Source organism: Festucalex cinctus, chromosome 15 (genome assembly GCF_051991245.1).
Source record: "Festucalex cinctus isolate MCC-2025b chromosome 15, RoL_Fcin_1.0, whole genome shotgun sequence".
Taxonomy (NCBI): Eukaryota; Metazoa; Chordata; class Actinopteri; order Syngnathiformes; family Syngnathidae; genus Festucalex; species Festucalex cinctus.
Window position 1 is genome coordinate 24,682,980 of NC_135425.1, and position 562,113 is coordinate 25,245,092.

A 562,113-nucleotide genomic window follows, 5' to 3' on the forward strand; every position below is an offset into this window, starting at 1 on the left:
TCAGAAAATGAAGGCATATGCTTACTGCACGTTAGCGTACAAAAGAAGAAGACAAAGTCTACGTATTTTCAACAAACTCTTGCATAATGTTGTCTGACCGACTTTCAGAGCTTCTCGTCTCCCTGCATGATTCATGCAGAGCTGCGATACCTCCCCCCCCCAAACTGTAAGTGTCTCAAACAATACGCTGTGTTTTTCCACACTCGTAAAGGTGTTTCTCTTCTTGTTTTTGTTTGATCATTAACTGGAATGCGGCGGTTTGAAGACGCAGTGTGAATAATTCATGACGGCGGCGGCGTTGGTGGCGTTTTCGCGTGCCGTGAAGTTCAACCGAGGTCCCGCGGGGCGTCCTTTTGCTATGCTAATGTGGCTCATGCGGAGACCACCTAAGCGAGGGGTCCGCCTTCCAGTGTTGCTGCTCTGTTTTGTGTTAAAAGTAGCAGTTAGTGGAATGTTGAGAATCACCCTGACGTCGCTGCTAATTCCCATTAGCCCATCTATGACTTTTCGCATTATTATATTAGCATTAAGCTAGCAGACTTTCGTTTTTGAAAGTAGGTTACTGTTTGTCCATTCACATCATGTCACAAAAAAAATAAAAACGTTTGACTATTCTTTCACGTGACGTTTTTATGCTGTCAAGATGCGTCCACATCTCGTCGGGATGTCTTTGAGGGGGGGGGGGGGGGGGGGGGGGGTGATAGTTTCAAAGAGAAGATGGAGGGAGGCTGGGGCGACATGAGGAGGAGGAAGAAGAAGAAGATGAGGCCGCGCATCAGCCGTAAACATGTCACATGAAGTAGGTCACGCCGAGAGAAGGAGCAGACCGCGGCCTCCGTCCGACGCGAGCTCGGGAGGCACTTCCGTCATGTGACCCATTTCCCTCCTTTGTCTGCTAGACACGCTCGCCAAAAATCATCAATACGACCGCCATCATCATCATCATCATGAATGGATAGTCTCGGAATAAAAATGTTGCTTTTGCGCCAAATTTTTCAGGACGTGATTGGACTATTTCGGCAAAGGGGAAGTGCTCACCTGTCTGTTTAACTGCAAATTTTACAGTTGGCCTTTTTATCACGGGCAGGCGAAGGCACACCTGGGCAACAATCATGTTGACTTGAGCTCATGAAAAATAGGGAGGAAAAAAAAAAAAAAGTGTTGCACTTTGTAGTTTTGTTCAGTGGAAATGTCTGTTTATTTTTGGCAGGGTGTTCACAAAAAAAAAAAAAAACAACAAAGTGGTGAGAGGCAAAGAGGAGCCAATGATGGGACGCTCGTCCAATCGTTTGATGCCAAAGATGTGGGACAGCCTCAATCCCGCTCTTAACGCTAATCTTCCACCAAAGCTGATTTGTCGCCGCTCGCGCCGCCAACTCTTACGCAAGCTGAAGCTTGTTGGGCACACGTTTTACCCAACATGGCCCAAACTCACAACAACCCCCTTTCACACTGCCTGGCTTTTTTTGAGTGAAAGGTAGCAACCATTTTCCACCTTCTGAGTCAGCAAATGAGATTGTTGAGTTAGCTGTTGCTAGTTCCGCAATAGCGATTCATTGATTGGCAACGAACGTTTTGGTTTGTTTGCGTTTTTTTTGGGTGCTCGGGCCAATGCCGTCTCTCATACAAGTAGATTTGCTTTGGCGCCATCTTGTGGCATCTAAAAACCTATGTTAAAGTGACTTGAGGAGCTTCAATTACACAAAACTGGTGTACAATGAGCAGATCAAGTACTGTAGTTAACTAAAACTAACAAAATTAATGAAGTAAAAAAAACAAAAACATTTCTGTTAACAAAACACAAATACCAAAATGCTTTAAAAAACTTCAAAAACTAACTAAAATTATATTTAACATTAATAAAACATCTATTAATTTTTAATGTATTTATTTCCGTCTTGCTTATACATTTGTAGAGGGATGGCCAGTTGTTGGAGCCTGGAAAGTTGTAGTTTTACTTACATGATCCTTTTTTTCACCTTATTATTTTTTTACATTTTATTCTTTATCTTGCAATCAGTAAAATTTCTGTGCAAACGTTTACTAAAACTAACAAAAATAATTAAAACGAAGCATTTTTGTAAAAGTAAACATTAAAATGAAAACAATCTGCTCTAAAAAGTAAAAAAAAAAAGCTAACATTAATCAAACTAAAATTTAACAGAAAAAAAATCTGCTCTAAAAAGTAAAAAAAAAGAAGCTAACAATCAAACTAGAAATTTAACAATAATGAAATATATATATATGTAGAGAGAGGTAGAGAGAGAGAGAGAGATAGAAGAGAGCTAGCTAGCTAGACAGCTAGATAGAAAAGAGTGAAAAAGGAGGTGACTCGACATTGAACCCTGTGGGACACCACAGCTAGAGATAGAGTGATAAGACACAAAAACGGGGGTGTGGGGGAGAAGTAATTTTCCCTTTCCACTTATAAGCGTTGTAACAGTGACATTGGCTCGTCTCACATGTCTGAGACAAAATGTCCTAAGTGGATGCTCGGCAGCGTTTGTTGTTGTGAGAGTGGCGGGGAAAAAAAAGAAAGAAGAAGAAGACATCCGCCTGGCTGTCTTGCCTTGTGGACGTTTGTGTGAGGAATGTTTTAGTGGAACACAGTGTGACTTGGGGCCAGGCCAACGCTGCCGCCAGCCAATCTCGTGTTCCAAAACTCACGGCCGCTGGATGAGCTTTAGCCTCGGCCGGGGGAACGGAGGGAGGGAGGAAAAAGGGACGGGATGGGATGGGTCAGTCAAAGGTTAGAAGATTTGTGTTACTGTTGTACCAGCCCACGTCCGTACGGGACATCGTGCACAACCTGGTTTTGTTCTAATATCGTTTCTCATGTTCAGAATTATTTTTAGCTTGATTGCGCTGCTAATACAAACTGAGCAATAGACACATATGGTAAGTTTATAAGGACAAGAAAGTGTGTCAAACCATTCCGGATTACTCTAATCACGTGACCTGCGAAAGTAGTTAACGTTAATCATGTCACAGTCCCGCATAGTTTGGGTGGCGATGCCAAAAACGGTTCACAGAAAAAACCCATTCCATTTCATTTAAATGAAATAGAACGGGTCCAAAAGTGTGAATGTGAGTTTTTATAGTTTCCTGCAATTCGCTGGCTTGACAAAAATCATCGGGTTAATTAAAGATTCCAAATTGCCAATTAAAACGCACAATAAGCTTTAAAAGTCTCCTCCAGTGGGTAAATTTGCATAGTCATATGCGCTAGTTTTGTTAGATTGACAAATGTCGCCACCTGGTGGGCGCCAGCGAATTCGCCAATACTGTGACGTAGCAAATAAGCGCTAAGAAACTAAACGTGTCATCAGATTCAGTTTTATTCTCGCTTTGACGCAACATTATAAGTATGGTATATAAATATCTGTTTTTAATATACAACATCTATGACATCCATAGAGCGTTTCTCCTCGGGCAAAATACAAAAACTCAATAACACAACTTTTTATTGCACATCATCTAAAAAGACAAAAACAAAAACAAAGCAAGTGGGAGGCAAACGTGGCTAACGCTAATGTTTGCACAGTGGAAATACGGCACAGTGGAGACGGGACGGGCGGACCACTTCAAGACGACTTTTTTTTTTTTTTTTGTCAAACCCTGTGGGTGACATACACAACAAACATTTTGGCAAATGAGCACTATACAAAAATATACAGTGATGAAGGCGGGTAAACAAACATCAATGTGCTTTTGACTGGACGCTTTCATGGCTCCGTTAGAGACAAACGAACCCCGGGGGATGTTTTTTTTTTTTTTTTTTAATTTGTATTTAATTTTTTTTCTTCGTCTTGTCATTCACTACGCCCGAGCTGTGAGCGTTTAAGGTGCATCTGTTTCTTCCTATGATAAAAAGCCAAAAATCAATCTCAAACCTCAACTCACTCGTGTGTTATTCTTCTTTTTTTTCCCTTAAAGGCCTCAAAATGCATGAGTAGCATGAAGCTAAACTTTACGAATGCAATAAAAGGGCTTGCCAGGAAGCCTCTGAAGCGACAGTGCGACAATTTCATCATCATCAGGTCATGTGAGTTTTTTTTTTTTAAATCACTGATCCCCCAGGACCCTCATGGGAGGCGTCATGCATTAGAAATATCATGAACATACTGGACGTCAACAATAAATCAATCACGTGACATGTTACCTGCAAAAGGTGGAAGGTGACATTTGAGACCCTCACGATCCAAGGTCATGTGACGTCTTTCTGTCGGAAACATTGTGAACATGCAGTATGCAAACGATATTTCTTTTAAGCGACGTGTACAGATTTATTTACTTTTTAACCAATCAGAAGGCCCAGAACCAGAGTTGGTCGCAATCTTCTAAGCAAGATCCACACAATCCGAGGTCATGTGACAATTTTTTTCCCACCAATTGACATTCTCATCTCACAGTTTTATTTGCGTAATGCTACATTTCTCTCACTCGCCCCACGTACGTTCCCAACGAGGAAGCGAAACAGGGGCCGCGACGCTCCGAAATCCAAACCACACAGCAAGGAATGTGCGGACGAGTTTTACCGCCCCGTGGACGCTGCGGCTCTACTGCATTAAAAACAACAAAACATGCACAAGTGCAAGCTTTTTTCTTTTTTTTTTTTTATGGCACCTAAACCGGCGGAAATTGATTGGCCAGGCTCTCGCGTAACAGCTTGTCCGGTCCTCCGTTTAAAAACCAAAAAAGTGGATGAAACTACTACACGCGGCGCTTTCCCTCGGCTACGGTCTTTGTCCGTGTCCCCGCGCGGGTGTCGTTTGTCGTTTCTCGCCGCGCCGGTTTCTTCTTGGCCGCCTTGTCGGGGGGCAGCGCTTTGTCGGGGGGTTCCGAGGAGTCGCCGCTCGCCTTTGCGGTTTTTGCCTTCGAGTCATGATGATGCTCTTTAACGGCCTGCTTTTTGGGCGAGGGGTCTTTATGTTTGGGCGACACCGCGGACGGCTTGTGCGCCGCCCCCGCCGGGGTGGTCTTCAGAAGTTTGGGCTTTGAGTCTGTGCTTTCTTGAACCGGCGGAGGGCAGGCAGGCGCTACTGGACATTTTTGTTCAGGTGGTGGCGGCTCGACGTTGGTGGGCAGTGGCTGCTTCGATTCCTCACTGGAGGGCAACGTAGCGTCCAGACGTTTTGGGTCGAGGACCACATGAGAGGGAGGAGGGGTGTCTCGAGATGAAGATTTCGGATCGGGGGCCGGGGTGGGTTGGGGCCTGGACTCTGTTATGTTTTCGGGGACTAAAGTGTTTTCATGAGGACCCGCTTCTTTCTTAGTAGAGGTGTAAAGTTCTGGAATCCTCAGGACTTTTTCTTCTGGTCGCTTTGAATTCGGATGGTCCGATGCCAGGTTCTCGGTCTTGGTCGTTTGCACACCACCCAGTTCCACTTTTGGATCCCTAACCTCCATCGAGGTGGACCCGCCACAGTGAGCGGCAAAGGTTCTGGCCAGCTTCGGCGAAGCAACATGCGGTCCAGAGCCAGAACCGGACCCGACATGGCCCAACCTCGCAGGAAAACAAGGGGACGTTTTCCCATCATCCACCGGCGGCGGCGGTTCAGCGTCGTCGTCGTCGTCATCCTGGTCTTCGTTGCTGACTTCGCGAATGGAGGGCGTCTTCCCGCAGGAGAAGTGCGAGCCGTGACGGGACGCGGCCACCTTCATGCAGGTTCTGCCCTCCTGTTTCGAGCCGTCGCCATCGTGTCGGATTTTCGGTTTCTCTCCGAGCGAGTGCTCAAACAGATTCGGGGCGGCGGCGGTGTCGGGACTCGGGGGGCACGCCAGAGGACTTTTGGGTTTGTCCGGCGTTTTCAGCTGTCGCTCGGCGGCGCTTTGGAGCCACAGGGGCGGGCCGGCCAATTTGCTTTCGGCCATTTTGGACAAGCACGTGTCCGTCTTGGAGATCCGGTGCCCGGAGAGGAGGCCGATGTCCAGGGTGCCCTCCAGAGGCTTGAGCGGCGACACGTGACGCCCCTCCAGCTTGTAGTCGGACGACGTCTTCCTCAGGGGACACTCGCCGGACGAGATGAGCTGCAGCTTCTCCACGGCGCTCTCCCCTCGCCCGGGGAACATCTTCGGGGCCAGCGGACCCTCGCCGGCCTTCATGTGCTCGTAAGCCGCCGCCGCGTCCAGCTGGAGGCTCTTGGAGCGGGTGGCGCCGAAATGGAGGTTGTCGTGGACGGCGGCGGGCGAGAGTCGACACACAAAGTCGTCGCGCTCTTCGAAGGAGAGCCGCTTCCGGGTGAAGTCCACGCCGGCGGGCTTGAGGTCGGAACGCTCCGGCTTGTCTTTGGCCGCGCGCGGGTGCGAGCGATCGCCGTCGCTGGCGTCCGACGCGCAGGTGAGCTTTTTGTACAGGGCGCTCGCCATCTCCGTTTTGCTTTGCGTCCGAGGTGGGGCGTCGTCGCCACCCGGTGGATCGGAGTCCCGTTTGCCGGCCGTCTTGTCGAGCTCCTCCAAAGACTCCTGGCGGTCCCTGCGGCCCGCCGGCCTCTTCAGGCAGCCCTGCTCGGCGGGGCGAACCCGCGGGACCGCCGCAGCCAACTCGCCCTCGGCGGCGCCGCCCTCGCCGTCCTCCTGATCCTGAGACTCCTCCTGCGTCACCTCCAGGCTTTGCTTGCGGGCGCACAGGTGCTTCTTGTCGGCCGCGTAGGAGGGCGACAACTTCTCCTCCGACTGCACCCGCTTGAGGAGCGGCGAGCGCGGCGGCTCGGCGCTCTTCGGCCGCACCATGTGGCGGATGATGGCGGGCGGCGAGTGGATCTTGGCGGGGAAGGCCGGCGCGCTCTTGGCGACGGCCGCCGAGTGCCCGCCGAGCAGCGGCGAGGGCGAGCGCTGCGGCGAGGTGGGCTGCGGGGTCGGCGAGGGCGTGCGGGCCAACGGGGAGAGCGGGATGCTGCCGGCGGACTTGCGACGGCCCTGGCGGAGCCGCTGGCCCGGCAGCTTGGGGCCCAGGCCGTGCAGGGTACTGGGCCGGATGTGGGTGGAGCCCGCGGGGGAGTTTGGCGCGCTGGAGCTGGGTGAGCTGCTTTGGGACGAGTTGCCACCTGCAAAGACCACAAGGAATGTCAGGTGAAATGACTGTGTCAGCAAAATACAGTACACCCAATCTGGAATGCAAACCCCAATGACTGAGCTCAGCCTAGCCAAAATGGATCTTGGACGTCTATATCCGTCAATGGCAGTGAATGAGTTAAAGTAACGGCACGACGGCGCTGTATCACGATACTTTTCGAGAACCCGGTATTACATGCCACCCCGACCTGAGAGGGCGAAGTCGGGAGGTTGTCGGAAGGCGGCGGTGGGCGAGCGGGGCGAGAGGCTGTGCGTGGGCGAGCCGGGCAGACTCTCGCCAGACGACAGCGAATGGTTGAGCGAGGTGAAGCTGCGACTGGTGTGAAGCAGGGGAGACGGCTGCATGGCGAAGCGCCGGAAAAGGGAACGCCGCCTGCATGGGGGAAGGAAACAAAAAAACAAAAACAAATTGAGAGGTTGGGAATTGAAACTCTGGACGGAAATCCTCGATGCTCGACTTGGTACCTCTCTGGGGTCTTCTCCTTTTTGGCCTTCTTGGCACATCGCACCATCTTGCTCCTGTAGCTGTTCCTCCTGGCGGGGCCTCTCTTGATGGACGTGTTCTCAAAGGGGGTGGTGGTGATGGACACTTTACTGCCACTCTGACGATGACCAACAGGAGACATTTAAGTCTTAAGCAGGGTTATTAGAGTTTTGGAATTTTTCATTTGAGTTAGTTTGATTTTGTTTTGAGTATTGTTTTTCTATATTTAGTTAGTTTTAATTAAGTTTTTAGTGTGGTTCTTTCAGTTTTTATTAGTTTTAGTTATTAACTCATTCACTCGCAGCCATTTTGCTTCCGGCTGTTTTACTGGATTTTGACCCACAGAATATTCTGTCCTATTGCTATAAAAACATGGACCCTACCAAAAGAAAGATTAGTCTCTTCTTTCACCGTTTTGCAGTAATTAGCATTAGAATACAGCTAAGTTTCATTGTTATTCACAAACCTATTGAAAACAGCTTGTTGCAACATGGCCCTGGTTGATCTCTTATACTCTCCTGCCACCTGCTGGCCGTTTTTTTTGGAATAACTACCATTGCTTTAAGCGACCTCTTCATGTCAGAAGCTGTATCAAAGCTTTCTGTTTGCTCTAGCATTAGGAAAAAAAAAAAAAAAAAAAAACGTCTAAAAAACGTATAAATACGTTTTTGGTAATGCAGGACAAAGTATTAAAAACGTATGTGTTAATAAATGCTTCGTTTTAGTTTCAGTATTAGTTTTTTATTTTTTAAATGTCTGTTACGTGTGCGCAATATTTAAAAAAAAACCTCGATGGGAGAGACGTCATATGATGCTTTTCTATTGGCTGCGGCGAGATGACGTCACTTCTGAGTGACACACTTTCAGACGTCCATTTTCCGGTTATTATCAAAATAAAGCTACTTAAAATCACATTTAACAGCACCCCCAAAGGCTCATGCATTAAATTAATGACCAAAGACTAAAACGAAGGATATTTTTTGCTATAATCATTGGTAGTTTTAGTTAGTTTTGCCAACATAAAATGTAGTTTCAGTTAGTTTTCATTTTTTTAAAAAGCATTTTTCGTTTTTATCTTACCTCGTTAATGAAATTGTTTTCTGAATTTTCTGGAAGTTTACGAAAATAACCTTGGTTTTAAGTTGAAGCAGAAGTGTTTTTCGTTTATTTTTTTTGTTTTTATTCCGTTTGCTGGTGGCAAAATGGTTTTGCAGATAATTGATGCCGTAAACCGCCACCTTTTTAGAGACACTGACATTTTCTCTGGCTAATTTCAGGACACTATGGCCAATTCCCACACATTCAAACGTGCAATTTAGTATGCGCTATTTATGGAGCTTAGAAAATCCACCCATAAGTAAGGTAGCGTCCGTACACTCACCTTGACAAGGAGCTCCACCACCTCCGTGTGGACGAGGCCGTGGACCGTCTCGCCGTTGACGTGCGTGATGAGGTCGCCGGCTTTGAGTCCGGCTTTATGTGCGGGGCCGCCGTCCTCCACGTTCTAGTCACATGAAAAAAAAAAACCCAAAAAAAAGGTCTTGTCGTACCGCCGCTGCAACTTGAGGACAGGCGCAAAAATCCGGCCGGCGTCCTTACCCAGACCATGTGGTATACAGTGTAGACGTCGCCCTCGCAGGCGTACACGCGGATGGCCCGCAGGGTGAAGCCGAATTTCTTGCCGCTGCCGTGGATGACCACGGGCTTCCGCGCCAACGGCGAGGACGACGACGAGTCTCGGCTGGGGGAGGAGTCTCGCGAGGAGGAGGGTTCCGAGGACAGCGAGTAAGGGGACAGCGGGCTGGCCAGCGGGGACGCGCCAAACATGTCTACGAGGATAAACCAGGCGGAATCATTTAGGTGACACAGAAATCATTCATACTAGGGGTGCACCGATCGATCAGCCGATCTGTTAGGAATAAACCGATCTTTCCCGCCAATCTCATCTCCCCCCTCAGAGGTCTGAAAAAGTCAGCCACTGTCCTTGTAAAATATACCATTGAGTGACTTTTTGTGTTCCGCTGACCTGAGGGGATCATCAGGGAGAGTGCGCCGGCAGAGACAGACTTGGGGACTTTCATCGACGTTCGCGGTTTCTCGTGCCCAGCGCTTCCGCCGGGTCTCAGAGAGACGGCGGACGCCCCCTGGTCTCCATCCGGGCTCTGCATGCCCTCGCCTCGGGGCGTCAGCTCGTCCAAATGCTCAGAGAAACTCCCTGATTGGACGCAAAAAACAAAAACAAAAAGTCGAGTGAGAGACGACGCTAGCGATACAAAATGCATACAGTATTTAATATGTAATATTTTAGGATGACGTAATTTTGAAATGTCGGCAAAAAATATTTGCAGCCGACTGATCATGTGTGCATCAGAAATGAGTTCAGCTATGACAGCCATGACAAATCACCAATTGTTTAATGCAATTATCTTTTGTTTTAATAAGTTTTATTTTTAGTCATTGTAATTAGTTTAACTAGGGCGAATTGCCCAACCATTTTTAAACATTTTCAATTTATTTAGATTTTTAATAACGTACTTGTCAAACAAACATTTAATGCAATAAATGAATAAAAAATACTTTTTAAAATAAAAATGATTTGCTATAAATAAAAAACAAATACACATTTTAGTTAACCATTTAATCAACTAAAAATAAAATAAAATGTGATTTTAGATTTTTGAAAGATTTTACAAATAAAATTATTTCATTTACTAATAAGTAGGGTAAAAAAAATGACAAAAGCATTTGTATCATAGTGGTTATTTTATCTCCAAATTAAAAATATATATGTATTTCAAAATCAATTTAAATGTTTCTTAATTTACTGCCACAAATGAATAACAAACACATTAGAATTAAAATGAGAAAAAAAAAAAAACTCGAAGGGGGTCATATGCAATTTTTGGCCCTTCATGTTCTTCCCCGTACCGGAGAGTGTGGCCCCGCTGCGGGTGCTCCCGGGCGTGGTGGCGTCAGGCTCGTCCCGCGGCAGCTCCCCCACAGAGAAGGACGTCTTGCCAGACGACTCGTCTGCTTCTTCGCTCTCCGAGGCCGAGATGGCGAACTTGGGGAGCAAGGCGGCGCCGGGACTCTGCTGGAGGGGCTCGCCGTCCGCAGAGAGCGACGGCCTGCGAGACGGCTATAAATATGAAATTGACCCCATTTGGGGGAGTGGGGCGTTGTTTGAAGGAGGATTTTTACATGTCGGTGAAGTCGGGCGTCCAGCTGAGCGAGTCGAGCGTGGGCGGGCTCTCGCTTTTCTTGTCGTCCGTGGCGTCTCCTTTCTCCTCGACGTGGCCGCGAGACAGGTCCAGACTGCTGTACACCTGACCGCCAAAAAGCACCGTAAACATTTGTCATCATTTTCAGTGTTTACTCCCATATACTGTATTATTTAAATAATTACCATCAGTGTAACAGTGTTATAGTGTTTTTAAAAAGTTTACACCCCTCTGATTTAATTACGTACAGTGGATATAAAAAGTCTACACACCCTTGTTCTAATGTCAGGTCAGTTCGATACTATTGGAATATAGAGTGAATTAACTCATTTACATTTTGCAATCCCCTTCGCTCCCGGCTGTTTTACTGGATTTTGACTGATTTTGCAAGACCCACAGAATATTCTGTTCTATTGCGATAAAAACATGGAACCAACCAAAAGAAAGATTAGAGTCTCTTCTTTCGTCAGGAAAAGACAAAAGTATATTTTCTATCTGTTTCCGTTTTTCAAAATTATATTTTTTTGTTTCTGTTTTGCAGCAAATAGCATTAGAATATAGCAAAGTTTCATCAATATTCACATTCCTGGTGAAAACACTGACAAAGACCTTGTTGCAACATGGCCCTGGCTGATCTCTTATGCTCTGCTGCCACCTGCTGGATTTTTTTTTTTTTTTTTTCCCCCTCAATAACTAACATTGCTTTAAGCCACCTCATCAAGTCAGAAGCTGCATCAAAGCCTTCTGCATGCTCTTGCAAAACAAAACAGAACAAAACGTGTAAATACGTTTTTGGGAGTGAAGAACAAAGTATAAAAAAAAAAAGAAGTTTTTCACGTTTTTTGGGTTTGAATGAGTTAAAAGCAGCCCGCAATTCGGACATACTTTATAAATGTACACAGTGGCGACAGTCACCTTGGAGAAGCGGTGAGAGCAGGAGGAGAACTGGCGCAGCTCCACGTTGAAGTCCTCGTCGTTGGTGTCGTCCTCCTCCGTCTCCAGGTGGTGGTAGCGTTCCGAGCGAGCTGCAGAGGGTTAAAATAACGACGTTAGTGTCACAAACCAAAATTGTCTAACTACTTGACTACTGTATTTAAAGTGCACGAAAATACTTTGGCATATCCTGTATGGAGAAACCCTCACAAAGGATACCCAACGGTATACTCACTGTCAAAGTAGCTGGTGTCATCCTCGGACTCCAGCTGAGGGATGAACTCGGCCTTCTGCCGCAGGAGGCCGTTCCAGTCCAGGTGGTGGAAGAAGGGATGCTGCTTCACCTCGGCAGCGCCACCTGCAGACACGAAGTGGGAACTGATTTGTGCATTTTCCTGACCGTCGCTGTAAAGGTGCGACTTGTAGGATGTTTGTACCTGCGCCCATCCTCTCTAGAGGATTCTGTCTAAGCAGAACATTGATAAGCTCCTGGGCGTCGGCGGGCGGCGCTTCCTCTCCGTCTGGCCAGTTGATCTCATCTACACACATTTGAAATGTTTTGTTTTTTTTAAAACTCCCTTAGATTTTCGTTGTTGTTCCTTTTAGATGGTTCCGTTGCACTGACCACTGATGACCTGCCCGAAGAGCTCCTCGGGCGTGTCCCCGAAGAAAGGCACGCAGCCCACCAGGAACTCGTACAGGATGATGCCCATGGCCCACCAGTCTACCGGCTTGCCGTAGCCTTGCCTCAGGATCACCTCGGGAGCGATGTACTCCGGCGTGCCGCACACCTACGCACAAACAAATGAGATGATGGTTGTTATGCGCCATTGATGCACATTTGAGACAACTGAGCTCTCCCATAATACGGCGGGGGGGGGGGGGGGAACGACTTCCGACGAGTGCTCACCTGCTTGTCTGAAAACTCGCGGGCGTCCTTCTCGATGTGGCCTTCGTACAGGTTGGTGGTCATGTTCATCAAGCCCACTTTGGACAGGCCGAAATCCGTCAGCTTGATGTGGCCCATGGACGTCACCAGCAAACTGACACAAAGACAGTATTTTTAAAGATTATATACTGTACAGTACCGGGACTGAGACTCAGCTAGAAATAATTGCCTATTGATGCCACAAGATGGCAGTACTATTACACAGGGTTCTGGCCTGGCTAACCGAAAGGCTCCTCCCCTTTTTTTTTACATGGAGGGTTTCCTCACTTGTCTGGTTTGAGGTCCCTGTGCACGATGCCGTAGTTGTGCAGGTACTCCAGTGCCAACACGGTCTCAGCAAAGTACATCCGGGCCATGTCTACTGGAAGAGGGCCCATGTTCTTGAGCAGGGTGGCGCAGTCTCCTCCTGAAAAACAAATTTTAAATAAAAAAAAAAAAAAAAAAAAAAAAAACCCTCATCACCGACATTGTTATGATTGTCATCATTGTTGTCATCATTGATGTCAACCCCACTGACTTCAATATCATCATCCTCGCTATTGTCATTGTGGTAATTGTGAGAAGACATCATCATCATCATCATCATCATCATCATCTTCGTTGATGTCGCCAATATCAGGGTTGGGGTCCGAACCCCGGCCCAAATCGCATTAATCATTGTCAAGATGGTCATCGCCATCATGGCCGCCCACCTTTAGGGATGTAGCGATATCCAAACATCATGATACGATATTATCACAATATGAAGGCCACGATATGATAATTATCGCAACATTGTGGGGAGTTTGGCGATACAAAAAAGGTCACAATATTGTTTAAAAAAAAAAAAAAAAAAAAATTCATACCTCAAAAACAAAACAAAACGATATTGTACTTTCATACAATACAGCAATGAAAAATATAATTATATATAAAAAATATATAAATATATATTGAAGCACTTACTTGCTAATGCAAGCACACTGATTTCCTACGGTCCCCTTCACCTGACCATTAGTATGGATTTTATAAGGGCCAAAACATGCCTTGTGAAAATTAAATTCCACTAAAAAAAATAGCCACCAGAGGGTGCTAGAACTGCACAAATGGAACTCAACCTGACTTTTTTTCTAACAAGTCAAGTCATCTGCTTTTAATATCGTGACATGAAGACGACATACTGTGGCAGTTTGAATATCGCGATATTGCATATATCGTTACAACCCTACCCACCTTCCACGTACTCCATGACCATGCAGAGGTGCCGTCTGGTCTCGAAGGAGCAGTACATGGAGACCACGAAGGGGTTCTCGGCGAAGGTGAGGATGTCCCTCTCCACAAAGGCCTGCTGGATCTGGTTCCTCAGCATCAGGTTCTGCTTGTTGATCTTCTTCATGGCGAAACGCTGCTTGCTCTCCTTGTGCCGCACTAAGTAGACCGCCCTGCACCGCAGACGCATGGAAAATTAGGCTTTTAATTTCCATATAACAATCTACCTATTTTCTATATCGCTTGATTTGACTAGTGTTGATGAAACTTGTATAACAGACCATGTAACGATAGAAAGACAAATGACTGTAGATAGAACTAGCATAGAGAGAATGTAAAATCAAATCAGTGAATAAAAAAACAAAAAGAAACAAGTGTTGAAGTTTGTTCTCACCCGTAGGCGCCGTTGCTGATGAGTTTGGTCAACTCAAAGTCCAATTCGCATGGCTTGCGTCTGGACCTCAAGGCGGCGCTCAGACTTTGGGACTGGCACCAGCAGCAGAAACAAATAACATACGGTTTAGATGAAGAAGATTTTTAAGGAAAAACAAAACAAAACATTTAAACAATCAATACAATGATTTATATAATGATTTATATATCTTACACAGTCGTCGGTTTCTGGAGTTTGTGCAATGCCGCTGTCACTGCTGCTTAACTGAGCCATCTCTGTACAACAAACAAACAAAACAAAAAAAACAATCCCACAGAGGACAGAGAATATATGAATATGTTTTATGCACTGTTGCTCCATGTGTGTTAAATTATCATTTGTTTGTAGGTTTAAAATGACCAAAACATCTATGTTAATTGTGTATTATGTTAGCAACAAGCTAGCACACTTTAATTAGATGACATTTTATGGCTTGGGAGAACATTTTGGTGTTTAAACATACATTTTATTTCCATGTTCGTTACTGCCTAAGAGAGCAAAAAGTGAAGTTTTTGGTGAAACACACAATGGAAAGTGGTAAGTGTGCTGACTGAGTTGATCCGGAGTGAAACGAAATGAGGTGGAAATGAGACTCATCTAAAAGCCATTAGCAGCCACCTTGCATCATAATAAAACACGCCAAGGTCCAACGTGTGCCCACATTACGGCGGGGAGCGCACGACGCGCGTCTGTCGCCATTTAACATCTGTCCATCTGTCCGCGCACGCCTGTGTGTGTGCGTGTGTGTGTGTAGGCCATTCCTTGCTAATGGATGTTGATGTTGTGGAATGCGGAGGGTCATTGGAGAGACAATCTGTTCACAAACACGTTTCACGTTCCTTCTCTTTTTAATGCTCAACTGTGACATCACACGCACCGTTACCTCCGCCGGGGAGCTTACATTTTCATCCAAGCGCTCATTCCCATCTGCAAGTCCCCCCACCCCCCACGTTAACTTAGATCTGTCAATGTTCAGCGCATTTGACTCTGAAATTGCCTTTCCTTTCTTATCAATGCAAAAACGAGTTTATATATGGTTCTTTATAATATTTTGTTTTTAAAGGGAATTAAACTTGGTAGTTATTACGCTGTTATTTTAAGATGATTGGTGATGAAGAAAAGAGCTAAATTTGACAACCAAATCCCTAAATTAGCAACCCGGACGATGCTTTTGTAAACGTGCATCAGTGGAGACAAAAAAAAAAACCCAAAATGGCTTAAAATGGCTTTAACCGAAAAAAAAAGGCTTTTATAAAAAAAAAATAAAAAATAAAAAAAAACTGAAAAAATTATTCCTGACAAACAGATCATTCAATAAACTCAGTTTATGAAATTTGCGCAGCATTCAATACACATCAGTTTTGAGGAATTTATAGAAATGAGGGTGTTCCACACTTACGCAACCACACCATTTAAAATATTTAAAGGGATACTTGACTCATTGAACAATTTTCAGCAGTGAAAAGTTCGGATTTTGTCCAGAATGAACTTGATAACTCCATTATTTTTCATGTTCAATGAATACCTTTAAAAAGTAATTTTTCTACTTGCTGTTGACTGATGATGACATCACCTGTGATGAGGAAGTCGGTAACGGCCATTCATGGCTCACCTGTTTTCTGGGTTTGGTCAGTAAACTGAGCCATGATTGGTCGTTACCTACTTCCTAAGCACAGGTGATGTCATCATCATTCGACAGCAAGTAGAAAAATTAATTTTTAAAGATATTAATTGTACATGAAAAATAATGACGTTACCACATTAATTATAGACAAAATATGAACTTTTTACTGTTGAAAATGGCTAAATGAGTCAAGTTGTACACATTATAGGCCCCATTAACGGTGGTCTCACTTATTTTTGAAAAGGGGTGTGTAGACTTATTATAAACGCCGTGTGATTAAAGAACGATGCGGCACACCTTCCAAAGGATCTCTGGTGAGTCCCAGCTGGCTGATGATGTAACGCGGGATGTCGGTCTTGATGCCCTGACCCTCCTTGGCATGGCCCTCGGCCGCCTCCAGGAGGTGGTAGAACTCCTCGGGGTCAAACTCCTGCGCAGGGGGGGGGGGAAGTCTAACTTGAGTCAACGAAACGTACAAAGCATGCTTCCCGAGTGACATCTGCGTCGGCGTACCAGACATTCCAGCAGCCGGGCGGGTCGAGCGATGACCATGAGGATCTTCTTGGCCAGCTCGCGGATGAAGTTGACCTCCTCGCTCTCAGAACGTTCGGTGGACTGCGCGGAGAAACATGATTTAAAAATAAATAAATAAAAAAAAAAAAAAAAAGGTGGCTCATTTAAGATGAAGACAAAAGCGCTTCACCTCCTGCACGAGCCTCTCCAGCTTGTCGGTGAGCTCGCAGAAGTAGCTGGACGTGACCAAGCCCAGCCGGCTCTTCTCCAGGCAGTCGCGCGCCAGCTCGATGATCTGGTGGTGGGCGAAGCCGAGCACGCCGTCGGCCAGCGGCAGGACGCTCTCGGGCGAGTTGCCGCGGATGATCTCCTGGATTTTCTCCTCCATCTGAGCGGTGGCCTAAAAAAAATAAAAATAGGTGAGACGTAAGGTCAACGTGAGACGCCGTGAGGTCGGCTGACAAAGATGGCGCAAACGTCGGCGGCCACCTTGGGGAAGCGCTCCTTGTAGACGTGATTCATCATGATGATCTCGTGGTCGTAACAGGACGGAGACCTGCCAGGGCTGACGGGAAGAAAGGCGTAAACGATGCAGAAGTGCGACGGGGCGAGCGCGGCGTCCTCACCTGAGGCTGCGCGAGCGCGGCCGCATGGTCGCCGCCCGGCGACACTCGTCGGCGGAGATGTTCTCGGTGCAGAAGTGCTTGGAGAGGAAGTGCAGCTCGTCCGGCGTGGGCTGGAAGGGCAGCTGGTGCAGCTTCTCCTGTGATGAACAGGACGACTGGAAGTGAAACAAATATACATTCAACAAGAAAACTACACAAAGTTGTGGCATGTTTTTTTTGTTTTTTTTATCTGTTTACCGCAAAAGTCTGGCGTCACACATCTCATGGAAACGCAATGTAAAGCTACGTCATTAGCATTAGCACTTAGCATGTACTGCAAAACAGGAAACTAAGAAGGCATAAATCGGATCGACGGCTCGACTGATTTTCGACTGGAAAAATAGTATATATTTTTGTATTTCATATTTTGTTATTTGTTTTTAATTTATTATAACTGTAGGTGTTACTCCACTAACACGAACACCCTTGAAACCAGGATAGCGATGAGTCCTGAACGCAAACGACAGGACCACGTCTTGATTTTTACTATTTAATAAAACACAAATAAAATACAAGTACGTCCAAAAAAGATCAAATCGTATGGTCAAAAAACTATGTCACTTCTATCGTGAGCTGGTTTCATCTGTTCCATGTCCAACTCGTTGCCGTTCTATCAATGCACATTCGCGAGTCACGTGACGCTGCAAATAAAGTAGTTCCAATAAAGAAATAATTAAACAATTTGTCTCTTTGTACTTTTCAACCAATAAATTCTAATATACGCATAAAATAATATTCGCCATTACTTTTAACTAAATTATCCAATATCAAATGTGAAAATATGACTAGCGACGATATACAATATATAGAACATACTACAAATTAACCAATGCACAATTGGCTCCTACAATTATAACTATTATTATACGTGACTATTTTTAGCAGGTACGAATGAAAACGCATAAAAGGGATAATCTGACTTTTAAAATCTTTGCCGTGGAGTTAAAAATTAAGATTTTCAGATGCTCACAGAGACGGTAGAGTTGGGCGTGTTGGTTCCATATCCAGAGGAGGGAAGGGAGGCCAGTGACCAGCGGCGTCCATCGCTCCTGGTACCACAAATATCAAACATGCCTTATGAGCTGCAAAAAAACAAACAAAACAAAAAAAACAAAAAAAACAGCAACAATACCTTCGTGCAAAGGAGAAATGCGCGGAGGCACTCGGAGAGAAGTTTCTCGGGCTGTCCTGTGGACTCGTGCCTGCAGGAACAAATAGAAATCTATTAAGTGCAAAGAAACGTGACAAATTTTATTGCTCACAGACAAACTGTAAATCAGAGGTGCTTAAGTTACGTTTTCGAGAGCCCCTATCCGGTATGTTTTCTATGTCTCCATCCTCCAACGCAGCTGATTCCAATGATCAGCAAGCTTTGCAAATGCCCGATAACGATCCTGATCGTGAATCAGGTGTGTTGATGGAGAGAAACATGGAAAACGGGCTGGATAGGGGAGCTCGAGGACCTGACTTGGGCACCCCTGCTGTAAATGCTCTTTTACTGAAATGTGAATTGGTGTTTTTTTGGTGTTTAGCTTATGATTTCTGTAGTGAGGCACAATCTCAAGCGCCTTAGAATGGTTCGATTTTAAATAATGTCCACATTTTTGAGCCATCCAGAATAGGACAGACATTGCACAAAACAAACCTCAATTAAAATGGCTTGAAAACAAAAATGCAGAGGACAAAATTGGATGCTGAAAGGGTTAAATGCTCACAAAGGCACTAGCCAAACAGCTAATTAGACAATGCCAACCCCTGAATGCAATGTAAACAACAAAAGGCCGTTTCCATATATGGACGTAACAACAAAAAAGCTCTCTACCAATGAGAAGCAATGCCGAAAGGTTTCCCCCTCATTCGACTTCTTACCTCTACTAGCAACACCGCGCCTGAGCCACACAGTCAAGTCATCCGACAGAACGTTGTGCGCTTGTGGATCCGAGCGCATCTTTGCCCCGCTGGGCTCAGACTAAACACTGACTGGCGAGTGGCGACGAGGCTGCTTTTTTTTTTTTGCGCCGCCAATGGCAGGAAATAAAACGCCCTTGCGGTCAATGAATGTTCCCTCCCTACGCCACAGTAGAGCTTCCTCCCTGGAGGGTCTCCGCTTCCTCAAAACGACACAATCGCTTTGGTGATGCCGTGTGCCACTTTTTGCATTTTAATAATCGATTCAACAACATGCTTTAATTTCCATCCCTTTATTAAAAAAAAAAACAAAAAAAAACTGCAAAGTGCAGAAAATGCTTGGGCCTAAAATGTCAGGAAAAAAAAAAAAAAGCATAAATGTTGATCATTGTGTTCCAAAGTAAAAGCATGTTTGGAAACGTTTTATTTTGAAAATACGTTAAGCACTTGGTTAATTGAACACAAACTTGAGTGGCTTTTGATAAAATCGCAAATAAATAAATAAACTAGACTAAGTGCAATTTCTGCAGAAATTGTGTGGGAATGCTGAAAGCTGAATGCTAATAGCTGAATGCTAAGCTAAATGTTAACAGCTGAATGCTAATGAAGGAAATAGAAAGATAAATTCGGTGAAAATTACAAAGTCATTTACTATGAATGACTACTAGTAGTAGTAGTAATAAAAACAGTAGTAGTATTACTAGTAATTATTAAGTATTAACTTGTAGTTAAATGACAAATACAAATTTACAATTCCTGATATTTAGTTGGGATAAATGTATTTCCCTTAGCAGAATGGCTCTGGATATATTTGCAATGTACAGTCGGGAGGTGGGATTCGAACCCGCGACCTCCTGGGTACTGAACAAGGCACTCTACCAAGCTACTGAGCAGTATCAGAGAGCAGCTAATGCCAATCACTTGTTTGCATGGCGTGGAAAGTGGGACTGTCAGTCCCATTGAAAATGAATGAGCAAAAACTTATCTTTAATGTTAAATTGTGCGAGTACTTTAAGTAACGTGGAATCAGACGAGATATATATATATATATATATATATATATATATATATATATATATATATATATATATATATATATATATATATACTGTATATATATACATACCCCGGAAGGCGTGAATTTTTGAATCAAGTTGAAATTGCAACGCCGTCAATTGGAAGTATTATGTGGGAGTTCTTTCTTGGCAAAAAAAGCGAGGAGAATAAAAATACGAATTAATTAATTGTGGGAATGCTGAAAGCACCAATGTTTTTTGGTGTTGTGTATAAAAGTTTCAGGATTTTATTCATTTACTTTTTTTTTAATGGATATTAGTATGGAAATTTAAATAAATAAAATAAAATAAAATAAAATCTGTAATTTCCCAATAAATGTATGAACGAAAATAAAAAATGAATCAATGCATGTGGTACCTGTGAGAGACGAGAGTGGCGAGTGGGGTCGCGGTAATCCTGTGGACTGGCCGCTTCCGATCAGGCTTTTCCTGTTGCTCGTCCTGCAGCTGGAAAGGAGGAGGAGGAGAAAAAAAAAAAAGAAAAAAAAAAAAAGATTAGCAGTGAATGACACTGATCCACACCAAAAACATGGAGGCTCTATTAGGAAGCACTCCATATCCACTGTGGAGTCAGCCATTTTTTAGTGAAGGAGTCTCATTTTAACATACAGTAACAGTCGCTATGTTCAGAATTACTCATTCCCTACTCATCAATATTCCATGATTTTTTTTTAAGTGAACTTCTATTGTATAGAAGCATGTGTGCAGCTTCAAAGGCTGATGATGATGATGATGATGATGATGATGATGATGACGGACAACAATCATGTCTGAAGGGGACAATTTGGCCGCGTCGGCGACCATTCTGTACGCCCAGGAACAATCAAAAGAACAATGGGGCGCTCTGTGTGCGTGTGTAGAGAAATGCCCGAGTAGGCAGACTCGGCGTGGTTGTCAACGCATCGCTACAGAGGTCGCACAGAGCGCCCCGTGACACGCCAATGTCACGATGGTGGCACTGCTGAGCTACACAGTTTTATGACATACATAAACTACAACGGTACAAAATGTTTAAATGTATGTTTAAAAATCAACACCTTTAAATTATAGAGCCGGTAGAGAACAACATTTTACATAGCCCAGATGAAGAACATTCGGCATTAACTCATTTACTCCCAAAAACGTATAAATACGTTCTTTTTTTTTTTTAACTATTACTGGTGTCCCAAAGACGTATTTATATGTTTTTTCCATGTTTTTTTTTTTTTTTTTTATGCTAGAGCATACAGAAAGCTTTGAAACAGCCTCTGGACTGCAGAGAGTGGTTGAAGCAATTGTAGTTAAAAAACGGCCAGCAGGTGGCAGCAGAGTATAAGAGATCAACCAGGTCCATGTTGCAACAAGCTGTTTTCCACCACAATTTTAAACAGGTTTGTGAATAATGAAACTTAGCTATATTTTAATGCTTATTGTTGAAAAACGGACACAGATAGAAAAACTTTTCTTTTTTTTTTTTTTTTTTGCTGATGAAAGAAGAGACTAAATGATTCTTTTGGTAGGTTCAATGTTTTTATACAAAAAGAAAACATTTTGTGGGCCTTGCAAAATCAGTCAAAATCCAGTGCAACAGCTGCTTCACTCAAAATGGCTGGGAGTAGAATGAGTTAACAGGCCTGTCAAATTTAAATGAAAATAAATAAAAAATAAAAATTGTCCCGAAGCAAACATTGGACGACCCCGCTACCATGAAGCGGGCTTGGTAGCGCACCAACTTGTTAGCTCGCTAGCTTGTTAGCTCGTAGCCTAGCGAATGTCAAAAATGTTCACTCATAACACTCAAATTTATGAGAGAAAAAAATGGAATACTTGCGACTAGGGGTGTGAATTGCCTCGTACCTGACGATTCGATCCGTATCACGATTCATAGGTCACGATTCGATTCGATACCGATTAATCCCGATTTGAATTTCCAATCGATTGTTGCGATTTTTTTTTTTTTACTCAATTTTAGAAAATACCATTCAGTAAACTTGTACATGTACACTGTAAGATTTGTATGAAAATGTATTATTTATTGATCTGAAACTTCCGTTTTATAACATTTAACAAACAGGTTGTAACCTTTTTCATGTTAAAACGGCAATGAAATAAAATATTAAGGCTTAATGTTCCATTAATATAACATTCTTCCATGCTTAAGGTATGAAAGTTAGACATTTTGTTGAATATTTTTCCATCAAAAATGGATATTAAAAAATCGATTCGGCTGCCTATTGAATCGATTCGAGAATTGCGTGCTGTAGTATCGCGATATATTGCCGAATCGATTTTTTTTAACACCCCTACTTGCGACATTATAAAGTGGAAAATTTGCGAGAAAGAAAATTAACAATAAAAACAGTGTATTTCTCACAAATTTGTGATTTTTTTTTCTTGCAAATTTGCCATTTTACATCACAAATCTGAGCTTATTTCTTATAAATTTGTGAGTTTTTTTTCTTACAGATTCCCCATTTTATAATGTCACAAAGCTGAGAGTTTATTTGTTGCAAATTTGTGAGTTTTTTCTCAGAATATTACACGCTCTTAAGAAAAATATTTACACGTAGAATTAATACACTGTTGCACATTTCTGATAGAAATTGTCCAAAAATGTTCATCCGTTTGCAACCGTAAATGTGCACCCGGGTGTCACCTGTTGGTAATTTTGAGGGTTCTCTGTATCAAACACGCTACTAGGGGTGTTAAAAAAAATCGATTCGGCGATATATCGCGATACTACATCGCGCGATTCTCGAATCGATTCAATAATAGGCAAAATCGATTTTTTTTTTTTTTTTTTTTTTTTTTTTTTAGGATTCACACCTTAAGCATGCAAGAATGTTATATGAACGGAACATTAAGCCTTAATATTTTATTTTAATGCTGTTTAAACATGAAACAGATTACCTCTATAAGACTGAAATTTCAGATAAATAAATAATACATTTTCATATAAATCTTACACTCTACAAGCTTACTGATTAGTATTTTCTAAATTTGAATGAAAAAAAATCACAACAATCGACTTATAAATTCGTATCGGGATTAATCGGTATCGAATCGAATCGTGACCTGTGAATCGTGATACGAATCGAATCGTCAGGTACGAGGCAATTCACACCCCTACACGCTACTGTATGACCCTGCCGAATGCCGATGCTCTTTTATCCCGAATAGTGTTGCAGAGTCAAAACGAGGAGGAGGAGGGGAGGGGGAAAAAAAAAAAAAAAAAAAAAAAAAAAAAAAGGGTCCTCATTTGGCTTCGGTGAGACGCATCCTTGTTTACCGTGCGCTCATTCACGGTGACGGGAGCGAAAAGCATCTGGTACACAGGTGCGGGCGTCAAAAGCGGATCAGGTTTAACGGCATCTATTTATACGTGCTCACTGCGGATTAAGACAGCGGATGCCACGCCGCTGCCCAATCAGCCCTCGGCACGCTTGATCCTCGCGCTTCCTGCCGCAATGTTTGGCTCGTCAGAGCGTTGTTTGGTGGTTGGCGTCTTACTTGAAGGGGCAGCGAGTAGCCTCCTTTCACGGTGTGGCTTCCTGGTGGTTTGGCACGTCATAGGTGTTAGCGGTAGACGGAGCTTGGCGATATCGTGATATCGGCCTGTGCAATATGCATATCGCAAAGACGTGCAATGTTATGCTTTTATCTGAATTTGACCAGTCAGACTGTCAGGTTTACCTGTTTGACATTTATTAAACATGACAAAAAACTCAGTTCAAAGCTCGTGAGGAGAGGAACTGACTGATATAATTCACTACTGTCCTCTCTGGGGGGAGAAAAAAAAAAAAAAATCCCTTCCCCTCCTCATCCTCTCTTTTTATTTGGTTTCCACGCCCCTAGTTCCATGGGTGTTCCAACCCTAATAATGCAAAACATAGTTGGAACACTTAACGAAAATGTGCACTGCCATCCAATATTTTCGAGAGGTAATTACAATTCATTAAGAATACATTGAGTTTGATTATTTTGCCGCATGAAAAAAAAATGTAATACTTTCATTAGATAATAAAAATGTCATTTCTTTCGGTACATGTTAAATATGGCGATAATATCGATACCGCTGTATTCAGAAACTATATCTCATATCGGATGTTTTTCCAATATCGTGCAGCCCTAATGGGCAGTGTGAAAGGGGCTAATAATGAAACTTATTTTTTTTCCCCCTGTTAGTACTGTTTGCGACTTGAAAATTATATTTACTGCGCCACACTGCAATGTCAATTTGAATTTGATTCATTGTTCAACCCAGTATCAATTATGCTATTGTGAAATGCAATAGCAAGGTTGTACAAGCAAAAACAAGAAAGGGGAGTAAAAAAACAAACATTTTTTGAATAATAAGCCAAGAAGAAAAATGATTAAAATCGGATTGGATGTTTGCGGTAGTGGTGGAATTAAGGCCACAGTGCCCATCCCTAGCATAAAGCAATCTCAATCTGTCAAAAAAAAAAAAGAAAAAAAAAAAAGACCCTTTTAACTTATTTTGGATATCAAGCGAGGCAAAAAATAGACGCAGATGAATGAAAGAATTGTAGCCCGGCCCAGGGACGTCGAATCGTGCGCTTTGCGCTTGTCAGAGCTGTCAGGTGTGCCAACTCGCATCGACGACAAAATTACAACACAAAGTCACATTTCTGGCACTTACCGCATCTATTAATAGTGTTTAAAAGGAAAAAAACAAAACAAAAAACAAAACACACGTACAGTCAGACAGTGCCAATATCAGACGTTAACTTCATACGATACCGATTTTCATTGTTACAATCCCCCAAGAAAGGATATATTTTAGTACAGCTTTTTTTTTCAGAAAAAATATGCTTAAAAAACACAACTTTATAATGACTTAATAATAACTGAATGTTTCTCTCTTTACCAAATAAATTAAAATATTTATATAAAAAAAAGAAAAAAAAGATGATAGTATTACCCTTTAAAGTATTACCAATTTACCACTAAAAAAATGAAGAATGATCATTCTTGGAAAGAGCGCACCTTTTTTTTGTATTCTCTTAATCACAGCTGTTTTGCTTTGCAAAAGAAAATAAGACTTTTTCACTCCCTCTCGCACAGGTTTAAAAAACAAAACAAAACATAAAACTCACATACAACTTACTAAAGTCATATTTCTGCACAATCAACATCAAACGTGAGTGTGTTGGAATGTTACATAGACTGCAACAAACCAGCCACTATTTACTGCTAAGCCGTTTCCCAAGTAGGTCATGACGAGGATTAAAAATGAAAAATGAAATAAAAAAAAAAAAATTAAAAAAAATGCATTTCTATGGCAGTTCAAACCATGTAGAAAAAGAACTTGCGGATGTCGCGCCGCAAACACGCGACCTCACTCTATAGACCAAAAAATTAAAATGAAGGTCATGTGGGGCTGTTGGCGTATGTAAAGAGAGCACCTTTCAAAGAATGAAAAGCGTTGAGCTCCCTTCAAGAGCCAACAACCTTCCATACATCCCAGCCGTGCATTGAGGAAAGCAGGCTATCAGCGGGATTAGGGAAGCCAAATTTAAGACATTTAAGACTCTGTTACGTCTCTCAGGTGTCTTCAAAAGGCTTTTGACTTGAGTTTTGTTGGAGTGGGTTAACGTTCTCTTTCGTTTTTATGTTGTTGTTTTTTTCCCCTCGAAAATATACAATTTTTCTCTGAATACTTTGTTTCAAATCCGGAAAAAAAAAGTCTCTTCTCGTATGATTTTTTTTTCTATCAAAAAAAAAAAGTTCAATCCGCCAATACAGAAATTTACTATAATAAAAAATACATAACTAAAAATACAATTTTATTCTTATAGAATTTAGGAAAATAAGGACTACTGTCAATTCTGAATTTTAATAAAAAAAAAAAAAAAAAAAAAAAAAAAAAAAGTTCAATCCGCCAATACAGAAATTTACTATAATAAAAAATACATACCTAAAAATACAATTTTATTCTTATAGAATTTAGGAAAATAAGGACTACTGTCAATTCTGAATTTTAATTTAAAAAAAAGAAAAAAAAAAAAAGAAAAAGTTCAATCCGCCAATACAGAAATTTACTATAATAAAAAATACATACCTAAAAATACAATTTTATTCTTATAGAATTTAGGAAAATAAGGACTACTGTCAATTCTGAATTTTAATTAAAAAAAAACCCCAAAACAAAACAAACAAAAGACTGGAATTCTTTTAATAATCTGACATATCTCAGAAAAACACCACTACTGGTATTCTCTTTAACCATGACTTTGCAGGCTGAATAACTGTAACATAATACTCATAATAATACAACATTTTAGCGAAAAGAGGCCATTCTCGTTATGACTATATTTTCTTCAAAATAAATACAACTAAGCTTGTGATATTTAGGCCGTTGTCAAAAATATGAGTGCAACTATTCTCATAACATGACTTTCTCTGGAAAAATATGATTCACTTAAATAAGAGGTTTCATATCTTGGAAAAAAAAAACATTTTCTTAGCTTCACAATGAATAACCTGACTTTTTATCATATCATAAATTATGGCTAAGTGTCTCGAGAAAAAGACTATTCATATAATATTTCAGTGTGTTGCATATTTACTGAGACTTTCTAAAAAAAAATAATAATAATAATCAATTAATGTAATATTTAACATTATGTCAGAAAATGTATATTTTGAAAATTCACGACTTCATTCTGGTAATATTTGGACAGTTTTTTTCTTGGAAAAGAAGACTTAGGAAAAAAATCAACTTCATATAATATTACAATTTATCTGGGAAAAGTATGACAAATCTTGTAAATTACAGCTATTTAGCTTGATGACTATGGCGAGCTAACTTTTTTTTTTTTTTTTTTTTTTAATTAAATCAGACACTACATCAAAACCCACCCAACCCTTCCTGCAAAATTTTGTTGTTGTTTTTGCAAACGGAAACAAAAACTCAGTGCAGTAACATGACACATGACAACCGGCTGTAAACACTCCCGAGTCCAGAAGGCGCGTCGCGGCACGCTCCCGTGTCAAGTTGAGTGCTGGGTTGGCGTGCTTCCTTTTGGGAGTGGCGGTTGGGGAAGTTCTGCCCAAGAAATGTGGCGCGTTCAAGTTGGACAGCGCCGTAATCGCACTACAATCCCACATGACGACCAAGAGGAGCAGGACGGTAATATTATAATAATACATCGTAATTTTTTGTCTCTTTTTTGTTTTTTTTCTATTCCCGTTTCTATTGTTGGAGCTAGCGTTTTGGCTAGCAGTTTAGCACAGATGCCAGTCAGGAACATACTGATGACTCCCTCACTTTTCTATCATGGCTTTGCGTGGAATGATACGTGGACGACCCTGGGAAGCTTTGGAGCACGGTTGTTGACCTAGCATGGGCGCTTCATTCAAATCTGCCAGAGTCGGCTTGAGGGGGCACATACGATACTGCTGTTCAATCAATATATGATCATGTAAGTTTTCTGTCAGCAACTAAATCACTAATCCATCTTCTTTCTTCCAAAATGTGCAAAAAGTCATACAAATAAGCACCGCATGATGCACTTGCATTGCCGGAAAATGCAGAAAATTTACATTTGACAAGGAGAAAAGAATTGAGAATGAGAATATATCCTTTTCCCCAAAATAAATAAATAAATAAATGAATAGAAGTCTTTCTTGTAAAATTCTATTTAAATCGAGGACCACGACTTTAGAGAAAAACAACAAAACGCCCTCTTTCGCAAAGGTAATGGGATTAAAAAAGGACAAAGAAAAATGGAAAAAAAAAAAAAAGCTTTCACCTTTCTTTAAAAAATACTTTTGTAAATTTCGACTCTTCAACTATTTAGCTAATTAATAAGGGTGTGCCAAAAAAAATCGATTCATAAAAGAATCGAGATTCGGATTTATGAATCGAATCGATATTAATATCCAAAAATTGATTTTATTTAAATTATAAATGAAGAAGGAGAAAAGGCATTGTAGCCCACATGCTGTTTTTGTGGAAAAAGGCACTTAAAATACAAAATTAAAAAGATGTTTAAAAAAAAAAAAAAAAGACTTTAATGTCTCTACTCTACAATTTTTTGCATATCTGTAAATTGAAGCAGAAATCATTTGTCAATCAAATAATTTTGAATTGAAAATCGTTTGAACCGAGAACCAAAAATCAAGTCTGAATCGAATCGCAGACCCAAAAATCGTAATCGAATCGAATCGTGAGACAGTCAAAGATTCCCAGCCCTACTAATTAACTCCAAAAAAAAAAAAAAAAAAAATGGGGGAAAATTAAGATTACCCCCGCCAAAAATAAATAAATAAAATAAAAATAAAATTTTAAAAAATCTATTTTTTCTTAATTTTGAGCATTTAACTCTTAACTACAACTTAAAACAGACACACTTTTGCAAAGCTGACTGAGATGAAAGAATTAAGATTGTGCCTCTTTTCTAAGAAAAAAAAAAAAAAAAAAAAAAAAAAAAAAAAAAAGACTTATAAAATCAATTTCGCTCAACAACTAAAACAGATGAAAAACATTTTTTGTTAAGATCATAAAAGTAAACATTTCAAATCAGATTCTACGGAGAAATTCTGCCCACTCACACAAGGTTTTGTTACAAGTCGTTTCGACAAAAAAATAAATAAAAAATAAATAAATAAATAATCTTGTGTTCAATCCAGTCAGTAAAACATGACACTGCCCTAAAACACAAGCAATAACTGGCTGTAAACACTGCCGAGCCCAGAAAGCACGTTACAGCACGCTTCCGTGTCAAGTTAATTCCCAAGCAATCTGACCCCGGGACAAGGGCGGAGCGGCTACCTTTGGGAGCGGCGGAGGCGAGCTCGTCCCAAGAAATGCGGCGCGTAAAAGTTGGCCAGCGGCGTCCACGCGCTACAATCCCACATGCCGTCCGAGTCGGGACAGAGGAGCGGGAGCTGAGCGGCGGGAGCGTCCGACTCCAAACGGCGGCATTGGCGTTCCGCGTTCAGCTGCGGCATGAGGACGCGCCGTCCTCCCGCGGATAAAAGACGTAAATCCCGGGGAGGATCCCGAAGGGGGACGATCCAGGTCAGGTTGCAGGGGAGCTGCGACGCAAGAGCAGCTGAGTCTTTGTTTGCACGTAACAGGCACCTAGCGCTGATTACGCGCCGGTGGGAGGAGGGGTAGGGAGGAGGAGGAGGAGCTGCAGCATCATCCCTCGTTTGGGTCGCCTCCAAAAATCTGACGGGTCAGTGTATTAATGTGGGAATTCCTACAGTTGTGCTGTGAACAGGAGGTACAGTGGAGCCCCCGTATGCTCGTAATTTGGCGCCTGCATATTCATCTATTTTTCAATGTTGTTTTTTTTTTTGTAAAATTAAAAAAAATAAAATAAAAAAACAAAGAAAAATTGTGCTCTTTTTTTAAAAAATAAAAAAAATTATTGTTTTATAAATTGGCAAAAATCGACAAGATTTTTTCCAGATTTTTGGAGGGTTGAGGGGTAGGTAATTTTTGAAGGTCAGTCTTTGTCTTATGTTGTAATGTGAAGATTTTGTGCTTTTTTTTTTTTTTTTTTTTAAATATAAGTTGGCAAAGATTGACAATTTTTTTTTTCCAGATTTTTGGAGGGCTGAAGGGTAGGTAATTTTTGAAGGTCAGTTTTTGTCTAATGTTGTAATGTTGTGAAGAAGAAAAAGAAAAAAAATCATCAAAAAACAGTTAAAAAAAAAAAAAAAAAAAAAAAAAAAAAAAGAATTCTGCCAATTTTAAAAAAGCTAATATCTGCCAATTAATCCTATTAAATTATCAGGAATTATTGCATTAATGTAATATATTTATTTATTTATTTTTATTTATTTATTAGGGCTGCACAATACATCGGAATACATCGTGCAATATGCATATCGCAAAGTCATGCACTAAGTTTCATATAGAATTTTATGCATTTACCTGAATTTGACCAGTCAGCCGCTAACTAAAATCATCAACCATCAATAGTTGAACATTATCGAGAGGTAATTAAAAATAATTAACTAAGATTAAATTGAGTTTGCTTATTTTGCTGTGTGAAAAAATTGCATTGCAACAAGTATCGATTCAGGCATTATAAAATAACTGGTTCAGCATTTCAGCGGGGAAAACCCCCCCAAAACAAAACGTTACCCAACCGTGGTAAACACTCAACCTACTCCACAACATGGATGCTCCTAATTTGACCCTTTGACGTGCCGATTGGCCGCTTGACGGAAAAAGTGCGCACGCGGTCGCACCGCGGCGAGCATTGTGTCGCGCCGCCGATGAATTTGACGGCCGGGAGAAGCTCGGGTGTGGGGGGGAGGGGACTTCAGGATGGAGGCGCAACCTCACGGGAGAGAGCAAAGTCCCGAATAAAAAGTCGCTGGCGCTGCAATAAAAGCTGACAGATAAGAGCCGACGTGGACTCGCGTGACTTTTTTTTTTTCTAGGCCGCATTTACACTGCAGGTTCCCCATTGTTTTGACATCCACAGCCAATATCACTGCGTTCACGTCAGCATTTGAAACAACACGCATGCACACCCTCTAAAATCATTTCAAGCAATATACTTACATAACATTTAAACTGACTTCATCACACAATCACAACTTCTGGAGCCGATCACCAATCAGCAAGTTTCAATAAAGCCGATGACATCACAAGACTAGATTGCTGAAAAGTTTACATTTGATCATCTTTAGGTCATGTCATTCACTCGCCGCCATTTTCACATTTCGCAATCCCGTTCGCTCCCGGCTGTTTAACTGGATTTTGACTGATTTTGCAAGGCCCACAGAATATTGTGTTCTATTGCTATAAAAGCATGGAACCTATCAAAAGAAAGATTAAAGTCTCTTATTTCATCAGGAAAAAAAAAAGTATGTTTCTGTTTCTGTTTTGCAGCAATTAGCATTAGAAGAGAGCTAAGTTTCATCAGTTTTCACAAATCTATTCAAAATTGTAAGTAATTGAGCTTTTTTTTTTCTACATGGCCCTGGTTGATCTCTTTTGCTCTGCTGCCACCTGCTGGCCGTTTGTGTAATAACTACCATTTCTGCAACCGTTCTTTGCAGTTGAGAGGCTGCATCAAAGCCTTCTGTATGCTCTAGCATAAAAAATAAATAAATAAAAAACGTATAAATACGTCTTTGGGACACTTAGAACATTAAAAAAAAAACGTATTTACACGTTATTGGGAGCAAATGAGTTAACATCTAGAATTTCCCTCCAATGTCCTCACACAACTCAGCTGGCTTTTCGGGATCACGACAACCGGGGCGAGATAAGCCGTGTCGTCAGCTTCGGTTTGACCCCCCCCTGGCATAGCGCAAAGACAGAAGGGTGGGGGGAGGGGCCGATTCGTCTCGTCGAGGCCCCCGACACAACGAGACTTATCGCCGGCTGATAAGCGCCGAATCTTCGTCTGTCACCTTCCCGAGCAGTTATTGTCGTGCCCGCGCGTGTCCCTGTCGGCCTTGGCTCTAATTGTGGCTGTGCTCTCCTTTGGTGCTCCACTTAGGACGTAACGCTTCGTATGGGGGGGGGGGGGGGGGGGGGGGGGGGGGGGCCCAAAGTCAAACTTGCAGCAAGAACATGGAGGTCACCGGCTCCTTGCACCAGCTGGCTTAATGACTTTTTTTTTTTTTTTTTACTTTTTTACCGCCACACGTCATCAAAAAAAAAAAAAAACTCCTGATATGACAAAGGCTTTGATCATTCCCCAAAAGAGATACAATGCTTCCATCTGCTGGCCATAGTTAGTGGGTGTTTTTGATTCCACAACCCATTGACCAGGCAGCATTGCACTTAAGACTTTGTACTGAGAAAAAAAATTTAAAAAAATGTTTAAAACTTAGTTGACGTCATTTAACGTTTATGGCAGCATACGTTGTAATTTTACTGATCGTTATTAAACGTTTCTGGCGGTCAAGAGTTACTACATCACAAACCCTGGCCCTTGAACAGGGGTGTGCAGACTTTTTAGATCCATGTTATATGCCCTTTTCCACCAATTTGTTTTCATTCCATTTCCGAATAAGGCTTTAACATAAAATGCGGGGGGGGGAAAAAAAAAAAAAAAAAAAGTCACCGTGGTGAGTACTTTGCGGGTGGACTCTTATCACCACGCAGCTATTTTGATCCCATGCAGCAGGTGGTGGTGGGGTGCGCGCGGTGTCACTCGCTTACCTCCAGAAGTGAAAGGCGTGCAGCGGGCTGCACGGACTGCAAGGGCTAGTGGGAGTGGGGCTCAAGCTTCGAGGCGTGAGGCTGCAAGTTAAACGGAGCAAATTGAAATCGAGACGTCATAATCACACGCGTACGCACACGCGCGCGCGCACACACACACGCACGCACACGGGGTAGATTTCCAAACTCGGACACGTGCGCTTGGCCATATCGTTTGTCTCTCTTCTAGAGGCAGCTGAATGGGTTTGACATTGTGTCTCCTCTGTCGCAGGTATTCAAAAAAAAAAAAAAAAAAAAAAAAAACGTCACAGTGTCGCTGCAGTACCGAGGTCGCGCTGAGGTGAGCAGATTTTACTGCAGTGGGTTTAGGAGCTCATTAGCATCAGATTATGCCTGCATGGAAAGCCCTCATGAGCCACAAGTCTAAGTTGGAACTTTTTTTTTTTTTTTTAGGGCTACAAAAAAATGTAACAATTTTCAAGTGTTTTTTTTTTTTTGATTTATTCACTGTAGTCATTTGCTTGTTAAGTTAGAGATACAAAAATGATCAGTTTCATAATACAACCATTTTAGTTTATTTTTTTTTACAACCTGCCCACCAGATGGCGCTACGTTCCCTGCATTCAAAGCATGCAGCAACATTTCACACCTTTTAATGTCATTAAAAAACAAAAGGGGGACCATCTGGTGGGCAAATATCAAAACGAAATATCGGATGATTGATAAATGAGGGATTTACGGTCCTGACAAGCAATGTTTCGAGATTACGAACGGTGCACGACGGACTAACGTAATAAGCACACATGGTTCAGACAAATATTTCCAGCTGAACTCCGGCGTAAATCAAAGATTCCTTGTACAACTAACCGACGCTGCGGTACCAAACATGCATTTTATCCACGAAACAGGCGGATGGCAAATAATCCCCTGAAAACAAACCAACGCATAACTTGAGAAATCTGTGGTGAACCGTTTTCAAGTGCAGACGGTTTTCGGTTTACAATGGTCCCGAAATCAGGGATGGGCCAATTATAATTTTCAAGGTGAAGATTTTAGAAAAGTTTCAAACCGGGTAAAACTTTCAATCAGCAGTATGATGATTTTTTATTTTATTTTATTTTTTTAAGCATGGCCAACACCAGCGCGTTTCTGTGCTGACATTACTACGGATATTTTTGCGGCTATCATACAGTCAGACTCGGATGCACTTGCCTACACGTTTGAATGTTACAAATGGTGTGCAATTAACTAAAAAACAAACCGAGGCCGCGGGATACGTTGTTCAGACAAATAATTGACGATAATTTTGAGTAGGTCAGTAACGTACCATGGTGCGAATCGACTCAAATCATGGACCACCTGCCTTTGCCTCATTGACACGGTCTCGCGAGATAATGCGATACCGTATGTCGCAGCCCGAGTTGACCATGCATGTGTACTGTAATCCTATTACCACGCAACGTGAAATAACCTTGACTGTGCGACACATTATGGGTACAGAAAGAACTGCATCCAAGAACTATGTCCGTCCTCTTCCTCTTTCCCCCCACTGAGGATTAGAAACGGTAAACACAACAGAACTGGGACAAACGCCTCAACGCTGCAGACAACCCCAACAACAACCCAAAAAAAAAAATTCAATGCGGGGGGAGAAGCTGCTGTAAATCGGTCGCGACCTGCTAACACCGGGGGTTGTCTGGAACGTTCACATTGCGGCATGTGCATCACACACACACACACACACACAAGTGCAGCAACCACACACACACACACACACACACACACACACACACACACACACACACACACGCGCGCGCACACGTACAAGATAAGAGACTTCCTGCTGCAAGATGCTAACGCTAGCAAGGCAGCATACTCACTCGAGCGTCAGACCAGGAATTCTCAGCCGTTCCCGTTGGGCTTTCATGGCTGCCGCTTTGCTCTATTGTGACCATCATAAGCGCACACTGCCCGCCTGCAACGCACGCATGCCGTCAGCCAGCTCGGCTCGGCTCGGCTCGGCTCGGCTCAGCCCAGCCTGCCAAGCTGCCGCGCGCCCCCTCTCGCACCCGACAAAGAGCAGTCAAAACAGTGCGATGAAAACGATGACGGCAACAAACCCCCAGCTCACAAAAACGAGTGGGGGTTAAAAGAACAAAAAAAAAGGAGAAGAAAACGACCGTTGTTTTGGTCTTTCCACCTTGAAGCTGTCAAACAAGACCCTCGACTGCCTGCGGAGGGACAATGGCCCCTCCTCCCGCTCCTTCATAATCGACTCACCCCCCCCTCCTCACTTCCCTCTTTTGACAGAAGCCCCACCACCACCACCAGCACCACCACCACCCCACCTCCTCCCCAACAGCAAGTGACACCACCACCTGGTGACTAGCTGCAATGCAACTAAAGGTGGCCGATTATTATTCTTTTTGTATTGTAAATAAGGACAAATCTACAATTGACTTTTTCAATATGTTGTAAATAAAAAGGTAAGGCTGCAAAGGGATGGAAATTTTTCGGAAGGTTTCTGGCAAATTTCAATCATTTAAGATGGGGATTTTTTTTTTTTTTTTTTTTTTTTAAATAGTGGATAAAAAAAACAAAACAAGTGACACTCACTGTCACCTACGATCAATCAAAACAGCACTTCTTTTTAGGCTGCCTCGTCAAAAAGACCCGACACCATCGCCATGGTTACCGAGGTCACTGGAGGCTGCGGCAACCTGTTTGCAGAAGGATCGGTCGCAGGAAGTGTTTCCCCTCTACACACAGACATTTCTGGCAAGCAAAGAGAGGTGTCACGGCGGAACACAAATCCAGGAAGTAGATCACACCCAAATGGTGTCAGTGATGCAAAGTGCTTTGTGATACTGAATTGATTAAAAAAAACAACAACAACAAAAAAAAAACAACAAAAAAACACACCTGCTCCTCATTTACACCTGAGACTTTGTCGCGCTAACAAGTCACATGATAGGGGAAACATCTGATCGGGCCCAATTTAGACATTTTCACGTAGGGGTGTACTGACTTTTGTTGCCAGCTGTTTAGACAACTCATTTGCTCCCCAAAACATATAAATACGTGTTTTTTTTTTAATGTTTTAAGTGTCCCAAAGACGTATTTACACGTTTTTTGTTTTTTTTTTGTTTTTAATGTTAGAGCATACAGAAGGCTTTGATGCAGCCTCTCAACTGCAAAGAACGGTTTCAGAAATGGTGGTTATTACAAACAGCCATTAGGTGGCAGCAGAGCAAAGGATATCAACCAGGGCCGTGTTGAAAAAGAGATCAATTACTCACAATTCTAAACAGATTTGTGAAAATTGATGAAATTTAGCTATATTCTAATGCTAATTGCTGCAAAACGGAAACAGATAGAAATATACTTTTTTTTTTCCTGATGAAAGAAGAGACTTTAATGGCTGCGTGTTGTGTTATTTTGAGGGGGATAGTAAATTCAACTTCTTTACAAGTGTAAACCAAATATAAAATGTATAAAGACATCACCACAGCGGAGTAACGTGCATAAATTTGATTGACTGGTCATATCAGTTGTGTGCGTACTTACAGGCTGCCTCTCCGGGGAAGACTGAGCTCCTTCTGTGAATGGGGGGGGAGAAAAGAAAAAAAGGAAACATTTAAAAAGAGCAGGCATGTAAAGCACAAAGGTTAAACTGAGGTCAGGCTTGTCGTGAAAAAGTCCAACAAAGAACTCACTGAATCCCGGAGGGATTAAAACGCCCCGCGGCACTCGTTACTGAAGGGATAACGCAAAAATCCTCACAGCCGTAATCACCTCCGACTCCATTTGATTTATGCAATATTGAAAAGCCCAAGTATAGTCCAAAAAAAAAAAAAAAAAGCATGTTAATTAGCTTCCGCTTCTTACAGTGAGTATGGAATGCTGCTAACGAAAATGTTTATGGCAATTCGGGAAATTATTAGGCCTTAACTGGACTAAATGTAGTTGTTTAATGGCCCTGATAATTATCTCAATTGGCCCACTTTGTTTAAACACATTAACCCTTAAGTAGCACTTTCATTCGCTCGCTGACTGTTTCTAATCTTCAACTGGAATCCATCTTAGTGGCCTTAGACAATTTGGGATGCCTTGAACCCATAAAATGCTACATGCCAGGTTTCACTGTATGTCTTCTGTCAAAACTGACTGATACTCATTCCACAGAGTCCAAATGCCCCTATAGGATCTCTTTGGATGAAACCTTTGCTCCTTCATTTGAGAAAAGGAAGTGACGGCGTTAAGGAGTAGCTGTCCCTTTGCTATCAATTACGTTCACGTCTGGCCGTCAGACGAGCGTCCCGTGATCCTTTGGGGAAGACGAGACGGCGACGCTAATTAGCAGCGGGAAGTGATTTACAGCCGCGCCATGTCCACCAATCACAGCTCAGCAGGTCACAGCAGGAAAAATCTGCCGCGGCGCGCCTCCGAGGTAAATTAACGGGGAAACATAAGGCAGTCTGTGCCCGTCCCAACCGCTATTCAGCCAAGGTACATAATACATATTTTTTACTACTGAGCAAAAATATAATAAAAAGTAGCTATACACTGAAATGACGATGATATTGTCTGAAAATCCCTATTCTGCAACAAGTGGTTAAATAGGTATGTAATCGAACCTTCTGCCATCCAGGAGAAGAGTATTTAATTGTTCTTTAATTGTATAGTAAGTAAGCAAGCAAGCATATAAGATTTCCTGGCCAAGATAAGCAATTTGCCACAAAATTACAACCAAAATGGCTGACGTCACGCTGCATCGACGTAATAATGCTCCGAATTCAAAAACTAAACAAATAGAGACATAAATAAGCCAAATTTATAAACGATAAAAGCAAGGCAGCAAAAAAGAAAACGCCATACTAGGTTTGAGTGGTTGTTCGTCTCTGTGTGCCCTGTAATTGGCTGGCAACCAGTTCAGGGTGCACCCCGCCTACTGCCCGAAGCCAGCTGGGATAGGCTCCAGCACCCCCCCCGCGACCCTTGTGAGGAATAAGCGGTTAAGAAAATGGATGTTCACGAGTTACAATGTGATTTGGACGTTGACCAGAGCAACAAAACAATTGATCTTTGTTGTTTACATTTGCCTCAGACGTTTTGAGGGCGGAACTGGGACACTCCCACGTAGAATAAAGCCGACTTCAAACCTTGTGATGTAAGCTTGGAATTATCAATACAGACTGATAATACATACATACACTTTTCCGCTCTGCAAAATAAATAAATAAATAAAATTATTCGGCTTAGTCATGATGGTCTTCTTTGTGTCTGCCTGTGCACCGCACTGCCCCCTGGAGGCCAAGGCATGCATGACAGAAGTAGGGCCGGGAATAAAAGTCGACCAAGTCGATTGGGTCGACCACAAAAATTGGCCGACGCAAAAACGCATACGTCGAAGCTATTTTAATCATTTTAAAAAAAACATATTTGCGGCACCTGGAAGTTGCCGGGAGGCCGGGAACCAATATTTCGTGTTCTGCACGGACACTTATTGCTGACGGACTCGGATTCACCACTTCTAACTAAGATGCTTCTTCGGGTTTGTTTGTGGTCTCTTTAGACTGAAAAGGAAGAAAAATTAACATCGCTACATGTTTTATGTTTGTAACAAAACAATCCGCATCAAAATAGTTGCAGCCGGCCAGACACACGTTAAGATGGTGGGTGTTCCTGACTCCCTGACAGGAAGGCGGTATCAATCTACTACTTTTAAACACAGTGCAAGACTCTTCCGGATGCGGCGAATCAGCAGTTTGTTTGTTTTTCCTCTCACTCCTCCGTATAGCGTGCATTTGCCATAAATAAGGACTATTATACTCCAGTTTTACACCACCAAATGCGCAAAAACCAAGTCAAATTGACACAATGCACTTAACAATAGACGCAAGGGAGTTTGCGCGGACAAAAAAAAAAAACATGTGGGGGGTAGGGGGCGGAGCTATTAGTTGATTAATCTATGGAATAATTGATAGGCGACTAGATTTTTTAAAAAGTCGTTAGTGACAGCACTAGACAGAAGCAGCTCATACAGTAAAAGTATGCTATTTGGGTGAAATTTATGCCTCGCTCAAGTTTGCATGTTTTGAGCAAAAATAAAACACATTCTTATCACAACTGCAAGACATTATGGCATGAAAGTATCGGAGGTCTGCAATTACTCAAATGTGATAAGAAGTGTTACTGGTGCATCCACACCGATAACAGATCTTTTTTATTTCTTATTATTATTATTTCTTTTTACAATGAAAAAAAAAAAAAAAAGTGTCAATACAACAACAACAATTCATTCCACTTCCTCCAGGGCACACATGCGAGGACGTAAATGGAATAAAAGTGACCGCTAACTTCCGTCACGTTCACCAGAGATTAAATGTGGTCAACAACAAAAAAAATAAAAAATAAAAAATAAAACGAGTCCGGTTCTGCCCGCCTACCTGTAGCCCCCGCCGCCTCAGAATGCTGGACTCGTCCATGGCGGCGTTGCGGCTCGCCTCCGCATACATGCAGCACCGGCCAGCTCAACCTCCACCCTGGCTACCTCGCCAATATCTGATCTCTGACGCCGCTCACTTGTCCCGCATGCCTCCTCTGGCTCGTCTCCTCTGTGACTCCCCCCCCACGCCCCCCCTCCAACCAACCGGCGGTGGAGGATGACGGGAGGAGGAAGGTGGGGGCTTTGGGACAATTCTCTCAAGGCATGAAAATGAGAGGATGTCCTTCCGGGCATTGTCGCGCTACGCAAGGCGGGAGAAGACACTCCGGGAATGTGGTAGGCGAGAGTTTATTTGGCGTTCCAAACGCGCCACACATGGCGCCTGCTGGGAGAGCCTGCTTCAGACCCGACGAGTCCGCATGGAGGCATTATTACGCGGGGCATCAGCAGAGACGTGCAGATCGTCCATTTAGGATTTTTCACACCGCTGGATGTGGCCTGCAACCACAACTCTGTATTCCGTGACTGTTTTTTTTTTTTCTCCTTCCTTCCTGCTCACTGCCACTCATTCAGTGTGGAAGCACTGTGCGAATATTAAGTGGTCCTCTTACGTTCTCCTTATCAGCAGCCCAATTCCCACAGAGGGTGGCCGAGAGGGTAGTGGGTGCACGCGATCTTATAATAAAAAAATAATAATAATAATAATAATAAAATAAAAAATGAATTTACAAATAATAGAGTGGTAGATTGGTGCCAACATGAAATAATGTAAAGCTAAAAAAAAATAAAAATCCCAACAACAAAAGCGCATTCATTAGTCAAATGAAACTGAATTTGTTTAATTTAAAACGTGAATATTTATGAAAACTTTCCAATCAATAATGAGAAAATTTTCAATACCCTTAATATTCAAATATTAACCCCAATTCATGTTGCACTTTAAATACATAAAAAAATAAAACGGTACTAAAATTCAGTATTTATCATTCATTGTACAATATGTTGACTATAAAATAAATTATTAAGAAATTTCAGCACTAATTTAATTTATAAAGCCAACCATATATGTATTTTATTTAATATTCAAATTATGGCTTACTTGAAAGTTGTTTAAATGGTTTTACAAGGTATTTCATTTAAATGGAATACAAATTATATTAACTCATTTGCTCCCAAAAACGTATAAATACGTTTTATTTTAGTTCCAAAGACGTATTTGTTTTTTATGTTTTGTTATGCTAGAGCATACAGAAGGCTTTGATGCAGCCTCTCGCCTGCAAAGAACGGTTGAAGAAATAGTAATTACAAAAACGGCCAGTAGGTGGCAGCAGAGTATAAGAGCTCAACCATGTTAAAACAAGCTGATTTCTCCACAGTTCTAAGCTGATTTCTGGATAATGATGAAACTTAGCTATTTTAGAATGCTAATTGCTGCAAAGCGGAATCAGACAAAAAATTACTTTTGTTCCTGATGAAAGAAGAGACTTTAATCTTTCTTTTGGTAGGTTCCATGTTTTTATAGAAATCGAACACAATATTCTGTGGGCCTTGCAAAATCAGTCAAAATCCAGTAAAACAGCGGGGGATCGCTTCTGTGAGAATGACCGGGAGTGAATGAGTTAAAAGATTTTAAAAAGGTCAAATTAAATCTGTTATTCACAAATTAATGTATCACCTAAGTTAATGTACATTTTATTTAAAGTTTTATTTAAAACTGACCATTTAAAATGAGGTAACATTACCATGTATTTTAATACTAGAATTGACATTTAATTTGGCCCAAACAAGTCTCCGTAGACACAGATTCTTCGGAACCATCAAACTAATTAACTTCCTTCATTAATCGGCCGTCAAGACCTGCAAGCAACAACTTTTCATGCAGAGCTTATTAGGAAGAAAAAAAGAAAAAAAAAAAGAATTCTGTCATGCTCAAGCGAACGGATGATTAAGAGAATTTCCCGTCACCTTCTGAAAAGAGTGCGAAGACACAAAAGAAGCCAATTCTTCTTTGTCAGTGACGGAATCCTCCAATTATTCTTTTGCACCCACGCTGCCACTCAAGTCTATTCTGTTTGCCCATTCACCGAAATGCACGGCCAATGAAAAAGAAAACACGCCTTTTAAAACGGCACAAAAATTTTCAAATCGATGCGAAGCGGTTTGAAAGTTCCTAATTATGATAACATCTGTGGTCGTTTGTATTAGCCTGTCTATGGAGTTTCGCATTATACTTTAGCATTAAGCTAGCTAGTTTTGTGGTTTGTTTCAACTCGTGTTTTTGGTGTTTAGTTAAAGCGATACTTCCCTTATTTAGCCCATTATAGCAACAAAATGTTAATATTTTGTCTACAATTATTTTTTACTTTCATTATTTTTCACACACCATTAGTACCTTTAAAAACACATTTTGCAACTTGCTGTCGACTGAAAATGACATCACAAGGGCTCAGGTAACCAATCACAGCTCACCTGTTTTCTAGGTTTGGTCATGTGACGTGCACAAGCTGAACTGTGATTGGTTAACTGAGCCCTGGTGATGTCATATTCAGTCGACAGCAAGTTGCAAAATGTGTTGCTAAACATACTAATTGTACATGAAAACTAATGAAAATATCAAATTTATTATAGGCAAAATAATGTTTGACTGCCAAAAATGGCTAAATAAGTCAAGTATGCCTTTAAATGTGTTTCAATGTGTTCTCTCCATATCGTGGCTTTTCACCAATCACAGGTGGTTCTGGAACATATTCCACTTGTGGTGCGATATGGAGATAAGACATAATCCCCCCCCCCCCCCCCCCCCCCCCCCCCCCCCCCCCCCCCCCCCCCCACCATGTTGGTTTGTGCCTTCTCCCCTCATAATGCTGTTAGGAGATGTCCTTGACTGATAACATTGACGTTGTGGGGTCCACGGTGGATTAATGAACCTTTAACCTGACCGTAACAAGGTTTTTCCTGGCTCAAATTGAGGAAGGGGGTGGGGCCATTTGCAAGCACGCGCATGACGCGCATTCCTCATAATCACGCTGCTCTGTATACTTCTGCAGTGGCAACATGAACACGTGGGAGATAATTTGTCAACACATGGTAGGTATGTCATGATTTGACCTTGGTAGAGGTCTGTACTTTTATTTATTTTTTATTTTTTTTGTGCTTCATTCCCGTGTCAAATGGTCACAGAGATGATGTCATTCAGACGACCAGCAGAGCGTGACGTGACGTCATAAGCCAATAGGCTCACCTTTGGCGCCTCCAATGAAAGCAAACATGCACCCGACACGTTAGCGGCGGCATTAACCTTTCCTTCGCCACTGACTCATCGGATTAGCCGCCGCTTTTGATCAAATCTGCCGGGGCGGGAACCGGATCGCCGCATCGATCGGAGGACCGTCGAATGTCACCTCGACACCGCCTTTTGTGTTTTCGAACACAAATGGGGCACTGGCATATATGGGATGCATCCTTTTCTTTTCTCTCATGATACAGTTTTGATACACAAGTGCCGTGGGTTTAGAGCAGGGGTGTCAAACATAAGGCTCGCGGGGTTTAAGCCAGCCCGCGAGATGATTTTGTAAAGTAAAAAAAAACATTTTTTAAAAAATGGTAATGTCGGACTAATTAATTAATCAGCTGCCACAATCAAAACATGAATTTGCACTTTCACAGGCAGTCCTCAGATGTGCAATGCAAATTGTACGGGTAACGTCATCAACTCATTTGCTCCCAAAAACGTATAATTACGTTCTATATTAAATATTAACATGCTGCCAAAGATGTATTTATATGTTTTGATGTTTTGTTTTGTTTTTAATGCTAGAGCAAATAGGAGGCTTTGATGCAGCTGCAGTCTGTACTGAAGAGAATGCTTCAAGCAATGTTAGTTAGTATAGAAACGGCCAGCAGGTGGCTGCAGAGTATAAGAGATCAACCTGGGCCATGTTGCAAAAGGCTTTTTCCCCACCGTTTTAAACAGATTTGTGAATAATGATGAAACTTTGCTATATTCTAATGCCAATTGTTGCAAAATGGAAACAGGACTATACCTTTTTTTTCTTGATGAAAGAAGAGACTCCAATCTTTTGTTTTGTTAGGTTCCATGTTTTGATAGCAATAGGACACAATATTCTGTGGGCCTTGCAAAATCCCTCAAAATCCAGTAAAACAGCGAAAAACGTGCTGGTCTAAATTACAGGTTCTACAAATTTTACTTTGGGCCAAGACTTGACCAAGCGTTTTATGAGTTCTTTCTTCGACTCTCTACAAAGTTTTGAGGAAACGGCTCAAAACAAATTAGCCTCGTCGGCGGGGCGGACGGACTCACCAGGCTGGAGGTCAGGGACGGGTCCGACTTGCCAAGGTTGAGCGCGCGCATGCGGACCAGGTTGGAGGAGGAGGCGTCGGAGACGGACTGTGGCAGCCATGTCGTTTGCTGGGCGTGGGCCGGGAGCAGAAGGTACTTTCCTGCCATGGTGAGAGGAACCAGGGTGAGAGGATGTCGCACCACCAGAACAGGCAACATTTTAGATGTGTGGTTCTCAAACTGGCGTCCCCAGAGAGCACACAAGAAGGCAACAAAGCACTACCTAGTAGGGATGTAACGATAACGGCAATATCATGATATCGCGGTATTAAAACTGCCATAATATATCGTTGTCATGTCATGATATTAAAAGCAGCACATCTGTTAAAAAAAAAAAAAAAAAAAAGTTACGTTGATTTCCATTGGTGCAATTCTAGCACCCTCTGGTGGCTTTTTTTTTTTTTAGTGCCATTTAATTTTCACGAGGCATCTTTTGGCCCTTCTATGTTTCAAATCCACGCTAATGGTCAGATGAAGGGGAACGTAATATGCTTGTGAACTGAGTCAATATGTGGAGGAACTCAATATGAGCTAGCATTAGCATGTAAGTGCCTCAATATCCTTTTTTTGGTATCGCCAACCTCCCCACAATATCGTGATAATTATTGTATCGTGACCTTCACATCGTGATAATATCGTATCGTCATGCGTGGATATCGTTACATCCCTGCTAACTAGCCATTAGACAAGGCTCTGACCTACCGAAATGAAGCTCCTTCTACCAACTTTAACATAGTTTCGTAGTAGCTAGATGCCACAAGATAGCACTAAGCACTATTTATATATTAGACAGTGCTTTGGGCTGAGCACAAAATGAGTGCATTGGTCAAATTATTAATAGAGGATAGGTTACAAAATATAAAAAATAAAATTAATAATAATAATAATAATAATAATTATAATAATCTACCAAACAAATGTATTACTTTAGTTCTAACTCATATTTCATAATGAATAAATCTTTTTTTTTTATACAAACTGTATTATTATTCATTATTATTATTATTATTATTTAAAAAGTCTAATTTCTTCCAAGAACAAAAAAAGGCAAAATTTTCATTCATTTCCTTGTCAATCATCCTATTTTATTATTATTATTATTATTATTATTATTATTATTATTATTTTTAGAGTGCCTAATAGTGTCATTCCCAGAAAAAGAAGTGTAATATATAATAATAAATAAAATATGATGGAGCAACGGTAGATGAGGTGACTTCCTAAAAAAAGAATAAAATTGCAAGATTAACTTTTTAATTCACTTGTTAAATAAATGACACTTTAAACTGAACTTTGCTTTTAAGTAAGTAACATCAATTTAATACTAATGGTAATATGACTTTTATTCTAGAAAAGGTGCCGTTCGTCTCTCAAAAAAAATAGGATTATATTCCCGAAAGTGTTTCAATGTTTCACACACTTAATGGTAGTTTTGTTTAAGTGGCATTAGGTTAATGAGACGGATTGTAAAATGGGGGTCCCTGAAGCCTTGATTGAGAAGAGCGAGGCGAGCAGTGTCACAAAATGAGGCGAGAAAAATATCCCATTAAGAGATCAGGGGCAATCCTATATTGCGTAACAAGTTCGGCCGTACTCCGAGGAGTATTAAATGATATGGTGGATACATTTAACAATGAGTCAAATACTCAGGCTGCATCTATCAAATAATTTTAGAATTATTTTGTCACTTATCCAACAATAAATCAGCTTTAAAAATAAAATAAAATTACATCATTAAAAAAATAAAAATCAAACATGCGGTTTTATTGTTGTCCACTTGGGGTCGCCATCTTCAAGTTCTACACTGTAATATCTGCCAGACTTTGATTCTGAGTAAATGATGCTGTAAAGGTTGGGGCCTGGCTTGGTGAGGTGGGGGATGGAGTGAAATTATTTTGCTCAATAATGCAATGGAAAGTCTACCGCCAGTTGTGTCTATCCTTGACTACTTGTGGGTGCATTATGATACATTCAAACTTGCGCTATATTAAAATTAGCTAACATTGATAACTTGTGTTGGCAATTGTAGGCGTGCTGTTGAGCACACTTAATTCAGATTTTCTCTGTTAATTTGCATTAAACCATCAGAAATAAGTGGCCAGGTCCATAAAGGACGAGGAAGGAAACTTGCGGTCCTTCCATCTGAGTAAGCAGTATTTCTTTCCCTCACTAGAGGCCATCACATGTTGACAAAGAGGAAACTGTCATCAGTCAACACTTGCACAAAGGAGTTACCAAGCTTGGGGGGGGGGGGGCATGTGTGTGGTATTAGAAGGTAATGCTAACAATGGAACTGCTGCTGTAAATCCATTGTTTACCTGTCAGACCGCCGCCCAAGCTGCGTCTTCTTATGTGCTTGCCGTCGTCGCTGAGTTGGCGCTTGAGCCGCAGCGTCAGCTCGGGGTGGCTGGACTTTTGCAGCGACGCCGAGGAGGGCGGGTAGAGGATGTGGTCGAGCTGCATGGAAAATAAGAAGGAGGTGTGTATAATATGATGTCAGAATGCTACATTAGAGGCATTAGCATGAGTACTCGGATCTTGAGTAGTCACAGATACCAAGTACTGCTAACACTGGTACTTTTTAATAAATCAAATTAAAAAAAAAAAAAAAAAAAAAATAAATGAATAAATAAATAAATTAAAAAAACGACAGATCTTTTTAACTCATTTGCTCCCCAAAACGTACAAATACGTTCTTTTTCAAATGTTTTAAGTTTCCCAAAGACGTATTTATACGTTTTTCTGTTTTTTTTTTATGTTTTATTATGCTGGAGCATACAGAAGGCTTTGATGCTGCCTCTGAACTGCAGAGAACGGTTGAAGGAATGGTTATTACAAAAACGGTCAGCAGGTGGCAGCAGAGTATGAGAGATCAACCAGGGCCATGTTACAAATGGGCTGATTTCACCACAAGTTCTAAACAGATTTGTGAATAACGATGAAATTTTGCTATTTTCTAATGATAATTGCTGCAAAACGGAAACAGGCAGAAATATACTTTTTTGGCAGTAATTACAAAAACGGCCAGCAGGTGGCAGCAGAGTATAAGAGATCAACCAGGGCCATGTTGCAGCAAGCTGTTTTCCCCACTGTTTTAAACAGATTTGTTAATAATGATGACACTTAGCTGTATTCTAATGTAATTTTTTTTTTCCCTGGTGAAAGAAAAGACTAATCTTTCTTTTGGTGGGTTGAAGCAATAGAAAGCAAAATTACCTTGCAAAATCAGTCAAAATCCAGTAAAACCGCCGGGAGCGAAGGGGGTTGCTTCAGTGAAAATGGCTGGGAGTGAATGAGTTAAAGAAATGAATGTAAATTTTCTTATTTTTTCAAATTTGTAGTTTTTTATCACGAAACAACCACAAGAGAGCGTGCAATGCTGGTATCGACCCATGTAACGATACCTGGTATCAGTGTATCAATATCTTGTTAATATGCTACATATAAGATGCAAATTTCATAGCCCAACGTTTAATATGTACTTGAAAATAAGCTTCATCTTCCTGACACAGTTAATAAGAACTAAAAAAAAACAACGTGTAGTGGCGCCAAAGGGGTCAAAGTTTGAGCACGTTATGACTGCCGATAAGCTATCTGAGGTTTCCAATCAAGAGCACTCGAATGTTAGTGCGGCTAAACACCACAACCTCGCACACAAATAAAAACCCCTTGAAAAGGGCAAGCGTCAGGTGACTTTTGACCTTCCCTCCGGGGTTCCTGAGAGCAACATCAAACCTAACCTAACCCTCCTTCCTTCCTGGCTGGCTGGCTGGGCCGCCTGCTGTGGACACTGCCAACAAGGCTTTATTTCCACAGCAAACACCAGCGAGTCAACCAAGGCCAAACTCGGCTGCTGTTAACAAGCCGCTCGATCAAGATCGTTGCGTTCTTTTCAAAGACAGAAAATTACTGACGCGAGTCTGGCGCGACCTCGTGCAAACGGTGGAAGGTACAGTAAACACCGGCACGTACTCGCTACACGAGAGTGACGATAAGCGCAAGGAAATATTTTTTAATATTGCGTGATGATTCTTCGACGTTTGTACCAGTGAATTTGGCACCAGAGATATAATTCTCGGACACAATTAGTAGATTTAGCGCAGTAGGCATCTCGCTAAGTAAACTGTTTACATTCGTGACTAGCCTGCCGAGTTTGACCCTCCTCGCTAGACTCATGAATATTAATGAAGTGTGGTGACGTCTACCGTGCGGTTCCCCATTGGCTTGCTGCCTAAACGGGTTGACAAAGAAACACATGAACATGATTTAAGCGAGGTTTCCTCACTGCAGCCAAGTAAGCATGTCAGATCAGGATGGGGCAAAACAATTCCATTTTTAAAAGTTTATAAGAACCATAAATTCTGTGCTAATTTCCATTAGCCCGTTTATGTTTTCCATTATGTTAGCATTAAGCTAGTTTTGTTAGACCAAAGTAAATGGCTTGATTGAACATTTCGGTGTTTGAATCTGTTTAACTCATTTGCTCCCAATAACGTGTAAATACGTTGTTTTTTTTTATGTTCTAAGTGTCCCAAAGACGTATTTATACGTTTTTTTTATGCTAGAGCATACAGATGGCTTTGATGCAGCCTCTTAACTGCAAAGAACGGTTGTAGAAATGGTAGTTAGTACACCAACGGCCAGCAGGTGGCAGCAGAGGAGATCAACCAGGGCCATGTAGAAAAAAAGCTCAATTACTTACAATTTTGAATAGATTTGTGAAAAGTGATGAAACTTAGCTCTCTTCTAATGCTAATTTCTGCAAAACGGAAACAGATAGAAACATACTTTTTTTTTCCTGATGAAAAAAAAAAAGAGACTTTAATCTTTCTTTTGATAGATTCCATGTTTTTATAGCAATGGAACACAATATTCTGTGGGCCTTGCAAAATCAGTCCAAATCCAGTAAAACAGCCGGGAGCGAGCGGGATTGCGAAATGTGAAAATGGCTGGGGCTGAATGAGTTAATCATCTTTGTTTCGTATCAGTTTTACAGTACGGTAAATTGATGTCGTGAAACGAAGTTTTAAACGACACAGATGATTATGCTAGCAGGTTAAACGTTTGTTTCATTATATCAAGTTGTGTTTTAAGAAGTGGATATGTATATGGGCTCTATGTTGCCCCCCCCGTGTATCTGCCACAATAAATGAGGGTTCACTGTACTTGACGGGTGTCGAAATATTAACTCTGTGACTTAAACATCATTACTCTCTCTTTCTGGGCCCACTGCGTTAAAGTAAACTAATGTTCCGCCAGACCTCGGCAGCTGACATCTGTCTTGTTTAACCCCCACGTGGAATTTTATTTATTTATTTTTTTCCCTCTCTCACAGCTCAGAAGCGATGACCCGAGCGGACACCGACACTTTACGCCCCGTCAACTGGCTGCAGCTTCGGGTTGTTGACCTCTGTGAGCGGTCGCGGGGGGGATCGCGTTTCCTGTGTTGACATGATTTAAAGTTGGAAAATACAGGAGTGTGTTTCCAACAGTGACTGTGGCAGCAGCGAGTGTCAGGAAAGCACACAGCAACGAAACTCTCAAGACTATCTGCAGGTTTAAAACAAAAAAAAAACAGCTTTAAAAGTCACATTAATTATTAAAATTAAGACCTCGAGATCACGAAATGTGACCGACCGCGAGTCAGGAGTCAATTATGACCTTTAAATAGTGGACGACGACTATTATTAAAGATGTTTGAACGGCAAATTTGAATAATGGCATTTTGTAAGCATGATTGAGGTCTTTATTTTTGTCAAATCTAATTTAAGACTCTTTTGGACCTTTTTAATTTTGGAAAACTTAATTTAAAACTGTTTAAAGGCCATTTTAATAAAATCTGAGACATCTCTATTATTTATGGGGGTAACAAAGTTGATATATCACCAATTAAAATAATATTTCCTAAAATATTAAAAGATGTTTGAACAGCAGATTTCAACATAATTGAGGCCTTAATTTTGGAAAACCTTAAAAAAAAAAAAAAAAAAAAAAAAATCAAAGTGAAAGTGTCAAGATCTAAAATATTTTACATATAGAATCAACATTCCCAGTCACAGAATTAAGACGAAAAACTACAGTTAATGTCAAGCTCCGCCTACCTCGTTTCCCTCCAGCCATTGGCCGCAGTGTAAAATCCGGCCAAGCGACATATTTGCTGGCGTTTGAGTCAAAATTCGCCTCTGTCGCGTGTCATTCAGGGAGAGCGGGGGAGCGAGAGAGAGAGAGACACACACACACACACACACACACACACAGGTGTCAAAAATCAAAAAGACGGAACGCCCAGGTGGCAAACGCTCTCGTGTAAAACGAGAGTTAATCAGATTGCGATAATCCTCTTTGCCGCTAAAGCATACAAAGACGGTGGACGCCCGTCCGGTCGCCGCGACTGGTCGCCCAGTTTGACGGAGGAAAGAAAGTTAAACATTGTCCAGTCAGTGTAAGCAAATACTGTAGTGAAGCGCCGTCAGCGAGCGATAATGATGCAACTTTTGCAGGAATAAACAATTTGATTCAATCTGTCTGCTAAAAGTAGCAATGCCATAAGTTGCCACCATGTTTGAAATTAATAAAAAATACTTAAAAAAAAAAGAAAAAAAAGTGTGTTTTAATAAGTTCAAATTAGGACTGCACGATATTGGAAAAGCATGCGATATAGTTGCTGAATATAGACATCGATATTTAACATGTACCTAAAAAAATGACATCTTTATTATAGAACGAAAGAATTACATTTTTGTTTTCATGCGGCAAAATAATCAAACTCAATGTATTCTAATTAATTGTAATGACCTCTCGATAATCAACTACTGGATGGCAGTGCACATTTTCGTTAAGTACATTGTGTTCCAACTATGTTTTGCATTTGCATAATTAGGGTTGGGACACCCATGGAACTAGGGGCGTGGAAACCAAATAAAAGGAGAGGGTGAGGAGGGGATTTTTTTTTTTTTTCAGAGGGTGCAGTCGTTGAACTGAGTGTCTTCTCTCCCTTTTTGTCATGTTTAATAAATGTCAAACAGGTAAACCTAACAGTCTGACTGGTCAATTTCAGATAAAAGCATAAAATTCCATATCAAACTTACTGCTTTGCGATATGCATATTGAATTGGCAACTGTGTCCTTATTACGTTCAAGATGCGCGGGTCTCCACCGGGTTACCCTGTTATCAGTCCCTCGCAGGGCCCGGCGATGAGCGGGTCATACGGGGGAGAGCGCAATCATTTACAGCCAGTCGCTGGACTTCCCTAAAAGTCAAGTCAACAGGTGCTTGGGCCGGGACAGAAACACGCAATGATCGTGCTCCTCTCAGGTTTGTTTTCGCACGAGCGAGCGAGCCGAATGTCGACGTCTTCGAACCACGCCAACGGCCCCAGGATGCTTGTTCAATGTAAGCAGGATGCTCACACCTACCAGACGAGCTTTTTGACGCTTCAACACCGGGCCGCCGAGCAATGTCAACAACAATGTCTGCTTCAGTAAAAGCTTAGCTTTGAATATGTGACGCGTGACACGCAAAACAAAGGGCAAAATGTTGACATTTTTGGGGTCAGCTGGGGAAAAATAAATCAATTCAATTTTAATTATTATTATTTTTTTTAAGTCTGCATTAAAACATTTCAACACTCAAGTGAATCACCGACAGTCTTACATGTACAATTAATTTTATTTTACTGCACCCTGAGGCCATGTTGGGCAATAATATTACAATACAATGTTTTTTTTGTTTTTTTTTAAATGGAATAACTGCTGCTGGAATGCTCCACAATCTCAAGCAGCCTGCCGCTTGTCTGAGCCGGTCACAACCATCCACAAGTTCCCCATTTTCCCACCCGTCTATTTCCGGGAAAAAAAAAAAAAAAAAAAAAATTGTAATCTAAACATTGCTGATACACACGCGCACACACACGCTCTGCAAGCGGGGGAGAAAAACAAAACAAAACACATTCCTAATTTCCCGCCGATGCCCACTAAAAATAATCCAGCGAGTGCATTTTCTACGACTACAATGATGACGAGAATAAGATTATCGGCGTGGCGGCACGTCAGGACACATTTTGACAACCTCCAGATGTGTCATGTTCAATTTGTGTTTGTTGTGCAACACCAGTGGGGAAAGCTGGCATGGCAACTTATGAGCTTTTAATTTGAACTTTGAGTGCAGTTGGGCATTCCATTAATGTCTTTGATGTGAACGCCATTATAGAGTTTTGTGGCGCACTTACGGCATTTCACATTGCGTTAGCATTAAGCTAGCAGACTTTCGTTAGATGAAATTATATGGTTGGTTTGGTAAACGTTTTAGTGTTTAAAAATGTGCATTTTTTTTTTTTTAAATCAATTGATTGTTTTTTTATTTTATGAGTCAGCTTTGTAGTAAATGTCTTAAGTGACAAACAGCTTGGATCAAGCACACTTAGTTTGTCTCTTATTTGGTGAATTGTGCAAGCGACAACAAACATTATTATTTCAAACGGTGTTATCTAAAAATAAAAATATAAATAAAGTGTTTTTGGAAACTGTATTGACATTAAAGAGTATTTCAAGGGAAAATCCCCCCCAAAAAAATAAAAATTCTTGACAAATATGCTCTATGCAGCCCCACTAGTCTATATCAGAAGGCGGCCATTTTGCCACTTGCCGCCGACTGAAGATGACATCACTGTTGCTCGGGGCTCAGGCGATGACCAATCGCAGCACAACTGTTTTCTGAAGCTGAGCTGTGATTGGTTTGTGATTGACCTAGGCAACTGTGATGTCATCTTCACCCGACAGCAAGGGGCAAAATGGCCGCCCCCCTTAGATGGATAAAAATGGCTGGATTTTTCTTCATAACACATATTGCATAAATGTAATATTAATCAGAATGTCATGTTTAGACTAGTGTGGTCACATATGACATATTGTTGTCAAGAAATGTTTAAGAGTGACTTCCCCTTTAAATAAGTTTAAATATGTTTACATAAGAGGAGTAAAACTATTTTTTTTAAGTTTTTTTTTGTTTTTTTTAATGCTCTCTCTCGTCTAACGTATCACCCATTATTACACTCGCAAATTGTCTTCAAGTAATGAATGTAAAAGGATACAATTTACATTTGTGGTGCTATAAATGTCAAATAATGGCGTCCTGCTGTAAAACTTTTTTTTTTTTTTTTTTTAACTGTACGTAGCGAACAACACAAAAGAGTACGCACGTGGGAAAAAGTGACGATATGCAGATCATAACCTCCGCCAAGCTCTTTGTCAACTTGGCACCAGTTGAGGACGTGCCTACTAAATGTCGGCGTGGCTCTGGGAAATTTCTTGATTTTTTTTTTAAACAAGTTTTTCCTCCTTTGAATGAAGAGTGTGCTGATAAACATTCCCCATATGCCTTCAGCCAACTTTCTCTAATAAAGTTGTATTCAAAAGGCAAGTAATGGCCTGTCATAGCAGTGAGTGATAAACTTGTTTTTGACCACTCCTTCACACTGATGGATTTTAAAGACCTTTTAAAATTGATACCTTACAGAAAGTTATTTTAATGTTTATATGCCAATAAAGTTGTGCCACAAAGAACCTGACTCGTAAATTTTCAGAGACTTTAAAAATAAATAATAGCCCTGCAATATATAAATATATATTTTTTTTTAAACTAAAGAAATAAACAGGTTTTATTATGAGTAATGAATCTACTTACTGTAGTACTCATGTGGAGGTGTGCCTTAAAAATGAGATTTTGCAGGTTAGTTTGCGTGAGCATCTGGCCATAAGTTTTTACCAGAAGCTCCCTGCAAGTGTTTTCATTTTGTACTTGTCTGACTGTCCAGTTCAATAGAAGACCAAAAGTGCACGATGACTCCCCTTGCCCACACGCAAGGGCATTACAAGGAGGAGGGTAAGGTTCCAGGTTTTGACAAAAGAATAGCAACTGATAACTCGCTTATGGTGAATAAAAATGGCTGATAGCACAACAGAGGAAGGTGGGGGGGTTACTAAAGTGGAGAAACACAAGGGAGGAAAATGATAAATGGAAAAGGAAAACAAGAAAAGGAGAGCTAGAAAGGTACGTTAGGTAAAATTATAATATTGTTTGCTTTTGTAATTGGCAGCTATGTTTTGTGGTGTCTTTTTTTTTTGTTAATATAGTAAAAGGTGATGAGAGGAAAAAGTGAAGGGACATGTTTTTTTGTTTGTTTTTAAATGTTTGCCTTGAAAAAGACTCCGATAAGTATGCTTTTATTTGCGTTTTTACCTTCTCGTCTTCTTCACACTCATCATCCTCGGTACTCTCTGTATTTTGATCCTCTTCCACTTTGGAAACTCTTCCGAAATCCGAGTCGAGGTGGTCGCCTCTCAAGTCCACTTCGGCGGACGTGTCTCCACTCCCCTCCATGGTCGTCTCATGCGAAGACGAGGAAAAGAAGCAGGAAGAGAAGACCCCCCTCATTGAGGACGTCTTCCCCCACCTAGCTTTAGCCGCTAATTAAACTGCACCTGCGCATTGACTTCATTCTCGGCGCGGCGTGTACAGTAACAACAAAACAACGACGGAAGTTAGCGATTATTGAGTCGTGGCTTCTCGGGGCCGGGTGGCGACGACTGTCAACGGCCGATGGAAGTGTCCATAATTCAGCTTACAAGTGCTTCTTCCCTCGGCCGACGACGCTTCCGCCACTGGAACTGAAACTCTCACTACCTTGGCGTCAACTAGTCCGGAGAGAGCGGCGCCCAAAAGAGCCAAATGTAAACCACGCCCACATGGAGAGAGAAACAACCAATCATGTCGCGGCGAGAGTTGACCAACTTTAGTAATACGGAAGTCATCGTGATTTAGCGTGTCACAACAACAACAACAACAACAACAACAACAACAATATATTTTCATATTATAAAAATTAACACGAAAAATAAAAAGGTTTAAGTACATTATGTTGCATTTGTATGACGTAACTATATACCTTCGTGCAGTGTGACATCATGGCTATACGAAAACACAAACAAATTTAAAATTTAATGTAATGACCAATGTTGTTGCGAAGACAACAACAAAAATATTATAGCACAAAAAATACTAATACAAAAAAAGGGGGACTGGCTTGTCACTTTTACATTTACATAATAATTATAATAATTAAAAATATTAATAACATACCTACGTAGGCTCCTTTTGTGGAAGGGGGGAAAAAGTGAAATTGGTGTACGAGGTTTCAGCAAATTATATTACTGGAACTGTCTTCAAAATATCTGTTATTAATGCTCAACTGGTGAAAATCAATCAATCAATCAATCAATCAATCAATCAATCAAATAATCAATCTTTGAAATTGTACACTCGCACCTAGGCTTGTTGCCGAAGCAACAGCAAAAAACAAGTAAAAGTGATGTGCGAGGTTTCTGCAAATTATAATAATGTTACTGGAACTGTCTTGAAAAGATCTATGGAGGTAAATATTGTGCAAAAGTAACTCGTAAAAAAAAACTGTACCTGTAGAAAAAAAAAGTATACATTTGTATCTGTAAAAATCGTAATTTGTACCTGTAAAAAAATGTATAATTGTAAAACAAAATTGTAAAAAATAAAAATGTACCTGTAGAATGAAGTGTAAATTTGAATCTGTAAAAGTCATGATTTGTACCTGTAGAAATGACAACTTGTAATTAAATTCGCTATTAGGATTCCCGAGTGTTTTTTTCTGCTGCTCTCCAGTCACCTGAATTTTGCTCCAAATTTCTCGCTACAGAAGCCAATTAGTCTGAAATTTTACACCCGCAAGTAGTTCAAGGCTTTTTGTAGCAGCAACAGCGACCTCTGTCGGTAAAAGTAAGAAACGTTGGTTGTTAAAGGCTCCATCATGCTATTTTGCTAACACATGTTAGCGTCTCAAATCGAACCAAAAGACTCCGGCAGGAGGTTTGTATACTACAGTGGTGGCAAATGTGAAATGTGGCCGTCAAATCGACATTTTCGTCCAAACTTTTTTTTTTTTTTCATCTTATGCTAACTAACGAGCCAAAGGCTAACTAACGACCCTTCTCGCCTCCTGCTCCTCCCCCCCGCCCTTACCCGTGTGCTGTGCTCCCCTCAGGCCGCGCATGCGCACTGTGTCCCGCTGTGCGCCGCTCTTCCCCACTGTTTGCATTGTGTCTGAACTGAAGAGAGAGCCGGACCGGCGAGCCCGTCCTTCGAATATTAACCCCCCCCCCCCCACCGCGGCAATGTCGGGCAGGTCGGTCCGAGCGGAGACCCGGAGCAGGGCCAAGGATGACATCAAGCGAGTTATGGCTGCTATCGAGAAAGTACGAAAATGGTAAGCGGTAGTGGCGGAGGGGAAAGGGAAGGCGGGGGGGGGGGAGACAAAAAGCCGTCTCTGTGGTTATCTAACGAGAACGCCGTGTTGGGGGAGGAGAGCGAACCGAATGAAATCAAACAATCGGGATGCTTATTTTTTTTATTTTATTTTTTTTACGGTCGAACGGGTTGGCGGCGCATGTGTGCACCCGGCGGACGCTTGCCGTATCCCGGCCGCCGAGCAGCGCCTTTCTCGCCGCGCGGTGGAAGCCAGGAGCCATTATTTCGAAAGCAGTCACATGAAGCCGCCTGACGCCGAGCACACACGGCTTTGTAACGCCCCGGAGAGCCGCGCTACTCGATCCGGCGGCGTTTGGGCGACGAAGCCATCGACTCGGAGCACTTTTAAAAGATGTTTTTTTTTTTTTTTTTTGAACGCAGCGCTTTTTTAAATTTTTTTATTTTTTTTTTAGTCGATGCGAGTCAGAGAACAAGGCTCCGGGGTGGCGGTGGTGGGGGTGGGGAGACGGAAGCGGGAAGTGGGCTGCTGGGACGGGCGGCGAATGGCTTGACAAACACAATTATTTCAATTAATTGTCATTTGCTTCAACTAGGAGGTTTTAATTAGCATTTACACTTGTCTGTGTTGAAATGACACCGGATGTTATTATGCCTGCTGGTCACAATTTGGCTTGAGAGCACATCAATGGTTATAATTACAATATGAAAACATAATTACTTTATAAAATGTGCATCATGCTCAGTTAGCGTTGTGGGTGTGACGTTCGTACACTAGATTGTGTAGTCCAATTGCATTAATAGGTGCACATATCATTGGTAAATAGTAAAAAAAATAAAAAAAATAATTGTTATAACTGGAGCTGTGCATGAATGTGGTAATTCGGTCATTCGTTCGAGTGGGCGTGGCAAATTAATAATCGAATCATAATTAAGCGAAATTACCAACATAAAAATGCAATTTTAATTGATTTTACGTCACATTTGCTGATAAAAGAAAAAGTGCTTTATTCTAAACAAGTTTAATGCTTTTTTATTTTCTTTTTGGGATTTGCTTTACTTACCCTGACTTCAAGCTTTAAAAACAAAAATTTCTTCCAGCCAGGTTGAAAAATGGTTGTGACAAAAAAAACAAACTCAAATTAATAATTAATTTAAAAAAAAATGATCAAACGTCAGACTAAATATTTAATTAACATGACATATGTCACTGATGTAATGGTGGCTTTCCATGTAATTATGTCCTTAATGTTAACTTATTGTGTATATACAGTACTTTTTTTTTTTTTTTTTTAAACAAACCGATTGTCCTCCGCCTGTGGAGATAAATGTATTTTAAAGCCATAATTCTGTGAATATGTATTGCTGACATGGAATTCTACCAATTTGTGTCCAGGGAAAAGAAATGGGTGACTGTGGGAGACACGTCCCTTCGTATCTACAAATGGGTGCCGGTGACGGAGCCCAAGTCAGATGACGTGAGTAGAACTTGCAAAATTCCAGGAATTTACGAAGCTGGAGACTTTCCATGAACATTTTGGCATCATTCTGACGAGAACATATATGGCACATTTCCATTAAATCACCCTCAATACCCATTTAAAGTTTCTAGCTTGGAATATGTCTGAAATTTCCCAATATATGTTCACCTTTTAGGTGGAACCAGGTTAGACACTGTTGATGGCAAAACATGAAAGAAATGTAAAACGCACTACTTCTACTCAAGAGTATTGTAAAGGTGATCATTTGCATAGCAAATTGGAAGTTAACCACTGATAATAGGAAAAAATGAAAGCAACAAAACACTTACCCTTACTTTTAATTTGAACTGTGTGTGACTGGATTTTTTTTCTTTTCCATGTGTTGAAGAAAAACAAGAACAAGAAAAAGGGCAAGGATGAGAAATACGGTTCTGAGTTGACCACTCCAGAGAACAGTTCCTCTCCCGGCATGATGGACATGCACGGTGAGCATCAAAAATGCGGCTTGTCCTGCATTTTACCGAAGGGAAAAAAAAAAGAAAAAAAGTCACCGATTAATTGTGAAATATTTAAACGGGGTCTTCCAGACGACAACAGCAACCAGAGCTCCATCGCTGACTCATCGCCCGTCAAGCAGGAAACCAGTTGTAGCACCAGCCCGGCACCCGAGTCAACCGGAGCGTCTCACCGCGAAAACAGTGACGTCAAGACCGATCAAAGTCCTGACACCAAGCGGGGTGAGCGGCACACACACACCAACGCGTCCTGACAATAATTTGCCTTGAAGCTGTGAAGTTTAGAACAGCATCAATGCAGAATAGGGAGGACTAAGTCAACGTGGGAATTTTTTTTTGTCTCCTGAGTATCAGATTAGATCACCTATTCTCCCCTCTGGGGCTAATGATATCATTGCTAACTCAAAGGGCTAGTATTAGCGTTGTTAGCTCACGTCAAAGGTCTCGTATTAGCGTTAGCTCACGTCAAAGGGCTCGTATTAGCATTGTTAGCTCACGTCAAAGGGCTAGTATTGGCATTGCTAGCTCGCGTCAAAGGGCTAGTCTTGATACTGCTAGCAAGGGCTAGTCTTGGCATTGCTAGCTCACGTCAAAGGGCTAGTATTGCCGTTGTTAGCTCGCGTCAAAGAGCAAGTATTGGCATTGCTATCACATGTCAAAGGGCTAATATTGGCGTTGTTAGCTCACGTCAAAGGGCTCGTATTAGCATTGTTAACTCACATCAAAGGGTGAGTATTGGCATTGCTAGCTCGCGTTAAAGGGCTAGTATTGGCGTTGTTAGCTCGCGTCAAAGGGCAAGTATTGGCATTGCTATCACATGTTAAAGGGCTAATATTGGTGTTGCTAGCTCACGTCAAAGGGCTAGTATTGGCGTTGTTAGCCCGCGTTAAAGGGCTAGTATTGGTGTTGTTAGCTCGCGTTAAAGGGCGAGTCTTGGCATTGCTAGCTCGCGTCAAAGGGCTAGTCTTGGCATTGCTAGCTCGCGTCAAAGGGCTAGTCTTGGCATTTCTAGCTTGCGTCAAAGGGCTAGTCTTGGCATTGCTAGCTCGCGTCAAAGGGCTAGTATTGGCGTTGTTAGCTCGCCTTAATGGGCTAGTATTGGTGTTGTTAGCTCGCGTTAAAGGGCTACTATTGGCATTGCTCGTTCGCGTCAAAGGGCTAGTATTTGCATTGCTATCTCAGGTCAAAGGGCTGGTATTGGCATTGCTAGCTCCTGTCTTGTCTAAGTTGTCTATGCTGCTGCCATCCTCTTAGGTAAGAGCGCGGCGGAAGCGTCGGAGCGCAGTGCAAAGCGAGACGCCGACAGAGACTCCTCGGATAGCAAAGCCACTCAGGTAACCATGACAACGGGTCACCTTGTCATGCAATGGATGGGCAGCAACCGCCAATCAAAGTGTTTTGTTTTGTTTTTTCTTTCTCAGGATGTGGACCAAGAGGCCCCGCCCACCAAGAAGTGCAAAGTGGAGTCTCAGGACTTTGACGAGAGTTAAAGGTTCCTCGATGCCTCCCCTCCATTAACTCTATTAGGGCTAATGGACTCACACAGACACCCCCCACTCTCCCCTCAACCCCCCCTAGTACCAAAGGGAGACTCGACACCCGCCCCCTCCCCAACTAATCCCCCTCCTTTCCACCACGGATGTTAGAAATTTGACGCCGCGCTTCCAGTCCACCAACAAGGAGCATCCGCCTGGATCGGGATCAGGGAGGATTTCGGGGGGTTTGGGGGGTTCCTGGATGGTCCCGCTAGACTGATTTTAGGATTTCTTTTCCTCAGGAGGGTCAACGCACTGTTACGAAAAATGGATCACGGGAAAAAAAAAAAAAAAAGTGCTGCTGTTAGTGGAAGTCTCTTCTCTCTCTCTCCATGGAGGCGGTGTCCCGCTTTTTTTTTTTTTCCGTCTTTTTTTTTTTTTTCTGCTACCATCTTCTTTGGTTTTGCCTTAAAAATTAATCCCGGACAGGTTCAAAGCAATATCCCACTTTTTATCGATAGGACACCTCGTAGGATGAGAGGAAGGTAGTAAGTTTGTGGTGCCATCTTTGATTTTGCCTTAAAAAATGATTCCACACAAAAAAAAAGGAAACGGAAATGTCGCACGCTACAGATTGTTAGCTTAGCGTAGTAGTTTAGCATGCAGTCTTAGGACGACAACTTTAGCATAAAGTCCAGAAACGGAAGGAAAACAGGAAATAGGAAAGATATTTATTTGTAGTAAGGTTAGTGCAGCTTAGCATAAAGATGCTAACACTTACTATTATTTTTTTTCATAACAAAATTATCCTGGTTAGCTTAGCTTAGCATGAACGCAGGAAGAAACCACAAAATAGAAGGACAAACTGTGTTTGACTGCCTTTTAATGGAATTGCCCAAATGGGTTAGTGTAGCTTAGCATAAAGTCATTAAGTAAGAGGCAAATGGGATGACAAAGAAGCCTGTTTTTGACATGACTGGTTATTTTTTAATGGGTTTATCTGTCATCCTAACTCCCAACGATAAGGTTAGCGCATCTTAGCGTCAAGGAAACGTAATCAATAGGAAATAGGGCAAAGCGATGCTAACTTCCAACCCCCAAAATGTTTTCCCCACTAACAGTTTTTTTTTGTGTGTCAATTTTCTGGTGCTGTTTAATGGCTGGATCCGCATGGCTCGCTACTTGAACTCCTCGCGGGTAGCAGACTGGCTAGCCGGCTAGCTAGCGGGTGCGCGCGCGTGGTTGGAGAGAAGAGACGCCGACGTTTGGAGGATGGATTAGCATATACCTCATTCCCAGTCCAGCCGCGCTGGAGTTTCCAATGCTATTCTCTATGACATTTGACACAGTGTAATTAATAAGCATTAATACGCGCGCTCACTTTTTTCAACACATTGTAGCTTTTCACCCCACTTGAGCCCAGGAGTCGCTTCTAAAGTGTGTTCACAGTGTGAAATGTACTTTTTTTTTTTTTTTTTTTGCTTCTTCCTCACACCCTTTGGACCATTTTTGTTTGTTTCACTTTAGAACGTGTACAGATTTATGCTTTGGTTTGACTTATTTATTCCATCAAGTAGTGCTCGGTTTTTATCGTCCAATGTTTTTTTTTTTTTTTTCTTAATAAAACTCTTAAAATGTTGGACTCGAGTTCTTCTTCACCTCGCTCGCACCGACTGGATTTTTGAAAATTGAGGCCCCAAAGCCGGTTTCACTTTTATATGTTGTCTATCATTAGTACTCATAAAAAAAAAATTCTCAAGATGTCATGCCTGAAAAGCTTGCCATTATGGTTTGAAGTGGTTATTGTGGCTATGAAATACCATGCAGACATTTTTTTTTTTTTTAACAATGCAGCCCACAAAACCAGTTTCACTCTGCAACATGAAAATAGAAATTAAGCCCGAGATGCCAGTACACTTTGGGCACCAGGAATTTAGGATATGTCTATGATGAGTAGACTAGACCCACAAAAAAAAAAAAAAAAATCAAGAAGAAAAGTGAAAAGACTCAGGAAGTCTACCATTATTAGTTAAATACGTAAAATGGGAAACATTTTTCTTTTTTTGTGACAGTTTGATGACTTGCTAAAAAACAAAAAAACAAACCTGGTCGCAATCCTGGTGGTATTAAAAAAAAAAAAAAGTCAGTGAAAGAGTGGACTTGCTGTTTGTATTGAACTGTTAAAAGAGCACATGTATAGTACAGTACATAGAAAAAGGGACATTTTGACAACACATCCATAAAGACGCCCGTCATAAAACATGAATGCATCACGTACAAAGAACACAAGTTTTTTGTTTTTCTGTACAATAAACGAGAGAGCATCTTATTAACAGGGCAGAAAAATAAGCATTTTTGTACACTTTAGCTGCATGACGGCAGTGTGCGCACATTTGTCACAAAACAAGCTTCTGATCTGTATTTACAAATTTTTCAACACGTCAGTCATATTGTGGATAATAAGAAAGACCCGGAGATTCAATATGATCCTAAAAAAAAAAAATAATTGTGTTTCACGACGACACTGATATGTTGTGGAAATCGGTTTCTGTTAGCATTAGGATGAAACTCATCAAGCTGTTTAGCTTAGCATGAAAACAGGGAAAAAAACAAAAACAATTTTGGTGCGAGTGAAAAACCAGACAAAGCTAAGCTAGCTTGTGTGCTTCCATTTCCACGGTTTTGTTAAGATATGTTAAATCAGCTGTGCTTTACCATAATGCAAAATTAATGTATTCCCTTTTTCCTTCAGGCTTTTGCACTAATACATGAAAGCTAAAATAGAAGAAAAGCTTCATAAAGTGACCGTTAGCCTCACTGTAATACATTAAACTGAAAGTGGTTACATTTGAAATTGATTCTTCAGACAAAAAACAAAAACAATTGTCAAGAATGGTTGCAGACACCACGTTGACGCCGTTAAGAGTGCTTAAAGTGAACAGTGCAAAGACGGTGAGTTCGTAGAGCTGCTACAGTAGAACGGAACCGCGCTAGCTAGCTTATGTGGCTGAGGATGTCCGCAAACAACAACTGGAAACAAAGTTTAAGAACAATAATAAAAAAACAAAAAAAACATTACATATTAAAAGTGTCAATGCTAAAATGTGGGTTAAGAGGCAGAATAGCTTAGCATAGCAAGGATATTTATAATAAAAATAATAATAATAATAATGATGATAATAATAATAAGTAAAATTAGTGAGCATAGGAAAGGCTAGTCAAGTATTATTATTAAACGGTAAAATCATTGTTACTAAAGCGTTGGATTCATGGATGTGCTTCGGTCCCGCTAATGTCATTTTTTTTTTGTGCTTTGTTTGTTTCCTAAATGTGCTGTCGATGCAAACTAAAACAGAAAATGACGCAAAAGGACACACGACGGAATTGCATAAAAACATGAGGTGCTTGGTTTATTCTTCGAAGACAAACTTTCCCATGAGGTTTTGTCCGATTGCAACCAAATTATACTACGTCATACTACGCAGGTCGCCGACGCTAATTTACAGAATATTGGCGTTTTCGTCATTGTGGTGACTTTTGTGAATTCAGCACCATACGCCAGTAGACTTTAAGAACGCAAAATTTGCTAGCCATTTGCTAGGGGTGGCAATCTTTGACTGTCTCACGATTCGATTCGATTCCGATTTTTGGGTCCGCGATTCGGTTCAAAATCAATTTTTGATTCAACATGAATTGATTGACAATGTCATTCGAGGGAAATGTTGGCTATTTCCCAGGGTCGTTAAAAATGCTAACTCCTAGGGCCTTTTGTCTGATTGCTACGAAATTTGAACCTCACATACTAGACAGATGAACGACACCAAATTACAAAATGTTGGCGTGTGGGTCGAGCATAGTGTCGAAAAGATACAGGAAGCATGACGTTTTGGTTTGAAGCAGCCATTTTTAGGTGTTTCGAAGAGAAACACCACCTTGAAATTTGATCTGAGGAAAAAGCTCATTTGCACCTCATATGATGACATCAAACAAGAGGTGACCTGATTGTTTGCTAGCTCAACAGGAATGTTTGCTAATGAAGCGCACTGGTCAAATACTTACATCGATTATTGCGCCGTATTGGGAGCGGTGGGCAGGGTTTTGCATCAGGGGAAAAGGTGTCTAGAAGGTGCGGTCGTCGTTGCAGGACTCGGTGGCGTGGCCGAAGACCTCGCAGACGTCGCAGTAGGGCCGCTCGTCGTCGCGGTGGCCGCGGTAGCTGGAGTGCGGCACGGCGTCGGGACTCTGCGCCTGCGTGGGGCAGTCCTCCGTGTCGTGCAGGTCGAAGCAGTCGCAGATGTCGCAGAAGGGACGCGGCGGCGGCGGCTTCTTGTCATGCTTGGACTCTGTCGACTCCACACTTTGAACAAACGTGGATGTTATTATTTGTCTCCATCCATTTTATACATATGCTTGATACTTACCCGTCCGTGCCGATGAACTCGGCCAAGGCCAGCTTCTTGAGTTTGATCTTCAGCTCTTCGTTCTTGCGCTGCAGGTCGACGATAACGCTGTGCAGGAAGTTGATCTGGCGGGAGAAACGTTTGGTCAAATGGTCGTTTTGGTGACAATGGCGACGACGGCAGGGACGGGCGTCCACCTCACCTGACCCTCGGCAAACTCCTTCTCCTCCCTAAGCTGCTCGAATGCCTTGTCGCCTGCAGGGGGCAGTGGCGAGTTAGTCAACAAAACCAGCCAATCATATGGCCCGTGCACATAAACACATCGAGCTGCCTTATTAATGCGAGTTAATGGACTGGACTTCATTAAGAGACGATATGATGTTTATAAATGGTTACACGTATATGTTTAGAATATAATGTAGGCAAACGTTAAACCAACTAGCCTAAGTGCAATTTCTGGAGAAATTGCGTGGGGATGCTGAAAGATGAACGCTAATATCTGAATGCTAAGCTGAATGTGAATAGCTGAAAGCTTAGCTGAATGCCTATGAAGGAAATTGAAGGATAAATTATGTTAAAATTACAAAGTAATTACATAACTAGTAACAGTAGTAGTAGTAGTAGTAGTATAAGTTGTGTATTCAGTGCATTTAGAAAAATGTTTTTATTAAGGATGCACGATAATGCTATTTTCAACCGATACCGATGAACCAATAATTTAAAAAGTTCCGATGCTCACTTAACATTAGCTTAATATGATCTTAACAATTACCTTAGCATCAGCATAAGCTTAGCATGCTAACCTAGCATGCTAATTTAACATTAGCTAAACATTATCTTAGCATTAGCTTAGCATGCTAAGTTAGCATGCTAAATTAACATCAGCTTAGCATTAGTTAAGCGTTTGCATTAGCTAAGCATTAGCTTAGCATTAGCTTAACATGCTAACTTAGCATGCTAACTGAGCATTAACAGCTTAGCATGCAAACTTAGCATTAACATTAGCATAGCATTATCATTAGCTTAGCATGCCTATTTAGCATGAGCATTAGTTTAGCATTAGCTTAGCATGCTACCTTAGCATTAGCTTAGCATACTAACATAGCATGCTAACTTACCATTAGCAATAGTTTAGCATTAGCTTACCATGCTAACTTGGCATGGGATACATGTGTATCCCTTAGCACAATGACCCTGGATAGATTTGCAATGTACGGTCTGAGGTGGGATTCAAGTGCGCGACCTCCTGCTTACTGCACAAAGCACTTAACCAAGTGCGCCACTGAGCAGTATCAGACAGCTGGTAATGATGATCAGTTGTATGGATGGAAGTGGGCGTGGAATGTGGGACTGAGAAAAAGTTCAATGTCAGTCCCATTGAAAATTAATCAGGAAAAGCTGATATTTAACGTTAAATTGTTGTAAATTGTACTGTTAGTAATGTGGAATCAGACGATTTATTCCCAGGAAGGCGTTTTTTCAGCCAGTTGAAATTTCAACGGTGTAAATTGGAAGTATTATGTGGGAGTTATTTAACGGCAAAAAGGTGAGGAGAATAAAATGTGCCTGAAATAATAATAAAGCATATGAATAACATATGTGATACATATGCTGAAAGCATTCCTACAAGAGAAGATCTATTCCGAAAAGAAAGGTTAAAAGTCTTGAGAAAACGTTCTTTTCCGGCATTTCCGCACCTGAAAGCGTCTCCTCCCGCACGCCACCCTCCGAAGCCGACCGTCCCGTGAGCCTTTGCTCCAGGCCGCGGACGCGCTCCCGCAGCTGAGCCTTGTCGCGCTCCAGCGAGGCCACGGCCGAACGCAGCGTCTCGGCCACGGCGTTCTGGCCTCGCAACGTCGCCACCTGACGGGAGAAACGCCGCGATGAGGAGGACGAGGGGGATGACGATGTCATCATGGCAGTTTTTTTTTCCGAGCAAGCACCTCGTTCCTCAGCGTCTCCAGCTCGCGCTCTTTGTCGTTGGCGGCCGTGATCGTCGGAGAGTCCTGGATGCCAGAGTCTTCAGTGGACGTCTTCTCTCTGGGCAAAAAAAGATACATCATTCAGATACAAAAGTCATATTTAAGCACCGGTAATTGTTTCAGAATTTTGAGTCATATTTATGATATAAGATTCAAATAATGGCAAAAAAGTCTAACTGTAGCTTGGAGCCATGTTTTTTTTTTTTGTTTTTTTTTTTTAATGTGCTCAAACAGACTATTTCTAATCAAAACAACACAAACATCAAGTCTTTATTGTAACAAACAGTTGTTCTCTCACTACAAAGCCACACTGACACACATGCACGGTGATGTCATAGCTGGAGCCAGGCGGCGGCGAGAAGGACGGCAATTACGTAACACCAGCAGAGTGATGGGAGGAAGCAGGAAGTGTGTGATTGTTTTTTTTTTTTGTGACGATAGCTCAGCCAATTACATCCCAACCGCAGCTCTGACATCACGATGGAGTGGGGGGGGGGGGGGGGGGGGGCAAAAACACGTGCATGTGCACACACACGCACATTCTAAAAATAAATCTGAACGTCAGGCAGAAGCTCAACACAAAAAAACAACATGAATCATTTGCTACTTTGACTAAATAATTACTGCATTTCCTCTAAAAGTTGCCTCTGTGCCTCAATTCATTGGCAGATGTGTCATTCACTTCCAATAAATGAACGTCACGCCTCAAGTATTCGGAACGTGACGATATACCGATATCACGATAAACCGTCATACTTTGACTGCCGATAGATTATCGATACGCCTACACGAGCATCGCGATATTCGTAGTTAATATGCAGCCACTATAACGGCTCCATTGTTCATTACTTATTGAGCAATTACTTGGCGGGCCACTAGGGGGAGCGCCTCATAAGAGTGGCGGGGAAATGTACGGAAGTCCTCAAACGAAGAAGACTCATGAGCTTACGTAGACATTTATCTGTCCAGCAACTGACTCAGTTTTACATACGTTTCTATGAAAAATGCGTATTATATCTTCAAGGAATATTAATATTTATTTAATTGGAGTAAGTAATTTTATTTATTTATTTATTTATGTGTGTAATGTTACACAAAATAATTGTGTCAGTTTATAAAATGAAACAATTGATTATCTAGCTGTTGCAGGACAATAATGTTTCAAAAAGACAAATTTGTTCACAGAAAGTGGTCTCTTATGACATTTGTGTTTGTTTAAAAAAAAAAAAAATCCACTAAAGTACTCACTGTGAAGAAGACACCAGTTTTAATATTGTGTTTCAGTGATGGTACAAAAAAAGAAGCATCAGTTTATTTTTTGAGTAGTTTTATCGTAGATTAATGACCCGACCAATATATCGATAATCACGGTATCGTCATATTGTCATATTGTATCGTGAGGTACCCAGAGGTTCCCACCTCTATCAAATATAGTATATATATTTAAAAAAAATAAAAATAGATAGTTAACAGCAAGAACAATCGCCAGAGAAGTTACCCAAATAAACTGCAAGCGTATTTGTAGCTTATGCATGCTCCGTTTATATTAAAGTAGCAGTTCTTTTGCTCGATTATAGCATGCTAGCACTAAATCAAAGCTATATTGTTTTGTTGAATGATATTGGAGTGTGAATATACAATGTTTAATTTTATTTTATGTGTTAAGGTTTACAGTAAACTGTGCCTCTAATTTGGAGGACTGCGCAAGCAAGAGTCTGAAATCGCCCACGATAAACAACAACAACAACAAAATCTATCAAATAGTACTTACACGTCCTTGTGGAAAAGGTGCTGCTGCTCCCGAGCGAGACTGATCTCTTCCTGGTATTTGCAATTCTGTTGTTTCAGCGTTTCCAGCTGCACACACACACACAAAAATAAAAATAAAAACACACGTGGAGGTCGAGAAACAGAATATGGCATGAATAAACCATAATACGTGATGAGGTCACAGGACAACACGGAAACGTTTAGTTGTACTAATGAATGTTTATGAATGACTGTAACACTTTGAACGCGTCCAAAAATAAACTTTCATACACGTGCATGATCAGCACTTTCATATTAGTGAGTCGCGACTGTGCTGCGTCAGACACGTGCGCTTTTGTTTACCTGCATGCCCTTCACTGATAAACGAAGAGACGAATCTTTCTTTTGGTAGGTTCCATGTTTTTATGGCCTTACAAAATCAGTCAAAATCCAGTTGCTTCAGTGAAAATAGCTGGGAGTGAATGAGTTAATAAAAACTATAGCTGTCAAAATTATTACATTTTTTTAAATCAGATTAATTAATAACATTTAAAATAGAACGTATTTATACGTTTTTCTGTTTTTTGTTTTTTTGTTTAGCAAATGAGTTAAACATGGTAAATTAAAAAAAAAAAAAAAAGGGATAAAAACTGGCAACCAGTCCAGGATGTACCCCGCCTACTGCCCAAAGCCAGCACCCCCGCGACCCCTGTGAGGAATAAGCGGTCAAGAAAATGGATGGAAAAAAAAAAAGTGTGTAAATCAGTTTGGTCGAGCTGCTGACTGACTTGTGGGGGTCCTTAGAGGTTAGTCAGTATGTGTTAAAGAGGCAGTCGTACCTGGTAGCAAGGTGAGTACATGCCTCCGGAGTAAGCGTGACGCATCGCCGCGACGTCCATACCTGCGCTGTAGCTTCCCTCCCACCCCCCTCCCGCCCCGACTAAAAACAGAGCACCGCTATGTCGACACCAATAACGTGCTCACCCCCTACAAGCACCGCCAATACTGTACAACAGACTGCGAGGGAGACCGAACAGCCGCTCTCTCCATATTTCTCTCTCTCTCTCTCTCTCGCTTGACTTCAATTATGTAAGCTGGACTAAGACCCGCCTCCACCCTCCCGCTGCTGCTCGGCCTTTTCGTTTCCACGCCAGGCTGGAAGCATGAGCTGATGTTCACAAACACATCCTAAATACTGAATGTCATTTGTGTGCGCGTCATTAGATTTAAAAAAAATTTAAAAAAATGGAAGCACAGTAAGCAGTGATTAGCATGTCAGCATTGCCAATTGGGAGGTTTGTGTTTGAATCTCATTTCACAAAAGCATTCTCTGTCCTAGATGCTCAGCATAATGTCCCGATTAACAATAATTCATTCATATTTTTTATTACTAAAAAATATACTTTTTTTTTTTTTACGTGTACGAATGACCTGCAAAATGTCTGTTTTTCCACCCCTTCTCTACTTTACTTGCCTTTCAAAAATAACTCTACACAGTCATTAACTCATTCAACCCCCAAAACATACAAATACGTTTTTTTTTTATTACTTTGTCCTTGACTCCCAAAAATTTGTTTACACGTATTTTAGTTTTTTTGTTTGTTTTTTTAAATGCAAGAGCATACAGAAGGCTTTGATGCAGCTTCTGGCCTGAAGAGGTCGCTTAAAGTAATGGTAGTTATTTGAAAAAATGGCCAGCAGGTGGCGGCAGAGTATAAGAGATTAGCCAGGGCCATGTTGCAACAAGCTCTTTTCCCCAGTGTTTTCAACAGGTTTGTTAATAATGATGAAACTTAGCTATATTCTAATGCTCATTGCTGCAGAACGGAAACAGATACAAATACTTTTTTTTTCCCTAATGAAAGAAGAGACTCTTTCTTTCTTTTGGTATGTTCCATGTTTTTAGAGCAATAGAACAATATTCTGTGGGCCTTGCAAAATCAGTCAAAAACCAGTAAAACAGCTGGGAGCGACGGGGATTGCTTCAGTCAAAATGGCTGCGAGTCAATGAGTTAATATTCACACTTTGGACATTTTTTGTTGTTGTTTTTTTTACTTACGGGTGTCTTAACCTGAGGGCTGTTTTATATTGTGAAAAAAATACATCTGTAATGTGTCTCATTTGAAATGTCACTTGCTTAATGTTTGTCATAATTATAGTTAATTGAGACTTACAATGGCAACAGTTTAACCATGGGAGAGAATATTTATGTTTCTATTGTTCACAGTGTGTCACATGAGGTGTGCCATGTGAGGATTACATCATCGCACACTGCAGCGAGAGAGCATCGTAGCGAACGTGCTCGGCTGCTTTATTTTTTTATTTTTTTTATTTTTATTTTTTTACAAGTGTGTAATGACTTGACTGCATCCAATCGTTTTCTAACCTGCATCTCCAGTGCCGCCTTCTCATTGGTCAGCTTCTCCCGGGACAGCAAAGTCCCCTCCGACGTCTCGACGGCCTGCGCGGACGGACAAGACGGCAAACATGTGACTCGCGCACTGACGTGTCCGATTACGACTGCGGGAACATGAAAATAATGCTGTTTTTATGCTCAGCGTTCACCCGAGCGTGCACGGGAACGCGGAGTACGCCGGGTCCCTGGGGGTTGAAGGTGCTCCATTTAAAAGCAAGGGTCTCCGATCAGAGGGGAGTGAACAAAAATATGATATTTTACTGATCATCACAGTCTGAAATAGGTTTAATTTTGAAAATCAAGTGCATCCGCTTGTGCCTCGGTTAACGCTGAGTTAATAACGCTGTCACGACAGCCTAGAGCGGCAGAATGCATCTCGCGTGTCAGTGAGAACATTTCTTATTATACCGATGGGACATTTTAAACCAAATTATGTCCGTATTTCCGTTGCACAACATGACAACAAGAGTCAAGTGCCACATCAAAGCAAATGTAAAAAATTACCCGAGTCAGCCGAGCCTTGAGTTCTTGTTCCCGGCACTGACTTCCCTCTTTCAGCTCCTGGAAATCCTTCTTCCAATGCTCCGCTTCTGACAAACGGCAAAAAGACGCCGTGTTAGTACACAAAGAGGCCCCGGGGGGGTAAAGGTCGGATGTCAGGTGGTACATTGCTTACCTTGCGCGGCTTTTGCCAACTTGGAGCTCTCCTGCTCGGCCTGCTGCAGCTGTAGTCTCTGCGGAACAGATAAACATGACCGTGAAGACAGTAACATTCTGGCCCTTTGGACTTGAGTGGGCACGAATGAGCTTCGTGAAGCAAATGGATCCTAATGATGCCACTTCAGTTGCCCTAGAGTATGCATGTTTTTTTTTTCTTACTAAGCTGCTCAGCTGCTGTTGTAGCGAGTCCTTATCGTCCCGCATGGATCGAAGCTCCTTGTCTTTGCTCTCCAAGTCCACGCTCAGCTCGCTGATCTGCGGAAAACAAAACATGCACGCAACATGTTTGACGTACTTAAGACATCGATATACGATTTAGCTATTGAGGTGCCATTTCACGAGGGCTGGGTATCGATTCGAATTTCCTTCAATCCGCTTCAACTGAATCGATATTGATTAACTATGGAACATCAATTCTTCTTAACTCATTCACTCGCAGCTAATTTTCACTGAAGCAACCCCTTTCCCCCCCGGCTGTTTTTTATTTTATTTTTATTGCTATAAAAACATGGAACCTACCAAAAGAAAGACTAGTCTCTTCTTTAATCAGAAAAAAAAACATTAAAATACAACTAAGCCTTTTGTATGCTCTAGCATTAAAAAACAAAACAAAAAACAAACAAAAAAAACAACGTATAAATACGTCTTTGGGACCATGGCAATATTTAAAATATAACGTATTTATACGTTTTTGGGAGCAAATGAGTTAAAGATGAAGAGTATGATTTAAAAACTCCCCAAACAAATTCTAAATAAAATTTTGCGGAGTTACCTGGTTAAATGATTTTGTTTATTAACGAAACTAATGTAGTGTTATAATCACAAAAAAGTAAGAAAGTAGTGTTATAATCCCAAACACACAAACATTGACATCAGCAAGGATGAAATGAAAATATTTCCATAATTCTAATTCAATAATTGTAAATAATGATTCTGAATGGTCTTAAGTCAAGTCTTTCATAAATCTAACAAAATACTTTTACATTCATGTGAACAATATATTTCAAGACACACACACAAAAAAATGGCCTTTAAAATTCGATTTTCTTATTAATTTATGGGGGGGGGGGGGGGGTGATATTAATCAATTAGTGGTTTAATGAATCACTATCAGGCTAAAAAAGGAAAATTGATTCGATATTGATTATTTAATTTTTATTTGTTATTTTTTTAAACCCAGCCCTCCCTTTTACAAACGAGCCAGAACCGACCTTCTTCTCCTGCGACTGAGCTTGGGCCTTGAGGCTAGCGAGTTGCTGCTGGGAGAGCGACGCCGCGTCCTCCTTTTGCAGCGACGCCCGAAGACGCAGCTGCAAGTCCGACACTTCCCGCTCCAGCTCCATGATGCGCGAACGCTCCGACACTGTGGCCACCTGCGTGGAGAAGGAGGAGAACAAGTCCTCTTTTTACGCCGCTCGGACAGATGTGAGCGACGTGCTAGCGTTAGCATTGGCTAATGGCTGAGTATTAGCGTGCTCAGAAAAGCCTGAGTAAAACCGAATCGCATGAAAATGAAATTATAGTTTTACATCCTGGAAACAATGTTAAATTAATACATATGACTATCAAAATGAAGAAATGAACACTTAAGGTATAAAAGAGGGTGAGAAGAGGAAAGAAAGGAGGAGAGCGTTATTGTTTGTAAGGGAAATCTGCTATTTTTCTGGATTTGGCTAACTTGAGTTCTTTCTTGTGTACGGTACTTGGGATTGTCTTTTGGCCCCGTGGTGGCTGATTGAGCAGTCACTCCACTGACCTGTATATATGACTGGATAGCCGATAACCCATACACGCCAGTGCAAGCTGTTGAAGTCACAGGGCGGCCATCTTGTTACTCCCACGTCGCGAGCAGACTACTGTATAAACTATACGGTATACTGTACGTACAGATGAGACATGATGAGAGCATTTAGTATAAGACCAGAGGCGGGGTGGGGGGTATGTGCCGGGGTGCTCACTATTTTTTAACAAATGAAAAATAATAATAGTAATAATAATAATAATAATAAGTGAAAAGTGCTGTTTTGAAGACCCCCTTTTTCTTTTATCGCTTAGTTCCTTAGACCCCAATGTTAGATTTGACAGAGTCATATTTTGTTGAATTAGTTATAATTCTTTCATAAAAAAAAAATAATAATATATATATATATATATATATATATATATATATATATATATATATATATATATATATATATATAAAAAGTTTCCTCCTGTACTAAACATATAATTAAGCATATAATTTATACATGTATTTAAGGCAAGTTGTAAAATGTTTGAAGTCCTCGTTTCATGTTTATTCATGTAAAACACCATAAATCATGCTGTTTCTACTAAGTACTGTCTCAAATGTTCCCCAATTTCGATACTGTAAATGTATAGGATCGTATGCCGAGAAACGTTTCTTGGGAGGAGCAATATGGCGGCCTCGCGACCTCAAAAGTCTTGGCCGATCGGCTATCCAGTCATGTATATATATAGATCAGTGAGTCACTCTCAATAAATAAGCAAAAAAAAAGACAACTGCTAGCTTGCTCTTACACAACATGCGATATTTTTTTGTTAAAGGTACTGCTATGGAACAGGGTGTTGAAATTGAGTTCGTATTTAAGTTATAACAAGCAGACTGTGTAAAAGGTAAAGGCGGACAAATGCCAGTGCTTCCGTTAACGGCTCCAATGTGCTAATTTTGCTGGATCGCTGTGTGAAAGAAGAATCTGACAACCCTGTTTAGCTTCACTGTCAAACTACCACTATTATCCATGTAAAAACAGTTGTTGTTTTTTTTTAATGCAACTGGGCAGCCATTTTGAGATTTTACCCTGGTGTCCTCTAAATCCCGCTGGAGTTTGTCGGCTTTGGTCTTTTCAAAGAGCAGGCTCTGCTCAAGCTCCTTAATGCAGGCGTGCTCCAGGCGGATCTGCGTCTGTTATTGCGAGAGAGAGAGAGAAAAAGAAGCAAGAGACTTGCATGCTTTAGGCCACACGAACACAAAAAGAGCAGCACGTGAGAGGAAGCACTTCCGTCATACAATAAAACGTTGCGACAGGCTGACATAAACAAGGCGCGTGCCAGCAGCTAATTTAGTGACGACGAGAGAAGACAAAAAGAGAAGACCGTCAGGTTAGGTGACAGGTAAAGGCGGCAAGTAAGATGACTGGTAAAGTTGTCAAAAGCGCGACAGGTGGAAGTGACAGGTAAGGTCGTAGGTCACATGACAGGCAACGTGGAGGGTATGATAGGTAAAGTGAGGTGCAAGGTGAGCAAACCGTCTGCTTGCCTTTGTCTTCTCTCGGCGGTTGCTAAATTAACTTTGAAAAAGAGAGGGAGGTGGCAAGAGGAGGACGTATAACAGTCTCCATGCGTGTAAATGAAGCAGGAATGGATGACCTAACAAAGTACAGCTACAACTTTGGAGGAAGCATCTATCTGAATGCAAGTGCAGATGAAAAAAAAAGGATAAAATAATAAACTGACTGACAATAACCTGTTTTTTTTTTCTGATGGGGAAAATGGAGGCATCTATCTGATGGAGGTGTTTAATCATCGGAAGTGAGTGAAGGGGCAACTATTACAGTAGGGAGTGGGAACATTTGTGCTCAAGGGTCACTTTCCGTTTTTAATCAAACAGGCGGGCCAGTATGGAGGACCAAAACTGCCAAATTTCAAAATAAATAAATGACAAAATAAATAAATAAATAAATAAATGACTAAAAGTGTAATAAAAATGAATGTAAAAAAATATAATTTGAATTATATAATTATATAAAAAAATTAATACAAATGGAAATAAATCCCTTTTTAATTTCACTTTTTGTCATTTATTTATGTATTTATTTATTTAGTCATTTATCTATTAATTTAGTCATTTATTTATTTATTTATTTAGTCATTTATTTATTTTGAATTTTGGCAGTTCTGGTCCTCCAAAGGCCAGGTCATTTGCAGCTGTCATAAAAAATAATAAGAATATAAAACAAACTCATTTCAGAAATGTCAAATTTGACAACAACAAAAAGAGTTTGGTGTGGAAGAAAACGCCCAATAAACAGCTTTGACGATGAAGGTTCCCTTCAGTCATCTTGAGGTGGATTCATGTTTTATGAGGCATGAATTTTTTGAAACTGGGCTTCATGAAAAACAGATGAATTTATGTTAGTGGAAAGTTACCTCCAGGTCGCCTTTGGTGATGCACGCCTCCTCCACGCGAAACTGCAGGTCTTCTACTTTCCTGTCGCCGGAGAACAAAATAATTAAGAAGACTTTCACGACTCTAAAAGTTTTCAAGCGACGGCACCCAAGAGTGCAGACCTCCTCTCCTCCTCCAGCTGGTTGAGAAGCTCCACTTTGTCCCGGTCGGCTGCTTCCACCATCGACCTCAGCTGGTCCAGCTTGGCCTCCGTCTCCACAGCATACTGACACACACACACACACGACACGACACACGTATATTCAGTCAGTCCGGTGGCTCATTTTCTCATGTAATGTTATCGGAAGTATATGGAATAGGTAAAAAAAAATTGCACTAAAATCTCTGACTCAAAAGTAAAAAGTAGTGCTCTTCATAATTACTTAAGTACTCAGGGCTAATACTCATGTACTGACTAACTGCTGAGTATCTTTGGATTGTATTTATTTATTTATTTTTATCAGCGCATGAGAGTCAAAGTGACAAAAATATAAAATAGGAATGTGCAACTTCAGATAATGCTCTACACTAACAAAAACATATATTTTTTTTTATTATTATTATTACATACATGGAGCCCTCGAATTATGGCAGAGTTCCGTTGCTATGCTGGCCTTGTAACCCGAATTTCGACTTAAGTTGGATTTGACCGTTAAAGTCAATATTTACATCAAAATGCTTTGTACAGTAATTAAAAAAAAAAAAAAAAAACATGACAGGGGTCACGTATTCTTTTTATACCATTTCATTGATGTCAAAATGGAAATGACATGTACTTCAGCTCATATTTTGTTGTTTCGAAGGCTTTGATGCAGCTTCTGACATGAAGAGGTGGCTTAAAGCAATAGTAATTATTAAAAACACGGCCAGCAGGTAGCAGTAGAGTACAAGAGATCAGCCAGGGCCATGTTGCAACAAGCTCTGGTTGCCACTTTTTTCACCAGTAATGTGAATATTGATAAAATGTACCTATATTGTAAAGCTAATTGCTGAAAAACAGAAACAGATACAAATATACTTTTTTTTCTGATGAAAGAAGGACTCTAATCTTTCTTTTTGTAAGCTTCATGTTTTGATAGAAATAGAACACAATATTCTCTGGGCCTTGCAAAATCAATAAAAATCCAGTAAAAGAGCCGAAGGGGGTTTCTTCAGTGAAAATGGCTGTGAGTGAATGAGCTTAATATAACAGTATTGCTGCACGTTGCATGCTGAACAAATACGACATATGGATCTTTGACTGGTTAAAAAAATATTTGCAGCCCTTCACGATTTGTATTTGTGTAACCGCTGCCCGAGTGCGTCACATACCTGATCACGGCCTTTCCTCAGCAGGGCGAGCTCCTGCTGCACCTCCCCAGCGTGGCTGGTGGCCTTGGCCACCTCGCAGCGCTCCAGGTCGCGCTCGGCCAACAGCTGCTCGATATGCTGCTGCTTCTCCTTCAGCGCCTCCTGCAGCGCCGTGGTGCCCGAGATTTTGCGTGCGTACCTGGCCGATGTCTCTGTCAACTGAGCGAGGAATGGGGGAAGGAAAAAAAAAATAAAATCCCGATTAAATATTCACATCAAGACGTGGCAGAAATTGCCGTCGTCTCACCAGTCCCGCTCGGCTGGGTTTGCCGCTGACGGACGAGGCGGTGGAGCTGATGGAGCTGATGGAGGAGGCGCTCGGGCTCCTTTTGAGGAGGGACCTCCGGCGGGAGCTCCTAACTTTGGTCGGCGTGGTGCACGGGAAGCCGATCCGCGTCACCTTGTGGACAGGAGCGAAGAGGCCATATCGGGGCATGCACTGAAAGTACCTGAGCGGGTTGAGGGAAGGACATACAACACAACGAGGATGTTTGCATTATAGAAAAATAGAATTAGGAGTTCATATTGAGAAGAGGTCAACCTTGAACATTTCTTGACAATAATGTGACCTCACTAATCTAAACATTTGTGGAATATGTGTTGTGAAGCAAAATTCAGACGTTTTTATCCACCTCAGGGGGCGGACATTTTGCAACTTGCTGTCAACTGAAGATGACATCACAGTTTCTCAGGGCTCAGGCAACGACCAATCACCGCTCACCTGTTTTCTGAAGCTGAGCTGTGATTGGTTACGTGAGAGCTGAGCAACTGCGATGTCATTTTTAGTCGACAGAAAGCGGCAAAATAGACGTGATATTGATAAAAATTGCTGAATTTTGCTGCTTAACTCATATTCTTCTCATGCAATATTAATCAAAATACCGTAATTGACAAAGTGAGGGCGACTCAGTGTGCTAACTTAGCAATAGTGTTCCTAACATGCAACCAGCAAAAAAAACAAAAACAAACAAAAAAACAGTGACTGGCATTATCAGTGACTGGCAACTCAAGTGTGCGTGTGAAGTACAAGCGTGTGAGCGGGGTGTAATGTGTACCTGGTGCCAGCTACCGCCCCGTCGTTCTTGCCCAGAGGCTCGTCCAGCTCCACGCCGCACCAATCCCCTTTGGCGAAGTCCGTTTCACCCAGAAAGCGCACCACTCCCGCCTTGGTCCCGCCCACCTGACCATAACAGACATCATGTAAACTAAGAGAAAATTCCATTTGAATTACTGGCTGTTTTTTTTTATATATATTCAAGCATGCAGAAAACTATATAAAAAATATATTTCTTGAAGTAAGACTGCTCCGATATTTTTTTTTATTTTTATTTATGTCTTACTACTTAAGGTCAAAGGGCATACTAGTGCTTGTTTGTTTGTTTGTTTTTTGGGGGGGCGATCATACCAGGACACGATCTCCTCTCCTGAGCTCCCGCTTGTTCTTTTTCATGGAATCCGTGTCAGAGACGTTGGACATCGACTCAGTGGATTGAACTGCTCGGTTCAGCGTGCCAGTTATCTTCCCGCCGGGAGGAATATTCCTTAAGTTTTCCGCGGCCGCCGTGGACGGCGTCCCAACTGGCGCGGTGTCGCTTCCCGCTTGCGTGGGCTTCGCCTGCCCCCCGTTGGCTTCCTTCTCCGGCAGTGGCGTCCTGGACAGCTTGGAGGGCCGCGTGAAAATCCCCCTGCCGTCGTCGCACTGGAAGTAGCGCACGCCCGCCACCGAGCCGTCGTTTTTGCCGATGGGCTCGTCCAGCACGATGCCCGCCCACTGGCCCGGGGCGAACTGCGTGCTGCCCACGAACTGGACGTGGCCTGGCTTGTTGCCGTTGACCCAGACACGTTCGCCCATCTGGAAGTCGGCGACGCCATCCTGACCGGGGGAGGTGGCGCTGCCACCGGGGGGCTTCTCAGAGGCTGGAAGTGGCTTTGGAGTTCCTGCAACGGGAATTTTCAAGATTTTTATGAGGCTCAATTAGGGCGGAGAGTCTCAACGGTTCACCGTAGGTGCCGCAGTTTCTCCTTCTAGAAATATAGTGTGTCTATAAAAGGTTTTTTAATAGGTTATTACTGTATTAGTTAAGTTCCAATGTGTTGGTATGGATAAAACTAGTTGCAAAAATATATACTGTGTCTTTGTATCACAGATTTTCCCCTAGCATGGGTAGGTTTGGATCATCAAGGACAAAAGTAAAATACAGTTTGGGAGTAGTGTGCAGCGGTGCATAGAAAGTCTGAGGTAATTATCTCTTGGGTTCTTACCTGAGGAAGGGGTGGTCTTTATGGTAACTACAGGTGGACGGCCTATTTTAGTGGGAGGCTTGAGCCCACTAACTTTGCCCGCGGTACTCATGGCTCCTGCTTTGTCCATCTTACGGAGGGGAGTCCTTCCCCACCATGTGATTGCCGTGACCTAAAACAGGTGCATAATGTTTCGATACAGATTTTTATGTGCATGTTAAATCTATTGTGGGAAACGTGAAAGAAAAATAAATAAAAACTCAGGTCAGGGCTAGATGTTTTATTTTGTTTTCCTTTTTTTTTTTTCTTATAAGTCCTCACATCCACTTTTCTCCATCGAGAAAGCCTAAATGGCTGTGAGAGGTACTTGATCTGGCAAAAGAGCATGACACCAGATGTCACCATATTTTATATGACAATTTATACAGAAATATTGTTTACATTTTGGCAAATTTAAGTGTTATTAAGGTAGCAGTATGGTTAGACATTTTACTGAGAAAAAAAAAAAAAGGTCAACTGGGCATTTAATGATTTGGTTATGGCACTGTATTGTTTACAATTATTGTAACCAGCTTTAGCCTCCATACAAATCATATTATTCAAAAGTAGGGGTGTTAAAAAAAAACGATTCAGCAATATATCGCGATACTACATTACGCAATTCTCGAATCGATTCAATAGGCGGCTGAATCGATTTTTAAACTTCCATTTTTAATGGAAAAATATTCAACAAAACGTCTTACTTCGGGTTAGGATTCACACCTTAAGCATGGAAGAATGTTATATGAACGGAACATTAAGCCTTAATATTTTATTTTAATGCTGTTCAAACATGAAATAGATTACAACCTGTATAAGACTTAAATTTCAAATAAATAAATAATACATTTTCATACAAATCTTACACGCTACAAGTTCACTGATTAGTATTTTCTAAATTTGAATGAAAAAAATCGCAACAATCGGCGTATAAATTCGTATCGGGATTAATCGGTATCGAATCGAATCGTGACCTGTGAATCGTGATACGAATTGAATCGTCAAGTACTAGGCAATTCACACCCCTATTCTAAAGTAACAGTTGTTACTCGAGTAAAATTTCCATACCTTTCCCTGCATCTATTTTTTTTTTCAGCCAACAGCTGTTAGTAAGGTCCGAGTAGGCCAGTACGTGAACGGTGAACCGCGAATATGCGGGAGTACACCGTATAAGAACCGCTGCAGGAAATGTAATAACTCCATCGACAAATCTCTCCGCTCGCTAACCCCGCCCAGCCGGCGCGCTCGTACCAAAACAACGAGTTGCTCCCCTGACCCATCAAATAGCCCTGATGTCAGCCTCCAACTACTTTTGACGAGTCAAAATTATGTTTCCACTCGTCAGCCATACATAAAAAAATATAAAGGTATGTGTTGCGTTTGTGTCGAGAGTCGTGTTGGACTGACTTTCAAGACAGTTAACCGACAAATAGGCACACCACGCAAAAGGTGTCTTTTCACAATTAAAATGGCGTCTCAATGGTGACGTTTTTAACTCATTTTATGCTATTTTTAGTCCTTTTCGTGTGAGTGCAATTACCGGGCTAGCTAGCAACAGATTAGCAATATTTAAAAAAAAAAAGAAAAAGAAAAGGCGTAAACCTCCAGGGGATGACTTGGAATCCAAATGACAGCGTGTCGCCGCTTTGGATGGGACAGCTACGTCAAAGGAGGACGCGAGTGTGACAAAAGTGTCGCCGTGGACGCTTACTTGCTGCCAGCCGGGGTGGATGCTGCCGCGTACCGTTACATGACATGTTTTTCCAGGCAGGCAGCCTTTTCCCTCTCCGCCTGCCTCTTCTTCCTCTTCTGGCTCGGTCCCGCCTAGCATGACGTCACAGGCTTACTCCACGCCGCCTTCAGGAACCAGGCTGGAAGCTCGGTCATCTTGCAACTACCAAATCGGAGCCTAAAGTACGCGGACTGTATACGGACTGTTTTGTTTTGTTTTGTTTTGTTTGTTTTTACTTGATTCATTTGGCCATTTTCAGCAGTAAAAAGTTAATATTTGTGTTCAGAATTAATTTGATGGCGCGTGATGTCTTCAGTCAACATGTGGCAAAATGAATTATTAGTTGTTTTTTTTAATGAAAAATAATGACATTATCACATTAGTTATAGACTATCTTCTTACTACTCTAAATGAGTCATGTGTCCCAAAAGCTGAAAAAGGAATAAATAAAATGCTCAGTTAACTCACTAATAAAACAACTACGTACAGTTTAAGTACATTTTAGGGTCTGTAGATTATTACTTTCATTCAGTACTAGGGATGTAATGATATCCAAACATCACGATACTCTATTATCACGATGTGAAGCTCACTATATAATTATCACAATATTGCGGGGAAGTTGGCGATATTAAAACAAAAACAAAAAAAAATCATATTGTTAAAAAAAAAAAAAAAGTTTTATACATAACAGCACCTAGAATCTCTAACATTTAATATTATATATAATATTAACTCGTTCCCCTTTATGTGACCATTAAGGTGAATTGTAAACAGAGAAGGGCCAAAACATCCCTTATGAAAATTAAACTGCACTAAAAGACTAGCCACCAGAGGGTGCTAGAACGGCACAAATGGAAATCAACGTGCTTTTAATTAATATCGTGACATGACGATATATTGTGACGGTTTTAATATCGCAATATCACGATATTTCCGTTATCGTTACATCCCTAGCTCTACTTTTCCTTATAATATATATATATATATATTTTAATCTGTACTTGTACTTCAGCACTGTGTGACTGATTTTTCTACGACTGGGAATCGATTTGTGTCGAGCAAAAAAATATGAATGTAATCATCTGCATCATTAACAAAGCCGCAGACATTTAAGCTCAAAGGCAGCAGCAGGTGAGAACAGATGAGCAACCCTGAAAAGAAATCTTTTTAATGGTTTGAACAAGGGGGAAAAAAAAAAAAAATCAGAATCTATGAGCCTACACTTTTCGCTTGAGGGAACAAAGTGTGCGGAGGGGCTGACATGACACGACACCTTTTGGCGAGAAAAATGAACGAAACCAAAAGACATTTCAAGTGAGTGGCCAGGTGCTGCGCAGCGTTTTATGTACAGTAAATAAAATGGGTATAAAATGACGTGAAGGTGTACATTTGGCCGAAGTTGTCGTCGTTTCAGGTCACATCCATTTTTTTTTTTCAGTAAAAGTGCACATTTTGGTCTTCACTTCTTCACCTCGCCCAGATCGTCGATGCTGTCGTCATCCACCTGAAAAACAACACATTTTTTTCCCCCTTTCATTTTTAGCTTCTTTAAGGTTAGCAACCTTGAGCTAGCTTTACTATTGCTAACTCGTGCATCCTTAAATATCCTTAGCCAGGCTAAGCTTCTTTTTTTTTTTGGTATCCACAGTCAGTTTGAGCTGATTAATCTACAGGTAACTGGCCTGAACTTCTTTGTGTACAATTAGCCAGTGTGAGCTAATTTAATGAGGGTTATCTAGTCTGAGCATCTTTATTTACAGGTAGCCAGTTTAAGATCCTTTAATTAGCTAGTCTGAGCTTTTTCATAATACACAATAGGGAGTTAATTTAGCAACATTTGCAAGCTCCTAAGCTTCATTTAATTTAAAAAAGAAAAAAAAAGATCCGGATTGAATTAATTTAACAACGGTTAGCTCGAATGAGCTTCTTCTAGGTGGCCAGATTGTAATAATTCATCGATGATTAGCTAGTCTAAGCTTGCAGTTTGAGTTAATTTATCGGACTAGTAAGAGTTACATTATGAAGTTAACTTGCTTTCCTCTATACAATGAGCCAGTTAAAGAACCTCATTTAGTTAACTCGGTTTGACTTAATTTATCAAGAATTGACTTGTCTGAGCTTCTACAGTTAGCTAGCTTGGCCGTCCTCATATTAACTTTAGGTAACTTTAGACACAGCTAGCTAGCTTGTTTATTGCTTTGTGTAATGTTAGCTAGCTTGACAAACAGACTATTATTTGAGCTACTCCATTGCATTGTGATAAGACAGTTGATCATACTTGTTTTCAAATACACTGGTTATGTATTACTTGATATATAGTCACCTCAGGCCACTTCTCTTGAATGACGTCGATGATGTCGTCGGTGAAATCTCCCTGAATGATGATCTCGTCCTCGGCCGTGACGGAGGCGCCACAGGAGAACTTCTGAGCAAAGAACCGCTGAGCCTCTTTCAGCTCAATGTCTGTAAGACCATCGCCAACTAATTAGACTGTGTTTAAAAAATGTGACGTGAAGCAAATACATTCTGGCAACAAACTCACCAAAGGTTGCCAGGCCGCACACCCGCGTCACATATTTTTTCTTGGCCCGCGGGATTTTTGCTATCGTCACCTTCTGAGGCACCGTCTTCTTCTTCTGTTTGATCTGACCTCGCCCGCCTGGACAGCAAAGCAACAAGTAAGCGCAATGGAGGCAGCAGAGGGCGGAATTCGCTCAGTCCTGACTGCTGCTGCTGCTGCTCAAACCTCTCTTCTGCTTTTTCTTCTCCTCCTCCTCGCCAGCAGGGGGAACATCTCCAGCCTCGGGGTCCTTTTTGGGGGCTTTGGCTGCGGGGCCAGTTGGACAGAAGGACACAATGCAAACTGTTAATACCAATGTCGCATAGAGAAAAAAAAAACTACAACTTTATTGACACTCACCAAGAGTCATCCGGGCAAAAACATCTGGGAAGTTCTTCTCCAGCCACTGCCGACATTTGGCTGGCTCGGGCATGTACTCGCAGTACTGTCACATAACAGATTACAATTAATAATGTGACATACACAGCGTACAGAGTATTCGATGCGTGTTACACTCACTTCTGAAGGCAGGGAGCACACTTCGCAGGGGACGGAGGAAAAGGGAAAAAAAAATCTTAGCTATTGTATCACAGACAAGATGATCATGACAGTTTGCTAGCTTAATGCTAACACCCAATGCAAAATCCATAGATGGACAAAAAAAATTACTACTCATGAAATGAACATCAAAATGACATTGGGCTCAAATTGTGAACATCATGTGACCAAACCCAGAAACAGGTGAGCAGTTCTACATATGCATCTATGTAAAAATATAAATATATATACCTCCACAGTAAAGAACCTTCAATGGGTACTTTGAATCAGGATCGACCGTTTCATGATCTGTAGACTCCATCTCAGTAGTTGCCATCACAGAATGTCTGGGGGAACATGCAGCTATTAAACATTCATTCACGATTATCAAAATGTCAAATCCTGTTAAACTGTAAAAAAAAAAAAAAAAAATGTACGTGTGTTTGTGTGTGTGCACTTTTGAAAAATATAGCAAACATTCGACCCGAAATATATCGAGATTTTTTTTTTTTAATGAACACATAGGCTGTCTTGATTGTGATGAAGTTTATCTTTCGCCTCCTCGGTACTACCCACAAGCTAAATGAACAAGCTTGAGCCGGCCAACAAGCGTTCCTTAAAAACGGCCAAAATTGAATAGCATTTTAATAGTACAACTGTAGAGTTGTATTCGTGCTACGAGTGTCGTAAGTTAGCTTTTCAAACCACACATGGCCACGTTAGAGCAACTGTTTCTCCAGCCCAGTGTACTGTTGAGTCACACAGCTGTCACCGTTAGCATCTCGTTAGCTTAGCAGGCTAGCTCCTTTGCCATAAACTCAAGGGAAACAATCGCGCTACGCACCCCGCAGAATATCCGTTAAAACCGATTTCTTCTCGATAACGACGTTGGCATTGTGGGCGTTGGTGGACGTTTCAAAAAGTCATCATTTTTCTGCAAGTGTTATCGTAGTTTTAGTTGGCGTACTTCGAGCACGCCTCGCTCGCAGCGCTTTTCTCGCTCGTGTGATGGAGGTGGAGCAGACGAAAGAGTGCTACCCAAGCATTAGCGCCCCCTGTACTCTTGGAAGACAGCAATGCATCGTGCTATGGGGGAACTTGTAATCATCATTTAAAATGTTGACTTAAAGTGACACATAATATTTTCTATGCCTTAAACACGCGAAATAGGTTCTTATTTAAAATAAATTCTAACAGCAAAAACATTTTAAAAAAATATTTAAATTTTAAACTATTCGTTTATCCGTTGCCTTTCAAAATTAAGGCACATATTTAAACAAAAGTCAATTACTAGCCCAAATTATTTCATATGTTAAGAATTTATATTTAAGAATGTTTATATAATTTAATCTAGGAAATATAATGGAAAATATTCTTCTCATTCGACGTATTTGGACAAGAACGTATTGTTTTGAAATAAATTTAGTTGCTCATCATTTCCGCCCACTCTGTGCGTGAAAAACATATCTGAACTCTTTACTAAAGTCACTTTCCGGACAAGCATGTGCGGATAAAATATGCAAACGTGTCTTGCGACGCCAGTGGGAGGTTGAAAATGGATAATAAGTGTGTAAATTGACGCTTCACGCTTGTTGACCTCAATTATGCTTCTGTGGTGTCAAGCCAAACTGGAGCAGCAGGTGACGCAGGGTAGCGCCCAGCGGGAGGAAACCATCCGCCTCAAACAGGAAGTCCAGCTGCTTCGCCGGGATCTGGCCTTGTCAGGTGCATTCACTTCCTGTCAGTCACTCAGCTGTTGTCACAATCACTTCCTGTCATATGTAATTAATCACTCAATCAGTTCATTCAACATAAATCACTCACTTCCCATCAGAGCCACTCGTTAAAATCAAACACTTCCTGTCCGTAATTGAGTTGCTTCCCTTCAAAATAACTCACTTCCTTGTGTAAGAAAATGCATCACGTTTAACATGTGATTTATTTTCTTTTCCTCAGGGGAAGGCGACAGCTGGAAAGATGAGCTGCTGGCGCTGGCTCGCTCCAAACAAGACCGCTGCACTGCCTGCGACAGGTAAACCCAAACCGACGTCTGGCATTTGACATTCTCTCACCCTTGCCACAAGGAAGTGAGGATCAATGCCGTTCTTTCCCGTTGAGCCACATTCCTCCAGCTCGTTCCCGTCTGCAGGTCACTGCCACAGCCCAATTTAATTTTGTTGTTTTTAATGTGCCACAGTGACGCAAGAGGAGTGTGTCGCCATCACCGTGATGTCAGTTGTCTTTCCTGGCAGCATTCATTTCCTACCATAATCACTTAGAAACAAACACTTCCTGTCTGAATCAGTTTCTTCTTAGCAGAATCACTCCCTTCCTGTCACAATCGCTCACTTCCTGTTGGAATCGCTCACTTTTGGTCACTTGCTCCCTGTCTAAAAAAAATAATTCTCTTGTCCAGCTCATTCAACTTCAACGTTCACCTCTCAGCCATACCCATTCACCTCAGGTGTGCCCCAGGGATCTTTCCCGGGTCCCCTTCAACTCAACACATACGGTATCTCATTCTTATCTGAAATATTTTCACAAATACAACAGCCACTTTCACTGCTACCCCAGACCGTTCTCTACCTTCTTATCGCCAAGGGCGGTGCACAGATTTTTTTAAAAACTTTATTGCAATTTAAATAACAAACATGGCACCATTCAACTTTTTGTTTGCATGTATCAAAACAACATCGGTAAGATTGCCGGAAGGAACGTCGTGTATGGATCCATCAATGCAAATATGATTTAACGTCACATAAGTGAAAGGAACGATCAATCACTTCCTGTCAGATTAATTAGACTTCCTGTCACTTGCTTTCAAATGTCACCCATTTCCTGTCAGGAACTAATTTGTTTCAGAATAATAATTTTGACAGTGTTCACACTGTTTTGCTTTCAGAGCGCCGGAGCTCCGCCCAATGAGAGCTGCTGTTCATCCCAGCACAGGTTCGACGCTGGGCAAGACTTGCTGACAACGTAGAGGCTAAAAAGATCGGACGTATGGCTTCGCAAATTCATCATCAGTTATGTTTTGTGTATGTGAGAAACGAGCTCTACCTTCCCGGTTGAGTAAGAAGCACCTGTGGCTAAATGCAAACTGTGGCAGGCTTTTTTTTTTTTGGACTTTAGGGACTTGGATTTCCAATTTCTGTGTGTGAGTGTGATTGTGTATGTGTGCCAGAGGGTGATTGATTGTGTGGCTTGCGTATGAGTGAGTGAGTGTCGCGAAACCAGTTTTGCAGGGTTCACACTGGTTTCCATCAATCGTCATACCGGTTTCACTGCCTTCGCTTCATTTCCCTGCTGCCTAGCTTGTGACACATGCACACATTTGTATAATTTTACTTTTCATCTATTTATCTGTATTTTTTTACATTCGACAGAAGCTCTTTGCGGGTTTTTTTTTTTCCAGTTTCAAGGGATGTTAACTGAAGAGTAGATTCAACGCTTTTTGCCCTGGATTTTATACAAGCGTGGACTGGATTAAAAGCGATTTAAAGGACTAATTTTGTTGTCATCGAACGTGCTTGTTTACAGCTGAGGGCAAGTGGATTAGAATTTTATTTTACAGGAGTGGCAAGATGAGCAAGAACAAGAACAAAAGCGAGAACAAGACGGAAAAGGCTCTGGCGGCCGAGAAGGAGCAGTTTGGAAAGCAACAGGTCAAAAACACGCAAATGAGCTCAGTCGAATGAGTGTTTGAATCTTTTTGTCATTATGTGGTGTACCTAATGAAGTGGAATTTGTATCAAAGTTGTTGATTTTTTTTGTTGTTGTATGTGTTTCAGCTGCAATACATCAGCAAGTGTCTGACCGCATCCGAAGCACCACCAAAATCTAAATATGTGCGCAGTATCCTTTTTAATTGGGGTCCAGAACCAATTTTTTTTTCTATCGTCATTATTATCATCGTTCTTTTACCCTTTGCCATCACTACTGTCCTTTTTGTGGTGGCACGAGTACTAAGTCTAGGATCACCTGGACCAGAATCAGAGGTCACAGGACTATTCATAGTCCCAGAACTAGAGTCAACTAGGCATGAAACGATATCCAAACGTCACGATACGATATTATCACGAAATGAAGCTCACAATACGATAATTATCACAATATTGTGGGGAAGTTGACGATGTTTAAAAAAGGTCTATTATTATGTTATTATTATTATTATTATTATTATTATTATTATTATGTTATTTCAATGCACGCACACGTTGAGTTCCGCCACATTGACTTACTTCACAGGCATATTATGTTTTCCTTCATCTGACAATTAGTGTAGATTTTAAACATAGAAGGGCCAAAACATCCCTAATGAAAATTACATTGCACTAAAAAACTAGACACCAGAGGGTGCTAGAACTGCACAAATGGACATCAACCCGACTTTTTTTTTTTTTTTTAACAGATTTGTTGCATGTAAATATCGTGAACATGGCGACGACGATATTGTGGTAGTTTTAATATCACAATATCATAATATTGTGCTGATCATTATTCGCGTCAACCCGTCACCCGCGCCATTTACCCTTCAGATTTGGCAACATCTGGCGTTACTATGACTTTGCAGTTTTGCTTTTATTTTGAGAAAATTGTGGCATTTTTATTTCTCCCTTGACAACAATGGAAGACATCCTCCTGGGCAGTCACAAGGAAGGCGGAGCGGCCACCATGTGGTCGTACATGATCAACCTGCCGCTGTCAAGCAACGCCATCATCAGCTGGAAGTTCTGCTACCTGGTGCACAAAGTGCTGAGGGACGGACATCGCAACGTAAGGACTAAACCGTCAGGGTCTGTCAAAATCTCCCCAAGGGCCCATATTCGTAATTATATTGGATCTTTTAACTCATTTGCTCCCAATAATGTGTAAATATGTTTTTTTTTAATGTTCTAAGTGACCCAAAGACGTATTTATACGTTTTTTGTTTTTTTATGCTAGAGCATACAGAAGGCTTTGACGCTGCCTCTCAACTGCAAAAAACGGTTGCAGAAATGGTAGTTATTACACAAACGGCCAGCAGGTGGCAGCAGAGCAAAGCAGATCAACCAGGGCCATGTAGAAAAAAGGCTAAATTACTTACAATTTTGAATAGATTTGTGAAAACTGATGAAACTTAGCTCTCTTCTAATGCTAATTGCTGCAAAACGGAAACATATAGAAACATACTTTTTTTTTTCCTGATGAGAGACTTTAATCTTTCTTTTGATAGGTTCCATGCTTTTATAGCCATAGAACACAATATTCTGTGGGCCTTGCAAAATCAGTCAAAATCCAGTAAAACAGCCGGGAGCGAGCGGGATTGTGAAATGTGAAAATGGCGGCGAGTGAATGAGTTAATTGGTTCAAAGCTTAACTATCGAAGTACTTGGTTGAGTATGTTTGTTTTCTTGGCACACCAACACTGTGTACTGAACGCCGTCATCACTTTGACCTCCGGCAGGCTGTAAGGGACTCGCACAGATACTGTCGCAATGTGAAAGACATGGGCGCCCTGTGGGTGAGTGGCCATCGTTTGATGATTATTTATACCTCACCGTATATTCTCTTATATCATCAGCGTGTCGATTCTCATGCAGGGCAACATGCACGATCGCTACGGCCACATCGTTGCCTTGTCAGCCAAATTCCTCTGCCTCAAAATGGAGTTTCACAACCAGGTAAACGGATGCACAGTAGGTGTAACCAAAAAACAAACAAACGAACACAATCAATTTGGTAATGTGCTAGCAGAGAATACTGTACTGTACATTAAAATTATGAGACAAAGAGGTTATGTGTCAATTGTAAAACAATAACAATAAAAAAAAAAAGAGTCGTTTATTGTTGGAATTTATTTTGTTTTAGTTTATAAATTACGTTTTGATTTACAGTATCACATTGGTTAATTATATCATTTTAATAAATTTTAGTCAGTAATAGCTATATTGATTTATTTTTATTCAGTTGTATGATGTCGTTTTCCTTTACAGATTACTGTAATTATTCAATACATGTTTTATTAAATGAATTTAATTTTAAGATGATACTTTATTAATGGTATCAATTTATATTTGATTTAGTTCTGATTTGATTTTATAAAATTAATTAAACTCATTTTGATATTTTATCATTTAAAAGTCTGTTAACCATTTTTTGGTTTTTGTCATGACTCGGGTCATGCAGGAGTAATGTTTGGGTTCTTGTCTCATGTCTGGGGTGACATCTGGGTTAAGTTTGGGTTGAGTTCATGACCTGTTGGGCGTGAGGTCAAGTGTCTGTCTTGTATGATGTAACCATCATATAACCATCTAGTTTCAACCAGTTTTAGGTTATGTGATGTCACTGTCTGTAGGTGCAGTCTGAGAAGTGTTGCCGGATTATTGCTCAGTGTTTCGCTGTGCTTCTCCGCTGCCCAAGGGGGGCTTGGCGTGTCGTGATTCTCGATGCGTTCTCGTTGCTTTTAGTTTAGTCAAGTTATGTGAATAAATAAATAGTTAAAAGCTTATTTGTGTCTGCGTTTTGGGATCAAACCCTGCCAGCACACAACAGGTTTGTTTTTCTAATGTGACTTTAGTTTGTTTCACTTTAATTGTATTAATTTACATTTATGTACTATTTATGATTTAAACTTTTGTTAAACCTGTGCAAATTTCAATAATTTTATATTCATTTAGTGTTAATGATTAATATTCATCAAATGAATTTGATTAACAGTATCAATTTTTATTAATTTATTCTATTGTATTTATTTACATTTTGTTCATTTATGATTCAACCTTATAAAATTCTGTAATTTTAACGTAAAAATCGGTTTTAATGTACTTCAATTAATGCAACAAATTGAATTAAAGATATTCGGTTAGTTTAATTGTATTAATTTACTCTTGTTTAGATGATTTCAGCTTTGTTCAATCAATGTAACTCATTTTATTCATTTGTTCCTCTTCAATTGATGAACTGAATTCAATTTGACAGCACAAAGCCATTCCCGGCAACCTGGAGGCCTCCGACGAGACTTTGGAGCGAGAAGCCGGAAGCGACATGAACAGAGTGTAAGCGCTGTCAAAAATGTGTTTCTTTATTTATTTTATTTTTTTTGTTCTCGTGTTTTTAATGGTGTGTGGCTTTGGATTGCCTGCAGGCTGGATATGACTCAGGAGCTCTTGGAATATTTGGACGCTGGGCTCAAGATGGCCGACACTGGTTTGTTGATGCACATTACATAGAATTAAAGATTATCTAGCGAAAGTCAAGTTAGCTTAATGTCATCATGTAATGTTGTATACCACATTTAAAAAAAAAAAAAAATCATTTGTGGGTAGTAGGATTTTCCAATTTAGTGTTTGTTTGTGTCAGTTCTCCGTCAGCTGGAGACCAACGGCGCCAAGCCCAACACGCCGGCGGGACAGTGCCGCCTCATTCCGCTGATCCCGCTCATCCCCGACTGCAGCTTCCTGTACCACTTCTGCGTCCGCCTGCTCTTCAAACTCCACAGCCGTGAGTGACGGGCGGGCGGCGGGGGCTGAATTCTTTGTGAAGTTAGAGAAGGCGCTACTGGGTCAAAATGGCAGATTTTCTGTCTGATTTCAGGCAGACTTTTTTTTTTCTTCATGATAGACATGTCTACCAAGTTTCATGTTGCAATGTTAAACTACCTTCCAGGGCACAAATTATTTTTTTATTTAATTTTTTTTAAGAAACTTGCCATTGCATGCTCAGCCACTCGTCTTGTGTTCCTTGTAGGCATTGCGGCAGATGTTCTTCTCGGCCACAGAGAGAGATTCCGGGAACTATTTAACAGGTACAATCAATAGTGCAACGCAATCATATACATACCACCAGATGCGTATTTATACCCATTTTGGGGGTGCTTCAGCAGTATATACAGGTTGTATATAGAATAGGAACCTCTGGCTAGCTCACGAAACGATACGATATGCGATACAAGGCTCACGATAACGATTATCTCACTCGTATGACGATACCGCGATTATCGATATATTGCTCAGGTAATAAATCCACGCTAATCTATGATAAAACTAATCATAAATTAAGTCATTCACTGCCAGTCCAGTTAAAATGGATTTTTGACGTATATAGCCGTCAATGGCAGTGAATGAGATAATAATATAAATGAATAATAAAATTAAATAAGAATAAAATAAATCTCAATAAATAATAATAATATAAATATAATATAAATACATCATATAATATATATAGAAATAATAATAATAATAATAATAAATAAAAATAAAAATAAAAAATCTATATAATAAAAAAAAAAACTAAGCTCATGAGTCTTCTTCGCCTGAAGACTTGCGTCCATTTTCCGCCGCACTTATGAGGCGCTCCCCCTAGTGGCCCGCCAAGTAATTGCTCAAAAAGTCATGAAGAATGGAGCCGTTATAGTGGCTGTATATAAACAGCAAATATTGCGATACTTGCGTAGGCGTATCGATAATCTATCGGGAGACAACGTATGACAATTTATCGCGATATCGATATATCGTCACACTCCTAATATAGATATATTTTTTAGTGTGTGTATTCTTTATAAGTCCTTTTCTCGTCTGCATAGCTTTTGTTCGATTTGGTTTACTCATTGACTTTCCCATGCATTTTGGAGCAGGACATCAGATCTGTCAAATGTCTTTTTTTGCCAGCCTCAAAGAGTTCTTCAACAAAGCCAGAGAAATCGAGTTCTTCAAATCCATCATCCAGATCCCAGAGCTCCCAGACGTGCGTGACTTCGCGTTTCGTTGAACCTTTTCCCTATTTTCAGTACAATATGTTTGATGATAATTATTTATGTTGATTTTCTGACTTATTTTTTTTTTGCTCTTATTTATTGTCCCGGAAAGGCTCCTCCAAACTTCCTGCGTGCAGCCGCATTGGGCGAGTACAAGAGGCCGGTGGTGGTGATTGAAAACGAGGAGCGCTTCGACGACGAGGAGGCCGAGCCGCAGACCGACTCGCGGGACTCGCAGCAGGTCTGTTAGCTTTTTTTTCAAATGGAGGGAGTAAAGTCAGCAAAAAAACTTAATATGGTACTGAAGTACAAATACCTGAAAAATTGACTAAATATAATCCTGGTAGTATTACCTGATGAATCAGATGGCTATGCCTGATGCGGACCACCGGGAGCACCACAATGAGAACGAGAGCCTGAAGAGAGAACTGGACGTCCTGAAACCAGAACTTGAACTAATCAAATCTGAGGTACCTTGGAGTAAAAAAGAAAAAAAAAAATGGTTGCATTCTCCCAAAATACACACAAAAAAACTGTGTAACCCTAAATGGGAACCTTGAGGTACACCACAATATAAGATGTACATACATGTGATATGCATATAAAAATAATAGATTAAAATTTAAGAACAACTACCATATGTTAAATTAAAATAAAATTTTAAATTTAATAAAATTGATTTTCTAATTACATTTAATAAAGTAAAATACACTTGCAATAATGTTTAAAAAAAATTTTTTTCAAATAATACAAATTGAATATAATAAACATCTATTGAAATATATTTGTAAATATACAACTGTTAAAAATAAAATAATCAGTATAGAAAATAATAGTTGAAAATAAAAGATACAGAAAAAATATCAAATTAATTAAGTTAATAAAATAAAAAATATTATAAAATTACATTTTAAAATATACTTGGAATAATGTTTAAAAAATGTTTTTTTTTTAATAATACAAATTGAATATAATAAACATCTATTGAAATATATTTGTAAATATACAACTGTTAAAAATAAAATAATCAGTATAGAAAATAATAGTTGAAAATAAAAGATACAGAAAAAATATCAAATTAATTAAGTTAATAAAATAAAAAATATTGTAAAATTACATTTTAAAATATACTTGGAATAATGTTTAAAAAATGTTGTTTTTTTTAATAATACAAATTGAATATAATAAACATCTATTGAAATATATTTGTATATAGAACTCATGTTAAAAAAAATCTGAAATATTGTAAATAAATATAAATATAAAATATAGTTTTTAAAAATTCTAAAAATATATACTGGTACATAAACATGTAAAAAGTATAGAAAATAATTGGAAATAAAAGATACAGGAAAAATATAAAATTAAGTTAATAAAAAACATTGTAAAATTATATTTTAAAATATACTTGCAATAATGTTTAAAAATATATATTCTTTAAATAATACAAATTGATTATAATAAACATAATAAAATACAGAATAAATATCTAATTAATTCAGTAAATGAAATAAAAATATTGTAAAATTACATTTTTAATATCTGAATAGTAAATATATGAAAATAATATTATGTAATAAATATGTATTAAAAAGACAAATCATCTAAATATGAAACATGAAATCTTAAAAAACAAGCGAAGTATTTTGTGCGTGTGGTCAGGCTCAGCGATGCGTGACGGAGCTCCGGGCTCAAGTCAACCACCTTGAGGCGGAGGTGGAGGAGCAGCGCACCCACAGGCAGATGGCGCAGGTGGAAAACGAGCACCTGCGCATGGAGGTGGAGGCGCTACGCTGCGCCAACGTGGCCAACGTCGGCGCTCAGATCGGATTCAAGGAGGCCGACGGTAAACAAACGAGGAGCAAAAAAAACAACAAAACTCCTCGTTGTTGTTTTTAATCGCGGCTAACGTTAGCTCACCAACAGGTCGCGCGCAGGCTGCCGAACTTCGATTCTCTCAACTCAAAGAGAAACACGCCGAACTGGTCACCAGTCACGCCGACCTTATGAAGAAGGTGCAGTTCATCAATTGGGATGAGAGCCACATTCATGTACAGTAGGGGTGTGCTCAAAAAATCGATACGGCAATATATCGTTGCGGGCCTCATTACAATACCCGTATCGATGCGCAGGCATCAGAATCGATATTGCTCATTAACTTTAAATAGGCAGTTAACATTTGCCTTTGCAACTTGCATTGTACCTAAAAAATAAAAACCAGCAGCGTCTTTGAAGTTAATTGCCTTCAATTAATGCAAAAATAGCTCACCAGTGATTGGATACTGTGTCTTGCTAAGAAAATGAGAGGAAGAATATCAACATTTATTTACTTCTAAACTTAACATGGCACGTGTCTTAATGTACCAATTTCCGTATATTTTATTTAAATATTAAAAATTACTGTTTTTATTTCCCCAAATATTCCAAATAAGCGAATTTTAGAGCTGTAATTTTAATACTTTGATATTTTTACTCAAATTGGCCCATGCCTATTCAAAAAGTTTCCCGGTGTGTCTGTGAAAGCTGCTTCTTGCTCTGCAGTGCGTGCGCATTTAGATTTGGTGGTAAACCAGAAGAGCTGCTAACAAAAATATTTTTGTCAGTCAACATAACAAACACATCCTTTAGGTATACATATGACTGTGATTATAAATTGCAAGAAAATTAATGTAATATATCGGGATACGTGAAGATCAACTATTGGGATACATAATGTATCGCGATACGTATCGTATCGTGACCCCTGTATCGTGATACGTATCGTATTGTGAGGTAGACGGCAATACCCACCCCTAATGTACAGGCACACTTCTGGTGTATTATTTATAAAATCAAGATGTAACATTAGTTGCTAATGTTTTCACATCTAATTCTATGATTGCAGGATGCCATGTCACACAGTTATTTTTTTTCATATATTCTGTTCTGGCTGCGTAGAATGCAGACACAACCAAGCAGCTGGCCCACACCAAACAAGACCAGGAGGACATGTGGAGGACCAAACAGAAGCTGGAGAGCGAGCTGGAGAACCTGCGTCGGGAGAAGGCCAACTTGGTGAGATCTCGCCAGCTAGCTAAACGCCACCAAACGCAAACGGGCTAACGTTTGCGTTTGCTCCCTCCGACAGATGCACCAGCAGCAGAATGAGGCCGACCGGCTGAATAAAGAACTCCTGGAGCAAAGAGCCGAGTTGGCGCTCCTTCGCAGCACCCTGGAGAGCAAGGAGATGGTAAGATGTTTGCATATAGCACTGCAAAAAGGACAGTAAAATAATAAAAAAACGTTATCCCCAAAAAAAAATAAAATACAAAAAAAAAAAAACCCCAAGAGTACCAGCTGATTTTAAGCATTTTCACTCATCTTTCAAGGCAAACAAAATATTGTGCACTACGACTACATAAACATTAAAAAAAAAGTATGTTTCTACCTTATTCCGTTCTTTAGTAATCTCCATTTGAAAATGGCTAATTTGAGTGACATAAGCAAAAATAGAAAAACAAAATGGAGAAAATGAGCTTCTTGTCCAGATTTTTTTTTGACACTAATACTGTATTTTTTGGTTTAGTGACACTCTGTGAATTAGATTTAAAGTGACAAAGACTTTGATGATTCACATCATCATCGTTGAAAATGTTCAATTTCATCAGATTGGTCATGTTTTATTGTAATTTCATACACCTTGAGCCCATTGAAAATGACAATGCTGCCCTCTGCTGGCCATAGTTAGTGGGTGTTTTTGATTCCACAACCCATTGACCAGGCGGCGCTCCGCTTAGACGCTGCACTACCCATTGATTTAAAAATAAATAAAACGTTTTTGGCGGTCAAAGAGTTAAATTTACCTGTAAGATTTAGAGAAATAAGAAAATAATACTATTCCCATATCAACTACAGCGGTCTGGAAAATACTATTTTTATACAAAAAACAAGTTATATTGACTTTTTCCAAGCTGTAATCTTGGATAACTTTGCCTGAGTATCAAGCAGGGAAGTCACAGGTTACATTTTTAATTGTCTTTGGTATGACCCAGGCTGGGATTGAACCCACAACCTGCCAAGTCTGAGGCTAGGCACTCTACCACCAGACCTCTGAATTTGGATATCGGAATATTGGAAAGATGACAAATGAGTTTAGTAAATATAAGTGTTGTTCCGATACCGTTTTTTGGCCCCCGATACCCACCTTTGCAGTATCGGCCGATACCGATACTTAAGTTTTTTTTTTTCCTCAACATGAAAAAGCTGTCCTGCTATTGGTTCAGAGCATTCAAGGGCCAATAGGATATCTTAGATCGGCATGCAGTGAACATGTCACATAACAGTGAATGTCGTGCACCAGCAAGACACAAGATGCTGCATCCAAAATCCTATATTAGCATTGAAATGAATGGTATCGGCATGTCACTTGTGAGTAGTCACCGATACCACTGTTTTAATGCAGTATCGGCACCTCTGCCGATACCAATATCGGTATCGGAACAACACTAGTAAATATAACGAAGCCACAAAGGCATTTTTGTCTGGTTGTTTTCATACTTGTAATTTTTCCGTTTATCTTTTTTTTTGTAATGAACTTTTTATTGAATTCTTTAACACAGAAAATAAACAGAAATCAAAACGTTTGAATCACACTCCATATGTACAAAACATCTGTCTTCGTAATGCAGATCTGAATCACATACCAAACGAAACACCTATACATACTTATACTCAATAAGTTGTCGCTATAAAACTATTAAAAGAAAAAACAAACAAAAAACAAAAAAAAACAAAAAAACAAAAAACAAATAGGGAGTAATGTCTTTTTCAGACTCATTCAATCATTGTCAAAATTAAAGTCCAGCCTAAGGGGTTTTACAAAATGAATCCACTTCTCCCAGCAGGAAATAAATTGTCCACTTCTATGATTGACGTATGCCGTTATTTTTTCCATTTTGTAAATATCCATAGTGATGTCAATCCACTCATTTAGCGTTGGGGTTTCTTGTGTCAACCACTTCCTAGTTAGAGCCTTTTTACTAGCAACCAACAAAATGCTAACCAATTGTTTGTCTTTTTTCAACCAGTCCTGAGGGATATGTCCAAACCACAAAAATTTAATCTCAGAGAATATTACACGTTTAAATATATTCTGTAATGCCTTGTGAATTTCCTCCCAATAGACTTTAATAAAAGAGCAGTTCCAGAACACGTGGTAGTGGTTTGCATTGCGACTGCCACAATTTCTCCAACAAGTCGGGGGATTATTATCATAGTGGGATTTTTGCTCAGGTGTGATAAAATATCTTATCAACCCTTTCCAACCAAACTCTTTCCAGCTTAACGAGCTGGTGCATTTCCATTGATACCTCCATATCATTGTCCATTCCTCCTCCGTAATGTTAAGCTCCCCCTCTGTTTCCCACTTATTTTTAATATAAGATGTAGAATATGGTTTAAGATTAGAAAGAGCCTTATATATGCCTGAAATAATCTTGCCTTCAATTTTTGAATCATAAACTTTTCTAAACATGCCTATCAAATCCACTTGTACACCTCTCGCCTCCTTCAGTTTTGTTTCAACATAATGTCTCATCTGTAGGTATCGGTAGAAATCTTGTTTTTCAAGACCATAGTTTTGCCGGAGTGCCTCAAAACCAAGCAGCTGACCACCATTCATTATCTTACATAGAGCCGTTATCCCTCTTGTTGTCCAATTTTTAAATCCAATGTCAGATTTGTTGGGCATAAAATCTGAATCATATGCACACCATTTCAGAGCCACAATTTCCTTACCTAGATCATATCGTTTTAAAGTCATCTTCCAAACTTTGAGGGTTAATTTAACCCACGGATTGTCTATAGCATCTATATAATTTTGAATTTGTCTGTCAGCAAGGATGGCTTGTATGGGGATCGGAACCACACCCTCTTCCATTCTCTTCCACTGTGCATCATATGTCGGGTCACACCAGTACACCATTGCTTTCATTTGAGATGCACAATAATATTCCCTGAGTGATGGTAGTCCCCATCCCCCCTTCTCCTTAGACAGCTGCAAGGTTTTGAGACGAACTCGAGGTCTCTTATTCTGCCATATATACTTCAGTAACATTTTGTCCCATTCATTGAACTGATTTTGACTCAATTCTGTTGGCAGGGTCTGGAACAAGTATAGGAATCTCGGAAGTATGTTCATCTTGATTGATTCAATTCTTGAACTAAAAGTAAAGAAGGGGATTAAGTTCCACCTTCCTACATCTTCCTTGAGCCTATTTTGAAGAGGTAGATAATTGACCACGGACAGTCTATTCAGTTCTTTTGGCAAAATAATTCCCAAGTATTTCAGAGATTTTGTTTGCCATGCAAGAGGATAGTTATCCTTAATATGTGTGGGGGGGTCATAATTATATGTAAGCAGTTGAGTTTTCTGCACATTAATTTTATATCCAGACAGCAAACCAAATTGCTCAAATGATTGCATAATCTTGGGTAGTGATTGAGTTGGATTTCCCAAATAAACCAAAATATCATCAGCATAACACGCCAATTTATGTTCTATCCCATTGATGACAATCCCTCGAATGTCTCTGTTCTGTCTAATGTGTTGGGCTAATGGCTCTAGGTAAAGTGCAAAAAGTAATGGTGACCATGCACACCCCTGCCTTGAGCCCCTCTCTAAAATAAAACTGTGAGAAAGATAACCATTGACTTTGACCCTCGCTGTTGGGTTGGTATACAGCGCCCGTATAATTTTTATCGTATCATTATGAAAACCAAATTTATGAAGAACCTTGTAAAGAAAGCCCCAATTCACTGAATCAAATGCCTTTTCAGCATCCACACTAATTACCATTGCTTCAATATTATTTTTTTGTATATAATCCACAACATGTAGCGTCCTACGTATATTGTCCAGTGTTTGTCGACGACGTATAAAACCTGTCTGGTCGTTATGTATTAGCATAGGTAGAAACTTCTCTAATCGTCTCGCCATTATTGAAGTAAATAATCTGTAATCAATATTAAGAACCGATATTGGCCTATATGATGCACATTCCCTCTTATCTCTTCCCTCTTTTGGTATAGCCGAGATTACCGCTTCTCTCCAACTAGGTGGTGTTTGTGCTTTTTTCAAAGTCCAGTTCATCGTACGAAGCAAAATAGGAGTTAGCACATCACTAAATTCTCTATACCAGTCTGCTCCGTAGCCATCCAAACCTGGGGACTTGCCCAATTTCAGTCTATTGATTGCCATTTTCAGCTCGCCTTCTGTTATGTCATCCGTCATCACTTTGTTCTGTTCTTCAGTCAAGGTAGGCAACCTTAGAGAATCCAGAAATGTATCAATTTGTATTTCACTACCACCTGGAACTCTAGCGTACAAAGTTTCGTAGAACGCTTCAAAGGCATCTTGTATTTCGCTCAATTTATATTTAATCTGTTTCGTCCTTGGGTCCCTTATTTGATGAATAGTATTTTCTGCTGTTTTTTTCCTTAACTTCCATGCTAATATTTTCATAGATTTAGACCCACCGTCATAATATCGTTGTTTTAAGAACATCAATTTTTTCTGTATGTCCTGTGTGGCCAAATTGTCAAGTTCATTTCTGATCACTTTAATTTCTTGTAGAACATTCTGTATAGGGTTTACCTTGTGTAGTGTTTCTAATTCCTTCAATTTATTTTGCAATTCTTGAAGTGTTTTATTTCTCTCTTTTTTTTTATAAGAAGATATTGCTATGATTTTCCCCCTCAAAACAGCCTTCAAAGCATCCCACAAAATAGGGGGGATAACCTCTCCATTATCATTAATATCCATATAATGGTTTATTTCTTCCCTAATTTTCCTCTTAAATAAAGGATCATTAAGTAGGCTAGCATTAAATTTCCATGAGTTGCTCTTGGGTTGAAGGTTCAAATCAACAGATAAATATACAGGTGCATGATCACTTAAGTCCATTGTACCAATATCAACCGTAATTATCTTATCTTTGTCTTTTCCAAATGTGAGGAAGTAATCAATTCTCGTATATAAGCAATGAGGGGCGGAGAAATGCGTGTAGTCCCTCCTATTAGGGAAAAACTCCCTCCAAATATCAATGAGACCCGCCTCCAGAAAAAGCTTATTCACCTTCTTGTACAATACCTTTGCGTCATAACTTTTACTGGAGGAGGAATCTAACCTTGGTTGTAAGTGTATATTCAGATCCCCCCCACAGATCAGCAGACCTTCCGTTTTCGTCACCATAATATTTGTAATTTTCAGAAAAAAATCAAAATTACTACCAGGTGGTGCATAGACATTTAGGAGAGTAATCGGACTGCCATTTATCATACCTCTTACCAACACAAATCTTCCTTCCTTATCTGCCATTTCGTATACTTTATCAAAATTCAGCTTATTTGATATGAGGATTGCTGTTCCTCTTCTGTGGCCTGATTTATAAGAGGAGAAAAACAGCTGATTAAATCCCATTCTTTTTAGCTTCAAATGTTCATCATCTTTTAAGTGGGTTTCCTGCAAATATACCACTTGGGCCTGTTCTCTTTTCATTTTAGTCAAAACTTTACTTCTTTTTACTGGGTTCAATAGCCCATTGACGTTGAATGAAACCAATTTTACTTCCCCACTGGTCATTTTTTGTGCATTAATAGCATGACAATAAACTTGGCAATGAAAAACAATATTTCAACTCCCTGAACAAACCAGAACTGTATAACATAATCAAACACAAAAACAAAATATGGTGATCCCAAGGTAGGGGTCTTTAACAAATGACCCTGCACACAACTAGACTGAATTTCTAGCTGTGGGAGAAGGCACATCCTATCTACTAATTGAGGGCCTTCTCGGCAGCCTATAGGAGAATTAGAGAAAAAAAAATACGTATTGTAAGTCTCCCATAAATATATTCAGACTTATCGGGGGATAAAAGGACAGCTCAAGTCAGGCACAGTTTTTTTTTTTTTTTTTTTTTTTTTTTTTTTTTTTCTTTCTCTCTCCCCTCCCTACGTTCTCTGCTTACCGACATTTCCAACTTGTTCGCCAATAATTGAGTCAAAGTTCTTCCTGACGGCTCTGTGGTTGTCTCCTGAAGCCTTGCAATCTCTCCTTAATGCTCCGCTGTCGCTCTTCCACCGCTCCCCGTTGAGTCGCTCCTCTCGAAACTTCCCAGGCTGTACGGGACAGCAGCTCCGTCAAGCTCTCCTTTGGTTTGACCACGTTGACGGGCAGCCCTCTCTCCTTCATGTCCCTCGTCGCCTCCTCCGCAGACTGATACAGCCGGGTCCCATCCTCGTAGAATACACGCATCCTTGCCGGGAACGGTGTCTGGAAGCGGATCTTCTTCTGCTTCAATACTCGCTTCGCTTCAATGTAATCCTTGCGCTTTTCCAGGATCGCCGATGGATAATCATGATCAAAATAGATTGGCCTTCCGTTCCAACACATCCTTCCCTTTCCCCAAGCTTTACGTATTACGTCCTCTTTGGTTTTGTACCGAAGGAATTTGATGACTATGGATCGTGGCTTGTCACCGGACGTATCCGAGGGTCGCGGAACCGGTGCGCGGTGCGCCCTTTCAATATCCAGCGATGTTGTTTGGGGGATCTCCAAAGTATCACGAAGCATTCTCTCCACAAAATCTGTCATTGACGAACCCTCAGCACCCTCGGGGACATTATAGATGCGGAGGTTTTCTCTTCTGGACCTCCCCTCTTGGTCGAGTAGCTTGTTCTCATGCTGGCTAATCACTTTTAGCAACTTTCCAAGCGTAGATTCCACCACCTGAACGCGATCGTCCATGACTTCAACGCAACTTTCCACTTCCGTAATTCTTTGGCTGACATTAGCCAGATCGCTTTTAATGTCATTTAATTGTTGTTTCACATCTTTACGAAAGTCGCGTATCTCGTCCAAGATTTTAGCGAGGCCCATGTCATCCGTCGCTCTAGTGCTAACATTAGCTTTAGCTTCCAGTGCCGGAGTGCATGCTCCGGTTTCAGGCTCTTCTGCAGTGCCTTTCTTGCTTGCTTCCTTTCTCCCCATATTCGCCCCACTTTCTTAAGTAAGTTTAATCGAGTTTCTTTCTTCCTTGACTGGTTATGGGGCGAAATCAGTTGTTTCTCAGGGGAGCTATCGCTCTAGGCAGCCATACTTGCCGATGACGTTACCGGAACCCCTTTTCCGTTTATCTTAATTCTAGATTATGCAAAAACGGCTCAAATAAAACTTGTGTCACTGTCCGAATGCTTTTGTACCTTACTGTATATGGGTAATTTGTGATTATTTTTTTTAGACAATAAAAATACAATAAACCACCCCAGGAGCATGTAGCTAGCTTGGTTAGTAGCGTGACGGAGCGTCCCCCTGTCCTCCAGGAAGGCTCGCAGGCCAGCAGCAGCCTGGCCGCTCTGCAGGCGGAGCGCGACGCCCTGCTTCGCTCGGCCCAGCAGCGCGACGGCGACCTGTCGTCGCTGAGGCAGCGGCAGAGCGGCGCCGACTTGGAGAGGGATCGGCTGAGCCGCGAGCTGGAGGCGCTCCGGGCTCAGCTGCAGCAGCAGGTAGGTCGACTGCAAAAAAGGGGAGTGAATTGCCTAGTGCCTGACGATTCGATCGGTATCACGATTCATAGGTCACGATTTGATTCGATACCGAGTAATCCCGATACGAATTTGTAAATCGATTGTTGCGATTTTTTTTTTTACTCAAATTTAGAAAATACTATGCAGTAAACTTGTGCATGTACACTGTAAGATTTGTATCAAAAGGTATTATTTATTTATCTGAAACTTCAGTCTTATAACTGTGAGCCATTGTATCTGTTTCATGTGTGACCAGCATTGAAATAAAATATTAAGGCTTAATGTTCCATTAACTCATTCACTCCCAAAGACGTATTTATATGTTTTTTAGGTTTTTGCTTGCTAGAGTTTTTGTATGAAGGCTTTGATGCAGTTTTTGACCTGAAGTGGAAGCTTAAAGCGATGGTAGTTATTACAAAAAAAAAGTGTGCTTCATCTGTTTCATTAATGAAAAAAACAAAAAACTTATAAAAAAAAAACGTGTAAATACGTCTTTGGGAGTGAATGAGTTAATATAACATTCTTTTTTTTTTTTTAAAGAAAAAAAATATATATTTAAAAAAATATATAACATTCTTCCATCCTTAAGGTGTGAATCCTAACCCTAAGTAAGACGTTTTGTTGAATATTTTTCCATCACAAATGGATGTTTAAAAATCGATTCGGCTGCCTATTGAATCGATTCGAGAATCGTGAGCTGTAGTATCGCGATATATTGCCGAATCGATTTTTTTTAACACCCCTAGTCGTCACTCAGCCCTAAAAAATGTTGAAGAGGGGAAAGGTAGGAGATGAGAAAAAAAAGTAGAATCAGAAGAGGGAAGCGTGAAAACAGAGGCGACGCTTGACGTCGACGCTGGCGTGTGCGTCACAGCTCAACATCAACGCCCAGCAGAAAGTGGAGATTGACCGGCTGCGCCGCGAGCTGGACACCACCCGGGCCGAGCTGGCGCGTGTCAACGGCAGTTTGCAGAGCAAAGAGCTGGTGCGTAATATGCATAACAGTTTTCGATTGCATCCATAATCAAATCACCCTCCAAAAAAAATGTTCCATATATTACGGAAGCACTCTGACAAACTTTTGTATTTTTTTTTTTTTTTTTTCCCGGTCCTTTGCAGAGCGGCTCGCAGCTGAGCAGCACGTTGGCGGGCCTGCAGGCGGAGCGGGAGACGCTGCTGCGCTCGATGCGGGAGCAGGAGGCCGAGCTGGGCTCCCTCCGGCAGCAGGCGCAGCTGCAGCAGAGCTCCCTGGAACAGGAACGCCAGCGCAGCAACATGGAGCTGGGAACCCTGCACGCCCAGCTGCAGCAGCAGGTGCGTAAAACGACGCCCCCCCCCCCAAACCAGGGTTATTATAGTTTTGGGGATTTTTCATTTGAGTTCGTTTTGATTTCCTTTTTGAGTTTTGTTTTTTAAATTTAATTTTCAGGGTGGCTCTCTTAGTTTTTATTAGTTTTAGTTATTTAATAGATGCTTAGTTTTAGTTTAATTTTAGTTAGTTTCAGTATTAGTTTTAGTTTTTTTTTTTTTTTTTTTTTTTTTTATATATATATTACTTGTGCGCAATATTTAAAAAACCATGGGAGCGATGTCATTTGAAGGTGCTTTTCTATTGGCTGCTGCGAGATGATGTCACTTTTGTGCGACACACATTCCAACATCTTTATTATGGTTCATATCAAAATAAATGTTACTTAAAAATCACATTTAAAATCATCCCCAAAGGCTCATGCTCATGGGGTTCTTCTTTTCTTTTCTTCTTTTCTGCTGTTTTTTTTTGTATGTTTATATGTTCAATAAAATCAAAAATCAAAATATTAAAAAAAAAAACACACAATTTTGTTAGTTTTTATTTTGTTAAGAATTTTTTATTTTATTTTAGTTTTAGTTAACTAAAATGACCTTTCATTATTTTGCTACATTGATGACAGTTTGTTTGTTTATTTATTTATTTATTTATTTATTTATTTATTTATTTATTTATTTATTTATTCAGTTATTACTTACCTACTTGTTATTAATTTATTGATGTCAATTTTATTACTTACTTACAATGTTTTTGTTCCTGTTTTACTTATCTTATACTTTACAGACAGCAATGCTTGTTTTTAAAGTGCTTTATAAATAAAGTTGAGTTGAATGTTCAAGACTTGCCCCATTCGCGCTTCCCGGTCACTGACTTTGCGCGTGTGTGCGGACGCAGGCCAATCGTGAAGGCGAGCTGGCTCACAAACTGCAGGAGGAACAGTTCTGCCTGCTGCAGTGCGCCGTGGTGGAGGCGGAGGGCATCATCTTGGACGCCGTGGCCAAACTGGACGACCCCATCCACGTCCGCTGCATCTGCTCGCCCGGTACGTAAAACAAAAAGGAAACACAAAAAAAATAAAAAATAAATTCAAAAAATGCAACCCACTGTCATTCAATTCTAAACTGCTGGCAACAAAAGCGAGTACACCCCTAAGTGAAAATGTCTATAAAGTGTCAACATTTTGTACGGTCATGCCTTAAACTTCTTGGGCACCGAGTTCACCAGTATGGAGGACCAAAACTGCCAAAATTCAAAATAAATAAATGACTAAAAGTGAAAATAAAAATAATACATTTGTATTTCATTTTTGAATGATATTTTTTAATATCTGTTTTTATTTTCACTTTTAGTCACTTATTTATGTAGTCATTTATTTATCTATTTATTTTTTTTGTCATTTATTTTTAATTTTGGCAGTTATGGGCCATACTGCCACGTCGAAATGTTTTTCAAATGAGGGGGCGGTCTTTAAGTGTGTTGAGCTATTCGCCTATTGGTTGATCGACCTTAAGTGCCACTTAATAGCATGCTCCATCTGTTTACCTTTTTGAAGGTATTTTTGTAGACTTTATTTTTTTTAAATAGAAGGAAAATGAAACTTGATTTTTTTTTTAGTATCTTAAAAAAAAAAAAAAAGACAGAAAAATTCACACATGATTCATCGTTCTTTTTTCTGCTTTCTGCTACTTCTGTCTGTCAGATTATTTGGTGAATCGGGCCGAGACAACTTTGGCGTCGGTGGACAAAATGCAGCAGAGCCACGTGATCTACCTGGCAAACAGGAATGGTTAGTCTATAGTGTTTTTTTTTTTTTCAGTTGGTTTTTTTTTTTAGTTTTTTGTTGCTTTGTTAATTGTTTTATTTAACTCATTCAAGCCCAGCTGTTTTCACTGAAGCAACTGGATTTTGACTGATTTTGCAAGGCCCATATAGTATTGTGTTCTATTGCTATTAAAAAAAAAGTAACCTACCAAAAGAAAGACTAGAATTTCTTCTTTCATCAGTAAAAAAAAAGAAGGTACATTTGTATCATTTTCCTTTTTGCAGCAATTAGCATTAGAATATAGCTATGTTTCATCATTATTCACAAACCTGTTGAAAAGACTGACAAAAACAGCTTGTTGCAACATGGCTGATCTCATACTCTGCTGCCACCTGCTGGCCTTTTTTTTTTTTTTTTGTAAAAACTACCATTGCTTTAAGTGACCTCTTCAGGTCAGAAGCTGCATCGAAGCCTTCTATGTGCTTTAGCATTAAAAAAAAAAAAACAAAAATGTATAAATATGTTTTTGGGAGGGAAGAACAAACTATTAAAAAAACGTATTTACACGTTTTTTGGGTTTGAATGAGTTAATTACCCTTGTTGATTTTTTAAAAATTATTTTATTAATTATTTTTCATTTGTCGGCTTGTTGGTTTATTTATTATTCTTTTTTTGTCTGTTGCTGGTCACAAACGTGTGTTGTCACTTCCGTATAATGATGTCATTGTTCCCAGACGCCAGCGGCCTACTACGGTCGGTCACTCAGTTCTCCCATTTGGCCGCCGACACCATCGTGAACGGCGGCGCCACGTCGCACTCGGCCCCTACCGACCAGGCCGACCGTAAGTCCCCCAACAAGGGCGGGGCAGCTTCTGTGTCAAAACCCAAATGGAGCTGATTGGCAGATTGGGCTATTTTGCAGTACGTCTGCGAAAAATAAATAAATAAAATGTTTGTATGTGCGGTGCAGGTTTGACTGACAGCTGTCGGGACTGTGCCAATAACTGCCTTCGGTTCTTGAAGGACTTGAAATTGCAAGCCAGCTTGCAGCGAGCAGACCCCAGCGCCATACGCTACGCCTTACAGCGCATCCTCGCCATGGGACAGGTGGGGGGGGATTCAAACCAGCGTCAGCAATTCCACTTTTTCCATGGAAAAAAATGACTAGAGACAATTACACGTCATTCTCTGTTGTTGTTGTTGTTGTTAGGAGCTACGTCCCAAGGGGCAGGACGTCCTCAAGGAGGAGCTGGGAAGCATGGTGGACAAGGAGATGCTCGCCACCTCCACCGCCATCGAGGAAGCCGTGCTGCGAATGGACGTAAGGCATCGCCACGCCCACAAAAAATGGCACGCTTCCTGTCTGTTTGCAGTTTGTGGCTTCTCGAGACTTTTTTTATGGGTCTTCTCGTCACCGAATTTCATATGTGGCTAATGTAAACTAGCTTCGGAGGGTGCTAACCAGCCAAAATGGCCGCTTTGAACCAAAATGGTAGACGTGCTGTGTCTTTTCAGGCATGTCTTCCTGATACTTTTTTTTTTTTTTTTGTGGGTCTGCTCATTATAGACACGACTACCAAATAAATTGTTGCTAAGTGAAAGTGGCTAAAATTCCAGAGGGTGCTACCAAGCCAAAATGGCCGCTTTGAACCAAAATGGCAGACTTCCTGTGTCTTTTCAAGGCATGTCTTCTTGATACTTTTTTTTTTTTTTTTTTTGTGGGTCTGCTCATTATAGACACGACTACCAAATAAATTGTTGCTAAGTGAAAGTGGCTAAGATTCCAGAGGGTGCTACCAAGCCAAAATGGCCGCTTTGAACCAAAATGGCAGACTTCCTGTGTCTTTTCAAGGCATGTCTTCTTGATACTTTTTTTTTTTTTTTTTTTTTGTGGGTCTGCTCATTATAGACACGACTACCAAATAAATTGTTGCTAAGTGAAAGTGGCTAAAATTCCAGAGGGTGCTACCAAGCCAAAATGGCCGCTTTGAACCAAAATGGCAGACTTCCTGTGTCTTTTCAAGGCATGTCTTCTTGATACTTTTTTTTTTTTTTTTTTTGTGGGTCTGCTCATTATAGACACGACTACCAAATAAATTGTTGCTAAGTGAAAGTGGCTAAGATTCCAGAGGGTGCTACCAAGCCAAAATGGCCGCTTTGAACCAAAATGGCAGACTTCCTGTGTCTTTTCAAGGCATGTCTTCTTGATACTTTTTTTTTTTTTTTTTTTTTGTGGGTCTGCTCATTATAGACACGACTACCAAATAAATTGTTGCTAAGTGAAAGTGGCTAAAATTCCAGAGGGTGCTACCAAGCCAAAATGGCCGCTTTGAACCAAAATGGCAGACTTCCTGTGTCTTTTCAAGGCATGTCTTCTTGATACTTTTTTTTTTTTTTTTTTGTGGGTCTGCTCATTATAGACACGACTACCAAATAAATTGTTGCTAAGTGAAAGTGGCTAAAATTCCAGAGGGTGCTACCAAGCCAAAATGGCCGCTTTGAACCAAAACGGCAGACTAAATAGACATGACTACCAAATTTGACATTGCTGACCAACTTTGGGGGGCTGAATTTGTGACGATTCTGATGATTGTTTGTGTGTTTATAGGAGATTTTGTCCCAGGCCAAAAGGGACACAAGCGGTCTGAAACTGGAAGTCAACCAGAGGTGAGATCACCACACCCATCTATTTTTTTCTTCTTTTTTAACTTGATTGTATTTGTATTCTGTTGCAGCATCCTGGGCTCCTGCTCTGACCTCATGAAGGTAGTCATTGCTTCTTCATATTCAAAATGTCAATGAATAGAGTCAAAATAGTCATGTAAACGTGTTGTGCTGTGCCTGCAGGCTGTTCACATGCTGGTGACAGCCGCCACAGATCTCCAGAAGGACATCGTGGAGGGAGGGAGGGTGAGTTGAAACCCTTTTTTTTTTTTCACCAATATTTATTCATTCTTCTTTCTTTCTTTTTTTTTCTTCTTTTTTTTATGATTATTATTTTTAACCAGACCCCCATTTGTATCTGCATTTTTTTTTTTCAATAAATGCAATTATATTCGGGGTCAATTATTATTACAATCTAATATTATTATTATTATTAGTAGTAGTATTATTATTATTATTATTATTATTATATTTATTTATTTATTTTTTTAAGCCCCCATTTGTATGTGGAAAACGCTTATTGTCGGTATATCCGTGCTCATTCTAGAATTTGTTTGGTGATTTTTTTTTTTCAGTAAATGCAATTATATTAGGGGTCAATTATCATTACAATCAAAAAAAAAAATTATCATTGCAATCTATTATTATTATTATTATTATTATTATTATTATTTTATTTATTTATTTTTTAAAACCCCCGTTTGTTTGTGGAAAACGCTTATTGACGATATATCCGTGCTTATTCTAGAATTTGTTTGATTTGTTTTTTTTTTTCAGTAAATGCAATTATATTAGGGGTCAATTATCATTACAATCTATTATTATTATTATTATTATTATTTTATTTATTTTTTTATTTTTTTTAAACCCCGCTTTGTATGTGGAAAACGCTTATTGGCGGTATAACCGTGCTTATTCTAGAATTTGTTTGGTGATTTTTTTAATTTTTTTTAAATAAATGCAATTATATTAGGGGTCAATTATTATTACAGTCTATTATGATTATTATTATTATTATTATTAATTAATTATTTTTTTTTTTTTTTTTTTTTTTTTTAAAGACCCCATTTATATGTGGAAAACGCTTATTGGCAGTATATCCGTGCTTATTCTAGAATTTGTTTGGTGTGTTTTTTTTTCTTCTTCCAATAAATGCAATATTAGGGGTCAATTATTATTACAATTTATTCTTATTATTATTTAATTAATTTATTTATTTATTTTAAGCCCCTATTTGTATGTGGAAAACGCTTATTCCGTGCTTATTCTAGAATTTGTTTGGTGTTTTTTTTTTTTTTTTTCCCAATAAATACATTTATATGAGGGGTCAATTATATTACAATTTCCTGTGAATATATGTGTCCACTGGAAATGAAATAAATATGAAGTTTTGTTGTTTTCCCGCAGGGAGCAGCTTCTGTCACGGAATTCTACGCCAAAAACTCCCGCTGGACGGGGGGTCTGATCTCGGCCTCCAAAGCGGTGGGCTGGGGCGCCACGCAGCTGCTGTAAAGCCTCCCGACTCCAAATTAATTAGCGTTGACGTGCGAACGGATTATTCATTGACCCCGTCTTTGTCTTCAGAGAGTCCGCCGACCGCGTCGTCGGCGAGAACGGGACGTACGAGGAGCTGATCGCGTGCTCCCACGAGATCGCCGCCAGCACCGCCCAGCTGGTCGCCGCGTCCAAGGTAGGAGGGCTGTCACGACTCGCCGTCCGATCAGTTTTACAATCAATGATCCAAACGGGTGGAAAAAAAACACCTTAGAAATCTCAGTGAGCGCTAACGAGCTAGCATGTCGCTAACGCCCCAATCGTCTCTAAGGTGAAAGCGGATCGCGGCAACAGGAAGTTGTCCACGTTGCAGCAGGCCTCGCGCCACGTCAACGACATGGCCGCCGTGGTGGTCACCTCGACGAAGCACGGCCAGCAGCAGATCTCGGAGCAAGGTGACGGGAATTTTTGTCATGCTACGTGACTTGTTACGGGGTTTGAGTGATCGTTGATGTCCTTGCAGGAATGATGGACTTCTCCGGAATGTCGCTCATCAAGCTGAAAAAAGAGGAAATGGAGGCTCAGGTGAGCTTTATTCACTATACAGTAAACTCTACTCCATTGCAGGTTCCTGGTTTTGTGGTCTCAATTTTGTTCTGCCTGTCATTTATTTTGAGTGTAATTCCAGTCTCAGACACTAGATGGTGACATGCACTGTAAATCTGAAAGAAGAAAAATGAAAACAGGAAGTGCCTATTTCAAGATCACACTAGTTTTTGGTGAACATTGATTGTTAAATCCTCCTCTTTTTTTTTTTTTTTTTTACTCATTCACTGGCAGCCATTTTCACTAAAGCAACCCCCGACTGTTTTACTAGATTTTGCAAGGTCCACAGAATATTCTGTTGTATTGCTATTAAAAAAACATGGAACCTGCCAAAGAAAGATTAGATTCTCTTCTTTCATCAGGGAAAAAAAAAAGTATATATGTTTTTCTTTTGCAGCAATTAGCGTTACAAACTAGCTCAGTTTCATCATTATTCACAAACCTGTTGAAAACACTGGCCCTGGCTGATCTCTTATACTCTGCTGCCACCTGCTGGTCGTTTTTTTTTTTTTTTTTTGTAATAACTACCATTAAATACCCTAAAGGGATACTTGACTCCTCGAGCTATTTTCAGCAGTAAAAATTTAATATTTTGTCTATAATTAATGTGGTAACTTCATTATTTTTCCACGTACAATTAATACATTTTAAAAAGTAATTTTTCTACTTGCCGTCGACTGATGATGACATCACCTGTGCTGAGGAAGTAGGTAACGACCAATCATGGCTCAGTTTACTGACTAAACCCAGAAACAGGTGAGCCATGATTGGTTAGTGATGTCATCATCAGTCGACAGCAAGTAGAAAAATCACTTTTTAAAGGTATTAATTGTACATGAAAAAATAATGAAGTTATTAAATTCACTCTGGACAAAATATTAGCTTTTCACTGCTGAAAAATTGTTCAATGAGTCAAGTATCTCTTTAAGCGACCTCTTCACGTCAGAAGCTGTATCAAAGCCTTCTGTATGCTCTAGCATTAAAAACAAAACAAAACAAACAAACAAGAAAAACAAAAACAAAAACGTATAAATACGTTTTTGGGAGTGAAGGACAAAATATTAAACATTTGTACATTTTTTTGGTTTGAATGAGTTAAGTTTAGAAAAGGTGATGGCTGTAACATAGCATTTCGTATGGACATCTTTGGGCATAGTTATTGATGTATATTGTGAAATGATATTAAGCATTTTTGGCAGTCAAACATTAAAATTTTGCCGATAATAAATTTGATATTTTCATTATTTTTCACGTACAATTAGTACCTTTAAAAACACATTTTGCAACTTGCTGTCAACTGAAAATGACATCACAAGGGGTCACAGTTAACCAATCACAGCTCAGCTTGTGAATGTCACATGACCAAACCTAGAAAACCGGTTGAGCTGTGATTGGTTACTTGAGTATTTGTGATGTCATTTTCAGTCGACAGCAAGTTGCGAAATGTGTTCTTCAAGGTACTAATTGTACGTCAAAAATGATGAAATTGTCAAATTAATTATCGATAAAATATGAACTTTTTATTGCTATAATGGGCTAAATAAGTGAAGTATCCCTTTTAAGTTTTTCAATTTTACAAAAAAAAGGTCTTTTCTGCCAGGTGCGGGTGCTGCAGCTGGAAAGTCAGCTGGATCAGGAGCGCATCCGCCTGGGCGAGCTGCGGAAACGCCACTACGACTTGGGCGCCCTGCAGGACGGCGACGCGCTGGACGGCGACGAGAGCTTCCCGCCCCCGCCGCCGCCCACCTTACTCGACGGCGCCTCCTTCCCGCCGTCGCCGCCGCCGCCCGAGCCCGAGCCCGTTCCCGCCTTTGCGTCCACAAACCCCTTCGCACCCGCCGCGTCGCAATCCTACGCGCCGTCTCACTCCTACGCGCCGTCGCAGCCCTACGCGCAATCTTATTCGCCATCTCAGGCGTACGCGCCGTCGCAACCTTACACGTCGTCTCAGCCGTACGCGTCTTCCCAAGCTTATGCTCCGCCCCCCAGCCAGAATTACCCCAAAACTCAGTCATACTCCGGCTCGCAACCCTCTTCGGCGACCCCCGGCATCTCCCAGCGCTCCTCGCCGTCCCAGGGCGCCGAGTCCAAGGGCGCGGAATCCGGAAAATTCAACCTGAGGAAACCCAGCATCTTCACCAAATCCGGAAACCTGTTTAAGAACGCGGTAAGATGACAAAACAATTTTTGGTTATGCGTGCTTTTTCAAACAAAAGGATGTTTGCATGTTTGTAATTTCCGTTGCAGTTCAAACGAGGGGAAACAGGAAGTGGGACCGGCGAGTCTTGAGACCGGACCAGATAATAATGATGTAACATTTGAATCTCATTTAAGTGCACTGACATGTTTTTTGTTTTGTTTTTTTTAATTTGAAATTGATCAAAAGAAGCATTGCCACTCTTTCGCCATCTGGTGTTTGGATGTTGAAACTGCACTTGGAGCTAGCACGCTAACTATGACAACATACATGGATAATGTATTTAATTTTGTTTAGAATTTTTCTGTTGAACTCTTGCCTCGTGTTTTGATGGAATTCTGCAGCTTGATTAAATATCTGATATCGCCACAAATGTTAACAAATGTCACTTACAAATGTACAAAAGAAGGCCACAAAATAGTTGTAAATACAAGTCTAAGTAAAAGTCTTATAAGTAGTATACTTATGATAAATTTTACAAGGTTCTAAAGTTTTTTTTTCATGAAAGTATAATCAAAACATGTAATGGTGCGAACAAAAAAGTTGTAATCTTACACTAATGCAGTTGTCTTTTTTTTTTTTTTATAAGAATAAAGTTGCAATGCTACCATAATTGTATACAAAAATGAAGATGCACTATTGTGTAAATAAATTCGTGACTTACGAAAAAAAAAAAAAAAGTCTCCATAATGGAAGAATGAAGTCGCAGTGCTAAGTAGAAAAAGCTGATATCAGAATACTTTTTCTTAAATTAAAAATTTAATTAAAAAAATAAAATTATGTTAAAATTTTAATATAAGAATAAACTGCTAATTTTTTTTGATACCGTTACGATATGAGATTAAAGTTGTAATTTTACAAAAACACAACGTTTTATATGACAATGTGTTGTATTAGAACTCTTTGAGACAACCCCTTTATTTATGAAGGGAAATATGAATCATTTCAGTCCGCAGCCAAATATATTCTGTCAGCTACCTCGCGTGTTTATTTTTGTCCAGTGAGAGAACACGCTGGAATGTGGATGGAGGCAGGAAGTTGATACTGTTTCACAATAAAATCTGATGAAAACGTGACATCTTTCAAAATAAATTATAATGGTAACGATGCATCATTAGGAATGCTATATTGTTCGAAATAAAGCCAAACAGGAATCCCTGCCTCCTTAAAAAATATATAATAATAAACTATTAGGAATTTTAAAGCCATCAAAATAAAACCCAACAGGAATGCTACATGAATCAAAATAAAACCTCATTGCCGTGGCTCATCGTTTTGACATTTCATATTTTATTTTGAAGGATGCAAGTTACCTATAGGGCTTATATTTTGGTGGACTGTTATCCTTTTTATTTTGAGGGATGCAAGTGTTCTTGTTACATTTTATTTATAAGAGGTAGCATTCCCATTTGCTATATTTTGACGTATGAAGCATTCCTGTTTCATTTTAATTCGAAGGTTGTGCATGAACTTCAGTGAATTTATTTCGAAGGATGCTGCCTTCCTGTTAATTTATTTTGAAGGATGTTGAAATCCTGTTTTCCTGGCTGTATTCTTAAAAAACAAAGCATTCCGTATTTTACTTTGAGGAACAAAACATTACCACTATGTTTTATTGTGAAGGAAACATGAGCTCTCTTCTACCTCCTCCAGACGAGCTGCCTCGCTCTTATTTTGAAAGGAAAGCGGAAAAGACGCCCCTAACATGGCGGCCAGCTTTGCTCTATGTCAGCGCGACGGAAGGGACAGGACAGGACAGGACATATAAAATAAATAATAAATCACTTTTAATGTCTTCGTTTATGACTTAATAATGGACATACGGTAGCCTGTTCCTTTTTTTGGGGTGACGTTGTCAAGCTTAGCAGTGTAAGTTAGCGGACTTGTTGTGTCGCGGAGGGCGTGGGGGGGAAGTTTTGTGTCACGCAGCGGGAAAAAGAACTAAGTCATGGAAGGCCACCGTTACATCCCGGAGGACCGCGGCGGCTCGGCCATGGAGAAGAACCCGGCCGACCTGACGGTGATGGACGTGTACGACATCGCCGCGGCGGTGGGCCACGAGTTCGAGCGGATTATCGACCAGTACGGCTGCGAGGCTCTGTCCCGCCTCATGCCCAAGGTGGTGAGGGTGCTGGAGATCCTGGAGGTGATGGTGAGCCGCCACAACATCGGCGGGCCCGAAGCCGACGAGCTCCGCCTGGAGCTGGACAAACTCAGGCTGGAGAGGACCGAGAGGCTGGAGAAGGAGAAGAAGCACAGGAAGGTCGTAGTTGCACTAACCCACACTAGAAGTGAAGTACTCGTGACTGTGATAGTACGAACACTCACCGGTTGGCTCACAGACACATGACTCGATAAAGTGACTGGAAGTGCCTTTTTTTTTTCATTTTCACAAAGTCCTCAGTCTCCTCTTGGATAAAATTGGTCTCTTTTACCATGTGAAGTAGATGCCAGATACCCTTGTTCTACTACATTGTTGTTGTTTTGTTTTTCTGTCTAATTTTAGCGGTACTATTTTGAAAAGCGACCATCCCAAACAGATGAGAGTAGCATTGGTACTGTGCAGTTGAAAAAACAACAAAAGATGTTCAGTACAGTGGTACTGGAAGAAAGTTCTTAAGTAGAAGATTTTGTAAGTAGAGACGCATTTTCCATGTAAATTCCCTAATCCGTTCCAAGCCTCCCAAAATTCAGACATAAATGTTTTTTAAAAGCATAAAAATGCATCAAAACATGTAAAAAAAAAATACATGTTGCACCATAAATGAGAGTTGTGCATAATGTAAAAAACAAAGACAAGAGTATTTACCTTTTTTAACTGCTGTTATCGTTTTTTGCCCTCTTTGGTTCATGTTGTCTCTCAAAAGTGTTTTTTGCCTGGTGTTGTAAAGAACGGATCCAAGGATGTTAGCTTTTTTTTTTTTTTTTTTTTTAACAATCCTTTGAAAATGTCCAAGGCAAACATCATCATCAATTCCGACACTTAAGCTACGGGGGTGGGGGTGTTGATCTTTTTCCAAAAAAAAGGCCCGTCTCGTTGCAATTAAAAACTTACTGTGCAACGTAGCCTTTATCAACCACCAATTGTTGGAATTTTTGCACAAATGCGTCGGCCATTAGTGAATACATTTACGTAAAACTATCTGAACACCTCATGGCCCGAGGGGGGAATGACGAGGACACTACATAGACACATATTATCTATTATCCAATGATTAAAAACAAAAACAAACACATGCCATGCATGTCAAGTATACAGACAGAATAATAAGGGCCCTAGGATTGAACCTTGGGGAACACCAGAAGCCAAACCGCTGCTAATGAGATTTGTGTTTTGATTGGATTTTGATTCAGGAGCTGGAGCTGGTTGAGGATGTGTGGCGAGGCGAGGCTCAGGATCTTCTCTGTCAAATTGCTCAGCTGCAAGAGGAGAACAAAAGCCTTCTGGACAACGTGTCCTCGCGGGACCCCGTAAGTGAGGACGACCTGCAGAGGAATGACGGTGAGAGTGTGTCATTCATACAGCACAGGGAATTGTTATTTGACATTGATTTTATTATTAATGTGTGTTTTGTTTTTTTACTTAAAATAAATATGGTGTTGACCTTCAAAGGGAAAAATAACAAAAATGTACTGCAGTATTTTGCAGTTTTGGGGAAGTTTTATTGTTACTGCTGGTCACTGCAGGTCTAATATGAATTCCTGATGATATTTCATCATTCTACAGTTATTTTACATTTTTTTTTAAATGCATATTTGATATATATCGGGGTGGCACGGTGGAGGAGTGGTTAGGCTAATGATATTTTTCATTATCATTTTATACTTTTTTTTTATTTTATTCATTACAGTTATATTTTTTATATATAATTAGGGCCCGAGCAGCGACCGCTGCGAGGTCCCTATTGTTTTTCGTTCGAATTATTATTATTATTATTATTATTATTATTATTATTATTATTATTATTATTCTCCGTAAACGATCGCATTTTTGAGGACCTAAACATTCACGAAAACTCACCAAACTTTGCACACTCCTCAGGCCCGGCGAAAAATTTTAGATTATGAAGTCGTCATAACAACGCGACTCTATAGCGCCCCCTAGCGTAGAAAAATAAAAACCAAGCCTGGCACGTTTGAGCTAGAGCAACGAAAATTGGCAGGCACGTGTAGCACCCCGAGACGCACAAAAAAGTCTATTGGGACCATGTAGCTAAAATGTACAGGAAATGAGCTATGAATTTTTTTATGTCCAATTTTGGCCTATTTTGGCACATTCACTGTGGTCATGCTTTTTCCCACTCTGCAAACATTTTTCATCCAATTCACATCAAACTTGGCATTTATCATCTCAAGACCTGAGAGAACAACTGGGCAAAAAGTCTTGCCTTTTCGAAATACTATATGACGGGGGCGGGGCATCAAATATTGTCTTTAAAATTTCATTTGTCCAGAAAGAGCAAATGCTTAATAACTCCCATGTTCAAGCTCCAAAAAATCTCAAACTTCTCAGGCAACGTAATAGTCACGGCCTGAAAACATCTATATGATAAAATTCAGTTATACATATAGCGCCACCTAGTGGTGACAATAAATGTCATACTTTACGTTTTTAGCTACTGCGCTGAGCTCGTTGAAGGGATCCAGTTGAAATTTGGTCAGAAAAGCCTTAAGATGTTGATCATGCCCCACACCGAATATTGTCACTTTTCGCCAAAGGGCGTGGCCGCTACGGTGCCGCAAAGTCTGAAGATTTTTCGTGACAATAAAAGCTGCATGAACTTGACCGAGATGATCCTATCTTCTCAAAATTTCACACATTTAATGAGAGTCCAGCCCTAAAGACATCTACGAACTTATATTTCATCTTACTGATAGCGCCACCTAGTGGCAATTTTTTTTCTTACGAATTTTCTTGTACATTTTTTCTCCAAACACGTTAACTGGACCAACCTCATATTTGCTCAGATGAGGGTTTCGGCCTTCATGATGTCACAACACGAAGTTTGTGAGTTTTCGCGAATCGCTGTGGGCGTGGCTAAGCACTGTTCGCCAAGAAAACAACGCCAGTTTTGAGGGTCTAAACATGCGCAGAAACTCATGAAACTTGGCACACACATCTGGCCTGGTAAAATGAACAATATTTTATTGTTGATTGTGCTATTTTTACAAAAATGACTCAATAGCGCCCCCTAGGAATTTTTAATGAAGCAGCCCCGATTGTACGTTTAAGCAAGATCTACGAACATTTTTACGTGTATGAGGGAGCCAAAGACCTACAAAAAAGTCTCTTGGACCCATATGCTAAAATGAACAGGAAGTGAGCTACGAATTTTTGAATGTCCCATTTTTTACGATTTTTGCACATTTTCAGAGGGCATACTTTTGCCCACTTCTCCTACACGTTTTATCCGACTGACTTATGACTTGACCTGGACCATGCCAAGACCTGAGCCAACAACAGACGGAAAAATCTTGACTTTTGGAAATACTATATGATGAGGGCGGGGCATCAAAATTTGTGTTTCGCACTGAAAAAGGATATGATTAATAACTCCCCGATACATGCTCCAAAAAATCCCAAACTTGACATGTATGTTTATCGTCAAGGCCTGAAGGTATCTCTATGACAACATTCAGTTATATATGCAGCGCCACCTAGCCCTTGAGGCATGAAAAAAAAATACCCCACTTACGGTATTTTGTACAAAAAATGTAAACTCATTCTAAGTGTGATAACTAAGTCATTTAGGAATATTCTTTTACCTTCCACCACTCAAAATATTCACTGGCATCAGACCTAACCAAACATACATATTTTTGTTACTTAGTTTTATGTATTTTTGATAGCCTCTATGGACATTAAAAGCAATATCGTGAATGAAGGCTATGCTTAATAACTCCCAGGTACATGCTCCAAAAAATCCCATATTTGAAATGTATATTTAGAGTCAAGGCCTGAAGGTATCTCTATGACAAAATTCAGTTATAAATACAGCGCCACCTAGTCCTTGAGGCATAAAAAAAAATGCCTCACTTACGGTATTTTTGCAAAAATTGTAAACTCATTGTAAGTGTGATAACTAAGTCATTTATGAATATTCTTTTACTTTCCACCACTCAATATGTTCACTGGTATCAGACCGATCCAAACATACGTATTTTTTATTTAGTTTTATTTTTTTTTTTTATCGCCTCTATGGACAATAAAAGCAACATTGTGCAATGAGTACGAGCGATGATGTGTGTATATATACTTTTACGAAAAATACCAATCAGAGCAACTCATTGCCTAAAAATAAAAAAAAGACGCTGATTTTTGCAGATCTTAACAATCACCAAAACCCATTGAGCTTGACACACTCATCACACCTGGCAAAAAAAAAAAAAAAAGTCCACATGTTTATCATGCCATTTTCAAAGAAATTCTGCTTCCAATGTGCCAGTACCCCAATGTGCAAGTTCCCCAACGTGCAAGTACCCCAACGTGGCCCGGGCTGCGAGGGCCCTTTATAGCTGCTCGCAGCTCTAGTTTATATATATATTTTGAAATGTTTTTATAATCTATATGTTGTATATTTTTATGCATTTTATATTATCATTACTTCATGTCTTTGACCATTTTTTGGGCTGGTTCTTAATTTTATTTTGATTATTTCTTTTGAAGAAGGAAAGCAAAGGATGAAGATGTTTTTTGGTGTGCAAGCAAACAACACAAAGGAAGCTTTCTCTTTGCTGCTTGTGCACAGAAGCTGCAGTCAGCCTCGAGCGCACACACCAGCCTCGATGTCCACACACACGCGCGCGCACACACCTGCTCTTTCTGCACACAAATCTCAACATACTTTCAAATTATTCTAGTGTGGTCAAGTCGACCACGGTTGAGAATATTGACTGACTGAAAGGCATTTCTGGGTCTGATCCAAAATGGAGGGAGCATTAAAAAAAACGTAATGAAACAGATAAAATATTCCGCGTCATATTACCTGCGAGTGCTACATGTTTTTTTTTTGTTGCAGGCATGAGCGAGCGTGAGCGTCAGGTGATGAAGAAGCTCAAGGAAGTGGTGGACAATCAGCGGGACGAGATCCGGGCCAAAGACCGCGAGCTCACTCTCAGGAGCGAAGACATCGAAGCGGTGAGGCTTGTCACAACGATGGCGTCGGGTCCGCTTCTTTTTGTTTTGATGCCGATGGCTATGAAACGTTTCCCCCGTCGCAGCTCCAGCAGCAGCAGTCCCGTCTGATGAAGATCAACCACGACCTGCGCCACAAGATCTCGGTGGTGGAAGCTCAGGGCAAAGCGCTGATCGAGCAGAAGGTGGAGCTGGAGGCCGGCGCGCAGACGCGCGGCCAGGAAGTGGCGGCCCTGCGGCAGGAAGTGGCGCGTCTGCGGGAGCGGCGAAAGGGCCACGCCCAGGAAGACCCGCCTCAGCCACCCTCGCCGGCCGAGGTAATGCGCACCTTCTTCACACAGATACCAGAATGGTTTTAATTCAAATAGTCTATGCAATAAATGCCTCTCTCATTGTAGGGGTGGGAACGTCTGGGTACCTCCACGATACGATACGATATGCGATACAAGCCTCACAAATAACGATTATCTCACGATATGACAATACATCAAAGCCTTCTGTATGCTCAAGAGTTAAAAAAAACAAAAACAAAACAAAAACCGTTTAAATACGTCTTTGGGACACTTGTTTTAATTTAAATTAGAACGTATTAAAATACAATAATAAAATAAATAAATATCAATAATTAATAAGACAAAATAAATAATAAAAAATAATACATAAATAAATAATAAAAAATAATACATAAATAAATAATAATAAAATAAAAAAAAATTACAAATCATAATAAAATAAAAATATAAATATTATATAAATACATAATATAATAGTAATAATAATAATCGTAGTAATATATAAATAAATAATTAACAATACTACTACTACTACTACTACTACTACTAATAATAAGAATAATGATAATAGTAATAAAAAAAACTCATCTCATGAGTCTTCTTCGGCTGAAGACTTGCGTCCATTTCCCCGCCACTCTTATGAGGCGCTCCCTCTAGTGGCCCGCCAAGTAATTGCTCAATAAGCCATGAACAATGGCGCCATTTTAGTGGCTGTATATTCACTACAAATGTCACGATACTTGCGTAGACGTATCGATAATCTATCGGGAGACAAAGTATCGCGATATCGGATTTACTTCGTTTGCAACGTTGTCGCAATCTTTGTTTTCTTGCTTAGCTTGTTCAGACAAATCCACAAATCTTATCATTCACTCGTCAATCTTCTTGACCAGCATGAAGTGAAAGCTGCGGCGGGGGCGGAGGGCTGGTGGGGGTCCTCCAGCCCGCCGCCGCCGCCGCCGCCCGGCTCGCTCGGGCCTGACGAGGACGACGAAGACGAAGACGACGAGGACGACGAGGCGGCGTTGCTTTGGGTAAAGCAGCCTGACCGCTAAGAGCAGGATGATGATTTTGTGACTGCTTGGCATGCGACTAACGAGCGTGCCGGGATGGGCGTGTCAAGCTTAACACGGCGGTGTGAAATTTTCAAGGTGGTTTTGGCTCTGTTGTTGCGTGATCTTTGTTCGAAACAAACTAATGACTTCATTTTTACAAGGTTCAGATTTCCTCAAATAAATGCCTCACCTCAAATATCTTTTTTTTTTTACGTGCGCACATACGCTCGAATCACTCGCACTCACTCTCTGCGGTCGACCGGGCGATTATTTGAGGAAATCGGCTCATTGCGGTGTGTTGTTTGCTTCGGCGAGGTGATGTCCGATAAATAATGATTTAAAAAAAATACAAAATCCAAATCCAAATGATATGGACGGCAAACAATGAGGCGTGCTGTGTCGGTGTGCCCACCAGGAGGCCATGTGCGATGACGACATGCCTGCTGTGTACCAATATTTCACCAAGGTATCCTCACTTCCTCTCTCACCCCATGGAAAGATTTGAGTATTTATCAAATATTCTTGACCATCCATCTATATTCTAGTGCGCTCTTTTGTCCCCGCTAGCAAGTGAAGCCCACCACAACTTTATTTAGACCCAATTCGAATGTCAATTTATGCTCCTCAAAAATAAGGATGGGCGCCAATGTTCAGCATTTTGACAAATATCGGCGTCGGCCATTTTGAAAAATCATACGGACGATAATGGGGGAGGAATCAGGGAAGTAATTATTTATTATTTTATTTTATTATTATTATTAAATTATTTATTATTTTATTACTAATTATTTATCATCGATGCTTCTGACCTTGGGGACTGTCTGCATCTTTTTGTTGAAAATTTAATTTTGAAATTAAAATAATATATATATATTGACTGTAGCAAACAATAGGGAGCTATTTACTTTAAGTTTTAATTTAAATTTTGAAGACGTGCTGCTGTCTCTGGAAGATCCCTGAACGTTTTGTTAGTTTAAAATAAATAAATAAATAAATTGTCTATTGATTAAGATTTTTTTTAAAAGAATACTTGACTCATGGAGCCATTTTCAGCAGTAAAAAGTGAATATTTTGTCTAAAATTCATGTTTTAACTTCATTATTTTTCATGTACAATTAGAACCTTTAAAAAGAAATGTTTCTACTTGATGTCGACTGATGATGACATCACCTGTGCTGAGGAAGTAACGGCCAGTCATGGCTCAGAAAACAGGTGAGCCACGATTGGCCGTTACCTCCTTCCTGAGCACAGGTGATGTCATCATCAGTCGAAAGCAAATAGAAAAATTACTTTTTAAAAGTATTGATTGTACATGAAAAAAAGAAATGGAGTTATCAAATTCATTCCCGGACAAAATATTAACTTTTTACTGCTGAAAATTGTTCCAATAAGGCAAGTATCTCTTTTGAGATAAGTTCGATATTTTACGAACCCTAAACATTTCAATAGAGATATGCTTAAAAATAAAAAATAAAAGCTAGATATTTTCGATATTTTTCCTTTTTAGTGAACAATGAATATCGACTCCAAATATTGGTTATCGGCATCCTTGACCACTAATAATCGGTGTCGGTCCTGATAAAAAAATAAATTAAAAAAAAGTAGCGTTTTTTTCTACTCAAAAATCCATAAAATAATGTGGCGTGCCGCAGGGATCCACTTTAGGAACCTGTACTGTTTAAATGAATATGGAGAAGGACCTTGTCTCTGTTATTTACTACTGCAGGTCATGGGTGGGACAATTTTAGCTGAAAACTGTTACTTTAGAAAAACATGCTTCAAGTAAAAAGTAACTCTCCAAATAATTACTTGAGCGTAAAACAGCTACTCAAGACGACTGAATGTTGTGAATGTTGAATTAAATATTAATGATTTTAAAATTAATGAAACGGGATGGGGCCTTAAAATTGATCCCTGCAGCACGCCACGTTATTTCAAGGATATTCGAGGAGGATTTATCTAAGCTTACCATGAAATAGTACGCTTGATTAACCGTCTTACGAGACGGACAAAAGAGCACACTGGAGCTGGATTTGAAAGGATACAACATGAATACTCAGCTTTCCATAACCGCCTCCTTCCACTCGTGTCACTCCCTTCTGAGTGACGCACGGACCTCTCTCTCTCTCTCCATCTCTCTCTCAGGAGGTGCTGTGCCAGGAAGACGAGACAACCGCCGAGCTCCCGGACCTGAAGGACCCGAACCGGGCCCGCTTCACCCTGCAGGAGTTGCGCTACGTCCTGCACGAGCGCAACGAGCTGAAAGCCAAAGTCTTCCTGCTGCAGGAGGAGCTGGCCTACTACAAAAGGTCAGCAGACGACGACCACGACGAAGTCATTCTCGTTCACATTCGCGAGATGCGGATGAGATGAGACACTAAAACGTGCCGATGGCCCTCGTAGCGACGACACGGAAGACGACACGGCCGCTCCCAGTCCCGAGCCCGAGCACAGGACACGATCGCGCTCAGCTGTGCAGCCAGAGTCCGGAATCAGACGCCTGTAGGTTGTGTACACGCACACGCAAACATGCACAACACTCTCACACATACACAAATAAATCCAAAAACATATTTCGGTGGCCTAGTTTTAAATATTTTAAAAATACGGATCAAACAGCAGGGCGAGAGACGTGAAATGGTACAATTTGAACCTGTTCTGGTTACTTTTTGTCAAAACGAAGACTTTGACAGGGTCCGTTGTTGGCCCCCTTCCCCTTCCTTTTTGTGACAGGATCTTCACGGCCTTCATGCCCATGGTGGCGGCTGGTTTGATCCAAGACGATCCCACTTTACAGCCTACCAGAGGCTTCGCGGCGCTCGTATGACCCGATATATGTATTTTTTTTTTCCCCCACCCTAACCTCCTTTTTCATTCCCGACAAATCCCAATTTGGCTAGCTTAACAATTGATAACGGTGTGTTTTGATACTAAAAACATTTAAAAAAAAAAAAGATCTCGGGCAAACTCTTTTCCCAAGAGTTTGTTATGGAAATGACTAAAATGACTGAAAAACGTCCAAACCAAACTTTTTTTTTTTGTTTCTTTTTAACTCAATTCACTCCCAGCCATTTTCACAGAAGCGATCCCCTTCACTTGCTGGATTTTGACTGATTTTGCAAGGCCCACAAAATATTGTGTTCTATTGCTATAAAAATATGGAACCTACCAAAAGAAAGATTAAAGTCTCTTCTTTCATCAGGAAAAAAAAAGAAAAAGAATATTTCTATCTGTTTCCGACTTGCAGCAATTATCATTCGAACATACCAAAGTTTTATCATTATTCACAAATCTGTTTAGAATTGTGAATAATTGAGCTTTTTTTTTCAACATAGCCCTGGTTGATCTCCTTGACTCTTCTGCCACCTGCTGGCCGTTTGTGTAATAACTACCATTTCTGCAAAAGTACTTTGCAGTTGAGAGGCTGCATCAAAGCTTTCTGTATGCTCTCACATAAAAAAAATAAAATAAAACAATGTATAAATACGTCTTTGGGACACTTAAAACATTTAAAATAGAACGTATTTATACGTTTTTGGGAGCAAATGAGTTAAGCATGGTTTCCGATATGTCTGTTTTTGTCTTCTGACTGACATATCAATCAAACTACATTTTGTTTTTTAAAGTGGAAGTACATCTGACCTTAGGAAGGTGATTTTAAAAGAATATTTTGTTTTATGGTGAGTCGTCAACTAATAATAACCAAAACACAATTTGGGGGGGCCAATTTACTTATGATAAATACATCTCCCAAATTTCATGTCACTAAGTGAAACTTGGGAGCTGAATTTTCAGGTTTTTTTTTCTTTGTGTTTCTCAGGTTTAATTTGTTCTCTCGTGACAAGCAGCGGAGTTGGCAGCGGGACAACGCTCACGATGACGCGTTCACCGAACAAGCCCAGGAGGCTTTACCGCACTTTTAGCCGTCACGTCTGAGACTCCAACCCTGCACCTTCAAAACGAAAACAAACAAAAAGGTTTTTATTTATATTTATGCATGTTTCCCATCTTTTTTTTGCCATAACGTACTGTGTGCAAACGAGGCATTATTTCACGATTGATTCCCTGGTGTTGTTTACACATGTACAAGATTGGTTTTGGACTGGTGAACAGGAAAACTTGGAATTAGTAAGATTTCTTAAAACGATTAAGCGAGACTCAAAATATTTCTTATTTTAAGCCACACTTGCTCTTCAAAATTATTACAAAGATTCATAAGGAGTTCCTGTTTTATGGCGACTCACCAACCTTCTTAACTCATTAGCTCCCAAAAACGTATAAATACGTCATATTTTAAATGTTTTAAGTGTACCAAAGACGTATCTATACGTTTTTTATTTATTTTTTATTTTTATGCCAGAGCATAGAGAAGGCTTTGATGCAGTCTCTCTACTGCAGAAAATGGTTGAGTGGCAGCAGAGTATAAGAGATCAACCAGGCCATGTTAAAACAAGCTGATTTCCCCACAGTTCTAAGCAGAATTGTGAAAAACGATGAAACTTAGCTATGTTCTATTGCTAATTGCTGCACAGCGGAAACAGATAGGAATATACTTTTTTTTTTCGCTGATAAAAGAAGAGACTCTAATCTCTCTTTTGGTATGTTCCATATTTTTATAGCAATAGAACAGAATATTTCGCGGGCCTTGAAAAATCAGTCAAAATCCAGGAAAACACTTATCAACATGGTCTGATATTTTAACCATTCTAATGATTCATAAATATGACCTTGTTTTTTTTTTTTTATCTTTGTAACTTATTTTTGCATTTTTGTTTTTAAACTGAAGCTTGATATCAGATTTGTGACAGAAAAGGAAAATACTTTTTTTTTTGGGGGGGGGGGGGGGGCATATTAACTGCACATAAGGTTTAAGACTGATGGGATTTCCAAGTCCTGTTTTTAGTGTATTGATTATTTGTAACTATGCAAACAGCAGAAGGAAAGACGATGTATTTTTTTGTGTTATTTTTGCATGGTGGGGAAAAAAAAAAGGAAAAACAAGTGAAGTGTTGTTTGCATATGACAAGTTTATTCATCAAGCCCAGCATTCAGATTTATTGGATGCTATAGCACCTATGAGGATGCACTAAAATAGCGTCTATTATTGCAATAAGTAAATGCAAAAAAAATAAAAAATATATGAAGAATAAAAACAGCGAGCCATGATGCTAACGGGACACTTGTTTCTTTTGAAATGGATTGAGAAATTCAATAACATACTGAATATGTTGGAAAATGTGTTGTCATTCATTATTCTACACAATCTTTCCACTACATACAAAAATAAAACTACTTTCTCGATTTCTGTTTCGCAGGTAAATCGGCAAGGCTACGGCTAATAGGCTTAGCTTAGCACTTCTAAGACTGGCGTAAATCTTTTCCAATAAATCATCTTTTCAACAACTTTCAGCCAGACTAAAGCTAAATGTAACACTTTTTTTTTTTTTTTTTTTTTTAGAATCTGGTCACATCTGGGTTTTTTTTTAGGACTGGTGAAACACTTTCTGATAATAAACATTCGATATTCTCATTAAAAAAAAAAAATCTGATAAAAATCTAATTTCTTCTTGTGAGATTAGTTTTTATTCACATACAATTGTAAAACTATCTCGGAAAGATTACAATTATTCTTATTTTCTTGATATAATGAGTATTTTTCTATTCAAACTTTGACTGCACTAGTTACAATTTTATCCTTATCGGATGATGTATGTTAGGAATATATTATTTTTCATCCCAAAATTGGACTTTATGCTTCAATGATTTATTTATTTTTTTTCCAAACAGGAATTTTATTCTCACGAGACTGACTTTTTTTGACCCCATTAAATTTGACTTTCAATCTTGTCAGATTATGATTTTTTCCCCCATAAAGATTTGTCTTTTATTCTCACTTTTTTTTTTTCCTCAAAAGATTGCAAATTTGATCAACTATTTTTTTTCTCTAAAAATCTGACATTACTACTTGAGAAAAATAAATAAATAATCTTCTTGGAATGTTATGGATATTTTTCCTGAAAGATCACTTTTTTTTTTCCCCTGAATAAAATGTGACCATTTTCTTGCAAAAGCAGAAACCTTATTCTCCCAAGATCACATTTTTTTTCCCTTTAAAAAAAATGCAACTTTATTCTCATGACATATTTATCATTTATTTTGTTTTCAGTGTGGTCAGAATATACTGTAAACTGCACCACTGCCCCAGCTACGCTAAATATAATAATAATAATAATAATAATAATAATAAAAAGAAGAAGCTAAAAACCAAACAGCAGTAGACCCTACAATGTGTTTGCTATTCACCTAAGTGATTAAAAAAGAAAACAGACAAGTGCCCAAAATTGATCAATGATACCATGTGGAGAATGTTCTAGATTAAATTCAATGTCCTTTAAAAACTAGTGTGCGAATTGGGGGAGGAGTATAAAAAAAAAATGCACCAACCTGTATAGAAGTAAACCCAAGTGCGTTTTACCCACACAGAAAATGTGCAAAAAAACGGAATTTGTATTTTACACTACTCCCAAAAAGTTCAGGATATTGAATGCAATTTGAGGATAAACCAAAAAAAAAAAAATGCACGTGACCTTCTTTCAACTTTTGGGACTAGTGTTCATAAATAAGAGGTTCTTTCTCGGGGGGGCGTTTTAGTGTTTGAGCCACGGGTGCGCGGCGATGGACGCCTTGCTGCGGTCGCCGTAGTCGTAGAGCAGCTCGTCGCCCTCGTCGATGTCGCGCGACGCCACCAGGATCAGATGCGGCGCGCCGTCCACGTCGTGCAGTTTGGTTTGCAGGTTGCCGCTCTTGCTGTGATTGATCAGACGCCCCAGGCGATCGGTCTCTTTGGTGGCGTCCACGCTGGGTGTGGAGCGAAAACATTGTGTGATACGGAATTGATCTCTTTATCGTGAACAAAAAACAAAAAAAACAACAAAAAAAACGACTGAGGATGTATGTACCAGTATGCTTTGCAGAGGTACTGAAAATAGTACATGTAGCAGCCCGTCTCGGGGTTCTGGGCGTACTCCGCCTCCCGCTTTTTGGCGTCCGCCATCTCCAAGAGGTCGCCGTGGTACTCCACCACGTACTCGCCTTTCCGGAAACCTCGCGCGGCAAACACCGCTCGACCTTTGCCCTCCATGTGCCGCACCTTCAAAATAAGATTTTTTTTTTTTTCCCCACGATGCGTTTACATTGCTTCTAAATTGGAAAAATCTGGATCAGATCTGGATTCAAACTGGATGCGTCAGATTTTAAAATTTTCACTTGACGCATTGAACAAATTTTAAGTTAATATTTTGTCCAGAATGAATTTGATAACCTCATTATCTTTGATGTGCAATGAATACCTTTTAAAAAGTCATTTTTCTACTTGCTGTCGACTGATGATGACATCACCTGTGCTGAGGAAGTAGGCAACGACCAATCATGGCTCACCTGTTTTCTGGGTTTGGTCAGTAAACTGAGCCATGATTGGTTCGATTGATGTCATCATCAGTCGACGGCAAGTAGAAAAAATACTTTATAAAAGGTATTAATTATTATACATGAAAAGTAATGAAGTTACCACATTAATTACAGACAAAATATGAACTTTTTACCACTGAAAATGGCACAATGAGTCAAGTATTCCATTAAGTGATCATTGTGGTTTGCCACTTATATAAAAGTGCGGACAAATGTGAAAGATTTGAATTAGGTTTTCATGCATCATATATGTTTTTCCTTTCATATTCCATGCGCAGAAAGTCTTACAAGGAAAGGTCCATTACCTGCATGCCTTCCTCTATCCCGTTTGTGATAAGGTGGTCGATGAGGTGCTTCTGTTCACACTAGACACAAAATGGAGCAAGTTAGTGCAATATTTGGAACTGAATATTAAAAGGGACACTTTATTTATTTTGCCATTTTTGGCAGTCAAACAATATTTTGCCTATAATAAATGTGATAGTCATTATTTTTCATGTACAATTAGTACCTTTTAAAACACATTTTACAACTTGCTGTCGACTGAAAATGACATCACAGGGGCTCAGTTAACCAATCACAGCTCAGCTTGACCAAACCTAGAAAACAAGCTGAGCTGTGATGTCATTTTCAGTCGACAGCAAGTTGCAAAATGTGTTTTTAAAGGTACTAATTGTACGTAAAAAAATAATGAAAGTATCAAATTAATTATAGATTAAATATTAACTTTTTATTGCTATAATGGGCTAAATAAGTGAAGTATCCCTTTAACTCCTGTTGTAATTGAAAACAAATGACATTTACAGTAGAATTCATTGGATGATTTTTTTTTTTATGTTATCAGTTTTAATTTCATCAATGTGAAGATTCTCACATTTAAGAATTTGTGTTCTATGTATGATTTTATTTTTATCATTTTTTTTAATGATGTACAATCATACCCAATTTTAAACATTACGCAATCTGAATCAGAACTGCATCAAACTCAATTTGTCAGAACTAAAAAAAAAAAAAAAAAAGTCTCAAGTTACCTTGAGCTCCGTTTTACTTTTTCGTGAGCTGCGTCTTATTGGAAAGAATTCGGTAACTTTTCGGTTCTGGGAGTTTTTCCCTTGGGTACTATTCGGAGAGAGGGGTGGGGGAAAAAAACACATGAGAAATCTACATGCGATGGTTATTTGTGAGGAAAAAAAAAACAAGAACACAACAAACACACGTTTTGCGCGTGGCTCTCTTCTGCTGTTGGAGAGTCACGGCTGCGCTTCGGTTGCTGCTGTGCAAAGGAGCCGGAGGCCTGTCGGCGGCGAGCTGCGGGGCCCGCCGAAGACGACATTGAAACTGTACGGATGATGTACATTCGTCTGAACGGCAAGAGGAAGACTGCCTTGCCGCGTCGGATGAGTTGCAATCTTTCGTTGTCGGTTTGATACCGTTTGCTATACAGCCTGGTGGGGAAGGGAAACAAATCTTTATTTGTCAAAAGTTTAAAATACTCATTTTACATCCATAGAGCTTTTACTGCATATTTACTGCACCACTACATGAGATTGTGTACCGTCTCCCAGCCTCTGGATGTCGTTTCTCTGGCAAAACATGGAAGGACATCGTCCCACGTGCGCCACCTTGTCGTCGTCGCGGACGGGAGACGTGGACTGAGGGCAACTTGAAACGGTGACACGGTGTTGATTGCATACTTCCTGTGGGAGCAGAAACGACAGTCACATCTTTACAAATCCACATTTTATCTGGGCATAAAACAGGTTTACTTATTATTTTAGTTAAAGTAAAAAATGTTTCAAAGCAGGTTTGGTATCAGGAGAAATAAACCAAATATAAGAAGGAAGAAAAACACTTTATTTAAATAATGTTATTGCTTTTTTTAATAAGTGGTGTTCACCACTTTGCCACATTCAACATGGCGGCGCCGATCACGTCAGATTGCACACAGAACGGCTGAAACCACGCCCACAGTTCCCTTTAAACGCTCAGTCAAACTGCATGGCGAAAGGTCTGATATGAAGAATGAATAAACAATAAAAATGAAGCTATTATATCCTTAAAAATATTTTCTCAGATTCAAATTTCGCTAGCTTTGCTATTTTTAAGACTTAAACGTGAGGAAATTATCCTTACTGCAAGCACGAGTAGTTGCACCTTTTGTTTTGTTTTTTGGCTAGCCAATAAAATTACAAACGTTGCCCACTTTAGGTGTAGAATTAAACTGTAAAAGTTCCCATTTGGCCACTTTATTTGTTCCTCTCGTGAGAAGCTGGGTGTCAAACATGTTGTCGAAAACTTACCCCGTTCATGTCCGACGAGTAATTCCCCGACGCTCCGCGCTCAGCTCTCTCCCGCCTCACCCGTCCCTCCGAGGACCAAGAAAGCTCAAGTCCGAGGAGACCAAATCGTCTGCCGTCTTCACCTTCGAGCAGCTCAAACCAAAACCGCATCCGCGGCTGCTACGAGTTCGCCATTTTTTCGACATGTATTGTACTAACGTCAAGATGGGAAAATGTCGCCCCCTGTCATCCGTACTGTACTGTACAGGACTGTAGTAGCAATAGTAACGACGTATTTGCGTTTTTATGTAATAATATTTATAGTTGTGAGTGTAGCTACCGTATTGCGCGTATATTTACCGAATATGTGACTACTAGTGTGCATTTATAAAAGTTTGTCAGGAGCTGGCGCGAAAAGCGAAGAGATGAGTGTCGTCACTTCCGCTTATGACCCGACCAAATTGTTTACATATTTAATAAAAACAAATGTTTACATAATTAATAAAAAACGGATTGTATGCAAACAATATAGACGTATGAACCATTTAAGTTTTCACGCATTTTTAAATGAAAAACATTCAATTTCTGCCTTTTGAAGCGACCCACAGGCGGGAAATTAGGCTCGTCATTTCCGCTTTTGAGAAATGCACACAAAACGCTTTTGTTTTTAACAACATGATAAAACATTTATATGAAATAATAATAATAATAATAATAATGAGAATTAGTTTATCTGCGGCTTTTTTTATGACATGATACTTTATTCTTCAAAATGTATATAGTGGTTTCTTCCCATCCATCCATCCATTTTCTGAACCGCTTACTCCTCACAAGGGTTGCGGGGAGTGCTGGAGCCTATCTCAGCTGACTTTGGGCAGTAGGCGGGGTATTGGTTCCTTCCTATGTATTTTTATTCTATTTATTTACTTTTGTTTTATTTGTGTTTCCCTTCAAACAACAAAATTATATCCTCTAAAATACGATCTTAATTTTAGAAATCAGTGTCGACTTTGCCGCATCTGTTTCGAAAATGAAAGGAAACTTTTTAATAAGATTTTTAAGAAGATTTTTTTTTTTAAAGCTTTCTTGCATTGTTTTTTTTTTTGCTTCACACTTCCAGTTCGACAGGTGGCGCTAGGTTGCCAGGCATCCAATCAACTCTCACGAGAGCAAGAAGAAGAAGAATTAAGGCTCGCCCCGGTGTCACGTGACGCCCTGCTACTACGTTTGACCGATGCGATGTTTGTCGTTTGCGTCAAAAACGTCAAAGAGGGTCGCGCTTGTTCTTTGTGCCGATGCACCAGAGTTGGGGCGCGGCGGCTCCAACGGCCGCAGCGGTGCTGGTGGGTCGGCGCAGGGACGAACCCATCGACGACGGGAGGAGCGGAGCCAGAGGCGGCTAAGCGAGGCCTAGTGCACGTCACGTGACCAGCATGCGGCGGAGAGCTTGATTAAGGAAAAAAAAAAAGAAGAAGAAGAAGAAGATGGCGTGAACGCAGCGGCGCGGACAGGACAACAACCGAACGAGTGCAGCGAGGCGTCCTCATTGCGGACCTACAGCGCCCCGTCTAACCGCTCCTCAAGTAAGACAACCCTTCTCGGAAATACGTCGGGAAAACGAGAATTTACCGCACTCTTGGAATTATTGAGGGCTCCTTTTAAGAACTACCCGGTGTGCGGTGGCTGCTTTTTGCCATTCAGCGTTGCTAACGTTAGCTTAGCCGCAGCAATGACACAAACAAGACGAGTCAAACCCGCCACCTTAGCCGCGTTTAAGTGGTCCTCCTACGGGGAGCAATTGGAGGGGGACGCCCGTCGCGGTTCGCCCTTGGTGAACTCGCGTCTTCAGTTATCTAACACGCGTCTAGCTAACTGACTCGCTTGCGGCTAAACGCCTTCCAAGTCGGATCACAGACACATCTAACGACAAATGAGAGTTAAAACACAATGTGGCGTTCAGTTACCGGCGTTTAAACTACACGACTGACATTGCGAGCTCGCCGTGGCTGTTTACTAAGTCATAAGTCATATCTTTTTTTTTTTCTTTTTTTTTTTCATCACTTGGACCGTGGCTAGCTACCAGTCAGCACAGGGTGTTGTGCCTTTCATTTCGCCTTAAGTCAGGTGGAATTTGCTACATATTTACCCCCGCAACACAAATACGAAGAATAATACGAAAAAGTGCATGGATATTGTGTTGCGTTCAGGTACTGACATTGCGGGATCGCCGGGGCTGTTTACTAGCAAGCACAATGACTGCGTGTTTTCTTTCTTCGGCAACATAAGGCACGACACAACCTATTTCATGATTCATATTTTGCTCCCGTTTGCGCCATAGTCTTAAAAAAAACGTTTTTTTTTTCGCTTTCGATTCGTCTAGCCGAGCTAGCTAGCATGGAGCTGTGTCACCCTGCCCCGGGACAGTCGAGCTAAAAATAAAAAAAAATAAAAAAAAAAATTAAAAAAAAGGCTACTAAAAACAACATTAGTCCGACTACAAGTATTGAGTCATTCCAAACGCTTTTGCGTGTTTTTGTGCAAAATAGTTTTGCTTTAATGAATTAAAAGAGCCCTGTTAAAGAGTTGTTAGCGGCGAGGTTGTCAAGAGGAAGCAGGAAGTGAGACGTAGCGAACACGTGTCTCGTTTGACCCGACCTTCTCATTTACATCGTCATATTTATATTATTTTCCAAAACAAAAAAAAACTATTGACTCATTTTGGCAAGTTAACGAAGTGTTCAGTTTCAAAGCTTTTATCACGTGCGCTGCGTGTTTTGTTTTTTTTTTTCCTGCAGAGCACATTTTGTTTACGCAAGTGTCACCATAAGGTGCCTTTGAACCTTTAAAAAAAATAAAATAAAATAAAAAAACTGAGATTTAGTTTTACTATTGAACTAAATTCATTGTATTATGTCAATGTCATGCAATAGTCTCCATCTTAAAAGAATACAGGACCAATGTTTTCGGAATCAAAATTTTTTTAAAACTTAGGACGAAAGTCGCATTACTAGCTACAAGAATCCATTTAAAAAACAAAAACGTATCTTTCAAGGGAAAGTATCCCAATTGTTCATAAATAACATTTTGTTTCCTCAACAATCATGACAATGCAATAGACAGTGTTTCAAGAATAAAATATTCATTTTTGAGACCGGGGTTGCAGTGTAATAACTGTCTGAAATTAAAGTTATTATAACTTGGAAGAATTAGAAGAAAAATAATTAGTACATTTAGCTAAAATCTCATCTGCTGAGAGGGCCAAACAAACGGAAAAAAAATAAATGGAAATATTATTTTTCCCTTTGTAGTTGCAATTTTTTTTTTTTTTTTGTGATCAGATTTAGTCTTGTAATAGCTGAGTTTTGTTCCATCCGTGTTGGTCTTGTAGTATTGATGATCAGTCAGTGACTCTCGTGTCTTGCAGATGGATCCTGGACAGGATTTACTTCTCACTGCTCTCAGCGAGAGCGGCATTTGCCCCAACGACATCGGAGTGTTTGACGTCGATTCTCAGGATGTCGCGCAGCCCTCCACAACTCAGCAAGTGGGACGCTCCGCCGATCGTCTCTCCTCCGGAAGAGGACAAGTCGAGCGGTTTTGGTGCGCTAACAGTGTTCCTGCTTGTCTTTCAGTCTATCTCAATCAGCGCCCTGGACGTTGGCTTGGGGTCCGAGTCCGGGGAAGTCGCTCGAACCGAATCGCCGGGCCCCATCGTGACTATCAGAGTAAGATTTTTAGATACTATAGAGACACTTAATAAACGGGAGAATAACGTTTTGAGGAACCAGAAAAGATGAAGCTTTCTCTTAACACTTCTGCAAATAAGATGCAATGCATTAATCAACTTTTTTTTTTTCTTTCTCATCTCGCAGCAACACAAACCTCAGCCATCGACCACCACGTTTGTCTTAAATCAGCTCAATCAGCTGCCGTCGCTGGGCGCGGCCGCCGCCAAGCAGTCGGCCGGCAACCCCGTCAAACACACCATCACCGTCACCAAGGTGGTCCACGTCGCCAACGCCGCCCTGCGGGGCTCGTGCGCGCCCACCTCCACGAGCAACACCCCCTCAGCGTCCACAGCCGTGCCTTCAAACAAAGACCAGGTTTAAAATAATAATAATAATAATTTTGATGGCCTTTCCTCCGGTTTCTCTTACACATGTTATCCTGTTGAACAGATCCAGTTAAAAGACCTCCTCAGGGCGGGAGGCGCGAAGGGTTCGGGCTTGAAGGGCAACAGTCTGGTGGAGCTCATGAAGCTCAAGCCGCCGCCGGACATCGCCACGCCGGTAGCCACCGCCACCGGACCGAGTAAGTTGAATATGTATGCCAGGTTGACCTTTAACGTGCCAAAAATGTTCATAATCAGGAGTCGTTCATAATCAGGAGTGACTCATCCATGTGTTGGTGCTCCAGGTGAGATGAACAATGGCGTCAAGAAGGAAAACCCGGCGAAGGAAAACGTCCGGACCTGGAATAACGACGAGCTCAAAATGCACGCCTTTTCACATTCCCTGGTGAGTATTAAAAAAATACAAAAAATGCCACTGGAGCACATATCTGTAAAGCAGACGGACGTCTTTAGCCGTTGACCATCGCTGTGCAGAACGCGCCCGGGATGAGGGACGAGGACGAGCCCGAGGAGGAGGAAGAGGAGGAGTTGGGTCATGCCGAGACGTACGCCGAGTACATGCCAATGAAGCGTAAGTATGTTTGCGTTTGTTGCCTGATACCTGTGCCAGACAAAGTGTTTTTGACATTGAGAAGATTGAGGCCGAAATCAAACATTGCCCTACTGGGAGCAGTTGAGTCACGAGAAACGTGACAAAATGAAGTGATTAGGGAAAAAAAAAACATACAGTAATGATATAAATGAATATGATGTGAAGAATTGCATTTTTTTTTTTTGCCACATTTTTTGTTTTAAGCCGGTGGACATTGCGCTGCTCCTTGTAGTGTACATACCTTGGCCACCTGGGGGCAGTATAATAGACATATGGCTATAGAGTACTTGGAAATGGTCACAGCTTCTCAGTAAGCAGTAGGAATGTAACGATATCAAATCATCACGATACGATAACACGAAATGGTCACGACACGATAATTATCACGATATTGTGGGGAGGTTGGCGATCCAAAAAAGGTTCACAATATTATTATTTAAAAAAAAAAAAAAAGGCTCATACTAAAAAAAACACAATATTGTGCTTTTGTACATTACAGTAATGAAAAAACTATAAATATTATATATAAAAATATATAAATATAATCTATCCATCCATTTTCTTAACCGCTCACTCCACACAAGTGTCGCTGGGGTGCTGAAGCCTATCTCAGCCGACATATTGACTTGCTTCACAAGCAATTACTTCCCCCTTCATCTGACCTTTGGCGTGGATTTTAAACATATAAGGACCAAAACATGCCTTGTGAAAATTAAACTGCACTAAAAAAAAAAAGACCTAGCCACTAGAGGGTGCTAGAACTGCACAAATGGAAATCATTTTTTTTTTTTATTCTTTTTTTTTTTTTATTTTTTTTTTTTTTATTCTTTTTTTTTTATAACAGATGTGCTGCTTTGAATATCTTGACATGACGACGATATATTGTGGCAGTTTTAATATCGCAATATCATGATATTGCTGCTATCGTTACATCCCTAGTAAGCAGCAGTAATAAAAGTCTGAGGGTACTCAAAATATGCTTGGATGGAGACTGTTATGTTTGCATGAATTGCTCAAATATCTTTTGCTTTTTAGGTTCTCGCCAAATGAGACCGATGCTGGTCATTAGCCTGTGGTGTTTTGCATTGTTTGTTAGCATAAACTAAATACACTTGGTTGCCCATGCTGAAGCGATGTGGAAGATTTAAATGTGCACAGTCTAATTCGCTTTGTTTTCTGCTTAGTAAGACGATAAACTAATTTAAAAAAAAAAACCAAAAAAAAACCCGTCTTCCAAACTGCTGCTTGCTGAGAAGTGAGTTGAGTTCGCTGCCACTAAATAGCGCTAATATCTAAAATTGTTTCTGGTAAAGCTCATATCTTGAGAAATGTATACGTTGGCTCCCGCCTTATCTCAAGGCACCACTGTATTAGAATTTAGGTTGTAATTGTGTGTCCGTGCTTCTGATGGCGTTGAGGCTAGCAGCGAAGGCCTTGCTGGCCCACTTTCGGTGCCCAACCTTTCCCAACTGAGTAGCCGCCGTCTCGCACAGTAAAAGTCGGCCTGCGGCACCCCGACCCGGTGGTGGAGACCAGCTCCCTGTCCAGCGTGAGCCCCCCGGACGTGTGGTACCGCCCGTGCATCCCGGAGGAGGTCATCGACCGCGGCTGCCTCTCGGCCCTGCAGCTGGAAGCCATCACGTACGCCGCCCAGGTGATTTCTAGTGGCTCTCGCTCGTCCTCGGCAACGTCACACGTCCGTCTCAAAACCATTTTTTTTTGCCGTCGCAGCAACACGAGACGTTCCTGCCGAGCGGCGACCGAGCCGCCTACTTGATCGGCGACGGCGCCGGTGTGGGCAAAGGCCGCACCATCGCCGGGATCATCTATGAGAATTACCTCCTGGGCAGGAAGCGATCACTTTGGTAAACAAACATGCCAAATATGTCTCTGCTTGTGATCTTTGCTGCGTTGACAAATTGAAGTGTTGATATCGCCTTCCTGTTCGTAGGTTTAGCGTTTCCAATGACTTGAAGTATGACGCGGAGCGGGATTTGAGGGACATTGGAGCCAAGAACATCCAGGTCCATTCCCTGAACAAGGTACGAGTCATCTCACAATATTTCTTTACCATGACAGCATTGGGTGGGATCTACCCAAGTGTTTGTATCTCTTAAAGACACAACTCCACGTTTATTTTATTTCCCCAGTTCAAGTACGGCAAGATCTCCTCCAAACACAACGGCAGCGTGAAGAAGGGCGTCATCTTCGCCACCTACTCGTCGCTGATCGGAGAGAGCCAGTCGGGCGGCAAGTACAAGACCAGGTTTGAGCAACTGCTCCACTGGTGCGGCGAGGACTTTGACGGCGTCGTATCCCTTTTTCCTTTTGAAGAAACTGACTTGGTTTCAGATGATTTTTCTTGGAGTTTCCTTAACGCCGCTCTCCCCAGATTGTCTATGATGAGTGTCACAAGGCAAAAAATGTGTGTCCCATCGGATCATCCAAACCGACAAAAACCGGCCTGGCGGTTTTGGAGCTTCAGAACAAACTCCCCAAGGCTCGCGTGGTGTACGCCAGCGCTACAGGTGATGAGAGAACGGAGGCGGGCGAACGTCCGCTTAGATGTCGTGACAAGCACTGAAAAGTATATTCTCTGGTCTCACCAGGTGCCTCGGAACCACGGAACATGGCCTACATGAACCGCCTGGGCATCTGGGGCCATAAAACGCCCTTCAGGGAGTTTGGCAACTTCATTCAAGCGGTCGAGCGCAGGTGATTGACAAAGACTTACATTGCCAGCAAAGCGACTTGAAATTGACTGCGGAACCGACACGTGAAACGTTCTCATTCAGGGGCGTGGGCGCCATGGAGATCGTCGCCATGGATATGAAGCTGAGGGGAATGTACATCGCGCGGCAGCTGAGTTTCACCGGCGTGACGTTCAAGATCGACGAGGTCCCGCTGACTCAGCGCTACATCCACATGTACAACAAGTCGGTCCGGCTGGTGAGTTCGGCCAGCATGTCCGAAATTCACCTTGTGCAAAATATTTTCAAAAATGATCTCAAAATCCCCCTCCCTCCTGTTCAGTGGGTGAGCGCCCGTGAGAAGTTCCAGCAGGCGGCCAACCTGATGGACGCCGAGCAGCGTATGAAGAAGTCCATGTGGGGCCAGTTCTGGTCGGCTCACCAGAGGTTCTTCAAGTATCTCTGCATCGCCTCCAAAGTCCGGAGGGTGGTACAACTGGCCAGGGAGGAGGTCCAGAACGGGAAGGTGAGACTTGAACTACCCGATTGGCTAATCAATAGAGCACATAAAGGACTTGCGATGCCCTTTTTCTGACATCTCCAGCACGTTTTGGTACTCATGGGATGAGATGAAGGTAGAATTAGTTACTACTGTTTTGGTTGATTGACAGTATTAATATTTAATAGATGTTACCAAGCCCAATTGACACGGTGGTCTTTTTTTTGTTTTTTTTTGTTAGAAATGCTGACAAGTAGTTTTTCCCCTCGCAGTGTGTGGTTATCGGCCTGCAGTCCACCGGGGAAGCGAGAACTCTGGAGGCCTTGGAGGAAGGAGGCGGAGAGCTGAATGATTTTGTGTCAACCGCAAAGTAGGCCAAAAAAAATTAAAAAAAAGATTGTTTCACACGAAAACAGAGACGTGTTCACCGTCTTTTCTCGTGTCGCAGAGGTGTGCTGCAGTCCCTGGTGGAGAAGCATTTCCCGGCTCCTGACAGACAGAAGCTTTACAGCCTGCTGGGCATCGACCTCTCGGCCAAGAAGACCCCCTCGCCCAGTGACTCCACGCCCCAGCAGAAGGGAAAGAAAAGAAAAGGTATGTTGTCTTGACTTTCAGACAGAAAAACGAAGTTGTGCGTTATAGAGCTGTCAAAATTAATGATCAAATTAATCGACAACTATTTTAGCTCATTCACTCCCAACCATTTTTACTGAAGCAAAACCGCGGCTGTTTTACTGGTTCCTCCAGCCCCAGAGGTCAAGAAGAAACAGACGAAGAAGCCTCGCACGCACGGCGGACTGTCGGGCACCAGCTCGGACGACAGCCAGTCGGACGAGTCGGACAAAGACTCGGGCAGGGACGGCGAGAGCGACGACAGCTTCAAGTCGATCAGCTCGGCGGACGAGGACGACGACTTCAACCCGTTCAGAGACGAGTCCGATGAGGACGACGAGGATGGTGAGGAACATTGACGGAACACGCGGAAAGTGAACTCCTGTCGATTGTGGAGGATGTGTTGCCGTATGTGACAATAGACACACCATAAACGTTTTGTTTTTTGTTTTGTGTCGAGCCGATTCAGTGATAGGCCACAATATCCAATTATGGAATTTTCAGCTGATTTAAAAAAGAAAAAAAAAATTTAAAAAATCGCAAGTCGAAACATGCAAACTAATCCCAAGTTGCCTGCCATTTGTTCAGATCCCTGGCTCGTCCGAAAGGAGCCCAAGAAAAGCAAAGAGAAAAAGAAGAAGAAAAAGCGAAGGAAGAGCATCGACCCCGACTCCATCCAAAGTGCCTTGTTGGCCTCGGGCCTGGGCTCCACTCGGCCGACGTTCACCGCACCCGTCACCCCTACGCCCACGCCGACTGCAGGTATACGAGGGCACTCGCATTTGGAGGAGATGTTTTTTTTTTTTTTTTTCCTCAACTTGGCCGGGTGGTTGCGCAGTTAAAGCAGAGCCTGAAGACAGCTGCTTGACGAGCCACGACGCCGTGGAGCACGCTCAGAAGATGAAGCGGGACCTCCTGGACAAGCTGGAGGAGCTGGCCGAGGAGCTGCCGCCAAACACGCTGGACGAGCTCATCGACGAGCTGGGAGGACCGGAAAACGTTGCTGAGGTAGAAAATGTGGGAATTGAAGCTAGCAAGGAGGAAAAAAAAAAAAGTATATTTCTGTTTCGTCATTATTCACAAATCCTTTTAAAACAGTGGGGGAATGAGCTTTTTGCAACATGGCCCTGGTTGATCTCTTATACGCTGTTGCCATCGGCTGGCCGGAAGCAATCTCTTCAATTCAGAGGCTGCCTCAAAGCCCTTCTGTATGCTTTAGCATTAAAAAAAAAAAAAAAAAAAAAAAAAAGTATAAATGTGTCTTTGGGAGCACGATATTTAAAATAGAACATATTTATAGGTTTTTTGGGAGCAAATTGGAAAAGTAGTTGAATTCTGCAAATATTTGATAGCCCCCAGTCCTAATATAAATACATTTATAAGAATATACTTTTAAAAAAACCTAGTTTAACTCATTTGCTCCCAAAAACGTATAAATACGTTTTTGTTTTTGTTTTTTTATGTTTAGTTTCCCAAAGGCGTATTTATACGTTTTTTTGTTGTTTTTTTTGGAAATGGTAGTTATTACACAAACGGGCAGCAGAGCAAAGGAGCTCAACCAGGGCCATGTTGGGAAAAAAAGCTCAATCACTCTAATGCTAATTGCTGCAAAACAGAAACTGAGAGAAATATACTTTTTTTTTTTTTTTTTTTTTTTTCCTGATGAAAGAATAGACTTTAATCTTTCTTTTGATAGGTTCCATGTTTTTATAGCAATAGAATGCAATATTCTGTGGGCCTTGCAAAATCCAGTAAAACAGCCGGGAGCGAACGGGGCTGCTTCTGTGAAAATGAATAAGGCTATGATCATATTTTTAAAATATGTATGAAGACGTGTCAATTTGACCTGCAATAAACCTAAAATGTTGAGCTCGTCCTTATCTCCCCTTGTTTTCCCTAGATGACGGGTCGCAAAGGCCGCGTGGTCAGCAACGACGACGGCACCATCACGTACGAGTCTCGCTCGGAACTGGACGTCCCCGTGGAAATCCTCAACCTGACCGAGAAGCAGCGTTTCATGGATGGAGAGAAAGTAGAGAACCGACTCTTCGTTTTATTTTTTTTATTGTTTTTTATTTTTTATTTTTTGAATGGCAGCCTGTCAGTCGCACCCGAGTCTCAACTGTCGCCTCTTTTTCTCCCGCCCCAGCACATCGCCATCATCTCGGAAGCGGCCAGCTCGGGCATCTCGCTGCAGGCCGACCGGCGGGTCAAGAACCAGCGCCGCAGGGTCCACATGACGCTGGAGCTGCCGTGGAGCGCCGACCGAGCCATCCAGCAGTTCGGTCGGTGCAGATCAAAGTCGTCCGCCTGCCTCATCTGTGACGTTCCGTGTTGTAACTCGGCGTTTGTCGCGTCATCCCGCAGGAAGAACTCACAGGTCCAACCAGGTGACAGCTCCCGAGTACGTCTTCCTCATCTCCGAGCTGGCCGGCGAGCAGAGATTTGCCTCCATCGTGGCCAAAAGACTAGAAAGTCTTGTAGGTCGATTAGTAATGAATAATCGGAAGCATTCTGTTAATAAACTGTCAGACTGACTGTTGTGTGTTCTTCTCCAACAGGGGGCGCTCACTCACGGAGACAGAAGAGCGACGGAGACCCGAGACCTCAGCAGGTTTAACTTTGACAACAAAGTAAGCACGAGATGCTCAAAATTTGATTTAATAGGCGTCTGTCATGCGCTCACACACACATAGAAAGCCATGAATAATTATTAAATTCCAAATTTTGAAAGTTTTGCTTTGTGAGGGCATGTCAGCAAAGTTTGGTGACTCACCCTAAAACAAGAGAGACGAATAACTTTGCCATACACGGGCACGGATGTCTTAATTGGCCGCCTTTAACGAGAGTCAGTTAGCTGCGTTTGTGCGATTGAACCGTGCACGATTGTGTCGTTGCAGTACGGCCGAAACGCTCTGGAAATCGTGATGAAGTCGATCGTGAAGATCGACACGCCGCTGGTGTCGCCGCCCTCGGACTTTGAAGGAGATTTCTTCAAAGGTGCAAACGAGTCTATGCAAATGACAAAGAACGTCAATGACTTGATTTTGTTGTTTTAGATGTTCAAAGGGGCTTGATTGGCGTGGGCCTCATTAACGTGGAGGACAGATACAACGCGCTGTCTCTGGACAAAGGTGAGCCTGATGATGGTAAAGCGTCACGTTGTTGCAAGTAGTCGTGCTGGTGTGAGCGAGCTTTGACCCCCCCCGTCCCAATCCTGACAGACTACAACAACATTGGCAAGTTCCTGAACCGCATCCTTGGCATGGAGGTCCATCAGCAGAACGCTTTGTTTCAGTACTTCTCTGACACGCTGGCGGCCGTCATCCAGGAAGCCAAGCGCAACGGCAGATTCGACATGGGCATTCTCGGTGCGGTTTCTTTCTCTTTTTCTTCTTCTTCTTCTTTTTTTTTTCTGTCAGTATTTTTCTTTTCTTGCCATCTCTTTTTCCTGTTTCTTTTTTCTTCTTTTTTCTTGTTTTCTTTCTGTCGATGTTTTTCATTCTTTTTTCCTTTTGTCTTTCTTTTTTCTTTCTTTGTATATTTCTTTTTTTTTCTTGCTCTTTTTTCTATTTTTTTTCTGTTGATCTTTTTCTATTTTCTTTTTTTATTCTTTTTCTTTTTTATTCTTTTTTCATTTTTCTTCTATTTTTATTTTTATTTTTTCTTTCTTTTTATTTTTTGTTTCTTTTTGTCAGCATGTATTTCTTTCTTTGTTGCTGTCTTTGTTTTTCTGTCTTTTTCTTTTTTCCTTTGTCTGTCAGTCTTTTTTTTTTTTTTCCCTTTGTCAGTCTTTTTTTCTTTCTTTTTTGTTGTTGCTGTTGATGAGAAGACAATCCATCTGGAGTGATTCCCTCTCATTATTGTTTTTATTTTTATTTTTTTTAGATCTCGGTTCAGGTCATGAGAAGGTCAAGAAGATGGACTGCAAAAAGTTCCTGACGCCAGGCTACACGGCGTCAGGCCACGTTGAGCTTTTCACGGTAGGTTCCCGTCGACGTGTTTTTGGTCGGAAGCAACATTCAAATACTTTACTATACATTAGGGGTGCACGAGCGATTATTTTGTGACTTCATTCATATTCCACAAATGCAATATGAATCCGAATTCCGCGTTTAGACGAGTAGAGCCACATAGAAATATTGTAAAGAACATTTTTTGACTTGACTTTCCCCGTTATGTTATCAAAACTGGTGGCATGTATTTTTACTTTTGTGCTGAAATACATTTCAGTCTTTTGTTTTTCTGCTTAGGCAAACATAAATGTACTGCGTCAACTCGTGTCCTTATCTAGAGGTAGTATTTGTCGTATTTGTATATAGTACTTTTTGCCACGTCTGCAGTCAAAGGACGTGAAGGTTGCCTGACGTCTTTGCATCTCTTGCATTTGTGTGTGGGCAGGTGAGCGTGGAACGAGGGATGTCCTGGGAGGAAGCCACGCATGACTGGGCGGAACAGAACGGACCGGATGATGGCTTCTATGTGCAGGTTTGTGAGATTTACAAGTGCAAATAAGTCATAAGTTTTCTTCCTCCCGCTCCTTTTTAGTCCAGGCTTGAATTATTTATTAACTCATTCACTCCCCAGCCATTTTCACTGAAGCAACAACTACCATTGCTTTAAGCCACCTCTTCATGTCAGAAGCTGCCTCAAAGCCTTCTGTATACTATTACATGAGAAAGAAAAAAGTATAAATAAGTTTTTGGGAGTGATGGAAAAAGTATCACTAAAACGTATTTACACGTCTTTGGGTTAGAATGAGTTAATTAATGATTAGTTATTGACTGCTGCGTGAAATGACAAACATCACAATGTGTTTTTCAAGTTTAGAAAAAACACATGTTGCCACAATTTTTGCATGGGAGATTATTCAAACTTTGTGTGTATGTATGTGTGTTGAACTTCTCCAGTCACGGAACAACAAGAAGACGGCCATTTTGGTGAAGGAGGTGAACACAAAAAAGCGACTCTTCCTGGTCTACCGACCCAACACGGGCAGGCAACTCAAGCTGGAGACATACGCCGACATCAAGAAGAAGTTTAAGAAGGTTTGCGGAAGTGCTTTTTGTTCTTTCTGCACTTTTTACAATTCAGCCTTTTTATTTATTTGTTATTTTTAAATGATTTGAATGTTCCTCATTGTTAGGTCTTGTCGGAAGACGCCAAGCAACACTGGAATGAGCAGCACAGCTCATCGGGCAAAATCTGCTCGCATGCATTCTGGTACGTCCGCCCAAGTATGTACAGTCCCCTCCAAAAGTATTGGGACAGATCAGAAGATGAATATGACGCAAAAGCTCAGAATTCCAACTTTTAATTTTATGGTGTTTACATCTGGGATGTGTTAAAACGACTCAAGACACGGAGCACCTTTTGTTTGAAGCCACCACGCGCGCTGTGCTTCTGTCCGCAGGCGGGGCAACTGTAAGAAGGCCTCGGTGGGGCTGCAGTGCGAGGTGGGCCTGCGCTGCCGCACGTACTACGTGCTGTGCGGCTCGGTGCTGAGCGTGTGGAACGAACTGGAGGAGGTGCTCACGCCCGTCAGCGGCACCAACGTCAAGGTGCAGATTGTACGTCTGCGCACCGAGGACGGCCAGCGGATAGTCGGTGAGCGTCTCTCGTCCTTTTGCACGCGCGCAAAAATTTTAAGTTGCTGAATTGAAAATAGAAGTCAATCGTAAATATTTCTTGACGATGTTGACATGTTATGTGACCTCACAAGTCTAAAACATGACATTTTGATTATTACTACATTTGTGGAATATGAGTTGTGAAGCAAATAAAGCAGTTTTTATCCATCTCGGGGCGGCCATTTTGCCACTTGCGTTCGACTGAAGATGACATCACAGTTGCTCATGCAACGACCAATCACACAGTTCAGCTGTTTTCTGAAGCTGAGCTGTGTTTGGTTCTTATCTGAGCAACTGTGGCCATTTTCACTCGACAGCAAGTGGCAAAATGGCCGCCCCGAGATGGATAAAAAACTGCTTGATTTTTGTTTTACATCTCGTATTCCACAAATGTAATATTAACCAAAATACAATATTTAGAGTAGTGGGGCTGCATATAACATTCAATTCTAATTGTTTTATTTTATTCTTAAAAAAAAAAGAAATGAAGTGAAACTCATATCTGCCCCTGATTAAAAAAAAATAAATAAAAATAAAAAATATTATCAGGGTTACCATTTTGACATCTATTAAACACGAAACATAAAGGAGAGAAGACACTCAGTTCAGGGCTCACGAGGAGAGGAACTGACTGATACGATTCACTCCTGCACCCTCTGAATATTCCTCTCCTCACCCTCTCTATTTATTTGGTTTTCCACGCCCCTAGTTACATGGGGTGTTCCAACACTAAAAATGCAAATGCAAGGCATAGTTGGAACACAGTGTACTTGTCGTACGTGTCGTGAATATGAGTGGAAGATTGATGAGTACATGTGTGGTCAAGTTTGCAATCATTTCTTAAAAGAAAACCATCAACCTCAGCAGACTGGCTCGAACCGTTCTGCTGCGTTAGATGTTGTAAATGACAATAAGCGATCAAGATGCTTTCATGGTAGCAATTAAACAAAATGATTCAGCAACATGACCCTGTGCTATATATATTTTTCCCAGTAATTGAGCTTTTATACATTTAAAAAAAAAATACAAATGGACTGGGATGATATTGTTTTATAATCCCATAACCTATTATTGTCAAAAGAAAAAAACAAAAACGGGTTGACTTTCCTGTCAACATTCTCTCGCCCTACTCCTCATAGGACTGATCATTCCGGCCAACTGCGTCTCGCCGCTGATGCACAAGCTGTCCACGTCGGACCAGTTCCAGCAGCTGGCCGTGCAGGAGCAGCACAAGAGGCAGCAGCTGCACCCCCAAAGTCTGAGCCACGCACCCAACACATAGTGGCAAACGCGTCCAAAAAGCGGACTGGTGTACATACCGAGGAACTGTTTCAGGGCTTTTTTTGTTTTGTTTTTCGTTGTTATTCTTTTAATTTGGAAGACTCTCGCTATCACCTCTCCTTCCGACGGGTGATGTTTTTCGTCCTCTGACATTCAGAGTGGAAGATGCGCGACGGACCCCCACCGCCACACTGGAATCTGACCCGCTACGTTACAATCCAACAATAAACCCTTCAGACTTTCACTTTGATCCTTGTTTTGTGTTCCTACAGTTCTCGCGAGGAATGTTTCAGTACACTACATGGTACTCAAAAAACAGTTTTAAGATTTTGGGCTTTGCGTTGAGATTTTCTGAGGAACCCAAAATGAAGTGTAATCTTTACAGGTGATCTTAATTTGAACTCTAAACACCTTCAAAAGTTCTTTTTTCACAACTTGGAGTTTTGCTTCTTACTCTCAGGCTTACTTGCAGTGAACGTCGTTGAAAGAAAATTTTCACGGCTCAAAAGATGGTCAAATGAAGTTCACCTGTAAAGGTTATGTTGAATTTGGCTAACCAAAAATGTCACCCAAAAGCCTGATACTATTAGCTTTTTTTTTTTTTTTTTTTTTTTTTTTTTTTTTTTTTTTAAAAGTGTAGTGATCTTGTCAAACTGCAGCCACCCTTAACAAACACATTTCCTGTCTGACAAGTTCATTGTGGCGCAGTAAAAAATAATAATCCTGGAAGCTCTGCATGGGTGGATTGAAATGCATGACGTCCCTTTTTTTTTTTTTTACATTTTTTATTTTTGTTTTGAATGGTCTTCTCAGGTGTTTGAACATGACAGCTCATTCCAGTCAAATATGTCCTTTTCTTCTACCACTTGTAACGTTGAAGGACACCACTACATCTGCTAGCAGAGAAATAAATCGAGTGTTCTTGGTTCAGAAATTGCAAGTAGGTCTCACGCAAATGTTGATTTTTGTACATTTTTGTATTAAAAAAAAAAAAAAAGTGTATTTAAATGACCTATATCCTCGAAACTCTTACTTGTAGTTTGGCTTTTATGGAAAGACATTTGAGCATTTATTTGAGATCCACTTTTAAAGGTCCAAGTACATTCTTGTCCTCCACTATTAAGGCAATTCAGCGTACTAGTAAAAAAGTAGCATACTAGTTCACAGTTAAATCTCACTAGGCACCTACTGTGCTGTCCTCATAACGTTACTTACACCCAACTAGCAGTCCTGTCTTGCACGATGATCCTTATGGGACATTCGTAGCACTAAAATGCCCACTAGCAATTTTGTGTGTCTACTAACATGCAGTTGTCCTACTAGTGTGCAAACTTGTTTTACAGTAGTGGGGGAAAAAAAAAATGTTACTAGTAGGAAGATGGGTCATTCCACTAGTGCGCTGAATTGTCTTATTAGTGAGGTCTACATGGGCCTTAAACTGGATGTCAAATACAAACGAATGCTCAAAAGGTTTAACATAAGGCCTTGGGAGATGTGTTCAGGCTCTGTCATGGCTTTGGAAATTCAGTGAAATCATTTCCAGCTGATGGGGCCATGAAAAATGTTGAAATGGTCAATAAAGCTTGGTAAAACTTGTATTTCCTCAAATGTGTTTTTTTGTTTTTGTTTTTTACACTAGGCCTAAAAATGGGTAGTGGTGGGGATATTTTATCATTAGTTGATTAACAAGAATGTTATGTCCATAAGCATAACGTTTTTAAGCAGTCAAAATTTTGTTAAACATATTTTTGCATGTGCTCATTGATGTGTAATTGATCGCTTTAGAAGAGTCTTAAAAAAATATTTCTTAACAAATGCATAATTTAGGTGGAGTCATAATTCTGTCAACCATCCTATCTTGGCCTTTTACGAAAAATAATGCTAACTCAAGTGTAGTTTCAATGTTTATTAAATGGGGTACGATTTTTTTTTTTTTTTTTACTCCACTATAAAATGGTTATTTACTAATAAACGCTAATTAGTTTAATTGGAGTTCACTTTAACCCCCCCCCCCCCCCCCCAAAAAAAAACCCGAGTCTAATCAAATTTGGGTCAAACCAAAAGATGCATTTTCTATCAAACGCTTATTTCATGAATTCTAATTTGATTAATTTTAATTCAGTTTGACTAGTGTCAAAATTGGGTCAAACCATTTGTACGCGACTCAGAGGTGGGACCTAAATGTAATTATTTCCCCCCAAAAGTGATTAGTCAAATATGTAATTATCCACTCGTGTCTCTTTATTAAATAATGAAAATGGGGGTAAAAAAAAAAATTTCATATGAAAACATATTAGAACGAGCCCAAACAAAGCGAGCTCCAAAGTGACGTCAAAATATTTGAAATTGCTTCTTAAGTCATCTAAAGTGACCCAAAAGAGCAGCTCAACTTTGCTCTAAAATGTGCTCCGGGCTCCGGTCAAACGTGCCGCTTTTGGCCGACAAAAGTGTGTCTTTTCCGGGGCTTTTCTTTCACCGGGGCTCGGTGCTCGGCTTGGCTGGCTGGCTGGCTGTCAACATCCAGTGACGGCCATGTTTGCCGGCGCCGCCGTAAACAACAAAAAAAGTGGGAGACAGACGCCTCGCTGAATGTCGGGTCATTTGGATTTCTTTCATTTACAATGTCTCTGGGAATGTCTTACAAGCCCAATGCCCACCAGCACACTCCGGGAACTTCGGGGAACCAGGGTGAGCACAAAACGTCCGAGTTGGTGCCGGCGTGTGGCGGTTAAATCGACGCTTAAATTCGGGGGTTTCTCGGAGAATACCTGAAGAGAAAGCCCCGTGTGTGTGCGTGGAGTTTTTTTTTTTTTTTTTTTTTGTCCGGTTACATATGTCGGGTCACATCCTGGGAGCTAGGCTAATTCGTAGCCGCCATTATTACGAATGTCGAAAAGGAGGAGAAAAAAACAAACAAACTCGACGGACTCGACCGGGGCGACGGCGTTTCGCGTGAGGTTCAGCGGCGTCCGGGGTCGCGCTCCCGGCTCGGGTGGGCGCCGATTAGGCGGCGACAATAAAAAAAAAATGTATCGGTCGTGTCTCGTCGAGGAAGCCTCGCTCCGCTTCCTCCTCCATGATGCTCTCCGGCTCCGAGCTGCTTGATTGATCCACGCAGACGAGAGGTGCCTCTTTGCGGACATCTGCTGACGGAGGTCCGCTACTGCAATCTTTTGGAAGTACAGTATTACTATCATACAGTGATACTTTTCTTTCTGGTAATAAAATAAAATAAAACAAAATAAAATGCAACGGTATGACCAACATTAAAATACAGTAACGTAGGCATTAATGTTTATTTAAAAGTAGGCAGTTTTTTTTTTTTTTTTTTTTTTTTTTTTTTTTAATGTAATATATTGTTGGCTATGGAGGACCAAAACTGCCAAAATTCGAAATAAATAAATGACTAAATAAATAGATAAATAAATGACTAAATAAATGACAAAGTAAATGACTAAATAAATAGATAAATAAATGATTAAATAAATGACTAAGTAAATAAATAAATATATAAATGACTAAATAAATGACTAAATAAATAAATAAATAATGGCAAAAAGTGAAAAATAAAAACAGAATTATATCAATTTATATTTATTTATTTATTTTACATCATTTTTAAATTATATATTTTTTATATTCATTTTTATTTTCACTTTTAGTCATTTATTTATTTTGAATTTTGACAGTTTTGGTCCTTCATAGTTGGCGGCCACTGCAACATGCATAAATTAAAAGTCTTGTACATAAAAGTTTAATTGGGGAAAAAAACAACAACTCTTGAATGAGTCTTGAAACACAAACCATTCTTCAAGAAGATTAAATTTAAAAAAAAGTCAAATACAATTGAGCTGGTACTTAATATTTTTTTGAAAGTCTGTCCTCCATATTTTTTTGTTTTTTCAAAAATTTTAAAGTTTGGTTTAATGCTTGGTTTAGAAAAGCGAATTTCCCATTCAAAATGTGTGTTTTTTTTTTAGCAAAGTAATTTGAGACAACAAATGAGTTTTACTCTGAATTTATCGCAACACTGAAAAAAAAATAATATTGGGACTTAAAAATATATATATATATCAATAAAAAGTGTTTGTTTTCAACAGTTGGCAGCCTCCAATCAGCAGCCAACCTGGCCCAGTTGCAGTCCTACAGGCCTCTGCTGAGCGACTACGGGCCGCCTTCTCTGGGATTTCCACAGGTAACGCCAACCGTTTTTGCTCCTCCTTGCCCAAAATTCATTGCACAGGTGTAGGCAACATTGAACACGCTTGTGACTTTCTCCAGGGCTTGACTGGCACCCAAGTGCCTCAAAACAAATACGCCGAACTGCTGGCCATCATCGAGGAGTTGGGCAAGGAGATCCGACCCACGTACGCCGGCAGCAAGAGCGCCATGGAGAGGCTCAAGCGAGGTCTTTGATTTGACAACCTGTGTCCGAATTCATATCTTTTGGTGTAGCGATGTCACTCGTGATGTCATTTTGGTTTTCTCTTCCCGTTTTTGTTGGCAGGCATCATCCACGCCCGCGGCCTGGTGCGTGAATGTTTGGCGGAGACGGAGAGGAATGCCAGGTCCTAGCGACAATCACACATTCCGTACAAGGGAGACTTCACAGTGTGCGTCTTTAAACAAAAGGGGAGGAAAAAAAACAAAAACGTCAACAATTCAACTTGCATGTCATTTCCGAAGTAGAGGGAGGAGTTCCAACTTCATTTTGTGAGAATGAGTCAAACTCGCAACATGTTTCCCATTGCCTAATTTTGGGGAACAATTGCCTTTTTTTTTTTTCTTCATAATTTCTGCATGCAAAAAAAAAAAAAGTGTAGACGCCACATGTGTTGTACAGGGATTAGACTTCTTTGATATGAGTGACTGAGTGAAGTGTCAATTCATTCGTGTTCAGGTTGGTTTTGTTATCAAAAGAAAATGCTGTTACTTGCATCTTTGTATGTATTTATTACACAGTGTAATAAATTGTATTTTCAATACAGTTGTCCCGATCAATCCTGATGTTTTGTATCGATGGTCAGAAAGCTACAAAATACAACTGTGACGTTTTGTGAGTCGCCGGCCAATCATAACGCGCACATATGGACAGACAAGCATTCACTGCTACGTACAACGGAATTTTCAATGTCATTTATTATTATTATTTTTAGAAGGGAGACGCTGAAATCCACACATTTAACCGAGATTTGAAAAACTGACAGGAAAACGCGAAAACCCATTTGTTCTCTTAACAACCAATGGTGAAACCAATCGATAAAGTCCACCAATCAGATGCCAATTTTAAAATGACGTACCTGAACGTCATTTCAGCAGCCAATCAGCGCCTGGCTAGCATCTCCCCGAGTCCCTGACAAATATGGATGACAGGACGACGCGAGTAAACTGGTAAGGTTAACTCATGTAGTGTGTACTACGTCCGCATTTAGATTTGCGTCATTAATAATCTTGTTATCCGTGATGGTGGCTCCTGCAAATGCATTTTAACCGAGCCTGTAAGTTGGCTAGCGTCACCATCAGTGTGCCGTTAAATGAGACTAGTTAGCTAGCTAGCTCGTAGCATGCTAACGGAGCCCGCCGAACTCAAGTTAACCACAACAAGCTTGGGACGTCACTCGTACAGTGGTGACCGAATGTGGCGCATGGGGCCGTCTGCAGCTGGATGTGACACTTTTTTTTTTTTTGGGGGGGGGGTTGCATCGTTTATCTGTCATATAAACTCATACAATAGTTGCAAGCTATATGATCGAAAAGTAGGGGTACACTTCTTTTTCCCCGGTTACCATTTTCGTTCTTTAATAATGGCAAATGATTTCAACCAGCATCAGACACAATTGACTGTAAAGCAGTATTTGACAAGTATAGAAGGAAGGAACACAGAAACGTAGTTTATAAGCAAATGAAGAAAGGATGTAAAGTAATAAAGCATGCAGTACAAGGGGAGGAAGGAAAAAGCAGGTGACCTAAGGTGGAAGTAAGAGAGAAAGCTGGCAGAAAGGAACAGAAGGAGGTCAGGTCAGGAAGGGAAGAACAAAAAGATTTGATGAGGAAGGAAAGAGGTTAGGGAGGAAGGCAGAGAAGCAGAATAAAGGAGGTAAGGTAGTATAAATTATAACCAGGTGTGACTGGAAGGAAATTGACCAAAAAGGAGGGACGGTAGGAAGGAAGTAGGTAAGGGGAAAAAAGTATGTGGAAGGGAAGATGTATAAAAAAAAAGGCTGTCACAACAGAATGGTAAGAGGGGAGGTAATGAAATAATAAAAACAAGATTAACTGTTGCTTAGTTGCCACCTCAAAAAATTAAAAACAACTTAAAATTGATAATGAGTTTTTGTTTTGTTTTTTTGCAACGTGGCACACATTTTTTGTTTGTTTTGTAGCTGTCAGAGTTCCCCCCAACTCTGCACGGGCCCTTAAACATGTCCACAGATGACAGCGTCTCTGAGGACGTGTCCAGCTCGGGGCCCCGGAGCCACTTCCAGGCCAGCGGCGACGGTGGTGGCGGCGGCAAGGAGAGCGAGGCGTCCCCGCTGTCCTCCGAGGCCACCACCGCCTCGGGCCTGGGGGTCTCGGAAGGCAGGCGTTCGGCATCCCAGACCGCAGGGGGCGCTGTGGCCGGCCAGACCGTCAAGGGCACGCCGGCGTGCAATAAGATCAGGTGCGACCTTTGCCCTCTTTGGCGGCTTTTCTGTGCTCAAATGCAAAAGAAATACAGCGCGGAAGCCATTTTCTGCTAGCGACATGAATTTTGGTAAGCATATCCATCATGAATGTACCCACAAAAAAAAAAATCCAAATTTGTTGCGTTTCAGGGGTCTGTGCCTGAGCACAGAGGACGACACGTTCACCCCAGGCAAGAACCTCCCGTTCATCAACCCGAGCTCCCTGGAGACCCTCCGAGCCCTGGTGGAGGAGATCCGCAGTGGCGGCGAGACGGACCCGCAGGTCTGGAAGGACTGCGAGGTGCGACAGCGCGAGCCGATTTATCGCTCCGTTAATCCCACATCTCGCTGAGCCCGTTTTTTTTTTTTTTTTTTCCCCTCCCGCCTACCTCAGGGCCGATGGCTGCATCTGTTTCAGCTGGTGGAGAAGCAATACCAGGAGCAAATTCTTGCGCAGCAAGAACAGTACCAGTGCCAAATACAGGTACGCTCTCAACCTCAACCTAGAAGAAACTCTTGGGGGGGGGATTTACATTATCTCGATATTAAAATTATGTAATTTAAATCTACTTTCCATTTTTTTAAAATAATCTATCTCATTTGATAAATTCTAAATAATAAACTATAAATATACAGCCATAAACAATTTTCCATATATGAAAATATTGATTTATATTTACATTTACTGACATATGCAATTTTATTTAAGCATTGAAAATATTTTGATTTATTATGAAGAAAATATTAGTGAAATAAAGTTAACATTTACATATTAAATTTGACATTTTCACAATGTTTGATATATTTTAGAAAATAATTTAATTATAAAGTTAAGTAGAATAATACAATTTTTAGCTGTAATTATTTTAATATTGAATTAAACTGTTATACCGATCGATTTATCACTGCGTTTTAGAACATCATTGGTTAAATAATTATAATTATATTACTTAAAAATAGCACAAGTAAACAAATATACATTATTTTATTATTTTTAAACGTTTTACATGTATGCTTATATGGTTTATGTAATAAAGACAATTGGTTAATTATATAAAATAATATTAAACATTAAAATACAAATTAAAATGAACAATTTTAGACATTTTTTAAAAACATTTCTGTTAAACAATTGGCTAATGAATTATAATTAAATTGATTATAAAATAATACTAAACATAAAAATTAAAATGATCAATTTTATACATTTTTTAAAAATATTTCTGGTAAACAATTGGCTAATGACTTATAATTAAATTGATTAGAAATACAACATATAATAAGTGATTTTTTTCCCCTTATCCATCATTATGTGAACCGCTTAACAAACAATTTGACATATGAATTGCGCTTCAATTTTCCAGTTAATTCAGGATGAGATCAAAGCGTTGGTGCAGCTTCAGAACCGGCCGCCACATGCCGACTTCACCCACGGCGCCGCCATCCAAACCAGCGAGGACGCCACCGCCACCACGAAAGACTTCCCGTTGCCGCTCATGGCTTTTCCCGCACGCGCTCCCAGCGAGAGCGACAGCCTGGCCGCCCCCGCCGCCCTCTCGCCGTTCAGCTCCCCCTCGCCGCCGCACCGCTCGGACGGCGCCAACCCGCCGGCCGACGAGCGGGCCGCCACGGGGCTCAGCAGCGGCTACGGCACGCTGTCCGCCTGGGAGGCCGGAGAGTCGCACGAGCACCGCTGGCCGGAAGACGGCGCCGACGCCGCTGACGCTGCCAAAGCGCGCGATGAGGAGGAGCCGTCGGCAGGACAGCGGCAGAAAACCTCCGGGTGGGTTGAAAAGAGATGCGATTCTGCCATCTGCTGGCCATAGCTAATGGATGTTTTTGATTCCACAACCCATTGATCAGGCAGCACTGCACTTAGATGTTACATAGTCATTTAATGTTTATGGCAGCGTACATCGTGATTTTGCTAATCGTTATTGAACATTTTTGGCGGTCAAAGAGTTAATATGATGAAAGTCGACGAGTCGCTGATGACATCAATGAAGTTTTTTTTTTTTTTCAGCGCAGTGAACCTGCCGTGAATAATTAACACCCTCCAAAAAGGTTTTGAAATTACTGTATATTTCACAAGATGGCGGCAAAGCACAAAAAAAATATAAATTAATTATTTTTAAAAAATTAACAAGAAAAAAAAATAAATAAAAAAAATTAACACTTCATAAAAGGCATTACAAAGCAATTTTTAACCAAAAAAATCTTCATAAATTCAAATAAAAAATCTTATTCTTTATTCTTGAATCTTTATTCTTTTATTTTTTTTTTTTATGAGAACATAATAAACAAAAATAAACAAATCATAATTATATGAGCAAAAAACATTTATCATGGTGGGAAAAAGTAAAAAAAAAAAAAAAAGTCATAGGAATCTTATAGGATTTTTATTTTTTTTTTTAGTGGAAAAAATTCATGTGAACTAACGATTTTTTAGGAAACATTTTTATAGACGTAAACTACACGAAAAAGTTTGAATCTTTCTGTAAAAATAATTTTTTTAATGAGTCAAACTTGTCATTTTTATGTGAAAAAGTAGTATTTTATTTATTTATTTATTTTCAATGAAAAAGTCATAATTTTACAAATAATAGTAACAGGAAATACTGAACCTCGCATGATGTCACCTTGTTTACATTCGTGTTTCGACACACGACAACAACCCTTTTCGTACTGCGCTATATTTTTTGTCCAGTCAGGTTCTGACCTCCTGGGCTTTGAGGCAGAAACTGCGAGCCAAGAAGATCAAGACGGCGGCGGCGGCCCGGATTCCCGAGTACGAGGAGCTGCCGCGCAGCCCGCAGGGCGACTCGGGCGACTCTCGGCGTCCCGCCCCCGCTTCGCCCTGCGCTTCTTTCGCGCTGAGGAGGAGCGACAGCCTCTTGTCTGAGGCCTCAGGTGACATGTTTGGAATTGTTGCCATAGTGACAAAAAAAAAAAGGGCGTCATTGTGGTTCCTTTTCCTCTCAGGTTTGACCTACTGGCGTTTGAACGAGTGCGAGCTCTATCGCCGGCTGCCGGACGCCTTCGACCACGGCGGCAGTTTCTTCCTGCGAGAAGCTTCCGCCGATCGGGTGACGACATTCATAACACAACCTGTTCTGTCCTTTAAAGCGATACTCGACTCATTGAGCAATTTTCAGCGGTGAAAAATTAATATTTTGTCCAGAATGAATTTGATAACTTCATTATTTTTCATGTACAATTAATACCTTGAAAAAGGTATTTTTTCTACTTGCTGTCGACTGATGATGACATCACCTGTGCTGAGGAAGTAACGGCCAATCATGGCTCACCTGTTTTCTGGATTTGGTCGGCAAACTGAGCCATGATTGGTCGTGACCTACTTCCTCAGCACGGGCGATGTCATCATTAGTCGACAGCAAGTAGAAAAATTACTTTTTTCAAGGTATTAATTGTACATGAAAATGATGAAGTTAGCACATTAATTATTGACAAAATATTCACTTTTTACTGCTGAAAATGGCTCAATGAGTCAAGTATCCCTTTAAGGCGCTTTGAGCCAATCAGAAGCCAAAGAAAGACATTTTGGGAAAAGACGCAGCAATCATTTGAAACTTAGAATTTTAAAAGAAACCATTAATATTTATGATTTTTTTTTTTTTAATTATAAGAATAGTTGAATTAATTCGATTTGTCATTTTTGCAAATCGAATAGTTGAAAATTAGCAAAATAGTGAAATCAAGGTGCATATAAATAATACATTCTTATGAATATCTATTTTTATTTAAAATCAGTATACAATATTGTTGTCTTAACAATTTGAAAAAGTTGTATTTTTGAATAATGAAACCTTAAATAAATGTTTGTTGGGTTTATTGCGTGGATTAAAATCACAATCGTTCAGAATTAAATGTTGTTGTTATTATTATTATTATTATTATTATTAATTAATTTATTATTTTATTTTTTTGCCATATTGCCCAGCCTTAAAGAATAGTCACAATTTAACTTAAATTTTGAGTGACAAAAAGTTTTTAAGCTATAATTTTGTAAAAAGTAAAATGAATGAATAAATAAATGAGTAAATCACAACTGTATAATAATACAATCAGTTTTACAAGCCCCCCAAAAAAGCATAAAATTGCATTTTATAAGTACAAAATCAGAGATGTACAGTAAATAGTCAAAAATATTGTAAAATAAAAAAAAAAATAAAAAAAAATTGTATAATAGTCAACTATGCGATTAAGATAAAATTGTAATTCCAAATTGTAATAGTACTGGAAAAAGTGAACGATGCACCAAAAAACCCCCCCAAAAAAAACAACTCCTCATCCCTTCATGTAGGTTGAAGACTTTGTCGTTTCCCTGCGCGAGATCTACCAGCACAAGCACGGCACGGACGTCAAACGTTCCGACTGGGAACGCTCCGAGACTTCCACTCCGTTGTCGCTGCAGGTAGGTCACATGACGCTTGCTGAACCGTGATTGGTCCAGGCCCTGAAACTGCTGCTCCTACTTGGTTTCCTACTTGACTTTTTTTGTTATTGTTGTTTTTGTTTGACTTCTGCTTTCACAGCCACTGCCTGCGGAGGCATCCCGGCCGTCCTCCACGACGCCTCTGAGCCTCGACGGCGTCTCCGATGCGTCCCAGGAAGTCGTGTCCACCCCGCGGACGAAGACCGGCGAAGACGAAGAAGTAGAGGAGGAGGAGGAGGAGGACAACCGTACCCGCAGTAGCACCCTGAAGCCTGGCTCTGCTTCTCGAGAAGATCCCGTCGTCCTCTCCTTGTGAGTCCTCACAGGAATGTAACACGTCAAAAAAACGAAATATTCATATACATTTTGAGTATTTTAGTATTAGTGTACACTACTATGTTTTTCCACGTCTGCTGCCGTGTCCAGGCTGCGTCGGAACCTGAGGGAGAAACACTCGCGACACGTGGCCGACCTGAAGGCGTATTACGAGTGCGAGATTCAACTCCTGCGAGACAAGTTGCAGCTCCGAGATCTCCCCGGAGACCTGGAGAGGAGCAACCGGATGCTTTCTGAGAGGTGTGTTGACAAAAAAGAAATAAAAAATAATAATTCAGCCCATTACGTTTCATAGCCGTGTTTGCCATTTAACTGATTCACTGGCAGCCATTTTGACTGAAGCAACCTCCTTCACTCCCGGCTGTTTTACTGGATTTTGACTCATGTTGCAAGGCCCGCAGAATATTGTGTTTTATTGCTATAAAAACATGGAAAAAATAAAGATTAGAGTCTCTTCTTTCATCAGGAAAAAAAAGTCTATTTGTATGTTTCCATTTTGCCGCAATTAGCATTAAAATATAGCTAAGTTTCGTCACGATTCACATTCCTGGTGAAAACACTGGCAAAAAGAGCTTGTGGCAACATGACCCTGGTTGATCTCTTATACTCTGCTGCCATCTGCTGGCCGTTTTTGGCTTTAAGCCACGTCTTCATTTTAGAAGCTGCATCAAAGTCTTCTGCATAAAACAAACATTCAAAAAAAGATATACTTACTTTATTGGGTGAGAAGGACAAAGCTTAAAAAAACAAATGAGTTAAAGTCTTAAAGGGATACTTTAGCCATTTTTGGCAGTCAAACATTAATATTTTGCCTATAATTAATTTGATATTTTCATTATTTTTCACATACAAATAGTACCTTTTTAAAAACACATTGTGCAACTTGCTGGCGACTGAAAATGACATCGCAAGGGCTCAGGTAACCAATCACAGCTCAGCTTGTGAATGTCACTTGACCAAACCAAGAAAACAGGTGACCTGTTTTTTTTTTTTTTTTTTGTATATATAATAATTTCCAGGTGTCAGCATCTGGAGAAAGCCCTGGCTGAAGCGGGCCGACGCATCGACCAGCTGGAGGAAAACAAAGGCAAGCTGGAGAAACAGCTGGTGAGTTTGGTTTCGTTTTGATTCCGTTTGTCTTTACCGCATCCGCACAGCGAACGCAAACAAACAAACACACAAACATGTCTTACGGCGTGTTCAGGCCGAGTGGCCCGAGCGCTACGCGGTGGCGGGCGCCGCCGTCAAGTCGCTGCGTCAGCGTCTGGAGGACGCCAAGCGCTCGGCCAAGGAGAAGGCGGCGGCCCTGGCGAAGGCTCGGCGGCAGGTCGACGACGGCGAGGCCAGGAGGGAGCGGGAGGTCAAAGCCAAGAAAGAGGTGAGTCTGGAAATTCAAAGTTGACGACCACTGATTTTTATTTATTTATTTTTTTCCCCCGCCCACAGCTACTTACAAAATACAACTCTGTGCTGAAGGACAACGACAGACTAAAAGTAAGCAAATCAGATTATGTTGTCTCGAGTGTATAATTTTTCTCTTTTTTTTTTTTGTCAGAGCAACTTGCTGTCAACGGAGGACAAACTTTACCAAGCCAACGATTTCATTTCAGACCTAAAAAGGTGATGATTTCCATTCTTGCTAAAATATTTACTGTAAATAATAATGTCCCTTTATTGCAGGGGTGTCCAAACTACGGCCCGGGGGCCATTTGCGGCCCACCGTCCATTTTTTAGTGGCCCGCGACATATGCTAATAATAGCATTTGACTCAGTTCAAATAAAATGAAAACAAAAATGTCTGGAGATGGTCAAAGTAAGAAGGGAGGGTGTCGAAAAACACAGGTGCTATTAAAGTTTATTTTAGTTAACTAAAACTAACGAAAAAAACAAATTCAAAACAACAATTTCGTTAACGAAATAAAATAAAAAGCGAAGATGCTTTTTTTTAAAAAAGAAAACTAACTGAAACTACATTTTATGTTTACAAAACTAACTAAAATAAAACTAACTATAATTATAGCAAAAATGTCCTTCGTTTTAGTCTTTGGTAATTAATTTAATATGTGAGCCTTTGGGGATGATTTTTAAATGTGATTTTTAGTAGATTTATTTTGATATAAACCGGAATAATGACGTTGCTCCCATGTTTTTTTTTAAAATATTGCGCACAAGTAATACACATTAAAAAACACAAAAAACTAAAACTAATACTGAAACTAACTAAACTAAAACTAAGCATTTATTAAAGAACTAAAACTAACAGAACCACCCTGAAAACTAATTAAAACTGACTAAATTCATAACATTATGTGGCCCATCCTTCTGATTTTCTGTATGTGGCCCTCAAATGAAAAAGTCTGGACACGCCTGCTTTATTGTATCATCTCCATTCAGAACCATTTCTAAGCTGGAGTCTCAAGTGCGGCAGTTGGAGCATGAGAACCAGGCCCGGGTCCTCCGCCACAGCCCCCACGCGGCCCCCCAGCCCTCCGGAGCCGGGTGAGCGGCTAGCTACGCTATGCTAACGTCGCCGGCGACGTCTACTACTACATCTACAAGGAGCGATCGGCGTGATGTATTCAACTTTATCCCGCAGTCTTTTCCACCATCCCGACCTGCTGCGTTCACCAAGCAGAGGCAACGCGGAGCCGGACGTCACGCGCAGGAGGTCACCCCGTTTGGAACGCCAACAGCTGGCCGCCACAAAGTCTGCGTTCGCTTCTGAAAGTTCCATGAGGCACGTTCAAGTTTACCACCCCCCACTTTACTTAACATTTGCTGTTAGTGACCTAGCTTGACTCTTTACTAACTAGCTCGTAGCGTTTTATTTGCTACTACTAGGTTAGCCTAGCCCTTTAGCAGTGGCTAGTGGTGTTAATGACATGAGCTATTACTAGCATAATACTTTACCAGCTGCTAATAGTGATAAATGTGTTACTACCAGCTTGGTCTAGCGCTTTACTGTGGCTAGTAGCGTTAATAATATTAGCTAAGGTTAGCAAGGCCTACCCCTTACAACAACTAGTAGCATTTGCTACATTTGCTGCTGCTTGCCGAGCTTAACTTTTTTTTTTTTTTCCCCCCTATGGCTATCAGTTTTAGCTACATTAGATACTGCTAACCTAGTCTAACTCACGAATAAGCGCTAAAATTTGCTGTTAGTGACCTAGCTTGACTCTTTACTAACTAGCTAGTAGCATTTTATTCGCTACTACTAGGTTAGCCTAGCTCTTTAGCAGTGGCTAGTGGTGTTAATGACATTAGCTATTACTGGCAGTATTACTAGCGTAATACTTACCAGCTGCTAATAGCGATAAATGTGTTATTACCAGCTTGGTCTAGCGCTTTACTGTGTCTAGTAGCGTTGATAATATTAGCTAGGATTAGAACAGTATACGCCTTAGCCTTTATCAACAGCTAGTAGCGTTAGCTACATTTTTTGCTGCTTGCCAAGCCTAAGGTTTTTTTTGTTTTTTTTTTGCCTGTGGCTATCAGTTTTAAATACATTAGATACTACTAGCCTAATCTCACTTACAAATAGCGCTAGCAGCATTTGCTGTTTAGTGGCCTAGCCTGACCGATAGTAGCATTTTATTTGCTAGTTCTACATTAGCCTAGCTCTTTAGCAGTGGCTAGTAGCATTAATGATACTATTACCAGCTTATTAAATTTGTTACTACAAGCTGAGTTTCGCTCCTAACCGGTGGCTCGCACAGTTAATGTTTACTTATTACTAGCCTAGCCTAACTATCAATTAGCATTCAGGATTTTGCTACAATTAGCATAGCCATCATTTGACGAGTGGCATAGCAACTTTATCTATTTGCTTAGTGTGGATTCAGTTGAAATGTTTCATTCTCCATACTCATTTGCATTGCGGTTCTGCAGGTGCACGGCCCCCCGAGACCCCGACCAGACGCCGTCCACATCCCGACCCCGGGAAGAGGGCGCCGGCCTCCTGACTCCCATCATGAGGGCGCTGATCGAGATGGAGGACACCCGAGCCACGGAGAGTAAAGCCCCCTGTAAGAACAGGTTTTGTGTACCCGGCCTTTTTCAACTCACTAATGACACGTACGCTGATTCGCAGGGCTGGCCAATCACAGGCCATCACCGGGCGGCGTAGGAGGCCCGCTCAGAAGTCAGAGGAGTTTGTCTCCGGACGGCCATCGCTCGTCCTCGCTGCCTCCGCCAGGACTACGGAGCTCCATCACAACAACGCCCAGTAAACACTTTTTTTTTTTTTTTGTAGATTATGTTCGTGTATAGTATACCAATGTATTATTTCTAGTTGAAAGGTTATTTTTAGTGTACACATACCGCAGAATTTCTTTGACTCTGTGGATTATTTCTTGTCCTTCTGTTTATTTTGACTGTTGTTCCCTGTCAGCCAAGAGGGAGACGTTACTTGCCCCGTTGCCAGCCAAGGGGAGCCCCAAGCGATGCCCCACCGAGAACTACTCCACCGCCTTTGGTCACATGATGCCGCGGGAGGAGCACCTCAACAACAGGCCAGTAGAAAAAGTCTACACACCCCATTTTCAAATGCCGGGGTTTTGTGGTATCAAAAAAATTAGATCATTAACGTGACATCTAACGCAAATGAGGGGGGGGGGGGGGGGGGGGGGGGGAATTATATATATATATATTTTTTTTTTTCAAGAGAGGAGTACAAAAAAATGGTGATAATGTGGTTGCAGAAGTGAGCACACCCTCTTTTAAGTGGAAGGTGGTTATGTCCAAAATTAACTCTTTTGCTCCCAAAAACATATAAATATGTTTTTTTTCAAATGTTTTAACTAAGTGTCCCAAAGATGTATTTATACGTTTTTTTTTTTTTTGTTTTTTAGAAATGCACTTTTTTCCCGATGCAAGAAGAGGCTTTAATTTTTCTTTTCTGTATGTATGTGACATCTAACTCAAATGAGGGGGGAAAAAAATTTTTTTTTTCAAGATGGGAGTAAAAATAAATGGTGATCATGTAGTTGCAGAAGTCAGCACACCCTCCTATAACTGGAATGTGGTGATGTCCAAAATTAACAATCACCTTCAAACCCGTCTCAGATTCACCCCAAATGAACTTAAAATTTTCTAGTAGGCTTTTCATGACATTTTTTTAGCTTTCTAGGCATTGTGCTAACACCGACTGTTCATATTTCCTTCCATCTCTGCTCAAGTTATTTTCCCATTTTCATTTTGCAGATGCGACGCACACGCCGACCACGTGAGGCGCCACTCGTTCCACAGCGGCAGTCCTCGGAAGAAGCTGCATTTTGGGTCAGCTGACCAGCATGGTAAGAAAGTGCATTAAAGTAGTTAGCGTTCATGTGATGAAGATGAAAACAACACCCATGCAGACGCTGCTGTCAGCTTGGAGCTGCCCGAGTGTGACGACGATGACGGAGGAAGATGGCCGCCCTCTGACAACAAAGTTCTGTCCCTGGCGGAGGCCGAGAGGCTTTTCGATGAGCTCACGCGGGAGAAACTCGAGGCCAGTTGAACACAACTTTCTGTCTGTCGTCAGCCGTCTTACTCACATTTCAAAACTACAAATATAGGTTACAAATTAAAAGGCCAGAAGTAAAAGCTGACGAAGCACTTTGTGCGTGGCGCAGATCGAGGCATCTCTGAGCCGCATGCCGCCGTCGTCGTCGGGCGGTCGAGTGAGCATGAAGACCAGGTTGGACCAGGTGAGCCACACGAAAGAAATATGCTCGGTAAGGTTGACATGCGCCTTGTTGGAGGTAACAGCTGCCGTGTGTGCGTCAGGTGGCCTTAGAGGAGCGTCTGGAGCATCTGAACCGAGACCTCGGGTCCATCCGCATGACACTCAAGAGGTTCCACGTTCTGCGCTCCTCCACCAGCATAGCGTAGCAGCATGCTAATGTTATTAGCGTGGCCATGCTACCATCTTTTTTTTTTTTTTTTTTTTTTAAACATACTACCTACCACTCAGGGATACTTTTGATACGTCTTTTCTGGAAGTCTATATTTTTTAGTACCACACAGATTTTTTTTTTTTTTTTTTTTTTTTTACTCAAAGGACATGTTTTACATTTATAACAGAGGAACTTTTCACACGGCCGAAATCATTTTTTCATACTCTTGTTTACATCATTTAATTTGAAGGAAATACTTTTGTTTTGCTTGACATTCCGACCTTTTTTTTTTTTTTTTTTTTTTTTTTTGTGAGCCAGCACAATCATCTCTATACTCACACTTATTTTTCTTCTTTTTTTTATGCCTTTTTAAATCGAATATGGAATTATTAATTATGATCCTTGTTGCACAATAAATTCAGCTTATTTTCTATTATGGAAAAAATGTCTTTCTCCACTCAACACTAACTATACAGTACTGCAACAATACGCCACAATTTTATATTATATAATAATAAAAGATCCGTAATAATCTTAATAAAATTATATCTACAGTATATACCGTAACTAAGAAGTCTGTGCAAAAAATAAAAAATTACAAAAAATGCCAAGTATAAGAAGATACTGTATATGTTAATAGCCAAGGTCAGCCCACTGAAATACATTGAGCCCAAAAAAAATATATAGAATATATATATATGTATATATATTTTTTTCAAATAAAAAAAAATCTGAATATCCAAATCACTTGATCAATGGTTAACTTTTAAATCTTATTTTTAAAAAAAGCACTAGTTCAAGTCACATCGGCCAGCACTACCGACTGACTTGTCAACACATAAGACGCCGTAATTTGATTAGCCCCCAAAATGTCCTCAGGTACGTGCTTGCAATGCCACATTGTCACGCTGGAGGTCGCCATTTCCTCTTTTTTCACCTGTTCTGTGATGTCAGCGCCAACCTGAAAGCGACATCACGGACCGACAGACAGACAGACGGACGGGCGGACGGACGGAGAACACCAGAGTCAGACGACGACACCCCAGAGCAGGAAGATGGGGCGTACCGAGGGGACGTGCGACGTCCTGTGAGAGGCCCAGTTACAGAGGACGGAAAAGCCTCACATCTCCCCGGAGCGAGCCGCCATGCCGCGCCACCGCCGCCGCCGCCACCACCACCACCACCGCGGCGGTTAGAAGACAGCCGCAGATTGACCGTCGCCGGCCCGGCCGAGCCGCAGGTGAGCGCCGCCGCCCGAATCGATAAGATGGACGCAAGAGTGACGCATGACGTCAACAATTTGGGCTCAATAATCGGTGATGGATGTTGTGGAGTGAGATTTGAATAGCGCATTCATACAAAACAGGTACACGCAAGTACACGAAAGCAGCCAGACGCACTGAAATGCACGACACATGCATTCACAAATATGAACTTATGAATACACACAAACACACGTACAATACAAACAGAGATACGCATGGAGGCCTACACAAAATACGCACAGGCACACGCACTCATACAAGTATATATACACTCATAAACAAACAATACATACAAATAGGCAACAACAATGTAACAGCTGGCACACTCTGCCATGTCGGAAAAACTGAGACCTTGCTGTGCCGTGTTTTGAAGTGTAATGTATTATTTGTTATTGAACCACAGAAACATGGCGGGATTGTCCCAATGAGAGGAAACGGTCAAGAATAAGGATACCACGCTTTGCTTTCTAGCCACAGATACAACATATATGAAATTATAAATATCAGATGCGTAAGTATTATTAGCTAGTTAAGTACTGGGAGTCCTCGAGTTACGTCGGAGTTACGCTGCTATGCTAGCAATTTCGACTTAAGTCGAATTTCCCCATTAAAGTCAATATTTACATCAAAATTTTCATTTAAAAAAACTAAAATACAAAAAAAAAAAAAGAGGGCGAAAAAGCCAAAGATACTCCCACAAGTGCACAAGCGCTAGCACTAGCTCAGGGCTAAATAGCGGATGAGCGGGAAAACACGGCGGGCAACATGGTGGACGAGGAGCCAAAATGGCAGACCGGGCGTAACCTGGTCAACGCCTTAGGTCGAGTGCGCCCTAACTCGAAGAAACCCTGTAGTATTAGAAAATGTAACATCATGCCAACATGTATGTGTTTATACTGTTTAAGTGTTTGTTAGCATGCTAGCAGTTAGCTCGAGTGGTAACCCGGCTAACAGATGAACTAGCGTTGAATCACATCGTGACTAATCAGATACATTTTCATTTTGCGTTAAAATGTATTACAACAGCATTATCCCCTATTAGCCGTTGATGTTGACCGGATGCTAATCCAGCTAACAATTTACACAATCGCATTGAAACGGCGTACGAGCGGTCGTCCAATGGCCCGCGTGTTAGCATGCTAGCAGTTAGTTCGAGTGGTGACCCGGCGTCCAATCACATCATGGCTAATCAGATTAATTTGCATTTTGCGTTAAAATGTATAACAAAATTCATTATCCCCCCCAAATTACTGTTTATTAGCCGCCGATTTTGACAGCTCTCGCCCGGATGCTAACCCAGCTAACAATCTTCACAATCACATTGAAACGGCGCACGAGCAAGTCTGCCGTGTGTTAGCATGCTAGCAGTTAGCCGTTAGCGTGCGGTTTTAATAATGATGTGCAGTTCTCTTCATTTCTTGGTTTGATGCCAAGCAGAGTGGACGAGGGATCCTGGCAGGATGTGATTATGTGGGAGCCCAAAGATTGCGTTTGGGCTAATGAATGCTGTTAGGAAGTGGCCGCAGCAGAAAGAATGAGTCACACTATTGATTACTATTACCGCGCGCGCGCGCGCGCGCTCACGCAAACACTCACACAAACACTGTCAGACGCATGCACACAAATACGTTCTAATATTCGTGTGAGCTGCATGTGTATCAATAGCAGTACAGTAATGATGATGTGTTTGTGTGTGTGGGGGGGTCAAAGCGGGGGTGGGCCTGTCACGGGTTGCTACGTCACTGGAAGCTATTTTTAGATGGGTAAACACAGCATGTCAATGCAATGAACACTGCAAATAGACGCTCACGCACACGCACGCAACCTTTGATTGTCCTTAATTTTCAAATGATGATGAATGATGAGGATTCGTTTATTCTCAAATACTACATCAAGAGTTGCAATTTCATTTTTTGTTAAATAGATATTTTATTTAATCAAATGACACATGTATTTTCAATAAGTTTAGATTTTTATTTTTTTTAATGACATTTTTGTTCCCCTTCAATTTCAATTTCATTCTTTTGAAATGATAATCTTACTCAGTATAATTTTGTTCCTGACGACTTTATTGTTGGTAACGATCGAACAATTTTTGTTGGATTAGGACACTTTTCTTTAAATTGTCATTTAAATTGTTGTTTTATAGTTGTTGAATTACAACTTTATTCTGATTAAATTACAATTCTTTTCTCGTAAAATGACAACTACTTTCTTCGAAATTTAGTGTTGGGAAGCTACAACATTATTTTTGTTCAACTGCAACTTTTTTCTTACGACTTTATTCTTGGCAAATTGGGATTTTGTTCTTACAACTTTATTCTTGTTCAATTGGGGTCTCTTTCTTCCATCAGTAAAAAACACAACAAAAACAAAAACAAAAAAAACGTTTTTGGTAGAGAAGGACAAAAAATTAAAAAACGTATTTACACGTTTTTGTGTTTGAATGCGTTAAAGAGCATGTCAAGTCCAAATGGCTTCACAATAATATTTTTTATGCATCTGCGTAAACGTGGCATTCTTATGAAAATTGAGTTTGTGGATGTGAGTTCAGCCCCGAGAAAGCTGTGAGCTCATTTTAATGGAACAGCAAGTAACAAAATGGCCGCCCCCTGAGATGAATACAAGCAGTTCCTCTTTAAATCGAGACTCTTCTTGTTTAACTGCGACATGATTTTGTTACATTGCAATGTTGTTGTGGTGAAGTGACTACGATTGTCAGACTTGGGAGGATTGTTTTATTTTTTATTTTTATTTTTTTTAAATGAGGTGTTCGCTTGCATTGTGCGTAATGAAGACGAGACGAGTCAGGTGAGGCACGAGGACGCTTTTGTTGGCGTGCGGCCACGCGTGCCGTTACTCAAAAGTCGTTTGTGCTTGAGTTACACGGCTCGCTCTTAGGCAGGGTCACATTTCATTCCCAATTTTATTTTATTTTTAAGTTTGATAGTTTGGGGGGGGGTATGGAATTCAATAAATGAACATTTTATACTAACCATTTTTTAAATATTTTCCCCCATTTTTCTTCTTGTAAGATTTTGTTTACTACTTTATTAATATTGGATGTTAGCATTTACCCTGTTTAATGTTTAGATGATTTTAAATGATTCTTTCTTCTCTTTTTTTTTTTGCATTTTCCACTAACGGTTAATTCAATTTTTTGTGGATTTTGTTTACTATTTTAGATTTAATTTTAAAGTTTCCCTTTTATATTTTACTTAATGTTATTATTATTATTATTATTTTTAGATTTTAGTATCACATTAAAAAAAAAATAAGTCAATCGTTTCATATTTTTACACATTTCTCCCATTTTATTGGGACATTGTTTTTAATTATAATGTATTTTTATTGTTTCACTGGTTTTATAACTTTAACTTCCGTTTTTGTTTTTTGTTTTTTTTAAACACTTGCACTAATTTTGATGATGATGATTATTAACTGCTTCCCATTGCTTTGATACATTTGACACTACTGTATTATTTTATGGAATTATTTTTTACAATTTATGTTTTTGTAATTAACTTCTTTTGTTTTATTTTTTTAACATTTGCACTAATTTTGATGATGATTATTAACTGCTTTCCCCACTTGACATTTGTATTTATTTATTATTATTTTTTTTTTAAAGTTTTCTGATTATATTTGAGACGTTTTTACACTACAGTCTTATTATTTTATGGAATAATTTTTTTACAATTTATGTTTTTCCCTCCACAGTATTATATTATATTATATTATATTAATAAATTTTGGCAGTTTTCCCATATTTAAAATGATTTATTTTGCAGTATTTTCTGACTCCTTATCCAAGTGGACTTCAAATGTTCAGTATTGGAGAAGCGTGACGGTGAAACGGTGAAACGGAGATCCCCCCCCCCCCCCCCCCCCCCCCCTCCTTCCCCCGACGTCACACACTCTAGAGATCTAAAAATAGCCCTTTCTCTGTGTCGTCACATGAGGAGGGTTGTCGCTCGCCTCGGGTGCATCGGCATCCCGCCCGTCTCTTGTCAAATGTCAGCCACAACAATTTTGACCTCTCCGTGACGACCGCTCAGGTCAGTGGTGTCTTGTTTTTTTTTTTCTTGGATGACATCATTGTGGCTCGGGGTATTGTTTTGCACACTAAAGCGTAGGATGGTGTGGCGCTGATACGGGATTGTTTTCTACTCCTCAAAATTGGGATTTTATTGATTCTATTTATTCTCAAAAAATGGAAATGAGCTCGTCATTTTACATAGTAAAATATCAAAGTAAAAAAAAAAAAAAAAAAGAGAGATTGGTGTTTGTTTTCTTAGTTGAAGGGCAGCCGTCTTTGAAGAAGGAGCGTGTTGTCGACATGGTGACGAGTGAAGCCGCAACATGTTGACGTGTGGACAGCTTGATTGTGTTAGCGTGTGCGTCTGGCCGTGATCATGGCGAGTGAGTGTGCGTGTGCGCACGCTGGGCGGAGCGGCCATCAACAAGTCGCCGGTCGCGCTTGGTGGCTTGTGCTTGCGCTAAACAGGCCCACACACAAAAAAAGTATCAAGTTGATGTCGCAACATGCAACAGGAAGGTGTCACAAACATGCACGCACACACAAAGCTCATTGTCATGCACGGTTGGTTACAAGGCTCTCAAAGCGCTTGACATTTTTGACTACACATTCACCTGCTGATGACGCAGCATCAGGAGCAACTGGAGGTTCTGGAGGTATCTTGCTCAAGGATACTTCGACGCCGTCACAATGGCATGGGATCGAACCCACAACCTCTGGGGTGGGAGACGATCACCATACCACTGAGCCCAACATAGTGATTAAAAATAAAAAAGCCTCATGGTCTCTTTTTTTTTTTTTTTTTTTTTTTTTTTTTTTTTTTTTAAGGCACCTTATGATACATGGTCATTAAAAATAAAAACGCCTTTCTATACATGGTCTATTTTTTCTTTCTTTTTTTTTTTTTTTTTCTTTTAAGGCACCTTATCATACATGGTCATTAAAAATAAAAACGCCTTACTATACGTGGTCTTTTTTTTCTTTTTTTTTTTTTTTTTAATAAAATAAAAAATGCCTTACGATACATGGTCGTTTTTTTAATCAAATAAAAAACGCCTTCCTATACATGGTGTTTTCTTTTTGTTTGTTTTTTTTAACAAAATAAAAAACGCCTTACTATACATGGTCGTTATTTTTTTTTAAGAAAATAAAAAACGCCTTACTATACATGGTCGTTTTTTTTTGTTTTTTTTAATAAAATAAAAAAACTCCTTACTATACATGGTCGTTTTTTTTTTGTTTTTTTTAAGAAAATAAAAAACGTCTTACTATACATGGTCGTTTTTTTTTAATCAAATAAAAAATGCCTTACTATACATGGTCGTTTTTTTAATGAAATAAAAAACGCCTTACTATACATGGTCGTTTTTTGTTGTTGTTGTTTTTTAAGAAAATAAAAAACGCCTTACTATACATGGTCGTTTTTGTTTTTGTTTTTTGTTTTTAAGAAAATAAAAAAATGCCTTACTATACATGGTCGTTTTTGTTTTTGTTTTTTGTTTTTAAGAAAATAAAAAAATGCCTTACTATACATGGTCGTTTTTGTTTTTGTTTTTTGTTTTTAAGAAAATAAAAAAATGCCTTACTATACATGGTCTTTTTTTTTTTTTTTTTAAGAAAATAAATAAATGCCTTACTATACATGGTCGTTTTTTTTGTTTGTTTTTTTTAAGAAAATAAAAAAATGCCTTACTATACATGGTCGTTTTTTTTTTTTTTCATCAAATAAAAAACGCCTTACTATACATGGTCGTTTTTTTAATCACATAAAAAACGCCTGACTATACATGGTCGTTTTTTTTAAATCAAATAAAAAACGACTTACCATACATGGTTGTTTTTTTTTTGTTTTTTTTTTTTAATAAAATAAAAAATGCCTTACTATACATGGTCGTTTTTATTTATTTTTTTTTTTTTAAGAAAATAAAAAAATGGCTTACTATACATGGTCGTTTTTTTTTTTTTTTCATCAAATAAAAAACGACTTACTATACATGGTCGTTTTTTTTTTTTTTAACAAAATAAAAAACGCCTTACTATACATGGTCGTTTTTTTAATCACAGAAAAAACGCCTTACTATACATGGTCGGTTTTTTTTTCGTTTTTTTTTAAAGAAAATAAAACGCCTTACTTTTATTATTTTTTTTAAGAAAATAAAAAACGCCTTACCATACATGGTCGTTTTTTTTTTTTTTTTTTTTAATAAAATAAAAAATGCCTTACTATACATGGTCGTTTTTTTTTTTTTAAGAAAATAAAAAACGCCTTACTATACATGGTCGGTTTTTTTTGTTTTTTTTTTATCAAATAAAAAACGCCTTACTATACATGGTGTTTTTTTTTGTTTTTTTTTAGAAAATAAAAAACGCCTTACTATACATGGTCGTTTTTTTTTTGTTTTTTTTTTAATAAAATAAAAAATGCCTTACTATACATGGCCGTTTTTTTAATCAAATAAAAAAACGCCTTACTATACATGGTCGTTTTTTTTTTTTTAAGAAAATAAAAAACGCCTTACTATACATGGTGTTTTTTTTGTTTTTTTTTAGAAAATAAAAAACGCCTTACTATACATGGTCGTTTTTTTAACAAAATAAAAAACGCCTTACTATACATGGTGTTTTTTTTGTTTTTTTTTAGAAAATAAAAAACGCCTTACTATACATGGTCGTTTTTTTAATCAAATAAAAAAACGCCTTACTATACATGGTCGTTTTTTTTTTTTTAAGAAAATAAAAAACGCCTTACTATACATGGTGTTTTTTTTGTTTTTTTTTAGAAAATAAAAAACGCCTTACTATACATGGTCGTTTTTTTAACAAAATAAAAAACGCCTTACTATACATGGTGTTTTTTTTGTTTTTTTTTAGAAAATAAAAAACGCCTTACTATACATGGTCGTTTTTTTAATCAAATAAAAAAACGCCTTACTATACATGGTCGTTTTTTTTTTTTTAGAAAATAAAAAATGCCTTACTATACATGGCCGTTTTTTTAATCAAATAAAAAAACGCCTTACTATACATGGTCGTTTTTTTTTTTTTTTTTTAAGAAAATAAAAAAAGCCTTACTATACATGGTCGTTTTTTTAAAATCAAATAAAAAACGACTTATTATACATGGTCGTTTTTTTTTTTGTTTTGTTTTTAATAAAATAAAAAATGCCTCGGTTTTTTTTTTTTAAGAAAATAAAAAACGCCTTACTATACATGGTCGGTTTTTTTTTTTTTTTTTTTTTTTATCAAATAAAAAACGCCTTACTATACATGGTCGTTTTTTTAATCAAATAAAAAAACGCCTTACTATACATGGTCGTTTTTTTTTTTTTAAGAAAATAAAAAACGCCTTACTATACATGGTGTTTTTTTTGTTTGTTTTTAGAAAATAAAAAACGCCTTACTATACATGGTCGTTTTTTTAACAAAATAAAAAATGCCTTACTATACATGGTCGTTTTTTTAATCAAATAAAAAACGCCTTACTATACATGGTCGTTTTTTTTTTTTTCGTTTTTTTTTTAAGAAAATAAAAAACGCCTTACTATACATGGTCGGTTTTTTTTTCGTTTTTTTTTTAAGAAAATGAAACGCCTTACTTTTATTATTTTTTTTAAGAAAATAAAAAACGCCTTACTATACATGGTCGTTTTTTTAAATCAAATAAAAAACGACTTACTATACATGGGCGTTTTTTTTTTTTAAGAAAATAAAAAACGCCTTACTATACATGGTGTTTTTTTTTTGTTTTTTTTTTAGAAAATAAAAAACGCCTTACTATACATGGTCGTTTTTTTAACAAAATAAAAAATGCCTTACTATACATGGTCATTTTTTTTTTAAGAAAATAAAAAACGCCTTATTATACATGGTCGTTTTTTTAAGAAAATAAAAAATGCCTTACTATACATGGTCGTTTTTTTAACAAAATAAAAAATGCCTTACTATACATGGTCGTTTTTTTAATCAAATAAAAAATGCCTTACTATACATGGTCATTTTTTTTTTAAGAAAATAAAAAACGCCTTATTATACATGGTCGTTTTTTTAAGAAAATAAAAAATGCCTTACTATACATGGTCATTTTTTTTTTAATAAAAAAAAAAATGCCTTATTATACATGGTCGTTTTTTTTTTTTTGTTTTTTTTTAAGAAAATGAAAAACGCCTTACTACATGGTCGTTTTTTGTTGTTTTTTTTTTAGAAAATAAAAAAATGCCTTACTATACATGGTCGTTTTTTTAATCACATAAAAAACGCCTTACTATACATGGTCGTTTTTTTAATCAAATAAAAAACGCCTTACTATACATGGTCGTTTTTTTTTTCAGAAAATAAAACGCCTTACTTTTATTATTTTTTTTAAGAAAATAAAAAACGCCTTACTATACATGGTCGTTTTTTTTAAAATCAAATAAAAAACGACTTATTATACATGGTCGTTTTTTTTTTTTTTTTTTTTTTTTTAATAAAATAAAAAATGCCTTACTATACATGGTCGTTATTTTTTTTTAAGAAAATAAAAAACGCCTTACTATACATGGTCGTTTTTTTTTGTTTTTTTTAATAAAATAAAAAAACTCCTTACTATACATGGTCGTTTTTTTTTTTTTTTTTTTAAGAAAATAAAAAACGTCTTACTATACATGGTCGGTTTTTTAACAAAATAAAAAATGGCTTACTATACATGGTCGTTTTTTTAATCAAATAAAAAACGCCTTACTATACATGGTCGTTTTTTTTTTTTTAAGAAAATAAAAAACGCCTTACTATACATGGTGTTTTTTTTGTTTTTTTTTAGAAAATAAAAAACGCCTTACTATACATGGTCGTTTTTTTAACAAAATAAAAAATGCCTTACTATACATGGTCGTTTTTTTAATCAAATAAAAAACGCCTTACTATACATGGTCGTTTTTTTTTTTTTTTCGTTTTTTTTTTAAGAAAATAAAAAACGCCTTACTATACATGGTGTTTTTTTTGTTTTTTTTTAGAAAATAAAAAACGCCTTACTATACATGGTCGTTTTTTTAACAAAATAAAAAATGCCTTACTATACATGGTCGTTTTTTTTAAATCAAATAAAAACGCCTTATTATACATGGTCGTTTTTTTTTTCGTTTTTTTTTTTAAGAAAATAAAAAACGCCTTACTATACATGGTCTTTTTTTTAACAAAATGAAAAACGCCTTACAATACATGGTCATTTTTTTTCTCTTTTTTTTTAAATAAAATAAAAAACGCCTTATTATACATGGTCGTTTTTTTTTTGTTTTTTTTTTTCATCAAATAAAAAACGCCTTACTATACATGGTCTTTTTTTTTTTTTTTTTTTAGAAAATAAAAAACGCCTTACTATACATGGTCGTTTTTTTAACAAAATGAAAAACGCCTTACTATACATGGTCATTTTTTTTTTAAGAAAATAAAAAACGCCTTATTATACATGGTCGTTTTTTGTTTGTTTTTTTTAAATAAAATAAAAAATGCCTTACTATACATGGTCGTTTTTTTTTGTTTTGTTTTTTTAAGAAAATAAAAAACGCCTTACTATACATGGTCGTTTTTTTTTTTTTTTAATCACATAAAAAACGCCTTACTATACATGGTCGTTTTTTTTTTCAGAAAATAAAACGCCTTACTTTTATTATTTTTTTTAAGAAAATAAAAAACGCCTTACTATACATGGTCGTTTTTTTAAATCAAATAAAAAACGACTTACTATACATGGTCGTTTTTTTTTTGTTTTGTTTTTTTATAAAATAAAATATGCCTTACTATACATGGTCGTTTTTTTAATCAAATAAAAAAAACGCCTTACTATACATGGGCGTTTTTTTTTTTTAAGAAAATAAAAAACGCCTTACTATACATGGTCGTTTTTTTTAATCAAATAAAAAAACCCTTACTATACATGGTTTTTTTTTTTTTTTTTTTTTTTAGAAAATAAAAAACGCCTTACTATACATGGTCGTTTTTTTAACAAAATAAAAAATGCCTTACTATACATGGTCATTTTTTTTTTAAGAAAATAAAAAACGCCTTATTATACATGGTCGTTTTTTTAAGAAAAAAAAAAATGCCTTACTATACATGGTCATTTTTTTTTTAATAAAAAAAAAAAATGCCTTATTATACATGGTCGTTTTTTTTTTTTTTTTTTTTTAAGAAAATAAAAAACGCCTTACTACATGGTCGTTTTTTGTTGTTTTTTTTTTAGAAAATAAAAAACGCCTTACTATACATGGTCATTTTTTAAATCAAATAAAAAACGCCTTACTATACATGGTCGTTTTTTTAATCAAATAAAAAACGCCTTACTATACATGGTCGTTTTTTTAACAAAATAAAAAAACGCCGTACTATACATGGTCGTTTTTTTTTAACAAAATAAAAAAACGCCTTACTATACATGGTCGTTTTTTTAATCAAATAAAAAACGCCTTACTATACATGGTCATTTTTTAAATCAAATAAAAAACGCCTTACTATACATGGTCGTTTTTTTTTAACAAAATAAAAAACGCCTTACTATACATGGTCGTTTTTTTAATCAAATAAAAAACGCCTTACAATACATGGTCGTTTTTTTAATCAAATAAAAAACGCCTTACTATACATGGTCGTTTTTTTAACAAAATAAAAAACGCCTTACTATACATGGTCGTTTTTTTAATCAAATAAAAAACACCTTACTATACATAGTCATTTTTTTAATCAAATAAAAAACGCCTTACTATACATGGTCGTTTTTTTAACAAAATAAAAAACGCCTTACTATACATGGTCGTTTTTTTTTACAAAATAAAAAACGCCTTACTATACATGGTCGTTTTTTTAATCAAATAAAAAACGCCTTACTATACATGGTCGTTTTTTTAATCAAATAAAAAACGCCTTACTATACATGGTCGTTTTTTTAATCAAATAAAAAACGCCTTACTATACATGGTCGTTTTTTTAATCAAATAAAAAACGCCTGACTATACATGGTCGTTTTTTTAATCAAATAAAAAACGCCTTACTATACATGGTCGTTTTTTTAACAAAATGAAAAACGCCTTACTATACATGGTCGTTTTTTTTTAACAAAATAAAAAAACGCCTTACTATACATGGTCGTTTTTTTTTAACAAAATAAAAAACGCCTTACTATACATGGTCGTTTTTTTTTAACAAATAAAAAACGCCTTACTATACATGGTCATTTTTTTAATCAAATAAAAAACGCCTTACTATACATGGTCGTTTTTTTAATCAAAAAAAAAGCCTTACTATACATGGTCGTTTTTTTTTAACAAAATAAGAAACGGCTTACTATACATTGTCGTTTTTTTAATCAAATAAAAAACGCCTTACTATACATGGTCGTTTTTTGAACAAAATAAAAAACGCCTTACTATACATGGTCGTTTTTTTAATCAAATAAAAAACGCCTTACTATACATGGTCGTTTTTTTAATCAAATAAAAAACGCCTTACTATACATGGTCGTTTTTTTAACAAAATAAAAAACGCCTTACTATACATGGTCGTTTTTTTTTAACAAAATAAAAAAACGCCTTACTATACATGGTCGTTTTTTTTTAACAAAATAAAAAACGCCTTACTATACATGGTCGTTTTTTTAATCAAATAAAAAACGCCTTACTATACATGGTCATTTTTTAAATCAAATAAAAAACACCTTACTATACATGGTCGTTTTTTTCATCAAATAAAAAACGCCTTACTATACATGGTCGTTTTTTTAATCAAATAAAAAACGCCTTACTATACATGGTCGTTTTTTTAACAAAATAAAAAAACGCCGTACTATACATAGTCATTTTTTTAATCAAATAAAAAATGCCTTACTATACATGGTCGTTTTTTTAACAAAATAAAAAACGCCTTACTATACATGGTCGTTTTTTTTAACAAAATAAAAAACGCCTTACTATACATGGTCGTTTTTTTAATCAAATAAAAAACGCCTTACTATACATAGTCGTTTTTTTAACAAAATAAAAAACGCCTTACTATACATGGTCATTTTTTTCATCAAATAAAAAATGCCTTACTATACATGGTCGTTTTTTGAACAAAATAACAAACGCCTTACTATACATGGTCGTTTTTTTAATCAAATAAAAAACGCCTTACTATACATGGTCGTTTTTTTAATCAAATAAAAAACGCCTTACTATACATGGTCGTTTTTTTAATCAAATAAAAAACGCCTTACTATACATGGTCGTTTTTTTTAACAATATAAAAAACGCCTTACTATACATGGTCGTTTTTTTTGAACAAAATAAAAAACGCCTTACTATACATGGTCGTTTTTTTAATCAAATAAAAAACGCCTTACTATACATAGTCGTTTTTTTAACAAAATAAAAAACGCCTTACTATACATGGTCGTTTTTTTAATCAAATAAAAAACGCCTTACTATACATGGTCGTTTTTTTAATCAAATAAAAAACGCCTTACTATACATGGTCGTTTTTTTAACAAAATAAAAAACGCCTTACTATACATGGTCGTTTTTTTAATCAAATAAAAAACGCCTTACTATACATAGTCGTTTTTTTAACAAAATAAAAAACGCCTAAATATACATGGTCGTTTTTTTAATCAAATAAAAAACGCCTTACTATACATGGTCGTTTTTTTAACAAAATAAAAAACGCCTTACTATACATGGTCGTTTTTTTAATCAAATAAAAAACGCCTTACTATACATGGTCGTTTTTTTAACAAAATAAAAAACGCCTTACTATACATGGTCGTTTTTTTAATCAAATAAAAAACGCCTTACTATACATAGTCATTTTTTTAATCAAAAAAAAAACGCCTTACTATACATGGTCGTTTTTTTAATCAAATAAAAAACGCCTTACTATACATGGTCGTTTTTTTAACAAAATAAAAAAACGCCGTACTATACATGGTCGTTTTTTTTTAACAAAATAAAAAAACGCCTTACTATACATGGTCGTTTTTTTAACAAAATAAAAAACGCCTTACTATACATGGTCGTTTTTTTAATCAAATAAAAAAACGCCTTACTATACATGGTCGTTTTTTTAATCAAATAAAAAAACGCCTTACTATACATGGTCGTTTTTTTAACAAAATAAAAAACGCCTTACTATACATGGTCGTTTTTTTAATCAAATAAAAAACGCCTTACTATACATGGTCATTTTTTAAATCAAATAAAAAATGCCTTACTATACATGGTCGTTTTTTTAATCAAATAAAAAACGCCTTACTATACATGGTCGTTTTTTTAACAAAATAAAAAAACGCCGTACTATACATAGTCATTTTTTTAATCAAATAAAAAACGCCTTACTATACATGGTCGTTTTTTTAACAAAATAAAAAACGCCTTACTATACATGGTCGTTTTTTTTAACAAAATAAAAAACGCCTTACTATACATAGTCGTTTTTTTAACAAAATAAAAAACGCCTTACTATACATGGTCGTTTTTTTCATCAAATAAAAAACGCCTTACTATACATAGTCGTTTTTTTAACAAAATAACAAACGCCTTACTATACATGGTCGTTTTTTTCATCAAATAAAAAACGCCTTACTATACATGGTCGTTTTTTTAATCAAATAAAAAACGCCTTACTATATACATGGTCGTTTTTTTAACAAAATAAAAAAACGGCGTACTATACATAGTCATTTTTTTAATCAAATAAAAAACGCCTTACTATACATGGTCGTTTTTTTTTAACAAAATAAAAAACGCCTTACTATACATGGTCGTTTTTTTTTAACAAATAAAAAACGCCTTACTATACATGGTCATTTTTTTAATCAAATAAAAAACGCCTTACTATACATGGTCGTTTTTTTAATCAAATAAAAACGCCTTACTATACATGGTCGTTTTTTTTTAACAAAATAAGAAACGGCTTACTATACATTGTCGTTTTTTTAATCAAATAAAAAACGCCTTACTATACATGGTCATTTTTTAAATCAAATAAATAACGCCTTACTATACATGGTCGTTTTTTTAATCAAATAAAAACGCCTTACTATACATGGTCGTTTTTTGAACAAAATAAAAAACGCCTTACTATACATGGTCGTTTTTTTAATCAAATAAAAAACGCCTTACTATACATGGTCGTTTTTTTAATCAAATAAAAAACGCCTTACTATACATGGTCGTTTTTTTAACAAAATAAAAAACGCCTTACTATACATGGTCGTTTTTTTTTAACAAAATAAAAAAACGCCTTACTATACATGGTCGTTTTTTTTTAACAAAATAAAAAACGCCTTACTATACATGGTCGTTTTTTTAATCAAATAAAAAACGCCTTACTATACATGGTCATTTTTTAAATCAAATAAAAAACACCTTACTATACATGGTCGTTTTTTTAACAAAATAAAAAAACGCCGTACTATACATAGTCATTTTTTTAACAAAATAAAAAACGCCTTACTATACATGGTCGTTTTTTGAACAAAATAACAAACGCCTTACTATACATAGTCGTTTTTTTAATCAAATAAAAAACGCCTTACTATACATGGTCGTTTTTTTAATCAAATAAAAAACGCCTTACTATACATGGTCATTTTTTAAATCAAATAAAAAACGCCTTACTATACATGGTCGTTTTTTTAATCAAATAAAAAATGCCTTACTATACATGGTCGTTTTTTTTAACAAAATAAAAAACGCCTTACTATACATGGTCGTTTTTTTAATCAAATAAAAAACGCCTTACTATACATGGTCGTTTTTTTAATCAAATAAAAAACGCCTTACTATACATGGTCGTTTTTTTTAACAATATAAAAAACGCCTTACTATACATGGTCGTTTTTTTTAACAATATAAAAAACGCCTTACTATACATGGTCATTTTTTAAATCAAATAAAAAACGCCTTACTATACATGGTCGTTTTTTTTTAACAAAATAAGAAACGGCTTACTATACATTGTCGTTTTTTTAATCAAATAAAAAACGCCTTACTATACATGGTCATTTTTTAAATCAAATAAATAACGCCTTACTATACATGGTCGTTTTTTTAATCAAATAAAAACGCCTTACTATACATGGTCGTTTTTTGAACAAAATAAAAAACGCCTTACTATACATGGTCGTTTTTTTAATCAAATAAAAAACGCCTTACTATACATGGTCGTTTTTTTAATCAAATAAAAAACGCCTTACTATACATGGTCGTTTTTTTAACAAAATAAAAAACGCCTTACTATACATGGTCGTTTTTTTAATCAAATAAAAAACGCCTTACTATACATGGTCATTTTTTAAATCAAATAAAAAACACCTTACTATACATGGTCGTTTTTTTCATCAAATAAAAAACGCCTTACTATACATGGTCGTTTTTTTAATCAAATAAAAAACGCCTTACTATACATGGTCGTTTTTTTAACAAAATAAAAAAACGCCGTACTATACATAGTCATTTTTTTAATCAAATAAAAAACGCCTTACTATACATGGTCGTTTTTTTTAACAAAATAAAAAACGCCTTACTATACATGGTCGTTTTTTGAACAAAATAACAAACGCCTTACTATACATAGTCGTTTTTTTAATCAAATAAAAAACGCCTTACTATACATGGTCGTTTTTTTTAACAAAATAAAAAACGCCTTACTATACATAGTCGTTTTTTTAATCAAATAAAAAACGCCTTACTATACATGGTCGTTTTTTTAACAAAATAAAAAACGCCTTACTATACATGGTCGTTTTTTTAATCAAATAAAAAACGCCTTACTATACATGGTCATTTTTTAAATCAAATAAAAAACGCCTTACTATACATGGTCGTTTTTTGAACAAAATAACAAACGCCTTACTATACATAGTCGTTTTTTTAATCAAATAAAAAACGCCTTACTATACATGGTCGTTTTTTTTAACAAAATAAAAAACGCCTTACTATACATAGTCGTTTTTTTAATCAAATAAAAAACGCCTTACTATACATGGTCGTTTTTTTAACAAAATAAAAAACGCCTTACTATACATGGTCGTTTTTTTAATCAAATAAAAAACGCCTTACTATACATGGTCGTTTTTTTAATCAAATAAAAAACGCCTTACTATACATGGTCGTTTTTTTAATCAAATAAAAAACGCCTTACTATACATGGTCGTTTTTTTAACAAAATAAAAAACGCCTTACTATACATGGTCGTTTTTTTAATCAAATAAAAAACGCCTTACTATACATATTCGTTTTTTTAACAAAATAAAAAACGCCTTACTATACATGGTCATTTTTTTCATCAAATAAAAAATGCCTTACTATACATGGTCGTTTTTTTTAACAAAATAAAAAACGCCTTACTATACATGGTCGTTTTTTTAATCAAATAAAAAACGCCTTACTATACATGGTCGTTTTTTTAATCAAATAAAAAACGCCTTACTATACATGGTCGTTTTTTTTAACAATATAAAAAACGCCTTACTATACATGGTCGTTTTTTTTAACAATATAAAAAACGCCTTACTATACATGGTCATTTTTTAAATCAAATAAAAAACGCCTTACTATACATGGTCGTTTTTTTAATCAAATAAAAACGCCTTACTATACATGGTCGTTTTTTGAACAAAATAAAAAACGCCTTACTATATATGGTCGTTTTTTTTTAACAAAATAAAAAAACGCCTTACTATACATGGTCGTTTTTTTTTTAACAAAATAAAAAACGCCTTACTATACATGGTCATTTTTTAAATCAAATAAAAAACACCTTACTATACATGGTCGTTTTTTTAATCAAATAAAAAACGCCTTACTATACATGGTCGTTTTTTTAATCAAATAAAAAACGCCTTACTATACATGGTCGTTTTTTTAATCAAATAAAAAACGCCTTACTATACATGGTCATTTTTTAAATCAAATAAAAAACGCCTTACTATACATGGTCGTTTTTTTAATCAAATAAAAAACGCCTTACTATACATGGTCGTTTTTTTAATCAAATAAAAAACGCCTTACTATACATGGTCGTTTTTTTAACAAAATAAAAAACGCCTTACTATACATGGTCGTTTTTTTTTAACAAAATAAAAAAACGCCTTACTATACATGGTCGTTTTTTTAATCAAATAAAAAACGCCTTACTATACATGGTCATTTTTTAAATCAAATAAAAAACACCTTACTATACATGGTCGTTTTTTTCATCAAATAAAAAACGCCTTACTATACATGGTCGTTTTTTTAATCAAATAAAAAACGCCTTACTATACATGGTCGTTTTTTTAACAAAATAAAAAAACGCCGTACTATACATAGTCATTTTTTTAATCAAATAAAAAACGCCTTACTATACATGGTAGTTTTTTTTAACAAAATAAAAAACGCCTTACTATACATGGTCGTTTTTTTAATCAAATAAAAAACGCCTTACTATACATAGTCGTTTTTTTAACAAAATAAAAAACGCCTTACTATACATAGTCGTTTTTTTAACAAAATAAAAAACGCCTTACTATACATGGTCGTTTTTTTTAACAAAATAAAAAACGCCTTACTATACATGGTCATTTTTTTCATCAAATAAAAAATGCCTTACTATACATGGTCGTTTTTTGAACAAAATAACAAACGCCTTACTATACATGGTCGTTTTTTTTAATCAAATAAAAAACGCCTTACTATACATGGTCGTTTTTTTTAACAAAATAAAAAACGCCTTACTATACATAGTCGTTTTTTTAACAAAATAAAAAACGCCTTACTATACATGGTCGTTTTTTTTAACAAAATAAAAAACGCCTTACTATACATGGTCGTTTTTTTAATCAAATAAAAAACGCCTTACTATACATGGTCATTTTTTAAATCAAATAAAAAACGCCTTACTATACATGGTCGTTTTTTTAATCAAATAAAAAACGCCTTACTATACATGGTCGTTTTTTTAATCAAATAAAAAACGCCTTACTATACATGGTCGTTTTTTTAATCAAATAAAAAACGCCTTACTATACATGGTCGTTTTTTTAATCAAATAAAAAACGCCTTACTATACATGGTCGTTTTTTTAACAAAATAAAAAACGCCTTACTATACATGGTCGTTTTTTTAACAAAATAAAAAACGCCTTACTATACATGGTCGTTTTTTTTAACAAAATAAAACACGCCTTACTATACATGGTCGTTTTTTTAACAAAATAAAAAACGCCTTACTATACATGGTCGTTTTTTTAACAAAATAAAAAACGCCTTACTATACATGGTCGTTTTTTTAATCAAATAAAAAACGCCTTACTATACATGGTCGTTTTTTTTTTCTTTTTTTTTTTTTATAAAATAAAAAACGGCCTTACTTTTATTATTTTTTTTAAGAAAATAAAAAACGCCTTACTATACATGGTCGTTTTTTTTAAATAAAATAAAAAACGCCTTACTATACATTGGCGTTTTTTTTGTTTTTGTTTTTTTTAATCAAATAAAAAACGCCTTACTATACATGGTCGTTTTTTTTTCTTTTTTTTTTAAGAAAATAAAAAACGCCTTACTTTTATTTTTTTTTTTAAGAAAATAAAAAACGCCTTACTATACATGGTCGTTTTTTTAATCAAATAAAAAAACGCCTTACTATACATGGTCGTTTTTTTTTTTTTAAGAAAATAAAAAACGCCTTACTATACATGGTGTTTTTTTTGTTTTGTTTTTAGAAAATAAAAAACGCCTTACTATACATGGTCTTTTTTTTAACAAAATAAAAAACGCCTTACTATACATGGTCGTTTTTTTTTTTTTAGAAAATAAAAAATGCCTTACTATACATGGCCGTTTTTTTAATCAAATAAAAAAACGCCTTACTATACATGGTCGTTTTTTTTTTTTTTTTTTTAAGAAAATAAAAAAAGCCTTACTATACATGGTCGTTTTTTTAAAATCAAATAAAAAACGACTTATTATACATGGTCGTTTTTTTTTTTGTTTTTTTTTTAATAAAATAAAAAATGCCTTACTATACATGGTGTTTTTTTTGTTTTTTTTTAGAAAATAAAAAATGCCTTACTATACATGGTCGCTTTTTTAATCAAATAAAAAAACGCCTTACTATACATGGTGTTTTTTTTGTTTTTTTTTAGAAAATAAAAAACGCCTTACTATACATGGTCGTTTTTTTAACAAAATAAAAAATGCCTTACTATACATGGTCGTTTTTTTAATCAAATAAAAAACGCCTTACTATACATGGTCGTTTTTTTTTTTTTCGTTTTTTTTTTAAGAAAATAAAAAACGCCTTACTATACATGGTCGTTTTTTTTAAATCAAATAAAAACGCCTTATTATACATGGTCGTTTTTTTTTTCGTTTTTTTTTTTTAAGAAAATAAAAAACGCCTTACTATACATGGTCGTTTTTTTAACAAAATGAAAAACGCCTTACTATACATGGTCATTTTTTTTCTCTTTTTTTTTAAATAAAATAAAAAACGCCTTATTATACATGGTCGTTTTTTTTTTGTTTTTTTTTTCATCAAATAAAAAACGCCTTACTATACATGGTCTTTTTTTTTTTTTTTTTTTTTTAGAAAATAAAAAACGCCTTACTATACATGGTCGTTTTTTTAACAAAATGAAAAACGCCTTACTATACATGGTCATTTTTTTTTTAAGAAAATAAAAAACGCCTTATTATACATGGTCGTTTTTTGTTTGTTTTTTTTAAATAAAATAAAAAATGCCTTACTATACATGGTCGTTTTTTTTTTGTTTTTTTTAACAAAATAAAAAACGCCTTACCATACATGGTCGTTTTTTTAATCAAATAAAAAACGCCTTACTATACATGGTCGTTTTTTTAATCAAATAAAAAACGCCTTACTATACATGGTCGTTTTTTTTTTCAGAAAATAAAACGCCTTACTTTTATTATTTTTTTTAAGAAAATAAAAAACGCCTTACCATACATGGTCGTTTTTTTAATCAAATAAAAAACGCCTTACTATACATGGTCGTTTTTTTAATCAAATAAAAAACGCCTTACTATACATGGTCGTTTTTTTTAAAATCAAATAAAAAACGACTTATTATACATGGTCGTTATTTTTTTTTAAGAAAATAAAAAACGCCTTACTATACATGGTCGTTTTTTTTTGTTTTTTTTAATAAAATAAAAAAACTCCTTACTATACATGGTCGTTTTTTTTTTCAGAAAATAAAACGCCTTACTTTTATTATTTTTTTTAACAAAATAAAAAACGCCTTACCATACATGGTCGTTTTTTTAATCAAATAAAAAACGCCTTACTATACATGGTCGTTTTTTTAATCAAATAAAAAACGCCTTACTATACATGGTCGTTTTTTTTAAAATCAAATAAAAAACGACTTATTATACATGGTCGTTATTTTTTTTTAAGAAAATAAAAAACGCCTTACTATACATGGTCGTTTTTTTTTGTTTTTTTTAATAAAATAAAAAAACTCCTTACTATACATGGTCGTTTTTTTTTTTTTTTTTTTTAAGAAAATAAAAAACGTCTTACTATACATGGTCGGTTTTTTAACAAAATAAAAAATGGCTTACTATACATGGTCGTTTTTTTAATCAAATAAAAAACGCCTTACTATACATGGTCGTTTTTTTTTTCTTTTTTTTTTTTTATAAAATAAAAAACGGCCTTACTTTTATTATTTTTTTTAAGAAAATAAAAAACGCCTTACTATACATGGTCGTTTTTTTTAAATAAAATAAAAAAACGCCTTACTATACATTGGCGTTTTTTTTGTTTTTGTTTTTTTTAATCAAATAAAAAACGCCTTACTATACATGGTCGGTTTTTTTTTCTTTTTTTTTTTAAGAAAATAAAAAACGCCTTACTTTTATTTTTTTTTTTAAGAAAATAAACGCCTTACTATACATGGTCGTTTTTTTTAAATCAAATAAAAAACGGCTTACTATACATGGTCGTTTTTTTTTTTTTTTTTTTAGAAAATAAAAAACGTCTTACTATACATGGGCGTTTTTTTAATCAAATAAAAAACGCTTTACGATACATGGTGTGTTTTTTTTTGTTTTTTTAAGAAAATAAATAACTTACTTTTATTATTTTTTCTTAAAAAAAAAAAAAACATGTATAGTAAGGCGTTCTTTATTTGATAAAAAAAAAAACGACCATGTATAGTAAGGTTTTTTTTTTTATTTTATTTAAAAAAAAAACAAAAAAAAAACGACCATGTATAGTAAGGCGTTTATTTTCTTAAAAAAAACACACAAAAAAACCGACCATGTATAGTAAGGCGTTTTTTATTTTGTTGAAAAAACGACCATGTATAGTAAGGCGTTTTTTATTTGATAAAAAAAACAAAAAAACAAAAACAACCATGTATAGTAAGGCATTTTTTATTTGATTAAAAAAACGACTATGTATAGTAAGGCGTTTTTTATTTGATTAAAAAAACGACTATGTATAGTAAGGCATTTTTTATTTTGTTAAAAAAACGACTATGTATAGTAAGGCATTTTTTATTTGATTAAAAAAACGACTATGTATAGTAAGGCATTTTTTATTTGATTAAAAAAACGACTATGTATAGTAAGGCATTTTTTATTTGATTAAAAAAACGACTATGTATAGTAAGGCATTTTTTATTTGATTAAAAAAACGACCATGTATCGTAAGGCGTTTTTTATTTTGTTAAAAAAACGACTATGTATAGTAAGGCATTTTTTATTTGATTAAAAGAACGACCATGTATCGTAAGGCGTTTTTTATTTGATTAAAAAAACGACCATGTATAGTAAGGCGTTTTTTATTTGATTAAAAAAACGACCATGTATAGTAAGGCGTTTTTTATTTGATTAAAAAAACGACCATGTATCGTAAGGCGTTTTTTATTTGATTAAAAAAACGACCATGTATCGTAAGGCGTTTTTTATTTTGTTAAAAAAACGACTATGTATAGTAAGGCATTTTTTATTTGATTAAAAAAACGACTATGTATAGTAAGGCATTTTTTATTTGATTAAAAAAACGACTATGTATAGTAAGGCGTTTTTTATTTGATTAAAAAAACGACCAAGTATAGTCAGGAATTTTTTATTTTCTTAAAAAAAAACAAAAAAAAACGACCATGTATAGTAAGGCGTTTTTTATTTGATTAAAAAAAAAAAAACGACCATGTATAGTAAGGCGTTTTTTATTTGATTAAAAAAACGACCATGTATCATAAGGTGCCTTTTAAAAAAAAAAAAAACACAAAAAAAAAAAACGACCATGTATAGTAAGGCGTTTTTTATTTTCATAAAAAACAAAACAAAAACGACCATGTATCATAAGGTGCCTTTAAAAACAAAAAACAAAAAAAAACAAAAAACGACCGTGTATAGTGAGGCTCTTTTTAAAAATTATTTTTAATGACCATGCATCATAAAGTGTCTTTAAAAAAAAAAAAAAAAAAAAAGACCATGTATAGTCAGGCTTTTTTATTTTTAAATAATGCCTTACTCTACATTTTTTTTAAATTCCTTACTTTACTATACATGGTTGTTGTTTTTTTTGTTTTTTTTAAAGATGCCTTACTATACAATAGTCATTCGAAATAAAAAAGGCTAACTATTCATGGTCTTTTTTTTTTTTTTTTTTTTTTTTTTTTTAAATTAAAGACACCTTATGATACATGGTTATTAAAAAATGTCTTACTATACGTTTTGTTGTTGTTGTTTTGCCTTACTATACATAGTCATTCAAAAAAAAAAAAAAAAGCCTTACTATACATGATCTTTTTTTTTAAGGCACCTTTACATAAAATAAAAAATAATCATGGTTGTTTTATAAAAAAAAAAAAAAAAAATAAACCTGACTGAGGGAAATTGAGACAGTCAATTGTCATTGCTGCACTGTTAACATGAAGGATACGCGGTTTGTGTCAAATCTGTTGGCCCTCTCGGGGCCCCTGCTGGCTAAGGGGCCCCCAAGCAATTGCCTGATGGCAAACTACGCCTCCGCCTGTGTGCGAGTGTTTGCGCAAGTGTGCGTTTTTCTAAAGCCGGGTCAGGTCGGCGCTCTGGACTGCCGAGCGCGGACGAGTGAAGCGGGAGCGGATTTAGGTTGCCGGGGGATTTGGGCTCAGAGGATTACCTTGTAATAGATCTGCAGGAGGACGCGGCACGAGGAAGTGCGGCGCGAAGGACTCTGCATGGCGCCTGCGACTGACCGGTCCCTTTCCCGTCTTCCCCCGCAGGCGCCTCAACACGATGACTCGGGTCCCGTTTTTGCTGACGCGCTGACCGTGGTCCTGGTGCCGCCATGCTGATCAAGGAGTACCGCATCCCCATGCCCATGAGCGTGGACGAGTACCGCATCGCTCAGCTCTACATGATACAGGTCGGTACGCCATTAGACGCATATTGACATCAAGTTCAGGTCATATTTCACGTCTACATAATGTACTTACTTGACAGGGATTATGGATTTCTTTTTGAGGCACGGTGTCAATTTCAATACTTGGCTGAATAAAATTCCGATCACCGATTAATCGGCTGATTAATTTCCAAATATGTCATGGAAAAAAATATATATATATTTTTGGTGCCCCAATACTTCCAACAAGAAAAGATATGAATTACAGGCAGACCCATTTACAATATTTTGTTATTTAGTATGTAACCTGACATCTGAGAGAAAATTTGGCAAAATCCGTCGAGTATTTGCTGATTTTTGGGGGGGCGGGGCATAAGTTTGACTGTCAGTATCTTATAGGTAATATCTATAATAATTAATAGGTTAATGTGATTTTTTTTTTTTTTATTGTAAAAATTGGCCCCCCAAAAAATCTGATTATTTTTTCAATTTTAAAAGAGATAATCTTGGCCCAATTTGATCAATTCACCAAATAATTTACATTTCGTTAGCAACACACCAGTAATGCACTCTAAGCGTTAAAATAAGCGCGTGTGTGGTAATTAGTGCCTCAGTGCGGAATTAAATAAGCCCCACGTCCCCCCCTGCCGTCGTCTGCCCCTTTTCCGGCCCAGCGTCACGGCCGTGTGCCGGTTGCCCCGGTAACGGGTGACATCAGCGCGCCATCGTTCGTCTGCCGGGTCCATGTTGCCATGGCAACAGGCCGGCCAGGCTGCTGTCATCTCAGACTGGGTTAAGAAAAAAAAACAAAAAAACAAAACTCAGGCTTTCGCGGATCCGAACGTAGCACACCACCTGCTACCTGCCATGGGGGCGGGGTCGGGGTCATTCTACTTCCTGTCTGGTGTTAACAACTAGAGGATGCCCGCCGGGATGCATTGTGGTACTCGTATGACATAGCATAATTTAAAAAAAAAAAAAAAAAAAGCCAGTCTAATAATGTTAACTGTGATCGTCATCAGCTGTTATGTTTTAGGCTAAGTCTGTTATTTTATTAAATAATTACATATAAATAATAAATAATTTATGGTACTAATGTAAAATAAATGAACATATATATACATACAATTTTAAATATACCTTTACAATTGTTATTGCATTAAAAATATACATGTTACTCATTTTTATTGTATTGTTTACTTAAAATAAAAATAATGCAATGAAAAAATATTTGTAATATAAACAAGTTAAAATAACATTTTGGAATGTTTTTATTTATCAAGTTATTGGTTCATTTATTTATTATAAATGATTAAGTAGGAAATAATTACAATTAACATTTTAATTATGAAATAAACTGGTTAATTTATGTATTGATGAATTAAAAATTTAATGAAGCTTTTATTTTTGACTAAAATAGTTATAAAATAAATAAAAAATAATGAAATACCTATACGTGTAACTTTTATCTATATAAAATGACTTGATATTTGTTATCACATTAATTATTGTAAATAATAAAATAAAAAATACATACACATTAATTAAATGTGTCAACTTATATAATGTAATAAATGTATTTATTGTAATAAATAAAAAAAAATAAAATACATGGAAATGCATTTACATTTATTTACTTTAATAAATTTAGTAAAATGCAAAAAATACGTTTACCATTTATTAAATTAAATCATTTGTCAATTTATTAATGGTGAATAATACAATTAACAACAAACGCATGTTGTGTAACGAGCAAATTGTTTTCTGCTGCGATTGTCAGAAAAAGAGCCGCGAGGAGAGCTGCGGCGAGGGCAGCGGCGTGGAGATCCTGGAGAACAAACCGTACCAGGACGGGCCCGGCGGCTCGGGCCAGTACACCCACAAAGTCTACCACATCGGCAAGCACATCCCGTCCTGGTTTTGCTCCATCCTGCCTCAGGCCGCCCTGCGCGTGGAGGAGGAGTCGTGGAACGCTTACCCTTACACGCGCACCAGGTGGGGACGCGCTTGGAGGGCCCCTCGGGGTCCCCAACGTATGATAAGGACATACATTTAGAGTTTCCTTGATGGAGTCAGAAGGTGCAAATGTTCAACTTGTGTGTTCTTGGGTTGCACAATATATCAAAAAAATCTATCGCAATATTGGCCTATGCAATATGCATATCGCAAAGACATGCAATAAGTTTGATATGGAATTTTATGCTTTTTATCTGAATTTGACCAGTCAGACTGTCAGGTTGACCTGTTTGACATTTATTAAACTTGACAAAAAAAAAGGAGAGAAGAAAAAAATCCCCTCCTCACCCTCTCCTTTTATTTGGTTTCCACGCCCCTAGTTCCAACCCTAATAATGCAAATGCAAAACATGTGCACTGCCATCCAACATAATCGAGAGGTAATTACAATAAATTAAGAATACATTGAGTTTGATTATTTTGCCGCATAAAAAAGTAAATAAATAAAATTCTTACATTAGATATTTTTGTTCTTTCTGATCTTAAGTGTTTCCTTGACAAATGGTGACGACTTGCTGAGAATCCCGTAAACAGGCTACATCTCGTTACGGCGCAGGTACACGTGTCCGTTCGTGGAGAAGTTCTCCATCGACATCGAGACGTACTACATGCCCGACACCGGCGACCAATCGGACGTCTTCAACCTGTCCCCCGCCGAGAAGAGGCAAAGGACAGTCGGTAAGTCGCAGAGGTTGCCGTTCCACCCGGGTGAAGTTGACCATTCGCACCTCCCCCCCGCCGCAGACCCCATCGACATCGTCAAGGACTACATCGCGCCTCACGAGTACCTGGCAGAGGAAGACCCCCGACTGTACCAATCGCTCAAGACCAGGCGAGGCCCGCTGTCCGAGGACTGGATCGAGGAGATCAACCGGAGTCCCGGCGACCGCTCGGTCATGTGCGCCTACAAGCTGTGCAAAGTGGAGTTCCGCTACTGGGGCATGCAGTCCAAGATCGAGCGCTTCATCCACGACGTCGGTAGGACGCAAATACTACTTGAAGAAGTACATTTTTGTCTCGTCTTCGTTAGTCGACGGAAACGCAGACTGATTTCGTCCCAGTTATTGTTTTTTAATGAGGGTTTTAGTCCAGCCTAGTCTAGTTTTAGTCCGGTGAAAAATGTGTTTTTGTTTAGAACACTAGTCCATAGTAGTGGTAAAAAGTCTTAATGGGTCTAAAAAAAGGCCAACATTAAAGAGTCATGCACCACTTTTAATTAACGCTCTCGGTCCCTGGCGGGTATCAATTCCAAGCTTAATGAGGCAGCAGCTGCGCCATTGCTGGCACCAAACCGGACTCGATTCTCTCTTTTGACTACACGTGAAGTCATTCCGCTGACTCAGCTTCTGCGTGTCCCCGTCAGCTTTAAGTGAAATTGGCTCAAAGCATCTCGTAATTCCAAAGCTTTTACAAGCGCCGTTAATTAGCAAAAAAAAAAAAAAAAAAGAGATTGGGACGAACCGTAATCGGAGTCGTGGCCGATGCCCCGGCAGGTCTGCGCAAAGTGATGGTGCGAGCCCACCGCCAGGCGTGGTGCTGGCAGGACGAGTGGTACGGTCTCACCATCGAGGACATCCGGCAGCTGGAGCTGGAGACTCAGCTGGCCCTCGCCAAGAAGATGGCCCAGTACAGCCTCGGCGACGAGGGCGGCTCCGACACCAACGGCTGTCCGGCCCCCCAGGACCAGGACCGGGACCGGGATCAGGAGTCGCGGGCCGCCGCCGCCGCCGGATCCGCCGTTGAGGCCGAGGCCGGCGGCGTGAACCCGCCGGGAGTGCTGGACAACCGGGGGGAGCTGACCAAGCAGTGGTCCACCTCGTCCAGATCTTCCAACAGGTCGTCCAAGAGAGGAGGTACGCCGGTCCGTCCCAATCTGGACATCGGGCTTGGCTGACTCATTTAACTTACTTTTTATTTCTACAGCAGTCTGTTTTGACATCCGACTAGTCGGGTTTGAATTTGTTGCGCCCCCTGCTGGTTACTACCAAGACAAAACTCATTTAGCTAACATGGCTAAACTGATTTAGCCCTATTGATACTTTTTTTTTTTTTTTTTTAAATCAAACTTGCTACAGCCACAAATACTCAGTAGGTGTGTGACAATATATCGACATCGCAATAAAGCGTAATACTTTGTCTCCTGATAGATAATCAATACGCCTGCACAAGTATTGCGATATTTGTAGTTAATATACAGCCGCTATAACGGCTCCATTGTTCATGACTTATTGAGCAATTCCTTGGCGGGCCACTAGGGGGAGCGCCTCATAAGAGTGGCGGGGAAATGGACGCAAGTCTTCAGGCGAAGAAGAAGACTCATCAGTTTACTTTTACTTGTGTAAGACATCATTTTATCTCTAACGTAGATTATCGTGGATTTATTACCTGACCAGTACATCAATAATCGCGGTCTTGTCATATCGATAATCGTTATCGTGAGCCGTGTATCGCATATTGTATCGTGAAGGTACACAGAAGTTCCCACCCCTATTCAGTAGGCCTTTGAATAGTTAGCGCACAGTCAACGTTTTAGCTAGCAAGATAACAACCGACGCTTACCTTAGCGTAGCGATTAGCCTCCTTGTTTTTCAAAGGATTCAAACGTCTACGTGGACGGATGCGCAGGTTTGTCCGCAGCCTGGCTTGTGGCTCAGTGAAGTGATGATGTCATCGTTCAGCTCTCACGAACGCGTAGCCCGTCGTCGTCGTCGCGCAGACGATGTGACGCCCGGCTCCTTTTGGCGCGTCTCGCCGCAGGCAGTCCTTCTCATCACAGCCTGAGCGAGTGGAGGATGCAGAGCATCGCGCGGGAATCCGACGACAGCACCGACGACGAGTTTTTCGACGCGCACGGTAGAGTCGCCTGTAGACGCACACGTAAAAATAAAAAGATGGAGGACAAAAAGTGACAACCTGACGTGCTCTTCAGACAGTTTCTCCGACGGCGAGGAGGCCTTCCCCAAGGAGATCACCAAGTGGAGCTCCAACGACCTGATGGACAAAATGGAAACCATCGAGGTGGACGAGGGTCAAGGTAAAAGCGGCGGCCATCTTGGCCCTCCTGCAATCGCGCGTGACGAGGGCCTTTTGTGTCGCAGAGTCGCTGTATCCCGAGTCGGGAGGGGAATTTGGCGTCATGACCAACGAGGAGACGCACGCCGAGGTGTCCTTCTCATGAAACTCCATAACTTTCATAAAACAACCCAAGCGAAACTTAGCTCAACCCTTATAATTCAACACAATAATAAACGGTTATGCCTCCTGCAGGCATCCCAGCAACGTCTCCAGCCGTCCAAAATCCACGTGCTGATTCTGGTCCTGCATGGAGGAAACATTCTGGACACGGGCTCAGGTACGACATGGGCGAGCATTGATAAACGTGTTTGGCGGTCACCATTACGTGTTAGCATTAAGCTAGCAGCCTTTAAGGGAACCTTATGTCAGGCGAACAGAACAGCAAGCAAGGCGACGTCAACACGCTGAGCGGCGCCTTCGAGACGGTGATGAGGGTTCACTACCCGGCGGCGCTGGGCCGCATCGCCATCCGCACGGTTCCGTGTCCCGCTGTCTGCGTGGAAGCCTTCTCGCTGGTGTCCAAGTGAGTTCTGGATCGTGATGCAATGGTTTTTCCTGCAGAAAAAAATGGATGCAGCTCATAAAAAAAAAAAAAAAAAAAAAAAAAACTGACCTCATGAAAAGTGGTGAAAAAATTGTGATTTTCTTTACAAATAAAAGAAATGCTGCACATTTTCTGCTCCCCAAATGTTGTAACATTTTTTTTCAGAAACAAAGAAAAGAAGTGACTTTTATTCTACGCAAAAAAGTTTTTATTTTTGCCAAAAACTTTTTTCCACCCAAAGGAAGTTGAATATTTAAAAAAAAAAAAAAAAAATGATGCGAGATATTTGCAAGAAACATTTTGTGTGTAGGAGCCACATATTTTGCATTACATTTGGAAAAAGGGTCTTTTCCAAAGTTTAGCTTTTTTTTAAATTAATTATTTTTTTTGCCAGGAAAAAAAATTGCATGTTTTTTTTTCAGAGGGAAAAAAAGTTGTGCATTTTTTTCCTGTTTTTTTTTTTTCCCCAAGAAAGAAATTCTTTGTCCAAAGAAAGGTTTTAAATTAAAAAAAACAAAGGGAAAATAAAATTGTAAATTCTTTTTTTTTTCGACTAGGAAAAAAAGAAAGTTTCCACACTTTATTTACACTTTAGTAAAGTTTTTAAAAAAAAAGTTTGGTTTTATTTTCTTGGGGTGGGGGGTGTAAAATGGGAAGCTGCATGTTCCCCCCCCCCCCCCCCCCCACAGGAAAAAAGCTTTTTCCCTTAAAAAAAAAAAAAAAAAAAGTTCAAATGATGCCAACAGTAGTTGGCAGTCATTTTCAACTGCAATTGTCAATTAATGCCAAAAGGTGGCGCTGCATCACAAACAGTTGGAAGTTGCCCTGAAAACTGTTGAAACTGTGAGGTTAAATTCAAGCACTTACCTGCCTGAAAACCTTTAAATCCACAGCCTGAGTCCGTACAGCTACGACGAGGGCTGCCTGTCGAGCAGTCAGGATCACATCCCGCTGGCCGCGCTGCCGCTCCTCGCCACGTCGGCGCCGCAGTACCAGGACGCCGTGGCCGCCGTCATCCTCAGAGCCAATCAGGTGTACGCCGACTTCATCCGGTCGCTGGAGGGAGCCTCCTTCAACGGGCAGGTCTGTTTTCAACAAGAAGCAAAACTTGTGCTTTTTTTTTTTTTTTTTTTTTTTGAGAGGAAAAAAAAATAGTTAAAAATACTTGCGAACTTGCATTGTTGTGTTTTCCAGGTGTGCGTGATCGGAGACTGCGTGGGAGGCATCCTGGGCTTCGATGCGCTCTGCAGTAGTTCTGTTCTGGTGTTGGAAAGTCCAAACAGTAGCAGGCGGGGCAGCGCCATCAGCGTGCAGGTAGCATCCGTCCATCCATCTCCATATCAGCTTAGCATTGGAGCTAACGCCGCACGCGTCCGTCCGCAAAAGGACACGGAGCTGCTTTCTCCCGGCATCGTCATCAACAGCGCGTCGCCGTCGTCGCCGTCCCTGGAAGGGAGTCGCCACCTGAGCCGGAGTAACATCGACATCCCTCGATGCTCGGGTGCCGACGAGCCCAAGAAGCAGCTGCCGCGCAAGCGCAGCGACTCCTCCACCTACGAGCTCGACACCATCAAGCATCATCAGGCCTTCTTGTCCAGGTAAGGCGGCTCCATTGACGCATTTAGCTCTGTTTTTTTTTTTTTTTTTTTTATAAAAAATATTTTGTAAATTTTCTTCTTCCAAAAAAGTTTTGCGACCCCCCCCCCGAAAAGAAAAGCTGCTATTTTTTCATAGAGAATATCGTTGTGTTTTCCGAATGTTTGTGTGGAGTCTTGTCCAGGAGCTACAACATCAATGCTGTCACCGTTTTCATCCGATTGATTAAGTTAGTTGGACGAATTCATTTTGTTCCGTGTTGTTTTGAGCGCAGCCTTCACTCCAGCGTGATCCACGCCGAGTCCTGCTCTCGCCGCTCCAGCAACAGCACCATGCTGGAGGGAGGCTCCCTGGGCAAGTTTGACTTTGAGGTGACAGACTTCTTCCTGTTTGGATCTCCTCTGGGCCTCGTGCTCGCCCTCAGGAAGACGGTGGTGCCCTCGTTGGACGGTGAGGATTTTCCATTTTCACGTCTCATTGACGGGGTGTTATACTCATGCCAAGACAAGAGGTGGCGCTGTTAAGCCGCTCCATAAGGCCATTGTAGCGAAATGTAGCGGAACGCAATTGGCTGACCGTGCTGGCGTTTGGTCTTCTTCAGTGACGGCGCTGCGTCCGGCCTGCCAGCAGGTGCACAACCTGTTCCACCCGGCAGACCCGTCGGCCTCCCGCCTGGAGCCTCTCCTGGACAAACGCTTCCACCTGCTGCCCCCCTTGAGCGTCCCCCGCTATCAGCGCTTTCCACTGGGGGACGGGCACTCGGCGCTCCTGGGTGGGCACTCATGGCTGTTTTAATCCTTAGTGTTTATTGGTGTTTATTGGCCAATTTTGTGCCTCCAGTGGAGACGGTACAGAGCAACCCTCAGCTCCTGATGGAGCCGGCGCTCCATCGCAGTCAGGAGACTGGCGTGAATGAGACCTGCATCCCCGTGCCTGTCCTCAACTGGCCGTCCTCCAGTGAGTACCTGACGGCTCCTCCCAGTGTCACGTTGACTCGTGTTTCCTAACCTTTCATCGAGCCACAACTGAGGCAAAATTGGGAATGGCAAAACCTTGCCCTCAACAGTTGAGTTTGGATGCCTGCTTTGTTTCTCCACAGCAGACGGCAGCGCTCACATCTCAGTGGACGCTGCGCACCCGCCCCCGTCCACGTCTCCCGGGGTACCCCACATCCGTTGCCACCGGCGAGCGAGCGAGGCCAGCCTGGCGAGCCAGGTGTCGGGCTTGGCCGACTCCTACGCCGCCTCCAACATCGCCAACAGTAAGTCGGCCTCCGGCCTCCGCACTTTGCTCGGGATGCTCGCTTTTTTTTTTTTTTGATGCCTAAACGTCCCCTCAGCCGGCCGGGTGAAAAAAAAAAGGCCCAGTCTTCTCTCCCAGCTTCCCGTTTCCTACCATAAACTCGCCTCCCGGACGCCGTCGTTGCGCTCGTGCAGGAAAACCCGACAGGTGTTCCCGAGAGCCGCCGAGTCGGAGCCCAGCTCGGACGCCGGCTCGGATGGCGCCACTGACATCGCTGACGTCACCTCACCCGGGGCACTAAAGACCTTGGAGCAAGGTACCCTGGGATGTGTAGTGTGAGGACACGAGCTCCTTCCTCGTCCCCCTGAGCTGTCCTCTTCCTCTTCTGATAGTCTTCCTCAATAGGCGAGACTACAGTACACCTGCCGTCCTTTGGTGCCGGACTCGGCCATGACCCGTTCATCCAAATCTCTAGCTTGATTGCGACTTTCCATCTCTAGCGTTCCTCTCTTAGGTCTTATTAGGCAGGAATTGAAAAGTCATTTTTCCACTAAGTCCTCTCCATAATCCAGTGATTGGAACAAGTCCTGAGCATCAATCATCAAAGCTGCGCTCTGGACGGGACTGGGCTTGTTGGTGGAAACATGGCTTGCAAGTACGCTTGTGTGTTTCCAACATCATCTTGTTGGACTCTTGCAGTTGCGTCCCGTTGGTGGGGCAGCAAGCGGATGGACTACGCCCTCTACTGCCCCGATGCCCTGACGGCATTCCCCACCGTGGCCCTGCCGCACCTTTTCCATGCCTCGTACTGGGAGTCCACAGACGTGGTGTCTTTCCTGCTCAGACAGGTTGGTCAGGTTTTCACTTTCAACCCGTATAAAGGTACTTGGATATCTCCCCTGTTGAAGGTCCTTCTTGGGGATCTTTAGACCCCAAAACAACTGCTTTCAATCTCATAAAAACTACTAAAAAAAATGTCCCGGAATATTTCTAAGATGCCACCATTCTTCCACAGGTGATGAGGCATGAGAACTCCGGAATTCTGGAGCTGAACGGTAAAGAAGTATCGGAGTTCACGCCGTCCAAACCCAGGGAGAAGTGGTTGCGCAAACGGACTCATGTCAAAATCCGGGTATGTTTACGATCAACTTTTGACCCAAGGACAGTCTATCGAACTCAATTTGTTCCCCCCTCTTGTTCAGAATGTGACGGCCAACCACCGCGCCAATGATGCCGTGTTCACGGAGGACGGTGGCCAGACGGTGACCGGTCGCTTCATGTACGGCCCGCTGGACATGGTGACACTCACGGGAGAGAAGGTAAGCGCCAAAGTTTCTCGCATTCCAAGGCAGTGATCTCCCAGGATTAGCTTCGACGATGCCGTGTTTTTGTTTTGCCGCAGATCGACATTCACATCATGACGCAGCCCCCCTCGGGCGAGTGGGTCTACTTCGACACGCAGCTCACCAACAGCAGCGGTCGCGTCTCGTACGCGCTCCCCGACAACAAGCGGCTGGGCATTGGGGTCTATCCCGTCAAAATGGTGGTCAGGTACGTCGGATGAGGAATTTCCACAACTGGTGGGGAGGAGTGGGTCAGTTGGTAACTTGGTCCTTTTGCAGAACGAAAGTTTGGACTCAATCTGCGTTCTTGATCTTGTCTCCAAGCAAATTTTCTGCTTTTGACCGTGCCAGAACTCTACTAACGTCACATCAAATTCTTCTCATTTTTCCCACGACAAGGGGCGACCACACGTTTGCCGACAGCTACCTCACCGTGGTTCCGCGCGGGACCGAATTTGTGGTGTTCAGCATCGACGGCTCGTTCGCCGCCAGCGTGTCCATCATGGGCAGCGACCCGAAGGTGCGAGCGGGAGCCGTGGATGTGGTCAGGTAAGGGCTGTTTGTCCTCTCCATTTCCGTTTTGTTCAGTTGGATGATTACGATCCATCCATCCATTTTCTTGACCGCTTATTCCTCACAAGGGTCGTGGGGGGTGCTGGAGCCTATCTCGGCTGGCTTTGGTCAGTAGGCAGGGGACACCCTTGGACTGGTTGCCAGTCAATCGCTTGGTATCCATTTTGTATTTCCTTCAAAATGGAAGGAAATACAAAATGGATAAACCTTTTGCAGAATATCAGGCTGTTTTTTTCCCATTCTTTTAAATTCATGTCAGGAATAGTCAACTTTTCCGCCAGCCCAGTTAAAACGGATCTTTGACGTATATAGTCGTCAACGGCAGCGAATGAGAAATTAGAAAAAAGGTCTTAAACATGTATGTTGACGTGCGCCTGTGCGTGGACGTGTCAGGTACTGGCAGGACCTGGGCTACCTGATCGTTTACGTGACGGGCCGTCCCGACATGCAGAAGCAGCGCGTGGTGGCGTGGCTCTCGCAGCACAACTTCCCGCACGGCGTGGTCTCCTTCTGCGACGGCCTGGTTCACGACCCGCTCCGCCACAAGGCCAACTTCCTCAAGTGCCTCGTCGGCGAGGTGGGCGACCGTGGTTGACGACGGAGGCAATTAAGAAAAGAAACCCTCTGAGAGGTTTACTACTCACTCAATCTCGATGTTCTCAGGCCCAGATGAGGATCTTTGCCGCCTATGGTTCCAGCAAGGACATTTCCGTGTACGCCAACGTTGGCCTACCGCCGTCGCACATCTACATAGTGGGAAGACCCACAAAAAAGATGCAGCACCAGTGTCAGGTATGATCATTAGGGAAAGTATATTTATCTGCAAGGCTTTCACACAAACAAAGGAGTGTCTGGCTGACTGTCACGGTTCCTCTTACCTGGGGCCTCCATGGGGGTCTATAGAAACACTCCTGAGAAGAGAGATGATCTCAGTGACCACGATGGTTATCTATTACAGTTCATTCCTGATGGCTACGCCTCGCACCTGTCCCAGCTGGAGTACAGCCAGCGTTCGCGTCCCGCCAAGTCGGCCAGCGCCCGCATGGTCCTGCGCAAGGGCAGCTTCGGGCTGGGCGCCGCCTCGGGGGACTTCCTGCGCAAGCGCAACCACATGTTTCGCACCATTTCCCCGCAGCAGCCCGGAGGCCCGCCGTCCGGCTCGCCCAAGCCGCCGGGCCGGACGGAGCGAACGCAGAGCCAGTGCGAGGCGGAGCGCGGCCCGACGGCGGCGGGCGCCACGGCGCAGCGGAGCATGAGCGTGGCGGCCGGATGTTGGGGACGCAGCGGAAGCACCAAGGAGGGAAGCGCGGGGTTACACGGCCACAAATGAGCTGGTTCCGAAAAGCGGGCGGAGCCACCGTGATCTGGAAGGCGGAGCGGACTCAAACACGACTGTGTAGCATGACTCTTTTACACTAACATTTTGTATAGGCTACGACAAGGAAGGTTTCGATCCATTCATGTAACAGGCCTTTTAAGCTAACATCATCACACACACAACACAAACACACAGTATACATTTTATACTGTATAAAAGCAGACCAACCATTCAATGTAACAGCTCAGGTTCATTTCATTCGACAAACGTCACCATAGTGATCCAATCTTCGTTTCCGTTGGAAAGCAGTTGAGCATTTCTTTCTGAGAAAGCTTCTTTGTACCGTTTACTCTCCCGGGTTTCGCAGACGTACGTTTAAAGTGTTTTTCGGCTTGCCCTGATGGTCGGGCATGTAAGCAAAATGTTTCTGTCCATACCTCATTGTTCTTAACCAACACAAAAGCTTATTCCAAAAGGCGGTGCCCACAATGCAGCTCCGATTATGGCCATTTCACACTGCACTTGGCAACGAGTCTATGGCGAAGTGATTTCAGAGTGTTCACAGATATGAACAGTTAACAAATATGCCAACCAGCAGGAAAAGCCTCCTTGTGGTTGGCTGCTTCGCAAGCACTTATTACCAAATATGGGCATGCTTGCACCGGGTCATTGTGTCCACTTTGAAAAGGCCTTTGCAGTATCGGTATTAAAAAAATATATATTTAACCCTGTTGTTCTATTAGGCAATATCTCTGCTCCTCAGAATTTTTTTTGTCACTTTATGAATTTTAAAATTTCAGAAATTGAAAAAAAAAAAAAAAAAAAAGCCAGTATTGATCAGTTTCAGATTATGTGCTTGATTGGTTCAATGAGTAGGCCAAAACGTTGCAATACTGAATAAATGCTCAAACTGCTTTCCATACATTTCCGCCGTCCTACTACAAACACCATTGCCACCAGTGCAACATACAGTATGCTTATTTGTTCATACAAGACCTCCATTTTCCTTCTGTGTGGCCAAACAAGGCCTTTCAACATGTCACGTTCACGGCACTAATCCCTTTAGAGTGCTTAGCTTTGCAATACCTCTCATCGACCTGCTGGTGGCGCTGTGGTCCTCCTCTGTACTGCTGCTGCTACTGCTGCTGCTGCTGGGAGTTTCTACTTTTTGCTCCTTTTTCAAAAATATTTACCGCTTGAATGTTTCAACGTGTGTAATTTTCCAATCTTTTTCCACGTGGATTTTCGTGACAAGCTGGCACCGTGACGTTTACACGCCCCACCAATAGGGGGCAGCGTAGCCATAAAGGAGATTTCTTGGTTGTGCGGCGATGCTAGGTGTTAGCATATGATGGCGAAAGGCGGCCAAGGATTGAGGCAAAGTAAGTGGAACAAATACAAATAAATTATGAGGGACATAAACATTAGCTTTCAGAGTCTAAAGCAACGCTAATCGTTGCTAATCACGATGAAAGATGAGATTGACTTTGCAAGACTTTCCCAACCAGTTTATGTGCCTCGCTCGGTGCTGCTAATTTGGTTAGCAACCGCGCTTATATGGGCTCATTGATGGCGTCGAAAGACTTCTAAAATGTTATATTTATCTCTTTTTTTTTTTTTTTTTGTACAAGGATACTTGCGACATATCCACGTTTTTTATGTGATGTCACATGTTCTCCTACGTCAGGATGCTAGGAAGCTACTTGTTAGTATTAATAAGTTGAGCTTTAGTCGTTCGTTTTAGATGTTATTTGGCAACAACAAAGTTTTCGAACTGAGGTAACGAAGTTACGTGATTTATCACCAGAAAAGGATCAAAATTTCAATATTTCAAGTGTGATTTTGACACATTTCCGAAACTTATGTCACGAATGCTCGGTTACTGTCTTAGCATTGCCAAGTGAATTTTAAAATGAAGTTAAGTCATTCAAAATAAATGTCAATAATCGAGGCAGCCAGCGCATAAAATTTTATACAAATTCACACTGTTGACATATTTGGCTCAGTTCTGCCGTTTCGCTTAGCAACATTGTGTCTGGACGGGCTCCATCTCGCCCGCATGCTAACGATGGCAATTTTGTTTTGCCTCATACGTTGGATTTTGAACGCGATGTTTGCTCCTCAGTTTGGTTCCAAGGAGCAATGCGGCATTACCAGTGGAACTGGTGCTAGCTTGTAACGAAATGTATTCAAAAGCCTTAAGAGAAAAAAAAAAACAAGAAACAAAAGGGACGCTATCGCTAACACTCCAGCGCAAAAGCCAAATGATCCTTTCACACTGTAGTTAATCAACTGCGTAACCTCACTCGTCGAGAAAAAAACTACTTTAACTCTGTAGTGCATGTCTTATTTATTTATAGAGTTCATTCATTTCAGGGGATTAATATAATTATGTAAATGTGCCAAATAGTGGACAGCACATATTTATTGTTATTTTAGAAGGAAGGGGGCGCTATTGTACAGTGTTATTGGACTTGAAAGGAAAAAGTGATTAATGCTGCAGATGAAAATAGGCGTCATTTTGGTAAAAAAAAAAGAACTGGTTGAATGTGTCACGCTGTGTACATACTGTAAAGATGTATAATGACGATGATGTTATACGGCTGACCTGCTCCAGAGTTATTTGTTTACCTAAAAGATCACCATGTAACCTCGTACGCCATCCCTGCATTTCAGGTGAAATATATATATATATATATATATATATATATATATATATATTTGAAATATGTAGCATCCTGTTGTCAGTCGTCAAAGTCACACATGCGAATAAAACAAGGGTGGGAAAATTTGTGAGCTTAACGGCCACGTTTTGATTTTTAAAACATACATATGGACTTGGTCATTTGTAGATTTTTTTTTTTATGTGTATAATAGATGTGTATATAGAATTATTTAGAAAGTATTTGTTTTACTTATTTATATTAGTATTTTTTTTTTTTATTTACTCAAAAATTGAAATGATTAAAATGGTAATATATTTACATTATTTAATTAAATTTTTTTAAAGTGAGATCTGTGTAAATATATTTTAAGTAACCAAATTTTGGGGTAAAAATGGCTACATTAACACAAGAAATACTACAGAACTTCTTGACAAATTCTAAAACCTTTAACACCAACTGAAAAAGACTTTTTGATAATAACCTATAATTCAGCCGTTATGTTTTAACCCTTAAAAGAGCTCCTTCTAGTATAAACACTGACCAAAAACATCACATTCCCAAAAAGTACAAATAATAGATATTCATATTTTTTCTCCACTTCAGTGTGAAATAAATAAATAAATACAATTTATGAATTTAAATAAATAAAATCCCCAAATAATTACATTTTTTTTGTAAAATAAATTTCAAGGAGTCATCTCTCATCTATGCTATTTATTGGTGGGTTTAGTTGGCCCAGAGATCAATAATTGATATGTATATCTACCAGCTAGTTAATGTTATATGAGGTTAGCCATAATCAGACAGGAGGCACCTAAAAAAAAACAACAACATAATAATAAAATCACTAAGTTCAACCACAGGAAGTAGCTTTTTTTTATTTATTTTTTTATTGTCATTATTATTGTTACTACAGCAAATGAAATTTACCGTTTGAGTGTGAAAGTTTGATTACAGCGACCCCAACAGGCCGTTTGATGCAGTACAAGCTCGTCGCTCATCAATGTATCAATGAAGGACAGGATCAATGTAAACACAATGGCTTTTCTTCTTTTGTTTTGTTTTTGTTTTTTTTCCCCATATGTCAACTCAACATGTCCCCCCGCGTTCACACTTCTTATAAAAAGACATAGAAAACATTTATACACGAGTTAATGATAACCCACAAAGACCCCTTTTCAACTGCACACAGTACCGACTCGGCTATTAATGGTTCAAAAATTTCAAAATTTTTAACCTCACTTTCATGACATTTAATACTTCTCCTACATTTTTGATATTCTATGTAAAATATGGTCTACATAGAATTTTTCATTTATAATCTTTTCATTTATATATCTTTAAAAAAAAAAAACATTTATACAAAATCTTTTTTTCCCCTCAAGCCAAACTTTCATGTTTCTTTTCCAAAATAAAATACTTAATATGTCATTTTTAGGGTAATTTAGGCTTTTCCTTTAAATTTAAATTCACAATTCTTTCAGACCAAAATTTTAGGTTGACGGCTTTAATTGGAAACCTTTTTTTTTTTTTTTTTTTTTTTATCAAAATGTTGTGTACCGTACTTTTTAAGGACAATCGAGCTCTTTATTTTGAATTGTCACATTTTCAAATAAATTTTTTTTTTTGTGGAATTCAAAAATGAAGTCCTTTTGCATTTTTACACGTTTTAAATTGCATTTAAATGGCATTTCCCAATTTTTAAACATGATTTAGGCTAATTTAGAATGATTTTTTTCTTTTAAACAATTTTCAAGTCTAAATATATGTAATTTTAAAGGATGACTGGCAAATATTTGGGAAAATTGCTCTTTTCCATTATCTGTTATTTTTTAGGCCAAATTAAAGGTTTTACGGTATATTTAAAAAAAAAAAAAAAACATTTGTGTTGTGTTTTTGCATTCAGACCTTTGCAAAATCTTAAATTAATTTTTCTGTCACTTCATTTATTTTTCAAATCAAAATTCTGCGTTTTCTTAAGGCCTATTCAGGCCTTTATTATGTTTTTTTTTTTTTTCAAACAATTGGGTGTCATTACTAGTGATAATAGAAGCATTTATTTTATTTCACTAAATCAGTTGGTTTTCATATTTCCTGACAGTAAAACCAACCCATACGCGTGGAATACTCCATATGCGGTGGAACAAAAAAAGCTTCATTATTAGTCAACCTCAAACCTCACGTAGTCGTCTACGTTCAAAGCCTTGTTGAGCTTGGAAAAAATAAAAAATAAATAAATTATGTACCAACCAGTAGATGACTGCAAAATGAAGGAGGATCTGCGGGGTGATGATGATGACGATGATGATGATGATGATGATGACGATGACAAAGACGTGTGTACAGCAGAGACGAAAACACATAGAAGACGAGCTGCTGCCTCCCTTTTGGATATTTCTTTGTGTGTGCGTGTGTCTAAAGTGCACGAGGCCTCTTGGGGGTGATTTGTTGGCTAGCTTGTTCCTCCTCTTGCAGCGCACAGCGGAAGGATTTGACTTTATCTGAAAGAAACAAAAAAAGAGCCTCACACCTGCATGGAGACCGCGTCTCCTCGACTGTTTTTTTTTTTTTTTTTTTTACCTCTCAGCTCGGTGAAGATGTCGATCTTCTGCTCCAGGATTTGTTCCAGCTGCGTAGCGTACGACTCCACGTCGTAGTCCACCTCCTCCGTCATCTCCAGCAGCACCTTCTCCTCCTCCAGGCAGCGGATCGACTCCTGGAATTGCGATGGAAACTTACAAGCTCATTTTCCACATCACGCAAACGACAAATAACAGTTATTGGCAAGTACAAAGACGGTCACAACTGCTCAGTAAGCCGCAGTGATAGTCGTGATAATTTCATTAACAAAAACTAAATACAAATGTAATGATGTTTTCTTGGACTAAAATAAAGACTAAAATGCTACATTTATAGTCGACTAAATAAAAACTCGTTTGCTCCCAAAAACGTATAAATATGTTTTTTTTAATGTTCTAAAGTGTCCCAAAGACGTATTTATACGTTTTTTAATGCTAGAGCATACAGAAGGCTTTAATGCAGCCTCTCAACTGCAAAGAACGGTTGCAGAAATGTTACTTATTACACAAACGGCCAGCAGGTGACATTACAGTATAAGAGATCAACCAGGATCATGTTGAAAAAAAGCTCATTACTCATAATTCTCAATAGATTTGTGAAAATTGATTAAGCGTAGCTATATTCTAATGCTAATTGCTGCAAAACGGAAACAGATAGAAATATACCGTTTTTCCTGATGAAAGAAGAGACTTTCATCTTTCTTTTGTTATTTTCCATGTTTTTATAGCAATAGAACACAATATTCTGTGGGCCTTTCAAAATTGGTCAAAATCCAGTAAAACAGCCGGCAGTGAAGGGGATTGCGAAATGTGAAAATGGATGGGAGCGAATGAGTTAACTAACTTTGATAAAAACTAACAAGCGTAATTGAAACTGGGCTAAAACTGAGACTAAATTTACAAATGTCTGATAAAATGAAGACTAAGTGACAGTAACATAATGCAACTATTATTATCTGAATCCTGACCTGGAAGACGGCCCTGTGATCCTCCAGGACCTGCTCCTCCATCTCCACCAGCTGCGATACCGCCTCGTGGAAAGTGAAAAGCTGCGGCGAGACCTCCTCCTCCTGCAGATGAGCGCGCGCTCGCAGGTTAAAAAAAAAACAAAAAAAACGGCGATCTCCGCACACTTGCGCTACGTTGCCACTCACGTTCTGCTCGCAGAGCAGCTTGAGGTCGTCTCTCTGCGGGGAGCTGCCCACGCCCCACTGGGCCTCCAGGACGTCCAGCTGGTTGACGTGGCCGCCCACGAGGGGGTCCGTGACGGCCGCCGGCTCCACCGAAAGCTCCTTCACCCTGACCGCACAAATCGGATGAGTGGATATTTAATAGACAGGAAGACAACATGTGGAATGTGATTGGACAGGACAGGAAGCAGCAAAGAGACAGAACAAGAAGTAAGGAGTACGATTGGAAAGGACAGGAAGCACTAGCCGTGAGATCTGATCGGACAAAAATCAGTAAGATGAAACAAAAAGCAGGAGCAATGTGATTGGACAGGACGGGAAACAGTGAGGCGGGACAAAAACGAGCAGCGAGACTGGATAGGAAGTGTTAACAGCGAGATGAGAGAAGTAGTAACAGTGAGACAGGACAGGAAGTTGCAATGTAATCGGCCAGGACATGAAGCAGTGAGATGAGACGAATAGTAGCAGAAAGTCAGGACAGGAAGTGGCATGAGTCAGCACATGAAGCAGAAAAAGCACAGGACAGGAAGTAACTTTGAGACAGGACATGACAAGAAGTTGTGGCAAGACGCAACAATGAATTAATTTGACAGGAAGGAGCCATATGATCGGACAGGACAGTAAGAGGCAGTTAGACATGATAGGAAGTAGCAATGAGCTAGGACAGGACAGGAGACAGTGACACGAGACGTGAAGTACCCTTAGAGACAGTATTATTAATTGGACAGGGAGTAGTGATTGTGATAGGACAGGACAGGAATCAGCAAGATGAGGGAAGTAGTAACAGTGAGACAGGACAGGAAGTAGCGGTGTGATCGGACAGGACAGGACTGGACAGGAAGCAGTGAGATGAGACGGATAGTAGCAGAGAGTCAGGACAGGAAGTGGCACGAGTCAGCACAGAAGGCAGGAAAGCACAGGACAGGAAGTAACTTTGAGACAGGACATGACAGGAAGTGACGGTCATACTCGTAAGTCGGAGAAAGTTCGGCGCGAGCACTCTGCGAGAAAGGAATATCCGAGGGGCTGATCCCGAACTCCTTCACTCTGGAAGCACAGTGGAAATAAAAAAAAAAAACTTTCCGTCCCATATTTGATCTCATCAGAACACTTTGGTACGTCCCAACATGGCCGGTCGAGGTTGCTCACCTGTTGGCGTACCGAAGCGTGTTCAAGGTGTTTTCGCACGACGCCATTCCGGGAGAGATGGTGGCGATCTGCCGAGGACAAAGATGGCCGTCATCAAACCGTTTATCGGGAAACGCTTCGCAAGTAAGACGTAGCCATTTTACTAGTGCTCTGAATCGTGTTATTGGTGAAGACAAAGGGTACTAGTACATAGACCTTCAGCTGGACATCAAGGAAATCCGGATCTTACCATGCAGGTCCGAGAGTTCTCGCCGATGAAGGAATCCCTCAGCACCTGAGTCAACTTGCTGGCCCGGAATGGAGTGTGTGGTTTGTTCCGACCCAGAGCTCGGATACATTCCTGCCCGGCGACGACAACGTCAGTCTACGATTCGGCACGGTCCAATTTCGAGTCTTTTACCTTCAGGGCCAGCAGGCTCTTGTTGATCTCAGCTCCTTCCAGGCGCGTCTGGCGGTCGGCACTGGACGTGTCGGCGCCCCGCTCGTTCCCCGCCAGGTCGATGAGGGAGAACTTGCCGTGCATCTTGCCCCGGCGCCGCAGGATGATCTGGAAGACGGCGTGGCTGCGCGACGAGTGGGCGTTGGCCGAGGTTTGGCCTGACGTCCTGCGGGGAGACGCGTTAACTCAAAAAAAAAAATAAAAAATCATCCTGGTCGAGGGTACCGGAAGGGCGGACTCTCACAAAAGACTTAAGCTAATTTCTGTTAGCCTGTTTGAACATGTACCCCACTTTGGCCTTCAAACATCGGACAAAACAATCAGCCAATTGGGCCAAATGGCGAATTACTGTCCCCTTAAAATGTTATTGAAGAAAACTGAAGTTTCAGACGCTGTGAAAGTACACTGAATGCACCATTTTACTTGTGTGGCATTAGCGACTAGCAGGTGTGTAGCGTATGTTATTCTGGTTATTCTGTTATCCCTAAGCGTCCTTTAAGCTGTTTAATGACACCACAGTTGGAGTTAACTGTAAAACTAAACACACAAGGTTAAGAATTACATTCACTGTATATTTAAAAACATAACATACATTGCTAGCCTAGCACTAACAAGAAGTTAGCAAATGCTAACAGGAAGTTAGCATCAAGGAGTGTTTTTTTTTTCCCCTGAAAAATAACGAATATCCACACACAAAGTGAGGGAACTCATACCCGCAGATGAGCTAACGCTACGCAAAGGCACACGTTCTTCCCAACGTGTGAAAAACTAGTTATTTCTTTCTTCTGTACTCACTTTAAGTGTGTACGGCACCACACTGCCCCCAAGAGGCCAAAAATGCACACGAACAGTCAGTATTTGTTCTGTTTTTTTCAGTTGCTATTATTTTACTTTATTCTATTATTATTGTTTTTATTTTGTCATATTATAAAGTTGATATTTCAAGGATTCAAAGATTTTCTTTTCTCAAAATTCAAGGATCTGGACATTCAAGTTTTTTTTTGTTTTTTTTTTGTCTTAACACACATTTCCACATGACATGGCACGAAATACAATCTCCGAGGTCCCAGGTTAGCCCAGTAAGTCCCAAGACTTGTGAAAATAACACAAGATAAAAATAATTTATTTGGGCCTCAAAAAAATGCCTGAATCGGTCGGGCCCGATTCCGGACTACGCTGAAAGGTCTCGCACCTGCAGCTGTTTCCCACTTCGATGAGCTTGAGGACGTCTTCGGTGCCTTTCACCTCCCGCTCCTGCAGTCCCACCACCTGCACCTGCTGCTTGCCGTCCTCCAGCACACGCAGCTTGGCTTTGCGGTTCAGCAAGTCGAACACCTTTTCCAAACACGGGATCTCGCTTGTGACATCACGCAGGAAGAAGGCGGCCCAAGCGTCCCCCCCCCCCCCCCCCAATACTGCTCTGCACAAAAAACGTCAACCTTTGTCAAGACGACTTGCCTTCCCGCTGTAGATCTCGAAAAACGTGGCAAAGACTTGGAGGTCCAACTTCTTGTAGATTGGCTTCTTCAACATGAGAAAGACGTCTCGGGCTGCACACGAGAGGAAGAAGAAAAAGTTAGAAAAATATCAAAAAAAAGAAGACAACTAGAAGGTGGAGTCATGATTGGAAACTCGTTGCATTTACCAGACAGTGCGTAGATGCCCTTGGAGCAGTCCTGGTTCTTCCCTGAGAAGTCACCTCCCATGGTCTGCAAGGAGACGTCAATCAAAACAAAAAAGGCGCGACGCTCGTCCTCGCCGTCAAAAACTAAAAAGCACTCACGTGTGTTTTTCCACTTCCTGTTTGCCCGTACGCGAAGCAGGTGGCCATCCCCCGCTCGAATATGGTCTCGACCAGCGGCTGAGCAGTGAACCTGCAAACAAGAATGGCGGAGTTTGGCGGATGATTTTTTTTTTTTTTTTTTTAGCAACCAAATGTATTTGTTGTGTGCTGAGAGGTAGGATCCCAAACGCAGACACAAATAAGTCTTTATCTTATTTATTCACATTGAGAGGCAGAACCTATGAGAGCTGTACACAGGAACAGTTGAGCAATAATCCGGCAACCACACACATTTCTCAGACAGCTTATAAAGACAGTAAATCAATGTCACTGGTTGTGACATGTGGGCACCAGTACTGACATGGAATCATCTGATTGGCTGTTGACTGGTTTCTAACCATATAGAGAGTTTAAAGAGTCTTGACATCATCTAGTTACAAGCCGATTGCATCAGTTCAAATAAAACAAATAGAGCCAAACATTAGACATTTGCCTCAAACAAATCATCAGTTCACATAAAGTCAACTATCAGACATTTGCCGCAAACAAAACACAGTCATGATAGTTTAACCCCAGACATGAGACAAGACCCAAACATTACTCTTGCATGGCTCGAGTCATGACAGTATTAGTGACACCGATGCTATTCCTTAGCCCGTTTATGGCATTTTGAATTGTCTGTTAGCATTAATTCATTTACTCCCAGCTAGTTTCACTGGATTTTGACTGATTTTGCAAGGCCCTCAGAATATTGTGTTCTATTACGATACAAAAAATGGGACCTACCAAAAGAAAGATTAGAGTTACTTCTTTCATCAGTAAAAAAAAAAAAAAGGTATGTTTGTATCTGTTTCCGTTTTGAAGCAATTAGCATTAGAATATAGCTAAGTTTCATAATTATTCGCAAACCTGTTGAAAACACTACCAAAAACAGCTTGTTGGAATATGGCCCTGGCTGATCTCTTATACTCTGCTGCCACCTGCTGGCCTTTTTTTGTAATAACTACCATTGCTTTAAGCGACCTCTTCAGGTCAGAAGCGGCATCAAAGCCTTCTGTGTGCTTTAGCATTATAAAAAAATAAAATAAAAAAAAAAACGTAAAAATATGTTTTTGGTAGGGAAGGACAAAGTATTAAAAAACGTATTTACACGTTTTGGGGATTGAATGAGTTAAACAGCTTTTTTGTGACATGATGGTGCAACGTCGTAAAGACGGTGTGACGCACCTGTAGACCATCTCATTGGTGGAGTTCTCGTCGAAGGCGTAGTCAAAGCGGAAGGTCTGGTTCTCCAGGTAGCGCGTCAGGTCCACCTTCTGCTTGGGCTCGTGCACCATCACCACGTCCTTGCTGGGAATGGTGATCACGTCCAGATCCTTGACGGACAGTTCTGGACGGGGCAGACCCCCCCACCCCACACCACGGATCATCACGTCTGCGTCGTCGCGTCTGCCCGAGAAGTCGCGCGACGCGACGTGCCCACGTACCTTTTTTGTTGAGGGGCCGCGCTCGCACGCACACGCATATTCGATGTTCCTCGATCTGCGGCAGAAGCAAACGAAATCAATCCGTGAAGCAAACGTTTGTTTGTCTACAAATTCAATAAAATATATGACAAATAAATTCAATGAAGTGATGATTAGTGAAATGAAATAAATTTGCTGATGTATTAACTGTCTTTATATTAATTTGATTTTGCACAAAAAAACAAACTAAAGCTAAAAGGAACGTACCAGGTCATTGGAAGTCAACGGCCGGTAATCCAGACTGGCCCGGAAGTCTCGGATCATGCACATGATCTCGTAGTTTGGCAGGTTGACGTCCACTTCCTGCAACCACGAGCATGATGAGTCATATACAGGTGTGTGTGTGTGCGTGTGTGCGTGTGTGCGCCCTCTCACCTGTGCCCGCTTTTCTCGGAGCTCCTGCTGCTGAAGTCGGCGCTTCTCGCGCTTCTCCTGCAGCTTTTCCACCTCCTTCACGCAGTTGGACTTCCTTCGCGCTACAAAAGCGCAAAAAATTATTTGGCATTATTATTTCAACTAACGCGTGTGTGTTTATAAGATAGGATAACCTTTAAATAGTTCCACAAATGAGGAATTTTGCAATATATACATAAAAAATGTGCATCTGTTCCGACTCGTCATCCCTCAAAGGGCCTTTTGACGCGGGTCCCGTCCAGCTGTGAGCCTCATGACATCATTGCGCTCGAGGGCCAGGCGTGTGCGTGTGCATGTTACCATTCTGCTGCTGGATCAGCGATTGGCTGGCTGCTGCTGCTGCTGCTGCTGCTGCTGCTGCTGTGGCCGCTGCGGGCTGGGTGGTGATGGACGGGGGAGGGGGCTCAACGGGCTGGCTGTGCTGGCTCGGACGGGCTCGGGTGGTTCCCACTGCCGCGGCTGAACACGCGTTCGTCAACAAGTGGTCACTAGGGGTCCCAAATACTTGAAATTGCGGCACCACGTGTAGTCATTTCTTAAATGTGGCGCTACAAGTGTTAGCATAGCACAGTGCTAACCAAGGTTGCTTTCACACTCACTTCCTGTGGTCGGCATACGTGATGGTTTGTAAACAATGTTTTTCGAAGGTGAAAAATTAGGTGTACAGTGACGCCTCGTTTGTCGCGGGTGTTACGTTCCAAAATCTACCCGCGATAATGGAAATCCGCGTTATTTAAATTTTTTTTTAAAAATCCATTAATTATATATATTTTTTCGTTTATTATGTTTTGGTATGATTTTTACTTTATTATAAATGCTTTTTCATTCATCATTTATGATTTTTTTTTTAATTTACAGTCATTTTTTTTCATTAAATGCAAGTTTTTAATTTACTGGTTTTACAGCACAGTATACATTTTCTATCTCCGTAATGATGTAATGTGAAAAATCCGCAAAACAGCGAGGCCGCGAAAGATGAACCCGCGGTAAACGAGGGAACAGTGTACCAACATTGTCCTCTTCTCACATATGTCACAAGAACGTAAACAGGATGAAAATTTGCAATACGGACTAGTGAGTGAGAAAAACAAAATGGTGCAAAAATTATATATACAGTAATTATTTTGACTGGCAGCAAGCACTAGCATGCTAAACCAATCTGTTTAGCCTAATCTGCCAACTGTAGTTACATCATCATCATCATTATCGATTACGTCAACAACACCATTTGTGATCAGGCATACCTCTGTTCTCTCGCGGGGCGTTTTCAGGTTTGGGTATCGCGGTAGCTCGACGGGTCTGTGAGGGGAAATGCAGGTTGAGAGAGCGTCAAAACAAATGAAAGACAGTAAAATGCGACGGAGGAAGTTAAGAGCGGACCTTGGGCACTTTGCTGGGCTTGGCCGCGCTGGAAGGAGGAAGAGGAGTCTCGGGACTAGGGGGCACTTCCTCCTCTGGGGCGAGATCCGGGTTCAGCGCAAAGACGCTCTCCAGGTCGATCTGCGAGAACATTGTGGTTATCGTGATGATTACGATATTTATGATAATATCTCCCAATGGAGGATGTGTACCTCTTTTCCTTTGGTGTCGCCGTTCTCGATCCACTCCACCGTCACGCTGTCGTTGTCCTCGTGCAGCGACGTGACCATCGCCTGGTGGATTCGTCCTGTGTTGGGGGAATTTCAAAATACATTCTAGTGATAGACCGATATGGTTTTTTCAAGGCCGATACCGATACAGATTATTTGTAGTCAAGTCGGCCGATAACCGATATTTCAAGCCGATATTCATTTGCAGTAAAATGGGGGGGAATTCTTTCAAACTATATATAATTTCTCACTGAGTAACAAATTCATGTGAATGTAGCTCATTTGGGGTTTTTGTTAGGGTTCGTAAAAACGTTTCAAAAAGATTTTCGCGGTGAAAAATTGTGTGAATATGTTCCAAATGTGTATTCGACAAATAAAAACTGACAGCGAACATCTTACAAATCCTGATGAAAACCCCAAATTCGCTACGTTCGCAAGTATTCCCTGCTCAGTGAGCTTTATCGGCCTTCAGATTCAAAAAATGGCCGATGCCGATATTTGTAAAAGCGCCGATAATCGGCCCGGCCGATTATCGGTCTATCCCTATCATTACTGTGTACGGTACCATCAACATACTTTGATACTGGTAACGCAGTACAGCAATAATAAACTACAATATGGTGGTACATGTGTTGATATGATATTGGTATAGCCATGGAATTTTGGAAGCTTTGGTATTGGTTATTGTGGTATTGAATCACCAAAAACCTTAAAAAATAAAAAAATAGGATTCACTATCTGCCAATCTGCTGCTTGTTGTGCACTGAGTTGAGTTTACTGCCACCATTCATTGTTTGTATCTCAATTTTTTGTTTGCAAGTGAAAGCAAAAAAATAAATAAAATCAAAGTTGTATCAGTTGGCAGTCAAAGACCAACGGCGCAGTGTTGTCTCACATATTTGCACGTTTCCTCTGCTCACAAAGTCATCGACTGATATTTTTCCGAACCTATCCTCCATTCCTCGCGTGAAACTATGATGAAGTGAGGGGAGGAGCTTTAGTGAGACAGGCCATAGAACAGTATAATAGGAAAGTAGTACTTTCCAGCCATTTTGTGGCATCTATAGGCAATTATCCATTTACTCTATTCGCATAAGGGCTATGATAGAAACTGATGTGTCATAATAATGCTAACACAAGCAAAAACTACGGTGGCTCATGAGGTTCCATAAACCTCCAAACTGGACCGGCTCGCCCTAGTCAGGGCGTGGCTACTTGACAGGACCACTTGACTGACAGCTATCCCAATGTGACACATTTCAAACCGGATGAACATAAAGCAGCCATAAGGAGGAAGATGTGGCCTCCCCCTTTTTGGACCTCTCCCACCCTCTTCCCGCACCTCACCCTCTCTCCCTCCCTCCCTAGTCGCCGGCGGATGCAGGGCAGCGGGCACACATGACGCCGCTCGTCCGACACCGGTGGACCGGGAGCGGGAGAACCTCGAAAGGATGGAAGCAAGCTCTCGGGCCAGGTGACAACCCAGACGGAGCACCGAGCTACCACCCCACCCGGGTCGGCTGTGACATCCAGCGTCAGAATGGCGAAAAGCCCGCGTTCCTTTCGGCGGACATGTTAGGACGCAAAGGAAAAAGGAAAATGACGACGACGGTGGTGGTGGTGCGAGTGCTTGCTAGCCGCGGTGGACGTTAGCTCCATCTTGGCGACGGCGGCGGCAGCAGCAGCACCGGAGGCGAGGACACTGAGCAGTCGTTGGCTGGCTCGGCTTACGTACCGTCACTCCGCTTTATCTCCACGTAGATGCCCACGAAGATCTTCCCGTAGATGGCGGCCATCGCCCCCCTCTCCCCGTGCGCGTCTTCCCGCCTCTTTTTTTTCTTCTTTTATTTTTGTATAAAATTATAAATAAAGTATAATTTGGTGAGCTCGCGCGTGCCAAGTTGTGTTGGCCGCTGGTCACTAGGCAGAGGCACTGGCAGGGAGGGGCTCCAGAGCGCATGCGCGGTTGTTGTCCCTGGAGCGTCACCTGACACTGCTCAAGTGCATCAATGACAATAATATTATGACTTAATGATTACACGATTAATTACTTAATCGCCGTCCAAGGAATAGAACGATATACGTTTTATGTTTATGTTTTAGTTCAAACTTAATCAGAAATGTTATTGAAAAATAAACAGTTGCTACATATGAAAGAGTTAAAAAAAAAATTAATAATATATAAATAATGCAATTAAAATTTCTGTTTGTAATTAAGACCAACAACCCAAATTGTTTCGTCGAGTCACAAAATTAAGTTTATTTGCTTGAACATATACTCCTCATGACCCCACGATGGCAGCAGACAACCGTTTTAAATCCATAGTTTTCACAGTTGTATTTATTCTGTATTTTGTTGTGTGTACATGATTTAAAATAATAATTAAAAAAACATTTTGATGTATTTTTTTTTTTTTTTATCATTCATAAATTTGATATTTTCGCATTTCCATTGTGGGGCACTGTGTGTGAAATTCGATGTTTTAATCAGGCTGTAACGTCCCAAAATGTTGAAAAGTTGGAACACTCTAAATGTGAAATGTGTACGGCGTGAACACTGTTCATTTATGGGCATACAGACATGATGCACATGAACACATACCTTTATGTAAAAAAAAAAAGAACATAAAAAAAAATAAACTAACAATGAGGAAGTCTGTTCTTCAGTTTATGTTTCTGACTCATCTGCCTGGAATCGGCACACGATGACATCATCATCCACACAGGCACTTGTGATATACTGTATATATATATATATATATATATATATATATATTTTTTTTTTTTAACTCTAGATGGCACACTTGGTTCAAAGATGCAGTGGAGTTTTAATCAATTCCTATTGCACTAAAATATTCCCAAGTGCTTCATGAAGCTTCAATTTCCCATCACTATTTGCCAACAAGCCAAATGGAACCTTGACTTCAATCTTAACACTTACCTCATTAAGATTTGCGTTAGGTCAGGTAAGTCCCCGCTGAAAGGCCCAGCTATCAAATGCACTTCCGGCACCAACACTCAATTCCAATCTTCCATCCGGCTGTCATCTCTCCAGGCGACACACGATGGCAGAACGCTTGTATTAAGTTTATATTGTGGTGATAATTGAGGCGGGAAAAGGGGACTCCATCTGCAATTTGTCCTCCTTCCGCAGAGGCCCTCATGTTATATCCCGTGGAAGCAGCAGAATGCACCAAAATAAATTAAGTCAAATAAAAATGCGCTGTGAAGCGTATGGATCAGTCATGATTTTTGTCTTGGAGGACGACATATGCACATAGCAGAAGTCAAGGATATTACTGGTTAGGTTAGCTAACATCATTTCCTGTTATGCTAGCCTAGCTTGCTAACATCTCCTGCTATACTAGCATAATCTCCTGTTATGCTAGCCTAGCCTGCTAACATTATCTCCTGCTATGCTAACCTAGCTTGCTAACATCTCCTGCTATGCTAACCTAGCTTGCTAACGTCATCGCCTCTTATGCTAGCCTAGCTTGCTAACATACTCTCCTGTTATGCTAGCCTAGCTTGGCTAAAAGGTGTTGCGATATGAACCTATCAATGCTCACACTTTTTTATTTTGTACATTCACATCGTACTAAACGAAGGCCTTCTGAAAAGCAGATTGTCGATGGCAGTGGTGTCCAAACTTGGTCCTCACGGGCCAGAGTCCTGCAGGTTTGGGATGCTTCCCTGCTCCAACGCACCTGTTCCAATGAGCAGGATCGTTATCAGGCTTATGAAGAGGTTCGGTGTGTTGAAGAAGTTTCTAATATCAGATCTGATTGGCAAAGCTAGCATTAGCCAGCCACCATCCAAATAAGAGAAAACAGTTCATCCTTTTTAGAACCAAAAACTGAAACTTTAATCCAAAAAACAAATGTTTCTTTGAACGAGTTTAAAAAAACAGTGATTTAGTCACATAAACAAATCAGTGTAACAAACATCAGTTTCAGAAGCATGTTGATGCTGAGGTACAATCTTTTTTCTTTTAAATTGAGAGTAATAAATAACAGCAACAAAAACAAAAGGCGTTAACAACCGAAATGAGCTTTTCAAGCCAGATAAAAAAAAATAAAAAATTAGAGCAAATTAAAGACCTTAACATTTGGTACTCAGAACTCTCTTTTGGTTATACAGAATGCAGTTAGTGGAATTAATTCCTTCTAGTTGTCTTAGCAGGAGGCCTTCCACAACTCTGCTCGTTCATTAACTTCTGATATGTTGTTTTGTTGAAAGAAAAAAAATTCTAACTAAACAAACAAAACAAAAAAATGACTGCAGCTTCATGTAGTGTGCCTCACATCAACTCTTCTGTCATAACTTAACATTTGTTGCCCATAAACTTTTTTTTTCATATTTACATTAAAATGTTTTTGTTCTCGTATTTCCCCCCCCCATGAGACATCCCTGAGAAGGTTTCTGTGTAGCGTCTGGCAAACGAGCGCAACCAAACGAGTTTTTTTTTTTTCCTGAAACTGGAACACAATGTTGGAACCCGAACGTGACGATTGGGGGCCTGAAACTCTTAACCTTGGCCAACCTACACCGGGTTACATCTCTAACCTTTAACCTCAACTGGAATCCTAACTGACCCTAACACTAACCCTGTAAGAAGAAGAGGTACTGACTGGTCGCTCATTTGGTTCAAAGCCGCTCATCTTCAATTTGAGGCTGTTGGCGAAGGTGGACGTTAATGTTTGCATTCAGTGTAAGACTCATTCATACGGAAGCGTATTGCATTCACATGAAAAAATCAATCTGTTTTTCTGACTATTTTTTTAGCTTTGTTTTTTTGAGTATTTTTTTTGTCATTTTTCTGTTTTTCTGAATATTTTTTTCTGTTTTACTAAAAAAATATATTCCGAAAAACAGAAAGAAAAAAAAAACAACTCTTGAACAACAGGGGGAGAAAACATTATTAAAAAAAAACAGGGGAAAAAAAACAAAAAACAGAAAAAAAAATAATATTGAGCATTTTTTTTTTTTTTTACCTTTGTACTTACTTTGACTTGTTTCGGACCACTGATCTGTATATATGACTGGATAGCCTATAGCCCATACAGTACACGCTAGTGCAAGTCTTTGAACTCACAGGGCGGCCATCTTGTTACTCCTACCTCAAGAGTAGACGACACATACAGATGAGACATGCAGCTCGTAGGCAGTAAGTATAAGGCTGGAGGCGGGGTGGGTGTTTTGTTCCGTTTTTTTTTTTTTTTTTTCTTGTTTAAAAAAAATAAAATAAAATACGATACTAACTGCCTACGAGCTGTATATGTCTCATCTGTACGTATACCGTATAGTTTATACAGTAGTCTGCTCGGGAGGTGGGAGTAACAAGATGGCCGCCCTGTGACTGGGTGACTGGCGTGTATGGGCTATCGAGTCATATAAACAGGTCAGTGGTCTGAAACAAGTCATTTGGAGTTCAGAGGTCCAAAAAAAAATTACTCTGAAAAACAGAAGTTGGTGCTCTGTTTTTTGGAAGAATTCCCCCCTGTTTTTCTGAGTATTTTTTTTTTTTTTTCAGTTTTTTGGAATTTTTTTTATGACAGAAAAAAATACTCAGTAAAACAGAAAACATATTCAGAAAAACAGAAAAAAATTTACTCAAAAAAAAAAAAAAAAGCTCCCCAAAAAAATTAGTCAGAAAAACCCAAGTTTTTTTTTGTTTTTTTTCAAATGAATGCATACACTTCTGTACTTTCATACAAAAAAAAAAAAAAAAAAAGTCTCGCAGGCACACAAGTGCAGTGAACCCAGCTTGACTGCGGTTCATCATTCATGCTCTTACTTGTATCAGATTTTTCATTCACATCTTGGCCCGTTTCATTTTGAAATGTTCAAACTCTCAAATAAGACTTTTGGTTCTCTTCAAGTTGTCGGATAAAACTCAAGTAAAAAGGTGGCGTTTTGGTCATTTCCATTCTTTTTTCTTTTTTTTGTGTGCGCGCCCGTCAGCCGAAGCGCTCGCGCACGAGCAGCATGAGCTTCTTCTTGCCCTTGTAGGTTTGCTTGAGGCTGTCGACGAAGCGCGCGAAGCGCGCGTGGCCGTCGCGCGCCATGGCGAAGGCCTCGCGCGCCTTGCCGAGGAACTCGATCAACTCGCCGTACTGCCGCGGGCTGATGTGCGCGAGGCGCGCGCGCGCGGTGCTGACGTAGGCGTCGACGGCGGCGTCCAGCAGGTGCCGCAGCGGCGCCTTCTCCGGCGACATGGGCCTGGCGGCGCTCCTGCGGCCGTGCGGCGCCGCCGCCGCGCCGGGCGTGGCCAGCGTGCAGCGGCGCAGGATGTCCGACAGGACCGGGGCGCACTTGACGCTCTTCACCACCGACGGGATGATGGCCGCCAGCTCGTTCTTGCCCAGCGAGTGGCTCAGGGCGCAGGCCCACAGGACGTCGTTGATGGCCGGGTGCGTGTCCTGGCTGTAGCCGAGGTCCAGGTGCCTCATGGCCAGCGTTGCCAGCTTGTACGCCCGCACGGGGTAGCCGTGGTGCTCCATGTAGTGCGCGATGGTGAACAGCTGCGTGTAGCCGATGCCGCCGGAGGCGGCGTCCAGCACGATCTTGTAGGCCGTCTCGAAGGCCACCCGGTCCTTCTCGCACAGCGTCAGGGCCGGCAGGGCGCAGTTCTGCGGGTCCTTCAGGGCGCACTGCAGGGCCAGCGTGCGCGCCGCCTTGGCCAAGTTGTCCTGCTGCCGGGGGTCCAGGCGCAGGCGCGCCACGGTCGTGTTGGACATGACGTTGGTCGCCACCACCACGGTGGCCTCCGTCGGCGTGAAGAGGGTGAACCAGCTTTGCATGATGTTGTGCAGCGCGAACACACCTGGGACACAAAAGGAGATTTTTTTTCTTGAAAAAAGAGAAGAAAAAAAAAGAAAAAGAAAAAAAAAAAGATTTTTTTTATTTTTTTTTGTGGGAATGCCGTGTTGTTTCTAACTAGGGGTGTCAAAATTAGTACGTTAATTTTGAGATCATTTAAAGTGCCTTTAACGCCACTAATTTTTTTTAACATGCGATTAACTCATTCACTGCCTTTGACAAGTATACTCGTCAATTATATTTTTTCGAGCGGGGATAGATGGGGGAGAATCTGATTATGCTCCACTGTAAATGTCAAACTTGGAAACAACTTTACTGATGCCCAACCACCGGTAGATGACATCATTGCCCCATTTTATACAAAATAAACAGAGTCCATGGGAGAAAATGGCTGTATTTTGGCATATTGTATTTTTCTAATGTCAATTATAAGAGAATGAGATGAGGCAAAAAGTAGGGAGTCTGCCATTTGGTGGATTCGGTTTAAATATAATTATTGAACGTAATATCGCGTGGGTATTGAAAATTTTGAAAATTTTCTAAAATGGCTGGCAGTGAATGAGTCAATTTACTTTCAGCATTCCCACTTTGTCTAGTTTACAAAGTCCATCCATCCATCCATCCATTTTCTTAACCGCTTATTCCTCACAAGGGTCGCGGGGGTGCTGGAGCCTATCCCAGCCAGTTTCGGGCAGTAGGCGGGGTACACCCTGAACTGGTTGCCAGCCAATTGCATAGTTAACAAAGTGGCGACATAAAATTTCAATTCGGTCGGGGCTCAAAATTTGTGGCCGAACGGCCCAAGCCACCTTCTGAAAATCGGCATTCGTCTTCGACAATTCAAAAATGTCAACTCACCCACTTCGGTGGCACACGTGACGAGCCAGCGCACCATATCCCGTCGGCGCCAGTTGAGGGTGGACAGCGTCATCCTCATCACCTGCCAAAAAGAGCGGCAATGAGCCGAGAACAGATGGTGACGGGCAAAGAAAAGGTGCGGCCGTTACCTGGATGCCCAGTTGCAGAGACACCTTGAGCAGCGTCAGCTCGGGCAGGCCGTCCGTCAAGGTGGCCATCTTGAAGGCGTCCTGGGCCAGCTTGAAGATGTGCGACGAGGAGTGGACGTTCGTCTGGATGGACTCCAGCACCGTTTGCAGCTTGTGCACGTCACCTGGCGACACGTTACTTGAAATATTGTGGCATATGGCCATAATGAGACAGTGGAAGGGTCTTTCCTGGACTTGTGGACACATTCCAGGCTCACCCCTGAAAATCTGCGATTTAGGTTCAGTCTTTCCAAATATTAACTCATTCACTCGCCGCCATTTTCACATTTCGCAATCCCGTTCACTGTTTTACTGGATTTTGACTGATTTTGCAAGGCCCACAGAAGATTGTGTTCTATTGCTAGAAAAGCAAGAAAGATTAAAGTCTCTTCTTTCATCAGGGAAAAAAAAAAGTATGTTTCTATCTGTTTCTGTTTTGCAGCAATTAGCATTAGAAGAGAGCTAAGTTTCATCAGTTTTCACAAATCTATTTAAAATTGTAAGTAATTGAGCTTTTTTTTTTCTACATGGCTACATGGTTGATTGCCTTTGCTCTGCTGCCACCTGCTGGCTGTTTAACTACCATTTCTGCAACCGTTCTTTGCAGTTGAGAGACTGCATCAAAGCCTTCTGTATGCTCTAGCATAAAAAAACAAAAAAAAACGTATAAATATGTCTTTGGGACACTTAAAACATTAAAAGAAAAAACGTATTTACACGTTATTGGGAGCAAATGATTAAAAAAAAAATTCACGATACGATACTGTATGAAAACTCATGATACTGTTAAAAAATAAAAAATAAACATTGTCTATGTCGTTCAAAATGTTGTGTTCGGCTGAAGCAGGTCAAGTGTTTTTTTGTTGTTGTTGTTTTTTTCCCTCAGATGTTGAAAAGTATTTGCTGGTATGACTGATTTATAGGCCTGATAAATGTCACAGTGGGCAAAACATTCCTCATTAAAATTAAACTGCACTATTAAACTAACCACCAGAGGGTGCTAGAATTACACAAATAGAATACAACCTCTCTTTTTAACATCGCGCCATCACGACGCTGCCGTTATCGTTCCATCCCTAACTAATAAATATTTTACAGATGTGGCGACAAAACAACTTGAGACACGAACACTTCAGCCTCCGTGGAAACGTACGGGCCGTGAAAACGCGTAGTATGGTTTCCTTTTTTGAAAGTGAGGTATTGTTAAAGTATATCTACGTTATTTTATATTTGCTAAAAATGCTTTACACTCATATGAACTTTAAGTGAACTGCTTTTGTCTTTAAAACGAGTCACAACATCTGGGGCAGAAGCGGAAACGAGAACTTTCATTTCTTAATGGATAATCACATGCTTACGTTGCAACACACTTACAACCAAGCAGACAGATATGTTATTTTAAGATAATCGCGCTTCCCCCACCCCTTAGTAGTGCAACGCTATTTTTTGTAACCAGATAGGGAACAGTCCCAATAAATAGAGAGAATTGCCAGAGCATCCTTGACAACTTGCACCTGGCAACTCTGCTCTCCTCGCTGCGAGTGAAAACGAATAAGTCTTGTCTTCTCATCCTTGTATGTTTTGGTGTGTAAACCTAACAGGTAAAAAACAAAACGTCTTGACGCACCTTTGGCGGCGGTGAGCATGGTGGACGCCAATTCACACTGCTGGCACTCGATGTGGCCGAGCGTGAACCAGCGAGGGTAACGATCGGCTACCACGGACACAATGTGATGCGAGCGGGACAGGTCGCCGGGCGCCATGCTCGACTCCAGGACCGGCAGCCTTGAACACACAAGGCAACTGCGGTTCAATTATGCGCTAGTAAGTCGGCACCATTGGCGGTTGTGCACTCCGCCCACCTCATGGCCCTCAGTGCAATTTTGTAGGCAAGCTCGGTATCGTGAGGTCGCAGCGCGCTGAAGAGAAACTTGGCGAAAGTGTGCATGGGGACGCTGTCTCGGTATAGCAACTGGCCCAGACCGCTGTAAGGACCAGCTGGAGCAGGGAGGGACAACAAGCACATTGGAAAGCATCCATTGGTAACAGGAGGCAAAATCTCTATAACGTGATTCTTAAAATGCCTGCTTCAAAACAAAATGGCAGCCGGATGTGATCGGGCTGCCAGATCGCATCGGGGTCGCTTCACGAACACGACAGGATTGGCTGGAAATTTTCCAGTTGACGTCAAACATTGGAAATGTACGGACTGAAATTGTAAATACAGAATTAAATAAATGATAATACACAAAATAATTGTCTCAGATGTGACAAATATTGCCAGTTTAGATTGTTAATGTGTTGCTACTATCATTAAGACTGTTTTTTTGTTATTGTCACTTGTGAACAGCTAACAAAAGGAACCAAACTGATGCTAACTATGTTAGCGCTGCTGTACTGACGTCACTCTTAACTCACTTGCTCCCAAAAACGTATAAATACGTTCTATTTTAAATGTTTTCGCTGTCCCAAAGACGTACTTATATGTTGTTGTTTTTTTTTATGCTAGAGCGTACAGAATGCTTTGATGCAGCCTCTAAACTGTAAAGAACGGTTGAAGAAATGGTAGTTATTACACAAACGGCCAGCAGGTGGTAGTAGTGAATTGTGAATAATGATGAAACTTTGCTATATTCTACATGCTAATTGCTGCAAAACAGAAAAAGATAGAAATATACTTTTTTTTTTTTTTAAATAAAAAAAAATTTAAAAAAAATAAAATAAAAAAATAAATAAATAAAAAAAATAAAAAAAGAAATATACTTTTTTTTTTCCTGATGAAAAAAAGATACTTTAATCTTTCTTTTGGTAGCTTCCATGTTTTTATAGCAATATAACAGAATATTCTGTGGGCCTTGAAAAATCAGTCAGGGAGCGCAGAGGGTTGATTCGGTGAAAATGGCTGAGAGTGAATGAGTTAAAGTATCTATCGTGCTTTTTATATTTTTAGGTTTATTTACGTTTTGACATTTTTAGTCCATAAATTTTGTTATTTTTCATTTCCAGACAATCCCGTAGCGCCCAAATTCATGCTCGTCTGAATTATCCCGAATCCTTCCCGTGGATTTGACTGACCCTCCAGCAAGATGGCGGCCTGCTTGCGGAAGACGCCGACCAGCGCGTCATCCAGCTCCACTTGTTGCAGTTTGGCCAGCAGCCGCTCCTCGTGGCGACACAGCTTCTCCTGCGCGTACAGCCCGCTGGGCATGGCCCGCTGCTGCCCGAGGCCCATCAGCGCCACCTCCAGCGCCAGCGCCGCCGGCGTCTCGCCCGCCTCCGCGTCCACCTCCGCGGCCGCGTCCGTCTCGGTGAGAGTGCCGAAGAGCGTGCCCACGGGGTCCAGCGGGTGCCCCACCCAGCCCTCCAGGTTGCTGACGGATGTCGTGCCCTTGCGGAGCAGCTCTGCCCACAACACAACACATACGTGTCATCTTAAATGTTACGACAGCAAAGGAGAGTTATGGGTAATGTAAGAAAATAATGTGTTCGTTATGGCTAAACAATTTTAAATAAAAAGCTAAATTAGCATAAATGCTCATTCGGTAGTACAAATAACCGTACTGTAATATTTGTTGTATAAATGTACACATTTTTTCTCAAATTCGTAAAAAGAAAAAAGAAAAAAAAGTATGCATTTAGAATACAAAGAAAATTGCTAATTGATTTGGTGTAAATAATAAAAGAAATGCAGTACAGTATATAATTTTGCATATATAGGCCTATTTTTTCTTGTATAAAATTTTTAATTAGCACGAAGTACTATTTATTAAAATAATATGTCTGTTGCATTAATTTGCAAATTTTTCTTAATGGATAAAAAAACAAAAAAACAAAAAAAACAAAAACTAATAATAATTTTATTTACCTCCTTAAATAATTTACTAATTTAGTTATGGTAAATAAACTATTAGTAAAAGACCAAATTTGCAGACAAATTTACATTTTATTTATATGTAATGATAAATTACCATGGACTTTTATTTCATCATCAAAAAAACGTATTTTATTTATTGCATACATATATTTAAGTATACATTTAGAACCCCCAAAAACAATTGCTAATTGATTTGGTGTAAATAATAATAAAAAAAAAAAATGCACAAAATATAATATTGCATATATAGGCCTATTTTTTCTTGTATAAAATTTTTAATTAGCACGACTATTTATTAAAATAATGTCTGCTGCATAAATGATTTTTTTTTTTTAATTGATTTAAAAAATATATACATTTTATTTACCTCATTAAATAATTTGCTAATTTATTTATGGTAAATTAACTGTGCATAAAACACCATATTTGAATACATTGAATACATGGACTTTAATTTTATCATCAAAATAAGTTATTTTATTTATTGCATACATCTGTCTGTTTCGTCCTCAATTTAAAAAACTTCTTATTCAAATTAGATCAGACAAGTTGCATTTCTTTAACTGATTTTAAGATTTAGTTTTTTTCACAATTCTTTAAACAGTAAAATGACAAACGAGCATGAATTATTTTATTGTTAATTTGGTCAATTTGCTCCTATAATTGGTTAATTGAAACAATTGAATTTAATTTTATTAGTTAGTTAAAATCAACAATAAAAATACATGTTTTTAATTTAAAATAATATTACAATGAATATGGACTATTATATATTATTAAGCAACAAAAAAATAAAATAAAAAAAATAAAAAAAGTGACCTTCTTTGTGAGCGCGGAAGAACTCGAGCTGGTTGCGCTGCTGCCTCCGCAGCGTGTTGACCACGGCCACGGCCAGCCGGAGCGCCTCCTTGGCGTACCCGTGAGAACGCAGGGCGTCCACGCGGGCGCACGCCGTGGGTACATGCTCTGCAAAAAAAAAAAAAATAATAATATTGGACATTATATGCTAGCGCGAAGCTAAAATGCTCGTTCACATGCTCTCTGTTCAGTTTACCATGCCACAGGGGCCACCCCCGGCTGTTGAAGAGGTCCGGGTTGTCATGGCAACGGCGATCGGCGCGGTGGTCCTCCGTGAGGATGCGCTGCAGGTGGGGATCTCGCCAGTGGAGGTCGCAGGCCTCCACGGCCCATGTGAACAGCGTGCGCGGAGGTGGTTCTGGAACGGGGGAGGAGGAAGTGGAGCGCCGGTTTAACTTCATACCCACAAAATGAGCTTCTTATGGCTTAAATGTGAAGAGGTTTACGTATAAAAAAAAAAAAAAAAAAAAAAAAAAGTAGTTTTACGTTGGAGAGTCCTCACCGGTGTTGGCGTTGTGTCCTCGCGGTACGGCGGCGTTGGTGAGGTTGCCGAGCTGGCTGCTGTCCTGGTTTCCGTCCTCCAGGGGGCAGACGTCCACGCCGTTCCAGCGGCGGAGCTGCAGCAGCCAAGCCGACTTCTGGTCGGCCTTACAGTGAGGGTTGAGGACGACGCACACCCACAGCGCCCCTGCACGGACACAAAACCTTACACCTCATCATTTAGCTCGTTAACACATTCATTGCCAGACCAGCCAAAAAAAAAATCATTTGACGTCTTTTTCCGTCAATGGCAGTGAATGAGTGAACTGTCTCCCGCGTTAGCATTATTAGCGTGTACATCTGATATTGTGTATGATGAACACCTTTTGAGATGCTAGCAAGCTAACATTTCCACCACCACCACCAGTGGCACAGACTGCAACAAACGGTTGTAGCATTTTTTGCATTTCGAGCTAGCATCAGCAGCATCTGATATTGTGTATGTAGTGACGATAGATAGCATGTAAGCAACGTGGCGCTGTACTGTTAGCATGCACGTTTAACACTAGTTAGCATTGTTAGCATGTATCAGTCGCATTTGATACTGCAAGTAGACTCGTTTGGTGAACACCTTCCGATAGATGATGACGTTTTAGTTGTATTAAAATACAAGCAAAAAGTTAATTAACTAGTAAATTATAATGACACCAATCGAAAACAATACAAAATACAAAAAGTTTACTTATGCATGTAACCTTTGTAAAATGTATTTGAATATGTTAATTCACATGAATTAAATGACAAATAATCCAATTAAAACGAGGACCTATTTTTCTACCGTTGGAATGAACAATTTCACACGTTAATTTTCTCTAACCTCATCTTAGCCCGAGTCCTTTTTAATTTTTAATGCCCTCTGTAATTCTCAACCATGACGATATTTTTGACAAAAGCGCGTGAAAGAAATGCAAGTACCGAGTTCGTCCCAGAGCTGCCTGTACTTGTCGGTCATGGCGGTCCCCTGTTGGCGCCACAGCGCCAGCCGGGGGTCCCCCATGAACTGCTCCGTGATCAGCGTCAGCATGCGGGCGCCGTTGGAGTCCCGCATCTTCAGCATCTCTCGCACCTGCGGCCAAAAAACAATTGCGAGTAAACGCATCGGAGGAGGAGGATGGCGGCGTAGGTATGGAGGACCAAAACTGACAAAATTCAACGTAAATAAATGACTAAATAAATACATAAATAAATGAAAAAAACAAAACAAAAAAAAACAAAATTTGAAAATTATATCCAAAAAATTAAATATAAATAGAAATAAAAAGAATGCCCTGCGATTGGCTGGCAACCAGTCCAGGGTGTCCCCCGCCTACTGCCCAGAGCCAGCTGAGATAGGCGCCAGCACCCCCCGCGACCCTTGTGAGGAATAAGCGGTCAAGAAAATGGATGGATGGATAGAAATAAAAAGAAAAAAAATGCATATAAAAATAAATACATTTGAATATAATTTTCAAATTATATTTGTTTATATCCGTTTTTGTTTTCACTGTTATTTATTATTATTATTTATTTATTTAGTTTGGAATTTTGGCAGTTTTGGGCCGTACCGCCAAGTCGAATGAGGGGGGCGGGCCTAAGCGCGTCTTGGGTTGGACTGCAAGCGGGCGAGACTTCCTGGTTCGCCGAGCTGCTCACTCGACCAATGACGGGCAGTTTTGCAACGGCGGAGTCCAACCCAAGACGCGCTTAGGACCGCCCCCCTCATTTGAATAACATTTCGACTTGGCAAGTGCGGCCCAAAACTACCAACATTAAAATAAATGACTAAATAGATAAAAAAAATAAAAATGAAAATAAAAAAGGATATAAAAAAATATATAATAAAAAAAATGTATTTATTTATTTGTATATATATTTTTTCTTATTTTTATTTCCATTTATATTTATTCATTTTTTTTATATAATTTTCAGATTATTATTTTTTTTTAATCCGTTTTTATTTTCACTTATAGTCATTGATTTTTTTTTTTAATTTTGGCAGGGGGGTCCGCTTGCCTTGCTGAAGAGGAGGTTGAGCTGCTTGCCGGATCCGTGAGAGCCGCCCATTGAGAGGAAATACTTGACCTGCTCCTGGACCTGTTCCTCGTCCAGATGCCAACAGTTGTCGTCATCCACGCTGGCCCCGGCCGTCGGGTCAGGAGCGCCTGTAGACCACCGCAAGTCCAGGACAAACCCGTTCAATGTTTTTTTTGAACGGCCGAATGTTAGGAGACACTCGTGTTAATTTGATCAGCCATTTTTAAAATTTGAACAGTATTTTTAACAGTATTGCCAACCTCCCCACATTATCGTGATAATTATCATATCGTGATGTTTGGATATCATTACATCCCTAGTTTTTATTAACTCATTCAACCCCAAAAACGTATAAATACGTTTTTCATTACTTTGCCCTTCACTCCCAAAAACATATTTATACGTTTGTTTGTTTTTTTGTTTTTTATGCTAGAGCATACAGAAGCCTTTAATACGGCTTCAGACCTGAAGAGGTCGCTTAAAGCAAATGGTAGTTATTACAAAAAACGGCCAGCAAGTGGCAACAGAGTATAAGAGAGCAGCACGGGCCATGTTGCAACAAGCTCTATTTGCCACTGTTTTAACAGGCTTGTGAACAATGATGAAACATAGCTATATTCTAGGGGTGTTAAAAAAAAATCGATTCGGCGATATATCGCGATACTACATCGCGCGATTCTCGAATCGATTCAATAATTGGCAGAATCGATTTTTTTTTTTTTTTTTTTTTTTTTTTTAGGATTCACACCTTGAGCATGGAAGAATGTTATATGAACGGCACATTAAGCCTTAATATTTTTATTTTAATGCTGTTCAAATGTGAAACAGATTGCAAACTGTTTGTGTACAGTGGCTCACGGTTATAAGCCTCAAGTTTTAGATAAATATATTCATACAAATCTTACAGTGTACATGTACAAATTTACTGATAGTATTTTCTAAATTTGAATGGAAAAAATCGCAACAATCGACTTATAAATTCGTATCGGGATTAATCGGTATCGAATCGTGACCATTCGTATCGGGATTAATCGGTATCGAATCGAATCGTGACCTGTGAATCGTGATACGAATCGAATCGTCAGGTACTAGGCAATTCACACCCCTACTATATTCTAATGCTAACTGCTGCAAAATGGAACCAGATACAAATATAAAAAAAATTTCCTGATGAAAGAAGAGACTCTAATCTTTCTTTTGGTAGATTCCATGTTTTTATGGCAATAGAACACAATATTCTGTGGGCCTTGCAAAATCAGTCAAAATCCAGTAAAACAGTGAAAACGCCGGGAGTGAACATTTTAGTCTCGTTTTTATTAGTGGACGGAAATGCGACTGATTTAGTCGCAGTTATTAATTTATTAATGGTTTTTTTTAGTCTAGTCTAGTTTCATTTTCATCCGGTTCAAAATGTGTGTTGACGAAAAGATTTTCGTTTTTGTTGATGAAATGAACACGCTCACCGTGCAGCTGGTTGATCTCGGAGTCGTGCGACAGGATCTCGTCGGCCAGCTTCTGCGCGGTGGGCAGCACCTCGGTGTGGTGCAGCGAGATCAGGTACTGGACCATCTTCTGCAGCTGGTCGCGGTCCATGTGGAAGAGCGTCTCCGAGATGGGCAGCCGCAGCGTGACCCGCTCGGGGCTGCGCACGCGGTACAGCGCCAGCGCCACCACGTGGGCGCAGTAGAAGATGTCCTTGTTGCCGCAGCCGCACGTCACCGCCGTGATCTTGCAGCGGTCGAAGCTCACGCTCACGTTGCACAGCAGCCCCGCCGCCGCCGCCGCCGCCGCGGCGGGCGGATCGCGCACCGTGCCGCTCAGGTGGAAGCCTGCGGGGGAGGCAAGGAAGTGACGCTAAATCTTTTGGCCCGGCGAGGACTTGCACACAAACTTTTTCACTGACGAAGGATTCGATGGGGGAAAAAAAAATTCTACGCTTATTTTTGTTGAGAAATTTCAGCAGTTACTCTGCAATAATAAATGGGAATATTTTCAGAATGTACGTAATGACAAGTTGTTCCGAAAAGTTTTGCTAGCAAGCTTCTGAATAAACTCTAGAAGCTGCGATGCGCGATCCGGAACGAAGCTGCACGTCGATTGCGCTACTGTGGAATTTTTGGAACGGCAAAAAGGAGCTGGAAAAAAAAACTCGATAAGCTGCTCGTGTACAAACTCTAAAAGAAAAAGTAAAAGTTTTGAGTTTGAGTAGAATTTGCCCTGCCACCGTCGTGACTATTAATCGTCTTGTTTGCTTAATACGTCTTTGTCGGACTTGTGCTAGCTTAGCATGTTTTTTTTTGTTTTTTTTGCACAGGGTTTAGGATTATATTTCCAAGGACCTCTCTACTGCCAAATATGTCATATTTTATTTCTTTATATCATGTTTTGGTAAGTTCGGTGCTTATTAAGTGAAGTCCCCATGCTCATTACATATCGTTTCATAAAACGTGAAAAGCTGAGGTGATAAAAGGCACAGATTTTCATTATTTGAGTGTTAAGACCCACACATTTATGTACAACAGATCTAACATTGTTTATTGCAAAACAAATTGATTTATTGTCTCGGTTTGTTACAAAATGAATGGGAAGAGAACCTTGAAAAAAATAAAAAAATCACACATGTTGGGGGGGGAATCACAATTGGATTATTTTTTTTTTTAAAACAATTCAGCTCAGATTGTAACAAAATAATGTCTGAAACAAATTGATGACATTTCACTAAGGAAAAATTGATTTGATTTGGAAGCACAGTAAATTAAGTTACAAGCTTGGTCACGGGACAAATTAAACCGATAAATTTAAAGCACCAGTCTTCTAATAAATAATTCCAGTTGGTTCCCAAGAAAAGTTTCCAATTGAGAAAATTCTGGGGATTTTTTAGGTCCAGGGAGTTGGACAAGTGCTGATGCGGCTCATTCCCCCCCCCAAAAAAAAAGGTTCCACACAGACGTGTAGCAGACGGCATTAGCGTTCCAATGAAGCGTGCGGAGTAAATTGGATTACAGGCCCCGAGGTGTGCGAGTGTGCGTTATATTAATTAATCTTCAATATGAAAAAATTAGTAAAACAGAATAGTGACAACAGCTTGCACAAATCCATTCACGCTCTCGAATGGTCAGGTGTTGCAAAACTCCGCCTACTTCCTCAATTGACAATTGACAAAAATATTTTTTGAAAATTGTGTTTTTTTTTTTTTAACGGGTCAATGTGATCCGCAGCAACACTTTTTGGTGTCAATTCCACAGAGAAACCACATGGCACTCTCCTCCCTGCGATGTTCACACTTGGCTGCTCTCTTAGGTGGGTAGCAATGCATTACAATATCCTTGTTGCATTAACTTGAGGAACTTTTCCAATCAAATCCATGTATTTGTTTGCAGGTTTAATGCTATACTTTACTCGAATTAAATCTACGTTCCGCTCACTACAGTTTTTATCATTTAATTCACGCGCTGTGATCTGCCTAAAAGCATTTCAGCCTACAAAAACTCAACATCTCTCTAATCTCTTCTTAGTGACCTTACTATGTGGTTCACAAATGTAAACAAACAAACATCATTTAAGAGAATTTTTTTTTTAAAGATGAAGTTGCCGTAATTGCCGTTACTTTACAAAACGTATCGAGTGTTAGCTAGTACTTTGTAGTGTTGTTGGATAACATAAGCATATGCAGATTTTATGATATATTTGTCTATTTTAACGAGTTTTTTGCTTTGATGTGTTGTGCTGTTAATTTTCATGCACTTTGATAGGCTCCAAAATAAAAGACAACTTTGTACAGTATGTCATAACAGCTTCAGGTAAACTATTTGGCTTTGATGAAAGTAAAGTTAAAAACAAAAAATTTAAAACATAAAAATCTTAAAATGAATACACAAATCACCAAAAAGTACAAAACATTCTCGCCGGGTCAAACTTTTTTTTTTTTTAAGGTGTCAATTCCACACAGAAAGCAGAAGTGTTCCATGTTCAAACTTTGCACAAAAGTTACCAAGCGCTTCTTTCTTACGTTTTTAATCCCACTGAGGGCGTTTAAATGTTGCAATGGAAATGCAAAGTGCCCAAAGCACATTCCCATTGAGCCGATTTCAAGGCTCATTGTCGCCCTCTTTCTTCCTGTTTAGCCGCTCTGGAATTTGTTGTTGTTGTTGTTTTTCGCCATATATGAAACAAACAAAAAAACATGTACTCACCAACTTGCAGGACGTTGTCCACGCAGCCGCTCTCCAGGAGGGCGACGCCGCGGCGGAAGGGCAGCACAGTCTCGTCGCCGCTCTCCGGTCCGCCGAGCTCCTCCGCCCCGCTCCCGATCGACGAATACATGCAGATCTCTCGCTCGCTCCTCGGGAAGGACCAGTACACTATCCGCCGCTGCACGGGCTCCGGAATCCGCTCGAAACACTCCTCCACCCGCTGGAAAGGCCACTTTTCCGCCACTCGCCTCGCCGCGAGGTCCAGCAGCGACTCCGGGCTCTGCGTGTCCGGCGAAGCCTCGTCGGCGGCTCGCTGGTGGCCCGGCAGACGAGTCGAGTCGCGGCCCGGTCGACAGCAGAGCCGCTTGGCCGCGCGGTCCGCCATGCTAGCTCGGGCTCGAAAGGCAACGGAGTCCGGGGTGGTTGGGGAGGAAGTCAAGGCAGCATATGAACGCGAGTGGGAAGCGAGAATGTTAGCCACGACTCGGTTGTTGGCCAAATCATCCTTTTTAAGGGGCCCGTGTTGGGGGGGAAGGGCTTCCGTGGGCTTGTCAAAACCCTTTTGTTGACAAATGAAGAGGAGGCGGGTCCGGTTAGCTTCCTTCTAAATGCGGACTCCGGCCAGCTGCTAAAGACTTTGCGAGCTGCCGCATTAAGACGCTTCCAGGCGGCGAGGGAGGTGGGGGGGGGGGGTTCTAATTGCCACTTTTCTCGGCGGGCGTCGAAATAAGGAGAAAGGCGTGGGGGGCGCTAAACGATGCGTGCCTCGAGGCGGCCTGTCTGTCAACACTGGAGCCTCGTGGTGGTTGTGGAGGGATGGGAAAAAGAGGAGGGCCCTGAACGCAACACCGCCCCGTGTGACGTTTAGGGGCTTACTGGAATGTCGGAGCACAAGTCCAGATTCCGAAATCACGCTTTCAGCATGAGCCTGGGAAGGAAGTCCGGTCTCAACAAGTGACGCTGTGTATTAAATACACATTCCAGTTGACTAACCAATAAAATGTTTAAGAATATTGACCACAAATACATTTACAGACACCCATACTCTGAAAAATATATGTGGCCCTGAATATGACACGGAAATGTCAATTTTTGAACCAAGATGGCTGCCTAATATCATGTTAACTAAAAGTGTATTCAAGGGTCTGAACACATCTTAAAAGTTATAACTAAAGAAACAATTATGCAAGTTTTGTTAGCGCGTCTAAGCATTTTTCATTAACATGAGTTAAGATAGTAGTATACTATTGTATGTTTTGGTTAAACGTCATTCTCTTCGATTTAGTTTTATATCTGGGGATGGTGATAAATTGCTGCTGCTTGTCGTGAAATTCACAAACCATCATGTAATGCGTGGAACTACAATTTTTGCTAGCAACGCCAGGCCAAAACAAAAAAAAAAACAAAAAAAAAAAAACTGCCAAATGACAGATCGTATCTGGGGGGAAAAAATAAATAAATCTTTCTTGCAGTTTTATCTCGTGCCACACGGTGGCGCCAAATCACAGCCATGGACAGATAGCCAACTAAAGAAGAACCAAAGAAGCACTTTATTTTCTCTTACACATTCCAAGACATTTTCCTTTATATAAAATACCATAAATTGTATCCGCTTTTACCATTACAAAAACGTAGGTACTTCCGGGTACTGCAAATGGTACCAACTTGCTTTTTGATACCTTCCCATTTGGTAAAAAGTAGGTATTAAAAACAGGACTAATACAGAAATAGTACCCGTTTTTGCTTAATGGGGAAAAAAAAGGCACTAACGGAAATAATACTTGGTATTATTTCTTGGTGAATACAAACACACGTATTGTCGGCAGAGTTCACGTTTGACGATGACGTTTGGTCTTCATGTTGAGCTGCCGGAGAACCGTCCATCATCTCTGCCCCAAGTGCTGTCACTCAAGCTCCATAATCGAGTACACGCGGATGCTTTACAAGCCATTTCTAAGGGCTCGTTGAAACATTTGAACGTGCGTTTAACACGTGTTGCTATGACTTGGCCTATAAATGCAAGGTGATAGTTTTCAGTAACATAAATCAAATATAAGTTGCAGTTCTTTATATGTTGCCAGAAAATTGGCAAGTTGGACAACCGTCCCCCTTTTGAGCGTCAAACTTGTCTCAAAAAGTTGCTTTGAAAGTCAAATGTAGATTGTCTTGTATTAGTACTGGTGATATAGAATTGTATTACTGTACTGTATATCAATGTATATTTTTAAAATCTTCACATTATGGAATTTTTTTACAGTGCTTGACTTTTTCCAAAGTTACGTTCTATTTTGCAACACAGAATTACAAAGAAATTCATTATTGTGTTCCTTCACTCATTTTCCGCTAGGGTAGGTTCCAGAAAATACTCGCAATCAATGAAATCTGCCAAGTAGCTAGCTTTATGTTTTACATTTATTATAAATGTTTTAAGGCTCTAAAACCCCTCACCACACAGTTTATACACTTTCCTCATCGAGGCGTTTACATTTTGCTCACATTTTTCTCAATGTTCAAACCTGTACACTGTATTCCAAGATTTGGCCTGAATTCCAAGTCGAGATCAAGTTAAACAGTTTTGTTTCTTGGATCTTAGTTTCAAATTTTAGAAAATGTATTTCTTTCTTTCCTTTGACCTTTCCTCTGGTCTCCTGACTTTCTGAAGTTCACGACTCTGAAGTGTCCGGTTAAGGTGAAGGGTAATGGGATTTTTATTCGGTTTTAGGTGAACTAATGAGTACAAATTAACACGAATTCACACGCACACACATAAAAAATATTTTAAAAATAATACTTTTTTTTTTTTTGCAAATCTATTTTGCTAAATATAGTGATTTATTTCTGATGAATTTGCTCTAATCTCAACAAAAACGTTTTTTGTCTTTAAGAATAAAAGGCTGTAAACGTAACAAAATGTGGAAAAAGTGAATCACTGTAAATAATTCCTAAATGCACTGTATACATAAAACACGTCCTTTTAGTCTGTAATTATGGCTCCGTTCTGTTTTCGACGACAACCCCGTTGGCTTTGTGAAGGAAAAAAAAAAAAGCATCAAACACAGCAGAGCTTCAGTCCCTTTGAAATGAGAAGGCTTTTGTTTCCTCTCCAACAGGAGGTGTTTTTTTTTCGGGCGGCATTCTAAAAGGTCCCACCCAGGTGGCCTAGGGGCCGGTGTTTGGGGACAGGTTGATGCTCCCGGGGGGATGCACCGGGAAGGCGTACGGGTTCAGGGGAACTTTGGGCATCTGTGGAGGAGGGGGGGAAAGTGAAGAAGGACAGCCAAGTTAACTGACAGTTATTTATGACAAACAAGTCGAAATACTGTAATTAATTGACAGTCATCAAAGAAGTGGTTTTAGTTCTGACTTTGCTCGACTTACTTGAGCTTGCCCATTCCAGCAGAAGAAGGTGGACTGCAACGCTCCGTTTTCAGCGGGCTGTTCCGCTCGGGACACTCCCGCCTCTGTGGGCTGCGGCAGAGCGAAGCCCGAGTTTGCGGCACTGATGTGGGCTAGTCCCATGTATGAGGGCCTCTGGTTTGATAGGGGTTGATACATGCAGCAGCCAGAAAATGGCGGGCCCGTGGCGTCCGCCTGCAGGTCGGTAGTAGGTTGCCAAGCGGTTTCAAAACGGCAAGAGCGGGTGGGAATCACGTGGTGGTGCGGGCTGTCCCGTCCCGGATGAGCGTTGCGAGACGACGGCGCGCCGGAAAACAAACCGGCGGAAACAACTTCCTGTCCGCTTTCCCCTCCTGAGGTTTTTATCCCGAGGGCCTCCTCCACGTAGGAGAAGACGTCGTTGGCCAGGATGCGATCCAGGTCTCGGTCTCGGTTCATCCGGAGCAGCGTGTTCTCCCAGTCCCTCAGCTCGCGCCGCCCCACCTCGAGACCGGCCAGCCCGCCGTCGCCCAGGTCTGCCAGGATCTGCTCCAGCGAGTCCAGCATGGGGTGCGAGGCCGACCCGCCGGCGCCGGGCGTCTCCTCCGGCTGACCCGGAACGCTGAGCAGAGCGCGGCTGTCGGAGAAGGCCCGCTCCAGGGGCTGATCCGGGTCCGTGTCGCCCACGTGGGAGAAGGCGGCGTGCTGGGGGGCGGGATTCTGGGAATAAAGCGAGCGGTCTTGGCGGTGTAAGGACCCCAAGATGGAGCTGGGATCGAGCGGGTTGTCTGCCGGGGCCTCCGTGGTGCCCGGGATGGCGAAGATGTCCAGGGAAAGGTCGTACAGGACACCTTCGCCCGTGGCTAAGTTGAAGGGCAGCTGCTGTCTTCTTTGCTGCAGCTGTTCCTCCCCCTCTTCATTCCTGTGAAGCGCGTTCAGTTTTCGCAATTCCCATCAATATTCAACCCAATATCAAAATGATTTCGATTTCTAATTTAGATCCAGATCATTATCACAAGTGTCAAAGATAGACCTAAATATCAAATTTGAAGCCCGTTCACAAGATGATCTGGATCTACAGTTTGGCTGAGGATCGAGATCTGGGGTTTGTATCTGAATCCGGATCAAAAATGATCTGGATTAAGATTTCTAATTTAGATCCAGATCATTATCACAAGTGCCAAAGATAGACCTAAATATCAAATTTGAAGCCCGTTCACAAGATGATCTGGATCTACAGTTTGGCTGAGGATCGAGATCTGGGGTTTGTATCTGAATCCGGATCAAAAATGATCTGGATTAAGATTTCTAATTTAGATCCAGATCATTATCACAAGTGCCAAAGATAGACCTAAATATCAAATTTGAAGCCCGTTCACAAGATGATCTGGATCTACAGTTTGGCTGAGGATCGAGATCTGGGGTTTGTATCTGAATCCGGATCAAAAATGATCTGGATTAAGATTTCTAATTTAGATCCAGATCATTATCACAAGTGCCAAAGATAGACCTAAATATCACATTTAAAACACATTCACAAGATAATCTGGATTTAGAGTATGGCTGAGGATCTAGAGTTTGTATGTGAATCCGGATCAAAAATGATCTGGAGTAAGATTTCTAATTTTGATTCAGAAAGATCATTATAACAAGTGTCAAAGATAGACCTAAATATCAAATTTGAAACATGTTAACAAGATGATCTGGATCTAGACTATGGCTGAGAATCTAGATCCAGAGTTTATATGTGAATCCGGATCAATTTGTCTCCTTGAATAATATGAAAGCTCCACACCCAATTTAAAGTTCATGCATTTTTTTTTATGTGGGAGCATCAAAGGCAATCCAGATCTAGAGTTCAGATCTGGATTCTGATGAAAGGTTCTTCAATTTTTCCTTAGATTACACAAACACCAAATTTGAAACCCTTTTGCATTTTTTTTCCCACTTGCATAGATGGTTTGAATATCATCCAGATCAAATGTTGTTCAATTTGTCTTTGGAGCACATCAAATTCAAAACCCATTCACACCTTTTTTAGTTAAGTTAGTGATTCAAAAGATGATCCTGATCTTGAGTTTGGATCTAGAGCCAGATTTAAAAGTTTGGATCTAGGTCAGAATCAGTTTTGCATTTGGCTCTTACCAAATGACAACACCGTTCACACCAGTCTAAATTCTGATTTTGATCCAGATTCAAGATCTGCATCTGGCTCAGGTTCAAAAGTTCTTCATTTTGTCATTGGGACATTCTGAAAGCCGTACACCGAATTTGCGAGCGTCACAAAGAAGATCCAGAAGGAATTCTCACGTACCGAGATCCAGATCTCGGATTCAAAAGACCATCGTTCTGCCTTTTTTAGCTTAAACCTGATGCTGATCCTGAACTGCGGACTTGCTGCTTACGTTAGCGGTTTCTGGCGGGCGATGATGAAGTCCGGCCGGCCGTCTTTGAAGACCACGCGGGCGGTGGCTTGCACCCACAACCACCGTCCCGTCTTTGTGAGCAGCCGGAAGAACGTGAAGCCGCTGTCTCCCGTCTTGATCACTGCGGGCCCAAAGGAGAAGGAGAACTTAGAAAAACGAGTTTGCGGGACGATTTCCGTCGGGCGGCGACTCGGCCAAACGCACTCCTGAGGTGGTTGTCGGCGCAGTACATCATGTCGGCAGCGTGCAAAAACTGATAGCCCGAACCCGGCGTGATCAACTCCGTCTCAGAGTAACCCAACACCAGTTTGGCCCTGACAAGAACGCAGATGTGGATTTAAAGGCGTTTCAATCCGAAAATTGACATTGAAAAAAAAAAAAAAAAAAAAAAAAAAGCAGTCGGTGGCATGCCTGGTGTCCATCGCCATGGGGGCAAAGTCCATCCGGTGCTTGGTCTGGAAAATGAGCGTCCTGGTGCGGATCTCCATGACGGGCGGCGGCTGGAGAGGCGTGGCGATGGCGAACAGGGCCAGCAGGGGGCTCCCTTCGGGGCCGCCGTCCTCCCGCAGGTACTTCAGATGGCCAGAGAATTTTAACGCCTGCAAAGGAGGGAAGGGTCACGCTAACGTTAGCATTTAGCGCTTGAGGGACTTTATAGGACATCATTCCACATTTCGGCTTCATCCTATAATGACTCGGGATGTAACGATATCCAAACATCACGATACGACGTTATCACGATATGAAGGTCGCGATACGATGATTATCACGATATTGTGCTCTCACTTGTTGCCTAGCAACTCAAGTCGCAAGCCGGCGAGACTTCCTTATTCGCCAAGCTGACCAATGACAGACAGTTTGCAACGGCGGAGTCCAACCCAAGACGCGCTTAGGACCGCCCCCTCATTTGAATAACTTTTCGACTTGGCAAGTACGGCCCAAAACTGCCAAAATTCAAAATAAATAAATGACTAAATAAATACATGACTAAATAAATAACTAAATAAATAGATAAATAAATGATTAAAATAAATAGATAAATGACAGAGTAAAAATAAATACTAAATAAATAAATTACTAAAAGTGAAAATAAAAACGGATTTATTTATTTTATATAATTTTCGAATTATATTTTTTTTATATTAATTTTTATTTTCACTTTTAGTCATTTATTTATTTTGAATTTTGACAGTTTTGGTTCTCCATAGTGGGGAGGTTGGCGATACAAAAAAGGTGACAATATTGTAAAAAAATAAAAATGAGCTCACACTAAATTATTATTAATATTGAGGCACTTACTTGCTATAATGCACGCACACATTGAGTTGCTCCACATATCACAAGCATATTATTTTCCCCGTTATTTGACCGTTAGTGTGGATTTGAAACATTAAAGGGCCAAAACATGCCTTGTGAACATTAACCTGCACTACAAAACTAGCCACCAGAGGGTGCTGGAACTGCACAAATGGAAATCAACCTAACTTTTTTTTTTTTTTTTTTTTTTTAACAGCTGCTTTTAACTCATTCACTCCCAGCCATTTTCTATGTTCTATTGCTATAAAAACATGGAACCTACCAAAAGAAAAACTTTCATCAGGAAAAAACAAACAAACAAAAAAAAACGAGTATGGTATAATTTTTTTTTTTATCTGTTTTTATGTTTTGTAGCAATTAGCATTAGAATTAGCTAAGTTTTATCATTATTCACAAACCTGTTGAAAATACTGGGAAAAAAGAGCTTGTTGCAACATGGACCTGGTTGATCTCTTATACTTTGCTGCCACCTGTTGGCCGTTTTTTTTTTTTTTTTTTTTGGTAATAACTATCATCGCTTTAAGCGACCACTTCAGGTCAGAAACTGCATCAAAGCCTTCATACAAAGACTCTAGCAAACAAAAACCTAAAAAAAAACGTATAAATACGTTTTTGGGAGTGAATGAGTTAATATCGTGACACGACGCCGACGATATATTGCGGCAGTTTTAATATCGCGATATCACGATATTGCCGTTATCGTTACATCCCTAGTAATTACACCCATTATCCCAAACTTTTTTTTGCGAGTGACGTCACCAAGAATCCCGACGTGTTGTCCAGGAGGCAGCGGAGGCGACAGCAGAAGCTCCTCTCCAAGAAGAAGGAGTTCTCCGGCGGCAGGAGGCTGAGCGAGCTGCTCTTTGTCGCTTTTACGTCACAAGCAGAGAAAACGTTACGACGACGACCATCATCATCATCATCATCATCATCATCGTCGTCACGGCGTGTCCTTACTGCCGTCGGCTCCGCTCTCGTCGAGGTGGACGCCGAGCTTCAGCTGGCAGTTGAACATTTCTCTGTCGTCGACGTGGATGAGGTCAAAGACGCTCTGCTGCACCACGTCGGACTTGACAAGAGCACCCAAGAAGACAACGCGAACGGGTGGATTCAATTAGAGACATTTTCTAAAGTGGAAAATATTGGCATCAAATTTGAAAAATACAAACTCCAGCTCTTCGTTGTTTTTATTGGGTTCGTTAAATATTGGAGTTAAAAAAAAATAATCTTAGTCAATAGACATCTTTGTTATGAGTAAATAGCTTCCTATTGTTTTCTACAATAAATAAAGTTTTCAAAATTTTTAAAATATCTCAAGTACTGTATTCAAATTTTACTTCCCAACAAAAACAGAAGCTGCAGGGCAGGCAGAATCTCTGGAAATTTAAATAATTAGTTCCCTGGAGTGAACACTTCAAAAAAAATTGTTCTATTATCGGGCATATAATTATTCTAAATAGCCGATGCCGATATTCGTCAAAATGCTGAATATCGGCGCCGATAATCGGCCTATCACGAGTAAAATCACGTAAACAAGACTCATAAAAAAAAAAACTAAAAAAAAAAAACTAAAAAAAAAAAAAAGATTCCAAATAGAAACGGTTTCACATTGTTTTACATCAGGGATGTCAAACATACGGCCCGTGGGCTACAACTGGCAAATCAGGGGGTCCAATCTGGACCGTGAGGACAGAACATGGACTGCACGTTCCCACGAAAATGAATTGTTTTACTTGGATTTTTTGTCAACTGGAAGGCGCAAAAATTTTGCACTCATTTTTATTCAGAAATGTAAAATTACTCTAATAATATAATGAATGATTAGACTAAGTGCAATTTCTTTTGCGTGGGAATGCTGAAAACTAATAGCTGAATGCTAAGGTAAATGCTTATGAAGTAAATTGAATAAAAAATGTGAAAATGAAGGGTTTTTTTTTGAAGAAAAAGTTTTAATTGAAGTTGAAATATAAATGAATAAAAAGAAAAATGGAACTACAATCTGTTAAGTTGGGCATGGAAATTGGGACTTCAGTGTCATTCACATTGAAAATGAATGGGGAAAAGTTGATATTTAACGTTAAACTGTGCGAATATTGTAAGTAATTTGGAATCAGACGATATATACCTCGGAAGGCCTGAAATTTTGAAGCAAGTTGATGTTTGAACGGTGTAAAATCGGCAGTATCATGTGGGAGTCGTTAGGTGGCAAAAAAATGAGGAGAATAAAAATCCGAATAACACGTGGGATGCTTTCAGCAAATTTCCCACAATTAAAAGTACAACACTTAAAAGCACTTAAAAGAGTTAAAGAGAGGAATAAGTGGTCAAGAAAATGGAAGGATGGATGGAGTTAAAGATATTGAAAAGCCAAAGTAAATTTTTTGAAGAGAAAAAAAAAAAAAAAAAAAAAAAGAAAAGCTAAAGTAAAGAATGAAAATCATCAGCTCTTACCTGATGGAATCCCAGGAAGTCCTGGATGGTGGGCGACGTGTAGAAGACGGCGCCGTCGCCCGTCACCACCACGACGAAGCCGTGGAGCGACTGCAGGGAAGAGGCGGGGGCGGGGCCAATTAAGCGAGGACAACAACGGAGCAAACGGGTATAAACAAAACAAAAAAAAAAGCGCCCACGTTAAGTAGATGGCGCCGCACCTTGAGGAGGAGCTCGCCCTCGGAGAAACCGACGCCGTCCAGCGACACCGAGCGGCCGTCGCCGTCGGGGGGGCGGGACGTGGCGCATTTCCTGCGCTGCGCTGCAACGGAAAGCGATTCATTTTAAAAATGTTTTGCAGTTGACATTTATGAGAAGTCAAAAATGTGACTTGTTTTTTTTTTTTTGTCCCTGTACTGGTCAAAGTTTTTTTTTTTTAACTTATTCAAACCCAAAGACGTGTAAATACGTTTTTAATACTTTGTCCTTCATTCCCAAAAACGTATTTATACGTTTTTGTTGTTTGTTTGTTTGTTTTCCCCGCAAGAACATACAGAAGGCTTTGACGCAGCTTCAGATATGAAGAGGTGGCTTAAAGCAATGGTAGTTATTACAAAAAAACGACTAGCAGGTGGCAGCAGAGTATAAGAGATCAGCCAGGATCGTGTTGCAATAAGCTGTTTTTGTGAATGAATATTGATGAAACTTAACTGTATTCTAATACTAATTGTTGCAAAATTGAAACAGATAAAAATATACTTTTATACTCTAACATATTTTTTTTTTTTGCTAGGTTCCATGTTTTTATAGCAATCAAACAATATTCCGTGGGCCTTGCAAAATCAGCCAAAATCCACTAAAAACAGCCGGGACCAAAGGGGTTGCTTCACTGAAAATGGCTGGGAGTGAATGAGTTAAAATTACTTCAGCGCCATCTGGTGGAATCTTTAATTCATTTGGTAATGTTTTGTATTTTTTGGTTTGTTTTTGAGATTGTTTGCTGGTCCTTGAATCCATAACCGGCCACAATCAAAAGTAAAAGTATCTTTCTGCTTCCTACCTACTAAAAATGTGTGTTGAGGACGACATTTTTGTGGTTACTGACAAATGAGAGTGGATATTTCAAGGAACTCTCGAAGAGTTCATCTAATCTCCCGTCAGCACAACAATGACTCCTTTTCCCTTACGGTAATGACTGTACGGCACGCAAAGCAGCTCCCCCCCCCCCCCACCCCCCCGCTCGCTGCGCCTCACTTTTCAAAACAAACCCGCTGGATCGGCCGCTCATCTGCCCCCCCCCACACACAAAACCAGGAATTTCCCCGACATGCTGGTCAAGAAGCGGGCGTCACGTGACCGCGAGAAGAATCTTCCCGTTTGTTGTTGTAGTCGCAACCTTCCAACTCCCGAGTTCGTGTTTCAGGGCTCCGACCGACCAACCGCCATCCGACCTGCGCGCCATCCAAGCGCCACATCCATTATTCATCCAGCGGCGTCCTGTTCCGCCGCCGCAAAAAAAAATGCAACGTGCCATTTTCTCTTTAAACTCTTGGTGGAAAAACTTGAACAGTGTTCCTGGATGTGCGGCGACCAGGCCGAGATGCCAAGACATCGTTTATTCGCCTGTGACTATTATACAAAAGCAAGAAAAATAATACAAGTGTAAAAACTAAAACTACTAAAATCCGAATATATAAAAAGTACTTTTTAAAAAAAATTGTTATAAAATACAAGCTAAAAAAAAAAAACTCCTCCACCTCTTCTGTGTTAGTTGAGAAAAAGAAATTTAAAACAATATAAAATGTAAATAGAATAAAATGTATGTAAAAAATAATTTCAATAAGAAATATAAATATAATCGTTGAAATATTATACCTAAAATATTTTAAAAAAATTAAAAAATACAAATATAAAATATATATATATAAATTATTACAATATATCAAATAAAAAAGGATAGTGCATTGTAAAACAAAAAATATAAAAAATATTTTTTTAAATTACTAAAAAATAAAAATAATCACTAAAAATACAATTTAAAATGTTCATTTGAATTGCATAAAAATACAATAATTACAATAAACCAAAAATATACAAAATAAACATTAAGTTTGTTAAAAAACAAAAAAAACGAATACATGATGCAAATGTAAAACAAAATGGAAAAAACAAAATACTAAAAAATGAAAAGAAAATACAATGGTGAAAGTAAAATATATATTTTGAAATATATATAATTACAAAAACATAAATAAATAAATATGACTATGTTAACATGTCCTGCACCACTGGTATGTTAGTTGTTAAAAACAAATGGATATATATATAAAAAAATAATAATTTTAAATAAACTGAAATTTTAAATGTAAGTAAAATGTGTCTAATAACAATACAAAATAAAGTAATAACTTTCAAATGGAAAATAAAAAATAAATAAATAAATCTAATGTGTAGCTATACAAAAATAAAATTCCAATACAAATTAAGAAAGAAAACATATGGCAATAATAACATAAAAAAAGACATAGTACTAATATTTTAAATAAGTGTAAATATAAAAAGTACACAAATAACATAAAAGCCATGGACGTCATTAATGGCTCCTCCGTGGCCACGTTTGTTTTAAAAATGTTACTCTTCTATGAATTTGGGGAACTTCACGCAGATTCATTACTAAACATTCCTCTCGACGGAAAGCTGGCACAAAGCTCGTAAGGGATAAACACGTTACTCATCCCATGAGGGAAATCAAATCAGGCTATCATACAGCCAGTAATCATGAGCTTGAAAACGAGACGGAGTACGAGGCGGCACTGAACCTACCGTGGAAGTAACTCTTGACTTTGAGGTATCCCACGCTGAGCCGCAGCACCGACAGCTTGTCCAGGCGGTTGCGAACCTCCTCGGAGAAAGGCAGCAGGCCCGTCAGGCGCTCCAGCTCCACGTTGAGGCGGTCCCGGTGCCGCTTGGACGGGTTGGTCTTCGCGGGCGGGGGCGCGGCACTGCACAACAACAACAACGTCGAGTGGCACGAAAAAGCACACAGATGGAAAATAGTCAGAACTTCTGCCAGGCAAGATGGACTATTTTAATAACAGAGTACTAGTTGCTCAAAATGACAATGCAATACAGTGTTCCTCTGCTTCAGCGCAGTTATTTATGCAGTCATCTTTTTTTTTTTTCTTACAGAATACAGGCAACTCTAAATTAACAACAGTGTGCCTTCAGTGTTGTACAACAGACAATTTAGCCTGAGAGTATCCCTGTGTGATAAATAACAATTGTTGAACTTGGAGCTGAAGGCTTAGAAATACTGTGAAGAGCTATGCTAGTTTTTCGTTAGCCTGCCTATGGCGTTTTTCATTCCATGTTAGTATTAAGCTAGCACACTTTATATGGTTTAGTTGAACATTTATGTTTAAATATGCAATATTTCATTCCCTTTTTTCCCTTCTAGTGACAAATATTTTAAACTGAAACAATATTAAACACTGGTGTCTTCTTCACACTGAGTACTTTAGTGTATTCATTTAAACAAATACAAACATCTTCTTATTAACAAAAAAACACACTTTCTGTCAACAAATTTTTGTCTTAAACACAATTCGTCACAGTCGCTTGTTTCATTTTATAAACTGACGTGTAACATTGCAAAAGTAAGGAAATAAAATGGCTTAAATATTAAATCAATATTAATATTCCTCATAAATTGTGCGCTTCAAAAAGTCGAAGCATAAAACATGTTTTAAAATGTTCAAGTTGAAGATATAATCCACATTGTTCGTAGTAAAAGTAAGCTGATGAGTCTTCTTCGCCTGAAGACTTGCGTCCATTTGCCCGCCACTCTTATGAGGCGCTCCCCCTAGTGGCCCGCCAAGTAATTGCTCACTTAGCATGAAGAACGGAGCCGTTATAGTGGCTGTTATATTAACGACAAATATCGCGATACTTGCGCGATATATCATCACGCTCCTAACTTTAAACGTGTCCATGGGAGGTGAGAAGTAAAATAGAAGAAATTTGTGTTAAGACCTGGGCATCCTTGTGCCAAAGAACTATGTTGAAGTGAGTTGAGGAGCTTGACTAAAGTGTTGCGAACAAGTGGGTGTGTTCATATAGGTGTGGAAGTGCTAACGTGGGAACGGGAGGGGTGGATTTATGCGTACAACACTGTGTTTCATTTGATGCCATTTATTTAATATTATAATGTATAAATGTTTTTTTTTTCTTCATGCCCCAAACAGGGAGGCAACCATGCCTTGTTGGACCCGCACAGCCGATGTTGATTATCATCAACAGCCGCCATCACCTAACCCGCATCTACCTGTCCGGAAATGCCCAAATATGGCCAAACACGGACAAAGTAGACAGCGTAAAATTATGGTTATGACGCCAACGTTACAAGTTCAACGACAGGCGGAAAGATGACGTAGCTGACTCGATGATAGACGACGTCTATCAAAACACTTGTTAGAAGTGAGTGAGTGACCACGTAAAAGTGTAAAGAGCGCACACATGAGCACGTACTTCTTCTGAATGGGCTTTTTCCTCCTCTTCACCGCGTAAACGCCGACATTTCCCTGCATGGTGGCGCTCGGGTTAGTTACAGCCGAGGCTCACTTCACTTTCAGCGGGGAGGAAGGAAGGAAGGCAACTTTGTCGTCCTCCAAAGTCGCATTTAACGTCGATATCCGGATCCCTCGACGCACTCCGGACGCGGATTTTCATCGGTGGCGTCTCCACTTCGACGCGTAATCCAAAATACTCGACGCGAGCCGAAGGAAAGAACATTTACGCAAGACAAAAAAAAAAATCTCGCCAAGTGTTCCAGTGGATTTGCCTGCTTGTGAGTGTGCAACAGCCTCCTTTCCGCCTCGGCCAATCACCGCGTCCGATACACGAGCAAGCCGCCGTAGGTCGCGAATTGTCATTGGTGGAAACTTTCTCTTTTGTTTCGTCCCGCATCGACAAACGCCAAATGTATGTTTTCAGTACATGTGCATTCTCTACGCGCGAAACTAATTCATCTGTCGTTTGATCTGTCGTTTGATTATATTTTTAAGATGAGAATTAAACCAGTTTTAACGAGATTTTGCGACAGTGATGCAGTTTCCTGTCGCCTGCGTTTGGCGTAGTGCGACATCGCCCCCCAGAGGTAGTGGGTAGTAATGGCAGGGAGGAAAATTACAAACATCCGGGAATTTCTGATATTTCCGCAACGCAAACGCTTCCTTCACACGGTGAAAACAAAACAGCGTATTAAAATTACTTTTGCATGTGACTAGCATACAAACCAGGCAGATTGTTATAGTAGTCAAACGACATTTCATCAATCAAAAATAATCCTTACAAATGAAATCACAATGGATCCAAAGTCCAAGCTTCCTTTCGCTGAGTTGACCGCCATTTTAACTTGGGACCGAAATTACTTATAAATTTATGTCGGAGCATGCATATTATTGTATGTTAACTTAGTAGTTGTCAAACTAGTTACAGGAAATAATTCAACAAAAACCACCTATAGGTTATAACTCGTGCCCAAATAGCATTTTTTTTTTTAGTACAAACAACAAATTCAGCAAAGAATTGTACAGTCGTACCAAATTAACTTTTGCAGATTCACATGGATAACCAAGAATCTACACAGACGAATAAAACACACATTTTAACAATCACATTAGTATTTCTTTTTTAATTGATATTGTGACACGTAAACAGAGTTCATTGTCACAAGAATGCCACAAGATGGCGCCAAATAAATACTTTTATATTAGACAGGCCTTTGGTCAAAGCACAAAAACATTCGAAAGGTGAAGTAATTCAGCAAATATCAGAGGATAGGCGAAAAAACTGTTAACTCATGCTTAATCGGTCCTTATTTTAATTAATCTATCTGGCACATTGTGTTTAAATGCAATCAAGCTGACTAACGCAAGAACGAGGAAATCAAGTGACGCCAGCAGCTGACTTAACTGTTTGCTTGCTACTCTCGAGTGACCTTTGGGCTGACACGTCTCCTGCATTGACCCAGAGCCAATGCAAAAGAAAAAAAAAAAAAAACTCATGTGTACTACTTGGTTGCTCACAAAAGGAGGAAATGAAAGTGCAGAGATGGCTTCTGGGGCCCCGCCGGTGGCAGCTGTTGTCAAGCCAGTGAGACTTTGATTGAGGCGGGTGGAAGTTAATGAGTAACCCAGCAAGAGGTGCAAACCTTCAGCAGCCAAGTAGTCACAAGAAGCAGCAAAGATCACTGCCTGCCAATTTTACTTTTGGATATTAACCCACAAGTGGAGTTACTATGGTGAGTGCTGAGTTTTGTTTTCTTTTTTTTTTTTTGGTCAACCTTCTTTCTATCTTGGCTTTTCCTTTCCTGTAAGTGTTTTGGAGGCCGTCATGTGACGGACGTAAAGCTTGCCGGATGACGACAGGCTGTGCGGTCGCAAGAGTTTAGGGAAGTTAAGCGTTGGTCACTTTTTTTCTTTTCTTTTTCGATTGTGTTGTTCACTGAGGAAGAAGGTTCATCGATACGGATAGATTAGATGGAGTTTGATACGCAAACAAAAAAATGCAGTTCTGGTGTGTGGAAGGAAGTGTGACGACATTCTCTCGTAATCATGCCATAAAGATGACGGTAACAAAAACAAAGGTTTCCGGGTTTGTACGTTAGGTCTGTTAAGTTGTCTTCAAAGGAAACATATTAGGTTAGTTGAATAATTTTCTGATATTGAATTAAAAACAAAATGTCTTTGATTTTTTTGCTATGCTACTTCCATCAAAGACATCCAATTTCATGTTTTGGAAAAGCGTAGCTCAGTTTGTTGTAGATAAGGGGGGAAGAAAAAGGTCTGCTGGACAAATAACATGATGAAAAAAATACATATAAGATGTGTTGGACGTGTAACAAAACATGTTAGGGTCACTGAAAACCAAAATGTCTGACGTTTCCAAAAACCCGTACATTAAAGCTGCTCTCTGTAAAAATATTAACTTTTTATTGCTGAAAATTGTTCAATGAGTTAAGTGTCCCTTTTAAATTTGTAACAAACAAGAAATATAATTTGATAATTAATACCCATGCAGAACTCTTGGAGCTACCTGGATGCTAGTTTTTTATCTTTTAATCTATTTTTTTTTCATCTATTTTTTTTTTATCTATTTTTTTTTTAATTGTAATTTTATTATGGGATTCATGTAAATTGGATTAACCGGTATTTGTATTTTTCCGTGTTCAATAAATGTTATTTAAAAAAAAAAAGTTAATTAGGTTAGGTTAATTCAGTGATGTTAGTTTTTCTAAACAAAAAAAAAAAAAGTTTATGATGTAAACTGGTACATAGTTTGTTGGTGACAAAATTTGACTTTTTTTTTTTTCCCCACCCCCTGGCAGGCTGACCCAAACGTCCCCTCGGCCGGCTCAGCTTCCAAGCTGGAGCACGTGCAAGGTCAAGTGAACGAGGTGAAGGTCATTCTGAAGGACAACATCGACAAAGTGCTGGAGCGAGGAGACCGACTGGACGACCTGATCGGCAAGACCGGCGACCTGCAGGCGTCGGTGAGTTTGTCACGTCTAGTTGTTTTGGGCCAAATGTATTATTATTTTTATTTATTTGTTTATTTTATTTTTAACTCATTCATTCCCATCCATTCGCTCCCGGCTGTTTTAGTGGATTTTGACTTATTTTGCAAGGCGCACAGATTGTGTTCTTAAAAACATGGAACCTACCAAAATAAAGATTTGAGTCTCTTCTTTCATCAGGGGAAAAAAAAAAAAAAAAAAAAAAAAAGACGTATATTTGTATCTCGTTTCCATTTTGCAGCAATTAGCATTAGAATATAGCTAAGTTTCATCATTATTCACAAATCTGTTTAGAATTGTGGGGGAAAAACAGCTTGTTTTCAACATGGCCCTGGTTGATCTCTTATACTCTGATGCCACCTGCTGGCCGTTTTTTTGTAATTACTACAATTTTTTTCCCCCCACCCAGTCACTGCAGTTGAGGGGCTGCATCTGAGCCTTTTGTATACTCTAGCATTAAAAAAAAAAAAAAAAAAAAAAACGTATAAATACGTCTTTAGGACACTGAAAACATTTAAAATAGAACGTATTTATATGTTTTTGGGAGCAAATGAGTTAAACAACTTTTTAGTCCATGGCACTGCAACTAAATGATTCAGACCACACCAAAAGTATTACAAGACCACAAAACTTGAGAAAATATTTCCTGTGTTTAAACATAATCAAGTTTGAATGTTTTGTTTAGAATGCTCCGGCCCATTTTGATGACATTCATGCCATTTTGTTGTTGTTGTTTTTTTGCAGGCCGACTCATTCCAACGAACCTCAACGCGAGTGGCCCGGAAGTACTGGTGGAAAAACATCAAAATGCTCATCATCATCGGCGCGATCGTGCTGATCATCCTCATCCTCATCATCCTCGCCGCGACCAACGTTATCTAATCGGCGCGTTTTACAGCAATTTAAAAGGGGAACGACGGAAAGCCTGTTTGAGAATAATTGAGCAATTATTCACGATATGCAGCTTAAGGCCCATGTTAACAGTACGCTCATTTGTCGTCACTTAGTAAGTCAATCCGGTGTGTATGTGCAAGCAACTTCTGCATTGGGCAAAAAAAACAAACAAGTGAAAGGCACTTCCTTCTGACGCGCGCATGGCGAAATCCCACAGAAGGGGATTGGAACAGAGCACCTGTTGGAATTTGAAAGTCTACAACGTCTTGTTTTGTGAAAGTTGTCTTTGAAAAACGACCAAAGTTGACAATAACCGGTGTGATTATTTAATATTTGTATAAATAAAGGATATGCATGTTTTTATAAACGCAGTATGTGCAGTACATATATATCCACAGACATGTATGCATTTAACTTTGGTACAACGATAAAAATAAACTCCGGCTATCATTCATCATGTCGTCAACCTGTCATGTACGCTAACCCGTTGGTTAAATGATTATAAACGACTGTCTTACTAGTAGCATTTTTTCCCCACCGCTACACATTTTACACAAACACATTTTGCAACTTGCTGTCGACTGAAAATGACATCACAAGGGCTCAGGTAACCAATCACAGCCCAGTTTGTGATTGTCACATAACCAAATCTAGAAAACAAGCTGAGCTGTGATTGGTTACCTGAGCCCCTTGTGATGTCATTTTCAGTCGACAGCAAGTTGCCAAATGTGTTTTTAAAGGTACTAATTGTACGTGGAAACTAATGAATGTATCAAATTAATTATAGACAAAATATTAACTTATTATTACTATAATGGGTTAAATAAGTAAAGAATCCCTTTAAATCGGGCCAACTACAACGTGATTAAGCCTAAACAGACAACTACTGTGGCGCATCCGTAACATTACGGCACTGGTAGCATCCTGCACCTTTACACATACAACCAAATGGATACTAGTACTTCTGCCTCACTGGTAACATGTTCTACTAGTTTGCTGAAAAGTCAAATACATTACTGGAATCACAGAGTGTTAACAATACACTTTTTTTGTCCACCACTCAGTGCCATTTTGTACCCTACAAGTATGTAATTAAACCATACTAGCAAACTATGTGATACTAGTAGGCATGCCAGATGCGAGCAGCCCCCTTGACCATACGAGTTGCACGTCGTGAGGCACTGAAGGACAAAGCGTCTACTCGTACATGGACCTAAAGCTGCATATGTAATAAATGCTCCAAAAGCTTTCCATATAAGAAATGTTTTCTTCGTCACACTCCCGCTGCCTCCGTGCAATATTGTTGACCCACAAAAATATTTTTCCCCCACCCCCACAGAATTCCAAACAAGTGTTTTATTGTTTTATCACGCTCACAATGAATACAATTTGTGTGGTGTGTATATATACGAATGTTGTATAGGTCTGATAAACAGAATATGTGACAAATGTGCATCGGCAGCTTGTAAATAAGTGTAACTAAATAATAAAGCCATTCACAAAAAAAAAAAAAAAAAAAAAAAAAAAAAAAAAAAGAGGCGAAAACTCATCTAAATGAAGGCAAAACCCCCCCCCAAAAAAAAACAAAAATGTCAGATCCAGGGAACACTACGGAAAATAAAAGCGTAAATATGGGCTCTTCAGTTTGTTTAGTTTTTCTTACAATCAGCACGAGGACGTCGTGGCCTCTCCGCCGCCCGTCGTCCTCCATCCTCTCGTTTCCGCCACACCTGAGAAAAAAAAAGAAAAGAGACGCACACGTCAGCCGCCACTCGCGCACCGTCCGGGGACACAGCACAGTTAAAAAAAAAAAACAGGAATCCCCCGTCAAAAATTTTTTTTTACATTAACACACGTTAAAATTGAAAAGCAATCTTGAAGACTACTAGAAGAAGAAAAAAAAAAAGGTCATTACAAAAAAAAGGAAACATTGCGTGCAAACGTGGCAATTCTTGTCGTTTTTACATTTTATATATTACTTTTTTTTTACAGAAAAGTTTACAGCAAGTCAAGTAACACAGAAGAGAAGACATGTCGAAGAAAGCAAACGTTATCCCCCCTAAACACAACGGCGCCGTCCATAGAAGCTGTTAGCTTATGGACAAGGGACAAAAAAAGCATCAGGTGTGCAAAAAAAAAGAAAAAAAAAAAAGATTAACAACTGCATTGCTGTAGTATCCTTTGGAGAGCAAATAACTTAAATTCCAAATAATCATTACTTGTGGTGGGGGCCTGTAAAAAATTACGGAAATTTAACCGCATACAGTGGTGCCTTGAGATACGAGTTTAATTCGTTCCTCGAACATTCTCGTGTAACAAATTATCCCCCCAAATTGCACTTAGTCTAGTTCAAATAGCCATTGCTTATACTAGCACATGCTATCTGTTAGCTCAACTATGCTGTTTTACATTGTTTGCTAGCATCAAGCTAAACTGCTGAAGACTTGTCCTTGTTTTAAATACCCAACAAGTATTCTGTTTTATCTATTAAGGTACATTTGCACTGGGAGTGGTATTTAAATAAACAGCAAATCGGCCAAACAACTGCTCGGGTGACTCGTATTTTAAAGCACCACTCTACGTACTCTTAAACAACTCAAAAAGGGGCAACATCGTATCCCATTTTTTTGTTTTGTTTTCTTGTTTTCATTTTTTTTTTGTAGTTGATATACAGGATGTTGTGAGACCATACCAAACGGCAGCAAGCGAGAGCGTATGCGTTCTCGTACCCGGTCCGCATTGAGCGGGCCCTGAGAGTATCTGGAGTCAGCTCATGGCCTGCAAGGAAGCTCCGCTGGCAGGTACAAACAAGGTATGTCAGAGTTAGGAGAGACAACATACTTCCTCTTTTTCTTTTCTTTTTTTTTTTTCGCTTTTTCCGTGAACTGAACATCCATTACTGCAGTAGTAGTAGTGCTTTACCTGTTAACTTTACAGTTAAAAAGAAAGAGAAAAAAAAAAGGTGCAAAGGAGGCTGCAGGCTGTTAAAATAAATCGCCCCCGTGTAGCCTCTACGTTACCAAAAGGAAAATGTATCAATTACAACATAATATTAGCAAACAGTTAATCAACAGGACTATTTTTTTTTTTTTTTTACGTCATACGTTGAGTGAGGGCATGTCGGATTGGACATACCTGCTTGTGTCCTTTTAAGGCAAGCCTTTCAGTACGGTCTGTAACTGTTGCTGTGGACGGGACGCCGTGGCGACTTGCCGTAGCCGACCGCCGGTTCATCTACAGATGACAGCAAAAAGAAAAACAACAACAAAATAATAACAACAATAATAAAAAAATATATAGTAAGTACAACATACTAAACCCTGCATGGTATTTAACCAAATTTTATGTGCATTCATTTCTTGTGTATTGTGTCAATTTCAGACTGGACTGATTTATCGAGGAATTTAAAAAAAAAACAAAAAAACAAACAAACAAAAAAAGACAATAATGCTAACATGTAACAACATGCCAACTTTACACGCCGACTCCCACGTCACTCACCCGACAGGCCCCACCCACCTTTTAAAGCCACACACACTCAAAGTCAAAGATCTTATATTGTGACATGAAGGTGGCGGCCCCAAGTGGACACCAATAACACCTGCAACTTGCGAGTATTTTGGTGGCTTTTAATGCAATTTTTTTTTTTTTTTTTAATCCAATTAACTTATTCACTCCCAGCCATTTTCACTGATGCAATTCCCTGCGCTCACAGGTATTTTGACTGATTTTGCAAGACCCACAGAATATTGTGTTCTTTTGCTATAAAAACATGGAACCTACCAAAACGAAAGATTAGAGTCTCTTCTTTCATCAGTAAAAAAAAATAAAAATAAAAAAATAAATAAAAATGTATATTTCCATTGGTTTCCATTTTGCAGCAATTAGCATTAGGAAAATGGCTCAGTTTCATCATTATTCACAAATCTGTTTAGAACTGTGGGAAAATGAGCTCTTTTCAACATGGCCCTGGCTGATCTCTTTTGCTCTGCTGCCACCTGCTGGCCGTTTTTGTAATAACTCTTCAACCGTTCTCTGCAGTTGAGAGGCTGCATCAAAGCCTTATGTATGCTCTAGCATTAAAAAAATAAATAAATAAATAAATAAAGTATAAATACGTCTTTGGGACACTTAAAAGATTTAAAATAGAACATATTTAGATGTTTTTGGGAGCAAATGAGTTAATCGATGTATACTGACTAATAATAAAGGAATTTGGTACTTTTAAAAGACTTCCGTTCTGAATAGGCAATCCTTATAACAGCTGTGATGTCGTAACACCCAATACTCACTGGAAAGCAACTGTTGCCATCCCAGACGAATGCGCAAGGCCGCAACGGTGCGTTAGCAGACATGGCAAAAATAACGCTCAAGTATGTCATCGTATCCGATGCAAAGCAGTGTGAAAGGCTCCAAGGCAGGCGTGGCTAAATTCTTGTGTGCATGTTTGATTTTTAAAGCAGACAGATAGCAAATGTCATCTGTAGATGTGGTACAAATATACAAAAAAAAAAAAAAAAAAAAGTGAAAATGAATGTCAAATGGAAATAAAATATGTAAATATATTTTTTAAATATATAATTTGCCAATTATTTAAAAAAAAAAGTGTATTTAATGCATGTCAAATGGTTAAAAAATTAAATAATCCATGCTCCTATATTTATAATTAACACAGCATGAAGATTTTTTTTTTAATTCCTTATTTTACGAATATTTTTTAGCATTTTATATTGCCTAATATGATCCCATTCATGTTCTATTTTGTTTTATAATTTAAATGTAACTAGAGCAGCCATATTTTGCCCATCTTTGATCTATGGAGTCAGCGTTAGTTTTGATAAAACGGAGGTGGAACACAACCCGGAAACCTTAAGAAACAAAAAAAAACAACTATGTAATGTGCATGCCAGGCCAATAGTTGGCGATGTTACCGTACCAACTGCTTTGTTTATTATGGTTTTCGTGCATGTGACCGTGTTAGACATTGCTGTTGTAGTAAAGTTTGATCGTGTATTATGAATGCAAACATCAATAACGCCTTGGGCCGACATTTTTTTTCCCTCCCGATTTGTTAATCAAATCATAAAACGCTGTTAACAAACGAGCGAGACAACAGCAAACAGACTATGGTTGGGTGTCATTGAGTGATTATGATTGTGATGATTATTAGCGCAATATTTTTTGCAAACATTAATATGATGATGCGGGAATAACGGCTCTATCAAACAATGCAATATACAGGTGCATCTCAGTTAAGTGGAAAACTCAATTTATTTCGGCAATTCAATTCAAAAAGCGGAACTCATAGATTCACTACACACAGATTGGATTATTTCAAGATTTTTTTTATTTTTTTTATAATTTTGATGATTAAAGCTTACAGCTAACAAAACCCCAAATCCACCATCTCAAGAAATTAGAATGACATAATCAAAAATGATTTATTTATTTTTTCCATCGTAGAAACTAGGTAAGAATTTGCCTTCTGAAAAGAATTAATCTTAACAAAAGTGTTGAAATAATTTTTAAGTTTGGAATTGAACAACTGAAATAAAAACTTTTCTATAATATTCTAATTTATTGAGATGCACCTGTATATGAAACACAAGAAGGGAAATCCCATTTAAAAAAAAAAAAAAAAAAAAAACTCCTTCCATATTAAGTACACAAAAAAATGAAATAAAACATAACAAAATACACTCACAATGTTAATAAAACATGTTTAGATGCAGCGTTGACATTATAGATTGACAATAGTGACAGTGACAATATTGATATTCGACGGGTGTATTGATACTGTATTGCAACACACAATACAATACATCATATTCATATTTTGCCCTCCCCATACCCCCCCCCCCCACCCGACTCCAACCCTCAATAAAAATATGATCGAGCTCGTTCAAACGGTCTACAGAGATCTTCACACATTGACTTACTACTGTCGCCACCGTATCCGTAATAGTTGCCGTAACCGTAATCGTAGCCGCCGTATCCGCCGTAGCCTTGATTGCCGTAGCCGTAGTTGCTGTAGCCGTGATTCCAGTAGTTGCCGTATCCCTGGTTCCAACTCGGACCGGAACCTGCAATCACATACATCGGATCAGACGCGCAACCTCATGACAATGAAACGACAACTTAATGTAAAATTTTTTTTTTTAAATAAATAGATTTTAGGTATGGACTCACCGCCTCCTCTTCCTCGAGATCTGGGCGAGTACCCTCCTCTGCCTCCCCAATACTGCTGCTGCTGGTACTGTTCCTTGGACATGGCCACCTTCACTTCACACTGCACATGACACAGTCCCGACACATTAAAAAATAATAATAATAAAAACAAGAGATTTCTGGTCATCCCGAAGGCGTTACCTTGCTCAATCCGATGTTGTGGTACTTCTTCTCCATGATGATCTTAACCGGCTCCTCCTCCTTGAACGTAATGAAGCAGAAGCCTCTCCTTTTGTTTGTTTTGCTCTCCATGGGAAGCTCAACCGCCTCCACCTGATGAAAGAAATCAGAAATATGATCGGCGTCCAATTAAAAATGAATAGAAACGACCCGAATGACAAACTGACCTCTCCAAAGGTGGAAAAGTACTCTCGGACTTTCTCCTCGGGAGTATCCGGAGAGAGACCGCCGACGAAGATCTTCTTGACGGGCTCCTTGCTCTTCATGGCCTTGGCTTTTTTGGGGTCAATGACCTTGCCGTTCAATTTATGTTCCTTCTGCGCAGTGACCTGAGCAACCAAAACAATAAAAAATAAAATCCTCTGGTCAAGTATAAACCACTTGTTGCACATCCCCCGTGTCCTGCAGTAGTAGTACTACTAGGCCCAATTTCTTCACAGAACAAACTTGAAATAAACACAAACACTTACTCATGAGAACAAAGAGATACTGGCACATGGACCTTATATGCTGGATCGCAAATAAATTGCCTTTGAAACAACACGGCATACCTTGTCAACACTTCCGGCGTCTTTGAAGAGCACAAAGCCGAATCCCCTGGAGCGGCCGGTCATGGGGTCCAGTTTCAGAGTGCAGTCGATAACGTCCCCAAATTTGGCAAAGTAGTCTTTCAGGTCCTTCTTGGTCGTGTCCCAGCTGAGGCCGCCGACAAACACCTTCCTATTGAAAACACGATGACTATGATGATATGGCTTTCATCCATTCACATAACATGTCAGTAGTTAAGTAACCTAGCAAAAAGTGCTGCATTTACAACAATAATTATTTTAAACTTGAATGGGTTAACGGGGGTGGGGGGGCAAAATAGCCATCCCAGAGTTCCCTGTTGTTTCTTTGTAAAATTGTAGTCATACACGTCGTGTACAGTTAACCACTGTTTTTTTTTCACAAGGCACTTTCCAGACCCTCCCACACACTTTAAACCAATTAATAGTCAATTAAAACATTAACACAGACTCTTTAAATTGTTCTTAGTGCCAATTCTTATTCTCTCGCTGTCAAGAAAAGGGACAAACATCACTTTGAAGAGACGTCAAGTAGAAAAAAAAAAAAGCGTCCATAGAGGGTCGCCGAAGAGCGAGGGAACTGTTTAGTACAGTAAAGTGGGCGGGAGGGTCGTGGAACGTTTAATCAGGTTCACTGTTAGTACCGTATTTCTATGACCTTGTTTGACTAAACAGGCACACACAGCTTAAATGTGACTAGTTTGTCTTTGAAACACATTAAAAAAAAAACGTTTCACCCTTCATCCTCTTCATTTTTACTGGCGTCGATCCTCGCCCCCTCGGCCTCGCCCCCAGCCAGGCCTCCGTCGCCCGTCGCTGTCATGGGGTCGTCACTGTACGCCTCGCCGTCCTCCTCCATCCTCATGATGCCCACGTCTTCACTGAACTCGCAGTCGTCCGACATGTTTGTTGCTCCTTTCTCTCTTAACGTATTTTTATCTTATTTGTAGCTGGCGTTGCGTCAGTGAGGAGAAGCTAAGCTAAGCTAAGCTAAAAAAAAATTATTGGCGCTCACCGCGAGGCTGGTTGGAGAGTTAACGTCACAAATGGGAGCCTATGCTTCAATTTGGCCCGCGGGTTAAACTAAATATTTGTCGAATTGGTAATAACTAGTAATGTTTGTCGTTTATTTACTTGGCGGCCGTTCTCCCTCTTCGCCTACGTCTTCTTCGCTCGAACTGCGCTTGCCCTTGGCTCGGTGACGGAAACAGGATGCACTGCAGCGCCACCAGCAGGGTTGGACGGCGCACTATCGTCGCCTAACGTGAACCCTCCGCTCGAGCTGTTTCGCCGGAAAAAAAAACATGCTAGTAATGCTAACGAATTAAGTATAAGATCACCCTGGAGTTTTTAAGTAAGACTTTTTAGCACATTCCCAATTATATTCGCGAGCTTTGGAATACCGGTGCGCGTCACATACACCACCGGGCGGCCGAAGCTAATTAGGCTAACGTTTAGCTAAGTTGTGAAAAATCATCAATAATGGCCACTGTGGCGATTCCTGCTCGCACCACCGCTCTTTTGCTGGATATAGAGGGCACAACCACGCCAATCACCTTTGTAAAGGTAGGTTTTGTTGCAAAAGAGAGCAAGCGAGCTCAAATGTTGCGCTTGCACCTCTGTAACCCGAAGAAGGTTTAGCTTTTCACGATGGATTTCTAAACATAACATAGATCAGGTCAACGCATTTATATCTCAAAAAGATAGGTGATTCATTCGATAATGATCACCACAAAGATTATCATGTGGCCACAAGCCGTTTGCCACCGAGCATGTGAACACGCAGGACGGTCATACACCAGCCATAACAATAACAGTATTGTGACCACCAATGACCAACCATGAAATGTGTTCATCAAACAAGAAGAGACTTGGTAGTCTTGATTCAACCGCTACAGGTACATGTGCAGTACAGAAACTTATCAAAAACGTTCTTGTTGTTTACTGCAGGATATTCTGTTTCCGTACATCCGGGAGCATCTTGAAGACTACCTATCAGCTCACTGGGAGGAAGACGAGTGCAAACAGGATGTTCACCTTATGAAAAAACAGGTCATTAAACACATCCTATCAGATGAGTAACAAGATTACCCGTGACAACACGAAGAGAGTGAAATCCAGTGACCGTTGTCAACATAAACACACGTAACCATATCCCTAATTTGCCCCTGTGACAGATCGAAGAGGACATGAGGCAGAACCGGGCGTGTCCCATCCACGCCGTGGACCAGACGGTGCACACGGACGAAGAGAAGGCCATCCGCGAGGTGGTGGAAGACGTGCTGTGGCAGATGGCCGCCGACCGCAAGTCCACGGCGCTCAAGCGGCTCCAGGGTCACATGTGGCGGGCGGCGTACACGTCGGGCACAATCAAAGGCGAGTAAGTGACTTGACTTTTGTCGATACGAAGCTCTTTAACCCACTTGTATATCAGATGATGGACACCAAGAAGCCGCCTCTTCTATATTTTGTCGGTTGTGTGCGACTGTCTGAAAACTTAAAAACGGTGATCTGGATTAATGCAAACGCCGGTGCGTTCGTACGCAGGATCTACCAGGACGTGACGCCGTCCATCCGAAGGTGGCGAGGTCACGGCCTCAAGGTCTTCATCTACTCGTCGGGCAGCGTGGAAGCCCAAAAACTTCTCTTCGCGCACTCCGTAGAGGGTGACGTTTTAGACGTGAGTATTCTCTTCGTCATTAGGATTCTTTGCTTGGTGTTGTTTCATGTCCTGCCGTAAAATAAAATCATGAGTGGACCCAGAAAAGTCTCAACGGCCCATGCCTGAAAAGTCAGCCATTTGGGTTTGAAAGGGCATTTTTTTGGTAATTTCAGCTATTTCCAGGGTTCCTTTCAAGATGACTGTCCGATTAACAAATTTAAGGACTAATTTAGTAATTCCCCCCCCCGTCAGTTGTTCGACGGTCACTTCGACACGGCTGTCGGCGCCAAAGTGGACGCCAAAAGTTACGAAAGAATCGCTGAGAGGATCGGCTGTCCGCCAGAGGAAATCACCTTTCTGACGGACGTCACACGAGGTTGTCACCTTTTTTTTTTTTTTTCTTGTATAATTGTTTTAAAAATCCAACTCGGGACGTTTACAACATAAAACTTGCTTAAAATTACTCTTACATTTTGTTCCCTTTATATATTGTCCAGGGTAAGGTGTTTATTTTGTTTTTTGTAGAAGCATTTTATAAAGTAATTTGCAGACATCATTCAGGGGGAAAAAAAAAAAGGAAGTATTTATTTGAGATGAGACATTTATTCAAGTGGACGAGATATTTGATGATCTGGGACATGGCATCGAGTAGAGTTGAGAGTAAGAGAGAAATGTGCATATGTCAACTAAAAAACTTTTTTTGAGGTGAGGCACTCCTTTTTCTAGTGATTAATTTGGATATGGCATCAGTTAGAGCTGAGGTCAATCAATGAAACATGCATACTATAACTTTATAAAGCTCTGTGAGGTAAGTTTTTTTTTTTTTTTTTTTTTTTTCCCGAGCAGCACTCAGCAATTTTTACACATTTAATTTAGTTGGGGTGTTACTTTGAAACTCAGTCATAAATGTGAGCTTTATAGATGCCATGTGTCATATAAAAAAATAAAAATAAAAAAAAAAATAAAAAAAAAATATTAAAGGTAAATAACACCAGCGTGCGATTGCAGAGGCCAAAGCGGCGGAGGACGCCGGCGTCAACGCGGTGGTGGTCGTGCGGCCAGGAAACACGGAGCTGACGGAAGAGGAAGCGGCGCATTACCACGTCATCACGTCCTTCGGCCAACTGGAAGTGACGGGCAGAGCTTAACGGAGGCTCCGGGAACAACCTCACGTTAACGTTAGAATAAGGCCTCGACCTCAATGTTGTATTCATGTCCTTTGTCCCCAATCAAGTCTTATTTACAGTAAAAGTGCCATCTGACTGACTGTGTTCTTATTATTGATTATTAGATTGCACACATCTAATGAAGAGTTTAGTGAGCGTACGAAACAAAACCTACTAGTCTTGCGCTAAAGCATCGTTATCTGCAACATAGCCACCTTAAAAATAAATAGGATATTGAAAATATTGCATGTGGTCCATCTACAACAGACTAAAGGTAAGAGACTTGAAGGCGACTCGATTCAGCATTGGATTTAGACTGATGGGGGATTGGGGGCATCATACAGCGCACCCACAAAATATAATACTTCGCTTTTTCCATGTTATAGAAAATTGATAGATTTTTTTTTCCCATTGGGAAATTCTTTACCCCGAAAAACTAAGTTGAACATGATTTTATTATATTTTGGAATATTCAGAATAGCTTTGCTTAGCTTTGACTGTACCACAAGTTGCAGCTAAATTGAATACAGTTGCAACCCGTCAGTGACAAAAAAAAAAAAAAAAAAAAAAAAAAAGACAAATGGAAGCCCAAAATGGCATCCTGGTTCTCAGATGAGTAAAAGGAAAAACATGTAGGTTGATTAAAAAATAAAAAATTTTGGTGTGATTTTTGAAATTTTAACCATCTAATGAAGCAATGAATACTTTATGGTTGCGCTATAACCTTATAGCAAAATGGGTTAAATTTTCGGTCATAATTCCACACACAAAACCCCATAATGACATCTTGGAGCAAGTTTTTGGTATATTTTTTTAATTTATATTTAAAAAAAAAGAATTTTACTCGATCAAAATATGGGGAAAAAGTGATATTACAGATGCGCTGAAATTCAATAGAATCATGTTAAACCCATTTTTGTATTTTTAACTCTAACTGCCAAAAACATTCAATAATGATTAGTAAAATTACGATGTATGCGGCCATAAACGTTAAATAACATCAACTACCCAAATGACCTATTTTCAAATGGTGATTACTAAAGAATGGAATAAGGTGGAAACATACTTTTTTTTTTTTTTTCCTAATGAAAAAATGGAATCTCATCTTTCGTTTGGTACCCACATTGTATATGTAGTAAAAGCATACAATATTCTGTTTGCCTTGGAAGATGAGTTAAAATGCTCGAAATTGGCTGGCACTGTGGACGTTGTTTTCTTGATAACATGTGGCAGTAAAAAAGCTATTAAAAAAAAATGTCATTATGGGATTTGTGTGTGCAAAATACATAGAACAAAAAAAGGCACGCCTAAATGTAGAAAGAGTGAAGCGCAGAAATTATGTTCCTGGATGTACTCGAGTTTGTATTGCCGTGCTAAAAACTTGGCCCAATAAGGCGGAGGTGAAAGACACAAAATCAAACAAAAACATTACCCTGTGCTATTAGCTGTTCAAAAAACTTATCTCAAGCCATAACGCTGACATAGGAAAAAAAACAAACGCACAATAATAAAAATCAGCCTATTTCTATTCATTGAGACGCACAGAATGTTCCCTTTTTTTCTTCTTCTTGGCATTCTCCGTCATTGAAAACAATCCATTCGGATTGTATCGCTTCACATAAAGTCGATTTAAAAGCAATCAGCATGATTGGTAGTGGAAATTAAAAACCAAAACCAAAAAATAGCCCTTAATTGGCGGCGGCCGGTACCAGGCGGGGGGCTCACACGCCCATCTTATTGGCCTGCGTCAGCACCACCTTGAGGACGGGCATGAACGCCGACGTCTCGCTGAAGTTGCTGCTGCTGACGATGTGCGTGTGGATGCCCAGACCGTCGGCGTAGGCGCGCGCCTCGATGCTGCGCGCCATGTTGTGCAGACCCCCCACGATGGCGGGAGAAAGCTGCGGGGAAAAGTGGTTGATCCTTTGCTTTATATTTCGTTCTTAATTGTATGCTTTTATAAAGTATATAAAAGTATATTGAGTGCTATTTTGCCAGGAAATGACTACACGCTCACCGACTGGTCCCGCAGTTTGTCGTAGAGCGCCTCCAGACGCTTGTTGGCGTCATCCAGCTTCCTCCGAGTTTGCTGGAACAAGTTTAAAAAAAACAAACAAAAAAAACAAAAAAAAGACCAGAGTGTTAGCTGCCTAAAGCCGATGTGGAAAAAATGTACAGCGATTTACCGGCATAGAAAATTTTGGAGGCAAATGCTTCCGCCTAATTTCAGGCCAGCTCTAAAACTGACATCATTAAATTGTGACCCATTAACAATTTCAGCCGGTAACAGCTAGGGATGTAACGATAACGGCAATATCGTGATATTGCGATATGAAAACTGCCGCAATATATCGTCGTCATCATGTCGCGATATTAAAAGCAGCCCATCTGTTAAAAAAAAAAAAAAGTCGAGTTGATTTCTGTTTGTGCAGTTCTAGTACCCTCTGGTGGCTAGTTTTTTTGTGCAGTTTAATTTTCACAAGGCATCTTTTGGCCCTTCTATGTTTTCAAAGCCACGCTAATGGTCGGATGAAGGGGAACGTAATATGCTTGTGAACAGAGTCAATATGTGGAGGAACTCAATGTGTGCCTCAATATATATATTTACATATTTTTTAGATACTTATAACATTTGTATAATATTTTTTAGGGATAGAGCGATTCTCAGCCGGGCTGATTATCGGTGCCGATACTTGGCATTTTGACAAATAGGTCGATAAAGCTGGCATCTCACTGAATACTTGCAAACGTAGCAAATTTGGGGTTCTCATTACGAATTTTAAGATGTTCAGTCAGTTTTTTTTTTGGTCATAAACACATTTGGAAAATATTCAGATAATTTTTTCCACTGCAAAAGATCTTTTGAAACGTTTTATGAACCCTAACAAAACCCCCAAATTAGCTACATTCGCATGCATTTGTCACTCAGTGAGATACGGGGAACTTTTCATTTATGGATCTATTTAAATTTATACTTTATAAAAAAATTTTTTTTTAAAAATCAAGACATTATGTTGAAATTTTAGAAAACTTAGGGATCCATTTATTTGCTTTTTAATTTTTATTATTTTTAATTTAGTTTAACACATGCTAATGACTCTGAAAGATCTGCAATTTTTTGTTATTTTTTTAAACAAACTGTCAATATAGTTTAAAATATTTTTTTTTTTCTATTTTACTGCAAATGAATATCGGCTTGAAATATCGGTTATCGGCCTCCTTGACTACTAATAATCTGTATCGGTATCAGCCTTAAGAAAAAACATATCTGTCAATCACTAATACATTTTCATTGCTGTAATGTACAAAAGCACAATATTGTGTTTTTGTTTTGTTTTTTTAACAACATTGTGACCTTATTTGTATCGCCAACCTCCCCACAATATCGTGATAATTATCGTATCGCCACCACCGTATCGTGATAATATCGCATCGTGATGTTTTGATATCGTTACATCCCTAGTAACAGGCTTGAGCGTGTAAAATATGTGCTGTAGTTGTGCTTACTGGCTTCACATGTAAAATAGAAGCACTGAGCTCAAAGGCGGCGGTGGCGACCGCTCCTCACTGACCGGGTCGGTAGCAACAGCCAAGCATTTCTGGACCAGGCCCTCAAAGGTGGTCTTGAGGATCAGGTGCTCCTCTGGGATGGGCTTCTTGGCGATCTTCTCAGCGGGGATCGACTGCGAGGGCTGGACGTAGTCTTTCATCAGTTTTTTTTCACCACAAAATATTTAAAAAAAAAAAAAAAAAAAAAAAAAAAAAAAGGATACCCACCTGTATGGCATCCCCTGTGGGACCACCGGGCGCTCCTTCAGTGGGTATGCTTGGGTTGAGGGTCTGCGGCGGGATCTGCTGGAACACGCCATGAGGACCCGGGACGGAGCCCTGCGGCGCTCCAGAGGCTACAGGCTGGACGTGAGGGTCCGCGCCCAGAGGAGCCATGATGGGAGCGGTGATCGGGGCGGGCGGGGTGTAATTTTCCGGGATCTATGAGAAATTGTAGGGAATTTGTATAAAGTAAATGCGACAAAATTGAATTTCTGCAGAAATTCCATGGGAATGCTGAAAGCTGAATGCTAATAAAATATTTCCCATCCGACTAATGATATCCAATGGGAAAATGCAAAAAAAAAAAAATGAAATTCACACAATAGCGCCACCTAGGCATGCAGTACCTGCCATTCATTTCGATGGAAAAGTGGAACTAAGATAGTTGGTATACATGTAATGACTTAGACTAATTGCCATGGATACATTTGCAATGTACAGTCAGAGGTGGGATTTGAACCCGTGACCTCTTGGTTACTGGACACTGCATTTTACCAAGTGTTCCACTGAGCTGTATCACGGAGCTGTTAATGATGAGAAGTTGTATGTATGAAAGTGGGACTTAGAAAAAGTTCATTGTCAGTCCCATTGAAAATGAATGGGGAATAGTTGATATTTAACATTAAATTGTGCAAATACTGCAAGTACTGTGAAATCAGACGATCTATTCCAAAGATGGTGTGAATCATTGAAGCAAGTTAAAATTTATGTGAGAGTTATTATACGGCAAAAAAAGTGCTGAGAATAATTTCAGCGTTCCCACAACAATGTAGAGGGACACAAAATGGATTTCACCTTCTTCTTGGACATTCTGCTCAGAGCTGGCGGGTCGTTCCAACCATTCTGGGGCCCTGCACACGCAAAAACATCCAGAAACATGTCAACATATTTGTTTTCAAGTCAGCAATCGTTAATTAATTGGTTAACTTATGAAGTTATTGGCCATGATTGGTTATCACCGGTCATCAAGTTATTGGTAGTAAACAACAGCAAGAAAGGCTGTCAGAGATGATTAAATAATTGAGTCCATGCATAAATTGATTGAGATGAAAAAGAAGAGATTGCAGAGCCATTTATTTGCTCAACTGCAGAGTAGCAGGCATCTATTCTGTCTATCTGTGTCTCCAGAGCCGCAGGTCGCAGACCCCCGTATTAGGGGTAAGTTGATTTCTATTTTTAGTGCAGTTGGTAAATTAGGAATAAATTAATTGAAATCAAATGTGATTTTTTTCTTTTAGGTTATTACAAAAAGCCGAAGCAAGTGACGCACAGGAAAAGTGAGGACGATTAAAGGAGTGTTGTGGGGGGTCTCTCGCACCTGTTCCGTGGGGGTCGAGGGTCTGCTCGAGCTCAAACTTTGTACCTGAGAGTCCGCCAGTCGGCGGCGGCGGCGGCACGTAGGACCCAGGGGAGCCCGGCACGCCGTGCTGGAAAGACGCTCCGGAAGAGGAGGAAGACGAGGAGGTGGGAAAGAGAGGAAGAGAGGAAGAGGAGGAGTTTGGCAGGCACTGGGCGATGAAGCCGGCTGGCTGAGGAGGGTAAGGCGGCTCAGAGTAGTGAAGAGGCTGATAGGCTCCAGGCGGGAATTGCTGAACCTGGTGGGGCTGGGCTGACATTCAACAGATGCTGTTAGTGGGGGAAACAATCCAGGAAGAAGTCACATGCTAAGATGTCAAACATTTCCACCATGGAATGTTTGCCAGTTTAAAAGAAACAAACCAAGCTTTGCATCCGTCGTTCCTTGCGACTTTTTTTCAACCGGCACGTGACTCTATTTCTTGTCGTTTTGGGTATTCGAAATAAAAGACTTACGCTGGTATTGCTGGGAGTACATGAAGGCGGGTCCGGCGGAGGCGGACGGCGGCATCCCGTAACCAGACTTTGGCGCTTCTGCCTGCTAAGAAATTGATAGGAAATTTCAGTTAGACGACAGGGTTAGCGTTTAATGGTTTAGGGGGTTAGGAGTTGGGGATTACAGGGTAAGAATGTTAGGGTTAAAAAAAATAATAATAATAAAAATAAAAAGACCTGGGACCGGTTGTTCAATCCTCGGTTAATTTTGACCGCCGCAACCCCTAACCATCGGTTTAATTCTTAACCCGCCGTTAACTAAGCGGCCGTTAAATCCGCGTTGTTCAAAACATGGTTAGTCACGGCACCGTCAAAGTTAACCGTGCCGTTTATGTCACTGGTTAGCACCGATATATCCCACAATTCCTCTTTTTGTTTACTTCCGGCTCGGCGAAAGCAATGGAATACGACCCAAATGACCGCTGGCACTCGTCGGGGAAAAAAAAATAAAATAAAAAAAATAAAAATAAAAGAGAAGGCGGAAGTTTCCTGCTGACGAAGAAAAACGTTAATCAATCAATGGTAATATAAAATAATATAGGAGTTTTTGTGACATTATTTATTTATTTTTAATTCATTATAATTTATTTTTTCCTACTGTGTGTACTTTCACTGAATATTTTGTGTAATTTTTTTTGTAGCATCGAATATTGCATGTTTTTGTCTGATTTTGTTTCTCACATTTTTGTCTTGTTTGTTATCTAACATATTTTGCATATTTGACTCATTTGTATTTATGTGTAATATTTTGATGGAAATGTGTCTTGTTTTTGTGTTTACATACTTCTAATACGTGTGTATTTTTCATCTAATATTTCGAATGACTGTTTTAACTTAAAATAAACAAACGTTTTATTATTATTATGAATATATTTAATTTAAATTCATTTAAAGATATCAACACATAAAGTTAACGGTCTGTTAAATCTACTTAACCAATGGTTGAAGATATAACCGAGTTTTGAACAACCGGGCCCAGGATGATTGAGAATATCCACAAGGGTTTGAGTGAGGTTCGGTTTTGGGTTAGCGGGACCAATCGGTGTACCTGCTGCTGCTCGGAGGAAGGACCCATTTGCAGAGGAGGCGTGACATTGGGCAGGGCCGTCGGTGTCTGGTTACTCCACGAAGTGACCGTGGAGGCAGACCTCACCTGAACCACACACACACAATTTTTTTTTTTACCACCAATTAATCATCTGCTAATTGGGTCAAGAATCCTAGATCCAATGGCAGAACACACAGGTTGGTAATACTGCTGCTGGGCCGGGACGGAGGCGGGTGTCTGCGCCGGTACGAGTGCGGGCTGGACCGGGGTGAAGGCGTGGCCCGGCTGTTGGGTGGAGTGCTGAGGCTGAGCTCTCGGGGTCTGGACCGGACCCGCCTGCTGACCCAGAGCCCGACTGAGGCGTTCGCGAAGCTGCTGTACGGCCACCTGATGGGCGAATAAACAGGCGGACATGTTAGCATAGTCCAAGTATTTAGCAGAGTTACAGTTAACTTGACATTTTGTCTAACATGGGTGACTCAACTCAAGAGTCCAAATAAGTTAAGAAGTATAACTGTTCTTTAAATTCTGTATTAAAAAAAACAAGGAAACAAAAAAACTAGCTTGTTAGCAACCATTGCATACGTAGTGCTAACATTTTGAGCTGTGGCTAGCAAAAAATAATTCCTTAATCATTACCCTAAATTTTGGCTCACGAGTCCAATAAGGAAGGTGATTTTGTATTATAAATGTAAAAAAAAAAAGCAAGTAAGCATGAAAACCTGGTTTTAAATTTAAATATAATGAAAAAAAACATTAGCTCAGATAGGCTATCTTGTTAGCAATCATTACGTAGAGCTAGCTCTCCGAACAGTGGCTAGTAAAAGTAAAAGGAAATCTCGTGCTTTAAATTTGGCTAAAGAACTCATATAAAATATGCATAATTTGGTGTCACAGGTAACAAAACACAAGTTGGGTATTTATAATTGTTTATTTAATTCTACAAAAAAAAAAAATGTTAGCACAGGGAGATTATCTTGTCATTGACGACGAATGTGAGCTATCTTAGCTCAAGGCTAGTAAAGCAACTTACTTAAATGTAAAAACAAAATATATGTAATTGTCAAATTCTAACAAAAATAACTCTTTCACACAGGCTAGCTTGTTAGCAAGCATTATCAAGTTAGCTTTCTCACCTGTGGCTAGTAAAAACGTATCTCCCCAGTTTGCTTTAAGTTTAAATTGTGTCTCACGTGATAGGCTCATATAAAGAGTACATATATGTGTTTTTAATTCTATCAAAAACAATAACTCAGGGAGGCCAGCTTGTTAGCGATTATTAGCTCCTGCTAGCTACCGAACCGCCGTTCCCTGCGCTGAGCTGCAAGCTCACCTGGCCGCTGCCATCGGGCAGGTAGCTGATGGCTGTTGTCAGGCTGCCCTGCGAGGCCAGGAGGCTGGCGTAGCGTCCCATCTCCTCGGCCAGCAGGACGCCGACGTTGGCGTCGGGACCCGAGCGTTGTGTCTGCTCCACAGCCCGCTGCAGCACCGCCACTTTCTCTATCAGGTCCTGTGTGGAGGATAGGGACCAATAAAATAAAAAAATATAAAAAAAAACTTTAAAAAAATGACTTAACTCATTTGCTCCCAAAAACGTATAAACACGTTCTATTTTATATATTGCCATGGTCCCAAAAACGTATTTATACGTTTGTTTGTTTGTTTTTTTTGTGCTAGCACATACACAAGGCTTTGATGCAGCCCCTGGCTTGAAGAGGACACTTCAAGCAATGGCAGTTATTATAAAAACCGGCCAGCAGGTGGCAGCAGAGTATTAAGGATCAGCCAGGGTTATGTTTCAACAAGCTCTTTTCCTCAGTGTTTTCAACAGGTTTGTGAACAATGATGAAGCTTAGCTATATTCTAATGTTAATTGCTGCAAAACGGAAACAGATAGAAATATACTTTTTTTTCATGATGAAAGAACAGACTTTAATCTTTCTTTTGGTAGGTTCCATGTTTTTAAAGCAATAGAACACAATATTCTGTGGGCCTTGCAAAATCAGTAAAACAGCCAGGAGCGAAGGGGGCTGCTTCATTGAAAATGTCTGGGAGTGAATGAGTTAAAAGGTATTCGCACCAGTACCTCTCTGTCCCTTCATATAAACATATCTACTCATTTGCATACGCGCATGAAGGAAAAATCTGCCTCTGCATTCACATACAGACGTAAGAAAAAAAAAAATAATCTTCTCAGCGCACCTGAAGGGATAGCGGACAGCGTCGCTGACCAGCCGCGTTCCAGCAAGCCACCAGTTTGTCCACGTTGCCGGCGCAGATGTAGCACAGACAGGCGTGAGCTCGCAGAGCCGCTTCGCCCGACGCCTGCAGACGGGCGCCGAGGAGGTCTGACGGACAAACACGGGCAGCAAGAGTGAGTCAAAGGAGAGGAGGCAGGCCAGAACAATTTTGTGAGTCGTCTACGACGTCTACGAGGAAACGCCGGATTCGGGCTCGCAACTTACCGCACAGCGACGAGAACTCGTCGGGTTTGGCGTAGGTCATGACGGCCGCCAGCGCCTCCTTCCAGTTGTGCAGGTCGCAGGTGGTCAGGACGTCGCGCCAGTCTTTGGTCACCACGGCGCTGATCAGCTACCGGACGGGAGGGAGAATTAAAAAAAATAAAATAAATTCTGACGGTTTACACGGTTTTAGAGCCGGCAACCCGAAATTAGCCGCTACAAATGTTTATATATTTTCAGTGATTTTGAAACATTCGTTTACAAACACACAAGTATTGTTTTGTTTGTAACCAAACTTGTCTGATTCCTCAGAAAAATATTAAATAAGCAAATAAAAGCAAAAATAGAAAAGAGGATGGATATCCCCTTGAGAAGCATTATCTCGTTTTCGAGGCGGTCATTCCAAAACACACAAATAATAATTATACTAAATAAGAAGAATACAAAAAAATGCTAATAATAAAATGATAACAATAACAACATCCAAATAATGACAAAAAAAAAAAATCCACAACATAATAAAACATTTAACTCATTTTCTCCCAAAAACGTATTAATACGTTCTATTTTAAATAGTTTTAAGTGTCCCAAAGACGTATTTATACGTTTATTTTTTTATGCTAGAGCATACAGAAGGCTTTGTTGCAGCCTCTTAACTGCAAAGGATGGTTGCAGAAATGGTAGTTATTACACAGCCAGCCAGCAGGTGGCAGCAGAGCAAAGTAGATCAACCACGGCCATGTTGAAAAACAAGCTCAAATACTCACAATTCTAATTAGATTTGTGAATAATGATGAAACTTGAAGTTATATTCTAATGCTAATGGCTGCAAAACGGAACAGATAGAAATATACTTTTTTTTTCCTGATGAAAGAAGAGACTTATATCTTTCTTTTGGTAGGTTCCATGTTTTAATAGCAATAGCAATAGGCCAGCCACCTGTTCCCCAATTAAGAAAAACCCTGGGCTTACCTTTGTGATCTTGCCACGCGTCTTGCGGAAATACTTCCTCTGGGTCTTCTCCAGGAGGTCCGCGCCACCGGCAATGGCGAGAATGATGCTGTCGGCCATGCGGTCGTCGTGGAGACAGAGCTCCACGGCCGCCTCAAAACTGCCCGTTAGCAGGGCTTGCGTGATCAGGCCGTCCATGTCTGCGGGAAAGAAAAAAAAAAAATAGCACAATAGATTTTATCGTCAGAGTTATAGAAACAATGAACAGCAGTGAAAAATGGAAATAAGTAATGACAATCAATTTTTAAAATAATAAAATAAAGAATTACAAACAAAAAATGTAAATAAAATATGCAAAAATCAATACAAAAAAGAAACATTAACAAATAAAGTATTAGTAATGATAACAAAAAAATTAAATACACTTCTAAAAAAATTAATACCATAGACTGTCTTCAGAAACAATCAAAAGTATTAAAAACAAATAACTAAAAATACAAAACCATGACAATGAAAATTATTTCAGACACAATGAAAGGCAATAAAAACAAAGAGAAGTTAGAAATAGACAGCCCCAGTTGCACAAACAATGAAAAGTAAACATACGAATAACAGAAATAAATTAATAAACATAAAACACACATCAATTCAACAGAATACAATGGACTACGCTGTCATCGTTTCCCGAAACAATAAAAATTGGTAAATATAAATGGAAAATTGCACAAATAAAATCTACAAATAAAAACTATGAATTACAGTACACAATAACAAAACAAACACAAATAAAAGATAAAAAAAAAATAAAAAATCTATACACATACATCCCCATTTGTCTTACCTTTACTGATACTGAAGTCGACTCCCTCTTCAGGAGGCTCGGTGGAGTCCTTGGCCTGGGTGGGAGTCTCAAGCTCGTCGTCCAGCGGCACCTCCTGAAAAAGGGGAAAGGAGCGTCCTTACATGACACTAGAAACATTTTTCTCCCTTTAAATATTCACAGTGGGTCACTTCTTGACAGTTTGAACCTAATCTAAATGATCACTAAGATCCAAACTATTTTGTTTTCCCTCCTCCTATCATTTTGTCATTAATATGTTTTGAATGCCCCTGTCATGAAGGATTACCTCTTCCAAGGAAATCTCCTCCTCCTCCTCCTCCTCCTCGTCCTCCAATTCATCCTGAGGATCTGCGCTCTGGTCCGGTCCTCCTCCCTCAGGAGTCTCCTGACGCTCTGGGGCGGCGCCCATGTTCATGTTTGCGGTGGCAATCATGTCGAACGCCGCCTCCGGATTGTCACGCGGCGGCGCCGGCGGCGCGTTAGCGGGCTTTCCCTCCAGCGCCGCGGATATCTGCCGACACGGTTGCGTATTAAAACTCTCTTGTGGTGCTCAACTGCATCGAACGACAGTGTACCCCCTGATTTTATTATTATTATTATTATTATTATTATACTCAGATAAGTCGGAATTGAGAGTTGGTTGAAGGCTGAAATAATTTCCCATGCTAATTTTCGTTAGCATTAATATAACATTAAATATATGTGGTGTCATTCTCATTAAACATTTTGGTGTTTAAATATACAATATTTTAAATGTGTTTAAAGTGAGTGAGAGAGGTAAAGCTATGTATTATTATTATTTTTTTTTTTAAGAAAAAGAGCTGTCACTATATCTCAGATTTTCACTTATGACAGGTAGGTCTCACCTTGGCAGCAAGCTCCTCTTTGTTGTAGCCCAGAAGCTCCAAGAATTTACTGCGAATATCACTTTCAAAGTTAGCCTGGAAAACACACAAATCACATCTTTCCCTTTCCATATAGTACTTTAATGTAAACATCTGTCTGTCCGTTCACACTCATACAATATTCAAACTTCCCCGCTCACATACACATACATAGCCGACGGTTTACCTTGAGGAAAGACCAGACAGTTTTTTCAAACTGGTCCTGAGCCATTTGGATCTTCTCCTGGCAGAAATTCTGGAAGGTGCCTGCGCTCAGCGTCGTCTGGAGCTGCTCCGACCGCGTCAGGAACGTCGTCTCGGTCACCACCTGGCTGACGTGGACCAGGCGGGGTCCACCGGACTGCTGCCCGTTTGCCGGACCGTTCTCCAGCGATATGAGCTTTCCGCCAAACTGCAGGACGAAAAAAACAATAAGTCTGCGTGGACTCTGAATCATCCAGGTCCAATGGGCCCTAAGATTGACCCTTGAGGAACACCGCAGGAAAGGAACCCAGACTCGAAACTTCTTTCAGGGTCAACAACCAAAAATGGGCGCGAATGAGACTCCAGAGACTCACGGCAAACGACGCCCCAACAGGCCTGCGGATCCACTTGGGGGGCTTCTTCAGCGGGTTGACACTAGGTGGGGGGGCGGCGGTCTGAGGTAGCTGCAGTGGGGGCAACGTTTGTCCTGTCCCGAAAGGATCCATGTTGCCAAAGGAGTTACTAATCTGTAAAAAAACAAAGAAACTGAGTTAAGACACAATTGCATCTTGTGCTTCTCATGTCTCACTTTGTGATCACTTTTTTTTCTTTAATCACTTTTGATTGTCTGTATTTGGCCTTTCTGACAAAAAATGAAATATAAAAAAAAACGTGAGGAACTCGTGAAGTTGTGTCCCACCTGGTCAGCGTGCCTCTGGCTCTGCGCCTGGCTGCTGCCGCCCATGATGGAGTAGACGTCGATGTGGCCGTCAAAGCGGGCGGCCGACAGCACCGCCGGGTTCCTGGGGCACCACTGCACGTCAAAGCACCACTGGCTACCGGCAGGAAGCTCATACAGCACCTGATTGGTAGGGATGGGGGGGTGGGGGCACATTGGTCACATGGAGTAAAAATCTGGGAGGCGAGAGGGTCACTTGCCTACCTCGCCCGTGTTTGGGTTCCAGCACAGAATCCTGCTGTCCTTGCCGCAGCTGAGGAGCAGCTCGGGATCGGCCACGCTCCAAGCAATGGCGAGGACGCCTCTGCAAAGGGAATAATTCAACAGAGCAATAAAGTCACCTTTCAGATTTTTTTTTTTTTTCGCATGCTCTTTTTTTCCCACATTTTTTTTAGCTTGTATGACATTGAAAAAGTTAATATTTTTTTTAATGAATTTTCTTTTGCAATTTTTTTAGCTAGTACATTGAAAAATGGTAGGTTTTTTTAAATGAATTTTTTTTTAGCTTGTACGATTTTGAAAAATGAGTTTTTTTTTAATGAATTTTCTTTTGCAATTTTTTAGCTAATACGACATTGAAAAATGGTAGGTTTTTTTAAATGAATTTTTTTTTAGCTCGTACGATATTGAAAAATGTTAAGATTTTTTTTATTAATTTTTTAAAAGGGATTACAGGACACACGCACCTCGTGTGATTCTCCAAAATCTTGAGCGGGGAGGTAGCGAATCGTAAATCCCACATCTGGATGACGGGCATACGGTCGTCTTCAGACGCCAGAACCAGCTGGGTGGCCACTTCTGGGTTCCACGCCAGCCCGGAGCAATGCATCTAACAAGCAAACATGGATGCTCTTTAACACGTTTTCCGTTTGATTTGAGGATTCTTTTTGTGTGTGCGCTACGTACTCTGTTGCTATGGTCGCTGACTTTTATAATGAGGTCGTTCTTGCGGAGATCCCATACGGAGGCGCGACCACTCGGGCTGGCGGAGGCCAAGATGTGCTGGACTTGCCTGTTCCATGACACGCAGCCGATGTCTTCCACCGGCTGTCAACGCAAAAGCACTGAACATTATCATACAGTTTAGGGCTGCACCATATTAGAAAAAAAATGCGATATAGCGATATCGATATTATTGCGATATTTAACATACCTAAAGAAATGGCATTTTTTATTATCTAATGAAAGAATTACATTTTTTTCATGCGACAAAATAAACTCAATATATTCTTTATTAAAATGTAATTACCTCTCGATAATGTTCAACTATTGGATGGCAGTGCACATTTTCTTTAAGTACACTGTTCCAACTATGTTTTGCATTTGCATTATTAGGGTTGGAACGAGGGGCGTGAAAACCAAATAAAAAAAGAGGGCGAGGAGAGGATTTTTTTTCAGAGGGTGCAGTTGTATCAGTCAGTTCCTCTCAAGTCAAGTCAACTTTATTTTCTTCTCTCCTTTTTTGTCATCTTTAGTAAATGTCAAAAAGCTAAACCTGACAGTCTGACTGGTCAAATTCAGAACAAAGCATAAAATTCCATATCAAACGTATTTCATGTCTTTGCGATATGCATAGTGCATAGGCCAATACCGCGATATCAATATTTTTTCGATATATTTTGCATCCCTAATACAGTTAAACTGTAGATAAGAGAAAAAACTTGTGTGTTTTTTTTTTTTATTTGAGGTGAGGCATTTATTCAAATTGAGGCTTTTTGAAGACCTGTGTTTTGGGTCCTGGCGTCATGGGGGACTCAAAGTTGTTTATATCCCAGATGTAAATTTCAGACTCGTTCCCGCCAGATGCAAAGAGGTTGTTCTGCACAACAGAGGGAAAGAAGATGAAGAGCGAGCGAAACGAGAGGCGGGAGAACAGAAGACGGCGCGGATGTATACCTGGAAGGGATTGACGTCCAGTCCCCTCACGGGGCCCGTGTGCCGGTCGCTCTCGGCCACGACCGCGTCGCCCTCGCCGGCCATGATCTTGGCGGCGTCGTATAGGATGACGTTGCCGTTCTCGCCCCCGGCGATGACCAAACCGGCCGGTTGACCCTGGGCGTCCGCTCTGCAGGGACCCCAGACCAGCTTGTGGTACCTGGGGGAAGGTTGAGGTCAATAAAAAGAAAAATAACAACAACAAAAATTCAGGGGGGGAAAAAATAGATATATATACCTGTGAGATGAAGAGAAGCTGCCACATGACTTCATGTCCAGAGACGGGTCGGACAGGTCCAGCTCAAAGAGCTCCAGGGAGGCATTGGTGCTGAAGGAGGCATCCAGCTGCTGCGCCGACGTGCCTGGACAACAATTCATTCAAGTATGAAATATGACATCGTTTGATTAGCAGGCCACACATTCTTCAAGAAGATCTTGCTAGACCTGTTGCCAGGTAGATAGGGTGCTGCTGTGCCGGACTCCAGGTCTGCATGGCGGTACGGTTGATCTCTTTCAGTTTCATCCTAAAAAAAAAAACATTATTTAATAAGGTCATTTTGATCCTACTCAATAAAACATCCTCTCTACTAAACTCCTGTTTACATATATTTCAATTTAAAAGGGAAGTTCAACTTCTATTCTGATGGGGGTGTGAGAATATTTTGACCCTTGATTGCTCCCGACTAAGATAAATCATGACAAAGTGCACGATGCACCATGACAGAGTTGCAGTAAAGTCATAAAACGTGTGAAGTCTGGGAAGAGAATCCACATAATGAAAAAAAGCACACAATTCAAGTGAATCGACTAAATGTAATCATAAATATGAATTTACTAAAAAATTTAACTAACATAAGATGGCAAATTTTGCTTTCGCATTTACTTCACATTACTGAAACGTTGAACTACTGCAGTTCTACTAGTTTTCAGTAGAGATGTTTTATTAAATCAGGCAATTTATAAACAATACAAAAATATTGTGATAGTAATCAAGATTGGATTTTTTTGGTTGATTTTTTTTTGTGTGCCATACAGCCAAATATACAAACAATGAACAATTTAGACCAGGGGTCACTGACTGAACCAGGTACATGCATAGCCCGCGACCTTCAAATACCTCACCAGTGATGGGACACTGTGATTTTCTAGGAATGTTGTAGAAGTGATTGTTTTGAGAGATTTAAAACTATAGCCTTGCATATTCATGTATATATCATTCATCACTAATAATAACATACATACGATAAGAACATTATTCAATGTAATATGAGCAAATTTGTTATTCCACAGCTGTGCATCAAATTGGTTGCCGCTCACATTAATCCAGTACCGAAAAAGTGGCTCACAGGTTCAAAAAGATTGTCGACACCTGATGTTGACTAAAGACCAGTGTAGCTTCTCATGCCAAAAGTAAACTCGACTTAATTGAAGATGCTGAAATTGAATTTTGCCTTTAATTAAACTAAAATAACTTTTGGCACAGTCAGACGAAAACACAATCACTCTCACATCCACATCGATGGATGGATGGATGGAGTCTTTCATTGACCTAACAAACATGATTAAAAAAAAACAGACTGAGTGGAATAAAACATTCTGATATTTAAGAAAGAGGCTTAGCGGTGAGCTGACAGCTGACCAATGGCTTACCTTGCTTTTTCTCTTTGCTCCTGTCACATATACGCGCAGGTACACAATGAATGAAGAGGAAGGAAAAAGCGACAAGCACCAATTTTCGCTCCTCTGGAGTGGTTCTTTTTTTTTACAGTGGCGTTAAAGCGACAAACGCCTCCCTCCCCCCACCTAGGACAAGACGACAAGGCGGCGGTTCTTCGTAGCTACCGGCATCCGCTGAGCTCGCCCTCGACTCGGCTTTCCACGTCCCCACTGGGCTCCATCAACGTGGCACTAAGCGTCGGACGGAGGCCTCCACCCACGAAGAAGAACTACATCCAGTCGCGAAGAAGAAAAACGGCCACTTCCGCTTAGCGTAGCATGCTAGCTGTTATTTTGTGATTGATTTAAAAAAAAAAAAAAACTTTATTGACCAAATTGTAATCAAAACCCAAACATGTCAAATACAAAACAAAAAATCATCATCACACAAACAGTAAAGAAAAAGGGAAAAAAAGAAAAAAGAACAATCATAAAATAAAAGTTGCCAGGGGTCTTAAACTGAGATATATTAAAAATACCGAAATGAGAAATTCAAGGTCTTGACAGCCTTTTTATTTTTGGAAGTAGAAATTGACTGAAAATATACATCAATCTCTTTCATAAACAGAAAAAAAATGGGTTTCGATTTTGCATATTTACATTTATGAATATAAAACTTAGCAAGATAAATTAACAGATTAATCAAATAATATTCTTTTTCAAACGATCTGTCATAGTTGAACCCCCCCCCCCCAAAAAAAAACATTCGGTAAAGAAAGCACAAAATTACAATTTTTTCAAGCACTATTGCGTTGTTTTAAATTCATGTGGACATTTGCTAGTCTTACTTCTTTTTTTGGTAACAAATACTTAACCGGCATAAAAATGCGTAGGGTATACTCCTAAAAACGGTCTAATATTTTAAGCCACTGCAACATTATGCATTTTCAAGTTGAAGCCTTGTCCATGGGTGCCATTTGTGTAGCAATCCCTACCCTATAATATAATCTAATATTGCAATAAAAGTTGAAAGAGAACGCTTAATTAAAAAAAAAAAAAAAAAACTTAAAATGTTTTGTGTTACAAGATCACTGACACAAGACAATGTTTTAGGTCATGGTGGAAGGCGATTATGCTTGTACACTTTTTTTTTTTTTTTTTTTTACAAAGCAAAAGTTGTCTTTGTCCGTTGCCATGCAGGTGGGTGAATTTAAGGTCAGACGCCTCCTTTGTTCGCTTGCCAGTATTTCTGCACAAGCGCTTCATTGTTCATCAATGACACTTTTGTACACGAAGCTCTCGTCAGAGTAAATGTTTATTTGAACAAAACATAACACAAAAGTGGAGTTGATACATTCATTCTTTATTTGGTTAATAATCAACACATAAACAGACACACTTCCATGGTCGCTTCAGGACAACTCTGTAAGAACATAAAGTGCAAAACAAGTGATTAAAAATCTTTAAAACATTTTTTTTTACACGTACTTTTGAGCTAAATGCCCCAAACCCTCATTACGTCGTGTATAATCTTCCCCATATTTGCGAATGGGTCAGATGGGTAGTGATTGTTATAATCATTGGGATGGCTATTAAGTCGCACCAATCCGCATGATAATATAAAATACGTACAGTACTTACTTTTCTGGTCTACACGGTTGCATTGTGAGCGCTTCGCAGACTGGAAAGATAATACGATGACATTTCCGGGAAGATAAGAACAAAGTATTTGTATATAAAACACATCATGCCGTGGAGTAGAACTTCTCCGCTACACTCAATATTCACTTCACAATAAAAACCTAAAAAGTAGACATTTTTACGTACTGTGCAATGTGCGTCCACGGCGCCATGTTGTCATGGCGGACGCTTCTATCCTTTCTTCTTCGCTCCCTCGTGCTCTTCTTCGACAGTTATTAAAATTATAATTAAAAAAAAAAAAAGAAAAAAAGAAAAAAAAAGCTAAACATAGCTGTATGACGGACTAGCCAGCTGCTAAATGTGTCTGTAAGCCACAGAGTCATCATTCAAGCCCTCGAGCGATGAGTAAAACTAGAGAAAGTACTTTTAATCAAGTTGTGTACCTGGATGTTTAATAGTGCCACCTACTGTACGGGTGTAATAAGCACAACAGAAACAAACAAAATCACGTTTTCCATCCATCCATCTATTTTCTTGACCGCTTATTCCTCACAAGGGTCGCTGGCGCCTATCTCAGCTGGCTCTGGGCAGTAGGCGGGGGACAATCGCAGGGCACACAGAGACGAACAAGCATCCACACTCACACGCACACCGACGGGACAATTCGGAGCGCCCAATTAACCTGCCATGCATGTCTTTGGAATGTGGGAGGAGACCGGAGCACCCGGAGAAGACCCACGCAGGCACGGGAATAACATGCAAACTCCACCCAGGAAGGTCCGAGCCTTGACTCGAACAAATCACGTTTTGTTTTGTGAAAATAAATAGATAGTAGGTAATTATTATTATTTTTGTATAATTAAATGTACACAATTTCCCACAAGACTGCTGTACTGTTGAGATGTTCTTTATAACAAGGATTCTGAGTGACAAACGATAAAAGCATGAATCAAAGATTATTATTTTTTTAGGTGGTTTTAAGGTATTAAAAACTGGTAAGTTATACTGTGTTCCACCACCATGTATAAAAGGCACACGCCACAACCAATTGCTGCCAGTTTTTGATGTCTTAATTTTTTTTGTGGTTCTGGACTTGGATTGTATACCCCCCCCCCCCCCCCCCAAAAAAAAAAAACAACAACATTATTTTGCTTATTATGAGGATTGCAAATGTTTGGATAGCATTTTATATTTTTGAGAAGTGCCATATGTGCACAGATTCTGAATAGATGTAGCCTATCCTCGGTTAATAATATGAATAATGACAACAACAACAATAATAATAATAATAATTAAACAGTGTAAGCAACACAAGATTAGCACTAACTAATTACAAATAATTGCCAAAATAAATATCAAAAACGGTTTGCATTTTCTCTAGTGCGAGCAACAAATAAGCCATTTGACACGCCATAAAACTTCAGATAGGAAAGATGAAAAGCACAAGAGTATAAAAAGAGGGGAAATAAAAGCTGGAAGCGCATCGCTTCCTTTGCGCGAAGGTGAGCGTCTCTGATGTTTCGCTCGCGCGCGCGCGTGTCCGTTCCAAAGCGGCGGCCATTGTTCGGAGCCTAGCTGTTGATGGCGGCGCAGTCCGCTTTGGCTTTGGCCGCCGAGTTGATGATCCTCATGAGACAGTGTCCGAACTCCTCCAGGATCAAACGCTCGGCCTCCGCCTGGGGCTGCCGCGTCTGCTCCGCCCACTTGGCCTGCTCCAGGAGGCACTCGCACGTGGCCTCCAGCACCTCCTTCGTCACGAACGTGTACGGGAGCCTGGAAGGAGGACAAATGAATGCAATCATCTATTAATCTAATTCTTCCTGCCTGTAGGAAAAATTGTAAATCTTCTACTCACATGCACAACACAGACAAACAAGTACAATGTGTTCCAACTATGCCTTGCATTTGCATTTTTTAGGGTTGGAACATGTGTAAAGGGCATGGAAAAACAAATAAATAGAGAGGGTGAGAAGAGGAATCTTCAGACAGTGCAGGAGTGAATTGTGTCAGTCAGTTCCTCTCCTCTCTCCTTGTGAGGCCTGAACTGAGTGTCTTCTCTACTTTTTGTGTCGTGTTTAATAGATGTCAAACAGGTAACCCTGACACTGTCATAAGTGTTTGTTTGTTTTAAGTGATGCAGCTGGAGGGCCTAAAATGTTTTTTTTTTTTTTTTAAGTTTATTGAACATGTAAACAATAAACTTCAAACTTCAAAAAAAGTGTTTTAGCAGTGATTAGGATGTTTTCTCCAATTCTCTTCAAGGTGATGGAAGATGAGTTTTTTTTTATGTGTCTTTAAATGATATTTTAGTGATGGAGGATGTGAAAAAAAAAACTTTACTTTTTTTAAGTTATAAAGTACAGTATCCGGGAGACACTAATTTTTTTATTTTTATAAAAACGCTAATGTGATATGCAGGGTTCAAGTGCATGCGTAACATATCTAGAGTGCAATTTCTTACGTTGCACATGCTCCTGAGAAATCTTTACAAAATGACAAAAAAAAAAAATAAAAAAAAAATCGTTACATGCCTATTAACTCATTCACTGCCAGTCCAGGACAAAAAAAAATCTTTGACGTCTAAAACCGTCTATGGCAGTGAATGTGTTAAAGTTGGGTGTCCACATGTTTTGAATATTCTTGGAGACTACACAAGTTTTTTTTTTTTTTATTAACTATGTGTAGTAAACGCTGAAATTTACTGTTGTTGCTTTAATACCAAGTTGATGCATAACGAAAAAGCTTTTTTGCACATTGTTTTATTGGGTGTGCAGGAAAAAAATGAATCTTTGACGTCTAAAGCCGTCTATGGCAGTGAATGTGTTAATAAGTGGTGTATCGCTTTAACAAATATTTTTTTGAGTGATGGAACAGGTGTATTGACATATTTTATGTGTTAGAGGATGTAATAGCATTTGAGGATAGAAAATATATATATATATCCCCCCCCCTCCAAAAGTTTTGTTACCTGCCGCCGCCGCTGGAGATGATGGGCGTGGTCCTCATGAGCAGGTCCGAGATCTGCGAGGAGAGCTTGGTCTTGGCCGCCGTCTGCTGCTGGACCCTCACCTCGGCGGCGTCGGCCAGGTGCATGAGCGTCTTCCTCTCCGGGCTCTCCTCGAAGTTCTTGCAGCCGACGCACTTGCAGATGGACGAGCACATGATCTTGGCCTGGCCCGAGAAAGAGGAGGAGGAGGGATTTTGAGACGTTTTGTCACTTTTGGAGGCGGCGCCGGTTTGGGAGACTCGCCTCGTAGCACTCGCAGTAGTTCTTCAGGCAACCCGAGCGTTTGCAGTTGCAGCCTTTACTGTGGCGCCGGTCCGACTCGCCCTCTTTGCCTTTGCCGATCTTGGGCTTGAAGGCCTCCGGGTTGCGGTCCAAACACGTCTGCGGGCGCGCCACAAAACGGGCCAACCGTCACGGCTCGGTCCCGGCGTGGCACAAAAAAAACGCCAAAGCGGCGACTTACCTTGATGGCTTTGGAGCGCTCGGACTCGTGCTCCAGGTTGTTGAAGCAGTTGTTGCAGTTGCAGTTGTTGCAGAACTCGCCGTTTGCGAAGCAGTCGCAATATCTTGGGAGAGGATTTCAAAGGAGAAAAAGTATTTTGTTCATACACATTCTCCAAAGTTATATTGAAGTACGCCAGGGATGACTTCTCATCACCTTCAAAAAGACAACTAGGAAAATATTTGGAAGGTATTTGGACTGGAATGGTTTTCTTTTAGCTGGAGATGATGATGAGGTCCAAAAGTCTTTACAGTTCGGTCCGAGACAGACCAAAAATCCACAAAGTGGTGACCATATATTTATATTTTTCCTATCGATATATATTTTACAGCTTTATGCATAATGCAGGTATTATTATTTTTTTGTCCACTTGGGCTTCAATTAATCAAAATTCAATTATCACACTCCACAATTACAAAACCAGCATAATCATAAACATAAACATAATAATAATCATAACAATTTTGAGTTGTTTAAATTTAAACCTCTTTAAAAACGTTTTAAAATTTTAAAAATAAATAATTTAATACATTTTGTTTCATCCAAAAAGGAACTTTCATAATAGTTTCAAAGAATTTTCTAATTTTCTTGTTTTGTACCAACAAATAATCATGATAATAATAATCAATTATTACAAAAAATAATCGTGATGAATATTGAAACTAATACTGAAATGCTAAACAGGCTTCATCGCAAAAGCATCGTCATACTCACAGCTTGAGACACTGGGACTTGGTGCAGTTGCAGGGTTTCCTCGGCCGCGACGTCGCCTCTGCCGACATACTGCGTGGAACCAAGTTTTCACACTTTCACAAGATGTAACAATAATCAAACTTGTAAAAATATAGGCACCACATGAAGACCAAATCACTGTGATTGGAAACAACATAGATCTGCATCAATGCTACAAATGCATTTTTCCCATATCTAAAAAGAAACAAGAATTTCCACTCAACCCGCCCAAAAAATTTCTCTTGTCCAAAATCTGCTGTGGTAGGCTCCAGTGCACCCGCTAATCTAACCTCGACAAGTGCCATATAACTTTTTATTTATAAATATATTTTTTTAAACCAGTGGTTCTCAACCTGTTTTTAGTGACGTACCCCCCGTGAAATACTTTTTCCAGCCATGTACCCCCCAAACAGTGCAAAGCATTTCTAATTGGGGGAGGAAAAAAAATGTATTGCAAGTAGGGCTGCACAATATATCGAAAAAATATCGATATCGCGATATTGGCCTATGCAATATGAATATCGCAAAGACATGCAATAAGTTTGATATATATATATTTTTAGCTTTTATGTGAATTTGATCAGTCAGACTGTCCGTTTGACATTTTTTTAAACTTGACAAAAAAGGAGAGAAGACACTTCAAAGCTGACGCGGAGAGGAACTGACTGATACAAATCACTCCTGCACTTTCTGAAGAATCCTCTCCTCAGCCTCTCTTTTTATTTGGTTTCCACGCCCCGAGTTCCATGGGTGTTCCAACCCTAATAATGCAAATGCAAAACATAGTGTACTTAACAAAAATGTGCACTGCCAAACAATAGTTGAACATTATCGAGAGGTGAAATTAATTAAGAATACATTGAGTTTGATTATTTTACCACATGAATTTTTTTTTAATTCTTTCATTAGATAATGAGTTCAATATCGCAATAATATCGATATTGCTATATTCAGCAACTACAACGCATGTTTTTCCAATATCGTGCAGCACTACGGGCAAGCATAGAGTAGTGTGGAACATAGAGCAGCTCTTCTTCTTGAGTGTGTTACCATCCCTCCGGCATTCAAGAAACGCACAAAATATACACTCTTCTTTCCCCATATGCGATTAGTCATTTTGGCAAGTATGGAAACGTTTCAAGTATCAGCAATTTGTCATTCCTCTCTGTGAAAAGTGTGACAGTATATAAATAAATTTGACTTATTTTACACGCCCAAGTAAAGGTCGAGTTGGCTACTCACCCATTGAGCGGGAGCCGGGACTGAGTCTGGACGGAGGCGGCGGAGGTGGAAAAAGTGGAGTTATTGGCGAGGGTCACGATCGGCGCCTGCTGCAGCTTCACGACAAACACATCCATGCGTCAAAATCACGTCACGTGGCACTCTTAAGTTTTGGGAATGACGAAATAAAAATAAAATACACAAATAAAGCCACCAAACCTGCGTGACGTACTGCGCCGGCAACACGGTGTAGCCCGGCGCCGGCGCCAGGACGGTGCCCGGCGGCAGGTTGGCGAAGTTGGGCTGGATCTGCGGCAGCGCCGTGGCGGGCATGATGAGGCGCTGCTGGCTCGGCGTGCCGCCGACCACCTGGGATCCCGATGGGAGTGGCTTGGGCGCCACCTGTGGGCGGGGCGGTGCGTGGCGTTAGACCCGCTTGGACGAAGCGTTTGAGGTGCTGGGCGTTAAGTTACCTGCTTGACCGTCTGCGCTGTCACGATGGGGACCGACATCCTCACCGCACCCGTGCCGACCACCATGGGTTTAGCTGTGGGACACATCACCTTTACATTAGTCTGTTTTTTGTTTTGTTTTTTGCCCCCCTTAACTCATTCACTCGCCGCCATTTTCACGTTTCGCAATCCCGCTCGCTCCCGGCTGTTTTACTGGATTTTGACTGATTTTGCAAGGCCCACAGAATATTGTGTTTTATGGCTATAAATGCATGGAACCTATCAAAAGAAAGATTAAAGTCTCTTCTTTAATCAGGGAAAAAAAAGAAAAGAAAAGGATGTTTCTATCTGTTTCCGTTTTGCAGCAATTAGCATTAGAAGAGAGCTAAGTTACATCAGTTTTCACAAATCTATTTAAAATTCAAAGTAATTTAGCTTTTTTTCTGCATGGCCCTGGTCGATCTCCTTTGCTCTGCTGCCACCTGCTGGCCGTTTGTGTAATAACTACCATTTCTGCAACCGTTCTTTGCAGTTGAGAGGCTGCATCAAAGCCTTCTGTATGCTCTAGCATAAAAAAAAAAAAAAAAAAAAAAAAAAAACGTATAAATACGTCTTTGGGACACTTAGAACATTTAAAAAAAACGTATTTACACGTCATTGGGAGCAAATGCGTTAAAACGATTTCTTTGCGTCACCTGTCTGCACGGCACTGCTGCTGGGAGCGCTGGGCTGCACGGCACCGCTGGCCGTGGTGGCGGTGACCAGGCGGACGTAATGGAAGCGGCTTCCCGGCACCTGGATTTGCTGCATGTTGGCCTGCGCTGCTGCCAGCGGGATGATGGTCTTGAACTGGGAGCCGCCCACAGCCACCGGCTTGACCGATTTGATGTTCTGGGAACGGGGACAAAACATTTATGAAAGGGAAGCAAATTTCCTGAACATAATTGGACATCAACAAGAACAGTCAAGGAGTTCTGAGATTTTGAGGTACTAATTATACGTAAAAAATAATGAAAGTATCGAATTAATTAACTCATTCACTCCCAAAAACGTATTTATACGTTTTTTAGGTTTTTGTTTGCTAGAGTTTTTGTATGAAGGCTTTGATGCAGTTTCTAACCTGAAGTGGTCGCTTAACGCGATGGTAGTTATTACAAAAAAACAAAAAACAAAAAAAAACAAAAACAAACGGCCAGCAGGTGGCAGCAAAAAGTATAAGAGATCAACCAGGTCCATTTTGCAGCAAGCTCTTTTTTTCCCAGTATTTTCAACAGGTTTGTGAATAATGATGAAACTTAGTTAATTCTAATACTAAATGCTACAAAACATAAAAACAGCTAAAAAATACACCGTACTTTTTTTTTTTTTTTTTTTCTTCTTCTCCCTGATGAAAGAAGAGACACATTTTTCTTTTGGTAGGTTCCATGTTTTTATAGCAATAGAACATAAAAATGGCTGGGAGTGAATGAGTTAATGACAAAATATTACATTTTTATTGCTATAATGGGCTAAATAAGTGATTTACATTTACAGCCCTGAAGAAAAAGCAGCACAAAGAAAAACTGAAATCATTTACCTGCACCGTTGCCTGGCTGGTGGCCACCTTGACGGGCGACACCGACGTCGACTGCTGCATCGAGAGGATCTGCTGGCCGAGAGCCACGCTGACCGGCAGCGCCACGGACTTCTGAGTGGCCCCGGCGGAGGTCGGGGACGCCACAGACACCACCGTCACCTGCGGGAAAAACAACAAAGCGCAATCAAATACCAACATTGGCCAAAATTCTTCCAAATTCTCTGTGTAGTTGTGCTGCAACTTATTAGGCAGCATTTAACAGCTACGCTCATTTCCGTTTAGCATTTTACGTTAGCATGAAGCTAGTGTGCTTTTGTTAGACTAAATCATTCTGAAGTTTAAAAGTAGGGATGTCACGATAAGGGCAACATCGTGACATTAAAACTGCCACAATATGGTTGTCGTCATGCATATTTAAAAGGAACACATCTGTTAAGAAAGTCCGGTTGATTTCCATTTGTGCAGTTCTAGCACTCTCTAGTGGCTATTTTATTAGTGCAATTTAATTTTCATTAGGGATGTTTTGGCCTTCTATGTTTAAAATCTATGCTAATTGTCAGATGAAGGGGAACCCAATTTGCTTGTGAAGCAATCAATGTGTGCTTGCATTAGCAAGTAAGCACCTCAATATTGTTATGAGATTGTAGGTGGTTTATATGCACAATATAAAAGCCCAAATACAAAAGCACAATATTGTATACATTTTTTTTTTTTTTTTTTTTTTACAATATTGTGATCTTTTTTAAATAGCGCCAACGCCCCCACAATATTGTGATAATTATCGTATCTTGACCTTCATATCGTATCGTGATGTTTGGTTATCGTTCCATCCCTATTTAAAAGTACAACGGTTGGCTCTCTTTTGTCTTTATGTGTCAGTTTTACAGTTAAAACTCGTGACGAACCTTGCTGGGGGTCTTGAGTGGCGAGATGGCGATCTTTTTGCCGGCGATGCTTTGGATGCTGATGGTGGCGTTGTGCGGGGACTCTGCGAGCGTGATAGTCCTCTGAGGCAGCGCTGGCGAATTGTGCGCCAGGACGCGTCCTGCAAAAGGGAGACGCCGAATCGCGAACTGCTGTGAGGACGGTTGTGTGAAAAGTTTCGATTGCGGCGTGATCCGAACGCGGGTCGCTCCACTCACCCGCGACGACGGGAGCGCCGGACGTCTGAGGACTCAACGCTTTGCTGTTCACCGGTTTGTTGATGATGAACTTGATGGGCGGGGCGGCCGACACCGGCGTTTTCTTTGCGATCTGTTCGTGACAAACAACCGTGTTAATGTCTAGTCCATTGGTGTCCAAACTACGGCCCGCCGTCCATTTTTTTTTAGTGGCCCGCGACATATGCTAAAAATGACATTTGACTCAGTTCAAATAAAATAAACAAAACAAAAATGTTTGGAGATGGTCAAAGTAAGAAGGGAGGGAGTCAAAAAAATACAGGTGCTATTCAAGGTTATTTTAGTTAACTAAAACTCACAAAATAAACAAAAATTCAAACAATTTCGTTAACGAAATAAAGTAAAAACGAAAACTAACTGAAATTACATTTTATGTTTACAAAACCAACTACAATTATAGCAAAAATGTCCTTCGTTTTAGTCTTTGGTGTAACTTTTTGTAGATTTATTTTGACATCAACCAGAATAAAGATGTTTGAAAGAATGTCACACAGAAGTGACGTCATCTAGCAGCAGCCAATAGAAAAGCACCTTCAGATGACGTCACTCCCATGGTGTTTTTTTTTTTTTTTTTTAAATATTGCGCACAAGTAATACACTTTTTTTTTTTTAACTAATAATAATACTGAAACTAACTAAAACTAAGCATTTATTAAAAAACTAAAACTAATAAAAACAGACCCACCCTGAAAACTAATAAAGAACTAAAATAAAAATTACAAAAACTATAATAACCCTACTGCCATATTACAAATAAAATGGTTTCTATACTGTAGCATTTTTCTTCTAAATATGCAAAAGCACAAATAAATTATTTGTAGAATTTTTAGGACTAAACAATTTCTCTTCATAACATTATGCGGCCCTTGCGTGCTTCTGATTTTCTGTATGTGGCCCTCAAATGAAAACGTTTGGACACCCCTGCTTTAACGGGACCAACACGCAAATGCGTACAAAATGAGAACACTTGCAAAGCACTGTTGTAGCCCACGGAGTCACATACAATAGGATCACAATCAACTAACGAGCCAGCCTAATTTCAGTTACTGAATGTCACTCACGAGGCCACGCCCCTTACAGGTAGATATCCAATACACAAATATAGTTGGGTTTTTTTTTTCATTGCATTCACTTTTATGTTTAAATTACAAAGTGTGTTTTTTTTTTTTTTTTTTTTTATAAAAAAACAACGCAACTTTTTTTTGGTTAAGGTTTGCAACGTAGTAACATTTCAATTAATTTCAAAAGGAAAAAAATGCATTTGATATACAAGTAAATTCACTTCCAATTTGGGTAGAAATGAAAAAAAAGGTCATCTGAAAACGCACTCACAGACTCATCCGTCTATTTCGTAAAACTTGACCCGCAGACCAGACTACAGTACACCCTGGATTGTTCGCCCGTCAATCACAGGGAACATGTGAACACTCAAAACATTTACGTCAATATTCCTGAGCTGGAATGGAGTCCACGGGAGACGGACAAACGGCAGCCGAGTGAATCAACACACTACGAGTGAGAACGAGAGAGACAAACTTACTTCTCAAAACCACAGCCAAATAACACAACAAAACACAAAAGGCTCATGCAAGTACATTATACAGATACATAACTAGACAAGCTGTCATAAAGAGACCAGCATCATGGGGCGCTTTAATGCACACCCTTTCAATTTTGTTTTGATTGAAGTGAAATATCATTTGGCTTAAAGTCTTTCTACTGAGCATTCTTGTGTATACAGCCCCCAGAAAAAGGTATGGAATCACCAGTCTTGGACGAGCACTCACTCAGACGTTTTATTTCTGGAGATCAAACTCAGAATAAAAAAAAACATGAAACAGTTGTAAGGTCATTCCAAAGTGCAACATCTTGGCTTTCAGAAACACGAGTGAGTGCTCGTCCAAGGCTGGTGATTCCATACTTTTGGCTACGGGTTGTAGTAACCATGAGAGAAACAAACAAAACAAATTTTGATTCCAGTTGGAAGTCTTAAAAAAAGTATTGAATTTAACTTGCCTTAAGATGTAGGATCCCTGTAAATTTATTTTGTTTGCATTATTAGATTTTGTGCTGCACCAAAACTAAAATAGATTTGGAAGTTTTTTCTCCCCAAAATCAAGCGAAAAAAAAAAAAAAAAAAAAAAAATCTGACAATGTTATAACTCTGTTAGACCACGTGAGCACTAAGCTACCAGAGATGTCTAAAGCAAAGGCTGTTTTAAAAACAAAAACCCATAATTCTCTTTGTTTCTAGTTTAGTTTAAGGGTGATTGTTCTCATCTGAACCAACCTGCACAGTTTTGAGCTGCTGCCCTTGTAAGGCGGCCACCTGACCGGCTGCGCTCCCAACGACCGGCTTCAAATCCGACCTCCCGCCGAAGGTCACCAACTTGATGGACTTGGCGTCGGCCACGCCCGCCACTCCTCCGGCCTTGGCGGCGGCGTGGGGCAGCTGCAGCACGATGGGCTGCCCGGTCTTCCCGATGGTGGTCACCAGGAGCTTTTGGCCCCCCAGCGAACGCGCCGCCTCGGAGGCCTGTGCCGAAGCCACCTTGCTGAGGATGATCTGGTGGTTGGCGGCGGAGATGCCGAGCGGCACCGCGAGCTTCTGCAAGGCGCTCGTGGTGACCGCCGTCCCCGTGACGCTGTCCGTGGTCTTGGTGGTGGCGGCGGAGGTGGCCAGCGCCGGTCTTAGGGTCACGAGCGGGGAGGACACGCCGGAAAAAGAGACGGCAACGCCGGCGCGTTCAATCGGCGCGCCGGCGCTCTCCGGGGGAGTGTCCGTTTCCATGGCGACAGATGCGTCTTGGCTGGACTGAGACGCCTCCTCAATGGCCTCCATGTCCATGATTTCGTCAGGAAGGAGGCTGTTGAGGTCGGGCGACACCACGTCCATGTTGACGACGACTCAGCACCCCGGTACACCTTTAACAAAACAAACGTTTGTTACGTTTGTTACACCACACAGCAAACACATTTTTGCTACAATTCAAAAGACATTGTGCAGATCCTTCTGGTGTGCAAACATTGGCCACTTGGGGGCAGTACAATATTGACATTCAGATACACATAGAGGAGAGGGTCATGTTAATCAGAGATGATAAAGAATAAGCTTGTCAATTTTGTGTCAATACATGTTCTGTACATATTAATAAATGAAAAATCACAACTATGTGTTGCTAATGTTTGTGTTCAAATACCCGTTGCTTATAGGGTTATAATAACACTGCGACATCAATGCTAGTTTCAAAAGACGTTTTACATTGTGTTAGCATCAACCTTTCTTCTTCCATTAGACTTCCATTAGGCACAGTTATGTGGTTTGGCCTGTCTTTGGAATGTGGGAGGAGACTGGAGTACCCGGAGAAGACCCACGCAGACACGGGGAGAACATGCAAACTCCACCCAGGAAGGCTGGATGGAGCCTGGACTCGAACCCGAGTCCTCAGTACTGGGAGGCGGACGTGCTAACCACTCCCTCACCATGCCACTAGGTCAAATAAATCTCTTTGTGTAATATTGTTCGACAATAATCTTCAACTGACAGTGGCAATAAACAGCTTGACTGGTTAATACATTTGGTGTCATCTGAGAATTTGCCACTCAGAAGCAATTCTGATGTTATTTAAGCAAAAAATGCAGATAAGCAAGAGCATTTTGTAGTTCATTCTCAGAGAAGTTTATTCATACCATCGAGCCAATAAAGGAAGCATACGGCTGAAATTATTGACAAAATTTATTAAATGCGAGGTGGGCCTATACAAGAGGTTAAAGTTCAGAGTTGTAATAGTACTAGGATCCAAAACAACAGACTTTTCCACAATATTAATAATCCACAATCGTCAATGTGTTGATAATGTTGAAAAGTAAGCACAGCTGCCTTGTTCAAAAGCGTTTGTGTTCCGGTTTGGAAGCTTTGAGCAGAACGTAAACAAACCAGCCAGGGTGGCCTAGCTAACATTAGCCCACCCACCCAAAAATGTCATCTTTTCTAACTTGAAGGTGCCATAAAACATCCTTTACCGTCAACAGAAAGGCTTTACAGCAGAGACTGACAGCTGATTAGAGGTGAACGACATCGACATCATTATCATTATCATCATCATCACGCCCCGGCAGAATCTTTGTGTCTTTCCCACCGAGGGGCTCGCGAATGGCTAACCGGCTGCTTTTGCACCAGCAGCCACAAAGTTGTATTATGTGTGCGGAGAAATGAAAACCACCCAGGGAAGGAAGCTCCAGTCCAGGGGAAACGACGAGACAGGAGGCGAGCTATTTACTTGGCTGCGTTACTATTTCAGGCCGGGCTTGGATTTCGAAAGATCCGCCATTTTCATCTCGTCATCAGTCCTGCTAGCTGCGCGGCTAACAGCAGGCTAACAGGAGGGAGGGTGCTGCATTTATTTATCCCCCACTTCAATAAATTAAATTAAAAATACACCAGACAGTATGCTAAAAGTTCGCACAAGTGAGATAAGAGGTCAAGACTCTTGGCGAACAAGGCTAAATTTAGTTTTTCGATAACTCCTCCCCATCTGTCACTCGAGATCATGATTCCGATAGTGGAATTTCTGGGAAAACAAAAATTGTATCACTCATTAATTAGCGTGGTGTCTTTTATTTACTTCAGTTAGTTGTGTGTGTGCGTTTTAATAACTTTAATAGGTAACTTTGTGACACGAGCAGTTATTTAAAAAAAAAAGTATTAGATATTTTAAATCTGTCAAAATTAAGGGCTCAGTAATATAAAGGTACTGCGTAAAAAAACACTCAAGAAAAAAAATAAGAATGTGGATATGCAAAACTGTTGTTAAACAACGACACCAAAACAACAGCCGCAAAAATAACAAAACAAAACAAAACAAAAAATTTCTTGGTGATCGCCTACGGAACGTTAGCGTCTACTTTGGTCAACTTGACGTGATCGTGAAAGCGGATAAACTTTGCCTCATGGTGCAAAATGCTCGAAACTGTTTTTTTTGTTGTGTGGCGTGTTACAAGGGGAGATGTCAGCCGGCCGGGCCCCAGTTTGAAGCGGGCATCATCCAGGGCGAGGAGCACAACTGCTCGCTGTACTCTCCTAGCAAACTTGACGAAGCTGGGCTAACCCGAGCTAGCTTCGGCTCAGTCTACGTTTATTTTGCCCACATTGAAAAACACTGTCCGGCGCGTGATGGTGGCGTTTTCCGCCGGAGCCGCGGCGAGACTCCCGCACCGAGTGGCGCTTACCTGAGTTAACTGACGCGGGCCAGCGTTTGCGGGCGAAACGAGGAGAGCAAAAGACGATTGTTCAAAATACCGCGCCGAGCGCCATTCCTCCCTGACATTTCACAGGTCGGCCACGCCTTCATCCACCTACGTCATCGTACGTCATTCTTAAAGATACAGTAGGAGAAGGAACTTTACCCAACAGTTGTTTATTTGATCGATCTTTAATCGTATTTTGATGTACTGTCCATTGTTAAAAATAAGAAATCTGAGTGTACAATAATTTATTTCAGTTAAGTTTTTCGTGTCACCCAGATATACTTGAAAGTTTGTTTGAATGTTGAATTGACTGCATGATTTTTTTTTTCTGTTATTTGTTTGTTGTTTATATTATAATTTTAAATGTAATTAAATTCAATAAAAAGAGTAACCACCAGTTGTTTGATTACAGTGCCTTTTCGGTTAGTTTTGTTTAGTTATCCAGTCTTTATGGAGCAAAGCAGAGAGAGAGAGAGAGAGAGAGAGAGAGAGAGAGAGAGAGAGAGAGAGAGAGGGGGAGAGAGAGAGAGCTCCTCTCAACAGAATAAAAAAGAAATGGGGTTTTTTCTCAATACCTTGATAAACGAGTTTAATTCATCCAATGACCCAGCTTTTTAGTCTTTTTAGGTTAAAAGTGAAACATCCTCAACAACCAAGAGGCCAGTTGCCTCCATGGAATGAAACCTTGGCGGATTACACCATCTGGTGACTGCGAGTAGCATTTTCCCTTTATAATTTTTTCTTTCTTCTTCTTTTTTTAAATTATATTAACATTTTTAAAATGCTACTTGGAGGTAACATCTGGCGGTAATATAAATCATAATTGCAATCATAATGAGTATAAAAAAAAAATTAAATATTTTTAATCTGACGTCACTAAACGGAAGTTCCCCTATCGGCGGCGGAAGCGGCGTTGTTGACAACCGGGACGGCGCGACCATGGCCACCGAAGTGCGGCAGGAGCTCGCACAGCTGATGAATTCTTTTGGCTCCCACAAAGATCTCTCGGCCAAGTACGTGGCGCTTACCACAAACGTGTTTTTTACATTTTATCTGTCGATCATCTTGTACAGATTATGAAGCACCCCGTTTGACTAAAAAGGTGCCGATGTTATCATGACAAACCAAGCTAAGCTAACGTTAGCTTCTTTGCTGAGCAAGCTTTTTTTTTTCAGAATGAAATTTATTTGCGATGTAAACCGTTTTATCGATGTAGATTAAAGAATAAAAACAGTAACCACGTGAATAGCGTCTGAGAGACACACATGTCGGCACCATTTATTTGCACGTTGACAGTTAAGTAGCTAGCAACTACTTTTAGCTTAACGATGGACAACATACTATATAGTTGAATTTAGAGTGTGCTCACACATTGTTAAAATGTAGAACGTTATACAATTAGTACCAGAAAAAATCCTAAAATTTTGAAACACATATTGAAACGTCACGGCAAAAAAAGCACTGAAGTCGTGGTTGACAATAGATGGAACGACAAATTCTTTGAATTTTTATTCATTTAAAAAATCAATATTGCTGAGACGAGAACCGTTTTATATTGTGAAAAAAAATGCATAATTTTGTATATCTCCTTTTAAGATATAGACAAATCCTGGAAAAGGCTGTCCAATTCACAGATGCAGATCAGCTTGAATCCTTGAAGGCCTTTGTTGAAGCAAGTACGTAGCATTTTAATTCATCTTTTAAAGCGCTTGCTAGTGTTACTCATTCTCCATAACAATACAGTTTCCTACTCTTTATTTTTTACCCCCTAGTGGTCAATGAAAATGTGAGTTTAGTCATCTCGAGACAACTGCTCACGGACTTCTGCACACATCTGCCCAACTTGCCCGACGCCACGGCCAAGGCGGTGTATCACTTCACCTTAGAGAAGATCCAGCCGAGGGTCATTTCCTTTGAGGAGCAGGTAAACTATTCACTTATGTAACAACTCGCCACTTACCTCTGGTTCAAATGTCTTAAAGGTCTTAACATATATAGTTTTTAATTGCAGAATCATACTCTCATATTGATAATTATATAATAAAAAAAAAGACCTCAACCCCATTGAAAACCTGTGGCGTGAGCTAAAGAGGAGAGTGCAGAGGAGAGGCCACTGTTACTGTATTACATCTCCCATTTTGTTCTAATAATACAAATCTTCCTGGGGGATAGACTTACAACAATCAAACATGTGGCATGACAGTCAGTCGTTTTGCTATGTCGGTTGGTCTGTGGCCTGTCTGACGGTCCCACCTGACTGTCAGAATGTTCTTAACTGTGTGCAGGTGGCCTCCATCAGACAGCACTTAGCGACTATTTATGAAAAGGAGGGCGACTGGAGGAACGCCGCCCAAGTTCTAGTCGGCATTCCTCTGGAGACGGGGCAAAAGTAAGCTCGTCCTTTCACCCTTTCTTTTTATCCTCTATCTTTTTAAGCGTTCTTTTTTCCCCGTCCTCTCTAGGCAATATAATGTCGACTACAAGTTGGACACTTACCTGAAAATAGCCCGCCTCTATCTGGAGGACGACGACCCGGTGCAGGCTGAGGCCTACATCAACAGAGCCTCGCTACTTCAGAATGAGTCGTCCAACGAGCAGCTGCAAATACATTACAAGGCGAGCATGGCGGGGAGAGTGTGGACGTCGGGGCGCGCTGATCCGAAACGGTTGGTCAAACCAACGCGCCGCTCTCCCACTTTTTAGGTGTGCTACGCCAGGGTCCTCGACTTCAGGAGGAAGTTCATTGAAGCAGCGCAGCGATACAACGAGCTGTCTTACAAATCCATCGTCCACGAGAGCGAGCGTCTGGAGGCGCTCAAGCACGCGCTCAACTGCACCATTTTGGCGTCCGCAGGTTACGGTCAACTCATTTTTAGAGGATGCTAGTATTAGCAATCTCAAATGTGTTGTGGGGGAACATTTTTTAATTTTGGCCACAGCATAAATATTTACTGAAAAGTCACTTTTTTTTTTTTTTTGCTAAGGACAAAGCCCTCTCTAATATAAAAGTATTGCTTTGGCGCCATCTTGCTGCCTAGAAACTATATTAAAATAAGAGGGTAGCTTCATTTAATCAGGCGTTAGTGCCGTCTAATAGAAAAGTATATTAATATTAATATTTACTCCTGAAAAACATTTTTAGGCGATAGATGTTTTTTTTTTTTTTTTTTTTTAATTCACAGCATGGATGAGTTTGTCCCTCTATACATCCTGAACACTGCATTATTCATTTGTATTTTAATTTTTGGCAACAAATAATTATTTCATGCATATGTTATACCTAATTTGAAGGAAAGAAATAACTGACAGAGAAAATATTTTTGTATTTATTTTCCCTACATATGGAAATTGTGTGCATTAGAGTCACTTTTTAAAAGTTGCTCAAAGTTGCCGTCTGATGTTTTTTTGGAGAGACAAAGTTGTTCTATCTAGCAAGAAAAGTGCTAAGTTGTCATCAACACCAATTGCAGGGAGGGCGTTGCGTCAACGGTCATCTCTTTATTTTTTGCGGTATTCAAGGCCAGCAACGTTCCCGCATGTTGGCCACCCTCTTCAAGGACGAGCGCTGCCAGCAGCTGGCCGCGTACGGGATTCTGGAGAAAATGTATCTGGACCGCATCATCCGGGGGAACCAGCTGCAGGAGTTTGCGGCCATGCTCATGCCTCACCAGAAGGCCACCACGGCAGACGGTCGGTACCCATTAACACATTTCACTCGCCGCCATTTTCACATTTCGCAATCCCGTTCGCTCCCGGCTGTTTTACTGAATTTTGACTGATTTTGCAAGGCCCACAGAATATTGTGTTCTATTGCTATAAAAGCATGAAACCGACCAAAAGAAAGATGAAAGTCTCTTCTTTCATCAGGAAAAAAAAAAAGTATGTTTCTATCTGTTTCCGTTTTGCAGCAATTAGCATTAGAATAAAGCTAAGTTTCATTTTTCACAAATGTATTTAAAATTGTAAGTAATTTAGCTTTTTTTCTAGATGGCCCTGGTTGATCTCCTTTGCTCTGCTGCCACCTGCTGGCCGTTGGTGTAATAACTACCATTTCTGCAAGCGTTCTTTGCAGTTGAGAGGCTGCATCAAAGCTTTATGTATGCTCTAGCACAGGGGTGTCAAACTCATATTAGCTCAGGGGCCACATGTAGGAAAATATATTCGCAATTGGGCCGGATCGGTAAAATTGTAAAATAATTTGTAAAACATTGCCGTCAATTACATGCAGATTTTCGCTATTTGTGGGCCAGCCCTAAATTGTGGGGCGCATCTGTACAAATATTGTCCTAAATTTTTTTTTGCATAAACCTGTATATTGTTCACTGATTGTGTGCCGGGTGCCGTTAATGAAGTTATAAGGACGTTAATCCTTGTCATATGTGTAGTTGAATGTGTCTTATTCAGCATGTTTGTGTTTGATTCATGTTTTTATTTTTTAAACAAACTAACTTTAAATTGTGTTTAAAATAACGACATTCAGAACAATTCCATGTACAAGATGCATTGCTCAACTGAGCCTTACTTGTGTAATTATGAATTTATAAGCTTTGATTGTAGCCGGCTGATTAATTGGGCCGACAGTCTTTTTTTTTTTTATTTTTTTTTTTTAAACTTTACAAAACCATCTCGCGGGCCGGATTAAACCCCATTGCGGGCCTGATCCGGCCCCCGGGCCTTATGTTTGACACCCCTGCTCTAGCATAAAAAAAACAAAAACAAAAAAACATAAATACGTCTTTGGGACGCTTAAAACATAAAAAAAAAAAAAAAAGTATTTACATGTTATTGGGAGCAAATGAGTTAAGAACTTTCAGGTCAATCCGTTGCAGCATTAGTTGCACCTGTGTGTACGACCTGTATTTGGATTTGAAAATGGAAATGTGTTCGTGGCAAGAACAGTAACGGTAGCCGATGGAGTTGGTAGATGGAGAACATGTCTTGTTTCAGTTGTTTAATTCAAAAAGAGTAGTTTGCAAATTACACAGAGAAGGGCTTAGCAACATTAATGACGGAGGCGTCCTCTATTTTTCATGAGTGCTACTCGAAGGCCACATAGAACTAGTCACTTTCTAGCCAGAGGTATTCAGAAGCACCATTTTAAGAGTGGAGAAAATGTGGATGTGTATTTGTCCATTTTAAAAAAAAAAATATTAACCCATTGTACATCACATTATCTTAATATAATTTCATGTTTATTATTAAATCGTATTAACCCCGAACTTCTCTTCAGGCTCCAGCATCTTGGACAGAGCTGTGATCGAGCACAACCTTCTCTCCGCCAGTAAACTTTACAACAACATCACCTTTGAAGAGCTCGGAGCACTTTTGGAAATCCCTCCGGCCAAAGTGAGAAAGAACAATAGATGCAGGAAAATGTGACCGCTTCCGAAATATTGCGTCATTTGTTGCTATGTTGATTTCGTTTTCCTCGTTCCATGACAACCGATTCCCGAGCAAAGTACAGTCAACTGTACATTATTATCTTCAGTTACTTTACAATTCTAATTGATTTATTATTGATGTTGTATGTGCAGGCTGAGAAGATTGCGTCGCAAATGATCACTGAAGGACGCATGAACGGGTTCATCGACCAGATTGATGGCATCGTGCACTTTGAGAGTGAGTGGCGTGTTTTTTTTTTTTTTTTTTTTTTTTGTGATATAAAAGAAAATGAGACCAAAGTGAAATATTCCAAAACTTGAATGAGGCCTATGACCTGTACAATGCAGTAAAATACATATTTTCAGAAGTGAAGTAGAAAATAAAACTGAATTAATATGGTTGCATAAGTATGCACACCTTCACTGACAAAAACAAGAAGTGTCATGTGTTATGTGGACAGCAGGGGGAGCCCTCATACTAACGTTATGATGGACTGTTGAGCATTTATTAATATTTTTGATACCCAGTTTCTGGACTATGTACTAGTGCATATATTTTTTGTCCTCACTAATAAGACAATACAACATACTAGTCATTTTTTCACTACTGTAAAACATTTCCTTCTCTAAACATAGAAGGGCCAAAACATTTCTAATGAAAATTAAATTGCATAAAAAAAAATGTCGATATGTTACTGGCTTTTCAGCACGAGAGCCGCTTCCCACGTGGGACAAGCAGATCCAGTCGCTGTGTTTCCAGGTCAACAACCTCCTGGAAAAGATCCGACAGGCAGCTCCCGAGTGGGCCGCCCAAGCCATGGAGACCCAGATGAGTCAATAGAAGTCGCCCCACCTCGAGCGCACTTCTTTCTTTTTTTTCTTTTTTTTTTCCTCATCATCACAAGGTGCGCCAAAGGAAAATATGTCCCCTCCACCGTTCACATCCCATTGGCTGAATATTCCAAAGGCACATTTTTATTGGCCGGTGCCCCGCAGTGACTCATGTTTGCGTTGATGACACAAGTGCTCTCTGGCATTTTATTGACGACGTGTAATATGGCCAATGTGATTGCACTCAAGAGTTGACATGACATGTGATTAAATGTGCACACTGCTAGCAACTCAATCTGCTCTTTTTCAATACAGCACTGAAAAACGACTTTCAACAAAATCATCAGTCACTTGCTCTTATAATAGCCAAAATTGACGACTCCAGCTAGAGGTGGGAACCTCTGGCTACCTCACGATACGATACGATATGCGATACAAGGCTCACGATAACGATTATTACATACACGATATGACGATACAGAGATTATCGATATATTGCTCAGGTATGTAATAATTATAATAATAATAATAATAATAATTATTATTATTTATTATTAGAATAAAATAAATATCAATAAATAATACAATAATAATAAAAAATAATAATCCGTAATATAATAATAATATAAATAATATAAACACATAATATATATATATATATATATATATATATATATATATATATATATATATATATATATAAAATTATAATAATAAAAAACTAAGCTGATTAATCTTCTTCGCCTGAAGACTTGCGTCCATTTCCCCGCCACTCTTATGTTTTAATTTATTATTATTATTATTATTACTATGTTTTTATGTTGTAATGTTATTAATGCACACACACATTGAGTTCCTCCACATATTGACTTGCTTCACAGGCATATTACGTTCCCCTTCATCTGGCAATTAGTTTGGATTTTAAACATTGAAGGGCCAAAACATCCCTAATGAAAATTAAATTGCATAAAAAAAAAAAAAAAAAAAAAGACTAGCCACCAGAGGGTGCTAGAACTGCACAAGTGGTAGTCAAACTTGACTTTTTTCACAAATGTGTGGGACATTTAAATATCACGAACATGACGACGACGATATTGCGGCAGTTTTAATATCACGATATCGCGCTGATCGTTACATCCCTCCTTTAGACTAGCTTTGATTCAAAAACAAAACATGTTTTTTTGCAGCAAAAAAATAAAACATAACCACCATCCTACTCGCAGTTAAAAGGTCCTTTATTGAAAGATCACCACCATTACCAATCGTAAAGACGATAATTCAATCTCTTCTCAGAGACGATAACGCCTGCAACACTTAACAAAAGGGCGTTAACACAAGATATGAACAATCATCACCAGTTTTTTTTTTTTTTTTTATGACAGCTTTCTTATCACACCGAAGCAACTGCACTACAATCAGATTGAGGTCATTTTTTTTTTCCCTTCTAGCATTCTTGAGTTGAGCAATGATTAACTGGCCAGGTCAGGTGGTTTGCTGCTTCGTCGCGCTCCTTTCTCAGAAGATGCCTTGGTCCTTTCTCCGGTCGATGTCCCTCTTCAGCTGGCAGGTGGCGCACACCAGGCAGCACATATAGGCCATGTAGTCGTTGCATAGGGACCCCTGTAAACACGCAAGCGGGTACTCTCGTTTGACTGAGTAACAGCGGAGAAGAATGGCCTCGCTGAGTAAACATGCAGTCTCATCATCACAAAGGAAGTTGGGCGTCGGTGGTGGAAAAAGCAAATAGTTGATGTGTCTGGTTTCGCAAAGCTTTCGCCTTTGTCGAATCCAGTCTTATGAGCTAACAAACACACATTTGTAAATGGTGAAGAAAATACTATTTTCAGTTAGCCTAAACTGTCAACTGCGAACATGGAAGAAAAATGTTGTCTTTGCTGAACCCGATGTACGTTTTCGATGAATATGTTCATAATATTGAAGTAACTTAAGTCCTCATAGAACTTCGCGTACATGCTTTCGTAAAAATTGAAGAAAATATTGTCTTTCATTTACCACCTATTAGGTTTAAGAAACAACAACCACATTTTGCATATTAGCCTTAACTAGCATAGCATGTTTGCATGAGAACTGAAGAGAATTTGGTCTTAACTAAATTAGAGTGAAAGTCAATCTTAAGGATTTCTTGCCAATAATATGTTATATGTGACCTCACTAGTCTAAACGTAACATTCTGATTAATATTACATTTGTGGAATATGAGTTATGAACCAAAATCCAGACTTATTTCTCCATCTCAGGGGGCAGCCATTTTGCCTCTTGCTGTCGACTTCAGATGACATCACAGTTGCTCAGGGCTCAGGCAACGACCAATCACAGCTCACCTGTTTTCTGAAGCTGAGCTGTGATTGGTTGTTATCTGAGCAACTCTGATGTCATCTTCAGTCGACAGCAAGTGACAAAATGGCCGCCCCCTGAGATGGATTTTTATCCAATTTCAGGGGGCGGCCATTTTGCTTCTTGGATTTTTATCCATCTCGGGGGCGGCCATTTTGCCTCTTGCTGTTGACTTCAGATTACATCACAGTTGCTCGGAGCTCAGGTAGGTGAGCTGTGATTGGTTGTTACTTGAGCAACTCGGATGTCATCTTCAGTCGACAGCAAGTGACAAAATGTCCGCCCCCTGAGGTGGATAAAAAGCCATATCAGGGGGCGGCCATTTTGCACTCTTGCTATCGACTTCAGATGACATCAGTGTTTCTCAGGCAACGACCAATCACAGCTCATCTGTTTTCTGAAGCTGAGCTGTGATTGGTTGTTACCTGTGAGCAACTGTGATGTCATCTTCAGTCGAGAGCAAGTGACAAAATGGCCGCCCCCTGAGATAGACAAAAAGCCATCTCAGAAAGGCACAAAAGTGGACGTTCTTTGGCAAAGGATAGCGAGTTGTTGGCGCCGCGCGCACGTACGTTGATGTTGTATCGGGTCCGGTAGACGCTGCGGATGGCCGGGTTCAAGCCGCACAGGCAGCACTCGTCCATGTCGCTGGCGATGCTGCAGCTCAAGCACGAGAAGCACCACAGGCCGTAGCAGCCTGCGGACGCGGGAAGGAGAAAAGTTGAGGCACGGGCGACGCGACATGCAGGTACACCTGCAATGCACTCACACCGAGTTCAAATTTTCTTTTTCAGGCCATATCGCTCAGCACTAGCACCACGTGGCGGCAAACCCAATTCTTCTATCTTTTCTTACTGGCTGATTTATTGCCATGTGACTTATATTGCGCTATATACTGTCATCACTTTATCGTTTTTTTAAATTGTTTTATTAGTGTTGACTGTTGGTCAACTGTTGGTGCTGAACCTGCTCAAGTTCACTCCCAAGTTCATCATGAAATAATACACCGTAAAAAGAAAAATGCCGTTTTTACGGTAAATGACCGTAAAAATGTGGTTGCCGAAAGTGTACCGTTAAATTACGGTGACACATTTTCTATGTTCACGGTAATAAAAAAAATATTTAAAAATTATAAAATGTACTTAATACCAGATTGTACTCTTTTAAAAGTTTTGTCGTGTAAAAAAAATAAATAAATTACCGGAAAATTTACATAAAAAAAAAATGCTATTTTGCTATGCTATGTTTATATTTCTATGGTAATAAAGCGCTTTCGTACTTCACAATGATCTCAAAGTTCTTGTTGGTGCGGGATCTGCTCAACAAGTGACTCCCAAGTTCATCATGAAATAATATTTTGATGTTTTGATGCCTATTTACATATTCACATAGTGAGCTTTTTTTGTTTTTGTTTTTTTTGGTTTTTTGTTTTGTTTATAAAGAGAACTTACAAGTTCCGCAATCGTCGCAGAAGTCACACAAGCCGGTCTGGAAGTCAGAGGCTGGATATCGGCCCGGTTGACTCGTTACCGCCATGATGATGACGAATGATGATGATGATGATGATCAGAACTGGGATGAGAAGGGCTTTGTCACTCAAGTTCACAACATTAGGTACACATAAAAACATGCTGCAATTATAACACTGGTCAACTTTTTTTTTTTTTCTGCATGCCATATTTTCGACAATTAAAACTGATAATTAACACGCATCGACAATTTATGAAATGTACTTATAGTGTTTGTGCTTTGACTTCAATCGTGTTTACATTTGTTTACTGATTAAAAAAAATTGCCAGAATTTTCACACGAGACGTGATTTGCATGTCGAATGCGCTCTGCGATAATCATCTTTCACAATATTGCAACAAAAGTGAAAGAAAAAACAAATACAGCCTCAGCAAAAAGCATCTAAAATGTAGCATAAAGAGAATGATACCAATAGCATAACTTGCATATTAGCAGCACTTACAAAAACAAAAACAAAAAATCTCAAAAACTAGTAGTCAATTAGGAAAAAAAAAAGAACCTTTTTCAAGCCGTTATTTAAATATTTTTAGTTAACTTAGTGCAAAACGTATTTACTGGACCCGCCATAAAATGGTTGGTTCTCAGAAAAAAAAATAGGACTTTATTCCTGTAATAATATGCCAGAAAACCATATCGGAGCTTTCAGTTTCCCCAAACCTAAAGTAGCAAGCTTGTTTGTTTTATGGTCATTTCAAGAAATGCTGAAAACAGAATAATAAGCAACTCTTACCGTGTGAAATCGCTGTTCAAAGGAACTGCTGAGGGGGAGAAACATTCACGTTGTTTTTATCAAGATGGGACGTTTTTATAGAAAGCCACTCCCTTGCTTACTGCTGCACCTGTTTTTTTTTCCATGTTGCCTTTTCCGCTTGCGAATCTAAACTTTGGTCATATCATAAATGTGTTGTGTTAGGTTAGGGGGGAAAAAAATATATAAGTACTAACTTGAAATGACAACAATTCATCAACAATTAAATGGTGTCATTGTTGTTTTAAATGCTCTGAGATTAAACATGGGTTAATGTAAAGTTGATATGACTGCTTCCATATTGGTTCACAAGCAGAAGTGGAGAGGAACTACAAAAAAAAAAAAAAAAAGTGAACATCTACTTCCCTCTTTTATCAACACGTAATGACCACATTTATTAACTTGAGTGAACGCTTACCAAAAGATGTATGTCAATTTACTCACCAAACAAAAATGGAATGTATGTATATGCATACTTTATACAGTAAGTTAGTGGAAGGCGACATTGTGTTTAATTTTTGCAACTTACCTGTACATTGTATTTATTGGCCGGTCTCTCCGGTGTCCCTTCTGTGACAGAAAGATCGCAGTTCCTCCAATTCGCCTCACGGGGTCGCCAGAACATCGCAAAGTGATCAACGTGAAGCGAGTCGTGTTTTGGTAAATGATGTTTAGTCCTGCCACATAATCGTCACTTGCGTGTGACAAACATAAGACAGTCACCACCAAGTCATTCGGGCTCTATGGAACATATTAGTGGATTTCTAATGACTACTTAAATGAGAGGACAATAATTATAAAAAAAAAAAAAAAAAAGGAGTTGCTTGTCACCATGACAACCGCAGCTCAACTTCGTGTTGACATCCAGCGGGGGTGCTGAGATTTTTTATTTATTTATTTGTTTTTTACCCTGATGGACATGCGCACAGATGATTTGAAAAGAGGCACATCTGCACTGACGTCACCCCCCTCCCGAAAAAAAAAAAAAAAAGGGAGACGGGGGGGAAAGCTGCCAATTTGAAGTGGGACATACCCCCGGTGCGAGTGCGATCCTCCAAAGCCGAAAGCCCAACTCGCTTCTCTCCCTTTGCATGCATGCGTGCACTACCCCCCACCACCTCCCCACTCTCACCCCATCTCCCCTCCTCTCTCTTGCAACCTCAACTCACTTTTTAAGCCAGCCTGAGTCACGATTATAACGGGTTGGAGAAAATCGAGAGAGCGCATGGGGAGGCGAGTGCATTGTTTTTGTTTTGTTTTGGTTTGGTTTTGTTTTGATTTCGAGCGACTGGGTTGCTTCCATGCGCAGCCGAGAGGATGAACGAGGAGCCCGCCAGGAGATGAGCGCAGGAGCACGCACCGGGCCGGTGCTTCGTGGGGCGGACATCGGCTTTTTGGACGCGCATCCAGCAGCACACTCGGACCGGAGCTGACCACTACCACGGTAAAATAGGCCTCCACTAACTTTACCGAACTGTATGACAGGTGCTTGTTGTTTTTGAAAGTGCTGTCTGTCCTCCAAAAACGCACTCCTCATTAGGTACACACCTGCACAAAACACAAGAGCAGCGAGGACTAAATTGTCGCGTATGTACGATACTTCACTATTTTCTTCCACTTTTGGTTGGTTAAAGACTTGAAATTGCACAGTAATTTGTCCTCTGTCTATTCAGAAACCTGAAGTCCAGTGGACTGTTGTGTCTTTGATGCTTTCAAAGACACGTGTTATGTTTGCCAAATACTGGTTCGCCGGTTACTTTTAAGTTGTCTTTGATAGATTCACAAAGACAAGTACGTTAAGTCAATAGAGGACTCACGTGTCTTTGATGTTTTTAAATTTCACCTAATACATGCTGCCTGTTCAGAAACCTGAGGTTCAGGGGACTCTTGTGTCTTTGATGCTCTCAAAGACACGTGTTGTGTTTGCCAAATACTGGTTCGCCGGTTACTTTTAAGTTGTCTTTGATAGATTCACAAAGACAAGTACGTTAAGTCAATAGAGGACTCACGTGTCTTTGATGTTTTTAAATTTCACCTAATACATGCTGCCTGTTCAGAAACCTGAGGTTCAGGGGACTCTTGTGTCTTTGATGCTCTCAAAGACACGTGTTGTGTTTGCCAAATACTGGTTCGGCGGTTACTTTTAAGTTGTCTTTGATAGATTCACAAAGACAAGTACGTTAAGTCAATAGAGGACTCGTGTCTTTGATGTTTTAAAATTTCACCTAAGACATGCTGCCTATTCAGAAACCTGAAGCTCAGGGGACTCTTGTGTCTTTGATGCTCTCAAAGACACGTGTTGTGTTTGCCAAATACTGGTTCACCCGTGATTGTCAAGTTGTGTTTTGATAGATTCCCAAAGACAAGCATGTTAAGTTAATAGAGGACTCGCGTGTCTTTGATGTTTTCAAATTTCACCCAATACATGCTAAACACTTGAAGACAATTGTAAGACTGCAACCTTTGCCAATACTGTCTTCGATGTTTGCAAACCTATAAGTTCATTCAAAAGTTTTGGTCATTGGAGAAACGATCATAACCGAAACAACTCAGGAGTGTCTTTGATGTTGTAAAAACTATGCATAAAAAAAAAATGATATGACTACTTAATTGTCTTTGAGATTTTAAAAATGCATGCTAAGTTCATCAATGAGGAAAAATTTGCATGAATTGATGAGGATCAAATTTTCTCAGTGTTCACATTAGGTGCATTGAATGTTTTTTTTTTTTTTAAATACACTCGATCAAAGACTCCTGATTGTCTCATTTACAAAAAAGTTCTGTCCAAAAATGTACTACCCTTACTAGGTACGCCTGCAAAAGCTCAAGCGACAATTCTGTCTTTGATGTTGTCCCAAACACGTCCAATACATATTTGTTAAAGAATGAAGCTTGTCTTTGCTAAATTGTCATTCTAACGTCTTCATAACTTGATTTTAATGCTAGAAATGGTCCAAATGTCAATTGGATTTCAAAACAATCAGCAGATGTCCTGATGGTCGATAAGTTTTCAAATGAAAAGGTTTTCTTTTAATGTCTTCATAGTTTTGTTGTAATATTAGAAATGGTGGAAATGTCCATCCGCATCCAAAACAATCAGTCCAGAGCAGATCTCTGAATTACTTCCTGATGAAAATGTTGCTCTTTATTCATCAATCTTAGTTGGATCTTCTTTTTACATCTTCATATTTTTGGTCCTTAATCTTAGAAATGCTGGTCCAGTCCAAGGAGCCTCCGTTTTGGAACACAAAGACGACAACCGCGAAGCACGAGCGGTCGTCCTAACGCTTTTGATTGATTCCTCTGGCAGGAATGCAGATGGATGGGCCGAGGCAAGTTTCCGATGTAGAGCTTCCTCTCCGGAGTTCCACCTGAGCGTCTGATGGATCGCCGTGTTTTGGCTGAGCTGCGGACATGAATCGTGAGGACTCGGCCGTGACGTGGACGCGCTTGCCTCCGGGAGAAATCTGAGCGTTCAGGATACACGCGGACCCTTTTTTTCTTTTTCTCAAACCAGCGAGGCGGACGCAAACCATGGAGTTGTTATGGTTTGGCCTCGGACTGAGCGCATGTTTTTAGTCCGACTGTAGCACCCTCTTCCCCTTCCTCCTCCTACTCCATCCCATCCCACCCCCCACCCCCAGTCCCGTAACCCGCCACCCCTTTCCTCATGTCACATCTTTCCAAGAATTATGGAAATTTTGTGGAAGACGCTGACTTGGACATTGAGCCTGGTGGTCATGGCTGCTTCCGAGTTTCAGAGCGTCGATCGACTTTCGCGCAACTCTCAAGGTAGGATGTCGAAACAAATCTTTCGGTTCGTATCCCGGAATGTTTGACTTCTAAAGGGTTCAACGTTACCGGTCATCTTCTCACAACTACTGGACTTCTTCTGGTTGTCCCGTTCACAGAGGAGTTCCTGTCCTACCTGCAGCACTACCAGCTGACTGTCCCCGTGCGAGTGGATGAGAACGGAGAGTTCCTGAGCTACACTGTGAAGCACCATCGACCCGGCCGACGGAGACGCGGGGCGGCTGACCCCTCGGCGGGCCCGTACCCGGAACCGCCCGAGTCGCAGCTTTTCTACAGACTCTCCGCCTACGGGAAGCACTTCCACTTAAACCTGACTCTCACCCCTCGCCTGGTCTCCAAGCACTTCACGGTGGAATACTGGGGCCGTGACGGCATGGAGTGGCGCCACAACATGGTTGACAACTGCCATTATGTGGGATTCTTGCAAAACCGGCGTGGTGCCACGAGAGTGGCGCTGAGCAACTGCAATGGCCTGGTGAGCACAAAGTAACTATTAGAAACCTTTCAGGTATGAAAAAGATCGTACAGGAGGTAAATGGAAGTCCAGTTGGCAGTTAGCGGAAATTCAGACATAGTTATCATCATCTTGGAATAATGGCACACTCACTCAGTGAAACAGAACGCGCTGTAGAGGTGACGTTAGCTAGCAGGCTAGCTATTATCAATCCATCCATCTTCTACTGCTTATCCAAGGTCGGTTCACGGGCGCAGCAGCTTTAGGAGGGAAACCCAGACTTCCCTCTCCCCAGCCACTTCAACCAGCTCTACCGGCGGGATCCCAAGGCGTTGCCAGGCCAGCTGAGTGACATAGTCTCTCCAGTGCATCCTGGGTCGTCCTCGGGGGCCTTCCGCCGGTGGGACATGCCCGGAACACCTCTTCAGGGAGGTGTCCAGGAAGCATCCGAACCAGATGCCCGAGCCACCTCAGTGGCTCCTCCCAACTCTAAGGGAGAGCCCGGACACCCTGGAGGAAACTCATTTCGGTCGCTTGTATTCTGGATGTTGTTCTTTCGGTCATAACCCACAGCTTGTGACAATAGGTGAGGGTAGGAACGTAGATCGACCGGTAAATCGAAAGCTTTGCCTTTCGGCTCAGCTCTTTCTTCACCACAACGGACCGATACAGAGTCCACATTACTGCAGACGCTGCACCGAACCGCCTGTCGATCTCCGGTTCCATCCTGCCCTCACTCGTGAACAAGACCCCAAGATACTTGGGGCAGGATCTCATCCCCAACCCGGAGAGGGCATGCCACCCTTGAATATGGAGGTGCTGATCTCGATCCCAACCGCTTCACACTCGGCTGCGAACCGCTACAGTGAGAGTTGGAGATCGCGGCTTGATGAAGCCAACAGCACCACATCATCTGCAAAAAGCAGAGATGCAATGCTGAGGCCACCAAACCGGACCCCCTCAACCCCTCGGCTCGGCTCCGCCTAGAAATTCTGTCCATAAATCAGTGACAAAGGGCAGCCTTGGTGGAGTCCAGCCCTCATTGGAAACAAATCCGACTTAGTGCCTGCAATGCGGACCAAACTCTGACACAGGTCATGCAGGGACCGATCAGGGGGCTCGGTGCCCGTACTCCCAAAGAACCCCCCACAGGACTCCCCGAGGGACACGGTCGAACGCTTTCCCCAAATCCACAAAACACATGTAGACTGGTTGAACGAACTCCCACGCACCCTCGAGGACCCTGCCGAGGGTGTAGAGCTGGTCCACCGTTCCACGGCCCGGACGAAAACCACACTGCTCCTCCTGAATCCGAGATGTGACTTCCCGACGGACCCTCCTCTCCAGCACCCCTGAATAGACCTTACCAGGGAGGCTGAGGATTGTGATCCCTCTATAGTTGGAACACACCCTTCGAGAAGGGGGACCGCCACCCCGGTCTGCCAATCCAGACGTACTGTCCCTGATGTCCACGTGATGTGGTAGAGGCGTGTCAACCACAATAGCCACCTAGCTATTAGGCTAGCTATTATGTTATGCTAAATTACTCAAAGACAACCCAAACAAACATTTAAAAAATATCCATGAGAAAATGTTTACCACAAACCCGATGACAGATGTTTGCTTCCCCAACTTTTTAAGAAAAAAAACACAACAACAACGTAATGCGCTACAGACCAGTTTCGTGGTAGTAAACAAGGCGCCAGGATACTTCTGGCTGGCAACAAAAAGTGGAGGACTTCTGCTGACCTGAACCCTTTTCTGCCAGGACGTGATTTACAAAATTATTCCTGCGCAACCTGTGGGTGACAAGAACAAATTGAGTCGATGTCATAAATTGTTCTGTAGATAGCACGATTGCCTGGTGGCAGAATAGCAAAAGTGTTTTATGTTTTAGTCTTGATTTCATCATCATCGGCAGGTTTAGTTTGAGTGAATACATCGCTGAGTACGCTACAGCGGGCGGTCCAAGAGAATCCGACTGTGCCATTAGGAATAACCTTCTTAGTCATATGCCAGGGAAATCGACCATCCATCTTAGCAACAGATTGTAAGTCAACCAGCATCAGTCAACAAAGGAACCACCCAAGGGAAGGATTGGCTCACGTACAACTCATGCTAGTACGTAAACCTCTATCTACCATGACCCAGGTTAAGGAATTTTCTGAATTTCCACCGCATCTTTGCTTCAATCAACTTGAAATGAAAATTATGGCCAGCGTTGGGTCTCCCTTCCGAGCAATTTAATTCTTTTCGACCGACGCGTCACACGTTCCAACTGCAGCGGTCGAAAAGAAGGCTAAAAATCATCATTCAGGTCATTAACCACTGTTTTCTTAACCACACTGCCTTGGTCAAATGACCCATGAGGGTTTGTTTACTTGCGGTTGCCGGAGAACGCTTTTGGCGTTTGCCACCCGGAAGAACGCGTGAACCTCGCGGTGAAATGTCGTATGACACAAAAAGCCTCGGCTTGGCCTAGCGGGTGACGGCCAGCCAAGCGTTCATAGGAAGCGGCGCACAACATTAGAGCCATTGTAGTTTGCCTGACAGGACCTTGGCGGGAGGCGGTGCCGCCGGAGGTGAACCAAACCAACTCGGGCAGACGTTATCGGCTTTTCATACTCGTTAAATGCCAGATTTAACTTACAATACTCGAGTTACTTAATTCGGTCAATTCGTTAATAGCTTGCAATTAAAAGAAGTTTTTTTTGTTTTTGTTTGAACAAAAACCTCAGTCCGCATGCATTCTTCCGCTGGGCTGCGGCTTATGTTTCAGTCGTTGTGCCATCGTTTTTTTTTTTTCTTTCAGTCAATATTTGTTACAGTTATTGGCCAGTCAACATGACACACTGATAATGTAATGCAACAAACGACTTGGCAGCAACAAGAATCCAAGAAAGGAAAATGAAGTGTAGCTTGCAAATGTGAAGATGTAGTCGCCTCGTAGCCAAATGTGTTGGCAGCATCTAGACGCAGCATCATAAATTGAATTAGTGTTTGCTCCCCCCAACCCCCCCTCCTCCTCACAACACCAAAAATGGTCAAAAGCGAGCATGCGCTTTAATGCAATCAGCCGTCTGGACAATTGCAAAACATTGACTCACTCTTTAAAAGACCCAAATAAAATAAGTTTTATATTTTCACAGTGCCAAGACACTTTTGTCTGCTCTAAAGAGGTGCTTTAGGATAATTGTTTGAATGTGAGTCCTCGCTCTTAATTGCTTGTTTGACTGGCTGCTGCTAAAGGATTACGTATTTAAATACCGACTATTTGGCTTTGCTCCTCTTTTTTTTTTTTGTGGCCGGGAATCTTGGAGGAGACGTAAAACTAACAGATAAGGGTCAGTGAATGCTATTTGAAAGCGTTGAAAAAGTCAGCTGGCCCAGGGGGTTCTAAAAATGTATCCTAATGGGAGAAATTTTTCCAAGGATCCCCTCATAATCCTATTGGCAATCGAATATGCTTTTAATATTATGTTTGAGAGTCAAATTTTAAAGAATATTTGAAAGAATGGAGAGTTACCCTTAGTAGCTAACTTCTCCGATAGCCACTAGCTAGCTAATGACCGGCGGTTTGGGATACTGTCGGACTCACAATGAATTCGGCAAGTATACAGTCCTTTTTAAACGATTTCTTACATTGTGAAGATAACAAGCGTGAAAGCTACATGACTAAAACAGGAGACGCAAACATAGCAGCCTGTGTGTGACAGAATGCTATTGGCTAGCTAGTGGCTAATATGGCTACTTTGTTGTGTTGTCCACTCGAGCTGTTAGCCACAGGCTAATATTTGGTCAGAATGTTACAAATATTACTCAGTTGTTGTGTATTTTAACGGATAACAGGTAAATGCTAGCTCATTAGCTGGCTAGCTTTTTTTTTTTAAATTAGGTTAAGTACTACGGACTATGCTTATTACATAGCCTATAATGACAACATTCTTTTGAACGATTATTGACATTGTGATGATTAAACAACAATAATATCACTAAAAATTAAATGGCTGACATTGTTTCTTGCGCCTTTTGACAATATAAACAGCTACCGAAAACGTTGAAGCCAACAAATGATTTCTGCGAATAACTTTAAGGAATGCAATATGGTTTCACACTGTTCTGTTGACATCTTCTTTTGTTTTGCCGCACTTCTTCCTCTGCGACAAGCACGGGGTCATCACCACGGAGGAAGAGCAGTATTTAATCGAGCCATTGAAGAACATATCCTCCCCCACCGACGACTGGAACCTGGAGGAAGCACAGCAACACGTTATTTATAAAATGTCCGCCATGCCCTCGTCGCAGGAACAGAGCCAGGAGTTGAGCTGTGGCATTTCAGGTGGGTGCACCGTCCTTGTCAGGGTTTCTCAAAGTAGTGGTTAGTCACATATATATAAAAGTACTAAGTCTTAACCTTAGCTAAACTGTGACAATAACGTAGCTTACCTGTCTTTGTGGGCTTCATAGCTAAGGGATGAAGTTGCATGTCATAGTTGTGTCTCTTATTTTGAGTTGCAAGACACACAAGATGTTTCATTTGTCATGTGTAGAAAGAAGCAGTAAGAAGGATGGAATTCTTATTTATGTCTGCCCCCGCGCTGAAAACACAGTCTTTAGAATGTTACCTACATCGCTGATTACATCAACAAGATAAGCGAGACAACAAAGTTAAACATCATCTTCACTATCATTTGCCTCTCTTTATACAATAAAAAAGAGAACAACAAAGATCTGTTCAACCATTCAATTTGTTCTGTTAAAAATTCCAAGATTTTACTCCAACAACAGAATGTAAAGAAAGAAAGAAAGAAAAGAAACGTACATTTTACTCACCATGCATACCACAACCCACATTCTCGATTCCCAAACGCGCAGTACTTATGGTCGATTGTCTTTTCAGTTTTAATTCCCCAAACGACTGGAGCCCTGCAACAAATCATAAAACTCACCTCGTTCATCATCGTTGAAAAAGTCAGCAGCGAGGGAATCCTGTACAGGATTGCTGTACCTGATTTTGACTTGTTTAGAACCTTTTATTCGCCATGCGCTATGATGTAATGTCATGTTTTATGTAATTATATAATACTGCAGTTTTTCTTGTATTTTCTTGGTTGTACCCTCCCCGTCAGCTGCCATGTCAGCATTGCAAACGAAAATCTGTTCACAATTTCCTTGACACGGATAAATAAACGTTATAAGGCGAGACTTGTTAACATAAGTGAAGTCTGAAAGTACCGAGTCAAAGTCAAGTTGAGTGTTTCATAAGCTTTAGCCAGCCAGGCAAATCTCAAGTCATAAATTTGGTGACTTAAGTCTGACTCGAGTCATCTCTCTTATCTCTCCTTCTGCAGCTCCAAATAAACGTTGTGCCGAGAGTTCTGACATTCACATGCAAGAAGACCTTAACTCTTTGACCGCCAAAAACGTTTAATAACGTTTAGTAAAATCACGATGTATGCCGCCATAAACGTTAAGTGACGCCAACTACTTTTTTTTTTGTGAATATATCAGTGGTCAGTGCAACGTCCAAGTGCAGCGCAGCCGGGTCAATGAGTTGCGAAATAAAAAAACACCCACTAACTATGGCCAGCAGATGGCAGCAGTAGCTGCTCGGGCCCTAACTAGAGCTGCGAATTACAATGAAACATGACGCAATCTGACGAAATAGAACGCTTTCAAGGCTGACGCGAATGATCAAAGCCTTTGTAACCTTAAACCTAATTTGACGGAGCGTCACGAAACAAAAAATATTAGTATCAAAGTCACTGATGTGGAGGAAATGTATCTTTTCTTTTCAATTTTCGTTCAATGTCACTCAAATGACCTATTTTCAAATGGTGATTACTCGGGGTGGGAAGTGCCTAGTTCCTGACGATTCGATCCGTATCACGATTCATAGGTCGCGATTGGATTCGATACCGATTAATCCCAATATGAATTTACAAGTCGATTGTTGCGATTTTTTTACTCAAATTTAGAAAATACCATTCAGTTAACTTGTACATGTACAATGTAAGATTTGTATGAAAATTTATTATTTATTAATCTGAAACTTCAGTTTTATAACTGTGAGCCGCTGTATTTAACAAACAGGTTGTAACCTTTTTCATGTTAGAGCAGCATTGAAATAAAATATTAAGGCTTAATGTTTCATTAATATAACATTCTTCCATGCTTAAGGTGTGAAAGTTTGACGTTTTGTTGAATATTTTTCCATCAAAAATGGATGTTAAAAAATCGATTCAACTGCCTAATGAATCGATTCAACCGTGAATCGAATTGAAACGTTGTTTATGTAGCAAAAAAAAAAATCCCCGCAATATTCTGTTTGCTTCGGAAAAATTTGTTAATATGCTCGGAATGGCATTGGGGGTCGTTTTTTAATAACGTGTGGCAGTAAAAGAGTTAACTTTTATGTCAAAGAACGAAAAAAAAAAAAAAAGCAGAACCAGGTGGAAATTGAGGTATTTGGGACAGGGTCTTAGAAGAACCAACAAAAAGCTGTTGTCGCAGGAAGCCAGCGTGCCCCGACATGTACGAACTTTAACACTTTTCCCCAGAGCATCTGGGTCATAAAGCGAAAGGCGAGAACTGCGTGGTTCAAAGGGGCAGACTCGCTGCACGTTTTAGTTACTACCATAAGAACACAGCTCCATAGTGGAGTGAGGGAACCGAGTCAACATTTCTTTAAGTCAAGTCAAGTCAAGTCAAGTCATCTTTATTTATATACCGATTTCAAACGTTCTAAACCGAGTTGTTCGTCTGACCTCATCGTTGTGGTTTACAGACCTGGTTAAAACCAGCGTCCCCTCCCAGGTCCGAACGCCCGACCCAACCCGGCGCGACGACACGGGCCCGCGCCGAGCGCGGCGCTCCGTCAGCACCGAGCGTTTCGTGGAGACGCTGGTGGTGGCCGACAAGATGATGGTCGGCTACCACGGCCGCAAAGACATCGAGCACTACATCCTGTCCGTCATGAATATTGTAAGTTTGATCCCGCTTTCTCGGAGGGCGCCCCCCCCTGGTGGTGAACGCCATTTGTCTGACTTTGTGTCGTTTCTTCTTTTCTGGAGGTCAGGTTGCCAAACTTTACCGCGATGCCAGTCTAGGAAATGTTGTGAACATCATTGTGACGCGGCTCATCGTTCTGACTGAAGATCAGGTACGAAGGTCCGAGAAAACGCCACCAAGATGGTTTATTTGGGTATTTTGACCGTTCTAGCTTCCTTTTTCGGCTAAGTGTTGTAAAAAAAAATGTATCGAAATGTCAAGGGCTTAAACTTAGGATCCATTCTCTGTGCAATATCACCTCCATCCGCAGCCTAACCTGGAGATCAACCATCACGCCGACAAGTCTCTGGACAGCTTCTGCAAATGGCAAAAGTCCATCCTGTCCCACCACAGCGACGGCGGCAACAGCATTCCGGAGAACGGGATGGCCCACCACGACAACGCTGTGCTCATCACTCGGTGAGGACGAGTCGGGGGTCTTCCGGCGCCTTTTGCCGTTATAATCGCCGATAGCCCAATAAAGATGAAAATAGAAGGTGCTCTGTGCAACGTCGCGCGGCGGGAGCCAAAATCTACGCTCGTCTTTATCTGCGCCGTTGTTGGCAGGACTGTTTGGCCCGGTAAACTATAGCAACTCAAGTGTTTAGCAGGCCGATTCTGTCTCAAGAAGCGTCTCTTCACTTTCTGTCATCGGAGCACTCTCGCCAGCTGACGCTCGGCAGATTTACTCCTGGATGACGTCACCTTTCACTTTTTCTTATTAGACGGGGTTTTTACAATATTGTGACCTTTTTTAAATATCTTCAACCTCCCCATAATATCGTGATAATTATTGTATTGTGGGATTCATATCGTGATAATATCGTATCGTGACATTTGGATATCGTTACATCCCTAATTTATAATGGTAGTCAATGGAACCAACGCTTGGTCAAATTGAACATGTGCACTATACAAACTTGTATCCCAAATATAATAATGACAATAGTCATTTGGAAATGATGGATAGTGACCTTTTGAACTTCAACATGTCGGGCCAATCTGGGTGAAATTTCAGATCCACAAGTGTATTTTTGATATTCTTTACCTATGAAAATATAGAATATTATGCAAAATAGCCAAGCAAAGTACCTTGTTTGCTTTCCAGGTTTGGGGGTTCGTATTTGGGGTTAGAGTACTTTGTTTGGTTAACAGGTTAGAGGGTTAGGACTCACGTTTGGGAACCTGTTACCCCGGACAGTTGGAAGGAACGAGGAACAAGGCCTGGCTGGGGAGGGATGCATTGGAAAGAAGGCGGCGAGCAGAGCGAAATCAAATTTGCCGTGCCCTTGGTTTTAATAGATTAAAAGCTTTAGCTACGATTGGATCATTGGTGTCCATTGTAAGATGCACGCGGCCTCCCTCGGCTGCGCTCTATTGGATTAGCGGCACGCGAGTTTGCGGGGTCAACGGTCGGGTCGGGTCGGGTCGGGTCGGGTCAGGGCGCGGCCCGGTCCACCTTCGTGCGGTGAGACGGGAGCCGAGCCGTCACGACAACAAAGTGCTCATATTCTCCTCCATCTTGTGTTTTTAGGTACGACATCTGCACCTACAAGAACAAACCCTGTGGAACGTTAGGTGAGTGCAGCCAAATGACCGGAAGAGCTCGGCAAACGTTTTAGTTTAAATATCGCCAACAATATCGTGATAATTATCATATCGTGATATCGTATCGTGATGTTTGGGTATCGTTACATCCCTAATAACGCCACACAGAAATCAATGTATTCAAGCTGTGAGCACAGACAAAATGGCAACGTAAGATGGCCGCCAAGGCACCTACGGCGCGGATGTGAATGAGAACGCAAACCTGAATTTAGAAGTAAATAGGAAGGAATTTAATCATTAAATTCCCTTTTAACTCATTCACTCGCCGCCATTTTCACATTTCGCAATCCCGTTCGCTCCCGGCTGTTTTACTGGATTTTGACTGATTTTGCAAGGCCCACAGAATATTGTGTTCAATTGCTATAAAAGCATGGAAGCTATCAAAAGAAAGATTAAAGTCTCTTCTTTCATCAGGAAAAAAAAAGGATGTTTGTATCTGTTTCCGTTTTGCAGCAATTAGCATTAGAAGAGAGCTAAGTTTCATCAGTTTTCACAAATCTATTTAAAATTCAAAGTAATTGAGCTTTTTTTCTACATGGCCCTGGTTGATTTCCTTTGCTCTGCTGCCACCTGTTGGCCGTTGATGTAATAACTACCATTTCGGCAACCGTTCTTTGCAGTTGAGAAGCTGCATCAAAGCCTTCTGTATGCTCTAGCATAAAAAAAACAACAACAACAAAAACGTATAAATACGTCTTTGGGACACTTAGAACATTAAAAAAAACGTATTTATACGTTATTGGGAGTAAATGAGTTAATTGGTTTCTCGCATGAATCGTTATGACTGCGTGTTTGACGTGGTAAAATAGCGGAACAAAACAAAATCAGACCGGCTAAAACGGGACGTCAGTACAGCTGGAATTGATCAGCCTGTGCCTTTCACGCAGCGAAGTGAGATATCGTTGATGCTACTTCACGAACGGAGCGAAGGCAAAAAAAAAAAAGCAGCCCCCCCTCGCAGCAATACCTCCCGTCTCCTCCCTTTTCCTCTCTCTCCTTCTCACCACCTCCAGCCTCCTCTCGCTCGCCATCTTATCTGCACAAGGGCCCGCAGGCAGCGCGGTATATCTTGCAGGGTAGTATTGTGACTTCAGGGAGCGCTTTGACAGTTTGACCGCATTCGTCGCATTCCCGCCGGTCGCTTTAATTGCTCCCGGCATCTGCTTGGCTTCCTCGTTGTCCAACCCCCCACCTCTCTCTCACCCTCTTCTCGGAGATCGTGCTCCGGGGCCACGACTCTGGCCTTTTCGGGGTCACGGAGTACTAATCAGTGAGCCTGGAGATAGTAACACAGTACGGCGCTGGTGTTAAGAAAACAACGGACGCTTCACACTCGCACACATTCTTCAAGTAAGCGCAGAGTGTAGCCCCACCCCTCCTTTCCTCTCCCACCTTCTTTCCTCACCTTCAGGCTCGCCTCCTTCCCTCTCGGGCCCATCGCGATTTGCGAGTCTATTCTTGTTTAGCCTCTTAGCAAAGAGGATACAAAAGCCGTGACACTCTTAGCCAATGCGCATCGGGTGTGTGGGGGGGGGGCTGGTGCAAACTCACCGTTTGCAGGTGTCTTCCTTCCCCGTTGGGACCCTCTCGCGTGCGTCCCCAGAAAGCCGCGGGTTCAGTTTAAAGGGATTTGCCGTATTGGAAATACAAACAAAGATCTGACACTTAACGGCTTGCGTATGTAAATATTGGCGTGCAGATTAGATTACAATAGGCCTTTATTCAACACACAATGGGGAGAAATTGACAAAAGATAAGCAGTCGATTGAGCTATAAACGCCAGCAAATGCTAATTAGGGGCGGGAACCTCTGGCCACCTCACGATGCGACGCGATATGCGATACAAGGCTCACGATAACGATTATCTCACGGTATGACGATCAATATATTGCTCAGGTAATAAATCCACGATAATCTATGATAAAACTAATCATATAATAATAATAATAATAATAATAATAATAACAACAACAACAATTATTATTGTTATTATTATAAAATAAATATCAATAAATAATAATACAATAATAATAAAAAATAATAATTCATAATATAATAAAATAATATAAATAAGTATAATATAAATACATAATATTAATATACATATTTCTATATATATATATATATATTACGAAAAATTAAGAATAATAAAAAACTAAGCAGATGAGTCAGGTAACAAATCCACGATAATCTATGATAAAACTAATCATATGATGATAATAATAATAATAATAATAATAATAATAATAATAAATACTACAAATACATTCATAATAATAATAATATTAATAATTATAATAATAATACTAATAATAATAAACCTAAGCTGATGAGTCTTTTTCGCCTGTAGACTTGCGTCCATTTCCCAGCCACTCTTATGAGGTGCTCCCCCTAGTGGCCTGCCTAGTAATTGCTCAATAAGTCATGAACAACGGAGCTGTTATAGTGGCTGTATAATTAACTACAAATATCGCGATACTTGCGTAGGCGTATCGATAATCTATCGGGAGAGAAAGTATCACGATTTACCGCGATATCGGCATATCGTCACACTCTTAATGCTAATAATCAGCAGTACATGACAATTTTAGTTATTTGTTCCCCTCAAGGGGAAATGTAAAAAAAAAATACAATTACCATTTTTGCCCTGATTTCTCCTGGCAAGCTCCGCTCGGGATAGTTGCGACGTTTCGCAGAATTATGTTTGCGTACGATTTCATCACAGCGTTGATTTATCTGGCCGGCCGCTTTTGGAGGCTGCAATTTGGCTGAACACCGGGTTCTGCAGAGATGTTCTTCATATTTCAAGCGCGGATGACAGACAGAGACAGAGAGAGAGAAAGATGTTCGGAATTCCTTTCTTGTGTTGGAGACAATGCAGATGTGAGTTAGTAACAGTGCTTGAGATGTCAACATGGACTAAAAATGCTGTCTGTGTTTTTCAGTTGATGACGTTAGGAAATTTACGGTCCCGTTCACGCTGGCCAAATAAGATGACTTTTTCACTGCTTTATTTCGGGCTTGTAAGGCACCGATGCGATTGGTGGGGAGCTGGAGATCGACTTAGGATCACCAGACGAGAGGTGGGAGCCTCTGGCTACCTCTCGATACGATACGATATGCGATACAAGGCTCACGATTATCTCACGATATGACGATACAGCGATATATTTATTGCTCAGGTAATCCACGATAATCTATGATAATAAAAATAATAAAATAATACAAAATTATAATTCATAATATAATAAAAATAATATAAATAATTATGATATAAATACATAATATAAAATATAAATATATATCAATAATATATATAAAAATATAAATAAATAAAAGATAATAATAATGAAAAAAAAACACTAAGCTGATGAGTCTTCTTCAGCTGAAGACTTGCGTCCATTTCCCCTCCACTCTCATGAGGCGCTCCCCCTAGTGGCCCGCCAAGTAATTGCTCAATAAGTCATCAACAATGGAGCCGTTATAGTGGCGGTTATATCACGACATATACTTTTAACTTTCTATTTGCGTGCAGCAGAACAGCTAAATGCCGCTTCACCCTGTTTGCTTTGAAAGTCAAAGCCCTAATGGTTTATTAATAATCAACTCGTATTTCCTTAATGTATTCAGGACCCAAACCATTCAGTGATTTAGAGACCAGTAGCAAAATTTTACTAGTTCGACCTAGTAACATAAATAGCTTTCCATTTCTGTTTGAGGACTTGTTTGGGGGAAAAAAATGTTACTATAGAGGACAAAAGATATTACAAATACACGAATCTTGATAGCGACAATATTGAATAAATGCTGAATCGGCGTTCCGTCGTGAACATTCTTGTGGTGTAGTCACGACATACACTCACACATACGCAACCCCCCCCCCCCCCCCCCACAGACACAAACACACCTGCTTTGCGCCGTCATCCGATCCACTCTGCACTCACCTGTAGATGTCATCTGTGAAGAATTGCCTCCTGTCTCCCGATCTGACCTCTCGGGCTTTTCGGGGGAAAAAAAAAAAAAAAAAAGGCTTGGCGACACCTGGATTACAGGAGAGGCTGAAAGTTGAAACAGCTTCTTCTGCTCTCCTTTTCTTTTTTGCCAGCTCCCAAATGAGGAAAACATCTTCTTTTTTTCTTCTTCTCCTCTGACAGCTTTTCGGGTGCGGCGGTTTCCTTCCTTGGCTCGCCTTGTAGGCGATGCCTGGCGCTTGGTGAAGTGTAAACCTCCGCCTCGATGTTTTCCAGCGGCCGGAAGCGGCCAATCCTGAGATTTCTCTTGCTGTCGCGGACAACCAAAACTGGGAAATTCGGGCGATTGTGTGTCATAGCAGTCAAAACGGCGTTTTCTTGTTTGTGTGAAAGGTAGCTTACACAAAATGAGGGGGGCAGGCGGGGCATTTTGAAGGCAGTGTAATACCGTACAGTCTTGCACACACAAACAAAGAATAATAATAATACTTCTTCTTCTACTACTACTAAATTGAGTGACACAGTAAAATGCTGCCTTATGAGTATTATTTTATCTGTCTACATGTGGTGCTCCACCGTTTGTGTCCAAATTCTTCCTGAAACTGTGACTATCAAAGCTAACCGTTAGCATGTCAGCGGCGTTTTGTAGTATTTGTTAGCATTATGCTAAGCAGACTTTCCGAAGGCAAAGTTATGTGGTTGTTTGATCTATGCTGCATAAATGATCAAATATTTTTAGCCATCCATCCATCCATCCATCCATCTTCATCAACAAATCACCACCACACATTAACAGAAGCCCAGAGGTGGGAACGAGTTCATGTGTATAAATCCTGTATTTTTTTTTTATTTTTTATATAGTGCATTTTCCTGAGGGAAAACAGAAGACCCCGCCTTTAAAGTTGGCTGTAACGAGTTTTGCTCTTATCAATCAGAGATTTCAAATGTGTCGTCCTCACAGCATTGGCTCTACGAATATACATTTGAAATCTGATTGGTTAAAGAAAAACGGTACCACTGCTAATGTCGAAAAATCTGGCAATCGATGCTGAGCCACAAAGAAATCTAAGAAGTCTAATAAGTGTGCTTGTGCTTGCGTTTGACTCCTGTTGTGTGTGTGCGCGTGTGCTTTTTTTTTCGTCCAGGTTTGGCCTCGGTGGCGGGAATGTGCGAGCCGGAGCGGAGCTGCAGCATCAACGAAGACATTGGCCTTGGCTCGGCTTTCACCATCGCGCACGAGATCGGCCACAAGTGAGTCCAAATGATTTTTTATTTTTTTTATTTTATTTTTTTCCTGTGGCACGAAACTCAATGGCTGCACACCAACCACTCCAAATACCCTAAAGTGATTTCAAAGATTTGTTTCTACAATATATGGTACATGTTTGAACACTATTTCTAAAAACGTGCAAAGGCTATGCGGTACTCAACTCTGGAGATATAGCGTGAACAGTTTTTCAGCATTTCAGTTTTTTGTTTGTTTGTTTTTGGGCATATTTAAATGTGACATGCACGGTTAGCTATTTAAGCAATGCCTAAACCCCCAAAATTAATCTTCTCTTTGGATATTCTGCTGGCAAAGGATGCTTTAGAGCGCCTTGTTGTTGCGAAGGGTGGGAACATTTTTCGGTCTCGATTTGAAATCCAGTCGCGTAAGTGCTTCAGAGTGCCCCGTTGTTGTGGCATGGAAAAGGCTTGGCGAGAACCTGGTGTGATAAAATGCAGTTGCTGGAATGTTTTTTTTAAAAGTATATATTATTTATTTATTTATTTTTTACAAATTTTCAAATTTTATTTAAAGGGATACTTGACTCATTGAGCCATTTTTAGCAGTAAAAAGTTTGTCTATAATTAATCTGGTAACTTCATTATTTTTCATGTACAATTAGTATCTTAAAAAGTCATTTTTCTACCTGCTGTCGACTGATGATGACATCACCTGTGCCGAGGAAGTAGGTAACGACCAATCATGGTTCAGTTTACTGACCAAACCAAGAAAACAGGTGAGCCATCACTGGCCGTTACCTGACTTCCTCAGCACGGGTGATGTCATCATCAGTCGACAGCAAGTTGAAAAATGACTTTTTAAAGGTATTCATGAAAAAATAATGACGTTATCAAATTAATTCTGGACCAAATATTAACTTTTCACTGCTGAAAATTGTCAAGTATCCCTTTAAATTTTTCACCAGCTACGCACCTTCTACTGTCATATTAGGGGTCGGAGTATCAAATCCCTACTCTGCATGACCTATTTCATATTTATGGGAATTGCAAATGTTTACAAACAAAATTTTATTTTTCTACAAATTTTCACCATTTTTCTTAATGCCTGCTGCACCAGTGGTGCATTGAACCATTACTCCGTATTATTAAATATAATTCAGAATTTTGTACCACATTTCACTTTTTTATTTTCATTTATTTATTATTATTATTATTATTATTTATTTATTTATTTATTTATTTATGTATTTATTTATTTATTTATTTATTTTTTACAATTTATCAATATTTCTTAATGTCTGATGCCCAGCCAACTACTAGGTTTGAATGACAAATTAAACGCTGACTCACAGAATCACGACTCTTTATTAACTACAAAATATATATTTATATCGAAATCACACATTTCTACAACAATGATGGACTTTTTTTCACAATTTTTCACCATTTCTCCTAAGGAATCACTCCTCTGTATGAACGATAACATACATATTGTAAACAGCAAGCGTTTTAGTTCTTTTACTACATGTGGGAGTGCCAAAACGTTGTGCGCCTCGTGACTCGGCTCCGTCATGTGACCCGAGTCCACGTCATGTGACCTCCCGTGTGTGCTTTCCGACCACCTTTAAGCCTTTCTGCCTCCTCCCGGGCCGCGTGCCTCGGGACTTGGCACGAGCGCCGCGGCGGGCTCCGAGTCCAGCGTGTCGCGCGCGCATACCTTTGGCTCGCGACTCGAGCGCGCAAAATAATGATGATGTATTAGCCTCCCCGGAGAGTTGTGCAAGATGGCGATTTCCTTTTATTATGTCTCGTGTCTGCTTCTGTTGCAAGGGGCCGGTTGTAAAAATAGTCGATGCCTGCAGAAGATGTATAAGGAATAACAGCGCGGCCGGGCCTGATTTATTTCCAGCGCGTTCTAAAATGTCACATACACGGCCCGCGCTAGAAAAAACAAAAAAAAACAAAAAAAAAAACAGCTTGAGACGGCGCGATGCGGTTGGGTTTGTTAAATACATTAGAGCTGATTTGTGCTCCCGGAGCCCGCAAGGAAAAGTTTAAATTGATTGTTAAGATGATTAGTTTTCAAACTCTCCGGCCCGGGAACTCTCTGGTAATTGATCCAAAGGATTCCCGCCCTCCCTCCCGACTTTCCAGCCTCTCTGGCGGCCCGCTCAGACCTGCCGGCGCTGATTGACAGGCAGGCATCACATTTGTGAGAGAGAGAGATTTTTGATATTTTGAAGTTTGGTCGCAAAGTTGGATGCAAGAAACTGTTTTAAGCCAGTTTCATTTAAAGAGATACTTCAAGTCAAGTCAAGTCAAGTCAAGTTTATTTATATACCACTTAATCATAGAACCTACCAAAAGAAAAATTAGTCTCTTCTTTCATCTTCTTTTTACGATTTTGCAGCAATTAGCATTAGAACATAGCTAAGTTAAAAAGAAAAAAGAAAAAAAGATGGCCCTGGTTGATCTCTTATACTCTGCTGCCACCTGCTGGCCGTTTTCTGTAATAACTAGCATTGCTTTAAGTGACCTCTTCAGGTCAGAGGCTGCATCAAAGCTTTTTGTATGCTCTAGCATAAAAACAAAACAAAACACTAAAAATGTATAAATACGTTTTTGGGACCATGGCAATATTTAAAATAAACATTTGTATAGGTTTTTGGGAGCAAATGAGTTAAAAACGTGAAATTTGGAAGACATTTTCATCTTTATTTACAAATGTGTTTAAAACAGTGGGAAAAAAAGAGAGTTTTTTTTCAACATGGCCCTGGTTGATCTCTTATACTCTGCTGCCACCTGCTGGCCATTTTCTGTAATCACTACCATTACTTTAAGCAACCTCTTCAGGTCAGAGGCTGCATCAAAGCTTTCTGTATGCATAAAAAAAAAGTATAAATACGTTTTTGGGATCAATATTTAAAAAAAGAACGTTTGTAGAGGTTTTTGGGAGCAAATGAGTTAAAAACATGAAATTTGGTAGACATATGTATCATGAATAGACCCACAAAACAAAAAGCCATGCCCAACAAAGACACAGGAATTCTGCCGTTTTGGTTTGAAGCACCCGTTTTAGTGTAATTCCCCGGCGTCCTTCAAGGACAGACTGGTAGAGATTTTGTCGAATTGCTACCAGATTTGAACTTTACCAGACAGACGGGTGATGGTAAATTGCCAAGAATTTGGCTTGTCGTCATCGGATGTGGCAACAAAATGTGTGTGAAAGCCGCAAGGTCAGATCTGAATCAAAAGTTGAAATTGATTGTTAAGATGATTCGTTTTCAAACTCTCCAGCCCGGGACCTCTCTGGTAATTGATCCAAAGGATAACCCACACTTTCCATCCCCCCCAAAAACACTTTCCAGCCTCCCCCGGTGGCCTGCTCAGACCTGCCGGCGTTGATTGACAGGCAGGCATCACAGTGGTGATTAGGAGTTTTTCTCATTCCTGCCGAGCTCCAGACAGAGTTTGACCCTTGACCGCGGTCTACGCTGCTCACAGCTGTTTTAAGAGCCACTTTTACGGCTTTGGAGGCGGCGGCTAACTCGTTATCTCTGCTCTCGGCTCGCAGCTTCGGCATGAACCACGACGGCATCGGAAACTCGTGCGGCACCAAAGGCCACGAGATGGCCAAGCTGATGGCTGCGCACATCACCGCCAACACCAATCCCTTCTCCTGGTCGGCCTGCAGCAAAGACTACATCACCAGCTTTCTCGAGTAAGTGGATGATGACTGATCACCTGCGGAAAGACAGTTGTTTTTTTTGCCGACATCCGTGATAGAGCTAAAGGTCGTACTAGTAGACCAAAAGTGGCATTAGTAGTGAGAAATAACATTACTAGTAAAACACAATCATAGTGTGCTGAATTGTCTGGCTAGAGTAGACCCACAAAAAAAAAAAAAAAAAAAAAAAAACGTATAAAAACGTCTTTGGGACACTTAAAACATTTAAATAAAACGTATTTATACGTTTTTGGGAGCAAATTAGTTAAAAAAGATTCTAGTCCTCACCCAATTTTCCTTAACAGCATGAAATTTGGTAGGCATGTCAATCATTGGTAGACCCACAAAAACAATTTCAAGAGGCCATCTTTGAAGACACATAGGAAATCTGCAGTTTCAATTTGTAGCGTTTCATCTTGCCTTAACATCTTTCATATTTTTTTTTTCAAAAACTATTCAGCCCCCAGAGTCAGTTTCACTTAGCAACATTGAAGTTTGGTTGGCATTTCCATCATGAGCAGACCCACAAAAAAGTATCAAGAAAACGCAGATGTATCACTTTGCTTTGAAATGGCCATTTTAACCATTTCCGGGGATCCCCCAAATATGGACTCATTCTATACACTTTGCATGATTGCTACCTAATTTCAACCGTGTCGATTGACAACAGTAAATTGTAGATCAGTTGACTTTTTTTTGTCAAAGCAGCAAAGTTTGCAAAAGTCCGTTCAACAAGGTAAAACGCTGGCCGTCTGCTCCCTACCCAACGTCGTCGTTCTCCATTAAATTAATCGTCTCCATTTCATCAACACGTCAGACCTCCTTGAGGCTGAGAATGACGACACGTCCTCTGTGGGGTCCCCTCGCGCCACAAGGTGAGCCAATTAGCTAATGTGGAGCCAACGCGCCGTCTGGATGACAAGTCAAAAAGTACTCGCATTAGATTTTAGCGTGCTCAGTTGTCTTCCGAGTGAGGACAAAGCTCGTCGCCGTACATGGACCTCAAGTTGGGTATCAAGCATATCGAGTGCAAACGCTCAAACGGCTTTCCGTACGCACGCGCACACAACCGCACGCTCGCAAAGTTTTGTTTTTTTTCTCCGTCGGAATGAGGCCCCGCTGGCTGCCAGCCTGGCACGGTGAAAAACGCGCACGGGCCTCAAGTCAGACGAAGCCAGACAAAACATCTGGAGTCGGCCTTCAGCGTCTGGCAGAAAGCAGATACCCGCCATCCTGACGGGGAGCTCCTGGCCCCGGTCGCTCCTCGCACGTCACGGCTCCTTCTCGGCCAGAAAACCTCCACTCAGGCGAGTCAGGCGCTCTAATGCCGTCTCGTTCAAAGCCGATGCAAAAAAAACACACGCAGCTCCGGCAATTCTTAGATTTGTTGATTTCAGTGTTAGATTAAAAAAAAAAAAAAAAAGGCCTTGGTGGAGGTCATAGACAAACAAATATTCATGATATATATATATATATATATATATATATATATTAGGGATGTAACGATATCAAAATATCACGATATGTCAAAATATCACGATATGAAGCTCATGATACGATAATTATCACGATATTGTGAGGAGTTTGGCGAAATTTAGAAAAGGTCACAATATTATAAAAAAAATAAAATAGCTCATACTAAAAAATAGGGGTGTGAATTGCCTAGTACCTGACGATTCGATTCGTATCACGATTCACAGGTCACGATTCGATTCGATACCGATTAATCCCGATACGAATTTATAAGTCGATTGTTGCGATTTTTTTTCATTCAAATTTAGAAAATACTAATCAGTAAGCTTGTAGAGTGTAAGATTTATATGAAAATGTATTATTTATTTATCTGAAATTTCAGTCTTATAGAGGTTGTAATCTGTTTCATGTTTGAACAGCATTAAAATAAAATATTAAGGCTTAATGTTCCGTTCATATAACATTCTTCCATGCTCAAGGTGTGAATCCTTAAAAAAATAAAAAATAAATAAAAATAAAAAAATAAAAAAAAATCGATTCTGCCGATTATTGAATCGATTCGAGAATCGCGCGATGTAGTATCGCGATATATCGCCGAATCGATTTTTTTTTAACACCCCTACTAAAAAATAAGCACAATATTGTACTTTTGTACATAACAGCAATGCATATAAGCCACTTACAATCTCGAATAACACCTATTGAGGCGCTTACTTGTTAGTGCACGCACACATATTGACTCGGTTCACAGGCACGTTCCCCTTCATCTGACAATTAATATAGATTTTAAACATAGAAGGGCCAAGACATCCCTAATGAAAATTAAATTGCACTAAAAAACTAGCCACAAGAGGGTGCTAGAACTGCACAAACGGACTTTTTTTTTTTTTTTTTAACGCAGGTTCTGCTTTTAAATACTGTGAACATGACGACGACGATATTGTGGCAGTTTTAATATCACGATATCACGATATTGCACTTATCGTTACATCCCTAATATATACATATATAAAAAACATTTTTTTTTTTTTTTTACTCAGATTAATCACATCTTAGAATTTTTATTAATCATGATTACTCGCTTAATTAAAAAGGCTTTTTAATCAACTAAATTTATTTTCCTAAGTCACGAAGAGTCACAGCAGAAGATGTACGCAGGAGGAGGTTCTCTGTGCTCCCGTTTAGACGGGAGGCTTTTGAATGACACGCACGTGCGCTTGACGTTGTCGTGAACTCTGTGAAGATGGCGTGAGGTGTGTTTTAAACCGCCTCCATCGTTCACCGGGAGTGTCACGCGAATTGGCTTGGCACATAAAGTCGGTTTCATACCTTCAACTTTTTGCTATTCTTCTTCATCAGACGAACTTTGTACTACCGTATAAGCCGGAAAATTGCCATCAACACATTCCGCGTCGGAACCTTTAACGCAGAGATGGAAAGGAGCGCAGGTTTTAGCTCACAAATGCCCTCGACGAAAGCGGATAAAAGCGTACGCGCTTGTCACAAAATGTTTCCGGCTGAAAGCTGTGAGCCGACCAGCGCCCGGGACGGACGTGACAAACAAAGAGCCGCTTTAGTGTGCTCGAAGGAATCCGGTATCCGAGCCCCCGCATGTCTTCTCTTATGTTACACCTCATTCCACATTAGCCAGGTTTTTTTTTTTTTTTTTTTTTTTTTTTTACTTTACTTTAATTTCGTTTTTTATGCCTTGGTGTTTCCAACAAAAGGGTTTTGTCTGTAAACTCCAATTACCCTGCCTTACCCAGCCTTCCTGCCTCCCCCAGACAGAGCTTTTTGGATATCACACACACGCTTTCTCTCCCTGCCAAGTAAACAACTTTGGCCGTCACGTTGGCCTACATTCGCTTTCTTGCAACGCTTTGTTTGGCTTTTTTAAGAAATGCTTTATGAACGCACTCTGCCGACGAGTTCAGGCCGAGTTTAAGCGACTGCGGACAAACCTGAAGGCATCGCTCCGGGATGTATGAAGCTCCCGATAGAGATTGGGCCTGCAAGTGTGGGTATCTTGGCACCCTTTGTGTGCTCAGGGCTTATATTTGAGTTTTAACATGGACATGCCATGCTCAATTTTTAACTCATTTGCTCCCAATAACGTGTAAATACGTTTTTTTAAATGTTTTAAGTGTCCCAAAGACGTATTTATACTTTTTTTTTTGTTCTTTTATGCTAGAGCATACAGAAGGCTGTGATGCAGCCTTTCAACTGCAAAGAACGGTTGCAGAAATGGTAGTTATTACACAAACGGCCAGCAGGTGGCAGCAGAGTAAAGGAGATCAACCAGGGCCATCTCGAAAAAAAGCTCAATTACTTCCAATTTTAAATAGATTTGTGAAAAACGATTAAACTTAGCTCTCTTCTAATGCTAATTGCACCAAAACGGAAAGAGATAGAAACATACTTCTTTTTCCTGATGAAAGAAGAGACTTTAATCTTTCTTTTGATAGGTTCCATGCTTTTATAGCAATAGAACACAATATTCTGTGGGCCATGCAAAATCAATCAAAATCCAGTAAAACAGTCGGGAGCGAACGGGATTGCGAAATGTGAAAATGGCTGGGAGTGAATGAGTTAATTGTATTTATTAAAATTTACTTTTATTAGCTTTAATTCAGAAATAAAAATAAAAAAACTAAAGGTATAATGCAAAGTTTCAAATATTTATAACTTGCAATCAATCAATTATGAGAGAAATTAAAGAAAAGATCAATGAGAAATAGAAAAATACATTTTAATAATAATAAAACAAAGTTAAAAACAAAAATAATGAGCTGCTATTACAAGGTGAAATCCTTAGAAAGGTCAGGACCGGACCCACCCAAAATAGGTTCGTAAAAAGAAGGCAAAATATGGAACTATCCAGAACAGAACAGGACAAATCAGAACCTAGTAACCTACCGACAGTTTGAATTCAACAGGGTTCTAAAAATAGGGCGCAAAGTGGCAAAACATTTTGTACTTTGCCAATTAATTAACGGCCTCATGCTGACATTACCCAAAAAAAGAGGACAGGCCAGATTCCCATAGCCACCCGATTTCACAGAGTTTGTAAAACTGGGGCAAAAAAAGGGACAAGACATTTTGTACCGCACCAATTAATGAACGCTGACGTTATCCTTAAAGGAGCGAGGACAGCGCGCCGGAAAACCGCCTGATTTTAACAACGTTTCAAAAAGAAGGCAACAATGTGGCCAGGCAGCATGAAGTTCGGCAATGACAATGACGTGATCCTTTAAGAGGACAGGACAGGACCCCGGAATCCTGGTTACTCCAATAAGCTTGTAAAAAGAAGGCGAATTGTGGCAAGACTAAAAACCCTGCCATTCGGGTTTGTTGCCTTTCACACGGAAAAGCAACCTGTGAAAAAGGTGGAAAAGTCTTCGTGTTGTTGGGCTATTTAAGAGGACATTTTTAGAAGAGTCCTAAATGATCTTCAGTCTTCTCGTCGTCTGCATTTGTGTTGTCAGCGAGCCCATTTTTTTCCTGTGGCGGGATGGAAGCCTTCCACCACAGCTGCCCCTGCTGGAAAATACACACCGTTATAGTAAACAGGGTTTTCCAAATGAAATACACAAGGTCCGTTTTCTCCTAATTGGATAATTATCTAATGTTAGCTCCTCGTTGAAGAAGCTCAGCGAGTCGGTCCAGAGTAAACTCCCGCGCTAATCCAACAACAAGTCGTTTATTTTTCCTGCGAGTTCCCTTTGTGAGCGCTTGTTTCTCTTTGACGGAACAGACTAAACATTATACCGCACACTCGCTATTACCCGGATTAATTCGTTCCTGCAACTTAGTGTCTCTTTAATCCAAACGAGAAACCTCTGCCTCCGGCTCTTCTAGTCCTTCAGTTTTTCCGTGCATGGTGGTGGTTAGCCCTAATAACTAGAGCTGCAATAACCGAAGGAGCAATCGCTGTAATCATTCTGCATCCGAACGCTCCCGACAAGGCAAACGTAACGGACTTCAGGTGTCCGGCGATGTTGCGCGGTTGGTTGGCGACAGCTGTCAAAATGGTGGAAACAGCCCTATTTTCCACACTTTAAACAGTCTTCACCACAAAAAAATTCAGGAGACCACTGCAGGTGCAAAACGTAGTTTGAACTGATGGAATTGTGTTAGTTGAAGAGGCGAAGAAGCATTTTACAGAAAAGAAAGATAACTTTGGAGAAGATATAAAACAGATAAAAGCCATGTTTTGTTTGATTAAGCTTGTCTCGTAGTGCGCATGACTTGGCTAATCCTGTGTAACATTGCGCTTAAAACCTGGGACAGAAAACCGGAAAAACTGCTCTGAAAGAGCCCAGCACCAATCGTCACAGTTTTTCGGAAGTTATCCAGATGCAAGAAATGCAGAGATTTATCATACGTGTTATACGGCATGACTCCTTCTTGTGATTGGCTCCAGTTAAGCCTCGTATCAATCAGAAGATCCAAAATTGCATCTCTGAATCGATATGTATTGTTTTGTTTTGATCAGTTTTGCTTACGGCATTTCATAAGAATGTACATGAGCAGAAAAGTTCCTTTCACTGTCTCATGATTACGCACCGCAATGTTGTTTGCACACTTAGAATTTAAAGACGCAAAATCCGCCACTGCAAGTCATCACAGATTTGATAGCTCACATTGCATGTGCTAAAACCGTTACGTTTGCCTTGTCGGGAGTGTTTGGATGCAGAATGATTACAGTGATTGCTCCTTCAGTTATTGCAGCTCTAGTTATTAGGGCTAGAAGAGCCTGAAATTGCAAATTGCTCATTTGCAACTACTCCTCCCAGGTTAATTGTGTGGTTTTGCCCCATGTGTTTGCATCCATTTTTTATTTTTTTTTTGCGTGCGAAACCTTTTAGTAAATATGGTGCGTAATGGGAAGAGTGGTCTACTGACATGGTCCAGCTCCATTTGTGCAAGAAACAATCCTATTGTAGCTTTGTGTTTTTGACAGCTCAGGTCGAGGGACGTGTCTGGACAATGAACCTCTGAAACGAGACTTCCTGTACCCAACAGTGGCTCCGGGGCAGGTGTACGACGCTGACGAGCAGTGCCGCTTCCAGTACGGGGCGTCCTCGCGCCAGTGCAAGTACGGGGTAAGAATCCGGCAGCTGGTCCACCGTCCCAGTTCTGAGGACTCGGGTTCGAGTCCAGGCTCCGGCCTTCCTGGGTGGAGTTTGCATGTTCTCCCCATGCCCGCGTGGGTCTTCTCTTGGTACTCCGGTCTCCTCCCACATTCCAAAGACATGCATGGCAGGTTAATTGGGCGCTCCGAATTGTCCCGAGGTGTGCGTGTGAGTGTGGATGCTTGTTCGTCTCTGTGTGCCCTGCAATTGGCTGGCAACCAGTCCAGGGTGTCCCCCGCCTACTGCCCAGAGTCAGCTGAGATAGGCGCCAGCAACCCCTGCGACCCTTGTGAGGAATAAGCGGTCAAGAAAATGGATGGATGGTCGGATGGATGGTCGGATGGATATATATATAGAGAGAGGTAAAGTCAACTGAATTCCTCTCTTTTCATTGCTCTCTGGTTCGCGTTCGGTTGACTTAGTAATAAAGTAGAAAATATAGATATAAATATATATATATATTTTTTACAGTTTTCAAATGTAGGAAGTACAAGCCTATATTATATAAATATATGCTACTAGGCACGGTAACATTTGTCCTTGCTAACCTCACACCACTGACTGGACGTGAGCCAATCAGTCTGCCTGAATATTCCAGTCTGTAGACGGACTAGCCTACCAGCACGTCTTGACATCGTCACATCTGGAACGTGCAGTCATGTACTTAAATTTTTTTTTTTGCAGGTCCTTGAAAAGTCATGGAGAGTTTTTGAAAAGCGCTTGGTCGTTATCGCCTGTGACATTCCCCCCCCCCCAGTGCGCATATTTCAGCTCGCGCAGGCGGGCCTGTCCCTGTGGGAAATGAGCTAATAGGCTCTTCAGGTTTATATTTCCTGTTTGAGAGAAGGGGGTAGTTTTTTTTTTTTTTTGTGGTGGTGGTGGTGGTGATGATGGTGGGAGGGGTGTAACTCTTTTAATTATTGTCTCTCAAGTGGAGCCGGTTGGGGGGTTTCCGTCAGCACCTCCAAAGAGACAACAAACTAAAGTCAACGCTCCCATTGGGCTGGGATGATGATGATGATGATGATGATGATGATGATGGTGGTGGTGGTGATGGCAGTGAAAACTAAAGAACAAGATGAAAGAAATATGTGGTAATAGACAGTAATGTAAACCATTAGAATGGAGCACGGTCAACGATGTAAACCTGTTCTGAAGATAGAAGAAGAAGATTCTGCAATATGGAGATCAGCATGGGCATGTACGGTATTCCATATGCTTGATATCCATCATTAAGTACTAGTACAGTCTTTGTCCTCACTTGTAAGACAAATCAGCTCAAAGGGTTTCCCATAAACCGATCGCACACTTTGCTTACCCAGCATGTCCCACGTGGACTTCAATCAAATTCAGATTTTTATCTCAAAGTCAAGATGAAGTTATCATTGCTTCGTGGCCCTTCCATAGAACCCCTTTCTTTTTCTTCAATCACCAGCTTGTTCTCCCCTGGTGTAAATCCATCAGGCCCATATCTGCGTTGACGAGGGCCCGAGCCGTTGACCTCTCAGTGATAGCGAACGCAAGTGGCGCGGTGGCTTATTGAAAGCAGCTGGCGACGGCGAGTGGCTGCAACCAGAGAGGGGTGGTTTGCCGCTTTGTTGAATCTGGAGGGAGGCCCTGGTACATTCACTGACCCCGACGGGTCAGAATCCGCACATCGGATCATAACTCTTCTTCATTGGTCAACTTTTCTGCCAAGCATGACTGTCCAGTAAAACCCTTTGAAGATGATAGTGCAGGTTGACCTGGTGGAGTTTTCATGGCAAATGTTAACGTGTTTTCACTTGATGTTTTTATTTACACTGCGCTGCCTTCGCTTACTTTGGACCCAACTGGATGGTCTTGAACTGGAATTTCCAAAATCATGTGCAGACAAATGGGATGCAACAATAGGATCCGGTCCAGACCTTAACGATATGTCCAAACAAAATCAGCTGTTTATTCAAGACACTTTGAGTCTAGAACAGAGATCCTCAAACAATGGTGCACACACTCCTGGTGGTTATACCCAAAATTCACTTCTACGCTGTTCTAGACCGAGATTCTCGTCAACAATCAAAAAGACCGTACACATCCGATTGTTCTGGAGCGTACTTTCCCAAACATTTTCAAGCCACCCACACCTTTCAGCATCCTGAATTTGGGATATCAACCCCATAGGTGCATGCAGTAGAGAGTCTCATCTCGAGTCGTTTTTGTCGGGAGATGTCTGCATGTTCTGGACCGGACTCCCGAAACTCTTTAAGCCGCTTTAACCATTTCAACATCCCAAGAGCGACAGTGAATTTTCGGGTATCAGCCCATCACAGTTCGTGAATTAGAGATTAAAAATGAAAATCTAAGAAATCACATGTGCAGAAGTATTCCCAATTGTCGGGATGTTGAAGTGGGTGTGCGGCTTGAAGGGATTGACGGAAGACGAGGGGACAACTGGCGGCAGCTGAAGGTAATTTTTGGGTATCAACCTCGTGTTCGAGACAGGGAAGGAGTCTAGAATAAACACCGTTGTGTTTTTCCAGACACTCGGTAAGACTAAAGATATTCGAGAGGCCAGCAGGTCATCTTGTAGACCCGGGAGGCCCGTCGCTCCGCTGGGAACGGCGCTTCCTTGAGATGGCAATCCGGCGTGGTGGCGCGGTGAGCAAGCGTTAGTCACGCCACTGAGGCGACTGACTCAGGACATTGAAGCGCACCAGGACCTTTTGCGCCGCAGTCACACATTCGTCCAGGTTTAAAGACACAATTCCGCCATACATCCTGATGAATTACTTTTAACCCGCCATGTTACGAATGAATTACCCTCCAGAAAGATGTTCGCAACATAAATTGTTACTTGGAACATTTTTTCTACGTATTATGTATTCCGTAGCACCTTGGGTGTCTCGTAGTTCGGCAGTTAGCGACCAGTTCCACAAATAAGAGGTAAAACGGTTAAAATTGTCACTTAAATTTGAAATCTAATTTCGTTTTAACTTAAGCCTGCTAGCTTAACGCTAACATAAAACGCGAAACGTGGACTGGCTAATGAAAAATTAGCAGAGATTTTACTGTAATTCTAAAAGTCAAACAACTGCTACTTTAACACAACCGGGGCACACATTGTTCACATTGATTCTCGCTACTCTGCGGGAACAACACATATTGAAACTACAAAACATATCGTATTACTCCGGAGGACATCCTCTTCTTCTTTTCGCTGTTAGTAATTATGCTGCATATCTTTGAGGAGACTTCAGTGCTTCCTGGCAAAATGTGGTACAACACTGAAGGCGTGCCATTCAAAAATTCAGATTCGAAACCATTTCTTGCTAATATGGACATTTTCGTACAGTGTGTCAGAATGTTTGTTGATGTGTTCTGACCAACTTGCTTTTGCCTTCTTTCCTAGGAAGTGTGTAGAGAGCTCTGGTGCCTTAGCAAAAGCAACCGCTGCGTTACAAACAGTATTCCTGCCGCCGAGGGAACGCTGTGCCAGACGGGGAGCATCGAGAAAGGGGTAAGTCCGCCCGCCAAACGGCTTCTGCGGCACATCTGATGATCTCGAGAACACAGAGGTTGGGAATCACCGCACTAGAAGCACTTCTTTTCAACACTTAACTCTTGTGCGACTGCAGTGTATTTTGGCAGCGCAAACAATCTCAGAGACGGATAGCTGAAAACACAAGCTAACCGCATGGCTAGCCGATACGCCGATTGACAATTCCGAGCTTACGTCACAAGTCAAAATGGTGCCAAATAACAAGCGTAGCCTACATAAGAGTTAGCTAAGCTGCCCACTTACTTGAAATGTTTTGTATTGTTGGGAAGTCGTCATTTCACCAAGCGTAAGAACTAATCAGCCAAAGCAAGCGCTAGCTAGCTTGCGGTAGCCCCTGTCTGCTGGGTTGATTTGATTTTTGGTTGATTTTTTTTTACTTCTACTTTGGTAAATAAGTCTAATCAGTACTTCTACTTCCATCAGTCTTATTTTACACAGAATCAACTATCTGTTTTAGCATTAAGGCTTGTGCTAACGCTAGTTAGCATCTGGTTTAAAAAACAAACTCTTTATTGTGCTAACTTGCCAACGTGGATAGTTTATATCGATAGCAACGATTCACTTTTTAAAAACAACTTCTAAATATTACTTAAGTACATAGTGTGAGTAGTTTTGCCGCCTCTGCACACTAGCGAGGCAAGCTTTAGCTTTACGTCACTGGCGTGCTGTCCATGGCAGCCAGGTTAGGGAGAGACAGTTTTAACGCGGATTATGGCGGTTATTGTGGACGGATGGTTGGCGGTCTAAAAGGGAAGAATGGGAGAGTGTCACGAGCTGTCAGCGGCCATTAGCATTAGCTCAGTGGAGCCTTTGAGGGTCGGGGCCCGCGGACAGCGTCCTGGACAACACAGGGGGCCCCAGGTTGAGCCGGGGGGGCTTTTGGAAGCGCTTTTGGAGCACTTTTTAGGAGCGCTGCCCCGCCGTTGCCCGTCTGCCCCCGGCCGGGGATAGCTTCAAAGGAACACGACTGTCAGCCGTTTCTCACCCGCCGTGTAATGAAGAGAGGCCCGGCCAACGGGAGAGGGCAGGGGGCAATTGGGGGGGGTGCTAAGGGGGTGGATTGGAGGGCCACAAAGACAAAAAGTGACCCACTGAACTGAGCTTCTTGTGTGCTCTCACCTTGCCGGAGGTTGTTGTGTAACGCAAACCTCTCGGATGCGACATAATCTCGTTTTCCAGAGCCGCCCGAGGACGTGCGAGACAAAGCCAGGCAAAGAAAGAGGACAGTGTGAGGACAACGTAGCTCTCGCTCACCTTTAGTAGTGGGAAGCAACAGAGTACAAATACTGCATAGTGACTTCAGAGGTTTGTTTCTAAATAAATCGTACTTGCCAGAAGGAGTTGAATCTGTACGTCTACTTTCGCCGGTCTTATATATATTTTTTTCAAAAGTACTTCTACTTAAGTCCAGCCACTGAGTTCTTTTGCTCACCTTGAAGCTCACGCTCGCGCTCGGGGCTCTTAACCTACTGACACAGTTGGTGAAACAAAAGGCCTGCCTCTGATCCGCTCGGATCTCCCAACAGGCTTAGAGAGCAGCTTAACACCCTCCCGCGGCGCCCTTGCAACCAACGTCCCAGAAGACACAAGGAAATAAAAGAAGTATTCTCTGGCCAAGTGGGCTTCTGCACACGCCACACCCAGAAGACTGGGAAGTAGGACGCATCCCACTTTAAGCTTGTGAAAGAAGTTTTAGGTCAGGTGTGAAAAAAAAAAAAGACATGACCGGGATAAGTAATATAGGTTACATTAAGGAAGAAAGCTTTTTCAGAGGTGGTTTATTTGATCAAATGAGTCATTTCAATCTTGCATGTTCTATTTTTATAGTTATATTAAATGTCCGCCCTGTCATTACGGAATGACTGCTCCTACAAGGAACCCTCTGTTGTTTTCAGTGACATCACTAAGAGCATTTTGTCTTTCCTCAATGGGTACAAAACAGGACAAGCTAGTGGCAGAATAATTTTTTTTTTTTTTTTTTAAGTTAGATGTTGTCAAACTTGTCCACTCTGTCACAGTGGATTATCAATTGATCTGTAAACCTTTCAGAAAAATACAATTTATTTACTAAACCATACACCGGCAGCTTGCTAACCGAAACATATATGAAAAGTGACGGTCCACCGTGTGCTGATTAAATGCTAATACTAGCTAAAAATGTCCACCCTGTCATTGTCCGCCCTGTCAGCAAGCTTGTATTATTTTACCTGTTAAGATTTACATTGTCTGCAGACATTTTGTCTTTCTTCAACGGGGACAAAACAAGAACAGCTAGTGGCAGAATTAATTTATTTTCTTTCTTTTTTTTATTTTTTAAGTTAGATGTTGTCAAACTTGTCCACTCTGTCACAGTGGATTATCAATTTATCTGTAAATCTTTTAGAAAAATAAAATATATTTGCTAAACCATACACAGTCAGCTTGCTAACCGAAAAACAGATTTGAAAAATGAAGGTCCACCGTGTGTTGATCAAATGCTAACACTAGCTAAAAATGTCCACCCTGTCATCATTGTCCACCCTGTCAGCAAGCTTGACTGCAGACTGTTAATTTATGAAAAATAAATCCACGTAAAGGAACTTAACCGATATGATTTAATATGACATAACCCCCCCCCCCCCCAAAAAAAAATACAAATTCTGCACACAAAACCTTATAATGACAATGCGTTTTTTTTTTTTTTTTTTTTTTTTGGGCTTCCATGTTTAAACTTTTATTGCACATAAAAATAAAACTGAGACATCATGTCCTCGAAAAAAAAAACCGTTTGAAATGTGTACTACAGGCGTACTTAATAATATTATTCGTAATTAAAAAAAGACAGTAATGACATAAATAAAAAAATAAATACAATCTAAGAAATAAAACAAATAAAATGAAATAAAACATTTGTAACGACATTTTGCTTCAGTTCAGTGGCCATTGGGCTGCTCCTTTTGTTGTGTATATCCTGGTCACCAGGGGGCAGTATAACACTGCCATACAGGTATACATAAAGTTGATGATCTTCACTGAAGATAAAGAATTTACGCCTGTGAACATTTCTATATTGTCTGCCAAGCGTGTTGCTCCGACGGTCATGTTCAAATGTCCGTTGTTGAAGTTGTTAAAACGCTGCGTCACCAATGTCTGTTAGCATTAAGCTAAACGGACTGTGGTAAGGCAAAGCTACGTGGTTTTTAAATACGCAGCAAGTAATTCTCCCACTTTTTATGATTTCGCTTGACAGTAAACTTCAACTGGGAGAGGCATGAAACAGCTTGAAGCCTCTTTTTTTTTTTTTTTTTTTTTGATGAATTGTTCCCCGTCTGCCAAACTGCTTCTTGTTGTAAAGTGAGTTGAGTTCACCGCCACCGTACAGCTCTCGTATCGCCAACTTTGACTCACAAATCATCCGCACGACGGCTCCTATCTCGAAAAAAAAGTCATCTCACTCGTATCTCAAGGCATTTGTCCTTGGGATTTGCACATTGCAAACATTTAGCTTACTCGGCGAATTCCGGAAAGACAAGGCAGAAATAATTTCCCTTGTGACAAACACCGAGCTTGAAAAGAAAAAAAAAAAAAAGAAAAACGGACACAAACGATAAAAGCCCTACAAGGACGACAGCCGAAGTGGTAAATGAAATTATGGGCTGAGTAATGGCGCGATTGGGAGTTAGCGTGTGTTTAAAAGGGCTTGAAAGAAGGATGGCGCACGTGTTGCTTAGGGAGGAAAAAAAAAAAAAAGTCATCAGTCAAGCGCTGTGTAGTCTACATTTCATACCGAAGCTAATTTACAGCCTGGACCGGGACTGCTCGGAAAACAGTAAAACTGACACTCGTCTTTTGTCCCAGCTCGTAATAAGTTTGCCGCTGGCTCATTGTGCTCTCCCCGGCTGCTCGCAGTGGTGCTACCAGGGCGAGTGCGTGTCCTTCGGGACCTGGCCGCAGAGCGCGGACGGAGGCTGGGGCCCCTGGTCCACGTGGGGGGAGTGCAGCCGGACGTGCGGCGGCGGCGTCTCCTCGTCCGCGAGGCACTGTGACAGCCCAGCGTAAGTAGGCAAAGTAAGCCACAGCGAGCGAAACACACACACACCCGGGGGGGGGGCAGTTGTAACGGCCAATCAAAACGCACACGGGGTACCAAGCCTAAACGAGACCTAGCTAACGCATCTTTAGAATCGATTAGCTCATTTGCTCCCAAAAACGTATAAATACGTTCTATTTTAAACATATTGTGTCCCAAAGACATATTTATACGTTTTTTTTTTTTTTGTTATGCTAGAGCATACGGAAAGCTTTGATGCAACTTTTAAACTGCAGAGAGTGGGTGAAAAAAATTTGTAGTAATGTCAAAGACGGCCAGTGGGTGGCAGCAGAGTATAAGAGATCAACCAGTGCCGTGGTAAAAACTAGCTGTTTCCCAATATAATGAAACTTAGCTATATTGTAATGCTAATTGCTGCAAAATGGAAACAGATAGAAATATACTTTTTTTTCCTGATGAAAGAAGAGACTTTAATTTTTCTTTTGATAGATTCCATGTTTTGATAACAATAGAACACAATGTTCTGTGGGCCTGGCAAAATTTGTCAAAATCCAGTAATCTCTTTGAATCCAACCGCTTTTTCCCTGACAATCGCGCCATGTTTTTGTGCTTCACTAAATTTGTGGGTGACGTTTAGCTTTTGTACCTTTAAAGTTGTGCTCATAAGTTGACATCAAGCACATCTCTGTTCTTTTTTTTTTTTTTTACTTTTGTCCTTGGTGGAATGCGATTTCGGTGGTGTAACGTGTCACAGTTGCGCCTCTGTTAAGGGTCGCGCGTTTGAAGAGGTTGTTGCCGTGGCGACGAATGATGTCACCTTTCATTCAAGCGTCCCGTGTGTCCCGCTCAGGCCTTCCGGAGGAGGGAAGTACTGCCTCGGGGAGAGGAAGCGCTACAGGTCCTGCAACACTGCCGTGAGTTTCTCTTCTTCTTCTCTTTCTTCTTTGTGCAACCCGAAGCCTGCGGGAGGCTTTGCTACGCTTTTCTGGGCAAGGTCTTTCCAAGGTCAACGCACAGCTTCCTGATTTCCTGTCTCGGTGGAAGTCCGGCGAGACGGAGATTTAAAAAAAAAATGGCGGTGATTCAGTATTCCCGCGCGAGATGATTCCCGACGAACACATTGCTCATGACACTTCCTTGGAGCGCACGTCGGGCGACAGCTTCGCACTTTACGGCGTGCAGAGCAACGGGCCGAGGGACTTGGAGCAACACTTTGGATAAATATTTAATGTGGCCACGTGTCGACACCCAAACTCCCTCGAAGACCGCTGCTCAGCTATTTCCATATGGCGTTTTTTTTTGTTTTTTTTTGTGTTTTTCCTCCAAGAATTAGAAGCATCTACAGTATATTGGCCAAGTATGTCAAAAATATACAACACATTTGTAGTCACTTTAGTATGGAAGCATATTGCATTTACTTGGGGGGGGGAAAAAAAAATAAAAAATCCTGTTTTTCTGACTAATTTTTCTGGGGAGCTTTGTTAATTTTTGAGTATTTTTTTCTCAGTTTTTCTGAATATTTTTTGTTTTGTTTTACTGATTTTTTTTTTTCTGTCATAAAAAAATATTCCAAAAACAGAAAAAAAATTACTCAGAAAAAAAAAATTATTCCAAAAAACAGCGAAAAAAAATATTCCAAAAAACAGAAAAAAAAAATGATTACGAAAAACAGAGCACCGACTTCTGTTTTTCTGAGTATTTTTTTTTGGACCTCTGAACTCCAAATGACTTGTTTCAGACCACTGACCTGTATATATGACTGGATAGCCGTTAGCCCATACACGCCAGTGCAAGCCTTTGAAGTCACAGGGCGGCCATCTTGTTACTCCCACATCGCGAGCAGACTACTGTATAAACTATAGGGTATACGTACAGATAATAATTTTTTTTCTGTTTTTTGGTTTTTGTTTTTTAAATAATATTTATCCCCCTGTTTTTGGAGTAGTTTTTTTTATTTTCTGTTTTTCTGAATTTTTTTTATTATTTTTTTTTATCAGTAAAACAGAAAAAAAATCAGAAAAACAGAAAAAAAAATTACTCAAAAAAAACAAAACTCCCCCAAAAAATTAGTTAGAAAAACAGTTTTGTTTTGTTTTTCTCCAAGTGAATGGAACCCGCTTCCATACTTTTGTAACTTTGTAAAAAAAAATAAAATGAAAAAAATAAAAAATAATTTATTTTTTTTTTAAAACATGCAAAGTGAAAATCTGCTTAATAACATATAACGCAAAATGGTAAAATGAGTCAGTGACAGAGCCCGGGTGGACGGTCTGGCCGCCGCTTCTAAAAAAAAATAAAAAATAACAGCTGAGGGAGGACAAGCGTGACGAGGAAAACAAACAGCATCCCAAACCGCCGTTTCATCACGCTGACCACAAGCGCCAGATGGCCATGAAGCAAAAACAGACACGCTTCAGTCAGAAGACTGATATTAATGTTGTTGTTTTTTCATTTGCTGTTGTTGCATCGACTCAGTTACAAAGTTACAATTGTTTGTTTACTAGAGGCATAACTTTGGAGAAGGCAAACAAGTCCGTTATCTGATCTCAACTCAATAATTTTTTTATTTTTTATTTTTTTTTAACAAAACACTGCCGAAAATTCCTGTTTTTTCTCAATGGTGACGCATTAAGCTTAATAAAGTGGAGTTACTAAAGCTTTTATGGAGGCCACAGCTAAATTTGTGGGGTGGAAATTTAGATGGATAAAGTGTATATAAAAAGTCTACACGCCCCTTTAACCCGCCTCTTCGAATGCCAGGTTTTAAAGATAAAACATTTTTAACACTTTTTTTTTTTCCACCAGGAATGTGACATATAACGTTTACAACACAATCTAAAGAGCGAGAGAGAGAGAGAGAAAAAAAAAATCTATAACATGCACAAAATCTTCTACGCTAAGAAGCAAAAATATACCTTAGAAAGCCTACTAGAACATCTGAACTTTATTTGGTGTTAATCAGAGGACACCCATGTAACACGAGTTTGAATGTGATTGGCTAATACTGAACACAGGGTGTGCGCACTTATGCAACCACATTCTTTGAGTTTTTTATTTTTACCTCCTTTGTGAAAGTTTTGAAATGATTTCATCATCTAATTTTTTTAATATCATAATATTGAATTAGGATTTTTTTTTATAAAATAATGAAAAATACAATAAAACAAAAATATTTTTGTGAAAAAAACAACAACAACAGCAAGTTGATTAATTTTCTATGTACAAGTAGCAGCGAAGTCATGAATATTTACAAATGATACAACCAATGATACAGATTAGAAAGTGTCCATAACAAAAATGTTTTTTTTTTTTTTTCTACTATGTGTGACAGGTCTGTCCCTCGGGATCTCGTGATTTCCGGGAGAAGCAGTGCGGCGACTTTGACAGCATGCCTTTCCGTGGCAAGTACTACAACTGGAAGCCTTACACCGGCGGTGAGTTCACAAAAATCACCAAGAGAAGGTTCTAGTCTCAATAGAAGATTTTAGTTTTAGAGATAAGCTCCTCAACCCAAGGGAAGGTTCTAGTCCAAGTCCCACCAAGGCTCCACTAACGATAGAAAGTGTTTGTCCAGTGTGGACGTTCTTGTCCCAAGACAAGTTTCTAGTCCTGAGAGAAGACTTTAGTCCAAAGAGCTTTCTTGTCGCAAGAGAAGGTTTTCGCCCTGAGAGAAGGTTCTTGTCATTTCCATCACGTTGCGTGCATGCAAATCGCTCGTTATACAAATGAAGTTGCCGTTGCCTCGCAGGCGGCGTCAAGCCGTGTGCCCTCAACTGCCTGGCGGAGGGATACAACTTCTACACCGAGCGCTCTCCGGCCGTCATCGATGGCACGCGATGCCAGGCCGACTCCTTGGACATATGCATCAACGGCGAGTGTAAGGTGAGCCAGCTTCGCTTCATCGCTTCATCATACGTTGAGCTTATTTCGATCGTGCGCAGACGTCGGGATGAACTGCAGCGAGTGGAACCTTGGCATTCGTCACACCTACACGGCTCGGTGTGAACGGTGCGGCTTGCACGGGATAAATGTGTTCTTGCGTTGCAGCACGTGGGCTGTGACAACGTGCTGGCGTCGGACGCCAAGGAGGATCGATGTCGAGTGTGCGGAGGCGACGGCAGCGCCTGCGAGGCCACCGAGGGACTCTTCAACGACTCTCTGCCCCGAGGAGGTGAAACGCTTTTAAAACCGATACACATACATCCATCCATTTTCTTGACCGCTTATTCCTCGCAAGGGTCGCGGGGGGTGCTGGCGCCTATCCCAGCTGGCTTCGGGCAGTAGGCGGGGTGCACCCTGAACTGGTTGCCAGCCAATTACGGGGCACACAAAGACGAACAAGCACTCACAAGCACACTTAAGGACAATTCAGAGCACCCAATTAACCTGCCATGCATGTCTTTGGAATGTGGGAGGAGACCGGAGCACCCGGAGAAGACCCACGCAGGCACGGGAAGAACATGCAAAGTCCACCCAGGAAGGCTGAAGCCTGGACTCGATCTTGCATCCTTCGTACTGTCTGTCATCCACCGTGCCGCCACCAATAAACAATGAATATAATAAAAAAAATTCAGCTCTTAATATTTGGTAGACATTTTATATAATGCGTAGACAATTTCCGAAGACGACATTTGAAATTGAGCAGCAAGTCTGCCATTTTGTTTCAAAAATGACATACATCCACGACACAAATAGACTGGCTGTAAAACAACCCGGTTAAATATGAGCAAAATACCTGCACTTAATATATTTCATTTTTGGTCAGACATGTTTCAATGCATGTAGTAAAAGATCAACGATGTATACGAAGACCCGGTGTAAGTGCAACAAAGACACATCTGCCATCTAGTGGTGAATGGTGTTATTACAACTTAAAACTACAGCTGACCCTTGGATATTCACAATTTGGCACCCGTGGATTTGCAATATCCATATATTTGCATATGACAATATTTGGAATTTCCTGTTATCTATGTCTAATTTCCATAACTTCGTGTGCGTAGTGTATGATGTAATGATATTACACCGCACCGCATTGTGTCATAGCTGACAGTCGTGATGCGAAACATCTTTTTCCTTCTATGGTAGGCCCAAGTGTGTGCATCTAAAAATACTCGTGTCGCGTCCGCCCGCTTTTTGTCCTTTTTTGGACCATTTGGTCTTTTATTTGGACTCTATACATCCGCTTGTAAAAAAAAAAAAAATGCACTGCGCTTCTCTTGCAGGCTACATGGAGGTGGTCCATATCCCCAAAGGTTCCGTTCACATCGAGATCCGAGAGGTCACCATATCCAAGAACTACATCGGTAAGTTTGGAGCGGAAAAATTGCTCAACAAAAGGATTTGTTTGGATAAAAGAAGAACCTATTTTTGTTTTTTTGTATTTTTTTTTATGGGACAACAGAATATGAAGGACCAAAACTGCAAATATTAAAAAAACTAGAAATGAATAAATAAATGAATAAATAAATAAATAAATAAATAAATAAATAAAAGTGAATAGAAAAACGGTGATAAAAATATAATTAAAAAATTGCATGCAAAAAATAAATATAAATGGAAATAAAAACAACAATATCTATCTATCTATCTTGCTAGCTAGCTTTCTATCCATCCATCCATCCATCGAGATAGATAGATACATAACATAAATAAATAAATAAAAATAAAATAAATACAAAAATTAAAAAATGAGATTCAAAAAATACATGTAAAAATGAATGTCAAACTAAATACAAAAATGAATATAGAAATATTGAATTAAATATCAACCAATAAATAAAAACGCTCCGCTCTCACATGTATTCATTTCCTGCTGCAGACGCTCTGTCAGGTCAAAAATGTTATTCAAATGAGGGGGGCGGTCCTAAGCGTGCCTCGGGTTGGGCTCCACTGTCGCAACGCTGCCTTTCGATGGGAAGGCAGAACGAGGCCAAGCGAGGCTGAGGTAGAAACGCCGTCACTCCGTTCTGGAACCTGTCACGGAAAAGCGCCTTATGGCTTAATTGCCTCCACTCAAACCAAATTGAGATGATAGTTCCTGCGGTTCAAACCGGGTCCTCCAAAGAGACCGCAAGTTCCTGGAAGTAAAACATTCCAATTTAAGGTTACCAGTACCAAGACTTGAATTTTTCCTAGAATTTCCGCTACGCACGTTTCAGCAACCGGATTTTAACCCTGAACGAGGACATTTGTATGTTTTACTGCAGGAGTTGTTCTGGGGTAATTTAGCCGTAGTTCCTGGAAATGAAAGATTCTGATGAGATGGTCCCGGTGCCAAAACCTGCAATTTCCCTGGAGTCCCCCGCTGAAAATGTATCTTAATAGCACATTTTGACAGAAAGGAACGTTTACACCAGAGATGATCTTACGCAGTCCTCGCAAACGCATCCTGGCGTCTTTTTTTTTGTTTTTTTTGGAACACGTCATGACAAATCTGTGACGAGCTTGAAAATATTTGAAGCGATTGTACACACAACAGCGCTCGCAATCAGTGCCAGATGTGCGCTTCGGCGCGAGTCGTAAACACGTGACCCAACGGGATGGTTTGGAGGAGAGCGGCGTTTGTTTTGACAACCGTAAAAAAAAAAACAACAAAAAAAAGACGGGGCGCCGTTTCAGCAGATTAGCAGCGGCTTTTACCTGAAATCTTTTCCCGTACGCATCGTGTGTGCGAGTCTGTGAGAACAGAGGCATGTCAGGCGGGATGATGAAGACGAACGAGGCCGATGACGTCACAACCCGCTTGATTGTCTCCACCTGTAGCCTCCTCGGCTACCGTGCACATCTGCTTCTCGTTCTCCCGGCTCTCTCCAAAATGGCTCGCTTTGGTCGTCGTGATCATCTGGCGGCAAATAAATGGACATGGAAAAGGGCTTTCCCACACTCGGATATTAGGACTGGATATCGATTCTAATTTCCTCAATCGATTTTGATTCACAAGAGTTCAGTTCATGTATTCCGATTCGGTTCATTTCGCTTCAATCTGATAGTGATTAAATCATTCACTGGCAGCCATTTTCACTGAAGCATTCGCTGCCGGCTGTTTTATGGGATTTGGGCTGATTTTGCAAGGCCCACAGAATATTCTGTTCTTTTGCTATAAAAATATGGAACCTCCCAAAACAAAGATTCTCCTCATCAGGAAAAAAAAAAGTATATTTCTATCAGTTTACGTTTTGCAGCAATTAGAATTAGAATATAGCTATGCTTAATCAATATTCACATTCCTGGTGAAAACACTGACAAAAAGAGCTTGTTGCAACAAGGCACCGGCTGATCTCTTATACTCTGCTGCCACATGATGGCCATTTTTGTATTAACTACCATTGCTTTAAGCTATCTCTTCATGTCAGAAACTGCATCAATGCCTTCTGTATGTGCTTTCATTAAAACACATTTAAAAAAAAACGTATAAATACGTTTTTGGGTGTGAAGGACGAAGTAATAAAAAACATTTACACATTTTTGGGTTTGAACGAGACATGATTAAAAACTCCACAAATATTAGATTCCAAAGTAAATTTTCAACACGTGTTATAATCACTTAAGTGTTACACAAACATCGGAATCAGCAAGGATGAGATACAATATTTTCATAATTCTCATTCAATAATTGTAAATATAAACTTAAAGGATTCTGAATTGTCTAAAAGTGCAATAAGTCAGCTCTTTCACCAATGTAAAAAATACTTTTCAATCCACGTGAACAGTAAAATTGGCCTTTAAAATTACATTTTCTTAAGAATTTATGGGAAAAAGAGATATTAAAATTAATCAATTCATGATTTTATGACTCGATATCGGGCTTGAAAAAGAAAATCGATTCACTATCATTTTTTTTTTTTTAAACCCAGCCCAATCAAATACTACAATACTTCACTCTTTTTTTTTTTTTTTTTTTTTCTTCCTCCCAGCGTTGAAATCCGAAGGGGACGACTATTACATCAACGGCGCGTGGACCATCGACTGGCCCAGGAAGTTCGACATCGCCGGCACCGCCTTCCACTACAAGAGGCCCACCGACGAGCCCGAGTCTTTGGAGGCCCTCGGGGCAACCACGGAGAGCCTGGTTGTCATGGTAACAACGCAAATCAGCCAATCGGCTGAGCGACTGCCGACGCTCGGCGGGAAACCAAAAGTTGCGTCTCCTCCCTTTGCCCTTTCTTCTCAGATCCTCCTCCAGGAACAGAACCAGGGCATCCGATACAAGTTCAACGTGCCCATCCAGCGCACGGGGAGCGGCGACAACGAGGTGGGCTTCTCCTGGTACCACCTGCCCTGGTCCGAGTGCTCGGCGACGTGCGCCGGAGGTAAGTCGGCATCCCAGTCGCTTCGGTTTGTCTGAAATGTTTGAATATAGCTCTTAAAATATGTCATGATCACGTAAACCACATATGTTTAGGGTTTCTAAACGAGCGTTAGGGTTTTAAACTTGCGTTACGGTTTCAAAATAGGATTTTAAACTACGGTTAGGGTCCTATCGGTTCCCGTCCCGCTTACCTTGCGATCTGTCTCCCGCCGCCGGCAGGCTCCCAGAAGCAGGAAGTGGTGTGCAAGCGGCTGGACGACAACTCGGTGGTCCAGAACAGCTACTGCGACGCGGACGGCAAGCCCCCCGACAACCAGCGGGACTGCAACGGCGAGCCGTGCCCTCCGGAGTACGTCAAAACGGGCCCGAAAACTCACCAAAACACAATCGTGTTTATTCAGACAGATTATTTCTTCGTGGCTGTTCTCAGGACCAGAATACAATAAATGAATTAAACGTATTTAAACGTCGCACCAAATAATATCATTTCCTCAAACCAAAGTCCACTAGCTTTATGCTAACATGTGGTGTAAAACACCATAGATGGGCTGACACAAGTTAGCATAGATGTTCCAATAATTGTAAACGTTTAGAAAAACAAACAAACAACAAAGAATGAAGAACTTAACATGTTAAATTTCAACACCAAAACCATTTGTCTAAAACTAACTAGCCTAATGGTAACATTTTGGTTTGAAGCGGCCATTTTGGGCTCATTTTGGTCATTCCCAAAAGACCGGTTTGTCTTCGTAAAGCTCATTACTGCCCCCTATAGGAGTGGGGTGGAACATGTCATGATTTTTTTTTTTTTTTATCAAATGTTTCACAAACAGATTTAAAAAAAAAATGCAAAACATTATAAACAGTATTAGCATAGATTTAACTATATTTATAAACACAAACATTAAACAAACCTCAAATAAACTCTGAAACCTTCCATAAAAGTGATATCAGTTGGCTTTTGCTCTTAAAAAAAAATTATATATATATATATATATATATATATATATATATATATATATATATATATATATATATATATATATTTGGAGGAAAATAATAAAGCGAGCAAGATTTACAATTTTCCGCTCTCAACCTGCCGCCAATAATAAGAAGCCCGGAGAGCGACCACCTGCGTTTGATGCTTTTGGCGTCTTCGGCGCGTGCGCCAGGTGCGAGGCGACACGGAGGCCAAGTGGTGCGAAGCGTGACTTTTTTTTTTTTTTTTTTTTAAAGCTTACGTGTGTTCGTGTCGCTCATCTGGATCTACTCCTCGGCGCACACGCTCCTCTTTTCCTAGCGCAGATGTTTGAAGGTGGTAATTGCGCGTGGATGATGATGTCATACTTTTGCACGGTCAAGTTTGTATGCAGTGTAGTATTTATTTTACTTTTTTTTTTTTTTTCAAGTAAGTTGGCTAGTTACCGTAATTAGTTATAAATAATGTTTTTTTTTTCTGGGTCATTTCCTCCTTTTTCTATATTTTATTCTGCATTATTTTGTTCTACTTTATCTGTTGTGTAACGTCAAAAAGGCCCTTGTAGACCAAGCGAGCCTCGCATTGAGTCATTGTTGTGCTCTCCCAGGTGGTTCATCGGCGACTGGTCCGAATGCGGCAAGACGTGCGACGGTGGCGTCCGGACCAGGACGGTGCTGTGCATCAGGAAGATGGGGCCGGCTGAAGAGGAGACGCTGGAGGACACCCACTGTCTGACCCACAGACCCATCGAGCAGGAGGCCTGCAACAACCAGTCCTGCCCGCCCAAGTGGGTCACTTTGGACTGGTCGGAGGTAAAGCAGCTAGCATAGCATAGCATAGCATAGCATAGCATAGCATAGCATAGCATAGCATAGCATAACATAGCTGAAAAATCAGCTTTCCATTTTCAAATGGAATTCACTATTGTGAATTCATGAATTGTTGAATGAATATTGTGAATAACATGAACGAGTTATTATTTTATTACAGTTTAAATCTAACAATTTGACAAAAAAAAACTGCATGAATTTTTTTTTTTTTTTTTCCCCCTATTGCAATTTTAGGCCCAGAAAAAAGAACATGTGGAAAAAGTACACATATGAAAAAGTAAAACATAAAAAACACAAATAATGCAAGAAAAATAACAGGTCTGTACGTAAAAACAAAAACAAAACAAAAAAAACAGTTTGAAAAAATAACTCAGAAATAAGAATGTCTAAAAACTATGTAGGAAAAAAAGAAAAGAAAAAAAACTATTTAAAAATAATGCAAAGAAAAATAGCAAACTTTTAATTAAAGATGCAAAATAAAGTGGAAAGAATAACATAAAAAGGAAAAAAAATTATGTCAACACAGAAAAAATAGGATAAAAAAACTAAAAAAGAAAAAAAAAAGTAAAATAATGCTGAGGAAAAAAAATTGTGAAAAATAATGTGAAAAATTTTAAAATAGGAAAAAAAATAGTATCGGAAAATAAGCAAATATACTGAGGAAAAATCGATTGAAGAATAATGCAGGAAAAACATAAAAATAAATAAATAATGCTGATGAAAAAAATGAGTGGAAAATAATGTGAAAAAATTAAAAACAAAAAAGTATCGGAAAATAAGCAAATAAGCTGAGGTAAAACGAGGGAAGACTAATACAGGGCAACAACATTAAAAAAATGCAAAAAAAATAACAAAAAAATAGTACAGGGGAAAAAAAACAAGTAAATAAACCAAAATAATGTATGAAAACAGCACTAAATAATGATAAAAAATAAAATAAAATAACACGTTCAGAATAATGGAGGAAAAAATATATAAAAAAGAAAAAAATAATACAGTAAAAAACAAGCAAATATAATGCAGAAAAACTACCTAGCAAAAAAAATATGTAAATAAAATAAAAAAGAACACACAAAAACAGAATGCATGGAAATTCTTGTGGAAAAAAACATTCAAGAAAGAAGGCCACATTTTTGTGTTCTTAGTGTACCCCCAAATGCGGGCCCGGCTTCAAGCATCGCATCGCCTTGTGCAAGAGCAGCGACCTGACCAAAACCTTCCCGCCCGCCCACTGTCCGAGCCACAACAAGCCGCCGGTTCGAATCCGCTGCAGCCTCGGCCGCTGTCCTCCTCCGCGCTGGATTCCCGGCGAATGGGGGCAGGTACGTTTCTGCCCATGTGTGTCTGTAATACACCCCCCCCCCCCCCCCCCCCCCCCCCAGTCAGAAGCCTCGCTGACGTGACGCTTCCAGGAAAACGCTTTAGAAGATAGCATTCCCTGCGTCAGCCCTGTATGACTCAAACCCCCCAACCAAAACTAGTGACCAGTTGGTTATTTACGAGGGTTACATCAAAACAGATTCTCTCCAGGGACTTGGTCAGCGCTTCCTGACTTTTATTCAGCCGAGGCACAAATTGTACTTGAGAAAAATGTTACAAAAAGTGGATACACATGTTGTGTTCCTTCTGTCCACTTTGGCCATTCCCAAAAGAGGAACTTTGTTGAATAACGTGCATGACTGCCAACTAAAGGACTGGAGTAAAACTTTTTTTTCAAACATGTTACGACCCACAAAATAAAAGCCATGGCTAAAATGGCACACGAAGGCTGCCATTTTGGTTTGAAGCGGCCATTGTAGGCTCATTTTGGTCATTTCCAAAAGACTGGTTTGTCTTTGTAATGCTCATTACTGCCCCCTACAGCACTGGAGTGGAACATGTCATGATGTTTTTTTTTTTTTTGTTTGTTTTTTTTTTAAATCAAATTTTCACAAAACCGTTTCAAGAAGCCAAGCCCAAAATGACAGAGGAAGTCTGCCGTTTTAGGCTCAACCTGAAAGAAAAATGTGTTCTAGTAATTGACTTTACTGCCACCTACTGGACATCCTGATTTTTCTTCCCAAAACATATCCAGGCAGAAATGTTAAAGATTGTCGGGCCTTGGTGGACATCTGGTTCGCTCCTTTAAATCGATTGTTTACTTGTGATATCGGTGTTGCAACTCCGTTTTCTTTTAAAGTTCAGAGGTCACCAGTCAGACAGTCTCAATCTCAGCAAGTCTACCAGAACATCAATGCACCTTTGCTAATTCAATCATCGAGCAGACCCCCGCTGATAACCTCGGGTGGTCCATCAAAGCCCCCCCCCCCCTCAGAGGTTAAACAACGGAGCAACAGCTGGAGTCCGCTCAGCACATTACATGCCTCATCCACAAAAAAGAGGCGAGGAGGCGTGGATATGAGGAATAGCGATTGATCAAAAAACAAACAAGAATGATAAGACATTAAAGAGCTTTTTTTTTTTGTGGTTGCAGTGCTCGGCGCAGTGCGGCCTGGGCCAGCAGATGCGGACGGTGCAGTGCTTGTCGTACACGGGGCAGCCGTCCAGCGAGTGCGCCGACGCCCTCCGGCCAAGCATCATGCAGCAGTGCGACAGCAAGTGCGACGCCACGCCCGTCTCCAACGCTGACGGTAAAGATGCACGAGACTAAACATATTTTTTACTTTTTTTTTGTATTGACCTCACTAGTGGGAAAAAGAACAATTGTAAATAGTAAAATAAGTGTATATATTGTATTTACTAATGGCTAATTATAACATTATTTATTTATAATTTAGAAATGAACATTGAGCTTTCTTTTTCACATTTTTTCATTACATCATTTTATTGATTTATTGTAAATATTAAATATAATATATAAATATAATTTAATTATAAATAATATGATTTTAAATGGTCCATAAATTATTTTTGTATTTTTTTTTTCAAGTTAGCAAACTATTTTACATGTTTTGTTAATGAAGCCATTTCCCTTGATATTGATTATTCATTTTTATTTTTGATTTATATTAAATAAAAAATAAATGTAAGAAAATAGTCCAAAAACAAATTTGGATTGGAAATTAGACAGACTGAAATAAATTGAAATATATATATATATATTGTATTTTCTAATGGCCAATTATGATAATATCATTTATAGAAATGAGAATTGTGCTTTCTTTTTCACATTTTTTCATTACATAATTTTATTGTTTTATTGTAAATATTAAATATAATATGTAATTATAATTTAATTATAAATAATATGATTTTAAATGGTCCATAAATTATTTTAGTTTTTTTTTAAGCTAACAAACAATTTTACATGTTTTGTTAATTAAGCAATTTTCCCTGATATTGCTTTTTATTTTTGATTTATTTAAAAAAAAAAAAACAAAAAAACAAAAACAATGTAAAAATAGTACAAAAACAAATTTACATGTACATCTAAAATATATATATATATATATATATATATATATATATATATATATATATATATTTTTAGTGCTGTCAAAGTTTGACAGTCACAGAACTATATATTCTATAATTAAATTAAGCCTTTTTATTTAAAAAATAAAAATCAGGAACTCCTCCAACACCCCCCCAAAAAAAAGGGATTTGAAAAAAAATAATAATAATCTGCAAACGGTAAACTTTAAATGTTATTAATTTAGCCATTTCTGTTCCAAAATTGGTTATTTAAATTTAGTCATTTGCATTTCTAAATTAATATAGCTCGTAAAAAGATAATAAAATATAAATTGAGCATTAATCAGTTACTATATAATTATTTTTCATTTTATTTTGTTTTTCTTTTACATCAAGTGTGACCACTTGCACTTTTGAATTTTATTTTATTTATTTATTTATTTTGTTTGTGGTATGACATGTTGTGTGGAGCTCGCATGGAAAACGTGAGCATGCGGTTTACAGGCCGGCTAATTGTCGCTTCGCGGACGGCAGTGAGGCAACGTCTGGTCTCCTCGGGCGGGGGGGCCCGAGGAGCCTAATAAGGGAAGACACTCCGATCATGATAAGGCATTTTACAGCCGCCGCGCGTATGTGTGTGCGCGCGAGCCGTGGCAGCGAGCCCGGCGAGCCGAGCCGAGCCGAGCCGAGCCGAGCCAGAATCCTTCTCGGTCTTCGCCTCGGCGTCCAAGTGGAGCTGCTGCCTTCCCCGAGGGAGGTTTCGCCTCATAAGTATTACAATTACGCGTGAGTCACGGCGGCGGGGGCCGTCCTTCGAGCTATTTTTAGACCTCGGCTTTTTCTTCAGTCGGCTCAAGGGTGAAGTAAAGTCGTAAACGCTACGTTCCAGATACAGCAGGGACCAGATGTGGCCAGATGTTGCCTCGAATGGTGTCGATACAGCTGGGATAAATATCAATCAGATATCAACGTTGTGACGTGTCGCGTTATCTCTCATTGTGCGCCATTGACGTTAACTCATTCAAACCCAAAAACGTATAAATACGTTTTTTTTAATACTTTGTCCCTCCCTACCAAAAACGTATTTATATGTTTTGTTTTTTTATGCTAGAGCATACAGAAGGCTTTGATGCAGCATCTGACCTGAAGAGGTCGCATAAAGCAATGGTAGTTATTACAAAAAAAGGCCATCAGGTGGCGGCAGAGTATAAGAGATCAGCCGTCTGTTGCAACAAGCTGTTTTTGCCAGTGTGCTCCACAGGTTTGTGAATGATGAATCTTTTTCCCATAAATTCTTCAGAAAATAGAATTTTAAAAACCAATTTTTTTTATCTTAGTTTATTTTAGTTAGTTTTTTATTTTTATTTTTTATTTTTTTTTACATTTATTAAAGAGATACTTTAAAAGTATAAAGTATATAAAAGCACGTATTTTAATACTTTGTCCTTCACTCCCAAAATGTTTTTATAATTTTTTTGATTATGTTTTTTAATGCAAAAGCATACAGAAAGAAGGCTTTGATGCAGCTTCGGACATGAAGAGGTGACTTAAAGCAATGGTAGTCATTACAAAAAAATGTCCGGTGGATGGCAGCAGAGATCAGCCATGTTGCAACAAGCTCTTTTTGTCAAGTGTTTTCACCAGGAATGTGAATAATGATGAAACGTCGCTATGTTCTAATGCTAATTGCTGCAAAACGGAAACGGATAGAAATATACTTTTTTTGTTTTTTTACTGATAAAATAAGAGACTTCCTTTTGGTAGGTTCTATGTTTTTATAGCAATAGAACACGATATTCTATGGGCCTCGCAAAATCAGTCAAAATCTTCAGTTGCTTCGGTGAAAACGCGATTGTAAGAAAAACGAATCGTTCCCGCCCGCAACGGGCGCGTTCTGACCCGTTTTGTCGTCTCATCTGCGCAGAATGCAAAGACGTCAACAAAGTGGCCTACTGCCCGCTGGTGCTCAAGTTCAAGTTCTGCAGCCGGGCCTACTTCCGCCAGATGTGCTGCAAGACGTGCCAGGGCCACTGAGGACCGCGCGAGCCGGGAACGGACCGCCAAGATCGCCGGAATGGGAATGGCGACCGATCTTTCGCGGAGAGGCAAAACCACTTGCTCAGCCGTCACGCTGACACAAAAACAAAAAAACGGTTCACTTCTGTGAAGTGGAGCTCGGAGGAGGATCGATTGGTGATGTTATTTTATTATAATAATAATTCCTGGTATCATTGTTGCGTCTTCCTCCGAGTTTGCCGTTTGATCCAAAAGTGCTGGACACGGAGCTGAAAGTCAAAGGACGGACGGACGGACGGACGGACGGACGGACGGACGGACGGACGGACGGACGGACGGGCGAGAAACGCTGTCGCCGGGCGGACTTCTGGCTTGGCTGCATTTTTTTTTTGTGTGTGTGTGTGTGTGTAAATACTTCAGCCGCCAAACGAGATACGACAGAGAAGAGCAAGCCCCGCCCCCGATCATCAGCGTACTGTGTATTTATTATGCAAGAGTCACATAGTAGCCTACTGCCTCGGAAGGGAATGCGATGTCATCGGATGAAACCCGGACGTACTGTAAACGCGCCGTTTCCCAACCTTTTTTGAGCCAAGGCACATATTCGAAAAAAAAATAACAAATCTCACAGCACGCCAGCAAACAAACAAACAAACAAACAAAAAATGGATTTGCAATCCTAACATTTATCCAGAAAATGTGCAACCAAAACACTTAACACATTGGCTTTTTAAATTTTATTTTATTTTTTTGGCGCAGGGACCCATGTTTGAAATTTGCTACTTTTTACGTAATTTCCAGTTAATGGTGATGGAGCTTTTTGTTGGCAGGCCGGATTATTTGGGAGCATTTTTTTTTTTTTATATATTATTATTATTTTGGACACCGCTCTTGTATCTGTATGCTACGTTAGCATTAACAACAGCTAGCTTAGTTCTAGCCCACTCCTTCCATTCCTGCTACAGCTTCTGAATTGACATTTAAAAAAAAAAAAAAAAGTTTACTTTTCGTCCACTTATGGCATTGTAAGTCGAACTTTTTGGACAGTCCAGCCTAACAATTTGTGAGGTTCATGTTAAATCAAACTACAGCAAGAGCTAAGGTGGATATAATTGTGGTGCTAATGCTAACTTGCGTCAAAAGCTAGTTCTCATGTTAGCACTCTTCAACACTGATAGGAAATTGAAAACATTCCCCCCCCCTTGGCTCGTACCGACGTCTGTCCTCAAAGAGTTTCAGTCAAACGTAAATAAAAAACAAAGATGGTGCTAAGCTACGACAGACTTTTGACTAGCTTTGGTTAGGCTAAAAAAAACAGTCGCAACGCTAGGCAGGTTAGCAATAGCAAATGATAGCGTACAGATGCTGGAATGGTGTCAAATTGTTGTTGTTTTTTTACTTTCCCGGGGCTTCCTAACTTTCTGTTTGATGGGGCACCGAATAGTCACCCCTTAACAACAGTCACATCGAGTCAATATTTCCAGCTGTCTTCAATTCGTCCAGCCAATGAGAACAAAAACACCCAAAGTCAATTATGGTGCTTGTGGTGCTAATCATGGTATCTGCTGGTCGTGTTCTTGTCATGTTGTTTGTACCTCACACTGGGAATGTTATTTGTTGTAGTATTGTACTGTTGTACAGCGAGAAAAAAAAAAAAAACAGAAAAAAAAAAACAGGACACTTTCATCCCGCCACCAACAAGCCATTACTGCTGGCTCAGGAAAGGAAAACTTCATATCGGTTTTAATTTGTTGTTGTTGTTGTTGTTGTTGTTGCTGCTGCTGCTACTTTTTGGTAGCCAACGTCAACGTCGTTCCTTGAAGGAGGCTGTCGAGAGACGGGGGGGGGGGGGGGGGGGAGGGGGGGGGGCAGCGGTAGCGCTAGGACTTATCCAAAAAAAAAAAAAAAAAAAAAAAAAAAAAAAAAGAAGCTCTGTTGCTGTGAACTTTTTTGAATGTCGCATTGCTTACATACTTAAAAAGAGACAATGAAAAGCATCTTGTGATGACTTGCGTGTATTTTATATTCAGTATTAATGTTGCTACACTGTTACTAATTTCTTTTTACCCCCCTCAAAATGTAAATTATATGCTAATTTATTGCATTGTCTCACTGGTACATTTATTTTTACTGCATGCAAAAAAATTTTTAGCATCTTGGGGAAAAAAAAAAAAAACGCAGTAAAAACAAAAAGTTAGATATAATAAAATGAGCTGATTTTAAAGACACCACTGTGTGAGTATCTGTGGTGCTAAAATTCCAGACGGTAGGAAAACGCGTAACTACTATTAAATCTTTTATTGCAGTTTCACAACCTTTATTGAGCCAAGGCACATATTTTACATTAAGAAAAAAAAAAAAAAACATGGAACACCACTAGACAAAAATGTCACAAAAAGGATATATTATATCTTATATATATATATATATATATATATATATATTATATATATAGGATATATATAGACATGGTCGTTTAAAAAAAAAAAAAAAAAAAAAAAAACGCCTTACTATACATGGTCGTTTAAAAAAAACAAAAAAAAACAAAAAAAACGGCTTACTATACATGGTCGTTTAAAAAAAACAAAAAAAAAAACGGCTTACTATACATGGTTGTTTAAAAAAAAACGCTTTACTATACATGGTCGTTTAAAAAAAAAACAAAAAAAAAAAACGGCTTACTATACATGGTCGTTTAAAAAAAACAAAAAAAACCCGCCTTACTATACATGGTCGTTTAAAAAAAAAATTAAAAAAAATGCCTTACTATACATGGTCGTTGAAAAAAAAAAAAAAAAAAATGCCTTACTATACATGGTCGTTTAAAAAAAAAAAAAAAAAACGCCTTTACTATACATGGTCGTTTAAAAAAAACAAAAAAAAAACGCCTTACTATACATGGTCGTTGAAAAAAAAAAAAAAAAAAAATGCCTTACTATACATGGTCGTTTAAAAAAAAAAAAAAAAACGCCTTACTATACATGGTCGTTTAAAAAAAACAAAAAAAAAATGCCTTACTATACATGGTCGTTGAAAAAAAAAAAAAAAAAATGCCTTACTATACATGGTCGTTTAAAAAAAAAAAAAAAAAAAAAAACGCCTTACTATACATGGTCGTTTAAAAAAAACAAAAAAAAAACGGCTTACTATACATGGTTGTTTAAAAAAAAAAAACGCTTTACTATACATGGTCGTTTAAAAAAAAACAAAAAAAAAAAACGGCTTACTATACATGGTCGTTTAAAAAAAACAAAAAAAACACGCCTTACTATACATGGTCATTTAAAAAAAAAAAAAAAAAAAACGGCTTACTATACATGGTCGTTTAAAAAAAACAAATAAAACCCGCCTTACTATACATGGTCGTTTAAAAAAAAAAAAAAAAAAAATGCCTTACTATACATGGTCGTTTAAAAAAAAAAAAAATGCCTTACTATACATGGTCGTTTAAAAAAAAAAAAAAAAATGCCTTACTATACATGGTCGTTTAAAAAAAAAAAAAAAAGCCTTACTATACATGGTCATTTAAAAAAAACAAAAAAACGCCTTAATATACATGGTCGTTTAAAAAAAAAAAAAAAGCCTTACTATACATGGTCGTTTAAAAAAAAACAAAAAACAAAAAAAAAACGGCTTACTATACATGGTCGTTTAAAAAAAACAAAAAAAAACGGCTCACTATACATGGTCGTTTAAAAAAAACAAAAAAAAACGGCTTACTATACATGGTCGTTTAAAAAAAACAAAAACAAAAAAAAAACGGCTTACTATACATGGTCGTTTAAAAAAAAAAAAAAAAAAATGCCTTACTATACATGGTCATTTAAAAAAAAAAAAATGCCTTACTATACATGGTTGTTTAAAAAACAAAAAAACATAAAAACGCTTTACTATACATGGTCGTTTAAAAAAAAAAACGCCTTACTATACATGGTCGTTAAAAAAAAACAAAAAACGCCTGGTTGTTTAAAAAAAAACAAAAAAAAAACAAAAACGCTTTACTATACATGGTCGTTTAAAAACAAACAAACAAAAAAACGACTTACTATACATGGTTGTTTAAAAAACAAAAAAACAAAAAAACGCTTTACTATACATGGTCGTTTAAAAAAAAAAACGCCTTACTATACATGGTCGTTAAAAAAAAACAAAAAACGCCTGGTTGTTTAAAAAAAAACAAAAAAAAAACAAAAACGCTTTACTATACATGGTCGTTTAAAAACAAAAAAACAAAAAACGCCTTACTATACATGGTCGTTTAAAAAAAAAAAAAAAAAAAACGCCTTACTATACATGGTTGTTTAAAAAACAAAAAAACAAAAAAACGCTTTACTATACATGGTCGTTTAAAAACAAACAAACAAAAAAACGACTTACTATACATGGTCGTTTAAAAAAAAAAAAAAAAAATAAATGCCTTACTATACATGGTCGGGTAAAAAAAACAAAAAAAAACAAAAACGAAACGCTTTACTATACAAGGTGGTTTAAAAAAAAAAAAAAGTCTTACTATACATTGTCGTTAAAAAAAAACAAAAAAAAACGACTTACTATACATGGTCGTTTAAAAAAATAAAATAAAAAACGCCTTACTATACATGGTTGTTTAAAAAACAAAAAAACGCTTTACTATACATGGTCGTTTAAAAAAAAAAAAATGCCTGGTTGTTTAAAAAAAAACAAAAAAAAAACAAAAACGCTTTACTATACATGGTCGTTTAAAAACAAAAAAACAAAAAACGCCTTACTATACATGGTCGTTTAAAAAAAACAAAAAAAAAACGCCTTACTATACATGGTTGTTTAAAAAACAAAAAAACAAAAAAACGCTTTACTATACATGGTCGTTTAAAAAAAACAAAAAAAAAACGCCTTACTATACATGGTTGTTTAAAAAACAAAAAAACAAAAAAACGCTTTACTATACATGGTCGTTTAAAAAAAAAAAAAAACGCCTTACTATACATGGTCGTTTAAAAAAAAACACAAAAAAAAAACGCCTTACTATACATGGTCGTTTAAAAAAAAATAATAATAAAAAACGCCTTACTATACATGGTTGTTTAAAAAAAAAATTAAAAAAAAAAATGCCTTACTATACATGGTCGGGTAAAAAAAAAAAAAAAAAAAAAAAAAAAAACGCCTTACTATACATGGTTGTTTAAAAAACAAAAAAACAAAAAACCGCTTTACTATACATGGTCGTTTAAAAAACAAAAAAACGCTTTACTATACATGGTTGTTTAAAAAACAAAAAAACGCTTTACTATACATGGTCGTTTAAAAAAAAAAACGCCTTACTATACATGGTCGTTTAAAAAAAAAAAAAATGCCTGGTTGTTTAAAAAAAAAAAAAAAAAAAAAAAAACGCTTTACTATACATGGTCGTTTAAAAACAAAAAAACAAAAAACGCCTTACTATACATGGTCGTTTAAAAAAAAATAAAATAAAAAACGCCTTACTATACATGGTTGTTTAAAAAACAAAAAAACAAAAAAACGCTTTACTATACATGGTCGTTAAAAAAAATAAAAAATAAAAAACGCCTTACTATACATGGTTGTTTAAAAAACAAAAAAACAAAAAAACGCTTTACTATACATGGTCGTTAAAAAAAAAAAAAAAACGCCTGGTTGTTTAAAAAAAAACAAAACAAAAAAAAAAAACGCTTTACTATACATGGTCGTTTAAAAACAAAAAAACAAAAAACGCCTTACTATACATGGTCGTTTAAAAAAAATAAAATAAAAAACGCCTTACTATACATGGTTGTTTAAAAAACAAAAAAACAAAAAAACGCTTTACTATACATGGTCGTTAAAAAAAAAAAAAAAACGCCTGGTTGTTTAAAAAAAAACAAAAAAAAAAAAAAAAACGCTTTACTATACATGGTCGTTTAAAAACAAAAAAACAAAAAACGCCTTACTATACATGGTCGTTTAAAAAAAAAATAAAATAAAAAACACCTTACTATACATGGTTGTTTAAAAAACAAAAAAACAAAAAAACGCTTTACTATACATGGTTGTTTAAAAAAAACAAAAAAAAACAAAAACGCTTTACTATACATGGTCGTTTAAAAACAAAAAAACAAAAAACGCCTTACTATACATGGTTGTTTAAAAAAAACAAAAAAAAAACGCCTTACTATACATGGTTGTTTAAAAAAAAAAAACAAAAAAAAAAACGCCTTACTATACATGGTCGTTTAAAAAAAATAAAAAAAATAAAATGCCTTACTATACATGGTCGTTTAAAAAAAAAAATAAAAAATGCCTTACTATACATGGTTGTTTAAAAAAAAAAAAAAAAAACGCCTTACTATACATGGTCGTTTAAAAACAAAAAAACAAAAAACGCCTTACTATACATGGTTGTTTAAAAAAAACAAAAAAAAAACGCCTTACTATACATGGTTGTTTAAAAAAAAAAAACAAAAAAAAAAACGCCTTACTATACATGGTCGTTTAAAAAAACAAAACGCCTTACTATACATGGTTGTTTAAAAAACAAAAAAACGCTTTACTATACATGGTCGTTTAAAAAAAAAAACGCCTTACTATACATGGTCGTTTAAAAAAAAAAAAAATGCCTGGTTGTTTAAAAAACAAAAAACAAAAACAAAAACGCTTTACTATACATGGTCGTTTAAAAACAAAAAAACAAAAAACGCCTTACTATACATGGTCGTTTAAAAAAAAATAAAATAAAAAACGCCTTACTATACATGGTTGTTTAAAAAACAAAAAAACAAAAAAACGCTTTACTATACATGGTCGTTAAAAAAAAAAAAAAACGCCTGGTTGTTTAAAAAAAAAAAAAAAAAAAAAAAAAACGCTTTACTATACATGGTCGTTTAAAAACAAAAAAACAAAAAACGCCTTACTATACATGGTCGTTTAAAAAAAAAATAAAATAAAAAACGCCTTACTATACATGGTTGTTTAAAAAACAAAAAAACAAAAAAACGCTTTACTATACATGGTTGTTTAAAAAAAACAAAAAAAAACAAAAACGCTTTACTATACATGGTCGTTTAAAAACAAAAAAACAAAAAACGCCTTACTATACATGGTCGTTTAAAAAAAAAATAAAATAAAAAACGCCTTACTATACATGGTTGTTTAAAAAACAAAAAAACAAAAAAACGCTTTACTATACATGGTTGTTTAAAAAAAACAAAAAAAAAACGCCTTACTATACATGGTCGTTTAAAAAAAACAAAAAAAAACGCCTTACTATACATGGTTGTTTAAAAAAAAAAAAAAAAAAAAAAAACGCCTTACTATACATGGTCGTTTAAAAAAAATAAAAAAAATAAAATGCCTTACTATACATGGTCGTTTAAAAAAAAAAATAAAAAATGCCTTACTATACATGGTTGTTTAAAAAAAAAAAAAAAACCGCCTTACTATACATGGTTGTTTAAAAAAACAAAAAACAAAAAAAACGCTTTACTATACATGGTCGTTAAAAAAAAAAAAATGCCTTACTATACATGGTTGGGTAAAAAAAAACAAAAAAACAAAAAACGAAACGCTTTACTATACAAGGTGGTTTAAAAAAAAAAAAAAAGTCTTACTATACATAGTCGTTAAAAAACAAACAAAAAAACCCGCCTTACTATACATGGTCGTTTAAAAAAAATAATAAAAAACGCCTTACTATACATGGTTGTTTAAAAAAACAAACAAAACAAAAACGCTTTACTATACATGGTCGTTTAAAAACAAAAAAACAAAAAAACGACTTACTATACATGGTCGTTTAAAAAAAACAAAAAAAAAAACGACTTACTATACATGGTTGTTTAAAAAAAAAATAAAAAAATAAATGCCTTACTATACATGGTCGTTTAAAAACAAAAAAACGACTTACTATACATGGTCGTTTAAAAAAAAATAATAATAAAAAACGCCTTACTATACATGGTTGTTTAAAAAAAAAATGTAAAAAAAAATGCCTTACTATACATGGTCGGGTAAAAAAAAACAAAAAAACAAAAAACGAAACGCTTTACTATGCAAGGTGGTTAAAAAAAAAAAAAAAAAGTCTTACTATACATAGTCGTTAAAAAACAAACAAAAAAAACCGCCTTACTATACATGGTCGTTTAAAAAAAAAACAAAAAAACGCCTTACTATACATGGTTGTTTAAAAAACAAAAAAAAAAAAAAACGCTTTACTATACATGGTCGTTTAAAAAAAAACACAAAAAAAAACGCCTTACTATACATGGTCGTTTAAAAAAAAATAATAATAAAAAACGCCTTACTATACATGGTTGTTTAAAAAAAAAAATTTACAAAAAAATGCCTTACTATACATGGTCGGGTAAAAAAAAACAAAAAAACAAAAAACGAAACGCTTTACTATACAAGGTGGTTTAAAAAAAAAAAAAAAGTCTTACTATACATAGTCGTTAAAAAACAAACAAAAAAACCCGCCTTACTATACATGGTCGTTTAAAAAAAATAATAAAAAACGCCTTACTATACATGGTTGTTTAAAAAAAAAAAAAAAAAACGCCTTACTATACATGGTTGTTTAAAAAAACAAACAAAAAAAAACGCTTTACTATACATGGTCGTTTAAAAACAAAAAAACAAAAAAACGACTTACTATACATGGTCGTTTAAAAAAAAACAAAAAAAAAACGACTTACTATACATGGTTGTTTAAAAAAAAAATAAAAAAAAAAATGCCTTACTATACATGGTCGTTTAAAAACAAAAAAACGACTTACTATACATGGTCGTTTAAAAAAAAACACACAAAAAAAAACGCCTTACTATACATGGTCGTTTAAAAAAAAATAATAATAAAAAACGCCTTACTATACATGGTTGTTTAAAAAAAAAATGTAAAAAAAAATGCCTTACTATACATGGTCGGGTAAAAAAAAACAAAAAACGAAACGCTTTACTATGCAAGGTGGTTAAAAAAAAAAAAAAGTCTTACTATACATAGTCGTTAAAAAACAAACAAAAAAAACCGCCTTACTATACATGGTCGTTTAAAAAAAACAAAAAAAAACGCCTTACTATACATGGTCGTTTAAAAACAAAAAAACAAAAAAACGACTTACTATACATGGTCGTTTAAAAAAAAACCCAAAAAAAAACGACTTACGATACATGGTTGTTTAAAAAAAAAATAAAAAAATAAATGCCTTACTATACATGGTCGGGTAAAAAAAAATAAAAAAAAAAATAACGAAACGCTTTACTATACAAGGTGGTTTAAAAAAAAAAAAAAAAGTCTTACTATACATAGTCGTTAAAAAAAAAACAAAAAAAAACGACTTACTATACATGGTCGTTAAAAAAAACAACAACAAAAACGCCTTACTATACATGGTCGTTTTAAAAAAAAAAAAAAAAGAAAAAAAAAAGCATTTATTTTTATAGTCTTTGGTGTGACCCAGCCGGGGGATTGAACCCACAACCTCCCAGTCTCAGGGTGGACACTCTACCACTTGACCACTGAGCTGGTCTTTGAAGCGCCTGACTCTACATGGTCATTTTAAAAAAAACAAACCCAAAAAAAGGCCTTACTGTACATGGGCGTTAAAAAAAACGAAAAAAAATGACTTACTATACATGGTCGTTTAAAAAAACAAAACAAAAAAACAGTCTTACTATACATGGTCGTTTAAAACAAAAAAAAACAAAAAAAACGCCTTACTATACATGGTCGTTTAAAACCCCCCCCAAAAAAAACAGTCTTACTATACATGGTCGGGTAAAAAACAAAAAAGGTCTTACTGTACATGGTCGTTAAAAAAAAACGAAAAAAAATGACTTACTATACATGGTCGTTTAAAAAAAAAAAAAAAACGAAAAAAAAAACACCTTACTATACATGGTCGGGTCAAAAAACAAACAAACAAAAAAAAAAAAACGCTTTACTATACATGGTCGTTTAAAAAAAAACAAAAAAACAAAAACAGTCTTACTATACATGGTCGGGTAAAAAAAAAAAAAAACCCCGAAACGCTTTACTATACAAGGTGGTTTAAAAAAAAAAAAAAAAAAAGTCTTACTATACATAGTCATTAAAAAAAAACAAAAAAAAAGGCCTTACTATACATGGTCGTTTAAAAAGAAACAAAAAAAAAACACCTTACTATACATGGTCGTTTAAAAACAAAAAAAAAACAAAAAAAAAACGCCTTACTATACATGCTCGTTTAAAAAAAACAAACAAAACAAAAAAAGGCCTTAAAGCACAGCGCTGATGGTGACAAGCGCTTGGGAAAAGAAGCTGATGGAACTCAAGTCTTCTCCCCTTCTTTGTGGAGGTTGCAATGAACTTTTTCCTGACAAAACAAAATCTGCCGACTGAACTTTGAAGCACAGGCACGATGACGTAAACGAGGCAGAATAAGGGAGGATGCTGGTGATTTAAGGTTCCGGCGTGGAAGTTTCATTAGTGCCGTGTTTCACATCCTGTATTGAGCCCATTTTACATGTGAAAAATCTCATGGCACACCATCAAAAAATAATAATAAAAAAAATAAAAAATAAAAAAAGAACAAAACACTACTGTTTAAATGTTTGGGGGCCAAACTTTTGAACAGTCATGCATGTATTCAAGGCTTTGAACCATTTTACGCCTTTAGTCGACTGATAAATCACGTTTTTAGCATCTCGTCTTCGAATCGACGAATCGACTTACCTGTCTGCTGCCGTCACTGGACAAAAACTGCTCTGTGGATCGGCCTCATGTCCGGCCATCAAGTTTTCACACATCTGCATAATATGCTGCATTTGACGAAGGTGAGAAGTCGGACTTTTCCCGACTTCATAGCAGGAAGTATGCACGGGAACGCCCCTTTGTAACGTAACGCAGCATGATTTCGACTGACCAGAAAAACACAATTTCTCAACAATCTTTTTTTGTTGTTGTTTAAATTCTCTTCAAATGCTTTGTGGTCCAAAATGGAAGATTCCAAGTTGGCTATGTCCGACTTCCCAGAGAGAGATCAGAGAGTACCTTGCTAGCTTTGGCGATTCCGATCGCCACGACCCTTAACTCATTCACTGCCATTGACGGATATACACGTCAATGGGAACGGAATTGACTTAACTCCTTCACTGCCATTGACTGATATACACATAAATGGCAGTGAATGAGTTAAAAGGTTTGTACCAGCCGCGATAGGATAGACGGGTTGTCACTATCGTCACTGGTATAACTATACCAACAAAGATCCATTATTTGTCGTAAAACCTCTGCACAATTGAGTGAAATGGGATCACGGTGGTTGGGAATCATGGCTTTAGCCTGCTCTTCAGACTGAATTGCTGGAATGCTGTACCGGAATGGGCAGGTCACGGCTCCGGCACCTGCTATCTGCTGAGGTCCGCTTTGGGGCTCGGTGTTGTTAAGTCCTGCCAGAGTTTTTTTTTTTTTTTTTTCACACACAGCTGATGTCCAGACTGGACCGCGGCCGCCCAGATGAAAGCGTCACGTAGGAGAGTTCACGAGAAGAGAAAGTCTTTGGCTGCGACGGACTGAAATAAGGAAGGATTTTGGTACAAGAGGATACTCGCTATAAATCCAAACAAGTCACAATCCCCCAAAACTCAGTAAGTTGTCAGGAAAGTTCCAGGACTGCTTCAAAAGATGTGTTTCAACATACAAACTACAAGTGTGACACTTTCCCAGCCTTCTCTGCCACACCATCAAAGACAGACCACTAAAATCGAGGATATCTTTTGTTTTTCGAAAAACAACATCTCTACTCTGAACAATGACCTCATAAAATCATTACCCAGGCCTCAAACCTGCTTCATTCCAAACCCTGACCTCTTCCTTTGCAGACGAATCGACTGACCAATCAACGACATCGCTCGCGAAGCTTCGCGCCGCTTCATAAGACAGGCGGCAGATAGCGCCCATTCCGAGCTTGTGCAGGTAGCCGGGTCACCTCTACAGACTTCCAGGTAAGTGGATTACGTTCATAAAGAATCGATAGCCAATCACTTAGGCCAACGGACCGGAAAAACCACCGCCGTTTTAAGTTCGAAGGTCCGTCTGAGCAAGCGAGGGAGGGAAGAGCACTAAATCCTTCACGGGTGACTGACGAGCTTGTCCTGCTCCGAGAAACGACAGGCGGCTAATGAGGACAAATGGTTATTACTCTGGTGGCTTTCATTGACATGCCGTTCCGGTCCCACTGTCATGTCCTTCACTCGCAACATCCAGCAGGACGTCCAGTCTCGGCTTTGATGGCAACCTTGAAGTCACCAGCGTTCTTCAACGTGTTACTTCTTCTTGGGCAACGAACCAAACATCAACTCCAAAGGTGTCCGAAGAATGCCCAAGGACAATTTTAGAAACTGTCAAATAATTCAAACATGGATCGTCCTGAAGGTTGTATTCGTCCGTTGTGGCTTGGTGTCTTCCTATCCGTCTCCACTCTGGCACACTTTTCTGTTTGAAGCCACTTAAGACCATCAGGCTCTGTCCCGTGTGGGTGGGCGGCCAAGGCAGTATGAGAAAGAAAGCATCGTCCGCATCCAGCAGAAAAGGCTCCAAGGTTCCCATCAGGACTTTACAGTTGTTTGTTGATACCCGAGGAGAAAATGACAAGCTAACGCACGTCCAGTTTGCATTTTGAACGGACATGTTGATTGATACCAAACGGTTCCTCTGGGCCGAAGTCAGTCGGACTCTTTTGGGTCTTCTCATCATAACCAGTGCAGTCTGGAGAGACTTGCTTGTAATTAGGACCACTGAGGTGAAAATATCTCCCTTTGAGATCCCGTCACCCCGGCACCCTGTAGGTGGGCGTGTCACGTGACATCCCGACGACACATTCGGTGACTTGCACTGAGGGCTGCGGTGACACCTGCTTTAGATTAGCGGTGGCTAATGTAATATTAACTCCACTTCCTGTTCAATGTGCATGTTTAAGAAACATAATTCCAGAAGTGCGGTTAAGAAAAAAAAGGTGTATTATTATTATTATTATTATTAGTATTATTAATATTCTACATTTTTGTGTTTTACATAAAATATTCTTTAAAGGAATTGATGACTAAATAAAAATGAATAATGTAATATTAAAAAAACGTCAGTTCAAATTTTACGTTGACAGAAAAAGAGAGAACCATAAAAAGCGGAAAGTTACCAAATTTCCATAAAATTGCCAAAAATGTCAGAGAATTGAATAAAAAGGCACAAAAAAAGTTCAAAAAGTATCCATAAAATGTCCACAAAAACAGAAGAAATCCTGAATAATTACCATAAAATGTCCACAAAATTCACAAAAATGTCAGAATTGAATACAAAGTCACAAAATAGTAAAAAAAAAAAAAAAAAAGTATCCACAAAATGTCCACAAAAACAGAAGAAATCCTGAAGAATTACCATAAAATGTCCACAAAATTCACAAAAATGTCAGAATTGAATACAAAGTCACAAAATAGTTAAAAAAAAAAAAAAAGTATCCACAAAATGTCCACAAAAACAAAAGAAATCCTGAAGAATTACCATAAAATGTCCACAAAATTGACAAAAATGCAAAGAAAACAAAAGAACAAAACAAAACTGTCCAAAAAAAAGAGGCAGAAGCGGCCATGTCCATAAAATTGTCAAAAATAAAACATTGTCTAAAATGTATGAAAAATAAAGTAGGAAAAATTACCTATGCACGCACACATGAAATTTTTTTTAATCAAAAAACAGAAGTTGAAAGAAGAAAATGAATCTCAAAGTATTAGATACTTATTTGGCCTCAAATGGCTCTTTTGACAATAAAGTTTTCCGGTTTTGCTGTACAGTGAAACTCCATCCATCGTTCCAGACGATATAGCAAGACAAAATGACAAAAAAAATAAAGATCATTAGTACTCAATCGCAAGTCGTTTCAGTTCGTTAACCGTTTATTGTCAATTAATTTCTCACAAAAACACACAAATGACTCGCAAGCAGCAGCCCGAAATCGCCGTCACGACCACGGTGAGCTTCCCGAATCCGGATTGGTCCGGTTGGAAGCCGCAGCCCACCGGCACGACCTCTCACCTCTTGGCTTTCTTCTCCTTCATGATCTTCTTGCTCTCCTCCCGCCGCCGCTTGTTGACGGGGTTGCGCGGGTCGTAGATCTCAAAGGTGTCCTCGTCCTGCATGTTGGCGTCTTTGACCTTGCGGGACTGCTCGTCAAACTGCAGCACGTGGCCGAGCCTGGACGAAGACGGGAGACGGTTTGCCACGTCACTTGAGTCACAAACAGGAATATTCAAGTATAGAAATAAGCGGTTTCGCCTCGCCCGTTTGCGGGTCAGAACTCGTATTTTGATCCTCAACACACGCTGAATCGCAAAACTGAGAATCAGATGCCGGTTCATTGTTGTTTGTTTACTTTTGAGATTTTTTCTTTTGTTTACTCTGCCTTGCATTTGCATTTTCAGGATTGGAACACCCACGTAACGAGGGGCGTGGAAACCAAATAAAAAGAGAGGGTGAGGAGAGGAATCTTCAGAGAGTGCAGGAGTGAATTGTATCAAGTCAGTTCCGCTCTTCTCTCCTTTTTGTGCCGTGTTTAATAGATGGCAAACCTGACAGCGTTATAGGGGTGACTACAGACAGAATCTCGAGGACAAGTACTATAACCTGGGCCAGAATTCATGACTCAGTTGATTGTTGATGACATTTTTTGACGCAGAAACATATGAAACAAGTCAAGGACTTCGGCTTCCTACAATTCATCGTTGGCGCCCCACTGGAGTGCGGATTTTGAAGCAATCATTTTTATGAAGATTTCCAGTATACAGGCAAGTCTACTTGCACCAAAAAAAAAATTGTTGGAAGAACTCGAAGGGCGAATACAAGAAGTTACGGCAGTTTTTGTGCATTTTCGTTCCTCCGATGCCTTACAAGATAACCGATTGTCTTAGGAAATTGTCCAGTTCCACAAATATTTGCCTTTTTAAGCCCCAAGCGATATGACAACTTTCAACACTGAGACCGAAAACAATCAAAGGAGAGTTTCCAACTTTCGTCATTCCAGCTCGCTTCCAATCCACCAGATTATGAGACTTTTTTTTTTTTTGTCTTTTTTTTTTAAACATCGAAAATTGACTCCTGCTCAATTAATAAACACGAACATCGATCAAAAAAAATAATAATTCATTGATGGCTGCCAAATTTTCCACGATATTCCTAACTGGTATATTTACAAATCATGCACCCAGAGTCCATTTTCAAAGGGGTCCATTTTGGACCGTACTGGACGTTTGTGAGAAAGGGGCTACGGCAAGACGGAGGCTGTGACGCAAAAACTACAGAAGCATCCGCTGGTTTATTTTTCTGGCCTTGCTCACTCAAGCACGAGAAGGTGGGGGTGGGGCTTCTTGCGCCGACACAGATGGAATAGTTTACCTCCTCTGTCCCAGACTTGACTTCCAGTGTCTGACCTGTTGTAACCCACATTCTGAGTGCGCTGCTCCTGCAGTGGCACACGCTTCCCACTGCTGTTTTTCCAGGAACCCCCGACTACCCCCCCCACCACTACAGTCCTTTGCCATACCTGGCGGGGGGGCGGCGCGGCGAGGTGTCTACCAACCAAGGCTTCTCAAAAATTCATTTGCCCCCCCCCCCATCCTCGAAACCAACCCTCCACTCACACACACACACAATCCTGGAGACTAATGGCAACAACAGATTGTGTTATTCTAAATCTCTCATTCACACACATGGTATTCATTTCAAACTGGACTCGCTCTTAAGATCTGCGCCGAAAAGCAGAATATGAGAGGCGAGCACAGCGTCAGGACCCATTTCCTGGCGGCGGCCGGCCGACGGACGGACGGACGCGTGCTCGTACCGTACGTACCCCCTGAACTTTGGCACGCTTTGAAACGAGCGCAACGGTCAGACTTTTTTTTGGGGGGGGGGCGGAAAATGACAGGTGCAAGTACGCGCACGGTTTGGACCCGCGTAGGCAATATTTGTATTTAAAAAAAAAAAAAAGTAGTATACTTTTTTTTTCGTGATGAAAGAAGATACTTTGAATGATGAATTTGATAACTTCATTATTTTTCATGTACAATTAATACATTTCACTCATTTGCTCCCAAAAAACATATAAGAACGTTGTTTTAAATATTGCCATGGTCCCTAAAATATTTTTTTATTTTTTATTTTTTTAATGCTAATGCACACAAAACGCTTTGATGCGGCCTCCGACCTGAATAGGTCTCTTAAAGCAATAGTAGTTATTACAAAAAAGGGCCAGCAGGTGGCAGAAGAGTATAAGAAATCAACCAGGGCCATGTTGCAACAAGCCGTTTTCAACAGGTTTGCGAATTATGATGAAATTTAGCTATATTCTAATGCGAATTTCTGCAAAACGGAAACAGATAGAAATCTATTTTTAGACTTTAATCTTTCTTTTGGTAGGTTCCATGCTTTTGTAGCAATAGAACCCAATATTCTGTGGGCCTTGCAAAAATCAGTCAAAATCCAGTGAAACAGTCGGGAGTGAATTTAATAAAAATTTTGTATAAAAAAAATAAATAAATAAAAGCTGGTGTAAAAATCAGTCAAAATCCAGTGAAACAGTCGGGAGTGAATTTAATAAAAATTTTGTATAAAAAAAAAAAAAAAAAAAAAAAAAGCTGGTGTAAAGTGTGTAAATCCGATTTAAAAACAAACGCACGCAAGGTCACATCATTTGGCCGCTCACCATCCTTGGTCGTCGTCCTCGGCCAGTTCCTCCACGTCCGCCTCCTCCTCCGGCGCTTCGCTGATGGCCGTCGACAGCTTGGACTTGAAGCGGTTCAGCAGCTCCATCGTCTGGTTTGAGGAAGTCACAGGTCAGAGGTCAAAGCCGTCCGCCGCTTGACACATGACATTTTTTTTAATTTTTATTATTTTTTTTTTACCTGTTCCTCTCTGCCCGAGCCTTTCTTGCGCTTGTCTTTCCTCTGCTCCTCATACTTCTTCCTCTCCTCCAGATACTCGGCGACGGCCTCGCTGGTCGGCTTTTTGCTCTCTGGGGCAAACCGGCCCGAGGTGTTACCCGACCAGCAAATGACGGCAGAAACCCGTTACGGTTATGGAACTTGATAAGCAAGCGGGTCTCTTATTTGGCTTTTTTTTTTTGCAGAAGCTGCGTGAAAGGGGGTGACCATTTACATAGCTGACAACTCTCGCCAACAACAACAACAACAAGAAAGTGTTACGCCCGAGAATACTTTTTATTTTATTTTTTGCCGCACCTCCTGGCGGCAAAACGTCTGGCGCGAAACGCCCGACGTGAGGTCAGCGAGCGGCAAGACGAGACGAGACGAGACGAGACGAGACGAGACGGGCCCGGCTGGCGCGCAGACGCGGCGTGATGTGATGTTTGTTGCGGGCGCATGACAGACGGACGTCTTTGTGGCCAACGCTCGCAAACAAATGAGGTAAGAAGAAACCGCAGCGGGGGCCAGATCCAACAGCGCTCGCATGCTTCAATGTGACGTTAGTTTCAGTATTAGTTTTTGTCTTTTTTCTGTTATTTTTTTAATGTGTATTACTTTTTTTTTTTTTTAAATGCATATTACTTGCATTTCGGCTGAGTTCAATGAAAAAGCAAGACGAGCCGAGCCATTAGAGCCAAAAGTCAAGCAGGCAAATTTGTCGCCGGGCAGCGACGTCATCAGGTGCTTTTCTATTGGCTGCTGCAAGATGATGTCACTCCTGTGCCTTTCAAACCTCTTCAAAATCATTCACAAAGGCTCATGTATTCAATTAAATGGATACTTGAACTCACTGAGCCATTTTCAGCAGTAAAAAGTTCATATTTTGTCTACAATTAATGTGGTAACGTCATTATTTTTCATGTACAATTAATACCTTTAAAAACTTTTTTTTTTCCCCTCTTGCTGTCGACTGATGATGACATCACCTGAGTTGAGGAAGGAGGTAACGACCAATCATGGTTCAGTTTGCTGACCAACCCAAGAAAACAGGTGAGCCATGATTGGACGTTACCTCCTTCCTCAGCTCAGATGATGTCATCATCAGTCGACAGCAAGTAGAAAAATTACTCTTTAAACGAATTAATTGTACATGAAAAATAATGACGGTACTAAATTAATTATGGACAAAATATTAAGACGAAAACAAACAACATTTTTGCTATAATTATTGTTAGTTTTAGTTAGTTTCGTAAACATAAAATGTAGCTTGTTCGTTTTCTTTTCTTTTTTTTTTTTAAATCTTTTTCGTGTTTATTTTATTTTGTTTATTTTGTTAACGAAATTGTTTTTTGAATTTGAGTTTCAGTTTTCGTTAACTAAAATAACCTTGATTGCAGGACATTTTTGCTTCAATTATTGTTAGAAACTCGTTTTTTTTAAAAGCACTCTTGTTTTTATTTTATTTTGTTAGTTAAAATGTTGTTTTCAATTTTTGTTTATTATTTCATTATTATTCGTGAAAGGGGAAGTCAACCTTAATAAAAAACATTTCTTGAGAATAATATGTTATATGTGAACATGACATTCTAACTAATATTACATTTGTGGAATACGAATTATGCGGCAAAATCCAGCCTTTGTTATTTATCTCGTGGGGGCGGCCATTTTGCCAACTTGCCGTCGACTGAAGATGACATCACAGTTGCTCGGGAGCAACGACCAATCGCGGCTCACCTGTTTTCTGAAGCTGAGCTGCGATTGGTTACAGTGAGACCTGAGCAACTGTGATGTCATTTTCACCCGACAGGAAGTGGCAAAATGGCCGCTTTCTGATATTGATAAAAAAAAAAAAAAAAAATGCTGCTAAATTCATATTCCACTAGCGCATCTGGAACTTAATAAGACTAACCAAGATAATAAAATATTCCTTTGGTTGCAAGCTCTTGTTTGCTGCTTCAGTAAAAATATTTGGGGTTTGGAGCGTAGAGGAGATTTTGCAACGTCTTTTGTTGTTTTTTTGACACTTTAAAGACCTGATGATTTGTCAATGACTTATTTGAGAACAATGAGCGGCACGGTCATCATTTATTGCAGCTATCAAACATTTTCGTGAAGCGCCCCCCCCCCCCCCCCCCCCCCGGGAGATTGATTCCATCGATTCTTTATCCTCCGCGATGAACGGCTAATATTTACTGCGGCTTACTGAGAAGCTGCGTAGATGTTTTTATAGTTGAGTAAAAACAATGTAGAAGACAAAAATTAGAAGGAGAAAAAATTTCTACAGCCATCTAATTGTGAAAATGCCAAAAAAAAAAAAAAAAAAAAAAAGTGAAATTGGAGAAGCTCGTTGGGGGGAGAAACAATAGACGTCTGCAACTAATTGACACAATCATTGGCTTGCTCGTCTGTCTTAGTGACCATTTAGTTAAGAATGCGGCGCGGGACCACCCGGCTGTCAGAGAGTTTGCTGGGGGCCCGTAAAACATCATTAAAATGTGCCACGTTGCACACTGTGTTATCCGTTTATTTAAATAAATAAATAAATAAATAAATCAACAAAAAAGTGAAGACGCACGGCCAACATACCCTCCTTGACTTCATCCATGGCGGGCTTGGGGCCATCTTCTCTTTGCTTCAACGCTTTCAGCTCCTTCTTCAACTGGCGAACTTCCTTGCGCAACTCTTCGCTGGGGGGGGACAAAAAGAATAAAGGAGCACATTTGGCATAGCTGGACATACCAGAAGCCCCCCCCCCCCCCCTCAAAAAAACAAAAACAAAAATCACTGGTTTCCAAACTACAGCCTGAGGGCCATTTGTGGCCCCCCATACATTTTGTGGTGGCCCGCGGCATATACCAAAAATGTTCATGTTAATTAATGTGTCAACTTCATTATATTTCATGTACAATTAATACCTTTAAAAAGTCCATTTTTCTACTTGCTGTCAACTGATGATGACATCACCTGTGCTGAGGAATTAGATAACGACCAATCATGGCTCATTTTGCTGACCAAACCAAGAAAACGGGTGAAAAGGACTTTTAAAAGAGACTATTTGAAGATGAAAAATAATGAAGTTGCCACATTAATTATAGACAAAATATTAACTATTTACTGCTGAAAATGGCTGAATGAGTCAAGTATCCCTTTAAAGCAGGGGTGGCAAACTGCGGTCCTCGAGGGCCGGTGTCCTGCAGGTTTTGCAGATTTCCCTACTCAAAGTGCAGCTGATTCCAATTAACAGGCTCGTTATCAGGTTTCTGCAGAGCTTGCTGATGAGCTGATCATGAATCAGCTGTGTTGAAGAAGGGAAATATCCAAAACCAGCAGGACTGCTGCCCTCGAGGACCGGATCTCGCCACCCCTGCTTTAAAGCGTTAGAACACGGAAAACGATGCTTCTCGTTAGCCTGTGTCTAGCCGTTTGTTAGCATTGTTTGTTAGCATGAAGCTAAATAGGCTTTCCGAAGGCAAAATCTCGAGAGGAACACGTAAACACAATACAACAATACTCATATCGGGGACATATTCTTGATCCTCCCCAAAGAACGACTAATATTAGCGGGCTGTGCTGCATTTCTATTTGCATGGGAAAAGTTGACTCTCAATCCCAGCCAAATTTGAGGCTGACCAGCGTCGCGACCTTCCAACCGTACATCGTCGTTATTCACATGATTTGTGGCGCTACGTGTCTCGCATTTATGAGTAACATCTCCTCTTTTTTTCTTAAGTGGTTTGCGGTGTGGAGGGAAACGTTCGTCACCGTGTACAGAAGAAGACCGTCTTCAAAACTGCCGACACCTCTCTTCAAATGCGGAGCTGTTACATAAAGTTTTCAAGCAAAAAAAAAAAAAAAAAAGTGGCGAGCGAGCCCCTTTTTGACCCGCAGAGCCGAGCTGACCCACTTGGCGGGCGGCCACGAAAAAAAAAAGCGAAGCGGCTGCCGGTCAGGTCGGCCCGCGCCGGCCTCTCGTATGACGCATGCTCGCAGATGTTCCGCCGGCCAGCCGAGCGATGATGATGTTTTGGGAAGCCCGACACTTATTGTGTTGCTGCACATGCTCTCAAAGCTCAGGTAAGCCGCAGCATCTGTGTGGGGGGGGGGGGGGGGGGGGGGGGGGGAGCAGAAACACGCGAAGCATCTCCAGACTAAACAACGATCGCGTTTCGTTTCTGACGTCTGCTTTCTCAGACTTTTTTTTTTTTCTTTTCCCTCCTATTAGATTGTCTAGCTCGACTTTATCCACATGCAATGCCTTTGACTTACAAGTTGAATTTGTTACGTGAACAACTCTAAACACTTGTACCTCAAATCTGCCATCACGAGTAATTTGCCAGCCAACTTTGACATGTTGCATGCGTTCAGGTCCTCGTAAGATTTTGAACGAGGGCGTCTGACGGCAAAACAAGATACATCTCCGTGGCGACGGCCAAGCAATCGGCGCCATGAGGCGGGCGCCAAATAAATAAATAAATAAATAAATAAATAAATAAAATAAAAAAGGGAAGGAGACCAGAAAGGGACTGGAAAAGCCTCGACGACATCTGTTTGGACGCACCTCAGGGGTCCCGTGAATTCCTCTGCAGACAACACAAATTCTTTGTTCTTTGTAATTTATGCAAAATGCCAAATATCGACATCGGACTTTTTACAAATCTTCCAGTCAGGATTTGTAAGGCATCATAAGGTAAACACCAAAATTTGCTACATTCGCAAGCATTTGTCGCTCTAGTGAGATACAGGGAACTTTTATTACGCATTTATTTAAAATTTCACTTTATAAATAAAAATATGCTGACCCTGGGAACTCCCTACACTTTTTTTTAATTAGAATTAAGAAATCATGTTGGAATTTTGGGGAACTTTATTTACAGTAGGAAACTTTAGTGAACTATTTCCTTGCGTAGTTTTTAATTTAGCTTAATTTAGCATTAAAAAATCTGTGGGGAAAAACATGGCCCTGGTTGATCTCTTATACTCTGCTGCCACCTCTGTTTCTGTTTTACGGCATTTAGCATTAGAATATAGCTAGGTTTCATCATTATTCACAAATCTATTTAGAACTGTGAGAAAATCAGCTTGTTTACAAGATGGCCCTGGTTGATCTCTTATACTCTGCTGCCACCTGCTGGCCGTTTTTGTAATAACTACCATTTGCTTCAACCGTTCTCTGCAGTTCAGAAGCTGCAGCAAAGCCTTCTGTATGCTCTAGCATAAAAAAAAAATCCCACAAAAACATAAATACGTCTTTGGTTCACTTAAAACATTTAAAATAGAACGTATTTATACGTTTTTGAGTGCAAATGAGTTAAAATTAAAAGTATATATATATATTTTTATTTCAACGCTAATATTTCCTCTTTTACTGCAAATAAATATCATCTTGAAACATCTGTTATCGGTCTCCTTCACTACTAATAATCTGTATAGGCCAAATATCGGTCTAATAAAACATCCCTACATAGTGAATAGTAAGTAGGGAATGAATTCATAATTCCAAACATAGCCACAATGTGATATAATGTATGGTGCGTTTGCACTGTCGAAAATCAAAGGCCCGGGAGGAGGTGACGGCTCCGTGCAAACATCTAAAACGCGTCTGCTTCCATATCTTTTCAAGATACTGCGCAGCTGCTGTCCTATCAGGATGAAGGAAAAAAAAAAAAAAAAAAGGAGTGAAAATCAAAGAAAGAGCTGTGGGTGATTAACTTTTCATAAAGAAAGCATATGAGGGGGACTGGCGCTGACCCAACGACTCCCCGGTGATTCACAACCTCCAGAAAAATCGACTCGTGTGTCTGGCAGGAGTCTGAAGCTGACACGGGAATTTTACCAAGCTTAAAATAGCCACGCGATGACTGCGCGCCTCGTCGAAAAGAGTCGATCACGAGTCCCAAGGTATCGGTATACTCGTCGTTTTTGGACGTCTCCGAATTCTCGGCCGTCCCCCCGTGAGAAATCAAGGCCAACTGTTCAAATAAAGCGACTGTTGAAATGAGTTAAAAAGATATATGAAAACAAGTCAAACTTTACACCTCGCTATGTGCGAGGACGCCCGCAAAAGGATGGCGGCGACGGCGGCATACCCGTAATGACGCAGCGAGTGATGCGGACCGAACGGGCCGCATGAACTTGCCTTTTTTTTTTTTTTTTTTTAATGGGGGGTAACTGCGAGCCGGAGAGCAGGAATCCAAACCTCCACGCAGGAATTTGCATGACTCGGCAGCAGCCATCCAGACCGACACGCAGCCCACCGCGGGTCCCTGTTTTACAACGCCGTCTGCCTCGCAAGGATACCCCCCCCATCCCTATCTGGCCACCGCCATAATGCCAGACAGCAAAGCGTCAGCAAAATTGTATACAGTAAGCTATAGTGCGGTTTTTATTTACAGCCTCTATGGGAAGACATTCGTCCTAAAGGCAATAATACAAAAACGGTGTTCCCTTGCTATAACGTGGTAAAGTTAAAACACTTTTTTTTTTTCCAGTACTTCATCCAGCTTTAATTTAGTGCAGTACTATTTACTGGTAAAAAAAGGTTTTGAGTACAGTAGTCCCTCGTTTATCGCAGTAGTAGTATTAGGGACCATATTACGCGTGTGAGGTTAAGGTACTATTTTTGTCCACTTGGGGTTGCCATCGTCACGTTCTACACTACAGAAATAACAACAACAACAACAAAACAAACAACAAAGATTTGTGACTTTGAATGTGTGTGGCTTTAAAAGGCGGGGCTTGGCCTGGTGAGTGACGTGGGAGTCGCCGAAAGAAGAGAGACTATAGTTTATATATATATATATATATATATATATATATTATATATATACATATATATATATATATATATATAAAATAATAAACTAATAAAATAAACTAAGATTATGAGTAGGAGCAAGCGGGTTAATAAAATGGATGGAAGCTTATGAGTCTTCTTCGCCCGAACTTACGTCTATTTTCCCGCCACTCTTATGAGGCGCTCCCTCTAGTGGCTCGCCAAGTAATTGCTCAATAACTCGTGAACAATGGAGCCATTATAGTGGATTAATATGAACTATAACTATCGCGATGCTTGCATAGACGTATCGATAATCTATCGGGAGACAATTTATCACGATATCGTCGCACTCCGAGTGACCAGTTTTACAGGAAATTTTCAATGGGGCTAGCAAATAAATAGCTTAGGAAAAAATATTAAAACAAAAATTGGAAAAACTGTGTGAACAAGCGCTAAGGAATATTTTACAAAGTGTGTTTTCACAAGTTGAACGATCTAAAACATGTCGGAGAGGTAAAACTATATAATAATGTTTTGCTTGACATTGCACTTTTTTTTTTTCTTTTTTTTTTTTTAAAGACTCCCAGACGTGCACGTCTGTCTGGAAGCGTTTCCAAGCAGCCGGGCCAGGGGGCGAGCGCCCCATGCGGAGCAGATGTGCTGCGCCGGGGCCAGAGTTCTGTAAACCTGGCAGCTCCCAAACGTACACAATCCCGCAGCCAAGCGCTGGATTATCTCAAGTGGTTTTCCACACACGCGCACGCACGCACGCAAAACGAGCCTCGCGAATCCCTGCGAGGCCTCGGCGCGAGTGAGAGCGCGTCGGCTCGCCTCCAATGAAGCCGGCGGAGACGCGGCGGGTCCCGGCGTGATGTCTGATGACCCGCTTTGGGATGCGGACGATCCAGGGCGGGCCGGCACCGACTCGTGTATGTTGACGGTGATGTAATACAACAAAAATAATATGATGGTTAAGGTAAGGTTAGCAAAAATGTTGGAGTCCGGGGACCCATTACATGCAAAAAATAGAAATAAAAAAATCCAAGGACCCTCTAATAATCCTAACGCCAATTAAACATTACGACCATGTGTACTCTATACCACAGCAATTTGTCTTTTTTTGTTGTTTTTAAACATTTCAGTCTAAATCAGGGGTGTCCAAACTTTTTCATTTGAGGGCGTCATACAGAAAATCAGAAGGACGCGAGGGCCACATAATGTTATGAAGAGAAATTGTATTTAGTTCTAAATAAGTCATAGTCCAAATAATTTATTTGTGCTTTTGCATATTTAGAAAAATGCTACAGTACATAAACTAATTTATTTGTAATATGGCAGTAGGGTTATTATAATTTTGGAATTTTTTATTTTAATTTTTATTTTGTTTTGAGTTCAAAATCCAGCATGTTATTAATCAAGATCAGAAGGCGGCCATTTTGCCACTTTCTGCCGAGTGAAGATGACATCACAGTTGCTCGGGGCGAAGGGAACGACCAATCGCAGCTCAGCTTCAGAAAACAGGTGGGTGGTGTATTGGTCGTTGAGCCCTGAGCAACTGTGATGTCATCTTCAGTCGACAGCAAGTGGCAAAATGGCCGCCCCCGTGAGGTGGATAAAAACAGCTGAATTTTGCTGCTTATTCCACAAATGCAATATTAATCAGAATGCCATGTTTACACTCGTGAGGTTACATATAAATATATAAAATGTTTAAGGTTGACTTCCTGTGTTCCAGGTTTATATTTTGTGCTATATTTATAGTTGATACCATTTATTAGAGGCCATTATAAACATTTCAAGTCAATTTTTCAGCAGTGGATATGAGCTGCGGTTCCCTTTGGGCGACGAGAACACGCAAAAGCCCGAATCAAATCAAAGCAGTTGACGGTGGCAGAAGGGTTGGTTGGGTACGGTGGGGGTGATGGAGCACCCCCTCCCCCGCTGGCTACCCCCCCCAAATACAACAATGCCCCCTTTGTGCAGAACTAACAGTGTACCTTGCAGCCTGCTCTGTGATGCCCTGCCAAGACAAACCACTGTGTTGGGTTACAGTTCTTGTAGCAAAACAATCTACGCTTGTGTTTAATAAAGTACACTGGGCCTGGCTGTCAGTCAAGCGCGCGCGCACACGCGCGCACACGCGCGCAGCGGATCCCATTAGCGCTAATGAGAGGGGCGGGTTCGATGACGCACGCCGAGAGAGGGCTACCTGTCGACGAGACGAGCGCCGCGGTCGCTTCTCCCGCCCTCATCCGGCGGGTTGAATTTTTTTTCATCGTAATTAATCACATGACTTCAATTAGTTAACTCACGATTAATCGCAAATTTTATATGTGTCCTAAATGTGCAATAAAATATTTATTATAGTTTTCATACTGTTTTTAACTCTGACTGCCAAAAACGTTGAATAACGATTAGTAAAATCACGATGTATGCTGCCATGAACGTGAAATGACGTCATCTGCGTTTTTTTTCTTTTCTTTTCTTAAATGGACGGAGCAACGTCTAAGTGCAGCGCTGCCTGGTCAATGGGTTGTGGAATCAAAAACACCACCTAACTATGGCCAGCAGATGGCAGCATTGTCTCTTTTCTCTTTTCAATGGGCTGCTGATGGATGGAATTACAATGAAATGTGACAGAATCTGATGAATGCTCATAATCAGTGAAATGGCCTGCTAGCTTAATGCTAACAAATAACGGGAAACGCAATTGGCATGCTAACAGGTAGCATCGAGAGTCACAAAATGCAGAGGATCGGGCCCCCCATGGAGGACAGACGCATGATTTGTCGGAAATATGTCATAAATACACCCAAGCAAAACAGACTGCTCTCCTTGCCCAAAAGCAAAGGCATCACTGAACTTTGTAATACACTGCAACCCTAATACACTTAGTTAAAACAAAATGTTAATATCATTTATTTATTTGTGCAATAGTTTTTTTTTACGGAGAGGCCAACAGCTGACTTTGATTTGGTATGTTGTAATTATGCGGCAGCAGTGTCGTAATTACCGGCATGCCTGAGTAATGTTCCAAAAATATTTTCCATTTGACTGTAGAAACATATTTATAAAGTAATTAGGTAGTGCTAATACCACATTAAAGTGAATTAAGAATGAATATTTTTGGAACGTCCAACCTAAAATACTTGAGACTAGTGAATAGTACGCATTAAGTTTCGCATGGTCAAATTTAACAGGCACAGTTAAATTAAGAGCGACAGCGCCCCCAGCAGTGGGTTGCGGGGAGTACAATTGTAACAGGGAGAGGAAAAGCCCCTTTGTGATATGGTTTCGTTGAAAATGTTTGCATTTAAATATCCATCCATCCATTTTCTTAACTACTTGCTCCTCACAAGGGTTGCGGGGGTGCTGGAGCCTATCCCAGCTGGCTATGGGCAGTAGGCGGGGTACACCCTGAACTGGTTGCCAGCCAATCGCAGGGCACAGCATTTGAATATACAATTTTTAATTTTCTTTTGTTGTATGTGTCAGTTTTAGACTTTTTTTTTTTTTCCCCCGCCCCCGATAGTGACATTTGTTGTCATACCTGCGGCTGGTCTTCTTCCCCCGCTCCTCCTCATCCTGCGGCTCGCCGGCTTTCCCGGCGCTTGTCTCCTTTTTCAGCTTGGCTCTGACCAGCTCGCTCATTTTCTCGCCCTCGTCGGCCTCCTGTGGGAACGCGACCTCGCACGTTTAGATGATGTTTGATGAGCTTCTTTTTTTTTTTTTCCAGTTCGAATGGGACTTACCTCGGCTTCATCTCCAGATGTCTTCTCTCCTCTTTAGAAAGAGAAATATGATAATATGTAATCAATTTTGCATATTATTATTACTATTATTAATGTTATTAATAGGGCCCGACTGACATGGATTTTACAAGATTACGATATTTAGCAGAATAAAATTTTTGCCAATTTTAAAAGATCTAACATCATCTGATCAAATCAACTGGCCGAGTTATTGTTCGGACCATAATTAATGAATGCTATTACTTATCGACAGCCGGAACGGAGCTCAGTCTCGGATCATCCGTCAGGAGGTCGTGGCTGCTTTTGCTCTTTCCTTTCAAGCTCTGGAGACGACGACGATGACGACGACAATTGTGGGAAACGGACGCGAAGCATGGTATGCTAGTAAACGGCGATCTCTACCTGACTGGCTTGATTGACCATCTCCTCATCTTCTTCGGCCTCCTCGCCGAACGACAGCAGGCTGAAGTTCCTTCGACGATGGACAAGTATATAAAGTGGAATTGTAAACTAAACCCATCTGTTCATATACTAAAAGACTTACTTTGTGGCTTTCGACTGTGATTTCTTTCCTTCCTCTTTTTCTTTTTCCTTCTTTGCTTTCTTTGTTTCACGTGGCTCAATGTCGTCAAACGGACAATGCAGCACCTAGAATATACAAAAAATAAATAAATAACAAAAATCAAATGATTGAATTGCAAACGTTTTAGGATCTTACTTCGGCCGTTCTAATTTTGTGGGGATTCACAGGTCTCTCGTTGCCGTCACATTCCACGTCCGCCAACCTCAGCATGTTATAGACCGTGTCTCCAGTCACCTGAAAAGCAGCGTTTTTTGTTTGTGTCAGACGTCCGGACGCGCAAACGAGAAACAGCTCCCTTTCAAACTCACTTTGCCAAAAATGGTGTGCTTGTTGTTGAGCTCATCAGCGCGCCCCAACGTGAAGAAGAACTGGCTCCCGTTGTCGTGCGTCCCGGCGTTGGCCATGGCGACCAAACCTCTTCGATTGAAGCGCAGTCTGGTGTGAAACTCATCCTGAGGGTGAGAGCAGAGAAACAAAAAAACAAAAAACAAAAAAAAAAAGTTCTGCATGTGATTTTTGTAAATAATAACTGCAGAGTGATTAAAAACGTGAGTTTCAGGACTTCATGGAAACATTCCAACCTTGAACGTCCTCCCATAGATGGACTCTCCTCCTGTGCCGGTCCCAGTTGGATCTCCACCCTGAATGATGAACTCAGGCACCACCCTATGGAATATCGTCCCATCGTAGTAACCTTTGGGCCACAATGCAAGAAAAAGACATTATTCATGGAACTGTGTCAATTTGATGACTTTAAATGGCAATTGTGTGACTATTTTTACCTTCCATGCACAGCTGCACAAAGTTCCTACATGCTTTTGGAGCTTCTTTGGCCCACAGCTCGATGTCAATTTCACCGGCGGAGGTCTTTAACAAGACCTTGAACGAAAAGTTATGTGGATTAGTCAAGCATATTTTAGATGTAATGTAACTGCCATAGTTGTAGTTAAAATGTGACATATTTGTGTCCGCTCACCTTTCCATTCGTGGGAGGTTCTTGAATGTATATATTGCTCATTTTGTGGACAACTGTTCTTCCACACTATTTTTTTTAAAGCAGCTCTTTACACTTTTAACATACAAAATGCTGCTCTATGGAAAAACAAAAGCCTAATTTGCGATACTTCTCTGCCTGCTGTGTTGAGGCCGTATTGTTTACGTCCTTGTGTGAGGGGGGTTGACGACTTAACGATTATTTTTTTCGTTATTAATTTTTAATTTACCCAGCATTTACACTTAAATAAACTTGAGTTATTTTATAATATAATTAATAAATGTGTTTGGCTTTTCCGGGTATGTTGATGTGCGTGTATTGGCGACAAATACGCAACGAAAAATCTAATTACTCCCCTAAAAAAAAATGTGTTGGTTTGACCCATGTGTGCTGTGAAAATCGTCCCCCCAAGAAACAACGACAACAAAGACCAGTTCCGGAAATTTTGTGCACCGAACGGAAGTGCCGTAATTGCGGACGGAACGAGGCGGAAGCTCGTCGACAATGGCGGCGTCCGAAAACAATGTGGAACTGAAGCGAAAAGCCGATCAAACTCAGGATGAAGACGGGGAAAATGAGGAATGGGTCGGGCCCATGCCGAGCGAGGCGGTGACGACCAAGAAGAGGAAAGGTTGGTTTGTTTTGTCAAACAATGATCGTTTTAACCTACTTTGAACCCGAAATTGATGGTTCGGCGTTTTATAAAATACCATAATTTAATGTCTGCACATTCCCTAAGTACATATAAATACCGAAGGTGGAGAGGGCACAAATGCTAAGTGTCAAATATTTAAACCATCAAGTTTTAATGATGCACACAGTCTTGCTCAATCCGAACGTACAAGGTGGGTCAGAAAAATTGCAGGACTAGTGTCACGTGATATCATTCTATCCTAAACTGACTCTTTTTTTTTTTTTTCAATATGATCTGGATGATCAACCAGCACGTTTACAAAGTTTATGTGAACGACATAACAGCCGTGTTTGCATTTTTTTTTTTTTAAAGTTTCTATTAGTTTCATTTGTCACTATGACCTGACAGGACATAAAATGATCTCTGGAAAAACAAAAAACAAAACATCACTCTCAGTATGACCCCAATTTGTGCCTCTAATTTCATTTGCAAGAAACTGCCATGCCTGAGAAAAACAACCAACAAGACACAGAAGGTGTGGGAAAATAAGTGTATTTCAACAAAATAATAATAAAAAAAAATTGTCACTGTTTTGCTCAGTTCTGGAATATGAACGTGTCTACCTGGACAACTTGCCTTCAGCTGCCATGTATGAAAGGAGCTACATGCACAGAGATGTCATCACACACATTGTTTGCTCCAAGTAAGTTTAACCTGTCGCTCCAACTTTGTAAGTAGGTAGCGGAAGTGCGGCCATCACAGGATGCAAATTTTTTTGTTTGTTTGTTTTTAAAAGGACAGACTTCGTCATCACAGCCAGCCAGGACGGTCATGTCAAGTTCTGGAAGAAAAAGGAGGACGAGGGAATCGAGTTTGTCAAACACTTTCGGTGTCATCTTGGTCAGCTTTACTTTACTCTTATTTACCAGATTTAAAACTCTATGATATGAACATAAAGTTACCCTCCAACTTGTGTTTTTTTTTTTTTTTTTTTTACTGTGCAGGTGTTATCGAGAGCATCGCGGTCAGCGTTGACGGCGCCCTCCTCTGTTCGGTCGGCGACGACCAGGCCATGAAAGTTTTTGACGTTGTCAACTTTGACATGATCAACATGCTCAAGTTGGGGTGAGTTTTTTTTTTTTTTTTGCATGGCGAATCGTAGCAAACGATTGAGTGAGAAGTTCCTACACTTTTTTTTTTTTTTTTTTTTTTTGTAGCTTCCACCCCGGTCAGAGCGAGTGGATCTACAATCCCGGCGACGCCATTTCCACGGTGGCCTGCTCGGAAAAATCCACCGGCAAGATTTTTGTCTACGACGGCCGGGGTAGCGGCGAGCCTCTCCACGCCTTCGACAAGATGCACTCGTCGCCGCTGTCGCAGATCCGCCTCAACGTCAAATTCCGAGTGGTCGTCTCCGCCGACAAAGCGGGAATGCTGGAGTACTGGACCGGCCTCCCCTCGGAATTCCAGTTCCCCAAACACGTGCAGTGGAAATACAAGACGGACACGGATTTGTACGAGTTCGCCAAGCACAAAACGTACCCCACCAGTCTCGTGTTCTCGCCCGACGGGAAGAAAATGGCCACCATGGCGTCGGACCGGAAAGTCCGAATCTTCCGCTTCCTCACGGGGAAACTGATGAGAGTGTTTGACGAATCCTTAACGGTGAGGTTACCCTTTGGGTTCACTTTTTTTGTTTTCATTTCATTTTTTTTTTTTTTTTTTTACTTTAGTTGGAATGCTGAAGCATTCCCACATATGTTATTGTGATTTTTATCCTCCACACTTTGTTCGCCGCTTAACAACTCCAACATAATACTTCCAATTTACACTGTTCAAATTTCAACTAGAAGTTCCTTTTGGACCAAATACAATTTATAATAATAATATATATGTTTATAATATATATTTATTTATTTATGTTGGCAAAAACTTGAAGTTGGACATGTGCAACTCCAACATGCGCAGTTGCAGTACTAGGACGTTCATTTTTATTTTTTGTACAAAACATGAAAATGTTTAAATGTAAAAAAAAACTAATAATAATAAAAATATTTAATTTATTACAAAATTCTTTGAAACACTAATTATACAAGTTCCTTTTGGATGAAACAAAATGTATTAAATTAGTTATTTTAAAATCTAAAAAAAAAGGTGCAAATGTATACATTTTAACAAATCAAAAATTAATATCTGTAATCTTTTTTTTTTATGATTATGCTGATTTTGTAATTGTGGAGTGTAATAATTGAAATTGTAATTGAATTTCAAATAATTGCACAGCCCTAATTTCAGATATAGCGCTGCGTGTGCGATTTAACGCATTCACTCCCAGCCATTTTAACAGAATTTTGCAAGGTCCACAGAATATTGTGTTCTATTGCTATAAAAACATGGAACCTATCAAAAGAAAAATGTGCCTCTTCTTTCATCAGGTAAAAAAAAAAAAAAAAAAAAGTATATTTTTATCGGTTTCTGTTTTGCAGCAATTAGTATTTGAATATAGCTAAGTTTCATCAATAATCCCAAATGTCTTTAAAATAGTGGCTCAAAGAGCCTTTTGGAACATGGCCCTGGTTGATCTCTTATACTCTGCTGCCACCTGATGGCTGTTTTTGTCGTAACTACCATTGCTTTAAGCGGCCTCTTCAGTTCAGAGGCTGCATCAAAGCCTTTTGTATGCGCTTGCACAGAAAAACATATAAATACGTCTTTGGGAGCATGGCAATATTTAAAATAGAACGTTTTCATAAGTTTTTGGGAGCAAATGAGTTAAAAAAAAAAAAAAAAAAAAGTTTTTCCTTCTTCATCCATGCTCGCCCACTGCGCCAGATGTTCACCGAGCTGCAGCAGATGAGGCAGCAGCTGCCTGACATGGAGTTCGGCCGGCGCATGGCGGTCGAGCGAGAGCTGGAGAAGGTGGACGGCATCCGACTCACCAACATCATCTTCGACGAGACGGGCCATTTCGTCCTGTACGGGACCATGTTGGGCATCAAGGTCATCAACGTGGAAACCAACAGGTGCGGCTTGAAGCTAAAGACGGATTGAAAGCAACTGTCTGAAAAGTTTGATTTTTTTTTTTTTTTTCCCCCTCCCAGATGTGTGCGCATACTCGGGAAGCAGGAGAACATCCGCGTGGTCCAGCTGAGTCTCTTCCAGGGGGTGGCGAAGGCCATGCAAGTGGCGCCCACCGTGGAGATGAAGGCCTCGGACAATCCCGCCTTGCAGAACGTCGAGCCCGACCCCACCGTCTTCTGCACCGCCTTCAAGAAGAACCGATTCTACATGGTGAGAACACGCTGTCGATCAAACGCCGACAAAAAATGTTTCAAAGAAACAAACTTTTTTTTTTTTTCTTTTCGTGACAGTTCTCCAAGAGGGAACCCGAGGACACCAAGAGCGCCGACTCGGACCGAGACATCTTCAACGAGAAGCCGTCCAAGGAGGAGGTGATGGCCGCCACGCAGGCCGAGGGCCCCAAGAGGGTGTCGGACAGCGCGATCATCCACACCACCATGGGCGACATCCACATCAAGCTCTTCCCCGTCGAGTGGGTGACCGACCGCTAGTGACGTGCTACAAGTCGTCCCAACGAATTCTCACATCCGCTCCTCTTCTCGCAGGTGCCCGAAAACGGTGGAGAACTTCTGTGTTCACAGCAGGAACGGATACTACAATGGGCACATCTTCCACAGAGTCATCAAGGTTTGCGCTGTCGTAAATAACACACACATGGATTTATCCGGGCTTGCGCCATGGGAGTACCTCAAGGCGCCATTTTAGGACCACTGATACATTTTCTTCTACAGTTTGTCTTTTTTTTTTTTTTTCTGTGTGTAATTTTTTAGACTTTGTTCTTCAGACATTTTTAGACTTTTCTGCCATTCTGTCAAATTTCTTACTTTTTTTTGGCAATTTTATGCACTTACGATAATTATCTGCCTTTTTTTTTTATTTTTATTTTTTTACATTTTATGGCTATATATTTATAAATATATTTTAAACATTTTTCCCCTGCTATCAATTTTCTGACATTTTTGCACACATTGTATGGTAATTTATGGGATTTCTTTTTTTTTGGGGCATTTTTTTCTGCCTTTTTTTTTCTATTCTCTGACATTTTTGACAATTTCATGGACATTTTATGGTGATATTCTGCTTTTCCGTTTCCTTTTTGGACTTTTTTTTTAAGTAGTTTTTAAAACTTCCCTCTCTCTTTTTGTGACAATTAAAAAATTGAACCCTGACATTTTTTTTTAATATTTAATTATTCATTTTATGGCTATGTATTTTTATCTTTATCTATTTTAGGAATTTTTTTCTTCTTCTGGGAATTTTTTTTTCTGCCTTTTTTTTGTTCCCCAATTCTCTGACATTTTTGGCAATTTCAAGGACATTTTATGGTGATATTCTGCTTCTCTGCTTCCTTTTTGGACTTTTTTAAGAAATGTTTAAAACTTTCATCTCTGTTTTTGTGACAATTAAAAAAATTGGACCCTGACATTTTTCAATATTAAATTATTCATTTTATCTAGATCATTAATAAATGTAAATAACATTGAAAATATAATGCAACCAATTTACTATATTAGATCATCTCAATTCTATGATTAGCTTTTTTTAAAAAAAAAAAACCGCACAAAACAGATGAGCTGCCATTTAAAATGGAAGTTAAGACCTGGGATGATGTGTTCAGGGTTTCATGATCCAGACCGGAGACCCGACGGGCACCGGCATGGGCGGGGAGAGCATCTGGGGCGGAGAGTTTGAGGACGAGTTCCACGGCACCCTGAGACACGATCGGCCCTACACGCTCAGCATGGCCAACGCCGGCCCCGCCTCCAACGGCTCGCAGTTCTTCATCACGGTGGTGCCCACGGTGAGCCGCAATCAATTCATTGTCAGAGGTTTTACTTTTGAGAATCACCTTGCACGGTCATATTGGACACAAGATGGCGTCAAAGTACTACTTTTTTTGGCAGGGCCTTACTTAACCTGTAGACCTTTTTGAAAAAGCAGTTAACACCACATTTGTGTCGACAGGCATTTTAGTAGGATTTGATTTTGTTTGTTTTTTTATCCATATCTTTGTAGATAAAATGTATTTAACTTACATTTCCTCGGCAGCCTTGGCTAGACAACAAGCACACAGTTTTCGGAAGGTGCACCAAAGGCATGGAGGCCGTGCAGAGGATCTCCAACGCCAAAGTTCACCCCAAAACGGACAAACCGTACGAGGACATCAGCATCATCAACATCACCGTTAAATGATTGGACGTCCGCTTCCTGTACACCGTTTTCCTTTTTAAATATTAAACAATACTTTTTGTGTTTTACATGGTGCATAATTTCAAAATGATTTCATTTCTTATCAAGCCAAGTCAGTCACTTACTACTCGTTTCAAGTTTTTGGATATAACCTGAGACATGTTCATTCTCCAAACGGCTGATCCTCACTGCAGGATAAAAAAATAAAAAAAATCATAACATTTTGTGACACAGTATAAGATGAATCCACAACTCATATTCATATTTCGTAAAGGAAACTCAAGTCTAAAATTTGATGACTTAAAAAGGCAAAAAAAAAAAAAAAAGAAGAGAAAGAAAAAGGATGCAGACAATTCTGGTCAGTCAGTTTATTTGACAGCATCACAATACGAATAATTTACCCAAAAAAAAAAAAGCCGCCATCGAGTCAGATGGTAACAAAAAGGTGTTGTGGTGCGTTCTGCTTCTACGTTTTTTTGCAAACGACACGGGAGAAAAGGCTTCACACTGACATTTACTTTGTTCTGTTTAGTTGCTTTTTTTTTTTTTTTTTGCACAAGTAGTAAACATTACATAGCAATGAATAAACTCAAAGGTTGTGTGTCAGTGGCGGGAAGGGGGGGGGGGGCGGGGTTTCACGGGTTCACATTACATCACAATATAGGCGGCGAGTTTCCACGACACCGTCCAGAGTCGTGACGTTAATACAGGAAGGAGACAGTAGAGAGTTTGTCCGCCTTAACTACGACGAGGCAGCAGACAGCAAGTGCGATTGCCCAATTTTAACGCGCAAAAAAACGGAATTCAACACTATAAATATTGTCAGTAAACATTTTTTTTTGTTCTGTAACAGAGCACAGACACTGATAAAAATCTTTTACACCAACAAAAATCAGCTGTTATTGCGTACGCCTGCATTTATTCAATAACTTTGAAATCCAGCTTGAAGGTCCATGTTCTATTACATTCGTTGTCCTCACTAGTAAAAAAAAAGAAAAAAAAAAGTAACATTTGTTCCCCTGCTTTTCTGTAATTAAACCTGAACCAGATGACAATTGCATGCTGCTATAAAATTCTATTTAACATGTAACTTTTCACTAGTAGCTCGAGTAGTGTGCAGCTGTCAACTAGTTTTGCTTTTAGTAACATTCGTTAGTCTAGCTGAAGGCAGCAGTGGAATGCGGCCTAGTCGTTCTACTTAATGTGCACTCAATCGTCTTACTAGTGACGACAAAGACTGTACTAGTACATGGGACTTAAAATGGATGTCAAGGATATTGAATAGATACGAGAACAGCCTGCTCATGGGGGGGTGGGCGGTTGCGGGCTTTTTCAGTACCTCACTGGCTCCCCTCGGAGGAGGAGAGCGGGTAAATCCACGTCCGAGGCTCTTCTTCCGACGTGTACCTTCAAAGCGTTTGTTCACGGGTAAAAGCGCTCCCGGGCCGGGACGTTCTAGGCCACGTCCAGGACGCCGGCGGCCACCAGCTGCCTGGAGAGCCAATCCAGGCCCTCGTGCAGGCCCATCCCGCTGCGGGCGTCGCAGCCCTGGATGTGCCAGCTCCGGCCGCAGCACAGCTTGTGCAGGCTCAGCAGCTCCGTCGTCTCCTCCACGGAAAGGGCGCCGGGGACGTCCTGAGCAAGAGCAAAAAAATAAAAATAAAATTAAAAAAAACACACACACTTAAGTCATTTACACCAAAAAACGTAAAAATACGTTTTTATAAAGTTTCAAGTGTCCCAAAGACGTATTTATACGTTTGTGTTATTTTTATACTAGAGCTTGATTTAGCCTCTTAACTGTAAAGAACGGTTGCAGAAATGTTAGTTATTACACAAGCAGCCAGCAGGTGGCAGCAGAGCAAAAAAGATCAACCAGGGCCATGTTGGGGGAAAAAAAGCTCAAGTACAATTCTAAATAGATTTGATTGGTCAAAATTCTACTCTCTCTTTCATATTTAGTTTGACAGTAATCTTCAACAGAAGCCTCTTTCAAAAAAAATAAAAAATTACCTGCTTGTTGGCGAAGATGAGGAGCAGCGCGTCCCTCAGCTCCTTCTCAGTCAGCAGCTTGGCCAGCTCGCTGTGCGCCTCCATCAGTCGGTCCCGGTGGCAGCTGTCAATCACAAACACCACCGCTGCGTGCAACGCGGGAGGCGCAGAGGAAGGGGGTCAGGAAAGAAGTTCGTCAACATTTCAACCATCATCAAATCAGCGAGTTGTAACAAATTTTGATTCCTTATCCTTGATAAAATGTTTTTTAAAAGCTGTATTATCTAAAAATGGTCTCACTTCCATTGGAAAATAGCAAGAAGAGCAAAAAAAATAAAATAAATCATTTTAACATTTAACTCATTTGCTCCCAAAAACGTATAAATACGTTCTATTTTAAATATTACTTGTGTCTGAAAGACGTATTTATATGTTTTGTTCTTATGCAGCCCCTGAACCGAAGAGAACGGTTGAAGCAATGGTAGTTATTACAAAAACTGCCAGCAGGTGGCAGCAGAGTATAAGAGATCAAATGGAGCCATGTTGCAACAAGCTCTTTTTGCCAGTGTTTTCTACAGGTTTGTGAATAATGCTGAAACTTAGCTACATTCTCATGCTAATTGCTGTAAAACGGAAACGGATAGAAATATACTTTTTTTTTTTTCCCCTGATGAAAGAAGAGACTCTAATCTTTCTTTTAGTAGGTTCCATGTTTTTACACCAATAGAACACAAAATTCTGTGGGTCTTGCAAAATCAGCCGGGATTGAAGGGGGGATTGCGTCAGTGAAAATGTCTGCCAGTGAATGAGTTAAAAAGCCTAAACATGTTACCTTGAGTGTTTAGATAATAATGCTTCCACAGCGGCCTCAGCTTATGTTTTCCTCCCACGTCCCAGATGGTGAATTTCAAGTTCTTATATTCCACTGTCTCCACATTGAAACCTTAACAAAATAATAATAATAAAAATCATTTGAACAACACTAGTGGGCAATATATGTAACTATATTTTTTGAAGTGTTTTTCTTGGCGTACCAATGGTAGGAATGGGCTGCATGAACTCGTCCTGTTTGAGCTTGAAGAGGATGGTGGTTTTGCCAGCACCGTCCAATCCCAGTGTCACCACGCGGATCTCCATCTTGGGACCGATGTGAACGCGGTTGTCCTGGACACGGAAACATGTGGAAAGCCCGTTGAGCGTTTTAGCATGTCCGTGATAACCAGTTTCGGGTCCATATAACTAATATGCACTTTGTCCACATTGCACAGAAAATATTGGCAGAAAACAGTTTTCCATAGACACCGGACGAGTGTGAATATGTGTTTGATACTCGGTGGGGCGCACCTTGGTGAAGGTGACCGGGATGCCGGCGTCCAGCTGGATGTGGTCAGCCAACTCTGTGAACTGATGCTGCTGCTTCTGGAGAGTCTCCAGAAGACAGTTGATCTCCTGCTTGGCGAGCACAACTCGGCAGTCGTCCTACAAGGCAAGTTCATTTAGATGCGACTCATTCATAAAGTCTGCAAGGGCAAAGCCACTATGGTAGCAAAAACAAAAAACATAAGAAAAAAAGATGGATGTAAATAAGATGTGAGTTCAGTCTTTGCCATTAGCCGAATATGCAAAAAGAACCGGTGACAGTTTTCACTAGGGCTGCACGATATTGGAAAAACATGCGATATAGTTCCTGAATGAATATAGCGATAGATATTATTGCAATATTTAATATATACCTAAAGAAATTACATTTTTATTATCTAATGAAAGAATTACATTTTTTTTAATGCGGCAAAATAATCAAACTCAATGTATTCTTAACTCATTCACTCCCAAAGACGTATTTATACATTTTTTAGGTTTTTGTTTGCTAGAGTTTTTGTATGAAGGCTTTGATGCAGTTTCTGACCTAAAGTGGAAGCTTAAAGTGATGGTAGTTGTTAGAAAAAAAATAAAAATGAATGAAACAGATGAAGCACACTTTTTTTTTTTTTTTTTTTTTTTTTTTTTGTAATAACTACTATCACTTTAAGCGACCACTTCAGGTCAGAAACTGCATCAAAGCCGTCATACAAAAACTCTAGCAAACAAAAACCTAAAAAACTTATAAATACGTCTTTGGGAGTGAATGAGTTAATGAATTGTAATTACCTCTCGATAATGTTCAACTATTAGATGGCAATGCACAATTTCGTTAAAGGGATACTTCACTTATTTAGCCCTTTATAGCAATAAAAAAGTTAATATTTTGTCTATAATTAATTTGATACGTTCATTATTTTTCACATACCATTATTATCTTTAAAAGCACATTTTGCAACTTGCCGTCGACCGAAAATGACATCACAAGGGCTCAGGTAACCAATCACAGCTCACCTGTTTTCTAGGTTTGGTCATGTGACGTTCACAAGCTGAACTTTGATTGGTTACCTGAGCCCTTGTGATGTAATTTTCAGTCGACATCAAGTTGCAAAATGTGTTTTTAAAAGGTACTAACTGTACATGAAAATAATGAAAATATAAAATTTATTATAGGCAAAATAATCATGTTTGACTGCCAAAAATGGATAAATAAGTAAACTATCCCTTCAATTACACTGTGTTCCAACTATGTTTTACATTTGCATTATTAGGGTTGGAACACCCATGGAACTAGGGGCGTGGAAACCAAATAAAAAGAGAGGGTGAGGAGGGGATTATTTATTTATTTATTTATTTTTTCGATGGCGTATTAGGGCCACAGAAATATATATATATATATATATTTTATCCCGCGACCCTTGTGAGGAATAAGCGGTCAAGAAAATGGATGGATGGATGGATGGATATATATTTTATAAGGTGGGGGCAATATGACGAGAAAAAAAGTGGCAAATTTGCCACTTTATAAACTGGCAACTATGATATTGTTCGAACCCTAATAATGCAAATGCAAAACAAACAGCCTCGTCTCCCACCTGTTGAAGCGTCTTCTCGCAGTGCAGGCAGGCGGTGGACACCTGGGACAGCAGGATGGTCATGTCCTCCTGCTGCTGCCTCAGCCAGATGAGCCTCTCGCGGACGTGGGCGTCCACCACGCTCAGCGCCATCTCCTCCTGACGACACAGCGTCTCGTGGAGGTCGGCGAAGTAGGCGCGCACGCAGGAGCGAGCGCTCTCCGCCGTGCCGGGCACCTGTGCGCGGGCGGGGGGGTGACATGGATGGACCGATTATTATTATTTTGTCCGCCGACCCATCCCGTCATTTGTCGGCGGACACTCACGTGTTCCGTGTGCGCCATGCCGACGCCGTCCTCCACGATCTGCTCGCCGCCCTCGATCTGCTGCACGATGCCCACCAGCTTCCTGGAGTACTCGGAAACTTCCTCTGTGAACGTGCGGATGCAGTGCGCCATATCCAGGATGGACGCCCGGATCTGGTTGGCCTCCGTCTCCAGGACGGCATGCTGACGAAGAGCAAGAACACAACAAAACTTGTTACCATTTGTTGAAAAAGATGGAAATTTAAAAGGGGAAGTCAACGTTAAACGTTTCTTGACCTCACTAGTCTAAACATGACATTCTGATTAATATTACATTCTTTTTATCCATCTCAGCGGGCGGCCATTTGGCCACTTGCTGTCGACTGAAGATGACATCACAGTCGCTCAAGGCAACGACCAATCACAGCTCAGCTGTTTTATGAAGTTGAGCTGCGATTGGTTGTTGTTACCCGAGACCTGAGTAACTGTGATCTCATTTTCATTCGACAGCATTTGGCAAAACAATCATTCCTATTTCCCAGTTTTCTTGAATGCAGCACAAGAAGCGGATACGGTACATGATACGGTCCAGAAAAGAAGGATGGAAATTTAGGACTTCAGAAAGTGAAAAATGTAAAGGAAATTACAGAAATAAGATGCACAATATGTTGGTTGAATAATGCGGAATGATATTGAATGACGCAGAATGATACTTGGGAAATTGTGGAATGATATGTATTACGTTACTGAAACAAAGATATGCAAATGATGTGGAATGATATTGGTGGAAAAATGTGCAATATAATTATAAAAAAATATGGCTTAGTATTGAATGATGTGAAATGGTACTGAATGATATTGAATGTTGCGGAATTACACTGGAGAAAAATGCGCATTGGCAACATATTGCGCAATATGTTGGTGGAAATGATCATGAAAGATATGGAATGCGATGGAACCACAACAGTGAAAAATGTTTTTGGAATGTGGGAATTGTGTGAAAATCATTCACAAGGTGGAATTGTAGGAAGACTAAATAAAAATCACGTAAAATCACTCAGTTGAAAACGTATCCCCCAAAAGTACCAATTTTCTGCGGCTGTGACCCACGCACGATGATTAAAGCGTCGCGCTAACGCTAGCGCGCGCGCACTCACCTTGTGTCCCTGGTGCTTGCCGTACTCCTTGCACACGCAGCACATGAGCGGACCCGGCTGGCACGCCTCCTCCAGGCACACAAACTCGATGGCGTGCACCTGGTGCTGCGGGCACAGCGTCTTCTCGTGCGGCTTGTCGGCCAGCGGCACCCGCCGGTGCTTGGCCAGCGTGCGGGTGGAGTGCGTGAGCTGCGAGCACTCGGCGCACAGGTGGGTGGCGCACACGGTGCAGTACATGGTGGCCGTGTGGCTCTCGTCCTCGTCGCAGCGGATGACGCACTGCTAGGGGTCAAAAAGGGGGGAGGTCACGCTTTGCAATACGTTTCTATGGGAGGTTAAGATGGGGGAGTTTGGGAAATATTTCAAATTGGAAGCTTTCCGTCACAATTGACAGGAATTCATGAAACGTGTCTATTCCCATTCATTCTTATAGAAGGTTTGAAACTAAATTTTGCAAACCTTCAACACTGCGGTAAGAAAACGAAAGAAGTCGAAAACGGTCGCAAGAGGAAAGACCGCTCTCGTCCTACCTCGCCCATTCCCTTCAGAACATCGTCCGCCATTCCCGACTGGTTGGTGGCACCGTTCTGCAGTCGCTCCAGAAGCTCGAGGAGAGCAAAGTTCTTCTTCAAACCCCACACTCCAGAGTCACCTAGATGAACAGCAAAGCGCCATTTACACCAAGTGGTCCGATTCAGTTCATTCCCATAAGACGTTTAAGGCAATTTTAATCCCACTTTTCCATGTCATTAAGTACACTTGTGGATTTATTATGGGCGTTCGCACCTAAAAAGAACTTACCCAGTTCTGTCACCTGCCGGTCAAACGGGCAGCGGACCGCCCGGCCGTGCAGGGGCAGCCGCGTGAGGCAGTCGTGACACACGGTGTGCCCGCACAGCAGCAGGCGGGGCACCTTGTCGCCTTGGAGGGAGAAGACGTCCTCACAGACACCGCACTCCAGCACCTGTGAGTCAACAAACACACAATGTAGAATTATTCTTTAAAGTTCCTGTAGGCCAGGAGTGCCCAAGTCCGGTCCTCGAGAGCCCCTATCCAGCCTGTTTTCCGTATTTCTCTCCAACAACACGCCTGATTCACGATCAGGATCGTTATCAGGCTTCTGCTGATGAGCTGATGATTGGATTCAGCTGTGTTAGAGGAGGGAGACATGGCAAACAAGGTGGATAGGTGCTGTCGAGCACCTCTGCTGTCGGCTGTTGGGAATGAAGGAATGCAGAAATAAATACGGAGCTGTGGGCCTGCTCTACACGCATGCGCACACACAAATGTGCTGTCACCGAGTGGCTGCTGCAAGACACCAACGAGCGACAGATTAAGATAAAAAATAAAATAAAATAAAACTCTACACGAGTGTCAATTTAGATATTATTTGTAGCGAGATGGTATTGAAATGGAGAGCTCGATGACGTCTATGCGGCGTTCAGCCTCAAGTAAGTAGCCACGAAGGCAACATTGCCTCTCTCCAAGGATTGCCGCACAAAATGGCCCAAACAACACATTTATTCGTGTTTTAGTTGTAGCTTGTAAAGCTCCCCGACCTTGACGGTGCCTCCGTTGACCGCCCGGCCGTGCCGAACGCACGGCTCCATGGTCGTCAGGACGCTCTGCTTGTTTATTCCTGCGGCAGAGGCGGCCATTGCGGGACAGCTGCGCCGAGCCCACTGAGCATGCGCAGGTTACACACGGCTTAGCTCGTCACACTTCCGGTTTTGCTTTACGTCGTCGTCGAACAATTTTTATTTATTTATTTATTTATTTATTTATTTATTTATTTATTTTTATTGTATAATTTTAAACAAGTTATACAAAGAACTTGAGAACACTTCACACACGTTATATCCTTATTTGAATTTATTTAGTTATTCCTCACCAAAACATTCATGTGAATCTTGTTCGCAAATATATTTTATAACAAAAATCTTTATTCATATTATATTCCCCAACGTTATTATTATTATTATTATTATTATTATTATTATTATTATTATTATTGTTATTATTATTAAAACGTCCATCTACTTCCGCATGCCTCAAGCGACTCAAATCCCATTTAAAATGAGGCATTAAACAAAAGAGGCACACATTTTATAACAAACTACATTTGTGACTAATTTGAGGAAAGATCATCATTATTTCACTTTATAGGATATGTACCTAGGCGCAACTGAACGCACTGCACTACACCAACAACAAAATTTCACTTTACTAGATCTTCTGTTGTTGTATTTGCCTGTTCAGTCACATCATTTATCATTAACCAAGAAGAAAATGGAGTAAGCTGCATCAATGACTGCTATCACACATGGCTTTACCTGCGAGAGTTCAAAGTTCAACTCTGGCCTCTTGTGAAACATAACATATCTGGCAGACGTCAGTCAGGTGACCTCGGCAGACATCCTCAGTGATTTCATCACAGGAAAGCAAAAACTATAGCTTTTGTTATATTTCAAAGAGCTTTTATATACAAATTATAAAAAAAAAAAAAAAAAAAAAAAACATTTTCATGGGCCAGCACTGAAAGAGTAGCAGTAGCTAGGCTGTGTAATAAATTACCGTACCCTCGAAATAATTGAACACCACAAACTGCTTACAACAAAAGTGTGCACACCTCTAAATGAAAATGTCTGAAGTTGGCCCAAAGTGTCAAACTCACACGAGAGCCTAAATCATTAAAATCCTACGGTGCACTTGTTCAGAGAATCAATATGCATTGACTAGCACTGTCAGAGAGTGTGAAGCATTTGTTATTGTGAGGTGGGGAACTGACAATGGGATTTTGTTTGCTAAAATACTGAGGTCAGCGCTTCTCTTTGTTACATTTTTTTTTTTTTTTTAACAACAATTACACTGGAATGAATGCTTGAGCACGTTAGCAAAACGCAGTACTGTACAGTACACATCTTTAATTGAATACCATAGACCATAGATGGGCAACTCATCTTTATCGTGGGCCGCATTGTAGTTATGGTTTCCCTCAGAAGGCCGTTATAACTGTGTGAATCATATAAATGTTTATTATAGTATTATATACAAAAGTTAGACTCCATTTTATTGTTCTTAGATCAATTCTTTTCACAACAAATTTTATTTGAAAAGAATTACGCCAAAATAGTGACAACGAAATATAAATATTAATGTTCAACATGTGTTAAGAAGGGATTTATGAGAAATGTTTGTAATATCTCTAAATTTAAAAAAAAAATGCATATTTTTTTCCTACCGAAATAAAAAGAAACATCCATCTAGCAAAAATAAATAAATAAATAAATAAATAAATAAATAAATAAATAAAGCAGACTCTCTTAATTGTCTGTAGTGAGCCACAAAAACATGTTAGCTATAGCTGGCTAGCTAGCTAGCTAGATAGATAGATAGATAGATAGATAGATAGATAGATAGATAGATAGATAGATAGATAGATAGATAGATAGATAGATAGATAGATAGATAGATAGATAGATGATTAAGTTAGCTAGAAAGCTAGCTAGCTAGCTAGCAGGATGGATGGATGGATGGATGGATGGATGGATGGATGGATAGATAGATAGATAGATAGATAGATAGATAGATAGATAGATAGATAGATAGATAGATAGATAGATAGATAGATGATTAAGTTAGCTAGAAAGCTAGCTAGCTAGCTAGCAGGATGGATGGATGGATGGATGGATGGATGGATGGATGGATAGATAGATAGATAGATAGATAGATAGATAGATAGATAGATAGATAGATAGATAGATAGATAGATAGATAGATAGATAGATAGATAGATAGATAGATAGATAGATAGATAGATGATTAAGTTAGCTAGAAAGCTAGCTAGCTAGCAAGATGGATGGATGGATGGATGGATGGATGGATGGATGGATGGATGGATAGATAGATAGATAGATAGATAGATAGATAGATAGATAGATAGATAGATAGATAGATAGATAGATAGATAGATAGATAGATAGATAGATAGATGATTAAGTTAGCTAGAAAGCTAGCTCGCTAGATAGATAGATAGATAGATAGATAGATAGATAGATAGATAGATAGATAGATAGATAGATAGATAGATAGATAGATAGATAGATAGATAGATAGATAGATAGATAGATAGATAGATAGATGATTAAGTTAGCTAGAAAGCTAGCTCGCTAGCAAGATGGATGGATAGATGGATGGATGGATGGATGGATGGATGGATGGATGGATGGATGGATAGATAGATAGATAGATAGATAGATAGATAGATAGATAGATAGATAGATAGATAGATAGATAGATAGATAGATAGATAGATAGATAGATAGATAGATAGATAGATAGATGATTAAGTTAGCTAGAAAGCTAGCTAGCAAGATGGATGGATGGATGGATGGATGGATGGATGGATGGATGGATGGATGGATCGATAGATAGATAGATAGATAGATAGATAGATAGATAGATAGATAGATAGATAGATAGATAGATAGATAGATAGATAGATAGATAGATAGATAGATAGATAGATAGATGGTAAGTCATACATGTAGTATAGTTGTGCTACTCTTTCTACTTTTTATCGAAGAAGCACAACATGAGAATCATAATATTATTGACAGTGATATTTAATAACCTATTGAACAACTCAAAGGTAGAGCATGTTCATGATCTCCTGAACTTTGCCCAGTCAAACGCGCAGTCACTGGTGATTGGCTGGCACGCTTGCACACCCCCCCATAAGGCCTCCCCCGGGGGCCACCTCCTCCCTGTTGTCCCTCAGCTGTGTCGCGCACCTTTAACTGCGGCTCCACTTCCACCCGAGGCACGAGATCCCCCCGCACCTGACGGCGAACATGTCTGAGAAGGGAGCCTTCGACACCAACGTGCTGACCCTCACCAGGTTTGTGCTGGAGGAGGGCAGGAAGGCCCACGGAACCGGCGAGCTCACCACCCTGCTCAACTCCGTCTGCACGGCCGTCAAAGCCATCTCCACCGCCGTCAGGAAAGCCGGCATCGCCAACTTGTGAGAAGGGATTTTCTTGTTTTTATTATTATTATTTTTACAAATGAGGATCCCTCAGTTTGTTATCTAAATGTTTCTCTGGAGACACTGATATGGAAAGCCGTTTAGCATTTATTCCGTTTATTAATTCCATGTATATGCTCATTGTACTCACTAGCAGTGCGATTCAGTGCACTAGTAGACTAGAGGTGCGACCTTCAGATGGATTTGATGTCCTTGATATTGAATACATGCTCAAACAGTTTTCCATAAAGAATTCATTTGATATCAACTTCATTGTGGGAATGCTGAAGCATTCCCACCTATGTTATTGTGATTTTTATTCTCCACACTTTTTTGCCGCGTAACAACTCCCACAGAATACTTCCAATTTACACTGATCAAATTTCAAATAGCTTAAAAAATTCACGCCTCCCGGGGTATATATCGTCTGATTACACATTACTTACAGTATTTGCACAATTTAACGTTTAATATCAACTTTTCCCCATTCATTTTCAATGGGACAGACATTGAACTTTTTCTAAGTATCACTTTCCACGCCCATTTCCATACCAGGTGTCTTACACTGCTCGGTGGCACAGGTGGTAAAGTGCATTGTCCAGTAACCAGGAGGTCAAAATTTCATAATTTATCTCTCAATTCATAAAAGTTCCACATGCATTCAAATCTTAGCATTCAGTTATTAGCGTTCAGCTTTCAGCATTCCCATGCAATTTCTACAGAAATTGCACTTAGTCTAGTATTTTAAGGGCTTAAAGTCATTAGTGGAAAAAGTTACTTTGGACTTCAACCCGGGCAAAGGTTGAAACTGGCTGACCCCGGGGGACAGTATGTGGTGTTTTTTTTTTTTTGCATTGACAGCCCTTTGTCGGTGTCTGCATACTCAAAGTTACCAGATTAGTAAGGTCAAAGGTCTTCTCCTCCTCCGTGTCTTGGCAGGTACGGTATCGCCGGCAGCACCAATGTGACGGGTGACCAGGTGAAAAAACTGGACGTCCTGTCCAACGACCTGGTCATCAACATGATCAAGTCGTCCTTCACCTCATGCGTGCTCGTGTCGGAAGAAGACGAGCAGGCCATCGTGGTGGAGTCGGACAAGAGGGTACGAATTTGAGAAACCAACGCGTGCACTGTAGCAATCAGCGCAGTGACTCTGTAGCGTCACAACATCAACAGGATCGTTCTCTTCCAGGGCAAATACATCGTCTGCTTTGACCCACTGGATGGTTCCTCAAACATCGACTGTCTCGTCTCTATTGGTACCATCTTTGCCATCTATAGGAAGGTGAGCGTGAACATATTTTTACCCTTCCGTACGTTTGACAGTTGACACTAGGGGTGTTAAAAAAAAATCGATTCGGCGATATATCGCGATACTACATCGCGCGATTCTCGAATCGATTCAATTAAAAAAAAAATCGATTATTTTTTTTTTTTTTTTAAGAGCTCAGAATTGTTCATTCGGTAGTCTTACCGATTCAACGTCTTATCATCATTGCCTTTTTTTTTTTTTTTTTTTGTGTGTGTGTGAGAATCGATTTTTAAACTTCCATTTTTAATGGAAAAATATTCAACAAAACGTCTGACTTCGGGTTAGGATTCACACCTTGAGCATGGAAGAATGTTATATGAACGGAACATTAAGCCTTAATATTTTATTTTAATGCTGTTCAAACATGAAACAGATTACAACCTGTATAAGACTGAAATTTCAGATAAATAAATAATACATTTTCATATAAATCTTACACTCTACAAGCTTACTGATTAGTATTTTCTAAATTTGAATGAAAAAAAATTGCAACAATCGACTTATAAATTTGTATCGGGATTAATCGGTATCGAATCGAATCGTGACCTGTGAATCGTGATACGAATCGAATCGTCAGGTACGAGGCAATTCACACCCCTAGTTGACACACCAAAAAAAAAAAAAAAAGCTTAGATGTTAATTCATCCACAAAAATCAAATAATTGTGGGAATGCTGAAGCATTCAGCTTTAAGCATTAGCAAGGCAATTTCTCCAGAAATTGCACTTCGTCTAGTTTTTAATAATAATTTACAAACGCCGTGGTACCGTGTCCTCCGCAGACCTCCAACGACGCGCCTAGCGAGAAGGACGCCCTACAGCCGGGGAGGAACCTCGTAGCCGCCGGTTACGCTCTTTACGGCAGCGCCACTATGTTGGTCCTGTCCACCGGGCAAGGGGTCAACTGCTTCATGCTCGACCCGGTAAGGCCGAGTCTTGCCGAGTTCGTGACTGCCACGTCTCGTCATGTCTCGTCAAAACTCGACAGGTTTCAATTTGTCCTTCAGGCCATCGGGGAGTTCATCCTGGTGGACCGAGATGTAAAAATCAAGAAAAAAGGCAAAATCTACAGCTTGAATGAAGGATATGCGCAACATTTTTACCCCGATGTGACGGAATACATTCAGAAGAAGAAGTTTCCTGAGGTAAATGTTTTATTTTAATGCTTCAGCATTCCCACGCAATTTCTCCAGAAATTGCACTTAGTCTACTTTCATAAATTATCGTGCACATTCTAAAGTCGTTTGTTGTTTCCAGGACGGTTCTGCTCCATACGGCAGCCGCTACATCGGCTCCATGGTCGCCGACGTCCATCGAACGCTGGTGTACGGCGGCATCTTTTTGTACCCCGCCAATACCAAGAGCCCAAAGGGGAAGGTGAGTTAGTAATGCATATTGGTTGATGTAATGTCTGTGTAACAAGACTTGATGTAATTAAGACATAGTTGATGACATTGTAGGCCAAGGGTCTGCAAAATGCGGCTCTGGAGCCACATGTGGCTCTTTAGTCCCTCTCCTGTGGCTGTGTGCATCTCTAAGAAAATTGGTTGAAATTAACATTTTTTTTGTGGTCTTTTTTTTTTTTTTAGATAAAATATTCTTTGAATGAAGTAATGATTCAGATTTAAAATAATAATAATAATAATAATAATAAAATAAATAGAAAAAAGTCACAATCAGTCCAAACTTTTAAGTTGTCAGAAAAAGAGACATGGAAGGTAGATAAATGTCAAAACATGAAGAAGAAAGGCAGAAATTTAATATAAAATGCCCATGAAAATGCCCAAAATGTCAGAGAGGGAAAAAAAAAGGCAGAAAAGAAAATGTTCAAAAAAGTAAAAAAACAAATTACCATAAAATATTTTTAGAATTGGAAAAAAGTCAGAACATTAAAAAAAATGTAAATAAATAAATAAATAAATAAATAAATAAATAAATTTTCTTGACAGCTTACTCCTCACAAGGGCCGCGGGGGTGCAGTAGCCGGGGTACACCTTGAACTGGTTGCCAGCCAATCGCAGTAATAATAATAATAATAATAATAATAATAATAATAATAATAATAATGATAAGTCACTATAAAATGTGTAAAAACAAAAGCAGAAATCCTGAAAAATTTGCATAAAATGTACACAAAATTGCAACAAAATAAGTCAGAAAATGTAGTTTATAAAAGGAGAAAAGAAAGTGTTTAAAAAAGTAACTATAACATGTCCAAAACCAAAAGAAGAAATCCCGAAAATTATTATAAAATGTCAACAAAATTGCCAGAAAATTGTCAGAAAATTCCTATCAAAAAGGTAGAAAATGTAAAAAAAAAAAAAAAAAATACATTAAATGTCCAAAAAAGGAAGAAGAGTGACAGAAAATGACAATATGTCCATAAAATTTCCAAATATGCAAGAAATGTGACAGAATGGCAGGAAAGTCTAAAAATGCATGAGAACATATAAAAAAATGACAAAAATATATAAAGTAAAAACACTAAATAAATAAATACAAAAACGAAAGACAAAAGGTGGAAGAAAATGAATCTCAAAGTATTTCATGCTTCATATTTTCTAACTCTAAATAGCTCTTGGGTCCTCAGTACATTTAACTAACACTAATACACCGTTTCCTTCATCACAATCTTCAAATGATTTGTGGCTCCAAACAGATTTTTTTGTTATTCATTTGGCCTAAAATGGCTCTTTTTGACTGGAAAGATTGCTGACACCTGCTTGTACGCCGATAAAACTATCATGTACCGTGGAACTATGTTGAAGTGAGACTAGGGCGCTTCATGTAGTGCTTTGACGCCATCTTGCGCGCATGATGTGGGTTTGACGACCTTGCGGTCTCTCAGTTGCGGCTGCTGTACGAGTGCAACCCCATGGCGTTCATCATGGAGCAGGCGGGCGGCATGGCCACCACGGGCGCCGGCAACGTTCTGGACATCCAGCCCACCAACATCCACCAGAGGGTCCCTGTGGTGCTGGGCTCGCCCGACGACGTGCAGGAGTACATCGCCATCTATAAGAAGCATCACAAATGAGGTGGGTCGGGTTACGTGACACCCCCGTGAGTTTTTGTTTCGTTAATGTTTTTTTTTTGGCAATGAAACAGGGCCTGCTTCTTCAGCTCATTCTCTGCACTGAAACCGCAACCCGACGATTCCCACGATGACGGATCTTCTCATTTGCATCTCATGTTTCAACGTCACCTCCATTTGTTTATAAAAGAAGACAAAAATAAATATCAAAACTCCAAGCGCTTATTTTTTTCCACTACCGAACATGTGACATTGAATTGGTCTCGGAAAGTTGGCAGCCAAAAAGCAAAAAAAAAAAAAAAGTTTCCCTCTTGATGGAATTTTTACCGCCTTCTTCAAAGTTGGCAGCAGAGCGCTCCTGGATGTGTGAAGTGAGCACGAGCCAGTCGGGAACGGGGACAAACCCGTCTGAATGGCTAGCAGATGTTTGCTATACAATGTTCCCTTGTATGCAGTTGTCGCAAGTAGAAATACTTTGTTACTGTACTGGAGTACTTTTTTTTTTTTTTTTTTTTTTTTTTCAGGTATCCTACAGTGCTGTGATATTCGTTCCTTGACCATGCTCAAGTCATCTCCGTTGAAATGAATCTTTGATCTATTTTAGCCCCTCCCCCACCCCCCAAAAAGACAAACAAAACAACAACAACAAAGAAATGTGTAGTGTATTTAAAATAGCACAAAATCACAATTCTACCAGTTTAAACATGCTGTATATGTTTTGAAACATTCAAATGTAGTAAATAATTAAAATTAATAAAGCAGAATAGTTTTTATATGGCATTAATTTAGCCACTTTCCCCCTAAAATTGGCTAAATTTAATTAATTTTAATTTATTGTTTTATTCATTCAGCAAATTAACTTTATTATTTTTGTTTTATTCGTTTCTTGAATTAAATAGCTGGTTATTTAATTTATTGTAAACAACAAAATGAAAAATATTCACAATTCTACCAGTTGTACATGCTGCATATGTTTAGAAACATTCAAGAAAAAAAACATTGTAGTAAATAATTTAAATTAATGAATCATAATGTTTCTTACATAATAAATTTAACATAAAAAATAATTACACTATTATAAGAGTCAATTATTTTACATATTTGTCATTGTACATCCAGACAGTTCATTTTCAAAATCAAATGTTCCAAACTGTCTTTTTTTTTTTTTTTTTTAAATGCAGTATATATTTTTACAGAGCTCAGTGAAAGCTTTTGGTACTTTCCCAGCCACAGAGCTTCTAAAACCTCCAAAGACAACATCACAAACATTTGTGTGTTCTTGGCTTTTTTGCTGACTCATGTCGTAGTTTTTTTGTTTTTTTTGTCAGCAAGCCACTTGAATAACTTTTTATTTTGGCCCAAGCCCATAAATGCCTCTGTAACTCAGAATGTTTTGAAAATTCAGCTCTTAAAGTTAGTTTACCTTATCAACATGAAATTTGGCATGTGTAGACCCACAAAAAAAAAAAAAAGACTCAAGAAGCCATGTCTGAAAAGGAAGTCTACCATTTTGGGAAAGTAAAACTTGTCATGAGGTGCATGCCGCGTAAAATGACACACTTTCACTTAATTAAGTTATTGTTATCATCATTATTATTATTATTATGTGTGCCAACGATGTATAGTGACAGACAAAACTGTAATGCTCAATCAGATTTCAGCCTTATAGTCACCAATGTTTGGCTGTACAGTTTGTGTGCCTGCGTCACCGCCCAGTGTGACGTCAACAAGTCGAGGTCCAATCAGCGTCAAGGGGGGTTGCAGTGGAGTTGCTCACACACACAAATCAAGTAACTGCGTGGAACGAGAGCCGCAGACAGGACGAGCAGGTCCCGTTTGTAACTTTCTATAGTAAAAGTCGCGCACTTGTGACGTAAGGAGCCATGAGGACGTCGACGATCCCCGCTTTGTGCGTTCGCGCCGCGTGGGAAAGTCACGTCGCGTGATGGAGCGCACAGCCGCGTGGCCATGCGGCGTGCTGGTGCTCGTCCTCGGTCTCTGCCTCCGCGCCGACCACAAGCGCAACCAGAACTCACGGCGCGTACGCCTACGAGCGGTACACCCGCGCATGCGCGTCGGTGCTGAGCGGCGAGCGCCGGAAGTGTCCCAGCCACAGCGTGTCGTCGCTGTTCCAGCTCAACCTGACGCGCGGCGGGCTGGATCCGGAGGACTGCGACTGCGCGCTGGACCCCCAGTGCGCCAGGACCAAGCGGGCCGTCGAGCCTTGCGTGCCGCGGACGCGCGGCGTCGCTGCGAGGAGGAGCCGGCGTGCGAGGCCGCCACCCGGGATTACCTGCACCGCTGCCGGAGGTTGATCGGCCGAGGGCGGCGGTGCTCGGCGGAGTGCCGCGCGGTCATAGCGCGCATGCGCGACATCCCCGCCGCCAGGCTGCTGGAGACGTGCGTGTGTGACGGCGAGGAGAGGAACATATGCGAGTGCGTTAAAGTCAGCATGAAGACGTTTTGCAAAGAGGGGGAGGAGATGGACGGAAGTGGATTCTCGGACGCAGAAGAAGAAGAAGAGGAGGACGACGACGCGGGTGATCGCTCGCGAGTGGACACTTCGGGCGCGTCCACGCGGGTCAGAGCGCGCACATCATCATCTTCTTCTTACTTTCAAGCTGTGCAGTTTTCATATGAAATATGAACAAGCCCAACCGCGAATCGCGAAAATCCGCAAATAGCGGGGATCAGCAGGACACCGGAAGCGCTTGCACTTGTCGGACATTCTAGCAAACGTGTCTAAAATGTGACGCATGCGCTCAAATAAATGTGGCCAGTTTAAGAGATGTTCCTAATTTAGTTTTTTTGTTTTTGTTTTTACGTTTATTCTGATTCTTGATTTAAAAAACCCACACCTAGAAGACAGTTTTGTAAGAGTGATTTTTTTTGTTAGCCATTACACAATTAGCAAAGCTGTGAGAGCACATTGTTTTGAACACTAAACGCTCGAGACAAGTTTATTTACAGACATTAATGTAGCTATAGAATCACTGCTCTGTATTAAATATTAAACACATTGAAAACAGAGGGAAATCCGCTGATTAAAAAAAAAAAAAAAAAAAGATACAAATCTAAACGCAAAATCAAATATAAACTGGTCATTACCGACCACAAGATGTCACTATTATGCACATTAACAGTAGTCTTCACTCCCGCTGTCTCCCTTGCAGTGAGCATTGAGCAGCCCGTTTGTTTTGCAGCTTCGAGTCCTGGTTCGTTTGCCCCCACTGCAGTCGGACCAGCCGGACCAACAGGACCAGTTGCCTTCTTGAGAGACCTCAGGTCGTTCACCTACACAAAAAAAAATGTTTATGTTACCAAAGAAAATGTTAATAGTAGTATTGAGTACCAATGTGTCACATGGTGGTCAGTCGAGTTAATCATAAGTAACAATGCGCCATCCCCACCTGTGTGCTTGGCTTTGTCGCCTTTAAAGTTCTGACAGGCCATTCCCTCAAAGAGGTGCGGGCACAGACACATGCACTTGCCGTCCAACAGCGCCACAGTGCCGCCGTTGTGGCACGGCTCGCACTTGCACACGCTGTACTCGGCCACGTAGTCCGCCGTGGCCCGCTTCACGTTGGCGATCCTCGCGTTGGCGTCGGCCATGTCCAAGGGAACGAGCGTGTAAATGGGCTGCGGCTGGCAGAGAAAGGGCAAGCGGGCTGATGCGACAATTTAACGTCACACGTCACACGTCACGTGTTCCGGCTCTCGCTTCCTATACCTCGCTGCTGAGCAGCGCCGGGGCGTCGGCGATGGTGCGAGCCCATTCTTGATAGGTGGCGATGTCCATCAGTCCGTCTTTGTTTAGTTTGGCCCTCATGCTCACGGCGCTTGCTAGCGTGCCTCCTTTGACGGAGGTCATCACCTTGTCCACCACGGCTTTGCCGGCAATCTCGTCTGCAGGTCAAAAGTGGAGTCTGCTTTAGCTATCAGATTTTCAACGAGTCGTTTTATATTTTTACAGGGAATACAGAATCTTTTGCTAATTTCTTTTAGCCCCTCTCTTGTTTCGCCACGTTAGCATTAAGCTACCAGAATTTCACGTTAGCATTAAGATATCATCTGATTTTCAACCAGTTGTTTTCTATTTTTACAGGGAATACCGAATCTTTGCTAATTTCTCTTAGCCAGTTTATCTCTTTTCGTTATATATAATAACATTAAGCTATCAGATTTTCTACCAGTCATTTTTTACAGGGAATACTGAATTGTTGCTAATTTCTGTTAGCCTGTCTATTTCCTTTCGCAACATATGTTAGCATTAAGCTATCAGATTTTCAACCAGTCATTTTGTGTTTTTACAGGAAAGATAGAATCTTTGCTTTTTTCTGTTAGCCCCTTTATCTTGTTTCGCAACATATGTTAACATTAAGCTACCAGATTTTCAACCAGTTGTTTTATGTTTTTACAGGAAAGACAGACTCTTTTGCTAATTTCTGTTAGCCCATCTATCTCTTTTCACGTTATACGTTAGCATGAAGCTATCAGATTTTTTTTTTTTTTTTTTTTCTAATTAAGCTACCAGAATTTCACGTTAGCATTAAGCTATCAGATTTTCAACCAGTCATTTTATGTGCTTACACAAAAGACCAAATCTTTGCTAAATTCTGTTAGCCCCGCTATCTCGTTATATATGTTAGCATTAAGATACCACAATTTCACGTTAGCATGAAGCTATCAGATTTTCAACCAATCGTTTTATATTTCTACAGGGAATAGGGAATCTTTGCTAATTTCTCTTAGCCAGTTTATCTCTTTTGGTAATATATGTTAGCATTAAGCTACCAGATTTTCAACTATAGTCATTTTATGTTTTTACAGGAAAGATAGAAATAGAATCTTTGCTAATTTCTGTTAGCCCGTTTATCTCTTTTTCGCAATATATGTTATAGCATTAAGCTGTCAGATTTTCAACTAGTCAATTTTATGTTTTTACAGGAAAAAGAATCTTTGCCAATTTCTGTTAGCCCCTCTATCTCGTTTCACCATATATGTTAGCATTAAGCTACCAGATTTTCAACCAGTTGTTTTATGTTTTTACAGGAAAGACAGACTCTTTGCTAATTTCTGTTAGCCCAACCATGAGACTAGCATTGTTTTGGTGTGTGCTGTATGTTGTGTTATGAATTTAATGTTTATTTATTTATGTATTTATTCACTTGCCTACTTCTTGTTATTAATTTATTAATGTAAACTTTATTTACTTGTATAATCACTTAAAATGTTTGTTTGTATATAGCAGATTTTGGAACCTGGAATGCATTACTCGCAAGAAAATGGTGGTTCACAGAAAAAAAACAAAATGTTCTATTATGTAGCGGGAAGTTCCGAAATAGGTAAATAAATCACAAAAAAAAAAAAAAAAAAAATCTACAATATAACAGGAAGGCGAAGCACAATATCACGAAGGAACATAATTCAGAATGCGTCGAGGCTAACCTTCGGCTTTTGTGGCGACGTCTCCACACTTGTCATATTTGAGGTGGGCTTCCCCGTCTTGGACAGAGTCGATCGCGATTCCCAATTTGACGCATTCTTGAACTTTTCTCTCTGTCAGATCTGGAAGAAGAACAAAAAAAAAAAAAATGACGCGTCGAGTAGCTTGTCAACACAACGGCCGCCGCGCGATGCCTGACGTACTCTTGGCCTTGATGGCGTCCTGGTTGAGGACGTAGATGAGTTCGTATTCTCCGCCAGACTTTCCGTTTTGCGTGTAGTGCGTTCCGTAGTCCTCCAGGAAGGCGAAGTAGATGCCCTTGTCGTATTGCAAAGGCAAAGAACGGACGTGCGCCAGGAACTCGTCGGCCACTTGGAGTTCGCGGGAACGAAGCCTGTAGGTGCTCATCTGGATCCGACCTTTCACCCTCATGAAGCTCTTGTTCTGATCGGGAAGGAGAAGACGAATAAATGATTATTAACTCAGTCACTCCCAGGACAATTCTCACTGTTTGACTGGATTTTGACTGATTTTGCAAGGCCCATAGAATATTGTGTCCTATTGCTATAAAAACATGGAACCTACCAAAAGAAAAAGAGTCTCTTCTTTCATCAGGAAAAAAAAAAAATCTGTTTCTATTTTGCATCAATTAGCACTAGAATATGGCTAAGTTTCATCATTATTCACAAATCTGTTTAAAATAGTGTGGAAAATACCTTTTTGGTCTCTTATACTCTTCTGCCATCTTCTGGCTGTTTTTGTAATTACCACCATTGCTTCAAGCATTCTCTTCAGTTCAGAGTTTGCATCCAAGTCAAAACGTATAAATACATGGGAGCATGGTAATTATTATTATTATTATTTTTTCTCCATAATCGAGCAGCGCTAACGGATATCCTCGCAACCACTCTTGAGAAATAAGAAAAGGCAGGTGAAATTATTTTGCTACCCTTTCGGTTGTATTTAAATTTAAAGTACAATTCATGAACATTTTTAATTTTTTGGAACTGTTAGCCTATAATACAAATATTGTTGTTGTTTTTTTGAGGTGGTAAGAGAGAGACAAATTTCTGTGTGTGTTTGAGATAATAGACAACCACACTTTGTGTATTCCAATTACCCAGACGTTGGAGTACTCAGACACCTCCTTGATCATGCTTGTCTTCTCGTACTGTAACCCTGCATCCACGCCGCCAGCCGCGGTCGACATGGACTCCTCGCTCAGTTTGAACTTGAAGGAAAGTCCGACGTCCAACTTCCGGCTCATCTCGCTGAGGATCTCCCGCAGCAGGCTGTGCGTGTCCTCGTAGATTTCCCTGGAGACCGTTTCCTCCGCCAGCGTCTGGAGATTCAAGGAAGCTGGGTCACCACATGGCGCTATGGCCTCACGTATTATTATTATTTTTCTTTTTTTTCTTTCTGTCTCACCTGATAGTTGAGCACCCCGACATTCCACGGAAGCCGATCATACTTTCCGGTGTGCGGATTCAGGACTCGGTCGCATCGGCCGTTGAAGTAATCGTTGTTGAAGGGGTTCATGCGAGGGTCCGACCCCAAAACGTTGATTCTGGTGGAAAGACAAAGAGGAAGGAATCATTAAATGCTTAGACTGTGTTGTGGTGTAAACGAAATGAGTGAACTATCTTGGTGGTAACATTATCTTTGGTGACGCACTAGACGCGATGGTGTACTGCACATGCGCAGTTGTTTTCTGTTTGGTTCTCGAGTGCTCAGTAAAAAAAAAAAAAAGCTATCGTCCAGCACACAGTTGTCCCACGAGGTATTATTTCGTTCGATTAACTCATTCACTGCCAATGACGACTATAGACGTGAAAAAATCCAAGCAAACAGCCAGTATTAATTTTGGAAAAAAAAAAAAAAAGGAAGAAAATTTAAAATTAAAATTTTAATTTGAAAAAAAAGAAATTTTAATTTAATTTTAGTTATAATCTTCTGACTAAATTTAATTAAAGCCTTAGTCATGACTTAGTCACCTGATTGTATTTGAGTTTTAATCCAACTTTTGTTGACAGAAATAAGGAGCAATTTTAGTCAACTAAATTGACTTCTGGAGGTCGAGACCCAGTTTGTGGTCTCAGTAAGACCAAGACCGATCACTATGCACGATGGTAGCACTTAGCAATGAAATTGTTGTCATCGTTGTTATATATTATTATTGTTGTTATAACAACGAGGATTAATAACTATGAATGAAAACAATGAACAACTAAAACTAAATTCAAATTTCTTGTCAAAATTTGCACTGGCTGTTTGCTTGGATTTTTGACGTCTATAGTCGTCATTGGCAGTGAATGGGTTAAACAACACGACATGTGTCTCATCAACTTGTTGATAAACAACTCATCCGCACCCGTATCCCGCCGTCCTGCCTTGTTCGTTGTTTTCCAGCACGGAGGAGAGACACGGGCGCCGGCCGGCTTCGCAGTCCTCATCGGATCCGTCTTCGCAGTCGTAGTCTCCGTTGCACATCAGCCTCTTTTTGATGCAAGAACCTGCGTGAAAAATACATTAAGTTTGTCATTCAAGGGCAACTACAGAAGATGGTTAAAGTACCTAAACATTATATTTTTTGGGGGTATTTTGTCCGCAATGAATCGTTATAACAATAGCAACAGTAACGTACCTGATTCGCATTGGAAATCTGCGTCGGGGCAGGCGGGACGCGGAGGTTGTTGACACGTGTCGTTGCTAACGCAGGACTCTCGCTCGCCGATGGAACCCTGGCAGGACTCGCCACCAAACTGTCCAAACACTATGGCGCTCCGTGAACGCCTCTGACCATCATAATAGACATTGAAGAAAATCAAGGTCAACTGTTTGGTCCCTTGGGCAAATGTGATAATTAGAAACAATTAAAACAATCGGCCAATTGGGACAAATGGCCGATTATTACCGTTATCGAAGAAAACCGACGTTTCGGACGCTGTGAAAATACCGTGAATGCAGCATTTTTGCTATCATAGCATTAGCAACTAGCAAGTGTGTAGCGTATGTTATTTTGCTTATTCTGTTGTCCCTAAGTGTCCTCTAATGACACCGCAGTTGGAGTTAACTGTAAAACTAAACACACAATGTTCAGAATCACATCCACTGTATATTTTATACAAAACTTGCTTCATTTTTAAAACATCGCTAGCCTAAATCGAACAGGAAGTTAGCAAATGCTAACAGGGAGTTAGCATCGACTTCGGGAGTGTTTTTCCTTCAAATAACGAATATCCACACACAAATCTTGTGGGAACACATACCCACAGATGAGATAACACTACGCAAAGGCACAAATTCTTCCCAATGTGTGGAAAAACGATTATTATTTTAATAGAATTCAAGTGCAACGTTCTTCTGTACTCACTTTAAGTGTGTACACCATGGATGCACGGCACCACACTGCCCCCAAGAGGCCAAAATGCACATGAACCGCCAGTATTTGTTCTTCCTGTTTATTTTCAGTTGCTGTATTTTTTCCCCGCCAAAAGTGATAATTACATAAATGATAGCATAATGGCCTTGAATCAGCCCTGCCGCATACAAAATGGAGGGAGGGTGTCACAAAAGTGACCAACTGTTTACATAAATGGGACTGTTGAGTTCACACGACGGAAACGGACTCACTCTGATCAACGTGCACGGATCACAAGCGCCCCATTCGGACCAGCGACTCCACACGCAGTCCACGGCGGGCGGATCAGGAAGTTCTGCTCCCCTGAAAAGACACCGTTAGCGGCGGAATTAGCTCGGACGAGTGTTCCCATGAGAGGAAGTGGAGAATTAAGTTGTTTTTTTGTTATCGCGTCAGATGTTTTCAGTTCGCAGCAACACAGCATGTCTATTGCTAGAGAGACAAACCCAAAAACACCCCAGCTAGCATGTATAGCCTAGCTTATTTTATGACGTATTTGCCAATTTCTTCGACTATACTTTTGTATTTAAAAAAAACAGATCAATTACTCGTGATTTTGTTGCTTTCACTGGGGTTGAAATTTCAAATGTATACACGAATGAGAGAAAAATGATACTTGCATTCCATTTCCAGGAAACGTCACCATGAGAAAGAGGCCCAGCGGGACGGCAAATGCGATCCTCATCGTGAATTTGCAGGTAAAGAGCGACTAGAATGTATGCAAAGCTGCGGGCCAAACGGACTTTTAAGCCATCGCTCTATCAATGATTATCACATTGCAAAAGCGCATTTGGATTTTAGGCTTGGAAATATTGATTGGGTGGCTGGGAATCTCCCACAGCGCAGAGACATTGTTTGTTTTAAAGAAGTCAGAATGTTTTGGATTATTTCAATCAGTTCTTTTCGTCACTCTATAGGGTCTACTACATAAAAATAAAAAATAAAAACAATCCCTGAAACCAGTTTAACTTAGCATCATATTTGGTACCAATTTCTATCATGAGCAGAAACACAAAAAAAAAGCCTAAATTGTAACATTTTAGAATTGTGCATTGTGTGAATCAGATTTGAACAGTGAATCATCCTGTTCAAATCTGATTTCCACTAGATGGCATCCTGGAGATGACAAAACAAACGTGCTCACGCACACTCACCCTGAGAATCCTCCGTGTCTACTGAAAAGCGTGTGAGGATTGGACAAAGAGAAATGTATTTAGGGGTTGGGGGATGCAATTTCAGGCAAAACGGCTGCCTGAGATTGCATCCCCTTGTATCTCTGGTCAGGAAGGTCATAGAGCCACAAAACTCACCCTGAATACTCTTACTAGTCCCCTCGGTGGCCACTGAAATGTATGAGTGTGAAGATATATCGATATCGCGATAAATACTTTGTCTCCCGATAGATTATCGATACGTCTACGCAAGTATTGCGATATTTGTAGTTAATATACAGCCACTCTAAGGGCTCATTATTTATTGAGCAATTACTTGGTGGGCCACTGGGGGGGGCCCTCATAAGACTGGCGGGGAAATGGACAGAAGTCTTCAGGTGAAGAAGACTCATGAGCTTCATTTTTTATTATTATATATATAAACATACAGGGTCAGGCAAAAATTAATTATTTTTATTTTTTTGTTATTTATTTATTTTATGTTATTATTATTATTATTATTATTATTCTTATTATTATTCCATCCATCCATTTTCTTGACCGCTTATTCCTCACAAGGGTCACGGGGGGTGCTGGCGCCTATCTCAGCTGGCTCTGGGCAGTAGGCGGGGGACACCCTGGACTGGTTGCCAGCCAATCGCAGTATTAGATAGATAGATAGATACTTTATTAATCCCCATAAGGGGAAATTTAGTTGTCAGCAATAGCATCAGGAAAATAAATAAAAATAAACAATAAAAACATACATCTCAAAAGTACTCAATGTATAAAAGAAAAGAAGAAAAGAAAACGCCCAACTACTGTTGTCGGCAGCAGCAGATGATAACCAGATCCTTTCATCGACTTTAGTGCGCACAAATTGTGTTGCGTGAACCAGCACAATCAAGTACGCTGTCAGCCATTTTCTGCTGACTTACGATAACAACTGTCCTGCCAGGTTGTTGTTGGGGGGCAAGTTGGTGTCTTTCCTATAGGGAAAGAGTGGAAAAGGGGGCTCCTCGGTCACAAGTATGTGCTGATGTGACCGCTTTTCACAAGATATTGAAGTTTCCTCCAAGCAGGAAGCTGGAGGCTAGGCCAAAGTGCTCGGCCAGTCTTTCTCCTGACTAGAAAGACTTCCTGTTTTTTTGTGGCCCGGGGGGTAGTTTTATTTTAGGGAGATGTTTTTTCTTCTCAGTGTTTTTTTTTTTTTTTAAATAAAACTAAAAGGTCACCAGAAAAATAAAGTAGATATCTAAAAAAAAAAAAAAAAATCAACTCTAATACAGAAGTGATGTAATTGTGAGTGCTAACTAGTAGCCGCTAACTGGCTAGTAGCGACATGTGTCGTCGCTTGTTCTCAAAGATGAGCTACAATGTTGTATTGCTTTTGTATTTTCCTTTTTTGACAATAAAATACATTTGCGGCAATATTTGATGCTAATGTTAAGCGCTAACCTGCTAGTCACTAGCTTGCTAGCTGCTACTCGCATTATCACTCGTTATCAAACTGAGGCTCCTTTTTTTTTTTTTTTTTTTTTTTTCTACACTTTAATGAAAATTACAAATGTTACAAAATATTACTGGTAATTTTAAACGTCATATTTGTGATGACTAGTTTCTTGGAACATAACTCAGTGTCTTTTTTTTATGAGTCAAGCCAGTTGTGTAAGGCCTGCTCGGAAAACAAGACGTCACAGTCTGGTCATCACTCCTCAGGAGTACATATTTTTTTGATTTTTTTAATCAAGGGGGGAGCGTCACATGATGTAAGGCGTGATTTCTACTGCAGTACACCGAACCACAAAAGCTTTAATTACGAATTAATACTACTGGGTAGGGCTTAGCGATATGACTTATTATTTTATTTTTTTTTCCACAAAAGTCACATTTTTTTATTTGAACATTGAGACGAGTTTTATGGGTGGTCACATTATTGTTTGTGACATTTTTTTTTTGCACTGAAAGAAAATTAGGTTCAAGCACACATAAAAATACGCCAAATAAAAGAACATTCCCAACAACTTCAACCTCCTTGATTTATTTGTTCCTCTTGATGTTTTTACCTGTAATATTCAGGAGAGAAACCGTCGATATGCAAGTAACGAATCTGTGCAAGTGAGAGGTTCGAGTCATGTAAAAAAAAACAAAACAAAACAAAAAAACAGAACAAAACAGCTTCTGTCAGCAGAAGACAGGATGCGACAAGACCAGGAAGAACGTCCTTCCTCTGTCCCCTTTTCTATAGTCTCATCAAAACTATTGGAAAGATCCAATCGCTGCAAATTTTCGACATTCCAAGCAAATGCATGACTTGGCTCTGGTAGTCAGTTTGGGATGATCTTTTTTATTTTTTTTTTTATTTTTGTAATTTAGTCCAATACTTTTTAATATTAAAAAGACAAAAGATACATGCGCTCTTGAAATGTGATTGGGTGACAGCTGTCCTGTTTCATGCAAATGAGCCGCTGCTTACACCAATCCCACAACCAGGCAGGGGGGCGGACTTACCATTCGGCAAACACAGGCGATTGATTGCTTTGGGCGCCAAGATTTACAGGGGCCGCCAAACAAATGTCTTGCAAAAACAGATTATTAACTCATTTGCTCCCAATAACGTGTATATACGTTTTTTTAATGTTTTAAGTGTCCCAAAGACGTATTTATACGTTGTTTTTTTTAATTTTATTTTTATGCTAGAGCATACAGAAAGCTTTGAGGCAGCCTCTCAACTGCAAAGAACGGTTGCAGAAATGGTAGTTATTACACAAACGGCCAGCAGGTGGCAGCAGAGCAAAGGAGATCAACCAGGGCCATGTAGAAAAAAAGCTAAATTACTTACAATTTTAAATAGATTTGTCCAAACACTTAGCTCTCTTCGAATGCTAATTGTTGCAAAACAAAAACAGATAGAAACATACTTTTTTTTTTCCTGATGAAAGAAGAGACTTTCATCTTTATTTTGATAGGTTCCATGCTTTTATAGCAATAAAACACAATATTCTGTGGGCCTTGCAAAATCACTCAAAATCCAGTAAAGCAGCCGGAAGCGAACAGGATTGCTTCTGTGAAAATGGCTGGGAGTGAATGAGTTAAAGAGTACTCCTATTTTAGCCATGCCCAAAAGGACAGTAAAACTAAAATTGTGAAAAACACATCTCCACCACAATACAGTACTACACTTGTTGTGAATTTTGCGGTTCAGCTGCTTCAGAGCGCAGCACGTTGAGCAAAAAAAGTACCACAAAGTTCACCTGTAAAGTTGGCAGTGCATTTTAGTTTCATTCTGAAATTCAACCTTAACTGCCCAACTTTTTTGTAAGTGGTATGTCCAGTCTGACATGTGACAGCGTTGCTATGCGGCTCGTCTTGCGCAGTTTACAGAAGTGAAAGTCGATGTGGGACTGGAGCAAAGAGTCATCCTGAGGTTTTCTGTTAGAAGAATGTGGCAATCCCTCGTCCTCGCTGTGTTTGTTTTAAAACTTAGAAGTCCTTGACGCACCGTGATTGACTGGAATCGGCGAACATGGCGATGACACAACTTCATCTGATGTCTATTTTTTCTTATGCTGAACTTTTGAAAATGTCAGCATTACTTTCCTTTTTTTTTTAAATTTCATATTGGCACCAGCGGATAATTTTTTTCCCCCCTTCCCAGCAACGTGATGGGAATCACTTTACAAGTACATTAAAAAAAAAAAGAAAAAAGAAAAAAAAAGTCACAATATTGTACAGTGAGTGAGCCCCCCGATATATTGCAGTTCATTCAGTTGTTTTATGCTGCTTCGAGTGTGTTAAAATATCAGCTGATTTATGTGTTAGCATTACCACAACATCTATGCTAACTTTCGCTACCATCTTTATGGTGTTTCACATTGTCTGTTAGCATTAAGGTAGCATTTTTTTTTTGTTAGACAAAATTATATGTTATGGTTGAATATTTAGGTGTTTAAAAATATAGACCAGAAAGTCTTTCGTCATATATTTTGGAATATTAAAAATAAATAAATAATGTTTTCATGTTTAACATTAAAGCTAGAACTATTATTGCTAACACTAGAGTGATTGCAGGTGTATGTTAGCTAGCATTAAGCTAGCATACGTAAACTGGTATGGTTGTTTTAAATTCTTTGTTTAACGGTTTGTTTAGTTTGATGGTAAACTTCAACTGGGAGTGGCAATAACAGCTTGAACCTCGTTTTTGTTTTTTGTTTTTTTTTGTTTTAAATAAAACATGTTCACTACCTGCCAAACTGCTTCTTGTTATGAAGTGTTTTGAGGCGGCTATATTGTTCTAAATGCAGTTTATTTTGTGTGCTGTCCCCCCCGCTATTAATTAAACTATATCCTGTACACGTCAGTTAAAAAAAAAAAAAAAAATATGAGAGGTCAAAATATTTTCACCTTTATTCATGAATTTATTTTTCATTTTGGCAATTTTGGTCCTCCACTTGGGGTCTATCAATGCACATTCCTAGCAAAGCGCCACTGTATTCATCATTTAAAAATATTATTTTTACTTAATACTTATTATTACAGGACTACCTTTTACCTTTACTTGAGTCATATTATTTTAAAGCAGTGCTATCTGGTCCTCGAGAGCCAGAGTCCTGTCCTGTTTTCTCACGTCTCCCTCCATCAACACACCTGATTGATGAACAAGATTGTTATCGGGCTTCTACGGAGCTCGCTGATTAGCTGATCATTTGAGTCAGCTGTTGTTGGCGGAGATAGGCATGGAAAACAAGAGGACTCTTGGCTTTCTTCCTGCTGTGGCCGCCAGTGGCAACAGAGGACGCCTTTAATTTAAAAAAATAAAAATAAAAAAATTGCGAAAAAATGATCCGATAAAAAACGTTTCTTGGCGTCCATTTTATTAGTAGTGAGGCCTACGGTACGTTGCTGCAGGCAGGGACCGCCCACTCCCCCCCCCCCCCCCCCCCACCCCCAAACCCAGAAGCGTCGTTGGCTTGCAGGCAGGCAGGAAAGTCTTCAAGTGTGACAAGTTTGCGGCGCAGCGAGAGTGCGAGGCGCTCCTGTTCTCCACGTTCGCGGAGAAACTAACTAAACATCTGACCGGCAGCTTCACAGCGACCTTCCCTTCTCAATCGGAGCTCCCCTTCGTCCCCCTGAAACACACGGTGAGTGAGTTACACGGCCATTTTCCAACTTTTTTTGTGTGCGTAAGTGATTCCCAACTTTCCATCCAAGAATGTTTGAGCAAACTGTCGTCTTGTCTTGAACATTTTTTTTTCCGGGGGGCTTCAACTTATCTTGAATTTTTTTTTTTTTTTTTACCGTTTCCGGGCTTGTTGCTCCACAACTAATAAATCACAGGGGCGAAAACGTCTGCTGACTGTCCAGGCAAGGAGTCTAAAAATGACTTTTCAAGCCCACGCAGCTTCTCCTCCTCCTCCTCCTCATTGTGCACGAGAGGCCCATGTTGGCATGCATGGCCTGCGTTCGTGTTCGTGTGTTTTTGTGCTCTGGCGGTGTTTCACCACATTTCATTCAACTCGCACGCTGACTCACTGGCTGATTTCCTCCAGATGTGCACCACTTTACGCTTCCTGACGGCCCCACGATTGTGACATTTCTCCCCCCCCCCACCCCTTCCCTACGACCAACCTCCTCCTTCCAGACCTTCTGCTGCTTGCCTGTGTATTGTGCTGACGTTTGAGGTAGTCGGTGCACGAACCAAAGTCCTTGCAAAAGTGTGATCCTTTAGCTAACTGTAATTGGCGACGAACAGCTGACTTTTTATTCCGACGAGGTCACATGTTTGCGTTTGAAACGCCAGGGAAGGACAAAAGCTGCTTTTGAGGAGAGAGAGAGGGGGGGGGAAAAAAAAGGTGTCCAATTGACACTAATATAGGGATGCACGGGTTCTCAAACTTTTTGCTTTCCGGGGAGGTTTTTCCTACAACCCCCCCTTAGAAAGTGTAACACTAAATAATGCCAAGCTAATCATTTATATATATTTTATAAGGTTTCAAATTTGGCCTGAACGATTTAGAAAAGTCATCAATTTGTTTCCATTTTTTTTTTTCCAAGGTCCTTTTTCTTGAAGCAAACACATTTTTAGTTTTGACTCTGTATAAACAATGAGATTTCATTTAAATGTTTTGTTCTTATAGGGTATGATTTTGCTAAAATAAAGGCAAATGAACCATAAATTAATATGAAAGACATCTTATTTGTCTGTTTCAGCTAATTGTTGACTCCTCAACCACAATAACTTTTTTATAATTCTACCAAAATTGTGTGGTCTAAGTGCGAGTAAAACATAAATCAGACTACAATAATAATTCAAACAAATCGGTGGCTATCACTTCAACTCTCCGTGTTAAATTAATGAATAAATATACATGTATGATATACAAAAATTTTTTTAACTTCACTTTTGCAGTCTGTGTTTTGAAAAGTGCATTCTACTGTATTGCGGTGTTTTGGAATTAAATTGTTCCCCCCTAATTTCAACTGAAGTTAAATTATGGGTTAAAATTAAGTATCCTTTTTGTCACTAGCTGATGTGCACTGCTTACACCAACAACATGGCTGGGAACAGAAGAGGTGCTAATTTACAAAAGCACGGACAGTGTTGCCAACTCAGCAATTTGGTCGCTATATTTAACAACTTTTTCAAGCACTCCACGGACGGACCCTGGTTCTAAAATGTGACTTGTGAACCGAATTCACGCTAGGAAATGGTAAATGTGAAAATTGTTTTCAATTCTGATGTAATTAGCAATTAGCTGAAGGTTGGAAGTCACGTCAGGCAATTTCCTCGTCCCATGATAGCTAAAAATCTGCGATGTAGAAAGACAGAGGCTTTAAAAACATTTTGAAGTAGGAATACTTTGAATAAAGCTCACAAATAACGTATACAGAATTAAACGGTATATATTTAAACAACGTATTTGTTAAACCAACCATATTTCCTCTAACAAAGGCCCTGTTAGCTTAATGCTAACATAATGTGAGCCGCTATAGCCAGGCTAACGTAAATTAGCATAGATGCTAGCGTAACGTTGTCAATGGGTGCCAACATCACGTCGACCTTCATCACATAAATGTTTTAATCATTCCAGGTGGTTTTCAAGAACAGAAATACACAAGCATCCTATAAACTTCCGACCATTCCTGCGTTATCTCCCGTTTTTTTTTTTTTTTTTTTTTACTGTCCGTTGGCGCGACTCTTGAGTTCCGTCAGCTGATGCTTTGCAGATATATCACAAGATCTTTTACACTGCCTGCGTAAGATTAACCTAGCCTGATTGCTCGACCTTTGCCCGGTCCCGCGCTTTCTCACGGCCTTGCTAGGCGTTAGCGTTGGGATCTGGAAGGGTTCTGAGAGGTGTTTTGTGTGTCTGTGTGGTGTTTTGTGCTGTTTGTGGTTTCTTATCTTTAACTGTCAGCGGAGATGCGCGTTCACTCGTTTGAAATCGGAGGTCGGTGAATCGCAGGGGTAGCGACTTCCTCTGTCTGAAATATTAATTCATATTTTGGGTATTTCAATCTTGTATTGTTGAATGAAAATGTGGAGTAAAGACATAAATATGAATAGTATTCTTTAACAAGGAGCTCGAAGCATTTAAACACATTTTTATTGTGCTCTGTTTTATATACCAAGATGACGCAAAAGCTGTAGTAAATAGGAAAGTAGTAATTGATGTCAAGGACGTATGCTGAAGGCATACATCTCGACTGCATAACTGGGAGGAGTTAAGTTTAGCCTTGATTGTTAGCACTGCTATTTAAAAATTCAAGCTAACAATCTGTCCAATGTCTGCAAGATTGCGTTTGTAGTTTTCATGCTATGTCTCGATGTTTAATTTAGTGATGAGAAAAGTAAAAAAAAAAAAAAAAAAAAAAAGTTATTGGCAGTCACCTGGTCTTATTCAGCATTTTTTGCCACCTTTGGAGGTCAAGATGCTTTTATGGGTCACATGCCTCTTCTCCTGTTAAGGTTGTAAATGTTTACAGTCGGGTTGTCAAAATATTATATCCGGTAGCCGAGCAGTAAATATATCTTGCACATATCTTCCGCAACTCTGTAGTGCTACAGCTAGAGAGAGACCAATATGTGTTTTTTTTTTTTTTTTTTTTTTTTTTTTTTTTTTTTTCCTCTCCAGGGCTGATACAGGTTATTAGTAGTCAAGGACACGATAACTGATATTTGGAGCTGATAATCATTTTCACTAAAAAGGGAAAATATTGGCATAAAAATTTTGAAAAAAACAAACTACAGCTCTTAAATTTTCTGGAATTTTAAAGCATATGTTTATTGAGCAACTTTTAGGGTTATTAAAATATTGGCATTTTTTTATATATATTTTTGTATTTTTTATTTTTTTATCTTAGTCAACAGACTTTATTTTTTATTTTTATTTTTATTTATTTATTTATTTTTAAATCTAACAAGTTACGGGTTCTCCCAGGGGCAGTAGCGTGTTTTCAAAAGTTAAATAAAAACATTTTTTTTTTATACTAAAGTTTTTTTTTTTTTTTTTAAATTTCCAAATATCTGAAGTATTAATTTTTTTTCTTATCTTAGTTTTAATTACAAACAAAAACAGAAGGTGCAGAGAGTTCCCAGGGTCAGCGGCATCTCTGAAAATTTAAATTTGTTAAAAAATAAATACATTTAAATGAATTCCCTGAAGTTAACTTTTTTTTAAATGGATCTTTTATCTGCCAAACAATTCTTCAAAATGGCCGATGCCAATACTCGCCAAATTTCTGAATTTCGGCGCCAATAATCTGCCCAGGCAATAATCTGTCTATCCCTAGCTACAGCTATCATGTTTTTAAGTAATTATTGTCGATTATCCCATTGATTAATCGACTAATTGGATAAATATTAATTTTAGCATTGGACATGTGAATGGGAGGTGCCGGATTTTTTATTATTATTTTTTATATAAAAGTGGGTATCGCTATGCACACCTGTAGTATCAGTGACTTTGTGTGGATAGCTTTGTTTCATCTGTGAACATTTTATTTTATTTTTTTACGATTAACCACTGCAGATAACACGCGTCAAGCATGCGTGGATTCTAAGGGCGCTCCCGCCTGCTGAGCTGCCTTCCGACAGAGCCACCAACCGACGTCCTGTCCTTCAGTGAGACTTGTCTCGCACGCCCCCCTCCACAGACGCTATGTCTGCCATGGTGGAGGCCAACGTGCCGGTCGCCGCCACCGACCCGGCTGCGGTGTCGCCACCCGCGGCTTCGACCTCCATTTCACCTCCTGCCTCACCCGCGACCGTAGCATCCAAGGTCCCGTTCAGGAAAGACAAGAAGAAAGGTGAGATAAATAAGTACGTAGTAGTAAGTGGTGGAAAGTGAGTCAGGTACTTTAAATTGGGGTCCTCTGGACCTGTAGACTTGCTCACACAGTTCTTCAAATAAGAGGCAAAGCTTGTTTACTTGCCAAGTACGCAAAGCAGTTTATTTGTCGCTCCCTGTGAATGTTTACTTTAAAGCTGGCACATAAAGCAAAAGAGAATTCAACATTGTATATTTCAGCACTAAAATGTTCAACCAAAACTAGCAAAAGTTTGCTAGCTTGGTGCTAACCTACAATTTGACACACGATAGATGGGCTAGCGTAAATTAGCATAGCATCAACACACAAAGCAAAAGAGAATTCAGCCTTGTATATTTCAACACTAAAATGTTCAACCAAAACTAGCAAAAGTTTGCTAGCTTGGTGCTAACCTACAATGTAAAACACGATAGATGGGCTAGCGTAAATTAGCATCTCATCAACACACAAAGCAAAACAGAATTCAACATTGTATATTTCAACACTAAAATGTCCTAGCAAAAGTTTCCTAGCTTGGTGCTAACCTACAATGTGAAACACGATAGATGGGCTAGCTTAAATTAGCATAGCATCAACACGCCTGAACCTAGCAGTGCTAGCGCACAACAATATTAACTAGTATGTACTAGACCTCAGCACTTATTGCTATTTTGTGGTATAACACTGAAGGCGTAACTCTAATTTCGGGCTTGCCTGTTTTCTAAAACCCATTAAAAAAAAAATAAAAATAAAAAAAATAAATAAATACATGGCCAGGTAAATTTTTTTTATTCCCGTTGCGTCGTCCTGTTTCTTGGAGCCACACGTTCTGCCTTAGCAACAAATGACAGCGTAAACATGTCACATGACCCAAAGACCAAAATGTGATCCGCATTTTGTCATTCAGTGCCGGACAAAACGGACGAGTACCTGCTGGCCAGGTTTCAAGGGGACGGCGTGAGGTACAAAGCCAAACTGATCGGAATCGACGATGTACCCGAAGCCCGAGGAGACAAGATGTGCCAGGACTCCATGATGAAGCTAAAGGTGATCACTACTACCAACTGTTGAGTATTTCAGTACTTTATTTTACACAACCTGCTGTTCTTTACCTAGGAATGGACTAATAATGTTCCATGGATGTCCACTTCTTTGCCTTTCTGTGACTCTTCCACTCTGTGTTGCAACAAGCTAATGAATCTAAGCTCAGTGATATGCATATATCCTGAATGTTTTTATTTTATTTTATTTTTCTTAAACCAGAAAGCTAATTTGAATTTGTATTTTCCTGTAAGTCTTGACTGTGTGATGCGTTTCCTTCCAGGGAATGGCGGTAGCTGCTCGCTCACAAGGGAAACACAAACAGCGGATTTGGGTCAATATATCCATGTCTGGCATCAAAATCATTGATGAGAAATCTGGAGTAGGATCTATTTTATTATTATTATTATTATTATTATTATTATTATAATTATTTTTACCCGGTCACAATGTGGCTATTGCTGTTATTTCATTCTCAAGTATTTATATTTAGTGTTTTGCTACATACAATGCTGATGATGTATGACAACGTATTAAGGCCACTTATAAATATTTGTTAATTTTTTTTTGGGTGGTGGGCGGGGGGTAATATTCTGAGAAAAACCGTAAGTTTCTGAGTTTTTTTTTTTTTTTTTTTCTTGGGGAGTGGTGGTAATATTCTGAGAAAAAAACAAGTTTCTTAGTTTTTTTTTTTTTTTTTGGGGGGGGGGGGGTGGGGGTAATCTGAGAAAAAACAAGTTTCTGAGTTTTTTTTTTTTTTTTTTTTTTTTGGGGGGGTGGGGGGGTGGGGGTAATCTGAGAGAACAAGTTTCTGAGTTTTTTTTGGGGGGGGGGGGGGGTTGGGGGATAATATTCTGAGAAAAAAAAAGTTTCTGAGTTTTTTTTTTTTTTTGGGGGGGGGGTAATCTGAGAAAAAAAAAGTTTCTGAGTTTTTTTTTTTTTTTTTTTTGGTGGTGGGGGGGGGGTAATATTCTGAGTTTGAGGTTTTGTTTTTTTTCAAAATTTGCCACTTTAAAGTCGCAAAATTGTGTTTTTTTTTTTTTTTTTTTTTGTTTTTTTGTTTTTTTGTTTTTTTCCTCAGAATATTACTCCCCCTCTGGGGAAAAATAAAAATATGTGGCCCTAATACGCCATTGTACTGATACCTATTATTGCTGCCTGTATTTATTATTCAGTTCCATAATTGTTTCCCTGCTTCAGGTGATTGAGCACGAGCACATCGTGAACAAGATCTCCTTCATCGCCAGAGACGTGACGGACAACCGGGCCTTCGGCTACGTGTGCGGGGCCGAGGGCCAGCATCAGTTCTTCGCCATCAAAACGGCGCAGCAGGTTCCCGAGAGCGCCCCGGTTAACGTTTTTCGTCCCGCCGTCCCGTTCCCTGACACGCCCGTTCCTTGCCTTTGTCGCCCGGCAGGCGGAGCCGCTGGTCTTGGACCTGAAGGACCTCTTCCAAGTCATCTTCAACATGAGGAAGAAAGAGGCCGAGGCCTCCCAGAAGGTAAGGAAGGCCACGTTGCAAACTTGAATCAATTGTACTTCAAACAACTTTGCCTTAAGCATGCTAGCATAACGCTAATGCACAACAGGAAATCTACGTTGTATTGTGCATGTTATCAAAATAGGCTATTTTTTTTTTTTCATTTTGTACATTGTTTATTTACAGGGAGAAAATGGCAGCGCAGTTGTTGAGGTGAGCACATGGAAGCATTTTAAATAGAGCGGGACTCGTTAATTCACTTCTATTGATCATTTCTAATATTTGTTTTTTAGAATGGAAGTAACGCTGTACCGGTAAAAAACACTCCAGTAAGTCAACTTTGTTCTAATTATAATCCAAATCACTTATGAGCCGTATTTTATTCTTCATTGCTGTATTTGTAGCATTAAAGAGTCTATATACTACTGATTGTTCTTGATATTTGGATTCACTTCAGTCTATAGATTGAATGTTTTTGTTTTTTAATTAAAAGTATTTCTTTTTATTTATTTATTTTGTAATGTTTTTTGACTAATAGCCAGTGGAGCAGCTGGACTTGTTCGGAGACATGTCGACCCCTCCGGACATCCATGCCCCGAACGTAAGTGTGCGACGTTCCCTATCTGCTATCTTTTTTTTTTTTTTTTTTTTTTTGGTGGGGGGGATAACATACAAGCCACTCATTAATATTCCTAGTAATACTCACAAAATGATCTTTATGTAAACTCAATTCTAAAAAAAAAAAAAAGAACATTTTGTCTTTTGGTGGTCATCAAATTCCGAAGAAGGAGGAAAAAAAAAAAAAAGTAGAATTTGTGCTTTTCAGAATTGAGTTGATCTTCATGTGAAATCATTTAACATTTAAAGCTGCTATACGAGAGAGTTGCTTTTCGAAGATGGACGCGCACTGGCCTCTTCATTAGGTACACATTCAGTCTCATGAGATCCAGTGTGGAAGCTGTTGAATTACAAATACTTTATGATGATGCACATGATTCTTTCAGGTGTAATATTTTAACAGTTTTTCATTTTATATTTAAGAAAAAAAACTGTCATAAAACCTATGCTTTCTTAACTCTCTTAATCTCTACTTCCCTCTACCTCCCTCTCTCAATCACTCCACCTCGCTCTCTCTCTCTCTCTCTACACCTCGCTCTCTCTCTCTCTCTCTCTCTCTCTCGCACTCTCTCTCTCTCTCTCTCTCTCGCTCTCTCGCGCTCTCGCTCTCTCCCTCGCTCTCTCTACCTCATTCTCTATCTTTCTCCACCTCTCTCTCACTCCACCTCTCTCAATCCAAAGGAAGAATTGAGATGCACTGAAAAGGAAAATTAGGACTACACTGAGACTAAAGTCATAATGTTAAGAGGATAAAGTTGTGTATTTTTGAGAAGTTGTAGAATTGTTGATGGAAAGTCACATTTTTTCCCCTCAACATTTGATTCATATTACAAGAATGAAGCTGTATTTTTGAAGAAAGTGTTTTAATTCTTGAAAATCTCTAACTTTGTTCTTGTAATATTACAAATGAAAAAACGACTAATACCGCATGGGTCAACTTTATTCTAAAAAAATTATGACTTTGATCTTGAAGTGTATTTTGTGTCTACAGTGGGTGTTATGCTCATGTGGAGTATGAATAAATGAAATCTAAAAATGTTTTAAAGCATTACATGTTGAAATTAAGTAGAATGTTCCGGTTACTAAGATTATTTTGCATACAATAATGCTCATGGATTGGCATTTATAATCAAATCTTGATTCAGCACATTTGTCTTCTTTACACATAGCAGCTTTAAACGTTTTTCTCTTTTGTGATTCATTTGTCATGTTGATTGATCTGATCTCTGAATCTCCCTCTCATGTGAACCAGGACTCTAATGATATTCTCTTGCTGGACTTTTCCGCTCAAGTCGACAGCAATCAGAATTGCATAAAGGGAACGCTTTTAACTTCCTGTGCCGCCGACCGCAGGGCGCCGCCCCTGACAGACAATTCCTTCTTCTGCTCGCCATTCGGCTACTTTCCCACCCCGGACAGCGACCCTTTCAGAGACGATCCGCTGTCCCAAACGCCCCGTCCCGGCGACGGCCCGATGGTCTCTGCTCGGACGGCCGCTAGCGACCCTTTGAACGGGAACTCCGAGCGCCTCGGCCGGCAGATGCTAGACTTGACCAGTAAGAACATGATCCTCGCTCTCAGTAACGGCCAGTGGCCGCTCGGGGGCAAAATAACGCACGGCGGCATGATGGACGGCGGCGAGTCCCAAAACCCCTTTTCCGACTCGCACGCCTGCGACTTTTCGAACGGGGCGAGCCACCAAGCCGCGGAGGTTGCGAGCAAGGAGGACTCGGTGGTTCTCAACCCGCCTCCGCAGAGCTCGAAGGCCGGACGGGGTCGCAGGAGTCAGAAGGTGACCTTTTTGCCGTTTTTTTTGACGGCGTCGGCTGCATGCGTGACGCCTGAAGGTGGCTGCATGCAGGTCTTGACTGCTCGCACTGGGTCTCCACAACGTACACAGCACGTATTTGAGCATTCATTCCGTATTCCTTGATATCTAGAACTAGAATGCTCTTTGTCAATTCAGCACACAGAACGAATGAAAAATGCATCAGGAAGATGATAAAAGCATACGGTATTAATGTTGTGCTGGACTGACCATCTGGCATACAGGGCAGATGCCCGGTGGGCCGGCCTCTTTTTGGGGCCAATGCAGTGACTTTTTTTTTTTTTGATTTTTTTTTTTTGTTTATTTTAATTTATTTATATTTTTATTAATTTAAAAAAAAAAAAATTATTTTGATTTTTTTTTTTTTTTTTTAATGTATTTTTTTTTATTTTAATTTATTTTTATTTATTATTTTTTTATTTTGAGGTATTTTTTATTATTATTATTTTTTAATTTTGTTTTTTATTTTACTACATTTGACCCTAAGAGACTGGCCCACAATTTAGAGGGACCAGTCCATTAATCCATTTTGAATATAGTTAGAAAACTGTAACATCATCAACATCACTGGTAGTGCTAGTTTAGGTAAGTCGGACTGAGCCGGTGGGCCTAAGTCAAAATTCCTGGGCTGTTTTTTTTTTTTTTTTTTTTTTAAATTTGTGCCAGACTAGTCCAGTTGTGCGCTGGACTATAACCGATATAAAGAACAGCAAAGCTTGGTCTAGCAACCAAAATCTCCGTTCCCTAGTAGTGTCGATGGCAACAAACGGCTTCCATTTGGATTCAAAAACATTGAGTTTTTCACTTCAGTGGTAATAGTACATGTTAAGCTGTCAACTAGTCCAACTTTTAGCTATATTTGTAGCATGCAGTTGTCTACTTGTGCACACTCTAGCCTGCTACTCGTAAGGCAGTCGTTTTTACTCTTGCGCTGAGTTGTCTCACTAGTGTGAGGACAAAGAGCATACTAGTACAACGACCTTAACCAGGATATCAACCATATTAAATGGTCCAAAGTAGAATTGGGGGGGGGGGGGGGGGGGGTTCTCTTTGAACGCATGCACTTGTGTTCACAAGCTTCCTCTGAGACGATCACAAATGTCTTGTGGCTCTTTTCATGCTGTAATCTCCTTTCCTTGTTTTTTCCGCTAACGCTCACGATTTTTTTTTTTTTTTTTTTTTTTTTTTTTTTTTTTTTTTATTTAAAGCACCGGTAAGTGGCGACGCATGTCGGTAAGAAAAGCATCACAATGTATTTGAAATTGTGGACTCGGGGTGCACTCACAGCAGAGTAAATAGTGTATATAGTTATGAAAATATTGAAAAAAAAAACAACCTTGCGTTCCCTCGCAAAACATGATATGATATGGCCTCAATGTGCCATAGAGCAATCCTTTTTCAGTGATGTACCGACTGTGAAATATATATTTTTTAAAAATACCCCGTGACCAGCACAAAGCATTTCTGGTACCAAAAAAAAAGACTTAAAACAGAGTGCTGTGCCATCATTTAAACTTTGGAACTCTTTGTGTTTATGTGGTCTATTGAACTATTTGGAAATAAAAATGTGTAACTTAAGAAAAGAAAAATACATAAGTATAAATTTGATTTGATTTGTGCACATAAAAATGATCAACATTGTCATTTTGGGCTTATGGTAAAGCTCTTACGGTGCATTGTGCCGTTTGTGTAAAAAAAAAAAAAAAAGTGGCCAATTTTTATGTATTTTGATTGTGGCCGACTGATTAATTAGTCTGACATTACATTTTTATTTTTTTAACTTTACAAAATCATCTCGTGGGCCGGATTAAACCCCTTTGTGGGCCTGATCCGGCCCGCGGGCCTTAAGTTTGACATCACTGGTGTAGCTGCACCCCGAGTCTGAGAACACTTCATGTCCAATAAAAAAACCAAAAAACTGATGTTTTGTTCGGGCCTCATCGTGTTCCCTCAACAGTCCTCAGCAAGTGAATTGTTCGGAGCGGAACTGTTTGCAGCTCCGGAAGGTTCGTCAGCTGCCAGCGAGCTGTTCAACAACACGCCGGCCAACTCTGCTCAGTCCTCCATCGCCGCTTTGGGTAGGAGACGGCGACGTGATAGAGCGTGTGGCTAGTTTTGAAATTTTTCATTTCTTTTCCAGGGGATCTTCAGTTGGGTCCACCACCAGCGAGCACAAGCGTCCCCGCTGCGGGCATGTGGGCAGCCCCCACCGTCGCCCCCTCGATGTACCCCGCCGCCGCCTACCCGCAGCCGTCCGCTTTCGGCGGTCTCCCCATACCCCCCAACGCCTGGGGCCAACAGATTCCTGCTCAGTTCGGCGCCCCGCATCTCGCCTGGGGCCATCCCCCGGCGCCACCGGCGGCCGTTTGGGCCCACCCGGCCTCCACCAACCCATTCCAGCCCGGGCCCTTCCCCGGCGGCCTGGGCGAGCAGCAGCAAGGTCCGTCCCGCCCGCCCCCGCGGCCCCCCGTGAAGGAGGCCCCGCCCAAGGCGGAGGGAAACGCCTTCACCGCTTTGGACCCGCTCGGCGACAAAGAGAAGAAGACCGGCAAGGACATGTTCAAGGACTTCCAGCTCGCCAAGCCGCCCGCCATCCCCGCCAGGAAAGGCGAGCAGGCGGCCGCCCCGCCTTCGGAATCGGGGGCTTTCGACCAGTACTTCAACAACAAGGTGGGCTTGGCTCAAGATGCCGCAGACCACGACGACTTTGACATCAATCAAATGTCGGTGGCGGTCAACGGTGAGGAGGCGCCGTACGCTAAACGCTTTCCACGCCGCCCGTCCTTTTTTTACATGGTCGTCTTTTACCGTACAGACGCACCGCCACCGAGTGTGAATGCCCCGGGCCTCCTCGACGACGCCTTCTCCTCAAACAGCTCAGCACCAGGACAAGGCCTCAGTCTCGACAAGTTCGATGAGGCATTTGGAGCCCCCGATGCCAGCCCGTTTGGGGTCCCACCTGTCCCGATGGTACAGTTTTTGTCATTGTCCAAACGTATACGTCGATCGACAACAAACCGTCATCTAGAGTTGACTTTCAAATTCGACGACAACCATTCCCTTCAGGTTTTATCTCCATTTTTAAATTTAGTCTTAGTTTTAGTCCAATTTCAGTCACGCTTGTTAGTTTTTATCAGTTAGTTAACCTCATCCCATTTTTATTTAATCCATTTTTAGTCGACTATAAATCGAGCATTTTAGTTCAAGAAAATGTAATTTTATTCATCTTAACAAAAACTGTTGTATCTAAAACTATTTTGCATCAAATTTTCTCATCTTTTTGATGGGAAAAACAACTATGGCTTCATGCTGTTCGCAGTCGCATTATTATTGTTGTTGGAACGTTATAGCTGTTGGATTAAAGGGATAGTTCACTTATTTAGCCCATTATAGTAATAAAAAGTTAATATTTCGTCTATAATTAATTTGATACTTTTCACGCACAATTAGTACCTTTTTTTTTATTATTTTTTTATTTTTTTACAAGCACATTTTGCAACTTGCTGTCGACTGAAAATGACATCACAAGGGCTCAGGTAAGCAATCACAGCTCAGCTGTTTACTAGGTTTGGTCATGTGACATTCACAAGCTGAGCTGTGATTGGTTACCTGAGCCCTTGTGATGTCATTTTCAGTCGACCTCAAGTTGCAAAATGTGTTTTTAAAGGTACTAATTGTGCATGAAAAATAATGAAAATATCCAGTTTATTATAGGCAAAATGTTGTTTGACTGCCAAAAATGGCTCAAGTATCCCTTTATTAAGTTATAACTAATTTACTTTTTTTACTTCTCCCCCCCCCCCCCCCCCCCCCAGATTATGAGACAAGATCTTAAAAAAAAAAAAAGTGTAATTTTCGTCTCATTTTTGTTCATGAACTAATATGTCAGGAAATTTTAGTCCAGTTTTTATTAAGTGAAAGACATTTTTGTCTCGTCTTCATTAGATGCAAATGCATACTGATTTAGTCCAGTTATTGTTTATTAATGAAGGCTTCAGTCTAGTTTTAGTCCGGTGGAAAAATGTTGACAAAAATATTTTTGATAAAATTTGCGATTATAGAAATGCCCTATTTTTATTGCATTTACAGCACTTTTTTTTTTTTTTTTTTTCCTTCCCAATCAGCATTCATCCTATTTATTTTTGTCTTGTATGACAGACTGCTCCTGTTGCCCAGAACTCCACAAGTGCCTTCGACGATCCCTTTGGAAATCCTTTTGCTTGACCTTTTAACATTGTTGTAAGTCACTTTATTCATTTATTCACATATAAAAATATACTTTAAATTTCTTTGTCGTGTTTTCCCAGCTAAAATGGAGACTCCCATGAAGTAACATCATCTCGGGGACAACCCGCTGCGAGACAATCAAACGATGGCCCCCGTCCAGCCTTCTTCCACGTTGCCGTCTGTTATTTGTGCTGTGTGATTTAGTAGTTCCCTTATTTTCTAAGAGCGTTGATCCAACATGTTGCGTCATGATCTGCTGAGGATAAGAGAGAAAGAAAGAGGGGAAAAAAAAAAAAAAAAACTTTGTAAAAGTGGGAAATGTCCAAAAAGGTCCACTGCTGATATTGCCTGTGTTAAAAAATAATAATAAAACAAACAAATAAAATAATGATAAAGCTGCATTGTGTGGATCAGTTCATTTTAAAATGAAATGTAGTTGTGAAAAAAATGTATTGGTCTATTCTTTCCTTTTAAGCCTTAATAAATGTAGACAATTATGGCTTTGACCATGGGTTCGTGTGCTGCTGGAGACGATCAAATTCCACTTCAAGTTCAGACCAGTTATTTACTCCACTAGGTATCTTTGAAAACCAAGCAATAATTGACAGCCATCTGAAAATGTTTGTAATTTGCTATAGATGCCATAAGATGGCGTTGTGGCAACCCACATCGACAAGTATGCAGATTGAATACATGAAACTTCCGTTCACTTCATTTGTTGCAGTTTCTTTGCTCCAAGAAGCTGTAACATGGTGCAGAGCAATATTTTATATTAGACGGTGCTTTGGCCTGAGCAAATATAAGATTCAGTGTACAGGCAAGGTGATTGTTATGCCAACTAGATTAAAATGTAAATTTATGAAAATGACTTTACGTTTGTGTACATTTCAGAATCTATAGATTATTTTTTATTTTTTTAAACTTGAGCGTGAAGGCTTTTGCCGCCTCCACTAAAACTACGTTTGACGCTTACATTTCCCACAATGCTCCTAGCGGACGATGAAATATTGCGTTATGGCCAACATGGTGGGTGCTCGCCGTACTGCACGACCGATATTTACGTTTTGTGTACAGCAATGCCTGTTCTTAAAGCGCTTTATAAATAAAGTTGAGTTGAGAATTTGTATTTAAGTACATTTAAGAATCTATACTTTTTTTTTTTTTTTTTTTTTTTACTTGAATAAATGAGTCTAATTAGAACATTTTTAACATGTTTGACATTTACGACTACATTTCCCACAATGCCCCTCGCGGGCGAGGTAATATTGCGTCACGGCCAACATGGCGGTTTAATATCTGCTGCGGGCTTCCTCGGCTTGTTTTTCCTCGTCGATTAGTGGATTTATATTCCTTACTGACGAAACGTTGGCGAGCAGGTAAGTGTTCAGAAAAAACGCCACCAATCACCGATAAATGCCATTTTGGTTTCGCAAAGTAATACGACGGAACACGTTAGAAAAAAAAAAGGCGCACAACACACCACGGTCATGTTACTCGCTGTCAACTGTACAACTTGTTTGTTGGAGTTTTGTCTACTAGCTTGTACAGGTTTATGTGGATTTCGTTTGAATTGACTACGTTTTCTTATATATATATTTAAAAAAAGTCATCGTTGGGCTGTCACGTTTACGCCGTTTTAGAAGCACTAACGGGCCAGCTGCGAACAACGTCACAAGTCGCATCAATATTATGGAAACATTTGAAAATGCTAATGCTGTTAGGGTATAACAATATTTTTTCTTGCAAACTATATTAAAATATATTTTTAAACATTTATTTCCACAAAACAACGTCAATTTTACAAATCCCACATCTGTGAGTGTAAAAGATGTAACGAATAAAGGTATCATACAGGCAGTTTATTATTGTATAAAAGTGTTTGTTTTTTTTTGTTTTTTTTTAGGTTCAGCGTTTATTTATGATAGAACACTAGCTTATTATAGACAAAATATTTGACAAAATCTTAAGTGCATCCCTCACCTTTGTGCAAAAGTTTATTACATATTTTCACCGGAATTTGGAACTGACACTTCCAGTTACCAAAATGACAACACCACCAAGTTTAACATTGTACAAAATTCAGAGGCGGCCACCGCCACCTTATTTGCTCACCATCTCCAGCCTAAGTGACTGATAATGAATGAATGCTTTAACATGATAATAGTCATATTCTTATTGGAACTATTATTCTTATTATTCAAATTCTTATTATTTGAATTTTAGAATTTTATTATTCTAAAAGATCCCCAATCTTTTTAAGTCTCGAAAAGTCATCAAGTTCGGTGTATGCACACAACGTTCCAGTGTTGCTTATTGATTTGACACACCTTTTGCGACATGTCCAGGCCCAAATGTTTCGCCGCTCGAGGTTCAGCGTTCGTCCCAATGTGGGCGGGGCCGGGAGGACGGCGGCTCCGTCGCAGGAAGCCGTACCGGCAAGTCAGGAGGCGAAAGAGGCTCCGAAAGACGTCGATGAGATTGTGCCGGCATCTGCGGTGACCGACAGCCAGCCGGTTGACGTGCCTGCGGCTAAAGCTACCCCTGTGAGGTGAGTTATTTACTGAAGAAGAAACGCGACTCAGCCCTTAGGAAGTCCTTTCACACATGTTGTGGCTTCCAGAAGAGTAGATCGGCTTGCATTCGGCCCATTGCTTTCAAGCAATTTTAGCCTCGATTCTGTTCAGCTTAGCACACCGCCGTTGCTAGCACTTGTAGTGAACTTGTAGTCAACTCAACATGCAGACTAAGTTACCCAGGTGACAGACAGCCAACTTTGCACTCTCATTTGCTGGCGCCCATGTCACTCACCACCAGAGACTCATACAGACAAGAATCTCTTCCTGGTTAATGTAGATATATTTTCGTCCTGCTTAGTGATGGAAACGATCCAAGTGGGGATGGTACCGGCTCCTCGGCTGCCGTCCAGAGGAGGAAACGCTTCTCTGTCAAGCCCAGAGTGGCACCGGGTCGCCTCACTGCACCCCCACGAACGCAAAAGTCCCCCACCAAGGTGGCCTTTGAAAATCCCTCCAAAAACTCAGACCTGGATTCACAAATTGAAACCCACGAGGTACTGCCCGGGGCTCAGTCGCCAAAGTCGCCCGAGACCGAGCCCATCATCGTCTCTGGTGACGGTTCAGCACGAGCAGACGCCGTCTCCGCTGACCACTCTCAAAATGGAACCAAAAAAACGGAGAAGTCGTCACTACCGTCGGACGACATCCTCATCAAAGTTCCTCCCAGGCCGCCGGAAAAAGAGGCGGCAGCACTGTCGGAGAAAGCCAAGACTCTCTTGTCGTCGAAGAGCCGGAAGTCGTCGATTCCCAGATTCTCCCTGAGTCGACTTTTGAACGACCCGTCGGACGTTCAGAGGCTGGAAAAGGCTCAGAAGCTTCGCGACTTGCTCAGACAGGAGATGCGGAAAGAAAAGGTTCGTCGTTAGTAGGGGTGGGAATCTCTGACATGAGGCCGATTCGATATGTATCTCGATACACAAGTTGCGATTCGATTGAAAAACGATTATCTTTCAGAACAGAACGGTTCGATACGGTTCGATTAAGTTTGGGAACGATGCAATTTTCGATTCGATACGATTAATTTCAATATTCAAAACTTATAGTGACATTTGTTGCTTGTAAACATTAATCTTAAAACACCACAAATTTTTACAGTATCTACAAATGTGTTAAAAAAGAACAACAACAATGTCTTCTCTATTTTTATATATTGAATCAATTATTTAAATGGACCGCAACAAAGGGATATGACTGAAAAATGTATCAGTTTAAATATTTATTAGTTGTTATTAACAGTTATAATTGTTTTTTTATTTTATTTATTTTTTTATTCAAAATAAGGATCAGGAAAACAAAAGGCTGATAATTCAATTTGAAATATAAATATTTAAGCTTTAGACAGACACCAACACAATTAAACAGAATATGTGCACATTGTGAAGTATTTCAGAAACATGAAATAAACCTACCGTCCAGCCAAAAGAAATATGAAGCCACCTTATGGAACAATAAGTCTATCACACACTCCACAATTAAATGTGTTTAAATGTATATATTTGTACCTTTTTATTTTATAAGATAATTAGTTCAATGAATCTTGTTTGGTCCAAAAGAAACTTGCATAATTATAGTGTTTCAAAGAAATTTGTTTGTCTTAATATTTTTTTTACGTTTAAACATTTTCTTGTTTTGTACCCAAAAATGAATGATCATCCTAATAGTGATTTCAATTATTATATTATAAATATTACCAAATTAATCGTAAATAATATTTTCTTCATAATCGAGCAGCCCGAGTCGTTAGCTTTCTTGTGTCTGCTCTTGTAAAGTGCATCCTTTGGGGTGGCCGTTAGAGTGCCTCGTTGTAGAGAAAACAGAAGAACAAGGTAAACATCAAAATCAAGTAATATTTGGGCACATTTATGTGAAATTGGATCGTTTCCCACGACACACCTGTTGTTCTGTCAAGGCATTTTAATGTGGCACAGTGGCTTGTTTGCAGGGTGCCAAGAGAGCAAGGCGGAAACGCGAGCAGGAATGCAGTTTGGATCCCGCCAAAATGACCATGAGGGATCTCATCCGCTACCTGCCGACGTCCGACCCAACGTCGTGAGAACGCCTCGCCCGTTTTACCGATACTACCGCGTCGCCCGTGTCTTCCTTTTGTGTGACCCTCACCCGCCCGTGTCGCATTTCCAGTTTGGAGGACGAAACTCAGGAAAACGAGACTGTGGCTCCAGTTTCACCAAGGAGAGAAAAGTGCGCATACAGTTCAGTAGATCCCCGTCTGAAGTCAAGACGGTGCAAGTTTTAAACATACATTTGACGCTGTTCCAGATCGCCAGAAAGAGTTCAGAAACTGGAGCCCGAAGTTGTTCCGAAGACGGGGAGCCAAACGGAGGAGGAACAGGAGGAGGCGGCGGCGGCGGAGGAGGATGAGGAAGATGATGGGGCGCTGATGGTGCCGCGGGTCAAAGTTGCTGAAGACGGCACGCTAATCCTGGACGAAGAGAGGTAAGGTGCACTAACACCTGTACCCAGCAAGGCAGAATTTAGTATTTGCACCCCTTCAATGTGCAATGCTAATTTAGTTAGCCCGTTAACTCATTTGCTCCCAATAACGTGTAAATATGTTTTTTTTAATTTTCTAAGTGTCCCAAAGACGTATTTATACGTTTTGTTTTTTTGTTTTTTTATGCTAGAGCATACAGAAGGCTTTGACGCAGCCTCTCAACTGCAAAGAACGGTTGCAGAAATGGTAGTTATTACACAAACGGCCAGCAGGTGGCAGCAGAGCAAAGGAGATCAACCAGGGCCATGTAGAAAAAAAGCTCAATTACTTACAATTTGAAATAGATTTGTGAAAACTGATGAAACTTAGCTATATTCTAATGCTAATTGCTGCAAAACGGAAACAGATAGAAACACACTTTTTATTCCTGATGAAAGAAGAGACTTTAATCTTTCTTTTGATGGATTCCATGCTTTTATAGCAATAGAACACAATATTCTGTGGGCCTTGCAAAATCAGTCAAAATCCAGTAAAACAGCCGGGAGCGAGCGGGATTGCGAAATGTGAAAATGGCGGCGAGTGAATGAGTTAATGGCGTTCAACATTATTTGTTAGCATTAAGCTAGCTGAATCTGTGTGATTTTCTGTCCAACCGTGATAAACAAGCCTTTCTCTGGAGAGTAATTGTGAACATTTATGTGCCTCAGCTTGACTGTGGAGGTCCAGAGAGCCAAAGGACCCAACCCGGCGGAGGGCCGAGACCCCATCTTCGAGCGCGGCTCCACTACCACGTATTCCAGTTTCAGGGCGTCCACCTACTGCAAGCCCTGGACCAACGAAGGTTCGGACAACACCAGTGTGTAGACAAACCGAAATTGCATTCATCTTCTCGCTTTTTTTTTTTTTTTTTTCCCCCATGTCTCCTTTTTCTTACAGAGACAGACATGTTCTTCCTGGCGATCAGCATGGTGGGAACGGACTTCTCCATGATCGGCCAGCTTTTTCACAACAGAACTCGAACAGAGATACGGGTCCGTCAAAAAGAGCGTTGACGTGTTTGTTTACGTAGCTATCCAATGTGGAATGTTGTTTTGTTTTTTGTTTTTTTTTGTGGGTGCAGAACAAATTCAAAAAAGAAGAGCGGCGGAACTCCTGGAGGATCGACAAAGCTTTCCGTTCGTATTCCGTCGTCTGTGCCGTGTCGTGATAGAATCGCAAGATGAGTCACGGTTGCCGTTTGTCTCGCAGGAGAGAGGCGCAAGCTGGACATCGAGTATTTTACTAAGCTGCTGGAGAAGATTCTCGAAGTCCAAGCCAACAGGAAGAAGCTCAAGTCGCTCGTGGAGAAGAACATGTACAAGAAGCGGCAGAGGAGCTCAAAGGGCGCAAAGAGTGAGTGCATTGTGCAGTGACACGGGGTAAAAACATAATAATAGATCTTATAAAAAACATATTTTACACTCTTGCATATGCTTTAAATCAGGGGTGTCCAAACTACGGCCCGGGGGCCATTTGCGGCCCGCCGTCCATTTTTTAGTGGCCCGCGACATATGCTCAAAATGGCATTTGACTCGATTCAAATAAAATAAAAACAAAAATGTTTGGAGATGGTCAAAGTAAGAAGGGTGTCAAAAAACACAGGTGCTATTAAAGGTTATTTTAGTTAACTTAAAAACAAAAAAAATAACATTCAAAAAACAATTTCGTTAACGAAATAAAATAAAAACGAAGATGCTGTTTAAAAAAGAAAACTAACTGAAACTACATTTTATGTTTACAAAACTAACTAAAACTAACTATAATCATAGCAAAAATGTCCTTTGTTTTAGTCTTTGGTAATTAATTTTAATGCACCAGACTTTGGGGATGAATTTAAATGTGATTTTTAGTAGATTTATTTTGATATAAACCGGAATAATGACTTTGCGCCCATGGTGTTTTTTATTGCACACAATACTACACATAAAAAACAAAAACAAAACTAAAACTAATACTGAAACTAACAAAACTAAAACTAAGCATTTATTAAAGAACTAAAACTAATACAAAAAACCAACAGAATCACCCTGAAAACTAATTAAAACTAACTGAATTAAAAAAAAAAAAACTCAAAATGAAATAAAAACTAAAATGAAAAATTCCCAAACTATAATAACCCGACTGCCATATTACAAATAAATTGGTTTATGTACTGTAGCATTTTTCTAAATATGCAAAAGCACAAATAAACTATTTGTACAATTTTTAGGACACAAACACAATTTCTCTTCATAACATTTTGTGGCTCTTGCGTCCCTCTGATTTTCTGCATGTGGCCCTCAAATGAAAAAGTTTGGACACCCCTGCTTGAAACACTTCAAAATGACTTGAAACACTTAAATGATTCGTTAGCTCCTATTTTTACCTCCAAGGAATAGCTAGCTATTGTATAACATCACTTTTATGGAGAAAAAAAAAAGACTCCGGCTCACACAGTTCTCAGTTCTTCTTTCATCTCTTGGTCCGTTTGTTCTCCTCAACAGGTAAAGAGTTTGTGGACGATCTCGACAGCGAGGAGGAGGAGATGGATGGCTTCTCGAGTTCGGAGGCAGAGGACGGTGAGAAGGAGAACGACGAGCTGCGCAAGGATGGAAAAGCCCTCGTGGCGAAGGCCAGGCAGAAACGCAAACTCCAGGACCACGTCTCGGCCGCCAAGCTAAAGAAGACCAAAAGCGAAGCGGGAGAAAAGAGCGGCGGAGAAGGTGCGTGTCCGTCAGAGCAGGGCAGATCCTCGTTGAACCACACGTTTTGTTTCAGTGATTGATTTTTTGTCTCCTCAGATGACGCTTGCACACCCGAAGACTCGGAGGCAGCACTTCCTGAGGATCAACCCGATTCACAAGTGTAAGAAAGCTAAAAGGACATCTCCCGTATTTTCCGCACTATAAGGCGCACCTTCAATGAATGACATATTTGAAAACTTTTTCCATGTATAAGGCGCTACAGTAGAGGCTGGGGTTACGTTATGCATCCATTAGATGGTGCTGCGCTAAAGGGATTGTCACTAAAACAGTCAGATAGGTCAGTCAAACTTTATTAATAGATTACAAACCAGCTTTCTGACAACTCTTATTTACTCCCAAAATGAATAAACAGCTGTTTTATTATTTTCTCTGAGGTAACGTATTAGTATTAGCGAGCGATCCAAGATGGCGGAATCTTCTGCGCATGCGCGTCACCGATAGCGTCTTGACAGCGAGACCTGTTGCGGCTCAATACTGATCCATATATAAGGCGCACCGGATTATAAGGCGCATGGTCAGCTTTTCAAAAAATTGAAGGCTTTTATGTGCGCTTTATAGTGCGGAAAATACGGTAAATTGAAAAAGTAGGTGTTCTGTGACTTGAAGTAGGAAATATGTGGTGGTGCGATCTCAAAGTTTCTCTCGTCATTCCAGTTGAGGTCGGCGGTAGTCACTCGCTTTCTGCCTTTTGGTGCCTCTTATTAGCGAACATTTTCTGTTGAATTTAACTTCTCCAATGGAATATGTTCTCCAAAACGGCCAGGTGTGAAAGTGCGGAGATGTGCAAACCATCCGAGCGCACCTCAGTTGCACCCGCCAAACCGGTCCTGCCCCTCGGCCGAAAGTGGAGCAAGAAGCTTCCGCCCGCTCCGACAGCCATGCAGGCCAAAGATGTGATCACTGTAGAAGACGACGACGGTGTGGCGGATGAAGCCTCGACAGAGCAGGTGATGCCAACCAGAGCTTTGTCGAGTACACTTCCAACCAGCTTCTTCCATATTTTGCCTTTCTGAAGTTGCTAGCCTTTTTCCAGATAGACAAAGAGACAATACCACCTGAAGAAGTCAGCGAGGCGGAGGAGGAGAATAGTGATGGTGGTAATGATGATGATGTTTCCTCTGGTGATGAAGATTACTCTGTTAAACCTGCAAAACCCACCAGGTACATTTCACAACCCGCGTCCCAATTCAGAGGCTCCGTAATTTGAAAAACTCAAGTTGAAAAGGACAAAAAAAAAAAAGAAGCAAAAGGTCTGTGTGTTCGTTTGGCAGGTCTGGGAGAGTCCCCAAGCCCCCCAGCCACTTCAATTACCCTGCCGAGGAAGAGGGGCCCACGTCTAAACCTCAGCGAAAGAGCACCTCCAAGCGGGCCAGATCGGCCGCGGCGCCTTCCTCCGCCCCGGCGTCCAAAAAGTCCAAACTTATTACCCTCCGAGCATCTCAGTCTGAATCCAGCGAGGACGAGGAGGAGCACGTCCAGCCGGTGGACGAGGAAGAAGCGTTCGTGCCCGCCTGCCTGCGCTCGCCCTTGGCTGTCATCCAAACGGTGGATGAGACGATGGAGGAGGTGCCAAACTCGTTTTGCTCGCGCAGCATTTTCGTCGTTTGCATCGTTTGCATTTGTCTTTGCATGCGTCCCATAATTCACTCAACCCCCCCCCCCCCCCCCCTCCTCCTCTCCCATGTAGCTTGACATCTTGGGCAACATGTCTGATGTGTTAGACATTTCCCAAGGTGAACTCTGCCCCGATTCCCTCTGTGAGGGGGACAAAAGTGAGACAGGGGTACGCGAACCATGTGTGCATCATTTGGACCTCCTAGTCGTAAGTGTCCCCTGCTTAGAGTGCAACACAAAAGAAGTAATTTAAAAAAAAAAAAAAAAAAAAAAGTCATCTTTATTTATATAGCACTTTTAATCAGCCTTAGCTGTCACAAAACACTTTACAGAAACACAACAAAACATTGATAATACATGATAAAACATGCCGGCTATTTGTTGAAGCCTTAAACATTTCTTGACAAAAATGTTATGTGACTTCACTAGTCTAAACATGACATTCTGATTAATATTACATTTGTAGAATATGAGTTATGAAGCAAAAATCCAGCAATTTTTTTTTTAATCAATATCAGGTGGCGGTCATTTTGCTACTTGCTGTCGACTGAAGATGACGTCACAGTTAAGGCTCAGGCAACAACCAATCACAGCTCAGCTTCAGAAACCAGTTGAACTGTGATTGGCCGTTCCCTGAGCAACATCTGTGATGTCATTTTCACACGACAGCAAGTGGCAAAATGGCCGCCCCCTGAGATTGATAAAAATGGCTCGAATTTTCTGCTTTTTTTATCAATATCAGGTGGCGGTCATTTTGCTACTTGCTGTCGACTGAAGATGACGTCACAGTTAAGGCTCAGGCAACAACCAATCACAGCTCAGCTTCAGAAACCAGTTGAACTGTGATTGGCCGTTCCCTGAGCAACATCTGTGATGTCATTTTCACACGACAGCAAGTGGCAAAATGGCCGCCCCCTGAGATTGATAAAAATGGCTCGAATTTTCTGCTTAACTCATATTCTACTAATGCAGTAATAATCAAAATACAATATTAGACTAGTGTGGCTGCATAGACCATATTAATGTCAAGAATGTTTTGGGGGTCGACTTCCCCTTTAAACTTTCAACATTGCCATCATCCACCCTTCTTTTGATGTGTTCTTCCAATTTTTGCGGCGTATACATATTTTGATAAACCGTACTAAAAGTCTTGCTTGTCTTTCAGGACGTTATCGACTTAATGTCTTCTGAACACGCCGAAGGTATGTTGCCGCTTTTTTTAATTTAAAAAAAAAAATTTTTTTTTCAAATGACTGGTTTTGCGATGACAAATGTTGGAATTAAACATCTCGTCGTTTCTCAGCGTCCGAGGCGGAGAGCTTCAACGAAGCCGCGCAAACCTTGCTCGCCATTGGCAACGTACCTCACTTCTCTCAGTCGGAGACCACGGGTACAGTCCGTCAGAGAACACATATTGTAGTGCACTGCGTTAATACTGCGGCAAGCAGTACAGTGTTAGTCAAATTGTGTGTAATTGCAGAGACGGAATTGGAGAGTGTGAATGAGACCGACAAACTCTTGGAGGAAGGGATAGCAGAATTCCTCAAGGACAACAGTTCCAGCCAAATCCCATTTGCAGACCACGGAGTCACGCAGATGATTGAGACTTCCAGCTTAGTGCCTACAAACACAGAATCTTCACCTCGGAGAACTGTTTCAGGTCCTGACACAAGCCCACAGACCAGAAGAGATAACTCGTCCAAGGTGAAACCGAAACCGAAACCTAACCTCGCCAGAGCCTCAAGAACTTCACATTCAAAGTCTCAACCAGATGCATCACCAGTGGAGTCTCCTATGGAGAGCTGCAGTCTCGCTCATGTCCTTTCTGAAGAAACAACCCCCATGGAAGAACATTATGACCAGGCATCAGAAAACCAAACTTGTGACTTTACAGAAGCCAATTTTGAACCGGCTGCCATAGAAGCCAAGCCTACAGATGCTGAAAGAGAAGAGAGTGCTGATCAGGACTCTGCCAGCCAAGAAATCCCTAAATGTCAGAAACGGACTGAAGTTAAAGAGACCAGGAGTCGATTCCCAAAGGTCAAACCAAAGCCAAACCTGTCACAAATATCAAGAAGTGCACGGTCCAAACCTAAGGCTTCAGAAGAAACTAGCCCCTCGCCCAATCTGGAATCCGCCTCGAAAACAACAGCTGAAGTAGAACCGCAGCCAGCTTCTTTAGAGACGCCAGGTCAAAGCAGCAGTTCTGCGTCAACTGTGACACCATTGATGAACTCGAGCGCCAGTATGATGCAGTCAGAGGAGTTGACTTCTAGCGAGGAGACGATGGTAAGTGTCGGACATGCCGCAGGTGACGCAAAGTCCACGGGGGAGAATGCAGATGAAAGTCTTCGAAATACCGAGGCAGCTTCTGAGCCCAAAGCCGAAGACTCAAAGACACTTTCGGTCCAAGAAAGTGGAGAATTGGACACTGCAGTGCAGGAACAATTCGAAAGTCAGAAGCCAAGAGAGGTCCAGCCGACCAGGAGAAGTCGATTCCTAAGAATCAAGCCGAACATATCGCATATATCAAGAAATGCACAATCTAAACCTAAAACCGCAGAAGGAAGTTGCCAGTCCGAAGTAGAAACACAGCCAACGTGTCCCCTCTCTTCCGGGACAACCGCTCAAAGCACCAGTACGACTTCTAATGTGACTCCAGTCAGCAATGTAAGCTCAGGTATCACACATTTAGAGGAACTGGCTTCTGGTGAGGCGAATACGGCAGACAATGGACTTGCTGCAGGAGAACCAAAGTCCATAGAAGCTGAAACAGTCAAAAGTGGTCGTAATAATGAGACCGCAGAAGTCTCAGAACTCGAGGCTGAACAGTCAAAGGCAACTTTGAATCGGGAACCTGCAGATTATGACAAGGATGTACTTGAAGGTCAGAAAACGAGCGAGGTTGTTTCCGCCCATCAGACCAGGACTCGATTCCCGAAGGTCAAACCAAAACCGAACCTCCAGACGTCAAGAAATGCACAGGATAAACTTAAAGTTGGACCGTCTCCAAATCTTGAATCCGCCCGTGAAACAACAGCTGTTGTACAACCACAGCCAACCGATCAAATTACCAGTTCTGCATTGGTGCAACCGGAAATCGTGAACTCCAGTGTCATACCTTCAGAGGAACTGACTCGTGAGCGGAAAGTACCAGGCACTGGACTTGACGCAAGCGCCACTGAAACAGTTGAAAGTGGTCGTAATAATCAGACCGCAGAAGTCGAGGCTGAACAGTCAAAGGCGACTTTGAATCGGGAACCTGCAGATTATGACAAGGATGTACTTGAAGGTCAGAAAACGAGCGAGGTTGTTTCCGCCCATCAGAGCAGGAGGAGTCGATTCCCAAAGGTCAAACTAAAACCGAACCTTCTCCAGACGTCAAGAAATGCACAGGATAAACCTAAAGTTGGACCGTCTCCAAATCTTGAATCCGCTCGCGAAACAACAGCTGATGTACAACCACAGCCAACCGATCAAATCACCAGTTCTGCTCCGATGGAAACGGAAATCGCAAACGAAGACTCCAGTGTCATACCTTCGGAGGAACTGACTCCCGAGCAGAAAATAACAGGCACTGGATGCGACGCAAGTGCCACTGAAACCGTCGAAAGTGGTCGTAATAATGAGGCGGTGTCTGATGCAACAGTCACAAAACCCCAAGCCGAAAACCTAATAAAACCTTTGGACCAAAAAGATGGAGATCCAGACAGTACCTCGCAAGAGTTACCCGAATGCCAGAACCCGAGTAAAGTTCTTTCCAGGAGGAGTCGATTCCCAAAGGTCAAACCCAATCTTCCGCAGACATCATCAAGAAGTTCACGGTCTAAATCTGAAACCACAAAAGAAACGAGCACAATCTCAGATCTTGAATCCACTTGCAAAGAAACGGTTGAAGTAGAATCACAACCGACTTGCTCTTTCGTCATGCAGAAACCAAGTCAAAGCGTCAGAAATCCTTCAACTGACATGCCAGTGGCAAACTTCAGCTCCACTCTTGCACCTTTACGGGAAATCACTTCTAGTGAGGAGACGGCGGTCGGTCTTGGACCCGATGCACATAAGGAAGACCCGGAGGCATCCGAACACACTCAAGAAGCAATCCAAAGACGGCGACGCCTCCCCAAGCTCAAACCCAATTTGAGATCCGCCGCTAGAGCGGCGCAGTCTCAGGATGGACTGGACAAACCCGCCGATGGAGCGTCAGACTGCAAATCAGTGTCGGCGAGTTCACCAAGTCCAAGCAGCGAGGGAGGTGGCTCCGAGTCCACATTGTCCGTTACTGATGGCCGAAGTAGTGAAACTCCAGCAATGGGTGAGGAAATGGCAAGCGACGTTGCTCCTCATCGGGACGCTGTGAAAGTGAACGCTCACGTCCTCTCGTTGCTCCGACAGATTCTGGAACCGGTGGAGCAAATCAAGTGCCCGCAGAGGCTCAAACCGCCAAATGGTGAGCTTAATTTGCATTTATTTATTTATTTATTTTTATATTGATACATAGGGCTTCTTGAAAATGGGGAAAAACATTTTTGTTTATTTTGGCAACAACTGAAATCATGATTATGCAAATGATTATTTATTTTTTGGTACTCAACAAGAAAATGGTTAAGCATTTAAAAATATTAAAACCAATTAAAAAAAAGAAAAAAAAGAAGTAGAAACACTATGATTATACACAGTAAGTTCCTTTTGGACCGAACAGAATCTGTAATAACATTAATTAATTAATTGATTGATTGATTGATTTATGTATGTACATATGTTGGCACAAACTTGAAGCTGGAGTGCAGTTTGTGCACTGTGCAGTAGGATGATCATTTATATTTTGGTACAAAACAAGAACTGTTTTAAAAAAATAAATAAAAAATAAAGACAAATAAAATTATGCAAGTTCGTTTTGGATGAAACAAAATTTATTAAATTAGTGATTTTAAAATGTAAAAAGGTGCACATGTATAAATTTTAAACGACTCAAAAATTAGGACATCTATTTTTTATTTATTTTTTATTTTTTATTTTATTTTTTTTACGATTATGCTGGTTTTGTAGTTGTGGTGTGTAATAATTGAAATTGTAATTACATTTTGATTAATTGCACAGCCCTATTGATACATTACATTTGTGCTGAAGCTGCACTTTTCTTTTCTTTTTTACCCAAAATATATTTGCAATATTTATTCAACCGTTTCTGACTGAAACATTTTTTTTTAATGAGTAGATTCACACGTTAGCTGTTCATAATGGGAACTCGTGCAAACCTCTGGCCAATACTTTAAAGACAAGATTCAAATTTCCCGCCCACTGTCTGCCAGATGTGACATTCATTGTGGATGTGAAGAATGGGGAAATGCAGTTTCATTTTTCGGCCATAGGTGGCAGTAGCGATTCAAATTTCAATTTAAACCTTTATGTTATTGACATGAGTCTGCTTGCTAATGGAAAAGTTTCCCCTTTATATTGTAAAGCACCGATGATACTTCCTCGCCCAAAACCTCGGCAATGAGACGAGGCAGGCTGGTTAAGCCCAAGCCCAACGTCGGACGCGGCGCTCGTCAGTCCCGACAAGAGACGCTCAACGCCGGATCAGGTTTGACCGCCTCCATTAGACAAACTTGACATCACAGCATCGCTATTGCTTACTATTCAAGTACCACAAATTCTTCTGATTCTTCCCCAGACGACGTGATTGGTGCTCAAGGGGAAACGCCCGTCCTGGTGACGCCAGTAGAGGGAGCTGATGAGCAAGCTACATCAGCGACTGAGACGAGAGCACCTGAACACCACATGCAGGTAGCAGTTTTCTTTCAACTCCCATTTACCTATTCACCAAATCGTGTATTAAGCGTTTGTCGAGGCTAATTGTGCATTTGAATTTGAATCTGAAAAGGTGGACTGTGGGCAGATAATTCCATTTATTTCTCACCCGATGTCTTTAGGATGTTTCTGCGTCAAGCGCTGGAGCCAACCAAACTCCTGCAAGTCTCCCACTATTTGCAGACAGTAAGTCAGTGATGTTGTGCTAAATTGGAGATGACAACGTAGCGCATGATGTTATTGGCAGAGCTTTAAAAATCTCCAAATAAAAGTTAGAAAAGTCCTTAACTCATTCACTTGCAGCCATTTCGCTGGTTTACTGGATTTTGACATATTTTGCAAGGCCCACAGAATATTGTGTTCTATTGCTATAAAAACATGGAACCAACCAAAAGAAAGATTAGAGTCTCTTCTTTCATCAGGGAAAAAAATTATATTTCTATCTGTTTCCATTTTGCAGCAGTGAGCATGAGAATATAGGTAAGTTTCATGATTATTCACGAATCTGTTTAAAACTGCGGGGAAAACAGCTTGTTGCAACATGGCCCTGGTTGCTCTCTTATACTCTGCTGCCACCTGCTGGCCGTTTTTTTTGTAATAACTACCATTGCTTCAAAACGTTCTCTTAAGTTCAGAGGCTGCATCAAAGCCTTCTGTATGCTCTAGTATAAAAAAAAATAATAATAATAATAATTTGGGATAGTAGACGGCCATTTTGAAGAATCATATGGCCGATAACAGATCCACTTAAAAAAAATAAAAAAGTGTTAACTTCAGGGAATAAATTTAAAAAAAAATTTTTCACAAATTTAAATGTTCAGAGACGTTGCTGACTCTGAGAACTCTCTGCACATTCTGTTTTTGTTTGTAAATAAAACTAAGAGAAGTAAAAATTTAATACTTCAGATATTTTGGAATGCTTTATTTAGTGTAGCAAACAATTGTTTGTTTTTATTTAACTTTTGAAAACATACTACTGCCACTGTGAGATCCCAGAACTTGTTAGATTTTAAAAACAAAGATGTCTATTGACTAAGATATAAAAAAAAACTCCAATAAATTAAGAGCTGTAGTTTGTATTTTTTTCAAAATTTTGATGCAAATAGTTTCCCTTTTAGTGAAAATGAATATCGGCTCCAATTATCCTTGACTACTAATAATCGGTATCTGCCCTGAAAAACACATATTGGTCTATCTCTACAAAAAACGTCTAAATATGTCTTTGGGACACTTAAAACATTCAGCGTAGAATGTATTTATACATTTTTTGGGAGTAAATTAGTTAAGAAAATGGACCAAATCTTTGTGGTGAATTTTGCCATTCTGCTCCTAAATAATGTATTTCATGTCATATTTCCCAATATTATCCTGTGAGCCCATGTCACATGCTCCTCGTGGTTTCGTTCTGTTGAGGAGAGTTATTAAATTTGAACGGAGTGGCCTTGAAAAGTCTTAAATGTGGTATGTTTATGTATATCGGCTAATTAGGTTCTGCCATTTTGAAATGAGCCCTATTATGCAAAAGTCGGCCGCATTTTCCCACGGTATTTATTTATGATGACATGATCAACAAATAAAGGACAAAGTGGGTGCCCCGCCCCATTTGTTTTTTGTTTTGTTTTTTCTATTGTGTTGTGCAGTACAAGGCTAGGTCACGCTAAATACTCATCTTTTGTTCTTTTTTTTTTTTTATGGAATAATTATATGCTGAATGAATGTTAATGTGGTAAACTGTCGTTTGACTCTGCAACACGTTCACCTTCTTTCACCTCAGCGCTGTCAGCGCCGTCGGATCCAGACGAGCCCTTCTTCATCCTGTCCCTAACGGAGGTCCCACTGGATGAGTCTCCCCATCATCCCCCACAAGCTGATCTTGTGCAGCATAGGTCAGAATAGTTCCTCCAATATGTAATAATTAAAAAAAAAAAAAAAAACGTGATACCCTGCTTGGTGTCCTAATGGCGCCTCCCCTTCGTCTCCGCAGCCTTCCCGTGGACAGTGCGGTTGCAGGGACGAGTGGTTCCCCGCCCGCCGTCCCCCGTGGGGAGATTGGCGTCGCCACGGTAACGCTGTACTGCAGACATTGAAAAGATTTTGTGTGCGATTCTTATGTTAAAACATTGAGGGGATTTTTTTTTCTTCTCCAGTAACTTAACTTATTATTACTTATATTGACACCTATGGACATTTTATTTAGTGCCCAACTGCTTCCAGTGTGCAGACGCAGAGTTTCCAGTCCGACCAGCGCCCCCTGCAGGAGGCGAAGACGCATCAGCTGTGACAAGTTCTTCCCAAAGGTGACAAAATGCGCAGCCGCACATCGTGGGCACTGTTGAAGTTACGATTTGAGTATTTTGAGTAGCGCATTAGTCAACAAGTAAGCGATTATTAAATTATTTGACAACTATTTTAATAATCCAGTCATCGTTTGGAGCCATTTTGTAATTTTTAAGTGCTTATAGGTTAGGCTTATGATGACAAAGGCAATATAGGAGTGTGACGATATCGATATCTCGATAAATCGTGATACTTTGCCTCCTGATAGATTATCGATACGTCTATGCAAGTATCACGATATTTGTAGTTAACTCATTCACTGCCATTGACGGAAAAAGCCGTCAAATGATGCTTTTTTTTTTTTTTTTTTTTGCTGGTCTGACAATGATTGTGTTAATATGCAGCCACTGTAAACGGCTCCGTTGTTCATTACTTATTGAGCAATTACTTGGCGGGGCCACTAGGGGCAGCGCCTCATAAGAGCGGCGGGGAAATGGACGCAAGTCTTCAGGCGAAGAAGACTCATGAGCAACTCGTTCAGTTTTGCATACGTTTCTATGAAAAATGTGCATTATAACTTCAACGTTAAAACATATTTTATGTTTCGACTTTTTGAAGCACACAATTCCTGAGGAATATGAATATTTTAAGTAATTTTATTGATTTACTTTTGTGATGTTACACAAAAAAATTGTGTCACAGTTTGTGGCTGACATGGTGCATGACAAGAGTGTTTAAAAAAGACAAATTTGTTCAAAAAGTTGTCTGTTCAGAAGACACTTGTATTTATGAAAAAAAAAAAAAAAACACTAAAGTACTCACTGTGAAAAAGACAACAGTTTTAATATTGTGATTCAGTGATGGTACAAAAAGAAATGATTTTCTCATTGAAAAAAAAACCAAACCATCAGTTTAAGTCTTTAATCGGAGAATATCGTAGATTTATTTCCTTACCAATATATTGATAATCGCGGTGTCGTCATATCGCGAGATAATCGTTATCGCGAGCCTCGTATCGCATCGGCTCGTCAGGTAGCCATTAATATGAGACGCTTTATCAACTTCAAATAGAGTTATTGCTATTTGTCCTATTAAAAACATGTTAACCCCCCCACCCAATAGGAGAGCCAGAGGCAAAGCCGCTTCCCACCGACCCCAAGTTAGCAAACGTCCGACCAGGAATCGGCCGACTGCGGCATCCACTGCGGCCCCCCAACTGGACACTGCACAAAGCACAGCAGAGCCATTAACAGCCTGTACAATAGCATCACAACCACCTACTCCCTCTCTCTCTTCAATTGAGGTAAGCCATGCTCAAGAGCGCCACCTGCAGGCTCATGAAAAGCCATGCTGTGCTTGTACACGAATTTACATCTGGATAGCAAAGATATAGAATAATTCTTTCACATCTTTTTTTTTTTTTTAACCTTTATTTAATCCAGGTAAGGCTTTTTTTTTTTTTTTTATATATAAATTCAGCACTGTACCAAAACTCTTTGTGTCTCCCTTGTAGGTTTCCGCGTGTCATCACAGCGACGGCGCTGCGGTCCAAGAGGAGCCCACCAACGTGTCGCAGTACTTCCTAAGTGACATTTTCACCGAAGTGAATGACACGTGAAAAGTACTCATTTACCTTTTTAATTTCTGTTTCCAAACAATAAGTGGTTGGGCCTTGGAGTCAAACTTCAGAATGATCCTAAAATGGACTAAAGGTGACCTTTCCGAAACTTGTTGTAGTACAATTAATGGGGCAGTCGGGTCAAAAAATGTTCTTCACGATAATACGTTCGATGTGGCCCTTACTGAGGAATATGAATCAAGCAGTAAAATCCACCGGTTTTAATCGCATCTCAGGGGGCGGCCATTTTTCGCCACTTGCCGTCGACTGAGGATGACGTCACGGTTGCTCGGGTGACGGCCAATCACGGATTCATCAGTTTTTCTGAGAGCCGTGATTGGTCGTTGAGCAACTGTGATGTCGACGTCGTCGTCAGCTGACAGCGAGTGTTAAAATGGCCGACGAGATGGATTAAAAAAAAAAAAAACGGGTGGATTTTGTTGCTTAATTCATATTAACATTGTTTTGACTAGATTACCCCTAAACCAGTATTGCTAACTTTTTTTGTGAATAATAGTGAATTTTTGTTGTTCAGCACTTTATAGTTGTACTTTTTTTAAGTTACCTAGATTCCTTTTTTTTGTTTTTTGTTTTTGTTTTTTTTGTTTACATACCATGGGGGAAAAAAGCAGACTGACATGTTGCTGGTGGAATAATGTGAAACAATGGAACCTCCTTATGTGTTTTTTTTTCTTTTCATGCCTTTTTTAACACAGTAAACACAAAACCTTGAACGGCTTTTCAATGAGACAAATGAGACTTAAGCTAATTAATTATGCAATTGCATGCACATTCATTTATTATTATTATTTTTGTTTATTTCTCCTGTAACCACTTGAAACCGATAACTAAGCAGGCTCTTTACAATCCAAATAAAACACGTTCTTCCGCCTAAACGGCGGTTTGCAGGTGCTTACCTGGGATTCTGCTTTTCACGATGAGCCAATTAACCGCCTCGGAAACATGACCACATAATTCGCTTTCAACTATTTTCGCTATGTTGGCCTGCGGGTTTTTTCTGACAGCGATGAAGTTAATTTATAGCCCGGCGACACCTGATCTGATAATCTGAACCCTAAAGTCTTCCAATGGCGCCATTAATCATTTGAAATATGTTATTTTTTTGTCTAATTTGCATCTCGTTTTGTTAGAATACAGCGGCGACTTGTGATGTTTTCGAGATTCGAGGCGTTGGTGAATTGCAAAAAAAATAAAAAATTCGAGTGAACTCACTTCACAAAAATGAGCAATTTTGCAGATGGGGAACAGTTTAAAAAAATAAAATAAAAAAAGTTTTCAAGCAGTTTGATGCCACTCCCAATTGAAATTAAGTGCCATACAAAACAACAGCAACAAAAAAAAAAAAAAAACAGAATTACACTTTTTTTTTTTTAAAGCATTTGTTTGACTTAGCTTAATGCTAACAAACAATGCAAAACACCACACACATGCTTTTTTTTTTTTTTTTTTTTAAACAGCATTGAAAAAGTATTTTTATTATTTGCAGCGGGCCGCCAAAAAAATGTATGGCAGGCCTCAAATGTCCGTAGTTTGGACACCCCTGTTTTAAAGTATCTGTCGTTGAGTATTTTTTTCTGGAAATCATGTTTACTTTCGACTCGTTACTTTGCCAAAAATAGGCTTGCTCGTTCCGCTTTTTCCAACCTTTACGGGCGATGCGTGACGTTAAAAACAAAAAAAAGATGTGGAAAGCGAGAGGCGATGACGCACCAGATTCGGAGAAGCCGCCATATTCCCCACCCTCAGCCTTATATAAGAGAATTGTTCCATGTTGTCGTCTCCAAGAATTATTCTCAGCGATTGTGTTGGCTTGTGCCACCCAGAAAAACCACAAATGTTCTGGCATTCAAAAATTCTCCGCCTAAACTGAGAGAACACAAACACCCATTCGCAAATTTAGAGAGAGTTTTTCTTAATTTTGCTGCCACAAATAAATTGCTCCGTACAATTTGTCTGTAAAATTCCATTCACTGTCAGCGAAACATGTTTGGAATATTTGATCACGACTCTGATATGAGGGAATGTTTTGTTTTTTGTTTTTTTAAAGCAATTCTGGTACGTAATCATCCGGAGCATCATAACAAAAACACACACCGGCGCTATATTTGGTACCGGCAAATGTCGAAATATTTGCATATTTTCCAACGGCAAAACCGGCTGTCATGTTTGGAATAACACCAAAGAATGTTTCACAGAGATTTTCATGATAAGGTTGCGTGAGTTACAAAAAATAGATGACGGTCATGACTGACACTTTAATTTGTTTATACGGGCGGACAAATGCCATCGTGAAAATACACCAAAGGATCACACTATGTTACGGAAGCGTATTGCATTCACTTGCAAAAAAAAAAATCGCCTGTTTTTCTCACGATTTTTTTGGGAGCTTTGTTTTTTTGAGTATTTTTTTTTTTCTGTTTTTCTGAATTTTTTTTTTTTCTGTCATTAAAAAAAAAAAAAATCCGAAAAACAGAAAAAAATTCCAAAAAACAACACCGACTTCTTTTCTTTAGAGTATTTTTTTTTGGACCTCTGAACTCCAAGTGACTTGTTTCAGACCACTGACCTGTATATATGACTGGATAGCCAGGAGTTTTTTGAAATTATTTTTTTATTTTTTTTATTTTTTTTTTATTTATTTATTTGTTTATTTTTTATAAAGTAAATGCAATACGATTCCGTACTATTTTTCAAGACGCGCAAATTATTATTTTCTGTGACACTATAAACTGCAAACTTACCAAAAGAAAGAATAGACAGTTTCTTGCTAACATTAGCTTTCAAGCTAGCTAGCTACCTCGGATGTCGGTACAGTATAGCGAACGCATGGTTCATCGTGGGGGATACGTTCCAGAACGTAGGTGAAAATCCCGCACTAATAAACATCTTGAAGGGGTGAAAATGCTGAACTATGATATAGTGGGCGTTGACTGGTAACGATTAGCACAAGTTGTCGTTAGCGTGCTACCGACTCAAGACATCCGTATACTTCCTGTGAAAATGCTGGCCGCTGTTTTTTTGGAAGTCGACCACCCTCCCAAAAAATGTTTTTGACAAATAATATGTTCTATACAGCCCCACTAGTCTAAATATGGTATTCTGGTTGATTTTGTGTTAGTGGAATATGAGTTAAGCAGCAAAGTCCAGCCGTTTTGATCCATCTTAGAGGGCGGCCATTTTGCCACTTCAACTGAAGATGACATCATTGTTGCTCAGTTCTCGGGTTCAGAACAACTGTGATGCCATCTTGAGTTGACAACATTTGGCAAAATGGCCGCCTCCTAAGACGGATGAAAATGGCTGGATTTTGCTTCATAACTCATGTTACAAATGTCGTGTTTGTGAGGTCACATATGACGCAATATTATTGTTAAAAAAAAAAAAAAAAAAAAAAAAAAAAAAAAAAAAAAAAAAAGTTTAAGGTTGACTTCCACTTGAAAAAGAAATTAATTAGGGAGCTGTTTGCCACTTGACACATTGCCGTCACCAATGGAAGAGTCTTATACCGAGATGTAATTACATATTGGCATCAAAGACCTGTTGGTTCTGTTTCCCAAGATTGGCCCGTGTGAATCAACGCAGCAATTAAAGCAATTAAATAAGGCACAAGCTGTTCTTAAAAACAAACCTCTATGCCAAAAAAAAGAAAAGAAAAAAAAGCCACCTAATTGAGACCTTTATTAAATTCCGTGCTTTCTTATTGTCATTGTGACCATTCCCGCCCGGGGTGTAGTTACATTATACAATCAAATGCGGTGTTTTGTTTCCCAACATCTATTGAGCAAGGCAGCCTACACAAACTTGGCTCCTTGACGCCACTTCTGTCATGAAGAATGGAAATTTCCTGCCAACCTTCGTGAGAAACGTGTGGAAGGATATTCGAAATGGTTAACCCAGGGGTGTCCAAACTACGGCCCGGGGGCCATTTGCGGCCCGCCGTCCATTTTTTAGTGGCCCGAGACACATGCTAAAAAGTGGCATTTGACTCTGTTCAAATAATATAAACAAAACAAAAATGTTTGGAGATGGTCAAAGTAAGAAGGGAAGGTGTCGAAAAACGCAGGAGCTATTAAAGGTTAATTTAGTTAACTAAAACGAATGAAAAAACTAAAATTCCAAAAACAATTTCACAAATGAAATAAACCAAAAAAACGAAGATGCTTTTTTAAAAAAAAGAAAACTAACTGAAACTACATTTTAGGTTTACAAAACTAACTAAAATAAAACTATAATTATAGCAAACATGTCCATCGTTTTAGTTTTTGGTAATTAATTTAATGCATGAGGCTTTGGGGATGATTTTAAATGTGACTTTTATTCGATTTATTTTTATATAAACTGGAATAATGACATCGCGCCCATGGTGTTTTTTAAATGTTGCGCACGAGTAATACACATAAAAAACTAAAACTAATACTGAAACTAACTAAACTAAAACCAAGCATTTATTAAAGAACTGTCTAAAACTAATAAAAAACAGAACCACCCTGAAAAATAATGAAAAGTAACTAAATAAAAAAAAAAAAAAAACTCAAAACAAAATAAAAACTAAAATGAAAAATTCCCAAACTATAATAACCCGACTGCCATATTACAAATAAATTGGTTTATATACTGTAGCATTTTTCTAAATATGCAAAAGCACAAATAAATGATTTGTACAATTTTCAGGACCAAACACAATTTCTCCTGGGTTAACCAATGTTATACAGTTTAAAAGCAGTGCTACCAAACACTAATGATAGCTAAACTTCTGACTTTGAAGTAATGAATGCAAAATTGTATTTTTTTTTTTTTTTAAGCAAATAAACATTCTGTAAATTGTTTACACCAAAACACCTAATGCAGACAGTCGTAGCCCAATTATAAACCGGACGGAGAATGCACGTGTTACGATGTACTATTCCGAGCCAGGGAACACAATGAGCCGCACTTTTAACAGATACCAAATTTTCCCGTGACACGGTTGGTGAGCAAAAGTAAACATGCCAAAAAAAACGTCCCAATCGCACGCATCTCGTCAAAGCTGTTTTTTGTGCCTTCATATCCTCATAGCCGCGTAATTCTGCATGCGTGTTTGTGAGACATGGAAAGTACACTTCTTTTTTCTTTTTTTTTTTTTTTTTTTTATTCCGATACAGAGAGGGGGGAGGCGCTGGAAGTCAGCCAGCGTTCAGGCGGCTCTCGCTCCGACTTCCCGCCTGCTTGTTTACGCGTTTCACGCCGCCGCTCGTGAAAGACGATAGCGAGCAGTATTGCGACGGCATTTGGCAGCGAGTCAGCTATTTGTCAATTGCGACACCTTTTATAAGTCCCACATTGTTTTATATACACGCTAATTGCTGGCATCGTGAAGTTGCGCGGTGGGCGATTGCTAGTAACCGATGAACCTTTTAGGAGGACAAATTTCGGGCTGACCATTCTCGTTTTTTCCAAGTCATTTAATTCTCAGCCCTTTCTTTCCTTGATGACAAAAAAAAAAAAAAAAACTAAAAATATTGATGGTAAAACTGTTTCCGAAACATGTCATCTATTTTTAGATGAGCAAGATAAATAGTTAGACTAAGTGCAATTTCTGGAGAAATTGCGCGGGAATGCTGAAAGCTGAACGCTAATAGCTGAATGCTTATGAAGTAAATTGAAAGAGAAATTATGCGAAAATTACAAAGTTTTAATTGAAGTTGAATTACAAATGAATAAGAACAAAAACTTGAACTGTAATCTTAATCATTTCAGAGAAATTATAATCCGTTGTTAACATGTCCCTGGTTGATGCCACCTGCTGGCCGTTTGTGTGATAACGACCATTTCTGAAACCGTTCTTTGCAGTTGAGAAGCTGCATCCAAGCCTTCTGTATGCTCTAGCATAAAAAAAACAACATAAAAAACGTATAAATACGTCTTTGGGACACTTAAAACATTTAAAATAGAACATATTTATACGTTTTTGGGATCAAATGAGTTCAAATGGATTTTTGACGTCTATAGCCGTCAAATGGCACTGAATGAGTTGAAAGTTTATCGCCGGTGCAGGGCGGGCTGTTCAAGTTCTGTCTCGCTTGCTCTGACCAACCAGTCAGAGGACGGAAAATTCCGACATCATCATGGAGGATCAATTTGAAATCTGCTTGGTTAAAGAAACAGTCCCATTGGTAATCGCTTTAAGTGATATCAAGTGAGTACTACTGATATCGAAGTTGCGTGACACAACACGTTTGGGGAAAAAAAAACAAAAAACAAAATTCACCTTTTGCACTCGCTTTGTCCTTGTTTGAATACGATGACGTCCTTTCAAAGACGTCGGCCTTTTGTGTGCTGCCTCATCGCCGAAAATCCCTCAATGAATAATACGCAATCATGTTTGCTTTTGGTGTGTCGACTAATTGAGGGCGTACGTAACAATTAGCAGCCGCTCAGCAGGTTTAGCGTCTGGATGAAAGATGTGTTGATTTAACTGTCGTCGCCATGGAAATAAGCGAAATACGAACAGGACTTGATTGGTGTTTATTTGAAGCGTTGGCTGTTAGCGTTGTCAATTCAACAATTGGAATGTCAGACATTTCAGTCATTTGTTGTAAGCGAACGTTTTTTTTATTTTATTTTTTTTTGTATCCAAACGAAGACACCCAATAAACCAGTCATGAGATTATCTACGTTTACACCGTTTATATGTATTAACGGTGAACCCTCTGTTATATTGTGCTATAGCTAGCAACCCGGTTTTTGTGGCGTTTAGTTTCAAACTTATCACAAAGCAGAGAGAATATTTGTTTGTATGCGTTGAATGTTATAAAGTAGCAGTTGTTTGTTTGAAGGATTATAATACTTAGCATAAATTAGCGTAGATGTTAACCCTAAATGTGGTTGGTTGAAATTTTGGTGTTTATATATACAATATGAGAATTTTGCAGTCAAATGGCAAACAGCTTCAAGGGGAAGTTATTTCTTGACAAAAATATGTTATATGTGACCCCACTAGTCTAAACATGACATTCTGATTAATATTACATTTGTGGAATATGAGTTATGAAGCAAAATCAAGCCGGTTTTTTTTTCCATCTCCCGTGGGTGGCCAATTTGCCACCACAGCTGCTCAGGCAATGACCAATCACAGCTCACCTGCTTTCTGTAGCTGCGCTGTGATTGGTTGTTACCTGAGGAACTGAGATGTCATTTTCACTCGACAACAAGTGGCAAAATGGCCGCCTTCTGATATTGGTTAAAAACTGCTGGATTTCGCCGTTTAACTCATATTCCATTAGCACAACATTAACCAGAATATGTATTTTTATATTATTATATTTTATATATATATTTTTTTAGGGGTTGACTTCCCTTATTTGTAGAATTGTGCGAGCAACAGTGTCTTGTTTTCGTTTCCTTGGTGATATGAAACGATACTTTCCCATTTCGTGACAGAGACAAGTGCGAAGGAACATTTGAAAATGTCTTTTAATTATTTTAAATGTGTGAAGGAGGGGTAAAAAAAATAAAATAAAATACAAAAACATGTTTTTCTTAAATGCTCTGTTGTATCCCCGAGTGTTGTGGATGCTCTATTTACACAGTCTTTACGTTCCGGTGAGTGTCACGTGGAATTGGAGATGATTTTCTTGAGCTTCATCACCTCCTCTCTGGTCAGCTGGAGCATGGAGGCGGCCGAGCTGGAATTCGTCACCGTCTGTGGCGCCTTCCAACTCGGCTCGGCGTCTCTCTGACGGCTCGTCGTCACCGTGAGATCGTGCGGAACCGGCTCGGGGCTCCGGGGCGGCTGCCTGTCCTTGGCGGAGGCCTCCCAATAGGACGGAGGTTTGGGGCCGCTTGATGACGTCACTTCCGGCTGGGGAAACTGAGAAGGGTCCAGAACGGTGTTGGGTTTCGGTGCGCTGTTGGAAGGGGCGGGCGCTGCATAGCCGGTGAAATGAATTTGGCTGGGGGCGTGGCGCATAGTGGACGTCGGGTCGGTTGAGCTTGGACTCGGAGCTTTTCTGCCAGGCGCCCGGAGGTCTTCGATGCTGTTTCTCCGCTGATGGCAGTTAGGGTGAAGAGATAAGAGTCCCGGGGGCAAGTCCTTGCTCCTTTGCGCCGCCTGCTGCAAGAGGCGAGGGAGCTGCTTGGCGTCGTAGGTTGCGCCCGGGGGGCCGCACATCCGCAGCCAGTTGTGGAACACCGACAGGGGGATCTCGATCTCCATTTTGCCGTCGTTCTCAGGAGGCCGGCCGATGTTCAATCTCTTCGCCGGTGGGCCCTCTTCTTTCGGAGTCCTGTATTCCGTCAGGTTCCGCTTGGTAACGCAGGTGCGGCCGTCGGTCTTCATCGTCAGGGCGGCGTCAACCTCTGGACTACTGCTAGAGGTGAGGTCAACCACGAAGTCCTCCCTGGCCCTGGCGATGAACGGCGTCGCTCCAACCGTGGCCGCCTCGTCCGGCTGCTTGGCGTCGTCCTTCCTCGCGCCCTGCGAGTACAGCGAAGACGCCGTGTTGAGAAACTTTGGGTTCTTGTTGGCCAAGGGTGGAGAGAAAGACGACTTTGGATTCCGATCCATCCTCGGAGTCTCCGCTTTAACGCTCAGGTTGAGAGGCTCGCTCAGTCCGGAAGTAGACTTGTACTGTTCAGACAGGAAGCGCAAGTGCTCCAGAGGCCTCACTCGTTCAGGCGGGCCAGAAGCACACGGGGGGAAGGTGAATTTGGGCGGAGGGGCCGTCGGGGGGCTGTGGGAAGTCATCACGGACGCGGACATGGGGACATAAGTCGGCAGAAGGGCGCGGCCTGAATGATAGTAGTGGTGGGGTTGGAGTTGGAGAGGAAAGACGGTGTGATGAGGCCCTGGACGGAGGTTGGGGTGATTCTGGTGGAGATAAAAGTTTAGTTTACTGGGTCTGTCTTTTAGTTCTCACGTCACGGCATGGTTGCCTTGATCCCCTTTAACACCGTTAAATTAAATCACTCAAGTAAGCTTTATTGTTTAATAGACTTGCAAGAGGGAACAACAACCATGCAAGCAAAGTAACAGGAGTCAATGAATTTTGAGCGTCCGCCATTCATTCGACAATCGTCAACAGTCAGGACAACCTTCCGTCATTCGTCAATCCGTCACCAAAATCGTGCCGCCGTCGTCGACGGATTGACGGGACGAAAATTAACTCATGTCAACGCTTAGTTCGTCAAAGTGTACACACCGGTTGCTAAGACAATACTTCTTAACGTCGCTTAATACCCATGCAAGTCATGCCCCACTGGTTGTGCTGTATCTGACGGCCATTGTTTTCTCGTATCCCAGGAGGATCTTGTTTGACTTCATCCTCCTCTGATATAATCAAACGGGAACAATACGCCTAACCACAAACCTTACTCAACAATAGTATTAAGCAGGAATCTACAGTTATGTAAGAAAGTACACAACTTAATGATTGCATCATTTTCGAGCAAATACCTTCCCAGCAAATTAGCACAATAAGAGTTTGACTGGTTTGTGACCAGTGAGTTGCAGGGACATTTTCCCTGCACCATTCAGCTGCTTTCGACATGATCAGACGTCTACTCTGATACGATGTCTGAAGCCTGCGATTGAGAGTGAGCCAGGAAAAAGATAGCTCGGATGGCGAAAAAGGAATTTGGTCCATTCAATCGGGTTCCTCTCATAAAATTGACTTTCAAAAGACATAAGATAGCTTTGAAACATCTCGTAACGCGACCGACCTGGTGGTGCAGCGGCAGTGGCATCATCTTGCGTTTGATGGCTCTGTGACCGTCCACGTCCTCCACGCCGTAGCCGTGGTAGCGGTAGTGCTCGGCCACGTGCGGCGACACCACGTTCATCGGCATCCCCTTCAGGTGGCACTCGTACGCCAGCAGCAGCCTTTCGAAGGATGCCGACACACACAAGCGGGTTAAGGTTCCGGTCGGACGAATAACAAGACGGCGCCTCGTTCCCCGTTCCCGCCACGGCGGCTCACTTCTCGTAATGGCGGCGGGTGCAGGTGGCGGCGCTCGTGCTGCGGGGGTTCCCTCCCAGCGAGTTGTAGACCTGCTTCCAGAGCTGCTGAGCCGTCACCTGTCCGGACAAAAACAGCTCCCATCAATCGTCTCCATGTCAGAAAGCTTTATTAGCAAAACTCTACAAGGGCGACGTCACGGAATTGGGTTGGGAGATCCCAAGGAGAAACTGGTTCTCCTTGGGATTTTGGGGAAAAAGGAGCTTCACGATACAAAACGAGGATACAGAAGTCCTGAACCTCATGACGAGGTCCGTGACAGACCAAAGAGAAATGTTCTTCGCGATACCCATGCGATTGCATTTTGTCTTAGCTCCAGCAAAGATAAGCAATAATGAAAGAATTTACCTGGTGGTAACCCCCCAAGTCTCGGACTGTCTTGAACATCACAAATAGGTCAACTGAAGAGAAAGAACAAAAGACCGTTTAAGCCTCACAGTTATATTAACCGATGCAAGAATTGTCTTTAAAAAAAAATTGTCACCAGATTGATGTAATCAGACTAAAACCAATGCTTCTCAATTATTTTCTGTCATGACCGCCCCCCCAAGGAAGAAGAAAACATCTTGCCCCCCCCCCCCCTTGACTATAAAATAAAATTAAATCCTGAATTAAACTATAAACATTTTTTGACTGACCACGTCAAACCATATAAATCAGAAAAATAAAATTACATAAAATCAAGAAACAATAATGCATTCAAACTGATCACCAACCAAAAAACTAAATAAATAAAATAATTTGTGCTGATTTTTTTTTTTTTTTTTTTTAACTGTGTGCAAGCGCACATGCTCAGTGCAAACAAAACCCCTACACCACCGAGCGAATGCTCCCCGAGCACACTCTGCCGATAATGAGAGCGCCACTGCCCCCTAATGTAGTGGAGGTGCAATTGCACTTCATTCTAGGACAATAAAAAATAAAAAATAAAATAAAAAAGCATGTTCCCCAAGGCCCATTTGAGAAGCACTGGACTCAACCAACGATAAGAAATTTTAGGCTTTCTTCTGCTAGCCCGAACATTATCACAAGCACTGACCTAAATTTAGAGTTGTGCCTCCGTGTTGCCACGTCAATCTAATGACAATCCCAAAACCACTCGCGTACTTTGTTTGAAGCCCAGATGAGGGATCCTCTCGATGGGCGTATCTCGCTTCTTCATGAAGAGGTAGAGATTCTTCAGGAAGGCCTCCTCGCTCGTGCCCGTCAAGTCCCTACGGTTCTCTTCTGGGGCCACCGGGGCCCCTAACTGAGCCTTGGCCATATGTGCCTGGGAATGGCAAGAACAACAACAACAATCAGCGCTTTTGACAAAAAAAAAAAAAAAGGCTCCCTTGTTCCGTTTCTTATTGGGGCCGCGATGGTAAAATAACGACATATAACTTCAAAAACGATTGCCGTCAATTGTACGCAGATTTTCGCTATTTGTGTGCCAGCGCTAAATTACGGAGCTCAACTGTAATCATGTTGTTCCCAAAAAAATTAAATACAAATGGAACGGAGTCCTGGCCGTGTTAAATCGACCTGTTTTGCAAATATATTGCTCCCAGAATGCATTGCGCGGCGCAGTTAATGACGTTATAAGGACGCTAATCCTTGTCATATCTATTTGTGTTAGCAGTAATTGAATTTAGGTCGTATTTAACACGTTTGTCGGTCTGTGATTAAAAATAATAACAACAATAATAATAATAAACAAACAAACGGTAACTTTAATTTGTGTGTAAAATAATAACATCCAGGACGATTCCCCCGTTACAAGTTGCGTTGCTCATCTGAGGACTGCTTGTGAAATTACAAATTATGTATATTTTGATTGTGGCCGACTGATTAATTACTCCGACATTAATTATTATTATTATTATTTAACTTTGCAAAATCATCTCTCGGGCCGGATTAGACCCCTTTGCGGACCTGATCCGGCCCGCGGGCCTTATGTTTGACACCGATGGTCTAAACTATAAGATGGCACTACTTGTTTGGATCTGGCTTCACACTCGGGAATGTAATTTTTGTTGCGAAAGCGCAAGTAATGTGTGAGAGCATTTTTTTTTTTTTTTGATTGGCCATTCCATCTGCGACATTGCAATTTGCGATTACATTTTTGAGTTACTGAAAAACTACTGGCTGGTGGTTGGCCATTGATTTAAAAAAAAAAAAAAAAAAACTAGTATCAGAACCTCACACACTGCAAAATCCCAAACTCCAAATCCTGCTCCAAACCTTCAACCTTAACCCCAAAAAATCTTGAGCCCAAACCTGCAACATTGGCTCCAATCCTAATCCCCCAACTTTCACTCTTAACTTCAAATCCTAATCCCAAATCCAAACATGGCGTAGCCTAAATCATTTGCGCACATTTTGGGGAAACTACTAAACACTACTAGAAGAGTCCACTTTCATATTCAAGATTTGTGAATGACTGAGAATCTACACAGACGTACATTTAAAAAAAAATCAACTTCTCGCAAACCCATTGATTTTTTTTTTTTTTTTTTTAACAGATATTACCAATAAGATACAACTGACTTAATTGTGCACTTATGCTAACCCAAACCCTCGAACCCCAAATCCAAACCCTTAAAAGTCTAACATATTCAAAAAGCACACAAAAGGTCATGACACACTTTCCTTTACTCACCATTTCCATCATGAGCTCAAGCAAAAAAAGGGTTTCTGGTTAGTCAGCGCCGGGTTGCCATCCGAAAACCACGACAACACACTTTATTCACCCACAAAAGCGCACACACGCGCGCGGCTGTTTGCAAATATTTGACAGCGCGACAGGGGCGGCCTTATTTCAACTGCTGCTGAGATTTCGGACGGCCCGACCGGTCCGACCGGCTCTCGGGAACAAAGTGCGGCGTCGCCGAAATCAACCGCACGGCGCGATTTTGCCACGACAAGCGTTAGCGACCGACTCGCTTGTCGGACTGGTCGCTTTCCGCTCGCGTTTGTCACGGCGTGATGAGTATTTCGATGAAATGTGAAGATATTGCGCCGGGCAAAAAAAAAAAAAAAAAGACTCGGGCGACAGATGGCCGCGCTGATAAACGCAGCATGTCATGACATGTCGTCATATTAACTATGACAATTATGCGCGCGTGAACAGGAAATGCAGCATTGCGAACGGCTCGCCGGCTATTTTTGTCTCTCTTGAGGTTAGATTGTATAACACATTCTGTTTCAAGTTTTATTGTTTAATTTGTCGCAGGCTTATCTGTGCAAACCTGTTGTCAAACTTTTTTTCTAAAACAAAAAAAACATCAGTTGTCTTTGCGTAGCTAATGCTAATCCGAAGCTAATGCTAACTTAGCATTTGATTTGAATGGCTGTTCTGCGGCGGTTTGACGGATTGCATAGACGGAAGCATCCCGACTATTTCTACAGTTCTACAGATTTTTATGATGCGTTTTAAACATAATTGTAATAAAAAAAATTAAAAAAAAGTATTTATCAGAGGATTCAATTACGTTTGAGATGGAAATTCATACAGTATTTCCATACATTTTGATCCATCCATCCATCATCTACTGCGTATCCGGGGTCGGGTATACATTTTATATTTATTGTTTGTTTATACATTTTAATAAATAGTTCAAATGTTTCCAATATTTTTATTGAAAGAGGCCCGCCCAAAAAGTGAAAATTCACTAAGTCACAAGTCGAAAGTAAAAAGTAGGATTAGACATAAAAGGCAAAAAAAAAAAAAAATGCAATATAAAAAGACAAAGAAAAAAGTGGAACATAAAAAGGATGCTTAAAAATCCAAAATGACAAAAAAAGTCAAATGGAAAAAAAAAGTGAAAAATAGAATTTTTTTTTAAATAACATTTTTAAAAATTGAAAAAAAAAAAACAAAAAAAAAAAAAAAGGAAATGGACAAAAATGTTCATGTTGACATCAGTATTTAAAAAAATAGGACGGCGTATTAGGGCCATGTAGAAATATATATATATATATATATTTTTTTTTTTAGAGGGCGGGGCAATAGGACGAGAAAAAAAAGTGGCAAATTTGCCACTTTTTAATATGATGAGAAAAAAGTGGCAATTAAAAAGTGGCAAATTTGTCACTTTTTTTTCTCGTCATATTGACCCCGCCCTCTAAATTTTTTTTTTTTTTTTTTTTTTTTTTTTTTTACATATTTCTATATGTCCCTAATACGCCGTCGTAAAATTTTTTTTTCATTTTCACTTTGTTTTTTTGTTTTTTTTCTTAAACTGGTTCTACTTTCATAATTGTCTTTGGGCTCAATAAAGGTCGAAGTTTGAAACGTGAAGAAACAAAACTGACACACATACCAAACTACTCGAGTAGTCGTGCTTGAGTGGAAGTTACCAAATGCCGTTTAACCTCATAACTGCGTCATCTCATATCGATTCATTGTGGTTTTTCAACACCCAATTTGCTGCAATCGGACGTCTATTTTCCACGACGACGTGTAATAAGAATATTAATCATCATCAACCCATACCTGGACATTGCGCCATCAATGACAGATGGGTTTACCGGAACCTTCCCTGATATTTATCTGTCGGCGGGCGGGAGATGATGTCGAGATGCAATTTCATCTCATGTGACCCAGCTGGTTCGACAGGAAGGAGATTCGGGCAGGCGTTAATCTGATGCGATGCAAAGACCAAACATGCAACTGGCATGATAATTACATCGGCGTGCTAGAAGTCGATTTTCATTCAGCGCCTCGACGGGGACTTCTGGAAAGGTCGGAGTTCATTTTCACCACTCGGAACACAAATCATTTTCTCTACTAGAGGGTGACGCTAACATACAAATACATAGTTTTAAAACACGGAAAAACTTTTTTTTTTTTTTTTTTTTTTTCAAAAATAGTCAAAAAATACAGTTTAAAAAAATCTTTAAAAAAAATAAAATAATGGAAAAGTAAAAAAAATAAAAAATTCCAAACAGTAAGAAAAAGATAAGAACGAAAAGTCCAAGCAAAGAAACAAAAATAAAAAATAAAAAATAAATCCAATATTATGCAACCTAGAACCTGCACAAGTTCCATGAACTGAAATGTTTGCACAAGTATGCACACCCTCGTACCTGGAGATGTTATCTGCCCCCTAATCAACAAAAACAAAAAATAATCAACACAAAGTAATCAACAGCAACCAAAAATAATCAATAATAATCAATAATCTTTTTTTTTTTCTAATTTATTTATTAATTGGTAAAATTTTATGATGGGCTTTAATCATTATTTTAAGATGTTTAAACTCCATCAATTCATTACATTTTACAATTTTTAGTTGTATAAATAATGGATTAGTGTGGTCTCTGCATCCACAGCCGCAAATGACACGAATAGCTCGTTTCTGTGAAAGAAAAATGCAATGTTTTTTTTTTTTTTTTTTTTTTTTTTCAGCCTTGACCGGGATGGAGGGAATTATGAACAGTTCAAACTAGTAATTAATTTTAGCACAAAATCTTCATGAATGTCAAAGAAAAGCCGACTTGGAACAGCTGAACTTTATTTGTGGTTAAATCAGAGGGCGCTTTAAATGACGGCATGTGAGTGCTAACTCCCAATTTAGTGTGACTTTGAACGTGATTGGCTCATTCTGAACTCATTTTTAATGCGTTGTACAGGTTATTGTTTTGGAATCGGTTGAATTTGTGCTATGTATACGTTTTGTATATCCACTGTCAACACATTACAGTCACGCTGACAACAGATTGGAGCAGACGTTGACTGCCTATAAGGAATCATGTGGAACAAGTGGGTAATTATTGTCATTATTATAATTACGTTTCAGTTCCAAGGCGAGTAGCGTTTTTAATGCCCTATATGTGTCATGCGAGGCCGCTAAGACTTGTTTTGGGGTGTGGTTGAGCAACGCGTGAATTTGAGGCCGATCAACTTTTTGAACAGATGTGCTGCTTTCAATATCGTGACACGACGACGATTGTGGCAGTTTTAATATCGCGATGTCACGATATTGCCGTTATCGTTACATCCCGACTTTCCACTACAGCGTTAAAATGCTAAAATGCCGCGCAGCCCCGAGCGTTAAATCCCCGCCACATATGAAATGCCGAGGTGACGGCAAATACGACATTGTGCACCTGCTTGTCCATCGGTGCTTCTGCGCGCTGGAATTTTTAAGCTAAAGTCCAAAAAAATGAAAAGTTGAAATTTTGAAGTAGCAACAACTGGAAAAAGTTCACATTGAAACATAAGTAATGGAAAAAGATAGATAGAAAGACATGGGAAAAAAAACTGAGGTAGAAAAATTAAAAAAAAAAAAAAAAAAAAGTTTGAAAGTCCACCATAAAAAGTGATAAAGTGAAATAAAAAGAAGTAAAAAAAAAAAACCTGAAAAATGAATGAAAATTGACTAAATTAAAAAAAAAGTAAAACAAAAATGTTGCAAATAACAAAAATGGCGATAACATAAATAAATAAATATACCAAAAATTAAGTAAAAAAAAATAAGTGAAAAAAAAATGAACGCCCCCCAAAAATAGAAAAATAAAGTACTGTTAGGTAAAATTAAAAAAGAAAGAAAAGGACAACAATTATTGAAAATTTAAAGTAAAAATATAAAAAGGAATTTAAAAAAAAATGTGACAAATTAAAAAACAGCTAAACTCCAAAAACACACAAAAAAAAGGGGGGGGGGGTGGATTACTCTAAATTCAGATTTAAAAAGAAGGAAAAGTGCAAAATTAAAATTGAAAGTAAAAACGTAAAGGTATTATTTTTTTTTATTAAGAAATAAATGACAAATTAAAAAAGTGAAAAAGAAAAAAGTGGAAAAAAAGTTCATAAAGTCAAAAATATTAAGTCAAAAATAAAATAAAAAAAAAAACAAAATAAATAAATGAAGACAATTTTCAATTTTGTTATTTTAACAACGGTGAAGTGGATGCACATAATCGACATTGGCGGTCCGCACAAAAAAACAAAAAATGACGTGGCGTGCCCGATTCTTGAGTTTAATCAACACCTGTAATTTGCATAATGAAGGTCAAACCAATTTCACTCTTAATTGCCGCCTTCAACCAAGAACACGCAGGTGTTGCTGATTACCTGCTGAATGTCAGCCACGCCCCAAGAACAAAGTTAATGACAATGTTGTTCCTTTTGTGTCGCGCGGGCGTCAAACGTCTTTCAAGGTTTGGCCACCGACGCCGGATAACGAGCGTTCTTTTCCCCGATTAATTAACCGAAATTAATTAAACGACGCCGTCACGCAACATTCTTGCTCCGGTAAATTAGGGCGTCGGGGAAAGCGGCGTTTATTACATCGGCCGCATTTCTACCCGGAGGGGACGTCTGTCAATCGTTTGGAGGGCGGGGCAAGTATCCCACGGTGAGAAAAAGTCAACGCCTGTTGGTTGAACCAACTGCACAATAACTGGAAATATGCGATTTTACAGAGAGAGACCATGTTTAAAAAAAAAAAAGAATAAAATCATTAGATTTTTTTTTTTTTTTTTTTAGATAGCAGATTTCATGTTGCTATGCAAAACTGGCTTCTTCTTCTTCTTCTTTTTTTTTTCTTTTTTTTTAGCTTGGGGGCTGGATTCAATTTTAAATTCTTCAGGGTGTCCAAAATGGCCGCTTCAAACCAAAATTATCAATATATTAGGTAATAAATCCACAATAATCTACGATAAAAAAATAAAAAATATCAATTAAATAATAAAAAAATAAATAAAAAGTAATAATTCATCATATTATAATAAAATAATATAAATTAATAATAAAATATAATTTCAAAATATTGATAAATATAAATGAATAATATATATAATAATAATAAAAACTAAGCTCATGAGTCTTCTTCGCCTGAAGACGTGCGTCCATTTCCCCGCCACTCTTATGAGGCACTCCCCCTAGTGGCCCGCTAAGTAATTTCTCAATAAGTCATGAACAATGGTAGCTGTATATAAACTACAAATATCACGATACTTGCGTAGGCGTATCGATCATCTATCGGTAGACAAAGTATCACACTGATTTTTTTTTTTTTTTTTTTTTTTAATGAGTGCTTGGGTGCTGATTTATTATCTTAAATGCCAGAGCCAAAATGGCCGCTTCAAAACCAAAACCGCAGACTTCCTGCGTGTTTTCAGGCATGACCAGCAACCAATCACCTGATTGGCCAGCGAGATCGAAGATAAGTGATTGTAGTGATAAGATTGGCCATGAGGCCAACAAGTTAATCAGCTCCAGGTAGTGAGGTGAGTCACGTGGTGAGCTATTGACACGTCATAGCTGCCGAAGGTGCGGTCACACATCATCATTCAAAAAAAAAAAAAAATAATAATTAAATTGCCCTCTTGTAATAAGAACAAGCCTTATGTCAAAATAGCGTTGTGCTGCATTCACACAATTATCGCCACTCCCAATTCCAAAGCCAACTCGACATTGTCACGCATGTGTTATGTTTCTCCTCCTATAAATATTCAAATAGATATTTGTCAAATATTGAGGGGGAAAAAAAACAAAACAAACAAACCGAATGTAAATACAAGAGCATAATTTCATATGAGCTCGTTAGCATAACAATCATGGTCGTTTGGATCAGGTGCGTTGGAGACAAAAACAACAAAACAAAACATGTCCGACAGGTACCCTCGCAGTTTTAAATTGGACTTGACCAATATGGTTACATCATTGGACTCCACAACTGCATTGGTTCTGCAATAAACATTTGTTATAAAAAAAAAAAGTGACAAACAAAAAGCTAAAAATAAATAAAAACACGTATAACATTACTATATAACAAATACATAATTTTTCACATGAAAAATGAGCCACCCCAGGCGAATGTCGATGGTCCCTTTAACTATGATGCTCCCCGGAATAATATCCAATTGCACCCCCTGCCGGATGAACAAAGTACAACCAGTCAGTGGTGAATGAATCGATCCAAATATCGATATTGCCGATACCAAGCCAGGGGTCAATATCCGATGTCGATACTGTGATATCAGTCGAGTAGTTTTATTTCAGTTTGGTTCTTTTATGCGCTGCTGCGGTTTGTTCAAACATATTCAGTGTTGAATCAATCACAATATATATATATATATATATATATATATATATATATATATATATAATTATTGACATAGGAGCACATTAACAATCTAAACTGACAATATTTGGCACATCTGAGACAATTATTTTGTATATTTATCATTTCGTCAATCCATTATTATTTAGTCAATATACTTTACATTTGTTTTTCAGTCCATACATTTTATTTAAGTTACATTTTTAATATTTTCTGTCCAATGTTTAACATTAGCTGGATAATTTCCATCCAATTCTGTAGCGGGACATGGTCCTTAGGTGACCCCGATTGCATTGGACACCGACCCCAGCATTATTTGTAATAAATATTTAAAGGAGTGGGGGGGACATCGTATCGGTGATACTGGCCCTCCCTGTATTTACTTCTTTGTGTCGGATCGATACCACAATAAGCAGTATCAACAGTCATGCTTTCAGTGATTGTTGAGAACAACATTTAACCGGATGTGGAATTTCGGCTTTAGTGAAAACAAGCGTGGCTCTTAAAAGAGCCGTTGTGTTGTGAATGGGAACTTAAGCCCTCTCCCCGCGGATACGACGCGCCAGCTGGATGTCTTTGGGCATGATGGTGACCCTCTTGGCGTGGATGGCGCACAAGTTGGTGTCTTCGAACAGGCCGACCAGGTAAGCCTCGCTGGCCTCCTGCAGCGCCATGATGGCCGAGCTCTGGAAGCGAAGGTCGGTCTTGAAATCCTGAGCGATCTCCCTGACCAGGCGCTGGAAGGGCAGTTTGCGGATTAGAAGCTCGGTGGACTTCTGGTAGCGGCGGATCTCGCGGAGGGCCACGGTGCCGGGCCTGTAGCGGTGAGGCTTCTTGACGCCGCCAGTGGCCGGTGCGCTCTTGCGGGCGGCCTTGGTGGCCAGCTGCTTCCTGGGGGCTTTGCCGCCGGTGGACTTGCGAGCGGTTTGCTTGGTTCTTGCCATTCTGTACTGTAGCACGCTTGACACGACTCAAAATAGATTGAATGGAAGCGTGAGACGGCGCGGCTTTTATTCAGTGGAAGCAGCCACCTGATTGGTGCGTTTGGGAAGCGTCCGCGCGGAAATTGATCTACTATTGGCCGAGGCAGATTTGAATTGAGCCAGTCCGCAAGCAGAACTGACCAACGGCTTCCGAAGCGAACTGATGCTGCCTTCATGTGGTATCGTAATTATGGTAAATATACCACATGTCGAGTAGAAAATTGCACGTGAACGCCCCCTCATGTCGTATTTTCTATTGGAGAACTGGAAATTCATTTTGATACCCGAGTTTACGAGTTGAGAGAACGTTTTAAGTTTCAACATGGCGGAGAACACAATGATTTCTGAATGGTAAGAAATATTAACACTCATAAGGTTGTTAACCTCCGCTAGCACAGCAGGCTGTGCACAATTACGTAGCATACACAATTTTGCTATAACAAAATCACATGAACAGAACTCGGATTATGAATTATGAGTTTCCGAGTGGTAACGTCCATTTTTCCCATAGCACGTGAAGGCAGCGTGAAGAGCTGTTCATGATTTTAGAGCAAACAATGCTCATGAATTTATTTCTCATACTGTTATTATCGACAGTTTAACAACGCACCTGTTGTGTATTTAATAATGCGAAAACTTTCACATTGCCACAATTTAATAATGAATTTCATTTATTAAAAAAAAATAAATCTGGTAAAAGTATGGTCTAGTATGTCTATATTTAGCAGTATTCTATAACTATCATATTGTGTATTTAATTAAGGCATAAAATGTGTGTGCATTATATTAAGTTAATAGAGAACAGTTTCGTAAATGTTATTGTCAACATCCACCACATGGGGGCAGTGGTAAAAATCAATGTAAGGTAGCATTATAAATCCACCATTTTGGCGGCCTCTTCGCAACAGCTATTTATTGTATAATGATAGTTTAAGTGAGCATAACGTCAGGGAGTGGAACACATACTTTTTAAGATAAAAGTAGGTGGCTCTTAAAAGAGCCGTTGGGTTGGTGATCATGCTGGAAGTAGGTAATCACTTGGAGCTAGTGTACTTGGTGACGGCCTTGGTCCCCTCGGACACGGCGTGCTTGGCCAGCTCACCCGGGAGCAAGAGACGCACGGCGGTCTGGATCTCCCTGGACGAGATGGTGGAGCGCTTGTTGTAATGAGCGAGCCGAGCCGCTTCGGAAGCGATTCGTTCGAAGATGTCGTTGACGAACGAGTTCATGATGCTCATCGCCTTGGACGAGATGCCGGTGTCCGGGTGGACCTGCTTCAGCACCTTGTACACGTAGATGGCGTAGCTCTCCTTTCTCTTGCTCCTTCTTTTCCTGCCGGGCTTGCCGGCGGACTTGGTGACGGCTTTCTTGGAGCCCTTCTTGGGCGCTGACTTGGCTGGTTCAGGCATGCTGACTGGGAGTCGGATGTGGCCTATAGTGTCGAAGTTGGGGGTCTTATAGACGCCTTCATGCAAATAGGACTGCGCCAACGCCACTTTCTGATTGGCTGAAATCATACCGCGCCAGATTTCCTTTGTGGCGGCACTTTGGTACGTTTTTCAAGACGTTTTTAAATAGGAACGTCATGTTCTTGTAAAAGTGTCTTTTGTCACATAGGTATTGTCATGGAAACCCACGTGTAATATTTATTATTATTAATTATTATTATTAGTATTTTACTACAGTATTTCAAAATTGACTACACATCTCACATTTCTGCATATCTTTATTATAAATATATGTTCATGGTACAACACTAAAGAAATTACACTTGACACAATGAAAAAATAGTCACTAATCAGTATACGTTTTATTTAACAGTATAAATATATTGTTCCCTCAGAGATGTAAAAGTGATACATCCATTAGTGAAAATGACAAAAAATAAATAAATTGTGCAATTTGTCAGAGATGTAACTTTAGTGTTCCAAGGTCTCCGGTGTGAATAGAGAGCCGATTCATTCATTTTAGTTTAGTCCAATTTCAGTCACACTTGTTAGTTTTTATCATAGCTAGTCAAACTAATCTCATTTATATTTAGTCCATTTTTAGTCCACTGTAAATCTCACATTTTAGTCTTTATTTTAGTCCAAGAAAACGTCATTTTATTCGTCTAGTTTTAATCAACAAAAATTGTCAACGTTTTAGTCAGGACAACCATTTTACCCCTGTATATGTTTTTTTTTGTCTGCAGATTATAGTGAACCTTTTTGGATCGAAAACTTTGACATCAAATTTTCTCATCTTTGTGATTTAAAAACACATAATTACAGCAGCTACTATGGCTCAATGCTAACAAATTAGCTAGCATTAGTTAGCAGTGGCATTAACATTATTGTTGATTAGCAGAAACAAGATTTTACAAAATTATATCATTTTCATTAAATTTTTGTTCATGTACTAAAACGTCCATAGATTTTAGTCCAGCTTTTATTAAGTGAAGGACATTTTCGTCTCGTCTTCATTAGTCGACCAAAATGCAGAGTGATTTAGTCGCAGTTATTGTTTAGTCAAATCTAGTTTTATCTGGGGAAAAATATGTGTTGACGAAATTATTTTTGTTTGGTTTTTGTTGATGAAATTAACAGTAACTGGCATAAGGCGCAAAATAATTCCGTTTGTTACCATATGTACATAATTGGACTTTACAGTGTACACTTTATTTACACATTGTGTGTTCAACAAGTTGTTATCAGTAAAACAGAAACATCTTTCGTGACTTGGAAACAACATATTTGCAGTTTAAGGTCATGAGGAGTGTTATGGACGCCAACAGACACAAGTCAGAAGTGTCAGTCATCATGTGTGTTTGCTCGCCTCAGAAAACGTTGCCTTGTTGCCAAAATGATCAAAAATTCTTGCTTGTTTAGACTTTGGATCGGCGGAGGAACGTGTTACTTAACATATAAAACACTTTTGGTCAAATAGTGTGTTACTTTAAATACTTTTATTTAAGAAATGAGTGAGGAATTCCGCCGGTTGACGCTGCTCACGCCAGCGTGGAGGCGAAGTTTGGAAGTTCTGAAAAGAAAATGGACGAATGGTACCACTTTTAAACAACTACAATGTGGAAACGGACAAGTGTGCTCGATATTAAAATGAGTTTTTGTTAGATAAATTGTTTCCATCGTGATTTTTCACCATTTGAAGTGTGCGAAGAAAACACAAGTGAGGGGAGTTTGCCAGCGCGCCGTGGAGCAAACTGCCCGATTGACTCTCCACGGTTCTCACGGTGCGTTTAAAGTCAGGCCCACCGGCTCCGGAAAAGCATCACTTGCAAGCAGCAATGGCAGAAGTCGCCCCAGCACCATCCGCCCCGGCGAAAGCGGCCAAGAAGAAGACGGCCAAACCCGCGAAGAAGAGGGTCGGACCAAGCGTCAGCGAGCTCATCGTCCAGGCCGTGGCCGCGTCCAACGAGCGCAATGGCGTCTCTCTGGCCTCCCTGAAGAAGTCGCTGGTCGCGTCCGGCTACGACGTGGACAAGAACAGGTCCCGCGTCAAACTCGCCGTCGTCGGCCTGGTGAACAAGGGTACTCTTGTTCAGACCAAGGGAACCGGCGCTTCGGGCTCCTTCAAGATGAACAAGAAGGCCGAGGGGGGGAAAGCCAAGGCGCCCGCTAAGCCCGCAAAGAAAACCCCCACTAAAGCGAAGAAGCCCGCCGCCGCCAAAAAGGCAACGCCGACCAAAAAGCCAAAGAAGGCGGCTGCCAAGAAGCCCGCTAAGAAGCCCGCCAAGGCCGCGCCGCCGCCCAAGAAAGCAGCCAAGAAGGCGGCTACTACCAAGAGCCCCAAAAAAGCGACGGCGGCCAAAAAAGCCCCCGCGGCCAAGAAGACCTCCGCCGCCAAGAAGAGCCCCGCCAAGAAGGTGGCCAAGCCCAAAAGTGTGAAGAAGGCAGCACCCAAAAAGAAGTGATTCAACACTTTTAGCCACAAAAAAAGGCTCTTTTAAGAGCCACCCACACTTTCTTTTAAAGAGTAAACTTATTGCTTGTCATATATTTGCTGTCATCTGTATACAGTAGTGATGTGTCGCTCAGAGAGGGAGGGGGTGGGGTACTGCACGCGGCTCCGTCGCGTCTGCGCAGCCGCAGACAGAGGGAGACAGGAGGAGGAGAAAGGACTACAAGATGAGCAGAAAACGCAGTAACATCATTTGGAGACATTTTAAATGGTTAAAGTCAAAAAAAAATTTTTTTAATGCAAATTTGAAACAAAGCAAGGTCTTTTATCCTGGACAGGGTGAGTAGCTGATGTTTGTTTTGTTCGCTGCTGCTGTTGCATTTCAATTACTACTTTTTTTTTTTATTATTATTATTTGTCATTTTGATTGTTGGTTGAAGTTACTTGTTTATTGTATGGAACCTATTAATTTGGTCAATAAAAATTAGGGGAAAAAAAAAATCATTTTCTTTGCTTGATAACTGTTGCTATTTGCAGTCAGTAGAGAGCAACATTTAGCTCACCAAGTCATTTAACAAGTTTAAAGTTCGGTTTATTAAATCAATGTGCATTTGTAGCAATCTGCATTTGCAATACATGTGGAAAATTAAACTCTTTATAGATTCAGTGTGCGGCCCTTAAAAGGACCTTTGTTTTTTTTTTGGTGCGCCGAATGAAGAGTTTAGCCGCCGAATCCGTAGAGTGTACGTCCCTGCCGTTTGAGAGCGTAGACGACATCCATGGCGGTCACGGTCTTCCTCTTGGCATGCTCGGTGTAGGTGACGGCGTCACGGATGACGTTCTCCAGGAAAACCTTGAGCACACCGCGGGTCTCCTCATAGATGAGACCGGAGATGCGCTTGACTCCGCCGCGGCGAGCTAGACGGCGAATGGCGGGTTTGGTGATGCCCTGGATGTTGTCGCGGAGAACTTTGCGGTGACGCTTGGCGCCTCCTTTCCCGAGTCCTTTTCCTCCCTTACCCCGGCCTGACATTATGCTAATTAGTGTAGATCACAAAGCACAACTGATGCACCAGCTAGCGGAGCGGGCATTCTTATTACAACATTGCGGACGTGAGAGAGGACAGCTGACCCAAATTTGCCGCGAGTAACGTCACTCAACTGCCCTTCCCCCATACGTTGACCTTGTATCATTTTACCTTTACCGTTAGCAGCGACAGTAATGAACGTGTTTCTTTGCATGATAATGTGAATTTTAATTAAAGTTTTCGTTTAAAACTGATATTACTTCATACATTTACATTAACTATAAAGTGAAGGTTGTCATACTTGAACACAAACGAGTTGTTAGATTAGTAAAGGTGCTTGGTATGATAAAATTCGACAAATTTTGTTCTTTTGGGTTTCTACAATCATTTAGACGTGAAAATGTAAAAGCAAGACAGACGCCTGTTAAGATTGTAATAATTGCCCAAAACGCCAGACATTGGTGTTTTTCTAATAATTAGCATAATCCTATGCTTATGTTCATTCTAATAATTACACATTCAGGAGTAGCTACTATAGTTGAAATGTATGTTTATGTCGTGTTCCTTACTACGATATTTCTTGGAATATATAACATATTACCATTGTTGGTATGAACTGTAAGAATATAATATCTGTTGCCGATGGTAACATTATCAAAGCTCAAAAATACAGTTATGTGGCGATACTGGTTATATATGATGAAAAAAAATGCTAAAATTGTTAAGATAGCAGTACCTGCGGGAAGTACTGTATATTTTGTGTTTTATAGATTAGAGATGGGAGTGGGATTGTCATATTTTTAAACTACAGTATGAATCGTTGCTCCTGTATTCAACTGTAAATTGTTGATTGAAATAAATGAAAAATGAAAGTCATTCGTTTCCCTTTTCAAGCTCTTTATTTGTACATGCACGTAAACTTCTCACTGTCTGTTCCATTCTACTTCCCGTTCTCGTAAATCTCTCGGCTACTCTCGCGATAACTCGGTGTCACCAACTCTAACAGTAGTTGGCTTCCTCAAAAGTCGCTAAATGGTCTTACATAATTATCCCGTGATTTTTGTTTGCCCCCCTCTTCTCTGCCCAACTGGACTCACGTTATAACAAAAGCTTCTTTTCCGGCGTTTAAAACCGTTATATCAAGTTTATCGGACGGAAATAAGTTTAAGTCGTTTTAATTTCAAATACAAAAATTTAAAGTCACCATGTTGACAAAACTGACGTGTGTTACATTATAGAATTATACTCTTCATGATACAAGTGGTTGGCTCTTAAAAGAGCCGTGGGGTGGGTAGTTTAGTTGTCTGCCGCTTTACTTGGACTTAACGGCTTTCTCGGTCTTCTTCGGCAGGAGAACGGCCTGGATGTTAGGCAACACGCCTCCCTGAGCGATTGTCACTCCGCCGAGCAGCTTGTTGAGCTCCTCGTCGTTGCGGACGGCCAGTTGGAGATGGCGAGGAATGATTCTGGTTTTCTTGTTGTCTCGAGCCGCGTTGCCGGCCAATTCCAAAATCTCAGCCGTCAGGTACTCGAGCACAGCCGCCAAATAGACGGGTGCGCCGGCACCAATACGCTCTCCGTAGTTGCCTTTGCGAAGAAGTCTGTGAACTCGACCCACTGGAAACTGTAATCCGGCACGGGAAGATCGGGTCTTCGCCTTTGCTCTGGCTTTACCGCCGGTTTTCCCCCTTCCAGACATACTGGACACGATAGTCGGATTCTGTGTTTTTGGAACACGGTGAGAACTGCGGCACAAAGCAGCTTTTATAGGTCACTGCTGCTCACTGATTGGTTAGCTGAAGCAGGGACTCGGTTGTCCAATCAGCTACGAGCTGTAGCTCTGCTTTGATTTGACCTGAGTTTGTTTCAAAGAGCTTTAATAATATACAGTATATATATATATATATATATATATATATATATATATATATATATATATATATATATATATATATATATATATATATATATATATATATATATATATATATCGGTCTAGGTGGGCTGCCATTATAATTTGTAGTTAGCCAACATCTCGGACCTTATTTGGTGGGTGAAATCATTTTCCGATACAGTAATTTGATCAATAGAGGTCAACACATACCCCCAATGAATTTAATTTTGAATTCCTTTCCTTACATGACCTATTTATTAAAAATGTATATTTATTTGCCTATTTTTCATTAAATATTTCTGTTTCTCGTGGATTTTGTTGGAATGGTGAATAGCACCAGCTTGTCTTGTGACTTTGATTAACCAGTAGGAGCGTAGTGTTATGAAAGCATGTGACTGCTGGGATCATAAAGCGTTTTTTTTTAAACAAACAAACATAATCTTGCTTGGAAGACAAACTCGTTTGAAGGTGTGATTTCAAACACGGACGAATGAGTCAGGTATATTCTGGAGGATGAAAGTTTGAAAACAAAAGGGAATCTGACCATGTGATCACAATCCGCCATTTTGAATTGACTTGGAACGCTATCCAGATTCCAGCCAATCCCAGAGTGGCGTTCGCACAGCGATATTTGCATGAGGGCTTCTATAAGAACCCCGACTCTAACCACAACGCTCATCATCATCGTCCAACTCGCAAGTCAGTATGCCTGAACCCGCCGCCAAATCATCAGCGCCCAAGAAGGGCTCCAAGAAAGCCGTCACCAAGTCCGCCGGCAAGCCCGGCAGGAAAAGAAGGAGCAAGAGAAAGGAGAGCTACGCCATCTACGTGTACAAGGTGCTGAAGCAGGTCCACCCGGACACCGGCATCTCGTCCAAGGCGATGAGTATCATGAACTCGTTCGTCAACGACATCTTCGAACGAATCGCTTCCGAAGCGGCTCGGCTCGCTCATTACAACAAGCGCTCCACCATCTCGTCCAGGGAGATCCAGACCGCCGTACGTCTCCTGCTACCTGGCGAGTTGGCCAAACATGCCGTGTCCGAAGGCACGAAAGCGGTTACCAAGTACACCAGCTCCAAGTAGAATCTCCCGGTTTGATACCAACTCAACGGCTCTTTTAAGAGCCACCCACTTAGTTCGAAGAGTATTTCTTCTCTGTAGCATGTTAAGTGTTGGCGGTTTGCTCGCTAAATGTAGCGCCTTTCTGAAGTTTAAAAAAAAAAAAAAAAGTGACTAGCGACTTTTATTTTTTAACTCGTAAGTTTTGACGTTAGTCCAATTACTATAGCGACCATGATTGTATCAGTTACGCAAATTTGGCAATGACGTCAATTATAGCGACTTGCGTTTTATTACTTTTGAGTGTTTTCCCTTTTTCTTTTTTCCCTCTTGTTCTGTATTTGTTCATTATATCTTGAGTTTTCTGGTAAACTCTTATTGTATTCTTTTGAGTTATTTGCAATTAAAAAGAGAAAAAATCTTTAGCAAGTAAACAGGGAAAATTAGCTACTTTATTACTGGGGAATTATTTCACCTTTGGTGTGATGGTATATTTTATCTTTTATTTACCAATGATTAACCAAAATAAAACAATGCTTTAATACAATTTCAATTGCTTAACTAGTACAGAAGAAAACTGCTTTTAGAAAGAGTAGCCCTGAGGGGAGAAAAAACAAAACATAGGTTTGAGACCCAGTTCTGCCATTCTGGTTGATTATAACGCCACTTCTAGTAGTCAGAGGATGTCCAAAATAAACAAAACCCTTTAGTTGGAACTTGGAACCCCTGGAAATTACATCTATTGGAAAAACAGTGACATCACAAATATTCTACAATACTTACTAGCTGACTTAAAATGAACGTGAATTCAACGAAGTAAACAGCGCTCAAGATCAGGTGTAGTCTCATTTATGCACAGACAGGCTTGCTCGTGACGGTCGGTGATTGGCTAGCTGAGGCGGGGAAGCAATTGACCAATCGTTGAAGATGTTCTGACCACTCTACTCGGCTGCTGTTGCTGGGCGACGTACCATTCGCCATTTTGTTTTCTTTCCAAGTGATGTGACGCAAGCATGGATTTAAATATTGCATTTGCACTTTATAACTGTGTACATACAAAAAATAACGACTTGTACTGTTATTCAGATACATATGAAGCAATTTCAAAGCTTTTGGAATTTGAGTTTTTATAGCGTTAACATATATCACAACAGCAGTTGGAACGCGTACTCTTGATGAACAAGTGGGTGGCTCTTAGAAGAGCCGTTGGATTTTGTGGAAACGCTGGAGCAGTTTACTTGGAGCTGGTGTATTTAGTGACGGCCTTGGTGCCTTCGGACACGGCGTGCTTGGCCAGCTCGCCGGGTAGCAGGAGACGCACGGCTGTCTGGATCTCCCTGGAGGTGATGGTGGAGCGCTTGTTGTAGTGAGCCAGACGGGAAGCCTCGGATGCGATGCGCTCAAAGATGTCGTTGACGAACGAGTTCATGATGCTCATCGCCTTGGACGAGATGCCGGTGTCCGGGTGGACCTGCTTCAGCACCTTGTACACGTAGATGGCGTAGCTCTCCTTCCTTCCCTTCTTGCGTTTCCTGCCGGGCTTGCCGGCGGACTTGGTGACGGCTTTTTTGGAGCCCTTCTTGGGCGCAGACTTGGCAGGTTCAGGCATGATGATGACAGAGTCGGATGAACCTGATGCGGTTTGAGTCGGGGGTCTTATAGACGCCCTCATGCAAATAGGGCTGTGCCAACGCCACTTTCTGATTGGCTGAAATTAGACCGCACCACGGTTCCTTTGTGACACGTTTTCTTGACGTTTAAGCATAATGTTCTTATTAAAATGTATCACATTTACACTAAATATTGTATAAAGGTTTAAGAAAGACATTGATGTATGCTGTAGCTTCTACTGTGATTCTCCTTGGCAATGTTTTCTGGCCTAGGCTGTGTTCTTTTATAAGAACGTATTTTGACAAAGATTTTGTTTCATTTTGGAAAAATGTTATTTTTGGTTTTGTTGAAAAGAGTGGAAAAGGCAAAGAATTTTTTTTGTATTTTATTTATTTTGGCAAAATTTCACATACATAAGTGTACATTTATGGGAATTATGCATTCCTTTTTGGCCTTCATTAACTAACACAGGCCTTATTTTCTGTTAATTAGACATTGTAAGAATAAAAAGGCAGTAATTTGACATGTTACCCCTAATGTTTAGTTTCTTTTTGTTTGAACGGTACAATAAAAAAAAAAATATTAAAATGGTTTTATCACCTCGTTACTGACGGGCTTTGCCCCTGTCCAGACATATTTACAGTTGGGAAATCTAATTTGTGAGCGTCTCCAACACGACGACGCCAAACGCTTGGAAGCAGAGTATTTATCCACACTGGTGCAGCTCCGTGATTGGCTAGCCGAAGCAGGGAAACGATTGTCCAATCAGTGAAGAGATGCTGCACGTTTGTAAGTACCTTCCGTTTCCTGCCTTTTCCAAGTAATTACATGGAACACTTAAGAGAGACATTTTGAGTTTGGTGACATTTATTTATTGTTGAATTTACCATTAAGGGATTTAAATGTATATAATACACTATTAAAAACTGTCATATTACTAGTACACGCTCACATATACTCTACAACGAAAATAAAAACAAAAACAAAAACATTTTGATTGGACACTCTTGTGTCTATATGTCCACCAGGTGGCACCATTGTAGTTGTCCTACGCACTCAATCTGTGGTCTGCTCTCAAAAAGTTTTGAGTGGTTCATTTGTTGAGTGATTTTGTTGAGACACGTTCATAATATTTATCTATAAAAAAATAAAACAAATGCAAAGTTATTTCCAAATTCAGTTAGGATCTAAGCAGAAATATGACTTTTGTGAAATAAAATCACAGTCGTTATTAATTAAACATTTTAAAACATTACCTGTACTGTGACTAAAGGCTTTTATAAATAGTGACAGTCATTATTCATCTGTATCATTAACACTGTTGCTGCCGTCAAAGGCAACGCTCATTTATTTAATTGTTTAATTTCATAATTTTTGTTTTGGTAGTAAAATAACAATAAATGCAATTCGTTATTTTATGTAAAAAAGTTAAATTAGTCATAATATTCCGATAATCTCATTTGAATTGAAACTTTATTGAAAAGCGGAAAGGACATTTCCTTCCGCCATCCGTTGCTAAGGGACGCTGTTAATTGACGCACCGGAAGGAGCTTGTCCAGAAGACGTGCTTTTCTGTTAAGTTATTATTCCTTTTGAGTGAATGTGGCCAGTGAGGTAAAGTTTGACATTTCATTTCTTAATTGTTTATTGTTGAAGCCGCTTTATTTTGTGTGCTAATCGAGCTTATTTCCGCTTTTTTTCCCCCTTAGTTCTGACGGCATTGTTAGTGTGTTGTTTCGAGACATGTAGACGATATAAAATGTCTGTTGAAACCCAATAATGAAGTTGATTGAACTCAAAGGTCATAACAAACACTGTAAATGGACACACACACACACTCAAAAATGTGCGTGTAATGTTCAATCGTCTGTCTGGCCAACGTGAACTTTGAACCCGCTTTTTGACAAGGTGATGTATTAAAACGCACCATCACAGTGAATGAACAGAAACGATAATGTTGCAATATGAATGACGTCATTTCTAGTTGACCTCCAGTGCCTGAAATTTTCAAAAATGTGAAATGGTTTTCGAAAACAATATTTTTTGCCGTCTGAATTACAACGCTGGTGTGACGCCATCCAAAAAAAAATGTAATTACAACCACTGCAGATATTTCACAGTCGAGGCGGAGTGAAGAAGTTGTGCGCGTGCGCGTCGCATAAAGTGTCAGCAATACGTGCGTGTGGACCTGAGGTGGTGCTTAATTAGGCCTCGGAGGCATGAAGCAGCCCAGACTCCAATGTCTCCTTGTCTTCTTAATGACTAATTGCCAAGATGCTCAGCAAGTGGGGATCTTGATTCCGTTTTTTGTTTTTTTTGTTTTTTTTAAAGTGGTTCAGGATGTGCTTGGGGAAGCTTTGCATGAAATATTCACGCACGCCCAATTTCGGGCTTTATTGCGTTTGCAGAGTGCAAGGTGAGGATCTCAACGAAACTTGGTCAACAATGGGAAAATTGAACCATTAATTGCTTATTTTATTATTAATAGGATGAGAGAATCTCACTCGCAGTGTTCTCAACTCGTGTTTCCATAGCACAGATCTATTTTCCCATAGATAATGGGGGGGGGAAAAAAATCAAGATTTTTTTTTATTATTTGGTCATATTGCTCAGCCCTACGTTGAGGTTTACTAATTTAAAATTGTTTTAAAAAAAATCAGCTTCAAAACAGTAAATGAAAGCAGATTGATTGTCTCTATGTTGAATCAAAAATAATTACTTTGGTAAACAATGAGCAACATTATTGCCTTTTTTTTTTTTTTTTTTGACGTTACTGACAAAAAAAAAAAAGTAATTTGGATTTGAACACAGTCATTTTGAAACAATTTAAGGAATGGAAATCAAAACGTGTTTTTCATATCTGATTCATCGACAGACAAAATAATCAACAAATTATTTGTTATTTCAATAATCGGTACTTTGCAGCCCTAATCTCAACTGATTTTTTTTGTGAGATCCCACACCTTGCAACGGCTGAGTTAAAAATGAGCAAAAAATTCTGAGCTCTTTTAAAAAAAAAAAAAGAGCAAATGTATAATTTGAGTTTATACTTATTGCACATTTCATGCACAAGGTAATTCAATGCGCTTTACATGACTAAAAGTGCAACTTTTTTTTGTGAATTTCATTGAATTTCTGTTTCACTTGTGCTACCATTTTTTTTTTAAAATTTATTTATTTTTTTTTATTTTTTTTAGCGCTTCCTGAAGAAACGTCCTTGAAAGAGCAGACTTTTATGTGGATGTGACAATGACATCTTTTAATGGGCAACAATGAGTGCTAATGATTTCCAAAAAAAAAAAAAGGCCTTCATAAATAGCAAGGAATCGTACACTTTTACGATCGGGCAAAAGGTCACAGACAAGCTGTGCTTTCAAACAGTCACAGTCGCTCCTTTTCAAAGTCGTGATGACGGCGAGGTGATGTCCAGTACAACACACCAGGAGCAAGTTCCAAAAAAATAAAATAAAAATCGACACTCATAAACTTATTGTTAGTCAGAAGGTCCAGGAGTCTCGAATCGTAATTTCCAATCACGTCGGCGTTGTGCAGATGAGCTCAGTAGCCGGCGGCGTACGCCCACTTGCGAGGGTCCGACTGGGCGTGGAGTCCGTCCTCGTAGCGGACCACCGCCTGCACCACGGCCCCGCTCGACTTGAGGAATTTCGTCTCGTGGTTTTTCTTCGCCAGACCCTCCATGATGTTCTGCCGAGACAAAGCGAGATGTCAAGATTTTATTATTATTATTATTATTGTATAGTGGGCGAGGATCCGAAGATCTTTTCCCCGCCGTTATGTGCTGGGGTTGGATCACAAAGCGCAGGCACAAATAAGATTTGAACTATTTATTCACATCGAGAGGCGAGAAACAACGAGAGGTGCACAGAGGAACAGAGGTAACAGAAGTAATATTCCAGACAGGCTTCTAAAGACATTGAATCGATCTGATTGGTTGTGGCTAGACATGTTGGTAGCGGGACTGACATGGAATTATCTGATTGGCTGTTGACTAAATAAAGTAATCAAAGATTCCTGACATCACATAGCGTCTTTACCAGTTGAAACTAGTTACATCAGTTCAAAACAGACACTTGACCACACTGTCATGACCCAAACATAACCCATGCATGACCCTAGTCAAGACTGTAAGCATAACCCTTGCATGACCCTAGTCATGACAGTACTTGACCCTTGCATACATGACAGTACCTGACCCTTGCATGACCCTAGTCATGACAGTACCTGACCCTTGCATGACCCTAGTCAAGACTGTAAGCATAACCCTTGCATGAGCCTAGTCATGACAGTACTTGACCCTTGCATACATGACAGTACCTGACCCTTGCATAACCCTTGCATGACCCTAGTCATGACAGTAAGCATAACCCTTGCATGACCCTAGTCATGACAGTACTTGACCCTTGCATACATGACAGTACCTGACCCTTGCATAACCCTTGCATAACCCTTGCATGACCCTAGTCATGACAGGAAGCAGAACCCTTGCATGACCCTAGTCAAGACAGTAAGCATAACCCTTGCATGACCCTAGCCATGACAGTACTTGACCCTTGCATACATGACAGTACCTGACCCTTGCATAACCCTTGCATGACCCTAGTCATGACAGGAAGCAGAACCCTTGCATGACCCTAGTCATGACAGGAAGCAGAACCCTTGCATGACCCTAGTCAAGACAGTAAGCATAACCCTTGCATGACCCTAGTCATGACAGTACTTGACCCTTGCATACATGACAGTACCTGACCCTTGCATGACCCTAGTCATGACAGTACCTGACCCTTTGCTTGACCCTAGTCATGACAATTTCCTGTTGACGAGACTCACTTTGTCAAAGTCGGGCTCGGCCACCGTGGCGTTGGGACTCAGCTGGTTGTGGAGCCGCGGCTCGGACACGGCTTTCTCCAGGTCGTAGTCGAAGAACAGCGCCTTCACGATCACCTGGGACGCATACAATCGTTACAAACGTTGATGATGGAGAAAATGGATCGATTGATGTCTTTAACTCATTTGCTCCCAAAAACGTATAAAAACGTTCTATTTTAAATATTACCAGTGTCCCAAAGACGTAGTTTCATGCTTTTTAATTTTTTTTAATTTTTTTTAAGAGCATACAGAAGACTTTTAATGCAGCCTCTGAACTTAAGAGAACGATTGAAGCAATGGTAGTTATTGAAAACGGCCAGCAGGTGGCAGAAGATTATAAGAGATCAACCATGTTGCAACAAGCTGTTTTCCCCACTGTTCTAAACAGATTTGTGAATAATGATCAAACTTTGCTATATTCTAATGCTAATTTCTGCAAAACAGAAACAGATAGAAATCTACTTTTTTTTTCCTGATGAAAGAAGACTCTAATCTTTCTTTGATAGGTTCCATATTTTTATAGTATAGTAGGGCCTTGCAAAATGAGTCAAAATCCAGTAAAACAGCCGGGAGCGAAGGGGTTTGCTTCAGTGAAAATGGCTGGTTAAGGGTTACCTGAGCAACGGAGGTCGTGATCTTCGTACCACCAGAGCCGCCCACCACCATCTTCACTCGGCGTTGTTTGTCGAAGATGATGGTTGGACACATGGAGGACATCGGCCGTTTCCCTTTGGAACAGCATCAAACATTAGTGGAGTCAGTTTTTTTATTTTTTTATTGATATCAAGGGTGTCAAATTAGTTTGATATCGAAAAGGATTCAGCAACCTTTCCTGTCAAAAGAGACATTCTAGGCCAAATAAGCCCCACCATTTTTTTAATTTTTTTTAGACATTTTATGGCTTTTTTTTTTTTTTTGCTTTTTTTTTTGCTTTTGTCGTTTTTCACATTTTGGGAAATTTTGTGGGCATTTTATGGTAATTTTCAATATATATTTTCTTTGTTTAACTTTTTTTGGGGGGGCATTTTATTAAATTCTCTGACATTTTTGGCAATTTCATGGACATTTTATGGTAATGTTCTACTTCTTTTGGACATTTTCTGTTCACTTTTTGGTCATTTTTAGGTCATTTAAAAAAAAATGTCATCAACCTTTCATCTCTTTTTCTGACAACTTAAAAATTTGGACTCTGACATTTTTGAATATTTAAATATTTAAAAAAAAAACATTAATTAATTTAAAAAATATTTAATTAAAAAATATAACTATATAATGTAAATGTAAATATAACTAAAATATAAAAATAAATTGTAAAAAAAAAAAAAAAAAAATGTAAATGCCTCAGGTTGTATAATCCGCAGTTATATTAGTGGTTGTACACAGAGGATAAAGAATATACGCCCGATAACCAACCTGGCCTGATGAAGTTATTCGGCGACGGGGGCACCCCGAAACCGTTTGTGATCAGCGGCGAGCTGAAGTCGTCCATCTCGTTGTTGAGGAGGATCCCCGTCGACCTCGACATGACTTTGGATCCCAAACTGCGGGCCGACAAGTTGAGCGTTTTTAAGAGCGCTTTGGAAACGCGCCGCCGAGAAGGCCGTACTATTGGTTGATGGTGCTGGTGGCCGCCACGGCGCTGCCGTCCTCTGCCACCACGGAGAGGTGCGAGGTGCCGTGGTCGTCGGGCAGGTAGAACTCGGGTTCGTAGTAGCTCATCTCGTGGGTCGTCCAGTCGGTGATCTTTGCTCGGAGCTCGTCGGCGTACGACTGCGAGGTGATGTTCTCGATGACCTTTTTTGGCAACGAGGTCAAGAAAAAGTTTTTACAAAGGAAAGTCCCATAAGACAAAATGTTGTATGCTAGCAGCTAAGAGCTAAAGTGTAACGTTACGTTCCCGCAAGTGATCATCTTGCGACTGATTAACTTGAGGCGAAGATTTCGAAGGAAGTTGGAATGATTGACAGGCGTCCTTACGTCGCTGATGTTGAGGTAGGCGGGATCTCCGAGCAAGGTCCTCTTTGCGTAGGCGAAGCGGAAGGCCTCCGCGATGCGATGGTACGTCAGGATCGTTTTCTCGGGGCTCGCCACGCTGTCCGACGTCAAGTTGTAGCCTGCGGAGGGGGGAAAAAAAACAAAAAAAAACGTGTGCGCTCGGGAGCATCGGTAAAAACGTTTGAAATCATTTCCGATAATTATTTTAAAGGGATACTTGACTCATTGAACAATGAAAAAATTGTGTTTACTGACCAAACCCAGAAAACAGGTGAGCCATGATTGGTCGTGACCTACTTCCTCAGCACAGGTGATGTCATCATCAGTCGACAGCAAGTAGAAAAAATACTTTTTAATGGTATTAATTGTACATGAAAAATAATGAAGTTATCAAATTAATTGTGGACAAAATATGAACTTTTCACTGCTGAAAATGGTTCAATGAGTTAAGTATCCCTTTAACTATTTTACTGCCACACATTATGAAACAAAAAAAAACAAAAACAAAAAATACTGCCATTTCGCCGATTATGAACATTCATCAGATTCCATCACATTTCACTGTAATTCCAGACACCTGCAGCCCTTTGAAAAGAGACACAATGCTGCCATCTGCTGGCCATAGTGAGGTGGCTGTTTTTGATTCCACAACCCATTGACCAGGCAGTGCTGCACTTAGACGTTGCTCCGTCCATTGAAGAGAAGAGAGAAGGAAAAAAAAAAAAACGTAGATGACGTAACTTCATGTTTATGGCAGCATACGTCGTGATGTTACTAATCGTTATTCAACATTTTTGGCAGTAAAAGAGTTAAATAATTGACAAACTCATTTAATATTTTCAGAGCAGATTATTATTATTATTATTTTTATACTGCCAGTCTACGCCGTCATTCCCGTTTCAAACTGGCAAAAAAAAAAAAAAAAAGCGACGGCGCCTCACATGAAAGCTCTCCTCTCCCACTCAAGGTGCTTTTTTGGGACCAAGCGTCCGAGTTTTTTTTTTTTTTTTTTTTTACCGTTCAAGATGTTTAATATCAGCGAGAGCACAGGGCCGCTGGCGGGGGCGTCGGGAACGGCCATGGTGTACTCGCCCACGCTCACGCTCAAAGGCGCCTCATCCAAGACGGGCGCGTAATCCCGCAGATCCTCCGTTGTGATGATTCCGCCTGTGATGCGCGGGCGAGAGACAAAAAACAAGCGTCAACGCGCTTGGACTCAATCTGGGGGACGCAAATCCGTCACGGCGGTAAAATTAGACGCCGCCGAGAGGCGGGGGAACAGTTTGCTGGGACGCGTTCGAGGACATGACAGATAAAGAAAAATGTGCCGTCTATCCTGATATAAACAGTTTTATAAAGTCGAGCACAACCAAATTGGATTTTTAAAGTAATAATAATAAAATTCTGATAACTAACTGATAATTAAATTAACTGGCCTATTTAACTTTAAAAAAAGTACTTGTTCTGTTTGTGATTTAAAGTTAGTAAATAAGGTAGACTAAAATTGTTCTGTTTGTGATTTAAATTTAGTAATTAAGGAAGACTAAAATAACGTTAGTAATTCTACATATAGTTAAGTATTTTATTTTACTATAGAACGCTTTATTTCAGAAAAACAAAACAAAACAAAAAAGAGAGCAGGAGATCGAAACAGGAAGTGACATCTTCAAACCGGAAATCGCGTCGACGAAAACAGGAAGTGTAGGAGCGAGATCGTCAGTGACAGAAACGTGAGAAACAATCCAATCCAGTGCAATCCACACACATCTAACGCCTTTGGTAGCATCGTGGGTATGTACAACTTTGCAGTGTTGTTTATCCACATTTCTGTGGCATTATTATTATTTGAAAGGATGTTTATTTGATGACGTTTATAAATACGTTTTGCTAGCACTCGCTATTTGTGTTAGCTTAACACCATTATAGTAGTGATTGAGAAAAAATAGTCATACTAAAAAAAACACACGGCAGATTAATCAATTAATTTTGACAGCTCTAATTTGTTTCAACTTCACAACATAGAAACAAATCGGCAAAAATCGACCATTTTTGGGGGGGAAATTTGCATGTCGTTCACATTGTCTAATGTAATGTGTTTAAAAAAAAAAGACATTTTGTTTCTGTTATTATTAAAAAAAAGCTAATATTGACCAATTAAATCAGCCATGCGATTAATCGGTCACACCACAATGAAAAGTGAACATAGAGTATTTTGTTATAAAAGAATCAAAAATGAAAAGAAAGGAAATTATGTGGGTTAAAAAAAAAAAAGAAGAAGAAGAAATACCCGCAGCCTGAATATCAGCCACCAGATTTGTTGCGATTTCACCGTGGTAGAACGCATCAGCGCCCCCTTCTGCTATTCTCCTGTAAGTGTCTGCAAGCTTAAGAAACCTAATCGTGTCGTTTTCTTTCAAGACGTCGCCGCCGCCTCCGCTGCAGAAAACCTCACTGCGAAGAGAGAGAATTTTTTTTTTGTTTTTTGTTTTGTTTTTAAAGTCCAACAAACATGGCTGGAAAACGACAGTCGTCACGTCTCATCTCACCACAAGGCTGCGTCTTTGATGATGGTTTCCTTATGTCGGGCCAGCGCCAAGGCGAGCGCCCTGCCTAAAGGAAATCCTTTCTCCGCCAGCTCAATGCTGGGCTGGAACAAATCCTTCCAAGGAAGTTTGCCGTGTCGCTCGTGAGCCAGCTCGTAACCTCGAAGCTCTCCCGGAACGGCGATGGATAAACCTCCTGGCGAGCAATAAAAAGCAGCGGGATGGCATCGTTTTTATGGCCTCATTATGGGAAGGATGAGAGATTACGAGCGGCAACAAATGATTAAAAACGGCGTGTGACACCGTAATCTTCAGCAGATCAAACTCCGTCAAAGAACAAAATCTACGATATTGAATGAAGAATGCTGTTTTCATCGACATTTTTGAAATATAAAAACTGCATTTGTCAGCCAATTAAAAATTCTAATTGTAATAATTCATAAATTAACTCGCGCTTAATCGCAAATTAATCACACATTTTATATCTGTTCTAAAAGTACATTCAAATAAAATAAATTTAAAACCAATTAAAATCATTTATATAAAAAAATTAGAGGTATCATCCAATTAAAAAATGTAATTGTAATAATATTTCATAAATTAACTCACGATTAATCACAAATTAATCACACATTTTATATCTGTTCTATAAGTATATTTAAATAAAAATACATTTAAAACAATAAATAAAGTGTATATATATATATATATATATATAAAAATTAGAGGTGTCATCCAATTAAAATTTGTAATTGTAGTAGTAATAATAATTCATAAATTAACGCATGATTAATCGCAAAATGATGAGGATAGCTGTGTTAAAGGTAAATGACCATCATTTTTTATTCTTTGTTTTTTACATTATGCACAACGCTCATTTTTGTGCAGTAATCTAGTTGTAACATGTATTTGTTACATGTTTCGATGCATTTTTTATGCTTTATAAAACATTTACGTCTGAATTTTGGTCGGCTTGGAACGGATTAAGACATTTACATAAAAAATGCGTCTCTACTTACAAAATTTTCTACTTAAGAACTTTCTTCCAGAGCCAATACATTTCGTAAGTAGAGGTACCACTGGATATAAAATTAGAGGTGTCAGCCAATTAAAAATGTTAATAGTAATAATAATTCATAAATAAATTAATTCGCCAGTACATAATTTCCCAGTAATTCATAAAGTTATTTGAAATTAAAAATGAAAAATGGAGGAAAAAAAAAAAAGCATGTGAGCTTTGATCCTTTAGTTAAAAAAAAAAAAAAAAAAGGTTTCATCAACCTGAAATTGGAATTCGTGTCGAGTCCAAAGTACCTTTCTGGGACAAATCGGTGCTGTTTCCAAACATGTTCTCTGTTGCGTTGCGAGGCGCCGTCTCCCGAGCGTCGATCGTTTCCACTTTGCCTGCGCGCGTCATCGTTCTTATTATTATTATTATGTGGCGAGTGAGTTATGAAGTCCAGCCGTTGACGGCGTACCGCTTGCTGCGTTGTAGATGGTGATGAAAAGGCCTCCCCCGATGCCCATACTGTGAGCGTTCATCAGGCCGACGCACAGCAAGGCGGCGATGAAGGCATCGACGGCCGAGCCGCCTTTCTTCAGTGTGTCACTGTTAAAAAAAAAAAAAAAAAAAAAACGCGCACAAACGCCAATATTAGTTTTGCAACTACAAGTGACAAACGAGAGACTTTCAATTGTGAGGCTTTCAAGATATAATCTGTTTTGCGGACATTTTTTTTTTAAATTTAATTTCTAAAATGCTTTGACTTGTGAGCAAAAACTTGAGAACTTAGTGCGTTAATTATGAGTTCATTTAAAGTTCCTTTAACGTCATTTTTTTGTTAAACGCGCGATTAATGGCTGCGGGAATTCTAGTCGCAAACGCAGCAGACACATCTATATCAAAATTTAGCAGGAATAAATGTACGTATATATTTGTGGAGAATGGGGTCAAGTTGTATTTTTCAATTTAAAAAAATGTGCAGAATTTCACACGTTACTTCATGTTAAAGATTAGAAAGCTCTTAACATGAAAAAAAATGCACTGAGCTGTCAATTAGGTTTTACAAAGGCAATTATGCCATCTAGTGGCAGAAAAATGACCAACACAAATCAATAACACTTAGTATTACCAACAATTACCAACACAAACGATTATTCCGTTTGTTTTTTACAATGCAATACATCTTTTCAATTTTAACTAAATTTTATGAATTATTATGAAATTACAGCATCAATGACAAAAAAAGATGCAGCCATATCTCTATTAGTGTAACATTTTTTTACCTCCGCTTTCATGTTAACAAGAGAACGAAAACCTGGGGGAAAAAAATGGGATAATTTTTAAAGTGAGCGTGTGCGCGTCCTCGCCTGCCGATGACCGAGCACGGCCCGGCGTCCGCCGCCACGGCCGCCCTCAGGTACACGTGGTCGCTCGGGCGCGACTTCCCGCCCACGCCGAAGTAGACGCCCAAAAAAATGGACACGGCCGCCAGCAGCAGCAGCGCCACCGCCAGCACGATCGTCACCTTCACCATTTTGACACGCTTGCTGGAAGCGTTGAGATCTGAAAACGTAAAGAACAGTTGCAATGTCAGGAATTTGAACGGGAGTAGAACAAATACTTACACAAAAGAATTGCTCGGTAAGCTGCAGTAATAATCACTTTTTTTTTTTTTTTTTTTAATAGGATAATGAATATATGCCCATGTTATATTGTCTATTTACGTATCAGTGCACTGTTTTGTGTTAAACTATATGGAACTTCAAGATGGCCGCCCTGTGACTTCATGGCGTGGCGTGTATGGGCTATCGGCTATCTAGTGCTCTGTTTTTTGGAATATTTTTTTATTCCTTTTTTTGTTTTTTTTGTTTTTTTGTGTAATTTTTCCTCCTGTTTTTCTGACTAATTTTTTCCCTGTTGTTTTTTTCTTTTTTTTTCTTTAAATGATAAAAAAAATACTCGGTAAAACAGAAAATAAATATTCAGAAAAACAGAAAAATAAAAAAATAAAAACTCAAATTTGTCTGAAAAACAGGTTATTGTTTTTTTTTTCCAAGTTAATGCAATACACTTCCGTACATAACTAAAAACTTCATGCATTTATTTATTTTTATTTTTTTTAGGAGGGGGCGTGGCTAAAATAACACCCAAGTCTCCCCTCCCCAACTATAGAAGAACTGGAGCTGTTTAGCGAGCGGTCAGAAGTCTTATTAGTTACCCGCCAATGAGTGCAAGTTGGCCTTTGTACTGATTTTATTTTGCTATTCACGGCGGCTAGCAATAATTAAAAATCCAGAAATAATTACGCCCATGAATCAGTTTTCCATGTGACCTGTGTAGTCGTATTTTAATGTTAATCAGTTACTACATTATTTCATTAGCGTAAGTCGACCATACCGTAGCGTTCAACAGTTTGCAATCCAACGGGTGACAATCGGCGAGCGTGACGCGGTCTTACCTTGACTGGCGTCCGGGTCCTCTGCCTCGAGAAGCTCGCTCCTCGTCGTTATGTTGGCCGCAATCTGTAAACCAGGTGATAATGCCGCACTCGCTCACTGTGGCTTTTTCAATGTGTAACTATCGCCGGAGTCGTAAACGCTTAAGCCGGCCCTCCGTTAAACACCTTTTTTTTTTCTTTTTTTTTTTAAATGAAACGCACATCACCCGATAGGACCCCGACGCCGCCTCGCACGACGCAGGCAAAATGAAAATGGATTCATCATTTTTGAACGTGACAGGAAACCATATTCTACCGCGTTCTTTTTCAGCAGCGTTTGCCAGCTTTTGTAGTCTCGCAGTAATAGTTTGGTTGTATTAAGTATATAGAAGTAGTGCTATTTACTAGTTGTGTTAGTGCATATGATAGTAGTAGTATTAGTAGTAGTGGGACCAAATATACTCTATTTCAAAGTAATATTTACACTTAGAAGATAGTAAAATAAAGAATTGAAAAAATAATAGGGTGGTGGTAGTGTGGCAGTTTCCCAAGATGGTTGTGAGTTTGTTCCTCAACCCTTGAGTGACTTTTATTTTATTTTTTTTCAGTTCTTCATTTTACTCTCTTCCAAGTGTAAATATTAGCTGACTCTAAAATTAACTCTATTTAATCCCACTCTAAATAGTCATTTTTACGCTCGAGGTAGTATGAGTTGTAGTAGTAGCAATATTTAGGTGTATTCATACTAGTAGCAGTATTTCGTGCTATTAGTACTCAACAACAATATAAACGCAACACGTTTGTTTTTGCTCCCATTTTTTATGAGATGAACTCATAAGATCTAAAAAAAAATTCTTCCACATACACAATATCAGATCTTTGACTTCATCTCATAAAAAAAAATGGGGGCACATACAAAAGTGTTGCGTTTATATTTTTGTTTAGTACTAATAGTACAGAAATTCGATACATGTTTGTATGTGTGTAGGATAGTCTGTAGTAGTAGTATTTTGTGATAGTAGCAAGTAGTCCTGCCATGTGTAGTAATATTTAATTGCATTTATAGTTACATTACTAACCATAATATTACTAGTAGTTTTACTGTTGGCGTTTTATTTTTTTTTGTTTTTCATTGTATTAATAACAATAGTTGTTTTTGTAACTTGTAGTATTATTAGTATTGTAAGTATAATATTGTGCTTTTGTACATAACAGCAATGCATATAAACCACCTACAATCGCTAATATTTAATATTGAGGCACTTACTTGCTAATGCAAGCACACATTGATCGCTTCACGAGCAAATTCGGTTCCCCTTCATCTGACAATCAGCATAGATTTGAAACATTAGAAGGCCAAAACATCCCTCATGAAAATTAAATTGCACTAATAAAATAGCCACTAGGGGGTGCTAGATCTGCACAAATGGAAATAAATCAGACATTTTTTTTTTTTTTTTTTTTTTTTTTTTTTTTTTACAGATGTGTTCCTTTTAAATATTGTGAACATGACGACGACGATATTGTGGCAGTTTTAATATCACGATATTGCCCTTATCTTGACATCCCTAGTATTTAGTAGTAGTAGCAGTAATAGTGTTAACAGTAGTAGTAGTAGTTATATTTTTTTGGTTTCTGAGTAGTTTTAGTATTGGTAGTGTTGGTCTTTTTAATAGTCGAAGTAGTCATATTTATTATTACTTTTACTGCGTTTACTATTAGTAGTAGTCTTGTTTAGGAGTAGTAGCAGGGGTTATCTGTATTAGTGTCAAACAGTAGTGGTAGTGGTGCAGTATTTGATATGCAAACTCTAAGCCGGTCCCCCTTAAAATAAATCAGTAAATAAATGAATGAATAAACCTTTAGTCCGGACACACACGGTGAATGTTAGATCACCAGAAGAACCGAGTGAGCATGAATTAATCATTAAGAACCCGAGCGGAATCCACATTCGGCCGTGCGACTTTGTGCTTCGACGTCTCCGCCACAAAAGATTAACTCTCCAAGACGACACGCGTCACACATTATTGGCCTTTGGCATCGCCCGACAACAAAAAATGTGAAGCGAAGCGCCTTCTCACCGGGGAACAAAGATCCACCAATCACCACGTGGGGGTGGGGCAGGAGGACAGAGGATCATTTAGAACCGAACCGGGCCGGACCGGGATGGCGCGTCGGGGTTCCCGGCGAGTGGGAATGCGGGGTCGCACCAACCAGGTGTAGAAACGCAACCACCCACCTTCTTTGAGCTCAGCCAATCGGGGGGAAGCGTGGCCCTGGTGGGAGAAGCGGGCACGCCGCCCGCTTGACTGGCCTTCAAACTCGTTGACAACAAGTGCGAATCCTGATTTGCCACTGGCTTAAAAGTCATGCTGGCATGAAAACACCCTTTATCTATCTGTAAATATTTCCACATTGAAATGAACAGAAAAAGGGCATTTGTGCGTTTTTAGACTTGCTCCAAAATAAATAATTAAAAAAAAAAATTATCAAGGAAAAACAGTACTCTATCATATTTCATAAAAATAGATATTATTATTAAATAGAATATAAAAACAGTTTTTGCATCATGGTTTAATGCGGCAATCCATTTCATTGTGCTGCTCCTACTCATTTAGTCCTCAAAAAACGTATAAATACATTATATTTTAAATGTTTTAAGTGTCCCAAAGACGTATTTATACGTTTTTTTTGTTTTGTTTTGTTTTTAATGCTAGAGCATACAGAAGTCTTTGATGCAGCCTCTCAACTGCAGAGAAAGGGGTGAAGCAATGGTAGTAATTACAAAAAACGGCAGGCAGGTGGCAGCAGAGTATAAGAGATCAACCACAATTCCCCACAATTCTAAACAGATTTGTGAATAATGATGAAACTTAGCGATAGTCCAATGCTAATGACAGAATGAATGCCTATCATTATTGTTCTATTATGGCTCAACATCAATGCTAACCATTAGCATTGTTTGCTAGCATTAAGTTAAGCTGACTTCATTTTTTTTTTTTTTTTTTTTTTTTTTGCTATTACAGAACAACTGTTAAGTAGAGAAAACATACGTGTGACGTGTAACATCAGTGCTGACGGGCTCGGTTTCGTCCTGTGTGAAGTGCTGTCTGAATTATATTTCATTTCACTGATAAGGACTTTTATGAGTATTCGCGCTGTGGTGGATTTTACGGTTATTTGCGCCCCACTTGGCTCCGGCTGTGGAAACGTTGCTTTTTTTTTTCTTTTTTTTTTTTGTGTTTTCCCAGCTGCGGCCCGGGAAAGCTTTAACAAATTTCCACATTTTTGTTTCATATGCAGTACTGTAGACAAATGTAGATGTTGGCATTGCTTCTCAATTATTCTCTGTCATGCCCCCACCCAGGAAGAAGATCTCTGGGGGAAGACAATTTTGATACAGCAGAATCTCTACTACACATTGCATTTGTATTTTTTCAGACTTAGACATATCAATATCGTGATACTTTGTCTCCCGATAGATTATCGATACGCCTACGCGAGTATCGCGATATTTGTAGTTAATATACAGCCACTATAACGTCTCCATTGTTGATTACTTATTGAGCAATTACTTGGCGGGCCACTAGGGGGAGTGCTTCGTAAGAGTGGCGGTATCTTCAATTTTACATTATAAAACATATTTTATCTTTCGACTTTTTGAAGCACACAATTTCTGAGGAATATTAATCTCAATTTAATTCTTGCAAATTTGTCTAAAATTTAAATAAAAAAAAATACATTTCTCTCTCGCTTGGCCTGCTACTAAATGCTGTCGAGTGATTCTGGAAATGCTTTCGTTGCGCAAGGTCAGGCCATGAGCAGCTGTTTTAGAGAGCGCTCTTCTGATTGGCCGAGAGCAAAAAAGCGCGTGCACGGGGGATGCGAGGGGGAAAAAAAAGGAAGGTGCACGAGGGGGCTTGTCGACAATACGCGCAGACTGCTCTCTGCGCATCTTCCCCACGTTGTCGCGCTGCGTGCAAACTTTCCTCGGCATGGATGCGTTTGCGCGCGCGGGGCTGCAAAAGTGTCATGCCTTCACGTTTATGCGTAACAACAACAAGGCGCGCTCTCGGGAGTGATGGGCTCCAAGTTGAGCAGGCGGAGGAGTCTGCATTTGGAAAGTAGATGGAGCAAGAGACGGCGGCAGCGGAATGACACGCCGGTGCAAAGCGACAGAGGCGGCGGCGGCGGCGGAGGAGGCGAACTGTTGTTTACCTCCTTGATGCTCAAGTCGGACAAGCTGCCGGCCATGCTGCGCAAACGCGACCACAGCCCGTACGTCAAGCGGGTGGCTTGGATCCGCGACATCCAGCGACATCTCCGGGAGCGCAGATCCGAGCAAGCGGCCGAAGTGCTCAAACTGCTGAGAAAGGCAAGTTGGTGTCATGGGTTAGTAGACGCGGCCAAGTTGCACCGGCTGTTTTCCTACTTTGTTCTCAATTTAAGAGCCCCTAAGGTGACATGGTAGGAAAAAAAACAACAACTTTGCGTTCCATCACAAAACAAATTTGCGTTCTCTCGCAAACATTGCGTTCCCTCGGATTTTTTTTTTTTTTTTTTGCGAGGGAACGCAAAGTTGCTTGTTTTTTTCGCTTACTGTGTCACTTTAGGGGCTCCATAACACTTCCGGGTCATCTTCCGCGTGACCAAAAGCGGCGAAGATGGATAGTGTGTATCGTCGCTTCGGGAAAGCTTTTTATTTATGTATTTTTTTTAACCCCTTTTTATATATTTTTATCAACAATAGAAGCTTACAGAAGAATTGAAATCGCTTCGGGAAAGCTTTCCCCCACTGCTTTGTTTCATGTTTACACGCTCCACCACCCTCGTCGCTTTTGGACACACGGAAGATGACCCGGAAGTACATTAACGCGTTTCAAAAAAAAAGGCGTCTTCTTGCAAAAAAAACGAAAAAAAAAAGTTATCTCGCAATCTTTGCGAAGGAACGCAAAGTTTTTTTTGTTTTTTTTTTTTTTTGTTTTTTTCATACCATGTCACCGGGGCTCCGTAATACAGCGTGTAATGCATGACGTTTTAAAATGTACACACATCAAAAAACAAAACAAAACAAAAAAAGCAGACTGGGTTCATCTTACCAAAGGTTGGGTTAATTATTTTGAATTATTTTGAGAGCTGAACATGAACAGCATTTTTGGACAGTTTTATTGCTGGATTATTGCCATTCAAATCTCCACGATTTCCTTCATTTTGGGAGATCGGTGTTCGTCCGATCCCTTAAAAATTCACCGATCTTTTCCGCCGATCTCATCTCCCACCTCAGTCAGCCACTGTCGTCTTCTGTTGAGATGACTAATTGGTTTTTCTTTCTTTCTTTTTTTTTAGAGAGAACAACTTAATCAGATGCCTAATATTGTGGGGAAAAAAATGTGTTTACCTTTACTCTCTGTGAGTCAGCATACTTGTTTGAGTTTTATGAGGTTTTGATGGTATCTGAAAAAAGCATCTGTTTTGTCTGCGGGACATCGTGTTTATTCATAGCCAAAGAGCGGAAAGAACACAGGGTCCAGAAAAAAAAAAAGGCAAATGAGGAGCATTGAATTAATGTTCAACCTTGAAGGTTTTTTTTATTTAAATGTGTGGTTGTTATTTTGAATGTAATGCTTTTGCTTTTTTTTCTCCTCTAAGGGCCATAAATATTGAAGTGTGATTGTTTATGAGCATATGAGAATTTGTGTATTACCTAAATACCGTAACTTGCCCATCCCTGATTCAGCTTCTTGCTTTGTATTAGATTTTTTTTGAGGTGCTGCGGTGATAACCATTTAGCTAACAAGTTATGCCTTCACCCCGAAAATGCATTTTCCATTTCGATATTCCACTGCACGTGGCTGCTCTAGAGAGCCTCGTTGTCAGCTGCGAGTGTGCGCATGTCATAGAAAGGTGGAGTGATGAGGAGTCATTTACCCCGACTAGAGGAGGCGAGAGTGAGCGCCGTTTTTAGAGCTCAGCTTGAGCTTTCCGCTTCCTCTTGCTAGCTTTGCACTGATCAAAGGCGGGGGAACAGTCGCGGATGCTCTGACGGGAGCACTTCTGATCAAGAGAACTCCCCCGTTGTTTGACGGAGGGGGAGGAGAGAAAAAAAAAAAAAAAAACAACAACCTGAAAGTAACATCCGGCCCCATCTGTAGCTGATGTGGCACACATCCACCGTACAGTGAAGGCGAGAAACAACGCTTGCTTGTGTTGCCGTGAAAGCTTTAAAGTGGAATGGCAAGTAAGGCGTGGGACGAACAGATGTCTTTAAGTTGATATTTGCGTGAAGCTGAAAGGATGTGACTCACGCTTCAACTTCCTGGAAGACTTTCTGACCGACGGCGTCTGCCCGTTGCGCGCTAGCGAACTCCATTTATATAGTGAGTCACACACACGATGAGGAAGGACCCTTTTAATTGCGGGCTCTCCCCGCCTTTTATCTCACTGATCTGAATAATATGACTGGATGGCAGATATAGGCCAAGACTTCTGAAGTCGCGAGGCCGCCATATTGCTCCTCCCGAGAAACATTTGAGACGGTACTGTACTGAGTAGAAACAGCATGATTTATGATGTTTTAAAATTTGTCAAACATGAACAAGAGGACTTCAGATAATATACAACTTGCCTTAAATACATGTATAATATTTAGAGGCGGAAACTTGTATGTTATATGTACCAGGGGTGTCCAAACTTTTTCCTCTGAGGGCCACATACAGAAAAATAGAAAGCTGCAAGGGCCACTTTGATTTTTTTTTTTTTTTTTTTTTTTTATTAACACTTTTTTATTTTTTTATTAACACATTCATTGCCAGACCAGCAAAAAATGCATCATTTGACGTCTTTTTTCCGTCCATGGCAGTGAATGAGTTAAACATGGTAAAAATCAATGAAGCAATTATAAATTGTTGATATAATGTACAGTTACTTATTGAAAACTGCTAACAGTCACAAGGCAAATAGTGACCCCTGTGTGCCACTATAATAGATACGCCTCTCCGCTGAGCAGCAGCTGATCCCAACTTGACATTCTGAACCACAAGTAAAAGATAAAGAAAACGGCACTCTATAACTGTATTTTGTACATATACTTATGAATTTTCGGATGTGCGGCGACCCTTAATCGTTCTTTTAATGACATGACGATAATGTAATTAACTCATTCAAACCCAAAGACGTGTAAACACGTTTTTTAATACTTTGTCCTTCACTCCCAAAACTGTATTTACACATTTTTATGTTGTTTTTTAATGCAAGAGCATAGAGAAGGCTTCTGACATGAAGAGGTGGCTTAAAGCAATGGCAGTTGTTACCAAAAAATGGCCAGTAGGTGGCAGCAGAGTATAAGAGATCAACCATGTTGCAACAAGATTTTTGTTGTTGTTGTGTTTTCGACAGGAATGTAAATATTGATCAAACTTAGCTATATTCTAATGCTAATTGCTGCAAAATTGAAACGTATACAAATATCTTGATCAAAAAACGAAGCCTCGGAATTTCTATCTGCTTGTGTTGTAGCTGCGCGGCGATACAATGGAGACTTTGGCCTCCACATTGAAACGATGCGTATTGGAAGGCGGACTGGCCCCGGAGGATCGGCCCCCGGCATCAGGGGACTCCCACCGAGTCCAGTGTAATAAATCAAGTCAGAAGCCGGAGGAGGAGAAAACGCTGATGGGAGTTTTCCTGCTCGACGTGCCCCCTCAAAGGGTCTGTCAGAGCGCAGAGCATTACATAACCTCGACACCCCCCTCACCCACCAGCCCCCAGTCTGTACTACGGTGTACGTTATTACAATATTTGCCAAGCTGGTGGTTTAATCTTTCCGAGTTGTACAGTTTTTAAGCATAATTTAGCAGTCGTTTCGAGTTTGAGAGCAGATGCAAATACGTTTCAGTCCCCAGAGACGTCCTCTGCTTTTGCATAGTTTTGCTGTATCTCTTTGCTGTATGTATTTTCTTATTGGTCTTGCTCGATATCAGCAGTAGTGGAAAGCAGTGGAGGAGAATTATCGTCTTTCGTCTCTTCCCAGGATTTGGGACTGCAGGGAACGTCGCTCAATGACATTTTGTACAAGAACGCGGCTTTCCTCAACCTGGTGGACCCCATCTCGCACGAGCTGCTGCTAAGTTTGGCCCGAGACCTGCAGTGTCCTAAGAGGGTGAGTTTTATTATTTAAAAAAAAAAAAAACGCTATCGATCAATCATCGATATGCCTACGCCAAGTATCGCGATATTTATAGTTAATATACAGCCGCTATGAACGGCTCCATTGTTCATGACTTATTGAGCAATTACTTGGCAGGCCACTAGGGGGAGCGCATCATAAGAGTGGTGGGGAAATGTACGCAAGTCTTCAGGCGAAGAAGACTCATGAGCTTACGTTTACTTCTGTAAGACATTTCTGTCCAGCAAGTGATTTGGTTTTGCATACTTTTTTTTTTTTTTTAAATGAAAAATGTGTATTATATCAACTTTAAAACATGTTTTATGTTTCGACTTTTTTGAAGCACACAATTACTGAGGAATAATAACACGTTAACGTGCGCGAGTAGACAGGGAAACTCTCGATGGTCATGTGATTGACACCTGTCTAAACCAGGACACACGGACAGCATAATGTCAGCTTTTAAAAAAAAAAATATATATATGAATTAAGAGCATAGTCCGTTTTTTTTTCCTGCAACCCAAATGTTATTGACTCCATGTAAACATAGTCAGAGTTTTCACCTGGGATGTTTACTTTCATTTTTTGCGTCTCCTCTGAACACACAAAAAAAATAAACAATAATAATCGTCTTGCTCTCAAAGAGAAGCGCCAGATCACGGTTTACCTGCCGCTCTTGTGCTCGCCGCGTTCAATGGTGAAAAAGGTCACTCGCGGGGGCTTGGGGACCCTCAGTAGCACAACGTCGCCTTGGACCGTACTGGAGAAGCTGGCGCTGCCGTCCGTCATCTTCCCAGGCTTGCGCTCGCCGGTCTTGCTCGTTTATGAGGAGACCGTTTGAAAACTAAACAAAGCAAAACAAACAAGTGCAACAAAATATCAATACAGCTCGCTGGTGCTTGAGGCCGATGTCTCCACATGGAAGCACTTTGTAAAAAACAACGTCTCACTGTAAAGTTTCAAGTGCAAACATTATGTGGGGGGGGAAAAAAAAGAAAAAAGAAAAAAGTGGAGCTTCTAATTGGGGCCAGTAAATAGTAGCCGAAGCTGTTCACTCATGTTCTACGAGTTTTTAAAGGCATGCATACAAATCTGATGTTTTGTTGTGGGAGTGGCTGGAATGTGTGAATTCTTCACAGTTGGTCCCGTATTCAAACCTCTCTCACCACTTCAGCGCACAGCAGCGCAGTAAAAAAAAAAAAAAAAAAAACAACAACCTGCAGTTTGTATTTTTTATATTATCTTCCTATAAACAAATTAAAACTTTATATAGTACGTGTGGTTAACTCATTTACTCCCAATAATGTATAAATACGTTTTTTTAATGTTCTAAGTGTCCCAAAGACGTATTTATACGTTTTTTGTTTTTTTTTTATGCTAGAGCATACAGAAGGCTTTGACGCAGCCTCTCAACTGCAAAGAACGGTTGCAGAAATGGTAGTTATTACACAAACGGACAGCAGGTGGCAGCAGAGCAAAGGAGATCAACCAGGGCCATGTTGAAAAAAAGCTCAATTACTCACAATTCTAAATAGATTTGTTAACATTGATTAAACTTAAGTTATATTCTAATGCTTATTGCTGCAAAATGGAAACAGATGGAAATATATTTTTTTTTTCCTGACGAAAGAAGAGACTTTAATCTTTCTTTTGACAGGTTTCATGTTTTTATAGCAATCGAACACAATATTCTGTGAGCCTTGCAAAATCAGTTAAAATCCAGTAAAAAAAGCTGGTGAGCGAACGGGATTGCGAAATGTGAAAATGGCGGCGAGTGAATGAGTTAAGAAATGTTTGGAATGGTTTGTAACCACTCCTAGAGCGGCGCAGACCTCCCTCTCGTCGGGCAAAAAAAAAAAAAAATCATAACCCAAGTTGTTTTCCTAAATGTCCTTATTTAAAAAAGAATTTGGAATTTACTGTATTTTTTTTTTTTTTTTTTTTTTTTTTATGTATTATGACTCATGATAAATCCAAGTGGGCACCCCAAGCTCACCAGTGGCATACGAATAAGAAGCCCCCCACTATAGAAGGCACTAAGAAGGGGAAGACACGAAATAAGCCGAGTGGCTGTAAATCACCGAACGGACCTGGCAGCCATTACCGTTATCTGGCATCGACAGTTTCGGAAAAAAAAAAAAAAAAAAAAGATGGGCTGCCTAAAGATTAACTCGCCGGGAGCTCATTTTTACTCACTGGGTCCAAGAGGATAATGACCTGTGAGCAATTCCAATCTAATCCCTTGTTTGCGTTGGCAAAGGGAAGCCCGCAAGGATTGGAGAGGTTGGCAGAGGCTGACTGGCGACCCCGAGACAGGACACAGTACGTGGACGTGACTGGCCTTTGGAGAGGGTGCGTGCGTGTCATTTTCGATGGGCAGCTGCTGTTGCTGTGGCCTGTTTAACGCAGCAGTGACATGTACTGTACAATGGCACCGTTTTTGTTCTTCATAAAAACAGGATAACTTGTAAACAAGATTGTAAAGAAACAGTGTGTGTGTCATTTAAAGCTGCAGTCCGTTGATGAAGGGGTTCCAAAACCACAGCTATCAAGCTAGCTGCTAGCATGGCGTGTTGCATTGTACAGTATGCTAGCATTAAGATAGCGCTGTCACTAGCCAATATTTTTAGAATAGATTAATCTGTCAATTGCCCTGCGATTGGCTGGCAACCAGTTCAGGGTGTTACCCTGCCTACTGCCCGAAGCCAGCTGGGATAGGCTCCAGCACCCCTGTGACCCTTGTGAGGACCAAGCGGTTAAGAAGATGGATGGATGGATAATCTGTTAATTAGGCAACCAATCTATTAATCGACTATCCATCCATCCATTTTCTTAACCACTCATTCCACACAAGGGTCGCGGGGGTGCTGGAGCCTATCCCAGCCGGCTTTGGGTAGGAGGCGGTGTACACCCTGAACTGGTTGCCAGCCAATTGCAGATTAATCAACTAATTGGATTCATTTTAGTTTTTTTTCATCAAAATGTATTACAAACTCATTTCCCCCCCTGATACTGTTTATTAACCGGTGATTGGTGTTTATTTCATACCTCATGCTTAAAAAAAAAGAAAAAAGAAAAAAAAAGGTTAGATATTGTACTGTTACCGATTTGGTAAATATTTTCCAAAGTAAAAACAATTGTTTACAAATGTCTTACTTTGATTAAACAAAGACCATAATCAGTCTTCTTCTCTCATGTAGGACTACAGAAATCAGTGAACAATTACTGTTGATATGCTGAAATCAGGATTTGGACAATTTCTTCACTTGTGTGGATGTTGTGAAGGGGTTTTTCTGCACCATTTTTTTTTTTTTTGTCAGCCTCAGGATGGGCTGTTTCACCCCTATCGAGAGCTCCTTTGACAGCATGTTGTGTGTTCACAGCAACAGTTTCCAAACGCCACACCTAGAATCAACTCCAGACCTTTTAAACTGCGTATTTGATGACAGATTAATGAGGGAAGGGCCCATGTTTGTATTTTTTATTTTTATTTTTTGCAGCTTTCTGAGTCAATTTTTCCAATCACTTTTGGTCCCCTGAGAAAGAGACGGCGACATTTTAAAGAGCTGTAATTCTTAAGCCACTGCTCCAATTTGGATGTCAATATTCTCAAATTAAAGCAGAGAGTCTGCGCTTCAATTCGATATTGATTATATGGTTGTATCCTGGATATGTTTTTCTTTTTCAACAGCTAAAATAACAAAACTTGTGCCACTGTCCAAATATTTTTGAGCCTAACTATATGTGGTTGTTTTTGCTTAGTTTGACAGTTAACCTCATTTGGGTGTGGCATTAATGAAACAACTCGAAGCCTATGTTTTGATGACTTCTTCACTATTTAGCAAACTGCTTCTCGATGCGAAGTGAGTTTGAACTGTTAAGGCACAACTGTGTCATACAGACAATTCATATTCACGTGGTAGTAAGAATACATCATTACCGGTAATGATTTTATGTGAGACCGTGTGACTGTTCGGTCACGGAAGTGGCTGAAAAATTGTCAGCGCCGACTGTTTTGAAGTGTGAGAGGCACGTTTGTTTGTCAAGCCCAGAAACCAAGTGGCAAGCTGGAATGGTTGATCGCCTTAAGGTAAATTTTGCCTCGTCTTTTCTTACCCTTCCTCTCGCTCTCTCTCCTTTTGCCGCACTTCTTTCTTGTTGTTGTGTCGTACCATTAATTAGATTTTCCCAGCTCAGCGCGAGCGATTCCATTTATAGTCACAAAGGAAGGGAGACAGAAAAGGAGACGGGGGACATGGAGGAAGGAGGAGGAGGTGGAAGTAGGACCACTAGGTTCATGTTGCCAGGAGGAATTTTTTTTTTTTTTTTTATATATATATATAGGATCAGAGAGATGCTTTGCAACAGTGTACATTTCTACCATAACCTTGTTTAAAAAAAAATACTTCAGAAAGACTGAAAGATACCAGGGAAATAAATACGAGCAAACTGACACAAGACAATAAGATGCACTTGGACAAAAGTGCAGTAGTGTACTTTTTAACTTGCCCCCCTAACGCCCGTCTTATTTCCACCAGTGGAAAGTGACGTTCAAAAGTTTGGGATCGTCTTGATTTTATAAAGACAAATAATCTTCTGAAAATTGGTATAATATTTATTTTTTGACTTGATTGCTGAAAAACTCTTTCACTAGATGTCCCTTGTTGCTTTCAGCTCTGAATGTGTTACGTCACAATTTGAAGGAAAGTCTCAATGCTTCGTGAAGCTTCGCCCGTCCATTTCAGCAGATAACTGTGTGACGACCCAAAGCAGAAGCTCCGCCTCGTCTTCTGTCCAAATAAAACGTTCCTATTGTCGATCTGTATAAAAAGTGCTCTTCTTCTTCTTCTTCTTCTCCTGATTCTTCTTTTTCTCCTCCTCCTTCTCCTTTTCTTCTCCTTCTTCTTCTCCTTTTCTTCTTCTCCTTCTTCTTCTTCGCCTTCTTCTTCTTCTCCTCCTGATTCTTCTTTTTCTCCTTCTTCTTCTTCTTCTTCGCCTTCTTTCTTCTCCTCCTGTTACTTCTTCTCCTTCTTCTTCTCCTCCTCCTCCTTCTTCTTCTTCTCCTTCTTCTTCTTCTCCTTTTTCTTCTTCTTCTCCTTCTTCTTCGTCTTCTCTTCTTCGTCTTCTTCTCCTCCTTCTTCTTCTTCTTCTTCTCCTTCTCCCCCTCCTCCTCCTGATTCTTCTTCTTCTTCTTCTGTCTTTCGGTCACTTCCTGTTTCTGCATTACAGCAATCAGGCTCCTTTGCCGTATCCATCTTACTCACTTTTCACAACCCCCACAACACCACAGATCATGTGCTATCTGATCAGATGATCCGCTTTATTGTGCAACGTCACAAAACCTGACCCGAAAAGCAGGTTTTTTTTGGTGGACTTGTGCACAACAATAACTGTGCTAACTTTGGCCTGGTGGTTTACATAATACTACTTTGAGCTTAAAAAAAAAAAAAAAAATTCTAAACTTTTTTTGTTGTCCTGGTCTCATGGTTACCTAAACCGGACAAAAGTACTTAGTCGTGTTTTGCTGAATGTGGAAGTTGGTTGTTTATTTATCGTTGATTGAGATTTTCTACTTGCTTTCCAATACGCGTCTTGTTGTCTTGCTGCAGGAGACGGACTCGCTCAAGTCGACCAACAAGATCTGCCGCCAGCTCATTTACCACCTGACCCCGCACTCCAAGTGGACGAGACACAGCGTTCCCAGGAGGACGTCTCAGGCCTGGTGAGCGCACCGTCGCCGCGTCGTCACTCTTTTCGCGCGGAAGCTCCCCGCCGAAACATCAGCGCGACTCATAAATCCTCCTTAAAGCCTCTCTGAAATACTAATCGGACTTAGTGTACGGAAGTTAGGAGAAGTGTTCTGTAAGCTGGAGCACTTTTTTTTTTTTTTTTTTTTTTTTTTTTTTAAACATTTGAATCAGTGGCCCTTTTTTTTTTTTTTTTTTTTTTTTTTTTTTTTTTTTTTAAAGCTGAGGCAAGCCAGTCAGGGTCAATATTAGCATTAGTGCTTAAACCATATTGAATATTAGATTGTGGAGATGAAGGCGCATGAGTGAAGGTTCAGTCATGATGCAACGGAAATTTCCGTTGCCCGTGACATATGCTAAAAATGGCATTTGCCTCAGTTTAAATGAAATAAAACAAAACAAAAATGTTTGGAGATGGTCAAAGTAAGAAAGGAGGGTGTCGAAAAACAGGTGCCATTAAAGGTTATTTTAGTTAACTAAAATTAATGAAAAAACTTAAATTCCAAAAACAATATTGTTACCGAAATAAAATAAAAACCAAAATGCTTTTTAAAAACGAAAACTAACTGAAAGTACATTTTATGTTTACAAAACTAAAACGAACCATAATTATAGCAAACATGTCCTTCCTTTTAGTCTTTACTTATTAATTTAATGCATGAGCCTTTGGGGATGATTTTAAATGTCATTTTTAGTAGATTTATTTTGATATAAACCGGAATAATGACGTTTGAAAGTATGTCACACAGAAGTGACGTCATCTAGCGGCAGCCAATAGAAAAGCACCTTCACATGACATCGCTCCCATGTTGTTTTTAAAATATTGCGCAAAAGTAATACACATTTAAAAAAAAATAATAATAGTAATACTGAAACAACCACCCTGAAAACTAATAAAAACCAACTAAAAGGAAAAATTCCCAAACTATAATAACCCTACGGCCATATTACAAATAAATTGCTTTATATACTGTTGCATTTTTCTAAATATGCAAAAGCACAAATAAATTATTTGTACAATTTTTAGGACTAAACAATTTCTCTTCATTGGCCTAACCCCTAACATGCTTTAAGACGTTCACTTAAAACATCACACGCAAACACTGTCAACTGAATTTGTGAATTTAGTCGCCAATTATTTGCATAAGAAAGTTCCTCGAGGTGTTTGAAGAGACTAACAAACAACGGCTCCGTCGCTCCAGCCTTCATCTCGCCGTGTTTGCAAAACAACAACGAGCTCATTAGCGAGGTCTGCTCCTCGCGCGGCGGCTCACGCAGGAGGACTCGTTAAAACAAGACAGGAACCGCTTTCGATGGTTTGAACGCGCTCACGTTGTTAAATGTCATGCGATTTATTAAGGGCGAGCGGAATAATTGAATGGCGGTTCATTGGTGGCCAAGAAAAATCTGTTGAATAGCGTTCAATCGATGGCTGGTGAATTGCTGCTTGAAGGAATGGAGGTGATGTGGCGTGCACTGCTGGGCTGCCGCCAGCAGAGGTGCTGTTGCGTCTGTTTTAAAAGAAGACAGCATCAGCTTACACCAGGGGTGGCGAGATCCGGTCCTCGAGGGCCGCATTCCTGCTGATTTTGGATATTTCTATTCTTCAACACAGCTGATTCAAGATCAGCTCATCAGCAAGCTCTGCAGAATCCTGATAACGAGCCTGTTAATTGGAATCAGCTGCACTTCGAGTAGGGAAATCTATAAAACCTGCAGGACTCCGGCCCTCGAGGACCGCAGTTTGCCACCCCTGGCTTACACGAACAAAAGTGAACTTAAGAGTATGAAGTGAATGGAGCGGCATTTTTATGGCCAATCAAAATGGCAGGTTATATCACATGACAAAAAAATGTTTAACAGTTTGAAGTTTGAAATGTCGAGTTTGATTACGAATTTCCGAATTTGTATTTCCAAGTTTTAATTTGAATTTTTGCATTGAATTGATTTTTTTTTTTTTTCCCCACAGACTTTTCCAAGATGTTGAAAATTTTACTCTGAATATTTTGATGGTAGAAAAATTAAATGTTCAAATTTCCCATTCAAACTAAGTGTCAATTGCTATTCAGCAAAAATGCCAGGGATGACATTATTTTTTGTTTTGTTGGTTTGATCTGACAATTAGTGTAGATTTTAAACATGGAAGGGCCAAAACATCCCTAATTAAAATTAAATTGCGCTTAAAAAAAATAGCCACCAGAGGGTGCTAGAACTGCACAAATGGAAATCAACCTGACTTTTTTTTTATTATTATTATTAACAGATTCGTTGCATTTAAATATCGTGAACATGACGATGACGATATTGCGCTTATGGTTACATCTCCAGTTCTGAACTTATGCTATATGTTTGGCAGGATTTTTGAAACACAGTGATCAAACACTCTTCCCGGCTTCCTTCAGGATAATGGCACTTTTTTTTTTTCTTTTTTTTTTTTTTCTCCCGGATCGTAAACAAAGCTCTTAGCAGATGGCTTGACGAACGAAGGCTTCCGCCATTGTACCCGTTGAATCGGCTCAGCCCCGGGGCTGTGTTGTTTGACATCCCAGATGAGTCACTTTCTTCATGGAAACCGAATAAATCAAATTAGCAATGTTAATATCGCAGCAGAGAGAACCGCCAGCCAAAAAAAAACAAACAAACAAACAAAACAAAAGCCCGTCCGTATTGTGTATTCTTTTAGTGCAGTTGCAACGTCGCTGCTGTAATGAGACGAGAGAGGAATAACGAGTGCTGCGGTTCGTTATTGGCCAGCGATGAGCTACTCCGTCACACGTCTCTCGTGGGATGCTCGGGCGGCAAAGCAGCGTAATTTAGGAGACGTTTGTTTGCCATGCAAATCGCACGTATGACACATGACATGACACGAAGATGAAAGGAAAAAAAAATACTCGTCAGGCTCGCTCAATATGAGACAGATTCCGTTTCGTTGAGCGGTGACCTCATTTGCACACGCTTTGCGTTCACGCAGCCTTTCAAACGACAAATCCGCCAACGATCTGATTCCGCGTGACGAACTGGGACGCTCGTAAAGCGAGCGGCACTGCGACAGAACACGCAGGTTTGCCTTACGTAACTGTATATCGTGGAGGGGCCGCTCGACTATATGTCAAGGAAACGGTTATGAAACCGGCATTGGGACGCGCGGCTCCAAATACAGTAACAAAGGCGCTCCAGTGATCTTTATTATCCTTGCAGGGGGTTCACATCGCCGAGATTACGGCCATCTTTGTTTCGTTCGATACGCTCGCGGCTGCTTTGCATTTCAAAAGACATTCGAGAAGGAGGTTAAGAGCTGTTTAAACCCCGGATTTAAAAACAAAAAAACCCCAAAACAAAACATGCAAAGTCTTCAGTTTCGAAATTCCACATTCAAGGAAATTTTATTAGAATCTTGTCTGTTAAGATTTTATGGGCCTAATATGTCATTCTGGCCCTGTGCCATGACGACTGGACTTTCCTGCTCATCGTGGTCTTCCAGGAGATTTGGATCCACCACAGGAAGCTCTTCAATTATTCACGTTCATGGTTAACTCATTTGCTCCCATTAACGTGTAAATAATTTTTTTTTGTAAATGTTCTAAGTGTCCCAAAGACGTATTTATACGTTTTTGTTTTTGTTTTTTTATGCTAGAGCATACAGAAGGCTTTGATGCAGCCTCTCAACTGCAAAGAACGGTTGCAGAAATGGTAGTTATTACACAAACGGCCAGCAGGTGGCAGTAGAGCAAAGGAGATCAACCAGGGCCATGGAGAGAAAAAAAAGCTCAATTACTTACAATTTTGAATAGATTTGTGAAAACTGATGAAACTTAGCTCTCTTCTAATGCTAATTGCTGCAAAACGGAAACAGATAGAAACATACTTTTTTTTTTTTTGTCCTGATGAAAGAAGAGACTTTAATCTTTCTTTTGATGGGTTCCATGCTTTTATAGCAATAGAACACAATATTCTGTGGGCCTTGCAAAATCAGTCAAAATCCAGTAAAACAGGCGGGAGCGAACGGGATTGCGAAATGTGAAAATGGCGGTGAGTGAATGAGTTAAAGACCAGCGGAATGGTGGAAGAGTGGTTAGCACGTCCGCCTCCCAGTACTGAGGACTCCTTCCTGGGCGGAGTTTGCATGTTCTCCCCGTGCCCGCGTGGGTCTTCTCTGGGTACTCCGGTCTCCTCCCACATTCCAAAGACATGCATGGCAGGTTCATTGGGAGTCCGAATTGTCCCTCGGTGTGCTTGTGAGCGTGGATGGTTGTTCGTCTCTGTGTGCCCTGCGATTGGCTGGCAACCAGTCCAGGGTGTACCCCCGCCTACTGCCCAAAGCCAGCTGAGATAGGCTCCAGCACCACCCCACTGCGACCCCTGTGAGGAATAAGCGGTCAAGAAAATGGATGGGTGGATGGTTAAAGACCAGGTCAAAGTATGGCGCAGTCTCGGGTAAGTCTTGGTCCCACGTAGCAACAAGTTCACGTCAAGTTGTCCTCGAAGTGCTTCATAGACCCACAGATTACGAAAACAAAAGACGTATTTCGGGGAGAAAAAGAAGAAACCTTAGATCGCTTGGATCATCGCCTTCGCATTTCTGTGATTTAGTTTTTGTTTTGTTTTTTCTTTCTGTATGGCCTGGTACTGGTCCAGGACCTGGTAGTTTTGGTAGTGCTGTGCTGAGGTTTACTCCAATACTGGTGGAGAAAGATACAACGTGACTTTGAACATATCTGGTTTGCCGTTCTGACGGAACCTGCTTCAGGGCCCGACCTTACAGGCTCATCAAAGGTCGAAGTGTTGACTCAGCGCTACGGTTCCGAGGCACTGTGACTTTGGTTCCACAAATAGTTTGCGCACGTGGTCACGTGTCACACGCGTAGAGTTCGCCAGAAGACCCGAACACGCATCGCTTTCGAGAATAAACACCACCTCTTTTGCGATTTATGGAGCACCGGCAGTAAGGAACTCAGAGGAGAGGAAGTGGAGTGATGTGACAATATTGCCGAGGAGGGATTAAAGCTCACGAGCGAGGATGTAAGATTTCATTTCAGATACGAGTCAATTATCCTCCCCAGAGCAAGAGCGAAAACAAGATCCCGGAGATAAGAAAACGCTACCGAGAACTCCAAGGAGAATCCGGTCCAGGACTTCCCCTCTAGAGGAGAGCTGATGTGACGTCCTCAAATGTCTGCTCGGGGATGATTCACATTTTCTAAGCCTCCGAGTAAAGCTGAAACGAGACGTTTTAATGCGAACCATCACAGAGAAATAATCCGAGTCGTGGCTTTGAGAAGTGGAAGTGCGAGTTCTTCGTCTGGCAGTTCGACTTTGACAGCCTTGGAGTGCCTCTCTTATTATAATCTGAGCAGAAATTACTGGGGAATCCAGAGGTGGGACTAAGTCATAAGTGAGTCTCAAGTCTTGACCTTGAAATTTCAATTCATCCCACGTGCCAGAAATCACGCAGGTCGCGTCGAGTCATTACTTAGGTTAAGCAAGTCATAAGTCAAGTCGTACAATCGTGCTTGCTACAATCGGCCTCAAACGCCGCCGAGGCCCGCCGGCCGAGTAACGCGTTCCGCTCCGAGACAAAAAAAAAAAAAGGCGGCGTTAATTGCCAACACTTTCCTCAATTGCTCTGCTGTTAAATGCTGATTCGAGACAAAACAAGGTTAAGCCATCTCGTGACGCCGCTCGAATTACTTTCACGGGGTCGCGCGCGTTCGTCGCGTTTGCTGCGACGCAATTATTGACCCCCCCCCCCCCCCCCCCCCCCCCCCGTGGTGAAAGCGAGATTTGAAATTGTCTGCAATCACAGTTCAATCTCCAAAAGTGCTAGAAGAGCAATAATATTTTAGAATGATTGGAATATGAGCTTGAGTCATGTAAAATTCAACACCTATTATTACCAAATCATTAAAAGTACCTCCACAGATGCAGCAATACCAGAAAATGTGAAATAGTGCAGCGGTGGAGAAAAATGAAATTAGCTTGATAATATATTAAGTGTGCCAACATCTGCTATGCAATTAGTGTTATGAAAGCAAAAGCTGCACAAGTTTTGTTTTTTTTTTGGTTGTGATTTATGTTTTCTTTTGTTTCTAACCGGTTACTTTCCATTTTCACCAAAAGCAGTTTACATGTTTTCATATTCTCAAATACTACTTTTAGTTCAATCTCTTCTTTTCGCAAATGCTTTTTCCCGCTTCTCTAAAAATGGCGAGAATCCTCTCGTGATTTTGAACATGTCAAGGAAAAACAAAAACAAAAAAAAACAAGAAAAAACGGGTGGTGGGGGTGTGAACACGAGAGCTCTAATCAGCAAGCTTGCAGTGATTCCGCCTCCTCCTCTATCTCAGCGTTTGACAGCGCCTTTCCCCAGAGCCGAAGCTCCAACTGCAGCGCTGCTCCGTGTGGCAACAGCCCAACAAAATGGACTCTTTACAGTAAGCGAGGAGAGACCCCAGCCCCCCCCCCCCCCCCCCCCCCCCAAGACGAAGACAATCAATGCAATAACACGGAGGGAAATTGAAACCAGAGAAGTTGAAATAAAATGTAAAGTGAATGTGCTTTCGTTCCTAAATTGCTAATTGCTAGGCGATGGGTCAAGTTGTTTTTGCAGTCGACCGACCGGAACGTGAATAAACGTCGAGCTGAAGTTGTTTAACTCATTTGCTCCCAATAACGTGTAAATACGTTTTTTTTTTTTATGTTGTGTCCCAAAGACGTATTTATACGTTTTTTTTTTGTTTTTTGGGGTTTTTTTATGCTAGAGCATACAGAAGGCATATTTAGAAAAATGCAACAGTATATAAAGCAATTTATTTGTAATATGACAGTAGGGTTATTATAGATTGGGAATTTTTCATTTTAGTTGGTTTTTATTAGTTTTCAGGGTGGTTCTGTTAGTTTTTATTAGTTAATTTCTTGAACTCATTTGCTCCCAATAATGTGTAAATACGGGTTGTTGTTTTTTTTTTGTTTTTTTTTTTTCTAAGAGCATACAGAATGCTTTGATGCAGCCTCTCAACTGCAAAGAACGGTTGCAGAAATGGTAGTTATTACACAAACGGCCAGCAGGTGGCAGCAGAGCAAAGGAGATCAACCAGGGCCGTGTAGAAAAAAAAGCTAAATTACTTAGAATTTTAAATAGATTTGTGAAAACGGATAAAACTTAGCTCTCTTCTAATGCTAATTGATGCAAAACGGAAACAGATAGAAACATACTTCTTTTTTTTTTTCCCCCTGATGAAAGAAGAGACTTTAATCTTTCTTTTGATAGGTTCCATGCTTTTATAGCAATAGAACACAATATTCTGTGGGCCTTGCAAAATCAGTTAAAATTCAGTAAAACAGCCGGGAGCGAACGAGATTGTGAAATGTGAAAATGTCTGGGAGCGAATGAGTTAACCAATGACGCCATTGATATTTTTTTTTTCAGCACGGTACGGTAATCTTTCAGTTTCGATGGACGGGCATAGAAACTAAAGATAAATGGCTTTCTCGTATTGCAAAATGGAGGGCGGTTTACTGTCTTTGTGCTACGTCAAAATCTTAAAAAAAATAATAATAATTCAAAATTTATGGCATTAATATACTTCCACACGGATTTCCCAGCCACAAGAAGATAAACGAACGTTCCGTTACAACGGCGCTCTTCAGGGGCTAAAACACGCCCACGACTCAGAGCAGCTTCTGTGTACGTATGAAAGACGTCGGCCCCTCTGGCGCAGCCGTGCTGATCGATCCGAGGCAATAAACAAAGTCAGGGCCAAAGCGTCGATGAAGCCGATCGATTTGATCAGATCCCTCGTGGCGCAGCGTCCGTTCCTCCAAGTGCTTTTGAGCTCCTTATCTGGTGCAAGACATGAATTTCTTTTACGGATTAACCATTTCAATTGACCCAAATGAGATTATTATGCACTTGGAAATTATGGTAGTATTTTCGTATAAAATACTGAAAATACAAGTAATTGATACTTGCAAAAGAAAATGTGCCTTTTTTTTTTTTCCTTTGCAGAGGATAAAGAAAATCTGCCTCTGACCGTTGTTTATGCTATTGGTCTACATGTAATTATGTCACGATACCAAAATCTTTACTATGATACTATATCTTATATATAAAAATCTTAGAATAGGTAAAGCACAGTCGACGACTAAACAATTATGGTACACATTTGTTGTAATTGTATTTATTTAAAAACTGTATACGGATACTGATTGGGATGCTTTTAATAAAATAAGAAATCCGTTTTGAGAATTTTTTTTTTTGACTCGTGCCCCTGCGCTTTGCTAGTTCTTCAAGGGTTCGACCCTATTTAAAGAACAATCCCGAGCTAATCGTGTTGTTTTGTCTGAAGCTGCCGCAGGCCCCTCTTGTAAAATAAGTTAGCAGCGCCTCCGTTCCAAGAAGGCTGACAACTCGTCACCTCCCACTGCCATTTGATCTCGGAATATAATATTTCATGGCATATACGCATTGCTTTACGTTTGTTTGTTCAAGCAAAACTTGTCGTAGTTAGTTCTGCTTATTTATGGTCGAAACGTGTGACCCCACCTCGACCCTGTGGGGCAAATAACACTCACTAACATGGACACCAACTGAAAGTGACATCACTTGAGATTCATTTAAAAATAACTGGAGCACAAAAAAATAAATAAACAAGGTCATTAAATTCAAACAGTTCCCTGAAAGTTACTCGTCACTGCCTCCAAGCAATAACTTTTTAGGTGTAACTAAAATTTTGGGTCCAGGGACCCCAAACAAAGGTGAGAGAAGAACATGTGCCCTTGCAAAAGGTATTCTATTGTAATTATAACCTTGCAAAGGGGAAATGGATCCATCGGCTCGTGTTTGAATTGTCTCCTTGCATGCTGGCTTTTATTATATTAGAATATATTATGATATATTATAATATATTTTGACTAAAACATTTTTTACAATGCGAAACATTTTCTAGGACCTCCTCAGATTAATGTGAAGAAAATATAAAGATGAAAATCAATATTTTTTTTAGTTTTTTTTTTTTTAAAGATTAAAAAAAGTTGTAATTTTTACATCAATATAATTTGTCAGGATAAAGTTGCAACATTGTGACAATTTAATGTTCTATTTAAAAAAATAAATGTATTATGTCATGATTTAAAATTGTAATATTATGAGAAAAGTTGTATTTTTCTAGTATAACTTATATTTTATTTAAAAAAAATAGAACTTTATTCTCATTTTTCATCTCTTATTTTGTAAAAGAAAAAAAATACTTGATTTAGTCTTGAAAAGTATGTCTTTTGTTCTTGGGAAGTGATTTGGCTTTATTCATGCAAAAATTGTCATTTTATTCGATAAAAGAAAGTTTGTTTCCATGCAGGAATATCAAATTTGTGTGATGATATGCCACAATAATATTTTTTTTTTTTTTTTTTTTGTCAGTTCTGTCCCCCTTCAGATCAGGTGGGTCCCTGTTTGGAAACCAAACAGGTTCTTAAATACATATGCAGCACATCTTTAAGAGCGTTTTTCAGTTTGTTTCGAAGTATTTGACCAAAACCCAACTTTGACAGCACAGTAAAAACATAATAATAATAAAATACTGCACCAGGAAGAAAAACCAACCACAGTTTGATATAGACTAAAGGTTACACAGGTGAAAGTAACCATAACCTCTGTAAGCGAGGAAATAAAGGACCACAAACAGTTGCTCGTCTCTTTCTATATTACTCATTCATGAGAGTAAATGAAGGGGAACTTGTAGTCTGCGTGGGAGGACAGTCATTACAAGTTTCTTCCGCCGCATGCTTTTAACTGTCACCCTGGAGGCGCAATATACATGAGTTGTTTAATTCCTCCAGTTTAAAAAAAAATAAAAAAAAATGGGTGACTGGTGAACGTGCAGTCAAAGGCTCGACACACCGCCGGGCCTGCCATCCCTTCACGTTCTTCCATATTTGGTGAAGATAAGAAATAAGTCAAATCGGAATCAAATCGTCTCACTTTAAAATGTGTTACCTTTGTGGCATCGGTCAACTCGAGACAAGCGAGAAATTGTGAAGGAAACCGAAGGTTTGGGATTTTTTTGAAGCATGTACCGGGGAGTTATTCAGCATATCCTTCATTTACGATACTGATTTTAACGTCCATAGAGGCTATCAAAAATAAATAAAACTAAATAAAAAATACACATGTTTGGATAGGTCTGATGCCAGTGAACATTTTGAGTGGTGGAAAGTAAAAGAATATTCATAAATGACTGATTTATCACACTGAGAATGAGTTTACAATTTTGGTAAAAATACCGTAAGCGGGGTATTTTTTTTTTCTGCCTCAAGGGCTAGGTGGCGCTGCATATATAACTGAATGTTGTCATAGAGATAGCTTCAGGCCTTGGCGATAAACATACATGTCAAGTTTGGGATTTTTTGGAGCATGTACCGGGGAGTTATCAAGCATATCCTTTTTCATTGCCAAACGTGTTTACAATTTTTGTAAAAATACCGTAAGTGGGGTATTTTTTTTTTTTCATGCCTCAAGGTCTAGGTGGCGCTGCATATATAACTGAATGTTGTCATCGAGATAGCTTCAGGCCTTGACGATAAACATACATGTCAAGTTTGGGATTTTCTGGAGCATGTACCGGGGAGTTATTAAGCATATCCTTTTTCAGTGCGAAACACAAATTTTGATGCCCCGCCTTCATTATATAGTATTTCGAAAAGTCAAGATTTTTCCCCCTGTCGTTGGCTCAGGTCTTGACATGGTCCAGGTCAAGTCTTAACTCAGTCGGATGAAACGTGTAGGAGAAGTGGGCAAAAGTATGCCCCCTGTAAATGTGCAAAAATCGTCAAAAATGGGACATTCAAAAATTCGTAGCTCACTTCCTGTTCATTTTAGCATATGGGTCCAAGAGACTTTTTTTTTTGCAGGTCTTGGGCTCCCTCATACACCTAAAAATATTCGTCGTTCTTGCTTAAACGTACAACTGGGGCTGCTTCATTAAAAATTTCTAGGGGGCGCTATTGAGTCTTTTTTTCAAAAATAGCACAATCAACAATAAAATATTGCTCATTTTACCAGGCCAGATGTGTGTGCCAAGTTTCATGAGTTTCTGTGCATGTTTATACCCTCAAAACTGGCGTTGTTTTCTTGGCGAACAACGCTTAGCCACGCCCACAGCAATTCGAGAAAACTCACAAACTTCGTGTTGTGACATCATGAAGGCCGAAACCCTCATCTGAGCAAATATGAGGTAGGTCCAGTTAACGTGTTTGGAAAAAAATGTAGAAGAAAATTCGTAAGAAAAAAAAAATGCCACTCGGTGGCGCTATCAGTAAGATGAAATATAAGTTCATAGATGTCTTTAGGGCTGGACTCTCATCAAATGTGTGAAATTTTGAGAAGATTGGATCATCTCGGTCAAGTTCATGCAGCTTTTATTGTCACGAAAAATCTTCAGACTTTGCGTCACCGTAGCGGCCACGCCCTTTGGCGAAAAGTTACAATATTCGGTGTGGGGCATGATCAACATCTTAAGGCTTTTCTGACCAATTTTCAACTGGATCCCTTCAACGAGCTCGACACAGTAACTAAAAACCACTAGGTGGCGCTATATGTATAACTGAATTTTATCATATAGATGTTTTCAGGCCGTGACTATTACGTTGCCTGAGAAGTTTGAGACTTTTTGGAGCTTGAACATGGGAGTTATTAAGCATTTGCTCTTTCTGGACAAATGAAATTTTAAAGGCAATATTTGATGCCCCGCCCCCGTCATATAGTATTTCGAAAAGGCAAGATGTTTTGCCCAGTTGTTCTCTCAGGTCTTGAGATGATAAATGCCAAGTTTGAAGTCAATTGGATGAAAAATGTTTGCAAAGGGGGAAAAAGCATGACCACAGTGAATGTGCCAAAATAGGCCAAATTTGGACATAAAAAAATTCATAGCTCACTTCCTGTACATTTTAGCTACATGGTCCCAATAGACTTTTTTTTTTTTTGTGTGCGTCTCGGGGTGCTACACGTGTCTGCCAATTTTCGTTGCTCTAGCTCTAACATGCCGGGCTTGGTTTTTATTTTTCTATGCTAGGGGGCGCTATAGAGTCGCGTTGTTATGACGACTTCATAATATCAAATTTTTCGCCGGGCCTGAGGAGTGTGCAAAGTTTGGTGAGTTTCGTGAATGTTTAGGTACTCAAAATCGCGATCGTTTGCGGAGAATAAAGAATAATAATAATAATAATAATAATAATAATTTTTACAAAAACAATAGGGACCTCGCAGCGGTCGCTGCTCGGGCCCTAAAAAAAATTAAAACAAATACACTGATGATAAAGAGGCCTCAAAACCTCAAGTATCACATACGACACATTTGACATTATTTAACAATGAGCATCTCGGAAAACAAAAAATAAAGCACTTCAGTCTTGTCTGCCATAATGATGGTGCGATTCTCCAGCAGCGCAGCCCCTTAAAAGCACAGCTTCATTAGGCCAGACTTTCTCGAGGTTACGCTGCCCCCCCCCCCCCCCTCCTGCCAGCGTTCTATTTCAATATCGCAAAAGCCCCAGCAGACGCTTCCTTTCCCCACCTCTGGGCTTTACATAACCACACAACAGCGAAGCACCCTTGCTCCGCGCGTGAAAGTTAACAACATCCCCGAGGAAAGTCGGGCTCTGAAAAGCAATTAGACTGTCTGCTCTCGCCGTATGCACGCAGCCACGAGTTTGACGCGCGAGACTCGCCGCTTATTAGATTCCTGCGCGCTGGTGTCAGTTAGCTGCCGACCACGTCAATAAAAGCAGTTGGCTTTGCATCCTCTTCACAAGTACGTCCTTACAGGGATTTTCACGTATCTGTACTTCACTTGAGGATTTCCTTCGGTTCATTACTGGGTTCACTACTTCTTTTAACCTCCGCGGATGACGAAACGACGACTAAAATACGTATAAAAAATGTAAATAGATAGCGGTGAAGTCTTGATTGACTTTCATGAGTGTGTCCAAGGGAAGAGTGTTGTGACATGGCAATACGACGGAAAAGACTTGTTTTGGAAAATATTTGGAATCCACCTTTATACAAAACACGGCATTTTTTTTTTTTTTTTTTTTTTTACGGTCATCTACTTGTTCCTCACCCCTTAAATCCATATGTGAAGCTGTCATGACTCTTGGCAAGCAGTGAAAAATGTGTTATTATATATAAATGTGCAATATTACACACTGTTATTGTTACATTATGCACTGGTTCACGGTTCACTTATCGCGGATTTGTATTTGGGTACAAAATACATACATTGCGGGTTTTATCCTGGGTTGTACTTTGCTATTTCAGATGATTCACTCCTGAGATCTTAACAGCAACTCCCCACTCAGCTAGAAGCTAACAGGCTAACTCCCCTTTTCCGCATAACAAAACCTTCCGACCCGGAACTCCTCCCTTCGCCCCAACGTTCCGTGGGTGAATTATGTTCCCATCACTACAAGTTATTCATATAACTCGAGCATAAAGAACATGCTAAAAAGTTTGCCAAACTATCAGTTTCACTCCAAATCACTAAATCCAATGAAATCTTCAACCTCGGTGTCACTTTTAAACAACTCCCCCAACTCGGGAGGCTTCCTCTTCTACCGGCAATGTTGAACTTATCAACACAGGCCTAGAGCGCCCTCTTGCGGGTTAGTGTGAAAATAACAGGTGAAATGATATAATAATGTGTTAATTTCACACATAAGTCGCACCTCGAGTATAAGTCGCACCCCCAAACTATGAAAAAAAAAAACTGGGACTTAGAATCTGAAAAATACGGTAACGAATTTATACTTCGTGGTCCTACAATGCTACAATCCTGTAGTGCTTGCGAGCTGGAGCTGCAAATCAACGAATTGGAATATAATGCACCAGTAGACCAAACAGACTCATTTATCATACAGTCATTAACAGTAGCACTATAACGTTGGAATGAAACCACAGGCGGGGAAAACACTCATCTGATTAAAATAATCTATAAAAATTACTTAAGGGTTGGGAGGCCAAATGAGATTTTTTTTTTTTTTTTTTTTTTTTTTTTTTTTTTTTTTTTTAAATGAGCCGCTGCAGCCAGTCAAGAAAAACATTCGATGAAGATGAACCGCGACTATATGAAGTAGGAGATGACGTATAAGCCGCTGCTTTAATCAATCATCTCCCGAATCAGTGCGCTGGCGGTCGTCTTATTCATCAACCGAGCCTGAAGGGTGACAGATGCACTTATTGCATGCAAATTAACGAGCAGGGAGAAGATCCAGAGGGACACGTGCAAGCTAATTAGCCAAAAACTTTAGCCAGTACACAAAAAGGTTTTTTTTTTTTTTTTTTTTTTTTTTTTTTTTAACTCATTCACTCGCCGCCATTTTCACATTTCGCAATCCCGTTCGCTCCCGGCTGTCTTACTGGATTTTGACTGATTTTGCAAGGCCCACAGAATATTGTGTTCTATTGCTATAAAAGCCTATCAAAAGAAGGATTAAAGTCTCTTCTTTCATCAGGAAAAAGAAGTATCTTTCTATCTGTTTCCGTTTTGCAGCAATTAGCATTAGAAGAGAGACAAGTTTCATCAGTTTTCACAAAGCTATTTAAAATTGTAAGTAATTAAGCTTTTTTTCTACATGGCCCTGGTTGATCTCCTTTGCTCTGCTGCCACCTGCTGGCCATTTGTATAATAACTACCATTTCTGCAACCGTTCTTTGCAGTTGAGAGGCTGCATCAAAGCCTTCTGTATGCTCTAGCATAAAAAACGTATAAATACGTCTTTGGGACACTTAGAACATTAAAAAAAAACGTATTTATACGTTATTGGGAGTAAATGAGTTAAGGGCCTCTGGCAATCTGCGTTGTGATTGTACTTGTTGTAAGAAGTCACGGAACGTTGTCTTGTTGTCGTCAACCCTCCTTGAATGTCAGTTTTCGGAGGCGTGCGAATCCCAAGACGACGGCAAACCAAATATGACGTACCCGTTATGAACTGGCGTTCGCCTCGTTGATCCTGCCCAATACTTCACTCTGCGAGTCCATCCTTGTCATTTATCCGTCTTTGATTTCACAGTTTTGTTTTGCTTTTCCACGGAAATGCCGTCTGCGCCCAAGAGGCAGAAGTCATTACTCGAGACTTGAGACATATTCAAATGCTAATTCTCTCATTACATTATTGATCGCAGCGCTTGTTACACTCTAACTGCAGCGTGCGGGTTCCTTTTTCTTTTCCTTTTGCACACTTTGCAGTTCCTGCAGTCTTAATGGGCCAGCGTGGCAGCTCTTCTATAGAGCCTTTGAAATAAGCACAAGGTAGTCAAAGTAAAAGGCAGACACGGAACTATTCATCCCTCCGTTTTCCGTACCGCTTATTTTCATTCGGATTGCAGGTGAGCTGGAGTTTTTCCTCGCTTGGGTACAACCGATCGCAGAGCAGGCACAGAACTGGCGATAAGGATAGAAATGGACAATTACACCACATTTTCTTTAGAGTCGTCTTTCCCGGACTCAAGGAGCGATAGTTTCTTTTAGTGGTACCATCCCGGAGCAAATGTATTCCATCTTTACACCGAATTTGCCCCCCAAAACCTTTGAAATGGTCTTTCTGAGACTCGTGACTCTTTGGTACTCAAAGCCATCGTTCCTCTCCACTTTGTCAGCCCGCAAACTAAACTTCCCAGCAAAAACCCTTTTGCTCTGGTACTTCGGTTTCTCCGTAGCTTACCTCTCCGTCTTTGTGGGTTTTATAGTGATCGTTGGACGATAAATGGTTCTGGTGACACCACAAGCCCGCGATCATCCGTTGACCCCGTTTGGCAAGTGACACACGTGCAGAAAGATTGGTTCAATTCTGATGTCCCATTTAGTCGACTTTCTGTTCCCTACGACGGGTCTACCAGAGGTGGGGAAATTTTAGAAAAAATTGACGAATTTAGCATTGACGGAAGTTTGTGTTTTTGTCCGTCAGCGTAATCGTCTATCCGTCAATAACTTCGGCAATCCGTCAATGACGGACATCCCATTTTGGTGACGGATTGACTGCGCAGTCGCCGAATGGCAGATTGGCGGTTCGGCTTGAAATATTCACGATGACGGAAGCGCGTCTCGACTGTTGACGATTGCCGAATGATGGACGCTCAAAATTCACTGATCCGGATTCACACGAGGAGACGAAGCTGCTCGTGGTCGTCTCTACTCGGTCTTAGTTCCTCACAGTTGTAGCTCTACAAAGGTCGTAGCTCCTCTCGGTTATAAGTGGCAAAAGGCAAATGGCTCTGATGTTCTTTGCGTAATAAAAACATTGCTGCCGGTGAAGATCTGCCAGTAGTCTCCACCAAAGAAAGTCACAGCCGAAAACTCTGAAAAGAGTTCAGAACCTCTGCCAATACCTACACTGACCGCTCCAAAACCAATCACCCCAACTTTTATTTTCTCTCCTATTTCCAAACAGTCTGAAGACCACCCTGAAGAAAAAGCTGTCCGGCGACGTGGTCAACCTCTCCGGCATCCCGCTCTCTGGAAGAGACGTCCACCGCGTGGCCTTCTACCTGCAGGGCGCCGGCGACGCCGTGTCAGCTGTGGACTTGAGCTTCACCGGGCTTCAGGACGACAGCTTGCGGCTGCTGCTGCCGGCCCTCGGCGGCCTGCCCAAGCTCGCCACGCTCGCCGTCAACGGCAACCGTCTGACGGCGGCCGTCCTGAAGGACCTGATGGAGGCGCTCAAAGACCCCAAGACGTTCCCCGGCCTGGCGTGGATCGACCTGGGAAACAACGTGGACATCTTCGCCGTGCCGCAGCCGCTGCTGGTGGCGCTGCGCCGCCGCTTCGGTTTACGCAGCAGCCTGCCGACCATTTACGAGTACGGCGAGGGAAAGACGTTAAGCGGCTACGTGCCCAACATGGAGACTTCCGTAGAGGAGGCCAGCGTGTACGAGGAGGGCGACGAAGGCGACGACGAACGGGAAGAAGATGAAGACAGGCTGGAGCTTCACGCTTGGGGCTTTACGGAGGAAAGAACGTCCCGGAACGTGCAGGTGGCATTCTGTGGGAGGTGATCAAGAAAAGACTTGTCCGAGTTTCCTGACTCTGAATCTTACGATGGTGCATTAGTGCCACAGAAATGTTTTTCATTTGTATGATTTTTATCTTTTTTGGGGAGGTGGGGGTGGGTTGATAATCAGAGAAAACACTTGCAAATTTGTCACTTAATTTGCCACTTCATAAAGTGGCAAATTTGTCACTTTGTAAAGGGTAAATTTGCCACTTTATGAAGTGGCAAATATGCGACTTTATAAAGTGGCAAATTTGTGACAAAAAAACGTGCAAATTTGCCACTTTGTGCAGATTTTCAAGTTTTTGTCTTGCAAATTTTTTACTTTATGAAGTGGCAAATTTGTGAGAGAGAAAAAAATGTCAAATTTGCCACTTTATGCAAATTTTCAAGTTTTTGTCTCGCGAATTTGCAACTTTAAATTTGCCAATTTATAAAGTGGCAAATTTGCGACTTTATGAAGTGACAAATTTTTGAGAAAAAAGAATTCACAAATTTGCCACATTATGCAAATTTTCACGTTTTTGTCTCGCAAATTTGTGACTTTATAAAGTCGCAAATTCGCGACTTTAAGAAGTGACAAATTTATGAGAAAAAAGAATTCACAAATTTGCCACTTTATGCAAATTTTCACGTTTTTGTCTCGCAAATTTGTGACTTTATAAAGTCGCAAATTCGCGACTTTATGAAGTGACAAATTTATGAGAAAAAGAATTCACAAATTTGCCACTTTATGCAAATTTTCAAGTTTTTGTCTCGCAAATTTGCAACTTTAAATTTGCCACTTTATAAAGTGGCAAATTTGCGACTTTATGAAGTGACAAATTTGCAAGAAAAAAAATTCACAAATTTGCCACATTGTGCAAATTTTCAAGTTTTTGTCTCGCAAATTTGCGACTTTAAAGTTGCCACTTTATAAAGTGACAAATTTGCGACTTTACGAAGTGACAAATTTTTGAGAAAAAAGAATTCACAAATTTGCCACATTATGCAAATTTTCACGTTTTTGTCTCGCAAATTTGTGACTTTATAAAGTCGCAAATTCACGACTTTATGAAGTGACAAATTTATGAGAAAAAATAATTCACAAATTTGCCACTTTATGCAAATTTTCAAGTTTTTGTCTCGCAAATTTGCTACTTTATAGTCGCAAATTTGCCACTTTATGAAGTGGCAAATCTGCGACTTTATAAAGTGTCAAATTTGTGAGAAAAAAAAAAAGCAAATTTGCCACTTTATGCAAATTTTTTTTCTCGCAAATTTGCGGCTTTATAAAGTTTTTTTTCTGTGAATGTCATCCCCTCTCTAAATAAAAATATACGTGGCCCTAATACGCCGTCGTATAATCTCGTCTCTTGAGCTGAAATTAAAATGTAGTCGGGCTCTGACACTCTATTTATGGACTAATTTATCTTCTTTCACAGTGTTTATCACTCTCGAACTTTATTGTAGTATGAACTTGATTTATATGATACGCCGCAATCAAGTCAGGACATTTGACTGGCCCGAAGCTAAAGTAGGAGTAATTGGTTTAGCATATTTGTAGTTTGTTTATTGGTTCACCGGTGCCCGTAAGTTGTTATGCACAGGTAAAAAAAAAAAAAAAGATCAAATTATTTCTAATTATTTTTCCGAGGAAACCCCGAGGGAAACGGGGACCCCACTGACTGAGTCTCATACTGATCACTGGAGAATCTGGGCAGTGAAGTGCCTTGCACAAGGGCACCTTAGCAGTCATTGATCACATGTTTACACAATCCGTTCCTGACACTGACAATAATCAGATATTTCGGTGACAAAACGGGAAGTCAACGCTACGTTGATCGTACAATATTATAAAAAAAATTTAAAAAAACAAAACATTTTTACATCCAACCGTTTTTATGAACAAAAAGACAACAGGGTACAATAGTTCATTTAACTTTTTCTAGATAGGTGAAGTACAATAAAATAAAATAAAACGTCATTCCATTGGAGTTTATTACCTCATTCACTCTCAGCCATTTTCACTTCGCTTCCGGCTGGATTTTGACTGATTTTGCAAGGCCCACAGAATATTGTGTTCGATTGCTATAAAAACATGGAACCAATCAAAAGAAAGATTAAAGTCTCTCCTTTCATCAGGAAAAAAAAAGTATATTTCTATCTGTTTCCGTTTTGCAGCAATTAGCATTAGAATATAGCTAAGTTTCATTATTATTCACAAATCTATTTAGAATTGAGTAAATAAGCTTTTTTTTTTTTCTTCTTTCAATATGGCCTTGGTTGATCTCTTATACTCTGCTGCCACCTGCTGGCCGTTTGTGTAATAACTACCATTTTCTTCACCCATTCTCTACAGTTGAGAGGCTGAATCAAAGCCTTTCTGTATGATCTAGCATAATAAAACATTTAAAAAAAAAAACGTTTAAATACGTCTTTGGGACACTTAAAACATTTAGAATAGAACGTATTTATACGTTTTTGGGATCAAATGACTCAAAAGGTATAAATGGTCCAAACAGTGGAAGCACAGTAGATAATGGTTAGCACATCTGCCTCACAGGTTTGAGGTTCAGGGTTTGAACCTTTTGCATGTTTTCCAATACGTGCATGGGACGGAACTCGAATGCAGATATTAATTTAAAAAAAAATAATAATAATAAAAAATGGACAAAGGTGTTTTTTCACAGCTCTGTAAACAAAGAGAAAAACAAACACTATAGAAAACGGACGGATGAACCAAAACAGCATTTCTGACTCGAAGCTCGTGTTTATTAACACACACGCACACACATTATTGCATGTGTGCTGCCTATGAACTGATTACTGCCTGGTTGGGTTCCCTCAGCCTATTTTTTTATTTTTTTTTTCCCTCAGTAAATAGGACGAGCCCCAGATCATTTTGATGATGGCTGACGATTGATTCTATTTATTGAGAGGGACGTGAAGGATGCCATTTCCACTCATGTGCACATACAGTATACAGTCGAGTACTTGTGGCATGAATACATACAGACACATTTTAAACTGTAGCATGTTTTTAACGTACATGACTACAAAATTTATCTTTTTAGATTTTTGACATTTTTATCTTGCCCTCTTGTTGATGTCTTGTGTACTTCTTGCCGTGATATTGTTTGGGATATTAATGAGAAGGATTCCTGCTGTTGTGTTGTGTTTATATAATTAGAGTGTAAATGACCTTTTGATCGCAGGAGTGAAATGTTTGCTCATTTGCACTTTAATGGCGTCGAGGCCTCCGAGTAAATAATTTTTTTGTTTGTTTTAATGAGTCTTTGTTGATATGAAACGTTAATGAGACACTATAAAGTGATTGTTTTGATCATTTTCAACAGACGATGTGACGATGTGGGCACAATCTCAAGTGTTTTTTTTTGTTTTTTTTAGAAGTCTGATAAATGGAGTTATGGCTCGTTTTCAAAGTAAAAGTGACGTTTGCCTGCTCTTGCTTCCAAAGTAAATTTTGTCTCAATCATTTTGTGGGCTTTTTTTTTTTTTTTGGGGGGCAAATTTGCGTTGTTTTTTTTCTCTCACAAATTTGCCACATTATGTAAATTTTCAAGTTTTTGTCTCGCCAATTTGTGACTTTATGAAGTGACAAATTTGTGAGAAAAAAAATTCACAAATTTGCCACATGCAAATTTTCAAGTTTTTGTCTCGCAAATTTACGACTTTAAATTTGCCACTTTATAAAGCGGCAAATTTGTGAGAAAAAAAATTCACAAATTTGCCACATTATGTAAATTTTCAAGTTTTTGTCTCGCCAATTTGTGACTTTATGAAGTGACAAAATTGTGAGAAAAAAAATTCACAAATTTGCCACATGCAAATTTTCAAGTTTTTGTCTCGCAAATTTACGACTTTAAATTTGCCACTTTATAAAGCGACAAATTTGTGAGAAAAAAAATTCACAAATTTGCCACATTATGTAAATTTTCAAGTTTTTGTCTCGCCAATTTGTGACTTTATGAAGTGACAAAATTGTGAGAAAAAAAATTCACAAATTTGCCACATGCAAATTTTCAAGTTTTTGTCTCGCAAATTTACGACTTTAAATTTGCGACTTTATAAAGCGGCAAATTTGTGAGAAAAAAAATTCACAAATTTGCCACATTATGTAAATTTTCAAGTTTTTGTCTCGCCAATTTGTGACTTTATGAAGTGACAAAATTGTGAGAAAAAAAATTCACAAATTTGCCACATGCAAATTTTCAAGTTTTTGTCTCGCAAATTTACGACTTTAAATTTGCCACTTTATAAAGCGGCAAATTTGTGAGAAAAAAAATTCACAAATTTGCCACATTATGTAAATTTTTAAGTTTTTGTCTCGCCAATTTGTGACTTTATGAAGTGACAAAATTGTGAGAAAAAAAATTCACAAATTTGCCACATGCAAATTTTCAAGTTTTTGTCTCGCAAATTTGCGACTTTATGAAGTCGCAAATTTGCGACTTTAGGAATTGTCAAATTTGTGAGTTAATGAGACACTATAAAGTGATCGTTTTGATAACTTTCAACAGACGAGGTGACGATGTGGGCACAATATCAATTTTTTTGTTTGTTTTGTTTTTTTTAGAAGTCTGATAAAACGTTTGCCTGCTCTTGCTTCCAAAATAAATTCTGTCTCAATCATTTTGTGGACTTTTTTTTTTTTTTTTTTTTTTTTTTTTTGTCGGCTTTCGAATACAATTAACACTCCAGTTTATAAAATGTTTTATGGCCTTTTGCAATTAGTTATACATTAGTTAAAATTGGTTTGACGCAATCAGTTGATGAGTGAATGAAAGAAGAGGAAATCAATGTTTAACCGGTTTTTCTTTGGCAAAAGAGCAAAATCAACACAATCTGAACTTGATCCTGCACATTGTATCACCACTGGCACGTGTGCACGTGTGTGAGAGAGAGAGAGAGCTTAGAAAATGCTGACTTTTTTTTTTTTTTTTTACACCCCTTCTTCTCTCCCATCGGCACGTTTGCACGTCAGCGTTTTCATCTGTTCCTTGTGAAGGAGTGTCGCCCTGAGCCGACCTGTCACGGGAAGAATAATACCAACATCCTGCCGGCGAGGCGTTTTTCACCCAGCGAGCCGAGTCTGCAGCCATCCGTCTTCGTTCCGTCCCTCCAAATGAAGAAGGGGATGAAAACACAGTAGGAAAAGAAAAAAAAAAGCAGTAGAAAACATACAACTGCTTTTGAATTGAACCGTAAACAACATGGCCCTGTTGTCAAGGCTACCGCTGTAGCTGTGTACTGTAATAATAATACAGAAGTAAACAGCCAGGTGAGAATTGAATAAGAGAGTGGGGATATTTTAGAGCAATGATTGACCCGCTCCATTCATTGACTGCATACAGAAACTCTCCATGCTTCACTTTTTCGCCATACTTCACACCCAGAAACGTACTTTTTGTTGCAAAAACTCATATTATTAAGATACAGTGTTCCCTCGTTTTCCGCTGGGGTTAGGTTCCAAAAAATACCCGCAATAAATGAAATCCGCAAAGTAGTTAGCTTTATGTTTTACAACTCTTATAAATGTTTTAAGGCTCTAAAATCCCCGACCGCACAATTTATACACTTTTCTCATTGAGGCATTTACATGTTCTCACATTTCTTCTCTTGTTCAAACATTGACAATGTTCAAAACTTCATAAATTTTATGAAATGGGTATATTACTGTAAAAAAATATGCAAAATTGCACTTAAGAAAAAAATCCGCGATACAGCGAGACCGCGAAAAGTGAACCGCGTTATAGCGAGGGAAGACTGTACACTTGAATGCAAACAACAAAGAAGAACAGTTTCAATTATAATAGTGGCAATTTGTGCCATCCTTTCTTAATCCAAAATTGCTGGGCCAGTTGCTGTTTGAAATCGAGCAGCCGATCTGGAACTTTATAAAGGAGCAACACCGCTATCTAGTGGCCAAAGAAGGCTTTACATGAGCCTCTGCAGAGGGAGCCATTTTGGTGAGTTCAGTCATTTGAGCACGAGCACAGGTTACAACGGAGATGCAGCGAGACCGGAAGTGTCACAGTAGGTCAAAGACAAGGACGTCTTTTGAATATTTCTACTGGCAAACATCTGTTGTGAATTTTGCCATTTGTCTAAAAAGTACTGAAACATTGAGCAATTGGATATTCAAAAGAAAAGTTTCCAGAAGGTCAAATTAAATTCACCTGTAAAAGTTACGGTGTATTATTAACTTCGGTGTATTATTAATTTCATCCTGTGGGTGTGTGCGTGCGTGTGTGTGACTGTGATTTATGATTCACAGATGAAATCCTTATCTTGGTCAACGCTCCTGTCAGCCAGCTAATATCCTGAAAACTGACTTCAAATCCTAATCATAACTGCGGCCAAAATTGCTGTCTTGAACGTTTTCAAACCTTAACCCTGGCTTGAAACCTTATTATGACAGCCGTGACATTTATTTATTTATTTATTTATTTATTTATTTATTTATTTATTTATTTATTTATTTATTTATTTATTTATTTATTTATTTATTCGTTTATTTATTTATTTATTACAGATTACACAGATTACACTATATTTTTTTTATGTAATTTCAATAAATAAGTGCAAATGTAATGTAATAAACCAACTTAAGGTCAGTGTTTGTATTGTACTTTGTAGGCCACTTCCGTGTACGTAACGATGACGTACCAGGTGACGCGCGTTGGATGGTGCCATTCCCAACAAGGGTAGTAGACGGTTCCATTCGTGGCAAGTTGGCAACAAAAAAAAGACGGCGGAAAGTGGGGATAAAACTCGAAACTAATAGAAACAAAACCTTTAATTTGAGGCCAATATCATCAAAATTCTACAAGGAAAAAAAAAGGTCGCTTAGCGCTATCTCTATGCCGTTTCTTACTTAAAAAATAAAAATGCTACTTCCGGGTTAGCGGTCGGTGACGTCATGGACTGCAAATTCATGAAACCCGTGGAGACGACGGAACGCAAATAATAATTTAGAATGAATAAATAAATCACAAATAAATATTTTATCCTTTTGCATATATCTTACATATTTTGAATGTAAATTAGTTATTACATTTTAGTGCAATCGTGCTAATTCAAAGTAGAATGTTGTATAAATTGGACCAAGGAACGAACAAGTCAACAACACTAAAGTAGGTATTTTTATCCCACCATTGACCATTGTTGTAATGGGGACTTTTACGTTTTCTTAATCTTACACAAAATGTCATTGAAATTTCTTCTGCAGTTTTTGAGCAATCTTTTCTGAATTTACACTCAACCGCTCATTAAGCAATGGATCAATGCAACCAGGAAACAGGTGAGGCAAGTCAAGATTCAGCAGATATCCAAAGACTTTAAAGTACGTGAACTACCGGTGTATGTTGAATAAAAAAAACTCCTTTCTCGCCATCTTTGATGTTCCCGACAGCGTGTAGGAATACATCCGTGCTAAAGTGTGTCACTGCTGGCCCGAGGGCCTCGGAACATATTTAGACCGAAACGGCTGTGAAATTAAACCAACAGCGGGTCACTATTGATGTGATATGGCAGAGAGAATTTCAAAGAGGCATTTGCATCATTTTCTGCGCTCGCCTGCAGTGATGCTGCTGCTGCATAAGATGGAGTCTGGTACCCAAATGCGGCCCATTATTATCAAGTGGGAGCTGCAAGAATAATCTTCCTCTCCTCAGGCGCACTTGGCTCTGGACGACGATGATGATGATGATGATGATGATAAAGTGGAACTTCTAAAGTCAAACAATTTGGAGTTCAACCAAATTATGACTCGAGGTAACATCACTTACAACATTAGACGCATTAAGCCTGTCCAAATTCACCACGGTTCATGTGGTCCACGGAGGCTACATGAGGATTTATTTTACTTTATTTTTTTGGCAGTCTAGATGGCATGTGGCAACGTACTGCCTCTCGCAGGCCAGTTTTGGTACTACAACAGTGTTATTAGGTGTCTGGTCATCTCCAGTCAGTGGCGGTCGTGGCTTGAATTGCGTGCTTGTGAATTCGTCCACCGTACATTACCTTAAACCGGGATACTGCAGAGTCCCGCCGGAGTCGTGAAGGTCAGAAGGTCAGGAGACCAGAGGAAAGGTCAAAGGGAAGAAAGATAAATCAAAGTGAAACCCAATCCAGCACCAACTAAACACCACCTGCCACCCACATGGTTACAAAACCAGAATCTTACGTCGACCCCAGAAAACAGATTAGGGAGATCGCAAGAGACCAGAGGAAAAACTAAAGGAAGGATAGATGAAGCAGAGTGAGATCCACAAACACCAGCAATGTAAACCTTTTTTTTTTTTTATGTAATGTCAATTCATCTGAACTGAAGATTATCACAATCTGAAATTATCAATTGTCAAGCAATAATTTTTAATGTGTCCACAAGGGGGTGCAAATTCTCCACACAAATACATGTCATGACGCTAGAAGAAATTATTTCATGTAGTATATTAACTCATTTGCTCCCATAAACGTATAAACACATTTTTAAAAAAATTTTAAGTTTCCCAAAAATGTATTTATACTTGGTGGTGGGAGATGCCAGAATGTTACAAATTGCATATTATTTTTCACATACCAAAAACACTTTATGCAGTACATAACACCACATACTATGACAGCAAGAAGTACACGTTTCCATTATTTTTTTTTTCATATGTGGGGTCTGCAAAATTTTATTTGCATTTACTCTTTATTTTTAGTATAAATATTATTTTTAAAATTGCAAAAAAAAAATAATAATCCTGGTACCCTAAATGTTTTTTTTTTTTTAAATCAATATATTGTGTTGGATTTTTTTTTTTTCATCTCTGCTGCCCCCTGCGGGCTCCCAGCCGGTACTGTATGCAATGGAAGGAAAACCCCTTGCCACAACATTTATGTATTTTTGCAACCTTATTTGACTGATGAGAAGGGCATGAAAACGGCAACCGTGTGGAATAACTTTTTTTTTTTTTTTTTTTTTTACAACTTTATTCAATACTTTCATTTACTTTTTTTTTTTTTTTTTTTTTTTTTTTTTTTTTTTTTTTTTTTTTTTTTTAGAGCTCAGAATTGTTCATTCGGTAGTCTTACCGATTCAACGTCTTGTCATCATTGCTCTTTTCCTTTTTTTTTTTTTTTTTTTTTTTTTTTTTTTTTTTTTGTGTGTGTGTATGTGTGCGTGCGTTTGCGTGCGTGCGTTTGCGTGCGTGCGTGCGTTTGCGTGTGTGCGTTTGCGTGCGTTTGCGTGCGTGCGTGCAAATACGTATAAATTTATACTCATTCATTCACCTAAAACCTTATAAATATCCCATTACCCTTCGCCTTAACCAGGTACTTCAGAATCTTGCCAGAGTCGTGAGATTTAAATGGTCAGGAGACCAGAGAAAAGGTCAGAAAAAAAAGAAATAAAGAGAAAAGAAAGGTAAATCAAAGTGACATCCAGCACCGACCAAACACTTCCTGCCTTCCCCATGATTACAAAATCAAAGTCTTACGCCAACCCCGGAAGCCTCTAAATTCCAGCAAATTTAGCGAGATCTCAAGAGCCCAGAGGAAAAACTAAAGAGAGGAAGGAGGGAAGGATCGATAAGGCAGAGTGAGATCAATAGAAGCCAGTACATCCAATCCATCAAAGTGAAGTCCAGCACCAACAAGACCCCTCCTGCGTGGTTACAAAACCGGAGTCTTATGCCAACCCCAGAAACCTCATACTTCTAATAAATTAAGATCTCAAGTGACCAGAGGAAAAACTAAAGAGAGGAAGGAGGGAAGGATAGATAAAGAAAAGTGAGAACCACAGACACCAGCACCAACTGATTCAAGGGGCTGTGGGAGGGAGAGGGTACTTCTGTTGAGTTTCAGTAGATGCTGGTGCGACGGATCTGGCATGCATAAGGACCACCACCAAAGAGAGAAGCCGTCAACCGCGGTCCAGCAAAGCGAGCACCCCCCACCCCCCCACCCCCCCCGGAATCCCCAGGCCGCGGCAGCACCAAGGCCACCCCCAAGCCACCCGAGCGGACACCGGTCAGCGAGCCGACCCAGATACCCGGAACACCCCCGCCCCAGCCCCGGCCCACACCCCCGAGCCCAAGGCCGCAGAACGAGGCCCAGCGGGCCCCCACAGCGCCCCACCGGTCCCCAGCCCCCATCCCCCCACGACCCCCCCGCACCCCACCCAAACCCGCCATCCACCACGACCCAGGCCCCACCACCCCCGACCCCCAAACCCCCGAACACACCCCGACCCCCAGCACCCAACCCCCCACCCACCCATACCTCCACCCCCCCCCCAAACAAGCCGCCCCCCCCCGACGGCCGCCACCCCCCCCCCCGCGAACCCGGCCCCCCGCGAGAACCCCCCACCCCCCCCCCGGAAACCGGCACCGGGCAGCAGCGCAGAGAGGGAAGATGTGCCCACCCCACCTCCAGCCGCGCGAGATTTGCACCGCGGCGGGAGGGGGGAAGCAGAGGAGGAAGCACCAGGGGAGAAGGCGGGACACCAGAACACCGAGCCCGGTGGGGAGAGGCCCCGGTCGTCACGCCAGAGTACAAGTGACACCTAACCCTGTTACTGAGTCCGCCAGCTCGCCGACTGGCGAGCTCTACCCTTACACCGTGAATGTGGCCCCACCCAGTGTATATACAAGTGTGTGCGTGTGGTGCATTAAAATTGGGAGCAGGTGAGTCGGAGCAGAGGGAAAAAATTTCCCCTACTCCGACACACCCGTATCCCCCCCCAAAAAATGAATATGTATATGTGTGGTGCATTAAAAAAGGGAATGGAGGGACAAAGTGGTGGGGCAGGGACACAAATGGGGGGGACCACAGCGCTGCCAGGCACTGCAGTCCATCCCCTCTGATGGCTCCCCGCCCCAACTCACCCCTCCCCTTGGACGTGAGGTGCATTAAAATTGGAGGGGAGTTGAAGGGTGAAGACGGTGTTTCCACCCTTCCCCACCCCACCAAGAAATGTGTTGTGTGCCCTATGTGTATATTTACAAAGTGTATAGTGCAAGCTAGTGAAGTGAGTAAGAGGAGCGACCAGCGGGGCCCCACCCAACCCGGCGGGTGTAGGTGGCACGCCCGCCCCCCAGCACCCCCACCCCCCGCCGCCCCCCACCTCATCCACCCGGCACCACAATGGGCGGACAGCCAGCGCAGCAGGGCTACCGGACAGCCCACCAGCCACCGGGGCCCGCCCGGGGCACCAGGAGTTATACCGGAGCGGGGCAGGCCCCAAACCCTCGCCCGGCCCCCGGAGCCCGACGCCCGGGCCGGGGAGGGAGCCCCAGGCCCAGGGAGAGGGAGGGGGAGGGGCCGCAGGGCAGACAGGGAAGGGGGGGGGGGGGCGGGGGAAGCGGGGAGAAGACGACAAGAAGGCGAAAGGGCGGCTGCAGGGCAGGAGGCGGGGGGGGAGAGGAGGAGGGAGGGCGACAAGGGAAAAGGGACCGGGAGGCAGAGGAGGATGGGCGGGAGGAGGCGAGGAGGGAGAGGCGACGGGGGGGAGGAAGGGGGAGGGGAGAGGGAACCACGGGGCACACCGGAGGCCCACCCACCCCGAACCGCGCCGCCGGGCACGGAGCAGCGGACCGCGCCGGGACGGCACCGCCCCGGGCACCAGGGGAAGCACCCCAACACCGCACCCCACAGGGGGCCCAGGGAGCGGCCAAGACGCAACCGCCACCGAGCAGACAACGGGGGGGGGGGGGGGGGGGGGGGGCAGAACCACCCCCGCCCGACCACAGGGGACGGCGTCAAGAAAATTGACTAATTAGCATGCAGTAACACCAAGTGTTGATGCTTAGTGCCCACTAGAAATAGATCTTAAGGAGTTATTGAGTATAGTGTCGTATAGTGTGGTATGCTCGAGCCCACTAGCAGCAACTAGGTTCCTGACTATATAAAAATAAAAACAATCAGATACAAAATACCAAATACAGGAGCAGCGAAAACAGAAGTTGTAACGATGTGGTGGCTCTCGTTAACAGGCAGAATCTTGGCAGGATTAAGTTGCCAAATTGAGATTAAAATATTCTATGTACATAGACCATATTTGTTTAAATCTTGATACTTGATTTTTATTTAAGGCAGAGATTTTTTCCATTGAGATATAATTTATTAGTAAGTTTAACCAGTGGTCGATATTTAGAGATTGTTTATTTTTCCAATTGACAAGGATTATTTTTTTAGCAATAGTAAGGGCTATAAATATAGATTGAGATTGTTTACATGGTCGCTCAGTTATTGTTAAGTCACCTAGTAAACACAGTCTTGGAGATAAAGGAAGCCTACAGTTTAATATATCAGCGAGCTTTTCCAAGATTTTAGTCCAGAAATGCAGCACTGGAGTACATGACCATAAAGCATGAAGATAAGTATCGGCAGTGTTTTGTGAGCACTGGAGACAAATGTCGGAGTCAGAGAGTCCCATTTTTTTCATCATATATTGTGTAATATATGTTCTATGAAGTATCTTATATTGGATAAGTTGCAAATTTGTCTGTTTGGTCATTTTAAATACATTTTCACAGATTTGGGTCCAAAAGTCTGGTTCCGGAACTATAGACAAGTCTTTTTCCCATTTTAAAGTCGGTAAATACGTTTTATTTGTGTATAAAAATAACTTATATATTTTTGATATTTTCTTTATTGTTGTTGGAGAAAGCTTTATAATATCTTTAGCTAAGACAGGCAGTTGGAGCGTATCTTGAAGTGTTGGGATTTGTTTCTTAACCATATTTTTAACTTGCAGATAATGTAAGAAATTTCCCTTTTTTATTTCATATTTCTGGACCAAGTTTGTATATGATATAAACTTATTATCTGAGAAAAGATGATGAAGGTGTGTAATTCCTTTCTGCTCCCATAGGCTTAAATGGAACGACTGATTATTAAGTTGAAAGTCGGGGTTATGCCAAATGGGAGAGAGCCCACAGGGCGCCAATTGGGAGTTTGTAATTTCTAATGCCTTCCACCAGGCAGTCAGGGTGGCGGCTATCATTGGGTTTTTAAAACAATTATGTCGTCTTATTGATTTTGTAATAAAGAGTAAATCTGACAGTCTAAGATTATTACAATCCTTCTGCTCCAATTCCAACCAACAGTTAGTATCTCTGTTGGGTTGTGTCCATAGCACAAGATATTGTAGTTGATTAGCTAGATAATAGTACATAAAGTTTGGTGCCTCTAAACCTCCTTTAGATTTACTTTCCTGAAGAGTAGATAGACTAATTTTGGCTTTTTTTTTATTCCAATAGAATTTTATGATAGCAGAGTCCAGCGATTGGAACCAGTTAGACGTAGGTTTAAATGGAATCATTGAAAATAAATAATTAATCTTTGGTAAAACTTTCATTTTTATAGTAGCTATCCGTCCTATTAAAGAGATCGGAAGATTATTCCAGCGTTCCAGGTCACTACGGATACTATCCAATAATGGTGAAAAATTTAAAGAAGTTAATTCAGTTAACTTAGGTGAAATTTTAACACCTAAGTATTTTAAATTACCTGTAGGAAAGGAGTAGTGTGGATCCTGACTTGTAGGATTCCATGAATTTTCTGTAATAGGTAATAATGTTGATTTTGTCCAGTTAATAGAGTAATCTGATAAGTGAGAGAATTTAGTTATTAATTTAAATGCTTCCCCTAGCGAAATAGCAGGTTCTTCTAAATAGAGTAATATATCATCGGCATATAGATTAATTTTATGTTCTATTGTCCCGGAGTGGATTCCTTGGATCCGTCTATCCTGACGTATAGCTAATGCAAGCGGCTCAATAAATATAGCAAATAATAAAGGAGAAATTGGGCACCCTTGTCTTGTTCCCCTTTGTAAAGTAAAACTCTGTGATGTAATCCCATTAGTAGTAACTGTAGCTTTAGGAGAATCATATAATATTGAGACCCATTGAATGAATGACTCCCCGAAGCCGAATTTATTTAAGACAGCAAAGAGGAAGGACCAGTTAACTTTATCGAATGCTTTTTCTGCATCCAGCGAAATAACAACTGCCTTTTTATCATGCCGCTGTGACATACTAATCAAGTTAAAGAGTCTCCTAATATTATTAGTAGAATGACGACCTTTAATAAAACCTGTTTGATCACTATGAATAATTGTCGAGATTACCGTCTCTAATCGAGATGCCAAGGCCTTAGCGATAATTTTAATATCGGTATTAATTAGTGATATCGGTCGGTAACTTGACGGGAGGGTAGGGTCTTTTTCTGGCTTTAATAAAAGTTTAATTGCTGCTATATTCATATCTTGACGTATATCACCTTTACTTTTAATTTCAGTTACTACTCTTAGAAATAATGGAGCAAACATTAACCAGAAATGTTTAAAAAATATAGCCGGAAAGCCGTCTGGACCAGGTGCTCTGCCATTAGGCATACTGTCTAAAGCACGATACAACTCATCTATAGTAAGCGGGGTATCGAGAATATCTTTATGTTCAATAGATAACTGAGGTATATTTAAGCTGTTTAGGAATTCCTCAATATATTCAGGGTTAGGTCTATTAATTTCTGTGTATAGATTTCGATAATAGTTATAAAAAATATGGTTAATTTCTTCTGGTGATTGTGTGCATTCACCATTTATATCTTTAATAGCCGTTATAAGAGATTTTTCCCGATTCCGTTGAAGTTGATTTGCCAGGAATTTACCTGATTTATTATTATGTTCAAAATTATTATATCTCAACTGTTGTATTATAAACTCTGTCTTTTTAGATAACATGTTATCTAACTGTATTTTTATATTCTGTAGTTCTATCCATATTTGATTATTTGGGTTTAATACATATTCATCCGTTAGTTGTTTAATTTTATCTTCCAGGTATTTTTCTAATTTTTGATCCTGTTTCTTTTTATAAGTTGAATATGATATAATTTTCCCTCTAATTACCGCTTTCCCTGCTTCCCAGAGAAGAGATGGAGATATATTTGGAGAGTCATTTATTTCCAAAAAATCTGCCCACTCCCTTCTAATAATTTTATCAAACTCTACGTCTTTCAGTAATGAGATGTTAAAACGCCATATCGGGGGAGGTTTAAAGGTAGAGTCAATTTGTAGAGTGAGGGAGACTGGTGCATGATCACTTATAATTATAGAATGTATTTTTATAGCAGTTTTATCAACAATAGAATTATTTGTAAGGAAAAAATCAATTCTTGAGAATGATCGGTGCACAGCAGAGAAGAAAGTAAATTCCTTCTTAGTTGGGTTTTGAAGTCTCCAGCCATCGCTGAGGCCAAAATCCTCCATATACTCATCTATTACTTTAGCGGATCGTAATCGCCTTGTATATATCGTATTATTAGAACGATCTATTAACGGGTTCAAGACCGTGTTAAAATCACCTCCAATAATAATAGTAGAATTTGTTGCTAAATCGAGTAACCGAGAGAAAAATTCATGGAAAAAATCAGGGTCATCATTATTTGGGGCATATAAATTACCAATTGTATATACTTTATTAAATATAGTTACCTGGATAATAATATATCGGCCCTCTAAATCTGTTACTATATTATTTAGAGTAAAGAATAAATTCTTATGTATAAGTATAGAGACACCTCTTTGTCTACTATTATAGGAGGCAGAGTAAACTTGACTAAAATTTTTATCTATAAATAATTTTTCTTCTGATTTTTGTAAGTGGGTTTCTTGTAGGAGACAAATATCTGCCTTAAATTTTGAGAGATGGTCTAAAATTTTTATTCTTTTTGCCTGGGAGCGAGCGCCACACACATTCCAGGAGACCAGAGCTAATTTCTGCATACAAGCAATATAGACTCAGTCTTATGTATACATCTATATAAGCTGCTTATTAATATTAACATATTGTAGGATAGCAAAAGAGTAATTAGGCAATTTATATAATTTATATAAAGAGAGAGATAGCAAGTAGATAAGTATAATAGTGAAGAAACGTGGGGGGAAGTGAGTGTGAAGGAAATCTGTGGGGGATTCAACATAACAATACACCAGTAAATGGTGACCTAAGCGAGATTATTATTATTATTATTAATTTATTTTTTTAAGAATATATTTCTATATTATTATTATTATTATTATTATTACTTTATAGCCTATGCATAATATAAATTCATATTCTATTTCGTAACCCATTATCCATACATATACATACATATACATATACATATATATACATATATACACATATACATACACATACATATACATATACCTACGTCAAATAATCACACAATGCTCGGCTCTACCAATTGTCAGTTAGAACAGCCAAGGGGTCGAGGTTGGGTTTCGGAATAGCTGGCCGTCGATATATAATTTATCAACGACCATCGAAGTCCGTTTACCCTCCTGTCTATTTTGTTTCATGATAGGAAACAGTACTTTTCGCCGCTCGTTTATCTCTCTTGGGAATTGATCATTCATCCCGAAAGATGTCCCTTTGAGCTCCCGTCCTTTACTTTTTACCAATTCTTTATGTTTAAAATGTTCGAACTTAGCAATAATAGGACGGGGCTTATTGCCCTTACGAGCTCCGAGCCGGTGTACACGGTGAAAAGAGATATTATTTACCGTCTCCTGTGGGATCTTTAGCGATGATGTCATGAATTTTTTTATCTCACCCTCTGGATTATCTGGAGAATTTTCGGATATACCTGAGAATATTAGATTTTCCCGCATACTACGGGATTGAACATCTAAGACCGTTTCCTTTAGCATTTTATTTTCCTTTTTAATCGTCTCCAACTCGGCTGTGACAGCGACGAGAGAGGAGCGTAGCTCGGAGTTATCGCATTGGAGATCGCTTACCTGTTGGCTAACGAATTCCAAACTTGCCTTTAATTCTTTGACGTCCTCGCGGATAAGACAGAGGACGTCAAGTTTTTTATTTATGGAATCCAGCATACTCACCGATACGTCGGCGGTTGCTAAATCGTCCGTGTCTGTTGACGAGTCATTTTTCCTTTTTTTTTTCGAAGGATTATCCCGACTGGCCGCCGGCTCATCCATCGCGCAGCTATAAAAATGATCGTCAATAAAACGTTCGAGGTCGTCCACACTGGATAATATTTCCGATCTTTCTTAGAAAAGAAAAAAATCGAATTTATCTAATCATTAAATTCGGGTTTAATTAGAAATATAAAGCTAATTCTATTTTAGCAGCAGAGCGCCGCCATGTTAGATTTTCCCAGTCTCGCTACCGGTCACGCGATAGTCACAGCATCTCGCGATGGGAAAATAATAAACCAACTTAAGGTCAGTGTTTGTATTGTACTTTGTAGGCCACTTCCGTGTACGTAACGATGACGTACCAGGTGACGCGCGTTGGATGGTGCCATTCCCAACAAGGGTAGTAGACGGTTCCATTCGTGGCAAGTTGGCAACAAAAAAAAGACGGCGGAAAGTGGGGATAAAACTCGAAACTAATAGAAACAAAACCTTTAATTTGAGGCCAATATCATCAAAATTCTACAAGGAAAAAAAAAGGTCGCTTAGCGCTATCTCTATGCCGTTTCTTACTTAAAAAATAAAAATGCTACTTCCGGGTTAGCGGTCGGTGACGTCATGGACTGCAAATTCATGAAACCCGTGGAGACGACGGAACGCAAATAATAATTTAGAATGAATAAATAAATCACAAATAAATATTTTATCCTTTTGCATATATCTTACATATTTTGAATGTAAATTAGTTATTACATTTTAGTGCAATCGTGCTAATTCAAAGTAGAATGTTGTATAAATTGGACCAAGGAACGAACAAGTCAACAACACTAAAGTAGGTATTTTTATCCCACCATTGACCATTGTTGTAATGGGGACTTTTACGTTTTCTTAATCTTACACAAAATGTCATTGAAATTTCTTCTGCAGTTTTTGAGCAATCTTTTCTGAATTTACACTCAACCGCTCATTAAGCAATGGATCAATGCAACCAGGAAACAGGTGAGGCAAGTCAAGATTCAGCAGATATCCAAAGACTTTAAAGTACGTGAACTACCGGTGTATGTTGAATAAAAAAAACTCCTTTCTCGCCATCTTTGATGTTCCCGACAGCGTGTAGGAATACATCCGTGCTAAAGTGTGTCACTGCTGGCCCGAGGGCCTCGGAACATATTTAGACCGAAACGGCTGTGAAATTAAACCAACAGCGGGTCACTATTGATGTGATATGGCAGAGAGAATTTCAAAGAGGCATTTGCATCATTTTCTGCGCTCGCCTGCAGTGATGCTGCTGCTGCATAAGATGGAGTCTGGTACCCAAATGCGGCCCATTATTATCAAGTGGGAGCTGCAAGAATAATCTTCCTCTCCTCAGGCGCACTTGGCTCTGGACGACGATGATGATGATGATGATGATGATAAAGTGGAACTTCTAAAGTCAAACAATTTGGAGTTCAACCAAATTATGACTCGAGGTAACATCACTTACAACATTAGACGCATTAAGCCTGTCCAAATTCACCACGGTTCATGTGGTCCACGGAGGCTACATGAGGATTTATTTTACTTTATTTTTTTGGCAGTCTAGATGGCATGTGGCAACGTACTGCCTCTCGCAGGCCAGTTTTGGTACTACAACAGTGTTATTAGGTGTCTGGTCATCTCCAGTCAGTGGCGGTCGTGGCTTGAATTGCGTGCTTGTGAATTCGTCCACCGTACATTACCTTAAACCGGGATACTGCAGAGTCCCGCCGGAGTCGTGAAGGTCAGAAGGTCAGGAGACCAGAGGAAAGGTCAAAGGGAAGAAAGATAAATCAAAGTGAAACCCAATCCAGCACCAACTAAACACCACCTGCCACCCACATGGTTACAAAACCAGAATCTTACGTCGACCCCAGAAAACAGATTAGGGAGATCGCAAGAGACCAGAGGAAAAACTAAAGGAAGGATAGATGAAGCAGAGTGAGATCCACAAACACCAGCAATGTAAACCTTTTTTTTTTTTTATGTAATGTCAATTCATCTGAACTGAAGATTATCACAATCTGAAATTATCAATTGTCAAGCAATAATTTTTAATGTGTCCACAAGGGGGTGCAAATTCTCCACACAAATACATGTCATGACGCTAGAAGAAATTATTTCATGTAGTATATTAACTCATTTGCTCCCATAAACGTATAAACACATTTTTAAAAAAATTTTAAGTTTCCCAAAAATGTATTTATACTTGGTGGTGGGAGATGCCAGAATGTTACAAATTGCATATTATTTTTCACATACCAAAAACACTTTATGCAGTACATAACACCACATACTATGACAGCAAGAAGTACACGTTTCCATTATTTTTTTTTTCATATGTGGGGTCTGCAAAATTTTATTTGCATTTACTCTTTATTTTTAGTATAAATATTATTTTTAAAATTGCAAAAAAAAAATAATAATCCTGGTACCCTAAATGTTTTTTTTTTTTTAAATCAATATATTGTGTTGGATTTTTTTTTTTTCATCTCTGCTGCCCCCTGCGGGCTCCCAGCCGGTACTGTATGCAATGGAAGGAAAACCCCTTGCCACAACATTTATGTATTTTTGCAACCTTATTTGACTGATGAGAAGGGCATGAAAACGGCAACCGTGTGGAATAACTTTTTTTTTTTTTTTTTTTTTTACAACTTTATTCAATACTTTCATTTACAATCAATAATCAAGTACGTCGAACCGCATGAACATCAAACAAAACAAAAAGAAACAGAAACCCAAAAAAATGCTAAAAAAAAATAAAAATACATATCAAATGAAATAAATACACAAACAGAAAAAGCGCGTAAAATAACCGCCGTCTCGAGGGGGGAGCGCGCGAATGACGCGGGCGGCAAAGTCCTCGCACATGCGTACTTTTACGCACGGCGCTGTTGCGTAAAGACGGATTGGCTGCCGAAAACACCACGCCCCCTTGCGCGCAGTTTGATTGGCTGGCCCGGCCCGTCTTTTGGCCATGACGTTATGCCGACTCCACACACACACACACACACACACACACACACAGACACAGCGCGAGAGGCGGCAGGAGCGAGAAGGGAAGACGTCATGGTTTGACTCTTGTGTGTTGTTGCACTTGCAATGATCGCGGCTCCGGCATTAGTCGGCACATTCCTCGAACGGCGATGAAGGTACGTTGTGCGCCCCTCCCCCATTATGTTTCATTTGCACAGCGTTGGTTGTGGTCACATGACATGGCGAGTGACTCACTTTGTGTCAGCTTCACTACTAAAAAGGGGATTGATTGTGTTTACAGCAGGTTATATAAGGAGACGGGGGGGGGGGGGGGGGTTATCTCGGGTCATGATGTGTGTTTTCGTGCTTCTTCCCATTCATCGCTTTAATCCGCTCGAACGAGATCGCGGGGGCGCGCGTGCGTTGGACTGGAGGAAAGAGAGAAAAGGGGGGGGGCTCGTGCACGAGGAGCATGTTTGGAGGGGACGTCTCGGGGATCGCCCCTCAACTCCACACACTACTGTGTGTCGGGGTTCTCCCCTGTGTGTGTGTTGGCTGCAGATGGGGACGAAGCGATGACGTCATTCGCCCAACCACAACATACGATTACGCATGCAGCATGAAGATGTTTTAAAAATAGCTCTACTATTGATATTGGAAAAACATGCCATATAGTTGCTGAATATTTATGTTATTGCGATATTTAACATGTACCTAAAGAAATGGACGTTTTTGTTATCGGACTATTGCTGGAGAAATTGCGTGGGAATGCTGAAAGCGCATTGAGAGATAAATGATGAAATTTTGACCTCCTGGTTACTGGACAATGCGCTTTACTTCAACTGGTAACGATGATAAGTTACATATATGGAAGTGGGCGTGGAAAATATTTCTTAGAAAAAGTTCAATGACGGTGCCATTGAAAATGAATGGGGGGAAAAAGTTGATATTAAATGTTAAATTGTGCAAATGGTGCTGGTGGCGTGACTTTTTGAAGCTTTTTTTTTTTTTTTTTTTTTAAACTCCAATATTTAACAAACCCTAAAAGTTGTTTGATAAACATTCTTAAGAATTAAAAAAAAAAAATCTGAGCTGAGTTTTTTTTTTTTTAATGTCAATATTTTTCCTTTTAGAAAATGAATATCGGCTATTGGGGTCCTTGACTACTAATAATCAGTATCAGTATCAGGAAAAAAAACATCTTGGTCTATCTCTAATCGAGAACTGAAATGATTTGCTGAAGTCATCAAATTATTGCATCATTTGATGAAATGCCTTTTTAACACTTTATGGAAAAGGATTTGAGCTTATTTGCGACGCTGCCAGCTTCATTTTTTTATGAATGCAGTGGCTGTTAATCACATTGCATGATAACATTTGCATGCCAGATTTTATGTTTATTTATTTTTAGCACTACGTCATCATGGCAATTCCATATTTGGTCATGCTGATCTGTGCACTTAAGCGCCGCAAATCCCGTCAATAAAGATGACAACAGAATGTCCACAACACTGTTCAAAGTGCAGTCACATTTTTAGCCGACAAGGCCGTGCAGGTTTCGAGCTTCTTCTTCTTCTTCTTCTTCTTCTTCTGGCCACATTTAGAGCCGCCTTGTTCCCGGGATTACGTAAACGGTCCCTAAGCAGGCGGCTGAGGTCGCGTCGCAGCGTGTTTGTGACAACCAGAAGTGAATTTCGGCATTGTGCAGCAGCAAAGAGATTCACAATTGTGCGTTTGTGTGTGTGTGTGCGTGTGTGTGTGTCAGCTATCGATTGACACCGCCTGGCAGAGGAGAGGAAGACGCCCCCCCCCCCCCCCCCCTCCCCCCTTCATTCATTCATTAGCATGCTGCGGAGTTGTGTTGTTCCCGCAGTTTCATATTGTCAACAAACAGTCTGCAGGACTTCTGAATATACAGCAAGATATTTCATTTTTATATGTATATTAGGGGTGTCAAAATTAGCGTGTTAATTTGAACATCATTTTGAGTTCATTTATAGTTACACAAATATTTTTTTTTTAAACGCACGATTAACTCATTCACTCGCCGCCATTTTCACATTTCGCAATCCCGTTCGCTCCCGGCCCGTTTTACTGGATTTTGACTGATTTTGCAAGGCCCACAGATTATTGTGTTCGATTGCTATAAAAACATGGAACCTATCAAAAGAAAGATTAAAGTCTCTTCTTTCATCAGGAAAAAAAAAGTATATTTCTATCTGGTTCCGTTTGGCAGCAATTAGCATTAGAAGAGAGCTAAGTTTCATCAGTTTTCACAAATCTATTTAAAATTGTAAGTAATTTAGATTTTTTTTCTACATGGCCCTGGTTGATCTCCTTTGCTCTGCTGCCACCTGCTGGCCGTTTGTGTAATAACTACCATTTCTGACACCGTTCTTTGCAGTTGAGAGGCTTCATCAAAGCCTTCTGTATGCTCTAGCATAAAAAACGTATAAATACGTCTTTGGGACACTTAGAACATTAAAAAAAACATATTTACATGTTATTGGGAGCAAATGAGTTAACGACTTGGAAATTCTGTACTGGGGGAATTCCAGTAGGAACGCAGCAGTGATAAATTTAATAATAATAATAATAATGCATAAATATGTTGAGACTGGGGTCAAGTTGTATTTTAAAGATGTGCAGATTTTCACAAGTTACTTCATGTAAAAGATTAGATAGCTCTTAATATGAACATGCACTGAGCTGTCACCAATGTCTTACAAATACAATTATGCCATCTAGTGGCGGAAAAATAACCTCAACACAAATCAATATCACACTCGTTTTTTTTTTTTTTTTGGGGGGGGGGGTTTTACAGTAAAGTACAGCTTTGTATATAGTGGTTAAAATGGTCAATGAATATGTATTAAATATGTACAAGTCCAGGCTCTGTCCCAAAATCGGTTCCAATATGTCCGTTTGTGCTCGGCAGGCGGGGGCCTCGTCCATGTGGGCGTCATGCTGCGGGCTGCTGAACGAGGTGATGGGCACGGGCACGATGCGGGCGCAGCAGCCCGGCTTCGGCGCCGGGGCCGGACCCTTCCGCTTCGCCCCCAGCGCCGGATACTCCACGTACCCGCCCGCCGGCTCGGGCAGCGCCGGGCAGCTGTGCAAGGCCTGCGGGCTGGCCTTCTCCGTCTTCAGGCGCAAGGTAAGTTGGTCAGGGATACTCTGGAAGTGATTGATTTGTGTCAGTTGTTCTAGAAAAGCCTCCCACTCCCCCTTAGCAGTTAAAAAAAAAAAAATCATTTTTTCACCATATGGCCTATTTAACTCATTCACTGCCTTTGACGGAAAAAGACGTCAAATGATGCAATGCATTTTTGCTGGGCTGGCAGTGAATGTGTTAACTCATTCACTCGCCGCCATTTTCACAGAAGCACACCCGGCTGTTTTACTGGATTTTGACTGATTTTGCAAGACCCACAGAAAATTGTGTTCAATTGCTATAAAAGCATGGAACCTATCAAAAGAAAGATTAACGTCTCTTCTTTCATCAGGAAAAAAAAAGTATGTTTCTATCTGTTTCCGTTTTGCAGCAATTAGCAAGTTCAATCAGTTTTCACAAATCTATTTAAAATTCAAAGTAATTTAGGTTTTTTTCTAGATGGCCCTGGTTGATCTCCTTTACTCTGCTGCCACCTGCTGGTGGTTTGTGCAGTTGAGAGGCTGCATCAAAGCCCTCTGTATGCTCTAGCATAAAAACAAACAAAAAACGTATAAATACGTCTTTGGGACACTTAAAACTTTTTTTTTTTTTAAACGTATTTACACGTTATTGGGAGCAAATTAGTTAATATAGCATATGAAAGAGCCACTGCCTGAAGCAAGTTGACGAGAATAAAAAATAGCACCTCCCTGTGAAAAGTCATCCTGCCTTTCTTACCGTCTTTAAACGATACTTAAATCGCTCAAATCGTATTCCGTCAGGCTGACATTTTTCATTTCTGCAGGGACGCTCGTGTCAGAGTATAATGGCAAAGCCAGCTTGCCGCGCGCTATCGCCGCACAACGGACTCCCCGCAACGGGAACGTCCGTGCGCCAGCGTGATATTTTCAGTCCACCTTTTAATAAGCGTCTTTTCGCAGCAAACGATAGCGGCGAAGGTGTCGACGACGGCGCGGAAGCGAGACACATTTGCGCGCGAGTGATGAGCAAATGTTTACCAATTGGGCTGACCTCCTTTCGCAGCCATCTGAAGCGTCAATCCACTCAGCTGCTCGGCGAAAAAGTCGATGGAGGGAAAAAAAAAAAAAAAAAGATTTTAATTAATTATGATTTTTTTTTTTCCCCCACCCCACTCAATATTGCGATTGCGATTTAATATGGGATTTTTTTTCCCAAGGTCTCATTTCTAAGTATTTTTTTTTAACAAACAGAAGCAATAAATTACTCAGTATTAAAGCGATACTTCACTTATTTAGCCCATTATAGCAATAAAAAGTGAATATTTTGTCTATAATTAATTTGATACTTTCATTTTTTTTTCACGTACAATTAGTACCATTAAAAACACGTTTTGCAACTTGCTGTCGACTGAAAATGACATCACAAAGGGCTCAGGTAACCAATCACAGCTCACCTGTTTTCTAGGTTTGGTCATGTGACATTCACGAGCTGAGCTGTGATTGGTTACCTGAGCCCTTGTGATGTCATTTTCAGTCGACAGCAAGTTGCAAAAAGTGTTTTTAAAGGTACTAATTGGACATGAAAAATAATGAATAAATAATGAACGAATTTAAACATGCCACATTTTTTGCACATACCAAAAATTCCCAATGCTGACCCCCAAAAATTCCTGTATTAGAGACGTAATTTACATCATTCACTCCTCCTTCAGCATTATTTGACCAATTCAAACCATTCCGACTTCAGATCATTCTAGCCATCTCATTTATTATTCCCATTCACAAAATTCACAATATTTTGTAAAAAAAAAAAAAAAAAAAAAAAGTTTCATTTTTACATCCAAACTTCAACATATTCATCTCATTCCATTCTCGATCCATGTCATTCAAAGTAATTGCACATGCTTCTGTTTTTTAACTCATTTGCTCCCAATAACGTGTAAACACGTTTTTTTAAATGTTGTAAGTGTCCCAAAGACGTATTTATACGGTTTTTTTTGTTTTTTGTTTTATGCTAAAGCATACAGAAGGCTTTGATGCAGCCTCTCAACTGCAAAGAACGGTTGCAGAAATGGTAGTTATTACACAAACGGCCAGCAGGTGGCAGCAGAGCAAAGGAGATCAACCAGGGCCATCTAGAAAAAAGCTCAATTACTTATAATTTTGAATAGATTTGTGAAAACTGATGAAATTTAGCTCTCTTCTAATGCTAATTGCTGCAAAACGGAAACAGATAGAAACATACTTTTTTTTTCCTGATGAAAGGAGAGACTTTAATCTTTCTTTTGATAGGTTCCATGATTTTATAGCACTTGAACACAATATTCTGTGGGACTTGCAAAATCAGTCAAAATCCAGTAAAACAGTCGGGAGCGAACGGGATTGCGAAATGTGAAAATGGCTGAATGAGTTAATGAATTCTTTCAACCTTTATATGCAATTTCTCCAGAAATTGCAAATGTCTAGGTATACATAAATTTCTTGGCAGCGGCACATTTTTTATTTATCTATTTATGTTACACTTTGCTGCAAAATCATTCAACACGAATGTGGGGGGGGGGGAAAATGAAGAGCTCTGAACACTCTTCCAAATATGTGAACCGTCTTGGCGGTTCTTCATCAGGTGGGCTGCGTGCTGACTGACACTTCTGGGTTGAATCCCGTCGGCACGTCGTCTGTTTACGAGTGCAAACGGCAGCCGCAATGAGCTCGGCGCCGCCTTCCGGGCCCGCTTTTTTGCGTATCAGAGTTTGCGTCGAGCCGAGAGCTTATTTAGAAAGTTTCCGCGAGAGGCGCCGGCGACCCTTCAAAATGCCGACAGGAGTCAGACATGCCGACGTGCAATATTTAAGGGCACCTTATTAAATGATGCTCCAGCGGTATTAAAAAGAATGAGTGATGACGTCCGTTTGGTGCGGGCGTGAAGAAATTCCCTGTGAATGCGGAAGAAAGAAAATGAAAATGTAGGATTAACTGAAACATGCAATGTAAAAATAAAGAAAATCATTTATCGAGCAACCGGATAAAATATGATTTTTGCATTATTAATCTAGACTGAGTGCAATTTCTGGAGAAATTGCGTGGGAATGCTGAAAGCTGAATGCTAAAAATTTGAATGCTTATGAAGTAAATTTAGAGATGAATTATGAAATTATAACCCGTGCGGTATCAGACACCTGTTAATGACGAGTTCTAAGTATGGAAGTGGCCGTGGAAAGTGATACTTAAAAAAAAAATAAAAAATAAATCAACCAAAATTAGCACTTTAAAAATCTGCAAAGAAATTTATTTTCGCCCTCTTCATTGACAACATAAGACAAAAGACATTAAAATCCCCCTGTAAAAAAAAGTAAAAAAAAAATAAAAATCTGCCAGTTTTTGCTAATTTTTTAGTTTAAAAAAAAAAGAAGAAAAAAAAACCCCACTAAAGAGTAAAGTATTGTAAAGTATTGTAAAACCAGTTGTAATTTTCTGCCAGTAATGCTAAAAAAAGACCCTTTTAAAAATTAATCGGCCAATAAATCAGTAATTGGAATTTTATTCTGCCTAACTTCGACTTCGACTTGACTTTATTGATCCCTCTGGGAAATTTACATGTCCAGCAGCAATGAGAACAGATAATAAAATAAAAAACAATTCAATCAAACAATAAATAAGGTTATTGCACCAGAAATTGAATTAATAATAATAATAATAATAAAATAATAAAATAAAAAGTAAAAATTCAATCAATCAATAAATAAGGTTATTAAACCAGAGATTGAATTAATAATAATAATAATAATAATAATAATAATAATAATAATAATAATAATAATAATAATAATAATAATAATAAAATAAAAAGTACAAATTCAATCAATCAATCAATCATTCAATATGGACACCAGATTGAATTAATAATAATAATAACAACAATAATAATAATAATAAAATAAAATAAAAATTCAGTCAATCAATAAATAAGGTTATTACACCAGAGATTGAATTAATAATAATAATAATAATAATAAAAACAAAATAAAAAGTAAACATTCAATCAATCAATAAATAAGGTTATTACACCAGAGATTAAATTAATAATAATAATAATAAGAATAAGAATAATAATAAAATAACAAGTAAAAATTAAATCAATCAATAAATAAGGTTATTACACCAGAGATTGAATTAATAATAATAATAATAATAATAATAAAAACAAAATAAAAATTAAACATTCAATCAATCAATAAATAAGGTTATTACCCCAGAGATTAAATTAATAATAATAATAATAATAATAATAATAATAATAATAATAATAATAATAATAATAATAAAAACAAAATAAAAATTAAACATTCAATCAATCAATAAATAAGGTTATTACCCCAGAGATTAAATTAATAATAATAATAATAATAATAATAATAATAATAATAATAATAATAATAATAATAATAATAATAATAAATAAAATAAAAAGTAAAAATTCAATCAATCAATAAATAAGGTTATTACCCCAGAGATTAAATTAATAATAATAATAATAATAATAATAATAATAATAATAATAATAATAATAATAATAATAATAAAAAGTAAAAATGAAATCAATCAATAAATAAGGTTTAGCATTGGCCTGAATAATAAAAAAAAAAAAAAAAGGGTGGGCTGGATCTGGATCCCGTCAAATGGTGACTTCCTGCCGTCCTGTCTCTTCGTCAGCACGTTTGCTGCGACTGCAAGAAGAGCTTCTGCGCGCTGTGCTCGGTGCTGCAGGAGAACCTGCGCTGCTGCGCCACCTGCCACCTGTTGCGGGGCACCGCCTTCCAGCGGCCGCGCCTCATGCAGCTGCGCGTCAAGGACCTGCGGCAGTACCTGCTGCTGCGCAACATCCCCACCGACACCTGCCGGGAGAAGGAGGACCTGGTGGACCTGGTCCTGTGCCATCGGGGAACCAGGGAGACGCCCCGGCCCGTCATGCTGGTGGAGGAGGAGGAAGAGGAGGACGGAGACACGGCCGAGGAACGGGATGACGATGACGATGACGACGACGACGACGACGACGCCGATACGGACGACAGCCTGCGCTCGCGCGCCGCCTCGCCGCCCTCCCCCGCCGGATCGGCTTCCGAACGGTCGCTCGGATCCGCCTCTCAGGGGGTCGTGCTCAGCCCAAGTGACAGCTCGGGGACCGCAAGCCAGGTGACACAAACGCGCACTTACATACAGTTTGCCTGCCGCTGGCGGCCATCTTACGTTGCCATTCTCAAAGGCCGCATCACTTGATTTCTTCACGTTATTTTCTGCCTCGATGGCAAAAAATCCACCATGGATGACACGTAGTCGAACCAATAAGTGTGGGAGAAGCGCGACATGTACATTTCATTGCTAAGAAAAAGACTATTTAACTATTTAGTAAACAAAATAAAATAAAAACGAAAATGCTTTAAAAATAAAAATAAAAATAAATAACTGAAACTATATTTTATGTTTATAAAACTAACTAAAATTATAGCAAAAAATGTCCTTTGTTTTAGTCATTGGTAATTCATTTAATGCATGAGACTTTTTAAATGTGATTTTAAGGAGATTTATTTTGATATTAGTCGGAATAAAGACATTTGAAGGTGTGTCATACAGAAGTGACGTCATCTAGCCAGCCAATATAAAAGCACCTTCAGGTGATGTCGCTCCCATGCTGTTTTTTTTTTAAATATTGCGCACAAGTAAAACACATTTAAAACAAAAACAAAACAAAACAAAAACTAAAACTAATACTGAAACTAAGCATTTTTTTTAAATAACTAAAACTAATAAAAAACTAACAGGACCCCCTTGAAAACTAATTAAAACAAACTAAATTTAAAAAAAACAATACTCAAAATGAAATCAAAACAAAACAAAATGAAAAATTCCAAAACTATAAATAACCCTTCTCCATACAGGCATCGTAGCGTAAAACACGCACTGATGTTGTCAGTAGAAGTGGCAACATAAGATGGCTGCCCTCTGGCTTCAGCCGCGACGACCCTATTGGCGGTCCATTCATTTATAATGCTGCATTCGAGGATGGTCGGAAGTCGGATATTTCCGAGTTGTTGTTTTTTCCCAGTTCCGACCTGAAAGCGTTCGAGGCGAAAGTAAACAACCAAAATGGCGGATAAGTACGTCTGCCCAGAAAGTTAGAAGAACTGTCACTCGAAATCGATCGAGGATGCTAAGTGCTAAGCTAACTCGCGCCATGCTAGCTACGAACTGTTTGTCTAGCTAATGTGGCTAAACATGCGCCACTTCTCTAAGTCGCCTCGTCGCCATGACAGCGGAGACGCAACATTTCGGATAAATATTAGGATTCATAATGGGGGGACAAGGAGTAAAAAAATATTTGAGAGAACGACAGAAGCCATGCTAACTGCTAAGCTAACGCGAAAGGAGGCTGAATAGAACAGAAGCCAATTTCTAATAGACTGTATATGATGATATTTTTTTGTTAGATAAAAAAAAAAAATATTTTAAGCAGTTATTTTAGCATTAATAAAATTTCAACATTGCCGAGTGGCCCATCTGTGTCTCTTCAAATAAAAAAAATCTAACATGGCCCAAAAGTTTGCTCGGGCCTGCTTGTAGAATTTGACAACAATTATGCTGATTTTTCTCTCCGACCGACTCCGGAAAAGTCGGCGCAGCAGCGATTCTGCGCTCATGTGACAGCTGCAAGCGGCGGCGGCGTACTCGCTGGCGCGCGCGCGGACCGGCGAGCGAGGCGGCTTAAGCCCTTTGCCTTTTTTTAGGTCGCTTACACGGGCTGAGTCAGTTATGTAACGCGCGCGCAGGTTTGACGACTCCCCGCAGCGACGCAGCTGACACCAAACGCTGCACTAAACACTACATTAACGCAACGTTATTCAAGCGCTACATACACGCGCACACAACTTCCTGCTGGGCGTTTTGCCATCGTGCGTATTCCTCTCTTGGTTATAGAACATTAAGTTCAGTGTGACAAGTATAAGTCCAAATTCCAATTCCTCGCACGCTAATTTGAAACCCTGAAAAAAAAAAAACAACAACTCTCCCCAAAAGTGAATGCAATACGCTTCCGTAAATATATTTAAAAAAAAACAAAAACAAAAAAACAAAACACCATGTATAATAAGGTGTTTATAGTCGCCATTTATAGTAAATATTTTATTTACATTTTTTTCAGTGGTTTGCAACAAGTCACTTGGAATTCAGTGGTAAAAAAAAAAAGATGGTGCTCTGTTCTTTGGATTTTTTTTCTTTTTTTTTTATATCTTTTTTTAAAATATTTTTTTTATCCTCTTTTCTGAGTAATTTTTTTCTCCCGTTTTCCTGAATAATTTTCCCCCCTGTTTTTTTTTTTTATATATATTTTTTATGACAGAAAAAAATATTCAGTAAAACAGAAAAAAAAGATCAGAAAAAGAAAAAAAATACTCAAAAAAAACAAATAAATATTTGGTTAAATATTTTATTTACATTTTTTTCAGTGGTTTGCAACAAGTCACTTGGAATTCAGAGGTAAAAAAAAAAAAAAAAGTTGGTACTCTGTTTTTTGGGGATTTTTTTTCGGTTTGTTTTTTTTTTTAAATGTTTTTTTTCTTTTTTTTTTATCTTTTTTTTTTTTTATATATATTTTTCTCCTCTTTTGTTGAGTAATTTTTCCTCCCGTTTTTCCTGAATAATTTTCCCCCTGTTAAAAAAAAATAAAAAATAAATCAGTAAAACAGAAAAAGAATATTCAGAAAAAAAATTAGTGAGAAAAACAAGAGGTTTTTTTTTTGTCCTTTTTCCCAAGTGAATGCAGTATGCTTCCATAGTTCTGCCTGTAATTTCAAATCTTTATTGTTGTTCAGGACCAAAAACATTATTTTATTCATTATATATGATTTTTAATGAATCGTCCGATTAATCGATATTCTGCATCAAAAAAAAATCAGCCCTCGCATTTTGACATAGACTGTTAGTTTGTAAGTGTAAGTCATTGTTTGTCATCGCATCATCTTATGATCCAAGAAACTCCTAACTTGGCTCGTCTGGTCGTCAGTTTTCCCCTCAGGAGCGCGAGGAGGACGACGCGCCCGGCGCGTCGCTGCTCGATCTGGAGCGGACGGCGGCCGGCGCGGTGACGGAGGCCAGCCCGGCCGCGCAGAGGAGGGTGCGCGCCTCGCTGTCCGACCTGGACGACGAGGACGCCATCGAGCGGCTGTCGGTTCGCCAGCTGAAGGAAATCCTGGCCCGCAACTTCGTCAACTACTCGGGCTGCTGCGAGAAGTGGGAGCTGCTGGAGCGCGTGCATCGCCTCTACCGCGAAGACCAGAACAACAGGAAGTCAAGTAGGCTGACGCAACATTTGAAAATACCATTTTTTGACATCTTGACATTTTTATTGTGACCTGTTTGTTGTTTGGTTTTTTTTCACTCTTCTCATTTTAGTGGAAAATGTGAGCATTACTGCAGGTAAGTACGTCCTCATGTTACTAGTCTCTATGACACTACTAACAAAAAATAAAAAATAACCCATTGTTGGGATTTTGGGTGACATGTGTCAATCAATTTATATATATATATATATATATATATATATATATATATATATATATATATATATATATATATATATATATATGTGAAATAAAATAATATAAAACAATAATATAAAGTAATTCTTAAAAAAAAAAAAATTAAACTGAATTTGATTTTTATTTTTATTTTTATAGTGAGGCATATTGCAAATAATTTGAAAGAAATCAATTTGTTGTTTTATGTAAAAAAGTTAAATAAATAAATTGGTCTTTTTATTTAGAATTTTTTTTCTTCAGTATTTATGTTCATAATTTCTAATTTTTTTTAGAAACACAATTTGGAGATTTCCATATATATATATATATATATATATATATATATATATATATATATATATATATATATATATATATATATATATATATATATATATATATATATATATAGTTACTATTTCTAATTTGAATTAGAATGCTTTTTCATTCAAATATGAAATTTAGTCTTTTTTTTTTTTTTTTTTTTTTTTTTACATGATAAATTTTCCTTTTAAGTAGAAAGATTTAGTTATAATTGTTTTGTTTTGTTTTTAATATATTTATAACTACATTTTTGGAAATCGCACACTTCTTTACTCCAGTAATGTAATTTTAATTTGGAGATTCATGTTAGTTTTTGCATGTGCATTCTATATTTTATACTTGTAATAAAGTTCAGTCGATATTTAACATGCTTTTTCTGAACCCTGACATTTTTTTTTTCTTTTGTCTACACAGTGGTTGCATATCCTCCTCTGTGCAACAGTGCCGTCGGAGGTAAGCTATTTTTTTTCTCTCTCTCTCTTTTTTTTTTTAATGACCATGTATAGTAAGGCGTTTTTTGTTTTTTTTGTTTTTTTTTTAACGACCATGTATAGTAATGTTTTTTTTTTTTTAATCGACCATGTATAGTAAGGAATTTTTTGTTTTTTTTGTTTTAATAAACGACCATGTATAGTAAGGCATTTTTTTTTTATTTTTTATTTTTTTAAACGACCATGTATAGTAAGGCGTTTTTTTTAAATTTTTTTTTAATTTTTTTAATTTTTTTAACGACCATGTATAGTAAGGCGTTTTTTTTATTTATTTTTTTTTTAACGACCATGTATAGTAAGGCGTTTTTGTTTTTGTTTTTTTGTTTTTTTGTTTTTTTTTATAAACGACCATGTATAGTAAGGCGTTTTTTTTGTTTTTGTTTTATTTTGTTTGTTTTTTTAAACGACCATGTATAGTAAGGCGTTTTTTGTTTTTTTTTGTTTTTTTTTTATAAACGACCATGTATAGTAAGGCATTTTTTATTTATTTTTTTATTTTTTTATTTTATTTTTTTTAAACGACCATGTATAGTAAGGCTTCTTTTTGTTGTTGTTGTGTTTTTTTGTTGTTTTTGTTTTTTTAAACGACCATGTATAGTAAGGCGTTTTTTTTTATTTTTTTTATTTTTATTTTTATTTTTTAACGACCATGTATAGTAAGCGTTTTCGTTTTTTTTGTTTTAATAAACGACCATGTATAGTAAGGCATTTATTTATTTATTTATTTATTTATTTATTTTTTAAACGACCATGTATAGTAAGGCGTTTTTTTTTATTTGTTTTTATTTTTATTTTATTTTTTTTAACGACCATGTATAGTAAGGCGTTTTTTTTTAATTTTTTTTTTTTTAACGACCATGTATAGTAAGGCGTTTTTATTTTTTATTTTTTTATTTTTTTTTTTTTTATAAACGACCATGTATAGTAAGGCGTTTTTTTTGTTTTTGTTTTATTTTGTTTGTTTTTTTAAACGACCATGTATAGTAAGGCGTTTTTTTTTTTTTGTTTTTTTTTGTTTTTGTTTTTTATAAACGACCATGTATAGTAAGGCATTTTTGTAATTTTTATTTTTATTTTTTATTATTATTATTTTTAAACGACCATGTATAGTAAGGCTTCTTTTTGTTGTTGTTGTGTTTTTTTGTTGTTTTTGTTTTTTTAAACGACCATGTATAGTAAGGCGTTTTTTTTTATTTGTTTTTGTTATTTTTTTTTTTTTTTTAACGACCATGTATAGTAAGGCGTTTTTTTTGTTTTTGTTTTTTTAACGACCATGTATAGTAAGGCGTTTTTGTTTTTGTTTTTTTGTTTTTTTTTTATAAACGACCATGTATAGTAAGGCGTTTTTTTTTTTGTTTTTTTGTTTTTGTTTTTTTAAACGACCATGTATAGTAAGGCTTTTTGTTGTTGTTGTTGTTTTTTTGTTGTTTTTGTTTTTTTAAACGACCATGTATAGTAAGGCGTTTTTTTTTTTTTTTTTTTTTTTTTTAATGACCATGTATAGTAAGGCGTTTTTTTTGTTTTTTTTTTGTTTGTTTTTTGTTTTTAAAACGACCATGTATAGTAAGGCGTTTTTGTTTTTGTTTTTTGTTTTTAAAACGACCATGTATAGTAAGGCGTTTTTTTTTATTTTTTTTATTTATTTATTTTTTTTTTAAAGACCATGTATAGTAAGGCGTTTTCGTTTTTTTTGTTTTAATAAACGACCATGTATAGTAAGGCATTTATTTTTATTTTTTTTTTTTTTTTTTTTTTAAACGACCATGTATAGTAAGGCGTTTTTTTTTATTTGTTTTTATTTTTATTTTATTTTTTTAACGACCATGTATAGTAAGGCGTTTTTTTTTTTTTTTTTTTTTTTTTTTTTTATAAACGACCATGTATAGTAAGGCGTTTTTTTTGTTTTTGTTTTATTTTGTTTGTTTTTTTAAACGACCATGTATAGTAAGGCGTTTTTGTTTTGTTTTGTTTTTTTGTTTTTTGTTTTTTATAAACGACCATGTATAGTAAGGCATTTTTGTAATTTTTATTTTTATTTTTTATTATTATTATTTTTAAACGACCATGTATAGTAAGGCTTCTTTTTGTTGTTGTTGTGTTTTTTTGTTGTTTTTGTTTTTTTAAACGACCATGTATAGTAAGGCGTTTTTTTGTATTTGTTTTTGTTATTTTATTTTTTTTTTTAACGACCATGTATAGTAAGGCGTTTTTTTTTATTTGTTTTTATTTTATTTTATTTTTTTTAACGACCATGTATAGTAAGGCGTTTTTTGTTTTTTTTTTGTTTTGTTTTTTATAAACGACCATGTATAGTAAGGCGTTTTTTTTGTTTTTGTTTTATTTTTTTATTTTTTTTAAACGACCATGTATAGTAAGGCGTTTTTTTTTTTTTTTTTTTTTTTTTATTATTATTATTTTTAAACGACCATGTATAGTAAGGCTTCTTTTTGTTGTTGTGTTTTTTTGTTGTTTTTGTTTTTTTAAACGACCATGTATAGTAAGGCGTTTTTTTTTATTTGTTTTTGTTATTTTATTTTATTTTTTAACGACCATGTATAGTAAGGCGTTTTTTGTTTTTGTTTTTTTTTAACGACCATGTATAGTAAGGCGTTTTTGTT

General features: G+C 40.0%; 39 protein-coding genes and 2 pseudogenes across 89 annotated transcripts in view; 20 read left to right on the forward strand and 21 right to left on the reverse strand.

Annotated features, from left to right (window-relative positions):
- Positions 1 to 3,320: 3,320 nt before the first annotated feature.
- On the reverse strand, positions 3,321 to 53,783 carry LOC144002591 (microtubule-associated serine/threonine-protein kinase 3-like). 7 transcript variants are annotated; one of them, XM_077497962.1, is made up of 31 exons: positions 53,316 to 53,783; positions 49,180 to 49,260; positions 45,397 to 45,535; positions 43,040 to 43,179; positions 35,838 to 35,869; positions 32,271 to 32,351; positions 20,487 to 20,575; positions 18,277 to 18,346; positions 18,115 to 18,193; positions 17,106 to 17,242; positions 16,969 to 17,044; positions 16,670 to 16,879; positions 16,480 to 16,581; positions 16,264 to 16,396; positions 14,517 to 14,578; positions 14,304 to 14,395; positions 13,874 to 14,082; positions 12,929 to 13,067; positions 12,623 to 12,755; positions 12,338 to 12,503; positions 12,150 to 12,251; positions 11,948 to 12,070; positions 11,695 to 11,804; positions 10,760 to 10,884; positions 10,487 to 10,686; positions 9,585 to 9,773; positions 9,158 to 9,387; positions 8,940 to 9,062; positions 7,540 to 7,676; positions 7,263 to 7,447; positions 3,321 to 7,046 (listed from the first exon to the last, which is right to left on the reverse strand). In XM_077497962.1, exons 1-31 carry the CDS (start codon positions 53,508 to 53,510, stop codon positions 4,714 to 4,716), a joined length of 6,222 nt encoding a protein of 2,073 aa, XP_077354088.1. In that variant the 5' UTR covers positions 53,511 to 53,783; the 3' UTR covers positions 3,321 to 4,713. The 7 variants fall into 7 exon arrangements, with proteins under 7 accessions (XP_077354088.1, XP_077354087.1, XP_077354090.1 ...); XM_077497961.1 differs by having other exon boundaries at positions 17,106 to 17,260; XM_077497964.1 differs by lacking the exon at positions 49,180 to 49,260 and having other exon boundaries at positions 17,106 to 17,260.
- A 1,400-nt stretch (positions 53,784 to 55,183) lies between these two features.
- bcl7a (BAF chromatin remodeling complex subunit BCL7A) lies at positions 55,184 to 60,480 on the forward strand. Its single transcript, XM_077497973.1, has 6 exons — positions 55,184 to 55,371; positions 56,767 to 56,848; positions 57,240 to 57,336; positions 57,439 to 57,588; positions 58,621 to 58,700; positions 58,788 to 60,480. Exons 1-6 carry the CDS (start codon positions 55,280 to 55,282, stop codon positions 58,854 to 58,856), a joined length of 570 nt encoding a protein of 189 aa, XP_077354099.1. The 5' UTR covers positions 55,184 to 55,279; the 3' UTR covers positions 58,857 to 60,480.
- Positions 60,481 to 60,991: 511 nt separating this feature from the next.
- Positions 60,992 to 79,774, reverse strand: clip1b (CAP-GLY domain containing linker protein 1b). Of its 4 annotated transcripts, none has more exons than XM_077497968.1 (20): positions 79,640 to 79,774; positions 77,911 to 78,061; positions 77,054 to 77,586; positions 76,704 to 76,828; positions 75,896 to 76,097; positions 75,610 to 75,807; positions 74,421 to 74,524; positions 74,280 to 74,340; positions 72,931 to 73,035; positions 71,321 to 71,482; positions 70,269 to 70,364; positions 70,066 to 70,123; positions 69,894 to 69,979; positions 69,360 to 69,434; positions 66,995 to 67,080; positions 65,185 to 65,281; positions 64,939 to 65,104; positions 63,444 to 63,496; positions 63,263 to 63,366; positions 60,992 to 63,198 (listed from the first exon to the last, which is right to left on the reverse strand). In XM_077497968.1, exons 1-20 carry the CDS (start codon positions 79,757 to 79,759, stop codon positions 62,961 to 62,963), a joined length of 2,820 nt encoding a protein of 939 aa, XP_077354094.1. In that variant the 5' UTR covers positions 79,760 to 79,774; the 3' UTR covers positions 60,992 to 62,960. The 4 variants fall into 4 exon arrangements, with proteins under 4 accessions (XP_077354094.1, XP_077354098.1, XP_077354097.1 ...); XM_077497972.1 differs by having other exon boundaries at positions 79,531 to 79,739; XM_077497971.1 differs by lacking the exon at positions 79,640 to 79,774 and adding an exon at positions 78,997 to 79,173.
- Positions 79,775 to 80,815: 1,041 nt separating this feature from the next.
- denr (density-regulated protein) lies at positions 80,816 to 84,824 on the reverse strand. Of its 4 annotated transcripts, XM_077496539.1 has the most exons (9): positions 84,660 to 84,824; positions 84,358 to 84,532; positions 83,013 to 83,107; positions 82,743 to 82,762; positions 82,583 to 82,668; positions 82,410 to 82,498; positions 82,206 to 82,322; positions 81,987 to 82,126; positions 80,816 to 81,167 (listed from the first exon to the last, which is right to left on the reverse strand). In XM_077496539.1, exons 3-9 carry the CDS (start codon positions 83,095 to 83,097, stop codon positions 81,123 to 81,125), a joined length of 582 nt encoding a protein of 193 aa, XP_077352665.1. In that variant the 5' UTR covers positions 83,098 to 83,107; positions 84,358 to 84,532; positions 84,660 to 84,824; the 3' UTR covers positions 80,816 to 81,122. The 4 variants fall into 4 exon arrangements, with proteins under 4 accessions (XP_077352665.1, XP_077352666.1, XP_077352667.1 ...); XM_077496540.1 differs by lacking the exons at positions 84,358 to 84,532; positions 84,660 to 84,824 and adding an exon at positions 83,728 to 83,884; XM_077496541.1 differs by lacking the exons at positions 84,358 to 84,532; positions 84,660 to 84,824 and adding an exon at positions 83,605 to 83,840 and having other exon boundaries at positions 82,410 to 82,490; positions 82,584 to 82,668.
- On the forward strand, positions 84,224 to 112,702 carry hip1ra (huntingtin interacting protein 1 related a). Of its 2 annotated transcripts, XM_077496535.1 has the most exons (36): positions 84,563 to 84,622; positions 84,717 to 84,792; positions 85,663 to 85,761; positions 86,335 to 86,425; positions 86,552 to 86,615; positions 87,394 to 87,536; positions 88,207 to 88,263; positions 88,343 to 88,423; positions 89,721 to 89,797; positions 89,887 to 89,948; positions 90,102 to 90,242; positions 90,489 to 90,546; positions 91,412 to 91,487; positions 91,610 to 91,738; positions 91,845 to 91,967; positions 93,160 to 93,343; positions 93,424 to 93,512; positions 94,435 to 94,551; positions 94,625 to 94,726; positions 101,860 to 102,042; positions 102,938 to 103,048; positions 103,183 to 103,377; positions 104,267 to 104,414; positions 105,072 to 105,158; positions 105,869 to 105,976; positions 106,105 to 106,241; positions 106,345 to 106,455; positions 107,743 to 107,801; positions 107,870 to 107,900; positions 107,982 to 108,044; positions 109,206 to 109,306; positions 109,383 to 109,488; positions 109,624 to 109,747; positions 109,816 to 109,877; positions 111,499 to 112,065; positions 112,146 to 112,702. In XM_077496535.1, the coding sequence occupies exons 4-36, from the start codon at positions 86,345 to 86,347 to the stop codon at positions 112,185 to 112,187; spliced, it is 3,819 nt and encodes a 1,272-aa protein (XP_077352661.1). In that variant the 5' UTR covers positions 84,563 to 84,622; positions 84,717 to 84,792; positions 85,663 to 85,761; positions 86,335 to 86,344; the 3' UTR covers positions 112,188 to 112,702. The 2 variants fall into 2 exon arrangements, with proteins under 2 accessions (XP_077352659.1, XP_077352661.1); XM_077496533.1 differs by lacking the exon at positions 84,563 to 84,622 and adding an exon at positions 84,224 to 84,485 and having other exon boundaries at positions 85,663 to 86,425.
- Positions 112,703 to 113,713: 1,011 nt separating this feature from the next.
- rilpl1 (Rab interacting lysosomal protein-like 1) lies at positions 113,714 to 125,388 on the forward strand. Of its 2 annotated transcripts, XM_077496536.1 has the most exons (8): positions 113,714 to 114,358; positions 115,450 to 115,597; positions 119,115 to 119,233; positions 119,317 to 119,547; positions 120,417 to 120,557; positions 122,724 to 122,887; positions 122,982 to 123,080; positions 124,399 to 125,388. In XM_077496536.1, exons 1-8 carry the CDS (start codon positions 114,044 to 114,046, stop codon positions 124,499 to 124,501), a joined length of 1,320 nt encoding a protein of 439 aa, XP_077352662.1. In that variant the 5' UTR covers positions 113,714 to 114,043; the 3' UTR covers positions 124,502 to 125,388. The 2 variants fall into 2 exon arrangements, with proteins under 2 accessions (XP_077352662.1, XP_077352663.1); XM_077496537.1 differs by lacking the exon at positions 120,417 to 120,557 and having other exon boundaries at positions 113,724 to 114,358.
- Positions 125,389 to 125,585: 197 nt separating this feature from the next.
- kmt5aa (lysine methyltransferase 5Aa) lies at positions 125,586 to 132,935 on the reverse strand. The gene is made up of 7 exons (XM_077496899.1): positions 130,346 to 132,935; positions 129,601 to 129,742; positions 129,262 to 129,490; positions 129,077 to 129,164; positions 128,351 to 128,410; positions 127,538 to 127,728; positions 125,586 to 127,436 (listed from the first exon to the last, which is right to left on the reverse strand). The coding sequence occupies exons 1-7, from the start codon at positions 130,493 to 130,495 to the stop codon at positions 127,226 to 127,228; spliced, it is 1,071 nt and encodes a 356-aa protein (XP_077353025.1). The 5' UTR covers positions 130,496 to 132,935; the 3' UTR covers positions 125,586 to 127,225.
- On the forward strand, positions 131,513 to 147,356 carry sbno1 (strawberry notch homolog 1 (Drosophila)). Of its 4 annotated transcripts, none has more exons than XM_077496895.1 (33): positions 131,513 to 131,907; positions 133,749 to 133,868; positions 133,957 to 134,049; positions 134,197 to 134,427; positions 134,503 to 134,635; positions 134,711 to 134,841; positions 134,910 to 135,027; positions 136,542 to 136,702; positions 136,780 to 136,913; positions 137,000 to 137,090; positions 137,199 to 137,360; positions 137,441 to 137,576; positions 137,658 to 137,763; positions 137,844 to 137,997; positions 138,082 to 138,264; positions 138,510 to 138,607; positions 138,686 to 138,831; positions 138,985 to 139,194; positions 139,438 to 139,611; positions 139,688 to 139,857; positions 140,750 to 140,881; positions 140,999 to 141,134; positions 141,217 to 141,329; positions 141,411 to 141,482; positions 141,750 to 141,849; positions 141,909 to 141,983; positions 142,074 to 142,220; positions 142,738 to 142,832; positions 143,251 to 143,337; positions 143,760 to 143,897; positions 143,996 to 144,072; positions 144,263 to 144,456; positions 145,619 to 147,356. In XM_077496895.1, the coding sequence occupies exons 2-33, from the start codon at positions 133,749 to 133,751 to the stop codon at positions 145,759 to 145,761; spliced, it is 4,260 nt and encodes a 1,419-aa protein (XP_077353021.1). In that variant the 5' UTR covers positions 131,513 to 131,907; the 3' UTR covers positions 145,762 to 147,356. The 4 variants fall into 4 exon arrangements, with proteins under 4 accessions (XP_077353021.1, XP_077353022.1, XP_077353023.1 ...); XM_077496896.1 differs by having other exon boundaries at positions 134,931 to 135,027; XM_077496897.1 differs by having other exon boundaries at positions 134,741 to 134,841.
- Positions 147,357 to 148,138: 782 nt separating this feature from the next.
- cdk2ap1 (cyclin dependent kinase 2 associated protein 1) lies at positions 148,139 to 150,747 on the forward strand. Its single transcript, XM_077497350.1, has 4 exons — positions 148,139 to 148,448; positions 149,861 to 149,955; positions 150,042 to 150,168; positions 150,268 to 150,747. The coding sequence occupies exons 1-4, from the start codon at positions 148,382 to 148,384 to the stop codon at positions 150,333 to 150,335; spliced, it is 357 nt and encodes a 118-aa protein (XP_077353476.1). The 5' UTR covers positions 148,139 to 148,381; the 3' UTR covers positions 150,336 to 150,747.
- A 262-nt stretch (positions 150,748 to 151,009) lies between these two features.
- On the forward strand, positions 151,010 to 163,541 carry mphosph9 (M-phase phosphoprotein 9). 2 transcript variants are annotated; one of them, XR_013278792.1, is made up of 23 exons: positions 151,010 to 151,151; positions 152,144 to 152,421; positions 152,576 to 152,726; positions 152,820 to 152,909; positions 153,790 to 154,208; positions 155,133 to 155,335; positions 155,408 to 155,511; positions 156,750 to 156,860; positions 156,982 to 157,193; positions 157,308 to 157,457; positions 158,237 to 158,324; positions 158,422 to 158,595; positions 158,664 to 158,711; positions 158,773 to 158,837; positions 159,612 to 159,716; positions 159,814 to 159,954; positions 161,106 to 161,242; positions 161,308 to 161,442; positions 161,608 to 161,728; positions 162,420 to 162,511; positions 162,575 to 162,708; positions 162,776 to 162,907; positions 162,987 to 163,154. XR_013278792.1 is itself a non-coding variant. In XM_077498110.1 (23 exons), the coding sequence occupies exons 2-23, from the start codon at positions 152,183 to 152,185 to the stop codon at positions 163,089 to 163,091; spliced, it is 3,099 nt and encodes a 1,032-aa protein (XP_077354236.1). In that variant the 5' UTR covers positions 151,010 to 151,151; positions 152,144 to 152,182; the 3' UTR covers positions 163,092 to 163,541. The 2 variants fall into 2 exon arrangements, 1 of the variants encoding a protein (XP_077354236.1); XM_077498110.1 differs by having other exon boundaries at positions 162,833 to 162,907; positions 162,987 to 163,541.
- A 506-nt stretch (positions 163,542 to 164,047) lies between these two features.
- On the forward strand, positions 164,048 to 202,140 carry pitpnm2 (phosphatidylinositol transfer protein, membrane-associated 2). Of its 5 annotated transcripts, none has more exons than XM_077498106.1 (27): positions 164,050 to 164,336; positions 187,634 to 187,776; positions 189,533 to 189,747; positions 190,324 to 190,445; positions 190,512 to 190,745; positions 191,261 to 191,620; positions 192,525 to 192,620; positions 192,697 to 192,801; positions 192,866 to 192,930; positions 193,035 to 193,119; positions 193,212 to 193,365; positions 194,280 to 194,469; positions 194,581 to 194,700; positions 194,773 to 194,984; positions 195,257 to 195,432; positions 195,584 to 195,754; positions 195,823 to 195,939; positions 196,085 to 196,243; positions 196,322 to 196,540; positions 196,924 to 197,072; positions 197,240 to 197,356; positions 197,427 to 197,543; positions 197,627 to 197,775; positions 197,967 to 198,116; positions 198,534 to 198,717; positions 198,804 to 198,932; positions 199,099 to 202,140. In XM_077498106.1, the coding sequence occupies exons 2-27, from the start codon at positions 187,699 to 187,701 to the stop codon at positions 199,468 to 199,470; spliced, it is 4,245 nt and encodes a 1,414-aa protein (XP_077354232.1). In that variant the 5' UTR covers positions 164,050 to 164,336; positions 187,634 to 187,698; the 3' UTR covers positions 199,471 to 202,140. The 5 variants fall into 5 exon arrangements, with proteins under 5 accessions (XP_077354234.1, XP_077354232.1, XP_077354230.1 ...); XM_077498104.1 differs by having other exon boundaries at positions 164,051 to 164,336; positions 196,082 to 196,243; XM_077498107.1 differs by lacking the exon at positions 196,322 to 196,540 and having other exon boundaries at positions 164,051 to 164,336; positions 196,082 to 196,243.
- Positions 202,141 to 202,991: 851 nt separating this feature from the next.
- On the reverse strand, positions 202,992 to 215,902 carry LOC144002685 (kinesin-like protein KIF2A). Of its 2 annotated transcripts, none has more exons than XM_077498112.1 (21): positions 215,735 to 215,902; positions 212,776 to 212,870; positions 212,585 to 212,704; positions 212,449 to 212,503; positions 211,505 to 211,663; positions 211,166 to 211,266; positions 210,998 to 211,093; positions 210,752 to 210,806; positions 210,492 to 210,654; positions 209,265 to 209,355; positions 209,127 to 209,190; positions 208,940 to 209,031; positions 208,674 to 208,816; positions 207,443 to 207,647; positions 207,272 to 207,382; positions 207,043 to 207,110; positions 206,863 to 206,940; positions 205,858 to 206,002; positions 205,672 to 205,773; positions 204,705 to 204,840; positions 202,992 to 204,625 (listed from the first exon to the last, which is right to left on the reverse strand). In XM_077498112.1, exons 2-21 carry the CDS (start codon positions 212,851 to 212,853, stop codon positions 204,540 to 204,542), a joined length of 2,148 nt encoding a protein of 715 aa, XP_077354238.1. In that variant the 5' UTR covers positions 212,854 to 212,870; positions 215,735 to 215,902; the 3' UTR covers positions 202,992 to 204,539. The 2 variants fall into 2 exon arrangements, with proteins under 2 accessions (XP_077354238.1, XP_077354237.1); XM_077498111.1 differs by lacking the exon at positions 215,735 to 215,902 and adding an exon at positions 214,529 to 214,757.
- A 1,283-nt stretch (positions 215,903 to 217,185) lies between these two features.
- LOC144002078 (zinc finger SWIM domain-containing protein 6-like) lies at positions 217,186 to 233,590 on the reverse strand. 2 transcript variants are annotated; one of them, XM_077496933.1, is made up of 13 exons: positions 232,140 to 233,590; positions 229,410 to 229,775; positions 227,926 to 228,074; positions 226,849 to 226,999; positions 225,896 to 226,081; positions 225,590 to 225,751; positions 225,355 to 225,501; positions 223,737 to 224,063; positions 222,524 to 222,659; positions 222,289 to 222,446; positions 220,623 to 220,786; positions 220,474 to 220,555; positions 217,186 to 219,619 (listed from the first exon to the last, which is right to left on the reverse strand). In XM_077496933.1, exons 1-13 carry the CDS (start codon positions 232,522 to 232,524, stop codon positions 218,754 to 218,756), a joined length of 3,279 nt encoding a protein of 1,092 aa, XP_077353059.1. In that variant the 5' UTR covers positions 232,525 to 233,590; the 3' UTR covers positions 217,186 to 218,753. The 2 variants fall into 2 exon arrangements, with proteins under 2 accessions (XP_077353059.1, XP_077353060.1); XM_077496934.1 differs by lacking the exons at positions 222,289 to 222,446; positions 222,524 to 222,659.
- Positions 233,591 to 233,666: 76 nt separating this feature from the next.
- LOC144002079 (aryl hydrocarbon receptor-like) lies at positions 233,667 to 246,710 on the reverse strand. Of its 2 annotated transcripts, none has more exons than XM_077496935.1 (11): positions 246,215 to 246,710; positions 244,511 to 244,689; positions 241,888 to 242,009; positions 241,709 to 241,798; positions 240,215 to 240,326; positions 240,017 to 240,126; positions 238,352 to 238,539; positions 238,145 to 238,254; positions 237,920 to 238,061; positions 235,518 to 236,436; positions 233,667 to 235,382 (listed from the first exon to the last, which is right to left on the reverse strand). In XM_077496935.1, the coding sequence occupies exons 1-11, from the start codon at positions 246,271 to 246,273 to the stop codon at positions 235,299 to 235,301; spliced, it is 2,115 nt and encodes a 704-aa protein (XP_077353061.1). In that variant the 5' UTR covers positions 246,274 to 246,710; the 3' UTR covers positions 233,667 to 235,298. The 2 variants fall into 2 exon arrangements, with proteins under 2 accessions (XP_077353061.1, XP_077353062.1); XM_077496936.1 differs by having other exon boundaries at positions 241,909 to 242,009; positions 246,215 to 246,709.
- Positions 245,570 to 250,611, forward strand: LOC144002080 (vesicle-associated membrane protein 8). Of its 5 annotated transcripts, none has more exons than XM_077496937.1 (4): positions 245,570 to 245,752; positions 245,932 to 246,105; positions 249,074 to 249,239; positions 250,008 to 250,611. In XM_077496937.1, exons 1-4 carry the CDS (start codon positions 245,745 to 245,747, stop codon positions 250,143 to 250,145), a joined length of 486 nt encoding a protein of 161 aa, XP_077353063.1. In that variant the 5' UTR covers positions 245,570 to 245,744; the 3' UTR covers positions 250,146 to 250,611. The 5 variants fall into 5 exon arrangements, with proteins under 5 accessions (XP_077353063.1, XP_077353064.1, XP_077353067.1 ...); XM_077496938.1 differs by having other exon boundaries at positions 245,595 to 245,684; XM_077496941.1 differs by lacking the exons at positions 245,570 to 245,752; positions 245,932 to 246,105 and adding exons at positions 246,134 to 246,167; positions 247,779 to 248,318 and having other exon boundaries at positions 249,075 to 249,239.
- Positions 250,612 to 251,700: 1,089 nt separating this feature from the next.
- LOC144002082 (heterogeneous nuclear ribonucleoprotein D0-like) lies at positions 251,701 to 258,366 on the reverse strand. Of its 7 annotated transcripts, none has more exons than XR_013278668.1 (9): positions 257,869 to 258,366; positions 257,117 to 257,285; positions 256,733 to 256,894; positions 256,527 to 256,658; positions 256,347 to 256,446; positions 256,097 to 256,240; positions 253,293 to 253,391; positions 252,887 to 252,951; positions 251,701 to 251,887 (listed from the first exon to the last, which is right to left on the reverse strand). XR_013278668.1 is itself a non-coding variant. In XM_077496951.1 (8 exons), the coding sequence occupies exons 1-7, from the start codon at positions 258,033 to 258,035 to the stop codon at positions 253,321 to 253,323; spliced, it is 945 nt and encodes a 314-aa protein (XP_077353077.1). In that variant the 5' UTR covers positions 258,036 to 258,365; the 3' UTR covers positions 251,701 to 252,951; positions 253,293 to 253,320. The 7 variants fall into 7 exon arrangements, 3 of the variants coding, with proteins under 3 accessions (XP_077353077.1, XP_077353076.1, XP_077353074.1); XR_013278667.1 differs by having other exon boundaries at positions 252,850 to 252,951; positions 257,869 to 258,365; XR_013278666.1 differs by having other exon boundaries at positions 252,887 to 253,391; positions 257,869 to 258,365.
- Positions 257,860 to 261,056, forward strand: enoph1 (enolase-phosphatase 1). The gene is made up of 6 exons (XM_077496952.1): positions 257,860 to 258,697; positions 259,082 to 259,183; positions 259,309 to 259,511; positions 259,679 to 259,811; positions 260,046 to 260,169; positions 260,802 to 261,056. Exons 1-6 carry the CDS (start codon positions 258,614 to 258,616, stop codon positions 260,939 to 260,941), a joined length of 786 nt encoding a protein of 261 aa, XP_077353078.1. The 5' UTR covers positions 257,860 to 258,613; the 3' UTR covers positions 260,942 to 261,056.
- Positions 261,057 to 261,746: 690 nt separating this feature from the next.
- sec31a (SEC31 homolog A, COPII coat complex component) lies at positions 261,747 to 277,751 on the reverse strand. Of its 5 annotated transcripts, none has more exons than XM_077496944.1 (27): positions 277,356 to 277,751; positions 276,150 to 276,229; positions 275,944 to 276,067; positions 275,667 to 275,865; positions 275,494 to 275,589; positions 274,677 to 274,817; positions 274,457 to 274,599; positions 273,975 to 274,074; positions 273,732 to 273,893; positions 273,406 to 273,558; positions 273,015 to 273,239; positions 272,810 to 272,884; positions 272,230 to 272,454; positions 271,944 to 272,037; positions 271,124 to 271,302; positions 270,155 to 270,281; positions 269,892 to 270,037; positions 269,023 to 269,199; positions 267,885 to 268,076; positions 267,690 to 267,794; positions 266,603 to 266,684; positions 266,109 to 266,399; positions 265,586 to 265,641; positions 264,737 to 264,949; positions 264,532 to 264,651; positions 262,977 to 263,048; positions 261,747 to 262,860 (listed from the first exon to the last, which is right to left on the reverse strand). In XM_077496944.1, the coding sequence occupies exons 2-27, from the start codon at positions 276,226 to 276,228 to the stop codon at positions 262,681 to 262,683; spliced, it is 3,756 nt and encodes a 1,251-aa protein (XP_077353070.1). In that variant the 5' UTR covers position 276,229; positions 277,356 to 277,751; the 3' UTR covers positions 261,747 to 262,680. The 5 variants fall into 5 exon arrangements, with proteins under 5 accessions (XP_077353070.1, XP_077353071.1, XP_077353069.1 ...); XM_077496945.1 differs by having other exon boundaries at positions 266,154 to 266,399; positions 266,603 to 266,687; positions 277,356 to 277,749; XM_077496943.1 differs by having other exon boundaries at positions 266,603 to 266,687; positions 277,356 to 277,749.
- Positions 277,752 to 278,703: 952 nt separating this feature from the next.
- Positions 278,704 to 293,039, reverse strand: lin54 (lin-54 DREAM MuvB core complex component). 3 transcript variants are annotated; one of them, XR_013278791.1, is made up of 16 exons: positions 292,903 to 293,039; positions 289,964 to 290,598; positions 287,635 to 287,746; positions 287,398 to 287,537; positions 286,493 to 286,651; positions 285,612 to 285,807; positions 284,938 to 285,011; positions 284,684 to 284,866; positions 284,486 to 284,580; positions 283,226 to 283,294; positions 282,473 to 282,575; positions 282,253 to 282,390; positions 281,971 to 282,173; positions 279,189 to 280,775; positions 279,003 to 279,042; positions 278,704 to 278,784 (listed from the first exon to the last, which is right to left on the reverse strand). XR_013278791.1 is itself a non-coding variant. In XM_077498102.1 (14 exons), the coding sequence occupies exons 2-14, from the start codon at positions 290,567 to 290,569 to the stop codon at positions 280,574 to 280,576; spliced, it is 2,280 nt and encodes a 759-aa protein (XP_077354228.1). In that variant the 5' UTR covers positions 290,570 to 290,598; positions 292,903 to 293,039; the 3' UTR covers positions 278,704 to 280,573. The 3 variants fall into 3 exon arrangements, 1 of the variants encoding a protein (XP_077354228.1); XR_013278790.1 differs by having other exon boundaries at positions 279,003 to 280,775; XM_077498102.1 differs by having other exon boundaries at positions 278,704 to 280,775.
- A 776-nt stretch (positions 293,040 to 293,815) lies between these two features.
- Positions 293,816 to 299,422, forward strand: cops4 (COP9 constitutive photomorphogenic homolog subunit 4 (Arabidopsis)). Its single transcript, XM_077498199.1, has 10 exons — positions 293,816 to 293,933; positions 294,517 to 294,596; positions 294,693 to 294,844; positions 295,206 to 295,309; positions 295,383 to 295,536; positions 295,624 to 295,774; positions 296,440 to 296,610; positions 298,151 to 298,266; positions 298,455 to 298,539; positions 299,009 to 299,422. Exons 1-10 carry the CDS (start codon positions 293,860 to 293,862, stop codon positions 299,140 to 299,142), a joined length of 1,221 nt encoding a protein of 406 aa, XP_077354325.1. The 5' UTR covers positions 293,816 to 293,859; the 3' UTR covers positions 299,143 to 299,422.
- A 927-nt stretch (positions 299,423 to 300,349) lies between these two features.
- LOC144002385 (placenta-specific gene 8 protein-like) lies at positions 300,350 to 303,869 on the reverse strand. The gene is made up of 4 exons (XM_077497591.1): positions 303,748 to 303,869; positions 302,939 to 303,059; positions 302,060 to 302,184; positions 300,350 to 300,752 (listed from the first exon to the last, which is right to left on the reverse strand). Exons 2-4 carry the CDS (start codon positions 303,021 to 303,023, stop codon positions 300,648 to 300,650), a joined length of 315 nt encoding a protein of 104 aa, XP_077353717.1. The 5' UTR covers positions 303,024 to 303,059; positions 303,748 to 303,869; the 3' UTR covers positions 300,350 to 300,647.
- Positions 303,870 to 304,908: 1,039 nt separating this feature from the next.
- On the forward strand, positions 304,909 to 357,178 carry adamts6 (ADAM metallopeptidase with thrombospondin type 1 motif, 6). Its single transcript, XM_077497618.1, has 25 exons — positions 304,909 to 305,209; positions 307,076 to 307,557; positions 307,677 to 308,053; positions 312,200 to 312,371; positions 314,820 to 315,016; positions 315,111 to 315,194; positions 315,354 to 315,502; positions 316,617 to 316,660; positions 321,807 to 321,912; positions 325,463 to 325,609; positions 332,052 to 332,193; positions 335,612 to 335,719; positions 339,650 to 339,795; positions 340,642 to 340,705; positions 343,123 to 343,225; positions 343,540 to 343,673; positions 343,839 to 343,962; positions 345,017 to 345,097; positions 347,708 to 347,871; positions 347,965 to 348,103; positions 348,322 to 348,451; positions 349,689 to 349,893; positions 351,057 to 351,233; positions 352,385 to 352,541; positions 355,250 to 357,178. The coding sequence occupies exons 2-25, from the start codon at positions 307,458 to 307,460 to the stop codon at positions 355,357 to 355,359; spliced, it is 3,360 nt and encodes a 1,119-aa protein (XP_077353744.1). The 5' UTR covers positions 304,909 to 305,209; positions 307,076 to 307,457; the 3' UTR covers positions 355,360 to 357,178.
- Positions 357,179 to 369,216: 12,038 nt separating this feature from the next.
- Positions 369,217 to 384,722, reverse strand: cwc27 (CWC27 spliceosome associated cyclophilin). The gene is made up of 14 exons (XM_077498051.1): positions 384,345 to 384,722; positions 384,151 to 384,247; positions 383,950 to 384,062; positions 383,677 to 383,820; positions 383,504 to 383,602; positions 383,330 to 383,433; positions 383,188 to 383,257; positions 383,029 to 383,108; positions 382,786 to 382,816; positions 382,584 to 382,705; positions 374,845 to 374,945; positions 372,238 to 372,347; positions 372,039 to 372,148; positions 369,217 to 369,535 (listed from the first exon to the last, which is right to left on the reverse strand). Exons 1-14 carry the CDS (start codon positions 384,384 to 384,386, stop codon positions 369,373 to 369,375), a joined length of 1,386 nt encoding a protein of 461 aa, XP_077354177.1. The 5' UTR covers positions 384,387 to 384,722; the 3' UTR covers positions 369,217 to 369,372.
- Positions 384,723 to 384,804: 82 nt separating this feature from the next.
- Positions 384,805 to 390,335, forward strand: ppwd1 (peptidylprolyl isomerase domain and WD repeat containing 1). The gene is made up of 11 exons (XM_077498047.1): positions 384,805 to 384,993; positions 385,597 to 385,699; positions 385,793 to 385,896; positions 386,001 to 386,121; positions 386,214 to 386,661; positions 387,829 to 388,019; positions 388,098 to 388,287; positions 388,368 to 388,549; positions 388,623 to 388,704; positions 389,696 to 389,878; positions 390,127 to 390,335. The coding sequence occupies exons 1-11, from the start codon at positions 384,867 to 384,869 to the stop codon at positions 390,268 to 390,270; spliced, it is 1,875 nt and encodes a 624-aa protein (XP_077354173.1). The 5' UTR covers positions 384,805 to 384,866; the 3' UTR covers positions 390,271 to 390,335.
- Positions 390,336 to 390,620: 285 nt separating this feature from the next.
- On the reverse strand, positions 390,621 to 398,378 carry trim23 (tripartite motif containing 23). 2 transcript variants are annotated; one of them, XM_077498049.1, is made up of 11 exons: positions 398,214 to 398,378; positions 397,456 to 397,618; positions 397,185 to 397,306; positions 396,655 to 396,933; positions 395,519 to 395,701; positions 395,214 to 395,429; positions 393,604 to 393,738; positions 393,294 to 393,423; positions 393,092 to 393,202; positions 392,281 to 392,405; positions 390,621 to 391,902 (listed from the first exon to the last, which is right to left on the reverse strand). In XM_077498049.1, exons 1-11 carry the CDS (start codon positions 398,310 to 398,312, stop codon positions 391,723 to 391,725), a joined length of 1,743 nt encoding a protein of 580 aa, XP_077354175.1. In that variant the 5' UTR covers positions 398,313 to 398,378; the 3' UTR covers positions 390,621 to 391,722. The 2 variants fall into 2 exon arrangements, with proteins under 2 accessions (XP_077354175.1, XP_077354174.1); XM_077498048.1 differs by having other exon boundaries at positions 396,655 to 396,936.
- LOC144002641 (fructose-1,6-bisphosphatase 1-like) lies at positions 397,958 to 406,242 on the forward strand. Of its 2 annotated transcripts, none has more exons than XM_077498053.1 (9): positions 397,958 to 398,105; positions 401,477 to 401,677; positions 402,620 to 402,782; positions 402,873 to 402,965; positions 403,773 to 403,913; positions 403,998 to 404,135; positions 404,248 to 404,367; positions 405,839 to 406,028; positions 406,099 to 406,242. In XM_077498053.1, exons 2-8 carry the CDS (start codon positions 401,508 to 401,510, stop codon positions 406,025 to 406,027), a joined length of 1,014 nt encoding a protein of 337 aa, XP_077354179.1. In that variant the 5' UTR covers positions 397,958 to 398,105; positions 401,477 to 401,507; the 3' UTR covers position 406,028; positions 406,099 to 406,242. The 2 variants fall into 2 exon arrangements, with proteins under 2 accessions (XP_077354179.1, XP_077354178.1); XM_077498052.1 differs by having other exon boundaries at positions 397,959 to 398,105; positions 401,435 to 401,677.
- Positions 406,243 to 407,151: 909 nt separating this feature from the next.
- On the forward strand, positions 407,152 to 408,813 carry LOC144002642 (growth arrest-specific protein 1-like; annotated as a pseudogene).
- Positions 408,814 to 408,953: 140 nt separating this feature from the next.
- c9 (complement component 9) lies at positions 408,954 to 415,631 on the reverse strand. Its single transcript, XM_077498050.1, has 11 exons — positions 415,512 to 415,631; positions 415,104 to 415,194; positions 414,115 to 414,265; positions 413,842 to 413,983; positions 412,899 to 413,037; positions 412,591 to 412,812; positions 411,674 to 411,914; positions 411,473 to 411,592; positions 409,755 to 409,930; positions 409,435 to 409,669; positions 408,954 to 409,318 (listed from the first exon to the last, which is right to left on the reverse strand). The coding sequence occupies exons 1-11, from the start codon at positions 415,574 to 415,576 to the stop codon at positions 409,161 to 409,163; spliced, it is 1,740 nt and encodes a 579-aa protein (XP_077354176.1). The 5' UTR covers positions 415,577 to 415,631; the 3' UTR covers positions 408,954 to 409,160.
- A 5,146-nt stretch (positions 415,632 to 420,777) lies between these two features.
- dab2 (DAB adaptor protein 2) lies at positions 420,778 to 434,946 on the forward strand. 3 transcript variants are annotated; one of them, XM_077497825.1, is made up of 15 exons: positions 420,779 to 421,183; positions 425,075 to 425,351; positions 426,259 to 426,398; positions 426,676 to 426,774; positions 427,593 to 427,724; positions 427,810 to 427,893; positions 428,059 to 428,085; positions 428,166 to 428,201; positions 428,411 to 428,473; positions 429,743 to 430,282; positions 432,276 to 432,396; positions 432,459 to 433,058; positions 433,134 to 433,288; positions 434,477 to 434,557; positions 434,626 to 434,946. In XM_077497825.1, the coding sequence occupies exons 2-14, from the start codon at positions 425,204 to 425,206 to the stop codon at positions 434,540 to 434,542; spliced, it is 2,211 nt and encodes a 736-aa protein (XP_077353951.1). In that variant the 5' UTR covers positions 420,779 to 421,183; positions 425,075 to 425,203; the 3' UTR covers positions 434,543 to 434,557; positions 434,626 to 434,946. The 3 variants fall into 3 exon arrangements, with proteins under 3 accessions (XP_077353953.1, XP_077353951.1, XP_077353954.1); XM_077497827.1 differs by lacking the exon at positions 434,477 to 434,557 and having other exon boundaries at positions 420,778 to 421,183; XM_077497828.1 differs by lacking the exon at positions 429,743 to 430,282.
- An 856-nt stretch (positions 434,947 to 435,802) lies between these two features.
- On the forward strand, positions 435,803 to 454,595 carry LOC144002399 (uncharacterized). Of its 2 annotated transcripts, XM_077497598.1 has the most exons (28): positions 435,803 to 435,921; positions 436,891 to 437,093; positions 437,420 to 437,975; positions 439,064 to 439,170; positions 439,261 to 439,320; positions 439,399 to 439,575; positions 440,281 to 440,414; positions 440,510 to 440,604; positions 440,694 to 440,748; positions 440,822 to 440,965; positions 442,096 to 442,314; positions 442,393 to 442,456; positions 443,120 to 443,303; positions 443,390 to 443,517; positions 443,628 to 443,922; positions 444,044 to 444,178; positions 445,136 to 445,172; positions 445,274 to 445,360; positions 445,451 to 448,285; positions 448,366 to 448,420; positions 449,436 to 449,557; positions 449,648 to 449,760; positions 449,907 to 449,970; positions 451,559 to 451,670; positions 451,769 to 451,847; positions 451,999 to 452,081; positions 453,184 to 453,364; positions 453,575 to 454,595. In XM_077497598.1, the coding sequence occupies exons 2-28, from the start codon at positions 436,897 to 436,899 to the stop codon at positions 453,677 to 453,679; spliced, it is 6,423 nt and encodes a 2,140-aa protein (XP_077353724.1). In that variant the 5' UTR covers positions 435,803 to 435,921; positions 436,891 to 436,896; the 3' UTR covers positions 453,680 to 454,595. The 2 variants fall into 2 exon arrangements, with proteins under 2 accessions (XP_077353724.1, XP_077353726.1); XM_077497600.1 differs by lacking the exon at positions 444,044 to 444,178.
- Positions 454,596 to 461,134: 6,539 nt separating this feature from the next.
- On the reverse strand, positions 461,135 to 466,625 carry arid6 (AT-rich interaction domain 6). The gene is made up of 6 exons (XM_077498077.1): positions 466,337 to 466,625; positions 464,803 to 464,965; positions 464,044 to 464,096; positions 463,657 to 463,754; positions 463,400 to 463,559; positions 461,135 to 462,548 (listed from the first exon to the last, which is right to left on the reverse strand). The coding sequence occupies exons 1-6, from the start codon at positions 466,346 to 466,348 to the stop codon at positions 461,289 to 461,291; spliced, it is 1,746 nt and encodes a 581-aa protein (XP_077354203.1). The 5' UTR covers positions 466,349 to 466,625; the 3' UTR covers positions 461,135 to 461,288.
- A 6,232-nt stretch (positions 466,626 to 472,857) lies between these two features.
- Positions 472,858 to 473,963, reverse strand: LOC144002694 (histone H3-like). The gene has a single exon (XM_077498135.1). The coding sequence runs from the start codon at positions 473,690 to 473,692 to the stop codon at positions 473,282 to 473,284; it is 411 nt and encodes a 136-aa protein (XP_077354261.1). The 5' UTR covers positions 473,693 to 473,963; the 3' UTR covers positions 472,858 to 473,281.
- Positions 473,964 to 474,417: 454 nt separating this feature from the next.
- LOC144002695 (histone H2B-like) lies at positions 474,418 to 475,167 on the reverse strand. Its single transcript, XM_077498136.1, has one exon. It carries the CDS (start codon positions 475,138 to 475,140, stop codon positions 474,766 to 474,768), a length of 375 nt encoding a protein of 124 aa, XP_077354262.1. The 5' UTR covers positions 475,141 to 475,167; the 3' UTR covers positions 474,418 to 474,765.
- A 1,712-nt stretch (positions 475,168 to 476,879) lies between these two features.
- On the forward strand, positions 476,880 to 477,727 carry LOC144002891 (histone H1 pseudogene; annotated as a pseudogene).
- Positions 477,728 to 478,244: 517 nt separating this feature from the next.
- Positions 478,245 to 478,781, reverse strand: LOC144002900 (histone H4). Its single transcript, XM_077498582.1, has one exon. The coding sequence runs from the start codon at positions 478,662 to 478,664 to the stop codon at positions 478,353 to 478,355; it is 312 nt and encodes a 103-aa protein (XP_077354708.1). The 5' UTR covers positions 478,665 to 478,781; the 3' UTR covers positions 478,245 to 478,352.
- Positions 478,782 to 479,296: 515 nt separating this feature from the next.
- LOC144002895 (histone H2A) lies at positions 479,297 to 480,402 on the reverse strand. Its single transcript, XM_077498576.1, has one exon. The coding sequence runs from the start codon at positions 480,356 to 480,358 to the stop codon at positions 479,972 to 479,974; it is 387 nt and encodes a 128-aa protein (XP_077354702.1). The 5' UTR covers positions 480,359 to 480,402; the 3' UTR covers positions 479,297 to 479,971.
- Positions 480,403 to 481,247: 845 nt separating this feature from the next.
- LOC144002898 (histone H2B 1.1-like) lies at positions 481,248 to 482,061 on the forward strand. Its single transcript, XM_077498580.1, has one exon. It carries the CDS (start codon positions 481,259 to 481,261, stop codon positions 481,637 to 481,639), a length of 381 nt encoding a protein of 126 aa, XP_077354706.1. The 5' UTR covers positions 481,248 to 481,258; the 3' UTR covers positions 481,640 to 482,061.
- Positions 482,062 to 482,678: 617 nt separating this feature from the next.
- On the reverse strand, positions 482,679 to 483,227 carry LOC144002899 (histone H2B). Its single transcript, XM_077498581.1, has one exon. The coding sequence runs from the start codon at positions 483,222 to 483,224 to the stop codon at positions 482,850 to 482,852; it is 375 nt and encodes a 124-aa protein (XP_077354707.1). The 5' UTR covers positions 483,225 to 483,227; the 3' UTR covers positions 482,679 to 482,849.
- A 1,507-nt stretch (positions 483,228 to 484,734) lies between these two features.
- LOC144002890 (leucine-rich repeat-containing protein 75B-like) lies at positions 484,735 to 527,108 on the forward strand. Of its 3 annotated transcripts, none has more exons than XM_077498571.1 (5): positions 484,735 to 484,840; positions 503,607 to 503,798; positions 504,121 to 504,249; positions 509,865 to 509,977; positions 526,440 to 527,108. In XM_077498571.1, exons 2-5 carry the CDS (start codon positions 503,622 to 503,624, stop codon positions 527,041 to 527,043), a joined length of 1,023 nt encoding a protein of 340 aa, XP_077354697.1. In that variant the 5' UTR covers positions 484,735 to 484,840; positions 503,607 to 503,621; the 3' UTR covers positions 527,044 to 527,108. The 3 variants fall into 3 exon arrangements, with proteins under 3 accessions (XP_077354697.1, XP_077354699.1, XP_077354698.1); XM_077498573.1 differs by lacking the exon at positions 484,735 to 484,840 and adding an exon at positions 491,816 to 491,899; XM_077498572.1 differs by lacking the exon at positions 484,735 to 484,840 and having other exon boundaries at positions 502,862 to 503,798.
- Positions 486,259 to 505,254, reverse strand: LOC144002886 (glutathione hydrolase 1 proenzyme-like). Of its 3 annotated transcripts, none has more exons than XM_077498557.1 (15): positions 504,923 to 505,254; positions 500,310 to 500,454; positions 496,113 to 496,176; positions 495,022 to 495,217; positions 494,130 to 494,260; positions 493,966 to 494,055; positions 492,655 to 492,847; positions 492,396 to 492,559; positions 491,126 to 491,275; positions 490,091 to 490,227; positions 489,720 to 489,907; positions 489,527 to 489,654; positions 488,729 to 488,841; positions 488,075 to 488,188; positions 486,259 to 486,931 (listed from the first exon to the last, which is right to left on the reverse strand). In XM_077498557.1, the coding sequence occupies exons 1-15, from the start codon at positions 505,042 to 505,044 to the stop codon at positions 486,785 to 486,787; spliced, it is 2,082 nt and encodes a 693-aa protein (XP_077354683.1). In that variant the 5' UTR covers positions 505,045 to 505,254; the 3' UTR covers positions 486,259 to 486,784. The 3 variants fall into 3 exon arrangements, with proteins under 3 accessions (XP_077354683.1, XP_077354682.1, XP_077354684.1); XM_077498556.1 differs by having other exon boundaries at positions 486,260 to 486,931; positions 500,310 to 500,457; XM_077498558.1 differs by lacking the exons at positions 500,310 to 500,454; positions 504,923 to 505,254 and adding an exon at positions 498,173 to 499,275 and having other exon boundaries at positions 486,263 to 486,931.
- A 19,924-nt stretch (positions 527,109 to 547,032) lies between the features above and the next one.
- LOC144002348 (E3 ubiquitin-protein ligase RNF34-like) overlaps positions 547,033 to 562,113 on the forward strand; it is a 20,659-nt gene continuing 5,578 nt past the window's right edge. Inside the window, exons 1-6 of the mRNA XM_077497510.1 lie at positions 547,033 to 547,154; positions 549,917 to 550,135; positions 554,824 to 555,303; positions 558,167 to 558,455; positions 558,556 to 558,579; positions 559,419 to 559,457. Coding sequence (XP_077353636.1) covers positions 547,149 to 547,154; positions 549,917 to 550,135; positions 554,824 to 555,303; positions 558,167 to 558,455; positions 558,556 to 558,579; positions 559,419 to 559,457 — 1,057 coding nt within the window. The 5' untranslated portion in view covers positions 547,033 to 547,148. The remainder of the gene's footprint in view (positions 547,155 to 549,916; positions 550,136 to 554,823; positions 555,304 to 558,166; positions 558,456 to 558,555; positions 558,580 to 559,418; positions 559,458 to 562,113) is intronic.

What these genes read in the sequence shown, in the direction of transcription:
- LOC144002591 (XM_077497961.1), bottom strand. Translation starts at nt 53,510, where the DNA reads ATGAGGGGGGTCTTCTCTTCCTGCTTCTTTTCCTCGTCTTCGCATGAG. An exon ending in AGTGTGAAGAAGACGAGAAG is followed by an intron (nt 49,261 to 53,315) that starts GTAAAAACGCAA and finishes GACACGCGACAG; the next exon opens with AGGCGAATTTTGACTCAAAC. An exon ending in AGGGACCTCAAACCAGACAA is followed by an intron (nt 12,756 to 12,928) that starts GTGAGGAAACCC and finishes TCTTTGTGTCAG; the next exon opens with TTTGCTGGTGACGTCCATGG.
- LOC144002900 (XM_077498582.1), bottom strand. Translation starts at nt 478,664, where the DNA reads ATGTCAGGCCGGGGTAAGGGAGGAAAAGGACTCGGGAAAGGAGGCGCC.
- hip1ra (XM_077496533.1), top strand. Translation starts at nt 86,345, where the DNA reads ATGAGCAAGAACAAGAACAAAAGCGAGAACAAGACGGAAAAGGCTCTG. An exon ending in TTCCGGGAACTATTTAACAG is followed by an intron (nt 90,547 to 91,411) that starts GTACAATCAATA and finishes TTTTTTTGCCAG; the next exon opens with CCTCAAAGAGTTCTTCAACA. An exon ending in GAAACCTGTTTAAGAACGCG is followed by an intron (nt 112,066 to 112,145) that starts GTAAGATGACAA and finishes TTTCCGTTGCAG; the next exon opens with TTCAAACGAGGGGAAACAGG.
- denr (XM_077496539.1), bottom strand. Translation starts at nt 83,097, where the DNA reads ATGGCAACTACTGAGATGGAGTCTACAGATCATGAAACGGTCGATCCT. An exon ending in TGTGCTCCCTGCCTTCAGAA is followed by an intron (nt 82,669 to 82,742) that starts GTGAGTGTAACA and finishes GTTATGTGACAG; the next exon opens with TACTGCGAGTACATGCCCGA. An exon ending in TTCAAGAGAAGTGGCCTGAG is followed by an intron (nt 81,168 to 81,986) that starts GTGACTATATAT and finishes GTTGTTTTTCAG; the next exon opens with GTGGATGACGACAGCATCGA.
- LOC144002895 (XM_077498576.1), bottom strand. Translation starts at nt 480,358, where the DNA reads ATGTCTGGAAGGGGGAAAACCGGCGGTAAAGCCAGAGCAAAGGCGAAG.
- trim23 (XM_077498048.1), bottom strand. Translation starts at nt 398,312, where the DNA reads ATGGCCGCCTCTGCCGCAGGAATAAACAAGCAGAGCGTCCTGACGACC. An exon ending in GCAAGCACCAGGGACACAAG is followed by an intron (nt 395,702 to 396,654) that starts GTGAGTGCGCGC and finishes GCTCTTCGTCAG; the next exon opens with CATGCCGTCCTGGAGACGGA. An exon ending in GCAGCCCATTCCTACCATTG is followed by an intron (nt 393,203 to 393,293) that starts GTACGCCAAGAA and finishes TATTTTGTTAAG; the next exon opens with GTTTCAATGTGGAGACAGTG.
- enoph1 (XM_077496952.1), top strand. Translation starts at nt 258,614, where the DNA reads ATGGCCACTGTGGCGATTCCTGCTCGCACCACCGCTCTTTTGCTGGAT. An exon ending in CGCCAATCACCTTTGTAAAG is followed by an intron (nt 258,698 to 259,081) that starts GTAGGTTTTGTT and finishes TGTTTACTGCAG; the next exon opens with GATATTCTGTTTCCGTACAT. An exon ending in TCTGACGGACGTCACACGAG is followed by an intron (nt 260,170 to 260,801) that starts GTTGTCACCTTT and finishes GTGCGATTGCAG; the next exon opens with AGGCCAAAGCGGCGGAGGAC.
- LOC144002694 (XM_077498135.1), bottom strand. Translation starts at nt 473,692, where the DNA reads ATGGCAAGAACCAAGCAAACCGCTCGCAAGTCCACCGGCGGCAAAGCC.
- LOC144002886 (XM_077498556.1), bottom strand. Translation starts at nt 505,044, where the DNA reads ATGACGGACGGCAGCGCCAGCTTCTCCAGTACGGTCCAAGGCGACGTT. An exon ending in CCTACCTCAACATCAGCGAC is followed by an intron (nt 489,908 to 490,090) that starts GTAAGGACGCCT and finishes TTGCCAAAAAAG; the next exon opens with GTCATCGAGAACATCACCTC. An exon ending in GAATAACTTCATCAGGCCAG is followed by an intron (nt 488,842 to 489,526) that starts GTTGGTTATCGG and finishes GCTGTTCCAAAG; the next exon opens with GGAAACGGCCGATGTCCTCC.
- kmt5aa (XM_077496899.1), bottom strand. Translation starts at nt 130,495, where the DNA reads ATGCGGTTTTGGTTTGAGCTGCTCGAAGGTGAAGACGGCAGACGATTT. An exon ending in CATCCAGAGGCTGGGAGACG is followed by an intron (nt 129,491 to 129,600) that starts GTACACAATCTC and finishes CTTCCCCACCAG; the next exon opens with GCTGTATAGCAAACGGTATC. An exon ending in GGATAGAGGAAGGCATGCAG is followed by an intron (nt 127,729 to 128,350) that starts GTAATGGACCTT and finishes CTTATTTTGAAG; the next exon opens with GTGCGGCACATGGAGGGCAA.
- LOC144002082 (XM_077496951.1), bottom strand. Translation starts at nt 258,035, where the DNA reads ATGTCGGACGACTGCGAGTTCAGTGAAGACGTGGGCATCATGAGGATG. An exon ending in ACGCCGGAAGTGTTGACAAG is followed by an intron (nt 256,895 to 257,116) that starts GTATGCCGTGTT and finishes TTGGTTGCTCAG; the next exon opens with GTCACTGCGCAGAAGGAACA. An exon ending in ATCTCGAGGAAGAGGAGGCG is followed by an intron (nt 256,241 to 256,346) that starts GTGAGTCCATAC and finishes ATGTGATTGCAG; the next exon opens with GTTCCGGTCCGAGTTGGAAC.
- mphosph9 (XM_077498110.1), top strand. Translation starts at nt 152,183, where the DNA reads ATGTCCACAGATGACAGCGTCTCTGAGGACGTGTCCAGCTCGGGGCCC. An exon ending in CCTCTTGTCTGAGGCCTCAG is followed by an intron (nt 155,336 to 155,407) that starts GTGACATGTTTG and finishes TTTTCCTCTCAG; the next exon opens with GTTTGACCTACTGGCGTTTG. An exon ending in GCTTCTGAAAGTTCCATGAG is followed by an intron (nt 159,955 to 161,105) that starts GCACGTTCAAGT and finishes GCGGTTCTGCAG; the next exon opens with GTGCACGGCCCCCCGAGACC.
- LOC144002898 (XM_077498580.1), top strand. Translation starts at nt 481,259, where the DNA reads ATGCCTGAACCCGCCGCCAAATCATCAGCGCCCAAGAAGGGCTCCAAG.
- sbno1 (XM_077496895.1), top strand. Translation starts at nt 133,749, where the DNA reads ATGGATCCTGGACAGGATTTACTTCTCACTGCTCTCAGCGAGAGCGGC. An exon ending in GCCACGTTGAGCTTTTCACG is followed by an intron (nt 142,833 to 143,250) that starts GTAGGTTCCCGT and finishes GTGTGTGGGCAG; the next exon opens with GTGAGCGTGGAACGAGGGAT. An exon ending in TCAAGAAGAAGTTTAAGAAG is followed by an intron (nt 143,898 to 143,995) that starts GTTTGCGGAAGT and finishes CCTCATTGTTAG; the next exon opens with GTCTTGTCGGAAGACGCCAA.
- LOC144002080 (XM_077496937.1), top strand. An exon ending in TTACAAGTTCAACGACAGGC is followed by an intron (nt 246,106 to 249,073) that starts GGAAAGATGACG and finishes CACCCCCTGGCA; the next exon opens with GGCTGACCCAAACGTCCCCT. An exon ending in CCGGCGACCTGCAGGCGTCG is followed by an intron (nt 249,240 to 250,007) that starts GTGAGTTTGTCA and finishes GTTTTTTTGCAG; the next exon opens with GCCGACTCATTCCAACGAAC.
- lin54 (XM_077498102.1), bottom strand. Translation starts at nt 290,569, where the DNA reads ATGGACGTGGTGTCGCCCGACCTCAACAGCCTCCTTCCTGACGAAATC. An exon ending in CAGCAGTGCCGTGCAGACAG is followed by an intron (nt 285,012 to 285,611) that starts GTGACGCAAAGA and finishes TGTGTCCCACAG; the next exon opens with CTAAACCCATGGTGGTCGGC. An exon ending in CAGCGCAGACGGTCAAGCAG is followed by an intron (nt 284,867 to 284,937) that starts GTAACTTAACGC and finishes CCCCGCCCACAG; the next exon opens with GTGGCGCCCAAGCCACTCCC.
- LOC144002399 (XM_077497598.1), top strand. Translation starts at nt 436,897, where the DNA reads ATGTTTCGCCGCTCGAGGTTCAGCGTTCGTCCCAATGTGGGCGGGGCC. An exon ending in AGGAGATGCGGAAAGAAAAG is followed by an intron (nt 437,976 to 439,063) that starts GTTCGTCGTTAG and finishes GCTTGTTTGCAG; the next exon opens with GGTGCCAAGAGAGCAAGGCG. An exon ending in GCTGATCTTGTGCAGCATAG is followed by an intron (nt 451,671 to 451,768) that starts GTCAGAATAGTT and finishes TCGTCTCCGCAG; the next exon opens with CCTTCCCGTGGACAGTGCGG.
- clip1b (XM_077497968.1), bottom strand. Translation starts at nt 79,759, where the DNA reads ATGCTAGGCGGGACCGAGCCAGAAGAGGAAGAAGAGGCAGGCGGAGAG. An exon ending in AACCCAGCCGAGCGGGACTG is followed by an intron (nt 75,808 to 75,895) that starts GTGAGACGACGG and finishes TTCCTCGCTCAG; the next exon opens with TTGACAGAGACATCGGCCAG. An exon ending in CAGCTGGAGGAGGAGAGGAG is followed by an intron (nt 74,341 to 74,420) that starts GTCTGCACTCTT and finishes CTCCGGCGACAG; the next exon opens with GAAAGTAGAAGACCTGCAGT.
- rilpl1 (XM_077496536.1), top strand. Translation starts at nt 114,044, where the DNA reads ATGGAAGGCCACCGTTACATCCCGGAGGACCGCGGCGGCTCGGCCATG. An exon ending in CGACCTGCAGAGGAATGACG is followed by an intron (nt 115,598 to 119,114) that starts GTGAGAGTGTGT and finishes TTTTTGTTGCAG; the next exon opens with GCATGAGCGAGCGTGAGCGT. An exon ending in GAGTCCGGAATCAGACGCCT is followed by an intron (nt 123,081 to 124,398) that starts GTAGGTTGTGTA and finishes TGTGTTTCTCAG; the next exon opens with GTTTAATTTGTTCTCTCGTG.
- LOC144002695 (XM_077498136.1), bottom strand. Translation starts at nt 475,140, where the DNA reads ATGCCTGAACCAGCCAAGTCAGCGCCCAAGAAGGGCTCCAAGAAAGCC.
- dab2 (XM_077497825.1), top strand. Translation starts at nt 425,204, where the DNA reads ATGTCTGCCATGGTGGAGGCCAACGTGCCGGTCGCCGCCACCGACCCG. An exon ending in AGGCCGAGGCCTCCCAGAAG is followed by an intron (nt 427,894 to 428,058) that starts GTAAGGAAGGCC and finishes GTTTATTTACAG; the next exon opens with GGAGAAAATGGCAGCGCAGT. An exon ending in TACCGGTAAAAAACACTCCA is followed by an intron (nt 428,202 to 428,410) that starts GTAAGTCAACTT and finishes TTTGACTAATAG; the next exon opens with CCAGTGGAGCAGCTGGACTT.
- LOC144002685 (XM_077498111.1), bottom strand. Translation starts at nt 214,589, where the DNA reads ATGGCCGCCATCTACGGGAAGATCTTCGTGGGCATCTACGTGGAGATA. An exon ending in CAGGAAGTGGAAAAACACAC is followed by an intron (nt 209,191 to 209,264) that starts GTGAGTGCTTTT and finishes GTCTCCTTGCAG; the next exon opens with ACCATGGGAGGTGACTTCTC. An exon ending in AGAGCCTGCTGGCCCTGAAG is followed by an intron (nt 207,383 to 207,442) that starts GTAAAAGACTCG and finishes GTCGCCGGGCAG; the next exon opens with GAATGTATCCGAGCTCTGGG.
- LOC144002385 (XM_077497591.1), bottom strand. Translation starts at nt 303,023, where the DNA reads ATGGCGGTAACGAGTCAACCGGGCCGATATCCAGCCTCTGACTTCCAG. An exon ending in CTGCGACGATTGCGGAACTT is followed by an intron (nt 302,185 to 302,938) that starts GTAAGTTCTCTT and finishes CCGCGTCCGCAG; the next exon opens with GCTGCTACGGCCTGTGGTGC. An exon ending in GGACCCGATACAACATCAAC is followed by an intron (nt 300,753 to 302,059) that starts GTACGTGCGCGC and finishes GCGTGTTTACAG; the next exon opens with GGGTCCCTATGCAACGACTA.
- adamts6 (XM_077497618.1), top strand. Translation starts at nt 307,458, where the DNA reads ATGGAAATTTTGTGGAAGACGCTGACTTGGACATTGAGCCTGGTGGTC. An exon ending in CGCGCCAGTGCAAGTACGGG is followed by an intron (nt 332,194 to 335,611) that starts GTAAGAATCCGG and finishes CTTCTTTCCTAG; the next exon opens with GAAGTGTGTAGAGAGCTCTG. An exon ending in TCACTTTGGACTGGTCGGAG is followed by an intron (nt 349,894 to 351,056) that starts GTAAAGCAGCTA and finishes TTGTGTTCTTAG; the next exon opens with TGTACCCCCAAATGCGGGCC.
- arid6 (XM_077498077.1), bottom strand. An exon ending in ACCCGCCGCCATTACGAGAA is followed by an intron (nt 463,560 to 463,656) that starts GTGAGCCGCCGT and finishes ATCCTTCGAAAG; the next exon opens with GCTGCTGCTGGCGTACGAGT. An exon ending in CACTGCCGCTGCACCACCAG is followed by an intron (nt 462,549 to 463,399) that starts GTCGGTCGCGTT and finishes TATCTCCACCAG; the next exon opens with AATCACCCCAACCTCCGTCC.
- LOC144002899 (XM_077498581.1), bottom strand. Translation starts at nt 483,224, where the DNA reads ATGCCTGAACCTGCCAAGTCTGCGCCCAAGAAGGGCTCCAAAAAAGCC.
- LOC144002641 (XM_077498053.1), top strand. Translation starts at nt 401,508, where the DNA reads ATGTCTGAGAAGGGAGCCTTCGACACCAACGTGCTGACCCTCACCAGG. An exon ending in TCTTTGCCATCTATAGGAAG is followed by an intron (nt 402,966 to 403,772) that starts GTGAGCGTGAAC and finishes TGTCCTCCGCAG; the next exon opens with ACCTCCAACGACGCGCCTAG. An exon ending in AGAAGAAGAAGTTTCCTGAG is followed by an intron (nt 404,136 to 404,247) that starts GTAAATGTTTTA and finishes TGTTGTTTCCAG; the next exon opens with GACGGTTCTGCTCCATACGG.
- LOC144002078 (XM_077496933.1), bottom strand. Translation starts at nt 232,524, where the DNA reads ATGGCGGACCGCGCGGCCAAGCGGCTCTGCTGTCGACCGGGCCGCGAC. An exon ending in CGAGATCAACCAGCTGCACG is followed by an intron (nt 228,075 to 229,409) that starts GTGAGCGTGTTC and finishes GGTGGTCTACAG; the next exon opens with GCGCTCCTGACCCGACGGCC. An exon ending in CACGTGTGCCACCGAAGTGG is followed by an intron (nt 219,620 to 220,473) that starts GTGAGTTGACAT and finishes TTTGTGTCCCAG; the next exon opens with GTGTGTTCGCGCTGCACAAC.
- LOC144002890 (XM_077498571.1), top strand. Translation starts at nt 503,622, where the DNA reads ATGGAGACTTTGGCCTCCACATTGAAACGATGCGTATTGGAAGGCGGA. An exon ending in ACCTGCAGTGTCCTAAGAGG is followed by an intron (nt 504,250 to 509,864) that starts GTGAGTTTTATT and finishes GTCTTGCTGCAG; the next exon opens with GAGACGGACTCGCTCAAGTC. An exon ending in AGGAGGACGTCTCAGGCCTG is followed by an intron (nt 509,978 to 526,439) that starts GTGAGCGCACCG and finishes ATTTCCAAACAG; the next exon opens with TCTGAAGACCACCCTGAAGA.
- pitpnm2 (XM_077498104.1), top strand. Translation starts at nt 187,699, where the DNA reads ATGCTGATCAAGGAGTACCGCATCCCCATGCCCATGAGCGTGGACGAG. An exon ending in GAGCCTCCTTCAACGGGCAG is followed by an intron (nt 194,470 to 194,580) that starts GTCTGTTTTCAA and finishes TGTGTTTTCCAG; the next exon opens with GTGTGCGTGATCGGAGACTG. An exon ending in ACTAAAGACCTTGGAGCAAG is followed by an intron (nt 196,541 to 196,923) that starts GTACCCTGGGAT and finishes GGACTCTTGCAG; the next exon opens with TTGCGTCCCGTTGGTGGGGC.
- LOC144002079 (XM_077496935.1), bottom strand. Translation starts at nt 246,273, where the DNA reads ATGCAGGGAAATGTCGGCGTTTACGCGGTGAAGAGGAGGAAAAAGCCC. An exon ending in AGTCAAGAGTTACTTCCACG is followed by an intron (nt 242,010 to 244,510) that starts GTAGGTTCAGTG and finishes TTTCCGTTGCAG; the next exon opens with CGCAGCGCAGGAAATGCGCC. An exon ending in GCCCGCCAGAAACCGCTAAC is followed by an intron (nt 236,437 to 237,919) that starts GTAAGCAGCAAG and finishes CGCGCTTCACAG; the next exon opens with GAATGAAGAGGGGGAGGAAC.
- cdk2ap1 (XM_077497350.1), top strand. Translation starts at nt 148,382, where the DNA reads ATGTCTCTGGGAATGTCTTACAAGCCCAATGCCCACCAGCACACTCCG. An exon ending in GGGAACTTCGGGGAACCAGG is followed by an intron (nt 148,449 to 149,860) that starts GTGAGCACAAAA and finishes TGTTTTCAACAG; the next exon opens with TTGGCAGCCTCCAATCAGCA. An exon ending in CATGGAGAGGCTCAAGCGAG is followed by an intron (nt 150,169 to 150,267) that starts GTCTTTGATTTG and finishes TTTTGTTGGCAG; the next exon opens with GCATCATCCACGCCCGCGGC.
- bcl7a (XM_077497973.1), top strand. Translation starts at nt 55,280, where the DNA reads ATGTCGGGCAGGTCGGTCCGAGCGGAGACCCGGAGCAGGGCCAAGGAT. An exon ending in ATCGAGAAAGTACGAAAATG is followed by an intron (nt 55,372 to 56,766) that starts GTAAGCGGTAGT and finishes ATTTGTGTCCAG; the next exon opens with GGAAAAGAAATGGGTGACTG. An exon ending in AAGTCCTGACACCAAGCGGG is followed by an intron (nt 57,589 to 58,620) that starts GTGAGCGGCACA and finishes CCATCCTCTTAG; the next exon opens with GTAAGAGCGCGGCGGAAGCG.
- sec31a (XM_077496943.1), bottom strand. Translation starts at nt 276,228, where the DNA reads ATGAAACTGAAAGAGATCAACCGTACCGCCATGCAGACCTGGAGTCCG. An exon ending in TGGACGTCAATCCCTTCCAG is followed by an intron (nt 275,590 to 275,666) that starts GTATACATCCGC and finishes TCTGTTGTGCAG; the next exon opens with AACAACCTCTTTGCATCTGG. An exon ending in CGCCAGGACCCAAAACACAG is followed by an intron (nt 274,818 to 275,493) that starts GTCTTCAAAAAG and finishes TTGCGTTGACAG; the next exon opens with CCGGTGGAAGACATCGGCTG.
- c9 (XM_077498050.1), bottom strand. Translation starts at nt 415,576, where the DNA reads ATGAGGATCGCATTTGCCGTCCCGCTGGGCCTCTTTCTCATGGTGACG. An exon ending in ATCCGTGCACGTTGATCAGA is followed by an intron (nt 414,266 to 415,103) that starts GTGAGTCCGTTT and finishes TATGATGGTCAG; the next exon opens with AGGCGTTCACGGAGCGCCAT. An exon ending in CGTCGCCACAAAAGCCGAAG is followed by an intron (nt 409,931 to 411,472) that starts GTTAGCCTCGAC and finishes TTTGACCTGCAG; the next exon opens with ACGAGATTGCCGGCAAAGCC.
- ppwd1 (XM_077498047.1), top strand. Translation starts at nt 384,867, where the DNA reads ATGGCGGCGTCCGAAAACAATGTGGAACTGAAGCGAAAAGCCGATCAA. An exon ending in ACACACATTGTTTGCTCCAA is followed by an intron (nt 385,700 to 385,792) that starts GTAAGTTTAACC and finishes TGTTTTTAAAAG; the next exon opens with GACAGACTTCGTCATCACAG. An exon ending in TGTTTGACGAATCCTTAACG is followed by an intron (nt 386,662 to 387,828) that starts GTGAGGTTACCC and finishes CCACTGCGCCAG; the next exon opens with ATGTTCACCGAGCTGCAGCA.
- cwc27 (XM_077498051.1), bottom strand. Translation starts at nt 384,386, where the DNA reads ATGAGCAATATATACATTCAAGAACCTCCCACGAATGGAAAG. An exon ending in TGGTCAATCAAGCCAGTCAG is followed by an intron (nt 383,109 to 383,187) that starts GTAGAGATCGCC and finishes CGTCGTCTCCAG; the next exon opens with AGCTTGAAAGGAAAGAGCAA. An exon ending in GGGAAGAAGACCAGCCGCAG is followed by an intron (nt 374,946 to 382,583) that starts GTATGACAACAA and finishes GTCCCCCCCCAG; the next exon opens with CGAAGAGTTGCGCAAGGAAG.
- cops4 (XM_077498199.1), top strand. Translation starts at nt 293,860, where the DNA reads ATGGCCACCGAAGTGCGGCAGGAGCTCGCACAGCTGATGAATTCTTTT. An exon ending in CACAAAGATCTCTCGGCCAA is followed by an intron (nt 293,934 to 294,516) that starts GTACGTGGCGCT and finishes TCTCCTTTTAAG; the next exon opens with ATATAGACAAATCCTGGAAA. An exon ending in GAAGGCCACCACGGCAGACG is followed by an intron (nt 296,611 to 298,150) that starts GTCGGTACCCAT and finishes ACTTCTCTTCAG; the next exon opens with GCTCCAGCATCTTGGACAGA.